This window comes from Psittacula echo, assembly GCF_963264785.1.
Source record: "Psittacula echo genome assembly, chromosome: 3".
NCBI classification, from domain to species: domain Eukaryota; kingdom Metazoa; phylum Chordata; class Aves; order Psittaciformes; family Psittacidae; genus Psittacula; species Psittacula echo.
This window is the reverse complement of record NC_137736.1, coordinates 72,336,267-72,912,982: the sequence shown is the minus strand read 5'-3', so window position 1 is coordinate 72,912,982 and position 576,716 is coordinate 72,336,267. Positions and strand designations below refer to the sequence as shown.

Sequence of the window (576,716 nt, the reverse complement as noted above, 5' to 3'; positions counted from 1 at the left end):
AATTCGTTAATGTGCAGTGCAGGTAGTTGCCCAGAGGTTACCTTTAACCATGAGCTTAAAGGAAAAAGATGGAGTGGGAATGAAGGGGAGAGAAATGCAACACATCTAGAATGTGCAGAGTCAGTTATAAGTACGCCAGGATACAGAGAGCCAAAAAAAGGCCCCGTTAGCTCTGTCTAAAGAAATGAAGGGAAATAAAAAGGGCATTTACAAATACCAGGAGAAAATAGACTTTTAAGAAATCAAAGTGCAAGGGAATTCTGAAATGCAAAATATGAATTTCTACATTGGTTTTGCTTTCACAAAAAAATAGATTTAATGTCTGGACTTAAATGATTTATGATGAGTAGACGGGTATACAAATCTTATGTAATCATTCATTCATTCAAAATAATGAATAATAAGAATAATGAAGAGAAGAACTGTCTCGTTATAGTTATCTGGTCTGACTTCCCATTTAACACAGTTTGTTTACCCTTGTTAGAAGTGGAGCAGATCACTGGCTTGTGGAGCGAGGTGTCAGACTCCTAAATGTCCATTAGTGAACATCTGGAAAAGCCCGAAAAGCCCTTTCCCTTTCCTGGGACCCAGTAGCTGGAAACAGAATAGGGAACGCTTTGTCTACATTTTTCCAAGAAAAACGGTCCAGAGGGTGCTTGCTTTGTGAATCACATTATTTTCTGAAACCAAATCGCTGCTTGCACAACCCCCTTAACTCAGTACTGGTTGGTTCAAGAGCAGGATAGGGTCATCAACCCTAACCATTCTATGATTCTATGATCTTGTCCCAGACCCCTTTCAGGAGCTCTCTGGGACTCTTCCCTGTGCTCAAAGGGAGGATGGCAGGAGCTGGCCCAGAGAATTTCTCCCTTTGCCACACGCTTCTCTAGGAAGTAAACATTTCCCACTCAGGAATCCAGGTAACAGTGAGCATTATTCAGATATTTCTGTACACAGCAATGTACACTGCTGAATGTCGAGTATGTTCAGTTATGGATAGAGAGGCATTTTATTTGACAGGAAATAAGTTTATCAGATACTATCTGGTATTTGATCAGTTAGCTCACATAGCACAGTTGCAGTTGAGGCCTCTTCTTCCAACCCTTCCACAGCAGGTCCCTTTTTAATAAAGAAATTCCCATTTCTTCCCAAAAGACTTTTAGTCTGATCCAATCTTGAGTGGAATATGTTCCTTCAGATCAACACCTAACATGGTGGGAAGGTCAGGTCTGCCTGTCGGAGCGAACATCTGCATGAAATTCACAAATAGCCACTACTTCTTCAGTGGCAGAGGAGTGGCAGATAAAGTCCCACTTGGGCTTCATGCCAGATCCCAGGATTCACTCCATATCCTGCTCAGGTCAGGCAGACCTACCCCAAAGCAAGTACTTGTACTGCAGTGAAGCCAAAATCACATAGTAATTCTGCAAATACCAAGGAAGTGAAAAAGCCAGTATCTCAGGGGAAAAAAAAAACCCTTGTCTAATCCCAAAGAACAACAAATCTCTTTGAGGGCTCCAGTCCTCTGACACCAATCAATACCAGAATGAACACTGATGGTGCATTTTGTTGTGTTCAGCACCCACATTTCCGACTATCTTTCTCCTTGATTTTAGGTGCTTTCACATTAACAGTCTTTACAGAGAATACCACTCTGAAAAGAGGCTCATGCAGATTTATTTCCATAACACAGTGAGGTACAAAGGAGGAACAGTAATTTATTTAACACGAACAGTAATGCCAGTCTGAGGCTTACTTTTGTGAACTGCTTATTGTAGGCAAATGTTAATTAATTGGGTATTTCAAGGGAATACGCAGGCCTCCAGGAAGCCCTCCGATTTGTCTGACACTAGAAGCCAACATTTGTCATCAGCAGCAATCACAAACACAATTTTATAGTGGAGTTTCTTGTGTGTATTAAGTGGATTGTATTTAATTCCCTGATAACATGCAAAATGACATTAGTCACTATCACTAATACAATGAATTAAAAACATGCCATTATAGAGTCAGCCTCCATGAGTATAGACTTTGGCAATAAAGAATAACATGCCAGCCTAAATAAAGGGACACAGACTACTCTGATGGGGAAGAGAGAAGAGTTTTGTCCTCTTTCTTACTGTCCTGCCTCTAGAAGTTCGATCAAAGCAACTGGCATCCCCCAAGAGTTTCTGCTTTTAAAACTTGTCACAAAAGGATGTGTTTAAAAGCAGATTGTGTCTGTGACCTGTCAGACATGTCCCTTCTACCTTCCAAAGCCTGTGCTGATGGCAGATGGTACATGGGAACAAGAGGTTCAATGCGTTGCCTCCCAAACCTACAAAAGCAACCTTCTGTTGGCACTGGCTTGGTATTTAAGATATTGGTTTAGGGAAGGAGTCCGAGAGGCCTTTTTCATGTCTCTCAGTGGTTCAGCTGTGCCAGCAAACCCTTCCTTTTACGTGTGGATGCCTGTGAAGCCATGGCTGTAACCAGTTTCCTCATGTCTTCTCAAAGGTTTGGGGTTTAAGAGTTTCAGGCTCCCTTCTTAAACAGTTCCTGCCTCAGTGTCGTGGTTTAAGCCCAGGCCGTAAATCAGAACCACGCAGTTTCTACTTCCCCCCCCACCTTTCTTCCCTCCACTCCTGGAGGGACGGGGAGGAGAATCAAAAGAATGCAACTCCCATGGGTTGAGATAAGAGCAGTTTAATAACTAAGGTATAACACAAATCACTACTGCTACCACTAATAGTAATAATGATAAAGGAAATAACAAGGAAGAGAATACAACCGCTCACCAACCGGTACCTCACCCCCACCCTGCAGTGATCCAGCCCTTCCGGGCACTCTCAATTCTACCTCCTGGGCATGACGTGCTGTGGTATGGAATACCTCTTTGGCTAGTTTGGGTCAGGTGTCCTGTCTCTGCTTCCTCCCAGCTTCTCCTCCTCCCTGGCAGAGCATGAGACTCACAAAGTCCTTGGTCAGTCTAAACATCGCTGTTATCAGCTCTGTTCCCAGGCCAAAAGTCAAAAACACAGCGCTGCAACAGCTACTAAGAAGAATCAAAAATGACTGCTACTGCTGAACCCAGGACACTCAGTGTCTCCACTAAATTTATCCCTGCCTATGGGAAAATGAGAGACCACTTAAAAAAGATAAACTTCAAAGAAATCAGCATATCCACTACCTGTCTGACTACCAGCAGCACAACAGCCTCCACCTCACAGACGTTTATGAATGTAGACAACTCCCACATTCTTGCCCAGTGCTCATTACCTTCCCGACTCACCAGAACAGCTCAGAAATAATTTAAGGATTCAATAAACTCATTAAGTACTTCCATTTACAATTTAAGATGCTACAATTTGGTCTTGCTGATTTGCATAAATTAAATCTTTCTGACTCATATCATACCTGTTTCTTTCAACCCAGGTGTTTACTTAGGAGATTCACATTACTCTTTAATCGCACATACTCAAATTTTCTTATTTGAGACAGGTTTTTGTTAAAGTATTAAAAATAATTTGAAAGATATGATTAACAGTTTGCCCTTTATCATTAACTGGTCAATCTCTCATTCTTTTCTCTTTCTAAGACATGTTTTTAAAGCAGGAAAAAAAGTCCTTTCATTGCCTTTATTTAAAGCTATTGCTGCTGTTGCACTTGCACTGCTGTGCACCTTTAGTAGCTCTGTGCAAGACACCTTCCATCAAAGATGATCTCTGTTCCAAAAGGCTCAAACCTAAGGGCATATAAAGAAATAAACTGAAGCTTAAATGAGGGAGACAAAAATAGAGTGAACATATAAGGCAATTTGTTTCTCTGTAGCCAAGAGGCTGTTTCTGAGAAGATGTCAGTTCCAAAATATTCTCATATTCAACAAAGTTCTCAAGCATAGAATGTAGCTTAGTGTAAGGTGAGACTTCTATTGAATAAGAATGAACTTGCACTTCTGAGTGTCCTACTTACTGAGTTGAGGTTTGGTACCATTCAGATTGAAGTCAGTAGGAGAACTCAAATGAAGCATGCAAGATACAGAGCCTACAGGACTTCATATGCAGAATTTCTACCTCCTGGGGTTGGAGATTTGAGGTTTTCATCAGAGACAGGTGAACCCCCATTACCTCTAAAATAATGATTAAAAAAATAGACCAAGTAAGCTATAATGATGGATAAAAAAATTTCCTAGAAAAATTGGTATCTATGTTAGCGGGTACATGTCTGCACCAGGCTGACATTGCTCATAACACCTGAAACAAAAAAAATAAGGAACCTAAATGCAATACTTCAAAGATCTTGGGATTTTTAATTTGCTATCAAGATTTGGAAGGCTTGAGTCAAGAAGACAGCTTACCTGTGATGGGCTGTTCAGGAGGATAGAGTGGGCAAAGGCATGACAGATGCACCTTGAAAGACTGAGCCACGTATTGTCGTTCTCCTATCAGGCCTGGGGACAGCCAAGAGGCAACACAGGCCCTCTCCTGTCACATTCTCAGACACATTCCACAGTATAAATGCCCAGAGGTCTATATGACAGAAACCAAAGAATTTTTTCCAGGTAAAGCAGGCTGTATACCACAGGGGCTTTTCCCTTGGCTCCTTCAGCTCTAGGGAAAGAGTATGCCCCAAACCTGCCCTGAGCTGTGAACCGCTTCTTCTTTGTTCTGTACCCTTTGAGGTAGCTCAGGGGTCTACCACATGCCCACACAGCCTTTTCAGCTCCGGGATGAATGAGACTATTTTGTGTTTTCTGAAATCCTGCCCGTGCCCATTCCTCTCCTCTGCACTGCCTACACTGGATCCTTGTGAGACCATGATCCTTCTAGACATGCAGTTCCCAGATATCCCATATATCCCATAAACTGGGCACCTCTGAGGCCTTTCCAGTCATGAGGAGAGGATTATTTCACACAACTTGCAATCTATGCTCTTGTTTAGATATTTGGGTAGGATATTCACCCTTTAGCAGCAGTACATCATCACCTGATATCTAGATTGTTACCTCCAGCAGACCCAAAATCTTTTCCTATGGGATTGTCAATTACCATTACCTGCTCACTTGCGCCTTCACTACTGAAGTCCTGATAATAGGTAATGGATCACTTTGTCTCATTTTAATTTATTTCACCATTCTATTAAAATATAAGCTTGTATAATGTCATACCCTGTGGAGAAGGACTTGGGGGTGTTGGTGGATGAGAAGATGAACATGAGCCAGCTTCAGTGTGCGCTCACAGCCCAGAAAGCCAACCACATCCTGGGCTGCATCAAAAGGAGCATGACCAGCAGGTCGAAGGAGGTGATCCTGCCCCTCTACTCTGCTCTCGTGAGACCTCACTTGGAGTACTGTGTGCAGTTCTGGTGTCCTCAACATAAAAAGGACATGGAACTGTTGGAACAAGTCCAGAGGAGGGCCACGAGGATGATCAGGGGACTGGAGCACCTCCTGTATGAAGAGAGGCTGAGAAAGTTGGGGCTGTTGAGCCTGGAGAAGAGAAGGCTGCGTGGAGACCTCATAGCAGCCTTCCAATATCTGAAGGGGGCCTATAAGGATTCAGGGGAGGGACTCTTCATTAGGGACTGTAGTGACAGGACAAGGGGTGACGGGTTCAAACTTAAACAGGGGAAGTTCAGGTTAGATATAAGGAGGAAATTCTTTACTGTTAGGGTGGTGAGGCACTGGAATGGGTTGCCCAGGGAGGTTGTGAATGCTCCATCCCTGGCAGTGTTCAAGGCCAGGTTGAACAGAGCCTTGGGTGACATGGTTTAGTGTGAGGTGTCCCTGCCCATGGCAGGGGGGTTGGAACTAGATGATCTTAAGGTCCTTTCCAACCCTAACTATTCTATGATTCTATGATTGTATAATATTTGAGGCTTCAAGAAACAACTTCATGTTTTCTTGACTGATCTCTTTCCTTTTTTCTCTGTTCTTCTGATGAATTCAGAGGTATAAATTTGGTCAAATTTGCAAAAAGCCACTCCTGTCATAAATAACAAATGTGGCCCCCATGGAGAAAACAGCAAAAAATGTTTATTATTTACTTTCCAGTTTAAATTTTTTTTCACCTGCCAAAGAAATGGCAAATTAGCGTAAGGGTGGGCTTGCTGTTATAATGGACCCTGAGAGCAAAACCATCTATTGCTACCAGTACTACAGGATGTGCTTTGTCTTCTCTCACAATTTTTCCAGCTGAATTTCACCACTTGCACTCAGGGTGGAACCAAGTTATTAAATGGAGCCTTGCTTACATAAGAAGCACATGGCAGAGCATTTTAGCAGTTTCTGCAAGGATGTTAAAATGAGTGAGTCTCTGTATGAATAAAGCAGTCTGACTGAAGACCAAATACGAAGACAAAGATGAGCTCCTCCTGCATGTGTTGATAATGTGTTTATTTTTTGAAATGGGGGTTACCAGCAGTGTCAGACACACACAAAGACTGAGGGCAGATGAGCTCCAGTGGAAAATATTAGCATAGTTTTATTGAGGTTGGTGTGTTCAATCAAAAATAAAATGAATAAGCAACAGGAATTTGAAGTGTGTCATGAATATATCTTTTGTACTCTCTAGCCCTTAAGCAAATAATGAAAAGTAACTCTGGTTATGAGTCATGATATTTCTTTAACAATGAGAATTTATTCTTGATGCCTGCAATGACATTATTTAGTTAGATACTGTGCAGTCTTTGTCTACCCCTTTTTTGTAATGATAAAGTTATAGAAATGCACCAAAGGGTATTTAAATCCCTTTGAGATCCACCCATAAGCCCACATAAGGTACACTGCATTAGATATTCGAATGAAATGAATTTTCAGGTGCAGTATCTAGTCATCAGTGCAGTGTTGCTTTTTATCCAGATTTTTACTGAGTGAAGCTCAGTAAAGCTGAGTGGCATGCTCTTGGTTACACAATACCTTGGATCCATCGCTCCACTGTTTGTAATGTTTTTCCAGCACCAGCTGCAGTATCATGAAGCTGCTTTAAGGCAGAACCTGGTAACTCCTGGAGGATCTGCACAATATGGCTGAAGAAGGATGAAACAGTAGGACACCTACACCTCTGACCCTTCTCCAACAACCCTTGGCAGATCTGTTAGAGCTGGAATAATGAGGACTCCAAAATGGGTGTTCTTTCATGTGGGAGTAGATAATGGAAGAACAGAAATATGCTTGAAAAGAATATGGAAAACTGGTTGCTGGTAAAGGATGCTTTAATATTTGTAACATCTCCCAGGTTAATCCATGGTGGATGCCTCTTGTATACACTGCCCAGCAGTGGGTAGCAGTCCACATAATTATCACAGACAACTATCCATATCATTCACATGTCTCCCATGTGCCCCCTCAGCCCTTTTGGCTACCCTAACACCTCAGCACAACTCACTTATAGCTGTAATGCCTGCAGTGGTGGTGAAGCCTGGACAGCAGTGGCAGAGGTTTCTGTCTTTTGCCCCATTGGGGTATACCTCAAAACTCTCTAAGATGCAAGACTGCACTTTAGATTAGCTCTAGCATACTGTTTCCCTCCACAGAATAGCCCATGCTCAGCTAGAATAAGATAATAGGATAGGATAGGATAGGATAGGATAGGATAGGATAGGATAGGATAGGATAGGATAGGATAGGATAGGGTAGAAGAGGATAGGAGAGGAGAGGATAGGAGAGGAGAGGATATTTCAGTTGGAAGGGGCCTACAGTGATCATGTAGTCCAACTGCCTGACCTCTTCAGGGCTGACCAAAAGTTGAAGCATGTTTTTAAGGGCAATGTCCAAATGTTTGTTATAGCTATGCCATAACAAACCCAAATCAGCTGTTTGTCCATCCAAGTACCTGTGGGTCCCCCAGTAACAGGGACTTAGGACACTAGGACTTGGTATGACAGCATCTCTATTGAGAGTGAGTTTACATGTCACTGGATCTTTCAGGATCTTATGACGACTTTGCTGCTGCCAAAAGTCACGTATGGCTCCATGTACCCTACTATCCAGTAATCTCCACAGAAATACCCCTGAGTTTACATTTTCCTACAGCTTTACTAATTGTTCTGTGACTGTGAAAGAAAAAAATGTGCACAGTGATGTTATAGGTTATAGCTAGGTTATAGCAGACAAGACCTATAGCCACAAAGGCCTGAAGCTCTTGCACTGCTGTGCAGTAGTTAATGCACAGAAAGTCTTTGTGCGCTCTGCCAGGGCAAGATAAGGTTTCTCTTTTTGGCTTGTAGGTATGGAAGAGTCACCTGTGGGAACGGTGACTGCCTACAAGGCAGGCTGGCCCCAAGCAGAGGTATGCAATTGCTTAAGACAAAAGGGTGCCATGTGTGTAAAAACCAGATAGATCCAGCTGTCTACACAGTATAATAAAACCTGGAAATATAGTGTCCTGGAAAGTCAGTGTCTCCTGCAGCCTCTTGTGAGGAAGCTGGTATGGGAGAAAGATCGCCTTATCCAAACCTTCAGCGTCCATCACTTTCACCCCACCCCTTGCTATTGCCAGGAGTGACCACAGGAAGTCAGGCTGTCTGTTGCAGCTCACCTCATTCCCTCTGTTTTCCAGAAGCAATAAAGTTGCAGACTTATTTTTCAGCCCCCTAATTCAGAGAAAGTAAAATTCACATATTTCTATGTGGCTGAGCAGCTCTGAGCTGACAGTGCTACAGGTTTAGAATCAGTGAGCCACTTGGACCAGGGTGATCTTTCAATACAAAGCACCATGCACATAAATGTATGGTATTTTAAAAATGACTTCTCAATATCTTTTACATCTTCTGCCAGTGCTAGGTCCTTTTATCAACAGGCAGCAAAGTGATTGTGAAAGGCCATACCCACACCTGATTTGAGCCACGTTTATTTCCGCTTTTGTCACACAGAAGAATGTGCTGGCCTATGTCTATTTTGTGATCCACAACTACTCCTGTCAACTGCTCTTATCACTTAACTGTAGTGTAATCAGTTGTCACCTGGTTATGTGTTTATAGCATACACATTACACCATTTTGGAGATAAGAAATGATTATTGACACACAAACCTTCATTAATTCACTGAGAGGAGTAACAATGAATACAACTGTCAAGGTAAAATGACAGAATATATCAACATTAGGGTGATCAAACAGCGCAGGCAAATGCCGTCTATAAACATAAACCTGTTACAACAACAGTACTTTATGACTTTCGGCAGATACAAAGTCATCAATAAGATCCTAAAAGCTCCAGTGACATGTGAACTCACTCTCAATAGATATGTTGTCAGAGCAATTTAATTTGCTTTGTGGTGGTGTCACTCTTTGTTGGAGAAAGACCTTTCTCACCCTCAGAGTTCATTAATGGCAGTGTCAAAACCAGTCTTATTGCCATGACAACAATGAAGAAAGTTGAATGGAGACTACTGGATAGCAGAAAGCAGATACTTCACGTGGATGTACTTGGCAGGCATGTTCATGTCAAGCAAAATGCTGCCATTTCCAAAATGTATTAAGGTTCAAATTAAATGTGCACAAGCAACTTCTGAATCTTCGGAATGTGTCTCTCTGCACACAAATATTTTAACAGACGCTGATTTTTTTTAAATCACATTTGTACCAGAAAATTAGGAAAACTGTTCAATACTATAGTTGTAAAAACTGCTCAATTTCTTCACTTAAAATGAAAACACCTTTTGGACTGTTTTCATTCATCTCATGTTTTCTTTCACAGCAACGATGACCTTGTTTATATCATTGGGTAGTGGTTACAGCTGCTCTTTTACCTTGCAGTTTAGTCACACAATCAACATTTGATAGAGTATTAATGGTAAACACAAATCTGGGTTAGTAATTCTTATGGTCTAATTATTTCTTCTGTGGCAACAAGATTCCCTTCTATCACTTTGCAATTTTCCTCTCTAAAAGACTCATTGACTGAAAAAGTGGATAAGCCCAGATGTTTGGTGTCCCACGCTGGGGGAATGAAAGCCACATAAATAGTGTATTATCCAAATTAGAAATTATCTAATTCCAGCTAACTGCATTTGCCTTTGTCTAAACCATTGATTTTCCCTTATTCTTGTGCTCCCAAGCTCACTTTTCCAGATCATCTGATATTTCATGTATTGCAATCATACTCCCTCTTCTCCTTGTTTCGAAGGCAAATGATCTCAATCTTTTAAAATATGGTTTCTGCTTAATATTTTTACATGTTCCAAATCATTCCTGTCACCCTGAGCTGAAGCTGACATAGATCTATGTTGTACCTGAGAGTATGAGCACTCAGACTTGCACATGGTCTTTCTCACAGAGTCAGCCCCGACCACATAAAAGGCAATGTCTTCTTCTTCAATACCTTTACCACCAACATTGGTTTGTTCTTTGGACTGTGGCTACACACAGCTGTTTACCACCATATCCAAGTCCCTTTACTAACCTAACACAGGCAGAACAGTGTAAGGTTAATGTCCAAATCATGTTTTCCTCTCCAATTAATATTACTTTGCATCTGCTGACACTGAGCTCCACCTGTCATTTTGTTCACTCTTGTTCAGTTCTCCAGAGCTCCAACCAAATTTACTCACTGGTGACAGACTCCAAAAATGTCATTCAAGAGATCAAAACATCAATACTCTGCTCTTACTCTTTTGCTCTGATGGAAATGGATTCCTCTGATTCTTTATTTCCTATTTCTTGGCTTTTGCTCCCAGACAATACATTGCTTTTCTGAACAGAAACAAGTGATGTTTTTACACCTTCGTCTGAGGGAACTTTTCAATCCCTTTTTGAAAATTTAAATACATTATTTTTACTCTTTATTTTACACTGCTTTCCATTTTCACATTTTATTACTGACAGAATCAAAAAAAAATGCTAATAGATTAGTGAGACATAGTTTCCCATTGCAGAAGCTGGTGGATTGCCTTTTTCCCTTAATACCCGCTTTTCAATATCTTTCTCTTAATGATTCTTTTTCTAAAGGTATGAGACATGATTAAAAAACCTGTTATTATAATTTTCAACAGCAGGAGCTTGAGAGTTTTAGGAAACCAGAGGCAATTCCAGGCCATCTTTTGATATCTCACTGAAATATTATTCTGGTGCTCATCTACTGACTGCAAGTTGATTAATCAAATTCCTAAAATATTAAACTGCTATGCAACCCACTTCTGCTAATCTATCATCTACTGGAAACACAGAATTTAGTCCCTCACACAGGTACACAGGTACAGTGTATCTTCAACATAAAATGCAAAATAAGAAGCAAGGAGATAATGAAGGAAAGCATCAGCACTGAAAGCTGGGTCACAAGAAGGCTTCCAGAACCCGAAGGCCAGACTGAGAACTGCAGACACATTCCCATCCATCATCTTCCTCTTCAGGTGTAAATTTTCCACTCCAATTTCATCCCTTTTTGCTTTTCTTTACCAAAGAAAAGGGAAACAAGTGTGTAAGATAAAGCAGCTTGCCTTGTCAGAGATAAACATCCCATTCATCCCATCTTTGCTGTGCACCTTTGCTGTGCAAATGTCCTGTGGCACACATTGGGTCTCAGTCGGTCAGACTGGAGACCCACCAGTGTGCCACAAGCGTCTGAACTTTATTGCTTGTCTTAATGTCTACCACCAGTAGCTCCCCATCCATGCGAGCCCTAAGAGGGACCAGCCACCTCCTGCTGACCTGTTTGTTAAACACCTGCGAGAGACCTGTGGTCCTTGCTGACCACAGCCATTCATCCCCTGCCAATATCCTGCCTTTTAAAGTCAGGAATATGATTTTCACTAAATATTAATTGGACTGCCTAGTCAGGTACTGAAAACACAATAAATTATTCAGTGGGCTCTTCAGCCACATTTACTTACTAAAGAGAGGATGCCAAGTGAACTGCGTGTCAAGAACTGCAGTTCAAATGGCTGAGAAACCAAGAGCTCGCGCAGTGTGTCTGCAGAGCAGAGCAGGTGGGGGACCTGTGGCCAGGGGGTGTTTCTACCTGTTGCACTTGTATGGAATAAAAAATGAAAAGCTGATGCAGAAAAGAATGACAGTAAAAATTCACCTTTTTAGCTTGATGATTCAGCTTGATAATCTTTGCTATAATTAAAGCTACTTTGTTTAGGTTACAGCTGATAAGAAGTAATAAACAACTTGCCTTGTGCTCTGAAATTACCATGCTCAAGTCACAAACCCACTGCATTTCTTAATTCATTGCAGCCAACTATTGTAATCATGCCTTGTTCAGGGAAAAATCTTCTGGCTCTTTGCTTATCTACATACGAACATCTGAGATCCAAAAGAAATGAAAGGAAGTTGTTAGTGAAAGATTTCTTATGAAATATTGTAATAGAAATCTTAACAGCAGTCCCTTGTACAAGGAATGTGCTCCTTACACCAAGCTTTCACCACCAAAATGCCTCACACTCCCATTTTGTTGCCCTGAATGAAAGATCTTATCATGATTTCACTGCTTGATTAAATTTGCACCTGAGTGGATGAAGGCACATCCTGTGGCTCTTGCACTGTCCAATCTCTGTGAGCCTGTAATGGGGAGTGGGCTGCCCTGAGCACGGCAGCATTTGATTTAAATTAGAACAGGTCCAGAAGGCCACAACCAGGTTAGCCCAAGAAGTTAAGAGGTCTCTGTGTAGACGTGCAGGGTCAAAGCTGAGCCATTTTAGCTTGCCATTAGCAAAGGAGCCCTGTGTCTCATGTGCAGGTCTCCCTGCCTGCTGCTTCCATCATGTACACACTTTCCTGTGCCGAAACCACTGGTTAGGCTGGGCTTTATCAGGGGATATCCCCTGAGTGTGGTCCTTCAGACACTTCCCCTCAGCTACAGAACCGTATTGAGGGAGTTTTTGTTCTCTGGAGATGATAACCTCGATTACCCTTTCAACAGATGGAGATGACAAGCACTGGTGCAAGCCCTATGCATATTCACTTCTCCATGCAGCATCTCATTTTGCTCCATGTCCTCTGTTTGTATGTACTAAGACAGGTAGCAAAAGATTAAAGGACAGCAAAAGGCATAAAACGCAATGTATGGATGTGTGAATGGAGAGATTTAAAAGGTTCTGTGAAGTGAAACAGGATCACAAGACACTAAGGGTGTCATTTTGTTCCTGTAGAATCAAAGTTACAATCCAAAATACAGTGACTGAAGTGTCACTTGTTCCAAATCCTCTGTGCATAACAGTAGTTTTGAAGTCCTATCTGCAACGGAGGACGTATACACTCCTGCTTCAGTGAGGCAAACAACTATTAAGCATTTACACCCATCTCAATGAGTTTTACAAATGCAAGTCATCTAGCTTGAGAAATCCTACCAGCTGCCCTCATATTTCAGCGATATTGCAATCATTAGCCCAGACCTACAACTATCTGAGATTATTATTATTAGATCATGGATATGACTCTTTTTTTTCTCCTTAAGTGTGACCCTAATTCTAATGATGGATCACAGATGGGCCTGTGCACTAACCATAGTGTGTGAATGAGAAGGCAGGTCCCCTCCACCTGGACAAGAGCACCGATAGACTCTACTCCTTCTTATGATCTGATCCAGCAAATGCACACAAGCTAGAGATGGTGTCCATGTGTAGGCACCTACATGTGAGCTAAATGTCCACAGGCCATTACATTCAGTCAATATAGTCAGTGGAGCCTGGAGACCTATCAAGATAAGAATATATTGGTGAGATTAGGGTGAGCTGAATAGCTCTCTGGCTTCCCTTGTACTGACTAGGGGCCTGACTGAGTTGTCTAAAGATGGGCATCCAGTGCCATTTAAGGTATCCTGAACAGCCTCTGGAAGGACAAAGATCCTGTGCTGTATCTGCCAGTCCAAATCAGAAATCTCAGATAGCAAAGGGCATCTCAAATGCCTCCAGATGCCTACATGCAGGCAGCTGAATCCAGCTCTAGATCTTGATTGGCTATAAGCAGAAGTTACACTCCTAGTTTACATGTAGACATATATATTGTAGGAAACTATATGGCCAGGTTTAGATCTCTTCCCTAATGAGAAACACCTACTTTTTTATTTTAATAGTGCAGCTCTAATCATATAACATTTTTTTCCTGAAAAATAACCAGCTTCTTCAATAAACATAATGTAGTAGATGTATTTTATTTAGATTTAATGCACATCAGATGGAGATTGTAGGAGTGAATACAGGAATTGTAAGGGCTCTAAAAGGAGACAGAATGGCTATCTTTTGACAGGGTAAATTTGCGTGATTTTTACACTGGTTTTAATTAGATCCTTGTTCCAGAGTTTCTACTAGTTTCTTACAGTGGGCATGAAGGTGTTTTTTTCTCTTACTGATGTATAACTTGACTTCTTAGGGTTTTTTTCCTCCTCCCTTCAAAACAGGAGACATGGTCTAGCTTCAGAAATAGGATGACGGGTAGCATATATTGAAAGTACTGAAAACCTATAGCAAGCTTGTTTATGTGTCTTGATGACCAGCTCAGGCTTGGACAGATCACCAGGAAGGAATTTCCTCCCAAGTCAAAGTGACAGCACCACTGGGGGAGAGGGTCATTTCTTTTCTCTGTAAAACTGCTGTAGCCCAGGCCCCAGCATGTTGTGGACCTTTATTCCTTACAAACCGGCTCCCATTGTGGCAGTCCAAGTCATTGGCTGTAGACCTACATACGAGCTCTAGACCTACATCTTTCCTTGTTCTTTTCTTAGGAAAAGACCTTTCATTGTGACCTTTCACTGTGATCTTTCATTGAATTTCTAGTAGTAGCTTTTGTGCTAAAGGTAAGGTTCATTTTCAATGGGCAAAGGAGATGTTTCATGGCTTGTGCTATCTGCTCTGTGGGGAACAGGGGTTCTGCAGATACTTTTGCATTAAACATCTACCAGATAGGACTTTTGATGTCAAGGCACTGGACTGATGATCAAGGCAGTCGAAGTAGTCTGTGCCTGAGAAGTCCTGCAAAACAGCAAAGTCATAATCCCCCTGTTTGTGAAAGATGAGAATAATAAACATGCACCATGATAAACACAGAGCAGAAATTGCACAGTTAGCTCAGGGCAGATTTTTCCAAAATTGTTTAGTAAAATTCTGTCTAAAATAAATACATGCCTGTAACAAACTTGCTAGGGAGAACAGTCAGAGAATTCTCAGCATTGATTAATTAAAAATAGCTTTGTCTTGGACTATATTTTTGTACTAGAAAGGTGCCATTTGTAGTGTTACATTTATGGTCATTCACGTCACTGGCAAACCGAACTGGTGATCACTGGCTGGCTTCTCATGATCCCTTGCTAGAGTCATGAGGCTATACATCCCATACTCTGCTCACCATGAGGGGTCACCAATATACATGAGTCTAAGATCAGCACGAGACAAATACAAAGCACACTTGCTCACTAGGTGTGGGGTTCACCTCCTTTTGCAGTCATCCAAATGCAGGTGTCTACCCAGTTCTGGGTGCCTGGTCAACAGCTAGACAGCACAGTCACTGGAGAGTGAAGAGAGTTTGGGCTGATGGGTGTGCTTATGTGAGGTGAGCAACTCCCCTGCCTTGATTCACTGTCTTCAACACCTGTGATGGGAGCTCAGTGCAGTTACTCACCTGATGCAGAGACAACTCAGACACAGACCCAGAGGCTGAGCAGATATAACCCATGCCTTCCAGCAGCAGTGGCTGGACTTCATATAGAATCTTTTATGGCACCCCTATATGATACTAGATACCTGCAACAAGGCAGGTGGACAGTGCTACATGTCCATACATTGCACTTTCACACTGTGATTTGTTATATCCTATTGGCCTAGACCCTACCCTAGCTGCCTGTATCGTGTCCGGCTTTTGCCAAACCCATTTTCTTAAAATGCATCATGAACACAACCATTCCCAGCCTGTTCTTTAACTACATGGAGTGTCTCAATGCCCCACCAGCTACAGCGCATAGAAGATATAAAAAGAATAAACAAGGTAGTTAAGAGGTGCTCTGTCCTCCCCGTTTTTCTGGATATCGAGCACCAGGGTATTTTTGTCTTCTTCGTCAGAAAGGATCCATATGGATGCACCAGTTGCTTCAAAAATAATTGTCAGCTTTCACCAGCACTCAGATGGGCCCTATTTCTGGCCCCACTCACGTAGCAAACAAAAGGTGCCATCTAGCGTCTCTCAGCAGCATCCGAAGCCAAAATGAGAAATCAATCAAACTGTGCATTTAATGTCTACTTCCTCATCGTCAGACACAAGTCTGGTCTTCAAAATACACAAACATTTAATTTCAGGGTAGTTTAAGCAAGCTAGGACTTGTATCTTCTCTCTCTCGTTTCTCTGCACTGTCTTCATCCAAGGTCTGAGCTTGAACTTCATTCAAGACAGGGGTGTTCAGGAGTTAGATTCATTGGTTCCTTTGGATTAAACAATTTAAAGTTATTCAAAGAAATAATGATAAATTTTTCAAAAAGTTCGAGCTTGAAATATAGTTTTGCATATTAATGATAAATTTTTGTCCCAAGGACTTAGGCCCATTTAAAGTAGAAAGCAAGTTAGTCGTTTGCTATGCCACAAAGGGAAAAGAGACAGCTTCAAAACTAGTAAAACAGACAGTAGAGGTGGATCTATAAAACGACTTAAAAACCTAAATCCAGCCTAACTGCTTCTGTGGACGCCTTTGACAATAAATCTGAGCCTTGAAAATCCACGCAGCACCTGACTGTACCTTGTAGGCATATTTGCAGTGCTATGTCCACTGACACAAAGTCCAGACCAAGTGGTGTAGAAGTGCTGTGTCCACTCTGCTCAGTCCTCACCCCAAAAAAGCTGACCGGCTATATCCATCCAGTGCCACTCTTGCCTTGAGTCTCATCACAGTGTCAGAGTGATGCCCTTATCATGCTACAAGTAAGTGGTCTGTGCCTGCACTGGTGGAGGTGGAGGATGGTGTCCTCCAGCAGAGGTAGCCAGACCTAGAGTGGGAAGGTCTATACTGTCTTTTGCGTATGAATGGAGGTTGGTCTGAGCCAGCCTTTCTTGGGTCTTGGACTGGTGTCCTGGAGTGAGCTGAGAAGGTGATATTTGAGAGAGTAAAAACTTCTATCTGCATCAACAGGTGTCTGCTATATACACCCATAAAGGACCGATTGGAAGCACTTGAAAGTTTACTCACATATGCGAAATAGACAATACAAAGAAAAACCTGGCAGCTCTTGCCACCTTTGACTCTGGTTCCACAGTAAGGGACTCTTGCACCCTTTTTTTCAGCTAAAACAGTAGAAAATATTTTATCATGTCAGAGAAACTCTTTGAAAGAACAGCCATACATATTACCTGCCCCTAACTTGCAGGTATCTCACTACCTCCTAGCCTGAGATGAGGCTACAGAGCACGGGTATCCCATCTGAATAGCTAGAAACTCATATTCCTTCTCATCCTTGGAGAGCCAAGTAAAAAAACAATTGTAATAAAGAAAATGAAAGAAGCCTGCAACAGATAGATTTCTGCCTTTCCTTCCTGCAGGATTAACTCCGTTATAAAATCTCTATCTGCCCTGTGCTGTTTGTTGCATAGATTGTATTCTTACAGCTAAATAATCAAGGATTATTCTGTGAGAACAAATACCAGAAATCATACTGCATCTTTTTACTTAAGAGAAAATCTAAACTATTGGGTGAGCTTATGTGGTAGTTACAACTCTTTTTCCAGAAGTAAATTATATAGAAAGTATTTTACAAACATTTTTCTCTGCAATTCTTTCCCTTTATTACTGAGTTATCTGTGTTCATAAATAGAAGCTGCTTGTTTTGCATGCTTCGTTCATTCTGCAATGCCACCATCCAGTGTTCATGATGCTTCACTGTCACTGCAATGATTATAAAACCCTAGATATTGAAATGGAACATCATAAAAGGGTAAAAGCTGTTAAAATAAAGCTTTGCAAAATAATGTACTAAGCACATTGAAAGGAGAAGTGAGTTTGCACACCACTGTGAGTCAGATTTACTCGCCTTGTTCACAAGCCGAATGCCATAGCAGCACTCCTGTGTGCTTAAAGTGTTCAGCTACCTTCTTTTGGGAAGCAAAGATCATGCATATGTAAGATTACCAGAAGGGTCTTTCCATATCTTTGAGCCAAGTCCCCTGGAATCAGAAGAGAAAATGCAGCATACCTTCCTAAACTGATCACATTCCTGCTTGGAGCCAGTTAGATTTGCATTTCCCAGGGAAAACTGTCCCTGGCTGGTTAGCAGCTTTCTTCTAATTTCCAGAATAACTGATGTATAGCCAGAATTCATAGGCTTTTATGTCAATATTGTTTGTTAATGTAAATAATTCTTCTTTCCTATGTATTCACAGAGATCAAATACAGAGTCTTAGAATAACAAAGCTAGAAGAAATTCAAGAAGCCATGTAAGCCATTTCCTTAACCCAGTATCATCAGTATACATCTATATCATCCCTGAAAAATACTTGTCTCACCAGCAACTTAAGGCCCTCAGTAATAGTCAGTAAAGCCTGGAATAGGTTGCTTATATATTCTTTTTTTAATGTTTAATTTGCATCTTCCTTTCTTGAAAAAATAGGTCCATTTCTTCCTGGCCCATCCACTACAGATATGGAAACCTGCCTGGAAGACTTCCTTTTACAAGCAGCCTTTAAAGACTATTGGCATGCTTCCCTTTTTTTTTTTTTTTCTTTTTTTTTAATAAATTAAATCATACATAATTGTTTCAATTTTTTCTCCTAAATCACACTTTTGAGACATCTCACCATTCTGGTTTGTTTCCAGCTGGCCCACATTACTGTGAGCTGTGGAGTCCAAGAACAGATGCAGTACTGCAACCAAGACCTTACCATGCTGAGAAGTTTGAAATATTCTATTCCTTTTCATACATGTACTAATATGATGTCTGAGTTTTTGTACATGACTACGTTGGGATCCACTTTAGCTCCCATATAATTTTCTAAGGAGCTGCTATATGGCAATTATTCCCTACCTCATTTTAAGAATTACCACAAATAGAACTGCTTCCTATTTTCCACCTGACTCCTGAGAAAACAAAACATGCATATTTAGACAGCTGCATTATCTGTTTACCTCATATATGTTATTATTTCCTTCAATCTTACTAGAACTCATTTGCCTCTCTATCTGATTTAGTTGATAAAGCTGTAAAGGTATTAAGTTTTTCCAAGTTGTATAAAAATCCATGACCAGGTAGAGGGAAAAGGTGGAAATCAAAGCCTCTGCAGAGGGTCAGGCTACAGTGTGAGCTCACAGGGCATTCATTTTGCCTGGCCTGTCAGCTGGCACCTCTACCTGGGCTAGCTCAGGACTATTGCCTACTTGCCCTACTGCCCACTGCCCTTCAGAATGGGGAACAGGAGGAAGAACCAGCTCCAGTGCAGAGCAGAGCTGGGAAATAATACTTGGTGAGGGGAAATAGCACCTTACAGAGAGAGCAGGGGGGACAAGAGGAAGGACATGCTCACATGATGTGCAAGGCAGATACAGATATGTGAAACAAACCCACAGCACCATGGATTGCCTGTTTCCCAAACTGTTTCTCCAACCACCAGCATGGCAGTTTCTCTCAGGTTTCAGTCATTGGTGAATCTAATAAGCATATCTTATTTCCTCATCCAAGTCATTAGTAAAAGGATGGAGTGAAAACACACCAAGGACTGATCCTGCTAAACCTCTTCAGCACTGTCCCTTCCCTGCTTGCAATGGAACAAAGGTAATACTCTCCAAACACAAATTTTCAAACCAGTTTTGTTCCTATTCTCTCTCAGGTTGTTTAAGCAAACTGAGCAAGCAACACTTTCTCCTTTTCTTCTTTTGAAACAGGAGAGTGGGTCATTCAATACTATCTTGAACACAGGCAACCAGATTTGCACACAGGTGTGCAGAGGTGCCACAGGAATATCACCACTGGCACATGTTACTTCATCACTGCTGGAAATACTTTGCTTGACTGGCTTCAATGTCACATTTTCATCTTCATTGTCTTCCCATATTCTCATCACCCTCATATACAACCTTCAGTCAACTAATCCAGACAGTTTTTGTACACTTCTGTCATTTCCAGCTGATGCATTCACAGCTTATAGGGACCTCTAATACGAATTTCTGTTTTGTAAATGCCCTGTACTCTTCCACTTTATCTTATTTCCCCTGCTCCTTGGAAAGTAATTGGGGAAGTCATATTTAGGAACTCATAAAACTTTGGCTAGTTCTCCTCTATATCCAGAATGCCTTTACATCAACAGCAAATTTTGTTTGTATACTACAGATACTTTAAATGCTGATAAATTTCCTTCCATCTGTTTTGGGTTTTTTCACCCTCTATGTAACTGTTTTGTATCCAATTTTAAAAAATAATTTCATCAGTGTTAAGTAACCACTCTCCGTATTGCATCATGGCTTTTGCTTACTGACCCTGAAGCAGTTGCAACCTTCACATCACGTTTCACATCCTCATCTCACTAGTGTCATGAATTTTTGTTTGTAACATTAATAATTAGTAATAACAGCAACAAAAATGCTACAGTGCTATACAAACTAGTAGTTTGATATTAGAGCCATATCCATGGATCCAGTTGCATAGAAATAATGGGCATCATCAGAACCACACTCACTGTGATTTTGGTTTCTCTTTCTTGGATTAGGATGTCATTTGCATCCTCCTGTCTGTTACCTGCCAGCAACCTCAGCAAATCTCACCCATTAGCAAATCTGGAGCTGAGTCAGCCAATTAGCCCAGGCACCTACACCCATCCTAAATGATTCAATGGAAAAACAAAATACATTTCCTTTAGAAGGGAATGGTTTCTTTTCTTCCATCTGGCCACACTGTATTTGACTGATGTGAAAGCAGAGACAACCCAAGGTTTCTTTCCCAAAATCCAATAGTCGTCTAAGCACCTAGTAAGCCTTATTCCCAAGCAGAATAACTAGACAGTGTCATCTGAAAATGTTTATTTATGTTCTTACCCCATTTATTATTGCGGGATCCACTATTTTCACTTCAATACTGGCCAAAGCTAGAAACAACAGAAATACTATTATTAGAAATATCTCAAAAAATCTAATTTAAGTGTCTCTCAATTAGCATCCAAAATGAACACCTGTAGTTTTTCAGTTTTATTAGTGAGGACCTGAGTAGGACCTAACTGTATTCCCCACCTTAATTTACCTCTGGGAAATTTAGCTTTCTTCAGCAACCTTCATTAAAAGCGAAAAAAAACCAAATTTTGGTTTTTTTCTGAATCCTAGATTCAAATGTTTTACAGAAAATCAAGATTTATCCACCCTACAATCCTTCTGTATTCAAAGCAGGTGATTCTCACGGCCTATGACAGTGATTCTATGTCATCTGCTTTCATATGATTTTTTTCAAGACCTCAGTATCATTTCTGACTGAAATTACTTTAAAAATCTTTCACAATTCATGCCACATGAGGAACTGGCAAAAACAAACCATTTCATTTCATTATCAAGACCTGAAAATGTTGGGTTTTTTTCTTCTAAGAAATGTTGATAGACCTCCCAAGTATCTCCAGTGTATTTGCAGAACATATTTCACACCTGTTTTCCATCATTTAATATTCTTTCTGCTCCACACAACAAAGCACATAGCAGAATTCATTTAATGGACTGACTTCCATGCTGTTTTAAAAACAACAGTTCTTAAAGCAGATGCATGAAACTGGGAAGGACACGGGCTGCTGCTGGTTTCCATTTTAGGATAAATTTTGGCATGTCTTCAACTTGCAGATAAATTCTGGGCCTTTTGTTGAAACAGAAGTTTCAGATTAAAGGAAAATAACATTTGGTTCCTCTTCCCAGGAGTCTAGGAAAAGGTTTGGAGGTTTCCATACCACACACGTACCCCTATGCCCAAAGCCAAGATGTTCTACTACCACAGTGCAGAGCGACAATGGTGTTTGGCAGAGTTCGGATCCAAGATGTAAAGAACAGCTGCAAATGACCTCCCAAGATCCACCAGTAAACCCAATAAAGGCTAATCTTGAATATATAAAATACATTATGGCTCTTAAATATGATAACCCCTGTTACGGCTAGGTCATATATTCCAGCTTAGGAAAAGAAGCAGAGAAAGGGTTTGCCTCCAAAGGTTCCGCTGCATTAAGTGAATTTCTAGAGGATTACTGGTAGCTTCTGAAATCTCACTTTTCTGTAGTGGATTGGCTTTTCTTTTCATCTTACTGATAATTTCACTCAATGCATAAGTGGAGACAGTCCTACTGACACAATATAGCCAATCTTTTGAAGAAAGTTTTTCTGGTTTTCTTTTTTGTCTTGTTTCTTATTTCTCCTTTCTTTAGCTAGTTTGAGGAAATTGGATATTCAGATTCAAAAAATCTTTTTCTCTTGATAAAACAGACTGTAATCCAATATGTGATACCATTATTCACTGCAGACAAGGATGAGGTCAAGAAGAATAAGGAGGAATTCTCTATGGGAAGGGAAGGAATTTTAAGTATCAAATAGCTGACTTTCAACAGTCTAAAAAGCAAGAATATCACTATGCAACTGCATGGTGAGAGGTATTTGTAAACAGAATATAGGGCTTAAATCCCTCCAAAGACTTCTTGAGGAATTACAGAGCTCTCTTCTGTTTACTGAACAGCTTGCCTATTAAAATACTAGAAAGCCAATGCCTTCAAGCCAAAACTTAGATGTTCTCCTCAACTGCACTGACTCCATATCTATCTGCAAACCCAAATGAAGATTTAGAAATTCTTTACATTATCTTTTTTGAGAGCCTATATCTGAATTGAACTTAATCTTCAATACAGTCTGAATAATACAAATAATCATCTGAGAAAATAAAAGATTTTAATTTCAGGAAAGATAAGAATTACTATCCATCCACCTAACAGTATGTTTCTCTCTCACCTCACCAACACTTTAAAGTAAAACTTCAGTGTAACATATAGGAAAAGGAATGGAATATAATCTTAAAAGGTATATTATCCAAGGATGTTGATCATTTGAATAATGTGAATGGTCTATTTGTATACTAGACGAAGTATACATTGGGAGCATAAGCTGAGTAAAATAAATTACAATTAATGCCTGTATATGCTGTGGCAAAATCACTGTGAGCTCTACATCAAAATACCTGGACTCTTGGAAGTGGGATAGGGTAGATCTGGCATTCTTCTGAGTTCAATGAAGAGAAAAATAGAGGCTTTTACTGAATACAATATATCAATCAACAATGTCACTACAGCCATCTTAATTTCATTTAATTTATCCTTGATGTTAGTTTCAATTAATGAGTAGGTGGCTTTTAAATTTCAATGACTGTGCTGCAGAATCCTGGGTACCAAACTAAACTGTAGTGTGTGGGAATTGGTTAAGTTGCACTTTTGATGCTTTAAAAAGATATGAAGAAAGCATAGGCCTCTAAAACACACCAATTTTGCATAGCTTTAGTCACAACCACAAGCTTAGAGCAGTTCTGCCTCACTAGCACTGAATAGTCACACCATTACCAAATGCTTCCCACAAGGGAAGAAAACGAAATCCCATCAATTAAAGGAATCTTTGTATCACTGCAATTATCCCCTATTATGGGTTATACCTATATTATCATCCATGATTTGATTTATGGGAAAAATCATATGTTAATATAAATTGCGTAGATAATTCTGGAAAAGGAGAGAAAATGTTGCAGAGAGAAGGGCTTTTTTAGTAAACTTTGATGAAAACAGATGGCAGGAAGAACGCTAGCATTGGGAGTTAAGTGATTCTTGGTCACCAAAGTAGATGAGCCTTATGCCAGCCAGGATTGCATGCAACTATTCAAGAGTCAGCAGTAGTGAAGGTGTTCAATTAACCCAAAATTGCTGGAAAAGGAACACAGCTGCACATAGCTCTTGAGATGCCTTTTTTTTTAAGAGGGTGAAAGAAGCAGCTAGAGAAGGCTTTTGTAGATTTTATGCTTACCAGACACAGAAAGTGATTCAGAACGCAAAACTATTTGTGTAAAGATAACACATTCCCTAAGAAGGGAAGAGGCAGAAGAGGGTAATGAAGCAGAGATTTCAGGAAGGCAGACTTCAATAAGCACAGAGAATCCACAGGTAAAATCTCACAGGTCTCAATTATAAAGAGAAAAAGGGCTCTTGGAAACCTTGTCAGGGTACAGATTCTAGTTTGCAAGTGACAGTTTTCCCAATGCAGAAGAAGGACTGGAGCTGCAATGGGAAATAAATTTAGTTACCTTATAGAATCATAGAATCATGGAATAGTTAGGGTTGGAAAGGACCTTAAGATCATCTACTTCCAACCCCCTGCCATGGGCAGGGACACCTCACACTAAACCGTGCCACCCAAGGCTCTGTCCAACCTGGCCTTGAACACCGCCAGGGATGGAGCATTCACAGCTTCCTTGGGCAACCCATTATGGTCTTTCCAATGATATCAAATGCAGGAAATAAGCCCACGGCCATAGAAACTAGGTCAGATTGACTGGGGTGTATATAAAATAATAGCATATAAAATTATAGGGAAATTAGTAACACCCAGGGAAAAAAAAAAAAAAAGGAGATGCAAGGAGATGAAGGATTTCAGAGGCAACAAGAAATCAATCTGTGGGGATATCAAGTAGCAAGAAAATGACCAAGGAAAATATCAGTCTGTTGCTGGATTGGAAAGACAATCTATTTGGAGATGACACCAGGAAAGACCAAACGCCTTTCTGTATTTGGCTTCACACAAAAGCAGAAATCAATTAGCTATTGAACCAAAAAGAGTGACAAATCACTGTTTAGAATAAAGAAAAGATAGGCTAGAAAGCATTTAAATGAAAAAAAAAAAAAAAAAAGGTTTTTTTCAAATCAGCCAGGCCTCATGAATACTATCCTAGACTATTATCCTAGTGGATTAAACAAACTGACATTAGCAATCTTTGAGCACACTTGGAGAACAGATGAGTTCCTGTAAAACTTGAAAGGGAGACTGCGGCACTTAGGTTTAAAAGGAGACAAAACCAGTAGTAAATACAGAAAGGCAGCTAGTTGTCTTCAGTTCCTCCAAACCACTGAAACAAACAAATCTTTAAGCATCTATAAAACAAGGAGGTAAATTACAGTCAATGGGGATTTGTCAAGGACAAATATTAATCTAAAATAATTTCCTTCTGTGTGTAGAGGAGAAATAGCAGATGTCATGTAGCTGCACTTGGAAAAGGGAATTCTTATAAGTAAACTACAGATTAAATTATGAGCAAGAGCAAAATTAAGAGAAACTGAATGAAAACCTGTTTCTTCAGAGCTGTCTTAGATATAGCACGATCCCCTACTGGCTGATGGAAACCTGCAAATTTAAAAACAAACAAACAAAGGCAGCAAATAAGTTTTAGGACAGGGTTAGAATTCGAAGTAATTGTCAAACAGAAAAAACTCTTTCTAAAATAGCACGTGATTCAGCAAAGAATAAAAAATTTGTCTTAACTTTTGTACAAAAAAACCTTATCTAGTTACAGGTACACAATTGTGGTTTAGTTTTAAATTTACCGACTAAAATAGGTTTACTTTAAGTTAGAAGTTGTTTGTATGTAACTTTTAAGCAACTCAGAGCAGATCTCTGCCACAAGCAAAGCTGCAGTAAAATCATTTTCTCCATGCAATCATTTCTAGGAAGGGCAACTAAAATAAATAAATAAATAAATAGTGCATGCTTCACTTGCCACTAGGTGGGAGTGGAACATAATCTTCTAGTTAATCTTTATGTAGTATCAATAGAGAAAGTGAAAGACAAAGCCTATTTTCTCAGCTGGTCACTAAAAAGGAATCATAGAGAATTACTTCAGCCATTCATAGGTGTCTATAGCTACAAGCTATGGGAGCCACACCAAATTTTATTGAAGCCTTCCGTAATGTGCTGATAATTCATAAGAAAACACTTTGATTCCTACTCAGAATGCAACTTTTTTCATTTTTCAGTCAACATTAAAATTGGGAGAATTATTTCTTTTTTTGAAACTTATATATCTAGCTGATGTATTTTCAAGGAGATGCCTTGCAAATACATAATATTGCTCAGCCCTATCACCTATTGTTAATGCTTTTTTCCTTAACAATATTGAGAACACTGCATATCTATATAAATATTCTTCAGATACATTTCACAACGATTCTTATACACCTAGAAATCATGCACTTCTTTTTATCACACAAGGCCCACTTGTGTTTTTTCATGACCAGCTTTTTTTTCACTTGGCTTTAAATGCATCTCAATTCTTGCATGAGCCTTGAAAGTCCAGCCCTGCTTTGGGAATAGTTCTCCAGTGGACATCGTCAGTGCTTTCTTTCAAGTTCAGTGGCTGCCAGGCACAACAGGCTTGTGTTTCACTATATGTTAGCCTTTAGAAAGAGTTGAAAATAATACCTAGTGTCACGTATTTGCGGACTCTTTTTGCCATTCTTCAGGGTACAGCCAGCTCTGCCTGGGTCACCTTACCCAGCTAGCTCTCACCATGTACCAAGAGGCTCTGCCAGCGAGGTACACACAGCTTAGCTGAATATTCACCAAGCAGCCATTTCTTGGTGTATACACACAAAGATAGCTGGGGTTTAATGAGTTACCAGGCATCAGTATGCTCCCCCCTCTGATAATGTCCCTAAGGAGCCTTTGCTGGCCCCGCAGCTATCAGGCAGGTGAGGAAGGGTCAACTCTGCTGTTCCCTGCTGCTGACCTACCACATCCTCACTACGGTTTTCCTTTGGGATTACATACTTTTCTACGTAGCTCTTTTTGCCTCCTGAATTGCTCTCCACAGCCCTACTTCCATCTGCAATTTTACGTTCCTTATGTTGCATGATTTTACTCTCAGGTCAGTGCTTTCAGTGGGAGCCTGAGCCAAGGCTACGCAGCCGGGCAGTATCCAAGCCAGGTCCTGGATGGCCAAGTGCCCAGGGAGGGGATTCAGTGCAAGGTAAAACAATGCAGTGGTTACACTGCCTGCCAACTCCAGGAGGTCCTAACATAAATTTAGCCAGGCTGGGACACTAGTGGGTACTTCTGCAGTTAAAAATAGTAGGGATGACGCACACCCTGCTGCGCCTTGGTTCCCTGGCTGCACACCCATGACAGCTGACCTGTGGCAAGGTAATATAAAGCTGCTCTGCCAGCTCCAAGTCAAAAGGGGAGTCTCTTTGTGATACAGAAATTTATTTTTGCTATATGGAAACTTCTCTTTATGGTGAGGAAATTCGTTTGCAACCATTTCCTCAAGTGTTTGCTTCCGTCAGACTGTACTGCTGCACAAAATTTGGTGCCACAGAATTGCCTGCAGCACAAAAAAAAATCAGTTTCTTTGGACCAGGAGTTACTAGCAGGATGCCATTGAAACAGTTTGAACCCTTAAGATGAAGGTTTTATTTACATTAGTAAATTGTTTACGCTGAGTTCAGGATAGAATCTGAAGTGCAGCTGCTGAAATATCTTCTCTGAACTCTGAGGACATCCAGTCGCCTGCATAATATTTTGACGATTAAAAATTTAGGCTGAAAATGAAGCTGATTTCAATGAAATCAGAAGAACTAAAGTCTGAAAGCATGCCTTCAAGTGATACACTGGGTGCACTTGTGAGCTTGTGCCTCAGCAGTCAGTCCAAATGACCTGGGACGCTCTACCTATAGGCACACTGTGTATGGCACCAAGCCACACACGTGACCTGCAGCCCTCCACACCATTTCCCCCCCATGCCCTCAAGTGGTGCAGGATTCCCTAATCTCTTTTCTTTGCCCCTATACCATCCTCTTCCCAAGGAACGATCCAGAATCCCCTCCCCTGCTTTATATTTTAGCCTAATTTCTGTGCTTTCTGCTTGAAGCGGTAAGCTAATGGGAAAAGGGGCACTTCCATAATTAGCCATTTTTAAGGGTGGCAGCAGCCGCTTCTAGGACATCGTGACTTCTGTGCAGTGGAGTTCAAAATTATAATCAGGGTGACTGACAGAGACACAGCGTGCTTGGGGACTGTGGAGGACAGTTAGTAGGACGGAGAATGCAGTGTATGCTGGCACCATCCCAGAGGAAGCTTCTTCACCAAGGATGTGTTTCATTAGGGGATGTAGCATTACAGTGCTACTGCAGACCAGTGTGGAACAGGCATACAGACCTTTATGAAAATAAGGCATTTTTTACCAGATAAGCTTTAAATGCTCATGTAAGTTTACAAAACTTTTATTTTTCCTAGTCCAGGCCTGTTTCCATCCAGTGGAAACAGAGAAACTAATTCTCCCATGACCCATGTTCATACACATTTATCCACACATCAGCCACATGGTCTAACTTGGAAGACAGTCTTGCTTTGAGCACCCTGTTGGACTAGATGGCCTTGAGAGAGCCCTTCCTAGCTGAACTGTGATTCAATATTTCAAACAGAATCACGGAACAGTTGTAGTCTGAAGGCACCTTAAAGATCATCTGGTTTCAACCCCCCTGCCATGGGCAGTGACACCTTCCACTACACAAGGGTGCTCAAAGCCCTGTCCAGCCTGGCCTTGAACACTTCCAGGGATGAGGCAGCCACAGCTTCTCTGAGCAACTTGTTCCAGTGTCTCACTACCCTCAAAGTGAATAATTTCTTCCTAATGTCTAATCTAAATCTACCTTCTGTCAGTTTGAAACCATTCCACTTTGTCCTATCCCTATATGCGCTTGCAAGAAGTATCTTTCCAGATTTCTTGTTAGCCCCTGTACGTGCTGGAAGCTGCTCTAAGGTCAACCCAGAGCCTCTCTTCTTCAGGCTGAACAAGCACAACTCCCTCAGCTAGTCATCATAGCAGAGGTGCTCCAGCCCTCCAATCATCTTCATGGTCCTCCTCCGAACTCACTCAAGCAGGTTCACATCTTTCTTATGTTGGGGACCCCAAAGCTGAAATAGTTAGGAAGCACTCCTATAGCCAACCAGTTTGCTTTCAATATTCATTTTGCATTTACAGTGCCTCCGAATAAATCACAAATACAACACCTGCTTTAGGCATTTCATCAGACCATAGGCTTTGACATCTCAAACCATTCCCCAGCAGTTATCCAGGCTGGGTCTGTCTAATCAGAGCAAAGAGCAGAATCAGGGGCTGTCATCTCTGGCAGGATGATGGCTGCCTCTCATTTGACCTATCTTCTTTTTTTAACAGCTGATAGTAATCCAAACTACATTTCATCTCACAGATACTTACTCTCAGCTGCTTTAAACAAACAGCAGGCAAAGAAGAAAAGAATCTTAACGGACAGCTAAAATACTCTATTTACAAGTATGATTTTTATGCAGTTAGACATCATTCACTTTTAATACTATTTACATTTTTAAACTTTACTCAGTTTGGTTACTAATTCCATTTTTGCACTCAGAGGAAATGCCTCTGGTGATCCAACTGCTCTTAAAGGAAGAAATTCAAAGGATTTTCAGCATCATAGCCCCAGCCAACAAAACACTAATACATATTAGTTTAAAAATTACGGGGTAAGGCATACAGTAATTCTCATGCAGAATAAGCAGATATTCCAATTAAAAGGAATATTGCAAAATATATCCAATAAAACCATCCAAATGACAGGGAAATAGAGCTATGTATTTTATCTGAGATAGTGGCTACTATAGCTAACGTAATAGAATAACTTTTCTCTTGACATTTTGAAATGGCTCTGGAAATAAAAGCTTCAAAGCTGTATTATTTAAAAAGTATTCAGAACAGAGATGCTTCTGGTGACTGGCCACTTTGAGAATTCTGTTAAGGCAGTAAGTAGAGATACAGTACAAGGAGCACTTTAAATTATAGTTTTACCCATGAAATAAATGTACATAAGTACCAAACTTATGTAAGCAAACATGATATAAAACATAAATACATGAACTTTGAGGACACACACCTTTCATTTTTATGTTACAGAAGAGGTTTTAAAACAGAACACAGCAAAATAAAACTTTTCTTCGCATCGGGCAAAACAATGTGAAACTCAGGGGAAACGGTTGATCTGAAAGCCTGTTAGAAGGACTTCCTAATTTCAATATATGTTCATATTACATTTTAAGCACTGTTGAGGATAATTCTTTATATTTAATTTCAGAATGGAAACAAAGTGCAACTAGTTCAGCAACAGGCTGAACCTCTCTGGTCTCCTGGGACGTCAGTGGGACTCCTGCAGGGCTGATGTATGTAAAACATACATAACCTTTCTGTCAGAAATAAATATACATCTGGCCCTATTCATTCTTCTGTGGGATGTGCCTGCAACAGTGTAAATGAAACGGTAAGCACATACTGCCATGAATAAGCCTTACCTGCTGGCAGAGAGCTCTTTATTCTGGTTAGCAGTTGCTGATGCAGAAGCAAATCGGTACCTCATGTGATGTTCTCTTGGTTTCTGCTTCTTTCTCACAGGATTAAAGTAAGCTTTTGGAGATCACAGTGTTCCTTCCACCACTGGAAAGGGTCCTATGATGCCTAAAATCTCAGAAAGCATCTTTTTCCCCTTTTCATGACTTAGATGCCAGAGAGGAAACTATCTTTATGACTCAAAGTCTTTAATTTCATGCAGATATACAGAAAGAGTAAGTAGAGCATTGATACATTCATGATACACTCTCCTCCTCTTGTCCTTTGCCCAGCCATGCAATAGATATCAAATTCATTTGTTTCCATGATGTGCTTCTTCCAGGAAACCTGCTTCACTGGAAAAGAAAGGGAGAGGAGACTTTTGCAAAAGGTCCTTAACATGCAACCACAATTACTGCATCTCAATCCACAGAGAATACAGAAGAGCCTGTTCAGCAGGACATCTTTCTCCCTTTCTAGGAACCTACACCAAAACCTGTTGTCCTGCAGATGGAGTTCTTACCACTTAATGTGGTTATTTCAATAAAGCCAACTTTATCAGACTACTTCTCAAACTGATGTCCAAGCAGGCTTCTCTGCTGCATTTCATACAGAGACAAGCACCAGCAACACTCTGCTCACTTTATGTGAAGTTTACATATTGATTTCTGCAGCACTGCACCCTTCTGTGGGATTTCTGTAATTTCTAGCACAGAGACAAGCATACATGACCTTGGTCAGCCACACCTCCAGCTGCCCACCCAGAGTAAGGACCTTGACAAATCCCCCACACTCAGGGTTTCCCAGTCTACCAACTCTTGAAAGTCACAGCGCTGTTGGTAGTGCCAGCAAGCAGGGAGGAAAGCAGACCTTCTTCTCTCATCTCTACTGGATGTGACAGAGGATCTAGACCCATCCCATGTAAATGGTGTACCTACTCTGGAAATAACCATCATCCTGGGCTTTGTCAACAAAAAGAGGAAGAGAGGCGTTCCCTGGGTTAATCAAAGTGCCGGGTAAAATGAACTGCCCTTGGGTGGCAGCTACTGCTCTTTGAATAAATAAGGACCCTGCAGTAATTAAATACCAAACAGATCCTCATGGGGAGATCTGCCACACAGAAAGTACAGAAGGGATTAACATGGAAAGGAAACAAGAAGGGCACTGCAGCAGTAGGTATGTGAAGGCTCTTGAATGTGTTCAGAGGAAGGTAACAGATTGTGAGAGGGCTGGAAGGAATGTCCTACAAGGAGCAACTAATGACTTTGGGCTTGTTTAGCTTGGACATAAGGAGGCTGAGGGGCAACCTCATTGCTGTCTACAGCTTCCTGAGGAGGGGAAGTGAAGAAGGAGGTACTGATCTCTTCTTCCTGGTACCAAGTGATAGGACGTGTGGGAATGGTTCAAAGCTGCACCAGGAGAGGTTTAGACTGGACATTAGGAAGCATTTCTTTACCAAGAGGTTTGTCAAACATTGAAACAGCCTTCCTAGAGAGACGGCTGATGCTCCAAACCCATCAGAGTTTAAGAATCATTTGGATAAAGCCCTTAAGAACATGCTTTAACTTTTGGTCAGCTCTGAAGTGGTCAGGCAGTTGGACAAGTTGAATAATCACTGCAGGTCCCTTCCAACTGAAATATTCTAGTCTAGTCTATTCCTATTCCTGTTTCTATTTCTATTTTTACCATTACAGCTGCCTGCAGTTGTTTTTATTTTTTCAGATAACATTTTGATAGTTAAGATGACTAATTTTCTTTTTGTAAAGAACTACCAATCTCCAGTTCATTGAAAATACATTTGTGTTAGTGCAACTACATGGGTTGAATGACACTGTTTATTAGACCACTATTTCTTCACTTAATTGTGAAGAAATAAGAAGTGGTAGTCATATTCAAAAGTTTCCTTGCAGCATAAGGAAGCAGCAAGCAATCCACGCAAACTAGTAAAACCATGCCCAATAAACTGATGCTGCCAAACAGAGAGATTTACGTATTACATTTGGCGAATAAAACTGATGCTTCTTTCGGCAAATAAATCAACCATCAGTCAATGCAATACATAAAGTGAATCTGGCAGGGGATATCTGTGCAGAGGAACAATTCTCATCCCAAGAGTTCTGAACACCTGACACACTGTCCATTATCCACTACCATCCTCAAAAGATCCATGCATGTATTTCATGCTGTTTAGTTTATCTCAAAGCAGTACATACACTGGTACTTGCTCAGCACAATTTTCATGTGTGGCATGGATACGTGCACAGATTATAATGTTTTACTGCAAGACTTTCCAGTTGTGCAAAATCATTGTTTGGGGTTCATTCCACAAAAACAAAAACACCAAATAAAAAAAAACCCAATCAACCAACCAACCAAAACAAAAAAAAAAGCCCTTTTCCTGATCTTTGATGTTGAATCTTTCTCTGCTTAGCAGGAAAGTTGTTCCTCCCTACCACGAAGGCCCTCAGGCTGTGCAAGGTACAGCATCCCCCACAGATAACATGATAACACAGACCCTCTGCATGCATAGGCACTTCCAGGATGATGCAGAATTTCTCCGTGTGAGCTCCCAAAGCCTGCTGCCAACCCTGAAGGAGTCCAGTTGCCATCAGACCAGCCATGCACTGCAAAAAAGCAGACAAACTGATGACAATCACAGGCACTTTGACGAAGGTGGTGACATTGCTGGAGGGAAGAGCGAGATGGCTGTACAGACTCTTGAGTGGCTTTGGCATGGAAATAAATCTCACACAGCATAATGTGTCTAGAAGCAGAGATGAACCAAGCCATAGCATGGAAGTTGCTCCTGCTGAGTATGCTGCATGTCCCTAAGGCAACGCTGATGGCCATCAGAGTGTAATCATGTGAATCCAGATGGATGTTGGTCCTACAGGCTGTGCATGTTTCTTAAAATGGGCTAATACTCAAGATGAATCACAGGCAAACATTTTCTCTTAAACTTAAAACATCAAGATGTGTGCTTTTAGGCAAAGCAACCACACCTTGCCTGTTGCGTCTTCAAAGCTATTTGCTGCTATGACAGGAATTAGACTGTGTTTTACCTGGAAATCAAACTATTATCTATCACAAAAAATCTTGCAGTCCTCAATTTAGCATGAAAATATTTTTCTCCCCCCTGGACCCTCACACTTTTCTAGATCTAACCATTTCAAAGTTCTTGAAACACAGACTTCACAAACAGCTGCTTTCATCGGACAACTCACACTGCAGCATGTAAATGACTTCTGAGACATGTGGGAGCACTAATCAGTATAACCAAGACAGAGCTGCTGGCTGCCTGGAAAGCATTACATACTAAATAGGATGCTATTGCATCAGCATGCTGGTTTCTTGCCTAATGATCTAGTTCATGATGTCTCTGCTCATTGAAGGGGGTTGGACCAGAAGACCTTTGAAGGTCAATTCCAACCCAAACTATTATATGATTCTATGATTCTATGATGATTGAGGATAAGCAGAGGTCTACTTGAATTCCTAATCTATTTGGGGGAAAGAATGTTTCTTTCTGGGAAATAACTTCAGGATAACCTCCAGGTGATATATTTTGCAATGATAAGCAAAGAACTCATTATGTTAAAAATTAAGAACAAAAATTGCCATACTTACTCCACCTTAAAATCCTTCTAAACCAGCACCCTCTCTGTAATGGGAAGCAAACCCAGACATTTCATAGGAAATCAAAAGGTTGGAAGGAACTCTCAAACTTCTATTTTTAATGGCTGGAGAAAGGCATCTGCCCTAAGGCCTCCAGTTTAATCTCTCAGATGCTCTGTCATCACCCATTGATAGATATTTCAGATGGCCATGTGGCATATGCCCGATATTAGAGGATGATGTACCCAGCACAAGGAGACATGCTTTACCACATAGGAGCAAAGCATGCAGGGGAGAAGGCAGGAATGAGACCTTCAGACTCACAGGAGGAACCCTAATAGAATTCTAAGTTTTCACCTGGAACCTCTTTCACTGAATTTTCCCAAGGGTACTCATTATTGTTTTTTTCTTCTCAATCTTTCTTGTTATTTTCCAAAGCAGAATTATGTCCTCCCAAGGAAAGCACATTTACTTATTACTATGGCACCAAAGGAGGCCAAATATAGCAAAAGTAATGCAAATGCTTCCCTTTCTGTCCCTTTTTCCAAACAACCTACTTTCCAAGGTACACATGGGTTGCCTAGGAAGACTTCTACAATAATAACACATCCAGGACTTGAAAATTGAACCACAGCAGAAAAAATAGTGACCAAAACATGTCCAGTATCCAAATAACAAGCACAGAAAACACAAAAAACCATCACACATCCATTTGTCCCATAGATTTTTTCTTTATATTGCATTACATGCCTAAGGGGAAAAATCTGGGCAAAGATTTCCTGGTCCAGTGTGTCACTGATTTCCTTTGAGAATATTTAAGAACAACAGAATGTGTCAGTCCCTACATTATTGAAGTATTTGTATCAGCAAGACTTTTTTTAAAAAAAGTAATCTGAGGAAAAAGATAAACAAGAAAAACCCTGCAGGGGATTCTGAGAATTTATGATGTTTCCCTGAAGATAATTTTAACTCCATTTTCCTACATTAATCTTAATGAAAAAACATGTTCATCTTTTTTTTTTTTTTTTCCCCAAACATTTTATTTGACCATTGCCATGGACGGATTTTAGGAACAATAAAAATTAATTATACTTTTATTAACCAAAAGTATCAGAATTTAAATACCCTGTCCCACAAAAATAGCATTAATTAGATAAATGTGATCTTCCCTGAAAGATCTTCATTTACCCATAATGAGATTGTGTCAAAATCAAGCAAATCTTGCTGCTAAGGTTACAGAGGTATGGTGGCTTCTAAACCTTTTGTTTAGATGGCCATTACTGTTTGCCAGTATTTATTACCTGCAATATAGCTTACTTGAAAGAGATAAACCATCCATCAATAGGACATGCCCCTTTGGCAGTTGTTTTATCAACTGTTTCAAGCATCATTCTTTTTCATTAACAGTTTCATCAAGCATTTGTCTGTCTTTCATCTTCTTTTTACAAAAAAATACCTCCATGGCAAAGTACCATTGACACATCACCCTTTGCAATGGATAATAGTGTGCAAATCTTTTATGCTTTGCATTATCCTTTTCTATTTCCCCCCTTGAAAGAAGGCAAGCAAAAGGGAGCATGTTTTACTGAACCATATGAAGAGAAGTCCAACACGTATTTTCAGAAATGCAGCCCTTCAACACATTGGTTAGAAAAACCCAACTGTTGTATTATTTACACTTATTTACATATTATATTAAAATATGTAAATGTTAGAACCATATAACAAGTAAATACTACTAAAAGCATACTCCTGTTGCTGTAGAAACTGAATTTTATTGTTTTCTGCTACACTAGTAAAAAGCAATTGACATACAAACTAACATCTTGGCACCTTGACATTTTAGGCTAATTAAGGTGTAAGGCACAACAAAGAGATACTGGAAAGGCTTTTCTTAAAAAAATACAATTAATAATGTTTTCAGGTAGGACTGGTGGAAATGTTGTTATAACCTATAAAGGACAGAAACAACCATTAGAAGAGAGACGAGCTACCATACATTTCTTCCCAAATAGCACACAGGATCCAACAATATTTGCAAGTTCAAGTTCTGATATTATCTTTTCAGTTTGGCTGAAGTGACAAATATTGTGCCCTATCTTTGGCATAAAAAAGAATCACAGATGCCAAACAAATAAATTCAATGAACACACAAGGAATACAAATACCTGAACTACAGACAGCTCATGTGAGATTTATTTGATGAAAGAGAGGTAGAGAAATGTAATGTTAGGAAGCTAGAAGAGACAAGAACTAAAATCAAGTATTTTCTAGACTTGTAAGATAAGCTTGGTATTCAGGGCAATTAAAACTAAATTAAATCTAAACTAGATTAAACTGAAACTCTTTGGAGCTCAAAATGTCTTGCAGGCTGCTCTCGGTCTCCATCTCTGTTTAAAAAAAATAAATCAAGTTTTCTTTTAATTAAACAAGTTGACCTTCATTCTTCTTTGGGAACAACTTTCAGTTTCTAAGGGATAATGAAAAACAATTGAGTGGAACCAATGCCACTTCATACTCTACATCTAAGAAAGCCTAGGAACCACAGGCAAGAATGGAATTTAATGGCTGGAAGACATTGGAATTATGTGAGATGACACAACCACATATAAATGAAAAGGTAATTAAAGCATGATTAAAACTCAGCTGGTACCTCTTTTTCTACAACCTGTACCAAAATTTTCCATGTTTGTGTCAATCACTTTTATTTTGACTTCATGCAGAACATTTAGGCGTTTCAAAGAATGAGGCTAAATGACAGTATTTTGGCTTGCCCATATTAACAAATTTGTACAAGTTTTAGTTTGAGACAGGCCTGCTTGGAAGGCCTTGAAATTTGTGCTGAGGAATTTTTTAATGCAATTATTTGACATAAGCTGTCTCTGAAAAAGAGCTATTTCAACTTAGCACACTTTTAAAATACTGTTCAACCTCTAAAGTCACAATTCATAGATACTGAATAGAGGCTTTTTATGGCTTTTTCCAGGAAAATTCTCCAAAATGTTGATCAGAGGAAGACTTATATAGGCTGCTGTTGAGCTGGATTTTTATTCTGCAAGAGCACATCTGAGGTGGCTTTGTCCAGGTTAACAGCTGGAACCAATGCATAGTACCTGAAGAGTAGAGAGATAGGTTCAAATACTCACACACTGGAAAGCCAGGCCAGAGGGAAGACCATATCTTTACAACGTTCTATCTTAACCTCATGTAATAGATTTTTCACCTTTTCTTTAATAATAGTTTAAAAAGTATTTAAGTTTACAAAGCTAAGCACTCAGAATTTGTTAAATACTAGCACAAACATTTCTGTGCAAACACATTTCAGAACTTTTATCAACATTACAGCACAGTTACTTACATACGCGACCGCATATGGTCAATAAAGTTCAAGGAAAAACTTCCAAAAATACAGGCAAAGGATTTTTTCCTTTAATTTAGCCCATGTGTAAAGATATGTAATACTTGATATAACTCTCAACAGCATAATTTGTGTTTGTAATATCTATTACGGTAATTGCTCATTAACTCTTCTAGCTTTTCCTTTTAAATGCATCCTCCCAGTCCCCTAATTCTAGGTTAAAGTCTTTCCTGTGATAAGCACATCCAATTTTCATCAAAGGGAATGGAAATACCACATCCACAACTTGTAATCTGCACTGGTGTTTGCTACTTTCCTCTGATCACATGAGGTGATGCTTCCACAGCAATGATCATCACTCCAGGAAGCCATGCTTCTGATAGAGCAACCCAAAAGTACATTGGTGGTCTTGCCACTCTATCCCTTGACCAAATCATAACTAATTTTCTACCTGTCTTGTGTCCATATGTCCTTCCATCTGTTTACCAAAGATTATGACTGACTGAATTTCATGTATCTTTTTCCCCTCATATGGATCATTAAACAGTTTCTCTACAATGAGTCACAATTCCATGGTTTTCTTAATCACTGGTTAATACTGGACCTTTAAAATTTTAAATTGACATTTTCTTTAACTTGAAGATCTGAAGGCATTCTTTCAGAAGTGTGTTGAAACAGCTTAACAGTAGCTGAACTTTCAGAAAGGTGTGCCAAATGCAATATATTATCTGCAAAAAAATAGCAAGTGATTTATGAGACAAACCACAGAATAAATGAAATTAGACATTCAATACATATTTTGGGCACGTTAATCATAGTAATTTGGAAATGCACTGTGTTATAATTATGTGCCTACGGAACATGCTTCCTTCCAGTAGATTTCCTAATTATAAGCCAAATAATATGCCAAACCGATTAACGCTCTGTTTAATGCATAAACAATTGCAAATATGATTCCTGCTGAAAAGTCTGGTTTTCTATCAGTATAGCAAAATGGGTTGAATTTTTACTATTTAGCAACCTCTTTTCTCCCACGCTAGAGAAGCTGGAAGGAGAAATGAAGTTGTGCAACAGTATGGCAAAATCAGTTCGGGGGGAGCAAGAAATACAGCTGAATCTTGAATTCTGGAAAGCTGACCTAGATATAGTAGTAGTGCATTCCCACAGTGGTGTTCATGATTTTACATTACTTCTGAATAACACCTGATGAAATGTCAAACCTGAAGTACAGCTGACAGGAAGGAGGCTGTTAAGTTACCATCTTGATACAGCAGGCAGCTTTCAACTTTTTCAGTAGGAAAAGCAAAATTTTTGGCAGGAGCTCAGCAGGTATTTTACAGTACCTTGCTCATTGCCTCTGAAAAAGAAATATCACTTTATTTTCTTTCTGTGTATTTACGCAGTGCCCTATACAATAAAAAGGATATTAACTGACAAATAGAAACGCATGAAAATTGTTGTGAATCTGCCTATTCTTGCGCAGCCTGGCAAGATGCTTTGAGCACACTCTTGCCAAAGAAATAAATATGTAATCAGACCTGCCAACATTCACTCATTCAAAACTACATTCTTTCATACTGAATTCATTTTAAGGTTGTCAAGTTTTGCCCTCTAGGGATAAAGGACATTTGCTGTGGATATGATGAGACATTGACAAAAATCTCATTGCTACTTATTTCCTAGGAACCCTGAATTTGTGATAGAGGAAATGGTGTTTCATCTAATAACCCACACAATGGTGCTGTACTCGTTTTGTTTTTAAAGCAATGTTCCCTTTCCATGCCAAGAAAAGTGTCATCCATGGACCTGCATCCCAAGCACTAGCAGGTTGTTCAAGCATTTTACTGTAGTCTAGGCTAACACAGGGAGGGTCAGAGGGTTTCTTTACCCTGCTCAAAGCCTTTGTGACAAGGCTGTGTTCAGATCAACTTGTCAGCTGGATGCTTTTGACAAACTGCCCTAATAAAAGCAACAATACCACTGAAGCTATCTATAAATCTTCAATAATAATTGAATTCTATAATATTGAATTCAGTTCTAAGAATGACCAATATTTGTTTGGTTTTCTGGTACAAACTAATCCCCTGTGCCTTTATCTTAATATCTTAGAGAGTCATTACATCTCTCCTTACCATCTTTTGCTGTTATTGACTAAAACTGATTTATATTTTCATAATTTATCCAGTTTTTTCAATACAAACACCATGGGTTTTGGATTCTTCCCAACCTCTGTGCTGTCAATACATCAAATCATGCAGCCCTACAAACATTTGTTTCAAAAGTGTCTCTTCGATTAACAAAATCATATGGTGTTGTCTTGAATTCAAATGATAAATACAAACTTTTGAGATTTGCATGTGCACGTCAATGAAGTTGGGCAGGTTGTAGCACTTGATACCACTCAGGCTGTTCAGTAAATTATCTGCCTTGTCTTATGATACAGCAGGAACAGTCTCACTGTATTATTTTCTATAATCCCTCAAAAACCTTGTCTCTTTCCACTTTACCACTCTTCAGTAAAATGACCAGTAGGAAGAGCCCGTTCAAGTAGTTACTTATCCCTACAGGTTGTCTCAGCCCAGCAGACCTCATTCTGCACTCTTTGGTGGTCTCTGGTAAGGTTAGTATGAACTCTATGAGATATATCTGGTCAGAAACTACTCCCAGATTTATGTTGAAGCTCCTAAAAGTTCTGTTTTCTGGATGGAGAAAAATTCCCTGAGTCTGATGCCCTCTAAGGGATATTTGACTTCCAGCGAGTAAATTTGGCAGGGGGAAGCCTGGGATCCCTCTTCCCAGGTGTACATAATGTTCAAAGCTTCTTCACAAATACAGCAGCTTTTCAAATCTGTAGTGTCTAGGGTCTGCCGTATAACTTGCATAGGAAGCTTAATGGACGGCTGAATGACACCTGTCTTGTCATTAAGGTCATTAGCCATTTGAATGACTACTACTTAACTACTTTTTACCTAAGTGAACTTTTTAATCTGTTTTCACCAAACTCTTTGTATTTGAAGCAGAACAGCATTGATCTGCTGGGTTAACCAGCAGGCTCTTCTCAACCTGCTGAAGATGCTTCCTTCAATGCCTTGGATTCCAGGGTGAAATGTATTCAAATGCACTCCTAGAGCACTATACAACCTGAGTTTAATGACCATTATAAACAGAAGAACGGAAACACACACACATAAAGAGACACTCTTGCTAGGCTTGCTCTAACAAACTGCATCAGGTTGTTAATGCCTTCCCTTTCCAAGGGAGTTCTGACTTTGACTTTCAACACTGGTACTCAAAAGACTATTTGGCAACTGTTTTTTAGGTCTTTGGTGAATTACTGATTCCATTTGCCTATCTGCTTCTCAGAGACAACTAGACAGTTTTTATGTAACAACCCATTCCCCACAATTGCAGATGGAAAAAAAAGCATGGGCAAGAAAACAATCTTCCATATCCGACAGTTTACATTCTCCCTCCAACCCCTACCAGATACTGCATTCTTTAGCTAGTAATCCTACTACAGAGTTATGGTGAAATCGCCATTAAGACAAGTTAAGATGAAAGCAAATACATTTATTTGTTTACACAGGGAAAGCATACAGCAATGTCACTAAAGTTCATACAAACCACAGGTGATAAAAAAGCAGGGAAGTTGTGCTTATTTCAAGATCCCATCCAAAAGGTCCTCCAGAACATGTGACAAGCTGTAAACACCTAACCCACACAGCTGGCATCTGAGGGCATTTCCAGAAGAGCACTTCACATTAGAAAGCACGCTTGCTTTCGTAATTCATCTTCACTTTTGGTCCTTCTGAGCTTTCAGTCAGCTGAAAACCATTCTCTAGCTCTGCCTGCAATTCTTAATTCAGTCAAGAAGACATTTCTAGGGATCTCACACCAGCTCACTGCCTGCTCCCTCCCGCTTCCAGGGCGCTCGCGTCCCCCGGCCACGCCCCAGCTGTAGTGCCAACCCCGACCGCGCCACATTCTGCCCGTCACGGCCTCACAGCCAAACCTCAGACAGCGTCCCGAGTTCGTACACCCCGACGCAGAAAGGCCTCAATCCCTGAGCGGGGGAGGTTCAGAGCCTCTCACCATGCACACTGTGAATCTATTCTGTGTGAGCACAGGGAATGCTAATTAGCTTTTATTTAATCATGTACTTGGAATTTGTGAACATAGCTTACTGCTGACTGCTGTTTGAGAACTGACGTGGCTTTGACCAAATCACACGAGCATGGAAATAGATGTGGGGGTACGTGAGGGGTGTTGGACTCATTGGAAGCAGAGCTCGACATGGACCTATATGAACCTATGCATGTATACATGTATAAAAGGGTTGTATCCCACAACTTTATGCCTTGGACCTGTACATGCACCTGCTACTTGAATGTATCAGTGAAACTCCTCATAACACACATCTTTTCCACAAGTGTTACGAGAAACAAGTCTTATGAGGAACAGCTGAGGGAACTGGGGGATCTTTTGTGCGTAGAAGACTGAGGGAGGACCTTAGTGCTCTCTACAACTACCTGAAAGGAGATTGTAGTGACGTGGGGGTTGGTCTCTTCTCCCAGGTAACAAGTGATGGGACAGGAGGTAATGGCCTCAGGCTGCACCAGGGGAGGTTTAGATTGGATATTGGGAAAAATTTCTTCACAAAGAGGGTGGTCAGGCACTGGAACAGGCTGCCCAGGGCAGTGGTGGAATCACCGTCCCTGGAAGAGTTCAGAAACCATGTAGTTGAGGCCCTCAGTGGCATGGTTTAGTGCTGGACTTGGCAGTCCTGGGTTAACACTTGATCTTAAAGGTCTTTTCCAACCTAGCTGATTCTGTGATTTTATTGTGTGATGTGTGTTGAACAGTTTCTCCCGCGAACCCAAGACCATCCCACACACTGCGGCTCAGCAGCCCGGGGCCGGTCTGGTCACGGCGCCGGGACCCTGCACTTCAGCGAGGAGGAGCGGGAAGGGGGGGGAGGGGGAGGCGGAGCACCAGCTGCGGCGGCGGCAGACGCCTTGCGATCTCCCGCGCTTTCCCTCCCTTCCCTTCTCCTTCCCCCACCGCCCTGCCCCAGCTCGGCGTCCCGGCACAGCCCCTCCTTCCCCACACCGCCCGACCGCGCCGCTGACCAATCCTGCAGCGATTGCCACAACCACCCACCAATGAGAATGCCTTTCACGGCATTTCCCCGCCTCCGTCCCGGAGACGTACCAATGAGACAAGAGGAGACGAACGGCCATTCAGGGACGGTTGTACAGTCGCTTTCCACTCCCACTCTCCCGACCCCGGCCCCAAGTCGCCAGGACGTCACACGGAAGGTCAGCGAATCAGGGGCGAGGCTCCGTGCGCCGCAGCCAATGGGCGGGCTCGCGAGCACGGCCGGCGCAGCCAGCCCCAGGGCGGAGAGCCGGGAGCGGAGCGCGGTGGTGGTTCCGCCCTCTCTCCCTCTCAGTCGGAGGGCGGAGGGGCTGGCGTTCCCCCTCCCCGCCTCCCTGTCCCCGCCCGGCCGGCCTGCCTCTCTGTCTTTTCCTTTCGCAGCAATGGCGGCGGCGGAGCAGGAGCAGTTTTACCTTCTTCTGGGTAACCTGCTCAGCCCAGACAATGCGGTCCGCAAACAGGCTGAGGTAACGGCTCCGCCTCGCGACGGCCCTGGCCGGCAGGCCGGCCTGTCAGACCTCCGGACCTTACCGAAGGGACGGAGGGAGGAAGAAGGTTTACGGACGGAGGGGGGTAGGGAGGCGGCGGGGCCGGCAGAGCCCCACGTGTGAGCAGCGGCACCAGCTGCTGCCGGGGCGGCCCGGGCCTGCCACCGCCCGTCGACGCCGGCTCTCCGGGAAGAAGCTGGGCGATTCTCGTCACCGGGGGTTGTTGCGGTCGTTGTCGAGTGCTCCGGCCGCTGGCGCGCGTGAGGGCCTGAGAGGGTCTCGCTCCCCCTCCTCCGCCGTGTCTGGCACCGCCCGGCCGCCCCGGCCTGCGCTCCTCGCGGTGCAGAGCCCCGGGGGCTGCTTCCAGCGGTTTCCCGTGGCGAGACAGGGCCTAGGCTGGCTCCGTCCTGGCTGGCCGGCGTGACTGAGCGCTGCCCTGGCTCCCCCGGGAAGGGGAGGTCAGACGGGTAGCGGGACCGGTCCGCTCCTCGCTGGGTCGAGAGGGGTGAGGGGGTGTCTGCCGTGGGTGCGGAGGTCAGAGGATCGTGATTGAAGCGCTCGGCCTGGCCCCGGCGAGCGGCTGCACGTGTAGCCTCTTACCGAAGTGGCCCTCACAGAGGGTTTGTGCTACCCCGGGGGCCTGTCGCCGGGTTGGGGCAGGAGCGGGGGCGCAGCCTTTCCCCGGCCCGCCGAGGTTTTCTTCTGTTGCCAGCCAATAGTTTGGTTTTGAACTTACGTGTATTCAAGTGTTTCGTCAGCTAAGAAATATTTCACCAAAAGAAGCGTTTGCAATATACTGAGCTTCTCTGTTATCAGCAAAACTTTTCAGATGTGTTATTTCAGCTGAAATGCTTTGTGATGGCTGAGCCACGTTAATTCTTTCTCTCTGTCATGCTTAAGACTCCATTGTCAAGCCTAGTGGGGAATCTCTCCCATTGAATTAAATACTAGCGTCTAGGTTTAGCATGAATTCCCACTGCATGGCTGCATCGGGTCTTTTATCACTCTCATCACTTCAGCGGTCAGCAGAGTTCAGCACATTGTTTGGCAAAGAATAAAAAGCATTGTTGTTTCTGATGCTGCAGTGAAAAGGTCTAAAATATAATTCGGGAATGAGAAGGAGGGGAGACATACATTTGTAGAAAGCTAGCAAAGTTCAATATTGATTACCACAGATGCTTTCTAGAGAAGCAACAAGAATTATTCCCACATTCCTGAGCATAGAACTGTAACAGAGGCCATTCCCTGGGAGCTGAGTTTCTTTCTCTTCTCAACTGCCTGCATGTAACAGAAGAACATTTCGTGTAACTTTTTGAACTTTATTAAAATCATGACAAAGTAAATTTATTAGCTATGTCAATGTCTGTGAAAGAAATCTGAAACTTAGATTCTTACAGCTGGTCAGAAACCAGCTTGGAACAGAATCTGGAGGTTTTTTATCTTCGTAGCTGCATATGCACTGTGGTCAGTTAAAATAAAAAAGCTTAATTGTCATGATAGATTACCAGACTTTTCAAGTACATTGATTTTGTTTACAAGTACAAGCGAGTAGTGTAACTTTTATTTATTTAGCTACACTGAATCTGGCATTGGTTTTTGCATATTTCCAAGGTGTATTGCAAATCTTTTTATGGTTTAGAACCATTCAGAGTGGAAGGGTGCTCAGGAGGTCTGTAGTGCAATCTCCTACTCAAAGCAGTGTCAGCTATCAGGTCAGACCAGGTCACTTGAGGCTTTGTCCCCCTGGGTCTTGGAAACCTCCAAGAATGGAGGCTGCACAAGCTCTCTGAGCAACTTGCTCCTGCTTGACTGGCTTCTTAGGGCAAAGGGTCTGAAACTCTACCCAATCTGAATCTCCGTTTTTCAGCTTATGCCGGTTGTCTCTCATTCTTCAACTGTGAGGAACAACCTGCTTACTAAAATCATACTGATTTGATCTTAAGCATCTGTATAGTCCATTTGGTTTTTTATAGTGTACTTACTGTTGGAAAGCAATATTGAATACCACAGGGATTCAAATCACTGCAGGTAGATTGAATAGCAGGTTTTAATTTGTGTCTAATGAAAGCCAGTGAGAAAGAGAATTGGATGGACAGGAACTGAGAGAGACAGACTTGGGCTATTTTTAATAGGTCTGGTCATTGAAATTAGGATGAGGGATGTTCTGTTGAACACTAGCCTTGATGGACATATAGAGTCATACCCTGTTTGAGTAGGGATGTAGTGAAAGCTGTAAAAAAAAAAAAAAAAAGGTGGGGAGGAAAGTCCAGTCACCTAAAACCTGCTTTTATTTAAGTATTTATGTATATGGAACTATGTATGTGTTAGCACACTCATAACTTACTCTGACCAGCTTGCTGAAATCTGGTTAATTCATTTTATCTCCCATTAAAAATACTGGAACTTTGTTGACTTTAAAAGCCTGTCTTTCTCTTACCTTCTGATAAAGAGACTTTTGTCTTGGTGTTTTTATGCTCTTTTTTTAATATACATTTCTCAGGTTTAGAAGAGCATGAGTACTAAGAGTAGGTAATAGATATTTGCTTGCATGTATTTTGAAAGTTGGTCATGCTGTGTGAGAAATTTGTACCTCTGGATAAGGTAGCTAGGGAACTAATAGTGAGGTAAAAGAATAGAGTGAAGATGTAGCAGCATCCAGGTACATAGTTAGGGTTGTAGCCAAGAGTGGTAGTAAGGTGGAAGAAGTCAGCAAAGTAGTCCTTCCAGCAGCGCAGGGGAAAGTTTCTGGTCTTGGCCATGTGTTCTTTTTGCCTACCTTGCCCTATTGCTCCTTAACATCTCTGAATCTGGTTTACTGAACTGACAGAATCATGTCAGTGAACAAATGGATAGGTTGCTGCCATTTCTAGTGAGTCTAAACAACTCAAAATAGAATTTCACTATTACCAGAATTGGCATGAGAGAAGCCAGCTTTTACAGTGCTTCGGTTGTCCACAGAATCATAGCTTCAGGTCCATGCTGGGCCTTTAAGGAACCTTCTTGTTTCTGTATATGTCTTTATATCTGTAGATAATAGTACAATATAAATACATACGTTCATGGAAATGGTGAAGGTGAGAAGATTTTCTATTCTGACCCTAAACCTCATTTAATTTTGCATTCTTCGTGAAATTATCAGATTAAATGCAGGGATTCATTGGGGATTCAGAGTCTTGTGGACTGTGAGCATACATTAGTAACTAGAGGGAATATGAAGTAAGAATTGACTCCATGAACAAGGCCTACTAGGAAACGGGGACAGAAGGTGGAGGGAGATGATGTCTAACATTGTGTGATATTGAAAGTAGCAGGTATATTGGCAAGGTGTGTAAATTTGCTAGAATATTGGAAAGAGCTGCTAAAATGGTAAGAATGTGAAGTAGGTAGGCATGGAACTGATTAAATTATAGTAGGCTTGTTCCTTGAGGATGGGGATAGTGAATATTTGGAGGGTGGAGTAATTTATCTTAAAAACTATATTCACAAAAAATAACTCTTTCAGAGTCAATAACTATAGAACTGTTTCTAAATGTTTCAAGTGGTTGCTCTTCAGCTTGTAATTTCCCTGCTGTTACCCACATAGGCTTTGTATATTAGAAACAAGTATTCATAGTTTTAAAATGCTCACATATGCCATGTTTTGGATAGTAAAAGGTATTTTGCTATGTGTTCACTCTAGCTTCTGAATAACAATCTAATTTACAATGCCATAGCAAGTGGCTTTGTAAAGAAGTGTGAAAAAACAGCAGAAGTGTGTAAAAACAGTGTAACTGAACTTCTCATTAAACTTCCCATTAAGAGCATTTCTGTAAGGAGGAGACTAAATAGTTGCTCTGAAATTCAGGCAGGAGTTTAGAAATGTAAAGTTCTTATTCCAGATGTGTAGTTGAGATGTGTGACTGCCACATGACAATGCAAAGGCTGTAAAGGGTTTAAAAAAAGAGTTAAACACTTTTCTTTGGCCTGTACATTTGTCAGTGTTTATTAACCTGTTGGTCATAATTCTGTTTCAGGCTTCCAAAGGTCTTAATGCTTTGATGTGATAGAAGCTATGATGATTTCTCAGGAGGATGTGTGTTCCTCATATGTTGTATTTCAAATTTAAACAGGGGAGATTCAGACTGAATGTAAGGAGGAAATCCTTTATTATGAGAGTGGTGAGACACTGGAACAGGCTTTCCAAGGAAGTTGTGAATGCTCCATCCCTGGCAGTGTTTAAGGCCAGGCTGGACAGGACTTGAGTGACATGGTCTAGTGAGAGGGGTCCCTGCTCACAGCAGGAGGGCTGGAACTAGGTGATCTTAAGATCCTTTCCAACCCAAACCATTCTGTAATTCTGTTTCTTAACTCATCCTGTCAGCGGCCAGTAGTGCATATATAGAGCATTCCAATGTGTCAGGTCTTATTAGGTAACTAAAACTTTACTCATGATTTTCGAACAGGTCAGATAATTTTGTTAGGTTTAACTTTTTTCTATGTTATTTTCTATTAACTGTATGAATACTAAAGTTGTTTTAAAAGGAAAGTCAGTTCATGTTAGTGCTTAACACATGCTTTATAGTAATCGTTTACAATAAGCTGTATCTCTTTTTATGCAGGAGACATATGAGAATATTCCAGGTCAATCTAAGATCACATTTCTCCTGCAAGCAATCAGGAATACTGCTGCTGCTGAGGAGGTATGTTTCAATAATCTTTGAATCTTGCATTTTTTTCAAGAGAATTTGAAAAAGGGGGGCAAGAGATCAGTGCTGGTCATTTTGGGATAAATAAACAAGCTGGGCATTAACTGAGTCTAATTTATGTTTGTAGAGGAACCACTCATCTAGTTTGCATGTCAAGTTTAGTAGCTGAGACTTTTTGATGGAGGATACTTAGTTTCAGGTGTAGCATTTCATAAGTGACTGCTTAGATGCTCATTGTTTTCTGGTTGTGTGTTTCATGGGTTCTTTCCTTAAAATGAATAACTAATATATGACTGTTACTGTGCTGTTCTTTCAAGTTGTAGTTGAGGAATATTTTGCATTTTGGGGTCTTGTGCCTCAGTGTGTTAGGCTTGTATATGATCTGACGCATCTTGTGCTTCTGAAATGAGAACTGGGGGGAAAATAAGGTAGCAGTTGTTTTGCAGATGGCTTTTTTATTTTGTCCTGTTTGGGGAGGATGTGCTCATTAAGTCATCTAGCACTGTTACAGAATGAATGGAGAGCAGTTTAAGCACTATATGCAGTTTTTCTGCGGGCATACGGTAAGTGTACCTTTTAGTTATTCCTTAATTTTGTAAAAGCTAGCATACTTTGCAATCAGTTCACTTGGAAATACGGAGTTGAAGAGCTACTAAACTTTCAAGATATTACAAGCTTGAGTCACTTAAAAATAAAAACATCTGACTTTTTCAAATCTAGAGTTTTACTGGACAACAGAAAGATGTAGCATATAGAATTTATGAACAGTATTCTAAAGAGAATGTAAATGTGCTGTTTCTCTCTGGATAACTATCTCTTCTCTTAGATGGTATTCGATTTAGAGGTAGATGCTCTTTGCTTTTTAGTGCTCGGTAAGTATCAGCTTACTAATACTGATGTTTATCTACCTGCAAAGAAATGTTCTTCTAACGGAATCCTTTAATATTATACTAGCAACTGGTTGCATAAGAGCTATGTAGTTTTCCTTCCTGCCCCTGTGAGGTGTTTCAAACAATAAAAGGGTGTTGAGTAGTTTCTCCTGTATTTAAATTTGCCATAAAAAAGTAAGATCTGCCACTGCCCTTTTTTCATCATAATGTCATACATGATAATCAGATAACTGTGCCCTAGAAGTCATAGCTACATTGCATGTGCGTCTGTTTTGAATACACGTGGTAAGTCTGAGTTGACAACTCATGCTTGTGTAAATAAATATTCGTTCCATGTATTTAGTTATTTTATTCCCATTACATCAGCTAAGGAAATAGCCCAATATACAACTTATTCATAATCTGGCCAATGAGTTGGATTCCAACTTAACTCAAATGCAAAGGAACTTTTCACCTGTAGGAGTTAGTCTTAACCAGACATGAGAGGTTAACATTTGTAGAATAACTTTTCATTTAACTCCACCAGTGGATAAATCAAAGAAGTTTAAATGTTAGCTCATAACTTAAGAAGACACTAGGTGCTGGACTCAAAAAATATCCTGATAAATATCCAAATAAAACCTGCAAGCAACCTCTCTTCCTTGTAAATCCAAATATGTAGTACCTAAATAGAGCCATCTAGTGAAGTCATCGCCATGCTTCAGCTAAGGATTGCATATAAACATGCAGGAAATCATTCTCTGTGTTCAGTATGGTGCTGCTGTCAATAGGTATGGTTGGTGTCGGTATATTTTTTATGTAAATCCAGATGTTGGGATAAGGCTTTGGGCATGTTATGTGGCCTCTGAGCACACTGAATGTGCAGACACCAGTAAACACAGGCTGCTGGAAGAAGCCTTAGAACTTTAAAGATCCCTTGCCCAGGCAATGGGGGAAGCTGGGTTCAGATCCTTCTTCATCCTGAAACCTCTGTATTGCTTTACCCCTCACGAGAAAATCAGGCTGAAGAAAATACTCCATCCTGGGATGTGTTGTAGAGAATACGAGATTCATAGGACTGTTTGGACAGCAGCTGAGGGAATCCTGACTCTGCAACCTAGTAGTTTTGGCATTTAAATGGAGAAACAGGGATTCAGATCCTACTTCCAAGACCCCTTGCATTTGACATTGGGGAAAAAAAAAAATAATATTAAGCTAGATCAGAAATAACTCTTTTAAAACTAACTGTATAACAGGTTTTCTCCTAACCAAATACTTAAAACTGTGGAAATAATCACGTTTTCCCTCTCTTCTCATTTCATATTTTCCTGATAGCAGGGTAACACTTTTCACAGAAGTGGAGGGAAGTGTCTGACTTAGCAGTGAGAACACTTCTGTGCCAGATGATAGGTGATTTGTACACCTCAGGCTGAAGACGGGCTTGAGCCTAGGTTTCCAACTTTCTGAATGTGTAGTCTCACTGTTACGAAGTTAAGATTCTACTTCTTCCTATGCAACTGTGTTTTAAAGGGCTGGGGAGAAAGATGGTACATACAATTTATATTTGCTGATTTTTGTTCTTAGGATGCTTCTCAGGTGTTAGAGGCTGTTCCTTTGCAGTTTTGATTTACCGCCTATATCTTAGAAAGGAACAGAAGTTCTGTATTTTCTCTTGCATGTATTTTCTTCCCAGTTAACTCTAGTTTGGCAGTTTTAAATTGTGTCCTAATTTTCAGTTGGCTAGTTTTGAGCCCTGTGAAATGCAGTAACAAGTGCTGTGTAAAACTGTGTTTCTGCTGTACTCACAGCCCTCTGTGAGGGCTCTAACCTTTCCCTTCCTCCTCTCTGCATTGTCACATGAAGGGATTGCGTTTCTTAGCCTGAAAACTACTGCTGTGGGCAGCTTCCTGTTCAGCATTTGAAGGGGAAGGCAGGCAATGCAGGAAGCCCATGCACTTGTGAGGCACCAAAGCTCTGCCTTTAAGTATGCAGGACCTTAGACGCTGCGTGCTTTGAATTCTGCGTGGGGCTGGATCCCTAAATGAGGTTGTGCAAGTCCATCTTTGGACTGCGTCCTAAATATTGATTGCTTCCATCCACGCATGTTTTCCTCCTTGAGGACCTAAAATAAAATCACTGACTATAGTACATGAGATAGTCTTTTGCTTACAAAGTATGTGGGATTACCTGGCCACTTTGGATGCCAGGGGAGAGCATGATGTCCCAGATTTCCGTTCATAATTCTTACGCTTGCCCTGCAAGTTGGTTGTCTTTTTGTGCCTTGGTTCCATCATCTGTAAAACCCTAGAACATTTTTATAGCACTAAATTCTATTAATAAGAAGCGGTATGTTGAAATTTGAGAATTATGACTACTTCTTATGTTAATAACTTTGACATTCCAAATGTATGTGAGCACCTCAGTAATTTAGAGATGCAGAAGAACCCAGTGGTAGGAGAAAATTCTGCTTTTTTTTTTTATGCTTCATTGGAAGTTCCTCTTTTGGGATGTACACTTTATATTGTTTTGTTCTTATTAAAAGCTATAGCTACTAAGCTACAGAATTTTAAAATGCTTGTTTGGGTACATATCTTGCAATAATTAAATATGAAAGACCCTTTGGTGTGTGTGAAAAATACTTACTTTCTTCCTTGAAGCAGAGTAAACAGCTTCAGAGCTGACATTAATTCAGCCATGTTCATCATAATTAAATTGACAGTGGTTATTTTCATATATAGGTGGATATCTGCTGAGGAAAATATGCCATTTATTATTAGAAGTCAATTGCTTCTTTGTCACTTCTTCAAACATTTAAATTTGCTTTAGGGAATTGGGGAATTCTTTTCTAAGCTAGTAACTATAACCAGGACCTAATTTATGTAATGCTGGTCTTGTGTCTTTCTGTATGCCTTGTTACTTGTGTTTTTACTTTGCAATCAATCTGTGTTTGTCAGTCTTCTAATATTTTTAATTCTTCAGAGGGGGAATTCTTATCTTTGAGACTGTGCACTTTATGAACATAAGCTTTATTCTCTGTCTGGCCACCTATTATTACTTCAGGAAAGGAATAAATGTGAGGTTTTGGTCGTTATCAGATGTTGGAGATTATGCACAGAAACACAATGCGCTGATTAAGGGAAGACACTGTGTTGAAATTTTTGCGTTGTTTAGTCCCAGCAAACTTGCTCTGCAGTCAAGGCTTTTTCCTGTGTAAGCTCACCATACTAACAAGGAGAAATTTAATCTTTCACAATATCGGTGCTTCCAGAGGTGGGAGAAGGAAAGACTCCATTATATTGTGTTGCCATTAAGGTGCCTGGATACATTGTTAGTGGAATTCCTAGAGGCAGTGGAGAAAGAATCTTTCTCCTTCCTAAGTCACATTCCCCATGTGATGACTTGCTGGAGAACTTTGGCTTACAGTGGGAGCTACTGCACAACTGATGACTGTGATCCTCTTCGTTCATCTGTCTTAGATCTACTAATCCTATGTATGTGGTGGCTTTGGTCCACACTGGAGCTGTTAAGAAGATAAGAAATGATCTAGAGTATAGTCCAGTTCTAGTCCTTCCCTTCAGCTAGTATAGAGGTGCTTTATCTTTGCATACACTACTCTTTAGCTGGATAGGAGAGAGCTGGCTAGATTGGACGAAAGCACAGTGAGTCTCAAGACTGTGGAACATAAAAAGGAATGGTATCTTGGGGGATGTTCTAGCAATACTCTATTTTTACGGGGTACATTAGAAGCTGAGACTTAGAGGCAGTTTGTGTTCTCATCTGTAGATTATGCTGTAGCAATATAGTCGAGAGATCTTTGGAAATCAGACTTTGTAAGTTCTGCTGGTCACTGAATACTTTTTAATTCCACAGGCTGTTATAAATGAAACTTTTTTGTTCAAGTACACATTAAATAAGGATATCTTAGGGGAAAAATAAAAGAGTGCATGTTACGTTGGAGGTTTTTTTTTTTTGTGAGGGTTTAACATGTGTAAGGTTTTTTTATATATGTTAAACTTCAGAAGTTTGAGGATGGTTTTTAATTTGTCTTTCTAGAAACACTGATTACTGAACCATCCTATTTATGAAGTTATTCAGTGCTTCATGTGTCTTTGCCTTTACTTCATATGTTGCTCTATTAATTTTACATTACTCAGCCATGCTTTTTGCTTCTGGTTCTTGTGTATTTGTAAATAAATACAGATACGTAAATTAGACTGTTGTAGAGTTGCTTTATGCAAGCAAGAAGCATAGAAGATTGTCATGTGGTATTGAGGTTCCTATGCTTATTGAAGTTTGAATAAAATTGTTTTGTCATAGGTCTGCAAATGGCTGAAAGCTTTGGTTTTGGTTTGTTTTTTCTTTGGGTTTTTTTTTTGGTGTTTTTTTTTTTTTTTTTTGTCAGAGTAAAGTTTTATTTGCAAAAGTCTAACTTAGAGTTTGGTTGAGAAAGTGAAGGAGGGTTTACAGGTTAATTTTCTGACAAGTCCGTCCCATTAAGTCACTTGTTAATCTAGAAAAACCCATCTGGATTATAATTATCTCAGCAGGTCATTTAAAATAGAAAGAAGTCATGCTTCAAACTATCTTTCAATACAGCAGCTAAATCCTTACCTTGCCACAAAATATGTCCAAGGTTCATCTCTAGAAAAAAACTGAATACCTTGGTGGATTTTACGATTATTTCTTTGAAGAGCTGTAATTGTGAGAAACATGATCATGAGGTCATGTTTCTTTACTGGGTTTTTACTTACTGTCATAATTGTCATCTGTTGTTGCTTGAGAGGTACTTCATTCACCAAACAAGTCTACACAGAGAAAAATGGTCATTTGGAAGCATGATGTTGGTCTTCTTTCCTCATAAGATCAGGATTATCATATCAAAACACTTTTAACCTACTTTTCTTATTCAATAGGCTAGACAAATGGCAGCTGTCCTTCTACGTCGTCTTTTGTCTTCTGCCTTTGAAGAAGTTTATCCAGCTCTTTCACCTGATGATCAGACCTCTATCAAAAGTGGATTGCTGTTGATTATTCAGTTGGAAACGCAGTCCAGTATGAGAAAAAAAATCTGTGACATAGTTGCTGAATTGGCCAGGAATTTAATAGGTACTTTATATAAGCTGGTATTGTGGTAAAATGTCTATGTATTGATAGTAGCTGTATTTTTATCTCTTGTTCTCTGGTCTTCTGTAGACATTTGCACATGATGTACTAACTGATTTCATGGTTTAAAATAAAACCTAATACTTGTTCACATTATCCTTGATCAGATAAAAATAAGATTCCTTAACTCTGAGTTTTAAATGGCTTGAGTTCAGGTGAGATTCTATTAAGATTTAGAATCCAATTTTGTTTAAATTCTCATGAATGTCGTGCTGAACATCTGCATCAGTTTCTTTCTTGAGGCCTGTTATGTAACAGTAAATAGAGATCATCATCTGTTCCTGAGTGCCTCTTGATTTAAAATTTACGCTGTGACTTGGGCACGTCTGAAGATCAGGGTTTTGGGTTTTTTTTAATTAACTCCAGTAGTGATGACTGGCTGCCCTACACAGTTGAGATCTAACCACTCTTAAGTTTGCTTATCCTGAAATTTTGTTGTTTCGTCTAGATGAAGATGGCAACAATCAGTGGCCAGAAGTTCTGAAATTCTTATTTGACTCTGTCAGCTCTCAGAATGTGGGTCTGCGTGAGGCTGCTCTACATATTTTCTGGTAAGGCTTCAGACTTTGCTACATCTTTTCAGGTTAGACAAATCATGGCTGTAAAAATGTTAGAAAAACTGCCACAACTGAATTAACAAGCAATCATGTATTTCATTTTTAACAAGCAATCATATATTTTTCATTTATTCTGAGGTATTTTGGTTTACTTAACTCTTAGATGTATAGTTACAATCTGTAGCTTAAACAATGGATAAGCTTAAAATAAGGTTAAAACTGTGAGGTTTTATTTATGTTTTTGTCTTGTCTTATCCTTAGGAATTTTCCCGGGGTTTTTGGGAACCAGCAGCAACACTATTTGGAGGTCATTAAGAGAATGCTGGTTCAGTGTATGCAAGATCAAGAGCATCCATCAGTAAGACCTTTGCTTATTTTCCTACTACATCTTGAGCATAGGAACTTAGTGTAGTAGTCTCAAATATGAAGATTAAACCACAGATTTCAACCAGAGAATGGCATTACCTGACACTGATGTACAGCTGGAGTTTTGATTATGCCTACTGCAAAACAAAAGGGTCAAACCTTTTTATGGTCTTAAAACTTACTGGGTAGCTTCTATTTGCACTGCCTAGGCCCAGATTCTTCCCTAGTAGTTATGCTTTGAGAAACCTAATTACAGTGGGCCAAAGCAGAGCCGGGGGGTTTAGCTAGCAACATTGAGGGGTCAGAAACTACTTGTTAAGCTTTCTTTCTGGCCCTTGTGTTTAACCATATAAACACGTAGTATCTCCACACATAGTGTCCGTACACGGTATGTCTCAAAACTGAATATGCGACAGCTCCTTGAACTGTTTGTGTTTTGCTGTAAGGTTATATTAGCAAGCCTCTTCTGGAAGGCTTCAGATTTCTTGATTTGTGCGAAGAATTGTACTTTGAAAATGTTTCTCTTGTTGTGGAAAATGCTGGCCAAGGATAGGAAACCCTGCTGTGGTATATGGGTTCAGTTTGTTGCTCCCCCATGGATTATTTTTTCTGACCTTTGAAAGTCAACTGAGTAATATTTTCTAAAGTACCACAAGTCATGCCTTGAAAGAAGCATGTTTTGAACACTTAGATCACACTTCTTGAAAAATGGGACTTTGATACTTGCATACACATTTGAAATAGGGAGAGAAGTTGAAAACAATACTTTTTACCACCAAAAAAAAAACCAACAAAACAAAACCAAATGCAAACAAAACTAGGGAATACTTGCCACCTCATAATATGATAAACATTTTTATATCATATAAGACATGCTGAAGATCTTCATTACTGCTTTACCTTAATTTGAAGCAAGATGTAAAATCTGTGTTAAAAACTAATTGCTATTAGGAAAGTGTAAAAGGGAAATGATAATACAAAATGTAGTCACATAATAGGCCTAATATTAGAAGAAAATAAAGGCATGTTTCATTACCAGGTCTTCATGTTTTTTTCTCCAATCCTGTCTTCTAGATCAAGACTCTGTCTGCTAGAGCTGCAGCTGCATTTGTACTAGCTAATGAGCACAATCTTCCCCTGCTTAAACATTTTGCAGACTTGCTACCTGGAATCTTGCAGGTAAGAAACCACACAAATAACACTTAATGTGTTTATTACTGTCTGACTGTATCCAAACAAATTGCTGGTCTGCAAATTTGTGTAGCATATGAATTTTTGTTGAGACCTGGATTAACTCTATCTTAATTAGCCTGGCTTCAGTCCACCAGCAAGATAAAACTGGAAACTGATATGGAATTTCATAAATACAAGCTAGTTTATTGTGGTTTAAGGTACATAGTTTAATGCTGATTAATTTACACAGTGTTACCTAGGTATTTTGAATTAACTAACTCAAAATCTTACTGCTTTTAAATTAACCATGAGACTTCAAGTAATCAGTATTTGGGGAATTCATTGACCCACAATATCCTGTATCTCTTCAGTTTAAGGGACAGTGTAGAATTTTCTGAACAAAGATTGTTAGAGTAAGAACAACAGTCTAGACAAATGATCTTTGTAGTTTGATAAAATAGGAAATGGCAAACAAAATGCCATTTTAAGCTTCATACCATTTCTGAAGCTGGATTAGATCTTTTTTAGGATGAATGAATTTGAGGGAAGTTGGAATTCTAATATAAAATTGTTTACTCTTGAGGGGAAGCTTATTGTAAACCAAAATAGAGGTGGAAATGGTTTGAGGGCCGAATGGCAACAGTTTCACAGTACAGTTCTCTTTGTATATCAAGAAAAAGTCAAAATAACTCAGTACCTGTGATAACAGTGGTAGTGAACTTTTGGCAATTTTAAATTAGGCTAAATTCAAGTTAAAGGCTGACTGCTAGCTACAGTCAGTACAGCAGGTTCCTGTTGACAGTATAAGCTGTAAACCTTCTCTGTGTGTGCTTTGTGGCAAGCTGAAGAAATACTGTGCCAAGTTTGCTGGCTTCTGCAACTGATGGAATTCTGCTTGATCTTAAATGTAAACTGAGGGGAATTTATTAAAATTAGCTGAACTGAAAATGTTCTGTAGTGTGTACAAGAAGTATTTTGATATTGAGGTCACTGGTGGTTAGTCCCTATCTGTGACTTTGGCAATAACAGTTGTATTGTTCAAAAATTGTAGCTGGTTGAGAGGACTTTGGCTACTGAGTGCTGCATGAGTGGGAGTGAAGTAGGGTTTGGGGTGGGCATGCCATTTGTCTTTATGTTTGGCAATTAAATAGTATGCTGTTTTTAGACTTCAGACTGGTAGCCCACTTTGTGTGCTATAAGTTTCAGTGCTACTATTTTAGGCTGTAAAAACACATGCACTTGGCTTGCATTTTCAAGCTTCATTTTGCAAGTACACAGCACAGAACTGTGCTATGAAGTCTGTCTTTTTAAAGCACTTATTGCAAGAAGGACTAGATTTTCTGGCTGTGGTAATGCAAGATTGATTGATATGAAGATCTGAGTTTATAAATAGGAGATGGGATGTGCTAGAATAGTGGTGAGTGACCTTCGGAAACAGTTGGATGCTTTTTTTGTTGCTGTTGAAGTTAATTTTGAAATATGGCATGGTAAAAAAGCTAAAGGTCTGACTTGGCAATTCAGTCCCTTCAGTAAAATATGTAATGGTTATGGTGAAAATTGAACTTTTAGTACTAATACTTGGAACTTTTAGATGCAGGAGATTTACCTTGTAGTGGAGGTAAAAGCAGCTGGACCTTCAGCTTACTTCTGTGGTTGCTGGTGTCTGATACTACAGAAAAGTGCTTCTGCCTTTTAGGGCTCACTGTGCGCTTTGAACTTCTTTCTTCAGAAACCTAGTATTGCTTTAAAAACTGTCAGAGATGAAATGGGTATAAAATACGGAGTTTTAAAGGAACTTCTAGTAAGGATTGCATTATTCTTTTCCGAAATCAAAGGATGAGTGGTAACTATTAGTACAAAACGCTTTAACCAAGATAAATTTATTTTCCCCTCACAGAATGTTTCTGATATTAGAAAATGCTGCTTCTGTGTTGAAAGTGTGGGCTGTTTGAGTGGCATTATCAAAGTGTTGGATCTTAGACTGAAGTATTAAGAAAAACACATAACTCTTCAACAGATGTTTCTACATTAGGAAAATATCAAACACTTAGCTAATGAAAATTTCTTTTAAAACCCCAGAAGTCTGTTTAAAGACTGGTGGGTTTTTTGTTTGTTTGTTTGTTTTTCTTTGGAGTTTTTGGGTTTGTGTGCTACTTCTAGAAGAGTTTTAACACCTTTGAATAACTCTGTGCTGTTTTGGTACTAACGTATCAACCTGATCACTTAAAAGTAAGTTTTAAATTACTTTTCAGAATGTAGCTATGGGTGTAGGAAGGATACTTGCAAAAAGCTTGATTTCTTTTTCCTGTGTCCTGTGAATGAAGCCTGAAAGGTCTGCTTTAATTCGGTGGCTCTCCAGAGTTGTCAGGTGTTTGTAAGCTTAAGCTATTCCAAGCTGCTGTCATGTAACGGGGGGGGGGAGAAATAAGTTACTCATTTTCCTCCTTATGAGCAGTTAGTTTGAAGAGTTTTTCTTAACTTAAAATGGATTTTGAAATTATGCTTGTCAAAGCATAGTATGTGTTTTTGCATGTTGGTGCCTCTGATGTGTGACCATATAATTCTTTGAGTGTCTGTCTACTATATTAGATTTAAACTAATAATGGGCCAAAATTGATGGCGTATAACATTGTGAGCCATAACTTACTGTAGAAAACTTGTCGTTTTCAACCCTGCATATTATCCCTTTGTAGCTGTTAGATTTATGTGTTTTCCGACCCTAGGATCCCACTGAAAAACGTAGAGTCTGAATGAAGGCTTCCAATTAGGTTTTTTTTTATTAGTTCTCAGGTTACAGCTCTAGCTGGGTGCCTCTGCAGAGAGACTCCTACCCCAATTCATGCTTCTCAATTATACATGTGCCACCCATCATCAATCACTTAATTCTTATCAGTGGTCTCTTGATTTCATACTGGTTTTCATTGTTGCTGGGCTGGCCTTCTGTAGTTACTTTACTCTCTTAGAATTGTCTCCTTGTTCCTTATCTTCATTCTGCTCGTATTTGCCAGATTCAGCTAGTTCTTTATTAGCAGCATTAGTTTTATCAAACTCTTGATCAGTTCTTGAAGCCTAACTATTTTAGTTACTAATGCTAAGCTACTAATGCTAAGTGAGACTATATTAATGAATCACATTTAATCAAATTTCTTCTAGAACAGTGGTCCCATTCATAGTGTTATTTGTTTTTATTTAACCTTATCTTCATCTGACCCCTTTATAGGCTGTTAATGATTCCTGCTACCAAAATGACGATTCTGTCCTGAAATCCCTTGTAGAAATTGCAGATTCTGTTCCCAAGTATTTACGACCACAGTTAGAGCCTACATTGCAACTAAGTCTGAAGGTAAAGCTAGTTTGTTCTGGTTTTGTGTTTGAATAAAGCACTCTTTATGGCCCAGAACTTCTGTTGTAACCACTTGCTCTAATCTTCTGGATTGTAGCTGTGTGCAGATGCCAGTCTCAGTAACATGCAGCGTCAGTTGGCACTTGAAGTAATTGTGACCTTGTCAGAAACTGCTGCTGCTATGCTGAGGAGGCATACCAACATCGTTGCACAAGCCAGTAAGTATTTTACTCATTCTCTTTGAAACAATTTGTCTGTCTTTACAGTGCTAAACTGACTTTTGCACTTAGTGGCAAAACCCTGTCTAACTCAGAGTTTGCTGGTGCTGTTAAATTTAGGTGACACCAAACTGAGTTTTCTTATAGAGAAAATCCCTTCTTATTATGACTCTTCATAAATTAATCTGTGCTTATGCAGCCACCAGTAACCCTAACCCTAACAATATGGTAGACTCTTCATTAGGCGTTTCCAAGTAAAACACTACTTTCAAGGGTTTTTTGCTGGCTTTGGAAATTTTTACTGAAGAAGAGATGCATTTAGTTCTCAAGTTCTGTCTAAAGTTTGGTATGTAGGCCAGATACTCTGTGGTGCTGGCAACTGGAGGCTGAAGGAATTCAGCATGCATGTTAAGCCTCAAGTATTGAGTTAAAGCTGTGAATTAAAAATCAGATGCTTATATAAATAGAGGTAGTCTATAATTAGTCTATTTAACATGTGGATTTTAAATTCTTTGGAGAGGCACTTTTTTAATCGTGCATTATTATCTGAAATACTAAAAATATTCTGGACAGCCCCAGCAGCAATGCTGCGCATAGTGATATTTCTCTGCCTTTTAAACCGTTTTTGAGAGTAGATCAGTGCACACTGTAGATCACTGACACGGCACTGTAGCCTGCTTTTTGAAAGGATTATATTCCCTCCTTGTCATGCTTGTATTTGTCTAAATTCTTGCTTGTTTTCTGAAACTTGGGTAAAGACAATAGTTTGGTTTTTTGGTGGTGTTTGTTTTTTTTGTTTTGCTGGTGGTTTTTGTGTTTTGTTGGGGTTTTTTTTGTTTTGTGGGGTTTTTTTTTTGTTTTGTTGGGGGTTTTTTTGTTTTGTTGGGGGTTTTTTTGTTTTGTTGGGGTTGTTTTTTTGTTTTGTTGGGGGTTTTTTTGTTTGTTTTTTCCCTTGTGTGCTGGGGCTGGGGAAAGTTGTATGTATACATGCCATTAAAATAATTGAAAAACTTCTGGAAACTGGAAGTTGAAAACTGGATCTGCTTGGCTTAACCAGAAGTTTTGCTTATTTGTGGAATAGTTTTTTAAAGAACAAATTCTTTTAGAATGTATTTTGAAATTTGAAAATTTTTATAATGCTGTCTTTATACTCTGTCCTGTTGCTTGTTAGGAATGCTGACACTTGACACTTGCTGTCCCCAAATCATTACAAGCTTCTTATCTGATCAAGCAATGTAGTGAAGTACCTCATATCTTTTTAGAATGTATTACTTTTATATTGGGTTGCTAGCTGCTGTTCAGCAATGAAATATTTGCATTAGGATACTGCATTAAGATAAGGTACCATGCAGGAATGAAACGCCTTTGGTTTGAAACCCATTGTAAAATTGTTCTTTAATATTAATGAATCACTAGGTGAAAGACGTATTTTGCAGAGCTAGTAAAGCAGTTACATTCAGTATGATTAAAAGGCAGCAAAAAAACCTGCTTTTGCCTTGGTTTTATGACTTAGTTTAAAATGGTTTCTGTTCTCATTCAACTAAGAAGTTGCTAGATCACTTGATTCTGACAACTAGAATGGGGGCTTAAGCAAAACTGTCATCTTACACTGGTTTTACTGAACATGATGGTGATTTAGAAGTAAGGCTGTATCCTATGTACCAGTTGTCTGCTCAGGAATTCCATGAGTTCAAACTTTGCTCCTTGAGCTCAGTGTTCAATACAGCAGAATGGTTTATTGCTCTTTCCCTAGAAATGAAAGCTGCAGCCTATCTTTGGCTATAGTTTTGCTTGGTCTCCAGAAAATGAACAGTCATGGCATGCTCTGATAAGAAGCAGGCTTAGTCATCCTGAAACTTCTTTGTATGCAGTCTGTATATTGGCAATAATTAGACTTTGAGGGCTTAGTGAGACTTTAATGAAGACCTTTACATTTAAAAAAATTCTTTGTGAAACTGCACTCACAGGCAGCCCCATTCATATTAAACATAAAGAAGAACCAATATGTTCACAGGCTTTTGCAGGTTCTAGATGTAATGGTGGCCAGACAGGTTTGGATGACAGTTTATTCTTGGCCTTGCTTCTTAGTAGCAGTGAACACTGGCAGTTTTTGGAGCCACATAGCATTTGTGGTAGATGATGGTTGACTTCCATATTACAGAGTTGTGACAGTGCATCATTTTAATGTGTGTACTTATGAATGTCTGTGTCTAAAAAGCTTCTGGGCTATACTACTCTCTTTTCTTCTTTTTTTTGAAGGAAATTCTTTTCAGTGACTAGTAAATAAGTAGAATTCTGACATGTGGGCATCATTTTAGAGAGTTAGTGTCCATTAAGTTATGTTGGTACGTATATAAAAACTTTCTGAAGGTTTCTGCATACATGGTATAATCTCTGGCTGAAGACACATAGCCACATCAATTAATCAATCCATAATTTGATCTTTTCTTGATACTTACCCTATGATGCTGTCAGTAAGCAATATTTTCTTCTGTCATCAGAAGTTTATCTGTCCAGATGTATGATGAGGTGAGTTTGCCTAGGATTGTGCCTGTATAGTAAGTTATAGTAGTGTAAGGTTATTAGGAAATTCACCACTTGCAGTGTACCTAATCAGTTGCAGTATATCTCGTCAGCAGCGTGGATTACTGTATGCTTCTTCTAGTTTTTGAGGTAGGTTGCTGTAAAGGACAGTTAACTATGATGCCTGCCTTCAAGGTATGTGGTAGATTGTCCTAAAAAGATTCTTAAACCTCAAGGGTTGAGTATTTGACTGAAAACTTTAGTTTCCAGGGCAAAGTAAAGCTTATTTGCATAAATTATGTTGAATTCAAACAACTGCTCTGAGCAGGTAGTATAATATAAAGAATACTTAAGAGCGCCTTACTTTGCTCTGAAAGTACAAGGTGTATGTACTTTCACCCTTTGAGCTTCTGAAGTGCACCAAGAAGAGGCAGGCTTACAATAGACAAATCACCGCACTTCTTCCTCTAGTGTGAACACTTGAAAGAATAGGTTTTGTTTATTGTATAGTACTTGAATGTTAGGATAAAGATTGTGTAATGGCCTCTTTAAAGACTTATAGTGAGAAGAGCAGACAGAATCTATCCACAGAGGTAGGAGTAGAGAACTGCTGGATTATCATGTGCAAGATACTTTCATGATGCAAACCAAAATTTTACATTGCATTTGCGGAAATCTCAAGTTATAAACCATTAGCTTATTATAAAAGTAAAACTTTATGCTAATTGACCACTGTACATGCAGTTAACAAAATATATTATGTCAGTAAGGGTTGAATATCATTTTTCATGAATGTAGTCGCTTTCATCAGTAGATGTTTGAAGGATGATGTCAGAGTTTCAGGGATAAAAAAAACAAAAGCCAGCTTCAGTGTGCGCTCGCAGCCCAGAAAGCCAACCATATCCTGAGCTGCGTCAAAAGAAGCGTGACCAGGAGGTCGAAGGCGGCGATCCTGCCCCTCGACTCTGCTCTCCTGAGACCTCACTTGGAGTATTGTGTGCAGTTCTGGTGTCCTCAACATAAAAAGGACATGGAACTGTTGCAACAAGTCCAGAGGAGGTCCATGAGGATGATCAGGGGACTGGAGCACCTGCCGTATAAAGATAGGCTGAGAAAGTTGGGGCTGTTCAGCCTGGAGAAGAGAAGGCTGCGTGGAGACCTCATAGCAGCCTTCCAGAATCTGAAAGGGGCCTATAAGGATGCTGGGGATGGACTCTTCATTAGGGGCTGTAGTGACAGGACAAGGGGTAACGGGTTCAAACTTAAAACAGGGGAAGTTTAGATTGGATCTAAGGAAGAAATTCTTTACTGAGAGGGTGGTGAGGCACTGGAATGGGTTGCCCAGGAAAGATGCGAGTGCTCCATCCTTGGCGGTGTTGGAGGCCAGGTTGGATGAGGCCTTGGGTGACATGGTTTAGTGTGAGGTGTCCCTGCCCATGGCAGGGGGGTTGGAGCTAGATGGTCTTAAGGTCCTTTCCAACCCTAACTATTCTGTGATTCTAAAATGAATGAAATATGTCTGAGTTCTTAAAGCATATAATGCTATTTTTAACTCTCTCAAGGAACTTAGACTTTAATAAGTAATTTACGTTTGCAGTGTTTATGATTAAAAAGAAATTTTGCATTGCGCTATGAGTCAGAAATGCACTCAACATTTTTTTTTTCTTGATTTGAATGTTCTGAAAATATTCTTCTGAAAATGTATTGTGAATTAGTGGCTCATGCAGTTTGACAGACTTGACTACCTGCTACTGGAGGAAGAATTCTTTTTCTTCAATTATTTTTTTGAAAGGAGGCAACTTAAAACTTATGCTTGTCATTTGAGAACATATTTGAGATATTTCTCATCTATTTTAGGAAAACAACACTAGCTTAAAATTTTGGTGGTTTTGTTGTCTTGTTTTTTTTTCTCAGTTCCTCAAATGTTAGCAATGATGGTTGACTTGGAAGAAGATGAAGACTGGGCAAATGCAGATGAGCTTGAAGATGATGATTTTGACAGGTAATTATGAAACTAGTTGTTTCGATATTTTATCAAGACTGTGTGCTAAAGGCAAATTTTAAGTGCAAGATGCAAATAACTGCAGTGCATTACTTTCTCATTAACTCAAATAACTTCCAGTTTTGTTCCCTTGGTCATGAGCAGTGTATCTGGCTGTTCTCAGTTTTTAAGTAGGCTATTTAGGTACTGTTCGGCAAGTAAATTCTTTTAGTATTTGTGTATTGCTATAATTTACTTGTACATGTTGCATGTCTTTTGTCTGCAGTTTTGCATTGTTTTAACGTTTCAGACTTGTTTCTTCTGTCATTTATGTTGCTCAGTTCAGAAGTCAGCGCTTCTTAACCCTTTAAATTGAGTCATCACTTTTTAACTGTTTAAACCCTAAAGCTTGCTGGAGCCAAAGCTGAGAGGCATTGACCAGTTTAATCATCTACATCCAATCTCTTCATATTTTTCTGTATCTGTGCCCTTGAAAAGATGATGTTAAAGAGAAAAGCTGCCTACCTTTGAAAGGATATAAGAATGCATAGTGGAATTCCTTGCTGGATTTCATCTAGCTCAAAAATACAATTTTATTGTTATTTTACATACCTTGCTATGGCTAGCAGTAATTTATCTTGCTGTGTCTTAAGCAAGAAAGATCTACTAAAGATCTTCTGATCTTTCTGATTTGCTTATTCCTGCATGCTTTGTAGCTTGCTCCGGATTTTCACTAGAATGGCAGTGAGTTGTCTACAGCATCTTGTTACATCTGCTCTTGACCAAATACAGTTAGAATGAAGTAGAAGCAGAAATATGTATAGAAGATAACTATCTCCAGACTTCTGTAATTCAGGGATATTCATTTACCAGTCTAGGTGCTTTTTTTGCCACATCTGCCAACTCCTTCAAGGCTCAGATGTAATTAGTGTTTTAAAACAATTTGCCACTGAACACATTGAGAAGTGTATGTGTTATTCCTAACACATAGGAAGACTGACAGTAGAAAAGACGTTGATTACCACTGAACCACATAGTGACTTCTACTAGATATCAGGCATATAAAGACACTTAACAAAACCAAAGCATAGGAATTTATGGAAGAACCCACTTAATTTCTACTTGACTTGGAATACTGTTTTTCTGTTCCACTTGATTATGGAATTGAAAGTAAGCTGTTGTTTCTTCCCTTTCTCACCTTTTTAATGGGTTTAGTTTCCTCAACTTTGGAATTTTGCTATACAGGTAGAACTGTCAGACACTGCTGCATTCAGGTTTGTCAGATATTTGAGTCTTTTCACTCAGCTAAATTTCAAGAGGAAATAGAACATTAAAGTTCAAATCCTCATCAAGCCTTTCAGGGTGTGGAGTTTATTCAGACATCCTGCTTTAGGCAGCTTAGTAAGAGCTCTGAATCATCCACTTGAGGCATGCCAATTTGTCTTTGTCAGCAGAGTAACTTAGTGCTTCTAAACACAAGTTAGCTGTCTATGGATTTTTGAGTGACCATTTCTCCCCCCCCCCTTTTTGTTTTGTTTTGTTACAAGTTTCAAGTAGAGTGAGCAAAGATCAGAAAACAAGTTATGCTTGGCAACCTTAGCCTGAAGGAGAAATGTAGCTCCTTTGGACCACAAAGTAATAGGGGAGCTTGAGGCTTAGACACAAAACACTGGACATCAGCTAGTCTCTGATGATGGTGTGTGTGGTGGTAGTTTTTTCTCACTCATGTTGCTTTGTGTTTCCCACTTTTGTGGAAAGTTGTTGGTAAGCTGATGTTCATGCTGACTTCTTTGAGTGCTTGAGTCTTTGTAGCTTCTTAAAAAGACTGGAATTTCTGTTCAGTCCATGAAATGATCATCAGGCTGTAGTCTAGTTAGGGTGTGTTCAAATCTAAGGGGGATGTGAGTCAGCCTACACAAAAGCTGCAGGGAATATTTTAGCATTTCCAGGTTTTTGTTGCTCTGACTTCATAGAGCAGTGAAATTCTAAAGGAGGAAAAGGTTAATCCAGCTTCCTCTTCTCCTGGCAAAAGCCTTGCAAACGTTGCAGGGAGGTATGTGGTCATTTTTCTAAGATAGACTGTCTTTATTTCCTCAAACTGAACGTATGAATTCATGGTGAGGAGGAAGAGCTCAAAGAATATAATTTCACAAAAAAGCTGCTGTTAATTTTAGTGCCATTTACTTTAGCTCCAGTCTAAACCTGGGTATCCCTGCTCTGTTGCCTTCCTTGTGATGTGTCTGTTTATTTGAACATGACTAGTTAGAAGAAAAATTACAATATTGTAATTGTAAAATATCTTTGCACTAGCACTGCTGTTCACAGCTTCTGAGTTTCTAGACTGTTTATAGTTTGTAATGAGAGCTGGGGATTCAAGCATAATAATTTGAAGACCTCTATTTCTGACCCAGCTGGCTGATACATGAAAGAAGAGGGAGAGTCATCCCTTTCTGAACTATTACTCAGCTTTTCCATCAGCATGGGTGTCTAGGATGGACTGTAATATCTGTACCAGTAGTTATCTGTATCCTGGAAACCTTCTTGCTTTTCTGTAGGGAATAATTTTATTGGGTGGAACAAATCACTTTACAAAGATAATGTTGGTTGATTCTCAGTTCCGCAACTGTCTGGGAGTCACAGATTCCTCACCTGGACTGGATGTTTTCTGCCTGAGTCATTGGCAAGAGAATATGCTTCTAGACTACTGATAGTGCAGCTGTGCAAGAAAGGTCTCTTATGTGCCAAAGCTTGAATTCTTCTGGTTCACTTGATTCACAGCAAGTCTGAACTGGTTCATATTCTCATGACAAAAAGCTGATGGCCAGTAATATTGTGTAATTCATTGCAAACTTCGTTTCAGCTTTCTAGGTATGTGTAATTGTTGCAAAATTCAGTCTATGTCTTCAGTGCTAGTAAGGCCTAAGTTTCTTTGGTACTAGACTTAATCAGTAGGCTACAAATAATAGATGTTTCAGTAGAGGGTAAGTAACTGTTTTGTGACTAGTGTGCATGCTTTTAGGTTTGGGTACGCTTTATTTCCTTACGGAGGCTCTAGTGTATTCAGATGGCAGAAGTTTGAAGACTAGAACTGCAGGAGAAGGCAATTCTGTGCCCTGCTGGACTGTTTTATTGTAGTTACCAAACCACTGATGTTTCTGTAACTGATATTTAGCAATGCAGTTGCTGGTGAGAGTGCACTGGACAGGATGGCATGTGGCCTCGGAGGAAAACTTGTTTTACCTATGATTAAAGAACATATTATGCAGATGCTTCAGAATCGTAAGTAGCTGCATTTTCTTTTTTTCACAGTTCTGTCCTTTTCAGAACCTTTGATACCTCTTAGGTCTTCATGTTTAGCTACTCGATGTATCTTTTATACACTTCAGCTTTAAATGCTGTGAACCATTTTTCTCACGAATGTTTACTGAAATAATAATTTAGAACAACTGGGTTTGGATTGAGTAGCCAGATGGTCCAAATATAATTGTATTTTGTTTTGTAGAATCATTAATTTCAAGTCCGGAATGCATGCTAATAGTCATACAATTAGAGTAGCAAGAGTAAGCTTAACTAGGAACATCCAGTGAACTTTAGTGCAGAATAAACTACTTCTTCACTGTACCTTCTCTTAAGATGATATTTTATTTCATCCTCATGAAACAGAAGCTTGACTGTCAGGATTCACATGTTCTGAACTGTTATGTTCTTCATTCCAAGAATTTAATAAATAATCAGGAATGTTGAAATCTTGCATTATTTCAGGAAAGAAATTGTTATATGTGTTTATCACAAAAAAAAAAAAAACCACCAAAAAACAACAACAAAAAACAAAAGAGTAGACAAATAGGACTTGGAGGCAGGAAAAACCTTACATACCTAGGTGGAATGTTAATGTTCTTAAACTGTCTTGGGGAAACGGCTGGAAAAGTTCAGTACTGATCATGTATTTGTTTTAAATACAGATATTTGATTCACTAGGCCTTTTTCCCCTCCTAACCTAAAGAGTAAGACATAGGCTCATGGGCTGCTTTGATATAATAAAAAAAAATAAAAATAAATATATATATATACACACACATATATACACACACATATATATACATACACATATATACACATATATACACATATATATACATATATATACACATATATACACATATATACACATATATATACACATATATATACACATATATATACACATATATATACACATATATATACACATATATATACACATATATATACACATATATATACACATATATATACACATATATATACACATATATATACACATATATACACATATATACACATATATACACATATATACACATATATACACATATATACACATATATACACATATATACACACACATACACACACATACACACACATACACACACATACACACACATACACACACATACACACACATACACACACATACACACACATACACACACATACACACACATACACACACATACACACACATACACACACATACACACACATACACACACATACACACACATACACACACATACACACACATACACACACATACACACACATACACACACATACACACACATACACACACATACACACACATACACACACATACACACACATACACACACATACACACACATACACACACATACACACACATACACACACATACACACACATACACACACATACACACACATACACACACATACACACACATACACACACATACACACACATACACACACATACACACACATACACACACATACACACACATACACACACATACACACACATACACACACATACACACACATACACACACATACACACACATACACACACATACACACACATACACACACATACACACACATACACACACATACACACACATACACACACATACACACACATACACACACATACACACACATACACACACATACACACACATACACACACATACACACACATACACACACATACACACACATACACACACATACACACACATACACACACATACACACACATACACACACATACACACACATACACACACATACACACACATACACACACATACACACACATACACACACATACACACACATACACACACATACACACACATACACACACATACACACACATACACACACATACACACACATACACACACACACACACACACACACACACACACACACACACACACACACACACACACACACACACACATACACACACACACACACACATACACACACACACACACACACACACACACACACACACACATATTATATATATAAATATGTGTGTGTATATATATATATGGGAAGGGGAAAAAGAAATCCTGTCCTGATGCTTCCCTGCTTAGCTTACTTAACATGCTGGTTCCAAGTGTTAGAACTATGGTACATACTTGTACTAGCAGTTAAGAATTCTTTTTTTTCTAGGTCTGGATTTGGCCTGGATTAAATACTCAAATTTTTGTGCATCTCTGGAAGTATGTATGAGGAAAAATGAAAAGTATTTGACAAATCAAGTAGATGCATCAATTTTCCTTCCCACTTCTGTTCTTCATTCTTCTTCCTTCTGTTGCCCCCCAAAAAGGTGGTTTGTCTTTTTAGTTTCCAAAATGAATAACATTTATTTTCATTTTTACTCCTCTGTAGCTGACTGGAAATACAGGCATGCTGGCTTGATGGCTCTCTCAGCCATTGGAGAAGGTTGCCATCAACAGATGGAGGGAATCTTAAATGAGATAGTTAATTTTGTTTTGCTGTTCCTTCAAGATCCTGTGAGTATATGTTTATTAATAATTTCAAAATGTTTTAATTTCTGCTCTCATAACTACTTGTTAACTATTTGAGGGAAATGCTTTTTCAGCATCCAAGAGTAAGATATGCTGCTTGTAATGCTATCGGACAAATGGCAACTGACTTTGCACCTGGTTTTCAAAAGAAATTTCATGAGAAGGTAAGTAGTACGATGCGGGGAGGAAGTAGTAAAAGTATGTCCCCTTCAGAAACTTATTCTCTGAAAATAAACGTTTCCTTTAGGTGATAGCAGCTCTTCTGCAAACCATGGAGGATCAAGGCAACCAGCGTGTTCAAGCCCATGCAGCTGCAGCACTCATAAACTTCACTGAAGATTGTCCTAAGTCACTGCTTATTCCATATTTGGATAATCTCGTGAAGCATCTTCATTCCACTATGGTGATAAAATTACAAGAGGTATAATATACTGAAAAATTGTTTCATGGAGTGTAGGCTTGTCACAGGGAATAAGTATAGCTGAATTAAGACCTCTGAAATAAGCAGATGTTGGACCAACATAGCTGCAGATGTTGGTCTAAACTGACATAATTAGGATGTACAAGAGCAGATTTTTACATTTGGCATGCTTTTAAGTAAAGAATGTGCTGTAGAAATATAACACTTTATTCTTCCTCTTTCCAAGTTGATACAGAAAGGCACTAAGCTAGTTTTGGAGCAAGTTGTGACTTCAATTGCATCAGTTGCAGATACAGCAGAGGAGAAGTTTGTTCCCTACTATGACTTATTTATGCCCTCTCTAAAACACATTGTTGAGAATGCCGTTCAGAAGGAATTAAGACTTTTACGAGGAAAGACTATTGAATGCATCAGCCTAATTGGTCTTGCTGTTGGTAAAGAAAAGGTAAGCTTAGGTCTTATCTGATGGTCTAAATATACTTCAGAATGCCCCTTTTTGCAGAGTTAACATTGAATTAATATATTCACTTGTTACACATACAGCTATGTTGTTGCTGATTTCTATGCTTGTTTTCCTGTTCTCATTTTTTAGGTGACAGTCTTACTGTTTAGATGCACGAATTCTTAATAGAATCCTATGAAAATATTACAGCCTGAGTTAGTCTTTTCACACTGAGCAGTGTTGAAAGCACTCATTTTATTTTTTTTTCTTCATTTGGAGTGGTTTTTTGCCTCAAGAGAAATACTGGATCATTTCATTTGGGCAGAATCAGAATGGCTAGTAAGATGTATGTAGTTTGAAGGAAACTTAGCACAGTTTCTGTGTGCAGATGCCTGAAAAGTTTAAATGTGCTTTTAACAGAACTAGAAGTACTCATTTGTCATGAGGCTTGACGTATTTTGGCAGGTTTGGGGATTTTTTTATTTTTTGGTTACAACGTACTTCTGTAAGCATATTGAGAAACAGCTGTGAAGGACAGGTTAAGTGGTGTTCTGATAGCAAGTTTGCATTATGGTTTACGCACTTTCATCTTACTGAGTGAAGAAAACAAAATAGCATTTCAAAGTAAAATAATTTGAAGTATACAGTACAAAAATGCTAAAATCCCCCCCCCCAAATTACTAGCACTTTCCTTTGACTTAGGACTACCATTAAACTTATCATTCATGCAACTAAATTTTAAACAGATTTTAAGCATAACTACTTTTAATAAATTATTGTTGGAGGATTACTGGGAACATGGGGAGTGAAAAGAAGGTAGGTGTAACATCACCGGGGCATCTGATGTGACCTAAAATGTTACAAGCTCATGAGTAAGTAGCTCATGCTATCAGCTTTTGTCCCAGTTCCGTAAAGGAGTCAAAATAGTAAGAAGGATATCTGGGGAAGTTAGAATTGTTGGAATATTAGTATTTATTTATGTAGTGTTTGATTTAAATACTCCTCTGCTTTCAAGTGTATGAACAGAGATATAGTGAAGCTTAAGACAAGAATGACTTGGTGATGCTTCCAGAAAAAGACCTTGTGTTTTCATATTTTTCTGCATTTCAGTCTTCATTTTTTCTTGGGTGACATGGTTTAGTGGGAGGTGTCCCCGCCCATGGCAGGGGGGTTGGAACTAGATGATGTTAAGGTCCTTTCCAACCCTAACTATTCTATGATTCTATTATTCTGTTTCTAGCTTGAACTTGTGTCTTGGCAGTGTGCTGGACTTAACACCAAACAATTTTAAGTGATCATTGAAGTCTAAAAAGTACTTAAATGTAAAAGTACATTTAAGTATTAAAAGTACCCTCCTAATTTGCTTTTAAAAACATATAATTGCTTCCTGTATCTAGTTTATGCAGGATGCATCAGATGTAATGCAGCTGTTATTGAAGACACAAACAGACTTCAGTGATCTAGAAGATGATGATCCACAGGTATGTTAAAATTACAGTGCATAACTTGTTGGTTAGCATTAAAAATGTTCTTTGTACATGTGATGTTTCTGCCCCCCTTCCCCAATTACACCTTCAGGCTAATTTTTCAGCATGTCTTACATAAATTGGGATTGATTGCCCTAAGATGGCCTTAGACTCTTTCACAGAAATGTGTTTAGGAAATGAGACTTCCAGGATCTGTATTTGCTGAAGAAATTTCAGCATGTGGGTGATCATTCCTTGTCTATTACTAACTATTATTTTATATAATAACTAATATATTACTATATACATATATACATATATACACATTACTATTATATACATAATAACTATTATATTACTAACTATTTTTTTTGGCCATGTATGACCTATTGCTTTGGTGTCACCTCCATATAAATAGTCCAACAAGACTTGTTAGACAGCTGTTCTAATGAGTGGAGTGCTATTTTGACTTGTGCATTTGAAAACAAATACTCCTGAAAGCACAGTGCTGCTCTCTTTTTTGCTCTGTTCGTTATTTTCAGGCGTATGGCTCAGTGGTATCACTTAAATTTAGGGAATGATTCGTTTCAGAAAAAAGTTTACTTTTCAAGACAGTCATGGTTGCATTGCAAGTGCATCTGATACTGTCACATTTTTACATATATAGTGGCTTTGATCTGAGGTACTGTTAATGCATTGTTACGAATACAGACTGGGGACGTGTCTTTTGAAGATGCATTTTTATATGGATAGCACATTGGATGAGTTCTTCTCTTTGAAATAAGTTTTATGCACTGCTGACAAATTCGTTTTAAAAGTCCTATTGTATAATGTTCTTCCTTTATGCATTCCTTTTAAGTAAGTGTGGGACATGAAAATTCTGACTCTTCTCTTCCAGATTTCTTACATGATCTCAGCATGGGCCAGAATGTGTAAAATTCTCGGAAAGGAATTTCAGCAGTACCTTCCTGTTGTCATGGGACCTTTAATGAAGACTGCATCCATTAAACCTGAAGTAGCTCTTTTAGACAGTAGGTTTAAAATGGTGGTTTGCTTGAAAAAAAGTACTGAAATTATTTTGTAGCTCTTACATATTTATTTTTCCCCTTTGTATAACAGCGCAAGATATGGAAAATATGAGTGATGATGATGGTTGGGAATTTGTAAATCTAGGAGATCAGCAAAGTTTTGGAATTAAAACTGCAGGCCTTGAAGAAAAAGCAACTGCTTGCCAGATGCTGGTGAGTAACAGAGTTTTGGTACTGCTGGACAATCAAGTTTGAAGCCAAAATCTGTAAGGAAAAATACTCATTATAGTACCAAATGAAATAGTTCTGTTTTTCTTTGTGTGGTATGTCAAGTAGATTTCGGACAATTCATTGTGTGTGGCTTGCTTGATTAAAAATAGTTCCTTTATTTTGAAACTTCAGTTCTTAAGGTAAACAGATCATTTTCCTTTCGTTAGCAAAACTTTTTAAGAATTTGAGATGTTGAAGAGTAGATCCTTTCAGCGAATACTGATGTTTCTGAATTTGGTTTGAAAAATGCTTGAATGCTCTGAGACTGAGATGAGAACTTATGGTGCTATCAGAGTTTCTTGAAAAACACAGTGGAGGGGATAAATAAATGGATTATTGCATGCTTTTAAAAATAAATTTAAAAAAACTTGTAACAATCTTTCTCACCATTACATGGGTGAGAAAACATCTGTGACAGTATTTTCCCTTAAAGGTGGTGTTTCCATGCTTTGTTTTTCAGGTTTGCTATGCAAAAGAGCTGAAAGAAGGATTCGTGGAGTACACAGAACAAGTTGTAAAGCTGATGGTTCCTTTGTTGAAGTTCTATTTCCATGATGATATCCTATTAACAAATTCTACTGTGAAAACAGAAACTTAGTTTGGAAGAATCAAAAGTCATGCTTATTGTTTTCCTAAACATACTGAAAGTGTTAGTGTTAAAAAATTCTGTGCTTTATAGCAGAAATTGTTTCAGAGAACATTGTTTTACACACTATTTTAGGCAATGTATCCTACTTTTTCCCCTAGTTTCTTTTTAAACAAACATATCTATGATCTTAAAAAAAAAAAGTAGTAGACAGTGATGTTTGTGCCAACAAAGTGAAGGAGAACTTGAATAGCTTTTCTGTCATGGCTTGAAACAGTCTTGAAACAACTTAAAGTTTAATTTTTCTGTGATTTTAGTCTGTATCTAATTAAGAAATCAAATACACTACAATTAAAAATAAGTAGATTTTTAGGTAGAAAACTAATAACTTCATTATGGTGGTGGGTGCTTAAATTCTAAGTGCTTTATGTTGGCCTTGGTTGTTTTATTTCCTTAATAATGAAACGTGTTCGAGTGGCAGCAGCAGAGTCAATGCCCCTGCTTCTTGAATGTGCTAGAGTTCGTGGGCCAGAGTACCTCACACAGATGTGGCACTTCATGTGTGATGCGCTCATCAAAGCCATTGGAACAGAACCAGATTCAGATGTCCTCTCAGAAATAATGCATTCTTTTGCAAAGGTAACTTCTTCCCTACAAATTTAGTGGTGTTACTGTTTGTAGCTTTTTACAGTAAGAAAGCACATGAGTTTGATATTCATTTAAATGGCTGGAAGAATTGCAAAGCTTCCTCTGTGAGTTTTGGCTTGGCTGTAAATATTATAGCTGATTGAAAAACTTAGTTGTACTTTTTTTTAAAGAACCAAAATACCAAAGTATTAACCTAAAATAATGACTGGATTTATTCATTTTTAAACAGAAAGCACTGAAGTTCTGTGCATGGAATGTGCAGTGGTACTATACCTGCCTTGTATAACTTGAGCATTGATTGCAGTGTGAATGTTCTATTAGTATCATTTCTACTAATGATCACTTAAAGCAGAGCATGTATTAATATTGTGTGCTTAGATTTAATTGAAACTGCTCATGTAACTTAAAGCTGAAAAAATGATCCTTTTATTTCACTAGTGTATTGATGTAATGGGAGATGGATGCCTTAACAATGAACACTTTGAAGAACTTGGAGGAATACTGAAAGGAAAACTAGAAGAGCACTTTAAAAACCAAGAATTAAGACAAGGTAAGTTAATACAAATTCCTGTTGACGTGAGTATATGGCTGTTCTTTAAAGCAGAATTCCTAATAATTTCTGAACACAAAAAAAGCTTAGTTCAGATTTCTTTAATTTACATATTTATGTAAGGTAATTGGGCTTTGAAACAGCACAATCCATGAGGTACATTTGTGAGCTCTGGGAAGATGAAGATGACATCATTTGCAGAAATTCTGCAGTTGAATCAAAAGTTGGTGGACAGATTTACTTGAAGACAGTGCTGGTAGCTTCTTATTTCTGTGCATTTTTCTTGTCCTTGTGGACACGGTGGTGTGTATATTTCTGTTTCATGTGCTTTTACATGCATTCCTAAACTGAGCTGTCTCATTATACTTTTTGTTTCTCTGTGAAAGCTCTTTGAAGCTCCTTAAAGACAAAATTCCTGTTACATCTTCAGCTATTGTTTCCTATTTTCTAAATTTGTTGTTCTTTTCTTTTTTTTTTTTTCTTTCACAGGCTTTTTATGTAGAAATGTAATGGTTTAATATTTGTTTTTTTAACTCAGTGAAAAGACAAGATGAAGACTATGATGAACAAGTTGAAGAGTCATTACAAGATGAGGTAAGTTTGTTTGGGGAGCTTTTCAATGTACAGAGCACCAGGATGAAACTACATTACATGGATATGCTATGTTACTCAGTTAAAGCGTAGTGCATCTGCAGAATTATTTTTTTCTGGAAGAATATATGTTACCATATTCCTTCAAAACTTTCAGTAAGAAAAAGGTCACACTACATGAGTGAATTATAGAATACAGAACGTATCCTTGTCTGGTATACTGAAGGAGGAAGTTCAAGATACGGCTCTTAATTTTCTTAATCCTCTCAAACAATTCTTAGATGACTTTAATACAGCACTTTACAGCAGGCTATTTAGTGATTATCTGAAGCCTAGCCCTGCTGACTTCTTTTTTCTTCGTGCCTTATGACCTAGGTGGCTCTTAATCTTGAGCATACCTCTGGCATGTCAGGTTAGGAGCCTGTCTCGAAAAGAGTAGAACTAAAATAGTATCAGAGGAGGACAGCAGGATGAATAGCTGACATAATGTGTTTGCTTATGAGGGAATACCAAAGTGAATGCTTTTCCGCTAAGATGCCAAACTGACTTTTTTAATTTAAAGTTGAGGTGACTGTAGAAGAGATACAATAGTTCTATTAAATCATCATTGGTATGGAAAGAGTAATAAAGAATAAGAAGTCACTGCTGCTTATGACAAGAGATGTAAAGGATGCTCAGTAAATTGAAGAACTGGAACACTTTTTTTTTTTGCCACAGTGCAGGTGTGAAGTTTGTGAAGCTGAATTGTGCAGCTTGTTCGCATGAGTTTAACCTGGATACAGAATCCAGAATCTTTCTTAACAGATCAGGCACCCATATGTAAATACTTTCAGAAATAACAATACAGTTCTTGACCCCATTTTCTTTGGGAACAATAGGCCAGCATTCAAAAGGAGAGAGTTCTGGCACCTACATACTGCTTGGGATCAAAAAAATCACAAAACTCAAGTTCTGAGCCAAGAGCCTTTCCTGTTTTCTGTTTTTTCTTATTTACTTTACTGTTCATTCTTGTAGACAGTGAGTTAAGCAGTTTACCTTTATTTCTTACGTGTCACTGTGTACTGATAATGAGAGAAAATGCTAGCAAGCAGCAGTTTCAGAAAAGCTGAATCCCTATTCTGCACAGAGTTGCAAGGCATTTTAAAAATGCTTTAATTTCTATTTGAGCTTGCTGATTTTTTTATTTTTTTTTTTTTAAGACTGCAAGGAAGACATGTCTGCATTACTCTGTGAAAGTAGGAGTGGGACCAGAATGTCATTTGCCATATAGACCAAATTAACATGTGGCAACGGATATACAACTTAGGTCCCAGAATATGTTTATATAGCCGTTACCTCAAGGCAGCAGAAATATAAGGGAGTACAGAAGTCACAAAAGACATTCAAACAGTAATTTCTGTAAGATATCCAGATACAGCCCCAGCTTAGGCAATAACTAAACTGCTGATGTGATAGAGAGAAGGCATATGCTAAGCTCTCCCCCTGTTATTGGCTGTTAGTAAGCAATACCGGGCCAGGTGGACCTTGCAGTGTGCTGCAGCAGTTTTCTTTTTGAATTTTTGTTCATGTGTATTTTCCAGAGCTACTGCTTGAATTATGCCCTGACAATGCAAGAGTTGGCTGACCAGGAAGGTTTAAATATCCGGTTCTGAGAAGCTGTCTGTTACATGAGAAATACTTACCAGTTTCTCACTAGGGACCAGAAACTAGCTGTATTCTCTTCGCCTGCCTTTTAAAGTATAAACTGATTAGAAGAGCCATACCAAGTACAGCAGAACTTGCTTTAAAACAAAAAGGGTTTTCCGAATGGAAGTGTGTCCAGAGAACAATCCTTGCTTGCAGCTATAATACGAATTGATAGCTGGATCTGAACTAAGGATCTTTACTTCACCAGTTTGATGCAATAATTGAGCAAGGTGAAAAATGAAATAGCAAGAGGAGAGGATTAATATTCTTACGTTTTTGCTACAATCTTCTGTCACAAAAGCAGTTACCTGTTTACTTTTCAATAAAAGCTTGTTGTAGTATCTGTAAGGTACAGAAGAGGAAAAGGACCTTCTGTCTTCTGTGAAGGAAATCTACTGAAGCAGTAAATTTGCACAAGACAGTGTTTATCGTGCTAGAATTTTTCTGTCCCTGAAACAAACCTTCAGGTCCTACACAATAGTGATTGACTTACATTTTTAAGAAGGTAAAAAGTAGGACTCTTGAGAACTACCAGCCAGTCAGACTCATTCTGTGCCCAGTAAGATCATGGAACAGATTTTTCTGGAAGCTCTGTCGCGGCACATGGAAGACAGGGAAGTGATTAGAGACAGCTGATGTGGCTTCACAGAGAGCACATCATGCCCAAACAATCTGGTGATTTCTATGATAGAGTGGCTGCATTGGTGGATTAAGACGGAGCAACTGATGTCATCTGCCTTGACTTCTGTAAAGCCTTTGACATGGTCCCACAGAACATGCTTGTTACTAAATTGGAGAGATAGAGATTTGATGGAAGGCTGTCTGGTGGACAAGGGAGTGACTGGATGGCCATGTCCAAAAAGTTGCATGCAGTAGCTCAATGTCCAAACAGATCAGTAACAAGGGGTGTCCCTCAGGGGTCTCTACTGGCACCAGTACTTTTCAATATCTTTATTAACAACATAGGCAGTGGTATTGAGTACTCCCTCAGCAAGTTTGCAGATGACACCGAGCTGGGTAGTGCAGTTAATGCACCTGAGGGAAAAGATGCCATTCAGAGGGGCCTTGAAAAGCATGAGGAGTGAACCTTGTGAACTTCAGTAAAGCCAAATGCAGAGGCCTGAACCTGGTTCAAGGCAGTCCCCAGTATTAGTACAGACTGGGGAGTGAGTGGATTGAGAGCAGCCCTGTGGAGAAGGATTTGTGGATATTGGTTGATGGAAAAATTACATATAAGCCAGGACTGTGAGCTTGCCACCCAGAAAGCCAACCATGTTCTGGGCTGCATCAAAAGGAGTGTGACCAGCAGGCCGAGGTAGGGGATTCTCTCCCTCTGCCCTGCTCGTGAGACCCCACCTGCAGTGCTGTGTTGAGCTCTGGGGCCCCCAGTGCAAGATGAACATGGACCTGTTGGAAGAGGTCCAGAGAAGGACCACGAAGATGCTCAGAGGGCTGAAGCACCTCTTCTGTGAAGACAGGCTGAGAGGAGTTGGGCTTGTTCAGCCTGGAGAAGAGAAGGCTCCGAGGAGACCTTACAGCAGCCTTCTAGTACTTAAAGGGGAAGACAAGAAATCTGGAGAGGGACTTTTGACAGGGGTATGTAGTGACAGGACAAGAGGGAATGGCTTTAAACTGAAAGAGGGGAGGTTTAAATCAGGTAATAGGAAGAAGCTCTTTACTCTAAAGGTGGTGAGACACTGGCACAGGTTGTCCAGAGAAGTTGTGGCTGCTGTGTCCCTGGCAGTGTTCAAGGCCAGGTTGGATGGGGCTCTGAGCAACCTGGTCTAGTGGAAGATGTCCCTGCCCATGGCAGGGGGGTTGGAACTGGATGATCCTTAAGGTCCCGTCCAGCCCAAACTGTTATATCTTTTTGTGATGAGATCAAGAGTTGAAAAATAGTGGACATTAAAAGACTGAGTTTACAAAACCAAATCATTGAACTTCATTCCATTAGTTTAGACACCTTGGCATTTCATGTGACTTCACTAATTCTAAGATCATTAGTCTTAATGTGAGTTGTATCCTTTTCTTATCAGGATGACAATGACGTTTATGTTTTGACTAAAGTATCGGACATTTTGCACTCAATATTCAGCAGTTATAAGGAGAAGGTACTGCCATGGTTTGAAAGGCTACTTCCACTAATTGTCAACCTAATTGTAAGTACCTGGCTTGCTCTGATGTGTTGATAGGCCTGGAATCTTTAACATACTGGAATCTTAGAGAACTTGATAGATAATTTGTATATTCTATCAGATATTCACCTGGATTTTGTTTTGTTTATGGTATCGCTGCAAGTATCACAGGAGAAAATTGTGTGTTTGTAAGATTAAATTTAATCCAGGAGGATTTTAACAATATTACCAGACCACTGTTACTGTGATTGTTCTGTTGATCTAATTGCTGACTGTACAAAATACCAGTTTTAAGGTGGCTTAAATATTACCTGGTTTTGATGCAGTGTCCACATAGGCCGTGGCCTGACAGGCAGTGGGGGCTGTGCATTTTTGACGATATTGTAGAGCACTGCAGCCCCTCCTCGTTCAAGTACGCTGAATACTTCCTGAGGCCAATGCTCCAGTCAATATGTGACAACAGCCCAGAGGTTAGGCAAGCAGCTGCCTATGGTGTTGGAGTTATGGCACAGTTTGGCGGAGACAGCTATCGTCCTTTTTGCACAGGTATGTACATGCATCGAGCCTTGGGCAACATGGTTTATGGTGAGGCGTCCCTGCCCATGGCAGGGGTTTGGAACTAGATTGTTAACAGTAGCCTAGAATGCTAATAACTAATGTGTCACTCTGCTTTCCCATTATATAAAAAGGAGTCTGATTTTTGTGACTAAGAAATGAAATCAGTATAATACCTATCAGAAACATTTTGCTTTTTCTGAATGTCTTGAGTTTCTTTAAAACTTCATCTGGAATTTAAAGAAGTGGTTGTCTCCTGGCACTCTTCTTGCCAGTCAACAAAGTTCATTTTGTGCACTAACTAGCATCCCTTATAAAAGATTTTCTTATTTTTTTAAAGCAGATATTTAGTCAGCTGTTTCAAATACGTGTTTCACAGGAATCTTAAACAAAAGCTGAATTAAATGATGTAAGAAAATAAGAACCATGCGGTAGGGATTAATGTAAACTGTCACCATGTGGCAATCAAGATAAGGTGTCTTTCAGGAAAAAAAAAAAGAAAAAAGCACGGGGGAAACATTGCAGTGAACCGTTAAGAGCATTAATATTTAAAATTGTCTAGAAAAATACTTTGTTAACTTCTCTGTAAGGTTTTTATGGCTTGTCCTAAAACTAATGGGATAGAGACTGGGGTCAAGACAGTTCTGCTTTTGAAGTTTTGGGGAAGTTTAACATCTCTTCAAGTCTTAATTTTAATTTTTGTTCATTAGACTTCACCTTGGCCCACTTAAACTTTGTAACAACTTTAATCCTTTTCTTTGAATTTGGATAAATAAGCTTTGATTAAACTCAGACGCTCGGCTTCTCCTTTAGTTGATGTTTAGATAAAAAACTTTCTAGTTTACAGCATCCAGCTTATTAGCAGGCACCTCAAAGTGTTTTAAATTCTTATGTATGTACATGAATGAATTTGTGCCTGGACATAGTAGACTTCTGTGATACAAATTTGGCTTTGCAGAAAAGTCCAGCATTGTTACCCTGCATTCAGTACACAAGCTAGCAGGTCTGATGACCAAGTTTTTGCAGTTCTGTAAAGTTTATCAGCCCCATAGAAGTATCCTTGTCTAGCTTAGGGTTAATTCTGTTTTTCCATAGCTGCTAAATTCTTCACAAATCTCATTCCGTGAAGTTAATATAGCAAGTGTCATTGTGTATTTCTTAACTGCAAAGCTGCTACTTACTCATGCAAATAAAGTAGTGTGAAATCTCACTCTCAGTAATTTGAGTTATTTTGAAGTGTGCTTTCTGCGCAATTCCGCAACCTCTTTTCTGTGCTGATACAGAATTTCACAGCTTTAGCATTATATTTTTAGCAGAAGAACGCAAGGACAATTGTTCCTGCATGCATGTAGAGTGCTCTGAAGTCCTCATAGATACGAGTAACTAAAATTGTGACATTAATCTTCACTTAGAATCATAGAATAGTTAGGGTAGGAAAGGACCTTAAGATCATCTAGTTCCAACCCCCCTGCCATGGGCAGGGACACCTCACCCTAAACCATGTCACTCAAGGCTTTGTCCAGCCTGTCCTTGACCACTGCCAGGGATGAAGCATTCACAGCTTCCCTGGGCAACCCATTCCAGTGCCTCACCACCCTAACAGTAAAGAACTTCCTCCTTATATCCAATCTAAACTTCCCCTGTTTAAGTTTTAACCCGTTACCCCTTGTCCTATCACTAAGTATGCCTGTGGTTACCTGCATGACCTAAAAAAATGTAACTGTTATTAACCTAGCAAGGAAGTTTGCATTTTCCCTGATGCTTGATTTTTACATCTAAACCATGCCCAGTGGATTCACCAGATGAGATTTCTCCTATGAGCTTTTCCCAGTGCACCTTTTAATGGTGGGAGTTGTGTATGTGTACATACATATATATTTTTATATATCTAGCACTAGATGTACAGCATGTATACGCTGTAGACATGCGCTACAGTCCAAATTAATGTGAATGTCACTCCGTCAGTGCTTTTGATCATCCTGTGTTTCTAGAGCCTGTTAGATTAAAAAAATAATGCTTCTACCTATGTTTTTACTATAAACTACAATGTCTTTTAGATCAGACTTGCACAGAAAGATTCTTATTTTTTTTCTGAACGTATAAAGCAGATCCAGACTTCTGCAGTAGCTGTTTTCTTATGTTTCCTTGCATAGCTTTAACTATCCATTTTTCATACGATTCTTGAGTAGTGAAGAGCCTAGTAGTGGGACGTTAGGATGACTGTATTTTAGTGCTTTGGCCACAAAAAAAAAAATCCTGGTTTTAATACATGGATGTGGAATTTGGGATGTTTGTAACATAAAACTTGATTGTGCAATAAACTTTATTCTTGTTTTATCTAACAATTAGAGGCGCTTCCATTGCTGGTGAGAGTCATTCAGTCACCAGATGCCAAAACCAAAGAGAATGTCAATGCAACAGAGAACTGCATTTCAGCTGTAGGAAAGATAATGAAGTTCAAGCCTGACTGTGTAAATGTTGAAGAAGTCCTGCCACACTGGTTATCATGGCTTCCTCTTCATGAAGATAAAGAAGAAGCTGTTTATACTTTCAATTATCTGTGTGACTTGATTGAGAGGTAAGGCAAAGTCTTGACATCAATGCAGAAAGTAAGCTTGTTTGCAGATTCTTTCCTTGCATTCATTTTCCAAATCTGAGAAACTGCCAGGTTAATTTGCACATGCTTTAGGGAGGACATTTGGAATGTCAGAACTGACCCTTCCACTGTGGTGTTGCTGGTTTTTTAAAATAGTGTTCTTATCCTAACCAATGCCCGTATGGCTTTATTAAAGCAGCCAAGAATTATTTTTTACGTATGTGATGGAAAAGTTATCAGCTGGGAACTTCTACAGAAAATTCCAGGAAGATTTTTGTTACTCTGTTTACGTATCAACATTACTGAGCAAGCCTTTTTACTTAAGAGCAGCACACATGTCCTTGCAGCCTTCTTTTCATAACCTTTTAAAGTAGATCTGCACCTTTTTGCTTTCCAAAAGCTGTAGTATCAACAAAACAAAATATGAAGTAGAGAAATAATAGAGAAATTCATGGTAAAGTGCTATCTCCCTTAAGTTTTTAATAATAAATTCAGTTATTGCTGAAAACATCTTGTACCACAGCTTGTTCTTTAGATTTGTGCTCACTCCAATAAGTCAATGGAGGAAAAAAAGATAATCTTACAGTGTGGGTACAAGTTGCACTTCATAATTGAGTGGAAGAATGTCAGCTTCTGAAACAGTATGTAGGAGCCGTGCTGTGGCTGACACCATGTTATATCTTAGTAGAAAAATAGAAAAGAAGTAACTTAGATTTCCTATAGTCTTTTCTGCTATGTGAATACCTTGTGTCTCTTGGTGCTTTATTAAGGCAAGGTGGTAGCAGCAACTGAGATCCCTGGGCTGATTATTGTGTAGAGACACCATAATAATACTGACATGTATGCATATACAGATGTATGTAGAAGTTGGGAATTGCAGTACTAGCATGCTTTTGTACCCAGCTCTGTGCACGTGACTCAGCCTTGCAATGTTACTTCCCTGGATCTCTGTCAGTCCTACATTCACAGCTTCTGCATTCCAGCAGTGGTAGGTAGCAGGGCTGGAAGTAGATCATATTCTTCACGCAGATCCTGGTTGCCAGAACTTCTTTACTCCAACACTTGGCTGGGAAGAGAGAGTAGAACTTGCTGTCTGCGAGTGCTGGCAGAGAGCTGCAGTCTCTGGTTCTCCCCATGCCAGTAACACAATCTCATTCCCCTTGCAGCACTGTGAGAGGGAGGAACAAGCCCTCTTAGGCAGAGTATTTTTGTCACGCTGTTTACAGTTCTGCCTGCATGGAACTCATCCATTCTGTACAGTTCAGAACTTTTTCTTGATAAAATGTGGGCCGATTAAAGAGTCAGCTGGTTAAATATTAACCAGAGAAGGAACATTCTGTCAGCAGGCAATGAAGCTGTGTGTACTTACTCAGCTGTGTGAAACTTAAATGTAAATAAGCATCTTTAGAATAAAATATTTCAAAATCACTCCACTAACATGGAAAATGCTTACTTTTTTTTTTTTTAGTTACGTATTAATTTATTTGTATTATGTTTTGATTGTAACAGCAACAACCCAGTTGTCCTCGGTCCCAACAATTCCAACCTTCCCAGAATATTTGGTATAATAGCAGATGGTGAAATTCATGAAGCTATTAAACATGAAGATCCATGTATCAAGCGGTTGGCTAATGTTGTTCGCCAAGTGCAGGTAAGTAAATGCTAGCCTTAGGTATGAAGGGAACATTTGGAATCTGCTTTCACAAGTAACCGAACTGTTAAACAAGTTTTGAGAGCCTTACCTCCTTAAAGAATAGTACTTCAACCAGTGATCTTGAATATCCTTGGACATTCCTTGAACCATTGATGATAAAATTTGGTAGTATTTGCACTTGAATCTCTTTTGATAAACTTCAGAAGCTTATTAATTTAAAAACAAACAAACAAAAAATACATGCAGCTAGATGGTTAACGTACTAGCCAGTATAGGTTGGTTGTGGGGTTGTTTCATAACGTTTTCTGAGCCAGAAATTAAAATTTGGAGAGAAATCTGCATATCTTTGTATCAGTGAACTGTACTGTGGGATTAGAGCCAACATACTTATGGTTTCTGTAAGGGTCCCCAGCACGCTGTGGTGACCTAGTAATACGGTAGAGTCTTGGGATTTTTGCTAGAGAATGAGTGCAAGCCACAAGTAATTTTACTACTGCCCTCTTTAAGCCAGTGCAGATATAGGCAGCTGTTCAAGGTTTTCCTACCTTTGGGGAGCTGCCTCAAGGTTCGCTTCCTTTATGCCGTAACAAGTACTTACAGTGATGGCTGATGGGGATGTCTTAAGTATTTAAGCAGCGCCTCTCTACAGTTTTGTAAGTGATAGGGCTTATAAGGCAGACCTGACCCAGGGCCAGATGTTATCATGTAGATGCACTTGACAGTTTGCAGCACCTAATGATATTAAGTAGTGTGCCTGGTGAGCTGTCCTAGTTACTGCTGAGATAGAGTTATTTTCCTTTCTAGTAGCTGGTACAGTGCTATGTGTTGGATTTAGTGTGAGAAAACCGCAGCACAAACATATAGCTGATAAAAACATGTAGAGGATTTAGAGCAGCAGCAGTTCAGTTGTTGTCCATTCTACCTTACGTGCTTTGGCAAAACTCACGTTCAAGAACTTTAGGAATACTTCATTTTGCAAATGATTCACTTGGATGAGTATATCAGCCTGTGAGATCCATTATGTCTGGTAGAAAATGACCTGTTTAAAACTCTGAAGGTATAAAAAGAATGAAATCAAGCAAAGTTCCAAAGTGAAAGTGGTGTGAGTGGCTGTTCTGGATTCTGGCTAGCAGACATGAATCCGGACTGTTAGTGCTTAGTTTGGATATGGAACTTCTGTATTAGGGTATGCGAATGCATTTGTTTACCTTAAATGCTCAAGGTTAGTTGATTTTTAACAATACAATAGCCCATACATGTAGAGATCAGTTGTGTGTAGCAAAGTCCATTTTTGGCCAGGAATAGTAGGAACATTAATATGGAAATGAGACTTCTGCATTGGTAGAACGATTTACGTTCAGGCTGTGCATCTTAAAGGTGATGGGTTTGGGTTTTTTGTTTTGTTTTGTTTTTTAAATACAATTTTAGCATAGTGTTACCAACCCTTTCTCTCTTCACACATAGTACTTTGACTTGGTAAAGCGCTGTAAACATTTTATACCATGGTAGGAACTTTAAAGGCTGTTAACAGTCGGCCAGTTGTTGCTGCTGCTTCCCAGATTCAAGCAGACTTTTTTCTAATGATCTCAGTAAGCTTTTCCACTGCCAGCAACTAACATGAGCAACATTATGGTTATAGCTGGAATGAAACATAAACTTTTTTCCTTATGCTTAAGTATTCTCAGGCCAGAAATATTTCGGTAGAGTATTAATTTAAATGTGTGTCCGAAATGCTGGAAGAGCACATTTGATTCTGCAATAATCCATTGCACATGGAGAGTCTCAAATGCCTAATGCTGTTTAAAAACGCGGACTCCAACCTGAAGACTTTGTTTCCAAGTTCTTTTGAATTCTGTGAATTCATTTTTATTTGCCTTTTTTTTTTTTTTTTTTTTTTCCTAGAAAGTGTGGGAGAAAGGGCAATTACAGTAGAGCTGAACATAAAATATACCAAATATAAATTAAAGCATTTCTTAATTTCCTTCCAGTATACTGCTATTACAGAAGCTAATCTAAAGACCTACAGCCAGTCACGTGCAATTTTTCTTTTTCCTGTCATCATCCTTCTATAGAAAGCAGGGTGCCAGTTGCTTCCAGCTTCTGTTGATAAGTGAATAAATCCTATTTTCCGGCCTTTTTTAATTTCCAGCATTTTCTGGTACCATTAGAACCAGTCCCGAGCGATGGTGAGTTTAAAAGCTAGCATCTCAGATGAGGGCTGTGGTAACACAGATGAGTTATACTGAGAAGCATCAAAGCGTGGGTTTACACTTACCCAGATAGATGCTACTACACATATTCTATTCTCTCTGGGAAGTAATTTACCATTCCTTTCACGAAAGAGTAATGCCATGTGTGGGCAGTAGCATTTTGCATATACACGTGTAGTGTGTGTAGCTTGTTATGATGGAATTACAGTGTTCCCTTCCTGTGAAATGTGACTGTTGCACCTTTGCCCAAAAGATACTGTTGCATTTAGGCATGGTTCAGTTTTGCCTCCTTGTTGATCTTTAAACTTCAGTGCAAAATGCAGCACATGGTTTAGGTTATGGTTAACTTAAAGAGTGTCAATTGTCATTTGACCCGCTTAGTTATAGGGAGTTCCCAGGAGTTTCAGATTAATTACTCCACTGCTGTTTAACCAGAGCTCACCTCCATTTATAATTTTAGAGCTTCTCTATTTAAGCATGTGTAGGATTGTGTAACTGAAGATTTCAGTCTGTTCTCTTTGGCATTTATATGTATATATTTCAGGAATAAGCCCAGTGAATGCTGAGCTTTGTAAACATGTGAAAGTTTAGTGTGTGCCTTAGAAGTTTGACAGCCTGCTTAAAGACAACTTCTCATTTTGTTTTCCAGACATCTGGACAACTGTGGACAGAATGCATATCACAGCTCAATGCAGATCAACAGGCAGCCATACAGGAGCTACTGAACTCTGCTTGAAGGGCCTTAATTATCATCTGCAAGAAAACTAACTCCAAATAAACGTTTACCCTACTGTTTAGGTTTCTTTTGTTTCTTTTTTGAGTAAAACCAGAACTGTAGTGCGTGTAGGCCATTCTTCTGCAACCTACAGGCAGTGGCAGCAAGAAGCAGCATTATTTCAGAACGGTGTTTAAATCTGTTTCTATCCCACAACACAGAAGACGTTTCCTGTAAACCCTACAATAGCACTGAAGAGTATTTTTCTAACGGTATAAGCCATCCCTATGATGGTGAAAGGGAAACAAGTTGAATTTTCTCATTAGACATAATGAATTAAGAAACAGCTTTAAGACTTCCAGCAGTAGACGTACGTTATAACAGAGAAACATTTCTCTACATCTAGTGTTAATTGTATTAATTGGAGTGTGAGTCTTGGTAGGGTAGAAAATGTCCTTCTGCCCAACAAGTTAGTAGATCAGAAGATGAAAAACTGAAGACAAACATCAAGCATGAAGACCTCATTGATCGGACTTTCAGATCCCCAAAACAACAGTGACTCAATGAGGAAAGCTGTTCAGCTTCCAGCCCTTGAATGTGAAGTCTCTTTGGCATGTCTGACAGTATCTCGTTCACTCCTCAATAAATGACATTGAAACATAAGAAGCTTGTGTAGAAGTTCAGTGATGTGTGGTTCTTTTAGTTTCCTCTTGTGAAAAGATGCAAGTGACAAACTATACAAGTCATGATTTTATATTTGAAACTTTGTATATTATTGCCTATTGCAGATTTTACGCGTTTTTGTTTGTTTCTAACAAAATTTTCACCTAAGTGTGTAGAATGGAAAATTAATGGCATTCCTTTTATGACAGTAAATTTACATATCTTGACTTAAAGATGTTTCTCGTGTTCAGATGCAATTTCACTACCTAAGGTATACATTATAAAATGTAGTGTTGTTCCAGCTGCAAATGTACAACATGATCGGGCAGCCACCGATACTGTTACAGGAGCCTGTGTTTTGTTTAAAACAATCCTGTAGCTGATGGCTTGACCTGAAAGAATCAAAAACCTTTCCAGGTCTTTTTGGTACTGCAAGAGCAATATTTACCAGCTATCAAAGCAGCAAACATAAGTGTGAGAAATCACGTACTCTGTGAAGGTGAGTGAAGTTTCTGAAGTTTCAAACTTGTTACTTTGAGGATGTTAGTTATATGCATTGGGTTTTAAAACCTTCAGTTGTTTACTGCAGTGTTCTTCAATCTCAATAACCTCTTAAAACATGAAAATCCTTTCAAAGAGGGTGTTACGTTTTCCTCCTTTTGAACAAGAAAAGTTAAAACTTTACATGTAACAAATTCCTCTCTTAATAAATTTTGCCTTAGAAAATGTTTCAAAAGCCAAACCCAATAGAGAATGAGGGGTACCAAGACCAGCCCAGCACCATTATATCCAAACGTCTGTGACACAAACTTCCTTAACCATAGGGGTTGATGCTGCAGTTTGTTTAGATGCAGCTGAAGCAGTGTAACAAAATACCCAGTTTCCACTTTGCTAAATATTGTTAATCTTGTATTTGCAGAAATCCAAATTTTCATGTATCTGGAAAATACTCTGTTAAGGGTAAGATACTGGTAATGTGAGTAGAACTAGTAAGTCAAGTCAGTTATCTCAACACTGGTTCCAACTACAAAAATTGCGCTATATATAATATCATCTCTCTTGTTCATGCTGTTTGGGGTTTGGTTTTTTTTTTTAAAGTATTCTTTATTTTAAATTTCCTCTCAGCCTAACCCATGCCAGTTTTTCCCCACAGGTTGCTTTTTGCACTCTTCTCAAAGTTTCAAGCTCAGAATTTTTCTCCTTCTTTGGACTGCCGCTATATGGAGAAAAGAGTAGCACATTTAGCATCAACCTTGGCTCTCTGTAATGCAAGAGAGTAGCATTTGCGTTGCTGTTTTTACAGACCAACTTTAGTCATCTTTATTTCCTTTCAGTTCAAGTAAATGAGAACAACAGACCAGGAGATGGGGTTGCTCTGTGTGCTGGAGGTGGCATGGAGCAACTTTGTGCAGTTGCTTTTACCTTGTTAACAACCATTTTACCAGTGAGTGAGTTGCAGTGCCAGCCTGATAGGTAGGTCTGTTCCAGGGCGTACTTGGAGGTCTCATCTTGCTTGTCCTCATTGAACTTGATCAGGATTAATGTAAAAGCTTCTGTAGCATTTTCTCAACTCCTGCAAGCTTCAGAAACACTACCCTCCCCTTCCGCTTCTTTAAAAGCTCTCTGAATTGATAATCTTTGCTTTTCAGGTTCCTTAGTTGATGGTTGCAGAACAGAATTTTTAAGCAGTCAACCGTTCATGATCTTCAACAGCACTGAAGTACTGTTGCCCAGACAAAGTATAGAACAATAGCTTTATCTGTATCTAAAAAGTCATCCTTAGGAAGGAGCTGAAGGAATCTAACTGTGGTATGGATATGGGAAGGGTCATTATGGCTTTAAACTGACAGGATAGATTTAGATCAGATATTTGGGAAGAAGCTCTTCCCTGTGAGGGTGGTGAGGCACAGGTTGCCCAGAGAAGCTGTGGCTGCCCTATCCCTGGCAGTGTTCAAGGCCAGGCTGGATGGGGCTTTGAGCAACCTGGTCTAGTGGAAGGTGTCCTTCCCATGGGGTTGGAACTGGATGAGTTTTAAGGTCCTTTCCAAACCATTCTGTGATTTTATTTTGACCACTTTTCGTGGATATAGCTCCGACCATGCTTTATCAAAGTGCTCCACCATGGTGTTAGGTAATAGATGTACCTAATCTAGTGTAAAGAGCACCACAAACAATAGGAGTGCTCTGCCTTGGCTGAACAAAGAGGTACCAAATCCACCCAGTCATCCACACGAAAGTGTTTGAGGTTGTAATTTGTAACATGAAACACAACTAGAAAACTCCGCAGTGTTCCAGAATTGCAGTTATATTTGCTTATGTAAGCATGTAGTAGTGACCAGCATTCACAAGCATTGCTTTCCAAAGCAGCTCATCTTCTGATGCTTAAGTGAGTTCCCATCTAGACTCACCTGTTTGTATTACTCTGAAGGTGAAACTACTTGTGTTTTGTTTGCAATTCTAGGTTGTTTGTGAGAGATACTAAAACGTGCAGATAAATGTCTAGTTTCCTTTGCCTGGCTTTGTCTACAAGATCTCCCTGAGAATCTGTGCAAGGAAGTGACTTGTAGACTTCATGGTTTTGACACTGGGTTTATGTAGAGCTGTGGCATTCTGTCATCGCTTTGTCTCTGCAGAGACTTCAAAGTAATGCTGAGTGCAAAGGCTGGTATTCCACAGCACAGAATGGTGGTTGATACGCCAAATGTCTGTGGTTCTCCACACATCTAGAATCTTCAGTCTCATGTGTGGAGTATATGCATGAGAGTAAGATGTGTTGCACAGTTGGGATTTTTGATGAAATAAAGAAGGTGAATTTCCTAATGGCTCTGTATATGCATATATATATGCTGGGCTCCCCTGGGCTCTTGAACTATAGCTTTGGTTTTGCCTTTGTGGTATTCATAGGCATGAACACATACACTGAGGCTTCCAGATACGATGAGGGTGTTATTAAAAAGAATGCCACCCCACATTTTGTTATACTTGTAAGTATTTTAATGTGCATCTTTGGGGAGCAGCCTTGGCCTTTGTTATTTAATCATTCCATCCACTCTTATTCTGCTAACTTTGTCAATTGTACTTACTTGTATGGGGCTTGATAGTCTCTTAAATTCTAAGAAATGCATTTGTTGTCTTCCGGGAAGCTGTAAACAGGATCCAAGTATCTATCTAGTAAAGGTCCTTTGCTTTTTTTGAGTATCACAAAGATGTTTGTATTGCTTCAAGAAAGAGCCTCTCTTGGGATAGCTTAACCTCTGCTGAGACTTCAGAGGTACGGGCTCAATACTTGGATAAAAGTAATACGATTCATCTCACCTGATACTGGGTATCTGTCATGAGCTTTGTACATAAATAATTGTCTGCAGCCCTGTTCGGTGAAGGGAAATGGGTAGTGATACGTTTTGTCATAAGGAAGTGTTTGAGACCAAAGACAACTACTGTGTGAGTTGGTGCTGATAGAAATTGCTGGTATCTCAGATGGTTCTTGGGATGGCGTTTGTTACTGGCATTGCAATGGTTCATTAATAGCCTCAGTTGTTGTTCTGTAATGTAACTACTCATGAACACTTGGGTTTCCTGGTATCTATTCTTTTCCTGCTCCTAGAATAGATCAATGAAAACAAAAATCCATTCTGTAAAAGTAGTCAGTCCTGCTGCTGCCTCATATCAGCTTCCCAGGAGATTTTGCCAGTTCTTGAGGTGTTCCACACTGACAGGTAAATTACTTGTTATTTAACCGCCACCTAGAGGTGTGTTTGCTCCTGTTTCTGGAGGGTGTGAGCTACCTCCATAGATACCTCCTTTAGTCATCAAGTTAGATTTCTGTCTGGGTTATGCTGGGCTCAGGCTAACATACTATTAACATGCTGTTAACAGGTACAATAACAAGTTTGTGCCTCTGTGCCACTGCTGAATTAACTTCCTCTGTCACAAGAGCCTCATTCAGAAGACACTACCCACTACTGTAGCCCTAGAAGCCATTAAGTCTAGGTTTCTTTTAATTCAGGACAAGGCTTCTACAGCATCTTTTCCGAGGCAAGAGGGATGTGAGGACTGGAGACCCGTTCAAGACATGAGAAAGCTGTGTGGTTTGTATCTTTGAATACAAAATGCTAAGCTCAGTAACAGTATGGTTTGTTTTCCAGTAGAAAGCTGGGTTTGTCCCTTGAGTTTTAGAATACTTTTCTGTATCAGAGTATTTGCTTTTCAAAAGCAGTGTCTTGTTCCCTCATAGCCCATGAGGCTCAAATGTTTGGTCTTTATGAGTTCACAGATCTTGCTTGTAGAATTCACTCTGATCTTTCTAATTATCTGGTGGAGAAGAAATCAAATAGCCTCTCAGCTATTCTGAGTCTGTCAAGAAAATCAGCCTGGGAATGGAAGCCTGGGATGATGATCTCTGAGTGCTTTTGCAATGCTGGAGTTGGTTGAAATTCACCTCTCTGGTTCAGAGACAAGGAATGGCCATTTCTGCTCCAAGGAGAATGTTTCTACAATCTCTGTGAGATCCTTTCCTATCATTCTGGTTTGCGCCAGTGATGTGATTTCCCCTGTGTGTTTCCAAGAAGGTAAGGTCGGACCTAGTATGTTCAAGTCACTTCTGATTTTTATGACTTTGCTTTCCCACTCCAGAGGCTGCCCATGACCTCACTTCAGGTGCAGGGAGTTTCTGCAGCTGCTAAACCGTGGCATCTAAATGCCTTTTCAGTTTAATATTGGTACCACGCTTGGTTTAAGAATAACTTGAGCTAATATAACACTAGGTGCACACTAGCATTTGTAGCTGAGTTTCACTTATTTAGCAATGGAGAGTGAAAATGTAACAGTAAGCAGTGAATGCCTTAAGGGGTGTGGGGTTTTTTTTGGAGGATGCGGTGTTGCTGCTTGCAGAGGAGGGCTCAAACCTCTCCTGAGGCACCAGATGGTCGCTGGGTAATGGAATTCTGGAATTTTCTTCCAGAAAAGTGGGAAGCGTGCATGTTCACAGATGTTCTTGGGGTAAATAGGGAAGCATTCCAGAGTTAGGGGTGACCGAATGGAACTGCAAGTTTAACTTCAGCCAGTTTTGCTCATATTACTTGTCCCTCATTTTGCCAAAACCACTGCCATTGCTTGCCACCTTTTGCAGATGGCTGGTGTCCTCTGCAGGTGGGGAAGCAGGGAAGAAGAAAAGAAAGGGGGGTTCTTCAGCTTACTATTTCTGCATTAAATGTGTGACTGGTTTTTTTTTCCTAAGTAGCAACAGTTATCTTTTAAATATATCTTAAGTATGTTTTTTCAGGTACTATGTGCTGGCAACAAAATGTTGTTTAATAACATTTTCTTAATGCTATTAACAAGATAGGATTTGATATAAATGAAATAAAAGGTTTAATATTCAATTTGTATCCTACCTTAAAAACTAATGTTAATCTTCCAACCAAAAAAAGCCTGGAGTGAAAGTCATATTTTTTATGCAGATCACTGAAAAACATGATTGTAACAGGATCTTGAATCAGGGAATTTAACCTTGCCTGAATTACAGTATCACACAGTATCACAGTATGTTAGAGATTGGAAGGGACCTCAAAAGATCATCTAGTCCAATCCCCCTGCCGGAGCAGGAACACCTAGATAAGGTTACATAGGAATGTGTCCAGGCAGGTTTTGAACGTCTCCAGAGAAGGAGACTCCACAACCCCCCTGGGCAGCCTGTTCCAGTGTTCTGTCACCCTCACTGAGAAGAAGTTTCTTCTCAAGTGTAAGTGGAACCTCTTGTGTTCCAGTTTGTACCCATTACCCCTTGTCCTATCATTGTTTGCCACTGAGAAGAGCCTGGCTCCATCCTCATGACACTCCCCCTTTATATATTTATATACACTAATAAGGTCCCCCCGCAGTCTCCTCTTCTCCAAACTATAGAGACCCAGCTCCCTCAGCCTTTCCTCATAAGGGAGATGCCCCACTCCCTTAATCATCTTAGTTGCCCTGCGCTGGACTCTCTCCAGCAGGTCCCTGTCCTTCTTGAACTGAGGGGCTCAGAACTGGACACAATATTCCAGATGCGGTCTCACCAGGGCAGAGTAGAGGGGAAGGAGGACCTCTCTCGACCTACTGACCACCCCCCTTCTAATACACCCCAGGATGCCATTGGCCTTCTTGGCCACAAGGGCACAGTGCTGGCTCATGGTCATCCTGCTGTCCACTAGGACCCCCAGGTCCCTCTCCCCTACACTGCTCTCTAACAGGTCGTTCCCCAACCTATACTGGAACCTGGGGTTGTTCCTGCCCAGATGCAGGACTCTACACTTTCCCTTGTTATATTTCATCAAGTTATTCCCTGCCCAACTCTCCAGCCTGTCCAGGTCTCGCTGGATGGCAGCACAGCCTTCTGGTGTGTCAGCCACTCCTCCCAGCTTAGTGTCATCAGCAAACTTGCTGACAGTACACTCAATTCCCTCATCTAAATCATTGATGAATATATTAAATAATACTGGTCCCAGTACTGACCCTTGAGGCACTCCACTAGATACAGGCCTCCAACTGGACTCCGCCCCATAGACTACAACTCTCTGGCTTGGCTTCTCTCCTTCAGCCAGTTCGCAGTCCACCTCACTACCTGATCATCCAGGCCACACTTCCTCAGTTTAGCTATGAGGATGCTGTGGGAGACTGTGTCAAATGCTTTGCTGAAGTCAAGGTAGACCACATCCACCGCTCTGCCATCATCCATCCACCGCGTTATTTCCTCATAAAAGGCTAGGAGGTTGGTCAAGCATGACTTCCCCTTGGTAAAGCCATGTTGACTGCCCCTCATAACCCTCTTATCCTTGACATGCCTTAAGATGGCATCAAGGATAAGGTGTTCCATCACTTTCCCAGGGATGGAGGTGAGGCTGACCGGTCTATAGTTACCCGGGTCCTCCTTCTTGCCCTTTTTGAAGACTGGAGTGACATTTGCTTTCCTCCAGTCCTCAGGCACCTCTCCCGTTTCCCAAGACTTGGTAAAGATGATGGAGAGTGGTCTAGCAATGACTTCTGCCAGTTCCCTCAGCACCCGCGGGTGCACCCCATCTGGACCCATGGATTTATGGATGTCCAGATTGCTCAACTGGTCCCTAACCCATTCCTCATCGACTAAGGCAAACTGCTCCAGTGACCTGACTTCATCTGAGGTCTCAGTAGTACAGGGCTCTTCAGGACTGCCTCCGGCAGAGTAGACAGAGACAAAGAAGGCGTTCAATAACTCTGCCATCTCTGTGTCCTCTGTCACCAGGGCACCCACCCCGTTCACCAGTGGGCCTACCTTGCCTCTGGTGTTAGTTTTATCAGCCATGTATTTGAAAAAGCTCTTTCTGCTGTCCTTGACCCCTCTCGCCAGATTTAATTCTAAGGAGGCCTTAGCCATCCTAGCTGCCTTCCTACATCCTCTAGCAGCAGCCTTATATTCCTCCCGAGTGGCCAGCCCCTCCTTCCATGACCTATAAACTCTGCTCTTCCACTTGAGCATACCCAGCAGTTCCTTATTCAGCCACACAGGTCTCCTGGCCCTCTTCCTTGACTTCCTACGTGTCGGGATGCTCAGCTCTTGAGCTCAGAATAAGCAATCCTTGAATGCCAACCAACTATCTTGGGCCCCTTTACCTTCAAGCAGCCTTGCCCATGGGATTTCCCCTAGCAATTGCTTGAAAAGGCCAAAGTTTGCCCTGCTGAAGTCCAGGGTTGCAATTCTACTTGCTATTGTACTGGTCCTACCACACAAGGTCCTGAATTCCACCATCTCGTGGTCGCTGCAACCAAGGCAGCCCTCAACCTTTACTGCTTCGACCAGACCCTCCTTGTTAGTGAGGATGAGATCCAGCAGCGCTCCTCTCCTGGTTGGCTGATCCACCATTTGCATGAGGAAGTTATCATCCATACACTGGAGGAACCTCCTGGACTGTGGCTGGGTTGCTGAGTAGTCCTTCCAGCAAACATCAGGGAAGTTAAAATCCCCCACGACGACCACGGCCTGTGACTGTGAGGCCGCTCTCAGCTGCCTGTAGAAGGCCTCGTCAACTTCCTCACCCTGATCTGGTGGCCTGTAACAGACACCCACAACAGTATCGCCCCTGCCAGCCTGCCCCTTAATTCTCACCCATAGACTCTCAACTCGCTCATCCCCTGTCCCTGGACAGAACTCAGTACATTGCAGCTGCTCTCGCACATAAAGAGCAACCCCACCACCCCGCCTGGCTGGCCTGTCTTTCCTGAAAAGGACATAGCCCTCCATGAGTATATTCCAGTCATGCGAGCTGTCCCACCACGTCTCTGTAATTGCCACCAGATCATAATCTCCTGACTTAACACAGGTCTCCAACTCCTCCTGCTTATTTCCCATGCTGCACGCATTGGTGTATAGGCATTTCAAGGAGGGAGCTGAGCTCACCGATTCCACCCTAGGATTATAGGAGACCTCCCAGTCTTCATCAATCCTAGAGTGCTGCCCCACTGGGGCAAGCCCAGTTACAACCCCATCCCCCTTCGAATCTAGTTTAAAGCTCTCCAAATGAGCCCTGCTAATTCATGCCCCAGCATCCTTTTGCCTCTGTGAGTTAAACCTTTCCCACGTGCCATCATCCGGACTGGAGCCTTATAAAACCAGCCGTTATCAAAGAACCCAAAGCCCTGCCTAAAGCACCAGTCTCGTAGCCAATTGTTTACGGACTGAATTTTCCCATTCAGTCCCACATCATCACCGGAAGATGGAAGAAGTGAGGAGAAGATCACTTGAGCCCCAGACTCTTTCACCATCCGCTCCAAGGCCCTGTAGCCTTTCTTCATCCCCCTCAGACTGCTGGAAGCAGCTTCCCCCCCACCTGTCTGGAAGACCAGCAGCGGGTAGTAGTCTGTCGGGTGCACCAGGCTGGGGAGCGCCTTGGTGATATCCCTGATCCGGGCTCCAGGCAGACTACACACTTCCCTATGATGAGGGTCAACTCTGCATATCGAATTGAATATCTTCAATTACTTGAAGTAAAATCGTGCAACACCACCATTTTTAAATATCTGAGAATAAAATGCCAAGAGATATTTTTACTGTAGAGGTTTGTTTTTTTTTTCTGTTTAGGAGTTGGTATTCCTGGAAAAAAATCACAAACCAGCCCTAAAAATTAACCCCCGAATTGCCAGGTTTTGTCTGTAGTGTGAAGATGTGGATGCAGTTCTGTATCACCAGTTCTGTGCTCCAGCTGAAGTTTCTTCCGGCCAGTAGATGGAGACGGTACAATTGAGTGTTAGGCCATACCGTAGTAGTGGGAAAGGTTGCTCCTTTACAGTCTCTTAGCCAGTGTTAAACTGTAACTTCTGTTTACTGGAAGCCTGTGCACAGAGCAGGTAGTTTGTCTCTAGAACTGCCTGCTGCAACCCCAGAGAAGTAAAACAAAGAGGGAGTGTTAAATCAATACAGGCTTAAACAGGTCTTACCCCTATCCCTGTTTCTCCCATCATTGAACAGTGTGAATAATAAATATGCCCCAAAATAAATATCTCGCTGTTGAACGAGACAGCCACAGCAACTGTCTCCTTGCTGCTATGGAGGCAAACTCTGGAACCTGCCACCTCTCCTCGTCCATGGAGTAAGAAGGAAATGAGTTTCATTTGAGTTGCCTGTGAGTCTCTGGGAGCAAAAGAAAAGGAATGACAGTTCCAACGTGTGTATGAGCTCCTGAGGCTCTGCATTAACATCAGAAAGTGAGAATTTCTATCCTTGAAATGAATAAAAGCTTAAGACATTGCTGGAAGTGGCAGAGTGTGATAAGAAAATACATTGTCAGTAGAAAGTTACAAAGGGTTAATTGGGGGGGGGAGGAAGGATATGAAATCTGAGAAGATGGAGTCTTCATTTGCCCTCATTGCTATTAATATCTTGTCACGTAATATATATTACCCTTAGGGAAAAGAAACCAAGCAAACAAAAAAACCCCATAACCCAAACAAACTATATATAAAATGGCCTAGCCCAAGCCTCCATGCTGCTGGGGTTGGACTCTTCTCATCACTCTTGAGCGTAAACCAGAACTCTGAGTAGTTGCACACTGTAACTCCTATTTTCTAAATAAACAATTAACAGCTCCTCACATGAGTGCAGGAGATAATTTTTGTACTGCGTAATTTTTCAGCCACGTTGTCTTTAGTGTTTGGTTTGCCGTAACCCAAGTCCCTTTCAGTGCTATAGAAAACAGGGTCTGGTTTTGGATGCTGTGTTCTGTACGTCTATTTTATTTCTTTGACACAGCTGCTAATGTTTTTTCTTATGAAAACGACAAAGAAAATTCAAACAAATTAACTTCTTGACAACAAAACAATGGGAGTTTGTGTCTAAACTGAGAGACCTGGACACCTAAATTATTTTCTCTTGCCCTTATGCTAAAATACTGTATCTTCGAACGCACAAGCAAGGTTCTATCAAATCATAAAAACCCCTCATAATAAATTTTCCTCAAAATTCTAAATTTCTCTGGTATTGCTCTAGCTATAGTAGAAGAGATTGATTGCTTTGGTTAGAAAAAGGGCAATGCTGAATGACTCTGGGCTGGTCTTCTCTGGAAAAAAATTCCTCTTCCTTCCCAAGGAGGGAGTGGAGCTGCAGGCACTGCAGTTGTCACTGCCAGGGCTTGACCTCACTGCCTTGACCTCAAATGCAGTCCTGATGCAGTACCGGAAAAGAGATGTAGCAGAACTGGAAAGGTGGAGCAAGAGGTCAGAAGTGTAAGAAGTACACAGGACAGCCAGCTGAGATGTAACAAAAGGGGTTAGGGTCCTTCAGGCTGGAAAAAAGTGACAACAGGGTGCCCAGAGAAGCTGTGGCTGCCTCATCCCTGGCAGTGTTCAAGGCCAGGTTGGACGGGGCTTTGAGCAACCTGGTCTAGTGGAAGGTGTCCCTGCCCATGGGGTTGGAACTACATGAGTTTTAAGGTCCCTTCCAACCCAAACCATTCTGTGATTCTATGGCAACTCCAAGGGAAGCAGGAGAGAAACACCTGTGAATGTAGGGGAGTAGGTGAAGAGGGAACAATTCACTGTTTCTTTTAACACAGATCAAATGCTGCCTGAATAAATTATTTGGATATTTAAAAACCACTAAGGAATAATTTTTTCAGATGCTGTGATTGAAGCATAAAATGAATTTCTGATGGAAGCCAAAAACCAAATCAGATGAATTGTTTATAAGGGTAGGTGTATGAATGGTTAATAAGCAAGGTGCTCCTGAGGAAAATACTTGCTCAAGAAGTCCATAAATTGTCAGCTGTCAGAAGCTGGGAGAGTTGGCTAGAGAAAGGATTGCTCTACATTTGTCCCATTTCTTGTACTCCTTCGCTCAGGCTCCCTGACTGTATCTCCTGTCAGACACCCCGTGCTCTGATCAGGCTTCACTTGGCCATTTGTACATGTCCTTCATAACAGCACTCCTCCTTTTCCTCTCCCCAGTTTTGTTCATACAAAGCAGAATCTCTTCACTGTGTATCCATGGGGCTTTATGAGATATAAGTAATTCTTCACCCAGGTTGTACCGGATCCACTAGAACAGGAATCACTTCATATAAAACATATATCTCAGTGCTAACATTCCTGTAGACGCTCGCTCTGGGGCCTGAGAAGGAAAAATATTTCATTATCTTCGGCCTGCTGATTGTTACCTGGATTCTAAAAGACAAAGGAGAAATACACAATCAAATAAAAACGTAATAAAATGCTCTATCATTTCTTTCTCTGCACCATTTTTAAGGAGCTAGTGGATTCTTCATGTATTCAAATGTAGCAAATCTGAAATGCTGAATTTTAGTGAGTTACACAATGGATCAAAGTGCAGTAGAAAGTAACGCCATGCAGTGGGACTCTCTGGCTTTCCCTAGTAGAAGATTAAACTGTTTTAATATTAGGGCAGTTTTATGAGCACTGCAGCTCCTTTGTTACTGATCCACCTCTTTAGGAGAAGAGCTTACAGCAGGAACTAGGGATTAAGAGTTCTTTCCCGGTGCCAGAGGGAGATAGGGCACAGTACAGATGTGCAATGCCAAGTGTTGTCAACAGCTGCAGAGAGACCGTGGAGGGAACAAACTAAACAGGCAGTGGTGAAGCAACTGGCAATATCAAAGAAAAGAATGCATTTCAGATTTAAAAGCATGAGATGATAGGCATCTTTATTATGAAGAGCTGGATAAATTTAGTATAGACTATTATTTAAACTCCTGGTTGCTTTAAGACATTTTCTGGTAACTATTTTGGTTAAGCCTGTCCTATTTCACCAGAGTGACTTCAATCCAGTTATATTTTAAGCTCCTGTTCATTTTGAAACCTAATATTTAAAAAATAAGATGATTTTTCTTTTTCTCTTCTGTTGCAAATAGCAAATGATCACTACAGAAAATGAAGATATTTTTAAAGGAGAAATGTGTCCTAAAGATTACTGATAAACCAAAAACTATTGTTTTCTCTGTTTCATTGTCAGAGCAAATAGTGAATCTCATATTTAAAAATACGTATAAAGTAGGAAGCTGTACAATAAACTGAAAGATTATGGAACACCATAATGCTGAAGGGAATGCAGGCTTGCATGGCATACAGACCAGTAACTGAGGAAACAGAAAAAAATACTAGTGACAACAAACATAAGGGAATTTCCTCTCTTGAGTGAAGTGGGAAAATTATCTAATTGGAAGCAGTGGTAATGAATTATGGATGATTATGCTAGGTGGAAAAAATTAGGCATGGGAAAAACTCTTTGCATTTCCCTGTATCTCAGAAAACGAAGAGACTGTAAGCAAAATCTGTTCCCTGTACATCTTTCAGCATCAGAATGTAGGAGACAGGATAGGACAGTATTCCTCACTTACACTTAAAACCCAAAGCCCAAGTTGCTACAGATACAGAACAGGTTGAATAGGAGCGTTGACAGTGATAGACCACCTAATGTGTTTGCAGGGGAAGAACATGGCCAACAGTTCAGTGTGCCATTGTCAGCAAGTTGGTGGAAGCTGATGAGAGTACGCACTTGATCTACCTGAGCTTTAAAGAGAATGTGCTTTCCTGATTTGAAAGTAGACTATAGCAGAAAGTAGACTGTGATGTTGTAAATTACTTTTCTTATCACCAAATGATGCTTTGTATTTTTTTAGTCTAAATTCTGCTTTTAAGAGCAGTCATTTTGCTTTCATTTTTGGAATTTTGTTTCTGAGGATGACAACCACAGTAGATAAAAGATAAGCAGAGAAATAGATGCTTTTCAAGTCTCTAGTCATCTGATTATTTGATTTTATTAAATGTAAAGTATGCAGATCCTGCTAAGCTTTCTACAGTGAAATATTGTGTCTGTAAATATTTAATAACTTTCACTTTCTGAGTAGAAAGTTTCACAGATGCCTTTTGAAGAAGGAATTTAATTAATGATATTAAACCCAGATAGAAAATAGATGGGCTTGTTTCTTTTCACTGTGCTGTATTCCCATGAGGGAAGCAAATAAATTGCCACTCTTAGAAGACCCAGCTTCTGGTCTGACATTTAGGAAAGGGCTAATTTCAGGGGCTGCATTCTGAAATAGCAAACTCACGTGCTGGATTGATGTTTGCTTTGACAAGTTTTATGGTGGCTCCCTCCAGCCAGATTTAGATGTAGTGAAAATTAGAACAGAAGAGCGTGACAGTGGAGAAGACAGTAATTGAGCCACCTGCTGTACCTGGCCATTATTAAGGCAAAATGTTTATCATCCAGCACGAAGTTAGAAAGGACCCATGGGAGATCTTGCATGTGACAGAGCACTGGATAAGGTTCCTTCACCACCACTTTAAAGTGGGGGTTATCGTAGGATTTATTCAGACACACTGATATGTTCCAGATGCATTCTCGCGCAGGAGGTCACAGTACAAATATTGGCGGGGGGGGGTGTGGTGTGTGTGGAGAAGAAGAGAACAAGAGGGAAGTCATGGAATTTCATGAGAATCCTTAAGACTGATAATGCTAGAAGCCATGTTTAACCATCCATATTCTTCTCGTTTTCATAATTGCAAAGGGACTCTTTTCAGCTGTGTTTACTCATGGTATAAGCTCTAAGGGGCTGCAGAAATGGCATTTTTCTCTGGCTTAAAACCATACGTACTTATATTTGTCCAGGTACTTAAATGATTCTTCTTCATTGCAGCGTTAAATGGTCTTATAATAATTTCATTAATTTAATTCACTGTCCTCCTGGAAAGTATCACCTTTTTTTTCTTAACAAATAAACAGTTTGTTCTGTCCAAAACGACAAAAAACTTAAAAGAGAATGAACTGGGAAAATGCTGGGAGTTCTGCCCTAAATGGTGAGTTTTAAGAGCACATTTCTATTTCAGACAACATATTTGGTCATCTTATAAAAAATAGTATTGAAAGATTAACATGGTTGGTTGGTTGGTTTCTAAAAGCCACATTCAGCAAGGAGATGATGAGCTTTCATTCCTGCCCAACACACTGCATCTTGCATAGCAGGCTTGATGGCACTTGGTGAAGGAGGCAGCTCTTTTTCAGTTATTTTTATTTGTTATTCAACACGTGCAAACCTTTTCATATCTGCAAATATTTTCTCTTTCCATTATCACTTCTCTCTCCTTACCATGACAGAAAAGGTACGTTGTTTCTGGTGGAAATAGTGGCATAAATACATATTTTGTCCACATATTCAGTGTTCTTTTTCTCTTCTATTGGGAAAAAAGGTGAAAATGGATTGTAGGAGAGGAAACTTCAATATAAATAGCAAAAGGATATTTGATTTATTAAAAAAAAAATCCAAACCACAAACCTCTGTATTTTGTCTTGGCTTCTATTTTCTTGAAGGTTCTGATATTTGTAATTTAATAAGTTATTATTTCATAAATAATAATAAAAAAACTGTTAATGTTTTCATTTATATTGCAGTAGTTGGCAATTTTGTCCATTAATGAATCCTTTGGAATTCTCAGTGCCATTTAAAAAATGAGGCATTTATTTCTCCTTGGATTTGCAGGAGAGAAGCAAGCATGAAGCAAGTATAAGCCCATGCAATCTACCTAGTTCTGAGGATTATAAACCGTTCATGAATTTCAAGCGAACTTTTAACTCTAAAGTTTCAGGGAGGATTCACCTATTCACCGCTGCACTGGTGATCATCTTAGCATGAATATGCAGCTAACGTAACAAACGCATTAGTTCTGAAACAGGCAAATCCATTGGGCAATATAAGGCAAATAGGATAGCATGTAACAGACGTGATGTATGGTATTAAGAGGCTAGGGGGAGGAGCTTGTTTCAACAGCTTGATACACAAAGCTCTCTTTATATAAATTCTTAAGGGCTTGGAAAACCTTTTGCATACACCACTAAGAGCTACTCTTTTAATTCATGATATTATACACTTTGAGTGGGCAGTAAACAAAACCTGTTAATTGGCTGACTGTAAGTGCTTAAATGGCTTCTTTACAGTGTTTCTTTCACATGGAAATCCTAAAGTCCAGAATGGAAATTGACTCCTTTGCCAACTGACTAAATATTTATCTGGGGTTTTTATTTTGTGGGATTTTTTTGTTTGTTTGTTTGTTTCCCTCTTTTCTTTCCTCAGAAGTTAAGACATGGTCCACTGCTAGTATTATAGTCACTATGAGATTGGTGAGACACTGGCACAGGTTGCTCAGAGAAGCTGTGGCTGCCTCATCCCTGGCAGTGTTCAAGGCCAGATTGAACAGGGCTTGGAGCAACCTGCTGTAGTGGAAGGTGTCTCTGCCCATGCCAGGGGCGTTGGAACCAGGTGGTATTCAAGGTCTCTTCCAAAATAAACCAGTCTATGATTATGAAAATTATTAATTGCCACAGCTTCTATCCATAGTTTGACATTGCATTCTGATGTGGAAGCAAGAAAAACACATTAGTTCAACGTTAGTAACCTCACCAGAAGAGCTGGTGGTAGGATAATATTAAGAACTGAGGACCGCGATAGTATTTTGGGAAGACATGGGTAAAAATATATTGCAAAAAATAGCCGCTGAAACGGCGAGATGCATGTGTGCTACAAATACTGTAATAAAAATAATAGTGAAATGATCCTGAAAAAAATGTATGGATAGTTCTGTTATGCTCTTGCACTGAAAATAGCAAAACCAGATAAATTAACACAAGGTAACATGAAGACATATGAGAAAGAGCCTAAAATTGACTAATCAAATGCCATAGGTTTCCAAGACTGAGTCCTAAACCACATTTATACAAGAACACACTGATAAATCTATCAGGAAAGTATTTGCTGAAAGGGTCTCTGAAACAAAATTTTAGGCTCCAGGAAAACATCTGTGGAATGTTTTATGAAAAAGAATTACTAGACGAAGGACAGAGCTGAAATATAGAGATTTCGATTAGGGCAGCACCTTAGCTTCTCACTGTAATAAAACACAGAAAAGCATTTGAACTCAACACATATTTTAAAGTAGTTTACAAAAGAGGCATTGATTTTTAAGGCCAGAAGGACCCCTGAAGAACCTAGTCTGACCCTGGTGTAAACCAGACCAAAGAACTTAATCTACATGCTTGGGTTTTGAATCCAGTAATTTAGTTTGACGAACCACGCAGATAGGCAAACAAGTTACCACATGGCAGGTGAAAATGCAGATTTGCAGGTACTCTGCCACAGCTGCCTGCAAGCATGCATACCTTCTAGAACCTCGCAACAAAAATGTCAGTGAAAAAATAACTGCACATCATCCATCCCAGCATATGAGAGTTGCAAAAGTGAAGGCTTTCCAGAGATCCATGTTTGCATTCCATCGTAGCTGTTACTATCTCTTTCCTAACAGGGAAGAAGGCAGAAGGCGCAGCGAGGCAGTCTCTCAAGACAATAGAACCTTTTTAACATATTTGTCTCCTTCCTTTCCTTTCCTTGGGTTATCCCTTATCAGGTCAGGCAGAAATGAATGATCATGCCAGCTTGGTCTTGCTTAATCTGAAATCCAGTTCCAGCTCTTCTCTTCTTTGCCAGTGGACGCAGACAAAGCTTATCTGTTTTCTTTCGGAAACATGAACCAACTAGGACCATTTTTCTCATTTCAATGACTTTTTAAAAACAAATGCTGTTCTCTCAAATTCTTTTGTTCACTTGATGTCCCAACAAATCCCGTATCTCATTCAACGGGGGGGAAATGTAATCCTATGTACTACAGGAACCTAACAGCAGTGATGAGTGCTTTTCTTAGAAATCACATCAGAAGAGTGAGAATTGCCACTATTTGTAATTTACATGAGAGAAATACGTTTTAGAGAAAAATGCTGCTTAAGAATGAAGAGGGCATCAGGGGAAATGGATGGGTGAAAGATAACTTTATGACTAAGTAGATAAACATCAAGAAGAAGTAAAGACGTCTATTTAGATGCCAGTCCTTAGTTGTCCTTGATACCTTCAGAAGATGCAAGAATCAAAGACTTAACTAAACAAACACACACTAGCTTGCCCATGGCTCTTGGAGAAATTACCAACATATCGTCTTTGGTGCTTCAGTAAGCATACCATTCAAGACAGTATTTCACTGTTGCTTTTTGGAGCTCAGTAATAAATGACCAGTAGCTGCAGGGCAACCTGTTACTTCTGTTCTGTACTGAGAAGTGTCTCAAGGTCACTCAGACTTGGAAGGCATTGAAGATGACCTCACTCATCTGATGTAGATTACAACAACTCTTTTGTTACGTGTGAATGAGGCATTAGTGATCCGGAAGCTGACATAAAAAGCACCAGGAAATTCTAAATGCTACAACTGGCCCTTGCAGTGCTGCACTAACCCTAACTGCACCTTAAAGTCAGAGTTAAAGCTGCTGGCAAAATAAGCATTTGGGAAAAGGCAATCTTGTTTATTATGTCAGTGTTATTACCCACAGTTCACGTGATAGGCAGTTGGACTAGGTGGTCATTGTAGGTCCTTTCCAACCGAAATATTCTATTCTATCTTAATTCAACTCTATACTGTCAGAACGAGAACCTAATCTTTCTTCTTGATCTTCTACAGGCAGACCACGTATTTTGTGTGGAAGAAGTCTGAGGAAAAGTAACAATTATTATTATCTTAGCAAGTATTGACAGCTAAAGGCAATTTTCAGCCTTTCAGTCAGTAACGTATGTACTTCAGTTCAGGTTTCAGGGCTGAGCAAAGATAAGTTCTCCTGATCTCACAAGGTTGGTTGGCATATGCGCTGAGGTATTTGTAGTGAGGTGTTTGTGCACAGAGGCACTGCTGTTGACAGCGAAGGAATTTGTCTTTTTGGGACTAAGTGAAGCCAAGGCTTAGATGAAAAAAAAAAGTAGTTATAGCATTCACATATCATTTTCTTTCCTCCAGTGATTAAATACAGAGATGCTAGGTGGGATCCTCAATGGTCCTTAAATGATAGATGCTCAGAAAGGTTATTTTAAATACACGCTTAGTTTGCTGCTCCCTCCTGGGTCACCAAGAGAACCTCAAAGACCTGAGGTGTCTTCTCTGCATCACTCACCTGTGTGTACCACACTATCTTCTTCCTGAAAAAACAATTGGGTAAAAGGCTGGAAAAGGCTCAAAGGAATGCACACCCTAACACTTCAGTTATGCAAATGCTTAGCGTTGTTTTAAGAGCTGCTGTATGCAGACAACTCTGCTAGCTTCCTAGGGATGTGACTGCCTTTATGCTACACCTCCATATCTTCTCTGAGGGGACGTACAGGGTCTCTGGAAAAGGCACACCCCCAGCCCCGGTCTCCTTTCTGCTTACATACTGCAGCGGAGATTGTTTGGAGAGATGGCCCTTGAAGCCCAGATTGCTACTACCTGTTAAATTTTCCAGGTATGTGGTTGTTTAACGAGGAAGAAAATCTAGATTGCTAACTAGTAACCATAAAGTGCACGCACTACCCATACACCTAGTCCTTTGGTTTCTCTGTGCCTCAGGCAAGCACTTTGGGTATGATGAACGTGGAGGAATGGATACCTCTTGGTAAATCAAGCATCGATCTGTTCTCCGTGCAGTCCTGCAGCCTCCTGCTAAAGCAGAGAAGCCGGGCTATTAATGGGTTTGCACAGACTCCTTGAGGCGATGTCCTGGTTCCTCCCGGACGAGCCGCCCAGTTTCTCAGCCTCGCAGCTCTGGCGAGTGAACCAATTCCCTCCCCAAGGGCAGCAGGGGACAAGCTCCCTGCGGGCTGCCGCTCAGGGCACCTGGTCGGATGGCGTCCCCAAACCCACAGAGCGGGACAGCAGGTTACGCGGGAACGGCGGCCCGTGAGGGTGTTGCGGGGGCCGCTGCTTTAACCCTTCCCTGACTGCTACCTGCGTTCCGCTCGCCCCTTCTGGTGCCCGGCAGGGGCAGGAGTAGCAGCGGGGTACCTGGAATCCCCAGCACTGCAGGGCGGTGGTCGCTGCTGCTCCTCCTCCCGACGGGCTGCACCGCCGAGGCGAGTACCCCGCTCCCTCAGCCGCCAGCAACGGCCATGGAGAGCCGCCACCGCCTGTGAACGCTGGAGGGGGCTCTCGGCCGCCTCCTCCCGCCGGCGGCTCCCCCTCCGGGAGGGGGCAGGGTTAGGGGAGGTGCAGCCGCGGCAGCGCGGAGAGCGGTGTCCAGTTCCCGTTCCTCCGGTGTGCCGGCGGCAGCAGGACCCCCAGCTCCGCCGCCGCCTGTCCCCTTCCTACCTTAGCGCCCGGCCCGGTGGGCTCCCCCCGCTGCAAAGCCGGACATGGCGACCCTGCTCCTGCGAGACCCCCGCTGTCCTCCTCCTCCCCCCGCCGCCGCCACCACCACTCCTGCCGCCGCCTTCTCCTCCTCCTGCCCACGGAGCTTTTAATGGCTCGGACCTCCGGCGGCCAAGCGCGACTGTCCCTGCACCAGCCGCAGCGAGGAGAGCCCGCGGGAGCCCGCGCAGCCCCAGCTCCGCGCACGGTAAGGGCGGCACGGCGAACAATGGGGCCGGGCGGGAGCGGCAGCGGGTGGCGCCCGCCGGGCACCGCGGCGTGGGCTGCGGGCAAGCGGCGGGACCCGCCCGCGGGGCGCCGGAGGGCGTGAAGGAGCCGGCGGCCGGCACCACCGCCCCCTCCTCGGGCGGTGACAACAGGCGGACAGCTCAGCCCCGCGTAATCCCATTACCGAGGGTAATCCGCGGGGAGGCTCACAGACCACCTTCCCTCCCTGCTCCCCCCGGGACGGCGAGGGCGGCCACTCAACTCGGTGCCTTTTGTTTCCCCCCGGGCTGGGACCCGGACCCCCGCGGCGGTTGCCTGGCGGCGGGTGGGACGCCCCGGGGCGGGAGCGCTGAGGGGACGCTCGGTGACGGGCGGTGTTGGAGGGAGGGAGGGAGGGACGGGCGGACGTCCCCGCTGTCCCGAGGGAAGGTTTAGCTCAGGCTGGCGGGGAGGTGCCGCTCCGGGGGGCGTGCGAAGGCAGCTCGGCCACACGGCGGCCCCGGGAGGGCGGGACTGCCCGGCCGGGCCCGACCGGCGGCGGTGTGTGTGGGCCCCCCCCCGGGCTCCCTTCACGACGCTGGCGGCTCCCGGTGCTCCCTCAGCCCTCCCGCCCAAGGGTGCGCCGAGGCGCTTGTGGCCTGGTTCCGTCGACGCTTCAGACATCGCCTTGCCCCTGCCCGAGCGGGAAAGTTCGCCGCTTTTGGATATAAGCGGCCTCAAACGGGCATGAACCGCTGGGGAAAGTTTTGAGTAAAGAGAAGTTATTTTCCGAGTGGGAGCTCGTGTGTAGTGGGCCTTATCATTCGTGATTCGTCTGCTTTGCTTAAAGCAGACACAAATTCTGTGCACTTGTGTTATAAAGTTGCCGGTTTTGCTTGATTGCTGGCATGAAGTAAATGAAATGCGTAGTGTATCTTTTTCGGTCACAGCCTTCTTACCAGGGCTTCTTTCAAAGAGATCTGTCCCTAGAGAGCAGAGAGATGATTGCTCTGAAGGAGCAGTGTCACACAGCTGTTTCACTCTGTGTATCTCAAATACTTACGCTCTGTGTATTGCTTCCAATATGTATTTACAGCAGGCAGCTGATGCTGGAATCAAGTCAACGAAAACAAAATTCCTGAGGAGTCAAGAAAAGCCCCAAATGTTCTTGTGAATTAAGATATCCCCTTCCCCTACTTAGGGATGTTTGTGCAAGAAATGCAGTATCTAGCTAATGAGTGGATCTGAGCCCTTCCGAAATGGTCCGACATACCAAGAAAGTACAAAATCCTCTTAGCCATGCCTCACGTGCCGATCTGCTGGGGTCTCAAAACTCTGCGCTGGCTGACATGTCAGGACGAGGATTGGAGCCATGGGTGCTGTGCCTGCCACGTTGCAGCGTGGGGCTTGTAGTTACCCTGACCTGCAGCCGCACTGATAAGCTCTGTGTGCATAAGGAGGGGGCTGTGAATGAAGCCAGGTGGGAGCTTGTCGTCCCCCTTTGCACAGGCCTTCCGTGGTATCAGAAGTGCCTGATGCAAAGCGAAGTGTAACAGCTCTGTGGCTCAAGGATCCTGCTTAATGTTTATGCTTTCTAATTAATTCTCTCAGGTATGGCTTTGCTCTAGGATTGGGTAGAGGCTCTTTTCTTTCCTTTGCAAATAGCAAAGTTGAGAGGTTATGCAGAACACGTTGAATGACAGTGGTTATTTTTGAAATCTCAGATGTTGCTGTATAAGCCCAAACACACTCTAAATGCTTTTATCCTCACAGACTGAAGATGAAAGGTAGCTGTGGAAGGGATCATTGGCAGTAGGGCCAACAGTGAGCATCATGGGAAGGGGTTAGAAGCTGTATTTCTGTGCTTTTTCTTTTTTTTTTTTTTTTGGTAATATCTTGTATATAGCCAATTAAATTGTGTTTTTCTTTTTTTTTTTTTTTTTTTGCTTCTATTTTTGTGAGCAAACCAAACAAGCAGAATGTGTAACACATGGCAACATGGGATGTCAAAATGTCAAAAGTTGGTAAGAGATTGAATGTGTTGTAACAAAGCTTGACTTCTATTTAATGGCTGGACTTCAAATTGGAAATCTTTTATCCTCTCCCATGTTGACACAGTTCATTAGTCATTTTGTGATCAATACTTTAAAGCGTGCTACTTGTAACCAAACTTTCTGAAGGAAAATTGTGGATGATAAATGACCAGAGGGGAAACACCACTGAAATGTGATGGTCTGAAAAATGAAAGAGAAAGACTTGATTTAGGACATATATTTCTGCATTAAAATTCAGATCAAGAATTCTGAATTTAAAGAGCTATTCAGTAAACTTTCCCTGCTGATTTTAGATTAATTTGACTTAGGAAAAAATCCAAACTCCTCCTGAAGAAATACGTATAAGATGAAAATTAGCAGCTCTTTTTAAAAAATAGAAGAATTCTTGACACTGATGAATACGAGGCTGCCAGTGCTGGCAGCTTTTTAGATTATGTATGCTTCCTGATGGAGCTGTGCAAAAGAAATGCTGCTCTGGTTTGAAGTATCTTTGCATTAAGTCTTTAGCTTGTTCTTGGGCAGAGGTTTCTAAATCTAAAGGGACTGACTAGTGCAGTGTCTCATGAAATGTTAGGGCACAAGACTGGGGAAGATGGTCCATGGGACCATATTGTTTTCACAGTGTTTGCAGTGATAAGTTGGCCGGTGGGTAGAGAAATTCCAGGGCTGACAGATCATGAGCCTGTTGCTGGTGGAGCGTGTATGTCCCCTCAGGTTTTGCAAGGTGAAAGGAAGGCTGTGCAAGGAACAATATTGTGTCTTCACTGGTTGATAATGGTTGTCTGGCTCTCTTTTCTGAGACTGGAATTTGAAGTGTGGGTCAGTGCTCTGACCTTGTCTCTGCTTTGCGTGGGGGAATGCAGATTGTGTCTTGCTGACTGGGAACTGGATCCAGAACTTCACTGGAATCGACCTGACCCATCTTTTCAAACTTAGGTTTGTAATTATAAGTATTTTTTGCAGCTGTAGGATTGGGTTGCAAAGCCCGATTATATACATAAATGAGGTTCTAGTGGATGTTTTCTGCAGTTAAACCTCTGTATTATCAATCTTGGTTACGTTCTATGGTAGAATCACTGTGTTTGCATTATATTTTTCATACTGCTGTGATATTAGTGATGGGGACTAAACTTACTGGTTTTGGTTTCTGGTTTGTTTTTGTCTTTTTCCACTATTTTTTCATGGTGCTTGTCTATGCAAATATCCTTATTTTGTACCTTCTTTTTTAGAAAAGCATGATAAAAATGCTGTTTATTGAATTCTGGTCCACCAACTTGTCCTGTTTTTTAGTTTCTTCTTTTAGTAGTTGGCATGTTTATCTTAAAAGAGCCTTTACAGACTTAATTTCCTGACTTTGTAAGGTTGCAGTTTGTGTGTTGTCTGTTTTTCCATATACTTTTCTGACTGGTAGGTGATGAGTAGATGGTGAAGTTTATACTTTACAGATGGCCTGCTGAATTAGTGAGAGTAAAGAGACAACTTGCTTTTCTGGTTGTAAAGGCACAGAAGACTAATCACAGAGGTATAAAAGGTCATGAGGCTCAGTCAGCTTTGAATTTATGCAAAATGTCAGTAAATCTGGCCTGCAGAAATGTGGGCGAATCGGACAATTAGGTCAGTCGTTATCAGATGTGGGCACTGGCTTGTTTGTAATCAATTGCAACATGATGAGATTTTTAGCCTTGTCTGTAATGAAGTTGACTTGATTAAATATTATGAGCAATGAAAATATGATATGCCTTCTGGGGGATTTGAGAAACAGGGTGCGCAGCTACAGTTGTTTGGGTTTTTTTTTTTAGTCTGGAACTATAAATAGGGGAAATGATTTTTAATGTTTGGTTATCAGAAAGGGCTTAAAAAAGAATGGAGCCTCTGTTAGTTGGTGCTCAAACAAAATGAGGTCATGCCGGTGAAGTTCACAGAGGTGCTAAAGTTCTGTTTTCTGTTGATCTTGGAGGGAACTGTGATTTTTGTGATGTGCCCTCAAATGTTACGCAGTTAAGTCTGTACAGTAAAACCTGGTTTTGTGTCGCTGTATAAAATGGAGGAAGGAAGCCATGAAATCTGCATACTGAGGTTTACAGTAGATTTCTGTACAATACACATTTGTTACTAGGCACGAGGAACACCTGGGGGGTTGGGCGGTATTTCAGTGTGAGGCAGGGATGGTGTTTCCAGACTGTGTTTTCTTTCCCAGGTCATAAATTGGGTGTAATGGTAAAGCTCCCTGAAAGGTGGGAGACCATGTCTCTGAGGCGGTGTTCTTGGTTCCCTTCCTGGTGATCCTTCGCCTATGCGGTGCTCTGCTGCTTGCCATTAAAATCAGGTTTTTGGCTACCTTGGCATTGTTACTGGAGGTTACTACTCAAATGAGTAGTAATGCTAATGATGATTTCAATTCCAGTTTCCTTGCAAATATGCTGACCTGGGGGCCAAAGTAATGGTTTGACCTTGCAGGGTGACCGAATTTGCCACAATGAAAGTACTTTAAGAGACTATTACACTCCAATTTAAGGTGTGATTCTACTGACTTGTAAGGTTCTTTAAATTGCTGTTTCAAGCTCTCTCCCTCTTTGGGTATGTTAACACAGAAGAGAAAAGAGTAAGTCTTGGAACCAGAGACCTTCTCCCCCAGCATATAGGTCTCCCCAGGGCATCTATTTCTAGAATACATGAGGTGTGTACAATACACAAAATATTATAGAAATTCTACACCTGCAGATATGTCACATGGAGAGTTTTGTCTGAGGAAAAGCAATGATTTTCTCAACAGAAATACTAGCAGCAAGCCATTCCTGCCTGAAGCAGCTGCTCTTGGGTGAGGGAGTAGGCTTTGGATACATAGAGCAAATAGGAATGCTGCTTCTGGGAGAAGCTGCTCACATACCTGCATTGTCTTGTACAGAACACTGCTAGGGAAGTGCACACATTTTTATAGGCCAAAAGATGACTTACTGGTAACCTGGAAAACCTAGCAGTAATAGGAGAGAGTGGTATTGTTGAGTGCTTCCTTCTCTGGTCTGGGGCTCCTGCTTCTGCTGGCCACCATCAGCCTTTCTATGTCTTTCATTCCTGATTACTGCAGGACCAGTTGTTGATCACTGGTCAGAAATAATACTAATGACTATGTCTCCTTAATGAAGGACCCTTATTTTCAGTCACCTGCGCCACAGGCACAGGTGAAGAAGGCATTTGTCAATTTATTCAAATAGCAAATGTGGCACAAAGGGTCTCGGTGCTCAGTAACCTGTGTACATTTAATTGGCTGTTTCTGCTCTGCATCGTGCATTTTTCGCTGGTTATGCTCTTTCAAATAATATTTTTCAGTGCCTGGATTAAGCAGTTGAGCTGCAGACATCGTGTGTTCATTTCTTCCATCTCTGAGTGTTGTTTTTGGCCATGTCCCAGCCTCCACTGAACAATACCAAAGGTGTTCCGCGGGGACTTTTGCTAGCCCAGCAATGGAGCACTGGCAGGCTGCTCATTAGTCTTTTATGTCTCTCCTTATCAGTTTTACTGTGAAACTCCCTATCGCTTTGGTTGCACATGTTAGAATAATTAGGCTTCTGGTTCAGCAGGCTTGTATGGCATTGATTTTTGGCCTGGAAGTTCAGGGGAGGAGAAGAGTACCATTAAATTATATGAAATAGCAAGTATGTATTTGGTAGCTCCCTTTTTCTGTTGCGGATGTGTTTAAAACAGACTCTTGTGCAAAGAGAGTCAGGAATGCTGAGCAGACTTTTATGCTGCTTATATAGGAGGTGTTTTCCCTTGCATTTGTAAATAAGTGAAAATAAATCTTAAACTTATTTTAAAAGGAAAGGAGGATGTGGTGATATCTATTCAGTTGGAGAAGGGCTTCACATCATTCAGAATCTCTGGGAACACAGCAGGTATCAGACAGACTTGGAGCGTTTCCCTGGCCACCCTGATCTTCCTATGGTTATGAGAAGAGAGAATGGGGTGCCTTTTGGTTTTGAGGATTTTTTTCCTGTTCATCTCTCACTTTTCCAATTATCCTGGAGTTTGCTGCTGCTTGTGGCTTACCATCAAAGTGAAATGAATTTGGTTTGGGTTTATTTTGTTAATTCTCTTCAGTCTTATGATTGCAATAACAGTGATTTCAACTGAGAAGTCTCTGGCCAGCTCTTGCTGTGGTGTGTAATAAGTAGTGTCTTTTTCAGATTAAGGAAAAGTGTGATTTGTTTAGTTTGTCCTGCCTGAGGTTATTTTCTCAAACATCAAGGCTAAAAAGGAAGGCAAAGCTCTTACAGAAGTAAGAATCTGCAGAAGTTGTGTTTTCTCTCAGGAGTTTGCTATTTTCCAGGGAACAGTTAGTATTCAGGCCCCTAACAATATGACAAATAGTAAAGGGAGAATGGAGGGGGATTCAGTTGCTGCACCTTGTAAAGAATTAAGAGTGTATTTATTTAGCAAGTAGTCTTGGTGCATTACAGAAGTTGAACTTGGTGTGAACCTGCAAGATTAGCCTCCTTGGAGGTAGTTTTCCGTCTTTTTAATTGAAGACCTTGGCTCCTGTCTTATCTTTGTGGAAATTCCTCCTGAAAACCTCTGTTTTGCATTGTGTTTGTAAAAGCTGAAACCACTAATGTTTACCTTTAACATACTAAACATTCAATGTTGCCTTTTAAACAGAGGCATCAGTATGTCCATGTAGGAAGATCAACACTATGGTTATGCCATTGTAACCTGTATTGTTCATTAACCATTTTTTACAGCTTAGCTGAATTAACTGGTGTAATGTGGAAAACAAAACTGTTAACCTTTTGGTGCAGAATGCCGTTTTCCCGCCCTTTGTCCTGTGAAATGTTGAGCATTGTTTTCAGTACTCTGGAAAATAAAATACTAGAAACCATGAAAAGAAATACAAAATAAGCAAAAAGGAAAAGATATCTAGAATGTAGTCTAATGGAGTCAATAAATATTGAACCTGAAGCTAGCAGAAAATACCCTGGCAGTGCCTCCATAGCAAATAAATAAATAAATAAAACAAAGACAAAGCAGATGGTGTGATAGTATTGCAGTGAAGAGAAGGGCAAGTGACTCTGCCATTTGAATATAAAAAAGGTTTTAAAAAGGCATTTTAATTAAGTGCTGCTCACAGCTCTGCATTTACTAATAATATCTGAATTTCGAGATAAGTCACAAACAGCACAATTCCAAGAATATAGGATCTGAGGATCCATTTGCCTAAAATCCGTGTGTCGGAAGTGAACCTCTAAGAGAAGAATTTCTACATAGACCTGTAGGAAGGGAGGCTTTGGTGGTAACTTTATGGAGAAGGTTGTTCCTTCATATTATTTACAATTAAGGCTTGAATGGTAATGGTGACTCTTTGTTTCTGACTATTCTCTGCATATACCTCTGTAAACTGTTGAGCAAACAGTGAAACTTAATTAAAACGTAAGTGCTTAATAGAGGAGAGACTCAAATCCCTGCAGCTGTTGCTGGAGGTCATCTGCATTGCCTGTTCAGCTGCCCCATCAGCACATATATTGGCTGGGCAGTCACATAGATGCCGCTTAAAGCAAATGCAGCCTCGTGCCATCTAATTAGCAGTGAATAAATAGGACAGTGTGGAGAGAGGGGTTGGCTGGCAGTACAGGAGGTGTGTGGTAGAGTAGTGAGCTGTGCAGCAGCTGGATTTTCATCATGCAGGGGATGAGGGAAGAGCATCATTTGGGTGAAAACCAATTTTTATTAGCTCTGTTGGTCACCAGACATGAGCATGTTTACATAGTAGCTCTTAGTGGGGAAAAAACAAACCTAGCACTAATGAAGCTTGTCCAGAAAATGTAATCTTTATCAAAAACCTTGGCCACATTGACACCAAGTGCAATTTCGCAGTTAACCTGGAGATGCTTCTTGTAGCCATGAAGTAGCATGCTTTTATCCAGTGAAGTACCAAAGCGATGGTGCAAGAACAGGGTATCTGCATGAAGTATACCTCCAGTTGTCCAGCTTTTCAAGTGCAAATCAAGGCCTAGTTCAGATCCTGAACCAAGAAATGATCAATCAGGCAATGCTTTGAACATGAACATTTCTCCCTTAATTTTGCGTGCAGTGACTGCTGGCTAAGGCACCAGAGAAATGACTGGGACAGTTTCTAGTCGTAATAATGCTTCAGGGATCATTTGACGCAATGGATGAGCAAATGACTCTTGATTGTAGCTGTTTGCTTGAGAAAACCCAACACAGGAGTCATCTCTGTCCTCCTGAATTAAGAGAAATTACATGACAGAGGAGAGCTAGGGACTAAAAGGGCCATGTTACAAGTGCATGACTGAAAAATTTGATCACTGTTGTGATGGAGTAGAGTGTATGTGTTTGTACAATGAGAAGACAGGAGGTCAGAAGCGTTTTCTTTTTCTGGAACTGAAAACAAACCCAACAGTCTTGTATATGCAGGAAAATTCAGACATACATGTGAAAGCATTAAAGCTGAATGCAGTATTCTTCTTAATCAGATATTTGCTAGGGTTACTTTGAGCCCCTTAGATCTGTTGGTAAAATTTCTTTGGGTAGGAGGTAAAACTACTGAATATTTTCTTGAAAGTTCCTTTCCTTAAAAGGGAGAGTAATGTTTGAAAATACGTATTTTATGTTATTATTTAAAATATTTAAAGTGGAGAATAGGTGATGTGATGAGAACAGCTAATACACAAAGAAAGAATAACCTAATTAAAGCTGAAGTAATTGACTGTAGAGATGGTGAGCTGTTTTGAGTATGTACCACAAAAGATGGATGTAGGCAACAGAACTACATTTTCCTTCCTGATGTCATGTAAAGAAAATAGTAGGGAGAGCTAGGTGTGCCCCTTCATCTTTGGATTCTCTGCAACATCAGTGTGATATAAGGATATTTATTGCTGCAAGATTAGAACAAAGCTCATAGAATTTTCATTGTAGTGTAGACATAACTCAATGGAAAAAAATCCTGAAGAAGCATCTATGTTATGCTCTTCTGCCTGCTTTTGTCAAAATAAGATGCCCTCTCCAACCTGGATAAATTTCTTTCACTTAAAAGCACCCCAGGATTGGAACTGAAGCTTGGACGTGTGCTGTGAAAGGAAAATGGTAGCTATGCATCTAATAAATGTCTACCGGAAAATGTGAAATGCTTCTAGAAGTTTTAAAGCCTTGTGTCTGTGACAGTTCTGAGCTAACCCCGAAGCAGAATTCATTTCAGAGAATGGTGATCTGAGAATGGTTCCAGCTTGGCAAAGAAAACTTGGGTTGGAGACATGGAAGAGAAAATTAATCAGAATAATAGGTCTGGCCCTTGCAAGTAGATTGAGCCTAGTGAAACTAATATCTGAAAATTAATTATAAACCCAATCTGACAGTATATAACAGGACCTAAGAAGATGTTTTAAAATCTGCAAGTAATTCCAGGATTTTTCTGCAGAGGAGTTCACAGGAGTGGAATAGAGTATCTGCTTTTGTTTTCCCATAGAATACGTGAATTGCAGTAAGTGACCCCACTTCACTAGTGTGCATATGTTTCCTGTTGCAATCAAGTGACAGTTTGGCTCAACTTGGAGAAGGCTCAAATGCCTAAGAGCTGGAGTATACAGTATCAGCTGGGTAAAAGTTTCCCGGAGTCTTTTGGCAGTATCTGACTTTTGTGAAATAAAATATGCTGCAGCGATTTATAATTTGTATGTGTGTATATTAACCAATGAGTGAATTTATTCAAGGCATTAACTTGCTTGTTTAAGGCAAATCCTGGAATAACCTATTTTTTTTTGTTAGACTTCCAGGCTAAATTTAATTGGAATTTTGTCAGGAGGACAAGCTAGTCTGGTTACTTTTCAAGGAAAGTTTCCTAACTCCTTCTTTGGTATTCCTCCAGTAAGGCCTGATCCTTTTTTATCTACAAAGTTTAAAGCTTGAGTTCTTCCAAATCAATTGGAAGTAACTGCAACTAGATCATCAGCATAGTTTTGTTTAATTTACAGTGTTTATTTAGTGTTCTCCTGTTGAGGAGGTTTACTCAAATTCCTTGTGCTGTGCGGGACTGCAGAGAGGAGTAGCAGTGATATGGGTGCTTGTTTTGAGTACTCTACCTTGTAGTTCTGCGATTGGGAAAGATTTGTAATACCTGGTGCAGTGGCTGGAGCGGTTCCTCTGTCACTGGGAATGGGTGGTTGCAGCGGGGACAGGCTTGTCCCCCAACGATGCTCTTAAAGCATCAAGAGAGAAGAGCTCCACTTTTAAAGTCACACAGCAACATAGGTGAAACTAGTCCTTTGTATGCTAGTACAGTGAATGCAATTGTGTTAAAACCCTGTCCCTGCTAATTTGGAATAGACAAGAATAGCTTTTAGAAGGTCTTGGATCATTGCCTGTTGTTTGTACTTCTTGTCTGTGTGCTGTGTTACAGTGCTCATCTCGGAGGGCTGTGTTGGTGATGCCTTGATGCAATACTACACTGTGCAGAGTTAGAATCCTTAACCCTCAAGTTGGAGAGTGTATGTGCTATGGAACAGCTTCAGACCATTTTCTTCAGGGAATAAGATTTGATGGGGACAATTGAAAAGCAAAAGTCTTGACTTTTGAGCACTTTTTTGAAACCTTTTGGAATGTCATGGGGGATTATCCTTACCTAATGTGCTATTAGTTCATGTTAGAGGGAAGAACAGTAACCCATTTCTTTGTGCCTGTTTCTTTTGTCTACCCTTTATTTCCCCCTTCTTCTTCCTCCTCCTCGAAATCCCCATGTGTGTATATTCTCAGTATTTTAGCAGTATGTACATTCTTTTCTGATTCACTAATAAGGCTGAATTTCTTCAGGGGTGAAAGAAAACCATGACGTAAATGGAGGCTGTGTGATTCTATTTCTGTGCATCATATAGGGGACATAGAAGAGGGGCTTTTTACAAGGGTCCATAGTGATAGGACAAAGGGGAATGGCTTTAAACTGAAGGAGGGGAGATTTAGTTTAGATACTAGGAAGAAATTCTTCATTATGAGGGTGGTGAGGCATTGGCACAGGGTGCCCAGAGAAGCTGTGGCTGCCCCATCCCTGGCAGTGTTCAAGGCCAGGTTGGATGGGGCTTTGAGCAACCTGCTCTAGTGGAAGGTGTCCCTGACCATGGCAGGGGGGTTGGAACTGGATGGGCTCCAAAGTCCCTTCACACCCAAACCATTTTATGATTCTATATGTGCTGCTGTTGGCAGTTCTGGGAGGAACCATTCCTCTTGTCTTAGTTTTATTGACAGTTTGTGAGGAAAAACACAACAATAACTGCTGCTGTTGCAAGGCTGAGATTAGGGAAATGTATTTAATCACTGGAAATTAGTGAATATATGGCTTTTGTTCTTGAAATAAAGGGCAGCGAGTCTGCAATCTGAATTGTTCCTTTAATGAAATTGAGATGTTACTGATGGTACTTTTATCAGGTTTTCAGGTCATAAGGATTATTTGGTGTTCTCCAAACCTGGAAGTATTGATTATTTGTACAATATTTACTTGTTTTTCCTTCTTCAGTTACTGTCTGTGACAGCACTCCATGGTATTTATCTGTGATATTTGTATTTATTCTTTCATTGACAAGATAAATGTGATGGAAGAACACAGTGTTTATGTTTTGTAAAGTTTCAGTACGCTGCTTATAGCCAAAACAATTGGTGATAGAGAGTCCCAGAACTTTTTAGCTCTTCATTTACATCTTCAACAAAAGCGTAAGTATGTACATTTTCAGGAATATTCTTTTCTCATTAGTCTTACAGCTTTCTTAACAGTAAGGAAGGAATGCAGATCTTTGAAGGCTCATCTGCAGGTTTTGATGGCCCAATAAAACTAAAATTTTTTTTGGCATAAAGCCTTTAAATGCTGCAACGAATTTTGTATATGATTGGTATGATTTAGACTGCAAATAGCAAGTCTGGTGTTGGACAGTTATCTTGATGGATTTGTTAGAGGCTTTTATTCCCTTCTCCCCTGTGGCAGAATACAGTCAGCTAAAGATTTCCTTTCAGATCATCACAAGATTCAAATTTATAATGGGTGTTAAATTCTGTCCTTTGTCATGGAAGTTCTACATACACTTTATGTATGTACCATATGATTAAGAAACATTTAAGAACCATGCGCTGATTGTGAGACAGTTACCAGTGATTAACAGAATCTGACTATTCATGCCTCTGATTTATTTAATTAATTCAATAATTTCTCCACTAAGAGAAATTCTTCTTCCCCTCGAATTTACAAGTCAGTATCTTTTTCAGTCAGTTAACAGATCAGGCACCTTGAACAGTTAAACACACATCATTTGCTCTGTAATGGACAGGGCCTTATATTCTGACTGATAATTACCCTTGGTATTACCTACTTCAATTCTTGTTCAGTGATTTGTAAGATGAAGTTTCTGTTGTTTCCATTGCCTGCAGAGCTGTATTTTCAGTGATTGACTGAAGGACAAGTTTTAGGTTAACTACAGGCTTGAGCTAGTGTTTGTAGGAATCTTGGCAATGGTCCTAAATAGTCTTTTCTGTGTCCATAATCTGATTCAAGGGTGCTCCCTATAAGGACTGATGTTTTGTTCAGGCTTCTCTCCGATGTGTTAAATACCACTGCTTCCATTAAAAGAAAAAAATAAATCTACTCTATAGTTCACAGTCTTACTGTTGGAGATTCTTACTGCTGGTAAACTGGCTTGTGTAGAAGTGTTCTAATTCTTCCTAAGTCTTTAAACTTCCCACTCAACTTGCAAGACCACATCCCTTACATGCTCCTACACTTCATTATTCTGCAAACAGCTCATTCTGTTGCTGCTCTGCTGAGGCAGTCTCCTTGGTTCCCTGGGAAGCTTTTATTCTGCTCTAGGTCATCCAGTTCTAGTACAGAGAGTTAAGTTACCAGCCGAACGGAGCTCTTCAGCCGAACTCCCTGTGCAGGGATTTGTCTTCATGGCAGTCAGCTTTCTAGAAAGATCATCTGTAAGCTGGCTGCTGGACCAGTAGGTCAGTCAGAATTTCAGTAATTCTTCTCTAGCAGCTATTTTATATGTTCTGTGAAATGTTTTCAACATTTCAAGAATTTTCAACAATTTCAAGAAATTGTTTTCTGGGAATGTAATTACTCATTATTTTTATGCTGAGCTAAAGCAGTTTGTGACTAATAACCTCAAGGTTCCCTTTTCTTACCATACACTTAGTCATTTTATCTGTGTTAGTAAGGCATTATGACCTATTTTGGTTAGTATGTCTGTTTTTTGAGCTGAACGATGATAGCAGAAGTGTATCATGGAATTTCTTGGGTATGGTAGAGACAGAAAAGGGGAGTGAAGTAACAAAAGTGTTAGTGGAATGTGGATTCTGTTCTGTAAGATGTTAGAAAGATGTTAGGCTATAAAAGCTTTAAAGCATCACCCTTGTTTCTAAAAACTGGCTTTAAAAAGGAGTTCATGTATATACTTCTGATTGTTCTAAGCCCCTTCAAGCAAGTCTGACTTTGCTACAGGAATTCAGTAAGGTGCTGCTATGCCTTACAAGCATTAACAGAGGTTCATTGCTGCCTGGCAGTACCTTGTGCTTGCTGACAGAGACAGCCACTCATTTTCATTATTTTTTAATTAGATTAATACAACTTTGAAGGCTCCTCACTGAATGCATCCATTAGGAGGACTGCCTAAAGGGTATCTTATTCTTGCAGAACATGCAAAAAGTCAGAGCCACTTCGCAAGCTGAGGGTTGTGGTAACATGCTATTTCCCTTAAAGCAACATTGCATTTGGCTGTCCTGCTGGTTTTTCATGCTTATAATTTATTGGGGGAGTGGGGGGAGACTTTAAAAGGAATGAATAAACATACCTGTACTTTTTTCTTCATTATGTTGTCTTCCGTTAATAAAATACCATTTTTTTTACCTTAATGTACAAGGTCCAGCAACTTCATAGGTAGTTGTTGTTTATCCATTTCCCCATCTTAAGCACTTGAGACAGGTGAGAGCTGAGCCATAAGCTTCCCACATTGTACACATGGTTAGTATTCCCTGACTACTAAATAGTCCTGGTAGTTGCAAGAGCTGTACTTTGTTAGGTTTGTGATTGTGTCTGCTTTATTCCCTCACAGAAAAAAAACCTTAATGTTTTTTCTAGCAGTTTTATTTAGACTTGGTGGACAAAGAAGTGTGGTTCACTTGGAGGCTTAACTTTCTGAGGGAGTGGTACAGGAAAAACTGTAGGCTTGGTAAGATGGGGATGAAACCCAGGACCCATCGGAGCAAACCCATGAGATAATATGAATGGTGGAACTGCAGGGTTTGGCCTTGAACCCAGCTGATAAGTGACAGGGAGGAACAGTTTATCCGTGGGATGCTCCTGCTGACCTTGCAGCATGGGCTGAGAGTAGTGTGGTTTTCCCAAGCATGCTGGAGGGGATCTGGGAAAATCTTAATGGGAGAAGGGGCGAATTCGAGCTTGCTGGGTTCCTGCATATAATGTTGCATGTGGCCTTTTCTTTTAATTTTTTACATTTCTCCCCCTGTAGTCCCTTCTGCAAAGGTTAAGTGTGTTGGTAGCTTTTCAGGATTGTGATACAGTTACTGAGCAAAATGAATTCTGTTATCTCTAACAGCAAGTAGAGCTTATCGAAATCATTGCAAGTCTAGGAAATTTATTTATTTTACTGTAGCTAGGACTTAAGGTCCTTTCTGATGTGAACCTTTTCTTCTACTCATGAGTTGCTGTGTGCAGCTGGGCTGCTTGCACACCTTCCAGGCTTATACCTGCCCCTGAAGTGTTACTCTTAGCTGGTCAATTAAAGCTTGTGGTTGGTATCACTCTTAACCTCTTTTTTGTTGCTCTTGTGTAAATACTTGAAAAGTTGATACAGATTGCCTCTGTACAGCGTTTTCTTGACTTCTGTAGGAGCATCACTTTTTTTCAGGCAGAAACATTCCAGGTGGTGTTTCTTGGAGGGCAGGAGGGAGTAAGGGCTTCCATACCTTTCATTAGGTAGATGGGCTCTCTTCCAACACCTGCTTCTTCTGTGCTTGATTCCTGGATAATCATCTCACTGAGAGCATCCTTGTCTGCACAGTGAGCCAGAAAGGTTGGTGTTTACCTATGTGCAATTTCAAATTCAGCTTCTACTGCTATGAAAAGAGAAACTGAGCCATATTTTCACTTTTGTAACCTTACAGAACAACCAAATGTAGAAACATGGAAACCATTAAGATTTCTCTTCAAAGCAAGGGGGAAACATCCCTCTTTCTGGAGCATTCCAAAGTTCTTTTGGACTATTTTTGCATAAATGGATTTGGAATCTCCTGTAACACAAAACCTTTATTTCTGGTCTTACTCTGTGGCTTGATCGAGGCAGAGCTCTGCTTTTGTGGCTGCTGTGCACTTCCTTGGAGCCCCATGAAACCCTGCAGGTTCTGCTGGGGTAGGCTGGAGGTGCCTGTGCCATCCCTGCAGTGGCAGCATGAGTTCTGATAGAACTGAAACAAGAATCCATGAATGTACTGAGAACCTAGAAAAGAAAATTTGGAACTTGTTGGATCTACTTTCTCGAATCGTAATGAGCGGTCAGATCCTGAATGCTGGCAGCAGTCGTGCTAGTATTTCACTAGGATTTCGAGTGAAGTTGTTTCAGTGCTGGAACAACTTGGAAACGTAAGTTTGAAGTCTGTAATGTGAGATGGCTGCAGTGTTTGATAGAGAACTTGTGAAGTAGCAAAGCTGTGGATAATGCGCTGGTTGACACCAGGATGGCTAAAAAATAATGTAAACATCTTGGTTTGCTTTGCTTTCTTTTTTTCTTAATTTCCTGTTTGGAATAAACCTGGCAAATTAAATTTGAACCCTCTGGGAGGGCTTTACCTGTACCTTCTAGTTGCACTTAAACAAAATACTTGGTATCAGTGACTTCTCAAATTAAGTAGGTCAAACAATGTGCCTTTTGTATTGTGATTTACTGTATACAGTCTAAAATATGTAAGGCAACTGAAGAGGAGCTACCCTTTAAATTTTTTAGATCTGTATTTTAGTGTCTTTGCCCTGGATAAAGTTCTTTTTACATTTTTCCAAGTGTAAGTACTTTTCAATTTTGGGGGGAAGCAGAAAAGCTCTTGCATTATGTATTTTCAATTTAGCTACCAGAGGCAGAGAATATTTTCTTTTTGAATAAACTCAGGACTGAGAACTCATCTGGGAGCTCAGAAAGTGGGAAAGCTTTTTCTTGTTCCTTTGTCCTTTTTAATCTGTGAAAAAAATAATCAGATGGGGGAGAAAATTGGGATTATGTGCATTAAAGCTTGAAGCACACAAACAACTCCAGATACCTCACTGAAGGCATCATGCAAATTAGGTATCTCACAGACTTAGTGTTTTTTAGATACTCAATAGAATTTCTTGATATTTCAGTAAATTTGACTTAATGAATGGAGAAATTAATTATGGTCACCAAATCTTAATCTCTCAGTTGTAAAATATATCATTCTATGTCAAATAGCAGTCTTGTTTGTGGTAAAGCTTGTGTGGTTTTTTGTTTGTTTGTTTTTTTTTTCTTACTTTATTATTATTATTATTTTATTTTCTGATGCATTTTTAGGGTTTCTAAGGCATCGTAGTGGTTTGAGTTCCTTCCGAATTCAGTGTATTGAAAGCCATGTTAAAATTGGCATCTCAGTATAAAGAAAGAAATCCACTGCTAATTTCTCAGCCAAAAGGTGTAAAAGTTATAAATGTAAACAAGACTATATAACACTTAGAAAAGTGTGTAAATATTGTGTAACCTGCTGGCTATGGAAAAATGGGTACCAGGGTAAATCAAAGGCTATTTAAATGCATGTGAATCTTGGAGGTGTATCAACTGATAGAAATTAACTTCTAGAGGAAAATAGCAAAAGTAATTTTAATGTAAAGTTTTTGTCTTCACTAGCGTGTTTACTTTCCAGTAATGACCTAAGCCATGTGCTTTATCCTTCTTTCATTTGGACCATAACATTTTCTGATACTTCAAAAAATTGTCTTATGCTGTCTTCCCCCCCCCCCCCCCCCCGACAAGTTTCATGTCCTAGTAGAGCATGCAGAGGAGTCAAAAGGAACACTGCCGATATTCAGACTACAGCATAACTTCATCTGTCTTAAATTGTGTAGGACAGATGCATAGGAAGTTTTATTTTGTTGGTTTGGGTTTTTGATGTGTTTGGTTTTAGGTTGTTTTTTGTTGTGCTTTGCTACAGAAAAATAACCAGTTCTTTCCATGCAAGCCTTGCGATACTACTGCTACTAGTCCTAGTCCGGGAAGTTCAACATCTTGTGAGATGTATGAGCCTACTTGTCTCCTTGCTGTGACAACCTCAGCTTTTGGAGGAAGGGAGCAGACAGTTTATTTCAAAACCTGTTATAGCAAAATGTCATTTACATAAGCAACAGTAGGTCTTCTTGATTCTGAACTCTATTTTCCTTTGCAGAGACTAGAAAAGCTTCTTCTGTGAGTCTGATCAGAGAATGCCTGGAACCTAGAGCTACATTACCCTGTAATATTAGACTTCTTCAGGAAGGCAAGACTGAAAACTCAATCTCAAATAAGCTTAAGGAAATTGAAAGGGGCTATACTTAAACTTTCCTCGTTGGAGTGAGCAGGAGCACAGTCCACTGTTCAGGTTCCATTTTTGTTAGTAGTCCAAGGCTGTTTTGCCTTCAAGTCTTAGTGAAGTTGGAGGATAAAGAAACGCTCTTTGATAATGTGATGGGGTTTTGAAGTGTTTTTTCATGCCCCCTTCTCCCTGCCTTTGCCTAGCAGCTACCCTTGTGTTTATGTCTAAGCCTTAACTTTACATTATTGAGACTTTTTTAGTTTTTGCTTGGATGCTACCTAGATACTACTTGATAACAAAAATTGGCTGCTTTGTGTAAATATGCCTGCTATCCTCTTTTAACATATGAAAACTGAAGTGCTTCCTTGTTCTGCAGCTGGATCTAGAAGGGATAATCATATTGGTAGTATTGGTTCCCAGGATGTTCTTTGATTTGTAGTCTCAGACCCTCCCAAAGACAACTGGAATGACAGTAGCTTTCCATTTGGGTTAAATGAAGGAGCAGTTAAATACCTCTCTGTTTAGGTGAAACAATAGTCTCAGAAAGTGTTTTTTTTCTTAACAGTGGTCTTATGAGATTGAGCACAAAGGCTTGTGCTGAGCAGCTAGAGCACTGCTGGTGGCTGGCTTTGTTGTCTGACTCCTTGACTTTGAATGATTCCTGAGCAACACAAAGATGCATATTAAAAATCGTGTCTTTTAATGACAGTGAATGTTGTATTACTGCTACCAAAAGGTTTTAGCAAATTTCCCTGGAAAACATTCTTTGCTACAGCAGTTGAGCTTGCAAATCAAACCTGAATACAGAAAGGCTGGGTGGTTGCAGAGACACCTTGTAGATAAGCTGTCTGGAGCACCTAGCAGCTTAGAGGAGCAAAGTCTAGAGGCTGTACATGGAAACAGATGGGGCACTGGGTGCAGTACTCCCAAATACCCCCTCCAGGCAGCAGTACATTAATAGCAACATGCCAGGAATGTCTGATAGTGGGCAAAATCAGAACTGTTATGGTGAAGTTTCATGCTGGTGAGGAGGTCTTGCAGAGAGCTGTGAAGCTTGGTGCAGCATTGTTTCCATTCCTTCACAAGGTTTGTTTGAAAAATACCAGGATCATATGCTGCTGAAATTGGAAACATGAAGGGAATTTCAGGGGCTGAAAAAACCCAGGACAGACGAATATATCTTAACGTTAACTTTAAAGGATCCGTAATACAGAGGAAGTGGTTAAGGCTGATTTCTGACTATATGTTTTGTCCAAAAGGGCAAGAATTAGTGCTGAGAGTATAAGATCATGGAGCAAGGTAATACTGACCTCTGCCCTGAGAGGGAAAATCTGGCCTCTTCCTTTTGTAAGGTAGTGCTCAAATATCTTCTATTCGGACTAAACAGCTGATTACACTAACAAAGCCTGGTTTTCCTGAATCTGTTCTACTTGCCATAAAGGTAGGATTCTGGGTGTTTATAGGGAAGTATAGGTCAGGACTTCTAATGGACAATCTCTGTCCAGTTGGACTGGTTGGCTAAAAGTGGCCCCAGAATAATAGATTACCTGCTATTAAATGATCTGGAGTCGTATATTCTGATCTGTATCTAGCATTGGTAAGTTACAGAGTAGTACCAGTAAAACATTCATAGAGACATGCCTCATTTTGTCTATTTGAAAACAGAGTGATGGTGCTTTCATTTAAGAAACTGTCTCAGAATTAGTGGGAGCTCAGAGGCATGTAAAAAGAGTTGAAGTACCAAGAATGAGACTAGAGCTGTAGTCCAAATGCTTCTATGGTTTTGCAGAAGCTGTGGATAAGGCAGAGTGTTGTGAGAACACAGCATCAGAAGAGGCAGGGCAGCAACTATGTTATATTGATGCTCTGGATGGAGTTGCACTTTGGTAAGATAAGTGGTGCTGTTTAGAAATCACAGTGGAGAAGTAGGGGCAAGTCACCGAATCAGTCATCTTAGTGTCAGTATTGAAATTTGTGGGATAATCACTGAGCTGAGACAAGTAAGCTCAAGAACATGATAAAATAAGCACTAACAGACTTGCTGCCATCTGACAAGTGGTGCTAATATCTCAAGGAAGAGTTGACCTCTTCACACAACACCATAAGGCATGTCAGTGACTGAGCTTTGTTGTTGAACAAGCTGCTCAGATGTATTTCATATCATGCTAAGAGTTATTGTTAGTATTATCTTTGGTGCAGGAAGGAAAATGTGAGCAACCTTTCCATTGCAAGCCTATCATAGGAGCCAGTAGGAACCCGTTGCGCTTTTATGTGAAGGTGTGTGTGGTCAGCACTGTGTGGCTGAGAGCCTGGACAGTCGATGAAGGTGATCTCAGCCTCTGTGGCTTTGAGTGATTTGTGCAGAACAGGAAAGCCACCACCCACTGTAGAAGTTATGGAGCAGCTGAAATAGCAGCTGAGTCCAGTACAGTGTTAGAACAAACTGGTTTATTGGTTGGGGTTTGTTTGTGATGTGTATGGGGATTTTTGTGCCCCTGGCAGTGTGGGGAGGTTGGCTTTGCTTTGTTTTTTATGTGGAACTGTGTGTGCCTGCATGCAGAACATGATAGAAAAATTTAAGAGGTGGTGTGTGGAAGCAGAGAGAGAGAGCGTACGAGGCAAGAGAGATCTTGTTGAGCTGGCTGCTATCTGGACAGAGATTTCAAGTTGGAAGTTTCCACATGACTTATTCCTACTTCCCAGGGGAAGGATTTTCTCTGGGTTTCAGCTTTATCAGCTTTCTCCCAACAGAAATAACATACCTAACCTCTAAATATTTTCTAGGTACTTGAGCATAAAAATGGGTGATACTGAGAATTGCAAATTCACTTCGCACTGAAAAGCTCACTTAATTTCTGAAAGGGAACCAAAGTTTGTATGATTCCTTTAAGGCACTTTAAGCATGTTTAACAACAGGTGACAAAAGCAGCAGGTTAGCTAGCTGCTGCACACAAATATGATAGTATTTATAATGTGGTGGTAGGGCTGTGCAAGTGGGCATATCTCTCATATTATGAGTGGCTGCATAAATCCGCTGGTGCCTCATAAATCTCATCAAGAGGTCATTTTCTTGACATCTTCCAGGTTCATAGTTTGCCTGCAGCCATTTTTAGGAGGTTCCTGGGAGGAGAGCTGCGTGAGTGGGCAGGAACATGAAGGCAGAACAAGATTTAGTGCTGTTTGTATGCTTTCCCTTGCTGATCAGAAGCTGAATCCCTGCAGAAGTGGCCTCCTTCTTCCTCCTTCATCTTCCTCATCCCCTTTTGCAACTGCCTTTCAGAAACCGTGCAACTTCTCAAATGACTTTGAAATTCACGAGCACAGCACCGTAATTGAGTTCAGCTACCTAAAGTGGGTGACATAAGCTCTTGTGTAACTCTGCTCTAATGAGGTTTTTAGTACCAGGTCACAAACCAGAAGTAGGTACATCTGATTGTTTAATGCAGGCAAAATTGCAGGCTGGCCACGCCTAATCCAGTCTAGAAACATGCGGCACAGCTGTGTTCTTGTAACAGGAACTTCATTAACCAAGTGCAGCCCTCCAAGAGGAAGCAAATCTTTGTATTGTGGCTTCAGCAAGTACTGCTTATGAATGTTTGCTCACAGCCTTGGGGCAACCCTCAGCGAGAGAGTGGAGGATGTAATGCTTTAGGAGGTGGACATCAAAAGATGGGGCTTCGCAGCACTGCGCATCTTGCTGAATATTCCTGGGCCTGTAACCTGGGATTTAGCCCCAGTTTTTCCACCCAGAGATCTGGTTTAGCCCAGCATCCTGCCTCTAATAATGACCAGTAGTAATGCTTAGGGGGGGAAAAGTTTTAGTAAAGACAGAAATCCCTCAAAGCTTTTGGCAGGCTGCAGTTCAAGGACTTTGAGCAAGAAAGTCGTGTCTGCACCTTTGTTTAACAGTGCTTGCCAGACTTTCTTTTATGAATACATCTAACCATGTGTTAATCTGTTCTAAAGTTTTGCCTTCACAACATCCTGTGACAGTGCGTTCTGCAATTAATTGTAGTATGGAAAAAGTACCTCCTTTTCCTCTTGTTTTCAAACAAGCTGCCTGATAAATTCATTTTATATCACCCAATTTATTTATTCCAAGACATGGTTTCCTATTTACTTTCTCTATACCATTCATGGTTTTATGTTTGTCATCTTCTTTATCTTCCCATCAAACCTAAAAGCACTTGCTTGTTTAGTTCTCCTTCGGTTAAAGCGGCTCCAGACATGCCATTGTTGCTTCCCTCCTTTGAACCTTTCCTTGCTGTATCTGTTTTGTCCTTCCCTGAAACTTGCTCAGAGAGCAGCCCTAGGCTGTACCAAGGATTTCTAGTGGTACAGTGGTATTCCCTGTTGCCTTGCATATCCCTGACCTGCTTATTCCCAACATTCCATTTGTGCTCCCAACTGGCACTGAGCTTTGCCATCTGTGAGTGAGTAGTTCCTCACTTCAGTTAAACTGTGGTGGCTCCAGTGTTTGCATTCACTGTATCGGCTATTATTTTGTGTTGTGTGTGTATAAATACCCGACAAATCTATCTGCAGATCTTCTGATACTGTAATCGCCAACAAAACTTTATCATCTTGCTGCTTACTGCATTTTCTACATAAATATTAAATACGTTGAGTAGCACAAATGCAAAAACAGAGCTGTTGTGAAAACTAGCTTTTTATTCCTGTCCTATTTCTTCCCATCTAACCAGTTGTTAATTCACAGAAGGACCTTCCATCTTATTCCATGACAGTTCAATTTCTTTAAAAGCTTGTGGTGAGAGACATTGTCAAAGGTTTGTTAAAGATCCAAGCACACACAGTATATCGTACATATTGCAGTTATCCATGTATGTCATGGAAAGTTTGCTGTAAAAGAAGCCATGCCATGATGACACTCCTATTTCATGCTTATCTGCATGTCTGCTGATGTGTTCTTACACTTGCTATCAATATTCTCAGTGTAGGGGGGAGCCTATAGCTACAAGCCTGTAGTTCCCTAGAGCCCTTTTATTGAAATTGGCAGCACATCCTCAGCTTTTTATATCTCATTTGTTGTTTGTCTTAGGGAGAAGCTAGACAGCATGGTTAGTAGTTCTGTGGTTGTATGTTGTAGTGCCTTTAAGGTTCCTGGGTCAATAGCATCTAATTCTGGTAGCCTGCTGTTGGTCCTAAAGTCTGATCTGATGATGCTGTGTTTCTGACAGCCGTCTTGCTCCTGTACACCCCTTGTATTTTCCTGAGTTTCAGGAGAGTGGTGGCCAGTTTGTCTCCATTATCCCTCTGCCCTGCTGAGTAGGAGAGCAGACCTTCCTTCTCCCATGTTGCTGTCCTGAGTGTTTCCTATATGTGAAACAGGAGCTAGAAAGAAGCAGGCTGCTGGAAGGCAGGAATATGCGGCCATGGGGAGCACCTATTTCTGGGTTAGTTCTAGTTTATGTAAGCTTAAGCAGGTCTAGAATCCATGCACTAATTGTGTGTGTGTATATATATATAAAAATATATAAAAAATTACTTCTATTGCATTAATTATTTGCATGGAAAATGTAGTTGGATGTAATTGTTTCCAGTTCTTATCACTCAGAACAAATCTCAATTTCAATTAAAATAAACTTTCACAGATGATCTTTTTTTTTTTTTTTTTTTGGATTATATTCATAACAAGATTGTAATGCAACTCTTAAAATGTGTAATGCATTAATAGAATTTAGGATCAGAATGAAGGGGAATATGTTTATTGTTCAGGAGAGTTAATGTGCATTTTGATTTTGAAGTGGTTCAGAATTCACTGTTTCATATTCTTTCCTGCTGTTGATCTTCAATATTTGTAACAAAAATCCTCAGTTGTCTTCAAGTTCTGGTTTTGATATGGGTCAGGCTTATGTTCCCGTGTCTCTAATGACTTTCTGGCTGTTTGCCTGGTTTTTACTCCCTGGAAAGAAAGATGCAGTTCATTGTTCTGGTCTCAGAATACCTGAGGTGAGACTGCAGTGCTGTTTTCTTCCTTTTTTTTCTTTCCCTTCTATCTTTATGTGGCTATTTTTCATTCTGCTTCGGCTTGCATGTTCAGTTTTGTGTGTGTGTTTTGAGCCCGTCCGACAGTTTTCCTAAACTGCTTTTTGCTCTGGCTGTGCCAGATCCTCGCTTGTGTGTGTGACGTTTGTGCAACCATTTTTATCTAGTTTCTGCCTTTTTCAATGGCTTCTGAATCAACTTCCCTCCCTTGAATCAATTTGAGGTAATGTGGCATGGTGTTGCTTAGCAATGCCGGGAAGCTGATACTGCCTGGGTGATGTGTGAGCTGTAGCTGTGCTGAGCAAAAGAGACTACCTGTCTTCTGTGGTCCGTGCAGAGAAGAAAACATGCCTTTTTCTAATGTTTTCAGCATTCTCACCTTCGCATTTGGTGTTTTTTTCCTTCAATGTTGCTGAGTAACAGTTTTACAGACTCACAGATGTTCCTCTGTCCCCTTCTTCCTGATGCATGGAAGTGTAAAAAACTTTATAGCCTGTAGAATCAAAATATAATTGGGATGCCAATCTCTAAAGAGCTGGGTATCTAATTAACTGTCTTGAGATAGGTATGTTTTCTGTCTTCCTCCCCCACATAGCAAGCAAAGCTGTTGTGAAGGCAAAGCTGAGCTTTGTAGGATGTTCCAGTCTTCCAAAGCAGCGTATACGTGCAGACAATCTACTGCGCATGGCAGAGGATTAAAAACCAGGATGAATTTGATGCCTCCAAGCATGTAAGGATATAGAATGAGTTATTTCAGCAGTAGATGTAGAGGTGTTAATGTAAGTTACTAGCTCTGAAATATTTCTTAAAAATTGTTGATGCTTACATTGAAACCTCTAAATTTTTAGCTGTGGATAGACTTTAGTCTTACTTTAAATGCAAAAGAGCTGAAGTATTTTTTTCCCCTCAGTTTCTTTTGTTGTTCCTCCCCAAGTCAAGGGATTGTACATAAAAATAAATAAACAGAAAAATCTGGTTTTCTTCTCTCCCTTACCTTCTTTTTAATAAGAAGTATTAGAAAAACTTAGGTGAATCAAATATCTTTGAGCTACAGTTTTACCAGGTGGTTGCTGTCATTCTTCACGCACTATCAAATAGCGTGGGATAACCCCATATTTAAGCCATAGGATAGGATAAATGTGAAGGAGGTATTTTCCCCTTTTAAAGCAATCGAAATACAAACCCAATTTTTTACCTACAGTCTTGGGAAGGAGTTGTGGACCCTGACATATTTTCTTTCTTTGATGGTAATTAAATGAGTGTAGCTGTATAGCATGTATAAAAACTTAATCAGACATTTATGGTTTTGTTTCTTTCATGCAATAATGTTTGTGCTTCAGTAAGCGCAAGCCCACTATTCTTTTTCAGAAACTCTCCCTCAGTGTGAGAAGGCTCTCAGACTCCTTGCAAACTTTGTGTACACTTGGCCAAAGCAATTGGGTAAGTGATCCTGGCTTTCAGGTGCCTGGTACCTGTTCCTTCGAGCCTGGATCCCAGGGTCAGCCTGCTTAGAGAGCAACCTGTCAAACAGCTCTGCTGACAAGGAGAAAAGGAGGCCCAGATTGAGCAATGAATCTGGGCACTGGGAGTGCAACTGTTGATGTCAAAATACACCCAGAAGCTGATGGTGGTTGAGGGAAAGATGCAGTCTGGAGGCTGATCCCACTTCAGTGTTGTTTATTATCAGGGGCTAATAATTCATTTGTAAGGGTGCCGACAAGAAAGCTGGAGAGGGATTGTTTCTACAAGAGCAAGTACTGATAGGACAAGGGGGAATGACTTTAATCTGAGAGGGGGTAAATTTAGAAATTGATATTAGGAAGAATTTCTTTACTGTGAGAGTGGTGAGGCACTGGCACAGGTTGCTCAGAGAAGTTGCTGCTGCCCCATCCCTGGCAGTGTTCAAGGCCAGGTTGGATGGCGCTTTGAGCAACCTGGTCTGGTGGAAGGTATCCCTGCCCATGGCAGGGGAGTTGGAACTGGATGATCCTTAAGGTCCCTTCCCACCCAAACCATTCTGTGATTGTATGATTAGGGCTGTAAATGGTTTCTTACTAGGTATGAGATTGTTGAATGGTTGATCTCTAATCAGCTGCTTCTGCCTCTCTCAACCAGTAGTTTTCATAACTGACATGAATTTCCAGTAGCCTGCTAGTTGATTCGTTTCTGGTTTAGACCATTTAATCCACAGTATGCACTCATTTATCCTTGTCTATAAGGAAACAAAACATCGAGCTGGTGAGGGGATTTATAGCAGGCTCATTGCCATGGTTTCAGACAGCCTTACGTAGCCTAAAAATAGATACAGGAAAGAATATTCTTTTCCCTTCTCTCCCTCCCCCAGCTCTCTAACTAATTGGAATTTTTTTTTTCTGTTTGTATGTTTTTGCATGGATTTACTGACTGACAGGTCAAGCAAATTTATTTGATGTTTTGTTTGAAAGAAGAAAGTTCATTGTAGTATCTAATACGTTGGGGAGTGACTTCCCTGCTTGTGTGTCAATGCTATTACCTCCTGCTCCTGTCTCTTCAACTTAAGTAGTGCTGTTCTGCTACTTAGCGTATTACAAACTGGTGCAATAGTCCAAGCTGGGAACATCCTGGGGATGCCTTGGTAAATAAAAACCTTGACAGTGTCTTGTGCTTGGCAGTGGGAATGTATAGAGTATGTGATGATGTGCCTTTAGCAGCCTGTGCTGCTGCCTGAGCAGGCTTGTCTTCCTGAGTTAGACTGGCTGCTTTACTGTGTGTCCTGCAACCCCACAACTAGGATGTTGCAAACAGGATAAGGATTGTGGTTGTAACTAGCAGGACAAGTTTTAAACTACTGCATTGTGTACAACAGCACCTGGGATGCAGCAGCAAGGAGCTAATGAAGGCCACGGATGACCACTACTTCCTCTTCTCAGTATCCTCACTGAGACAGCATGGCAGCTTACACACACAGCCTTGGCTGGCTGGCTTGAAGCTTGCTATGGCATGGCTTCGCAACCTGTCATTTGCGGTGTTGTTTGTCTGTGTATGTCAGAAAAATGGAGGTGGAACGCTGCTTGGCAGTTAACACAGTCTCTTCTCATATGTACCTGCTAAACTATGTTTAGCTTTGGGTTGGGTAGTTGAATTTCCCCCCCTCCTTGCCTTCCACAGAGGTGTTGACTGTTTCTGTTAGCAGGAGTTCCGGATGCTTTTAGATCTCTCTCCCCAGACAGGAAGGGCATGGATTGGAATCACACCAATGCCTTGGATTTCCTGCATTGCTTCCTGTTGAATGGGCCAAAAACTAAAAAAAGGGGAGATACTGTGTTACTGGGCCTGTATTCAGTGTGCAACTCCTGAGGCTTGCCCTGTGCCTATTTATGTTGTAAAGCAAGTAAATAGCCTGACAGTTGACTCAACAGGTATGTTTTAGTGACAGGTTCTGGAGCAAAGGGCTAAAGGTTCTGGGTTAAATTGGAAAGGAGGGAAAATCCGTGTGGTCTGCTACCAGATTGTATGGCAAACAAGGTCTGTTTTTCATGACCAAGGCTCTGAGTGCCCCAGAGAAGCTGCGGTAAGGTTCTTGATTTGTATGTACTGCTTCTGGGACCCTGCCTTTTCTTTCTTCCTGCTTGCTGCTTTTGTGGTCAGGGTGCCCTAATCTTGCTCTGTGGGGAGTAAATGGAGAAGGGTTGATGTGATGTCATGGTGCAGATATGTTTGTGAATGGCTGCAGAGTATTGCTATTTCCTTCACTTTTTTCGGCTTGTTTACTGGTTGTAAATACTTTCTAATTTTCCCATATTTCTGCACTGATCAGCATTATGGCTTCTTTTCCTGTACACCATGTGGATAAAATTTGTTTATTTAGGAAGAAGATGGTATAGGATGGGTAGGTAGGACTGTGGGTAGGACAACTTAAGGGAGGACTGCTATTCAGGAGAGATTAAACCTTATCCAGGAGTGTGTGTATATGTAGGGGTAGAAGGGTCAGATAAAGTTGAATTTTTGATGTTTTGCTATGAAGTCTTTTCTGTTGCTTGTGTGCTGCATTGCATTCAGTTGCTGCAACATGTGCCTACGCTTTCTTCTGTGTGTGTGATACTCTGCAGTATTTATATGCCTGATTTTGAGCAGGAACAAAGCATGCGTCAAGTACAAGTGAGGGAAACATGCTTTCTCAGTCTTCCACAAAAGCTGGGACCTACTATGGCCTCTTCATCCGCCCGTATAGGGCAGAGTATTTGGGCCAGGGGCATGGGTGGGTTTAGCTGGCTGTTTTCTTGTGGTTTGGAAGAACCATTCTGTTCCTCTTGGAGCAGAGGTGAGTTTGCCATCCTTTTCAAAGACACATGCTGGGATTTCCACAAAATACAGGGCTTCCTGGCTATAAGGGGTAGCAATGCAGTGTTTTCACAGTTAGTGATTTTTTTTCAATTTCCCAATCCAAATGGAAGCTGAAGGAGTTCCTAGGGGCCCCAAGGGATGAGAGAATGACTGCCATCTGTGTACTCCCTCAGGAGAAGCACAGTCTGCTTCATGCAGGCCAGCCCAGACCACAGAGCCTGGCCATGCTAGTGACCCTATGATGATATAGTCCTGTCTGATGCTGGAGGGGTTCAGTATTTTTCTTTTCATTTATTTCTTTCCATACCTGAAAAATGTTTCCTGAAGTGGACTTTCCTTCTGATGTAATGATTTAAACCCCTAGAAATATTCCATGCATTAATTTACATAATATTATGCAGGTTGATTTTTACATCAATGCACAGTAGTTGACAATCTCTTTCCCCTCTCATCTATTCAATGCTTGTGTTTCAAAATGCTGTCATTTTGCATCCATTTTTATTCTCTCCAGCCCTTCCAGCCACTTCCTTGCTCTGTGCACCAGTGTGATCCACATGGGAATGCTCTTGAAATACATGCAGAACTTTGAATGAGTGCTCACCTCCTCCATAAGAAGATGCAGAGACAGGTGTATATGTGTGTATCTGGGGGTGGCAGATGGATAGAAGCAAAGATAGGGGTTTGCGTATATGGAAGAGCTCTTGGGTTCTTCTGTGCATCTAGAGGAGCAGAGAAATTGGGGATGAGGTGAAAGCAATGCCAAAAACATCAAATGATATGCCGTTTGTTTTGTCTGGATAATGAGGTGTTATTTGAAGACAGATGCTTCACTTGCAGACCTTGTAGGAATTGAAGTATTCATATTCAGGAGTTACGAAAATTAAGGATGCTATTTTCTGGACTCTCGAGGTAGTGCCGGTCATGTTATTTGCTTTCTTTAAAGTTCACTGAAGAAGTCAATGCATGTTAATTCTTGAAATATCATTATAGATTAGATGCTATTTAAAGAACATGATCAATGTCACAAAGCAGACAGTCCATAGTGAAAAGGTTTAATTCTTCCTCTTTGTGACTTATGACACAATCCTTAATTAGTTGCATTTTTTCTGTCTCTCAATCTCCATCTTGTTTGTTTGGTATGACAACTCTTCTACAGCAACACACTGTTGTGCATTATACGGTCTGTGAGAAAGGTGTCATTCCTTGCCTTTTGCAGATATTGAAATAGGAGTGTGGCTGAAGAGAGCTGATGGTTTCCTGCTCCTAAGGAACTGCATTCAGTTCTTGACGGAGTTCCCTTCATTGTTAGGAAGTGACTTAAACACCCAGAAAATGGTTAAACTCTTGATAATCTTGAGATCCATGAGCTAATGTTCAGAAAGCCTCATGCTCCTGGATGCAGCCTGTAGTAAAAGGATCTGTAATCATGTGTAAGGAAAGCTGCGGGATGTGAAATACTCAAAGAACAATTTAGCCCTAGGAGTCTCATTCTGGGAATACAGAATCAGTGGGTTTGCTTTGGGCTTCAGTCGGTATGACCTAGATCAATAAAGGTATTTAGACTCCAAATTCCTGGTGGAGTCAGTATCTGTGTGTCTTGATGACCTGGGTTTTCTGTCTGTAATTCCCCATATAGGAAGTCAGTGTAATGTGATGCCTCCTCCTCTCACAAGGGTATCGTGAAGTTGGAGTAAGCACTTTTTAAGAGAATGTATCAGCCTGCTATACAGAAAGATGGTTGTTAATTGTGTCGTAACAACAGAGTACAAGTAGTTAATAAGTCTTAAGGATAGAACAGGGTGGAAAAAATAAATCCTGAGTGCCTTCCCTGAAACTGGCTCTGCTCCCCTGAACAGTGAGAGACAAGAGTGGTCTTTGGCAGGGCCGAGGAGGGAAATCAGTGAAGGTAATGATGTGCAAGAACAGGAAAGGGTAACTTGTGGTTTGATGGCATGCTTAAACAGAAACAATTTCTGATTCTTATCTCTTCCTATAAGGCATGCAATTTTCCCTTTTATTTAAAGAAAAAATGAGAATCCATTCTCTTTGATAATGAAAACTGCCAAAGCCATTGTGAAGTTTACATCCTTTGCTGGAGAGTTCTGTTACTGGGGTGAGATGTGAATGGCAGCAAACCATTGTGCTCCTCTGTGTGGTTGTCCATGGTGAGAGAGGGGGAAGCCTCTGAGTTGGTGCATACAGGTGGGACACAACTGTTGTCCTCAGGTCCTACCACTGGAAAAAAGTGGACTTAGTCCTTTGTGAGAGACAGCTTCTTTTTTCTGTCTCATTTGTCTTGCCCTTCCTGACAATCGTTCTGCACTCTTTGAGGCCTGTCTCCAGTTCTTGGCTTCGTATTCTCTTATTTTTCACTTGCAGTTTCTTCTCCCTTCCAGACTCCTTGTCAGAGACCAGATCCCTTGCCTGTCCCGGCCCCCCATTATCATCCTTGTCCAGTTTCTCTCTTGCATGCAGTTGTCTTTTGTCTTTTCCTGCCTTGTTTTGTGTACTGCCTCAGGATCCCTGGCTTGCTTTCCTGCCCATTTCACTCTCTTCCTCTCCTGTTTTGGGCCCTTGTTCCAATCTGCTCCTTTGCCTCCCTTGGGTCTGGCTCTCATCCCTGCTGTGCTCCAGATGCACGCCTTCCACTTCCTTGCTGCCCTGCCATGCCAGCACAGGAAAGATGGGCGCTCTCCTCTCCAGGGCCTGGAACCGCTCCAGTTTGAGCAGCCATGGAAATGAAAGGCATCTTGGGCTCCTCTGTTCCCAGGCTGGCCTGTGTTTCCCCACTCTGTGGGGAGATGTTGGGTTGCCATTGGGAAAACGTGCAATGTTCGAGCATGTCCAGCAAGGAAAAACTCCTGGGTAATACTAGTTATTTACTCTTCAGAGGTCATTGCCTGCCATGGGTATGCTGTGTACTACTACTGCATGTGGGTATATAAGCTGCTTTCTGTATTCAGCATGTTTTAAAGATACTTGAGACTCACGAGCCAAGAAAGGAATATGAGGAGTATAGGATGTTCTCCAAGGGAAGGAAGAGCAATCCAATACCCAGTCTCCCTTTTTGCCTGGTACAGCAGTGCGCTGTGCTGTGCTTCCTTACTGGGAGACTTGTATTTAATGAAAGGACTCTTCAAAACCTTTCAGTGATCGCTTTGAATGATTTGAAATGTATTATTTACTGTCTCCCTCTTTCTGCTTGATTTTTTACTGGCAACTTCTATGTCTTGATAACTTAATTTTACAAAAGTAACTGAGTCTTGAGCCTCTCCATCTGCTCGGATTGTAAAGGCTGTTTTGAGTGTTACTTCTGATGATATTTTGAGGAGGTCAGTGCAGACCAGTTAGCCAGTTTGGCAGTATTTCTGCTTTCTCTCCTTGCAACCACTGCAAGGAAGAGAACAGAGCAAGAGAACTGATGTTTTCCACTGTTTCCTTTAATAGTAAAAAGTACGGATTCCACAGATAATGCTTTTTCACATTTCTAAGCAGGTGAGTAATTAGTTTTGAAATGTAACAGAAGCTGCAGGGATGTAATCTGCACTGAAACAGGTTTGTTGATAAAGGGACAATGGGGTGGTTAAGCAGGCAAGCCCTTCTCTAGGTTCAGCTTCTAAAGCCTGCACTACTACTGCTATGCTTTGGAGTAACTTATGCCAGTTTTCATTGTGAAATAAGTTACAGTGCGAAAAGCAGCTTATTTTGCAGGTACAACAGCAGCTAGTAGAGCTTTTTGGTCTGAATCTCTCTCTTTCATAAACCGAGCCCAGTCGGTCTTCATGCAGCATATATAATACTTGTATTTAGGCAGAGATAAAGTGAGGACTTACTTGTGGCAGCAGTATATTTGTATCTCTGCCTCACAGTATCTCTGATAGCTGTTCACAGAATAAAGGCAGTGTTATCAATTATCTAAAGACAGAAAAGTACTGTATCTTGGAAAATCAGGAGAGCTGTTGTCAGACAAACAGGGGCAGACAGTGTTTAGCCCGTGCTATTCATCACAGGTAGGCTTTCTCAATGGATCTTTTAAAGGCTCAAGTATTCGCACCAAGAGAAATAAAATAGAAACCTGAGCAAATTTGGAAGTTTTGCTATAATTTTTAAATATTTTTTTTAAGGAATGTCGTGGTTTAAGCCCAGCTGTCACGCAGCCCGCTCCCTCACTCCCCCCCTTCCTTCTCCCCCACTCCCGGAGGGACGGGGAGGAGAATTGAAAGAATGTAACTCCCATGGGTTGAGATAAGAACAGGCCAGTAACTAAGGTATAACACAAACCACTGCTGCTACCACCAATAATAATAATGATAAGGGAAATAACAAGGGAAGAGAATACAACTGCTCACCACCCGCCTACTGATACCCAGCCCGACCCGAGCAGTGATCTAGCTCTTCCGAGAAACTGCCTCCAGTTCTACATCCTGAGCATGACGTGCTGTGGTATGGAATACCTCTTTGGCTAGTTTGAGTCAGGTGCCCTGTCTCTGCTTCCTCCCAGCTTCCCCTCCCCTCTGACAGAGCATGAGACTCAGAAAGTCTTTGGTCAGAGTAAACATTACTGAGCAGCAACTAAAAACATCGGTGTTATCAGCGCTGTTTGCAGGCTGAAAGTCAAAACCACAGCACTGCACCAGCTACTAAGAAGGAGAAAAATGACTGCTACTGCTGAACCCAGGACAAGGTAGAATAAAGATATTATTTTAAAACACTATAGGATACTTGGATACTACACAGTCACGCCTCGTGACCTATTGTAATAGTCCACCAGAATGCAAATTATAGAATGGTTTGGGCTGGAAGGAACCTTAAAGATCATCCAGTTCCAACCCCCTTGCCACGGGCAGGGACACCTTCCTCTAGACCAGGTTGCTCAAAGCTCCCTCCAACTTGGCCTTGAACACTGCCAGGGATGGGGCAGCCACAGGTTCTCTGGGCAACCTGTGCCGGTGTCTCACCACCCTCACAGTAAAGAATCTCTTCCTACCATCTAATCTAAATCTACCCTCTCCGTTTAAAGCCATTACCCGTGTCCTATCCCTGTTGCCTTTGTAGGGCTGCAAGTACCCATTGCTAAGTCACGTTGAGCTTCTCAGCAACCAACACCCCCAAGTCCTTCTCCGCAGGGCTGCTCTAGATCTCTTCTTCGCTCAACCTGTAGCTGTGCCTGGAATTGCCCTGACCCAGTTGTAGGACCTTGCACTTGGCCTTGTTGACCTTCATGAGGTTGGCATTGGTCTACGTCTCCCAAACGTATCAAGGTCCCTCTGGATAGCATCCCTTCCCTCCAGCCTGTCAACTGTGTCACAGCCTGGTGGTGTTAGCAAACTTGCTGAGGGTGCATCCAATCCCACTGTCCATGTCACCAGCAAAGATGTTGAATGGTGAATCTATTAAATTGTTTTCTCAGCAGCAGTACATGAAGCATTTTTATTTTTTTCTTGATGGTGTGAGCATTTTTGACTGGGAGCTGTGTCATTACCCAGTGTGGTATTTCCTTGGTCAAGCATAATAAAGGCTTCTGTTGAAAGACTGAATTAAAAAAATAATAATATTGTACATTCAGTTATACCAAGCAGTTTTACAAACTTAGAAAGAAATTGTGGTTTTGGGGGAGAACAGATGCTTAAATATTTAAAGCCTGCAGGATGTTTTTCTGGTTTTATAGTAGATTGTATACTGAGCATACAACTGTGACCATAAATATGTTTTTCCTGGTGGAAGACCTATGTAATAATTTTGTGGCAGTCCGATCACAAGCTTTGGCCAAAAGGAAACTAGTCAAGGCCATTATGGCTTCACTTTAACATGTTTGGGTAGGCATCTTCCCTGGCTGCGTAATGCTGGACACATGTTGTCATTGTCCTCTGTGGTTTCAAGCCACTGGCCACCCCTTCTGTGTAGTGCAGCGCGGGTGGTGGCAACCTCACCAGTTTCTGTTCCGTACTTGTGCAACATATTGTAACGCAGTAATCATAACTGATCTCTCTCAAAAGACAGAATGGGGTCTTGGCATGCTGACTGCTGCATTTTGGCCTTCTGCTATGGGTCTGCATGCTCAAGGGAGAGGAGAAGGCCTCTCCTCCAAAAGGCCACTGATCACCTCAATTAGGCTCTGGTGCTTGAAAGCTCTCATGAGGAGCCAGCTTGCATTTAGGCAGTGGGAATACCTCTCCTATATACTCATACGTGGTTCAGAGAAATAGTGTTTCCTCTGAGCTGTTTTATTTTTCAGAAGCAGGACTGTATCAGATTTTCCCCTAACTGCTGAACAGTAGTATTAATGTAATGTGTTATTTATTCTTTTGACATGTTTTTATTTCATGGAAAATGTCTGTGCTATGCTTGAGGCTCGGGTATGAGTTGCTGGATCCCATTCAGAATTCTGTTAAATCTGGAAGTAAATCAGATTACTTTCTTCTACTATAAGCACATTCCGCTTGGCTTTCACATGAGGTGTTGTGTGGGTGAATGAGCCCAGAGCACTCCAGCTGATGCAACAGCTTTATTTATGCAGAGGGATGGCATGAAAGGGTTTTGGAAAGTGCTTTTAATGGCTTCAGGATTGTACTTCGGTGATGTGTACTGCTATTGAACCACTAAACCGCTTTAAGTTCTTACCCACTTGCTTGTGTTTTCCAATGACAAACTGGGCTCAAGGGATGACCTGTTTGATCAAGAAACTGTGCTGGCTGGAAATGCAAGAGAGAGGTTTTCCTAAACTCTCCCTATATGTTCCTAGTATTTGCTGTGTGGCAGTAAAGCTTCCACTGTCTTGCTGTCCATAATATGAAATAGCTTTTTGCCCCATTGGGCTATGTTTTTATATCTCAACTTTGAACTGCTTTAGGTCTTTGTAAAATTGTAACATGTACTTTGTCACTTCTACAACACATTATATCATCAGTAAAGGGACTGGTGACTCAGTAGAGGAAGCTGGGTGACTTCGTGTATTTCGTGCACTGACTATTGATTTATTTTTCCCTGTGGAATTTTTTTCTTTTAAATGCAATTTTTTCACTTGTGCAACCATGTTGAGTTTTACTTTTTCATAGGTCTTAGTGACAGAATTGGCAAAACCAGGTTATGCAAAATGGAAGGAGTGGCAATGAAATTGAATATAAGTATATGATACTAGTAGCTTACAAATTCTTCCTAAGCATCATTTCTTACGCAGGCGGTTTGACAACAGGTTGATAAACATCTTGGCAGGTTGTGAGTTTCACAGAAAAGAAGAAATATCTTCCTTCTGCCCCAAGGTAAAGCAGAAATTTTGTCGAAAAGATGTGGTCTGTTCAGTTGTGAAAGTGGCAGGAAAGTATTTTCAAATTAAAACAGTGTTAAACTTCATGTGCAAGTGAGTTGTAAACAAATACAACAGTAGTTAAATGGTGATACAATAAATGCAAATCAACTGGGCAATATTTAATTCAACTTTTAAGTGTCTAATAACAAAGCGTTTGTGTAGAAATATCTCCCTCTGGACTATTAAGGGATTCATGGCTCCAGGAGCTCCCTATTTTGCTCAGACTGCAAGGGGGTCTGAAGGGAAAACACAGTTCTTAGGGGAGAGTCACTAATGGGGTAATTGGAACTAATCGTCCCTTTGGCTTAGCAGATGAGACACTAATTTTCCTTCCAGGAATAGCCAGAATTACCTGTTTGTACAGTGCCTTCAAGTTGGCTGACTTAAAACTTGAAGAAGAAACTTTAAAATTGGCTGTGTTGGTTTGAAGAGCGTATTAGCATTTCTGATTCAAGTAATTGATCATGGTACAAGGGTACAAGTGAAGACAAGTCCCTAGAGACTGGGAAATGGTCACAACCACTGCCAAGAGTAACTTGTATGAAGAGGTTTCCGAGGGATTCCTTTGAGAGGGTGAGCACACGAAGGCTTCATATAACTTACATATGTGTGATGGCTTGGTTTGCTTGTGTAAGATGCAGGGAAGAAAAAGAAATGTTCCTTACCTGTAGTAAGTTTCTAATGCAAGGTTGTCCATAAAACATAGCACACAGTGAATGAATATATTTACTGTCTTGTTTAATACCACTGACAGTCATCAAAAATAATTTTAATTTTGTGGGTTAAAAAAATATTTTTAGATTGGTTTGATTCACAGAACAATCTATACTTACACTTAAAGGATGAGGATTTTCACAGAGGCAATTGCAAAAGCATACAAAAATCCATTACTGCACTTGCTGATAGATCTACTGACAGGTATGTGTTTGAGGAACAAAGGTAGCATACATCAGATTTGTGTGGGATGGGACTGCTCTTTGCTGACATCTGGCAGAGGACTTGGAATCTGGGACAGCTGCTAGTGCCACAGAATTGCAGGCAGCTTGAGGACCTGAATGCAATGAAGATAAATGAGCTCCAGTTGATAGTGAATGGCCCTAAAGGTAGAAGCAGTAATGAATGCAGGCCCTCTGAATGCTGTACTGATAGGCTTGCAAGAGGTTTTTTTGGTCTGTACATACATAAATGTTCATTATCCTGGATTTCAAGCTATATTATCAGCATGCTGAATAGTTTGAGTTTCTAAAGCTTTGTGTTACTTATTGCCTGGGTCCCTAAATTTTACGTTGGTTTCATGTTCTAGCTGTTTTGGTGTTAACACCTCTGAGTACTTAGTCTGTCCATCTGTATGACCATAGCGGGTTAAAGGGTAAGACTGTGTGATTTAGGTATTTTCAGAGTCTGAACAAGATGGGCAATTTCTGGGCTATCTTTATTTTCATGAGAGAATGATGAATTATCCACATCCATATATGGATGCCTTCATTGAGGGCGTTTCTTATTGCTGCAAATTTTAGGAAGTCTGCAAAATTCTAAGGTATTCGGTTCTGAGACTTGCAATAGGTAGTCAGCCATGGTGGTTTTTTGGGAAGGCAGGTTTAAAGAGGTTAATTTTTGTGTCTTTAGAGGCAGGAAAAATAAGTGTGTGTTTAGAAATTAAGCCCAGTTAAGGAGCACCCCCTTCATCCTGTTCTGCACTGACTGTACAGGGGACCAGACATAAACCACTAATGCTGATCTTCTTGACCATACCTCACCTAGACCCTCCCTAATTTTGACTTCATGAAGCAGCCATCATTTATAATGGCAATTTATTTTTTTTTTATTTTTTTTTTTTTTTAATTCCAGAAGACTGCCCAATGGTACAGAAGAATTGGCTTTTTATAATGCTTCCTTCTCTATGTGAGCAGAAAGGGCAGACAGGAGTCTGAACTCAAATCCATCAACCACCTTCAGCTGCAACGTGTCCATTAGAGGCTGAGCAACCAAGCTTAGTCTGCTGGGTGCAAGCAGAGAGGCAGACACCCAGCACCTGTGTCTGTACTACTGCCCTTCAAGCTTGAGCTGTTTTTCTGTTGAGAGCTTTTGGTGTCAAATTTCTTTGCTTCACAAAAATGCTGGTCCATTAGCCTAATGAAAAACTTCTGGGTTTATGTCTGATTTCTAATGTATTATTTTCTTTGTAAGGACCTTTGGGTAACGTCAAGGGTGTATGAGGTTCTGTGTGGAGTAATGTGAAGCACAGAATCATGGAATGGTTTGGGTTGAAAGGGACCTTAAAGATCATCTAGTTCCAAACTCCCTGCATAAACTTTGTGTTAGTGAGGCAGCTGTTTGTGGGTTTTGGTAGTTCCTTAAGAAAATCAGACTTTTAAAAGAAGATTTTCTGAGAAATCTTTAATATTCTCCCATGAGAAACTGCCAAAGACTCACCAGATAGTAGTTGACTTGAAAGTTTTCACTGCACTTGCTTTGTACACCTCTGCCATGGACTTGTGGAAATTAACTGGGATAATTCTTCACAAAGGACAAAAGCCTGAACTGTATTGGTGCTTGATCTGTTCCCCATCATTCCAGACTGAATTTAGTTTCAGTCTGAAATTCCTGTTCCTCTTGCCTTCTGCATGTGACCTGTGCACATTACCCTGACTTGCTTATAACTTAATTACTGTCATTCCTAAAACTAACTCTAGTTTGTCAAGTAGTATGTTTTCCTGCAAAACTGAAAGTGCTTAGAATTGAAGATGAGTACTTGACAGGAGTGTTAGCTACAGTATTCACTATAGTCCTCTCCACAGCTGAGGCTCCAAAAGTTTTACAAGAAGCTGAGAGTTAAAAGCATGTGCAAAAAGTTTGTCTGGATTGCCCTTCTTTCTCCTTGCTGCTTCATGTTCATTATCCTTTGGAATATCTGGACTGAATTTGTTCCTTTGTAGGCCTTTGGTGCCTTCCTAGATCTTAATGCTCGTTTTTAAGATATTGAGTCAGTTTGAAGCATCTCATCTGGTGTTACATTAGTTACTTTGTAATCTCTTTCAAATGTTTCATTCCATATGATCTGGGACGCCGTGGACCAGCAACTGAGAGGCCCTGACTGCAGCTTCAGCTCTTTAGCTGGTCCGCTCAGTGACTTTACAGGCCAGTCACATCATCCCACTGTGCCTCAGGCTTCCCCACCTTTGAAAGGCGTATAGTGAACAGTGTGCTGCCTTCTGTTTCATGCTGTGAAAACGTGTTTAAGCAAAGCAAAAGAAGTGGAAAAACCCTAAATACCTGGTACTGTTCTTCCCTTATAGCAGGAGTCTCTAGAAACCTCTTGCATCAAATGTCCAGACCTGATGGCCTGATCTAGGAGAGCAGAGCAGTTAACGAATCAGATTAGTATCTATTCCAACATGAGCTCTGCTCACATTTCTAACAGTGGATTATTGCTTCTCTTTTCCTCAGTATTTTGTAATTTTTGTAACCCCTTTTTCACATTCCCCCCTTCCCTCCCAAAGTGCTGTTTATACTCCTAGTTCACTTTACACTAAGTCAGTTTGTTTTCTTCATCCTGCCAGAGAAAAATACATGTAAATTTTAATTGGCCTGAACCTTTCCAATACCATAAAATATGCTTGTTTTGAACATGGAAGGCTAAAACAGCTTTATGCTGAACTACATCATTGCCTTTATCCAGCTATTGCATAAGTATCTATGGAACTTAAAATTTTCATCTAAGCATTTAGTATCTCAGTAAAAGGATTGTTAACATGTAATTAGGACAAGAACAGGTTTACTAATCTAACTAATGGCAGCTGTAGAGTTGTGTGCCAGTTAGGTGAGATAGCTTGAGCCAATCTAATGATCTGCCAGCAGCTGGCTGTGCTGAGCTCACCCTGGCCTTGGGTTTGCCAGCCAGCTGAGGCCAATCTAATTTGCTTATCCAGCAAAGAACAAAACACTGAACCATTTTCTTTTGGGTTAGAGCAGTGCATTGAAGGAGGCTGAGTGTCAATGCACAGCGTCAATGCACAGCATCAGGCAGGACTGCATGGGTGGGAGCTCGGAAGGAGCAGAAAGTGCCAAGGCTCCACTGGCAGCTCTGCTGTCACAGGTAACTTCTCCTCTCACACAGGTCAGAATGCAGGTTAGCTCTCTGCAGATGGTGTCTCTGCATCTTTGCAGATGCTACAGCACTACTGAGAAGGGCATTGACACCCTGCAAATCTGCAGCGGAAATGATAGATGTGGTCTTGGCCTGCATTTTACCAGCTGTCAAAAAAAGCAGGCAGAAACTCATAATTTTCAGTGTTCAGATGAGTCCTTTTTATTTGCTGCTGCTCTCATTGTTCCTGTACAGGTTGTCTACTTTCATTTATGTTTTGCTTAGGGCTGCATGTGTTGGAGTCTGGTGGCCACTGCTGTTTCTTCTTTGTTAATAAGAGAGTAGATTTAAATTAGATATTATGAAGAAGCTCTTCATTATGAGGGTGGTGAGGCACTGGCACAGGTTGCCCAGAGAAGCTGTGTCTGCCCCATCCCTGGCAGTGTTCAAGGCCAGGTTGGACGGGGCCTGGAGCAACCTGGTCTAGTGGAAGGTGTCCCTGCCCATGGCAGGGGAGTTGGAACTGGATGGCTTTAGGTACTTTGCAACCGAAACCATTCTGTGATTTTATGATAATACCCTCCTCAATTAATCAACTTTGTCTTTCTACTAGAGGCTCTTTAAAATTCTCCATCCTTTTCCAAACTTGATCCTTCTCCTCATGTGACAGATGTTACGTATCCTCATCCCCCCAGGTTTGCTCAATATTTGCTTAGTACTCTTAATACTCATTCTGTGACCTGAGTTCACTGTTTTCTAGATTCAAAGTGATTTGGAGAAAGGTATGCAGCTTGACTGATGCCCTGCATTATTTTAGAGGGGGCAATTGTAATAGTTTTTAAGGCCTCATATAAAGGCATAATAAAGCTTTTGTCCTGCTGTTATGACAGCACCACAGTGAGACTAGTGTCATACAGAAAAAAACCCCAAATAATGTCCAGTGCAGCATGCTGATGTTTATACATACAGATTATAAAAGGAAAAGTCTGCTTTTAATTTTCTAAGTAGCAAATGCATGTGATGAGGGAGGCCAGTACTTCTCAGATCTTTGCTTCTAAATGGAAGCATGCGTGTGTTCAATATATATAATTACAAGAGTTTCAATATTACTAACTGTTAATAAAAAACCTCTCAGCTGTATATATGGAGTGGTTTGGCCTGTACCTTTCCTCCATGATGTTTTTTGCTCCTAAATTTGTGTCTTTTTGCCTTGTTTCACTAAGTTTATAGGCCTGTCCAAATGTGTGTGTGGGCCACTACATCATCCAGTCAGAAGAACGTTTATAGAAAGGTTCAAGCTCTGTAATACTTCCTTGTGTTATTATTTAATGGTATCCTTGAACTGATTGGATTGATTCCTATGTTTAGGATTTAATGGAAAGAGCAGATCCTCTTCATCTGCTTTAAATGTCTGTACCTAGCCAAAATCTGCTGTAGTAACATAGGAATTGTACAGTTCCTTTCTGCTGTGCTGATGCTGTCTGTGGGATGTGGTGACTTCAGAAGAGCTCTTGAAACAGTTTTGGAGTTAACAAGAATATTGACCAGTATCTTTGTGTGTAATGGCACTTCCAGACTGGGTGCATGTGTTACCTTTTTAGATGTTCCTGTGTACTTCACATGCAGGAAAATCGGATTTATTTGTAAACAGGCCTGGAGTCTTGTCATATAGAGCTTGGTGTCTTCTTCTGGAGTTTCTAGCTCCAGCTGTAGCTTTCTTGTTGGCACTTACTGTACCTGTTGAGCTGATACGTAGAAGTATGTGATCCCTAATTTTTCATTCGCTTCCTTCTCAGCTAACACTTCTTTTAGTCAAAGTGCTGTTGTAAATTTTTTTATTCCAAGCTTCTTGATATGTAAAAAATCTGTGGGAACATGTTAGTCAGGACATGGAAGAATGATGTGTACTAAACGGTATATCCTGCTGAAGACAGGACTGTTTTTATTCTGTCCTTGAGGAGGGGACTGGTGTCTTATCACCTGGCACTGTTCTTTATAGTATACTGCAGAACTGGTGATGGATTCACTAATATGTAGGCTACCTTGTGCTTCCTTTTTTTCCCATAGGTTTCTCAATAGTTGTAACCTCAGAGTTAAGGCCAGTCAGTGATTGGCAGTACTCTTTCTTGTGCCTCTGTTCACCTGGAAGGTTAAATTTCCATTCTTTCTGTATGCTGCATGTTTGTTTTCATTTTTTTAATGGTCATTGATCAGCATATAGAAGTCATGCAGAATGAAAATGCAATTACCAAGAAAGATAAATAGACGGTAGCAATGGGTTTCATTAGAAACCCAGCCAGAGTATCAAAAGGCAGGGGTATGAAGGGAAATAAAATTCTGGTATGATGTGTAATGTTTGACAAGTAAAACTAATAGTTCTTGAATTAAAAAAGAAGGTTCAAACTTGTGCCAGTTAATGAAAAATCACACTGAACCACCATTGTAGCGCTGCTCCTGTTTTAGGGTAGAATTTAGTAGAAATGTCCTGTATAATGTGGTACAAAAGTTGCATGGGAACAAAATTAGTGTGCTGGTTTCTGAAGTTGCTTTCCATGGATATGAAGCAGAGACTCGCATTCAGAGAGCTGGTGGAGGTGTAGCCTTCCTTAGCACAGCGAGGAAGGTGTGTTCCTTGGTGTTATCCTCCCACTTACATGGCTCTGTGGGAAATAGGATTTCCCGTGCCTTTCCCAATCTGTATTACTGCTCTGGCTAATTTTCCCAGTAGGACATCCTCACAGTCCTTGGTCTGTCAGTGGGATCAAGCTGGGCTCTGGGTTCTAGAGTAACACTGGTCCCCAGAATACACAAAATATTTGCGCCATGTTATTGGGGTCATCTTGTATTCCTTTTGCTTTCATGCATTGCAGACCCTTAGGCAAGGTGGCAGCTGCAAAGGGCTGGAGAAGGCTGGGAGGACTAATGGAAAAAATGCTGATCATAGCCAGGAGTGAATGATGGCCAGCAAGCGATGAGTTGTGCCAACTGCTTTTCTCTCCTTCCTCATTCATAAATACATAACAATTAGCATAATTCATTGAAACCTAGGTTCTGTTATGCTCTGTTTCCAGTGAGGTCTTGTTTCCTTTTCCAAGAGAAAAGGAGCATTTTCCCATGTTGCGGTACTATACCCAGTCTGTCAGCCTTACCACCAGCAAGTGATGAGCTTGTGTGTTTTATTTTTTTCTTAAGTACAGAGCCTGCTTGGTTTTCTTGCCTTCATATGAGACATTGAAAAGAATAAAATCACAATGGTTATTACTTCATTTAATGGTCATATGGTTTATTAGCTGTAAGTATATATGCCATAATGCTTATGCGCAAAGCCTCTTATTTATATGGTCTTCTTTGCCCTTACTCTTTTATCAGATATAAGAAACGTGTTTCTCTAAACATGGGTGAAACAGAGCAGAGGCCAACAGCAGGATCCCGGTTAGGAGCTCAGGAAAATGCTGGGATCAGTACCTTGGAGCATGGACAGAAACCACCTATGACACCTCCAGGAAAACTCGTCTCTATCAAAATTCAGATGCTGGATGACACACAAGAAACTTTTGACATTCCGGTAAGGATGTGGAGGTTGGGGTGGCTAAAGATTATTCAGGCGTTTCTAAAAGCACATGTTTTCAAACCAGTTCACGTCTTATTTCAACTGCAATCCCTTGGCTGTTGAATTCATGTTGTGGAGAAAATGGCTGTTATATCAGCGTTAAATTGATGATGGTGCAATAGGATAACATTAAAGAGTGAACTGTAAATTGCAGTTATTTATTCTGTTTGTTTGAACAGCTTCAGAAGAGGTGCAGTTTCTTGGTGTTTTGTTTTAATTCCAGTATTACATCAGTGGATTCCTCTGCTTTCTGACCAGTTGATGTATTTCCTGAATGCTGTTTGCTCTTGATCCAGTAAACCACAGATCTGTACAGAATTTTTTCTTTTCCTGTGGCAAGTCGTTAGGCCAGTAACTTGATATCAAACTTGAAACTTCACTAATTTGTGTCACTCTCACAGGTACCAAGTGCTCTCACACACATTGAGTGCCAGCGAAGAATCAAAGCAATCTCATCTAAAGTTTTTCTATACCACTCTGAATTTAATTTAGGTTTGTACTTGCCAAGGAAACAGAGTTACTACTGCTTTTGTGCGTGTGATCAAAATCATAGAATCATAGAAACGTTAGGGTTGGAAAGGACCTTAAGATCATCTAGTTCCAACCCCACTGCTATGGGCAGGGACACCTCAGTTTAGGTTAATTTTCATACAAAGACCGATTCTGTTTTACGCTATCTGGCTGTTAGTAACCACTGATGATTTTAACATGCCATGCTTAAGTAATTAACATGTAAGGTTGCTGAACATTGCTGCTGTTATGAAAATGTACTGGAATGTGTATTTTTCAAAGTCCTCAGGGTTCAGGGAATAGGAAACTGGAAACCTGAGTTCAAATTTCATCCTTTGTAACTTGAATTTTAGGTAGCTATGGTAACTCCCATGCCTTCTTTGAGTAAGTTTTCCCTTCTGTGAAATGGAGGGCTACCAGTGAGGTACATCGATCTTACACATATAGTGATCTTATGTCATCACTGGTCATCACTGGAAATGTTATTCCTATATTAGAGATGAAAGAATTCTGATTAGGAAAATCCTCATTTAAAAAAAGAAAACAAATTTACCTATTTATAAGGTTTTGTTTGTCTGTTTTGTCTATGTACATGCACATACTTTTTGGACTGCTCTCTGCTGCTGTTTGTGACACAATTACAGTTGTGTGTTCCATCTCAGATTTTGTTGTAATAGAAAGTTCTCTGGACAGGCAGGTATGTGTGCACTGAACTGTCATCAAGTTAAATGCTAATGTATGTAGCAACTTATTATGCTTTTATGCCCTTCAGAATATCAAATATCCATAGCAAACAGACTAAAATTAGCAGTCTTTAGGTAATCATCTCTGCTCAAAAGTGTAGTTCTAGTTGAAATTATCAAATGCTAATGAAAGTTGTGCTGCTTATCTTATATGGTACAAATATCCTTATTATCCCAGATACAAGCTTTTTTCCTCTGCACAGCTGCTACTTCACCGTACTTTGGAAATGACATACAATTTATAAGAGTTAATAATTCTATTTAACAAACACTTAGTAGGAACCACTTTGAGATCAGGTGCCTATCATTAAATTGTTTAGAAGCAAGCATAAGTAATGTGCGGAAGCAGTGCATCTGTATAACTACAGCTTTGCATCTGGGAGTTTGAGAAAACAGTATTATTTTGCTCTTTGGTGTTAGAAGAGATCAACATTACTTTTTTGTTTTCCAACTTCAGGAACACCTGGAAGACTTGGGTTTAAATAACTCTCTCTTCACATCACTGAGATATGATTATTTTCTGAGGCTTTTATTTCATAACTACCTCTATTCAAGGAAGACCTAGTTGGTTTAAAAGTCAGAAGTTGTGGTGAAACTTGCAGGATGCTTAGATTATAAATCTCTTAGTGTAGCTTCCTAAAACCTTTTGTCTTTAAGGTGTGCATATTCAAATGGAGCAATACACATAATTCTCAGTCTGCTCTAAAAGGTTGTTTGGTTGTTTTTTTTTTATAGTCCCATCTCACAAAACTGAAAAACTTTTAATACATCAAAATTGAGATGTTTATTCATGTTGGAAAACTCATGTTCCCATATGTAAGCTTGCTCGTTTTAGCCAGATGAATGCAATATACACAGAAAAAGAAAATGACACCATTTCAACAAAATATTTTGGGAGCAGCATGTGTGGCTGTGGGCAGAGGATGTTAAACATACATGCCTAAGCACATCTGTGAGCTTGCTTCCCTGGGGAGAGTTAAAGGCTTTTTGTGCGATTGAAGGTCTAAACTACTCTTTTCAAGACTTGAGGTGCCATGGTTATGAAAACAGCCTCCCAAATAGAAGTATAAACTGATAGAAGTATAAACTGAGATAGAAGTAGATAGAAGTATAAACTGAGCAGGGTTTGTGTTTCCTAGAGTTACAGGAATTTTACTGGATGATCTTTTCTCCGTTAGCAAATGGGCCAAACTTTGAGTGGTTTTATTGCTGTTTGTATGGTGTCTTATAGGACAGTGTGAAGTTTAAGTTATGCCAGTTTATAATTTGTTCATGAAGTCTGAGAATAGATAAAAACAGATAGAGGTATGACTTCTTCCTGAGTATGGGGGAAGCAGTGAAGGAGTTGGGACTGACCATCTGTCTAGTCCTCCTTCCTTGGTACTCCTACAATTTCTTCTGTTACAGGTTGACCAGCATCTGGGTCTCCCTTAGTTAAAACTGGGTTAAGATCTTATCTATGTGGTGTTTTTTTAGGTTTGTTCTGTTTTGTTTTGTGAGGGTTGTGGTTTTGATTGTGGGGGATGTGTGTTAGGTTTTTTGTTTCTTGGGTTTTGTGTGTTGGGTTTTGCTTTTTTCCTTTTTTTTCCTCTTCCATCATATGCAGATGAATAGTTTTTATTAGAGCAAAATCCTCTGGATTTCTGTGTCTGGTCTGTATATAACAAAACAGGAGAAAAACATGACCTACTTTTGCTCCCTCCCGCCTCCCCAGTGCTGCTGCTCTTTGGGCTGTTTAAAAGTGAAGTAGCTCTGGTGTCATTTGTCCTTCAAAAGGAAAATTGATTTCTATTTGTGTTAGTGTTTTGATGCTATATAATTGCACAGTGTTTGGCTCATTGTATTACCTTCTCATAAGCCTAAAGAGAAGAAGATCCACATGGCTTCATGTGGGCCTGTAGATGGTATTTTTTTTGCCAGGAAAGGAATCCATAAAGTGTATGGAGAGAGTTTGTATAGGAGACTTGAAAAACGGGAAACACAATGCAGGCCTATTCATCAACTTTTGCAAATGCAGTATTGTAAAAGGAAGGGTACATATGCAAAATCTTACATGCTGCTTGCTGTTAACAAACAATGTTTCATTGTGGAATTTCCAAACATTCCTATATTCCAAAAAGCCAGTGAAAGCTTGAATAGATGATCCTAGGTCTTTTACACATGTCCAGTTTGCTGGTTGCATGATTCTTTTCAAGCAAATACAGACGCCTGGGGAGGTGGGGGGAAGGTAGGTACTGCTGCTTGCAAAAAAAAAGATTGTATTACTTTCAGTTGGCATTTCCTGCCTTTAACATAAAAGGAAAGTTAATAAAATTCATCAAATATCTTTTTGAGCACATTTTTGTCTATTCTGCTATGAGGAGATAGATTGTGAAAAATATGCTTCCCCCTTTTAAGTTATTCAACTTTTTATGACTGTACCTTTAGTTTGAGTCTTCTTGTGAGCTCTCAGACAAGAGCTGGCTTCAGCTGCAGTTGTAGGTGATTAGTGCCTGAAAATAAGGCCATGAGTTGGAGGTTCATGATCATTCAACACTTGCGGTCATTGGTGATGCATTAGCTTTGTGGAGGCGTTGCGTGCAAGTGTGGAAGAGATTTTTGTCTCTTGCTTTTTTGTTTCTAATTTCCAGTTTGGCTGTATTTACTGAAAAATTAGTTAGATATGCTGACTGAAGACTGCAGACGTCCAAAATACAGCAGTCTGTTTTAGCTGGTGTTTGGCTGAGTTATGACTATGCCCTAGAATGAGCAAATACAGTCCATTCTGGTAGGTAGGAAGGCACCAGCTTTAGCTAAAATGATTAATGTGAAGGAGAAAGAACATTCTTTTTTTTTTTTTTTCACCCTTGTACTCATAATGATAATCATATAGATAGATCTTGGGTATTTTGAAAGGTTGACACCTCTACTGTAAGACTTGCAAAACCCAACATGGCCAAATAGAAGTTGTGTACTATACAAGAGAGGGTGGAGATGTACAGTTCTGCTTGATTTTGCTCTGGCTTTATTTCTGCCTGTGTTTCTGTGGATCAATTCCATATAATCATAGTAAAACTTAGGGATTTTCTTATGTTTGTTCTAGTACAGTCTCCTCTGTAGATTCAAGCTATAGTTTAAGTGAAAAACAGCTTTTAAGAAACAGTAAAAATAACCGATGGTTGCATGTACTGCAGATCATTCTGGGAAAGAAAACCGTTTAATGTTTAGTGATTAGGCCATTTATGTTATATTTACTTTTATAGTTATTTCAGTGCTAGAAATAATCTGCTTTGAAACTTCTAAGCAGAAAGATTCAGTGTTGTTTCTTTCTAGGTAATGCTGAAGACGTGACTGATTCTCATGTTAGACTGCTGTAGAATGATTTGGTGACTCAGACCAGGTTTAATCCTGACTGACATGTTGCTTGTCACTGATCATATTCTACTCTTTGGTGTATGACACTGATGTGACTGGAATGATACTGCTGATACTAAATAGAAAGTCAGAGTTGTTTCTTTCTCTTTAGCTTCAAAGGTGAGATCAAAGTAAATCACGGGAGGTAAGGATTCTTCTTCTAGTTAGCATCTGGTCTTTTTAATTAAAACCAAACCGAAGTCCTCTTTATTGTGTCTGTAAGAAAATAGTTGCTTCCTTTTTGTGGCAGTCTTCTGGAAAGACCAAAACTTGCCTGTCGGATTACTCAAGTTCATTAAACATCTGTTTTGTGTCTTATGTCAACTTTCTTTCCTTCTGAATGTGTTCAAGCTTTGTGAAATATGCAGGGTTGGAAAATGTCACCCACTTTGAGGGATTAACACCAGGTTTCTTAAGCAACAGGAGTCTCCTAATAGAAAGCAGGGTGAGGGTATAATCCTTAGTAAACATCAGTTGTAAACATTTCATTTCAATTTGCTTTTCTCTCAGAAGAGAAAGGCTTCCTTCTCTTTAGGTTATCTGAGAAAAAAGACCAAATGGTCTTGGTCTACAGCATTTTATCTTCCACGGGATTTCAGGTGTAGTACTTTGGCAGTGAATTTCCATGCCTTAAACCCCAGATTTTCGGAGAGTACTTCATAATCCTGATGGGGCGCAGTTCCTCAAGGCTAACATTCTGGATGGGTTTTTTTGTTTGGCTGGTTTTGTTTGTGTGTGCAGCCATATAATGATGACTCATACTCTCTTTGTGGGGAAGATGCCTTCTATTAAGTGTACTCCCCACCGACTTTAGGCCGTTGTAAGAGTGCCAGGAAAAGTTTAATATTAAGAAGTTTTGATACTTAATGAAAAAGATCACACGTGCTTTGTTATAAATTTGCACAAGCATTGTGTTACTCTGTTAAATTTGACATTTCAGCCAAGGTTTTATAAATGTTTAAATTATTTTCTGTAACATTTATGGGTTACGGTAATTGCTTTGTCCTAGGTATTTACCCTTCTCCTCAATATGCAATTATAACCAGTGAATAAAACAATTTTATAAGAGCATTAGACAGGCAATGCAGAAGCATGAAACAGGGGTTTATGCCTTCTTAGCCAGCTTCAACTTCAATATGAATTGCATTTTTTTCCAGCTTAGGAAGTGAACAGGAGGTCAAATGTCTGTTATTCATCAGTTTGAGACTTTCTTTTCTTCTTGTGCTTGAAATTATTTGGCTGTCACTGTCAGACTATTTCCAATGAATATCAGGCATTTAAATATTCATTATTGTCACAGCAACCCTGCTAGATCTCCTGAAATTACAAGAAGAAAAGCGTTTTTTTACCCTGTAATTCTGAAACACATCAGTTGCATTTTTCTCAGCAGAAGATTACTTGTAGATAGCCAGTAAACTGTGATTTCTGTTGACAAATGATTAGAATGTCCTTGTTGAAAGACAGGGAATTTTAGTGACTTGTGTTAATAATCTATGTGCTTTTCAAAATGGGGGAGAGAATAATCCGCAAGCAAACTTCTGTAACCTGAGGCAGCAGACTGCTTGAGCTGCTGATTTCTTTGTTACAATATTCTGCAGGCTGAACAGAATAAGTGGGGAATATAATTTTAAGCGCCAACAGATCCAGCCCATTTTCAGACTGGATTGATGTATTTGGAAGTAACTGGGAAATGGGTGTAATTTCTTTGAATGAATTAGCCTAACTTGTAATCAGGGAAGGCTTCTCAAAAAATGCCTTTTCACCTCTCATGGTTCAGCTGACTCACCAAGTCATGCACCAGTGGGTAAGCTGGTACAAAGCAGAGGATAGAGCTGGGGCAGGGAAGAGCAGCCATAGATGAAGAGGCACTGTGTGAGTGTTTCTGAGCACTGGTGCCCTAGCTGAAGGGGTCAGTGAAAGCATGCTGTTAATTCTAACCATGTCTGTGTTTTTAAGTTGGCTTGCACAGTACTACTGAGGCTGGATTGATGCTCTGGGGGGGGAGCATGGGATCCATCCCCAGCCATGGAGTGTTCCTCTTGGCCACCCTGTTTGGAGATAGCAGTTGCCCATGGAACGGTGGGAGGTGTTTGCCATCTCTCCTCTTCAAAGTGTACATGTATGGGTGAGTGGGTAGCTAGTGGCAGAAGTGGAGGCTGATTCTGCTAGGACTGCATTTCCTGTTTCAGGGTCAATGGGAGGGATGTTCTGCCTCTGGTCAGAGGAAGGAGGGGAGCTGGACTGTCTGCTGTGTGCTTCTTTCCTTTGTCCTGAGACTGGGGTTCATCCCTTCTGGCTTTACAGATTTTAAAACTTGATGTCAAAGCCTCAGATAATCACTCTTTCCTTCACAGTTAGGGTGAAAACATGGTGCCTTCAACAGGCTGTTTGTCATGCCTGTCTCAAACACGTATTTTAGGATGAGATTAATTGCTCTCTGGAGTTGCTTGTATATTCCTCTAAAGGGAGTGTAGGGCAATTGCTTAGACTTCATTTATCATCCAGGCACCTAACTTGTTCCACAGAAATTCCGTTGTTTCCTCTTAGTTTCTAACCATGCCAAAGTGATACATGAGTCTTCCCTGCACTCCGTAGTTGGCTGGCAGTGCTGTCTAGCTTAGATGTGCTGGGCTGAGTGAATTATACCTGCTGTAGTGCTGCTTTTCTCTGTCCAAGTTGTATCAGAGAAGTTGCAGAATAAAGCGTGCTGTGGAGTATGTTGATGCTGTGCTGCAGTGGTGCACATGCATGCCGTGATTTACTTAAGCCCATTCTTTGTCAGCACAGGGTGGTCAAGCTTAAGTTACTTTCCTTAAGGTCTGCATGAAAACAAGTTGTCTTTGCTTCTGGCCATATGCTCTGGAGAGATGTAAAAAAAGAGCAGGATAAGCTTCTTGGAGAAAATAGCTGCCTTCTTCTTTCTCATGAATTGCTTATGTGTTGTCCATAGCTAAAGAAACACGGCATAAGTGTTATACTTTGCCAAGAGCACAATCTCAATGTAAGACTTCAGGCCTTTAGAAGGCTAGGCAAACAACGGAAAACGAGCTTGTATGTAAAGCACTACTGCTATGTGACTATGTCACACAGTGTGATGAATGGCCATTCAGAGCACTGTGAATTTCAGGAACATAAATTGCAAGTAAAAGCATATCTCTCTGTAATTTGTTCTCTCCCCTGTTGGAAAAATGAAAGAACCTTTATTGAGCAATCCCCTTGCAGTTGCTTTCCTCCATTATTTTGAACAGAATGGAAAGCTATCTGTGTAAAGGAAGACTTAAGCACTACAGGATAAAAGGATAGTAAAATGTTATAAATTGTCCATTTATTTCTCTTTCAGTTCATTCTGAGTTGAATATGGTCATGTATTAACGTTTTCTGCCTGGTGATAACACAACCTGTTGAAATGCTTCTCTCCAGGTTAATTTGCCTATTACCGATTCCTTTCTCTGCATCCAACCTTGCTTTGACTTTTGGCTTGGGATGTTTGTCATTCTGTGTTTGTCAGAGGTCATGTTAGCAGTGGTTCAGACTTGGATAAAGCTGATGTGGAAATATACAGCCACAGAGGTGGGAGAGAGAAATGTTAGGAACACCTCCAACCCTTAAAATGTTTGCGAATATGACTTTAGATTGATTCATATTTTAGCACTTCCATGTTTTTTCTTGTTGTTACCTCTCGTTCCTTTCTTGCTTGACACTAGAACATGCCACCTTATATTCCTTATCCTCCTTGTCCTCTGTGCCTGTCCTTTGAAACTCCTGATTCAATTCCTCAGTATTCTCCAAACAAACAGTAGCACTGCAGGAGTTCTGGGTGTATCTCCTTAAGCCTTCAACCAGCTTCATTCTGATGATGATCGCCTTCTTCAGGTCTTTGTATTAAAACTTCCACTCTATGGGGAAAAAACACTCATCACCATTAAAGGCTGCATCTGCACTGCGGAACTAGAGACACTTTCTGCAGTGGCATAGTGGAATCCGCATCCATACCCAAACTTTTGCAAGTGGGATGATCTATCCAAATTTTACCAAAGATAATTTGTGGTTTTGAAGTGAAATTTGACCAGCTTAAAATAAACTAAAAAACCAACAACTAGGGTAAAGTGATTAAAGCAGTATGTCCTTGTCTAATCTTGGTACTAAAGGGGCTCCACCAGTTCCCAAGTTTAAAAGCCTTCAGAATGACTTAGGAGTAGGCTGCTTTCCTGTAATCTTGTGTTTACTGCTCTGACGAGGTGCCTAGACAAGGCTGTGATTAAAATCCGCACACACAATTAAAGGTTGCCTTTTGTATGCCAATGCATAAATTATATAAAATGCATGGCTGAAAACATCTCTCAAAGCCATTGTACATATTTGACTACCACTGGTGTGTTAAAATCATTCTTGGATAAATATGTCAATTCTTGAATAAAAGGTGATACATGAGGCATACATCAAGCACCAGATAATGCAGTGAATACAAACAGCAACAACAGAAGGAGATTACAGTGTCTCCTTTTCTTATCCCCATCCCCAAAAAAGAGTCTGTGAGTGATAGAAATTGCACAAACATAACGCTGCCACATAATAGCAAACAGTGAGTTATGACTCTTTGCCAATTTGCTTTCTGATGTCCTGTTTGCAGATGCAAATATTCATGCATCTCACAGCAGCAGTGAGTTCTTCTCCTCATTTCTTTCTTTGTTACCTTCTCACCTGGTTTTCTGATTGAACCTGGAGTCCTTTCTTCTTTTTTCTTTCTTCAGTTTGCCTTGCTATTATAATTCTGGTCCTGTTCTCATGACATAATGTCTTAATAAGTTTCTTGCTGAATTTATTTGTAATAATCTCCATTTAGTAGATAGTGGACAGTATTTCTGTGTAGATGTTGCTTATTATTCAGAGGCTAGTTCTTCATGCATGAAGGGGGACATTTTTTGCTCCTAATTCACAGTTCATTGCTTCATTACCTGGTGCAGATGCTCAATTTTATTCTCTTATGCCATCTCACCCCCATCTAACTTCTCAGTTTTGAACTTTCTTGGAAAACATCTGTCTTTGTATTCTCTGTATGGACAAGATGTATAGCTCTTCATAATACTTCGTTACAGAGCTCTCTTTCTGGTCTTTTACAAGGAGCACATTTGATCAGGGCAGTTGATACTGGATCTAGAGTGACTGTAATTTAGGGGAACACTTTCCCATTCTGAGCAGTGTGCCCTTGTGGCACAGAACGCCAGCTGTGTCCTGGACTGCATCAAAAGGAGCGTGACCAGCAGGTTGAGAGAGGTGATTCTGCCCCTCTGCTGTGCTCTCATGCGACTCCACCTGCAGGGCTGCGTTCAGCCCTGGGGCCCCCAAAATGCAAGAGGGAAATGGACCTCTTGGAGTGAGTCCAAGTTGAGTTGGAGTGAGTCCAGAGGAGGGCCACAAAGATGCTCAGAGGGCTGGAGCACCTCTGCTATGGAGACAGGCTGAGAGAGTTGAGCTGGAGAAGGCTCTGGGGAGACCTTATAACAACCTTTCAGTAATTAAAGGGGGCTACAAAAGACCGGGAGAGGACTTTTGAGAGGGGCATGTGGTGGCAGGACAAGGGGTAATGGCTTTAAACTGTCAGAGAGGAGATTTAGGTTTAGAGATTAGGAAAAAAATCTGTACTTTGAGGGTAGTGAGGCACTGGCACAGGTTGCCCAGAGAAGCTGTGGCTGCTCCATCTCTGGCGGTGTTCAAGACCAGGATGGATGGGGCTTCAAGCCACCTGGTCTAGCGGAAGGTGTCCCTGCTCATGGCAGGGGGGTTGGAACCAGATGGTCTTTTAAGATCCCTTCCAACCCAAACAATTCTATGATTCTGCAATAAGCCAGATCCTCAACTACTGTGCATTGTCTTACGTTGACTGGAGTTACTGGAAATAAACTGGGTTACATTATGCAGTGATGGGGATCCAGAGGTCTCCTCTGAGAGCGCTACTTATTGAAATTAATTTCGGATACCACAGTTTTGGTGAACAGAATTCAAATAAAAGGGATTTTTCAGAATTAATGAAGTTAATACATGTAAACTGATGTGAAAGAGAATACTTTGCCAAACCTTACATAAAAAGTTGCATTACAGGAATTATAAAAGGACTGTATCAAGTAGTTTCTGGTGTTGGATTCACACGCATTTATGCTGTAACCATAAATAAATGTGGCTTGATATTTTATACTGTTAAATATTCCAGAGTTCAGAAATCCCTTTGCACTTAGGGTCAAGCACTAGCAACTGGCAAAAGAAAACACTTTTCTCAGAAGCACTTGAACTGAAAGGGATCTCTGGAGGTAGTTTGGACCAACTCTTCTCTCAAGGTAAGGTCAGCAGTGACCAGATTGCTCAAAGTTCGTAAGAAACAGTAACTGTAATATTTCAGGGCTGCTATGTTTTAACATCTTTGTTCTTCTAGAGCTTTATTTGAAGTTCAAAGTTACCAGTTGAAAATCTGTCACATTTAATCCTGCAACTGGCAACTCTAAGGTAGAAAGCTTTATGTTTCTGTGTGGCAAATGGGCATTTGCAGCCATATCTGTGGGTTTATAAAAGAAACAAGGCAGTAGTAATTTTATAAATGAGACACATGTCATGAGCTTGTTTATATTCTAGAGAACATCAAACCCTTCAGATTTTCTTCTTTAATTTTTTTACTTCATGTCAAAGTCTAACTTTGGGTCTGTCTGCTTTGAAAAGCTGTGGAAGATTCTAAAAATAAGATTCAAGCAGAAAGCAGATGCTTCAAATGGGTGATGGTGTCACAACATGTTCAGCTCCATGACTTTGGCAATCTCAGAAAAAGCAAGGTAGAAATACAAAGCTGTAGGAGAGCAGGCTTTGGGAACAGGGGAGATTTTCTTAACTGCAGCTGCCCGAACAGACACACCACCACCTCCCATCCCCTTGAAAACCTTTTGGATTCACACCAGCTGTGGAAGAGCCAAGTTTTCAGATTTTTTTTCTGTGAAGTCAAACTGGATTACTGTTGTAGAGAAGCAGAATTAGGAGCAGATAATCTTTGTTTCACTATCATAAGCTGAGTCTGGCCCTTGCCATTTCTTCTTGTATCTATTCCATGGGAAAAGTAACTTTGAACAGATATATGCCTTTCAGAGGAAAGGTCACATCTCTGCAGAGCATTTCAGATCTATAATGCTTACATTTCATTACAGGGATCACATACACACAGCTTAACCAGGTGAAGTGAAAAAAGGTTACTGAGGAAATGGTTCAGCATTTTCTTGAGCTGAAGGAACAAATTGTTGAGGGGTCAGTTAACACTGTTTTTGCTAGTTGCACTGAAATGACTGATTTCCCATATAGGTATAGCTGTGAAGTAAATTGGGTGTATGTATTTTGGATTTGGTGAGGTGCTTTTCCTCTTTGAGCTGCTTCTATTTAGGGTGCTGTGGGGGAAGAAAAAGCCACCAGAACTCAAGTCCTCAGCCTCTTTGGTAATATTTTACTGAGAGTTAAACTGAAAGTTAATTCCTTCAGCACTCTCAGAATTAATTCACTAGCCATTGCCTGGGAAATAATTACTTGAAAATGGAACTTGGTCACCTGACAGTAAAATATCATGAAAGGATTAAATAACTAAAATAATGAACACAAACTAATAGTTCTGAATCAGTTGATAGCTTAGGTGTTAACGTTTGATTTTTTTGTATTTCAGATTAGCATGATGTTTTAACAGGTAATGCTCATTTAACAGGAGATACTGGCTAATCTGATTGTGAATTACAATTATTCCTGAAGATAACGAACTTGTCTTCCTCCCCTGCAGACATCTTAGCACACCTTGTAGGTAATTCATTTGTCCTTCTTAGAGATCGGATTCTCACACTGATATTTCCCAGCTGAAGATGTGTTACAAGTTACTGCTGTTTTCATCTGGGCGCATGTGAAGGCCCTGTAAGGCTGTCTTGTGTTGGTGCAAATTCCTTTGGAAAGGTCATTCATATAGAAGGCAATGCAGTCAATGGACTTGTAGAAATGGTCCACAGATTCCTAGGTGCTTGTTGCCATGGGATGAAAGCCTCTGCACTACGACATGAAGTGCTTGGGTATGTATATATAGCCCTGTTATCTCAGCATATAAGCTATTTTTTCCTGTTCTTCATCTGTCACAATTGTACACAGTATTCTGGCCCGGAAGAGCACTGTAGCAACAAGTGGAGCCCTCTCTGTAAAGGGGAATGCTTTTGCCTTTGCTTTCAGGCTTTAGTCCAGGAGCAGGTTTCTTTTGCATTCCTTTACTGGTAGCTAAGAGGACCAGAGAGTGAGCTGCAGCACTAGGTCCATGATTTTCCACAATCCTTAGCTGTTAGCTGGGTTTCTGGCTGTGATTTAGGCTGTTCCAAGGAGATCTTTCTGAGGTAATTCTAGCTTTGAGTGATGACTTGTCCTGACCGTCAAATCAGTACATGTGTTTCTAATCGTTGGGGTTGGAGTTGCTCCCTCATCCTTTTTTAGTTGTAACTCTAAGGATAGTCCTGGGGTACAGCTGAAGATGTGGCAACTCTCCTAGCATACCAGATAGTAAGCTTGTTAGCTTCATTTTCTTCCTGTGTTGTTTCTGCATACCCTTACCCTGTCTGAAAAAATCATTTCATGGGAACATAAATGCCTTACTGAGTAAGACTAGCAGTCCTTCTGGCTTAACATTTTTTCTCCCACCCTGGCACATGAGCTTGCTCCTCTGTCTTTCTCTTGTTATTCCCTGGCATCCAAAGTCCTTTTCAAGCCTCCTACCTCCACAGTCTTCTATGGCAGAAAGTTCAAGGAGTTTGCTGCTGCTTATGTGAAGAAGCTCCTTCGTTTACTTTCTCTAAGATAATGTTTGAGGTACATCAACTGTTTCCCTAATCTCTGCTTTGTAAGATTTGAGCTATTCTGTTTAAACCACATCACAAAAATGGGCCAGTTATTATTATTGGGTGTAATAATAACGATTGGGTGTAATAATAATGATTTGGTGTAATAATAAAGTGAAAAATAATCTCTTTAGTTATTGACTGACTAGTAGGGTGGTGGGTGAAGAAGATGGGTCTGTTTAGGGGAGGGCAAATCTACTTTGGTGACAGATGAAATGCAGGCAAGAGAGTGATGGGAAAAGGACAGAACAGGTAGGAAAAGGGACATCTAAAGCTGCAAATGCAAGAAAGCTCATTAAGAGAACAGGGAAAGAATTGTTTCTGTAATTTTACTGAATTAATTTTTTTCCCCCTTGGCTGTACTTGCAGTGCTGGTGGTCTGGTGCATTCATGTTTTAAACATCACAGCATGACATAGCCACATAAAGGAAGAGTACTGGAAACTAGCAGTGACTGCACAGTGCAGTCAGTGTTGGAATTGGAAGCAGAATCTCTCACTCACTCCTCTGTTTAATTGCCTCCAATCAGATGTTTACACATAGCAGAGAGCTAATGATGTGGCTCTTAAAAATTACTGCAAATTGCAATTCTGTTACATTAATATGATTAATTTGAACTAAAACCCATAGCTAAGATACTGCTAAGGCACAGTGGTGTGTACAGATGTAAAGTTGTATGTGCAGCCAACTGCCTGTTCTTTTCTCTCCGTGTTCTGTAATGGCAGAAAGGGGCTAATCTGTTAATTTATTATATTCAGTATCAATGTAGATGTCAGGAGAATGGTATTTTAAATAATATATTGAAGCAAATTACAATGGCCTAAAATATATTGGAGTGAAGAAAATACCTTCAATAAAAATACCTAAATTACCAAATCAGTACAGGCCATTGCAGTTATCCCAAAACAATGGGTGCTTGACTATTGAAATGAAACCTAAGTGGTAGCCTAAGAGGGTGCAAATCAGTTTATGCCAGTTCCATGCTTTTAAACATTGCAAGTGGCAGCAGTTTAAAAAGCAAGCCAAGCTTCTGAAAATGCAAGTGATAAAAGTATTACTCAGGGTTGGTTTGATTTTTTGAACCTTCTTGTCTGAGAGGCAGTTCAACATCTTGAGTTCTTGGAATGTAGAAAGATTGGAGGATTTCAATGCCCTCCAGGAACTAACTGCCTGCCCTAGCTGCTTGAAGTTCATCAACTTGGCTTCACATCTGCACATTCATTGCCTCTCTCTGCTGCCCCATCTTCACACCACAACAGGAGCACTGTGGCTCTCCTGACCCCTTTTGTGCGTTCCAGAACTCAGCTTCTCATTTCCTGGGCTCCTGCTCCTATTGCAGCCTTTTGCAAGCTGCCCAGGGAAGAGCTGCCATAGGATGCCGAGTATTGGTTGCTCTGGGATCGCTGACCTTTGAGAAGGAGAAGGGTGTAGTATGTCGCTTGTAGTACTGTCTTCTCCAGAAGGGCAGGGGAGTGAGGCAGGAGCAATTGGGCAAAGTTTTCCAGCATTTGGCTGAAAGGACCAACAAGGTAATTCCTAATTGCCAGCAAGGTAGGCCTCCTGCTCCTGTGGCAAGAGAAGTTCCCGTCCTGACTGCGTTTTGTAATCCATGGAGAAAGTAAGGTAAGAATTGGCAAAACTAGTCCTACTATTCTGTGCTTTCATTTTCAGTTTTTCAGTGATGCAGTGTTTGAGATGGAGACATTGAAAGGGAATGTTAATGTTTAAAACAAAATTGGAAGTGTTTGATTTTCTTGCATTTTTTTTAAGAGAGTGGAAACGGTTTCATCCTTGGTACAAGAAAGCTTTTATTGACCCAAGCTTGAGCTAAATATGATGAGAAGTCAATAAAACTTGTAAGTAGCTTGAAGGTTTTTCAAGCTTGCATGAACTTTGGTTGGTGAGCTTTTGTCCTGGAGAGAAAATGTGTAGCTTGAAGGTTGAGATGAATCAGGTGACTTCTTGATTGTCCAAAGAATGAAGGCTGTGTTTGCACCCTCATTCCTGTTCCTTTGCATATGGTTCTTTCATCCATTCAGTCTCTGCTAGTCAGGGAGAAGGGCTGTTTGAAGAAGGAAATATAGAGGACTCTGTCTCTCATCCAGCAACAGCTGAATACTTTATGGAAGTATATTAAGTCCTTGACAGGAGAAGGTAGCCAGCTGGCTGCTGCAGCAGGATGTTCATGTTCTCCCTCACAACTGAGAAGGAGGAGTTGGCAGGGCGCCTGCTGAGCTAGCTGGGGAAGAGGGAAGGCACAGACTCTTGCAGTATTTTAACTAGGTGGGCCGTTAACCAAAAAAATGAGGCAGAGAGCATGCATTTCGAGTCTGCCCAGGCCACCAACTGGAAAGTGGTGAAGGGCTGACTTTAATATAAGTAATTACCATCACAGAGCCTCCACAGTTTGAGGTAGGTTAAGAATCTGCTTACTTAAAGGTTGCAAACAGGTAAAGTAACTACACCAGTATTTGTCCTGCTTGGAACAGCAAGCAGAGACTCACTGATTAAAATAGTGATGTGGCAGTTCTACAGAATCTGGAGTCTGGAGATTGGCTGTCCTTTCTTGTCCTAATGAGTACAGTTCAAGTCAAGATGTCATTGTGGGTTACCAAGAAAGATAGTTGAAAAGAAAGGAATTCATGTTATAATTGGCAAGTTGAGAAAAGAGAGAGCACTAGAACAGGGCTCACCATTTCATTATGCCAAGTTTTGAAACAACTTGAGATACTATCCAGTTGATCATCTATTTCCGAAAAGCAAGAAGGTGAAAACAGCCTTAAGCCACAACCAATTAGCACAGAAATAGATACATATTTGGGGGGTGGATGACTAAATGTGCTGAGGTGCAAGTATGTGAAACAAACCAAGCCTCGGGTCATTAATTTACAGGCTCTTCTTCCCTACCTGCTTCCTTGTGTGAACTGTCCCAATCAACCGTGTGTGGCTGCTCCATTGACAGCTTTTTCACAACTACTGGAGGTAAAGATTATAGTAGCAATAGGTGCAGAGACCTGTATGGATTTTTGATGATGGAGTTTTGTGTACTCACAAGGTATTTGAAACAAACATGTCACAGAGGTCCAACCATTGCAAATACACATTCAGGTAGCGTAGGTCTTTGAGTACATAGTCATACTAAGTCTCCATGTCCAAGACCCAGGTGATGCATTTATGAAGATGACTAAATATTCATGTCATCTGGTCTGACCTTTCAGAAGGCAGGAAGTATTGCTCTGAATTGCCTTCCCCTAATTTTGTTTTGATTTACCTCTTGGGCAGAGTTGGGAAAAAAACTTAAATGCTGGTATCAGTTTACTGTCCCCTCCCAAACTGGCAAAATTAAAGTAAGCTCTGATACTTTTGTGGAAATTCACAGTAAATCAAATGTGTTAAAAAAACAAACAAACTTTTGACTGCTAATGAAGGAAGTGGTGATGGCTCTGGTTTAAGATTACAGGTTGTTAACAACAGGTGCTGGTTTTAGCACTTAGTCACTGTTTGTCCAATTCACAAGATTGAAGATTATCTGGCATCATTTGATGCAAATAACCAAGCTGCCTCAAAAATAGCAGAACCATACAGAGTTTTTCCTTAACTTCCATTAGCAGTAATCACAGTCACGCTGGAATTAATTAAAAGTATGGGAATACTTTGTGTCTAATGTAGATGTAACTACTAATTGAGATGTTGAGAGTAACTTTGACTCTTTGTCAAGCATACTGTGTAGTCTTTGCTTGCAGATTTGTTTTGCAGCTTGCAGACATGCTCCAGCTACTATTAGAGCTCCATGGGCAAAGGTTGAGAGGACGGTTGGGAATTTATTGTGCTTTTTCAGTTGTTCAGAGAAGAGGGAATGAATACAGCTCAGGTTTCTCTTAGCAAGTTGAAGGAATTTCAGCCCTTGTTTTTAGACTCACAAGTGCTTGAGGCTTCAAAGCTGTGTATGTGTGAAAGAGAGAAGAGGGAAGCAGGAATACGTAACAGTGCTAATCTTATGTTAACATAAATGTAAGGGTTGAAACCCCAGCTGTCAGAAAACATCTGCAGTAGCAGGGGGGATATTCAAAACACAAGGATTCAGTGCTCTCAGAAACAGGTAATGCATCATAAAAGTCCCCGGTTCAGTAGGATATTGATTGAATATTCAACTTTGTAAAAATCTAATTTAAAAAGCTATTTTTGGTTTTACTTCAAGAAAACCAGTACATATTTGGTTACAAAATTTGATCAGTGATTTTGTTACTGAGAAATCTGTGTGTAATATACTGTAAGGGGAGCATTTTAAAGAATTAGTCATACTTTGAAGAACTGGATATAAGGAGAGAGGATAATAAAAAAAAACCCCACAAACCTCTAGTTTTATTTGGAGGAAAATGGGAATCTTTAGTTGCTTGTTGGTACTTTTGGTCCAAGCACTGAGAGCACTTAAATGTCTCTCTCCTGTTTTTGACTGTGTGTTGTTAGACTTCTAATGTCTCCAGCTGAAAAAGAAAATTAAGCTGGAATCCCGGTTCCGTCTCTTTTGTGCAGTGGCTCTTTCTCACAACAGGGCAGCTACTTGAAGCAGAGCAGGAATGTTGCCAGTTTATCTCAGCCTCTAGCTACCCACATGGGAAAAGTTCAAGAGCAGAGAGAAAAATCCTGGCCTTAGTCTGTTTTGTTCATTTCTGCATAGGAGTGAAGGAACACTCAAACCTGAAGAAGCATTCATCACTGGGTACAGGAGCTAAAAGTGTTCCTTATTTTTGAGAGGGTGGTGGCTCTGCTGTAGACTTCTGCAACACATGTAGCTCTGTGGGTTGCATTTCTAGAGTGGAGTTAATAGGCAAAATAAAACTGAAGATTATTAAAATGTCTAATTTCTCTCATACAGTTAGGTAATCTGGTTTGGATTGGAAGGGACCTTATAGATCATTCAGTTTCAGCCCCCTGCCACAGGCAGGGACACCTTCCACTAGACCAGGTTGCTCAAAGCCACGTTCAACCTGGCCTTGAACACTGCCAGGGAAGGGGCATCCACAGCTTCCCTGGGCAACCTGTGCCAGTGCCTCACCACCCTTGTAGTGAAACCTTTGACACATGAGCCAGTGGACTGGATGCCATGCACATGTTTTGAAACAAAACAGAACTATAGGCTTACGTGTCTTAAAGGTGTCTTTTGTTTTTTACTTTTGAGCGGTGGTTTTGTTACAAGACTTGATGTTAGTCATTGGAGAAATTAATGTTAGGTTTTGCATTTGTAAACCGCTTGGAAGGAAGGTTGATGATTCAACTAGCACAGCTTTCAGTGTTCCTGCTATTACAAATGAAAAGTTTTACAAAATGTATTCTAACATAAACGGGTTAGCATTGGAAATTATTTGATTTTTTTAGTTAATAATACATATCATACAACACCTGGAATATACTAACTTGTGGTGTTAGACACAGTGGCTACAGTCAGGTATAGGTTTGTAACCGGTGCAGAGGAGAGATAATTGCTCTATTTCTCCTTCCATTCATCCTTTGCAAAAGAACAGAGATTAAGGGATATGATTTGAGGGGTGACACAAGCCTTTCGCACAACAGCTATGGAAGAAGAAAGTGATTTCTCAGAACTGAGTGCAGTAATCATAAAATGACCATTTTCTCTAATATGAGACATTACAGATACTTAGGCACAGTTCTTTTTCAAAGATTAAGGATTTACATTCATTTCTAACAGTTAAGGCTATCTAATGTAATCCTGTGGGATGAGGCTTCATAAGCTGCAAAACCATCTAATAAATAGATATTTAGGCTTTGTTGTGACTTTGTTCCCGAGAGTCATACTAAGCTTGGGTTTATCTCATGTGCCATTTATTTGGGAAGCTTTTATTCAATAAACTGTCTCTGATTAATCATAACATTTAATCAGATCCACTCTGTTTAATGTGCCTTTTTGTTCTCTCTTCTTTTCTTTTTTCCCCAGACAGCAAGAACATAGTGCTATATAGGGATTTAAGTGCCCCTTCATTGCAGAAATTCTCTTCTAAGACTCCAGAGTAGCTCAGGCCCAAGAGTTCTGTTGCAAACTCTCTGAATAACTGTTTTAGTAAATGCTGGGATACTAACTTCATTGATTATTTTTGTCACATTAACCTTGAACTACTAAAGCAGGCAATAGTTGCTATTCTGAATGCAAGCAGAACTGTAGCTGGCATCAGCAGCTATTGTGCGATTTTGCATTCTCTGTCTATAGTCACATTCTTCTGTTTCACTTTGGTGCCTGCTGTCTTTTACAGACCTAAATTCTTGAATGGCAGGTGCACTGTGACAGTCAAAAATATGCATGCACAAACTCATGAAATGGAGATCATACTTAAGTGCCTTATAAGGGAAAGGTACCCAAACTGCAGAGCCAAGGCAAATTATCTGTATAACTTGATACTATAAGCAGCTGTTGTCAGCTTCTGTCAGAGAAGTTATTCAAAGTGTTTAGAAAGCATCCTGTATCCCTCTACCTGAATAATTTACTACTGAAAGTATTAAAAAATTTCAAATGTAATTCTTCTGAGGTATCTGTAGAACATGGTAATGTAAAATTGGACTGCTTCTGTCGTTTTCAAAAGTGCCCCAAAGTATTTATGTTCTGAGCACTGCGATATACTTTTTCTTTATATTAAAGGGACAGACAAGTGTTTTCCTTATAGTTTATTCACTGTCCATTTTTTTCAGCTGCACAAAAATCTGAATCTTCTGATTCTGCTATCTGGAAATACCTTGCTGATAAATCTCCATACGAGTCAAAGTTTATTTCATTTCTAAGTGAGAGCCATGAATGGGAATCTTTAGCTTTATCCTTCTTGTTCCAGTGAGTGCCAAACCATTGGTTTCCCACCACAGTTCTGGTTTTTGTTTATCCATCAGTTACAATTTCATGAATTCTCACTGCTGGCAGTAACACACATGTTTTCATTTACTGCATTATGGGTATTCTCCAGACAACCAGTCTGTTGAAAAGAAATTAATCCCAGCAGTGAACTAAGATACTGTATTCTCAGCAGTTCACGAATTCATGTTTTTACATTGAGGCTATTTATATCTGGATTGAATTAATTTGAATATGTAACCAGGTGGTTGTGGTTACATCTTTTATTATCCACTGGATGTGAAAAGCCAGCAGAATGCAACTGCAGGATGGGAAAACTCACTAAATGCAGTTGGGAAATACAGCATTGTATGGTTGAAAACTCCAGCTTGAATTTCTCTCATTTCTGTCCACGATTTCAGGCATGACCAGGATGAAGGAATACAGTTATACAATATATGTAACGAATGTATCGAAATGTAACGAAAGTATCTTAAAGCATACTATACACAATTTTTAGATCTGACTTATTTTAAAAATTCACTGAAGATGAAAATCTAGTAACTTGTTGCTCTTTTATCCTGTGGATCCCATTTCACCAACAATAAGAAGTCGCAAAATATCCAGACAGCATCTGAGGCAACCTCTTTTGAAGGAGAGTGGAGACTTTATAGATAACTTGCAAAGGCTGTTACTAAGCTGCAAATTCATACTTAGCAGGGTTGTGCTTTTTATGTGTGTCTTCTGCAATGAATATTCAAAATTCTTGGCTCAAGGAAGAAATGGGCTTAGTCCTGAGCTGCATTTTACATGGAACAAAGAAAGTAAAAAGCTTTAAGTTTGCTTCTGTTGGATATTAAGCACTTTACCCAATCTATCTTCTTCAAACTGGGTTGCTCCTTATAAGAGGAAGCTTACTTAATTACAGACAGAAGCTGCATTTTATCTCCTCTGTTGCACTAAGATTGAAAGTTAAAGAGAAGTGTAAATTTTTTATCTCAAGCTTTGATTTGTGTCTGTGCAGTTTGAGAAAATTTCATAGCAATAACTGGAGAAAGTGACAAGCTTGGAAGATTGTAAAGGCAACTAAAACTCTGCTGGCAAATTCTTCAGGATTATATTAAGCCTCAGTTAGGCATGCCGCCATGATGCTAGTCTTAGCTGTAATACTTAAGTCATTCTTGTAACTAAACAGCAACTACATGGACTGGGTAGTTGTGACTCACAAAATCTCTGCCTCTCTCTGTTACAAGTACCTGTTGAGAGGCTGCTTTTGGTAGGATATGGGTGATATGCTTCCGAACACTGAGCAGTTTCTGATTTTTGGACAAGATGGGATTTAGGATGATAGTGACAGCAGGCTCTTCCCCCCCCCCCCCCCCCCCCAAGGGGTTGCATTGAAACTAGGCTTGCTTCCCTCTTGAAGACTTGTACTGGGAATTCACTGGTTAGGATGCATTATTTTTAGTACCAGTCTCTAAACAAACCCTGCCTTTTTCAAGATGACAGCATGCCTGGAAATCAAAAGTTTCTGAAGTGTTAGTAAATAACTGCATAGTTTGTTTGCAAAGAAATATGCAGGCAGTGAATTTGAATACGTGCAGATAGTTCAGCATTTTTAGTAGTAAGAGGGTGCATGGCTAGAGGATTAGAAAATATCTGTTGTAGAGAGTGTTCTGTTGATTTCTTCTTTGCTATATTGATTTTACAAATTCTTTTTATCTAGTGACTAATATATGTACAAGGAATATTGTTGTAATCCCTTGTGTCTGAGGGGCAGCATTTCTGTTGAAGTGTGTTTTCCAGATCAGTCTCAATCAGAATATTCTCTTCTATCCTGAGTCAATATACAACAAAGAGGAAAACTCATGTAGTTTTATTCTCTTAAGTGGTAAGGAGAAAGGAAACTATATATTTGTTTTGATATGGAAACACCAGGATGACTTTTTTCCTGCAATGTGTGTACAAGATACATGTTGATAAATGGTACAAATGATTTTGAGAATACCCATCAGACTTTCTGTAATCTCATGGAAAACGTCTGACATATATTTGATTTATACAACATTGTAGTGTGCTCTGGTTTTCCTTCTGCGAATTGCTGTATTTGAATGCAATCAGTATTTTTGTTACTCATTCACCTACTGCTGTGCCTTTCTTTCTTGAATTAAATAATTTCCACAGGAGTGATTTCGTAATGGTGGTGACGCTTTCTTACGCCACAGCATATAAACAGAGAAAGTACGTTAGAAAAAACTTCTATTAAGAATAACAGTTATTTCTGTAGTGAATATGTCTATATTGTAGCAGTGGAGAGAAATACATATGTCAGAGAAATAATTTGGTTAGAGGTTTGATCTGTTTGTGCTTCTGGGAGCAGCCAAACCCCAGTGATGATTCTCAGTTGTACTGATTTTGGGCCTCTCTGCATTTTCTCTCCATGAAGGACAGTACCCTGCCCTGCCTTAGACTTAGTGCCCTGCCTGAGACTTAGTCCCCTCCTTTGGTGGAGAGCGCGGGTGCAGAAGTTAGCTGCCAGGATATGGCCATTTCTTCTATGGAAGGTGTGGAATTAAGAGGCAAAATCCTTGGCTGGCATCCCTCAGGGCTCCTGATGGCTTACTATGGGTGTAGTGCAGCTACTGCTGACACCAGCCTTGAAAACTGTGTGATGCAAAAGAGCATAGAGGATTTGTTCTTTGTATTTCCCTGGCATTGTCTCATGTACAAGGAGGGCCATAATCAAGAGAGCTTGATTAGTTAGAGTACGTGTAATAAAACCAGAGCGGAGGCTGCTGTAGGGCAGAAGGGATGGAGAAAGCTCATTCGGGGATGGAAATGGGGCTTTATCAGCATGTTGTCTGTCCACAAGCTTCAGTCCCATTCCCCAGGAGATCAGAAGTATTGAATGGCAAATGTGACCCTGGCATGCCCTGCTCATTCAGTGGGATGCTTACAAGTAAGGAGCTCCTTACTTTGTCTCTACTCCTTCCTTCCCTCTGTCCCTTGCACAGCTGCAGCATCACTCCTGGCTAAAAGTTGAACAGCAAGTTCTGTAAAGTTAGACACTGCCTTAAGTGGTCCTGTAGCCATCTTCTTTTTCTGGTGTCACATTTAGTAAAGTGACTTCTTGGAGAGTATGCAGAGTTTAAATGAATATGTTCTCTGTAATTCCTGAGGTTCTTTTTGATTCTTCTGGTCTCTGCAGAAATGCCACTGGGCTCTTATCTTCCCTTTTTATGCATGAGAGAGTATATGCAGGGCATACTAAACCAATGTCTGAAAATGGAGTACAATATAAAACATGCACAGAGCAGAATTACGTTACTTAGAGCAGTCAGTTTTGGTTTTCTTCCAACTTAACAAAATACATGATGGGTTTGGGACACGGGAAGGCTTCCACAGTAGACTTCAAATATAGATACAATTCTGTAAGTGTAAGAAGTAATACAGATATTTTCTAATAGATATCTGTGAAATCAGTATTTATGAATGCTTCTGTATTCTTACAGTCTTCTAGCTAATCCATATACTTTGGGAAGGGAAAACAGACCGGGAAAAAATAAGTGCTCCTGAAACTGAGGAATGACCCTAGGCAGCTCCCTATAAAAGACATCAATTGTTTGCACACCAATTAAAGGCTAAATGGCCTACTTCTTATTAGCTAAGTCTAATTTTGTTTCTAATCAGGAAGCTAAATATCAAGGCGGAAAGGGCTTTTCTGATCTTTTTTTGGTGACTATTATGTGAACGTTTCAGTGCAGTGCACCTGTCTAGGAAACAACACGTGAGTGGAGCAGTTCTGAATCCTTGCATTGTTGTTGGAGTTGTTCTTTTTTACTCCAACCACTGTGATTTAGAAAAGCTTCTAACTGATGAAAAATGTTTAACAGATGTACTGAGTATAAAAGCATTCAACACAGCAATAAAAAAGCTCTGCTTTTTCTAGTACACCACCATGTTGTGTTTCTTTTCCAAGCTAAAATTTCACCCTACTAATGCTATCAGCAATGTCACTTTTTTTCTTCCAAATCAATGAAAACAAGCATCCTTTTAAGAAGAAAAATCAATTTAGCCTATTAATTAGATGAACTTACTATGGTGCCCAAAGGCCAGAATATCACTTTGTATGAGATTTGCTTTAAAAATGCAATCTGAATTGGAGATCTCACAGCTTGTCATCAGAAAGGGCTCTTAATACTTTAAAATACAAAGTAATCTTTATGCTATGTGGTACAAACCAATAAGAATATTCTAATTAGATATTTTTGGTTGTATTTGTTTTGGTTTTCTTTCTGCCACATTAGATACAGGAACTTGTCAGCCAATATAGCCAGTGCCTAGGCAAAATAGCTTCTTAGCCTTCAGCAAAAGAGATTATAAAATTTAGATTGCCAACTAGTAAAAAAAAAAAAAAAAAAAAGGAAAGCAAAATGAAAAAAGTTATTAAAGGAAAGTTATTGCGTTCGACACTGTTCCACATGACATCCTTATGTCTAAATTGGAGAGACATCAAGCTGATAGATGGACCACACGGTGGATAAAGAACTGGCTGGATGGCCGCATGCAAAGTTATGATCAATGGCTCAGTGTCTGGCTGGAGACCAGTAACGAGTGGTGTCCCTCAGGGATCGGTGCTGCGACCGGTCTTGTTCAACATCTTTGTCGGTGACATGGACAGTGGGATTGAGTGCGCCCTCAGCAAGTTTGCCGATGACACCAAGCTGTGTGGTTCGGTTGATACGCCGGAGGGAAGGGATGCCATCCAGAGGGACCTTGACACGCTTGTGAGGTGGGCTGATGCCAACCTTATGAAGTATAACCATGACAAGTGCAAGGTCCTACACCTGAGTTGGAGCAATCCCAGGCACAGCTACAGGTTGGGCAGAGAAGAGATTCAGAGCAGCCCTGCAGAGAAGGACTTGGGGGTGTTGGTCGATGAGAAACTTAACATGAGCTGGCTTCAGTGTGAGCTCGCAGCCCAAAAAACCAACCGTATCCTGGGCTGCATCAAAAGGAGTGTGACCAGCAGGTCGAAGGAGGTGATCCTGCCCCTCTACTCTGCTCTCATGAGACCTCACTTGGAGTATTGTGTGCAGTTCTGGTGTCCTCAACATAAAAAGGACATGGAACTGTTGGAACAAGTCCAGAGGAGGGCCACGAGGATGATCAGGGGACTGGAGCACCTCCCATATGAAGAGAGGCTGAGAAAGTTGGGGCTGTTCAGCCTGGAGAAGAGAAGGCTGCATGGAGACCTCATAGCAGCCTTCCAGTATCTGAAGGGGGCCTACAAGGATGCTGGGGATGGACTCTTCATTAGGGACTGTAGTGACAGGACAAGGGGTAATGGGTTCAAACTGAAACAGGGGAAGTTTAGATTGGATCTAAGGAAGAAATTCTTTACTGAGAGGGTGGTGAGGCACTGGCATGGGTTGCCCAGGGAAGTTGTGAATGCTCCATCGGTGGTGGTGTTCAAGGCCAGGTTGGACAGAGCCTTGAGTGGCATGGTTTAGTGTGAGGTGTCCCTGCCCATGGCAGGGGGGTTGGAACACGACGATCTTAAGGTCCTTTCCAACCCTAACTATTCTGTGATTCTATGGAAGTGGGTATGTTTTAACTGAGACTGTATGCTTCTCTACCATACTGTCTCTGAAAGCTGCGTGGAGAGAGTGATACTTCTTAGTGAAAATCTGCTTTACCAGTATGTCTTCTTGGTGAAAGAAGTGAAAAGTATTTCAGTGAATGTTCAGAGTGATTTGTCTTCTGAACCCAGTAGTTGGTTCGGGTAGTGTTATTAGAATGGCTGTCAGGAGTAGCAACAATAAGTTCATCTCAGATCAGAGCTCTCTACAGAAAATCACAGCTAATACTCAGTATCTTGTAGTCAGTGGAGCAGAAGGAATTCAATTACTATTCAGAAGGACAATGTAAAGGCTTGCGTGTCCCTGGTTTCACCATGGGCAGAACTGAAAGCTAACGTGGTTCTTGTACAGAGGCTTGCCAACCTTTCAGCAAGCCGTCTGTGCTAAACACCATACTGGTAATGGCAGCAACTCAATAGCACATTGGATTCCTCATTTGCTGAGCCTGCCAACTAAATGCTTTAGGAAGGGAAACTTTAACATATTCAGCCCCAAGTAAACTGCAACTGCAAGCATACAGTCCCTGCTTTTTGTGTGTTCTTGTAACTGCTCACCAACAAGCAGCTTCTAAAAGCTTTTATAAGAACTGAACTATTCTAACCTAAGCCATGCAATGGGCTTTGCAAAGTAGAAGGGTCCTATTCAACCAACAAAAAAACAAACCAAGAAAGTTCCAACAAGGAACCTACTTACTGATTAAAATGTGCCATCAGTCAAGCCGCCTTACTTCTGATTTCGGTATGAATTTTAGGCCATGTTTAGGACTTCCAACACTAACTGTTAACTTAGAATAATAATGAGCATTCAAGCTTAGTTTTTGTTCATGAGATTTGTATGATTAAAGTAATAAACTCCTACTGTGGACACGTCAGCAGTATAGTCTGTCATTACTTTCCCTTGTCATACTGCACGAGGGATTTAGTTCCTTCTCTGTCTGTATTGTACAGTGTATTTTTCCAGAGGTTCACCTGGATTTCACTGCTCAACATAAGAAATAGAAAACCTTGAGAACTATTTATCTGTTAATTGCGTGTTAACCACATGAGGACCTTCGCTCTAAGGAAATGCATATGAGTATCACTTAAGCAAAGATCGTGTTCTGTAGCTGATCTTGGGCAGGCAGATGCCAGTGGGATTCTGCATAGCTGCTCATGGAGCAGCTTGTGGTATTGGGACTGAATAGTCGTTAAAACCATTCAGATATTAAAATCACATGTAGGAGGAAACAGAAAGGGAAAATGGAAACCACAGTAATTAAAAAAAATGCAGAGTTTGTTGTTGCTTCTTCAAGTTACAAGTTTAAAAAAAGGTGGTGGGGGGGGCATTTTCAGAAATATTCTCAGATTTGCCAAACCCAAAAGTTCAAACATCCACTTGGAAAGACCCAAGGATCCTGTTTGTATTATGTTCATAAAAATGTATCTTCTTCGAGCATTTGAACTTTCTCTGACTTCCCTGGCAAGGCATGTGTGACAGTTACGAATTGAAAAACATGCAGCACATAGACAATATTCATATGAAGATTCTCCACCTGTCTCAAGTGCCTTCCCCATCTTGTCAAGGGTCCCAGAAGTGACGACATCTTTCTGCCTCTGCCTGTGAAAGGAGTTGTTTTTGGGCTGACTCTTTTCCTCCCACATGGTAGATAAGAAGTAGTTCAGGTTACTGCTACAGAGTTCAGAATTGTGTCTACTTTGGAAGTGGTTGGCATGGGAAAGCTACCCTGATTACATGGCAAGTCTTTACACTGGTACCTTTTAGGCAAGTAGATCACAATCCTATTGCATTCTGGTTTTGTTGTTTTTTCTTCACTCTCTTGCTGGGTGATGTAGACCAAAGAAAATCATAGAATCACAGAATGGTGTGGGTTGGAAGGTACCTTAAAAATCATCCAGTTCCAACTGCCTGCCATGGGCAGGGACACCTTCCACTAGACCAGGTTGCTCAAAGCCCCGTCCAGCCTGGCCTTGAACACTGCCAGGGATGGGGCAGCCACAGCTTCTCTGGGCAACCTGTGCCAGTGCCTCACCACTCTCAAAGAGTGTCTTCAAAGAGTGATGATCTATGGAGGCAGAAATGAGAAGTTTGTTCCACCTATTATTAAGTTTCATATATTTTACAGCATTTGAAACACCACCACCAAAAAAAACCCCACATCCCCCAAATCAAATTAAGTAGCAGAGAGAATGGAATCTGCAGTTCTTTATTCCTTCTGCCAGAGTAGACTTTGCCTTAAACAGTCACTGGGTAATGTCCTAACTCTGAATAGATATTTCAGAAAATTCAGTTGCATAGTATGAAGCAAACGTTGTGGTTTTAGTGTCTTTGAATTAGTGTGACCCTTGCTTGGTTTCCCACACACTAGGATTGACCATTCTTGTGCTTGGAGGAGGACATCCTGGTTGCTTTTTTAGGGAAACAATCCATCCCAATACACAGGAAATCAAGCAAAGGTGGCAGGAAGCCTGCATGGATGAACAAGGAGCTCCTGACAAAACTCAGACGTGAAGAAGAAAGCACGGAAAAGTTGGAAGCAGGGACAGATGCAGCAGACCCAGGAGAAATATAGATACATGGTCCAAGTATGCAGGTATGGGGTTAAAGACAAAGCCCACTTGAAACTGAATCTGTCAGGGTACATGAAGGGCAACCAGAAGTGATTCTTCAGGTTTATCATCAATGAAAGGAAGACTAGGAAAAATACGGGGCTGCTGCTGGATGGAAATTGAGAGTTGATTGCAATAACGTGGCAAAGGCTGAACTACTCAGTGACTTCTTTGCTTCCATTTTCAGTGGTGTAAGACTTGCCTTTGGGAAGTCCATGAGGCTCCTAAGACTAATGAAAAATCCTGGGGCAAGGAAGATTGTTGTTGGACAAGAATCAAGTTAGAGAACATTTAACAAGCTGGACACACACAAGTATGTGGAACCTGATGAGATGCATGCATGAGCGTTGAGGGAACTGGCCAGTATCTCTGCAAGCCTACTCTTGAAAGGTTGTGGTGATCAGGGGAGGTTCCTAGGGACTGGAAAAAAGCAAATGTCTCTGCTATCTTTGAGATGGTTAAGAAGGAAGATCTGGGGTGTTACAGGCTGATCACCTTCACCTTGATCCCTGGGAAGATGATAGAGCAAATAATTCCAGAAACCATTCTCAACAGGGCAGGAAGGTGATTCAGAGTAGTCAGCGTGGATTTATAAAGGAGAAATTAAGCTTTACCAACCTGATAGGACATGGGGTAATGGGTTCAAACTTAAACAGGGAAAGTTTAGGTTAGATGTAAGGAAGAAGTTCTTTACTGTGAGGGTGGTGAGGCACTGGAATGGGTTGCCCAAGGAAGTTGTGAATGCTCCATCCCTGGCAGTGTTCTAGGCCAGGTTGGATGGAGTCTTGGTTGACACAGTTTAGGGTGAGGTGTCCCTGCCCATGGCAGGGGGGTTGGAACTAGGTGATCTTAAGGTCCTTTCCAACCCTAACTCTTCTATGATAGCCTTCTGCAGTGAGATGACTGACAAGTTGGATGAGGGGGAAGTGGTGGATTTTTCATACTGCCTCCCATAATGTTCTCATAGACACTGGTGAAGTGTGAATTAGGTAGGTAGATGGTAGTATGGACTCCAAGGACTAAAAGCTGTTTGAACTGCTGGTGCTCAAAAGTGCTCAAAGATCAGCAGCACAAAGGTCAGCTAGAGGCAAATCAGTTTTTGACACTGAAACCAGTACTGTTGAACATCACTTTTAATGACCTAGATAATGGGGTATGATATGCCCTTAACATGCATTAATCAGATATAATGGGGTATGACATGCCCTTAACAGATCTGCAGCTGATTCAAAATTGGACGTGGTATTTAATACACCAGTTGCTTTTGCTGCCATTTAGGTGGACTTTGACAGGCTAAGAAGTGGGCCAATGGGAACCTCATGGAGTTCATCAAAGGCAGAGTCCTGCCCCTGCGAGGAATAACCCTGCACACCAGTGCAAACTGGGCATAGACAAACTGGAAGGCAGTTTTGCAGAAGGGGCCCTGGAGGTCCTGGTGAACAACAGGTTGAGCGTAAGTCAGTGATGCATCACTGTGACAGAGAGAAAGCTGTTTCCCTGTGAAGGTGGTCAAACGGTAGAACAGGTCACCCAGACAGGCTGTGGTATCTCCATTTTTGGAGGAGATATTCAAAGCTTTAATTGAACAGGGCCCTAAGGAACCCGACCCATCTTTGAAATTGGATCTAACTTTGAAGTTGGCCTCGCTTTGATGGGGTGGGAAGACGGCTGAACCAGATGATCTTCAGAGCTTCCATCCAACCTAAGTTATTTTGTAGTTCTCTGATTGTAGCACAGATTTTATAAACACCACTCCTTTTCCCCCAAAAAGCCCCAGGGGAAAATACAGGCAATGGTCTTTCATGTTTGTTTGCTGCAACGCAAACTAAATCAAAACACATGTTTCTGTGGCTTATAGTTCAATAAAGATTTTCCCATGTGTTGAATGTATTTAGATTAAGAATATACAGTTTACTCCAGTGTCATCTTCAATGCTATGCAGTTTCTTTGCTGCTTTCTATTGTTTAAGCTGTGCCAAATAATGTTCCAAGTCACTCTTTTCCTTTCTCGTGGACAATGCATTTTTCTCTTTTCCCCTGTGAATTGTTAAAACTCTTTCGAAGAATTCACTATGATTCTCCAGGACACAATCACTTGAGTTATTACTGCGGTTCCTTTTCAGCAGGTACAAAGGCACTACAGTGCTTCCTTTGCTGAAGATGCTGCAAACCAAACTCTCCCCAATTTTCATTGTGACTTAACTTTAATGGGGGAGCATAGCAGAATTACAAAACTTCTTCTTCACCACTTTTTTTTCCCTTCCTCAGCACGGTTGGGTTGCTCCTGCTTTGAACATCTAACCTGTGAAAAGTAGTTCTAGATAATAAGTTGCATTCAGTTTACTTGAATCTGAAAAAGATGAGAAGAGGCATATTTATTCTCAAAGGAGCCTAATTTAATATGAAATAGAATTCTTCTCAGTCCCTCATAATAATATTATTCTCTGAATCCATGAAGTCTTTGACAGTAATATTAGATTTTTGCTTGTGTGCAGTTCTCACTCTCGGTTATTTAGCTGTTTGATTAGATGGGAAGTTTTGCAAAGAAAAATTTTGAAAACACTGCATTTATTGAGTCACAAGCATGAGATGTTTTTTTTTAATCTAGAACACCCCAGGTCTGACCCACTTCTAGCCAGTCCAGATCAGGATACCTACTGATACTTCGGATTTGTGTTGGTCTGTCTGAGGACCAGCTGTAAATGACTAGGATAGAAAGAAGTATTTGAACTCCTAATTTTCTACTCATCTTGGTACAAAGTTAGGACTGTTAGTGTTTCATCAGACTTAGCCCAATATGCTTATTATTTTGTTTTGATAGGAAATAGTATCAGAATTCATGAGATGCCTGGAGGAGGGGATTGTAAGGAGTTTGCATAGGCTTGCTCTATTTTATTCTTGAGACAGGAGGAGGAAAGAAAGTTTTGGCATGTGGATTCTACGGAAATTATCCTAGTAGGGGAGATGAAATTAGTGTGCTTGGGAAGCAGTAGGTACTAATGGTGCCATGAGAAGTCTCCACAAAGAAACATCAGTTTGCATAAGATCTGTTTGGTATTCCCCACGCTAAGAATCTCAAGGGTTATCTGGAGTCATCCACTGTCAATAAGAAATCGAAGACCCGTGCTGGGTAAATATTAACTCGCAGATTATCTTTGCCTGTGAAATGTTTTGTTTTAATATAAATTCAGCTTCATGCATAACTCTGAAGGCTCTCCGCCAAAATTTGTTATTTTTGAAGGTCTTAGGTTCTAGCATTTTGGACTGAAGGAAATTTTAAAACCGATTGGAAATCTAGGAATCCAGTGATAAAACCCAAGAAAGCACCCACTTTTGTTTAAAGGGAATTGAAGTCTGGATGTTTTCTGTACCCACTCCAACAAGCTAATGAGCAGGAAAAGTGCTAAACACCTCTGCTCAGTCGTGTCATATAAATGTACATTCATCTGCACTGATGTCACCCTAGTCTGTAACCTATTCTGCTTGTGGACTTGTAAGTCAGTTAACGCTTTTCTGTTGCTATATGTAATTACAGTTTTAATTTTGACCCTTTGAGACAACATTTCTTTTAAGATAATATTTAAGAGCCAACACATTTTAACATTCCAGTTGGTATTTATGTTAATTTGAGTTCGATTTGTTCACTGAGTTTTTGAGATCAGCTATTTTTAGCCTGGTTTCCTGAGGAACTGAAGTTTATAGGATGGCTGTATCTATCCATCTGTCTTCCACTGAGCTTTTCGAAGCCAATAATCAACTATCCCAATTTGGTGGAGTGTGGCCTAAATGCTGTTAAGCTTTGGTAAGTTTTATTAATAGCTTTGGTTTAGTAGAGGAGACACACACAAATGGCTACCCCACCTAAGGGAAAAGGTGTAAGATATGTACAGCATTTGTGCCGGGTGTGGTTTGATAGAAAACCAGTTTAGCCACAACTCAAGTGGTGCTTCTTACTCATGGGGTAGTGAGAGAATGTGAGTGAGAGCTGAGGTTGCTGTGGCTGGGTGGGGAAGTGAGTATTTAGTCTGTGGATTATCACAGTTGGGAGGATGCGTGGAGATTACAGACAAGGACCCTGTGTTCTTGCAGTGAGGAGAATATGTGAGTATGTAGCAAGACGTCTGTAGGGCATCAGTTTTATTGCTCTGAAAACTGCTTTCCTTCAACAAGGGAGGTTATTGTATGGACACTATTCGTATTCCTGGAAGCCTGTAAAAACATATAGCTTGTTCTTCGTGTTGGGAGAGGGTTCTTGGACACAGCACACAGGCTTTTATATGGAGAATTTGCACCTACTAAACAAATGATCTCAAAGTCCTTCAGACACAAGTTGGGCTTTGTTTCTCCCTAGTTCCTATATAAATGAAGTTAGGATTTATTTCTTTTGGGAAAACTGGGAACAAGGGAAGAAATGAGACTCAGAATTTTGGTTATGAATGATAATGTGATTGTGGAAACGAGCTCTGAGCTGAGCTCTTGAAGTTAGCTCTCAAGGACACCATGCCTAGTCGTGGTGATTCTAAAAAAGTTTCCTAGCAAAAGCTGTGCCAATAGAGTTTACTGCCAGAAGACAGTTCTCTGGTTTCAGTGACTGAACTTAAAGTATTTATGCACTAAAATAAAGCAGAGATTTTAATTTTTCAGAAGGAGTTCACCTTCTTTTCCTTGGTATTTAAACAATTCTTGATAAGCTCAGCATGTAAAGAATCAATAGCTGTGATACTTGTTAAAGAAGAACACGGAAAAGCAAATTAAGTTCCACATGCTGCTATGGAGAGAGGATTAGGACTAAGAATCATCACATGGCCTCTGCAGTTGTGCTTGTGGTGAAATACGGGACGTGAATTTTGTTGAAATGCCTGTCAGCTGTGATACTGTGTTTCATAAGCTGCGTTATCAGAAAAATCTGTTCAGCTTTAAATCTCCAGAAGATGTTCTTGGGCTTTTCACTGCCTTCTAGTTAGATGAATACCTGTAAACAAAAAGTGCGACACAGGACTAGAATGTTACACTGCATTTTCCTGTCTCCTTCTCCTGTATTAAGCATGTATGCATTTATCTGTCTAATTACATATAAGCTCTTAGAGAAGCTTCCATAATAGGTAGACACTCTGTGTTTCAAACTGGTTTGGTAAATTTTGGATTACTTTGCATAAATCATTTTAATAGGAACAAGAAACATAGATGTCGAACTAGAAAGCAAAACAAAAATTGGTTTCAGTTTCTCCTCTTTAAAGCTGATTACCTCTTCAATTTTCAGAAGCCAAATGAAAACCCTGCTTAAAAGCCTTAAGTCGGCTTGTATATCCATTCAGCTCTAAGAAGGGCTAGATAATTTCTAACAGAAACTTAGAGATCACACAGTAGTCAGCTGGAATGCAGAAAATGGGGTCATGTTTTTTGACCTAGAGTTGATTCTGCATTTCCTGGTTGTAGCACTGATATACATTAATAAAATCCAATGCATCTATAGTTTCAAGCATTCAGAGTTTTTATAGTTCTTTTATTTTACTGCTGATTTCTACAGTCATATTTGGGGTATTTATCCTAATTGACCTTTATGTGTACCTTATGTACAAACACAGATTCATAAAATATTAACAAAACAGTCTGCTTTACAGATGTGTCTACAGTAAAGATCTGTCATTTGTGAGCTTGTATTACGGAAAAGCTTGTCATTTTTTGTAGTGACAGTATATTAGGAGCTATGGGTTTGATGTGCCAGTTCTTAGAGTCCCTTATTTATTCTGTTGTGCCAGCAAAGCTGTTTTGACAGAGAGATCAGGGTTTAATCCAGCCCAATAATAATGCCCCTTCTCTCCTTTTCTCTTTCTTTCTCCTTCTCTTTCAGCTGTTGTTTTAACTGAATCAGTTCCCTGGATTGCTTTGCCAGCCAGAGAATTTCTGTCATCTTTGTAAAGTCGGTGAGGCTAATCTGCAACGTTGAAACTTCAGGATTAGTGAGAAGTGGGCTCCAGGAGCCTGGGAGGTATAGGTTTGGCTGTTTGTCCTCTAAGTGCTAAGAGTTTGTTCTGCCATTGCGTAGGCTGACTTGTTGAGTGAACTATTTATTGCTGGAATATAGTTCTGCTTGGAAGATCTCTCCTCCTGATTTCCTTGTTGTTTTCTGCAGGAGAACATGTAACTGGCCTTCTGCTGGGCCTGGAGGTTGTTACTGACCTGCCTGGGAGAGCAGCAACAGCAGAAAGGAGAGAGGTGCAGGGTTAAGCTAGCACAGCTTTGGGAGGCAACTGCCTAACCTGGAAGTGTCTGGCTGTTTTTCCGGGGGAAGGGAGGCACAGGTGCTTGAAGTTCAGAATGGGGTTATGCATGGGCTGTTACAGGGTCAGGCTGCTGTTGTGGTGCTGTGTTTTGGTTAAAGCAGCACTTCTGCATCCATGTGCTGTGGTTTCCCTTTCTGCTCTAGTCAGTAGGCTGGCAGGACCCAGCGGGATAAAGGACAAGTGGCTGACTGGTGAGGGAAGGGGCTGAGATCCTCATTGCCTGTGTGGACGAAGAGCTCAGCTGTGGAATAGAGTGTAAGGAGAAGAGCAGGAAATGTTTATTAGTAGATTTCATACTGCTTTTGTTCCCTCTGTCTTAAAAATACAGTATGCTGTGCTTTCAGTCCTGTCCTGTTCGTGGCTTTAAGTTCAGAGAAACCCATGAAACTTGTTCCTGACAGTTACTGTCTGGTACAGCCACACTGCAAGTCTTGACAGTACTGAATGTAGCAGAAGGAATGAGGACACCAGGCAGGAAAGGAGGATTACCATGGAGAAATGGGAAAGCAGGGGAAGATCAGACAAAGTGTTAAATCAGAATGTCCCATGTGAAAACTGTTGGCTAGTGCACACCTATGTCAGATGTACTTCTGCTCCACAAAAATGGCTTTTCCAATATAGTTGATAGCTTAACCTGAAGAGGTGAGGCTGGGCTTTTTGCTTTTGCCTTGTGCCACTTTCAAAACACTGTCCTTACCAATGGGTCTTTAAAAAATTCCATACTGTATTAATAACAGAAATTCTCCTACCATTCACTTGTGAAAGCTCAGTTAACTAAAACTTATATTTAAGTGCCTATTTGCGAGTTCATTGATCAAATTACCAACTTTATTTCTTAAAGGAAATTGAATACGCTGAGTATTTCCTGGGCTGCTTGATTACATGTAGAACTTACAAAAGCATTTTTCACATTTTTGTCAGATAAGTAGTATTGCAAGAGGATAAGTAATGGTTATGTGCATATATATTGGCAGTTCTGTATAATAACAGTTGTGTGTACTGACTCGCAGGTGCATGGGCAGAAAACGTTATCTAAAGGCATGCTGAGAACCAGGTGCTAAGTGTGTACTGACAGTAGCAGTGCATTTGCCACAAAGTTAGATGTCATGTCAGTAATGTATATAGGCTGTACACATTAATGCTTAACACAAAAATGAGCAGAAAGAAGGATGACAAGTGTGGAAGTTTAATGGTCTGAGCTTGACACTTCCTCTAATTAAGTGTCTAAGCATACCGTCATTACATTGCTTCGCAAAGGAGCCTTGTGTATTTTCAGTATTTGATATGCATCGAATCCATTGCACTGAAATTCTGTTGATGCATTTGCCTAGGCTGTAATTTGGTCCAGAATTCCCATTTGAAGGCCACAGCTACTCTCAAAGCTGAAAAAATAAGTATCATCTAGAAGTGAATTGCATTTCTTTAACAAATACATCTCATATATTGTATACCTTTGCATTTCTTTCATACTGGTTTCTGCTGCTCTGAGGTTGGAGAGGTAGTTAGCAGAGTAGTGCAATATAAATAGGAAATTTGGAAGCTATCAATAGCCATTACTTACATTTAATGTGGTTATTCAAATCTTTACCCTCCTTTCTAGGCTTTAAAAAATCCTTTAGTCAATCAAAAGCTCAACTGACAAATTTGATGGTATTTTTTCCATTACAATACTTGCTGCTACAGGAAGATACAGAATAAAGTATCTCTGCTTATTTTTTAAGAGCTAGGTAATTTTTTTATCATATCTAGCTATGTTTGATAAGGTAATTGTAATAAAAATCAAAATTTAGTCAAAATGAACCAAGGCATAAAGTAGTTGTATTAAGGAGGCTGAGAAGAAATCTGTGCGATCTCTTGGATCCCAAGCTCAGTTGATCATAACTACCTGGGAGGTGACTAAAGACTTTGCTATCCTCTGCCAGGTCACATCAGAGGCAGGGCATTGTAATAGATTGACTGTTGATAGGATTTGCCGTAGTGGATCATGCTTTCAACTGTGTGCTGTTCTCTTCTAGCCTATTAGAAGCAGGCAGACAGGACACCAAGGGTATATTGAAATGTAGGTTAGCTTATATATAGTGCAATAGTTAAGAATAGCCTCTATTTCAGGAGAAGCCCAGTCCAAAAGTGTAATTTTTATTGTTATCTGCAACAAGGATCTGTTTGGGTCAGAATTTGCATCAGGATGTTTCAGAAGTATTTTCCAAGTATTTCTGAAAATTAAGAACAGAATCAGCATAAAGGTTGAATAGATACATTTTAAGTGTTTGAAGCTTATTCTTTTGCATTGGAAAATAGATGAGGTACATGGAAGAGAGAAAATAATAGCACATTGTATTGCTTTCTGGAAAAAAAAAACCTCAACCAAAACCCACCCTTGCTGTTCCTTAGTTCTTCCTCCTGGAGAGAATATAAATTGCTGATTAGAGCTTTAGAAACTGATTCAGTGCATTCAGAGTTTTTCAAACTATTTTTGGAGTTGCTTTCAAAAAAATCCAGGACCTGGCATGTTCATAGAGTTTAGAGATGATAGACTGTTTCTTTCAACTACCTTACACTGCTCAGCTTCATCTAGTTCAGTATTTCAAAGAATATCACCATGGCAAAGCAAGCTGGAGTTGGCAGAGCAATAGCAGAGCAGTTCGATCTGGTAATGATTTTTATCCATGCTGCCCATGTTGTCACAGCTTTAGGGGCAGAGTTTCCTGGGATGATTATAATTAGTTCTTTACCAGTGACAACTCTTCTATACAGACTGCTTCTCTGTTTTCTGTCCATGCATGCAGGAGCAGCACCACTGTGTGCTGGGTGCAGTTTTCCTGTATGTTATAATTCTTCTGCCTTCTGATAGGTGTTCACTGACCAAATTCAGATGTGCTTTTCAAAATGGTAATCCAGAGCAATTTAATGGTGATCCAGATGTGTTCTGACTTTTGAGGCTCATAGCAAGAACCTAAGCTGAAGACACAGGAGCAAATGACCACCAGTAGAAATGGACATGCCTTGTCAGCTCTAGCATTGGAAACCAGCTGTTTCATCCTGGTGTCATCAGGCCACTGACATCTGGAAGGACTGCTGAGATACAGGGCTTGGTCCCGCTCTCTAGGTGAGGCATTCTAACCCCGCAGCTGAATTGGAAGATAACTTCTGGCTGAAAACAACCCAAGTGATGACAGTGACAAAGAAAAGGCTTTTCTGAAAACTCACTTGAACACCCAACATGTTTAGAGAACTTACGACAATATGTTCTGTGTGCTAGATAAGAAAGAGTGATCTGAGAGGCCAAAGCACATGTGATCTGCTTATAGGAGCACCACAGTTGTTGCAGGATCTAACAAGATAATTAGATAATAGGCTTCCAGCAGCTGCTTTTGTTATACCTAGTCACAAAAAGAGGGAGAGGTAGCCTATAGCATATCAGGAAGTGATATAGAAATAAACAGAATATAGAGATAAAATCAAAAGGCATAGGTTATCATGGAAAGGAAGGAATTACATACAGCAACCTTAAATGCTTTGGTTACTCAGCATTATATTCTTGTTTGCATGTGATTTTACCAGAGGACAGGGTGACAAAACTGAGCAAAGTGCTCTTATTCAGGGGATGTTTAAAAGCCAGATTTCCAAAGACATTACAGCTCATTCCTGATAAGGGAAAAGGCATCTCTTGCCCTAAATGATTGTGTTAATATGAAAGGTTTTTTGTTTTTGTTTTTGTTTTTTTTTTAGTACCAAATGCTAGCAGTATAGAGGAGAAGGACTAAGTTATCAGTGACTCCTTTCTGCATCTGCTGCCTTTGTCTGTATATGTGCTTCCTTTCTGCTTCTGCTGCCTTGTCTTACAGAGCATTTAATTTTCAGACATTAGACAAAAACCAAAATACAATAAAGAGGTTCTGTTACCTCTTTACCATCCTTTTTTCCCTCAGTCTTTCTTGCAGGCTGTCTTTAGTCTCATTCTCAGTTTTGCTTATTCCTATCCATTTATTAGCTTTTCTTCCATTCCATTCAAAACTCATATGCATAATGCAGTATCTCTGCAGGGCCCTTATTCTGTCTATATTTAAATCTCTCTTGACTCAGTTCACTGAAAGCCAGTTTTCACATGATTTATATATTGCAAATTTGTTCCATTTCCCTTAAGTTCTTTATACTTCTTTGTGTAGCTGTAGGTTTTGATATACGCTAAGGCAGTAGGTCCCGTCTTGAAAAGCTGGAAAGACCTTCGCATTTGTTGTTAGCCTACATAAACTGACAGCTGAATACTGAAGCACCACTGAGGCAAATGGGAGCACAACTGAGTTGTTTCCCACTGAAAAAGAAAGAATGGCAATGATGCTCCAAGGCAAAGCTGTTTGTGTTATCATGATAATTTTTCTAGCAAGTAGGGTTGGTTGAATAGATTTACCAGCTGTAGACACAGTAAATGAGGCACAGATCATGCCCACTAGATTGGATGGTTTCAGGGAGGAGGGTGAAATCTGCAGTGACAGTTCTGCTTGTATTAGAACAAGGCTCTGGTCTGTAGAAGTGAAGGTGTCTGCTTGTGGTTCCTGCCCTGTGGTAAATGTGTAGAAACGTGGGAAAATTGCAGTTGTCACAATATATGACTCTGCACGTGCATTTGCCTTCAGATAACTGGAAAACAAAACCCTCAAAACTTACCTGCCTTTTTTCATAGAAATAATTTGTTATTTGAGTTGACTGGTGTCACCAGGCATGTCACAGAGCAAAGGATGCTCTGTCCCTACCATCTCTTGAGAGCTTCCTTTTCAGATCCAGTGTGGTATTTTGAAGTTTATGTCTCTCTTAGCTCCTGCCTCATGCCTACCAGCTCCCTACAGCTGCTGTCAGTCTGACATTTTTGTCTTTTGAGCAAGTTGCTTTGTTGATGGGCCAAGTCTTGTCCAGCTTGACCATACAACCCCAGGAAATCATCATCCACATCTATTTGCCCTATAAGCATTCACACTGCTCTGCTGGGCTGAGCACGGGGCAACTTTCATCTTTTGTAGTCCCTCTTTAAAAATGCTAATTCAGACTAGTCTGGCACTGCTCACCTGTATTGTACTGCTCAGATCATAGCTCTTGATTATTTATATTCACTTAATGGCTGCCTTCATGAGCTTTGGCTTTGTGTCTGTGCTTGAGGATTCCTCTGGGAGTTCTGCTCAGTGCAAGTAAGATACACTGCACCCTTTATAAGCAGCCTCTCTTCTTGTCTGCACATTGTGTGTTATAGCTCCTCAGGGATGCAACTGCAGTAGGGAAGTATTTCAGCAGTGATTTACAGTGTCTTGATGTTATGTATAGATCACTTAATTGCATTTGAATGCCTGATGTTCACAGGTGTAAGAGACGTTTCTCTTCTGCAAAACCACCAGTCAAAAAGAATTATTTTCAAATTAGAGCCCCAATTAGATTTTTTAAAACCTATGTTGGAGCAGACTCGCTGTTGGCTAAGTATTGTTTGCTTCCAGTGTTACTGCACATACTGAAGCCTTTCTCAAGAACTGGATGAAAAGATGATACTTTGTTCTGAAGTTGGATCACTTGGAGAAACATTTTCCGCATGAAATGAAGAATTGTTCTGCATCAACAAGGGAAACGAATTAAGAGGGGATTTTTTTTTTCAGTCTCTCGTAATCCATTACACAAGAAAAGGAGCATTTATTTCATCCAAAAGTATAAGATCTAGTCAGTAGATTATGTGACTTTTGTTGTTGTTTATCCAAAAAATGACTTGAGGGGGAAAATGTGATAGTGAATGCCTGTTAGTGAGATCCTTTTCTCTTGGAGAGCTGAGCCAGAGTCTAAAGTAAAAATGGCATTTTCTTGTACTTATGAATTTGTTTTTTCCAATGGTTAGTAACAAAAAATGTCTTTTTAAAAGCATGAAAGAATTTTTAACTTGCACAGCAGGTTGTAGTAGGCAGGAATACGACTTCTGGTTTGAGTGTGGTGGTGTGTTTAAAAAAAGCATACCTCAAAACTGAAGAATTGTTTTCTCTCAAGCACAATAACATTAAATTTGCTAGGAGTACGGACACAAAATCTCACAAGCCTGGCTGAAGCAAAAACTGGCATTGGCCTTGGTGTAGAGATAGAACAGTGTTTATAGAGTGTTCCAGGCAGGGTTAATTCCCACTTAGTCAGAAGCAAACTTAAGGTTTGGTGGGGGAGAGAGAGATTGGAAGGAGACAGGTATATAAATGATTGCCTCCTGATCTGGAATTTCTGCTTGGTTCATGACCAGCTGGAGGAGTGGACATCTTGAGGCAGGACAGTGGTTGTTAGATTTTCTCGTCATTAACATTCAGGAAAGTTTGTCCTTCGACCTGCTGTTAACTGAGGAAAGATGTTGAACAGTTAAAAACTAGGCTGTCCATGGATATGTTCTGTTTATGCAGCAAACCGCATCTTTTAAATGCATTAACTTAGATTAGTCATGAAAATTTGCTACCTTTGTCAGGAAGGAGGCGTATTTCATCTACAGTGTTTCCTTACATATGCAAGACCTGTTTTACTATATATTTAAATAATTATGTAGTATAGTATTCATATCACAGACTTTCTTAAATGCTGGTGCTGTGCTGCATGTGCTAACACGTGTCTGTAAATGTGGCCCTGTTCGTAGCTCCATAAAATCATAGAATCATAGAAGGGTTGCATTGGAAGGGACCTCAAGGTCATCTATTTCCAACTCTCTGCCATGGGCAGGGACGCCTTCCACTAGTGCGGGTTGCAAAGGCCTCTGGTGTTAGAGACAGGCCTTGCTGGATTTGGGCCAGGGAACAGGTTGTTCTGAAATAAATACTTTAGTAACTAAAGTAAATAAAGTAAATAAAGACTTTAATTTTAAAAATCAACCCGTTTTCTTTGGGTGCAAATCGGAGAAATATCAGGCTTGGTTTGCTGTGGCTACGGGGGCCGCTCTGTCCTGCCCTTGTGAGCCCAGGTGGCATCCCAAGCCTTGCCCGTGTTCCGGGTGCTGGGAAGCATATATTGTAGCTCTTCTCTCCCCACCTGAGCCATGCCCCTGCAGCCTCACCATCTCGTAGACCTGGCTGTCCCTGCAGGTCAGGGGTGCTTGCTTTCTGCCTGCGTGCCAGGACCCTGAGGGCATTGCCAGGCCTGGCTGTCCTTGCCTATGGCCCAGGACACCATGTCAGTTCCTCTGCCATGCCACGGGGAGCTACCACTTCTCCTGGTGTCCCAACCCACAGCCAGGCAGTGCTGCTCTTTGACATCGTGAAACCATGAGTTGTCTTCAAACCAGACTGCTGTTCTTTTGCAGAGCAAGAAGGATTTCATGAGCAAGATGCAGTGCAAAGCCTAGGGGTACACCTTGCTCTTATGCATGGGAAAAAGAGCAAAGGCAGGCCTGTCCACAGCTTGAAGGGGGACAGCGGACAGCGGAGCTGGCTGCGCCTTTGGTGTGCCCTCTGCAGCCTCACCACTGACTTCTTCTAGGCATTTCTCACTGCTACATCTCTCAAGTGCTGATGAAGGAGCTGTTACCATTTTCTTTCTTTAATGCACGGTGGGAGCAGGAGGGATTGAGGTTGTTTTCTGCTGCCAGACAGTGCTTTCAGTGCCAGGAGCCCCACTCCAGCTCTGTTCAATTACTCTGAGTCAGTGTCTGACTTTCTCCCGAGCCATTTCTGTCTAATCCTCCCCCCTAACCTTCAGGAAAAAGCTGTCTTTCTCCTCCACTGCTCACCTCCCCCTCATGCTTTAAATGAAAACTCATTCACTGGCTTTCAGTCCCTAGCAGAACAAAGAGAACTTTAAGAGACTTAATTACTGAAGATGTGCTGCAGTAAATACAGAGATTATTGATAGCAGATTTAAACCTGAGTAAAATACTTGCATTTCCTGTGTGGAAAAACTAAGGCTTTGTGGATCTCAGATAAAACTAATCGAAAGAAATCAGTGACTTCTATGAGCATTACTGTCTGCTGCTAATCAGAGCTGTTACTTCGGAAAAAACACTGATTGTGCTCATTAAATGAGTTACTTCCTACATGGTAAAACACTCGTGTATCTTCAATAAACTACTTATTCTTACCCCTTTTTTCTATCTTTTCTATTGCCAAAACTTCACGAATTCTGTATAACAATAAATTATGTGTAATGTGCTATGATATTGTATATTTAAATATTTTGGTGTGACATAACCCAAACAAGTAATGAACAAGAGATGTGATGAGTGTACACCTCATTGCGAATCTTTCTGTCTTCCTTGTTGTTCAGTCTATGGGAATAGGAATAATGACCATTTTGGCCACAAATAATGCACTTATCGGTTAAATTGCCATGAGACGACCCCCTCTATATAGCTGTCTGCCTTTTGCCTCCCTGCAGGGCATAATGCATGCATAAGATCCCTGCATAAGGAACACACACTTTGCTGTGCGTGAGATTTATGTAGTAAATTTTACTTGTGCCTGGAAGCCCTCTGTTACTAATGATTATAACTGTTAGGGTGTGTGAGCCATAGCTGCCATTCCCACAGACAGCAGTCCCTCACCCCCATCTTCACATCCTCTCGGTAGCAGTATCCCTTTAGCAGCTCAGATTCCCAGATTTCTTCAGCTCATCCTGTTCTTTCCATCACATCTTTGCTTCTCGCTCCTGTCAGGGTGATCCTAGCTCTGCCTGTCCACTGCCCACTGCTGGCTCTTGGCATAGAAATGGGTGGTATAATGCAGTTTGTCAGTACTGCTTTGCAAACCATATTTGAAATGGTTTTCTCTGGTGTATTTTCTATTGCCCCCATTGCCCAGCTATCAGTGCGTGGGATAAGCAGCAATTCTTTTTCAGGTTTTCCTTGAGGAGTCGTAAGTTTTTTTGCCAGTTGTTTTCAGGCCGGGTTAGATATTACCTGCTTTTAAAATGGAATTTCCAGTGTTCTTCCTTCAAAGGCAAACTCACCAAAATAAAGTTGTTTAAGCTTTTGTTTTTATCCTGAAACAGTAGGCCTTGTGTATTACAGCATACCTTGGGTACTCCAGTGGATGGGTGTGTGTCAAGTTAGGCTGACAAAGTGTCAGGGAAGATATGTGCTATTCAAAAATGTAAGTGAGACAAGTACCAGAAGAACAGTTTTCTGGGCCTACAGGAAAAGTCATGAATAGTGATACAGAAAAAGACAATTGTAGAAGTGATTAGCAGATTAGATATGCAGAAAGTGCTAACCAGCTTCCCTGTCCTTCAGGTTTCTAATTGAGTAGAAAAATGAGTAGTACTTTGAAAATCAGAGAGATAGTGGATGGCATCCTCACTGATGGTCATTTACTTGTTGGAATAAAAGCTTGCAGGTAATTCAAGCTTTCAGTCACCAAGTATTTCAAGGCCATACTTGGTGATTGAATATCAGAGGACGTCAACAACCTGTGTTCCATGAGCACAGTTAAATTCAGAAGTATTCAGTATTTCTTTTTCTCCTGAACATTTGCTGCACGTTTGGAGTGCAAATCCAGCCTCTTGAGAATGAGCCAACCTTGTCCAGCCTCCACTTCTCCTGGACCTTTGTCTCCTGGGCCCTGTAGTGGATGTCCGTGTAGGCAGTGTGTCTTTGCAGTGGGACACCGTGTCCTTTGGTGAAGCATATTGCCAGACCTGAGAGGTAATTTTAGCTCAAACAATGGCCTCTTATGTTGCCAATCTGATAACAGCCATCCTGGTTTACGGAGATGGCTATCTATTTTCTGCTTTGTGCACTGTCAGTCTTTTTCACGTTAAAAATCATACACTATTGATATAAAGAAACAAAGTGGTAAAAATAAGTTTCATTCTTGCTGAGAACTTGTCGACTTGTGTTACCAAATGTCATATGTTTTTCCTGCCTGCAGTCAGTTTTTGCTCCATGAACTTGCGGGGGAAGCGCCGTGTAGCATCTTGTGGAGAGGAAGCTGCTCGCTTGCTGCCCTGACCTCGGAGAGTCTCCTGTCAGTCCGTCCTCAGCCCGCTTCCTATGTTTTCCCACTGCAGAGCCTTTCCTCTGGGGACCGATCACATTGGGCTGATGCAGCTTCTGCCTCAGGATGCACACAGGCTGCTCAGTTTCTGTGCAACCCAGGAGGTTTTTAGCTGTTAGCTGTTTGCTGTTTGCTGAGCAGTATCAGCGTAGCAGCTTCTCCCCTTTGATGTGGAGAGCTAAGGATGAGTTCCCAACCACAGAGATGCAGCCTCTGGTGGTCTTGCCACCCACTTCTAGCTGAGTGTTTGGCATTATGACAAGCTGCTGAGAGTACACTGGCCATCCTTTGCACATCAGCTCCAGCTCAGTGTGGAGAAACACTGGTAGCACAGGGCAAGGACCATAATCCAGAGAGATACCTATGCTGTCAGGGGACCCTGAGTGTCTCAGCCAAGGTCTTAGGCTGCAGTCTTAACAAACTCAACTTCTCTTAATCCTGCAGCCAATGCTACTGTATCTATAAAACATCCCATTGCCTATTCATGAGAATAGAAGCCTCCAAAATCCTACTTGTACAATTAAAATCACTCCAGCCCAGTAGCATGCAGCTACTCACTCCTGCCCCCACCCCCCCAATACTCTCAGGTGTAGCCAGAGATTGGTTTTGCTTGTGCTGCAGAATCAGCTGGTCAGCAGGAGCTGTCTCATGCTTTTGCACCATTGTGTAGTAATTAAAGGCTAATCTTACAGCTGCCTTAAATGGCAAAATGGAAGCTAACTCTGTTGTCTTCAGATTTTTTAATTTAATTAAATAGATTGCAGGGCAGCATGCCTTTAAAATCCCGTATTCGAATATGTTCTTTGCTGTTTGACTGCTTAATAGGCATCCTGTAGTCTTACTACATGTTGATGCACTGGCAGCTTTAGAGTTGTATATGGTCTATGAGAATATTTTGCCAGTGTGAAGCAATGGCATCTGTGTTATGTGTCTGGTAATTTGGAGTCTCAAATTGTGTCCCTGTCAGTTAGAGCACAACATCGCTTCACAACCTCAAGGAAGAGGAAATTAAATCTGAAAGTCTTTACATTTCAGATATTAAAAGATGGTAAAGGTCTATCGTGAATTGCCTCGGGGGGGAAAGAAAGGCATCCAGTCCTTTTTTTCATGTAACTGAGCATAATTACTTAGAAATCTGAACCCTTTCCTTGTTGGACAAAGACTGCAGGATCAAGCTTTACTGTCCCTCATTGAAAGTCTGCCGCAGTATCAAGGTGCGATGTGATGAAATCAAGACAAAGAGCAGCTCACACTGCCTTTCTCTTCCTTTTTTGGGGGGAGATTCCGTGTTACTCAAGCAGCATTTGATGTTTGGTGCAGTCTGTTCCTCACCCCTCCATGCAGAGAATAAATTGTCACAGATTTCTCAGCCTTCTGAACCTGATTGATCTCATAACAGTGTGTGGTTTTTCATTATTGTCTTCAGTACTCTTAAGAAGGTCTGTAGGAGAGGTGGATTTACTGTAATGGCGGCTAAGTAGTTTAACCTAATCCTGAATAAACAAACAGATGCCCTCACCAAGGACCTGGCATCTGGGGCTGTCAACATTTATTACTGCAAGGCTCAGAAGAGATAAAATTATCATTAGCCTTCACAGAAAGACCACAGATACGTTTTGAAAGGAATATACTTAGAACTGCAATCTAGTCTTCCAGAGACACTAGTTTGAATATTTAGATGCCTGTATTAGTAATGACACAAACAAAATGCTGCTTTCTTCACTTGATTTCTGCTTCAGAGTTTGCATTTTACATGTCTGTGGTTCTTCCCTGCAAGGCAAGGCTGAAATAGGTGTGTGTTTACACTTGTACATATGCACATTTACAGTTGCATGTCTGTGCGTCCTGCTATGAGTTTATACTCAGAGTTTTCTCTATGGCTTCTACTGGTCTCTTCTAAAACCACCTCTGTTAAATGAAATGTCATTTAGTAATTAACTGAGGTTCGGTAGGGAGCAGCCATATGGCAGTGTGCTGCTGTTGATAAGCCAACTGGGGTGCAGTGCCCATGCACTGTCAGGTCCAGGGGACTGTGTTGGGCATCTTTATTACATATGCCAGTGTAAAATAACAGGGTCTAGGATTACTTAAGCTTTTAGGTCATCAGTTTTAAACCTGTATCCATCAAAAGCCCTAAATCCACAACTGCGTGCTTTTTTTAATGCAATAAGGTGGTGAGTTTGCTTCCCCTGTGACCATCATTCTTGTCAGTAGTTTAAATAGAGAACTTCAAGCCCAGATTTCATCCCGAAGAAAGGTATTTAACAAACTTTGCATATTTTGAAGTGAACTTGTAATAAAAATAATAGGTTTAAAATTCACTTAAGGATTTCTCAGAGGGGGACCAGCCCCCAGTGATACTTGAATTGCAGTGGGTGGACTAATATTCCATATAAGCCTGGGGTTAAGAGTCATACTGCAGTTCCTGTGAGACACAGTGCTTTCTGAAGAGTTGTCTTTTCCTCCAACCCATATGATGTTTCTCTTTTAGTAAATCCAGTACTTTCGGGACTCTTCCAGGAAGGCGTGTGCAGAAGGATTGTTGACTGCTACTGCTTGCACCATGCACAGTGTGTGTTTTGCATATGAAAGGCAAATACTTGGTGGAACTTTATGCCATCCCAAGGTCTCATTTCCTATTCATAGAAGTCCTTCCCTAAAAAAGGCATATGTGTGTATATATATATATACACACATACACACATCTCAAAGCATTTCTGTCTTCTTGAAAGGTTGGAGAGTCATGTGTGATGTACTCAAGCTGTGACTTAGAGTGAAGTTTCCCAATAATGTATTAAGCTGAATGGGTTTTGGGAGGGTTGAGTTATGCACAAGAGGTGAAGGTGACTTTCTGGTCATGCTTGTCATGAACAACGATGCCTGACAGACTGGAGGGTATTTTTATTAAAAATGATTCACCAAGATCTCAGGTATTAGGGCTTGGGGTTTGTTTTGAGAGAGAGCAGGAATCTGAGTACTGAAACTCAAAAATGTCTCACTGCATCAGTAGAGTTTGGGTTTTGATTGCCTATTAAATTGAAATTAGAATTTGTTTCTGAAGTACTTCTTTCAAAGAATGTCCATCGAACACAGATTTTGAATTGAGCAGATCAGAACAGTTTGGATAAAACATTTGGAAACTGTGAAATTTCCTCTCAGCATCTTCTGAGAGCTCTCCAGTCTGCATTGCTTGTGTTTTCTTGTTGCTCATGCTTGGCAGTACCTTATGCCAGGGGTAGTTGAATTAAAGTCAATAGGCTATATTATGTCCCAAGGACTTGACCCGCAGTAATTGTGGTATGTTGCTGAGCAACCTCACAGGACTCCCAAGAAATGAACTGTGCACAGGGAGCCAGCATTTACTCCTCTTTTTTTTCAGGGTTTTTAGTAATTTGTTGCCAGTAAACTGCTTCTACTTAGTTTTCTTCCAGTTCTTGCTTGGTTCTAAACTGTAGCTGTCCTTCAGCTATGTGTTCTAGGAGAAGCAAATGGGGGCTTGTGCCCTGGTCCTCACATACTTGTGGTCCAGCAAGGAGCAGAAAGGGGCTACTTACGGCTCTTGTTCAGAAGCCCACCATACCAAAATCAGTCTTCATAGAATCATAGAATGATTTGGGTTGGAAGGGACCTTAAAGGTCATCTAGTTCCAATACCTCTGTCATGGGCAGGGATACCTTCCACTAGACCAGTTCTTTATAGACCTTCTGATCATACGATAACTTTAAAATATGGCTTTAACCTCCTAAGGTTTCAGAAAATAAATTAGTCTTGAAAGGATTGAGTTGTTCATTGGTTGAAGAAGACAAATCACAGTCCAGGTCAACATTTTGATAAAAACCAGCCTTTTTTTTGCTTTCGTTTTTTTTTACTGCATGTCTACCAAGGCAAGCAACATTTTAGTTTTTGTTTCAGTGAGTTATTTGCATGAAATTCATATTCTGTGATTCTTTGTGTCCTGAGCTGAAAAGAGTCAGCTCTTCCAAGGCCAGATTTACTGCTGAGCTTTGTGTGGGAAATAATGATTTTCAGAATAAAGTGACTTTTATTTCAGATCAGTGTGTCTGCAGGGAGAGTGGAGCCATTCCAATGCAGTTTATTTTTCAATACCTTTTCCCATTAACTTTTCCATATAAAAAGGACATCCATTCTAGCATTCTTCAGGAGCTGTGCCACTAACGTTTGAACTGGACACTCGTCAGGAGAACAGTTTATTGAGCAAACCAGCACCACCATTACACATAGAGTTATGGTATGTTATGGCACGGAGTTACAGGCTTTTGTCCGCAGCTACAAATCAGCGTTATAAGTAGCTTACAGGAAAATCTTCATTTTGTGCAAAAAGAAAGCAAAGATTTTTTTAGGCTTTCTTCTTGGACTAAATTGCTAGAAAGAAAAATAGTTTGGCAATGGGGCCTTAAACATTTAAAAATACTATTCCAGCAAACCCATGATACCTGCTGGTAATATACAGGAGGAGAACCAAACCTCTGTAATATTGATGTCATGGAACTGTTAGAACAAGTCCAGAGGAGGTCCACGAGGATGATCAGGGGACTGGAGCACCTCCCGTATGAAGACAGGCTGAGAAAGTTGGGGCTGTTCAGCCTGGAGAAGAGAAGGCTGCGTGGAGACCTCATAGCAGCCTTCCAGTATCTGAAGGGGGCCTGCAAGGATTCAGGGGAGGGACTATTCATCAGGGACTGTAGTGACAGGACAAGGGGTAATGGGTTAAAACTTAAACAGGGGAAGTTTAGATTGGATATAAGGAAGAAATTCTTTACTGAGAGGGTGGTGAGGCACTGGCATGGGTTGCCCAGGGAGGTTGTGAATGCTCCATCCCTGGTGGTGTTCAAGGTCAGGTTGGATGGGGCCTTGGGTGACATGGCTTAGTGTGGGGTGTCCCTGCCCATGGCAGGGGGGTTGGAACTGGATGATCTCAAGGTCCTTTCCAACCCTAACTATTCTATGATTCTATGATTCTATGTCCTTACTTTTTATGTTAATTATATCTTTTAGAACCTTAAGTAGTGACTTCTGTGAAGCTGCATTTTCATTCCATTAATGCACAGAATTTCAAGTCTCTTGTCTCTGTGTAAGATGCATAAACTTGCAAAAGGTTTGTAGTTTGTAAGAGTAAGTTTCTAAAATAGCTGCTTTGACAGGTATGAAATTTGCACCTGCAAGAGGTGAACTCTCTCCTTTGATGTCTTCCCCATGAGAAACACAACCATTAAACTGCTCCAGACGAGACTAGTACTGTTGGGGGCTACAACATGCAAAAGCACACTTTCTGTGGGTATTAGTTAAATCTTCTGCTGGGAAGGTGCAGAAGCAATCTCAGGAAGAGCCCACGGAAAAGGTTTGAAATGTATAAACAGGAGTTCAGGGGGAGTTTGTTTCGTGATGCTAGAGTTACATAAGGAAATTATTGCTTAGTCCACTGGCTTTTTCTTTACAAAACACTTTCGTATTTCCTGACTTTTATAAAGGGGAAGCTGATAGACAACAGAATGAAATGAAATGAGGGAAAAGATAGAAAAGGGCATTTTAGGCCCTGACGTCAGCAAATTCATCTCCTTGACAGGGTGAAGGCAAGGACTGCAAAAGCACAGATAGTAGAAACGACCTGTAATTAGCCAGCTCCATTGAGGAAGGACTTGGGGTTTCTGTCTCTGCACAAGTTGCAGGTAGTTGAGCATGTGGTAGCTGTTGTTCACTGCTGTGCTCTTCCACTGAAGAAGCTCTGTGTTTTCAGTACTTACGAACGATATACCATTGTGATCCTGTTGCAGCTGGCTGTTAATCATTATGGGCTTTTATCAGGTTTGGGTTTGGAAATCTGTAAATCATCAAACTGGTTTTATATTTAGCTTTGTCTACTGGTTGGTCAGTCATCCCTATTGTTGCACAGAAAGTGCAGAGTAGTTGGCCCACTGCTTCGCAGGAATCTGCTATCTCATTCCATGGGTGTTTGCTATATGGTGTGTAAGCAGGGATGTTGGTAAATGTCTTTTTAAATGGGTGCAGTGTGAAACAATATGTGTACCTGTGTAGTGGGAGGAGGGAAAGCAATGACAGCTCATTTCTCAACTTGAGAATCTGTTTACATACACTTCAGACAAAAATTTGGGGAAAACCCCTTGCTTTCAGGCTTCCTGCAGGCTTTTTACTGCTGTGTTGCTTCTGTGCTGAGTTACCCTTACCACCACTGCAGTCTGTAGAAAACCAAAAGCCAACGTGACATGATGCAAGACTGTGGTTGCTAGTCAGATGAGAAGGAGCTGCATCCATCATGACACCTTATGTGCTCCATGGATCCGTCACCAGGAAAATGCCAGGCAGGTCTTGTAAGGTTGTATTACATCTGTATTTAGCATTAGAGAAATACCATTGTAATGTTGTGGCTGGTTTTGGTGCAGAACATTGAAGAAGATAGATGGTTAGTTGCAAGAGCGAATAAAGGGAAGAGATAAAAAAAAGCTCACTCTGGAAAACAGGAGGTCATTGATGTGATGTTTGGGTTGTGGTGATAGAGGAAACAACACAGGGTGAAGCATTATACTGCGGTGAAGGAGAGAAAGTGCTGGGATGCAGCTGAAGGACAAGCAGCAGGTGAGCGTATCCTAAGTGTTGCACAAGGATTACTTAACAGCAAAATCAGAGGTACTGATGATTTGAGACACCTGTAGAAAGAAGCTGGAATTGGATGTCATTCCAGCCATCCATCACAATTTTTCTTAAACTTGTTGGAAACCTGTTCCCATCACTCTGAAATGAACCAGACTTTTTCCAAGTAGTGTCAGTTTATCAGAAGTTCACAATTACATCCATAAATTCTCTTCCATCTTTGCTTGGCAGAACTCCTCTGGGTTGTCTGGCTTCTGCAAGCTTAAAATAATTAATTGGTTTCTTGCTTCCAAGACTTCAGTTAAGCTGAGATGCACTGATTTTTAAACCACAAGATGCTGAAGTGTGAATCCATCTGCTCACCATGCAGAGGAGAAATAAAGGAAAGTACTAAGGTAAAAGCTTGGCAGCTGAAGAATATGGGCAGCTGAAACCTCTCTGGTGGTATTTCTTCTCATGTCCATTCTTCCATATATGTAGGTCCTTTCTAATTCCATGTATGTTGTTGTTCCACTTTCCCTTTTTTGTCAAACTTTGAACATCTCAGAGAAGATAAACTGGAGGGGCAAAATGAGGCAAAATCCGTCACTTTAAAAAGAAACAAAAAAATCAGAATGCTGTCAAAGTAGCTGAGTTTACACAGTTTGCAGAATGATGTGAATTATTGTTGGCCATACTGGCTGGAAGCGGATGGTGATTGTCCTTCTGAAATCTGCTTTTGGCTGTTGGTTTTGGAGACCTTTCTTGGTGGACATGTTTTTTTCTTTGTCGGAAGATGATTTGGTAAACTGCTGTGTCCTACTCACAGTACAGTGTGCATGTCAGCGTACTGTCAAATCGCACCTTACTATGGACTTTTTGGTATCATATAGGCCCATGCAGCTTGTTAACAAATAAAAAAATTGCATAAAATAGTAAGGTCACTTAAATCTGAGGGTGAGGGGAAGCATATGTTTTGGTGCAGCCATTCCAAATTTCTTTCTGCTTCAGGTGCCTGACACTAAATTGCTGACATATTTCTGTTTTGTTTAACTTCCTCTCCATTGCCAGGGGAGGTAGGAAGGAGGTTGTATTTTACTGGTGCCTCCCCTGTGACTTTGCCACAGAAGCATTTTATGTATTGTACGTATTTTTATTCCACTGTCTGAGATGTAAATGTGTTAGCCTGTCTGTGCAAAGGTCCAGGTTAAAAACATCTCTGAAGCAGAATGGGATGCCTCTGCTCTGGTGCACTGTTTTTAAAGCTGTGATCAAGTGGGATTTCAAGGACATGTTCACCTTCATCGTTCTTAAACCTCTCCAACTCTGGAGAAGCTAAGTGTAGAGGAAAACTTTAAAAAAAATAAGAGATATCTCTCTACCTTATACTGCTTTTTCTTGGTGGCCTTTATTAATCTGGCAACATTTAGGAATTCTGCTTTTTGGACTCATTACTCATAACTAATGTGTTTTAAACTCAGGCCAATCTTAATGCAAGCTAATCTTCCACATATAGGTGAATCCTTTCCTTAAATTTCTAAACTTCATGAAATCCAGCTATAAATGACACGATATGTTCCAGTACTTATATATTACTAAAGAGGGAAATAAATATGGTAATTTAGTTACCTCTGTAGTAAGTTGGTCAATGGTGTGACTTTTAAAGAATGAACAAAATGCAGCCAACTTAATCCATTGCATCCTGTTATTGCAGTAATAATCTTGAATAGCAGTTGTGGTTTCTCTCTCATTACATACAGAAAACAAATAGAAGTTCTTTTTTCATTTCCTATCACTAGATTTTGCAGTAAGATAGCATATATCTTACTAATGGAGGAAGGAGCAGAAAGACAGGTTTTAATTAAAACTCTTGATACACAAGGAAAACTTAAACTGCTAATAGTTTAGTTTAGTGTGTGGCTCACCTAGGAATGCTCTGATAGACGTGGTTCACTGGAAGAAAACTCTGGTGGAAGTTAGATACCATGGTATAAACTGTGTCCAGTGTAATCACAGAATGGTTATTGTTGGAAAGGACCTTAAGATCATCTAGTTCAGCCCCCCTTCCCATGGGCAGAGACACCGTCCAGTAGACCAGGTTGCTCAAAGGCCCATCCGGCCTAGCCTTGAGCACTGCCAGGGATGGAGCATTTACTGCTTCTCTGGGCAGCCTGGTCCAGTGCCTCACCACTCTCACAGTAAAGAACTTCTACCTTAATCAACATTGATGAGTCTTTATGTGCCGGTATAACTGGATGTGAGATGAAAAATATTATTTGCGTGCGTAGTGTACCTAGAGACTGAGGAGAAGCAACCTTGTAGTCAGCTTTTCATGTACTGGAAAACTGCAACTGTACAACCACTGAAAGGACTTATTCAACCAGCTGTAGAAGTGAACTAAGCCAGCAGGATGTGCCTTCCAGGACAATTTGTGTTTCAGCCTGTTCAAACTTGTAGAGATGATTTGAAATTCCGGCTGTAAGCCCCGAAAATTTAGCAAAGATCCAACCTTTCTGGCCAGTAAAACCTTTTCACCTTGACCACAATATCTGAAAAATTGACTTTCCTACTTGTCCCCTTTTCTACTTTCAGTAAAAACAGACAAACTGAAGTCCAAGAGAGGGAGGTGCATGAGTGACTCTGTAGACACCACTAGGTCATTGTAGAAACCAGGCTTTTGATTTGGAAGATAGTCAGGTGTTTACAAGTTTGGGCAAGAGTAAAGTCCTGTCAATTAGGAAGAGAATGAACTTTTAAATTAATAATGGGCTGTAATGAGTATACACCAAAGTGTAAGATGTAACCATAATTTTGTAATTATTGTTTGCTGATGTAAAAAGTAGTAAAAGGATAAGAACGTGTGGTGTTTCAAACTGTACAGTTTTATCCCGGAATTCCCACTTTATCTATTATACATTTTAGAAGCACTGCCTGTACTTACGAACTTGCATATTAAGCCCTCTGACCTCCGTGCTACAGATTAGCCACCGATTGAAATACTGGGAAAACACAAGAGGCAAAAGAAAATAGAAGAATCTGCTGTTTTCAGTTTCCACTGTGTGAGTTCTGGTGCATGTAGGATGTAGGATGTCTGTCATTGTTTAATACTTTTTGTGTTACTGTAAGAATAGTCATCTTGATATGAATAAGAGCATGTCTGTGCTGCATCTGACAGCATAGTGTAGCCTAGTTAGATGTGAAAATAGCAATAGCACTATGACTGTGGCAGCGGGGAATTCTGTGAAAAAGGATTTCTCCTCCTCAGTAGAGAACATCAGCCCACACCTCTGCGTTCCCAGTGGTACATCTCTTCTGGTAGCATAGTTAGCTGGGGTATCACGTAGGTGTCACATAGACATATCTTTATCTTGAATTTGCAATGACTAAAGTCACTGTCTCCCCATCATACAGGAAAATATGCAGGCAATTAACTCCAGTGGTAAGTTGGTGGTTCACTGCTACAGGGTCCTTAACCCTGACAGTCAGTGTAGCTCCTACCTATTCACATAATAAGCTGCATTAACTTCTTTTATATTTCATGTGAACAGGCTGCTGTTAGTCTCAAATGCTATGTGTAGCACTGGCAGTTCAGACTGAGAAGCTTTTTGTTCTTCTGTTAATGACTAATTTTTTTATTAATGAATTCAGATGTGGTGACTAGTCTCCACAAGGATTTTGGCTACATCAACTACTCATCTTGGGAATATGTTTCCTCAGAAAGATAGCTTTCTGTGCAGTCCTCCTGTATGTGTCTGGACCCTTCCTGTATGCCACTTTGCTCCTGCTAGGCTGTGGAAGGGAAACAGCACCTTGCACATGTAGTATGTTGGGGCAGATGGTACTAAGAAAATTAAGCTAGTTTGTTTTTCTAAAGATGGGTGCCTGGATTTATGGACCTAAACAGTAAAATTAATACAATGGCATGTCCTGGGTGTTCCTTCCTTAACCTGGTTAAGTATCTGTAGCTCACATTGCCTTCACTGACAATTGATTCTGATACTGCTTCAATTTTATGTGAATTTTGAATTCCAAGCCAAGACACCTGAAATTTTGTCTCAGTTGCTCTGATTTTACTGCATTCTCCTTGCTTCCCTTGCACCTTCTTTACAGGAGATATTTCTGCAAAACAGATGAGCTTTATATGCTGAAAATTGAGATTCCCCCCCCCCCCACCCCCCACCCCACACTCCCCAGTTCACTGTTGAAATTTCCTTTTGCTCCCTGTTTTTCTGTCCCTGCAACAACTGCAATGGAAGATAGAGGCACTGTACTTCCAATTCCTACAAGCTCGCAGTAATGCCATTGCTTAGAGGCATGTTGTGAACAGCTTAGCACATCCTTGTTCAGTGCTTGGAATTCTGCATTCCTACAGCAGAGAGACTTTCACTCCAAGTGTAAGCTTTGGTCTGGAGTTTAAATATAGCACAAATATTCAGAAGGATTTTTTCCTTCTCATGCCCTCCTACCCTCTAGCAAATCTCTTGTATGGTGCTGCTTTCCAGATGTTCTTGTGAGAAGCAGAGGGGAATCAATGAAGTTTGCATGATGGGAAATAAATTGCGGGTTTTTTTTCCATTAGCTTTGCCAGGCAACCTGACGTGTGAGATCCCAAGTTAGATTGGCTTCACCAAGATAGACTGGCTTCAAAAATGGGATAAAAAAGAGTGGACAAATATCCAATCAATAACAGAAATTCTTGATGTCACTAGCTTGTTCTGTAAGGTTTTTTCATTATTGCTGGTCTCCATGAAAACAATAACCCAGTGTAAAGGTGAAGACTGTAAGGAAAGAGAGGTCTGTAGACTCTGCATAGGTCATTACATATTCCATGTTTGCAACTGAATTTCAACGTACCACTAAATATAAATGTGAAGCTGCAGTTATGCCAGTCCTGATCCTCTAAGGCATGAATCCAGACCTAGCAGTTCAGTGGCAGGCTGTGAGTGTCACAAGTTGTTCTGCCATCCCTGAGGTCTTTGAAGGAAGGGGTGGAATGCTAATGATGGAAACGGGACAAATCCTTTCAGAGTTGAAGTGTTGTTGGGTTGTCTTTCTGGCGATTTCACTCTTTGCAAAGCTGGACCCTTTCCTTTTGGAATACATGATGTACCCTAATTGTCAGAAAAAGTCTTCTAAAATAAAACTTCTGTCGTCTGGTTTGTTCCTCCCTGTAGTTTGGAAAGGTGTAATGGAGAACCTGCTGACCTGCACCATCCTGGCTCCTTCTTTTGCTGTCTCATGAGCTGGTACAGAGACTGAATTGTTGCTTCGCTATTCTTCAGGTTTTTTTCTGACTGTATCTACTTGCATCTTACTTCTACATTGAAGAAATATTCCTGGTGGTATTCCACAACATTAGGATCATTAGGATCATTCCACAACATTAGGATCAGAGTTAATATACAAGACATTCATACATTTTTTGTTGCCTGTTATAGTGCAGAAGGTGTGCCAAGCTTCTCCCAAAACAGGTAAGGCCATGTAAGACTTTGCAGTCTGATTTTAACCATAGTTAAAATAGGTCAGATATAAAATATGTATTCCAAACAGAGAGAAGGGGCCCTGACTTGCTGGTGTGATTTTTTTAGCTTATTAAGAAATTAAAAATATATGCCTTTGACTCACTTTTTGCATGGATACTATGATAAAAATGGTTCATTCTGGAAACTTGGGAAAGGTGGGCACTGTCTGCATGAATTAAAGTGGAAAGGGTAGAGCAGAAGTTGAGAGAAATCAGCAAATGGGATGTTGCAGACGGAATTAATAATGGACCCGTATCAGTAATAAGGTATGTAATTTATTCTTGAACTGTAGGAGCTCAGCAGACAATCTTCATAGCTCTTCAGAACTTTCAAGATTTCCCTTTCATTCCACAAGAATTTGCAGTTTACAGCAGCATGCTGGAAATACAGGGGAGGTTTTTTGTGGCACTTCCCTTTATGTTCCCAGAACACCTTTCCTGAAAATGAGGAGTTCTGCAATGAATTCAGTATTGGTTTTCCGTCTGTCATTTCTGAGGTTTAAGTGTTACTCCAAGTAAAGTCCTAATGTAAGTAAGATGAATGCTGCTTCCTTTGGATCTGACCCTGAAAGGTGCAATGCACTGTTCATTTTCACTGCCTCCAAATGGGAGCAGAGAGTCCACAGGATCTTGCCAATTCTGGCCTTTAAATTGCAAATGAATGTAGTGCTTTTGATGTTGAACACTCAGGGATACCCTTCTTTTTATTGAGTTGCTAATTACTTGGTTCATTAAAAGTAGTACTCTATTGCTGTGAATGTAAGTCTTCCTTAGAAACATATTTCTGAACTTCCCAAAAATATCTGATGTCAAACACCTGCTTATTTTATACCCAGCTCATGTATTGGAACTTAATAATCTGATGGATTCAAAAAGGCTCCCCACCCTTCTTTATACTCTATTTGGCAATACAACTCTAATGCCACAGTAGACATACATAAGATACTGCAAACCAGCAGTTCAGACTGATGAACTTTCATGGAATGAAATTGTTAGATACTGATAGATTTGGAAGATGATGGTGAAATGGCATCTTCCTTCCCTTCTGGTAGGCTTTGATAAATTTGAAGCTCTACTTCCCTCTAGCTGCTGTCTCTGTTTCCTTATTGTTGAAGGGGACAGCAGGACTTCTGGTTTTCTTCTAGCTTGCATGCCAGCTTCTTCCCCCTGTAGCAGTGTCTTGCCACTTACTGTGGCTGCTCGTATTTCCATCACACAGCTATCAGCGTTAGGTGGACGTAACTCTCAACTGGTTAGGTTTTGACCAAGTTGTTGGCACAGTAGCAGCTGTGATACTTGGTGTTTGGGTAATTCCATCCTGTAGCTCCTTAACAAAATGTAACTAAGCCTCAAAGCATTCAATTTACCTCAGACTCTGGAACATGGCATTGCATTGGTATATGCTTGATTGACTATCTGTGAAGGTATTTTTGCAGCTATGAGAAGCCAAGAGAAATCCTAGGGTCCGTAGAAATGAGTGCACTAGGTCCACACACACAGCATGCAGAGCCTCTCAAATGTTCCTGGTGAGTTGAATTCCCTTGTACATTGAGTAGTTTTTGTCAGAGCAATGCCAGCGTGATCTGCAACAGTAAAAACTGATCATGCAAACACTGTTCAGCAAAAAATAACTGTGGTAGTACAGGTAATCTCACATAGTTGGCGTTTAGATCATTTCTGCTCTGCTGCACATTTACAAGTGATTTTTATCATCTCTTAAATAATTCTAAGTGGAAGGCAGGACTTTGAGCTCAGCCACTGGATCAGTTATAGAGTTGGTGTGATATATCTTCTGCTAGCTTAGGTGCTTACTTTCGTTTTAGTCTCAAATAAAATGTGCTTAGAATAAGTCTAAAGTCAGAGAGTGATATGCGGCCTTACAACAGTGAAGTAGGCTATGCCTTAACAATACTATGGAAGTTGCAGAGCAGTAAGCAAGCACACCAGAGTGGATCAGAATTTATCAGGTACATTTAGGTTGTTTTAATATCAGATTACTCTGCTGCTGAAAATTGTCTGAAGAACTAATGAAGGCTCCACAGATTAATGATAACATGTGAGTCTGTTACAAGGTCGTTAGGTGGAATATGATTCCTATTGCCAGCATCCCCCAATGCAGTAGTTACCTGTAAGTTTAAGAACATATTTAACAAATTACTTTTTGGATTTGCACTCTTGGTGGAAGATTCAAGACATGATATGGAAGTATATGTATTGTAAGCAGGACTCTGCCTGGGGGAGGAGGTGAAGGGATCCAAGTGCTTTGTTCAGCTGCAGGCCATGTAGGGATTCGCAGGAGCAGGTGAAAATACCTGGTGTTCTAGGCACTGGAAAAGCAGGCCCCGGGTACTGTATGGTTTGAGGTGTGCACCTTGGTTTGGCATGCCAGCTCTGACCTTGGGAGCAGAAACATTGCTGGGATATGCCAGGAACCTGCTCCCCAGGAGAGTGGGAACACAAATGAGTCCAGCTCCTTGCATGGCTGGTGGGTGAGTCATGCTGTAGAAGAGCTGGCATTTTTAAGACCATTGCAGCCCTGAGTTTCTACAAGCCAATGGGCATATTGTCCAGGCACAGTTTTGCTTGGCTTTGGTGCCTCTTAACAGTGTGTAACCCTGAGACCCCATCCTTAGTACTGCGTCCAGCTCTAGAGTCCTCAGTACAGGAAAGATATGGACCTATTGGAGAGGGTCCAGAGAAAGGCCACAAAGACAATCGGAAGGATGGAGCATCTATCCTATGAGGAGCAGCTGGGAGGATTGGGGTTGTTCAGCCTGGAGAAGAGAAGACTCTGGGGAGTCCTTGTTGTGGCCTTTCAGTTCTTAAAAGGGGCCTATAAGAAAGATGAGGAGAGACTCTTTAGCAGGGCTTCTGCTAGCTTAGCTGCGTGCTGTATGAATTCAAGCAACTGATGATTGCTTGCAACTGATGCAGTGTTTAGTGCTGCAGCCTGTTTGAGCTATTCTTGTTCCCTTCTGGGTATTTTTTTCCTTCTCTCCCCTTCATTTACATGGGCCAGTTACCGGTGTGCGCATTCTGTAAATTGGTTGCTGTTCCTATCGATCAGAGAATTGGTCAGGCTAAAAACTAATTCCTCCCCACTTTTTCTGCGCTTGAGGTCCCTTTCAGTTAGGCTGGTGCCAGCTGGGATGAGCCTGCTCCTTTCCAAGGGAGGTTGGGGTGCGCTTTAGTCTGTTTTCATTATGAGACTCAGTCTGGGGGGTATGGTGACAGGCCATGCATGTGAGGGGAGAGATTGATTTTTGTGACCAGTGAAGGCATATAGATAACTACATCCAGAGTGGGTCAGACCACATGACTTTATATCCTTAATGAGAGATTTTTTGTGTTGACCTCTACTGCTAATTAACATGGAAAAGTAAACAGCAGTGGCCCAACTATTCTTGTACTTCACTACTAATTGATGCTGCTGGTCAGAGCAAAAAAGCAAACAAACCCTTTATCAGTTTTATTTTATATTTACCTGGAGTGGGTAAGTGTTTGCTGAACTGCCCAGAGCTTGTGCGAACAGGAATGGGATGCGGAAAACATTCCCCTCATAGCATGACTGCTTCAAATGGTTGTGGTGGAAGAAGAGAGCTGCACTGCCCTTTGCAAAGGGCCTGGCTTTAATCAGCAGGGGTTTTTCACCTTTTCCCAGCACTGTGTACCTTGTTTTAATATTCCCCATCTCCCACCCGTTCACTCCAGTGGCTTTTGTTTCTTTTGGAAGGAAGTGAAGAATATTGCCACCTCTTCCACTTCTGTACTGAAGTTGTTCCCTCTCCCCCCATTCAGCTTCCAGCTCGTGGTTTGTAAAGGAATTTGTGTATGTAGTTACTATGGAACACTCTTCTGAGGAGAGGTTCTTGTTCTCTGTATTCAAAATGTGCAGAAGAAGTCATTACTTAAAAACACCCTGGTGACATGGTCTGCAGATCATGTTTTACATTGAGAGATCTCCTTTTGATCTCTCAGATACCCCATCTCTTGGATAAGAACCAATTTTCTGTATTGGGGGGGATGTTTTACTTCGTCCTTTGTAGACTCCACGTTAGGAAAGAAAGTTGTAGAGTTGAGATACGATGCTGTTTGATACCTGGAGTTTTGACTTCCTTTGGAATTATGTAGCTTTGAATATTTAAAGCCCAATTACAGTGCTGGACAGGCTGTCCTATGGCAGCTTCAGCGAGCATTACTAAAACTTGCAAGCTGACATTCTCTTAAGCTGCTTCTTATTTTCCTTAGTATGGCTTGGTGAGTGAACTTTGCTCTTCAAAGAGCTAAGCGCTTTGCAAAGTCTAGGTAAAACCCAAGGTTTTTAAAAAATATTGTTATTACTGGCTGTGCTGGGCAGGGGAAAAAGGAGCCCTAATGTAAAGACTGTATGGTTTTCTCCAGATGAGCAGCCAAAATACCTTTGTATGTACACAGGGTAGATTGGGTGTAAAAGATGCCAAGGAAGTGATGTGTATGGCTTTCCCATACCACCACCTCTCCCAGGAATGCTTTTTGGGTATTACTGAGTTGTAAGCAAACAGTCATTTCAGATGAGATGGTGATGAGAATGCCACCCGTTTACAATCATTGCTTCATCTGCCCCTGAGATTTTCTTTTCCTTCTGCCTCCATTTCTGCCAGTACCTCTGACCTTTCTCTCGTAATGACTCCTTCACATTCTCTGCTAGAAAAGTTCTGATTTGGGTGAAAATAGAAATCACAAGCTCTTGGCTGATAGCGTAAGGGGAAATTTAATTGATGCACATACTCCTTCACCCTTGATGCTAGGGAAGTTTCCGTGTGGTGAATGGTTAAAATAATCTGCTCTGCTTTTACAGTTTGTTTGCATTTGTTGTCACTATTGGACAACAGAACCTTCTATTTTGTTAATAGCTTTTATTAGATTTTATGCTCAGTTTGAATTGCTTCTTCAATTCAAGATAAAGGTGTTTTCACTTTCCTGGTTCAGCTTTTCCCTTCTTTTTGTCAAAATCTGCAGGGGATCAATCAATGTACTTGAATTTCAGGTTTTGTGCAGATCATCCTCAAACAGACACTTACTTTTCCAGCCTGGAGAAGTCTGGGTGACTCAGTGTTTGCTTGATGGGCCACATATTTTTTTTTTTACCAAGCTGAGAGAATAGATTTTTAGAAATATGACGATTTTATTATCTGTTGATATATCTAGAATAATTACAGAATAGTTAGGGTTGGAAAGGACCTTCAGGTCATCATGTTCCAACCTCCCTGCCAAGGGCTGGGACACCACACACTAAACCATGTCACCCAAGACTCCTTTCAACCTGGCCTTGAACTGCCAGGGATGGAGCACTTACTGCTTTTTTGGGCAACCTGTTAAATAACAGTTTGCAGTATTACCTTTATCACCTTCAAATTATTAAAACTTGGCCAACTTCTGTCTCACATTTTTCATGGCACTTCTGTTGTAAACTATTCTTCTTTATTTTAATTTCTTTCACTTCAGCCTTACAGCCTTTATTTTGCAGCTTTTGCTGTAACAATGGACTGCAGGTGATGTAAATGTCTGGGAAATCACTTCCTCTGGAAATCTTCTCTGGATCGTGGCCTTTGGATTTTTTCGACACTGATAAGCTAATCACTCCTTGTGGTTTGCTTACAGGCTTCTGGGCTGGCTAAATGGGAGATACCAGCCTTCAGCAGGGCTGCTGTTTGCCAGTGGTATGGTTCTCTAAAATCCAAAGGAAGAGGGAAATCTTGCTTCCTAAACTGCTGGTGTTTTCAGGTAACTGATTTTCCATTGAAGGAGTGAGGTAGTAGTCCCTGTGATAAACATCTCTCTGATGTTTATCCAGTAGCTAATCCTGCCTGGGTGAACAGACCAAAAAATGGAACTCACTCCAGACCACACCACTTGAGATGCCTCTTGTGGTGTGAGCACTGACATGAAGGTCATCTTGATCTAGTAATTCCCTGTTACTGTTTAAAGCCGTGGTGTACCGTGCACATGTATATGTATGATCCAGATACATACTGGAAGAAATGACAGCCAGAAGTTTTCAATGGCTCTTGTATTCTGGTTTCTGGATTCCTAGAAAATCCCCAATTCTCTCCTTAATGCCTGAGAAATAAGGACACGTCCCTTTTTTTCCTTCAACCCCCAGCATTTATGGATGGATGATTGTAATTACACATTGACTTACTGATAGCAAAATTTGCCTCAGATGAGCACAGTTGAAGGGAAATCGCTCAGCTTTTCTGTCTGAGGAGATGTAAGCAGCGCTTTGAAGTTGGAGTTTGGAATGGAAGTTGGTATTTATTAACAGGAGTGCAGCTTCTTCTCCCTGTGGAAGTGCTCTCCACCCCATAAAGCCCTAGGCAGGATGAGGGCTGTAAGATGCCAGATCAGCTGTGACAGAGCAGTGCTAATCACACACAGCCCCGGGTAAACGCGTACAGATTGCCATTGTAAATTGCTCTCAGAAATCTTTGTAACTGGATGATGGGCCTTAATTTTGTTTTATGACATTTGTTCTGGCAGGTCAGTAACTGTTTATGGATTTGACAACATTTCTGCTGCTGCAGGTGTCCTAACAGAAACAAGGCTGTTTGCTTAGTTGTCCTGAGAAGGCACGAGCATTTGGCAGGCAGCCCAACCTGTTGGGTTTTTTTTGTTCTTTCCATTAGAGTTTTAGCTGAATTGCTTCCCCTTCTGCCAGTTGCTGTTCCTGAGATATGGAGGCAAGGAGCATCCCAATGGAGAGTAGCCAGCATGAGTGTAATTCAAGAGCAAATGTTTTAAATTTAGTGACAAATTCAGTGGATTTCATTGCTTTCACACTAAAAGAAGATGTCAAGATTTTGAAGAAGAGGTAATTTTAGAATATTTCTGGTGAACCATTATTATTTCTGTTGGTGTTTTTTGGTTGGTTGGTTGGATTTTTTTGTTGGTTTGGGGGTTTTTTTGCGTTTTGGGTTTTTTCCCCTTTTTTTTGTATCATTTACACTTTCTGTAAATGGTAGTCAAAACTTACATCCCTTAAGGAGCACTTACCATAGACAGTATCACACTGTAACAGTTAGTGTCACACTGTAATTCTCCACTTACATTGCAGCATGTCGAATTATGTGTCTAGAATCATTTACTTGACATAGATCTTCTGTTCCCCTGAGGGTCTGAGATTAGGGAAGAAGGATTTTGATGATGTTTTTGTCTCTTCAGCAAGTTTTTCCATTTCAACATGGAAGTCACGGACCCTCGTGTATTAAGTGTTACAGTTCTTTTACTTGTACAGTAGTGCAAAACTTGTATCAAAATATTCTGAATGTACGTTTCTCTCACCAGTTCTCTTTACACTGTGGTACAGGAATAGTCCTGGAAGACTTTTATATCTGTGGGACTATGGACTCCTGCAGTCTTTTCCCTGTGCTTTTTCCACCAGAAGTCCTGGGATGGGAATGTACCTGCCAAGGTGCACAGAGGGATGCTTGCATGAGGATGTGTGATAGTGTTGGCCACATGCAAGTCAGGTAGCAAGCACCTCTCCAGTCATGCCATAAAACCAGGCGGAAGTCACAGCAGCTCACCTGGTTCATAGCAAGAAATGCCTTCAGCTCTTTGCCATAGCTGTTGTCCCTGCTCTCTTTATTTTCCTGGTTGAAACAGACTGGTTTGCACAGAAGCACATCTGATATTTTTGACTTCTGTTGCTGAGATGAGCCCAGAGCTCGAGTGATGTTTAAAGTCCTGAATGGATCAATGCTGATCTTGGGGCATCTCATAAGTTCTCATTTAGGTCAGTCCTCCTTGGGGCAGCCTGTGGTGAGTAGTGTGTTAAATCCTGTGCCAGCTGCCTGAATGGAATAAGCCAACCCCCTGTAACTGGCCTACTTCAAGATTTTTTTTCATAGACCTGACAGCAGACAGCTGATTATAACAGGTAGGCAGTTCTCATGCCAGGTGCCATCCTCTTAGCAAGACAAAGGAGTACCTGTTGCACACAGTTACCCTTTTGCTCACTTGGAGGCATAGTAAGGACATTGGAGGAGCAGGGGGTGGTTTGAAATGCAGCCTTATCTCTAAATGTGGTTCTGCCTCTTTCCCAGCCTGAGTACTGCAGAAACTGAGCAGGACTGGGGTAGGCAAACGTTGCTAAAAGTATCTTAACTGCACTGTCACTGGAGGTACATCTCCTTGCTGCCCATTGTCTTGTTTTGGAGACTATGAATTTGCAAGAGCTTGAGCCCAGTTTCATTGACCCAAGCATCAGACAGAATTACATTTGTTGTAAAAGGCGAGGGCACCCTCTTCCTGCCTAGAACAGCTTGAGCTGGTTATGAGCACAGAGCTGCTATTGTTCTGCACTGGGAGATTGTGCGAAAAGCTTTGAAGCAGCGTTTGCATGTAGGTGTCAGTTTTCTAAGCAGGGCTTTTTTTCTTTCCTTGTTAATAGAAAAAAGACAAGGAAAGAAAGAATCCTGCCACCCTCCCTCCCAGCCTTTTCTTGGCAGTGGCTGTTTCACTTGGTAATTATTGATTTTAAGATGTATTGTTTAGGCTTCCCAGTTTTTCTTTGGCCCAGCTATTTAACTTCTTTTCCTTGTTGGATCAAAATCAGCATATATGCAGCGAGTTAATGCAGGAACTTTGCCATTACAGATAATGCAGATTCATAGTGTTATATTATGCAATATATTTCATGGGGTATAATAGGTGATCTGTGATAAACTGCTGTGTATGTCCAGTACTTAGATTTTGAAATGCCTTTATGAAATCAAAAGATTAATCAAATGGCTGCAGTATAAAATGTGGACAGGAGCTTAAGAGCTGTAATACACAGTGCTGCTATTGTGTCTCAGCACAGCTCCTGTGCTGCTTGAGCCTAGCTCATGTGAACAGGGTTCACCAGAGTTTGAACCTAGTAAGTTCTCATTCCGAAAGGTGCCATCCCGCTCTGCCTCTGCATAAATCTTGGTCAGGTGCTAGAGGGCACAATGAAACTATTTTTAATCTTGAGGCTTAATTCAGATTGAATTGCATTGGAAAGTTTAAGGGCTGGTGCAGTTAAGGTAGATAACCAATGACTTTTCCCAGTCTGCTGGCCTGCACCTGATGTGTCTGTGGGGAAGAGCAATCAGGGAACATTCTAAAACATTTTTGTTCAACCAGTGTTTGAGGAGGGCTAGGGAAGAAAATTCTGTTCTGTTTCACCACGTGAAAGCTTTCTTTTTGCTCTTACCAAGATGTAAGATCCTACCCAAAGTGGAAGAGAGGCATCCGTTTATGGATGAAGAACATGAAAGTCAGGGTGGGAGGGGGATAGTGTAGGAAAGAGCCTGGTATGTCATGATTTATTACTCTTATCATTTTCAGAAGGCAAATCTAGAGTGGGTTACAGCAAATGTGAAAAGAGTGACCTTTCTTTCTTCAGAGAGCTTGTAGGGAACATGGAGTGATTGAGCACTGGTGGAAAGAAACTTCTGAGCAGGTACGTGCATGTTATAGGCCATGCAAGACAGGGTTCCCATGGTCTGTTCAAGGACATGATACTGCCATATTCAAACATTAGAAAATAAGCTTTAAAAACTTAAAAAGTTGGAAAAAGTAATTTCCCTTTTATCTGTTTTTTGGAGATCTTTGGATTGTGTGTGGATTAGTCTTTTAGTCTTTCACATGAAACTGTGAAAGTTAGACTCTGTTCTATTTCTGAATGAAGTATCAATGCGTTAGATACATGATTCCAGATTCTGTAGTTTTACGAAAATCACCAGGACATGTGTTTAAAAGGGTAAGAGTTGGCAGAGCTCACCAGAGGGGACCCCTATAGTGATTCCTTTAAGTGAGGAGGACAGACATGGCTGCTTTCTTCTTCTACTCTCTTGGATGGTGGATAAATATGAATTTACACCCCTTCTTCTGTAGATGTCCTGGTATTTTTCGGTGGTTTTGAAGGGCAGATACTGTGTGAGGAAGACTGTATGTGTTACCACTTGCCTGGGTGTGAATCTATTGGGAGAAGCAAGGAGGAGAAAAGCGGAGATCACTGCCAGGAACAGTGTGGTGTCTTTGCAGAGGTTACACTGGCTTTCTGTAGAGCCCTCCTGACCTAGATTTCCATTAGGCCCTTGATTTTAGCACTCCCTCAGACAGCTGGAGAAGGCATCTGTGGGGCTGGGGTGATGCTGGATGAGTTGGTGGGTTCAGCTGTTGTGAACATGGAAGGGTTCACATGGAAAGGTCCATGAGGGCCACCACAGGTCTCAAGTGGTCCAGGATTTGTGTGATCTTATGGCTTGCCTTTCCTGCATCTTTCTGTTGCCATTTGATGTCCTTGCTGCGGTCCATTGGTTGGCCTAGTGCTGCCTCCTGCTTTGGTCCAGGATTTTCCAAAAGCTTCAGCCCATGGTTGTCAGCGCTGCACTCTGCTACCTTACCCTTCCTCATCCAGACATCCATGCTGTCTGGGAATGTGCACAGAGCTGCTTTGAAGAGAGGTAAACATCCTGCCTGGGAGCTGCCTGCTTTGTGGAATAGCCACTAGGTTGCCTGCAGTATCTGCTTCTTAGAAAGTGCAAAAGGATCAGGATTGTGCCTGCTGAGATGTGGGGAAGAGAGGAGAAGTGGGGGAGAGTCACCTGGTGGATCTGCAGAGGGAACACACAGAAAGGGGCAGAAACCATGGTATAGATAGAATGCACAAGCTGTGGAAAAGATGCGGCAGTAGAGGAGGACAGGGGTAATGCAAAATACAAAGCCATTCAGAAAAATATGGTACAGTAGCTGGAAAGAAGGTGCAGTAAAACCAGGAAGGAAAAAAGATGGAACAAAATTAAGAGGTACTATTATGTTTTCAAATTAAGTTATAAGGAGTTTAATGAATTGCAAGAGCTTTTGGGGTGGGAAAAGAAAGGGTAATAGTGCTTTAATTCCCCCATAGTGGGAATAATAGTCAGCTGAGAAAGAAAATCTGTGAAACCTCATTTTAATAAATGGGTAATAAATTTCTCTGAGATGCTGATTAGGGTGTTGAATTAACAGCATTGGAAATGAGGCCATTTGCCACCTTCAAATGTAAAGGGTATTTTTTGTTCTCAAATAAATAATTCAGTAACTTCTTATGAGCTTCAGTGAGCAAGCACAAGTGTGGCAAAGTTAAGCTCTTTATCATCTTTTGATCTCTGCTAACTTGCTGTTGTGAGAAGTGTGACTTGTCCTTGAGTTGGAGCTGCTGCCACTGGTCACAGCAAGTACAGGGTGTTGATTTAACTGTGGCTGTGGGGCCTTTGCTCCAGCCAGCTGAGGGGAAAGGGAAAAGCACAGAATCGTTAGGGATGGAAGGGACCTCTTGAGATCGTCCAGTCCAACCCCCCTGCCAAGGCAAGGCCACCTAGAGTGGGTCACACAGGAACACATCCAGGTGGGTTTTTAATGTCTCCAGAGAGGGAGACTCCACAACCCTCCTGGGCAGCCTGCTCAGTGCTCTGCCACCCTCATAGTAAAGAAGTTCTTCCTCATGTTGAGGTGAAACTTCAAGTGTTTTAGTTTATGGCCACTGCGCCTTGTCCTGCTGCTGGGCACCACTGAAAAGTCTGGCACCAGCCTTTGAGATACTGATACGCATTAATGAGATCCCCTCTCAGTTTTCTTAAGTCTAAACAGCCCCAGCTCCTGCAATCTCTCCTAAGAGAGATGCTCCAAACCCCTGATCACCTTTGTGGCTCTCTGCTCAGCTTCTCCAATACCTCCTTGTTTTTCTTGTACTCAGGAGCCCAGAACTGGATGCAGTACTTCAGATGTGGCCTTGGTATCCTTTACCAAAGGCGGATGCAAAGCTTTCAGCTGGGGTGGAAGACTGTGTGCTTTGTCTCGGCTGTTTCAGAAGAGCTGAAGGTGTTGAGGAGCAGTGGAAAATGCTGATTTACCACTTCAGACAGAATAGTGCAGAACCCAGCAGAAAAAACAAGTGGGTGCAAAGCTGGTGTGTGTGTATGTCGTTTTGTCCCTTCAGAGAGCAAATGTGCCCAAAGAAATGTCCCCTGGAGAATGGCACTGCCTGCCCTTGACTGAGGAAGGGAACGGGCTTGGCAGCTGTCCCCTGATGGCTTGATAAAGGAGAAAAAGTGGTAGTTGCTGGGCAGCAAGGGAGGCTGGCAGACTGATCAAAGCACACAGAAGGAAAGTATTTGCCACAGGTGCATGGCATTCACTTTCCTTTTTATCTCTGGAGCTTACCTGAGAAAGCCTTGTCTGCTTTAATTGTGAAAAGTATGCATCTACATTTTCCAAAAATTCTCTCTTTAAATTAGCCCTTCACTCTTACTTTAGTCTGATTTCTATTGTGTCAGTTTCAAAACAACCTCTCAAACAATCTTAAGCGTATTTAAGCCATAATGAAGGAGAATTTCCTTGTGTTTTTGTCTCTCTTCCCAGCCTCCACCAGGGAACCTGGAGGAAGGTTCTCTAATGAGCTGTACTGAGATCAGGTGGTGAGATAGAAAGGGGAGAACCAGGGTTCTGGCAGCAGGCATGTTTGCCAATGTTTTACAATCCTAAAATGAATAGTGCGTTTTGCTGTGGTTTTTTTTCAAACAGCATGGAGAAAGAAATGGTTAAACTGGGTATGTCTGAACTCTGAATTTTGTATTTGATGTAGCAGAATTCTCTTTATATTAAAGGCATAGATTACAAGGAAATTAACTCAGGTGACCTTCTGGAACATGTTACTTCTTTCCTTTTTTTCAGAGGAAAAAGGAAGGTGAGATTTCAGTGCTCCTGATGTGCTGTTCACAAAATTTATGTTAAATATTTATGCATCTTTGCCATACAGAGTACTGAGTACTTTTATGAGGAGGAAAAGTCTAGCATAATCCAGGCTCACAAGTGTTCCCAATCAATCTTCTTCATTTCTGCTTGTATAACGTCGCATATTAGCTTCTTTGCACCCTACCTGAGTGACCTTCATACATCTTAGTGAGGTATTTGACAGTAACCATCATTTTTTTTCTCTTGACAGCCAAGTGAGGAATCAGAAGTAAATCTCATTCATTATGTTAAATTTATCATTAGAAAGATTCATGGGAGATTGATACAGATGAATATGAGATGTTTCTTCTTGTGCCTGATTCTGTTCTTGGCATGGTGGGACGGACCCTGTGATTGCCTGAAAGGGAAAGAAAAATAAACCTGTAAGTGCTTCCTTGGTGGCAGTTCTGAATACCGCAAAGCTTGCTAGTGAACACTTAAGGGCTCAGTGCCCAAAGAATCATAAATGTGGCTCTTTGCCAGTTTCCTTCCTGTAACTGTAGAATATGGATGACCAAGCTGTTCAACATGGGAAATTTGTTTCTCGAGTGTGGTAGCTTTCTTGATGAATTAATAGAAGTGCAAGCAGATACTATGCTGTGTGTGGTTGCCATACAATAGGGAAAGAAGATGCAGTCCTCAGACTATGTAGCAATTTACAGTCCCTATCAGCAGAATTTGTGTTGATGAAGGTTTTGCAGATTTTATTTTATTTTATTTTATTTTATTTAACAGTAGGGAAAGGAGGTAAAATGTCTTGTGAATCCATTATGAGTACGGTCTTTATAGCAAAATATTTATGCACTTTTGTGAAGTGGCGTGTAATGCTGCAGAAATGTTACACATTTTCGTGGCTGAATATGCAGTTGGTTTTGTGTGGTAAACATCATGATGCTGTACTTTGGAAGCAGTGCTTCAAACACAGCTGAAGTATAAGTGAATGCTTGTAATTATTTTTCTGGACTCCACTGGAGTGTCCCTTCAGACTGATGAACTTGCCTAAAATGCAGTTTGAGAGAAACCAGGTTAGAGAGTCATACAGTAAGGCAGGGGAGGGCATTGGACACATTGAGATTGCAGAAGAAAAGCTCCACATGGCAACACAGAGTATGCTGTTTGGAAAGCATCTCTTCCAGTGAAGGAGCCACAGCCCAAACTACAGCCATGCAGAACGGAAGGGAAACCATGGTTTTGCTCATGTGTAAAAAGCATGGCTTGGGGAGCTGCAGGAGGCCAACTGCAGCTTTTGTGCTATGAGTGTGAGACTGAACAGGCCTGTACCTTGCTTATTCTCAGAAGTTTTGATGCAAGAGAAATATGGATCTGTGTTTCCAGCAAATACAAGATGCTGCAGGTTTCTGGAGATTGTTCTTTGCTCCAAAACAGGGGGAGTTTAATACATAAACCAGTCTTATATCTCTGCATGTTTCCACTTCATGTCTTTAACTCCAAGTACTAGCCTAAGAAAGAAATGAACAAATCTCATCCTGTCTTCAGGTGAGAGTGACCAGGTTGGGGTTTACCTACCAGATGGTGTCACCTCACCACAAGGCAGCAAGGTTCTTTCACCAGAAAGAAATCAGTATAACATGTTTAAAAGGTCAACTCATTTCAAGAAAGCTTGCTTGTTGCATCCAGCAAACTCAGTTGGGTGCACCATGGATGGGCACTGTGCATGGAGGCAGTCTGGAGCAGAAGCTGGGGTGATAGTGGCCACAAATCCAGATGTTCCTCAGAGATGCTGCCGCCAGCACGGCTGTAAGAACAGAGCAAACCTTGAGGCCCATTTCAGAACCTCTACCTGTTTTGCTTTGCTTTGCTTCTGCCAAGTAGTGTGTGCCATGTTTTTTCCCCACAGGCCACTGCTGAGGATCATGTTTTCTGAGTCTACAAAGTTATAGAATCATAGAATAGTTAGGGTTGGAAAGGACCTTAAGATCATCAACTTCCACCCCCCTGCCATGGGCAGGAACACCCCACACTAAACCATGCCACCCAAGGCCTCATCCAACCTGGCCTTGAACACCACCAAGGATGGAGCATTCACAGCTTCGCTGGGCAACCCATTCCAGTGCCTCACCACCCTTACAGTAAAGAACTTCCTCCTTATATCTAATCTAAACTCCCCTGTTTAAGTTTTAACCCATTACCCCTTGTCCTGTCACTACAGTCCCTGATGAAGAGTCCCTCCCCAGCATCCTTACAGGCCCCCTTCAGATACTGGAAGGCTGCTATGAGGTCTCCACGCAGCCTTCTCTTCTCCAGGCTGAACAGCCCCAACTTTCTCAGCCTGTCTCCATACGGGAGGTGCTCCAATCCCCTGATCATCCTCGTGGCCCTCTTCTGGACTTGTTCCAACAGTTCCATGTCCTTTCTATGTTGAGGACACCAGAACTGCACACAATACTCCAAGTGAGGTCTCACGAGAGCAGAGTAGAGGGGCAGGATCACCTCCTTCGACCTGCTGGTCACATTCCTTTTGATGCAGCCCAGGATGTGGTTGGCTTTCTGGGCTGTGAGTGCACATGGAAGCCAGCTCATGTTCATTTTCTCATCGACCAACACCCCCAAGTCCTTCTCTGCAGGGCTGCTCTGAATCTCTTCTCTGCCCAACCTGTAGCTGTGCCTGGGATTGCTCCAACTCAGGTGTAGGACCTTGCACTTGGCATGGTTAAACTTCATAAGGTTGGCATCAGCCCACCTCACAAGTGTGTCAAGGTCCCTCTGGATGGCATCCCTTCCCTCCAGCGTATCAACCGAACCACACAGCTTGGTGTCATCGGGAAACTTGCTGAGGGCGCACTCAATCCCACTGTCCATGTCACCGACAAAGATGTTGAACAAGACTGGTCCCAACACCGATCCCTGAGGGACACCACTCGTTACTGGTCTCCAGCCGGACATTGAGCCATTGACCACAACTGTTTGCGTGCGGCCATCCAGCCAGTTCTTTATCCACCGAGTGGTCCACCCATCAAATTGATGTCTCTCCAATTTAGAGACAAGGATGTCGTGTGGGACAGTGTCGAATGCTTTGCACAAGCCCAGGTAGATGACGTCAACTGCTCTGCCCCTGGTCCATCAGTTTCGTAGCCCCATCATAGAAGGCCACCAAATTGGTCAGGCAGGATTTCCCCTTAGTGAAGCCATGCTGGCTGTCACCAAGCACCTCCTTGTTTTTCATGTGCCTTAGCATGCCTTCCAGGAGAATCTGCTCCAAGATTTTGCCAGGCACAGAGGTGAGACTGACTGGTCTGTAATTCCCCGGGTCATCCATTTTCCCCATCTTGAAAATCAGGGTTATATTTCCCTTCTTCCAGTTGTCGGAACTTCACCTGACTGCCATGATTTTTCAAATATGATGGCCAGTGGCTCAGCAACTTCATTTACCAGCTCCTTTCAGGACCTGTGGATGGATTTCGTCAGGTCCCATGGACTTGTGTACGTTCAGGTTCTTAAGATGGTCTCAAACCAGATCCTCTCCTACAGTGGGCCTAGGGTCTTCATTCTCACAGTCCCTGAGTCCACCTTCCAAGACTTGGGTGGTGCAGTCAGAGCCTTTGCCAGTGAAGACTGAGGCAAAGAAGTCATTAAGAACCTCAGCCTTCTCCAAATCCCGGGTAGCCAGTTCCCCTGATAGCTTCCGGAGGGGGCCTACGTTGTCTCTAGTTTGTCTTTTATTCGCTATGTACCTATAGAATCCCTTCCTGTTATCCTTAACATCCCTAGCCAAGTTTAATTCTAACTGGGCCTTAGCTTTCCTAACCTGGTCCCTTCCCGGACAGCATCCCTGTGTTCTTCCCAGGCCACCTGTCCTTGCTTCCACCTTTATGATCATTGCTTGCTCTCAGAGAAGTACTAGCAATGAACTGCATGCAGTCAGTAATGCTCTTTGTTTCCTCTGATGGAGTACACTTGTCAAGTGTCAATGCTTGAGATCGATTTCAGCACAGGAAGAGGTTTCTCCTTCAGATTTGAATGCCATCTTGCCAATGGGAGAGGAGCATTTTCCTCCTGACAGATTGTTTCATCTTAGTTAAACAGCAGGCAGACACTACCTTGATCAGTTTACTCTGAAGAAACGACCAGATGATTTAATCCTATCTGAAGAGCATTAACATTTCTACAAGTTGAGGACAGGATGTAATCTGTCAGGAAAAGAACATTTTAATTAATATTCTTGCTGTCCAGAAGAGCAGAAGATTTGAATGAAGATGAACCGAGGAAGGCATTTTTCATAAAATGTGTTGTCCCCAGGGCCAGCAAACCTCAGGACTTCAGACTAGCCTAAGAGCTGGCAGGGCTCGGGGAATACAGAGGGAAAACCTCCCGGTCTGATCTGCAGTACAGCTAAGGTTAATTTTGGTCTTCTTTCCTCATACTGCTAAAGAAATAATGGTCACTACACTGTCTGTGTTCAGATTGTGTAAGGAAGTTTTCTACTCTTGTCTTTTTCTGGTTTTAGGAGCAATTTCAGGGTGACTGTCTACCACAAAGATCTTCAGTTGTCATAAGTGTGGAGCTATTCAGATGTTGGGCATCCTGGTACAGTTCTCCTGGGCATTCAAGAGACGATACACTAACAGACTGCAGTCCCTGTTGGGAATCACTAATGCAAGCTTCTCTGTGATTGAGATAACTTTTCATGGGACATAGCAGTGTTGATGCAGGGAAGGAGGAAGCTTGAAATGTGGGGATTTTCTGAGGGACTTTGAACAATATCTCAGTTTGATTTTGCATGCTTGTCTGGGTATATGCAAATGACAACTTCAGGATAATTTCAGTGCATGCTCCTTTCTACTGCCAAAACATCTGATGCTGCAGTAGTTTCCATGGCCATAAGCCTAAATCCTCCATTAGTTTCAGACTATAAGAAGCTAAAATCATTAAGTCCTTCCGGAAGACAATGTTGGATTCAAAGGGAAAATGATCATATGATAATAATTTTCACTCTGTTCACTATCTTTTGGATGTTTTTCTGGTGGGAGGAATCTTCCTGCTGCTGGCCTTTTCCAGTTGATTTTTCCAGTTCTGATGGTTCAACAACAAATGCTACAATGTTGATATCTCTTCTGTTGGAATACAGTGCTTTCCTTTTATGTGTCTTACCTCACTGCAGAAGCTGTATTTTACTGAGATTTGAGTATTCCTCGCCACAGCAGAACTCATGTGTCCCTGTCCATAGCAGAGTTGAAATGTCTGCCTTCCCTTAACTGATGGCAAGAGAGATTTGTGTTCAGTGATAGGATATTCTTGTAAGAACTTTTGAGTCCTGCAAGCGTGAATCCTGCAAGTAAATCTGAGTGCCTTCATTAGAAGCAGACAGATTCAGATAGGGACAGAAAGATATTTTATTGAAGAACTTTGAGTTGCAGACATTTTACATATACAACATAATTCTGAGCAGAGATCAGGAGAAAGTTGATGAGATGGAGAAAAAGTGATGGTTTCATAACCAAAGCAACATTTTTGTGAGCTATAGGTTCTACTTGCCATTACTTGAAAGAGTGGCCAGTGGTGAGTTGAATATTTATTGAAATGCACTAAACTGATTGCTTTTTAAATGTGACTGCATCCTTTTAAAGCGAGTGGGCATGACTCAGAAAGTCATAGCATGCATTTAAAATTCATGGTGCATCAATGTGTTACTGGATATTAGGTTTGATGGAGAAAGATTAATTCACAGCATCATCCAGTGCCTGTGGTGGGATGAGGAACACTAGCAGGCAAACTATTACAATCATAGATTAGTGGAGAAGTAAAACTCAAAGGTTAGATACTGTAACTTTAGCAAGCAGTGTTTAAGAATTTTTTTCTTGATTTTGGAGAAAAAATGAGTTCCTAGCTTACGAAAAACAATGCTATTTATTTTGCTATCTGTTAAATATAATGCTGTTTCATGAATTTTTAAACTGTCTCCATACCCAGCATCTCAGAACTACTGTACCTTTAAAATATGAATGTGAAATGCAAGAATTACAGACTTTAACGGTTGTTGACATTAATTATAAATCAAGGACTTCTTGAAGATGTTAGCAGATGTGTCTTCTGCTAGCTGTATTGTAGTTTGCTGTTTGGATCAGAAGAAGGACAGACAGGGTTCTGCTTGTGTAAAGTTCTTCCAACTGTGCATTCAGAAACAATGTTTAAAAAAATACAGAAAGCAATTTGAAAATTCTCATCTTCTGGATTGCAGGCACAAGAGGCTAATGCAGCTGGAGAGATGTGCTCAAGTAAGAGAGTTTATGTTATGAAAAAGTTGTTTCTGAGTAATTATAAACAAAATCATGGCCCTTGGGATAATAGAAAACAATTACTCATAGAACATTGTTGTGTTACCACTAAAATATTTAACCTTTTCATGCAAATTCAAGGTCAGAAACTGCTTCCAAGGTCCAAATCAGCAATTCTGCTACAGCAGTCACAGTGCTTGAGGGAAACAGATGGCTCAGATTGTTCCTAATGGCCACCTTTTGCTAATGCACAAGCAGTGAGCAGCGAACACCAACTAACAAGAATTTGAAAAATAGTCTTGTTTTCTGTTTTTATAATGATCTAAAATACAGAGGGGAGCTGAAAGGTGAACATAAAATGTGTAAATCTTTCTGTTCACGGACGTGACACTGTTCATTACTGGTTCTCTAGGTAATAACTTTGCATTACAGATTCATTGAGAAGCTTTGGGTTTGCCCTGCTGGGGATTAGACACCTGGAGAGGGATAAATATTCAGGAGTTAGCCATGTGAAATGCTGACCAGCAAGAGCAGACTGCTTTAGTGAAGTGTCACTTCTTGTGCTGAGTGGGGATGCTGAAACCAGCCAGCAGAACGAGCCAACAGATTTTTAGATGCTCATCTGTGGTTTTGTGGCCTCCAGGAGAGCAAGGTTAGGGGGCTTGCCTCTGGGCCTTGCCGATGAAAATGCTTCAGTTGCAGTCATGAGCTCACCTCCCTGCTCCAGAGGTCATGGATGTATTTTCTCACTAAACTTGAATTTCATATAAAGTGTACTTAGCGTTGGTATGAAGAAGACCAAAGCCCAGGCTTGTGCCTGAGTGGAATGTATTTGTGAAGGGGTTTAGAGATTGATATTCATTACCTACTTACACATATTGCCTATTAACATAAGATAGGGAAAAGGTGGAAGAGTTTAGGTATGATTTGGCAGCTTTAAAAAAGAGGCGTAGAACAAGAGCTGCTTATTTCACTATGGACACATTGAAGTGTTATCTTGTATGTAGCCCATTTCTTAAAGGTATTTTCTAATTCCCTGTTTATCAAAGCTGCCTGAAATATCTTACCTGAATTTTCTTTTTGGAGTACATAAGAATGTGTTCCTATGCTTGCTGTCAGTACCTGACCTGCTTTTCTTATTTAGACAGACATTCTCTTTGGGCAGTAATGAGATGCTTGCTTATGCAGTTATGCACGTATGAGTCCAAAGTGCCTCCAACTCACCAAATATGAGTTGACTGCAAACCCTACAGTGTGGCACCTGTATTGCATGAAATTCAACCCATAATTTCATTGTGTGTCACAAGAGAGAGAGGTTTGGAGGTTTGATCTTCCCATCAGGAATCTTATCAGCTGTTAAAGCACTTAGGATCAGTAGATAATGCAGGGCTTGCTGCTGCTAGTGTAGTAGAGTGCCCTTTGTTCAGGCTGTCAAGGTGGTGGCAAGGTCTTACTGTGTCCTGATGTTGTACCCTAGAAAGAGATCCCTGCTTCTTTGATGTGTCATGTCAAAGGCAGCAGATGATGTAAAGTGTCAGAGCAGTTAAAGCTGGAAAAATATCAGGAAAATGTGAAGGGATGAGACCAGAGAGCCACAGCAGCTGTGGAAGTACTGCAGGCAAAGCAGCATATGGGGGAAAGGAGTTCTTCAGTGACCCACCATCTGTGCTTGAGACTCTTGAAAAACAAATGAGGACTCTCAGTCATCCTCACTACCTCTACCAAATACCTGTGTTTGATCCTGCCGTGAAGGCTGAACCAGTTGCTTTCAGGAGCCTGCTGGCGATAATAGAAATTAATTTTATAATTGCAACAAGTAAATATTTTTACTATTACTGCGGTACGTTGGTATCATTTGAGTGCAGATATGCAGAAACAATGTGAGTAAACATTTGAGAGGTAAGTTGTCTTTTAAAAACCGAGATGAAGAAGCAGTCCTATACCTGAGAAGTGCTGGAGCTTTTAAAATGAGCTGGAGTTTTACAAGTCTATTAGTAACAGGATCGAGTCCATGGTTTGCCTCATATATCAGTATCATTTTTAAAGGATTTTCTTAATAGGTCCATTGACTTTTGCTTAGAAATGACCAGAGGAGGAGGAACTGCAGCTGGCAATGAATCAGGACAAAACCAAGGGAGAAGATTTCAAACCAGCTGAAAAACAAAAAACATTGTGGCCAGGGCAACAGGCTGCAAGAGTGCTCTTGAGCAACCAGAGAGGGCTGTGGTCAAAGCTCAGAGCAGCTTCCTGCTCAAAGGCAGCAGCAGGCAGCAATGGAGTTCAAGAAGTCTCATTTGGAAGTTGAATGTTTAAATTAGGCATCTAGACTCTTCCATTTTTAGACATCTTAGTGCTTTTGTGTGCTAAGTTTTGGACTCCTTCACACTTCACTGCTTTGAATTGTCAACCTAAGCATTCAGAAATCATGAATCAGCCTCCCCCTGCCCCCAGTGGCTTAGAAACCATAAGATTTTAAGAAGGAACAGATGTTTTGTTCTTTTTATTTGCCTTCTGTTTTTTGAGCTTGCAGAGATCATATTTTAAAAGTGTTTTTCCTTGAACCCCAGGCTAACACTTTATTTATTCACTCTTCAAATTTAAAACAGATTTTCCCACCAGCCTCAGTAATGGGGGCTTAAAGAAGAAAAATTCCATGCTCATGGCAAAATCATGAGTTGGCATTGCTTGGTTCCTTGAGGTCATCTTTGGGAGTATAGGATGGGACTTGATTTTCTGGGTTACTGAGCACGGTCCTCTCTTACTGCAACAGCTGTATCATAGAATCCCATCTAAAATTTATTTTGACTCCATCTTAAATGTATTTACATTTACTGCCCTATATATTTCCTATGGAAAACTCTTCCAGAACCTCATTAATCAACTGGTTATAAAATTTCTTCTAATTTCTAGTCTAAACTTTTTCATAGCCAGGCTAATACCCGTGTGTTCTTGTATGAACATCATGCATCCCCTGATGTGAGTGTATAATGTTCCTTGAGTATTATTTCTGTATTTGCTCTCTTTCCCAACAGCCAGCTTTTGTTCAGGTGTGGTCAACATCATCTTCATCATTGCAAACTGAGAGAAATTGCACTAAATCAGTATAGCCTCCAACTATCTTAGGCTTGTAAACCATCCCCAATACACAGTGGCCTGTCTCTCACATCTCAGATGTGAGCAGATTGTAGGGATTTTGTGTATTTATATGTAATGCTTAGATGTTGACCCGGTTACAGTAAAAGTAGCATAGTTTTTAGAATGAGATAAGATTACACTGCAGTGTAATCATAAGTATGCATATGCTTTTGATTAACAGCTCATCCTAAAGACTAAGTAGAAGTGAATGTGCAAAGTGATTTAATGGTAGTACGAGAATAAAGTGGGGAAAGTATGCTGCTTACCTCCTAGTTGGTATAGTCTAACCTAGCATGTAACTAGTTTAACTGGTGATGTATGGAAAGTTATAGTGGAAATGATGTAAACATTCAGGCAGAATAGGCATTTTCTGGAGATTGTCTCAGCTAATCACTGCAGATTATATTGCCTCACATTTCAGGCTTACTTTGAGAACACACTTGTCAAACTTGAATACTAAGAATAAGAAAATTCTGCTGACATTTTTGGGTGTTCAGTGGTGATTTGAATGCTGAAAACCTGCACCTCAACTGCCTAAAAGATTTCCTTCAGAATTTGTCAGTGTCCTGTGCTTGTTTGATGCACTTAAAGCAATGTCAGATTCTTTGCAGTTAGGTTTCTGATAGATTAGCTCGATGGAAACTTTTACCTCCATCTCAGACTTTCACCTCGATGGCTCAAATTCAGTTTTGGTTCAGGAAGGTGAAAAGTGAGATGCCTCACTGTGAGATACCTTTTCCATGGCTATTTGTTCTCTGTTAATAAACAACCTTTTGATAAAGTCTGGTTCCTAAAGGATTATGGTTGCTAGCGGCTGGCAGATAAAATGCCCACAGTGAAAGACTTTCAAGGCACAAGTTTAAAATGACAAAATGAAGAAAGCTAATAGAATATAATCATAGAATCATTCAGGTTGGAAAAGACCCTTAAGATCATCAAGTACAGATGACCTGTTGCTGCTTGTGTTACTGCTTTCCTAAATGATAACTGCAAGGTCTTAGAGAGTCATCTCTTACACAGATAATTCATCATTTCAATACATAAATGAATGTTTTTCCATGCTCATCAGTCTGGTGTAGTTTGACTCTACCTAGGTTAATTGCATGACAGTTCACAGTACCAGGTTTTCTGGAATTGATTTGCTGAGTTTTTACAAAAACCCTATAACAGTAGTGGGGAGGTGTGTTGGTGTGTTTCTCTGGACGATTATCACTCTATGTAATAACAGTAGTACATGATCCACATGCTGGATTTCATCTGTGTTTCTGGACGAGTCCTGCTGTTTCTGTCAGAAATATGTTAATTTGGGCTATCTTGGTCTCACTGGCTACCGTATTTTGAATTATTTCTCTAAGAATTTGTTTTACTTTTGGGGGAGTTACTTCCATTTTGAATTGCCCATAGAGGATGGAAATAGCAGTCCATTTGAAATTTTGTTCAAAAAGGTGTGAGGGTTTTTTGAACTTATTTTGGGGCATAAATCTCCTTGAAATACTCACTACTTTGAAGATAGAGTGGCAAACTAAGGAATATTCAAATATACTGTGCATGTTTGTTTTTATTTTGTTCTTTTTGTCTCCCACCAAATACAGTTTGTTTGGTGTTCAGCTCCCTGCTCTTGTTCAGCACGGGTCTTCTCTGAAATGCACTTATGCTTCCTTCTCTCCCCATCACTTTCAGTGAAGGGATATCATTACTTTCATGAAGCTGTGGTACATAGGAATCACTAGACCCTGTAGGGAAAGGAGTTTGAGGTGCTTCTGCTGTTGAGGTTTGCCAGCCCAAGTGGGAAAGGATGGCAAGGTGACATCCACTTACAACCCAGCAGCACTTCAAATAATTTATCACCTACATAAGTCTGAGCACCAGGGATTAGTTAGAAAGCTTACTGCCATTCCTGTGGTGAGCTCTGCTTTTAGGCTTCACCTTCTTGTGAGACAAAAAAAAGTGAAGGTAGCTCAGAAACTGACCAGTGTAAATTAGCTCGCATTCCTCATCAGAGCTCCTGCTTGGACTTCTGTTCACCTCTTGGGGAATCTACAGTAAGTTGCTTTATTTTTGTTGTTGCAGGCATTCAGATTTTTGAGAGGAAAACACATTAGGCAAACTCTGATTCAACTCAGAGCAGCTGTTGCTTTAGCTGTCCTCTCTCTTTGTTATGGTACTTGGCTAAAAGGTTAGGGGGGGGTTATCGTTTGTTTTAACCATATAAACAGAGGTCAAGAAAGCAATAAGGTAGGCTTCTGAGGCTGAGGAAATGTAATATGTATTGTTTCAGTTCTGACATAGAGGTTAATTTTTATTCTACTGGACATGAACTTTTAACTGCAAATAAAGGGTTATGGAGTGGGAGGAGCTGCCTCTTCTATGTCTCTATGATTCTGAAATGTGCTTGTCTGTGATAGTATGTGCCTTTATATAATGACATTCATTGAGTACAGGTAAAACATACACACATCAGAAGTGAAGTGCAACACCCATTTCCAAATATGTTTTTGGCCCTTTCTCTGGCCTTGTGAGATCATAGGGGGCATTTCCAAGGAGAGGGCTGCCATCAAGTCCCGGTGGATCTTAGGAACCTTGCCCTCTTGCCTTCCCTGTGCTTGTTCTTGGTTTAAGGACACAAACCAGCTTTGCAGGAGCAGGAAGAAACTTCTGGGCAGAGTTTTGATGTGAAGGCTGGTGCTCCTTACCTATTGATGCCACAGGCACAGGCTTTCCCCAGCCTAACTAGTGAGCACGTGGCATGTGGTACCTCATGGGCATCTGTGTGTTGGAAGAGCCGTAGCTGGGGTTGCAACAGCCACCTTAGGTTAGCCTTCCAGATATGGACAAAGTGACCTCTCACCTATGTGGCCAGAGACCACATGTTTAAAAACCAGCTGTGTACTGACCAGGGCAATTATTACAAAAAAGGAAAGCAAGAGAGAAGAGCATGTTGCTGAGTGTGAGCAACCCACTGTTTGCTGAAAACTACTCACAAAGTGATTCCGACTTAGTCGTCCTCTTGCATCACTAAGGAGAAATTGTGAAGACATGAAGAGTTTCTGGTTCAAGGTGCATGATTGTAAGGGACCAGTGTCTGTAGTTCTGGGCTATTTTTTAATAGAAGTGGAACTCTTCAGAAAAGTAAAGCAGAATGGTTAAGTACTGGAGGTGAGTTGGAGCACAATATTTTGGTTGAAATTTTCCATCACTCTTTGTATAGAGGATTGACAATTTGAAAATGTAATACTTAGTGTTGTAGCAGTGGTTTGTGATTCTATATGAATAGTGCCTATTGTTTCCATGTGAAAGCCATCAGAAATAGTAATATATGATCTATGCAGAGTATCACACTGATTGGTATAACTGCAGGATCAAGTCTGTATTTTATGACACCTGTTGAAAACTTCAGTGAGTGATATTTTTCTTTCTAAAGCATTGTTGTTGGTATCATAACATGCAACTGTGTTATGTTATTAGAGTGTTATTTCTGTTAATACGTAAGAGTTTAGAGGTGCAGTTTTATTAAAGACATACTGCTGTAGGAATCTGACTATGTAGGTTATTTCTGTTGTCAACTTTGGCCACCTTCAGACATTCTTAACAAAGAAAGCAAAGCCTTGGTTTTGCTTGATTTTCCTCATTTATCTGCTTATGCTCTATGGACTTCTGTGATGCTTGGAACCGTGATTTACAGTGTAGCATTTCAAGTGTATTATGAATACTTTAGAGGTGCCTCCTGCCCCTCTGGTAGGATACTTGGCTAATAGTGACTGCACAAAACATCTTGAATGTAATCACAAAACCAGATTTCACAAACCACTTAGCAGCAGCATAAAAGGTTAGTGTATGTTTTATGCTGGGATTTTTTTTCTTACACAAGACTGGCTGTTTAGTAAAGTATACTATTGCTAGAAATAACAGTAAGCAGATCTTTGCCTTTGGCAAATTCAGTCATTAAAAAAGGGCTATAAATTGCTCCTTGTATAACTGCATGTGTTGTATGTGTGGTATTTTTCAATCTGTTACTCAAAGTGGTGAAGGAAAAAAAACATGCATACATGTATTTTCAATATAACTATATAAATATATAGCTATCTAGGGTTTTAGAAGTTGTGTTATTCCAAATCACCTATTGATCTGTCAGTGTGGAGATACTGGAATCAGAGACTGAGTATATCAGTTGCTTAACTGTTTCTTTTAATTGATAATGCCAGCTCTTCATATCTAGAAAAGTATGGCTGGTAGACAGGCATGTTGTTCCATTCTTTGGCATCTATTTTAAGACCTTAAGCAGCAGCCTACACATAAAGCACTTTATTTACATTTTTCCTAAATGAGTTTCTTCATTGCTCTTGAAGACCATTGCTGAGCAGTATTCTACTAGCAAAATTTTGCCTGTAGGGCCACATGTGCTCTGGGAAATACCGTGAACCATTCCAACCAGCTGGCCTTGCAAGATGCTCAGTTCCTGAAGAGCATCACCACATATATACAGGGCCTCAGCACAGGAACTCAGCACCTAATGGGATGGGTCTGCTACATCAACATTCAATCCTTATTCAGTAGGCTACTGTTGGACTCTGAATCTCCTTAAAACCATCACTTGAAGAATGAAAGGAGACAGAATTCCTTCTTTTTGATCAAGATAGTGCTATTGAATATTGCGTTGTTGAGTCTTGAGTTTCATCAGTGCTCTAGATGTAGAAAACTGCTCAGTGTTTGTGTTTAGGTAACTAATATACAGGCGTTCCTTTTCAGTATAGGTCTCAACATGATACTGAATGGAAGTAGTTATTTTTACTGTGAGAAAACAACGTGACTTACATTTTGTTTCCACTTCTGGGTTGTAAGTATTGGGCAACAGATTTAGAAAATGGAGGATTTTGTTGTTACTTGTAGCCTTTGTGGTAGGTCAGCTTTGGGGACCTGTCCTTTTCGTTATACATTCTCAATGCTACTATCTTTATTTCTGCTTTGTCTGCTGTTGTCTTCTTAGCCCTTTTGAGACTGTTATCCTGCTTAAAACAAATACACAGCTTTATGAGAATTTATCTTTCTTCTGTTCGCCCTTCGTCCCACAGAGGAAAATGCCATATGTATTGTATCTCAGGCTTATGGGAAATTTGCAAGGAAAAAGTGTACCAGGCAGTACCATCTTACCTGTGCTGAAGTTTCAGAGTAAGATTGATCTCCCTTGATTTTAGTTGTTTGAACACTGGATTCACAGGGAGTAGGAAAGGCTCCCGCCGTTGGAATGAGAGGTGCCCCAGTAGTCAATTCACCCTGGATGTGTGACACCTCTGTCTCCAGATGGGATTAATTTTCTCTCACAATACTTCTCTCTTCTCTGACTGCATGGACTTCTCTCTTGTCTGGACAATGAGCTTAGACTAAACACATGATTTCTAGACAGCTGAAGTTGGGTGAGTTCCACAGTGGCCACCGGTGCAGCTGTGGGATCGCTCTGCATGAGCCCACAGCCTAGCCCTGACAGAAGTCTGCTGCTTTTAATGCATTCATTGCCTTAGTTAAAAGCATATTTTTAGGAAAATTTGGGGACACTATCGCCAGCAGTTATGAGGAGTTTAATGAATTTTAATAGTGCCCTCTCATGATCACAATTATGGGGAGTGGAAGAGATTTGATCTTGCTTTTGTCAAAGTGCAGTTGACGGGGCAAGTTCACGTCTCTCCTGCTTTCAGGATTAATAGCTTTTTGCACATCAGCAAACATGTGGTCTGTGGAAATTTTATGTTCATTATTGGATCCACATGTGATGTCAGAAAAGTGACCTCAACAGATCTTGTGATTTCTCAAGCTTTTAAAATTACCCAGTTTAATGCTAACCTTAATTATAAATCTCCAGCAAGGGAATGTATCCAGATATATTCAGCATTGCTCAGAAAGAAATGTAAACCCTTCCTTAAATATTTCACTGAAAGTCAGGATATCCTGAAATAGCTGGTTGGTGCTTAATGGGTATGAATTACATCTTTTATTGGGAAATGTTTGGCTGCAGTAGTTTGGTCTTCTGAATTCAGTTTGGGAAGACTGTTTAAAATATGCTGATGATGTCAGCTAATATGCGTAATACCTTTTGTGTAAGCACTTATCTGTTTCCTAACAGCACAGTAGAAAAAATACCTCATGAATGTTAATGATAACGAGGAGTAAGCATACCACCATGTTAAAGATTGCTTAATCCAGAGGGAGAAGCAGAGTAGCAGTGAGATGAAGGCTAAGTTCATCCATGTTTCTTTGGAAGTAAGTCCAGGGCAACTGGATGTGTAATGGCAGTTAAAAAGGAATGAAGATCAACCTAAGGAAGGCTCTGAGGGTCATGAGACCCCAAGACCTTGTTTGATGTTTGAGGGTAGATGGGATGTCTCAAGCTGTTTGGTATCAACAATTTAAGAAATATTTACCGTGTAAAAAAAGCAAGAGCTGATAATATTGGCTCCTTAATGCCAAATTAGGGCTATGGCTCTCCCTGTTTTAATCACAGGGTGTTCTTTGTCAAGCATTAGGAGACATTGTGCTTAAAAATGAGTAAAGGGTCAGTACAAGAAGTGTGCAAGCAGTAATACTGGTTCAATGCCATTGTGGTCTTCTGCATGCTGAAGTTCTTTCCCTATGGAAATATATTCTGAACCTGGCAGGGTTGCCTGACTTCTCTAAGTAAATTATGATGGAGAAAGGTAATTTCTGAAGCTGGTAGCAAGTCAGTTTTGATGGAGATGACTGAAGTATGTGTATATGCTAGCCCAGAACTTCACTTGAGGGCTGGTGAGAACATGAATAACCTAAACATGTTCTAAATAGGCAAAGATGAAGGATATTTATTAAGTCTCATATTAGGTACAAAAAAAGTCTTATAATTTGGAAAAAAATATTTGGAGCAACATTCCAATGAGTTATTAATATAATAGATGATCAGTAGTAAATTCTAAGCAACTTTCTGCTGGCTTTTGTCTCCAGATATTTGTGGTCTTTTAAACAACTGACACTTAACAGGAGTAGCTGTTCATACCTGAAGGTTTATCATAAGATTTCTATCTCTTGTTAAAACTGCTTCTAGAAAAAAAAAAATGATGACGTCCTTTTCAGTGCTTTGGTAAATGTGATCTCACCAGTGCAGTGCTGGGCAGGTAAAGCCTTGATGTTTTGTAGGAGCCCACTGCCCATTCTGCTTATGTGCCTGGACAGGAAAAGATAGCTGCTCTCAGGTAACCAACAGCTGATGGCACTGAATTCTGGCTGTTCAGAGTGCAGCCATCCTTCCACTTGCTCGGTCTCCATCTGGAGGCACCTTCAGCAAATGGTGCGCTCTCTTTGCATGTGGATTTGCGTAGTTGTTTCTCCCATTGCTTTCTGTTTGGGAGTTTTGAAGCCCATCTGAGAAAGGAGTGATAACAATCTGCTTCTATTTTGGTCATTTTCTGAAATGGCTTCTTGTAGGAGCCACAACTCTGTTCTAAATAAGCATGAACATCTTTTATTTTCTAAAAGTTTTTTTCTTTTTTTTTAAACTTCAATATTGTAAAGAATATATAACCATGAAAAACTGTCTTTCAGCAAGACATTTATGCCAGCTGTAGTTACTCTAGTTTATAAAAAAGTGGAGGAAGAGGGGCTACCTCCTAGCTGATTCAGATTTTAGGTTGACTGACAGGTAGTCTTGAAAATGCTTATTCCTCCTCTGCTGATCAGGCAGGAATCTGGGAAAATTACCCTTCTGTCTTAGGCATGTCAGTTAAATGCTTAGGGTTAGGTGGGATTAATTTAGATTTCTGTGTGCACATCAGAAGGTGGAGAAGTTTGTTCCTGACAAGCTGCTAAAACCCTGACAGATAGTAACTCCGTGGCAATCTTTATTGATATACTGAAATGGCATCTTGGTAATAATCACTTGTAGCATCCAATTATGTTGTTATGTTGTAAATAAAAGTATTGCTCTTGCATAGCTCAGGAATCTGGAAATTACCTGAATATTAACATGAAATAGAACATATTTGTAAATGTAAATTTAAAATGAGATGCATGCCATCTCTTAAGCACATAAGGACTTGGTTTTCAGCACAAAGAGAAAAAACTCCTACCAATTAGGTGAAATCAAATCCTTTTCCGTTACGCACGTTATTCTTAAGGTTAAATGAATTAAATTTTTTATTTTGTGAAGGAGTTCAACCTAAGACTGAAAATGCGGTCAAAAAAGTCACATTGTGTCAGCCTGATGTTTGACTTTTGATAGTACAACCCCAAAGACTTCTCTTTGACATATCCTGAACAGAGAAGGCTTGTTTCCCACGAAGCCTGCTGTTGCTGATAAAGCTCGTTTGTATCAAAGTGGTATCTATTACAGTACTGCTGTATTCTGACCTTCAGAAAAAACAGTTAAGTGGCTCACTTGCCTTTGTAAATCTGCTGTGCCTAAAGATTTGTTTCAACAATTCTGTCCAAAGCCCAGGTCACAATAACTAAGTCTGTCCAACACATGTTTTTAAACAGAGTATAAAAGAAAACAGTATTGCACATTAAAACAAAATAGAAGCCATAAAAGTTGTATTTCAGAGACTGTGTTAATGTACTTGTGATGATAACATGATGATGCTTTTCCTTTGATATTTGAGGCCTCTCTCTCAGTGACAGAAAGCAGATCTCTTAGGAATCTCCTTAGTTTGAACATTTTGTATGGTTAAATGAGCAATGAAGCAGAAGCTGTTTTCCTCTGAAGTATTGCGCACTAACTGCAGGTACAGGCAATTCTGTAAGGTACACACTGGCAGCACACACATGCAGAAGAAGGGATGGGAAATAGGTAAAAGTTGAACGTCCCCGGTTCAATACGGGAAAGAGTAAAACCTTGCTTGTAATCAGGAGGAAGCACTCTGAAGACTGATGAGAGGCTTTTATTCCAGCTCACAATCATCATGTGCACCTTAGAAGGTGCTGGCCTTTCTTCCTCCCCACCTCACCCTGCCCCACAGATACAAGCACAAATCCCTACTTTTCCTGGTTTGCCACAAATGTGTAGGCAGATCTCTGATCTGTCTGCACTGCTTTTATGTTTAATGCTAGATTTAATATATGGGTCAGTCCCAGCAGCTTTGGATTTTGAAGTGACTGGAGGCCAAGTCACTGTTTCTCCCAGCATACACCCGCACCACTCCTCTGTTTGTGTTCCCCAATGATTGCTACAGTTATGTGTTGTTTGCTAACATAACCATTCATCAGACTTGTACAATTCAGAGGCAGTCTCATCTTTGACCTAGTATGACTCATGAGTGGATTGTTCAAAGCGTCTGCAGCTTTAGGAGACACTGCAAGTGGCAGACAGACTGCAAGGAACGAGCAGAAAAGCTCCTGAGGATCTTTCTGGAAAACTGCAGCTCTATTAAAAGGGGAGGTGGTTATTTTTTATCTTTCCTTGAAAATGTGACTTGACCACATCATTATGAGGTGCCTCTGAAATCTGTTGGTAGAAGCATCCATTATTTTAACACCCACTACACCAGTTCCCCTTAACTCTTCTTTCAACTTTGGTTTGAGTCCCACCAAAGGAAGCACTTTACAGTGATGCACAAAACAGAGAGCTTGTGCCTTCCCTTGCAAAACCCGTAAGTGTATAGATGGTTCTCACTTTTTCTCCTGCATCTTTCTTTGCATGTCTAAAAGACAGTTCAGGCTCCCTGTGTATTCAGTCTTAAGGTCCTTTAAGGCTGCTTAGGGAAATGTTGAATACGTTCTCTATATATCCATGGTACAAAGGTTACCAAGGTGTTTTCAGTCTGTCAGGTTGGTGACAGATCTTGCATGACCAGACAAGAAGCTTATGAGTATTGGGAACTTGACTGGTAAAAAACAACCCAAAAGTTCTGCCTTTTGGATATGTAAAAGAAGAGATAGCCTTTGAGACTTACGGTTTGCACTTGAAGGTTTCTTTTCTATGGAGACATTTTGTGGGTATGATTTTTATTCACTGAGACATGAACTCAGGACCATCTCTGTTTCAATTTCACACATAAAATACAGGGTTACACCCACTCTGGAGTAATTGTAGGATGCTGTAGCTGAGCTTTTCCTTATCTGGTCCACATCAGTTTTGCAAGACAGGCTGGTACCAAGCAGATCCTAAAGAAATTCTAAGTTTCATTCAAGGTTGCCTTCCTTACCCTGCCTCACATCGTGGCTATAGGAGCACTAGATCTAGCTGGAGCGGTAGCCTGGCTGAAGACAAGGGTGTAACCTGAGTACATTATAGGTTAGCAGTGGCCACAGCCTAAAGACTTCATCTAAGGATGTCCTTTCAAATTAGCAGTCTGGTCATAAAAAGTTCTGTATCCTATTGTTAAAACGTGCTTTCCTTCTAGTAGAGTGAAAGGTAAAATACATACAGTCCTGGGTGGTACCAGCTCGTGTTCGGCTAAATAGTCATATTGTGACTGATGCAGGGCAAAACAGGGATTATCAGAAGCTTTTTCCTGTTACATTTGATTTTGCTTTAGGTTTAGGCTTTAATATTTTGCCTGAACATCTCTCTTTTTTTCATTTGGTTGGTTGATTTTTGTGTGTTTGTTTTTTTTTGTTTGGGGTTTGTTGGTTGGTTTGGGGTTTTTTTCAGGTCTCAGAGTTTGTACATTTAAATGATTTTTTTCAAGGTTTTTACTAGAATAATGTGTAAGCTAAAATATATCTAAATAAAACCAGTAAATAAACACTTTGCAGCTCTATCTGGTTTTGTAGTTAATAACTCCTGTATACTCATAACACTCCATATTCTAATGTTTCCAGTCGCATATAAGGGTTCTGTTTTCACATCTGATTACTTCAGAATTGCCTACTGCTTCATTCTGGTAGTATTTGCTTATGGCTAAAGAAAATGACAAAAAATGAGCAGGCAAAGAAAACAGGAGAAGAAAGCGTTCAGAATAATAGAATGATTTTATTTTCTTCTCAAGCACTACTTAATGTTAAAAAAAAAAAGAACTTGAAAAGGTGGTTAGACAATTTTTGCCTTGGAACAGAGAGGAGTGGTGAAGCGGGATGCAAGGGGTGGGGGGTGTCACAGAGATTGGGGTTTCCATCCCCAATTATGCGCTGGCTGCTGCGCTGCTGCATTACACTGAAAGCACTGAATGGTGCCATTATATTCCTTTTCAAAAGTTGTGGGCTATGAAATTCAATCTGAGGTATTTTTAATGAGTGTTTTGAGCCTCAGTTGCAGCTCTTCCCAAGAAACAAGGAGCACAGTGTGCTGCTAAATAGTGCCTAGGCTGAGGGTTAAACTCATTCAGTTTTTTGTTCACAGGGAGGTGAAGTAGTATCAACATTTATTTGACAGATATAAACTTGCTTCCAGAGTTAAGCTTCAGTAAAACAGCTTTCCATAAAGAAAACGTCCTGAAAAATGAGGTTCTATCAGCTCTGAATCAAACTCCTAGTTTCTGAAAATGAGCCTTGTGATGTGTTTTCCAAAGCCATTGCCCACAGTGCACAGGCTGGACTTGTGCTATAAGCACCCCTGCGCTGCAGGACGCTGTGCCTGTGCCTATCAGGCATATCTCTGTGGGCAGAGGCTGCTGGTGGATGTGCAGCTGATGCCAGATGGGGACATCTGCCCAATTCCCCCCCGGCTGTCAATTAAACATAGATAATTCAGAGGTAATCTTTGTCAGAGAGGTGCCTGCTGGCATCTCTGGGTCTCCACCAAGGGGTTTGGTGTCATAGTTGTGATGGCTTTGGGGTGACTCCTTCCCTTCTTGCACCTCTCAGCAAGACATAGCTTTTCCGGGAAGGTTTTTTAGCATGCACCTGGTTTTAGCACAAAGTAGCACAAAAGTGTTGCCTTCTTATTTTTCTTACGTGCTGATTTGCAAAGTAGTGTGTTTCAGGTCATGAGGAAAGCACTGTTTAATGCATCTGCTCTGCAACTTACTCCAAGATCTGAAATTCACGGTGGGCTGGCGCTGGTTCTTGCAAGTCATCGCTGTTCAGCCTCAAGGCCCTGAAGCTGCAATACATTGTGCCAGTGATACTCTTCAGAAAGGGAAAATAGTCTCTTCCAGCAGTGGATATTCACCCTGCTAATGGATTAAAGAACAGCCACAAACCACTTTTTAGTTTTACTAATAAAATTAGGTAGAGATGACTCAGCATTTGCAGAGATAATTTAGGGAGTAAGATGACATATTATTAGTAAATTTTCTCGTTGTTCTCTTAACGCTTCATTTTTCTTGTCCACACTGTGCATTTGAAACAATGTTCAAGGAAAGTAGTTTTGGTCTAGTAACAGTGGCTCTGGCAGAGCTTCCAGATGGAAGTGTCCAAGAACTGAATGGCTGGTGTGTGAAATTCTGCGGCCTTGAACAGTTACTTAAAAGACTTGCTCTGCCAATACTGGTTTCCCACAAGTATTTTACATGTATCTGAAGAAAGTTAGCAGTAATGGCTGTGCTACAAGAAACGAGGTTTGGGGTTGTTTGGATATTTTTTCAGGAAGATTGATTAGCTTGTGCAGTGACCTGTTGTTGCAGTTCGAGGCTTTTTGGGAGTTACCGAGATCAGCATTCGCATTTCATGTGAAGGCATGAATGACCTCATCAGGACAATTTCTTAGAGGAGTGTTAGGCAGATAACAGTGAAGTTTTCTAGCTGAATTAATTAGCAGATGGGATCAGAGCATCCCTTTTTAAGTTGATAAAGTGTTTTTTAAGTGCATATGTGTCAAACTTTTTTTTTTTTTTTTAATCAGTACGGAGAAGTTAAGGCTGTTAAAGGTCAGCTGAACTTTATAACTGAGGGTTAGATGTCACCTAGTTAAAATGCTGTAAATACAGCTAAAGGAACCAGTGAACTGGGAAACTAATCATGAAGTGTTTTGTTAATGCTTTTCACCATGAATAACATTTTGTAATAAACAGATGGGTACTTAGACTACCAGGGACCAAAGGCTGAATGTTTTCTGGTCTATAGGGTTTGTGGTGTTTAGCTGCTGAGAAGTTCCAGATTTCCTTTGGCATTGATGACAGTGGGATGGATGTGCAAAATAAATTCCCCTGTAGGATTTTGTCGCTACAGCTACCCGAGGAGGAAGTTCTCTGGGCTACAAGAATCTGCCTTTCTTCCCCTTTCTTCTTCTTCTTTACAAAGGGCTCTGCTAGTCTTGTGGTGGTTGCTGCTGGCCTTGCAGCAGCAAATTCCTTATCAACTAGAAATTAGAGTAATTTAAAGGTGGGAAATAAAATCAGTATTAATTTCAGTTTGCATTTGTAAGAACTGCAAAGAAATTAAATGATTGGATCTTTACACATGAAGATGACAGGTTGGTCTGTGGAATGAAAGGCCCACATCTGTGGGTGCCCATGCCATCTCTTCTTTTGTATTCCCTCACTTTCACACTGAAATGGCATATATAATACAGTGTAGGTGGTATTTGCCCATTATGTTATAAAGCTATGATTTTATTAGCCAAGTGAAGAGACCAAGCAGACCCTCTAATTCCAGTAGCTTTGCTGAACTTGTAATTATGGAGGTGTACACCTACCTGAGGATTTGTTGCAGCTGAAATTTGTATTAGTGTGACTCTGCTGTAAGAAGTTTTAACTAAGAACTACTGAAAATAGCCTTGTCATAAAACTTTACATTAGCTTTCCTAGATAATTTTAATTTTTTAACTTCCACACTGTTTAACTATTAAAGAAGATTGTTTAGTTACTACTTTTCCTGATAAATATTTAATTTCCACCTGGATTTTACTGCTGGTTATTTCCACTAAAGTTGATTTGAGGCACTGGAAGAGAGTTTAAAGTCTAGTCGGAGCAATCCTGCTGCTTTTGCCTATTTTAGAAAATATTTTGACATAAGCAAGATTTTGTCATGCTCGGAAATCCAAATCCATGGTTACAATAACAAATCTGTGTATCTTCAAGTGTAGAAAATGGCAAGTTTCTTTTGGAGACCATACTAGAAATGCCAAGGAATGAGATTGTTATTAAAATCTTTCTCTGTGTATTTTCACTTCGTTAATTACAGCGTTGATTTTTGGTTAGTAATCGTGTACCTAAAATAGTAATTTCTGAAGCTGTCTGGTTTGTCATAGCTGAAAAGTGGGGGCAAAAAGTGTAACTTCGCTGCCGTGTTTTATTTTAAGGGCAGGTATTTGGAGTAAAACACACCTAGAGTAAATCCCACTGTTTAAAAAAAAGACACCACCATCAAAATCGACTGAGGGGTAAAACTGTACATCAAAGATAATGGAAGGCAAGCGCCTGCATTAAAGGGAATTCAGCTTATGTGGTGAGCGTAAAGTGGGAAAGCAGTCCACTAAAATCTTGAAAGAAAGGAGCACTAAATAGTCTTATTGTACACACACAGCAGATGATCAATCGCCTGTTTTTAAGGCAGTATAAGAGACTTATTCTGTTACTGCATTTGGCCTCTATCCTGCCTTTGATGGTATGTGCTTAGTCTGTGCAAAAGCATGTGGGATATGTGCCAGGAGTGGAGCTTTCAACTACATTCAAATGGAAAATATCTTCAAAGGAATGAGGTGCCATTAGGTTATCATGAAAATTTGCCTCTTCTACACCCTCCCTGCAAATGGGGTGCATACCTGGTGGCTGGAGGCACAAAGTGGATATCTGGAAACTTAAAAGCAGTGTGGGAGTGTGTGGCTGCTCAGTTTAAACGTGTCACTTCTCCTCTTTGCTTTGCCCTAGTATGTAGGGGTGATGAATCACACTTCTTCCAACACTTCCTAACTACGCAGTCTAAGCTGAACAGCAAAGTAAAAACTAGTAAGCTCAGGTGCGAGAGCTATCTTTATGGTCTAAAGCTATTTTTATGGTCATCTAATCCTTCCTATAGGATTAACGCCTACACTTTGAAAGGGAGGAGAGGAGGAAAAGGGTAGAGGAACTCCAAGTGTCTTGGCAATGTTAGGTCCAGAACAACAACACTTGGACTACTGCCTCTTTCTTTTAATCCCACCCTTCAAGCAATAGACTTTTCCTAAATATGAATTATGCATTTCATTTTACGCCAGAAAGGAGAACTGTTTGAAATAGAAATTTGTCTTTGGATGCTGACAGCGTTGTTCTCCTCTGAGGAGTTTTCAAGCCTCTGTTGAAGTATAAATTTCTGGCAGGGTTATTTGTTTAAGAACCCTGTTGCTCAATATCATCTTTAAGGTTATTTTCATACAAGGTGCCTATCATGAACACTTGTTGGTTGGTTTTCTTCCCTTTCAGAGCTGTAGATACATATATAATTTTTAGCAGCTATAATTTACTGAGAAAATTTATGCTGTTCAGAATTTGGAATGGTTATTTTTAGTATTGGTTACGACTGTATCTGACTTCATAAATAGTAATGAAAACACTGGATGAAGTTTTCGCTGTCATTTCAGTGCAGTTGTTAAACTGGAGTATAAAAATAATTTGGGAATCAGACTGAGCTGAAGTACAAGAGGCTTTCTGGATGATTACCCACGAAAGAACAAACAAAATCTTAAACTTTGTGTTTAAACATTTCACAATATAATACATAAGTATTTGTAAAATATTTAGCATTACCAAATTGCGACATCTCATTATTGAGCACCCAGAATGTGATGGGAACACAGGGCGTTAGTGGAAGAAATGGCTGTCTTTACATTGTGGCAGGTGTGAATGATGAATGTACCTTCTTCTTTTAGATGAACATAAAGGAACTCTGTCCTTATCAGCTGTTGCTAATGCACAAGCAAGTGTAATAAAATAAACAAACATTACAAAAACCTTTCAATCAAAAGCTGAAATCTCACTCTGGGATTGATGGAAATGGTAATATCACTATTTGATCCTAAACAGGTGGTACTTCTTTTTTTTTTTTTTTCCCCTGGTAAATGGTTAGTGAAATAACTGCTAAATGAACTGGGAGGTGGGGGAATGCGTCCTGGATATCTTTCAGATATTGCTGTGCACTTTCTCCTTTTAAAGAATTCTGCATTGCAGTTTGTGCCAAAGAATGGCCTAAGCAAGTAAGTAGAGGGAGATTTTTTTTAATCTAATTTTTTTTTTAATTTAAATGATTATTGATAGCTAGAACATGAAAGAATTGGTGAACCTATTAAAATATTTAGTATTGGAATATCATAAGCAGTGTACTATTTTGGATTTTGGTGAAAGTAGAGGGAGGATGAATTGAGTAGGACTGAAATAATGAGCAGACAGCAAATGTTGAATGCATAATGCGTAAAGCAGGCTTCTTTGACCGGGTACCTTCATAGCTTGCAGCTAAACACGGTGATGTGCATTATTCATAATTTACAACTTAGTGGCCTGATGTTGCCTGAAAATGTAAAGTGACTTTTAAAATGTGATTTCACAGAGCTAAATGAAAGGCCAGTTCAAAATGTATTAAGCGGTAAGGATGTGTAGCTGGAAATCAATGAGCTTCCTTTCACTGCAATAAATTTATAATGTTTTTTTCTTGTGTAACTAAGTACCACCTTGAGAGAATAATAGTAATTTCCTGCTGTCATTATGGCTGGGATACACCTGACCTAAAAGGAACCCTGTAACACAGGTGCCTGGGCTCCTTGTCATCGACACTAAGAAAGTACAACTGTACTGCTAAGGACAAGTTCATTTCCAATGTGCTCAGGTGGGTTTTTTGGGGTAGGAAGAATTGCTCTCTGGAGCTGCAGTATTTCCTCATCCATATACAAAGAACCTGATTGTCAAGAGCAGCAGGAACAGGGGACCGCCACCCACTACAGCTGCTTCCCAGCTCCCAGGTGTTGCTACAAGTTGTATTCCACCAGTACACCATACCCTCCCATTTCCTTTCCCTCACTACCTTACAGTGTGGCATCTATGGTAGCAAATGGTCTGGAGGTACAGTCTTGCCATCAACCTTCATTGTGGCAGCTTCCATCTCAATGTCCCACTTGTGTGCCTCATCCTCTTCGTTTGATCTTCACCCTGGGATCACTTCTTTCCTTCCCTGGTGTGAGTTCTCATTCCATGATGCTCAGGAGAGTAGAGATAGGTCTTCTGGCTCTCCTTTCTAATGTCCTTCATGTTTGGCCATGTTGACGACCTTTTTCAGTCCAGTGTATGAGGCTTTTGTTATGGTCATGTAATGCACAGCTATTTTGGGGGACTCATGGAGCCCCCATGGATCAGAACAGTGCTAGTGTGAAAGCAGGGAAAGCAGCCAAGCTCCTGGGAGACGGATGCAGCTGCAGGGCTGTGGGGCACGAGCTGACGAATCTTGCCTGGTACTTGTCTGAGGCATGGCAGCAGGGCTATGCTTGATGGCTGAAAAATGCCTTCCAAGTTCTGTAGAAAATTTGTGTGGCCTCATAGGCCTTGTAACCACACTCAAGTCAGACATGACTGCTGGCTACAGATGATGTCATCTGTGTGGTGCACTCATTCCTGAATGCTTCCTCTGTCAGCTCCTATTTGCTGTGCCCTGAATGACTGCTGGTTTGCTTCCATACCCAGCAGACTGAGATTTTAATTTATTGTGTTTAAATTTTTTAGTAGGGATGTCATGGAACTGCACTGAATCAACATCTCTGTGAGACCCGAGAGTTCCTGCTTTTGTGGATGTTGTACTTCTCCTTCTGGTCCTGCAAGACTCAAGTGTCATCAGGCTCTAAATCTCAGCAGATTTCATATGCACAGTGTTTCACTTGAATAAACTGTCAGATTTTATTTTGAGGTAGACTGATCAAAGCTAAGATGAGTTTGGAATAATGATCTTATTTACAAATACTTGAGTAAGAAGCATTTCATGTTACTGAGGCACACTCCAGAGAAAATGCTGAGTGACATAAATGCTACAAGACTGCTGTTCCATTGTCTAAATGCCTGTAAGAAAAAAACTCCATGAAAACACTTAGCAGGTTTTAATCAGATACGTTTACTCGTGGGCTGATAGCAGACAGGTTTGCTTTCCTCAGCTAACCTTGGGCAGTGTAGTAACACAGGTGGGCTCTCTGCCTTTTCTCCTATTGGTCAAAAATCTCCCTACTCCAAGGTACGCCCTTTTTTCCTGGGAGGATTGATGAAGTTTGGTCTTTATCAGGTAGAATCCATCAGTTACTTTAGTAAGACACATACATAAGCATAGGCACGTTTCCATTTTTCTGTTTGTGCATGAGGATGAAAGCAAGTATCTTGCTGCAAGGGTGGCTGATAAACATATCCTTCCACAGCCACAGCCAAACTGTGGAGGCCTGAGACTAGTCTGGGAGCAGGAGCATTTGTCTGAAGTTTCTAAATCCTTTATAGGTGTATTTTTGGAGCACTAAACTAGTATCATTATTACATTCCATCTAATGTCTTTTTAATGTTACTCTGTTACCTCCAATGAAATGCACTTACCAGGAATCTCTTTCATTGAAAGATGATGTATGTTTGGATGTGCCTATGTACAGAGACAGATGAAGTGGAAAATATGGGAGGTTTTCTGCTAGAACTGACACACAGGGTGTGATGGCTGGCATGGGCTTGGGTGGTGGTCATTGGGGATGCTTTTGGTTTAATGAAGCTGGAGAACGTGAAGTGAGTGTGTTCAAATATATTTGCACTTGGGATTTACTGTAGATAGCATTGTGGCAGATCAAAAATGTTCAGTACAGAAAAATACATGCCTTTTTTTTTCCCTTATCTTCTCTGTACCTCTTATTTAGCATTTTGTTAATGAATTGTCTTAGTTACTGCAAGGTTGGTTATGACAAATGCTAAAAAAAAAAAATTAAAAAAGTTAGTCTGCCATTGTTCTTTACGTGTTTTCTGACAATATTATAGAATTGTAGGATCATAGAATAGTTTGGGTTGAAAGAGACCTTCAAAGGTCATCTAGTCCAGCCCCTCTGCAACGAGCAGGGACATCTTCAATGAGATCAGGTTGCCCAGAACCACATCCAGCCTGGCCTTGAATGCCTCCAGGGTTGGTACATCCACCACCTCTTTGGGAAACCTGTGCCAGTGTTTTACCTCTCTCATTGTAAAATATTTCTTCCTCACTTCCAGCCTGAATCTCCCCTCAAACAGTTAATAAAATAGATAAATCTAAGTGAGCATTGCTTCCTGGTGGCATAGGTGTGTTAGAGGCAATGAGAGTATGTTGGGCAAAAACCTGCTCAGCAAGTTCTGGGGCAGGTGAACTTGGCCTTTCCCTTCTGACTTTCAAAACCAGTCAGTGTTGAAGGATTCAGTCATTGTGTCCTCCATCACCTGAGTGACAGCACTGCTGTGGTGGCACATATATCCTGTGCTTTCCCCAGGAAAACATCATCCATTTAATATCTCTGGTGTAAGCCTCACTACTGGGTAGTTACTTTTCACAAATCATATTAGAAAATGATAGATAAATTGCTTTTGTAAAGATGCTTTGTGCTTTGAGTTGTGGCTGAAAACCAGGTATTACCCTATGGAAAAAAAATGGGAAGTTATTTTTTAGTATCCCAGTGAAACAGAGACCAAACTGAGCAGTGACACATCTGGGAGGAGGTGGGATTGAGCAGCTGCTGACTCACAAGTAGCCTGTTCGTACAAAGCACTGCCTGGAGGTACCGGGACCTGGGCTCAGGCTCAGGTTTGAGCCAGGCTGGCTGAACTGCCCACCCGTAATGGTTTTCTGTTCTACACTCAGTTACTGCTGTTTTATTTTGCTCTAGTAATTATTTACTGGGCACAAAGAGAAAGGGCCAGTCTGTAGGTTGAGTACAAGGTCATTTGTCTGGGATATGGTGTGTTTCTTGTAACAGTGGAGTTTGTGCAGTTTAATGGGTTATTATTTGTTCTGAAGTGAGTGGAGATCTGTGTTTCAGGGCCTCTTGAGTTAAAATAGGTGCATTTGTCCAAGGAACAAAAATATTTGATTTCAGTGATTGGCCTTTTTATACAGAAACACTGTTTTTTTGCTGAAGACTTGCTGGTGAGCTGTAATTTACAGTATTTGCTGCAGGTGTGGATTTAATTGACGTGCTGATGAGACGAATCCTTACGATCAGCAAAGCAGCAGCTCTGGGAGCTAATAATTGAACAAGAACATCTGTTTTTTATAGAGGGAAGACTTTCAGTCTGGAAGTCAGTGTGGAAGGAAATGCTTGCTCTTGACTCCTCCAAATTACCCAACAACTCTGTTAGGGTAGCACAGATGGGCTTTGACCAGCCTCAGTGCCTCACAGCAGGAGGCTAGGGATAAGCCCATATGAAGTCAGAACCCAAGACTTAAGCCTGTATCATGCAGTGTCCAGCAAACCCTCAGTACCTTGTGTTTTGTATGATAGGTCTGTTAATTAACATTTTGGTTTCAGTATGTTGTAAGCAAATGTACATAGCACCACCTCACATGGCTTGAAAGGCCATGGGATGAAATAGCTACCTTGCAAAATTCACATTAGAAATTATCCTTGGCAGAGATAAGAAAACTATATCCCAAGTTCCCCTCTTCTACCTCTTCTATTTTGTGGTATTTTTCCCTCAAATGTAAAAATGCTCTAAAGATGGATTCTCAGCTGCCATCCAGAGAGATGGATGAACGTTTTCTGTAGCTTTAAAACTAATGTAATTATTGTCAGCTGCCCTGTGGGTATGGCTGGAATATCCACTGATTTTACAAACTGTTTTGACAGTGTTGTTTGCTGGACAATTTCTTAGCATAATAATTTTTCTGCTGCTAATGGAAAACATCTTTGTAACTGTAGTCTTTGTTTTCTTCTTCCAGCAAAGAGCTCCAGGGAAAGTTTTGCATGATGCTGTTTGCAACCACCTGAACCTTGTTGAAGGCGACTATTTTGGCCTTGAATTTCCAGATCATAAAAAGATGATGGTATGTAAAATGATTAATTTTTCAGCTGGTTTCCATCTACATACACACTGTATTATTCTCTCATTCTGCTCCTTACTTACAAGGTATGTTTAATCCTCAATCTCCAAATGAAAGAAGGACTTTAAAAAAAAAAATATTCTTGCCTGCTAATGTTGAAGAAGTGTTTTGAAACCTGATTACTCCTGTCAGATTTCATTTGTGTTGAAAGTAACAGCCAATTCAGACACAAGTTGGAAAAGCATTTTATTGTAATCAGTTGCTGTAGAGAAGCCAAAGGCTAGACTGTTGCAGCATCTCAACTCTGATTTTACAGTCCCGCTTAATTTAGAGTGCGGAAATAATCTTTTCCACAGACAGAGAAGTTGCCATGATTGTGACACAGTTGCATGAAAACCATTGTGGGGCAAGGAAATGGATAGATAAAATATAATAAGGTTAAATAAAGGATGGCAAAATCAAAAAACACAAATAAACTGATGAAAGACCTGTTTGGAGAACTGAGAGGTGTTCTGGTCCTGACACAACTCTGAGAAGAGCTGCCAGAAACATTCAGGTATTACACTAATACGTCTAGGGTGGAAAGGGTATCAGGTAGCAGAGAAAGCCAAAGGCTAATGACTTCTCAGCCTCTAATGACTTTTTTTCCTGAAGTTTATTTTACTTTAGACTTCCTGTGTGGCCCAGAGGCATGTGTGCTAGTCATCTGGATTGCTAGACCAGTACCTTCGGGTGTGTACCGAATTTCTTGCCTGTTAGTGAATTCTGCATCAGTAGCCTGGCTGACATAAAAGAGATTACTTTGGGTAATTAAAAAAATTTAAAGAATCTATTTTCTGTCCATGTACATAAATTTCTGCAAGAAGCAGTATTTCTTAACAAAAGGAAGAAAAGAGAATTTATCTGCTGCCACAGTAATCAGTTGCCATGCCTTAGTACAGGCTTACATAGACACTAAAACTGAAAACTCATGGTCAGAATGTTTTAGGCTAACTATAATTAAAGAAGACATTGTAAAAACATGGGCATAGATCTTTAGAAGTGATCTGCTTCACAGTTTGCTCCTGGATTTACATGAAACACATTTTACTAGAAAGTTTCATATTCTGCCAGATATCCTTGGCTAATGCTTTAGGTAACTTGAGAGCTTAACGTAATTCTTCAAACAGTGCAACTGTACAGTACTGTTGCAACAGAGGGCCCATGTAGCCATGTTAATAATGACATCCTGACATTCCTGATGGATGAATGAATGTAAAGCCAAAACAAATCCTCATGTCTTTTGTATATACAGTTCCTTTTTAGTTTTCTAGAAAACAGAGAAGGTCATTCGATCAACCTTCTGTACTTCACAGGTCATTAAGTTTCAAGTAGATGACCCTCTATGTTTTGCTCAGAAACCTGAAGTAAACTAAGAATTTTCAGTCTTGCGAAAACAAAATGATTTATTTGCTTCAGGCAGAACACAGGAGAGATTGAGGTGCTGCCAGTGCCTGAGGCCCTCCCAGTGTCCAAAACTGACTGGCTAGAAATATGTCCAGACAATCACAGTGGGTTAGCCATGGCTCTGATGAAGGGGGAAGCCTTCAGACTATTGCCAGTTTGACCTGAAGGAAAATGCCTCCACGCATAGACCTCTGGCCCCTACTGTTGCAAAGGGAAATACAGCCAAGTATGAGAGAGTGACAGTCTGTTTTCCTGCTGGAGGTTCCAATCTTTGCTTCTGAAGAAAGGGGAGATCCCCAAATCTTGCCCTCATCTAGTCAGCTGTGCCTCAGGACTGGTGAGATTCAGTGGAAGTAGTGCTGTTGACCACCTAAAAGCAACTCACAGAAATTCCGAAGCAGATCTGATTATGAATTATTTGCTGAGGTATCTCCGGAGAGGGGCCTCCAACCCCGGAGCGAGGGGAAACCCCTCGTGCAGGAGCCTCAGTTCCGAGCGGCGACAGCACCCGAGGGAGCCCCGAGCCCTCTCCAGGCCTTGCCCAGGAGCCGCAGCTCCGCTGAGGGGCGCAGGGACTCACAGGGGGCGGTGCCAGGAGGGACGGCCCCGCCCTTAGCGGGGAAAACCCGCCCCGGGGAGCGCGGGAACAGCGCGTGGCGCGGCAGTCAGGGCGTGGCGCGGCGGTTGGCGCCGGCAGCGCGAGCGAGCAGTGGGCGGGAAGGGGCGCGCTCGCCTCAGGCCCAGGGCCCGGTCTGGGAGCTCTGCTCTGGCTGCCCCGGAGGTGGCAGCGTCGGCACCAGACAGAGGCGATGAGAGGGGAGGCTGCAGCGCGGAGCTCGGGGTGTAGCGAGTGCCTGCACCGGTCTCGTGAGGCGAGGGTGCACAATGGGCAGGGCTGCGCTCGGTGCGCCCTGGTGGAGGCCCTCCTGCAGCAGGGGCTGAGCTGCGGGTCAGTAGCTGAAAGATGTCAGGGGAGCTGAGAGGGAGCTGGACGGCTTACCCCAGGCCCAGACTGTGCAGGGGATACAAGCGTCCACCATAGCGCATATAGAAAAGGAGGAGGGCATTAATCCAGGAAGCTGGGAGCTAGTAACAAAAGTAACCAACACAAAAAAGGAGGAAGAGGTGATGGTCCTGCTGTAATCAGTGCTTGGTGCAGGCTCACCTTGAGTACTGGGTGCAGTTGTAGACCACACCATTGGACAAGAACATGAAGGTCCTTGAATGCATCCAGAGAAAGGCAGCAAATTTGTTGGCAGGGCTGGAAGGCATGTCCTGTGAGGAGCGGCTGAGGGGGCTGGGTTTGTCTAGTTCAGAGAAAAGGAGGCTGAGAGGAGACCTCATTGCTCTCTACAGCTCTTCCCGAGAAGAGGAAATGGAGAGGGGGGTGCTGATCTCTTCTTGCTGGGATCCACTGATATGATGTGTGGGGATGGTTCAGAGCTGTGTCTGGGGCATTTTAGACTAGATATTAGGAAGCATTTCTTTACCTAGAGGGTGGCAAAAAACTGGAGCAGGCTTCCTAGAGAGGTTACCAATGCCCTATGCCCATCAGTGTTTCAGAGGCATTTGGACAACACCCTTAATAACATGCTTTAACTTTTGGCCAGCCCTGAAGTGGTCAAGCAGTTGGACTCGATCATTGTAGGTCTCTTCCAACTTCCATTTTTTTTCTCCCTACTTCCTTCCATAACAGTACATGCTGAGGAAATACTGGATGACATTTCTTCCCACTAGCAGAATGGACTGAATGGTTATCATGTCCCATCACAGGCATTGGCTCTGTCACTCTGTGGGAAGGAGGCCTGTGCCTTCTGATGGGGGTGAGAGATGTCGATTGTCTCTGGATCATTTGAGCATGTGAACAGATTTGCAAAAAGCACATGTGAACTGGTTTGTGAAACTCTTCTGTGTTCATCCAGTTTATTTGGGTTTCCACGGGATAGCAAAGGACCACATCTCTGACATCAGTGAGGCTCAAAGGATCAAGCCCTCAGCCTGAAGCAGAACATGCTCCTGAACTGAGTGGTTGCAAATCTTGTTTCTGTGGGCAGTACCTGCTCATTTCCTTGTGATTTCCACCCACTCCCAACCCCACCCCTCCCCCAGATACTGGTTTGTGACAATGCCCGAGTTGTTTCTTGTGGAGAAACAGAACAAAACACAAGAGCCTGAGAACAACAACGCTCCATCAGGAGTCCATCTGGCCCAGTATTCTCTCTCCTGTGGCACCCCATACATGTCTAAAGGAGAGCAGATGAGGAGTCCAGGTGAGAAAAGCACTATAAAGAAACTCAATATATTGTCAATATAACTATTAAGTAGGTATTTGTTTATTCGGTGCTGGGCGCATGGAGAATCACTCCTCCTAACACACGCACTCACTGTCTAGCTTGTTACAAATTTATGTTCATAAGATTTCTTGAGAACAGGAGGGTTTCTCTTTGGAACTCTGCCATTCCTCCTTGAGCATGTGTACTGTCCTCTGGTGGTGGTTGACAGTGGTCGTGAGGATGAAGGCTCAAAATCTTCCTCTAGGTTGAACATTTTACCTTTTTTCTTGGAGTATGCACAGTACTTCATGGTAGTTTCCCAAACCACTGAAGCAGTCCTAACTGGGATACATCTTTATCTTTAGCACACAAGCAGTCCCTATTGGCTTAGGCCTAGACAAGCAGTAACCGTGTTGCTTAATAAATTAGCTGACCTTACAATTTTATGCTTTTTCTTAAAGCTTGTTTGTCTTAGTATATAGCTTCTTTGTCTTAGTGAATTTCTGCTATCACAAGTCTACTTCTGTCAGGGTCCAGGAGGTTTACATAGGCCTCAATGCCTGGGACTGGCCTCCCTTGGGACCTACGCTGCAGATAGCCGCTCAGACCTAAGTCAGGGCTTGTCATGCAGAACTATATGCGTAACGTAGCATAGCTATTCTGAGCTATGCTGTTCTATTCAATTCCTTTCCATTCCATTCCATTCCATTCCCTGCGCTCACAATGAGTTGTATAATGATGAGACTGTTATTTACCTGAAATGGCAAGGGGTTTTCGGCACCAAAAACACTTTCAAAGACACAAATCAGAAAGGTTACAGGTGGAAAGAGTATTTTATTTATTCATAAGTAAAGTTAGGTTGGGTTACGTTAGTTTAGGTTAGTTTTAGTTTACTGAATTTTAGCCTAGTTTAGTTTAGATTATCTTTTCCTAAATCTTTCAGAGCGATGCTGTGGTGGTTCGAGAGCAGTGCAAGAACCCAGCCAGAATGGGCTGGGGAAGACCTGACAAGGGGTGGTGCTCAATGCTACAGAGGACAGGCAACAATCCCGGGGCCACGCTGGGGCCACCCTGGGAGTCCAGAACTCTGCCTCCCCCCGGATGCGGGGCACGAGGGCCAGCTGCGTGGAGCACGAGCCACTGCCTTTGGGCCACAATATCTCGAAGGAGCCCCATGAAGGGGCTGTGCTCGGCTGCAAGGGAAGGCAAAAAACCCCAGGGACACTTGCTAGTCCACCTGGGGGAAAAAAGCTCTTCCCCCCCTAGCTGCAGGACACGAGGGCCACCTTCGTGGAGCATGAGCACCGGGCAATAACCAAGCCAGAATGGACCGAGGAGCCCCGACAAGTGGTCACACTCAGCACTCAGAGGAAGGCAAAAAACCCCTGGGGACCAGTGCCAATCTGCCCCAGGGGAAAATTCCTTCCTGACCCCATTGCTGGCGATCGGCTACTCCCTGAGCATGTGAGCAAGACCTGCTCCAGGTCCACGGGCCGGTTATGGCTCTTGGGGCACACTGGCACTGCCTTTTCTGCCTCCACCTGGAGCCATCTCAGGGGCTTCCAAGAACAGCAAAATGACCCTGGCCTGATCAACCCTGGGGGTAGGAATCCTTCCTGTGCCTGGCAGTGGGAGCTATAAAGCACTGGGGGAGGGCACTGGGCCATCTGTGGGCCCTATTTGTTATGGCTACTGCCACTATCTCCCCAGAAGGTGAGGACGGCGATCTCTTCGCAGACTAAGCAGGGTTTCCATCCATCTGATGAGCTGCGAGTGTGGCCCCTCCAGGAGCTGGAATTGCAGCAGAGAACCCCCCACAGCTTCGGGCAGTCTTCTTGCCTCTGCCCCTCCAAGTAATTCCATGGGTGCCTCAAGGAATTCCTCTCGGGTGCCTTCAGGCTGCCAGCTGTGTTTTGGTGGCAGCGCTGGGCACTCTGGCAGTGGGACATGGGAGGACGCTGCCTTACACTGCCCCAGAGCATTGTGATGCTGCGTTACCGGGTGGTGGCACTAGGACATGGGGGTGACGGGGCCTCCACAGCCCTGCCCAGTGCAGCCCTGCTGCTGCTGCCCCTTTGCCCAGCACCCCTTGCAGAAAGGCCTTTGGGGTGCTGGCCCTGAGGCAGTGCCTGTGCCCAGGAGGCCCCAGGGATGTCCCTGCCTATGGGCACCACTGCTGGGTGTCCCTGTAGATTAATCTGTGTGTTCAGACTGCATCAATAAAGCGTTTATACCACATACAGTCATTTGGCTGTGGCGATCCCAGAGGTGAAAGAAAGGGGTTTTGGTTCCCTCTGCATGAGCTTTGCAGAAACAGAGGGAGCATTACAGGATTTCGTCACCATTCCTTATCAATACACCAAGTGGCATTTTCTCCTACGCTGTTTATGGTGAGGTTTTCTTCTTGGAAAAACAAAGTCTTTTTCTTGGAAAGAAGAATAATTTAAGAAATTTCTTCTGCTTTTGTTACACGGAGTGTTTAGATACTTGCTTGTGTTTATTAACATTCATGTGTCTAGTTTGGGGGTTTACCCCACACAGGGGCTGTGAGAGTGAAGGCCTTAGGCCCACTGTAGGAGAGGATCACGTTTGAGATCATCTTAAGAACCTGAATGTGCACAAGTCCATGGGACCTGATGAAATTCGTCCATGGGTCCTGAAGGAGCTGGCAGATGAAGTGGCCAAGCCACTGTCCATCATATTTGAAAAATCATGGCAGTCAGCTGAAGTTCCCAATGACTGGAAAAAGGGAAATATAATCCCTGTTTTCAAGAAGGGGAATATGGAAGAGCCAGGGAACTACAGACCAGTCAGTCTCACCTCTGTGCCTGGCAAAATCTTGGGGCAGATTCTCCTGGAAAGCTTGCTAAGGCACATGAAAAACAACAAGGTGGATGGTCATCCAGTATCTGAAGGGGGCCTACAAGGGTGCTGGAGAGGGACTCTTCATTAGGGACTGTAGTGATAGGACAAGGGCTAACGGGTTCAAACTTAAACAGGGGAAGTTTAGATTGGATATAAGGAAGAAATTCTTTACGGTGAGGGTGGTGAGGCACTGGAATGGGTTGCCCAAGGAAGTTGTGAATGCTCCATCCCTGGCACTGTTCAAGGCCAAGTTGGATGGGGTCTTGGGTGACATGGTTTAGTGTGAGGTGTCCCTGCCCATTGCAGGGGGTTTGGGACTAGATGATCTTAAGGTCCTTTACAACACGAACTATTCTATGATTCTGTGAATCGTTGTTTCTATGCAAAGCAGCACTGAGAGTAATATTTACACTTATAGTAACAAGTTTATATGATGCAGTTGAGGTGAATGTGCCTGTGGGATTTAAAACTTTCTGAGCTTCATAATGGCCATAATGTAGAACTCAAGCATTGTGCAAATTAAAAAAAAATTGCAGTTAATGGTGTGTTTGAGAAATAAACCAGGCATGTATCTTTTACATTTATATCATCTGAAGAGAATGAGTTGCTTTTCCAATGCAGAGTGCAATGTAAAAGAAAAAATAAATATTTAGAGCATATTTGTTTGGATGTAATCGTATGTACCTGAAGTCATATATTTACAGTTCAGCTGTGTTTGTTTCAACGTGCAAGGCTCCAGAGCTCATATCTGACGTATTGATGTCAGTTGTATGTCAAAATGCTTGGCAGCTGTATGCATTCAAGCGTGCTGTGTTTGTAGGAGAGAAGATCTGCATGGGGGATGAACGTGGAGGGTCTGAGGGCTGTGCTTCCTGTTGGGACAAGGAGAAATGAGGCATTGTGGCCAAGCCTGGGGTTTCATGGAGTTTCATCACATTTGATGTTTGCTCAGTTCTCCAGCTGCTGACATCCAGTCACTATGAGGGCATGCCAGACTTCGTTTAAAAAATAATCTAGCCTTTGTAGTTCTGCAGAAAATGGAAAACATGAATCTTAATTGAATCCTCACATTATTTTTAATTTCCAGTTTATAAATTGGTCTCAGATTGGCTATGTTTAGATACAGTGTGGGAGTTACACGTATAAGTTTTGATTGCTCAGGTTTGGTGATAGTGATAAGGTCTTTGTTTTGCCCTGCGTCTCTCCCTCCACACATGGCCAGCAAGTCGAGGGAGGTTATTCTGCCCCTCTCCTCTGCTCTTCTGAGACACCATCTGGAGTACGGTGTCCAACTCTGGAGTCAGTAGGGGAAAGTACTGGTCCAGAGGAGGCCCACAAAAATGATCAGAGGCTTGGAGCACCTCTCCTATGAGGGAAGGCTGAGAGAGTTGGAGTTGTTCAGCCTGGAGAAGACAAGACTTTTGCAATAGAATGAGGGCTAATGGTTTTAAACTAGCAGAGGAGAGATTCAGGAGGGATGTGAGGAAGAAATGTTTTACAATGGGGGTAGTAAAACACTCATAGGTTGGCCAGAGAGGTGGTAGATGAACCATCCCTGGAGACATTGAAGGCCAGGCTGTATGTGGTTCTAGGCAGCCTGATCCCATTGAAGGTGTTTGCATTGAAGGTGCTCATTGGAGGGGGGTTGGACTAGAAGACCTTTGAAGGTTCCTTCCAACCCAAACTATCCTATGATTCTGTGATCCTGTTTCTAGTATCCAGCAGTCTGGTCAAAGATGTTGTTACTTGCTTGTAGGATGATTGAGAAAGTGGAAGGAATGACTTGTGTCACTTGTGTGCTCGTGCTGTAACATAAACTCCCTTTGGAGAGAGAGATTTTTTTTTTTTGTGGTGTCAGGTAAAATACATTATTCCCATATTCTTGTAAACTGGTTGTTTCATATTCAAGATTAATTTTTTTTATCTCACTAAACTTGGCAAAGTCCCTGACCATCGTTGCAGATTAGGTACATGTCAACCTCCAGAACTTTCAGTTTTAAATTACTGATACGGCAGAAAGCGTCAGAACCAGTTTGATGTGTAATAAGCACAGTGTTCTCATTCTTGGATAGCTAAGTTTCTTTAACCCTTCAGAAGGAAAAAAAAAATACCTGCAGAGGCTGAGAAACATAAAAAGAATTCCATTGAGAAACATGGGTGTCAAAGGGCAATAATGTGAGTTCTTTGCTAATTGGAAGCACTTACATTAGTAATGATGAAAATAGCAAACATTGGAACAGTGATAACAGCAATACAGGCCTGTTCCTGCCTGGTTTTGCAGGTGATTTTCTATAATGAATATTTTGAGTGTGTTTCAGTCTCTGCATAATATAAAGTTACTAAAGATCAAAGACGTATTCATTTCCATACATATTCTTTTTCTAGAGGAAGACTTGGTTAATTCGGTTTTTAATGACTTTAACCTTTGTGGCAATGATCGGATGCTCCTCCACAAACTCCAGATGTCTCCAAAGGAGGCTCTGTGCAATTTAGTGAGATAACGAAATATAAAGCTTGAGCAACAGGTAGTTACCAGCTGAGGATTCTGAACTGTCATACTTCTCCAGGTTCTACAAATCTAGCTTTTACCTTCTGCACAATTGTCCCTTGGCTTTCCATAACATTTTCCTCAGGTCCTTCAGAACAGGGGTTTAAGCTCTGAAAACTGTATTTCTACCCACAGCTGCTCTTTTGAAAGCTGAAGAAGAAACCCACACGCCATCCTGAAAAATGGGTTGTTAAGAAATTGATGAAAGTAAACTATGTGCAGAAGTTACACTGTCCCCCAGTAGAAAACCTAGGCCTGAGCTTCCTGGGTTTATAGAAAAGAGAAAGTGTTTCACAGGCCAAAAGTGAGCTTCTTCCCACCCACACTTCACACTGTTGTGAGCCTCACACCCTGGACCTGGGAGGACACTCCTCCCCCAGGTGATGATGGTAAGACTCCTTTATCAAGCCAAGCAAAGGAGCTCCAGCTTTATGCTTAAGCCTCGCAGTGGGATTCCTCTTGGCCACCCAAAACCAGGAGGTTGCCACCTTCTTGTTTATCAATTTGTCCAGTGTTCCTAGCTCAAAAGCAAGCACCAGCCCCTTTCACTTGCCTTTCTCAAGATTAATTAAGGTGAAGACCACAATAACATTATAGGACTGTCTTAACTCTAAACTCCTTGTTTCAGTTGTTCTTTCCACAAAATTAGTTTGGTTCCTGGTGTCCGAGATGAGTGAGGGAGAGATTTCCTCACTGTTTCTCAGCTTTCTGAATCTGTGCTGCTTCAAAAGTTGTGCCACAGTGAGAGCTCCTTAACAGTGCTGTTTCCTGAGTGTCTTCCACAGTTCTGGGGAGAATACCCACTACGTATAATTAGGGAGGTTGTCATAATAATGATGACTGCACTGGAAAAAAAAAATAAGTAATTAGTAATCTAAGTAGTGCAATTAAAAATGTTCCTCTGTGAGTGGTAGTTTGTTCAGAGATGATAACGCCACCTTCTTTTGTTTTCAGGTGTGGCTTGATCTTTTGAAGCCTGTTACGAAACAGATTAGAAGTAAGTATTTCCTTGCTGTCATTTCCTTTTGTCATTCTGTGAGTACTTGAATAAATTAGGACTCTGTCAATTGGAATCTTCTCAACTTTCTTCACTAAATGTATTTATTTATTTTTTATTTCTGGTCTGTCCTTAAAATATGTACTGTATGTACTGTATGTGCTGTGAAATAGTGCCACGTGAACATATGAAGGGGCTGACCCAGTAGGAGGCTGAGGTTTAGCCAGTCAATTTAAGAGGTAGTGGTGGCAATGGAGGAAACTTTTGTAGAAAAAAAAGAGTGCAATAAAAGGAGTATTTGAGGAAGCATACACTGTCAACAGCTAGCAGTAATAAGGATAAAAGAAAAGGAACAGGAAGACATTATTTTACTGGGAAGGAGCTAGCAAATGTGCAACAACTGTGTGGGACATTGCTGCTGAACTTGGAACTAGTTTCATCTATTGAGCCTTGCCATTGAGATTAAGGTTTCATAGGTGGCTCTCTGGTCATAATTGTCTGAGTGTGTCATCCGGAGCCTCTCCTTTTCACAAAAGAGAGATTTACTGTTTTTTCTCTCTGTGATCGTAAGAGTCGTACTTGTAAGAACAAATGTGCTGCTGTTAAAACAGGAACTGTAATTTGCTAGTGGACTTGAAAAATAGATTGTATTTTAGCTCCCTCCTGTTCTGAAGTAAGGGGGATAGACTCATGTATTTTATTGGATCAACTGATGTAATTACTAAAACCGGAGTTCATTTTGGCAGAGTATCCCACAACCGAGGTACTCTTTTATGTGTGTAAATTTTATTATGCAGTCTCTAAATAACCTGAATAAGAAAGAAAGGAGTTAGCATGTATGTATGCACTGCAGGTTCTGAGAATCATCCTTTGTACATCGTTCTGCGTAATAAAATTTGGTCAGCACGTTACTGATGTTTGCTAACTTCCTTTGACATTTCCCATAGGACCGAAGCATGTTGTTGTAAAATTTGTGGTAAAATTCTTCCCACCTGACCATGCTCAGCTGCAGGAGGAACTGACAAGGTTAGTAGCTACATGCCTGTTTTTTCTTACTAAATCTCTAGTGGGCACAGGGGAGAACATGGAATTTGAAATGACGGGGTGAGGATCAATGGCTGCCTTTTAGTATTAGCTTCAAGTTCAGACCTTGAGGTCCCTTCCAACCTGATATTATATGTATATGAAGGATCTATTAAGGTTCTTCCATGTGAATAGGTCCTTCCTTTATGGTGAGAAACATTGTTCTGATGCAGTATTTCTTCACTGCAACTTTTCAACTCCTTTTCTGATCTGCAGTATTATTAGTTTTAATTACAATTTTCCATTCTGATTCAGTATTTTCACTATTAGTTTTTGGTTTCAGTCTTCCAACACAAGGAAGTGCTGTTTTACAAAGAACTCTGGTTTCCATATGACTTGCTCTATAAGGAACAAGTCCACCTTTGTGATGTTCTGTGTTTGTCTCTGTCTTGCTTTGTTTTGGTAATAAAGCAATGGAATGGAAAAAAAATAAATGATTGATATCTCTTGCTGGCCTGGACAGAGAAAAGTAGAAGAGTGGGGTAAGAACAGGGAATATTTACTTGAAAGACTGAGTAAAAACAATAAAATGGAGGAATAAAAACTCACAATGTGATTGATGTTGGTAATGAAACATTTCTGTTTCCAAATAGATAATCTGCATAACAGTTGCTTAGTATCTGAACTGTAAATTGATTTTTGTTGATCTCTTTCTGCACCTGGAGATGTGTCTCTGAATCCTAATGACTTTTTTGGTTAGATTTTAAATGTGCATGGTAGGGAACTTGAATATATGTACACAGCAGTGTGTAGGATGTGAAAGCATATCCACAGGGAACAGCTTTATCACTTGAAGAAGCAGAGAATACAACACTTTTGTGCTGTATTCTTCCACTAGTATGCTGAGTGGAATTAAGCAATTTAAATTCCTGTTGAAGCTTAAAGAAATTTAAATGTTGAAATAATGTCACAGACCTGTGTTGTCCCTGCACTTAAACTGTTAATGTAGAATTGTCCTACGTGGCTGAAATGGTTTGGAGGCAGTGTTAAAAATGGCTGATGCACAGGTAGCTCAAGTAATGGGACCACAGAAGGACCAGAGCTAGCTAGAGTTGTTTAATCAAGATCTTGCTCCTTGTTTCCAGGTGAGTGCAAAGGTACAAGAACTAACTGATAACTATATATCACTGGTTTATCTGGCATTTCTTCGTAGTTACAAGCAGCTCCATTATCTAGTGCTACTTGCTGTGCAGTTGCTGAGCACTTAATAGCTGTCACATTTGCTTCCACTCATATCTCATTGGTGTGGTTCCAAGGGAGGGAAGGAGAGAGAAAAAGAGAGGTATCTTGGTTCTGCAAAGCAGCCACCATGTAAGACTGTAATGGCTGTAGTACAGTATCTGTTATGCTTTACTTAGCTTCTAAACTTAGGAAATGCAGATCACTTCTGTAGATTCCAAGAACTGAAAGGAACATGGAGTCAAAAAAGGAGCTGGGATTGAAATACTTTCCCCTCTTTCCCTTATGCTTTGTGTAACCCTTTGTTCCCTTTGGTTTCGCAGGTACCTATTTGCATTGCAAGTGAAGCAGGACCTGGCACAGGGAAGGCTAACGTGTAATGATACCAGCACTGCCCTCTTAATCTCACACATAGTACAGTGTAAGTTCCCTTTTCTTTCCAGGAGGATAAACAGGACAATTGGTTGGATGTCCTCTAGGGACAGGTTTAAGCCATATGGACAATTAATTGTGCTTCTGTATGATGGCATTCAAATACAGACAATTTACTCTTTCAAATAAAGAAGAGCTCCTGGACACATGACTTGCATTTTTAAGGCACTGCACTTGGTAGTCTGCCTAGGGTCATTTAAAAAGCAAACTTTGCAGGCAGTGGCAGACAGCCTGAATTCTTCTAAATTCCTGTTTAATTAGACTTTGTATCATGTCAGCAGAGCAGTCAAATTCCTGGAAATCTGTATACTGTCTAGAGAATGTAGTAAACAAACATGCTTAGAATGCCAGACTGAATCACAGTCCTAAGAGGAAACTGATAGGGAAGCAAAAACCAACAGATTTTAAGCTTTTTTTTTTCTATAATTGTGAAGTATGCACAATGACACTGTTCAGTGGAATTGTACATTAACTTTATTAATCAAATCAAAACTTGTTTTAGCTTTCAAATCACTTGAAAGGCAATGTATGTTTTTCATTTCAAGATTTTATGGATACTCATCTTGATTATAATGTTAGTAAAAAACGCTTAATAGCTTGCATAATGGTCATAATAGACTGTTGTTTTGAATGGTCATTGTGCAATTCAGTATTGCATATTTCCATTGAAATTCTGTTGTGTGGAAATTACAGTCGACAGAGATGTTTGTCATACTCTGAGTGTTACGGCAGTTTCTCATCAATTGCTGTTGGAAAGGCAGGTATTGCATAGTTTTCTATTTGCCATGGTCATCATTGCCCAGTGTGACTGAGTAACAATAAGGTGTGCAGCAGCCTCTCTGAAATTCTGTATTTCTCATACCATTTTAAAACTGAGACTCTTGGCTAGTGAGCTTTTCGTGTCTTTCATTTTATCCCGTTACAGTGTCCAGCACGCCAACGGTGGTTCTTTCCTTGGTTAAGCTAGTTCTTTCATCTCAGGAAAAAAAGTCTTGATCATTTGGGGAGAATTGAGTATCGTTTGTTACATTGCATTCTAGGAGGGTGAGTTTTCCTACTAAATGCCTGTGCACCAAAGACAGGTGCTGGGGAGAAGACACCCTAATGCTTGTGTCTCTCTTCATTTGAGGTATTGCTCCATGATCATCCTCTCTTGAGCTCTTATAGTTTATATGCGTGATTCCTACTTAGATCCTTTTTCATGTCTGTCTTATCTTTTATTGTTTACTCAAGTTCTTCACTGAACCACCTACACCTCTGGTGTCTGAACTGCTCAGAGAGCAGCTGTTAGCTTGTTTTGCTAAAGCAGCAGCTTAAGAGAGTAGAATACAGGATGTCCTTTCACGTTTACAAGCTGCCCTTTTCCCTCCTCTGTGCAGTTAAACTCAAATATATCTGAGTGTTTTTTCAATTCCTCCATTGTACTCCTCGCCATTCCCCTAGACACATCTATGCAGGCTGGCAAGAAGCTTTCTTTTGAAAGTGTGCAAAAATGGCAAATCCCCACCATTGCTTTTATGCTGCTGAGATGCATTATACTGTTGGACTAAATAATTCTCTTCAGTTGCTGACATGATGCATTTGAAATATTTCTAGGTTTTTGTCCCTTTCCCCTGCGAGCTGGAGATGCGGGGTGATTCTGAACTGGGATTTTAGTAATAAAGTAGTACTTTTAGTAATCAAGTAGTACTTTCATTATAGGGTGAGTAAGGTAAGAGACTTCTGTACTGAAAAATGAGATTTTTCCCTGTGTCAGAAGGAGAGAGGTGAGAGATTCGTCACGCAAAAGTGAGAGAGTATTCACAGAACCTGAACTGCCATTTTGGGCAGAGGGATGTTGTGCCTCATGGTGCATCTACCATCTCCTGACTGCAAGATGGACCTTTTGTTTGCTGTTTATGATTTTTCCCTTCTCGCTTTTTTTGTGTAACATTGTTTGCTAGAAACCTCTGCTAGAAGTTTGCAGCTATCTCATTCATTTATGTATCTTCTTGTCTCATTAATGTTTGTCTGTGAAAGTTTTCTCTGGTCTGAGTTATCTATAGATGTACCTCACCCCCATGGCTGTCTTTTGTATTTGTTTTCTCTCTAGATTATTATTCAGTAGCAAAAAAAGACGTATTATGTGTTTGTCTGCAACAAAAATAAAACTAGGCAGCTGATAAGAGTAATGATACCAAAGTGGAGAGATTGAGAATGCAGATTAGGGATTGTATGTCTTATCAGTGCTGCGCCTACCAGCTTTTTCCATGGGGGATATCTGATTCCAGGAGACCTTTATATTATGTATACAAGCTTATGTCAATGCTAGAGACTGTTATTTATATGAAAACATAATATGACAGCAAATAGGTTTCTGTTAAATTAGCATTTATATTACAGAATAAAATTTATATTTGGAACATGCTATTTAAAAATATCTTAAGCATTGTAGAAAGTATTAAAAGTGCGAGGAGACTTTGATACTGGAAATGATGCAGTAACGTGAATGTGAAGTAAGATGTACTGATTAAAGGAAAAGAGCTGAAATACAAAGCATTAGACGTATCACAAGTGCTGATGCAGGCAGAATGCAGCATGGTATAATGCACATGTAAGATAAGAGAAAAGAAAGCATCAACGAAAATCAGTCTTTGGTTAAAACACATGAGAAGATTTTAAAGAAGAGTTGTAAGTGATGCTGACAATGTTCAAAATACAACTCCCTCTCGTTTTAGAGGGAGTGCTAGTAGAAAGGCACTTAATAGGGAAAAGGAGGGCTAAGGAGACAAGTAAAAGCAATTGAGTGTGAAGTCAGAGAGAACAAATTCAGAAGTAACTTGAAAGCCAGGAGGACAATTTGGATAATGGATTTGCAGCTGACAAACGCAGAGAGCATTATAGAAACCATGTAGAAGTGAAGTAAGAGGCTTCTGTACGCTTGGCTCTGAAGAAAGCCTTACAGAAGGTGGCTTAAATCCATCCATGTACAAGGACGTATAGGGTATGAACCGCATTTTAAAGAATCAGGGCTCATGTTATTTGAGGTGTTGCAAACCTAGACAGGCTTACAGCTTCATTAAAGAAGAGAAATTTGCATTTTATTTGAATTAGGGTTAAAAGCAGATCCTAAAGATTTGTGGTACTTGCTCTGTCATTCATAGATGCATTGGTCCTCATCTTCCCTGCTTACACAAGGCTATTACCCCCTCGTCCACATTTGCAGATAAACATCATCTGAAACTTTTATTTTTTCTAAATAAACTTATTTTGGACAGAACTGGATTAAGGGTTCATTTACACGAGCAGAACTGAGGTGAATATCTGAGCTTGGGTCCATGATACTCTAGGTCAACTGCACAATGTGTGTGACTGCAACCTGGATTTAATTTGAGGGCACTGCATTTTAATTTCACTGGCATTATTAATGTGGCAGCCTTTGTTGTAGCGATATTGGTGCTACTGCAGCAGGTTTGCTGGCAGACGCTGCTACTCTGGCTGCTCAGTGAAAAAGCCAATGGCAAGATTTTCAGAGGCATTCCAAGAATAGCAGGCAACAAGATAGTAATCTGGCACCCACACATAAACTGCCTCCTTCCCGTTCCCCAAACCCCTAAAAAGAGGAAATCTCACTCAATGGGCTGCAAAATGGAAGGTGGGTGTGACATACTGTTGCACACACGGTACTGAATAACTGCAGCAGATGGGAGCAACTTTGAGGAGGAGGGAGACAGAATGTGTCTCAAACTGCTGCAAAATTAGAGGAAGACAAATGTTTCATAACCCCATGAGGTGGGATACATGCCTGCGTTCAAACAAGCAAACAAACCCCATCTTTCAGATTTCCCTCCAAGATTACAGCATGGCGCATGGGCCTGAGGAGTAAGCTTGTGCTTGGCTGCTCCATGGAACGGCACCTGAGCACCATGATGTGCGTGACAGAGACAGATGAGTTCTGCTGAATTAGTGCTGTCCTCCCTGTCACCCCCACACTTACCCCGCACACAAGTCAGGGTGGCACTGTGATGTCTTCAGTTGTTCAGTTGACATCCAACAGCTGATTAGATGGGAGGAGACCTTGGGCTTCTTTTGCATATCACATGCTAACAGGAGAAGAGAGGAATGTCTAGAAGATAACTCAGTGGGAATCTGAATTGTAAAACCATGACACAGCTTGCAAGAAACTGATTCTTTGTCCTCTTCCCAGCTCTCTGCACCTTTTGAATTGCATAGATATTTCAGATTTAATGCAGTGTTTTAATAGACTTTTCTTAAAATTCTCCATAGCTGAGATTGGGGATTTTGATGAAACCATAGATCGTGAACACTTGGCGAAGAACAAGTATATACCTCAGCAAGAAGCACTAGAAGACAAAATCATGGAATTTCACCGTGGCCACACGTAAGACTTTTTTGTTCTTGTTAATGGTCATCTTTTCCTTTAGAGTAGTTCTAACTGTAAATACGTGCTACATCATAAGCGCAAAAGAGATTTGGACCTCTGAGTTTCTCAGAGGTTGCTTCTTAAAAAATGTTCAAGCCTATGAGTTTCCTGAAGGTTACTCCTGCCTTTTTCTCGTCATCATAACAAGATGTTTAAAGAGCAATTGATTTTAATATTCATTCAAGCATGCGATGATTTTACAGTCTATTTCATACAAAATGCTTCAGTGCTGATTTTCTGCATGCAGGTATGACTGCAAATGATGACTGATCAGTCGGGCACTTCTGACAACAGTCTTTTTCATTTCAAGGACATCGAATGTTGCCTTTTCAACTTTCCATCCTTTTCACCACCCATCTAGAGATGGGTGAAGGAGTTTAGCAATAGTTCCAGGAAAAGCGCATACTGCTTGCAGAATTAGGGATTTGGGGGAATACAATTCAAGATGATGATGCACATTGGTATCCTAAGGCCTGGAGAAAAGACTAGTGGTAAGAAGATGGTTAAAAGAATTACAAATACAGCATACAATAGTTGGAGTTTTTATGCTGTTGAGAACACTTTCAAGACCTGAATAGTCTCATTTTGAGCTAGATTGAATTAGATACGAGTGGTAAGGAGTTCTATAGCAGTAATAATCAGAACTTCTGCATAATTCTGTCATGATTAATTTAGTGCTCATGGGTCCCCAACATTTATGTTAAGGTTTTAATGTCTTCTGTGTCACTTAATTTTGGTGTTGCATTTACTTTTACAATGAGCAATGTCCATACACATTTCTGGTTTTTTGTTTTGTTTTGATTTTTTTTTTAATTATTATTTTTTAGGAATACAGCATGTTTTTCTAATGGGAAATAGAAAGACAGGTAGTGAATTCTGTTAAAGTTAATGGTTCAAAATCTGGCTGTATCGCTTGTTTCAGAATTGGAGCAATCAAAATTTCTCATAGACTGTAAAATCTGTGGATTCTTTAATACTGATTTAGACTAAGATAAAGCTGTTGTTCTACCTGATATAAATCTGGGAACATAATAAAACCATACAGATCATGCACCTCTGACAGGTTTCAGTCTTTCTGATGAAATGTCTCTTTGTTCTCTGAAGGACCTGTTAATCTCTATTAAAATGTGTGATGGATTTTTGTGTCTTCTCTGTTTTGTTTCTCAAGGGGACAGACACCAGCAGAGTCAGACTTCCAGCTTTTAGAGATTGCCCGCCGGCTAGAGATGTATGGAATACGCTTGCATCCAGCCAAGGACAGGGAAGGGACAAAAATCAACCTGGCTGTTGCCAACACAGGCATTCTGGTGTTTCAGGTTAGAGCTGCTCAGGACATGACTTTGTACTTTATAAAGCACAGAGATTTACAGTAATGAGAATTTAGGACCTGAGCCATGTCTGAAAGAATTTGGTTGGGAAAATTCAGGAACTTCCACATTTTTTCTAACAATGACCTTAAACCTTTTATAGCTGCATTAGGTCCTTCACTTCCAGGGACTCTTACCTGATTTGCTTGCACAGGGTAAAACTCCATTTACGGCTACAATGTGCTGTTCAAGATGCAAACTGATCCATAGCTTACAATTTGCAAGCTACTCATGCTGATACCTCCTACATATACCAGAAGGTAGGTATTGCAGGTGTGGTGCATACTAAATGGATGTGAAGCAGGGACAAATTAAACAGCAGACAACAGGAATACATGGAGAAGGATGTAATCTCTGCAGCATTACTTTGTCAGAGTTTTGCAATTTTCTTGACCAGCCTTGGCCATTCTACTTTTGCTGAATCCATGAATCTTACTTCTTTCCCTGAAAGATCCAAAGTATTTTCCTTAGATTTCTTTCCTCTTCTCTCCTACCTCAGTCAGCCTAGCAAATGTTCATGAAGCATAATTAGTAGATTTATCAAATTCTTGTTCTGCAGCACCCTTTAGGTAAGTAACAAATTGGGCTTTTACAGTTGTGAAGGTACAGGTAGTCAGCTGATATAAGCTGCTTTCACCTCGGATGGAATTGTGTCTGCTAGCATCCAAAATCGTATTTACCTCACTCTGTGTTAAAAACAGAAAGTTAACTGTTCTTTAAAATACACAATTTTACACTTGTAATTGATTATTCATTTTAATTGTTTGACTATAGTTAAAATACTAACGTTTCCAACTTACAAAGTACTTTCAGTCCTTTTATGAAGAAAAACAAACAGCAACAAACCCGGAATACTCTGACCCAAATGCTCTGAAATAGACATTAAAAAAACCCCCAAACCAACAACAAAACCAAATATATATATATATAAACTCCAAACAACTTAATGTGTGGCTAGTAAAACCCCAAAACTGAAGCATAGGTTGAAGCATCAGAACACCACAATGATGTTAGAAATGCACATAACTAATTGTATGTTCAGGCCCATCTGCTGCTCCCCCACAGTATTTTCATCAGCTGAATTACTGAATTGCAAAGCCTTGTAAATTAAGACTGTCTTTTACCTGAAAGTACATGTTCACTGACCTCACTGGCCTGATTTATAAAGCTCTAAAATTCAGTCATCTCTCCTTGTCCTAATGTGTTTGGGACTTGCAGAACACATCTTTTATGAACTTTCAGAAATGCTTGGAGATTTTGTTGGGTCAAGCTCCAAGACTGAATGATGAAGTCAGGCTCTAATGTGCTGGAGTCTGTCCAGCAATTGGTATCTGGCAGTAAGCTTAAGGCTTCCTTTAAGCACTTCACAGGGCAAGAGCCTTAAGTTCATCTCTTTAGTTTGGATATAACTGATAAATATTGAACTATGAAAACCTCATTAGGAGAAAAATAAAGGTTCACTCCCAAATGATACAAGCACAAATGACATATTTTAAAGCCTGTCATTTATTTAGAATTCAGTGTCAGTGCTGCTGAATATTCTAAGGGAGATTAATTATGGGATTCTTAGACAGCAGGTTGACTTAGCAGAGATCTTCACACTGTCATTACTCCTACGGCGTCTGGTGATGGCACCCAAATCAGCATGGGTTTCTGCTTTTAGCAATTCTATAGGAGCTCTCAGAATTTTGCACTGTAAGCATGTTTGTACTAAAGTCTTTACTGAACAAACTGCTGTAATGAGTATTTTAAAGTAATACAGCAAATACTTTTAAACATGGGTAAGATCGAGACTTCTGGGGGGTAGGGGCTAATGATGCAGTGTCTGAGAATTGTACTATTCTGAAGATAATTTCTTTCAGGCTTGCTGTTTGCTTCAGGATTTTGATTGCTTTTTTGGGAAAAGCATTTTATGACTCTTTACAGACTATTTATTTATTCAAGTTTCATTTACTTCCATTGCTCCCTATGATAAAAGGTCAGAATACTTCCAGTTCAGTTGCTGTTTTTCCCTCAGTTAAGTAGTATTTGAAGGGATGTTTATTTTGCCCTGTAGACAGACTAAGAGGGAGGAAATCTACCCCACCAAAGTGGGGTGACACATTATGTGTTTGGATTCCCTGCATTCTCTGTAGCTGGTAAAAAGAGAAGGAGGCACCTCTGGGAGGTGACTTGGTCCAGTGAAGATTGGAGTCGGCATAGTGAAACGAGATAACATCATCTGGGCAAAAACTGGACCACTCTGTTTTGTGCAGTTGGTGTTGAGTCAACTCAATATACCTAGTCCTAGGTGCAAGAATTTAATTATAAGTATCTGCTTCTAGTCACAGTACCAGTTGCCTTATGGTTTGCGTTATCAGAGAATGAATGATAAGAAAAACCATAATTTCAAGTGAAGTGAATAGATGATTTATTTATGACAAGCTTACTCTAGTGGTTTAGGTTTCTCCAGATCTGGAATACTTAAACTCTGCTGTCTTTTTAATCTGTAGGGTCACACCAAGATCAATGCCTTCAACTGGGCTAAGGTTCGAAAGCTGAGCTTCAAAAGGAAACGTTTTCTTATCAAACTACGGCCTGATGTGAATGTAAGTTCTTGTCAAGAATTGATGAAGTTCACAAAAGGTTATTTGGTAACTTTCTACTCACAGATCAGACATATGTTTTTATCACCTCAAGAAGATTTCTTTATTTAAATTAATTTCTCATGTTCACTGTTGGTACTGTATGCATCAACCTAGCATCTCAGGTGAGAGTCCTAGCAAAGGAAATGTTAACTGAATGTCACAGATTTGTCTTCTGGCTGTGAGTCTGGTACTATATCATCAATTCTTAAGTTGTAGCATGTAAACCACCTCTTCTCATTAATTTTATCTCTGTCATATTTGTCAGTGAAAGGCAGTTAGAGCAATAGCTCTGATGCTGTCAGTCAAATTGTTGTCTCAAAGTGGGAAGGGTGGGACCTGTTAAGCCTAAAAGGCAGTGAGGAAAGCTTTTTGTTTGTTTTTTTTTTTTTGTAGCATAGCATGTCTTTGTCAATGTAGATCTCTGTAATTCATGTTGCTTGCTTCTTTACATTGCAAATGCTATCTCTGTTTGCAGAGTTCATTCCAGGACACCCTGGAATTCCTTATGGCCAGTCGAGATTTTTGCAAGTCTTTCTGGAAGATCTGTGTGGAGCATCATGCCTTTTTCAGGCTTTTTGAGGAACCTAAACCAAAGCCTAAACCTGTTCTTTTTTCTAGAGGTTCATCATTTAGGTTCAGGTAAGACCTGCATTCTTCTTCCATCTTTGTTGCCTCCCCATTTCAAAATCACATCCATAATGATCTAAAATTAAACCTATTATTTTCACTTTCCTTTATTTATATTGTAGTTTGCTCCTTTATATTTTCCATTGCATCTTCTCAGCCAGAACAGGGCAAAGAACACTAGGGAAAAAGCCTGCATTAATTTTGTATTAGGTGTTGCAAACGTAGCTTTCTGGAGGTATGATATAAAGTGTATAGATTCCAGCTGTTTTCACATAAGAAAATCCACATGTGTCCTAAGCAACACTAGCTGGCAACTTTTTGGCACTCTGAGATCCTCTGCTTCTAGCATGGTATCTTTCCTGTGTAACAGAGTAGAGATTTTTATTTCCATTTTAATTTCCATTGCATGTTGCTGTGGTAAACCCATTTCTGTGCAGTTAAAAGCAATGGCTTTTCTTCATGCTGAGACCTTTATGCTTGCAAAGGATTCATGTGAGATGACCACCTATGCTGAGACCAAATCCACTTGCAATGTTGTTAAAGCTGTAGAAAAGTTTTTAACAGTTGGGTTAATGTGTTTTTTTCCTTACACTGACAGGAGACTCATTGTAGATACTGTATTGCATTGCATATGCTGGGGGGCGGAAATCCTTTCATTTATAAAGTTTATTTTGTTTGCAAAGCTGATATAAGCTGAACAACTAGAAACCCTCTTTGCTGAGATAAGCTGTACACTCCAATTGTCTTGCACAAGAACGCAGCAGATATGCCCATTCAGTCTCTCTTTCCACTTTGTTTCTTGCCTGCAAAGTAAATTAATCAAGATGGAAGGACCTGTGTTAGAGTAAACAAGCTATAACTTGTCAAATTTCTGCCTGAGTAAATAGAAGACTGTAGGTCCATTCAACTTACCTTCTGCTTTAGAGAGCAGGTTTTGGCTATGTCTTCCAGTCAGTGTGGTCTGTGCTAAATAAATTCAGTAACTTTTTCCAGGCCTTGTGGTAATTCAGTTGGTTGAAAGCTTCACATGAACAGGAGGAATTTGGTTCTCTTTTGAGCATTCTTGAGGTGTGGGTTTCCTTTATTGTTCCCAGTTACCTTTGGAATTTATAACTTTGCACAATAAGAAATGCTGGGCTTTCTCACTACTTTTTCGCAGCCTGTAGCAAAAAGGGTGAAAGGGATTTCCAGCCTACATTTCTGCAGGAAATATATATAAGCTTAGTTGACATTTTTCATAGTAGTAACTGAGTCATGAAGTGCATTTCTGCTCTTTTTATCTTGGTTTCGTGGTTTACTCATGCTAGGGAAGGCTGGTATTTGACTCAAAATGATTCAAGAATATTTTCTGTTCCATGAGAGGAAAGCTTAAACCCTGCTTTGCTTTTTATTGTGGTGACTTCCCAGTAATGTAGTACCCCATAAAGGGCACACAACAGAATTTAAGCAGCTCTGAAATAGCATCCAAAAGTAGCTCTGTAGGGGAAAAAAAAAAAAAAAAGAGGCAAGTAATGTGCAAGTTGATAAAAATATGTGTCTATTTCTGTGTTTTTCTTCCAGTGGTCGGACTCAGAAGCAAGTTCTTGACTATGTTAAAGAAGGAGGGCACAAAAAAGTGCAGTTTGAAAGGTGAGAGGAAATAAGTAACCTGTTCAAATTTTTTTTAATCAAAGAAAAGTAACAATTTCCAGGTAGTTATATTCTAAGATCTTGGCACCAGTCCAAGTTAAAAAAAAAAAATAAAAAATCCTTCTTTGCTGGTTTGACAGTTTATCACTTGTATAATTCCGCTTTGGTCCTGCATATTTTGGTGGAAGTTGGTATAACCCATGGTTTCCTTAAAGTCAGCATTTTTCAATCTGTTTTTCAGCAGTGAATGTCTTACCATCACAGGTAACTTCTTCCCATATTGATTTGCACTCTCTTTGGTGGGTTGTCATTAATGTATAGGAACAGGGATATTCAGCTCGTAATAATACTCAAAGTAACAGAAGTAGGCATAGCCAACCTCAAGTGGATTTCCCCTCCAGGGAAATCTTCCAACCTGAGAGAGCCGGTTCTGTCTGAGCTCATCTTGTTTGTGATGAACTGAAAGTAACGGCCAAGATGCCACAAAGGCCATGACAACAGTTCCTTGCTTTTGAGTCATGTTCATGTGATAGACCGTTTTTGCTTCAGTGCCTCTCCCTTTTCTTACAGTGATGTGTTTGCAGCACATAGTGCATTGAAATTTTACAGAAAGGAGGAATGTTAATGTGGTTGGGAGCAAACTTTTATGAAAGCTGCTATTGAGAGGTTTAATTTTAGAAGGCATTTCTCTTGATTCCTATTTGTAGGAAAATAAAAGGCAATGGAATGGCTTCTTACTGTGATTTTCCTTTTATCTCCAGGAAACACAGCAAGATTCAGTCCATCAGGAGTCTGACTGCACAGCCTTCAGAACAGCATACAGAGGTGCCAAAACAAGTCAGTGATGTTGATGAAACCCTGGCTTATGCCTTTTAGACATTTCCTGTTAGATTACCCTGATTACTGTTTTTAAAACTCCAGGAGCATAGATTTCTGCTCACTTACCATTTAACTGGGAGCTGAGGAGACCTGGGTGTCATAAGTTTTAGGTTCTTCAAGTAGGACAGGTTCATTTTAACTGTGGAATAGTGTTACTACCAGACAACCAGACAAATATAAATACAGAGCTTATCTGAAAAAGCTGCAGTCTGCAGTGTTATTGCTAGGGTCCTGGGTTCTATTTGGTTATTGCATCTGGGAAAAGTTTAATTCTTTTCCTTAACTGGGGAGTCTTAGTTGTCCGTGACAAGGTGTTTTGTTGTATTAGCCAGGGAGAAGAAGAATTATTTCCTTAGAAAAATTACAGCTCTGAGCATTATAGTCATTATCTATGGTAGATACCTAAAGTATTTGTCTTACATTATTAGCTGCTATGCATTAGGAGTTTGCAAATCCAATAGGAGCGAGGTTGCACCAGCTGCATTTTCCTAGGTGCAGCTAGTAGTAAGGCTGCAAATGTATTCGCTATAGACATCCACATAAATGCAAATATACAATGTGTATACACAATCCAGCCACATAGGTAAAAGCAAACAGAAAACAGCACTCCCACAAGCACAGTGCCGGTGGCCTCACCCTGTTACATTCTTTGGCTGATCAGGATGCAAGTTCATTAGTGAAGAATATACATACGTATATACAATATGGATCCTTCCCACAACTGGTCTTAGACACTCAGTCTAGCCAGTAGTGGGCTCCTGGATCCCTAGATCTCCCAGTGGCTGGACATACAATCCTACAAGGCTCACATTCCCACTCCAGTTACTGGTGCTCAGATATAGAGACACACACATGTGTGGGTTTCTCCAGTAATTCATCTTAGACAGTCTGTCCAGTAACTGACACTTGGATCCTTGGGTTCCTGGTTGCCTCAGCCACAAAGACAAACACATGAAAGATACCTCTCTGATAGCTGGTACAGACTTAAGAAATTGCTAGTAATTGACTCCCAGGCCCAATGGTCTTTCCAGCATCTGGCTGGCCTGACTTACGGCTGCTTCAGTATGTGGCTTCCAACTCTTATGCTACTTATCAACTACTCCAGTTGAATGCTCGCTAGCAATTACACATTGACCTACCTAACCAGCCAGGTCTGTTGCTTTGGTCTCTTCAGTTGCTGCTATCCCAGACATACCCAGACCATGGATGGGGTGATGGCTCTCTTGGGACAGCATCCAGAGGAGCCAGGTCAGGGAGCTCCATTTTCCTGACTAGGATATTGGGGTTCCTCCAACTGCCAGTGTTTTTCTGTGCTCATCTGTGTTTGTTGAGGCAAACCTTTAATCACATAACTTTATGTTAGATAAAACTTAAATGACGGGATCAAGCTACTAGGTTAGTGTATTTAAGAATGCTACCTGAACCTTCACCTTCATTGCATTGCTTCCTTTTGATATTCACAGTCTCTCTCATTTCTGCAAATCTAAGAGCTTCAGAGAATTCTATTACAAATGCAGCCCATTTGAACTATCTTTTAGCATTTTAAAATAACAAAGACAAGCTCAGGTAGGTAGACCATAGCTACAGGGCCAGATGCGACATATTTATATATGCAGAAAAGTCAGCCCATGAACTAGTGGCAGGTGTGCTCCAGGGATTGAATGTGGGGTGCTCAAAAGCCCACACATGGCTTTTTTAGTGTATATAAGTGGGCTGTGCAGAATTTGTCTCATGTGTTTATCTTTTCCTCCACCTTCTCAGAGTAGTGTGGACAGGTTGATGCTCTGGAGTGTTGATGGCTGCCTTAGGGCATGGAAAGACCTCAAATACCACCACATTGTCTGCCTTCTCTTCCTTTGCTTAGCTTATATATTTTTCTGTTATTTAAGATCAGAGACCTCTTTTTTTTAATTGTATTTGTTTTGAAGCTTGGGTTACCTCTTCTGCTTTTAAGAGATTCCTATGTTGTACTGTGAAAAATTCTGGTGCATAATTACACGTACCCCTTTCACTCCGGCTCCCTTCCCTCCCACACCTCTCCCTACCCCCTTTCCCTCCCCCTTTGTCTCCCCCTTGCCTTCCCTTTTTTATCTTTCCAGAGCTCTAGCTTTGCCTATGGAGACGACAATGATACTGCAGCAGTGCAGAGCTGCCGGCAAGGAAAGGAATTGAAAGCATCACCAAAAGACACTGGACAGCACAAGAGCCATTCCTTAAAGAAGAGCCCAAAGGAAGGCAAAAAGGTGGATGGAGCAGTGGTGTCAGCAGTGGAGGAAGAAGAAGAGGCTACTAAGGACAGGATGCAGCAGAACAGACCTCAATCACAGCAACCAAGCACAGGTCCAGCTTCCAGGGCTGCTCATGGCAGCAGCACCTCCATTCCTTTCATTGACTGCAGTGATGTAGATAGCGAGTATGATCTGCTCAGAGGACAAATAACCCGGTCATATTCCCAAACAAATGACAATTATGAGGGTGATTTGACCAGTGGTGCCTATATTCACTACAGAGATGAAAATTGCAATAGAACTAGATACAGGGATTCCTCAGCTTCTCTAAAGTCTTCCCAGTATCTCTCTGAAGAGTACCTTGATGATGATAACCCAGCTAATATCTCTTTCTACACTGGAGGAAGCCCCAGGATGCCAAGGCACAGCTCACTGGTTGATGAAATGTTTAGAGGGCCAGGGAGCCGTAGTCCACTGGCCACTCCATTGCCTCCCAGCAGCAAAGGGTCAAGCCCTAACATGAGCCTGAGTAGAACTGGCTCTCAGGGTTATGTCTCAGAAAATGGGCATGACTGCAGGGTGAGGACTGGGGAGGAGGATAGCCATGACGGCCGTGGCCGTGGGTATTGCAGATATTCTCCAGGTTCTCAACAGTCTCGTGCACAGAAAAAAGCAGATCTCTGCAATAAATCAGTTACAGATCCATTTATCCTAAGTCAGATATCCTCAACCTCTGGACAAGAGTATAGATCAGAGAGGTATTATAAAGGAGGCGGCGTGGCTAAGGTGTCTTCTCCAGAAGGCAAAATGATGGCCAACGGTATGCCAGCTGGGGCACAATCAAAGCATAGCCCAGTGATACAGTCACTGCATGCCAGTGGCGTGGTGGATCACATGGCTGCAGTCCAGATGATGGAGGGCTCCACCAGCAGTGGGACAGAATCTAGCGATTCTGATTCAGAAATCATTAACCCCTTCACTCACCCCCTGGTGTTTGGAAATCCCATTGTACTGAGTTCCTCTCCCATGCCTAGAAATAAGTACTCATTTGGAAGCCTTCAGCTTGAGGAGGAGGTAGAGGAAGATGTGTCTGTTCGTCTCAGTGATGAAGATGGTGTGCAGGTGTTCAGCTGCTAGGGACCAGGGAGTTTAAGACCAGTAGATACTGTGATTGCTCAGAGTGGTTGCATCTTCTGTGGCTCATGAAGAGTGGCTGGTAATAATTTCAGTGTGTGGGCTGTTTCAAAGACTATCATTGTACTGACCAGCCAGAGGGAAGGGATGCTGGAAATACAATAGTAAGTCTCAATGAAGCTTAACAGAAGCACACCTCCTCTGAAAGGCAGGAGGATTGGAAAATTATTACTGATTGAGGTACCTTTGTAAGACTTTATACACTCACCAGTTCTTTGTATGAAGTCATATTTTAGGTATATATTGTAGCTACTTTGACATTTGACTAGTTATTTTGACAAAACAAACAAAAATTAAATTAAGTAGGTACATTGTGCTCTTTTGTATTTCTATTACTTTTTTTTTTTTCCTCTCCTGTATAAGGAGAACAACTAATGAGTGCCTCAACAGAGTTAGAGTTAAAAACTTGCAGCCAAATACAGGCAGCTTGGTATTCAGGACCAAGTCTTGTTGAAATCCTGAAATACACTGGAAAATCTTTTCATAACAAGAATGTGTTTGGTCTACTCATCTTCATAACTCATTTTATAATCTTAACTGATGAACTGAGGGTACAAATCAGGCATGTATACAGCAACAATGACAGAACAATGACAAGCTTTTTCTTCAGTGGGTTCAACAGGCTGATTTGGTGATGGAGATTTTGAAACTCCAAACTCTTCCTTGGGCAAGAAAGAGAACAAGATGAAAAAGATAATTCAAGTGAACAAAACACTTAGATTGAAATAGCTCTAACAAAGAGTGGTATTACTTGCAAGGCAATCCTTTATATCCTTTATCAGTGTGGTATAAAGATTAATTGCAAGGGATTTTTTCCCCCTCCTTTATTCTTTCAGTGAAATTATTATGGAGACATCAAAGTTTTGTGGTGAGTGATTTTTGGTGGGGGTTTTGAAATGGTGGCTGTTTAATTTTATTTTTTCTTTGATCATGAAAAGTCTTTCTCTGTACAGGATCCAATTAGTCTGTCGTAGGCAATTTTTTTTTTTACAGTGCCACCTCATAAATTTTTCATCCCCTGGCACAGAAAGATGGCACTAACTGTGGTCCAGGCTTTACTGTACATAGTGTAGTGAGATTTTGGCCCATGTGCAGAAAGACAGAGTGAATAATTCTTTGTAAACTTCAAATTCACGTGCTCAAAGTATTGAGAATTAAAGCTGTATCCTAATAAAATCTGATTATAGTTTCTTGAGTTAATTAAGGAAATCCAGATAAAAGGTGTCCTGTATAGAAAGTGTCCTGCAGTTATTAGAGCTGGGAGACAAGATGTGCTCTGTAACACTGGCCTTAATTTCAACTTTCATATATTTTTCTTGTGGGGGAGTGGAACTGAATCTGTGAATTGTAAGTGATGAACAGCAGCACTGACTGAAATGCAAGTTGCTTGCAGTGATCTGCATCATGCAGTGCATGCGTGCAGCAATAATAGTCTTCCCACATAAGTACTGATGAGTAAGTTACAGGAATTCGTAAATCTAGGCCATATAAAATTTTGAAGATTGTTTTTACAAAAATAATAAAATAAGAATTCTTTTTAATTTTTCTACTGCCTTGGTCTATGCACACTTGAAGAGTTTAATCTGAGTGAAGGATATTTAAAAAGATACCTACGGTAGTTAAGCATGTCTTGTTATATACCTTAGTTTTTTGCAGTAAAATATATCTTTGTGTAAATATAAGATCTAACCTGCTCATCTCCTTTAGTGTGTTAGCTTTTTTAAAGATTAGATACCTCATTTTTGAACTGGAAGATGTAAAGCCTCTCTTTAGGCAGTGATATGCTCTCGTGAGAGGGAATGCTCTCGTTTGTTCCTGTAGTTTAAAGCATGAATCAAGAAACAGCGAGATTGATAATTAGGGGTAAGCTTACTTGTATATTATTCTAAAAGAAGATGGTTTGTGTTTTGGATTTAGTATAGCTGTAAAATAATTGCCTTGAGCTTCTCAATATTTAAGATGAAATATAAGTAGTTGAAGCCTGCATTGACAGATAGCATGAGGTTGAGGAGTGGGTGCATTAGTCTTCTTTTGATTTGTTTGGGAGTTTTTTTTGCTGCCTGTGTAGCAAAAGTATCAGTAGTTATATAGTAAGGTACTAACAGTCTGGACAGATGGCTTAATTGCTTTGTTAGCCAGTAAAATTACAGTTCAGATAATGGATTTTCAGCAAAAAGGATTTGCAGTCATTTCTTCTACTTAGGAAAAGTGAATAGGTTTCATATTGTTTGGATTTAAGTGAATATGAAAGTGTTGTTTATTATTTTGCATCCTTTCAGATACTGTTTTCAGGCCTGATTTTTTGTTTCATATGCCTACAAGAATAATGGATTTATAATTTTATGAGAACAGACTTGCTGGTAGCTGGAGTTAGCCTAGTGTCTAATGAAGTACCTCAACAGCTTTTATTATTTTCCCATTTGAATACTATCCTCAAAAATGAAATATGAGGATTTTTCTCTGGCTGTTTCCTGTCATCTGGCATTTTTTCAACTTTAACTGTTTAAGTAGTTGTTGTTTCAACACATATGAAATTCTTCCAGTTTGAAGAAATGAAGTTTGTAAATTACATAGGAAATAATTTCATTGAGGATGAATCATTTCTGCAGCATTCTTATGCCACTGAAGTTCCGTTTAATATCAGTTGACAAGCATTTAATTAAAAACAATCTGTGGGCCAAATTCCTCCACCAGACATGTGGTTCATATCTGAGCGCTTGCCAAGAATTGTGAGAGAGCAGTTTTAAACTGATGTTTTCACATAGGATCAGGTCCCTTAGAACCCATCTGGTAGTTTGTTTCTGTGGGACAAATATAGAAGGACCTTGCAGGAAAGAACAGAAACCTTTGGGGGAGGACTACAGATGAGATGGTTCACAATGGACTACGGGTGAGATGGGAAGAGGAGCCAGTCATTTCAACTTAGTCATTGCAAGCATTGATTAATCTACATACACGGGTCAACAGCAGTGGTCTAAGCATACCTGTGTCTCAAGTGTAACAGAGATAGTTATACACTAAGTAAAAGATTTGATTCTTACACCAATTCCAGTAGATTTTGGAGTGTGGCTGATAGTACTTCTGATTCACTGTTCTAAATCTTTTATTCTCAATAATTAACTTTTAAATCCCATACTCATCAATGCCCAGATATCCTTAGGCAGTTGCTACAAATGAGGGAGCTGAATACCAGCAAGATCAAGCAGCTACATCTGCTGTGGATGAGTAGTCCTAAGCTGCCCATCTCCTGTCTTTACAGAGAATGTGGAGGAAGACTGTTGCTGGACTGCCCAGATGGCTTATCATTATACTGAACCAGCTCTATCCGTGTAGTTGAATGAATGTGGAAACTAGTTGCAAAAACACTTTATGAGTTTGTCCCAAGATAATGTGTAGGTGTAGTTAGTCTATAAATAAAAGGCACTCTGATTCTTTCTTTGCTCTTCCAACCACCTGATGACGTTCAGTCATACTCTGCAATGACAGTAGAAAAGTTGTGTCAGACAATTCTAAGTTTCTTCCAATGCAGCAGCTGGAACTTGCTATGTCCTGTTGGGATCTTCTCATGGAGGGGTTTTGTTTTTCAAATCAGCCTTTCCTAGAATCTAGTTTTCCTCAGTGACCTGAGATGTAAAATTTGGGAATAAATTTGGCTAGATGAAGGAAATGTGGATAGTGGCAAGTTTATGTAAGGGCTAGGAAGTACATAGGATATTGCAGGTATGGAGATTTAAGTAATTGATATCTGAATGGCCTAGACTACATTGTTTTCAATTTAAGACCATGTCCTCTAGCAAGCATAATCCTTGTGCATGGTGGAGAGGGGTGTTCTCTCAAGATGATCCCATTAACCATTGCACTGCACACTATATACAAATTATATTGAAGAAAAACGGGAAGAGACATTTCTGTAGCTGAAAAATGTAAACATGTAACTGAAGGTTTTTAGGTTTGCTGTATTTGAGTGTACATTATGTGAGCTAGAGGGAGCTGAGATCAGTTCTAGAGTAGATAGATGAGCACAGAATCATAGGATGGTTGGAAAGGACCTTAAGATCATCTAATTCTAACCCCAGTGCCATGGGCAGGGACACCTCACACTAGACCATGTTGCCCAAGCATAATCAAAGAGTTGCATGATAATAATTTGAAAAATTAAATCAATCTACCAGTTTGCTTCAAGATTAAAGGTCATGCAAAATCAGACAGAATTTTCTTGACAGGAGCATTAGTGATGCTGAACCTAATCATTAGAACTTAGAAAACAGTGAAAAAACAGTGGTTTGCAAATTTGTTCAGGTAGGGGGCAGAGTATTATTAGACCAGGGTGATTTAGGACCTCTATTTTTTCCCTTGAATATTTGTAGGGCTGGTTTCTGTTTGCACAGATGTTTTTGGAGCAGCTTTTATTAGTTGAAGCAGCTGTGTTCATTCTGAAGCAGTAACATTCACACCAGAAGTTCCTATCTGGCCTCTTATGCAAGTACAGATTGCATGTACAGATGTACATGCAATTATTTGGTGGTGACCAGAGAAAGTCAAATGGAAAATGGGTTAGACAGAGCTAAGACCTGTTTATAGCTTCTCCTTTTCTTCACTAAAGAAGCAGAAATGTTTTAAATTCTGTTGTCTTCTGTCCCACAATAAACGCACACGTATTATCTCCATAATTGAAGTTTCTTCTGGAGGGCTTCAGGGTTGGGAAGACAAAGGAAAAGAGAACAGGAAATGCCTTAAGCACACTGAAAATGTCTAGCCTTATTTATTTACAGTTCCCTTTGGCATAGGTTGCTTTTCACCCTTTTCCTGAGAGTTTAAAGCCCCAGTAGTTCCTTAGGGTACTCGGAGAGCAAAAATTGTGTTGGTCAGTTGAGCTCTGGTAGTAGACCTGATTTTGAATATTGATAACAGTGATTCCGATCTCATCAGTATGATTTATGTGCAATTAGCATGAATTGTGGCTATTTCTGGAACAGTTGTTCAGCAGAAGAAAGGATGTCTGATCTATAAATTCTGTCAAATACCATGTTTGTTTAAAGAGACTTATTTGTCATAATGAGGCATTAGGCTGCTGTCAGAGGTGACTTTAGAATGAAATTTTAATTGCTGCAATTTAACTTCTAATGATGAAAAACGAATTAATAGTCCAACTTTTTTTCCTGACCTCCACATGTGTGAGAAGGAGTTGGCTATCACTTACTTTTGTGGACACGGATGTGGACCACTGGAGATCCACTTCATTCATCAGTGAGGTTTGTATTGGCTGGAAGGGCTGTGAGTGTGAAGGGGCAAGGTTCTCTGTTCAGGCATGTATAAAGTGAAGGAAGCTGAAGTCTATTTTAGTCTTCCAGTAATGCTTCTCTCTCTGAACGGTGTAGTTTCTTAAGGCATTTTCTGTACATTTTAGCGTGCCTCTTTCCTCTTCAATTAGGGGATCAATCCTCTTCTCCATACCAAATAAGAGAGACCCTAAATATAGGAAGGAAAGCAAATCTTCTGGAACAGTTTCTTATATGTACACCTTTCTTCTGTTACCTGCTGTGAGACACAAATGGTAGGACAACAGTCCTTTTGTCAGAAACCCAGTTGTTTGTTGGTGTCTCCTACTTGATGATGAAGGTTTTGGGGTTTTGTGTCTGATGCACAGTGTTAACATCAGGAGGCACCAAAGATTAGAGTGATATGTGACCTTTCTCAAATGTGGGTAGCAGCAGACTCTGGTTTCAGTCAAGCTGCTTTAGGTGAAAATTTTGGCCATGCTGTCAGTTTCTAGAAAGGAAGGAAGTTTAAATCTTGGGAAATCAGAATTTACAAAATCTTTCCACCTCTATTTCAGTAACTTCTTTGGTTGCTGAAATAAGCCTAGACAAGGGCACGTATCTTATTTACTTATAAGGAAAATAATTCTTGTGCAACGTGTGGATCCTGAGCAAAGGCATCTTCTGCATTCCTCCGTGTGGTAGGCTGTGTGGTGTCATTGACATTTTAAAATGCAGAATTTCTACTTAAAACTCAAAGGCTTTATATGAATAAGAAGCCTAGTTTGAGTGACATGTAGCAGTTCTTTATAGAGTATTTTGTCTTCTGTTCTAATTCTGTGATCTATAAAGAGCGTGTAGAATAAGCTTGTTTTATCTTGTTTGTCATTAAAAGCAGTGAGCACTTAGTTTTAAATGTTAAGAGATCTGGAAAGCCTGTGTGCCTGGCTGAGCTGTGTATTCATAGGCATGTTTTTCACAATAAGAGATGGTGTTATTACAGTAAGGGGGTAAAGACCTTAGAATCATGAATCTACATGACATGATGGTAAATACTTAGTTTGCTCTAGAATCATTAGAGTTTTAGGGTATAATTTTAATTGATGGGGTTTTGGTAAAGTTTTGGCTCCTGAGAGCCATAAAATCCCAGAGTTCCTACTGATAAAAATAAACTGTAAAGACAGTAATGATACATCTGTCATGGACTGAGTATGGAAGGTTGAAAGAAAATGAATGCTTTCTTATTCAAGAGCTTTCAGGCTTGTAAAATTAGATTAGATGCTTGCTTTAAAATGCTGCAAATCCTGTTCTGAGAAGAAAACAGGTTTTTTCCTTTGACGGTTTACAGCAAGATCAGAGGTAGGTCTTTCTGTTCAGTTCAGTGAATGTTAGAGCTCATGACTGTTGCTTTTCCATAAAGCACTTAAAAATCTTTGATTAGCTGAATCAATATTTTTCCCTTTTCCTGCTAAGAAACTCACCTGGGCCCACTAACAAAGTTCATAAGCTTGGCAGTGTTTCACTTATCCAGCCCTTTCCTGATTTCTGTGTGTGCACATGCATAGATTTTTTTAAATAAATCTCAGTAGTTAAAATTAATTTTTAAAATTGAAAATGCTGGGGACTTCATTCTCATTTTTGTCATTTGTTTAATACCTTTTAAAGAGAAACATTTTTTGTTTCATTGTATGCACTGTTTTGTCAGCATGTACCTCTCTGGGAGAAAAAGCCTTTTCAATGTTCTGTCTATCCTCAAAGCATGGTGTATCTTCCGTTTCTTGCATTGTTTGGAGCACTGTCTCAATGTCCTTTTACTGCAGAAATACCTGTTTGTATCAGGAGTACCTAATTCCTCTTATTACAGTAATCCTGTCTTATAGAGCACTCCTCACCTCAGAACTGGAGAAAACCCCCACCAGGTTGTGAGTCTCAAATTCAGAAACAACACATTGTTTAGGAGCAGAAGAGTGGAGGGAGCGGGGAGAAGGTCTGTTTTCCTGGGCATTTGAGCTCCATTGAGCACAGCCAGATTGCGCTTCATTTCCTAATGAAGTCTGCACCCAGTGATGATGGAGTCTGTCTGCCATAGCTCATGTAAGCAGGATCACTGCAGTCTTGGGGAGATGTCTTGATGAAATGGACAGTATCTGTGGCATAAGCTTACATGGGGGCTGAACATTTTCAGTTCTTTTGTAGCACTATTTCAAGTTGGTTTAAAGACAAACAAACAAAAGCAAACCAGCCCTAACTCTGGGTGCATCAGGGAATCCTTCTATAGGTTGTTCTATTTCTGTCTGGAAGGATCAAGGCTAGACAAAGAACTGATGCCCAGTGACCTTGTATTCTTCCCAGGCTGTATGGTTCAGTCTTTGTTCTTAAGATGCAAGTATACCCTGATGTAGGCTGACAGCAGTTACTGTCTGATTTCACACTCACCACTGTCTAAAACTGCAGTATACCAATAAAGCATGGACCTTTACCAACTGGAGAGGTTGCTGGCTACTAAACCAACACCAAGCTTGATGAGACTATAAGCATGTCAAGCCATTTAACTGTGTATGCATGGAATTAATTTTTTTAATTATCATTTTTAGTTTTACCTGTACTGAAGGCTTTTACTCATTCTAACCGGTATTTTGCTGTAAAACTGTCACTGGTTTAATTGTTCTGTCCATTTGCTGGCTGATGCTTTGTCCTAAATATGAGGGAATTGGTTCGTTGAGAGGGTGCACCATTCTCCCAAATTACTGCCACTCCTGGCATAGGCATGCATTTTGAAGCTGTGAAGTCAAATACAAACCTTTCTCCCTGTCATGTGCCTCTTCAAGCCAGGCAGAGTTACTGGTTATGTGTGACATGAAACTCTCTTCCCGACTTGTTTTGAATTCTGTCCTTCCTCAGATTCTTTGGTACTGCGTACAGGGGTATTTGTACGTAAATTTATGGCTGATGTATAATTACTTTTCAAGATCTTTAATTTTAACAATCTGTATCCAGCACTCCAGCTTGTTCTGTATAATGGGGAAGTGTGCAGCTTGATGAAATAGTCCCCCTCAATTTTTCATGGCAGTCAGTGGATTTTGTTCTTGTATTGTGGGAGAGCAATGCAGAATCTTCATCCAATAACTCTGTTAGGTCAGCAGCACAGCTGTGCCTGGTTCACAGCTGGGGAGAGAAGGGATAGACACTCTTCTCCAATCTAAGGTACTTCAGTCACTGGTGAAGTGCATATGAAAATTCCTGCCACTTCATCTGGTGCTATCTGTCCCCCATGTCTTTTTGTACTATACATCTTTCTCTGACCAAAACTTTTTAGCTAAAAATTAGAGCCATGCGACCGCTGTGACTATGGAAAATTAAGCTAGACCTGTGTGGTCACAGCAGCGGCAGCTCTGTCACATACTTTCCTATTAAAGATCCGTCATAAGTGGTATGCTCAGTAATGCAAGACAAAGGGGCAACAACTTGGGTTTCGTCTTTCAGACTGGAGTTTAGAAAACACTGATCTGCCATTAAAACAGAGTAACAGGAATCTGGATGTCACAAGCTTCCCCTGACTGCAAAGCAGGCTGTGGAGCAGGCTTAAGAGAGAACAAGCCCTGCAGCATTCCAGGTATTAAGAAGGGTGCTTTTCTGGCTCTTAACACATTTAAATTTCTAATAATAAACCTATAAACCTTAAGAGCAACATAAACCTGAACAGTTGAGTTAGTGAGCACTGTAGCTGTACATGGAGTTTTCCAGCAGAATCTCAGTCACCTTCAGCAATGGTTGATGCTTCCTCTCAGTTCCCATAATTGAGTCATTTTTACTTCTTGGGACTCTAGAGGAGGCACATACTCAGGAGCATCTTAACACTGCTGTACACTTCCTCACTGTTAAAACAGTGTGTAGGGAATAGGAACTTTTGAAGCAGATGCAGAACACTAAGTGTCTGTAGTTTGTTATTCAGCAGTTTCAGGAGAAAAGGCATAGAGGAGGAGTATCTTCAAGATACAGAGTCCCATTTGTCTTTGTGACAAAGAGGGGAGTCCACCCATGTTAAGTCAAAGTCTTCAGCCAGGGATTTCAGATCGTCTTATGCTGTCAATGTAATCAGCAAAGCAGCAGGCAGTTCAGCTCACCTATGATTTGAATTGACTTTCTTCATCAACTGAAAAATATTGATTTGAACTCTTTTTTTCCTGGTACTACCTGTGTTTTAAAGCAGTATAGCTCAGGCAGCCCAAGGCTCCATAGGCACCAACCTCAGCACGGGTTCCTATGGGTTAGCATCTGTGCATGGTGCAAGCCTAGAGTAAAGCACATAGTGCTAGTGGGATGGATCATGGTTGGCCAGCCAGGCACAGAGCTTAGCCTGTCCCTTCTCTGGCTGGGCACCCCACTCCAGCACTCCACCAAATTGAAGCAAGTAATTGGGATGTTGTGTTTTGACAGAGGCGTAGCTATTACGTGTTTGATTTTAGCCACTGGCTTCATTTTACTTAGCACATGGAACACGTATGTTGATGGAGAGGGATGAGGCACGTGTAAAGTTAGGACAATAACCCATAGTTTCATGGCCGTGTAAAATTCTATTGTTGTTCTCTTTTTCTTTTTTTTTTTTTTTTCAAGTTAGCTTTCAGTCAAGGTTTACTTTTTCTGTCACCTTCCCTACTGCAGCACCTTTCGCAGTGCCTGGAGGGTAAACTAGCTCAGTGGAACTAAGGACTGCTCCAGGTACTTTGGCATTGATGGGCTAATCTGCCATACCATGGTAAAGTGTATTCTCATTATTTGCCAGTCATCAGCCACTGTTTGTTTCTCTTCCTAATCCCAAGCTCAGATAAGAATTAAAGCATGTGCTTAGTTCCTACCCACTCCAACAAGGATGTAATTTTAGCATGTCCTTAAGCAATCCTTTGGTAAACATCCTTTTGTACTTGTCTCTTGGTTTGTGTGTATATAGCTGACTCCATTATATTTGAAAGATGGCCCAAGTCTGAAACTAAATAAGTTGCTTGTAATTGTACAAGCAATGACAATTCAATGTTACTAGGTGCAAACCTTTTAGGCCTCCAATGTCTTGTGCAGTACGACTTGAATCTGGCAACTGACATTGCTAATAATTACCTGTCAGTCAATGAACGCTTTAGGGTAAAATGCGAGACATTTCAGTACCTTTTAAATAAGATTGGTCTTCTCCCTTCTGCTTCTGCTTATATTCTGCAGTATGCAGTTGATGAGTAGAGCATATATGGCATGGCAGGAGGTCAGATGAAACCCTGAGAGAAGACCATTTGGTTAATGCACATTATTTGTTCCTCAACTCCATAAAAAGAGAATGTCACTTTGCAGCATTGCTATGACCTATCTATCAGCATGACACTTGTCCTGACTGATTTGTGATGGGGGAGAGAAGACCTTCCATTTTCATTTCTGCCTGACTTACTTTCTCACAGCAGAACAAAGTTTTTTCCCCAAGTTTACCAGAACAACATCCAATGTGTTAATCTTTTTGGATGTGTTGGTTGTAATTCAGCCCTAGAATGTACTAATGTAACAGCATTTTGAGGCCTCTTTGTTATACCTAGCTTTAATTTTCACTTGTTCAGCATATCGGCAGGTGGGGTATAACTGAAGCTCTTGCTTGCAGGTGGTGGTGATTGGCTTTGGTCACTGCTCATGTTCATATTGATACCAGAAAGGAGGATGTAGCATTTCAACTTGCTGCAAAATAACTTTGAGAATGTCAATGATGTATTGATGTGCAAGTCTTTAATCAGCAGAGTGTATATTCAATGCTGTGAGCCACCAGGCACACTTTTTGTGATACTTTCCGTAATACTTTTCCGAAGTCATGTCTTCCAAGAGTAGGTTAGGAAATCTTTTTAATCCATTATCCATTTGATATTTTGTAGTTTGAAATACTTGAGTTGTACTGATAAAAATTCCAGTACATTAGAAGTTAGATCTAGGATTATAAATAGGTAGATAGATATGTCAATATATCTATCTACCACAGATAGGTGCTACTTAACTTCTAGACTATAATGCCTGTGAACTTCTCACAGAGGTGCAAATCATTTATTCACTGTCGTATGACAGACATAGTGCCAGAATTTCTTTGTTTCCACGTTTGAGGTGATACCACTTTTCTTATGTCTTTTGTAATGTAGTTAAGTACTTTAAACTTTACAACCTTGCTATTAATCTGTTTCACTATTTCTCAATGATGAATTCCATTTCTTTTGAAAACACTGTATACAGTTGTGTGCTAGTGTCAATAAAATTGACATTTGTGTAACAAGCTGTGGCATTTTCTCAAATTTCACTGAACATTGATTTAGTGTGAAACTGTTGGGAAATCCTTTCTTGCTAGCTGTAATAATACAGACATTTATTTCAGACAAGTACTGCTTTGACTTTGATTTATAATAGGCTACATAACTGTCATGATTACATAAACTGATAACTGTATTGTTTTTTTCCTTCTCTTTCTCAAAGGAATGATATATAAACATGAACTGGTTTGGAATTTAAAAGCATTCATGTTCTAGGAATAAATATTGAGTTCTTCCATAAAATAAATAGGTTTTACTACTGGCCTAATTACATTTATTGGTGCCTGTGTATACTAGAGTACCTCAGCTGTGTTGTAGCAGCAGGAGCACTCACTTATCATAATCTAGGGAGGGCGTAAACACATGATAGTAAAATGTGTGTGACTGTAATTATATATGGCAATGTATGTGGTTTACATTTAATCCTAGACAGCCTATTAGCTGAGGTAATCAGGAACCTGTCACATTCTTTGGGTTGTATTTTGATGTATGATGCCAAAATGCTACAGACTGTAAATGTTCTTCCACATAACAGATCCATCTTCTAAAACAGGCTTAGATTTTCAGAGGTTTGGAGGAGGGGATAACTGGGAAAGCATTGGGCATTTTTGGCAAACTCTTTCCTTTGTGCAGTCAGTAGCCTGGCTGCCTCCCAGAAGACAAAATGCTAATTTCAGTTATATTTTATGTAGTGTATATGAATCCATGGAAGTGTAATTAATTGTCTGATTCTTTAATATTTTTAATCCAAAATTAAATGGGACTTTATATCTGTGATAATCTAAAGATGTCATTCTTTGTGCATTAAAAGTATTGCTTTTCTTATGTAAATGTAATGCTAGCATTTCCATCCCAAACAATCAGAGGAGCATGGAAAGACCTACAAGGTATAATATACATACTTGTGTTGTGTGTAGAAATTGGGGAACTAGTAGTTTTCTTCTTTCATGTTAGATCAGACTGGTTTTAGCAGCAACACTGCTGTAGAAAGTCATAGATTCTTTTTCTCTAGACTTCCATTAGATAATTTTGTTCTAACTTGTGTCCTATAGCTCCATATGAAATAATGATTTGAGTCTTTGCAGTTCTACTTTGTTAGAAAGAATGGCACTCCTAGAGTGACTCCCTTATTGTTGTATTTATTCTGTTTCATAGAGTGGATTACAGTAGTGAAAAATTTGGTACTAATTTGATGTTTAGCAGTAAATATCGCAGCCAGTCATGTATGCCTTGATCCCTTCCCTACAGAGACTAATTTCAGCCAGTTTTATCAGCTAAAAAAATGCTCCAGTCCCTTGGTTAATACAAGTGGATGCACATCCTCTGGCTTCAAGTCCATTTGAACTAGTTTGAGGACCCTGATGGCTGTGTCTTATCGTGAAATTTCACATACTGCAACTTAAGGTTGTAATTCCTTTTGGTACTTTCTAGAGAAAACTTGTCCTAACTGATTTCTCTTTTACCCTTTTTTTAGCAGGTTCTCTGACTGGCAGCCCTCACCTTTCAGAGCTCTCCATCAATTCCCAAGGAGGCCCATCGGTAGCAAATATGTCTTTATCTCCAAACTTGAGCCCTGATGCCAAGCAGCCATCTCCCTTGATCAGCCCTTTGCTGAATGACCCATCATGCATCAGGACTGATGATGAGGAAGAGGTCAAGAGAAAGGTAAGGCAGAGCCTTGGGTTTCTTCTCCATGTTGTGTTGTGGCTACTGCTGTTGGTCGAAGTGACTAATATCTAGACCCCTGCAGCTATAGGATTCACACAGATAAATCAAATTGTGTCACTTGGTATCTGCTGTCCTTAGCCACGGTGTGTCCAAGAGCATCCCTGTGCTCCTGAGACCAAATTCACAGTTTGGAGTAGGTCAGGCCAGAACCACAGCACTCCTTTAGCTGAGGGCTCAGTGCCCTGGATTCATTCTTCTGAGCAGATATGAAGTAATTAGGGCCCCAGCTCCTTTTTAAGCAGGAGAGAGAAGATAGGTAGCTCTGTGTCCCTAAGTTTAGTGTGAGATAAATCTGGGCCAGTCCTTGGAACTTTAAAAGCATATTTTGACAGGGTCTGCTATAAATCCAGCTTGTTTTTAAGGAGTGGAGTTTGGTAGTTTGTTGTAACAAAACAGTGTGTTATTGGAGAGAAAATATCCAGGTGACAGAGGGAAATGACGCGGCGTTGAGCCTGAGTGTCCAACCCAGGCTTTACAGTCTGTCTCTAGTGGGACCACCACTGAAAGCATTTGATTGTAGGAGTTGAAAACACTCTCTTTGAGCCACAGCCTGAAGCGTTCAGCAGGAAGAGTTTGGCTCCGCCCCATCATTGCAGCAAAGCCATCCAACACTGCTTTTAGAAGACAGAAGTGATTCTGTTTGTGCCAGGTTATTCTGGATGCCTGCTGGCTTCTCCCTGCTGTACTGCCAGGCAAGGGGGTTGATCTTGTTCTTCTGTTGCCTGAGCATCTCAAGAGGAAGAGGGTAGGAACTCAGATGGTTTTGTTGGAAAATGGGAGCATGTGTAAGGAAGATCTTTTTCCCACTGTGCAGAGTTAGCAAGTGAGAGAAATTTGAGAAGAAAAATAAACAAGAATCAGTTAACGGCCTCATGATTCTTTGTGTCAGTCAAAGTTACAACAGCCAATGACAGCTGTGTACACCAGCTGATGTTGGTTCCTATGGGGTTATATACTGGCTAGGAAATACCCACAATCTACTTTGCATCCCTTTCTAGTGCATCCTCTGCATCATTGATCTTAAGGGTGGAAATGCAGAAGCAAAAGATCAATGGGTGTTTTACTCTTCCTCTTTGCTTCCTGAGCAACAAAGAGCAGATCAGTTGGGGTCCTTTGACCTTTCAGAATTAAGAGATCAAAGCCACTTGGACACAAGGACAATTTTTCACTATGACAACAATCAGCCATTGGAATAATCTCCTCAGGGAAGTGGTGGATTCCCAAACACTTGCCACTTGCAAGATCCAGCTGGACAGGGTCATCCAGTCTAGGTCATGCTTTGCCTAGAAAGGTTGGACAAGATGATTCTTGAAGTACCTTCCAACCTGGTATTCTGCGAATCTATAACTTTTGCCTCTTGAGTAACGCAAGATTTTGTTTGATATGTTGTTTTAGTTTTGTTTTTTTCCTGAAGTTTGAAATCTGTAATTTACCCTAAGACCCTAACCCTTTCCCACTATTGTCAAGCCACAATGGGAAAAGCTTACAGATTTTACTTTTTTAAGAGTATTTTTACTGTGGATTCTTATCCAGAATAATGAATGATGATGAAATTTATAATAATCAGACAGTGGTTATTGTCATTTTGTCAAATTTGATTCAAATGGTTATTTAACCTGCAAAGGATTTCTTAAGAATACATCCTGCTCTGGATGTGTGGAATAATCTAAAAGGAATGTCAGCATCCCAGAGCTGAAGAAGTCACCTTGGCAGAAAAAAAGTCTTTCAAGAACCCGTAGAAAGTGCTTGTTCTCTTGTGTTTGCAAGGAAGGATTGTTTTCAGGGCTTAGGAACATTCAAGCATGAGTCACAGTAACCACAAGCAAGGGTCGCTAGTTTGTAACTCTCTTGGCAATTGTTGTCTGCAGTTTTTTTCCTACAGAAAGCAGCTCCATAAAAGCAGATGAGAACCTAATGTGTTTGCAATTTGCAGAGATTCCCAACTGAGAAAGCTTACTTCATTGCTAAAGAAGTGGCGACCACAGAACGAACATACCTGAAGGACCTTGAAGTCATCACATCGGTATGTTTACTTGAGCATTACTCATGAAACATGTGAATCTCTAGTCAGCAGTAGTATTTCATCTGCTCCATTTAACATTTTAGCTGTTCCATGCTACTTTTATATTCTGCATTGTAGGTGCTCACTGCAGCGCACAGGAGTACAGCTCTCAGGAGGAAATAACACAAAAAGCAGAGGGTAGAGATTTGCAATGTGGTTAGTAACATGCACTACAAAACTATATTAGGTTGAGGAACTTGAGACACAGCTGAGGTTTTTTTTTCTTGCTCTCATACTTTGTGGTCGTAATTACTAAAAATGCCTGTGGGTTTTCAATGACTTCTCTTAAAACTGAAGTAGCTCTCTAGGGTGACGTGTAAATGTTTTCTGCTGGATTAAATGCTCTCCATTTAATGTGAAATATCATGGAGTACCTATTTGAATGATTCTGACTTTTCAGTAAGTGAAGCTGTCTGTTAAATGAGTCACTAATCCATAGCATCTGATCAGGGTGTGATTGTTAAAATCACCAAGGCAAATATGTGTCTTCTTTGCACACACACCAACAGTCTTGTTTAACTTCCAAGTGTAATGTGTGCAAGATTTGGCCTCAAATAATAATTGTCTGTAAAAGGTCACTGGATCCAAAACCCCTCATGGTATTTCAGCAGGGCTGCCAGCTCCAAATCAACTAGCTCTTTAATAATCCAGTGTGTGAAACTGTGAGGTGCATGGCCATGTCCTGCATTGAGTGTTGTGGTAAAGAGGACATGCTGCAGAGAAGTCTCCATTGGTACGAGCTGGGAAACAGGGAGAGACACCTTCTTCCCAACTTCTCATCTGTTTCTGGAGCCCACATGGCAGATGCAGTTGCTCTGATGCCAGCTTAGACATAGCCAGTGTGGGCTGGAGCAACATGATTGTTACAGGCAGCTGTGGTCCCACTGCCTATTTACCTTGGCTTTCTGTGAAGCTGGGGTAGCAAGGGAAAAGGCCAGGTTCTGTGGGACGGTGGTCATTGCTGCAGTCTCAACAGTAGATATACTTTTTTCATCTTCTATTCCCTTCAGTGGCTGCAGAAACAAAGTTTTAGCTCTTCAGAACTAAACCTCATTTCCCACCCTGGTCTTTATTCTTGTGGTAGGCAAATTTGTATTTGCTCTGCCACCAAGAGGCATACAAGTGGCTCTTAGCTAATCACCAGGCCCATCAGCTGTGCTCCACAGATGACTGGCCCAGGAGGCCACTGAGAGCAGCCAATGTCATTAGGAAAGGTAGAAGGAACAAATGTCATGCACGATTTGGTAAGCATGCAGTTCTTCAACCTCAGCTCTGCTCAGTGTAGAGACAAAGCAAGGGAGAGGGAGGCTTGGGAGGGATCTCTCTTTATCTCTGGATCAGCTCCAGCTGAGTCAGTGGCAATCAAGACTGCTGTAACAGCCTTCTGTGGTCCCAGCAGCCTTCTAGGCACTGCTGCAAGTCAACCATAGATAGCTAGAATTCCCTCAGGGCAACCAGGAGGTAGTAGTGTTTTCATGTTGAAGATTAGAGACTGTGCCACCTTGGCAAGACATCTAGTCCTATGACTTTACATCCCCCATAGGTCTCTTAGGGTGAAATAAAGAGAATATGGAGCAAAACTGAGCAGGAACCTGTTTCAGTCTTAACAGTATTAGGGACTGACCCTCCTATTTTCTGCTCCTACTGTCTTGTTTTGCAAGAGCAAAGTACCATCCTTCTACTTGTTCACTTTGCAAAGTTCATGATGTTCTCTAGCTGCACACAGCAGCAGGGGCTTGAGTGTTTACTGTACCAACTCCTGTGAAAGGCGTTTCAGACAGAACTTAGCAAAAAGCAGAGCATATTTTTGTGTTTTATTGGAACTTTTGCAAGCGTTGCAATACACTTTCTCTTGCACCTACAGCATTTGCAACTTCAGTTTGTATTGACCAGCCAGTTTGGGCATGAAAAGAATTTTCACAATTTGATGAGGGATGGCAAAGGGGAAGGGAATTTCTTTTATAACTAAGCACAGATAAGAGTACCAGTTCAGCATGCAGGAGTGCCAGGGGTAGCCTGGGTTGTATTCCTAGCACCAGCTAAATGAGGTCCTTACTGGGTTAGGTGTATAAAGACAGCAAATTATCATACCTGCTGCATTTCACCCCCTGATAATTTTGCTTCTTTTTTGTTTGTAGTGGTTTCAGAGTGCAGTGAGTCAAGAGGATTGCATGCCCGAAACACTGAAAAATCTCATTTTCTCCAACTTTGAACCTTTGCACAAATTTCACGCTGGTTTTCTCAAGGAAATTGAGCAGAGACTTGCTCTGTGGTAAGACTGTTGTTTGTTGTTTAGCTGTGTTATTTCATGCAGTTGAGCGTTTTTGCATTCCCTTTTGGCTAACTTGTGCTCTACTGTAGTGGCAGGTTTGTGAAAGTTACAGCTGTTGGTTATTAACAGAGTGGGTATATTGAATCATGCTTGGTTCGTGTTTGCTCGACAAACTGTTGTTTGGATATCTTGGGTACAGACATATGCAAATGAGATAATAATTCTGGATGAAGCTTTCTTTTGCCAAATCTCAGTGTTTCTATATGTCAGATCTTATGAAAAACATGTTGCAAGCAGGCTTACCAGTGATAAAGAGGGATTCTGTCAAGCAGGTATAGGTTTTCAGAGACCATTCTGCAGGCACCACATTTTTGACACTCTCACAGTCTGCAGTGCACTCTACCAATTGACAGAATGTTGGAAGAGGGCTCTGGACTTTAAAATTATCTACCCTTAGCATACTAGTGACAGTAAAACATGGCATTTTTGTGAAATAGCTATGAAGTGAGTAATTCTTTTCTGGAAGGACCCTTAGTTCATTTGACCACTGATATCTGAGCAGAGGCAGCCCACAGAAGCCCGTTTCTTACTCCAATTAGACCTGTCTGGCCTAGATTGTCTGACTGTGTGTAGACGGTTTTTTTGGTAGTTTATCTTTGGTGCTGGAAGCCCAACTTTTGCTTTGTTGTTAGAAAAGTGACAATGGAAAACCACGTGAAAGCAGAGCAGGCAGACCTGATGAGTGCTAATCAGTTTAATGCCTCTTTAATTAATCAAAACAAAAGCAAAACACAGTCTTAGAGTGTGTGAGTTCAGCTCTTGTGCTGTGAAGAGCATGGTCATTGAATGAGAGCACAACACATTGCAGACTAGCGCTATCCAAACCCACCCTTGCATAGTTCCAAAATTAGCGGGTATTTTCTGGCATCAGGAGAATGTGATACTGCCTCTTAGAGCTGACATCCTCCCCCAGGGCTCCATGGTTGATGCTCGACATAAGCTCACTCTTAAGGCAGAGTGCTGCGCAGCAACTCTGCCAGTATTCCCCTTTTTTCACTGAGCTGCTACTAGTGTAATCCAGTCAGGATTTTTACTGGTGTTAATTGCTTTCCAGTAAGGACATTTATTGCAGGTACTCCAATAAGGCACTATCAAATGTTGTAAAATAGTGGTTGTTTCTCCAACCATGGTGTAGGATTAACAACTGGTTGGGGATAATCCCCAACTAGTTGGGGTTCAGGGTTTGTCGTAAGAAAACAAATAATTATGCAGTTAGTAAAGAGCCAAGTTCTGCTGTCTATCAGAGCAGTCTAATCTGTTGAGTTTTCTGGGTGCTAATTGCTTGGTCAAATATTGAAACAGAGATTCCCCCTATATCCTTGTGGTTGCTGGTAGCACTACAGGTGGGTGACAACCTCCTGTTCAGGTGTGACATTTTTCAAAAATTGGAAGATGCTGCAATAACAGACTGCTGTGGAAAGGTGGCATTGTAGGAAGCGTGGGAAGCTGCGTTAAAAGAAAGAAAGAATATTCAGGCTTTTAGACTTCCCATGGGTTTATTTTGTTTCTCCTGTTCAGTTAGCTTCTTTTAGAGCTGAGTAAGCCTTTTGTTTTCCAGCTTTTCCTTGTGTCCTAAGGCTATGGTTTCACGGAGTGGTAAACCTCAGTTTAAGGCTCCTCATTATTTAAACTGCAGTTACCCTGTGATACAAAGTGCTGATCTGCAATGAAGTGACTTTGCAATACAAATTTGTTCGAAATTATTCTGCTGAGGTAACTTTGTCCCAGCTGGGCACCTCATTCTGACTTTGTCAGCTCAGCTATTACATGTCCTTCCACAGCTAATGTAAAGCCACTGGGAATTCTCTGATGGCTGCTCTCATTCACTTGACAGTAAAGTAATCACATTCCTCCCCCTGGTCTGCATCCAGTTTGCAACCAACAGCATGAGTTTACCTAGCATAATACCACTATTGAAGATGGTGTTTGTTTTGTAAAGTTCTGGAAGATTTGAATACATGCCTTAGGAAGAGAGGTGGATTTGCTGGCTGGTGTTACTTTGGAGATGGTGCTTTTACATAATGCCACAGATGCCAAGATAAGCTGCAAGCAATAAGATCTATCCTGTAGAGATTACTGTTTAATTAAGTGGTGAGTGACTAAAAATGAACAGCCCCTCAGCATGTAGAAGAAGCAAGTAGTGGTAGTGTGGAAGGGAATGTGTTCAGCGGTGTGGTCAAGGTCACTTAGCTCCATGTCCATGTTGCCATGATTGTGCGTTTGCCTTTGGCCTTGAATGATTTTAAGCCAGCAGGCTTTGGCTGTGTTCATCACTGCTGTGCAGAGCACTGCCCAGACTCTATGTCAGCTGCATAGCACCTCACTGGTCTGGCTGAGCCAGCAGCACTGATGCAGGCAGGGGTGGGCAGGATTCAAATGGTCTTGTTTAAATCTGACCCTTCTATGTCAGCTCATCTAAATTTCCAGGCAAGTGGAGCAGAAAGAAGGTGGGATGCATGTGTTGAGATGGCAGCATGCTCTGCATTCATCAGAGGGGGGTGGCATGTCCTACAGAAACCTTTTAGCAGCCTTCCAGTGCCTAAAATGGGCCCACAATAAAGCTGGTGAGAGACTTTTCATAAGAGCAAGTAGGGATAGGGCAAGGGGGAATGGATTTAAATTGAAAGGGAGGAGATTTAGATTAGATATAAGGAAGAAATTCTTCATTCTTTGGGTGGTGAAGCACTGGCACAGGTTGCCCCGAGAAGCTGTGGCTGCCCCATCCCTAGCAGTGTTCAAGATCAGGTTGGACAGGGCTTTGAGCAACCTGGTCTAGTGGAAGGTGTCCCTGCCTGCATCAGGGAGGTTGGAACTGGATCATCTTGATGATCCCTTCCCACCCAAACCATTCTACGAGTCTGTGAAAAAAGTGCCTTTCAATGAAAGGAGTGTGGACTTCATCAAGCTACTGAAAAGCCCCTAACTACCCAGGTGTGCTGTGGCACCTTGTCTCAGAGGAAGAGCCTCCTACAACTGGTCATCTGTCTTACCCTAGCAAGTAGGATGCTGGGTTTTATCAACTTCAAGCGCAGTTCAACCTGCTTGCTTCAGTGTGTTTGTCTAAGGTTTGTTTCAAACCTTCATGTGTTGGACGCTTGTACAGGACTTGGATCACATTGAAGCTGTGATCCAAGCAGCTAAAAGAGCTGTGAAGAGAGCAAGGCCAGGGGAGGATTGCATATTACAATTGTTAGGTGGCTCTGTGCTTTGAATTTGTTAAAACATCTGTAGACTCAGTCAAAGAAGCTCAGGTTGTATGCATTATTAAAAGCATTTCTGGCTTGCTCAAGGGCCTCTGAACTGTTTGAATCTGCTGTTAGAGGCAGGCTGTTTGCTACTGAACATCTTAAGGGCTGGTATCCTTTTGACCCAGTTATAGATTCTGGCAGGTCTGATTTGTTTCTTTACACAACTCACTCATTTTTCTCTTTAGTACTGCATTTCCTAAGAGGATCACATCTTGGTTTAGTTCGTAGTGATAAAGTTTTTAACAAGATGTGAATTGATGCTGACACCAGTAGCCAACTGCAGAATATAGAAAGTTGCTGCTTTTTTCACAGCTAGAGTTTCTTTCTGTCCATGAAACTGAGCAGATTCCTGGTGGGCTTATTACACAGCATCCTAAGATCAGTCATACCTTGCTCTGGGCAATGTTTTCTACCCAGCCTGTGCTGTTGCAGGGCCAGTGAAGCAGCCCATGGATCCTCCCAGTTACCCCAACTGTGCTGAACCGTCTCTACACAAGACTGTCCATGTTCCAGGGACCAAGTGAAAATATCCCACTAGAGGCCCTCAGGTTTGAGGAGAGGAAGGACAGACTTTAGGGGATGCAGGCATGCATGGGGCTCTGCCCTCTTGAACAGCAAGAAAGGAGGAGGGAAAAGAGCAGGAAGCTGCCTGATGTGGAACAGGGAACAGTGCACATCAGGCTGTTCTGTTAGCAAGTGTCAGGAGAGCTGTGTCCAGCACACAGGCGTCCAGGTCTCAGTCCTGGACTCATCCAGGTTGCTCCTCAGCAAGGCTTTGGGTGGAGGGTTTGGAGTTCCCAACCCTTTCTGCTGGGAGGAAATATGGACGGTGTATCTCAGCTCCTGTTTCCCATAGAGTCGTAGAATCATAGAATAGTTAGGGTTGGAAAGGACCTTAAGATCATCTAGTTCCAACTCCCTTGCCATGGGCAGGGACACCTCACACTAAACCATGCCACCCAAGGCTCTGTCCAACCTGGCCTTGAACAACACCAGGGATGGAGCATTCACAGCTTCCTTGGGCAACCCATTCCAGTGCCTCACCACCCTCACAGTAAAGAATTTCTTCCTTATATCTAACCTAAACTTCCCCTGTTTAAGTTTTAACCCATTACCCCTTGTCCTATCACTACAGTCCCTCATGAAGAGTCCCTCCCCAGCATCCTTGTAGGCCCCCTTCAGATACTGGAAGGCTGCTATGAGGTCTCCACGCAGCCTTCTCTTCTCCAGACTGAACAGCCCCAACTTTCACAGCTTGTCTTCATACGGGAGGTGCTCCAGCCCCCTGATCATCCTCGTGGCCCTCCTCTGGACTTGTTCCAACAGTTCCATGTCCTTTTAATGTTGAGGACACCATATCCTGAGAGATGTTATGGCAAGGATGTTATGCACTGTGGGCAGTGCAGGCAAAGTGTGACGTGCTCTATTAGCATCTGGCGGGTTGAATCTGAGAAGTTAGTTAGGTTTTACTTCTTTATTTATCTAAGCTGTTTAATAGGCTATTCGTTTGGGCCCCAGACACCATTTTCCAGCCAAAAATATTGAGCTAATCTTCCCACACCCCTTTAAGTGTTTGTATTACAAATTTCCATACTGGTTTCTGTAAATTCTGACAGAAGATGCAAATGGAGAATCGTAAGTTTACCTCCTTGGTTGACCACTAAACATTGCAGAGAGCAATGCTGGGGCAAGACAGAATAGCCATTTTTGCCTTAAGAAGCAGTATCAGTTAGTACAAATCTGCATTTTGAGCCTTATACATGGGCTTGGAAGAAAAAACACTATGTGTGTTGCAGAAATGCAGGCAGACTCATCTCCTCCCAGGAAAGCCAGTAGTTTGACTCCCAGTTCACAGACACTTCTGAGGCAAGCTGTTACTCAGTATGACCAGATGTGGCTGAGAAATGTGTGGCTGGTGATTCGCAAGAAAAAAGCTCTTAGATCTTAGCATATGAAAGGAGAAGCCTTCCTCAGGATTCATGGAAGCCAGTTTGAAAACCTTTAATAAAAAGCACTCAGAGAGGTGTAGGAAGATGAGCTAAAATGTTGATTTATTAACCATTTCTTGTTTGCGAAGTAGTACTTGTAGTCCTGAAGAATCTTCCAATAAACAGTTTATATAAACAAGGCAGCAGCCCTTGTCTTTGGCTTCGCAAATGCATGAGCACGGACTGCTCAGCTGGTTCTGCATGTCTGGTGAAGAGGGATGAAGGGGACAGTTTGGGCAGTGTTTGTCCTATGTACAGAAATGAGGTATGTATTGTAGTACAAACCTTGGAGTTAATGCAGTGTGGATTCCTAAGACAAAGATATTAAGAGGGGCTTGGTGGCAGAGCATTGGGCTCACTTTTGAGAGGACAGTTTCTTTACTGAAGTCACTTCTGGGCACTTCTGGGGATTAGAGCCTGCTACACCCAAACAAATTTGAAATCATGGGAGAGAAATAGCTTGTCCAGGTTCCATTAGTCATACCAGCACCATGTTACGTTTGTCTCTGTGGCTCTCTTGGCAGGATGTGCCCAGGATCACTGTTGAGGACATTCCAAGGCAAGGCATGAAGTGTTGTGAAGTATCCTGTAAAGTATACTGAAGTGTATTTCCATGTGATGGTGTTATTTGCCCTAATCTCTTACCATTTAAAAGTATTAGTGACACATGCTTGCTGTACATTAGGTTTCCTCCCACAACAGGGATAGCCAGCCCAAAGTCTTTCAAACGTGTGAACGCTCCTTGAAGGCTTGGTGGGAATCTGAGGAGTTCTGGTGACTTCAGCAGTACATTTCTTAGGCTTTGAGCAGCATTTCATGCACCACTTACTGCTGACAGGACAGCTGCATCAGCGGCTGGAATGGGCAGGACAGTTAAGAGGCACTGTGTAATAGCAGGGTGGGTGCAAGGGAGAGGATGTTTTACTTGTATCAACTCTTCTTTTCCAGTTATAAAATGTTCCTCTTATTTAAAAGGTAGTTGTAATGAGGAATGTTTAAGGTATTTCTTAATGTCAGAACTTTAGTTAATAATAATCCTAAAAATTCAAAAGTGTCTAAGTACTCAAAGACAGCCTATAGTCTCCAGGAGGGAGATGCTGTTCCTGAACATCTAACAAAGGTTACACACTGTAAATATAATTTGCTGCATTTTTTATTATTGTTATTATTTTTTCTTTATAATTGAAGGGCTAAAGTAAAGGGATTTTTTATGTTCACCTGAGGAGAAAATCTCTGTTGAGGTATCTTTCTCTCCTTCTTTGCCCTCCCACCATCCCCATTAATTTCTGTTCTTTCTACTACCAGTCGTGGATGATGGAGGGTAGTATGGGCTGACTTGAGCTTTCTTTTCATTAATTTTTCAATGATGTACACTGAGAAGTTCATGTAATTAAAAAATCCAACATAGCTGCTTGTGTAGTCTCCGTAAGTCAAGCTGGTGGCCATTTTTACTAATATATAAGGTAGTGTCTGAGTCTCTTATCAGATAACAGTTGGTGTCCTCCGCTTGCAATCTTACACTTGCATTACTCTAAAAAAGAAGGAACTATTTGGAGAAAAATGGGAAATTAGCTTATTATAGAATAATATCTCCTGATATTATTATATTTTCTGATATTAAATCATGCTGAATAGTTATTCAGAGGCATTAGACCACAATGTCAGTGGAATGAAGGCACATTATGTGTGGGGAAGGCGGCTCCTACGTCCTGTCTGCAGAGTCAGGTCATAATCAGCTCCTGATAAAAATCTGTAAGAACCTAGTCCCTGAGCTCTGTCCGTTGTCGCTGGCAGGTTGATGTCATGCCCAAACAGTGACCCGTGAAAACAAGGAGTAAGAACAATTTAGCCATCGATGCACAACAAATGAGCAGCTTCTTCCCCCTCCAGTGCAATGAGTGTTGTTATTCCAAATATACACACAGGAAGAGCTCTCTTCTCCACTTCTGTGCTTCTGGCTGTTGCAGCAGTAAGACACCATCTGATGGGTTGGGTGTTTGCATTTTCTTTTAATATTCTGTATGTTTGGATGCTCTTTTCTTGGGGTTTCTTTTCTTCTTGTTTACCTGGGATTTGCACCATTGAGTAGCTGGGGAAGAGGGTGGTGTAGTGTAGAAATTGCTGTGGAGTCCCGGCAGAGTGCTGGGGCGGAGTGGAGGATGGGATTTAGGAGGCAGATGTGAAGTTGTCATGTTCCCCCATGCCTGTCCTCAGCTTTCCCTGCCCCTCTGCTCCACATCACAGCCCACATGCGTATGCACCATCCCCAGTGGGAAAATCATCTCTGTTGCAACAGACAGTGTTTGCATGGAAATAAATAACCAAAGCAAGGAGAATGGCTGGAGCAAAGAGGAATACTCAGCCATCACATTTCTGGGTTTTCCCAGGGTTTTATTTGTTCCAGTGGTATGCATCTGCCTGCAGCACAGGTCATCTCTGCTGGCCTGGGCTGAGGGCTGTGGTACAGTTCAGCAGTTCACTGTTCAGCCAGCAGCTGGAGAGAGGCTCTTGCTTTTGAGGAACCCCCTTCTTTCCCTCTTTGTCACTCTGCCAAGATGCAGAGGAAGATTTGAAAGCCCTCAGACTGTTTAAAAAACACCCCTACAACCAGTCTGTGTCCTAAGCCAATGAAGGGGAATGTCTCTGATGCTTTTCGTATGACAGATGTGATGAGATGCTATGCAAGAAGCCAGCGCCGGCTGTGCTGAAGAGGGGGTCAGCTTTTAGGAAATAAGGACCTGACTGTTCAGTGAACAACTGCACTGAGTACTAGCTGAAGTTCATGAGGTCAATGGAAGCACGCACTAGGACTTCAGTAAGGCACGGGGCCACCCTTCAAGTAGCCAGCTAGTAGGAAAGAAATTTGCAACAAGTATTCGAGCCAACCTGTATTGTGGCCTTGAGATCAGAATAGCAATTTCTGTTTAGAAGTATCAGTCTGTAGTGACGTATTTAATATTTATCTTGGCAGTAAATCAGAAAGGTACCAAACTGAAGTCCATTAGATTAAATTAAAAGTAGAGACATGAAAAAGGATCCAGGTAGTGCCAGAGCGTTAGAGAATAACACATAAAGCAAGAATTCTTCTAGAGATAATTATGAAATATCACACTGTTACTGACAGCAGCACAAGTTAATCTGGCTTTGACATTTCTGGGATTGTGTGCAGTGGCACAGTGTGAACCGTTTGGGATGGGATGGATGCTGCATGCTTGCTGTATGGGTGGAGGGTGACTTCCCCTTGCTCCCTGCCTGTGCAGTGCTATTGCCTTGGACCTCAAATGGTTGCGATTTTCAGTTGGGGGCACTTTGATACACACCACTTTGAGCGAAGCTTTCAGGGCTGGGAAGTTTTATTTACAGCCTCTCAGAGGAAATCTCAGTGGGGAGAGCTGCTGAATGGATAGGACATGGGGGGAAGGGAAAGGCAGAGAGCAGTATAGAGGGGAGATTATTTGACAGGCAGAGGCTTCCTAGAGAGAGAAATTGGACTTTTATCCTTAGGTTGTGTGGAGACTGTAGTTTTGCAATGTCCGTACATACCGCTGCTGTTCCTTGCAATATAGAATATTTCTTGGGGCACACTTTAGCTATGGCAGTGTTTATATAATGTAGTGCTTTTGCAAAGCTGGTGATGCTAATTAAAATTACCATTGACACAAAACGACTTCTCACCCCAGTGTAACCTTCAGATTCCTTAAAAAAGAAAACACATAAACAATCTTGAGAACTGTATTTTTCTTGTTTAAATAGGCATGTGAATGCCTGGGAGACTTAACCCAATAGGAAATAATTAAAGACAGCCTATGAAACTGGATATTGTTCAAATGAACATGGAGCAAGCCCTGTTTATCAACCGAGTCTCTTTGTTGAAGGATAAAATAGGAGATGTTACTCTGTGGTCTTTGTAAGTTGTGCCCTCCACACTTCCCAGTTAGAAAAGCATGCAGAGAGATTGTCCAGCATGGGCATAACCATGTTTAACTCTACAAAAGAAAATATATTTCTGAATATGCATCTATTAATATAATTAATATGGATTTAAATGATACGGATTCAAAGAAGAAATAAATTCTATGTGTCTTACCAGTGAAAGTGTATTCCTAACAATAGCTGCATCCTCTGTGATCTGGTGAGTGTGGGACCTCTTTGACTAAATTGCAGAGATTTACCACCTGGTTGTCCACTTACCCCTTCATTACCCATAGAATTTTCTTTAAAGTGTGAACTACTGCAAGTAGGTGAAACCCAAAACAAAGGTCCTGTTAACCTTGGGTTCATTTACAGCTCTATTCTATTTCTACCCACTACCAGAGTAGTGCATTTCTTTGGCTGAATTGCAGTTGCTCATACCAGGACTGGATCTGTATCCCAATGCTCAGATGTGGGAGCTGAAGGGCAGCATGTAAAAAGCCACACTGCAGGAAACTTGGATGCAGTATTAGAAGCTGGAAGGAGGAGCAGGACAGTGCTTCTCCCCACACCCCTCTAGTGAATTTGCTTTGAAAACCTGACTTGGTTGGAACAGATCTTTAATGGGTTCTTACATTCATGATTTTCACTCCTGTTTTCTAGGATATATGTTTGGATTCAGTCAGTGTGTGGTATCCCTGCCTGTCTCGCACATGGGTTTAGAAGCAGGAATATCTTTTTCATCAGGAGCTGGGTTTCACCAGAATGGAGCACTCACCCAAGTGCAGCTGGCTGGATGGGAGGGAGCAGTTTGCATTTTTAATACCAGAAGTGACACACTGAAAGAAAATTCCTGCCAGTATGCAACATTTATGAGTCAATCCCAGATGCTGGATGGATTTGGGGTTTTTTGTCCCACCCTCCCTTGTACAAGCAGAAAGCTTTTCAGAGGAGGAGCACCTGTGGGTCCTGTTCTGGGGCGCAGTCCTCATGTCTAAACAAAATTACCTTTCTGTTCTAGGCCTACATATTGTCATGGGATTTTGCTGTCTTCCTTTCTTTCCAGCCATTTCCAGCCTTCTCTGGTGTGTTTAAAAACGCTAGCAACTGTCTTTAAAAGTCTAATTCTTCTGATAAATGCCTGCCGTCTCTGTTGCCAGGAGTGCAAGCCGGGCTGGGTGAAAGGTGTCCTGTACCTGGGAATTACATGTTCATCAGGAAGATTCCTCACACGCTCCTCAGCAAAGGAGCATGGGGGTCAGGATTTTAAAAGAAATGAGTTATTGAGTCCCTTTCTGTGCTTATAAGTGATTAGGCAGGTTTATTGCATGACTAAATGTTATACTTCTGTTGCTGACAGGGAAGGCCGCTCTAATGCTCACATTAAAGGAGATTACCAAAGAATTGGAGATGTTATGCTAAAGAACATTCAGAGTATGAAGGTAGGAATGATCCTATAACTATTAAGCTTTGACACGGATTAACATTAGCGTGCTTTTCATTTTCATATGATGTTGGCTCTTTTGCTGGTCTTCGACAACTGTAATCAAGGCTTATGCAGTAGAAGTTCCTTTGATGAAGTAGCAAGCATTTGGTGAGCCCTGAGATTTCAGAATTGCAAGCTGATTTTAAATTGTCCAGCCTCTTTCCTCATTCTATTCTCCAAATACAGGAACAACGAACACACAAGTGCAGGAACGTTTCATTTCCAGTTCTTTTTTCTTTAAAATAAGAAGGCAAAAGAGAGTAATTTGTATGGCTGAAGAGACTGTTCAAATGCAAAGTGTGCCTACTTATTCATGCAAATATAAGTGTTAAGATACTGCAGGGTTAGTGACTGTAATCTGGATATTGTTTTGATTTGGGAAATTTGTGCATTATTGTGCCAAGGTAGATGAAAAGTATTTGAATAAATGTGAATAATTGCCTTTGATCCCTTTAAAGCTGAAAGCAAAGAAAGATATATGAACTGTAAATCATAGAATCATGGAATCATGGAATAGTTAGGGTTGGAAAGGACCTTAAGATCATCTTAATTCCAACATTCTGCAGACTTCGCATCCGTTTCTTAGTCTGGCTGGAGTAGTAGTTTTGATGCTCTGTGTTACTGAGCACACAGCATGGAAGGCAGGCACAGGAACCTGTGAAAACTCTACGGACTTCTACAACACAGATGGGTAACAGCTTTCCTTATTGTAATGTAGCTTATGCGTCCAGGTCAGAGTGTGGTAAAACATGGTACTGCACCTTGGGCATGTGCATCTCAAAGCACGTTCGAAACTATCTGGTAAATCTTTCCTTGGTGATTGCCACTTTAGCATTAACTGGAGCGGCCTTGAATCCTTGGCTGGAGGAAAAGGCAGTTTAATCTCTACAGCTCTCCTGAGGTGTTCATTAGTGCTAGGCTTATCTTTCAGGAGGATAGAGAGACGCAGAGAAGTTAAATGCCATGCAGGTAATTATGCAACAAATCAGAAAAAGGGAACATGGAAATCTGAACTTACAGTCCTCAGCATAGGCAGCTTTCTCAGCAATAAGGCAGTCTTACCCTTTCTGCAGTATACTTAGCAGGAACTGCCTTTTCCCCTCAAGACAGTTCAGTTGCATCGGAAGAGACACAGAGGGAACTTTTCTACCTCCATCCCTGCTCTCAACAAGTATCCACTTTTCACAAACAGTTTTGGGAATCCAAGAGCGCTTCTGACAGACTCTGTTTCTGCTTTTGGTACCTTACAACATTAAATTGTCTATCCTTCACTGTCTGCAGGACCTTCTGTGGCACTATTCTAAAGTTAGTGTACAGTCCTCGCCGTAACTCAGGCCTGTCAGTGTGCTTTCACCTTTGCTGTTCTCCCTTTCCTGTTAGAGGATTTTCTGCATTTGCTTTGAGATCCACCACCACTTACAAGCACAGATAATGTAGAGAAAAGATGCAAAACCCAGCTTGACCTAAAGAACTGCACAGGAAACAATGAAGTTAGTTAAAACTCTACATATTTATCTTGAGACCTGTTAAAAGGTCTGAAAACTGGCACTCCTCATTTAATTAATATAGGAAAGAAGTTAAGAGCAAGTAATTAACGGGCAGCCTCTGTAGCAGTCCAGAGGGTCTTCTGTGTCTTTTCCTGAGATACAAGCTCATAAAATGAATACGCAGTTTATGGAGGAAGCGGTTTGGCTGTAGGGAAGGTGTGTTTCTGGTAAAGGAGTCACAAATCACAGAAGAGAGGGAGTTGATTGGAAATGTGTCAAAAAGCACAAGCATTACATTAAGCTAAACTCTCTTCTCAAGTCCTTTCAACATACACATTCAGTTTCTTTTTGTTGCTCATTAATATTTCACCTGGTACCAGGAGACTTTATTTGGCTGCTCAGAGAAGCTCTGTGCATCTTGAAGAACCAGTTTACCTTTTGCAAAATACAAATGAAGACCCCATGATAATTATTAGAACACTGCTGAAACACTGCTGAATTATTTTAAATAGGACTCGTGAATGTCTGTGACACTGAGGCCTAAATGAAGTTATGTTATTTCATGCAAAGCTCATTCACTTGCTCATGCTTAACTCCCCTCCTGCCAGTGGGATCATCTTAGAAAGTATACTAAGCAGGAGAGGATGTAATTCAAGGACAAAGAACTATCTGACATTTCTGTCAGACAGTGCCTCCTCCATTTTTGTGTTTGTTCAGATTCCCAAGAGATGCAACTTCTCATTAATAACAGGGGAGCAGAGCTAGAAGTCCATTTGCCTGCATCTCAGTTCCCCAAAAACACCTAAATGAACTGGGGCACCTGAATCCCTTCATCCTCCTAGAAAATCCCATTTTGTTTCTTAGCTCTGTATTCACATTGTCTGGCTCCCTCCCTGTTGCACCTACTTGCATGAGCTATATTCATGTCATCATCTTGCCTTTAGATTTCTTACTGATGTGAGACTGAGTTTGGTTTGCTCACGTACTTTTGTTTTACAGGGAATGCAGAGAACGGGGGGTACACTTAAATGAGTGTCATTTCTGCTTTTGAAGTGAATATCAGAGCCATTGTGTTGTACAGTGATTTGGTTTGCAAAATCCCAAATGCTGTGCTAGTTGGATTTTTATTGGAATGGGTTTGAGCTGAGTCATGCCTCACAGTAATTGCTAAGAGCTCTACCACATGTTCTTTTCTTTGTTCATGTAAGCAACTGACAATTCACTTGTGGAAGCACAATGAGATTTTAATGGAGTTGGAGAATGGGATCAAGAACTCTCGCAAGCTGGAGACCTTTTGCAGAGATTTTGAGCTACAGAAAGTCTGCTACTTGCCTCTCAACACCTTCCTTCTCAGGCCTTTACACAGGCTAATGCACTACAAGCAGATAATGGAGAGGCTTTGCAAACACTACCCACCAAGCCACATAGACTTCAGGGATTCAAGAGGTAAGTAAGAGAAAAGATTCCAATTCCTGGAGCTGGGGAATGGCATCCAAATCCATTAAAGGTGCCTGGTGGGATGAAATAATACTTTTTTAAGCCTACATTGAAAGAGGATTGAGTTTCAAAATCCAGCACTCAGAAGATCAGAAGCAATAGGATTAAGATTGCTCTCGTATACACATTATGTCACAGTCTGGACAAGTACTTGGAAGAGAAATCTGCTGGGGGTTATTAAACACAGAAATGACATGCAGTTCAGGAAGTTACTTGAACTGAAAACAGTTGAGAGGTTGGGAGAGAGCGCAGGGAACATGCCATATGTGCTTGTCTTGTTTCTGGATTTCCCTACAGATCCACTGGGAACACAGAATATTGGCCCAGGTGAACCATTGGTCTGACTCAGTATGGCTGCTATTATTTCTTTAAGTGTTGTCATTTTTCTTTCCAGACATACAGTTTGCTCTGTTCCCATTCCCATGATATGTTTCAGGAACTCAAAGCTGCCAACTTGGTTTTTCTCTAAATGTGAAGAAATTTTCCTCCCATAGCCTGAACTCGCTGCCTGCTGTTTCTTTCTGATGATTTGTTTTCCTCTTTTCTCACCCCCGTCCCCCACTCCCATTGCAAGCTATCTACTGTAGTACTACTAGATATAGTCCTATTGCTATTTAAAGATAACTGTATGTTGCCTATGCAGCTAGCACTGAGTGCACATCCATGGAAGGACTTGGGCGGGGAGCAGTGCTCAGTATGACTGCTCCCAGCTGTAAGGAGTTAGCTGCCTAAGTTCCCTTAGATGCTATATGATGAGACCCACAGCAGACAATGCACAAAGTGCAGAAGTAACTCGACCTGTAGCAATAGGAAGTGCCACAGAGGTCTGTGGCACTGAAGTGCTGCGTGACACAGATATTTGCCTGGGATGTAGCTACAGCCTGAATGATCTCAAGGAATGCAGCAAGTAGTGCCTGCATTTCTTTTAGCCAAGACTAGGTAATGAAGATGATGTGTCTGATCCCACCTCCCCACAGAGTGCAGTGCCTATCCAGGTTTATTTCCAGCTCCACTTTTGAAATGGATGGTGAAAATAAGAGAGCATGAGAAGGGCAGAGTGACTCAAAGACACCATTGCTCTGGGATCAGTCTCTTACCAAGGTGTTTGCAGATTTTTGTTAAAGGGAAATGTGGGTCTGAATCCCACCAGAGAGCACAGCTCTCCCACTAACAGATGGATGAACCGTGCACTGAGCAATGATGTAAGAGGGCAGAAAAAAGCACTGTTACTGTTCCCTTGACTGTATTTTTTAACTGACTCCAACTTCTCTTCCTAGTGCCAAAATCAGTCATTAAAGTGTGTTTAGCCCATTCAGAGACTGCCCTTCCATCCTGGTGTATCAAGATTGGTGCTCACATCACATGATGGCACAGGGAGTCAGTCCCTGAGCTGGGTGCCCACAGAAGATCAAATGGTGAAGTGATTTTCAGCTTAGTTCTCTGAGCTGACTCACTGCATTGTTGACACAGCAAAAAGACAAGACACAGGAAGCAGATCGGCAGCAGCCTGCACCTGATTTGGCTTCTGCCATTTCTGGTCTTCTGAGTGCTGGATTTGGCTTCTGCTGCCACAGTGGGACTTCACAGTGCCTGCTTCCTCCTGTATCCCACCCAATCCTTCTTCACACAGCAAAAATCCCCTTCAACATTGGAGATTTTCTTTAGGAAGATCACTCCCAAATGTTAGGTCATTTGCTGTTTGCAGTGTCTTTGGAGAGAATGAAGTAGAATGTGATGCAAGTCAGCAGCATGCAGTTCTTTTAGTTGTTCTCATTGCTGGGACTGAGGACAAACCCCAGAATTACTGTTTACTATCTGAAATAATACAATAAATGACACTGCCATTTTCTGGAGTTTTCAGATATGGACCTGGCCCAGTGTGCTGCAAGCAGAGGGAAAATGAGTATTTTTTCAAGCATAGAGAAGATCCCTAAATTCATTGGAGATGCCCTTTAGGAAAACCTATTCGTTGGTGCACTGAATTGACTGGAGTATTCCTAACAAAGTTCCTGTGACTAAAAAAGAGAAGATTTTTGGTTGAGGAAATAGACTGTCTTTACATTTTGTCTCATTACAACACTCCACCCTCTCCCCTCCACTCCATAAGATGACGTCCAGAGTTTGTGTGGGTTTTAGTCTGCCTGAGTAGGTTTACACTGTGAAGGAGAAGGGCAGCACAAGAAGGGTGAGGTTCATGAGCTGGACGCTGCAGACAGAAACCATCTTTGGTTTTGAATGTTCTTGTAAATTTTTAATAAGCGTTTTATGGTTTTGTCCATCTAATCTAGCTGCTTTGGCTGAGGTTTCTGAAATGGTGGCTCAGCTCCACGGCAATATGATAAAGATGGAGAACTTCCAGAAGCTGCATGAACTCAAGAAAGATTTGATAGGCATAGACAATCTGGTGATCCCAGGAAGGGTAAGTAGCAGAGTTATGGTCAAGGTCTGATAAAATTTCAAAGCATTAGGTATATATTAGAAACCTATTTCTTAGGAGTAGCTGTGAAACTGCCTTTCCTCATACGAACCTTTTTTCCCTCATCGGTAACTATCAAATGTAAACATCATAATACCATAGAAAACAGCAGCCTTTAAAGGGGGAAGAAGCAATCATCTATATTACCTGTTTACTGATTTTATTAGGTTTATCTCATGTGTAGATTTGGGTGGTTTAGGCAATTCCAAACACCTATTACATCAGAGGTGGTAAAAAAGTACTATTTATCACAGTGTTCAAAGCTTGAGCAGTTGCACCTTTCCTGATTTCTTTCTGCCCTTAATTTTTGGTTTTTCCAACCCTCAGTGCTAGAGCATGGCAGAAAAGTTAAGGCATTATATGTATGTGTGTATATATATATATATATATATATGTTATATATATATATAACAGAAAAGTTAAGGCATTGGTTCTGGAGGACATTCAGCCCTTTTATGATACCTAGCTTTGAAACTTAGGGCCCTGGGGAGCAAGCAGTCTCTTTAATCTACCTGTAACATTAAGCAGTACTTTTTGAGACAGTGTTGCCTTAAGTAAATACTTTTAATTATGTTATAAAAATACCAACATCTTCTTCTTACTTGTCAAGGCTTTTTTAAAAAACAGAGGCTTATTTCAGAATAAACAAGCCTCAGTGTAATATTTTAGCCTTTTTTACTGTTCTAGGTGCATGTATCTGTACATGCAAACCTGAGAGTTGTCTGTTGTTGAAGTAATGTCCCCCTACTCCCTGACTTTTGTGTGTAATAAACAAAAACAGTACTTGCAGCAACTGAAATGGTGGATAAAATGCATTGTTAGACTGTTCTCACCCCTTACGTATTTCTGGGAAACAACTTGGGAAAAAGATGAGTTTTGCATTGAACTGCAAATACAGGAGCCCTTGAACTTGCCCTGTAGCATGTCCATCTGGCCCTGGTAGATCCCACAGGATAGCTGCTCTGCTTGCTGTGCTGTGTCCATGTCTAGTGCCACAGCAGGGTTGTGGCAGGGAGGCAGCTTGCTGAGCTCTCTAGGGTCCAGCTCATTTCAGGATTCAAACATGTAAAAAAGGGGTTTGAAGTTGATGTGCCATTGTGAAGGCAGTGCCAGGCACAGGCATTTCTAGATTTGTGGTTGTTCCCCACTCCCTCGCTTTGTCTCTTCCCTGTCTCCCAAGAATCTGCCTTAGCTCATGACTCTTTCCAGTGATCCACAGACACTTCCTTGGCAAGCCCCTCACAGCCTGTGCATCTCTTTATCACATGAAATTAAATGGCTGTCATCGGGTGTTTCTGCTACCCTATTCTATTTAAAGACCAAGCAGCCTTCTTGTCATAGGAAGTTCAAGAAGAAGGCAGACGGGGTGCGGAAGTTGTTTGCCTGCCAAGGCAGAAAGCATTGGCCACTATACTCTGGCACATGCCCAAGATGTTGCTGCTTCCAGCCTTTTGGCAGCTTATCTGGCTCCAAGTGAAGTCCCTGCCCCAGTGCAGGCCGGACTGGCAGGCAAATGCCACTATCGCCCACAGCTGTGTTTACTCTAAAGTGGCTGAATTTCACATCTCAGAGGAGAAGTCTCACCTTAGGCTGGTGATTCTGCTGTCCTAAAGGAGGCTGTAGGTAACCATCCTTTTCCAGTTGTCCCAGAGTGGGGTCTCCACTGCCACTGAGCTGGTTCCTCTCTTGAATGTTAAAACATCCCATGGTCAATTGTGCTTGCAGATTGTGATGACCTGCAGCTCTTGATTCACTTCTTTGCACAGCACTTGCCGTGGTGGTGCAAAGCCTGCAAGTGGCTATTAGGTGGTACCATATACATTTTAATCAAGATAATATTCTTTGGTGGCCAGCAACGGCTACCAATGGCTGCTCTGGTAACATGAGCCTACTGTGAGATAGGGATAACCACCTCTAGCCACTTCTTCCACTCCTTAGCCCTTACACAGTGCAGGTAGAGGAACTGGACACATCACAGCAACCCTAAGGCGACCAGAGTGTCTCTCTGAACTGATTAATCTTAGAGTTTATGTCTAAGCTGCAGGTGATTCTGATGCTTTATATGACTTTTACATTCACAGTTACAAGTAGAATGACCTTAGAAAGACTGTAATAAATAAATATAAACCTATTGGCAGAAGCTGGAGGGAGTGACTGGAAAATGGTATTTTGATGGGTTTCAGGTAAGTGGAAGGGAGAGTTGCAGTCTAGTTTACAGTAATCCCAGGAAATTCAGCATTTTGAAAGTTTCAAATGTGCTACTTTTCCTATAATTCCATCCCCAAACATTCTTTAGCAGTTTGATCTGAGTTAATGTACTGTATGATATGACATGGATAGTACCCACATAACTCACACTGCCAGACAAATTTCCTTCATTCCTGATGGCGACGTTGATTTGCGTAGCTGATTTTTACATCTCAGTGAAGAGCTATGTGTGCCATACACACAGCAGAAGCTTACCAGTGACTAAGCAATAACATACAGGCCAACTTATAGTTAGTTTTTACATCATTTGTACCATGAAAAATGCTTAAAACAGAAAGAAGGAGCTGTCTGAAGGAACCAATGTTAGGTAAAGAAAATTTTGCTCAGCTGAATTTTCTTAAAGTGAATGAAAGACTATGGAGGAGTTCATCCTAAAGACAGTTACGAATGGAAAGAAATTGTCCTATAAATAAGATTTTTAACACATATAATAAAGAAAAGAAAATGTCTTGGTGACTGATAGTCAAGTCAGTCCCGTGACCAAGTAGTCATATTTTTGTTTGCATAGTACTAATGGTAATCTTTATTTCTGAAGATACATATTTGTTTTGTATTTGTTTCCCACAGGAGTTCATTCGACTGGGCAGCCTAAGTAAGTTGTCTGGAAAAGGTTTACAGCAACGGATGTTCTTTCTGGTAAGCAAGAGGACAGTTTTTCTTTATATAATTAAATGTAACTACAGGCAACTATTAGACATACTGGTAGACTTGAATTGTGAATTGCAGCAAGTATTTTTAAACAGCCTTATTTAAGTTAACATAAATTTATATATTAATTTAGAACAACCTTTGTAGCTGTTTGTTAAGAACTTGCATTTCTGTCCAAACCCGATATTCTCTGTGTAACTGCTTCTTAAAAAAGATAAAGCAATTTTTATATGACACTGTGACTATAATAATAAAATTATGCCTCCTAGCACATCATCTTAAATAAAAGCAGAGTCATTATAAAATGAGAAGTGGCACCAGGGTTAGTGATCATATCCAGAAAGGAAGATAAAGAGTAACTCCTGGTGGTATGAACGATAATTCACGTTCTCAGGGCATATTACAGAACCAACTTTATCCAGGGTTCAGCCCACAAACTCTCCCAGTGTGTTGTTGGACCTGCCTTTACCTGGAGATAGGTTTTGTGGCTCTCACATGAGGAAAGGTGATCTCCTCCCACCATCACTTGCACCATTTTCAGGTTATGTGGATCAGTCTCTGATCCACAAGAACTGTAAAGGTGATTCCTCCTTCTTCCCAGCCAGCTGGCTTGCTCCCAAGCTCCGCATCCTGCTGCTGCTGCTGAGCCCTTGGTGCCAGGGCACCAGGGGGATGCCCAGCTGAGTGCATAGATTTTTTTAGTCCAGTGTGACAGTTCTAGTCCAGGAAAATACTTCCTTGGCTTCTCTTGTGCAGAAGGTGAAGACTGTGGGTGTGTAGAAGCAGCTTGCGAGTGTGCTAGGCTTTACAGGATGTTTGACATTTAATCTTTCAAATGAGCCAAAGATAGAACAGCTAAATCTACCTGGGTAGGATCATCTTCTGCTTTTAAAGGCCCCAAAGAAGAAGCCTAGTGCATATGGTGCACGTTTTCTTGCATACCACAATTCTTGTTTCCAGATGATGGCTCTATATTATACCTGTATAAAATATTTAAAGTCAGTTTCTTGTGCTGTCAAAAAAGTCTTTGGTCTGTCTCAAGCACCAGAATCTTTTTGGAGGCAAAATCCCGGGTCAGTATTCTGGGACTCTGAATGCACGTGTAATCATTAGCAAAATTAAATCCCCCTCTAGTGGCTGATCCACACAGCTTAAGAGTTACTGCTATTGGGTTGTAGATGTCTGTGGTGAGAGCTCAGCTTTACACCACAGAGTGTGATTTTCTTGCTGCACCTGTGTGGTTTGAGACAGAAGTCCTTTGACCCAGGTGGCACAATGAAAATATGCTATTCATTTTATAGCAACAAAAAAAAAATCACTTGATGTGTTTTTGACAACTGCTGTTAACATGCAGGAAGCTCTACAAATTGAGATACTCAGTCTCTTCACCTTGGTATTTCTAACCTAAAGCCGTCTGTACCTCTCCTTCTGAATATGAGGAGTAACAGCCACTTACTTCAAAATCACGTTGGACACACCTCTCGGTCGTGCTTACTTATCTTTCCACACAAATCAGAAGAAAACATTGGTGAAACACCCTTGTCTTCCATAGCTTCAAAGTGTGGGAGAGTGCAAAACGCATTACTTGGTTTCACTGCTGTTGTGGCTTGTTAGTTCTGACCCAGAGATATGAAGTTAGCATTAGAAGGCAACATAAGATATCCAGTGGAAAACTGTGGGAACGTGTCTGAGACCAGCTGGGAAGGAAGGCAGGGAAATTACTGGTGCTAATCCTAAGTACTGAAATATTGTGGAAGCCAATATTTTGGATTCAAGCATTAGGACTGCCATACAAATAGCCAGTACTGAGAAGCTTTCCCATATTTACCATTCATTTACCATGTTTTTTTTTCTACATACATACATGCCAACATCATCCTGATAATGCTTGTTCTTGCTTTTTAGTTTAATGATATCTTGTTGTACACAAGTAGAGGCCTGACAGCATCAAATCAGTTTAAAGTCCATGGGCATCTCCCACTGTATGGCATGACAGTAAGTATCATGAGAACTGAACTTAAGGGATATGTGCGTAAGTGGCCATTTGTCATCCCATCTGCATTGCTTGATGAATTCCTGCTGGACTGAAAGCAGCAGCCAAGGGCTGTTCTCTGATTCAGAGGAGTTGTGGCTACATTTTCCAGAGCCTGATGGGGCTGTGTTGGGTTTGGTGTGTGTTCATGCAGCATTCTACACAAAGGTGATTATATAGCAGAAGTGGAGAAAAAAAGGCATTTGTGGGGGCAGCTTCCTCGTAATGCAAATTTCTTGTGAGATGGGTTCTTTTTAAACCGTAAATTTATCTGTGATTCTTACAAGTATTTCATCAACAATTGCTTATGGACACCCTGTGCTGTGCAAGTAAATAGGAGCGACAATCTAACTTCCATTAAAAAACATTTCCTAATGTTTTCAGCTCCGTATCTTAAAGCCGAAGTGGTGAGAAGCTGGCAGCAATGTGTTGGAGCTCTTGTTACAGTTCTTGTGGGAAGCAGTGAATTGAAGCCGATAGCACCTTGTTACCTCCTCCTCTTACACAAGTTCAAAAATATTTTTGCTAGTTTCAAAACACTTGCATCACCCCCCATGATTTTCACTGGAACTTCTCATGGGTTTCTAGCTACTCAGTACTGTATTCCTGAGAACTGAGTTAGGTAATCACTACTGCTGTAACTGAATTACTCTGAACACCTGCAAGGCTTCAAGTTTTATCTAGGGTTTCTAGAAATCCACTGTATTGGTAGTCCACTTGGCATGTACTTGTTCACAACAGAACTGTGTTATGCTGCAGCATCCAGCATTTAACATATCCTTTTGCATGATTAATCACTCTTCTGATAAAAACGTCACTATTTTCCTTCTGGTTTTGGACACTAAGCAGAAAAGCCGTGCTTTTGGTGTAAGAGGTTATTGCAGAACTTACTTTTTTTCCAACTTCAAGCCACCGTTTTTTTCACTATTGCGAACTATTGTTTGTGAACATTTCTCTTAGTTTTCCCCAATGGGAAAGGCTTGTTCAGTTCACTGTTTCACCTTAAGAAATATGTACTTCTGCAATCTGACTGCATTTGGGCTTTTATATCTCAGATAGAAGAAAGTGAAGAGGAATGGGGGGTTCCTCATTGTCTAACACTGCGAGGTCAACACCAGTCCATCGTTGTTGCTGCAAGGTAATTCAGTGAGGAAAACATACATGTATAAACCGTATATCTCTGCAGCTTTCACAGTGGGACAGGCAAAAAAGCAGAGGCAGCATTTTGTTTGGATTTTCTCTTAAAACAGTTTCAAAAGCGTATTGTTTTGTGAAAGCCACCTGTTAAAAAACAAAAAAATGTGAATGGGCAGAATAGAGTGGTAACTTGGGCAAGGAGGAACCAAACCTAAGTTATTAGGAAAAAAAGCCTAGCATTTTGTGTCTGAATTCTTCCCTGTGAGGGTGGTGAGGCGCTGGCACAGGTTGCCCAGAGAAGTTGTGGCTGCCCCATCCCTGGCAGTGTTCAAGGTCAGGTTGGATGAGCAACCTGGTCCAGTGGAACGTGTCTCTGCCCATGGCAGGGGGGTTGGAACTGGATGATCTTTAAGGTTCCTTCCAACCCAAACCATTCCCCATGATTCTGTAATTCATTTATTTGAAATAAAAGTAAGCTCAGATTGTGACTGGTTTTTAGCGTTTGCTTCCAGCTTGTATGAAATTGAATAAAACCTGAATTTTCATTGTTAGTACCCGCTCTGAAATGGACAAGTGGACCGAGGACATTCAGATGGCGATAGACCTGGCAGAGAAAAGCAGTGGTCCTGCCCCAGAGTTACTGGCTAGCAGCCCACCTGACAACAGTAAGTAAATGCTGGAGAGGAGGTTTTATTCATTTTTGTCAAGTATGATTGGTAATTGCTTCTAAGTAAAATGGTGAAAAATGCTGGCCACAGGTCAAACTGATAGATTTGAAGCTGATTTATATATATGTATATATTTATGTATATGCCATTTTAACGTTCTTGTTGATGTTAGCAGAAAGTTTCACTGAATAGAGAAATGACTTAAGCATAAAGATTCCAGGAACTATTTAACAAGATCTGGGCAGTGCCTGTCCTTGGAAGGTATTAAAAGCAGCAACAAAGCATGGTAGTTAGTCTTTGATTCTAACACATAAACCAGAAACACGTAAAAAGATATAATCTATTTAACATCTGCACAAAATTACTTTTAAAAGTGTGTTTTAGTTCACAATATTGTGGACAGAATTGATTTGTTTATTTTTTCCAATTATATATGTTGTTGCATAGAGGAAGAAAGATGCTTTTTCCCTGCATTTCATAGAGTCTCCTGATGAAACTACTGTAGACCAGGAATCTGAGGACGACCTCAGTGCATCCCGCACCTCACTCGAACGTCAGTCACCACACCGTGGCAACACTACGGTGCACGTCTGCTGGCACAGAAATACCAGTGTTTCAATGATCGACTTTAGTATTGCTGTGGAGGTATCTACCTCAGAACGATCTGAACTGCAGCTCCAGATTTGCTCTTGAATGACAATTTCCTTTTTGCTCCTCCTTAATAAGTGCACTATTCCGTTGTCTCCTCCCTGTTCCGTTGTCTCCTCCTGGGGAAGTTTCAGGCACACCTATTTAATTATCTGTAAAAGATGGCATAAACCATCAGTCAAGAAACACGTATCCACTCCTTAGTGCATCTTCATAATTTCAGTTAGAGCAGTAATTTTCATAGAAGTAACTGTCAAAAAAAATGCTGATGCCCTTTAAAATTTAAAGCAGGTTGAACTGCTTAATGCTCTGTTACAGAGGCATTAAGTCATTGCTTGAGCTGAAAGGATATTGTCTTTAGCTGCTGCAGCCAGTTTTACTTACATGTATTACTAACAAACATACTTTCTTTACCTAGCCATCTTTTCTGGAACCTTGTCTCATTGCTCAGTCTCATCTGCTTTTTCTTTATTTGCGTTTTCCACCTCAAAATGAAAATCCTTTTTTCCCTTCCCAGTCACAGCTAAGCCAATTTGATATGCATTCCTTAATTCTGTACTGCACAGACGAGATGCAGGCATTGACTTTTCAAAGATTAAAATGAAAGACTCCCCGTTCAGCATAGGTTATAGGATGAGGTGGTAAGCCGGCTTAGGTGTTCTTCTTTCACTCAAGGGAGTCTCCAGGGAGCTCTGAGTACTTTATCGCAGTTCTCAACAAATGGAAATGTATGCTCAATGGAAACGGTAAAAGGAATCTTAAAACTGAGAGTGGACTTGCACTCACTGGGCTGCCCTCAGACATCAGGCTACCATTGGAATAGAGAAGACATATTACTGATGCAGAATGTAGAGACGCAAGGACAGACATATTTATAGTTTGTGTGACTGTCTCGGTTTCTAAACAGAAGGCGAGTTTGTTGCTGAAATATGACAGAGAAAATTATTCTCTACTAGAAAACGCTGACTGTAGAGTCTCATGTCAATCCCGTGCAGGTGGACTTTCTGCTCTGTGTACCCTTGTGTCCTGCAAGGGAGGAATAGTTCAGCATGGACCAAGGTCTCATATTTTTCCCTAAAGCAGAGGGCTTATTATAAATAGATGTGAAACTGAAACCAGTGACCAATTCTAACAGTTAAACTGGTCTGAGATCAGTGCTCATTGTTCCTTATTTTTATTCCTCAAATGAATGCAAACAAAGCAGCGAAGACCAAACGCACCCCGGAGACATACATTGTTCTGTGAAAACATCCTCAGCTCCACTGCTGTTCCATGCGTGGCAGGTTACACTCATGCTCACGTCATTCTGTTGGTGGCTCTCACTTCAGCATTATCGTTTATTTTCTTTGTGTCTCTCCCTCCTTTCTGTCTCTCTCATGGTAGAAGATCCTCTCTCTGTCAGTGACTGTACTTCCCTACCTGCTGGACTGATCAGTGATCAGCGGCCTGTTCCCATTTCATATGTCTGCTGGTACCGAATGCAAAGCGTGTCCTTTTATGATATCCTCCAGAGTAATGAGGTAACAGAAAATTAAGGAGTACGCCTGTAACTTTGGGCAAGGAGGCACCAGTCCAGGTATCAGAGAAGGGGATGATTTTAAAGCAAAGGCTTTATTGTATGTCCAAGACTGGTGAAAACAGAACATTTTCAAGAATATTTCATTTGAAGTAGATATATCAGGACCACCAGACTTTGACTGTTAAGCTTTACAAATGAAGTTGTTAGCTTCTGCATTATATAAAGAGAATGGTATAAACAGCTATTTTGATCCACGTGAGAGCCCTTACAGTCAGCAAGGAATTGGAAGGAATTAATTCACTGAGAACTCCCCTTGATTTGCAAGGCACAATGACACTGGACTTCTCATTGTCACAATGTGGAGAGAGTTGAGTGAGCCAGCGGTTAAATACTTGTACTTGGTTACGGCTTCCTCCTCCTTTTTCTTAAAACATCCAGAATTCAGCTAAGTCTAAGGTTAACAATCCTTGCTTTTGAAATCTTTGAAAAGTTACCATGTGAACTCACTGGGTACTGAGAGCTCAATCTCTATCTGTGATTCTAAAGTACGTCATAATTTTCCTTTACATCACAAATTCATGTCAGACTTTCTGTTTCCATTCTAAGTATCATTTTAAAAAGAGCAAAGACAGACTAGAATAACAAGACTGATGTTTAGTAATGTAATACTGAAAAGCCAGCTCAATTAAAAATAATGAGTATAGTAGCTTGAATTTTTTGGAAGTACCCAGCTACAAACAATATATATTAGATAATATACAACTCAGAAGTAGAACAATACAGAAGAAATATATATCCATTCAACCAAGACATTTTCACGTACAGCAAGGTCACATGCAACCAGATAAAGGCAGATATTTTTTCTTACAATGACTAAACTGCAGGTACCCTTCACTGTTTTATTTGGCTTCTTCTCATCTGTTTCAGAACCAGCTGTCTGGAAATCTCCTCAGAAAATTCAAGAACAGCAACGGGTGGCAGAAGCTTTGGGTGGTGTTCACGAACTTCTGTATGTTCTTCTATAAATCGCACCAGGTAACAGACTGCACAACTGTGTGGGGGGGGCTGGAAAAGACCTTTTGTTTTTTCAAAAAGGAGGGAGAGAAAAGCATCCATCAGTCAGGGGTGCTGTAGGCGAGAGAAGCAGGTGCACTGGTCATGGCTGAGTAGTGGGTGGATCATGGAGCAGAGCCTTTTCTCTATCTGCTCGCTTGACAGTTGAAGAACACATACTTCTTCCCTGCAACTTTCATCAGTTACAGTCTGTCATCCCTAAAAGCACAGCAGGTACCACTGCTGCTCAGAAACTGTGGTGTGGGTTTTAACAAGAGTTTGCTTGCATAGAAATTCTGAGATATTACAACTAAAGACCTGATAGTGACTTACCAATTTAGTTTACCATTGTGGACGCTTAAGTCAAACAAGAGAGAACAGTGGCCAATGAATAATCATGTTAGCAAACATTCCACTGGAAAAGTCTACAATCTGTTGGACATTTGAAGCTCCGTATTCAAGGTGGACACAAACACAAAATAATTCAAGTTGCTACATCAATACTTTCATTGCTATAGAAATCCTTAATGATAGTTTCTGCACTAAAAAAAAAAAATACCTGTAGAATATTGATTCTCCCCCTCTGCTCCGCTCTCGTGAGACCCCACCTGCAATTCTGTGGGCAGTTCCAGGGCCCCCAGCACAAGACAGACGTGGACCTGTTGGAGCAAGTCCAGAGAAAGCTCACAAAGGTGCTCAGAGATCTGGAGCGCCTCTCATATAGAGACAGGCTGAGAGAGCTAGGCTTGTTCAGCCTGGAGAAAGCCCTGGGAAGACCTTCTAGCAGCCTTCCAGTACCTAAAGGGGGCCTAAAAGAAAGCTGTAGAGGGATTTTTTTATAAGGGCATGTAGGGATAGGACAAGGGGAAATTATTTTAAACTGAAAGAGGGAAGATTTAGATTAGACATTAGGAAGAAATTTTTCACTTCCCAGTTCCAGTGAGCATGTGTGCTGTGCCTGCTGATGCCAGATGATGAGGCTTTATGTTTGTCAGCTTGAAAGTAGTGAATGGTCGAGATTTCAGACAACTTTCTCGTGAGGAAACAGTGATGGGATCAGCCTGCAGCAGATCCTTGTGAGAAGGGTCTATAAAGATAGGCAAGGTGAAACTACAAGACAATTAAGCTCAGTGTGATTGTATAAAATTGGTACTTTTTCATGCATGTGAGAAAACATGATGATGAACTTCAAAATGAGTATGTGTCTTCCATTTTATGTGCTCTCTTTACTTAAGAGCATTTGACCATAGAGCATTTTTTATTATTTCTTTTCAGGACAATCATCCTTTAGCCAGCCTTCCTTTATTGGGATATTCACTTACCATCCCTTCTGAATCTGAAAACATTCACAAAGATTATGTGTTCAAGCTACATTTCAAGTCCCACGTGTACTACTTCAGGGCTGAAAGTGAATACACATTTGAAAGGTAAGTCAGTCTTCTGTGAGAGGGAAGTTGGTAGAATTCGAGTAGGTTAGTAGATGGGTAGTAGATTCCAAAGAAGGTTAGTAGAATGGAAGTAAATTGATTCAGTAATACAGGCACATAGTTCAGCACAATGAGAGAAAGAACCCTTTAAAATTCAGAAGACGTTTTCAATCTGATAACTTTAGAACCAAGTGGTTGGGTTTGATGATGTGATGGCTGTGACTGATTAGTGTCACACTAATCAGTCTACTACACTACTGATTAGTGTAGTCATCACTACAAAACAGGAATTATCCAGTCAAAATTGATCAGGTTGGCTCTGTGTCTCACACTTCAGCAAGCATGTAAACAGATCACAGGACTCTTCAGAATGACTTCACTCCCTCTGGCGCAACTGAATGGAAAATCAACACCTGAAATAAAACTCTTACTATGTGTTTATGCCACTTCAGCATGGAATTTTTATACCTCCTACTGAATTTCAGATGCATGGAAAGCCAGGAACCAGATTCTGCTCCTCCTAAATGGCAGTTTGAGGTTGTTCGTACTGAGAACTAATGTAACTCTTTTATGTGACACATTTAACATCAAAAATCTTAATGTCATCTCTTACTGAAGAAAGGTATTTTGAAGCTTTAGCCATATCAGTCTAAAAGTATAAATTAGGCAAATTGTGAGAAAGAGATAATGAGTAGAACAGGGAAAAGCACAAAAGCCCCTTCTCAGTTCTAGGAAAAAGAAGTAGGAACTGCTGCTAAATTACATTTTTTAACTCTAGAATTAAGAGTGTTTGGTCGTGACCGGTCATCACTTGGCCCATCCAGAAAAAAAGTAAAGGAGACTGGGTGTCTGCAGAATGAGTAAAACCCTAAGTTCATGAATTTGGGGGTTTTTAAACTTCCTTTTGTATATGCATTTGTCAGTCACTTGGATCTAGATCCTCTTGCCTTTGGCTAGACTTAAGAGTGAATTACAGAGATGCTTCTGTAGGCACTGGAAATAAAACTCTCTACAACTGGTAGTGCAGACTGTATCTTTCAAGAAAGCTATCCTTAGGAATTGACCATTCTTTTGCTTGTGTCTCCTCGTGCCTCCTCCCAGATGGATGGAAGTGATCCGAAGTGCCACCAGCTCCGCCTCTCGCACCCGAGCTCTGAGTCACAAAGAGCCTCACGCCTATTGATGGCTAAACAAGCCACCGTGTTGATTGTCCAGCAGCTGCTGATTTTCTAGAGGACATTTGAAACTCTTGTCTCCTTCCAAGTTTAGGAAAACTTACAATTTGGTAAAAGCAAAGAAACAAAAATCAGTGTGGTTTTGCAGAAACCGTTGCAATTCCTCAGCAAAACTGTTTAAGTACGCAAGTTCTCCGTACGTTCAGACTAGCGTACCACCACCCCAGTGGCTGCGGCTCGTTCCATGTCTTGTATTTTGTCATTCTGTGCTGTTTTTAGCTTGTGCCAGTATTAAAATATTGTCCTTATTAGAGTGCCAAATGCCAAAAGACATTTTGTTGCCTCAAAGATTGCACCTAAAACAAAAAGAAAAGATGACTTCACAATCTGAACACTTTCTCCTCTGAGGCAAACACTATTTCTTCTCTTTTCATAAAAATATATTATTTTTTTTTACCATGTTAATCTGTAGACTGCTGGATTTTTAAATGTAGATGGACTTTCACAGTATAGAATATTAATTATATATACAGCAAGCAGTCTAACAGGAATGAGATAACTTTCAGATTTCATCTTTTTCCCCAGTCTTTCTACATTTAATCAGCAAGGAATTACTAATTTTCTATCTTTAACAAGGAAACAGTTTACAGCTCATTCTCATCTCCCTTTGGGGTTACAAATCCGTGTGGTATCAATAAAGTATAGGATTCTTATCTAACCCTTTTCTTGGTGCAAGTTGACCAAACTGTTCATCTGTTGGCTTTGAAAAGTGAATACTACTTGCAAGATGAAAACTTTTTAAAATAATCCAGTGCAATATTATTTGGGCTGATCATGTACTGTGAATGGTATGTACAAGAAGAAATTAAAGGCTGTGGTGACATTCTGCTGTTTTGTGTGAAAGAAAACCCATATGCTGTGAGAACTGCAGCTATTTGTGATTGATTTGGAGAGTGTTTTGGTAATGCAGTTGCTGTAAGCTGGGGGTACCCCTGAAGCCCCAGGTTTTTATCCTGCCTGCTATACCTCTTGGCATGACTTTAAATTTCTGGTTGGAGTTTCAGTCTCTCCCTCTCTTCTCACATGCTCAGTATGCAGAGAGAGCAGCAATTCCACCCATTCCACATACCCAGCTTTACCATTGGCTGACACCCTAGTTTGGATAAGCTGTTGCCCCTCTCAGAAGATTGGCAGCACTAAGTCTGCTATGCTTAGATGCTTTGCCTTACATTTAAAGAAACACTTTGTCACAAGGGTGATTTAAAACTCCCATGAACGCAAGTTCAGCATGCTGGAAATACACCTATCCCCGTTAGCAACCTCTGAGGAGACAGAGCTAGGCAGAGCGGCCTGAATATGAGAAAAAAAGCTGGGACTATTCTACCCCTACTTTCTCTTCATCTAGCTCTTCACTTTGTTAATGGCTTAGCTATGATGTGCAATGTATAAAATGGCTGACAGCTTTGTTTGCAACAAAAGGGAATAAAATACCTCACAATATGATCATAATCTTCCTGTTTTGAGACAGCAAAGCCTTCTTTGTGTCCCTCACATCCCCCAAACAAAGGTACATGCAGACTCCCATCCAAGGAGAGGGAGGGCTCCTAACCCCTTATGACAAGCCACAGTCCCCATGGCCAATTTCCCCGACCCAGAGAAACAAGGATTTCTGCATACTTCCTTTGGCTGTGTGGAAACCTTCCCACTCCTGGAGAGGTAACTTTTTCCAGTTGCTCTTCTCCTTCGCTGTTTCCCCTGATCAGTACTGATATAATGATCACATCTACCCTCTGGCATCACCTCTGCCTGTTTATGGCATGAAGGACAAACTTAGCAAGTAGGTAGAAAAAGATCTGAAGACTTTTTGTGCCAGTGTCAGGTCCCAGTAGCTTGTCCATTCCCAGGCTGCAACCTTGTTCTGTAGGGCCAAAGCAAGTGAATTCAACAGCCTCAGCGTATCAACAACATCCAGGAACGAGCACTTCGGCACTGACTGGGAAGGTGAAGAAGACACTGTATAGTGATGAGACAGGGACAGCTCACAGCAGAGATAGATTAACAACTTGACAGTATTGCGCAGGCAGAGAGCAGAGGCAGTCTGTGGCTGCAGTTTCATAGGACGCACCTGATTCAGGAGTTTCACCTTTTTGTATTAATTTTTTTCCTATAGAAAATAAGAAGTTTTAAATAAGATAGATTATCTTCTTCTTCCTTCTGTACCAGAGTAATTCCTTTTTTTTCTTCTTTAATGGAACCAGTTGAACTTCCCTAATTTGTCAGCATTTCCTAGTTCTTTATTCCTAAGGTTAACCCCAAGCTGAAAGTGAACAGTAAGAGAATAAAGGTGACTGCCTTGATGATAGCCATATCTTACAATCAGTTGAAGTCTATATGTATGGATAAAACTTGCAGTTTACTAGAAAGCTGTGAGGCTTAAGCAGTTGCTTCTAACCCCAACTCACAGCATGCTGCTGGTCATCCCATCCACTGGGGCACAAAGAAGGGCAGGTCACAGCAAGTCCCTGGGGAACAGCCAAGACTAAATACAGTATTCCTGTTGCAGCAGTGGAAAAACCTCAGACCGGTCACTAAGAGATTTACTCTTGGTGCTGTTATTACTCACCATGAATAACCAGTTTCCTCTTCAAATAACAAACAAAAGCAAAACAGGAGCCTTATTACCTTAGGAAGTTGCAGTGCATACAGTGGGCTCAGCAAAGCCTGGACTCCTGGGGATTTTCTTCCACAAAACTAAACAGCTCCATCATTGCTTTCCAACTTAACCTCCATTAAGACACGACTGTTTATCACTGTACCTCAGGCCTACCTATTGTCACAAAATTTTAACTAAATGCTGTTGAGATGCCAGTGCCTTTGTAAATTCAGCTAAAGCCTGCTGAAAAAGACAGACTGAAAGGAAGGGAGCAAGCAAAGGAAAAGCTGCTGCGATTGCAGAAATCTGGATGAAGGTCTGACTAGAGAGAAAAAGGCTTGCAAGGGAAGATGCAAAACCAGGTACACTATCCTACTATTCCATCAGCCAAGAGCAAAACAGAGAAACAAGCACAACCTGAAAAAAACCCATTTTGAGCATTTTTTCCTTTTTATAGAGGACCAATTATGTGGTTTTCTCCCACAAACCATAGGGATGGCCATACTGGGACTCAGCAGTTGCTAGAGCACAGATATCCCCCTCCCCACAAGGGACACAGGAAAGTTGGTGGAGTTAAAAAAAACCCACAGCACACATTGTTTTTAATAGCAGAAGATGTTAATGAAATGTAATTACAGGAGTGCAGCTGTCACAAGGTTTGTCACAGTTTACATGAGCACTTATGGATGCAATATTTGGGGTTCCATTAATGCAACTTGACACAAGCTCATCAGTGTCACTGAGCTGGCAGGATGGGGAATACAAAGCAGGTTTTAAATCATTGCCCTCTGTAAAGGCACACTGTCTTGCTATAGGACAAACCGTAATACAGAGCTGCACATATTTAACCCAGACAGTACACTAGCAATCACTCATGTGGAGATAAAAAATCCACCTTAATCAAGAAAAGAACTAAACTTCCCACATGGTTAGACCATCTGTCAGAAATAAGCTTATTAAATATCCCAACGGCAAAAAACATTCTCAGTGTTCAGAAAGTGTTTGAGTTTATGCAAGAGTTTTGTCTTGTACAAATTCTAAGATTATTACAACTAAAACCTGATCACCAATTTATAACCCTTCTGCTTACCAGTACCAACACAGGGACAATAGCTGAGGTAGAACCCTGCAGGAGCATCGCCGCCTGGGAGGAGAGCCCCAAATCTCATCTTAGTGACCACTCAGATGGCAAAATTTCATTAAACTTTTCCTTCTTTATTTCTAGGTCACGTAGTTTACAAGTTTTATGATGTTGGTGCAGAATGACAAAAGTAAAACTTAAATACACAGTTATAAACAGACAGCAATATTACAGAAAACCACATACACACTGGAATCGTCCTCTGTAATCATGCTTTCCAAGAAGGCAGGAAACCATTGCAGACACTTTGTCCACTGCAGATACTCGCACATCTGCAAACTACAGTTAAAAAGAGCAAGCTTGCAGGTTTGTGCTATACTTCAAGCTCCTCCCCAGCAACTTAGAAAAATAATTTGCGATTGTACCGATCCTTGCATTATCCCCATGCTTCTTAGCAATTCTGGTAATGTTCCTGCAGTGACATAGTTGAAGGCAAAATACGCTTCCTTAAAAGTAAGGCTAATGTAAACTGTTACAAATGGGTATCATGTTGTTTAAAAAAGAAACCACAGAATGCCACATGAAGTAGTAAGAGCTAAACATTTCACAAGCACACTAAAAGCGGAGGCAGATGAAGGAGTTCCAGTGGACAGAGAAGGAACAGAAGTCACAGTAGTAACTGCTTTGCAGGTAAGTGCCAATGCACATGCTCTTACCTTCCTCCTGTACCACGAGGGTGCAACATCACAGGTAAATCATTCCGTAGCAATTGGTTCATCTGTCCATACTGATGTGGATGTACACAAAATGTTTTGAGCTGCAAAGGAACCGCAGCTCTTCAGAGGAGGAGCTGCTCTGTTAGCACATCAAAAGCATTCAGAATGACAGCAGTCGTGCCGTCATCCTTTAGTAAACTGGTGATCAACAAAGTGCAACTGCACGGAAAATTAAGTTAAAAAAATAGATTACACATCTGATACTTACAAAAAGCAAGCCTTCAGTTCAAATGACTGATTTTGTTTTCTTTAAACAGTGAGTTTATTTAATGCCTAATCTTGAAATCCCTGACAAATATGCAGTTCCACTAACTTAAATGTTTGCATAAATAGGGCTAGCTTGTCGCTTAATATATTCAAGACTTAAGTGAAGTACTGCCTGCACAGAAAAATCATCAGTGCAACATTATAACACAGACATGATTTTAGCATAAAATAACCTCTTAAAATATCAACACGCTTCTTTTTCTCCCAGAAACTGAGGACAGACTTCTTTCAAACAAAGCTCCCCTTCCGTTACCAGTATAGATCCGGTTCTTAAAGCATCCATACTTTCTAAAGCAAATGATTGTAATTTTACAGTCAAGATAAAGCACACTTTTTTTGCAGTGAATAGCTGCAAAGATAAGATAGCCTATATTTAAATAACCTATATATCACATATAAAAATACACATCTCTACCATAAATGAGGTCTTGTCTTTTCCTAAACGTCCCAGCCTTTTGGCCAATTGCCCTTGCTGTAGCTCTTACGCATCTTAAGCTCCCAAACCAAAGGACACATTCACTACACAAATTCTGCCACAAGCTACTCTGAGAAGTATTTCCTCAACTTACAGTCCTGGAACACAACTGAAATGCAACTCAAAAAATAAATGTGTGTATAACTTTTTAAATGATTGTTCAAAAAGAGCATACCTTGAAATTTCATTCAATTTTCTGATTGAAAAATTCTTGAGGTTTCAGTCAGCACTGTAAATTTAACTTCCCCACTAAATCTCTGAGCTCTGTGCATCCCCAAGTGCACTCACTTTAATTTAAAATCCTTACGTGAACAGATGACTGGAGAAAAGCTTCTGTTACTCTACCTGTATTTCAAATGCAAACACATCAATTTGTTTCTGTATGCTGTAACAGCACATATTTACTGAAGGGCTGAATGTTCTGTTACTGAGGTGTCACAGGTAAGTTTCCCACGGCACTGTATTCAGGGGCGTGTTTTGCAATAGCAGAGCTAGATTTGCTTCCTCAAGGGTAAGCCTAGCCTTAATGTTTAAGAGCACACAAGCCAACGTATTTAAAGATATTAATAAAAGAGGAATTATAAACCATTGCTCAGACTTAGGCATTGTTCATTTTACCTTAAATCCATGTAGCCATAAAGGAAAACCACTACCTCCTTATGCTGGCAACCATCTTGTGTCTAAGAACACTGGTTAGAGAACAAGCGCGTGTCCACTCATTTCTTCAAACTTGTTTCAACCAGGTCAGAAGTTCATAGCTCCAGTGTCCTCGTAGTGTTAAATTATTACATTAATAATTAAGGCAATTTATATGCATAGAATGAGGGTGATATGAAGTTCTGCAAGGACACCTCACCAGCTTCCAGACTGATTAGATAACCTGGGGCTTTTCGTACCAAGGCAGGTAGATATACCTGTACTTCGAAAAAGTTTTAATCCTTTCTGCTCCAAAATTCATTTTTTTTTAAATTAAACAGGTAAATTACCTCACTGTCATGCAAAACATAAAATCATCAATTTCCTCATTAAAACAAGGCAAAAGAGCTTTCCTAGCTACAAGAATAAGCAGCACCTGAATATAGCCTTGGTGAAAAAAAACAAGATGAACCTAGAGTAATAGTGTGAAAAACCAAAATGCTGCCCAATCATTGGTGCATGTCACTAATGTTACTGCTTCCAGTCACTATAAAATGTTAAGTCTGCTACTAGGAGCACTCAGAACAGTGGAAATCTCAAAATTTGGACTTTTTTTCTGGGGAGACAAGTAATAGGACATGGTATACACTACTCAGGCTCAACTCTGCAGCCTTTCTGTCCAGTAGCCATCACTTTCAGTAAAGAGACACACAGATTTAGGCAGCAAGACCGAATATTGAGTCTGTGGATAATTTTTCTTTTACACTGCAAGACATTCATTTTAATGATAAAAATAGGCATGAGGATGAAATTCATGCCACTGTCTCAGAGCTCAGAGCCAACACCTCATGGAAATATTTCAGAAGAAATGAAGGTAATAATTTATTTGCGTGAGCACTGAAACATGGTCAGGTGAAAAAAAGATTGTATCTGAATTTCACTACAAGCTTCACAAACACCTATTACTAAAATTGAACAATACACAGTGTTCAGAATTTGCATTGGCACAATTTGAAACTGAAAAACTAAAAGCTTATTCTTTAGGAAAAACAATAATTTAAAGTTTTGAGAGACAAGGTGAATTAAAACAACCAGAAATAGTACCATAATTAGAAAGTCACGCTCAGAATATAGATTAAGAAGGAAGAAATACTGGAGAAATAAAGTTGTGTCTTTGCTGAGGTACTAGTAGAAGGTTCCATGGTACAGGATTAACTCTTTCAATGGCAAATCCTTCACATATGAAAATCAAACCAAGAGTCACTTATCACAGAGTTCAAAATTTACATGTAATAAAGGCAAGGCAATACTCAGTTACGGCCTGTCAAATATTTACCCCACTAACATTATCTACAAAAGCACTTTACCATTTTGTACACAGTGATTCCTTATCCACGTTGAAAGGCTTTCAGTTAAAAAAGACATTATATACATATCTGTACACAATTCCAACATACGCCATCTCCCAGTGGAATTCTTAAAGCAAGATACCTGAGGTTTCTCAATATCTTCAATTTCTCTATCACAAACCTAAATATACATTTCAGATTTTACAAAAAGTCACCTCCCTGGAATATGTGCATTATCATTTTTTAAAAAATTATAGCTTTAAGTTGCTGAAAAGGACTGCCTCCATCCAAGAGACTCCCTTTTCACTCTTCTATGTTTAGGAATGTCCTTCCACCAAAGGACATTCCAATGACAGAGGAGCGGAACAACATTAGGGTGTACGCCTTCACTGCAGATACTGTGGGATTTCATTGTCTTAGAAAAATCAGGAACAGGAGGTCAGTAGGATGAAGTACTTCCTCCAGCTAGTGAGTATCTGAAGGAGAAAAGAAAAGTTATTGATGCGATTTTCAAAAAGGAGTTCTGCAACAAACCGCAACTAAAAGTTACTCCATTTTATGCGCTGAAGTTCCAGCCTTTTTCATAGAATCACAGAATGGTTTGGGTGGGAAGGGACCTTGAAGACCACCTGGTGCCAATCCCCCTGCCACGGGCAGGGACACCTCCCACTAGACCAGGTTGCTCAAAGCCCTGTCCAGCCTGGCCTTGAACACTGGTGGGGATGGGGCAGCCACAGCTTCTCTCAGCAAACTGTTCAGTGTCTCGCCACTGTCATAGTAGAAGCAAGCACTTCACTTTCTTTGAATAGAAATTAATTATTTCAATTTAACACTAGCCAAATATTTGCATAATCAAATCTGCAGTTTTCTGTAACCTTTAGAGAAATAATTTCATTACCTCTGAAGCCTCTGCACAAGGTGCGACACCAAATTATCTGCAATGCCTGGACAAGCCTCTTCAGCTAAATAAATAGCCTTTCTCAGTTCTTCTATGGAATCTGTGTTACCACCACACACTTCACTCTTCTCTTTCAACTGAAAGAAAACCAGGAAGAGATACATTAGTAAGAGATTCATAAATATTTCTATAAACAATATAAAGCAAAACCTCGTAAGGAAGTGACCAACAGTGTTCACAATGCCAGGATTTGACTTTCATTATACACCATCACATCCTGAAGACCTTTTTCATCCTGAAGTTAGTCTTTGCAGTAGTTATCAGGATGTCATTCATCTTCACAAGTATTCCATCATTCACATATCCTTTTCAACTGAGAAATTACAAAGTATTCCAAGAAAGATGCACTATTTACATGCGCTATTTACCTGTAGCTGTGTAATTTCAAGATGTGGTGCTTATACATACTCACTATAGTATACATACTTTTACACCTGTATGTATACACTGCAGGTGCACTTGTGCAAGCACTGATGGAAAATGTTTTCACCCTATCACCTCTATTAACAGAGTACCCTGAGTACTCTCTCATTTTCTCCTCAGCCCCCAAAACAAAGGATCCCACAATCAGCCAGGAACTGAAGGCTGAGAGGGAAGGTCTCAGTGCCTCACTAAGATTACTTAGGGACAGTAGTTGGTTTTCTGTGCCAAAAGCTTTGACACCTCCATGATGACAAAAAGCTCGAATGGGCAGCTTTGTTCTTTCTGGAGGAGATCCATAGAGCAACTCACTAACTTAACTTGCAATAATTCCTGATGGTGCAGATACCTGTGGTTTGAATGCTAAATAAATGGAACACTGAAAATGTAACATAAGGCTTCCCCCAGAGCAGAGACAGTGATCATGCCCATAAGAAAAAGGAAACCCTGAAACAAGATTCTGGAACAGTCTGGGAAAGTTGTGGCTATCCTCCAGAAGTTGCATGGAAGAGGAGTCTAAACTAAACAGCAGATACCAGACCAAGAGTCTTCTCATACAGCATGAAAAGATACAAGTGTGTGAGGAAAAAACCTTCTGTAGCCTCTACATGTTATAGAGATGAAAGTAAATGGCAATTTGAATAAGGACTGTAGTGAAAAATACTTGTGTTGCTACAGCAGTGCTGGGGGAATCATATACTCACAGGGATCAGCAAATGGCAATTAAAAGAATGACACTGAAAATGAAGATAGGAAGGCAAAAAAAGTAAAGAATGACAGCAACTAGTTAGCAGTATCATGGGAAGGAGGAACTTGGAGCAGAGATTTCTAGAAATCATGCAATAAACGGCATGGTGATGAGAAAATGAAAAATAAAGAATGAAAATTGAAGATGGAGTGCAGATGACACTGGGTGCAGGACCTGTATCATGCTTGGTATTGGAAAAGGAGAAGGAAGACCTAAAAGAGACCCATAGCAACCAGAAAAATGTGTGGAAGATGGAAGGGTAGAGAACTGAAAGAAAATTTGCAGAGGCATGCAAGTGGATAATACTTGAGGAACTGCAATGGGGAATGCCAGAAAAAAAAAAATAAATCCTAGAGTGTTTCTCCACTCTACGCAGGAGAATGTCAGGCTGACTTAACACTGGAATCTGACTAACCAGTACAGAGGACACCCCGTTTAAATAATTCTAATTGCTTTATTGCACTATTTCTCATGTTCATTGCTTCAAGCTACCATGCACATGAAGTACTATTAGAAGCAGAACAAAGATCTTAATAGCAGGCATACATGAAAGCAAAGGGTACAGCTAAAGCTGTAACACATTATGTTCCAAAAGGGTTGTTGAAACCTCAGGCGTCATTCATCATATTTTTCTATTTTTCAGAAACATAAATCCTGGACCTATTAAGTTTTAAAGCAATAACTTACCTCTGCAAATAAAGGGGATATAACTGTGGACAGACATTGAGACAGAGGCCTCTTTGGGATATCCTTTTCCTTTAAAGAAAACAAAATTGTGATCAATTTTATTTCTAGAGAAAAGCATCCTCATTATATTCTGTTACTAATTAAATCAAAACAGTAGTTCCAACATGCTACAGTTATCTGAGGCTACAGCACCTCAAACACATGTAAGCTCAAAACTGAAAAGACAAAACCTAACACCCATACACCCAATCCTACTGAGCAGGTACTAAATCACAGACTTGCTGATATTTACTAGGCTCCTCCCATATCATACAATATTTTCCTTGTACTTCTCCAGTTCTTATAAGAGCACACACACAGAATTTTCACAGCTGCGGTAGCAACCACCTGCCCTAGTTATACAGGCTGCAGAAAATATGATGGAGCAGCTCCTAAACATCCCTTAGTCTGGCCTGGGGTCTATTCTGGGGGTTTTTTTGTGGAGCCTGTTGTTGGTGGGTTTTGTTGGGGGTTTTTATGGTTGGTTTAGGTTTGGTTATTTTGGTTTTGGATACATGCACATCCTATTTTTGCTACAGCACAGTCTTTTTTCCTAAGAGACCAGGCAGCCTCCCCCAAACCCCTATCTTTGTACTGCACTGGTTTAAGTTTACTTTACAAAAGGAAGACTTTTAAAACAAAGCATTGCCTGCTCTTCCTCCAGTGCTAATATTTCACAAGCTACAGAAAAAGGACACATTTACAGAACACCCAAACATCAGGACTTAACAAAACGTTTTGTGAAAGGCAACTGCAGAATAAACACACATTTTTAGCGAAAGTTCTGAAAGTTTTACAATTTAAATGCTTTTCAAGGTGTAAAATAAAAATCACTCCCCTAAATTATTAAAGCAAGAATTATCTCCTGGTATAATGTAGTCAGTATTTTGAGCACCTTATTTCTTTGCAACTCCAGAGGCTGGGCTGCTCCATTCTCTAGATTCTTGGGGTCCTTTTCTCTTATTGTAAAGATCCACTCTCCTGCATCACTCCCACCTGAAGCCTGGCCATCCTGTTCACTTCAAGGGAGGGAAAACAAATACAAAAAGTTTTATTACCTACACCTTACTGTCCATTTTCATTCAATATACACGCTAAACATACACTACAGTCAAGACCAAAGTCAGGATTCAACTGCACGGGCCAATAAGTATAAAGACAAGTATGAAAAGTAATTGGTGTTTTGGGGAAACAAAATAAAACAAAACAGAAAAACAACAGAAAAACCAAAGATACTTCACTAGAAGTGAAATTAACTTCAAAGAGAAAAAGGGGCATTACAGATTTAAAGCATTTTCCCAAGTTACATAAACCAACTAACATGAAGTGTTCTATTGCTATCTGAAAACTGGCTTTAGCGAGTATCTCAAATCATTAGGGAAGGGGATTAAAATTAGAAGATTTAATTCCCTTTTTTGCCTAAAAAAACCTAGTGTAGGCTCTAGCTCAGAATACCTTTGAGGAAGAGAGTTCATGCCCATTAACAGGGTAAATTTCCCACTTCAAAAAACCAAAAATGCCCAAATAAGTACAGGTATGTCATGGCTTTAAACTAGATCACCATAAAAAAAAATAATCTTTTGCCTCATTTTTGGGGCTAACATAGCAGGTTTTTTCTGTAACTTGTGCTAAGTTAAAAGAACAAAAACATTTATGCTGACACTAATCAATCACTGCATTACATTTCTCCTCTCATTAACATAAATACCCTTCTCTAAGTTCACTGCTGTCTGAACTGTGAATTAAAAATTATCTGCAAGAAAACTGCCAATTAAAAGGGTTGTACAAAAAGTATTTGGAGCAGCCTACCAAGTCAAAAAGCATGTACTCAGTGTAAGAAAACTCCCCAAGATTCCTGCTAGAAGTCACATATAACTTCTGGCTGTTACTGAAAGAGGCAGTTCTACCTTTCTTGTATACATTAGCTCTAATAACTTGATCCAACAGAAAAATATTTACCAATTTGGAAAGTTAGCATTCCAGCATGCCAAATCAAATCACTCTTTTGTAACACCTAATACAACAGCTGTTGTGGAAACAGAGGAGGGGAAAGCAGGCTTAGGCATAACATTTAATTGCCTCATAAGCACTTAGTAACCATTCTAGTTCTACTACTTTCCTATGACAAGCTATAAAAGCTGATATCCCACAGAACATGAACTGTAACCTCAAAGTTCAGTTAGTAACTGATCTGAAATCAGTTTTAGGACTAGTAATTTACGTTTCAACTCAGACATGGTTTGGGGCTGAAACTGTGATCACTGGAAGGCATGAAGCCATTATTAACATAGGACAAATACATAGCTGCAAAAGCAGCCAAGAAATCATAACCAGGCTGATTCCAGCGCACAGGCTGGAATTGCAGAGAATAGTTGCGTTTTCTTTATTGTGAGAAATTTAACCCATTTGTGAGTAAATTGTGGCAGTCCCTTCACTTGATTTTCAGAAGTATGTAATCTGATGATACCCACTATTTTAAAAATTACTCTTAGACCCACAAAGTTAAAAGTTAACCGAGTCGTAATTATTTGTAACTTGGTTTCCTAAGGAAACACATGAATCTATTGAACATGTCCATCAAAATTTGATGGAGAGAAGGAAAAATTGTAAAGGAAAGAAATCTGGAAATATTCACATTTCTCCTTTTTCAATAAATAATTTGACATTTCATGACTATGCGCTGCAACTGCCCAACCTTCCTAGAAGGTTAGTAAAAACCTCTCATTGAAAAACCTAGGTAACATGGTTTGTACCCCAAAACCCCATTATCAGGGAAGCACTGTCCACTAATTCCCTCTTATATGCAAGGATACACTTCTGCCTCTTTACTGAGATAGCCAAACTGAGGGACAACCTGCCACCACAGAGACAACTCCCTTCCTTAGGTGATCATGGGCACACACAGCACAGTACACATGCACACTGCTGCTGGGCCATGCAGGGCAAGGCCCACCTTCTGCACAACAGGAGTTAACAGTTGGCCTTATGTCTAGGAAGCACCCTAGACCCTAAATAAAAGAGAAGGTATTACAGAATATGGGACAGAATTGCTCTCAGTGACTGTGACTTGCATGAAATCCCTTGCAATACCAAAATCAAGATTTCATTAGTTCACCAAGGATGATAACAGAAGACAGAAATGTGCTAGAAATAACTACTTGGCTCCTATATTTACTAAGGGTATTTTAAAAACTCAAACTTACGTATCCGAGTCATCAGAACTGGAGTCGTCGTGACTTTGTTCAGCTTTCCACCTCTTGTGCCTATCAATAAGGTCCGTCAGATAGGAAGTTTTCTTTGAGTTTCGTAAAATAAATTTATGTTTTAAGAGCTCTTTTGCAGTGGGTCTCTTAGAAAGAAAAAAACAAAATAATATTGCTTTACTGCATTTGAGAGTGCCAAGTGACTCCCTACAAAAAGATTAAGAAATCCAAGTTTCAGTCGTGATAGAAATGAGATTTTAAATAAGGTATCAAAAACAAAAAGAAAAAAAACAAACCACAATGCTGCTGATACGTTGCCTTATTTTAAAAAACTGAACTGCACTTTTTCCTGTAATTCATGAAACCAGTCAAGTTCTCTACTATACACTGACAAACAGATGAAACTCACAAAGCTTGGGTCCTTGTTTAAGCAGGCCTCAACAAATTCCTTGAGGGATTTACTGAAGTTCCCTTCCAGCGTTGGGGGATTGTTCTTAGGAATGAGGAACAAAACCTTCATTGGATGCAATTCTGAATGAGGTGGCTCTCCTTTTGCAAGTTCTATGGCTGTTATGCCTAATGACCAGATATCTGCCTGTAAGAAAAAAAGGCTTTTAAGAATAGCTTGGAGAATCGCTTGCTCTCCCCTCAGTGGGATGGGGGGGGGGAAAGAGAATTGGAAAGGTAAAAGTGAGGAAACTCATGGGTTAAGAACAGTTTAATAAACAATAATTGTAGTAATAATAATATAATGTGTAACAAAAAGGAAAACAACAAAGAGAGAGAAGTAAGACCCAAGACAAGTGATGCAAACGAAAACAATTGCTCATCACCAACTGCCCACTGCCCAGCCATTCTCTGAGCAGTAACTGCCCAGCCCACTTCCCCCCGTTTTATTGCTGAGCACAAAGCCATAAGGTTCAGAATATCCCTTTTGTCAGTTAGGGCCAGTGGTCCTGGCTGTGGCTCCTCCCAACCTTTTGTGCACCCCCAGCCTGCTCACTGGTGGGGTGGGGTAAGGAGAAAAAAGGGCTTTGACACTGTGCATGCACTGCTGAGCAACAGCTAAAACATCCCTGTGCTATCAACACCATTTCCAGCATGAATCCAAAACATAGCCCCCCCCACTAGCTACTGTGAAGAAAATTAACTCTATCTCAGCTAAAACCAGCACACTTGCAAAGGCAGATTTTAAACCATTACTGTAAATAATTTTGCATCTAAATTATTCTTATTATCATGGTCTGATTTATGTGATTAACCAGTACAGAGTCCCTTAGTTGTTTTTACTGTACAGCTGTCGTGGTTTAAGCCCAGGCCGTAAATCAGAACCACGAAGTCCACTTCCCCCCCCACCTTTCTTCCCTCCGCTCCTGGAGGGATGGGGAGGAGAATCAAAAGAATGCAGCTCCCACGGGTTGAGATAAGAACAGTTTAATAACTAAGGTATAACACAAATCACCACTGCTACCACTAATAGTAATAATGATAAAGGAAATAACAAGGAAGAGAATACAACCGCTCACCAACCGGTACCTCGCCCCCACCCTGCCATGATCCAGCCCTTCCGGGGACTCTCAGTTCTACCTCCTGGGCATGACGTGCTGTGGTATGGAATACCTCTTTCGCTAGTTTGGGTCAGGTGTCCTGTCCCTGCTTCCTCCCGGCTTCTCCTCCTCCCTGGCAGAGCATGAGACTCACAAAGTCCTTGGTCAGTCTAAACATCGCTCTTATCAGCTCCATTCCCAAGCCGAAAGTCAAAAACACAGTGCTGCAAAAGCTACTAAGAAGGAGAACTGACTACTGCTACTGAACCCAGGACAGTATCCACCCCGTATTCCATACCATTCACGTCATGCTCAGATCCCACATTTTCAATATACCATCACTTTCATCTCAGTGCACTGTTATCTTAGTGCACGGACCAATCCCTATAAAGCTGCTGAGTCCATTCAGTCCATGATGGTGGGCTCCATCTCTTGTAACAGTCTTTCAGAGCAGGAGAGGCCCATTGCAAAGTCCACCCCTCGATCATGAGTCCATCTCTATGTTGCATCTCTGCCCTGATGGCCTGAAGTGTCATGGGCCCATCAGGCTCAAAATAATTCACCCTCCCCTGCAGCAGTCTCTGCAACTTGTCATCGGGGACTCCATACAGCTGCCTTCCATCTCCGACGCTTCCAAAGCATTGGAGGGACCCAGTGGATTAGATACTCACCCATACTGTCCCACACACCGTGTCACTCATGACTGTCCAGCCCTGGGGAAAACCTCTCGGTCCCCTTGTATTGTCTAAACCCAGACAAGACCCAAACCTGACTCTGCTTAACTCTCGGGATCAGACAAAATGGTCGTGGGTAGAACACACTCTGTGTGTGTGCCAACATGGTGATCCCCATCACAATCAGCAGGCAGGTCCCAAGGGTACCCAAAGGCCATCCAAAACCTTCAGAACTCTCAAATGCTGGTGCTGTACTTGTCACTGGGGCTGGTGTAGCTGCTGTGCTTGCAGGCTCTCTCACCACCAGCTTCTGTTTTTCTGAGTCCGGATCTTCCTCCTCTGCCTTGCTGGAAAGTGCTGCGGGGTCTCCTGCATCCTCCTGCGGCTCAGGCTCACGGGGCTCGGCAGACGGCTGCTGGGGAATGCTCTCGGCCGCCGCGGGGCTGGGCTCGGCTGTGGGGCTCGGCTCCTCCACCGCCTCCTCCTGCTGCTCGGCAGCCGCCTCCTTCCCGGCCTCCGGCCCCGCTCCCGCCGCCGCTTGGTCCCCGGGGCCCCTCTCCCGGGCCGCTTCGGCCGCCGCCGGCTCCCGGGGCCGCTTCCCCTCGGCTCCCCGCAGCCTCACAAAGACGGCCGCGAGGACGAGGGCCAGGACAGGGAAGAGCAGCGGGACGGCCAGGTACAAGTCCACGGCCACGTCCATCCCGCCCTGCTGCCGGAGCCCCCCCGTATCGCAAGCCATTACCATAAAGTACAATGAAACAAGAACCTTAGCCCAAGGCCCACACTTGATAAACACTAACACAGCAAATACTGGCTCCAAGCAAGCTACGACATACAGAAACTGTGACATCAAAAAGAACAACTTTGAGAGCCCATAAATCAGCATTGTGCCTCAGTCAGATCTGTTGTTATCTCAACCCTTCGTGCCCCACGTTGGGCGCCAAAAGGAACTGTCGTGGTTTAAGCCCAGGCCGTAAATCAGAACCATGAAGTCCACTTCCCCCCCCCACCTTTCTTCCCTCCGCTCCTGGAGGGATGGGGAGGAGAATCAAAAGAATGCAGCTCCCACGGGTTGAGATAAGAGCAGTTTAATAACTAAGGTATAAAACAAATCACCACTGCTACCACTAATAGTAATAATGATAAAGGAAATAACAAGCAAGAGAATACAACCGCTCACCAACCGGTACCTCGCCCCCACCCTGCCATGATCCAGCCCTTCCGGGGACTCTCAGTTCTACCTCCTGGGCATGATGTGCTGTGGTATGGAATACCTCTTTGGCTAGTTTGGGTCAGGTGTCCTGTCCCTGCTTCCTCCCGGCTTCTCCTCCTCCCTGGCAGAGCATGAGACTCACAAAGTCCTTGGTCAGTCTAAACATCGCTCTTATCAGCTCCATTCCCAAGCCGAAAGTCAAAAACACAGTGCTGCAAAAGCTACTAAGAAGGAGAAAAACTGACTACTGCTACTGAACCCAGGACAACAGCATAAAGCAGTTCTTTCATTCTTACTAAACTTGTAAAACTTTTTGAAATCAATACTATTGCACCAGCAGTTATAACTGATTTCAAAACACAAATTTCTTAAAAAGTAATGGTAGTTATTATACATAGCATTTTATCCACCTCATTCAAGTACACTATGTAAATATGGGCAAGGCTCAAATATTGGCATAAAGGGAAATGTTATAACATGCACAAGATTTTCCTCAATAAGCATCAGCTAGTACAACTATCAGAAAATAATACATTAGAAAATAATTCTTCTGGGGTTTAACACTGTCTTATACATCATTCTTATCCACCGACTAGAGAAATACAGTCTAGAACAGTGTTATCCACCATTTTCAACCCAAGATTTCAACCAGTTAAGTATCTGGTACACTTAGCTTCTGAAATATTGACAGCACTATTGCACCTGATATGCTTTGTAGACCTTCTCCTGTAAGTCACGTCCTGTAGGCCAAGAAGGCCTGATCTAAATCAAAATACTCCAAGTCATGCACATATGAATGCAGATCTAATGGCTCACTGCCAAGTTAGAGGGATAAATCAAGCCATGCAGCAAAACCAGTGCCACCATTTAATTTCACTGAGGAGTTGGATTCACACTGATATTGATGCCACAATATGCGTATTGGTTTCTTTTAGGGAAGATAATATTTAAACATACTTGTTTCACAGGTTGTAATCATCAAAATGTGTTACTCTTTTTAAGGAACACTGTCTCCCTAGATCCATGTCATACTGCCAAATCTGCCTGAAGTAATGTGAGGTAATGCATCAAAATTCTCTGTGCTCTGCTGACATAACAGATCGAAAGGTCAAAAGAATGGATAAATAAACCCTTCAGAAAGATGAAAATAAAATAAAATCATCACAGAAATGTCTGTTCCAAAGGACAAGACATTAATTAAAAATATTTATGCTTTGGGTTTTTCTGTTTCTTTCGAAGTCAAGGCAGAACCAAGACTTACTCTCAAGAAAACAGGAAAGATCTGAAGTGAGGTATCTGATTTTACTCCCAAACTGAGCATTTGGAACTTCGTTATGCTGTAAACAGATCTATTTCCAGGTACTGGACAGAGGTGAGTCTTTGTTTATCACTGATGTCCTTACTAAGTGTCCCCCTAATCTATCTGTGTCTGCTTAGTTCATATGCTAGGGTATCTTTGCCTAACTCATACAAGACTACAGGCTGCATCCATTCCAGTATCATAGCTACATTGCCCGACTAAAAGCCAGCTCCTCCTTCCTTGTTGAGACAGTATTCTATTGCTAAGAGCTTAGTTGCTTAATTTTGTAAGAAAGTATGGGGGGAAAAAAAATCTGAGTCAATTAACATACCATCCAATTTATGAAATGACATTTTGTTAACCCATATTACAGAACTGCCACCCCACACTGAGCACAGAGGATTACATACGTATATGAGCTCTAAGCTTCATTTATCTTAATAACAGCATTATCAGCTAAGGTTTCCTGATGTCCGAGAATAATTGTGAGTTACTTCCCTCTAGAAGGAAAGGTTTTCTTGGTTATGAAAGAACAATGTCACCTGTGAAGATGAGTCTTTGTGTTAACAACTGAGCATAAGTATTTCCAATTTATTCTGAATTCCAGTTTCTCAAGAGGAACGTGTTAAAAAAACAAACGGATAGATTTTTCTTCTGTCAGACTTTCAGCCACAGATGGAGCATGTGTATATGTAAATATAAAAATCAAATTTATACGTGTCCATGTGCAGAGATATCCACATGCACAAACAGATATATATACATACTTCATTTTTCCCCCTCTCACATATTTGTAGCTTTCTACTGCTAGTGACCTTCCTCAACAAAAATTGAACTAAAAAGTCCAACACACCCCAGCTGCACACTGAATATGAAGTCCAAGATGGGGTTTGGAAACCCATTCCTGTTGGAAGCATCAAAAATAACTGCCATCCCCAACCCCCCAATTCCTCTAGAACTGTAACCTCTCCTTTCAGAGATAAAGTATCTCAAACAGGGATATAAGTACCAACTGCATGCGTATCCAACTAGGCATTTCTAGAATGCACTTGTCTGTGACAATGGAACTCCAGAACAAGTGCAAGTTAGTCCTTCAAATAGGGAGAAGCATGAGCTTAAGAAGTGATGACACTGTACAATCATTAAGTTTTACCACATGTTGTGACTTCTACAGTTTCAAATCTTGAGCAAAAATTATTCATCCATGTTCACAGGAGAGTCAGCAAGTGATTCGTAGCTACTATTTTTTGCAGTACTGCCATTCTAATGAGTAAAATTTAGACTGACTTTGAATCTCACTCTTCCACATATAACCAGTAGAGCAACATCTTGCTGAGTCAGACCAGTGTGAGGGAAAGTGAAGGGAGGGGAGGGACAGCAAGGAGGGGTTTATGCAGCTCAGCGTAACAGAGGTATAAAACCCAAGTAAGCAAAAAACCAGCTTTGACAGAACAATAGGCTTGAGCTGTCTTCAGTGTATCTACTCCTTCCTGACAATTGGGAACACCCAAGTGCCATGCTGGTAAGCACATGGAGATCCATGATGGGAATCACATTCCTATTGTGATTGAACTGTAAATTACAATATATATCATGTTTGTCTTGTGATTTCAGTATGCTGCTGTACCACTCTGCTAAATCAAAATCCTGTGTAATGTAAATATCTACAAATAAGTAAATTTGATATCAAACATTAAACCCTTCCTGTATGGCATATCTAAGAGAACATGGCCATAGAGCAACACAGACCTAAGCAGTACGTTCTTCCACAGATGAATAACAACGCTTTCAAACAACCCTTTCACACTCCCAAATCCATATTCACCAATGTTGCTATTTTTTTCTAAAAGCAAGTGGAAACATATGAACATTTTGTATATATGTGCTCTCTTCTACTTTTAAACAACCACCAAAAATACTCATCAGTAGGGTGGGATAAAAGGTGATGGGATGTACTTGTCAACATTGTAACATTTCTTGCCATCTGGATAGGCTTAATACACTAGGAAACTTAACGTTTGGATACAAATTAGGAAAGCTTCTTCCCTCACCAACAGCTTTTAGCTGCTAGGTATCATCTAAACATATATCTGTCTGGACACAGCTAAACTCATTAGCTACATTCTGAAGACCAACCCATGTAATTCCAGTTAAAAAAGGAAGGGACTTGGGCCATGCCTTGAAATACCTTACCTTTGAATCATATGCTGATTGCTTTATTACTTCAGGTGCCATCCAAAATGGTGTTCCCACAAAGGTATTCCTCTTTATCTGTGTATCTGTTAGCTGTCCAGCTACTCCAAAATCTGCTAGCTTTACTTCCCCTTGTTCAGACAGCAGTACATTAGCAGCTGGAATAAAGAAGGGCAAACAGGAAATTAAGACATTTGACACTGTAAGGGTGTTCATTTATATTGCATAAGCTCTTCTAATATTCTTACAATACAAACGAAAAACTATTTACCTTTAATATCTCTGTGGATTTTCTTTTCTGAATGCAAGTAATCAAGTCCTTTGAGTATTTCCCTCAATATTGTAGCAATCTGTGTTTCATCAAGCGAGCCAGGTTCTAACTGGGAGATACAAGAGATATTTGATACACATATATATGTATGTGTACATATATATAAAAAAGGAGAAAGAACAGAAATAACACTATGACTATAAAAACAAATTACTCCTTCTGTCATACCTCAAAACTTCCAATTTGCTAACTTTGTAATATGAGATACAACCCAGAACGTTCTTTTTAAAAAGACATAGTTCTAAACTAAGTGGTCTTATGAACAATTGGAAAATAAATACTTTATTTATCTAAAACATTTTTCAAAGTTTGCTAAAAGCTCCATAAAGACACAGTTTCAAGTTATTGCTTTGTGATCACATCACAGATATGCACACTGCCTTTGAAAAGCATCTATACTGTAATCTAATTATTAACATTACACTGAACTTTGATGTGCAACTCTACAGGCCCTGTACAGACCCAAATCTCAAAGTCTGTTCAAGAAACTAAGGCATATATAGTACCATATCAGTCATGTCCTATTACTATGTACTGCATGAGATTTTGTGAAACCTTCTTAAACCACAATGCAAACTGCTAGGCTGATAGAGCAGTGGGGTTTGCTTAGGGTTTCTTAGTAGCTAAAGTGAATGGACAGCACCCAATCACAGAAAACACAACCTGCACTGAGCTTTTAGAATTATGATTCGAAACTGGGAACCCCATCTCAGGTGCAGAATACGGCATGTGCTCTTGCTGAACTTCATATAGCTGGTGATCATCCAGGTCTCTGGTCTATCCAGGTCCCTCTGTGAGGCCTGTTTACCCTGAGGGAGTCCACGGCTCCACCTATTTCTTAGAAATACATTTTTTTAATACCAGACTAAATTGTGTTTCTGTCTATTTAGTCCAATGAGACTTCAAACAGGGAAACTCTGAGGATGGGGTGCGGGGAAAATGCATTAAAATGCATACTAGGAGGAGCTGTGGTGGCAGAATTAAGAGACAGAAAAAAAACCAAAACTATTTTCAGCCACTAGTGCTCTCTGATTGACTGAAGATTAGATGTTTATATCCTGCTTTCAATATTATGTTGCTTAGTTCCCTTCCATCTATACAAATAATCACTCTTGTCTCATGGAAATAACATTTTTCTGGCATTGACAAATACTTTTTCTCCTTTACTGGAAGCAAGCATTGTCATAATCAAATGATGTATTACAGTTTCCAGAATTAAAAGACAGGAAAATAATTAAGTGAGGTAAAATAACAAAACCCACACATAATTTACTTACTAGATCAAGGGCAGAGCCTCCACCTAGATATTCCATTATTATCCATAATTTTGTATCCTGAAAAACAAAAAACAGCAACAAAAAAGTAGTAAGTTCTTTTAAAAAATATGCTATTAAGTTAATACGACTTGTTCAGTACTTTTTACTGAAGAAAGAATCTACAGTTTTGAAACAGCACTAATGTTTCGCTATTCCTCAAAGAATAATCCAAAGACATTTTGAAGAGACATTTTTTTAGTCCCATCTGATCAGGAATTAATTTAGGCTGTCACAAGCTATTTACACCAGTGTGTGTGTGTGTGTGTGTGTGTGTGTGTGTGTGTGTGTGTGTGTTCAAGAAAGTTTAATTCTGTTCCTCTATATTAATATATTAACAACAGCAAAACTACTTCACGTTTACCAATGGGTAAAAGCACAGAAGTTCATTACTTCCAAATAATTGACGCATACTCTTTTAACGTCGCACTCCAGCTCATTTCATGGTACCTCTTCTTTGTACCAATACTATTAATGTAAGAATACAGGCAGTATCCAGGGAAAAAAGAAAAAAAAAAAAAAATCTCTTTAATCCCTACCAAAGAGTCAAGCAGCAGAAAGAAACCTCTTGCCTTTATACCAACTAAACTGGACAAGCATTCTGAGCCTGAGTTCACCAGCACATTAACTCCCCAAAGCCATCCCCCTATGTGTTCTTATCATACTCCTTAGTGCAGTTTGCAAAAGTGTCTTCTGAGACAAGAGACTAACAGGGACCACTCAATGAAAATGGAGGAGAATACACTTACATTTAAAAACCTCTTGATTATAGACACTCAAAATACCAAGTAATAATTACATTACATAAAACGTCATTTCCTTAGAAAAAAATGTCTTAGTTTCGTCAGTTATCTCTATTTACACAGATGCTTTAAAATATATTTTTTAATAAGCCTGACTCCCACGTAGGTTGAATTTTATATTTATTCTTGGCACCTCTGTGTTGTTTTATTTTCTTGAACAGCCAATTGTCTCTGACCTAAGGAAGAATACCAGTATGTTTCTTCACTAATGCTTATCCATCTGATATATGGTACAGAATTTTAGACAACTGTGTTCAGGAAAGATGAAACAAACTAACAATAAATATTATTTAAAGTGACTAGCTATTTGCTAACTTTAGCTAGTAAAATAAAAGCTAACAGCAACAAAAACCAAGCTACTATATTCTCAAGGAATGATATGTTAAACATTCCTATAATACAGAAGATATGCAATATAAGATATACAAAGAGCAGACCTCAATCCTTTCTTTCTGCTATTTGCAGCATATTATTCCTAAATACCTTACAAGTAGCAGTTAGTCCACCTTTCCTTGCAGTTCCAGCCTTGAAACATGTTTTAATGCAAGGCCATAAATATACCAGTTACATATTCATATAAGACTGCTGCATAGAACATATGGTGTGTTTTGGTTTAGTTTTTATGATTATCAAGTTTTATTATGGTTTGTTATTTTTAACTCTATGTACTAAAGATGCACAAGACTTCTAGCATAAAAATATGGGGGTTTCTCAGAGCAAGGAGCACAAACAGCAACAATATTCATTAGCCTGCAAAATAAAACTTAATGTAAAAATAACAGTTCACAGCAAGGGCATGTAAGACCTGAATACCTATCTAGGAAGATGGATTAAAGCTTTTAGAAAAGCAATACATGTACTGCAGGACATAACTTTCTCTAACTGGCCTCAGAATGCACCTTCTGTAGGTAAATACACACAGCCATAGTGTCCTGGGTTCAGCAGTAGCAGTCAGTTTTTCTCCTTCTTAGTAGCTGTTGCAGCACTGTGTTTTTGACTTTCAGCCTCGGAACAAAGCTGATAACACTGATGTTTAGACTGACCAAGGACTTTGTGAGTCTCATGCTCTGCCAGGGAGGAGGAGAAGCCAGGAGGAAGTAGGGACAGGACACCTGACCCAAACTAGCCAAAGAGGTATTCCATACCACAGCACGTCATGCCCAGGAGGTAGAATGGAGAGTTCCCGGAAGGGCTGGATCATGGCAGGGTGGGGGTGAGGTACCGGCTGGTGAGCGGTTGTATTCTCTTGCTTGTTATTTCCTTTATCATTATTACTATTAGTGGTAGCAGTAGTGATTTGTGTTATACCTTAGTTATTAAACTGCTCTTATCTCAACCCGTGGGAGCTGCATTCTTTTGATTCTCCTCCCTGTCCCTCCAGGAGCGGAGGGAAGAAAGGTGGGGGGGGGAAGTGGACTGCGTGGTTCTGATTTACGGCCTGGGCTTAAACCACGACAGTTCTTTTTGGCGCCCAACGTGGGGCAGGAAGGGTTGAGATAACAACAGATCTGACCAAGGCACAATGCTGATTTATGGGCTCTCAAAGTTGTTCTTTTTGATGTCACAGTTTCTGTATGTTGTAGCTTGCTTGGAGCCAGTATTTGCTGTGTTAGTGTTTATCAAGTGTGGGACTTGGGCTAAGGTTCTTGTTTCACTGTACTTTATGGTAATGGCTTGTAATGCGGGCGGGCTCCGGCAGCAGGGCGGGATGGACGTGGCTGTGGACTTGTACCTGGCCGTCCCGCTGCTCTTCACCGTCCTGGCCCTCGTCCTCGCCTCCGTCTTCGTGAGGCTGCGGGGAGCCGAGGGGGAGCGGCCCCGGGAGCCGGCGGCGGCCGAAGCGGCCCGGGAGAGGGGCCCCGGGGACCAAGCGGCGGCGGGAGCGGGGCCAGAGGCCGGGAAGGAGGCGGCTGCCGAGCAGCAGGAGGAGGCGGTGGAGGAGCCGAGCCCCACAGCCGAGCCCAGCCCCGCGGCGGCCGAGAGCATTCCCCAGCAGCCGTCCGCCGAGCCCCGTGAGCCTGAGCCCCAGGAGGATGCAGGAGACCCCGCAGCACTTTCCAGCAAGGCAGAGGAGGAAGATCCGGACTCAGAAAAAGAGAAGCTGGTGGTGAGAGAGCCTTCAAGCACAGCAGCTACAGCCCCAGTGACAAGTACAGTAGCATCATTTGAGAGTTCTGAAGGTTTTGAATGGCCTTTGGGTACCCTTGGAACCTGCCTGCTGATTGTGATGGGGATCACCATGTTGGCACACACACAGAGTGTGTTTTACCCACAGCCATTTTGTCTGATCCCGAGAGTTAAGCAGAGTCAGGTTTGGGTCTTGTCTGGGTTTAGACAATACAGGGGGACTGAGAGGTTTTCCCCAAGGCTGGACAGTCATGAGTGGCACGGTGTGTGGGACAGTATGGGCGAGTATCTAATCCACTGGGCCCCTACAGTGCTTTGGAAGCATCGGAGATGGAAGGCAGCTGTGTGGAGTCCCCGATGACAAGTTGCAGAGACTGCTGCAGGGGAGGGTGAATTATTTTGAGCCTGATGGGCCCATGACACTTCAGGCCATCAGGGCAGAGATGCAACATACAGATGGGCCCGTGATCGAGGGGTGGACTTAACAATGGACACTATTGCCCAGGTTATTCATGAGTGTGAAACATGTGCTGCAATTAAACAAGCCAAACGGTTAAAGCCTCTTTGGTATGGAGGACGATGGCTGAAGTACAAATATGGGGAGGCCTGGCAGATTGATTATATCACACTCCCACCAACCCGCCAAGGCAAGCGCCATGTGCTTACCATGGTGGAAGCAACCACCGGATGGCTGGAAACATACGCTGTGCCCCATGCCACTGCCCGGAACACTATCCTGGGCCTTGAGAACCAGATTTTGTGGCGACATGGCACCCCAGAAAGAATTGAATCAGACAATGGGACTCATTTCCGGAATAACCTTATAGACACTTGGGCCAAAGAGCATGGCATTGAGTGGGTATATCACATCCCCTACCATGCACCAGCCTCTGGGAAAATCGAACGGTATAATGGGCTGTTAAAAACTACACTGAGAGCAATGGGTGGGGGAACTTTCAAGCATTGGGATACACACTTACCAAAGGCCACCTGGTTGGTCAACACCAGAGGATCTGCCAACAGGGCTGGCCCAGCCCAGTCAGAACTTTTACATATTGTAGAGGGGGACAAAGTTCCTGTGGTGCACATGAAGAATTTGCTGGGGAAGACAGTCTGGGTTATTCCTGCTTCAGGTAAAGGCAAACCCACTCGTGGGATTGCTTTTGCTCAGGGACCTGGATATACTTGGTGGGTAATGCAGGAAGATGGGGAAGTCCGATGCGTACCTCAAGGGGATTTGATTTTAGGGGAAAACAGACAATGAACTCAATTGTACGCTGTTGCCTGCTATAGCCATCAACTAGAAGTCTGCAGGGCACCAGCGACTGGCCCTGACTTCCCTCCGACCATCATCCCAACAGAGAATGAACTTTGATAGAACCGGATGAGTTCTACAGTAAAGGAATGATCAGCATCAGCAGACAACGATCCAACACTGCACACAGCCTCTCCTGCTCTGAGAGACTGTTACAAGAGATGGAGCCCAACATCATGAACCGAACGGACTCAGTAGCTTTATAGGAATTGGTCCGTGCACTAAGATAACAATGCACTGAAATGAGAGTGAGGGTATATGGAAAATGTGGGATCTGAGCATGACGTGAATGGTATGGAATAAGGGGTGGATACTGTCCTGGGTTCAGCAGTAGCAGTCAGTTTTTCTCCTTCTTAGTAGCTGTTGCAGCACTGTGTTTTTGACTTTCAGCCTCGGAACAAAGCTGATAACACTGATGTTTAGACTGACCAAGGACTTTGTGAGTCTCATGCTCTGCCAGGGAGGAGGAGAAGCCAGGAGGAAGCAGGGACAGGACACCTGACCCAAACTAGCCAAAGAGGTATTCCATACCATAGCACGTCATGCCCAGGATGTAGAATGGAGAGTTCCCGGAAGGGCTGGATCATGGCAGGGTGGGGGTGAGGTACTGGCTGGTGAGCGGTTGTATTCTCTTGCTTGTTATTTCCTTTATCATTATTACTATTAGTGGTAGCAGTAGTGATTTGTGTTATACCTTAGTTATTAAACTGTTCTTATCTCAACCCGTGGGAGCTGCATTCTTTTGATTCTCCTCCCCGTCCCTCCAGAAGCGGAGGGAAGAAAGGTGGGGGGGGAAGTGGACTGCGTGGTTCTGATTTACGGCCTGGGCTTAAACCACGACACCTCCCCACCTACCTTCAGTTACACAAATTGCTATTTTTAGGTAAGACCCTGGATTAGAGTTCCTTCATCACCCACTATTTTTAGCACACAGATATATCTAAATTTAGATACCTTTCTTCAGGAATAAACTAATAATATTTGACAAACACAGTCTTGTTAAAAATATTTTAAAAGAGCCGGAACACATTTTTAGGGAGAAAAAGTAATTTAAAAATACAATCTTAGTGTCTACATACAGCATTTTGACAAAGCTTACTTTCTGCAGATACCACAGATATTCCAAGAATTACAGCCCATCTTGAGAGAAGCCCTTAAAGTACTGAAATACTTGTTTTGTTGCTGAATTTCTCAAATTTTGCCTGTCTCTTCAAGGATCCAGGTCCTAATGTTCCAGAATAAGTACACTTCTGAGAAGTGTCTTATAGCAAAAGTCTTGTCATCTTCAGAAGTCTTCCTAAACTTGATCAAAATTTCACATGCGTACTTAGCTTCAGCCTGATAATGTCTGTCAAAGTTGCATGAAATCCCGCTAATATTCAAATTCTATGTGCCTGCAATATTTACATTTAATTTTAATAGTAATTTAAACACAAACATGTCAAATGTATCACTACTTTTTATTTCAATTAAATGCCTGGGTGGGAAAGAATACGGTAGGATAAATAAAACCCTTGATCCTTTCAAAAACAGAAAAAAAAACCCTTGACAAGAAGTCCATAAGAGATGCATCTTCCCTTTTATATCATCTTGACTACCTCATGAATTTAAAGAGCTAACAATTTCAAGATACAATGTCCAAAAAGAGAAATTCTCCATAAAACCAGCTACTAAATTCTCCAGCTGAAAATTAGACATTAGAGGTAGCAGAAAATATCTAAAGAGAAATATTTAAGAATATAATTTTAATCATGTAGCTATACAATCATGCCACACAATTACGCAGGTACAAATCATACAAATTCATCGTCTTTTAAAATCATCAATAATCCTTTTTAATTCTTTTCTTGGTCTGCTTAGTCTTTGCTCCTGAGACTTTCATCAGTAACTGCTTGGGGCCACATGTCTGAACTTACAATATAAAAGCCAATGACCTGTTTTAAAACATAGGATTGCTGGGTTTACAAGTATGGAAATGCAGTTAAGGACTGTATCCCAGTACAAAGCTAAGTAATAGCAATCTATTATAATTATGGCATCTTTATATCTGTAGCCCTAGATTCAAAGTGATTTTTAATTCCCTGCGGTTCCTCTTCCCCTTTGCCAGAGAAATATTACTCACATCATTCATATGAAGTATCTCGACAGATGTAATTGCTACTGTAATGAAACTTACTATCACCATTAACTAATTCTTGCTGGAACTTTTTTTTTCTTAGCTTTCTTCATTTAAAATCTGCATACATTGCTTAGCAAGAAAACACAAAGAAATGCTTTTGGACAGTTTTAATTATTTGCTTAATACATATTCTACCTTATGCCTATGGTGGGTTGACCCTGGCTGAATGCCAGGTGCTCACTACAGCTACTCCATCACTCCCTGTCCTCAACTGGACCGAGGAGAGAAAATATAACGAAAGACTCATGGGTCAAGATAAGGACAAGGAGAGATCACCCACCAATTACTGTCAGGGGCAAAAGAGACTTGGGGAAATCAGTTTATTACCTAATCAAGTACTCTAATCAAATTAGAGTAGGGTAATGAGAAGTCAATTCTCCATTAACTTCTCCAATATGAGTCCTTCCCACAAGCTACAGTTCTCTAGTAACTGCTTCAGTGTGGGAGCAGGGACCTCTCTAGTGTGGGTCCCCATGGGGTCACACGTCCTGCCAGCACCTGCTCCAGCAAGGGCTCCTCTCTCCATGGGCACAGGTCCTGCCAGAGGCTTGCTCCAGCACAGTCTTCCCATGGGTCACAGCCTCCTTTGGGCATCCCCCTGCTCCAGAGTGGGGTCCTACCCAGTCTGCAGGTGGAGGCTTCACCGTGGTCCTCCATAGGCTGCAGGGGCACAGCCTGCCCCACTAAGGGCTTGTCCTGGGTTCAGCAGTAGCAGTCAGTTTTCCTCCTTCTTAGTAGCTTTTGCAGCACTGTGTTTTTGACTTTCGGCCTGGGAACGGAGCTGATAACACCGATGTTTAGACTGATCAAGGACTTTGTGAGTCTCATGCTCTGCCAGGGAGGACGAGAAGCTGGGAGGAAGCAGGGACAGGACACCTGACCCAAACTAGCCAAAGAGGTATTCCATACCACAGCACATCATGCCCAGGAGGTAGAACTGAGAGTTCCCGGAAGGGCTGGATCATGGCAGGGTGGGGGTGAGGTACCGGTTGGTGAGCAGTTGTATTCTCTTCCTTGTTATTTCCTTTATCATTATTACTATTAGTGGTAGCAGTAGTGATTTGTGTTATACCTTAGTTATTAAACTGTTCTTATCTCAACTCGTGGGAGTTGCATTCTTTCGATTCTCCTCCCCATCCCTCCAGGAGCGGAGGGAAGAAAGGTGGGGGGGGGGAAGTGGACTTCGTGGTTCTGATTTACGGCCTGGGCTTAAACCACGACAGGGCTGCACCACAGGCTGCAGGGGAATCTCTGCTCTGGAGCACCTCCTTCCTCTTTTTGCACTGAACCTTGGTGGCTGCAAAGCTGCTGCTCTCACATGTTCTCACTCCTCTCTCCAGCTGCAGCTGCTGTTGTGCAGTAGTTTCCCACCCTTCTTAAATACATTATCCCAGAGGCACTACCACTGTCACTGATGGCTCAGTCTTGACTAGCGGCAGGTCCATCTTGGAGCCGGATGGCACCGGCTCTGTCATACACACAGGAAGCTTCTAGAAGCTTCTCTCAGAAGCTGGCCCTTGTAGCCCTTCTGCTACCAAAACCTTGCCATACAAGCACAATATAGTGCCTTGCAACAACAGCCCTATGCAAGTAGAACACTACTATCAATTGATTTTGGCATCACCAGAGAGAGATGCCTCCTTCTGTCCTTCCTTTCCAAGTATCTCTGGCATGTTTCACATTCCCTAACACCTACTGTCACTTTCCTTTTTAAAGCTGCACAAATTCTTTTTTTTTTTTCTTGTACTTCTCCCATTCTTTATATATTCCCCACTTTCCCTCTCAAGCAGAACACTGAATGCACTAAATTTTGTTCCACGGCCTAGATTAGTAATTACATATTACATATAATCACTTATATTTTCAAGAAGATACTACACTTATATACTGAGACTCTCAACATTCAGTGCTCCACTTTAAGATGTGAAATAAGACCAGTTTCTTCTTTTAAGCATCAGCCACAACACAGCACTGATTTTTCTTCCAAATACAGTGAAGCCATGGTGAGTCATCAATCTAAATTTAGGATTATTATTTCTTCATAAACATAGATGAGCACATTAATGAGGGCACAGGGAACATTTCCTTTTTCACAGTAGGAACAAGAGATTTTCCTCTCATGCCATAAAACTGAGGAAAGGAGCAACTTTGGAAACCAGAAGAAGCTCCTGTTACAGACAGGAGGAGTTTCCATAAACCCTTTCTAAACCAGTTTGTTCTTCTTGAGATCTGACTTCTGGTTTTAACTCTGAAACCACACAAAAGCCTTACAATACGAGCTTTACCTCTAATGAAGTATTCTACATTAGTGTCAGTGTGATACCACAAAAGTATTTGTAAATAAGTGCAGTTACAGCAAGTAAAGAACTTTCCCTAACATGTATAAATGAAGGACTATACACTGAACAAAAAAGGTCACCCACCAAAACATTCCCCTAGAGTCTCAGAAGTACATTGTAACTGAAATTGGAGTAGTATAGAAGACACATACATAAATAAGTAATCAAGATTAAAATATTTGTTTATAAGTCCTTACAAAGTTATACATCTAAACTATGGACAGACCTATATGTAGATATAATTTGTATTTTTATTTACTTATTTTTTAACATGACAAACATACGCATTTCTTAGCCCTGTGATATTATACAGAAAAGATTGACCTAAAGCAGTCAATCCACTGTACATATGGATTAAAATGTTTTTAAATCACCTTTCTTGACTGAAGGAGAGGTAGCAGGAGAAAACATAACACATAGCCACAAAAGAGACAGACTAGAAAGGCTTAGAAGTAAAGCACCAAGTGACCTGTACGGTAATTTAGAATTTAACTAAGTCTGAAATCAAGGAAGTGAACAAATGCAGTTTGAAAATAGTTGTACAACAGTGAGCACATGTTTGTTTCTAAGTGAAATAAAATCCCCCCATCTTATTGTGAGAAAGAGAATTCCCCACCTTAAATTTATTGTGAGAAAAGGTTATATCCCACCTTAAACTTACGGTTCACAATTAGCAGCAGAATAGAGGGGTTTTATAAATAAATATAAAAGGCTTTCTGTAAATAAGTCATCCTCAAATTCTGCTTAGAACTTATATTTACAAACACTTCGTCAACATTCACAAGCTAGAAATTACATACCTGATTGAAATAAAACAAAAGAACTAGCCTTAAGTTGATCGATATATTAAACATTTCGCCACCACCAGACTAGTAGAAAAACCTACAGTACTGAAACAGAACACTTTGGACAGAACCTCGACTAATCTGAAAAGAACATACTAATTCCAAAATTGATATGCATTGCACAAAGTGATGTGATATTTTGTTTAATAAAAATTTCAGTTTAATTGGTGTATATATATGCCAAACCAATATAGGCCAGAAAAAGGACTTGTATGTCAATATTGGTATAATTTTAGTATTAATAATCATACTGATACTTCAGAATAAGAAACCATACTAAAAGAAGGTTGAAATAGACAATGTGTGCAACAGGGTAACCTCTCCAAGTTACTGCTACAGTAGTTTCTGCTACAGGTCATTACCACTCATCATGGGATCTGTTTTTTTGTTAACTTCATCCATAAAAACACCCAGGCAAGTGTCGACACTGTAGCAACCAGAAGCAAACACTTGCACAATGATATTTAGATGACCGACTTTAAAAACATGATGAGAGATCACAGAACTTGTCTTCCATAGCTACTTTAAGCACCCTTGCCCACCGGTTCCCTTTCGTGGAAGGATTTTTCTTTCTCTCTAGGATTTCCTCACATTTGTGCGTTTAACTATGCATCTGAAACTCATGCTGCTCGCCGAAGCCACCAGGTGGCAGAATCACATAATACCAAAGATGTCTCTCACCAAGTCCCCAACAAAGAAGGGCCTCAAAAGTAGCAATGCAACCCACCGAACACAGAACAAAACCACCCGTTCAAAATTAATCTGAAAACGTTTATCACTCTGACACTCTTCATAAAAAGAGGAAGAAATTATTAACCAAAGAGAAATGCACCTTTAAGAATATGATCACTCGTATACCAATTCTTCAAAATGCTTTCCTTTCCTCACAACCCTCAAGTTCAGCTTCAGGAACCATTTTTATTCATCCATTATCTTTCAACACCAGGTCACAACAGTTAGAACTGTCTTCTTATACCGAATGAAGAATAGGCACGCCATGGCATTTGAGTTCTCATTATTTATTAACTCACAGGGACATCTGTGAGCTTATATGCAGAGATAAGGTACAGATTGATCAGAAGAGATTGTTTTGTACAATGTCATAAATGATGCATTGAGGCAGTTGCAGGAAATGGCATTTATGTATTTGTGGTTCCTGCTTCTCTTAGACAAGCTCAAACCTTTCCACAACACCACTAAATGCTGCCAAGTCTGAAAACATGTATTAAGACCTCCAAACTATTCTAAATGCCCTTTCCCTGGAGCTTATCCTTTTGTAAAAAATGAGTATGTATACAAGAAAATTACTTCAGGCTTTAAAGAGATGGCACCTGTGAGTTGATGTATTGCCGTTAGATCCTTGAAATGCATCAGGAGCTGCAAACTTTCCAGTTGCTAGCTGACTGTTAAATTTTTAGACACATAGATCAGTATTAGAACAGATACCATTTGCCAAAAGTCATATCAATAGTACAAGGTGGCTACTACCATTATTCAGCAAATGCATGGATTTGGCAAGGAATCACAGCTCTACCTCATGCCATCAGTTCTTGTCATTTCTTGACTAGTCATAAATATTGCCTATTGGCATTATTGCTTCTATTTCAATCTAATCAGAACTAGATCCAGTGCTGCCATATATTAACAATGCAGAATGACAAGCATACCGCTATCTGCTTCCACTCCATTCTTTACAGTACACAATCTCTGGACAGGGAAGGTAAGCAATGCACCCAAAACTTCAAACAGACTATCCAGATGCCAGCTGGATTGCTCAATGTCCTATAACAACATTTGAAAGACAGAAAGGATGTGACAAGGGATAGAATTACTAATCCCAGAAGAAAGTTATTTACACTGCAGAACACCATGGGTACCCAATTCTGTCAGTGTAGGTAGTAAATAACCAAGCTCTTTCCATTGAAATGACAAACTGATTTTACCACTCTATATTCAGGGTCCTATGACTGTTTAACAGCTATCAAAAAAGTCTATGTTTTTACAAGCTTTTGGAACTGTCTTCACAGAAGACAGGAAATATATATCTTTTAGTGCCAATTCACACCACCTTTCTAAGAGAGTATAGTTTGTTCTAAAAGACAATCTCAGTAAGTACTACTACTGCTATCCTTCCATATCCGATGAAAAAAAAATTCTCCAGCCTCATTACAGAGAATAAAGTATGCCACCATCATTCCAACAGTTCCTAGGAAGCATTTTGAGTTCCATCACACAGTTAATCCTTGATGAATAGATTGTCAAAGAAAAGTTCACATCTACTAATGTTCTTGCATTTATTTCCACCTACTACTACAACATAAGCTTATGCAGATCAGTGTAGTGTTTTTTAAAGGGGGAAGCTGTTTGTTTATGTCATTACAGATTTCATTAAATAAAAACAAACTAGTATTTCCTAAAGGCACTTGTTACAGAACACCTGAAAATCAGATGGTGCAGAGGAACAACTGTTAGCTTTGAAGAACAAGAGAAACTCTTTCCTGACACAAGACTAAAGACATCGAGGTTGCCTCAGCCACCGAAGATATCCGCTGGATAAACGGCCCTCTCCCTCCCCCATCTATAATAACAACAGTCCATGTTTTAGAACAAAGTCTTGAAGTACTGTCCAGTGGTCTTAGAAAGGTGAAAAATAACTGAATTAATATCCTCTTTTGGGGCTTTGAAGTGTAAGAAGAACAAAAGCAGATGCTATGAAATACAGATAAAGTTAATGTAGTCATCAAGGAAGTGCAAACAAAAATCTAGCCATGCTGAAGTAGATCACCCAGTATACTACTGAAGAAAACAGCTAAAATTTATTTTTCTTCTTAAATGAATGACTGAATTTCACTATCAATATGAAAAGCTCCAAAGAGAAAGAATATTGCTTTGAATAATTGGTTCTCTCGAGGAAAAATGGATGAATCAATAACTACATTTACTTTTGAAAGGATTTCTTTAAGTATTTGATGAGTTTCAGAGCCTCCAAATAACATTACACTTCCCACCTACTGCTAGGTCTCTCATTTTATCAGAATTTATGTCCACCAACAGATATTTTATTTTAGACTAGAAAGCATTCTAGCAATTTCCAGCCCTGTTTCTACTCTTCCTTGCTGAATTCCTAGAGAAGCAGACATAAGACCAAATGAACAAAACCACCTGCACTTTCACCGACACTAAAAGGCCACTCAAATGAAGGAGATAAAAGGTGTCTTTGTTTCTTTCTCATCTTGTCACAGGGGATGGCAACCCACTAATAAAAATAAACTCAATTTGTGATTCAGTTTGTCTTACAGGAACAGAATGAACCTGGCAAGATTTACACAAACTGGAGTGTGCTACTACTCATTTTAGCCCATTCTTTTTTTAATCTCTACGAGGTACTACTGATGCGTTAGAATGATTCCAAGAAAAATATTTGTGGCTTTCTAAAAGTTTCCTGCTTTGAATTTGTATATTTATTTTGTCTCTAAACACCAGAAGAAGGGCTATAGAAACAACACATTGTGGAAAGTCAATATAGAAGGAAAAAAAATCCCAAATTCCTACAGTTGAACAACACTACATAGAAGACTGCAAAAGAAAATTTTCCAATAGAACTAAGGAAACTGACTACTGTAAAAGCAGCATTTGAAGGAGGGAGAGGGAAAGAGGGAAGGGAACCAAAACCAAACACAGAAATGAACAAAAAACCCCAAACCCATAGAAACCAGCAACAGCCACTAAGCATTACAACACACCAAGCAAACCCAAGCCAGGACCTGAAATATTTTAGGTCTGGGGGATCTGCAAGCTGTTCATAGTATACATAGGTAAATCTCTTCCAAAGCTGTGTAAGTGTATAATTAGGTAGGGTATTATTTTACAGGGCAATCTACTTCTTTACTACCTTAACATATTTAAGTTACAATCTACAGAACCTTAGTATTTATATAGTAGAGCCCAAGAAAAAGGCTAGCCAGATAGCAATTATTAAAAGTACTCTACATAATCAGAAAGCTCTTACTTGGGTTTAAGTAAGCCTAACAGCTAAATAATATACCCTCAACATAAACGGAAAAAACAAAGCAAAACTTTATAGGACTTAATAACAGATACAGCTTAAGTGATCTGAGTGCCAGCTATGCTCTCCAAATCCACACCATTAGAAAGAAAAAAAAAAATAATAATAACTGTAGTTTCTCGCTACTCGTGTGGTAAGGGATGGAAGCACTAGTTCCCTCCGAACCAGGGTCAAGACATAGAGCATTCACAGAATGCGGGTCAACAACAATTTATTGCGCAGTTACAATTCCTTATATCTGTTGCCTAAGCACCTCCCCAGAGTCAGCTGGTTCCTGTCCCTCCTGGCAACTTCCCATCACATCACGTGATCTTCCGTGCGCCAATCCCTACATATAACCACACAAAACCCTAAAAACAACCAACGGAACACCCCTCCCCCCCAAAAAAAAAAGCCCACAAAAAAAGCTACCAAAAAAAAAAAAATCCAAAAAACAAAAACCAAACATTCAGCAAACATAATTCATATTTATTAATGGTCAACTACATACCCAAATATTCCCATTAAAAAGAAACAACAACAAAACCCAAGAAAGTTCTGCCTTATGATTTCAATCATATTCTTATTTTGTCTCATATAATGCTTATTGCAGTAAGAAAAAAAAAACAAACCAAAACACCAACATCTATAGCTGAGTATTTATACAACTGATCTGATGGTAGATGGGTTAAAGGGGTGGAAATCACCCCAAAAAGTTTGATTTTATTAAAAAAAAAAAAATAAAATAAAAAAGCTAACCAGGGATTTTTGTGTTTATCCTTCTGATGTCAAGGTAAACTTCCATTGATTTTAAATTGCCCTTTCTACTAAATATTTATTCCATAGGCATCTAGAAGTCATGAGCACCTGTGTGCCATCCTAAGGATTTATTTCTCTCCAAAAGAACGAAATGCAATAATTTGTTTCTACATTAACTTTCCTGGGATAATGCTCACTAGAAGTTTAAACACACAAAGAATTAGGTGGAAATCATCTGGACATTAAGGAATCAGAGATGGTTTGTTGTTTTCTGTTTGTTTGTTTTTTGTGGGGGTGGGGGTCTTTTTAATCCTTTTAAAACTGCGTGGAGCAAAGCAGGTTTTGTATTTTGGGGAATGAGGTTGGTTGATTGGTTCGTTGTTTTTTCCCCACCTTTAACCTTAAAGATCATGACTTGAGAAAAGCTCTTCTGAACCTCATTCAAAACATGAAGATCCAAATAGGGGAAGGACAGGAGAATACGTCTGTGTACAAACCCAGGAAGTATAAAATGTCTTTTTCCCTTACAGTGGGGGTGCATTCTTATTAAAATGAATAAGGACGACTGACAGCAGCAGACAAGTCCATGAATCTTAAGGGATCATCATCAAGCAGCTGATGAGGCCTCACAGAGTTGTTAAAATATTTCCATGAAGAAGTCATGAACAGAAGCCTGTAGGAGCTGGTAATACTGTACTAAAGAATTTGACCACACTGGGGTGCTGGACTGATGAGAAGTTTTTTGTCTGGGGAGCATTTCTGAGGTGCTTACCTCCTTTGAAGTCTCTTGGCGTCAGGATGAATGCTAGCTGTCCTCGGGCTGCCATCCCTTTGAGGGGAGGGAGATACAGATGAGCCCAAAGGTTCTCTTCTAAACACAAGTCCTTACTGCAAGCTGGCCAAAAGGTCCCTGCAATCAAAGAAATCATTGTGGTTTTGCATGTGGCGCATTTATGTCCTTTAATCAAGGTTTGTCAGCCATCTAACATGTTCAACCACGAAGGAAAAAATAAATGCATCTGCTGGGTAGCCAATGCAGAACAGAGCCTAAGGAAAGAGAAGAACTGTTCATTCCAGTTTGGATACTATCAAGTCCATGGAAAACACTGACAGCGTGATTTTTCAGACTAAGTAGAACCACCTCAGTATACAGTATTTTATGCATGTATATATGTATAAAAAAAAGCTATCTGCCTTTGGAATCATTTTGAAACACTCAAACTCCTGCCTTCTTCAGATCTCAAGAAAAAATAATCACATTTTCATTTCTAAGTATACATACTAGTCAATGTATTCTAGAGTCTAATGCAGCAGTCATTCTTCAACAATTACCTCTTGCAGTATACAATCAATCCTCAAATGCATTCTTTTTGCCATAAGCTAGCTATAACAGAGCTTGCAGAGCCATTTGCTAGGAAAAAAAGCAAACAAACAAGCAAACAATGAAAGTTCTGTCACACTACTGATAAAAGATTCCTTCTGCAAAACACTTAGCGGACTTCTGTGTTTGCATGCCAACATGCTAGAGCCACGAGCTCCATGTTTTCCTTAGCGTGAGTCATCTCTAACAGTGTCCATATTCACAGCCTCTCTGGCACATTTCCTGGACACATGCCATTCAACCACAGAAATGAATCTTTATAGCCCAGCTGTCACAAGCCTAGGCATGTCATATTAAGCACATGATTTCCAAAAGTTTCAAACTAATAGGCAGTCTTGGTTTTTAACTCTCCTACCGAAGTATATTACAGTAGAAGTGAATAGACACCTATCTCTTGTATTGGCTGCAAAACAAGTTTCCAGCTAGGAAACACAAGAAACTTATATAACTGAAGAACTATACACATTTCACATGCTAAAGGAGTGGGTAACCGCTTCTTAGGAACACCAAGTGGAGTCCATACCCTTTTCCCCCTACCTAAAGCCATTTTCCCCTTTCTCACTGCAACAAACAAGCAGAGCAAGAGGAAAAAAAAAACAAAAAAACAACAAAACAAAACCCAACCAAACAAAAAACCCCAAAAAAACCCTAAAAACACAAAAACAAAAATCCAACCTGTCCCTTACAACCATTATCCTTTTAACTATCCTTTTAATTGTATTTTTTTAATACCTGGTGGGGCTGATAATAGTCATTCTCCCCAACTTCCCTGTCCACCTGGCAAATAATTACTTCATAATTGCCTACTGAGTCATTACCTTGTGGGGGGTGGGGGAGGGAAAAGACACACCAGGCAGTCCATTTAAAGCAGCACACAAAGATTAATGTGCAATTTACACAGTTCTACGACAATCTCATTATTTTGTCTATTCACCTCTTACAGAGAGTCACTAAGAAGGCCAGAAACACAAAAATGTAACCCATAAGCAAAGATCCACATGGAACTGAATTTTCCTGAGATACATCAAATTGTTATTAATGTACAAAGTCCCAAAATGGGAAACTTGAAGCAAAAATAAATCAGCATTAGTTTACAGTCCAGGTAAATTGCATTTAGTGCACTAGCTCTGCACAAAAGCAAAGCTAATAGATGAACCTTGCATTCAATGAACACTGAGATTAGTAATCTTCTAACTAACTTTTTTTCAACAAAACGCCACCCTACTTCCACCTACATATCTTAAGCCTATTTCACTGGAGTAGTTCATGTCAATAACACTCAGGAGTTTTATTATTTACACTCCCCTCTCTACACCAGAAACAAAATTCCAACAGAAAATAAGAAGCACAGGAACCCCCTCACCTCCACTGTCCAAAACACAAATTGCTCTGATGTTTATATCTGTTCCTGTTTACCCATTACATGAAATTAAACTGAAAAGGAAAAACAGAACTCAAATTTACTTCTTCACATAAATATGAATCCACTCATCGGTTTCATCCTTTTTCACCACTTGTGTATACAATTTCCAAGATCTTCTGCATTCCTGTTCTGCAGCCTATAAATCTTTACTCCCTTTCCCTTCATCTTTTGCATTGACATTGCTATTAAATTCCACTGCTTCCTTTACAAGATATTCACAAGCCAATCCTAAAAAATTTTTACTACTACTGAAGTTGTACATATCAGCCCAAAAATTACCCAGGATCTTCCACTCAGACTTCTGCCAAGCTCATTGCTTCAATCCTTGCAAAACACATAATTTTTCTGCAAACCCCTTATTATTTTCCACTTTTTCTCTTTACAACTGTTCTCTAACCTCTAATTACTGCTAAAACCACCTTCTATTCACATCCATCATTCCCATTCTGTCTTCCTCCCCTATACTTTTGTTTCCTTCTTACAAATTGCTGTTTCAAGGAACTGTTAAAGAAAACAGAGAAGAAGAAAGCCTCAGTATCTCCAAATGATTATTTTTATCCCAACTATCATGCAACAGCTAACAAATTAGGTAGTATAATGAAAAAATTAGATGGAAAGAACCTTAAGAATTCAGTTGAAATAACTGGTCACTGAATAAGGAACTGCAATATTTTAGAACTAAATACAGTCCATAAACCTATCCACCATGGAACTTTCCATTTGAAGGTCAGTATTTTTGAGTTTCCAAATAAGTTTCTGAGAGTTCAACTTTCAACCATTTTTATATGTTTATTAACATGCTCTGTAACATGCCATAATATTCCCTTATTTTTGTAAAGGATGTGACTTTTCTGCTTTTGTACAGCTATCTCCATACAGACCATGTGAAGACCTGTAAGAATTCACTTGACCCAAAGACCCATGGCCGAACTATACTGAAGCAAAAGCAAGCCAACTGAGCAATACAAACTACCTGATGTTCACATTAAAGATATCACACAAACATTGTAACTATGTAAGAGAAAAAGGTTATGACAGAGGTATGTAAAGAGAGGCGTTTTCAACTGAAACAGCAAAAGTTTGAGATGTTCATGAGAACATCAGATCAATAGACTGGCAGCCACCTGACAATGTCATTGATCACATTGTAGCTGAAAAGCCTTGTTTCACGAAGCCTATTTGGGCGACAAGATGGGGAACCTGCCCAAGAACTACTTCAGCTAAACCTGGGCACAAAGACATATACACACATGCGCTATTTTCAGCAGGACTGTTAGCTGATTAAGTTTCACAAAAATAATTTGGCAGTGTGGTCCCATAAAGCTTTAGACCAGTCTAAGCCATCAGTGTACAATTCCCCCCATCCTTAACTGAGAGTCTAAATAGCCCCTCCGGTAAGGATGAGGAAGAGGGTTTGTGGCAAGGCAGCAGCAGAAAAAATCCTTGCACCTAGATGTCACAGCAGTACTCCCTTTTCAGGCCCACAGCACCAAGTGTACCAGTTAACACACAAGATACAGAAGGACATTTGACACAAACAGTACTATGCACTGTCAGAAAGCAAAGCTATGTCATCCTGATCTGAATGGCCAAACTAAATACAAGGCTTCATGTTACAGCTAACCTAGAAGCAAGCTCTTATCAAAACCCATGGTATTTGTCTCTTCCTAATCTCCCAATTCCACCATTTTTTTCTGTTTTTCTTTTTTTGCACCAGACCTAGCAATTCAGAAGCCACAGGTCTGAGCTGGCTAATTAGTAAGGGTTTGGGGTTTGTTCTTTCCAAGAATCAGGTTATTTTTGGGAAGGGGCAGGAGAAAGTATTGGGGAAAACTTGTTTCCCAGGTAAGCTAAGTCATCCTGCAGTCAACAGACCAAATGCAAGTAAAATGGCAGGAACATGAAAGCAGGATGGGGAACAAGATTCCGTTGTTGCCTATTTCAGCAGCAGCTACCTGACAGATCTGCCTAAAGGCAAGTATCAAGATGTGAAATTATACACAGAGGATTTCATACCATACCAAAGTCAGCAACCAGAGTAGCACAGCGGCAGCTTTTAAGGCTGTCACAAGCACAACACAGACGTGTTATTTTCAAGAAATTATATTTTTATTATTATTTTTTCAAGAAATTATATTTTTCATTGAGCTTTCTCAATTTTGACTTAAAGCAAGATCAGGGTAACATGACACACTTAAGTAATACTGGGTAATACAAAATACAGTTATTACAAACTCTCTTTTCTTTGAGATATACTAGTGATGCTTCCCAACCTTGATACACTTGTACAGTAAAATTATTTAGCCATAAAAGACTAACAATGCAGAACTGATTACACTGACGAACAGAAAAAAATCTTGAAATCACCACTGCTTTTTCCACTGATTTTTCCACAGATTTAGAAAAACAGGACTGTATGATACAGTTTCCAGAAAGTAGTAATAATCCCTTGGACTGCTAAAGGTAAGCAGTGAAATAAAAAGGTTCTAAAAATTACAATTCAGTACAATATCTTTGAATAGACACTGCAAACAAAAGACTATCCTCATTAACAGCACCACAAACTACCTTGGGCAAATGACCTGATTTCAGCTGGGATAGAGTTAATTTTCTTCCTAGTAGCTGGTGCACTGCTGTGTTCCGGATTTAGTCTGAGAATAGTGCTGGTAACACACTGATGCTTTAGTTGTTGCTAAGTAGCACTTACCCTAATCAAGGACTTTTTCAGCCTCATGCTCTGTCAGTGAGGAGGAGCACAAGAAGCCAGGAGGGAGCACAGGCAGGACACCTGACCCAAAGTAGCCAAAGGGGTATTCCATACCACAGCACATGATACCCAGCATATAAACTGAGGGGAGCTGGCCAGGAAGCATCAATTACTGCTCAGGTCAGGCTGGGTATCAGTCAGCGGGTGGTGAGAAGTGGTACTGTATATCACTGTTGTTTGTTAGGTTTGGGGTTGGCTTTTTTGTATCTCTCTCCTTGTTATTTCCCTTTTCATTATTATTAGTAGTATTTTGTATGTTATTCTAATTATTAAACTAGTCTTATCTCAACCCATGGGTTTTACTTTTTCTCCAAATCTCCTCCCCATCCCCCTTGGGGAGCGGGGGAGGAGTGAGCAAATAGCTGTATGGTACTTAGTTGCCAGCTGGTGTTAAACCATGATAGAAAGGTCAAAAGTAGTAAAAACTACGGGCAACAAGGGTTCAGAGTTGCAAAGTAGCCATTTCTGAAGTATGAAGGGACCAAACTATTTTAAATATGAAATCAGGGCCTCACAGCAAAACCACCTGGGCTACAGACAGACAGAGTTCATGGGGTCCTTCACACCCTTCTGCCTTCATCTTATTCATGGTCTTTAGTGCCTGTATCAGTGGAAGCTTCCAACTTGTTCTTTAAATCAGTAGACCAACTATACCTTAAAGCCTACCAGAACCATTACAGAAACTCTCTTGGTATCTCCTTCTGGACTGTCCAGCCAGAAGTCAGTTTCACATTGACTATGGACAAATGAAGTTCAACTCTTCTGGGGGATATAGTCCTGGCCTGATGAGAACAGAGAAGGTTACCAGGGGCTTCAGAAGAAAAGCAAGCAGACCCAAACAGAGACTGCTTCGCAGGAAGCTGTGCCCCATTTTGTTCCCAATACCATCACAGTAAGAGAGAATTTGCAGTCCAAGTCCCCCTCTTGATTCAGATGCAGGACGTCCTACAGGGTAAGACAATTCCATCCGGCTTTGAGGTCAAGAGAACAGAGAAGGCGCTCCATCATCTCAACCCCTTACAAAATGCAATCATGACAACAACTGTAGTAGGCAAAATGAGAGATAGTTACAGTTATTTTTCAGTTAAGTGTACCCAATCCCCATTCAAAATTCAGTGACTGTGGTTTGTGAAAATCAAGTCTGAAAGTGCACTAGGTACAGCTATGGGGCTGGGCACACAACACGAATGATCTGACATCAAGAAACTGCTGACACATTTCACTTCTCCCTGTGCTGAGAATCCATGCTGTTGCAGTTAATGTTAAGCAGGAAAATCTCCACTCTGCTCTCCCACCCTGACAAGCATGATGTAACCTGCCACAGGCTGCCTATATCAAATGACGACAGAATGCACCAAGTCCATTAACTTCTGGCTGACCCACAGCATATATTTGCGGTCACACCAGTTCAGAGATGCTCATAAATGTTAAAGAAAACCAGTTAAACCTGTACAGCAAAAGAACATAAAACTTATTGAAGTCACATATAAACACCCACATTCAAAGTTATATCACCTAGATTGCTGTGGCGAGAACATTCAACATATCCACGTTGAAGCCCTTGAGTCCTAAAGCACACAAACTTAGGCTTCTTTAGATTCAGCAAGTACTGATTTTAAGAAAAGTAACTGCAAGTGACATAAAATACACCTCATATAAACTTTACCAATATTTAAGCTATTTTCCCTTTAAAAAAAGTGTATGAAATTCGCTTAGCTTGACCACTCAGCAATTTACGTCTTGCGCTTTCTAATCTGTTAGGCCAAAATAGGACTAAACTATCAGCACTTAAACATGGGAAAGCTTTCATAGATACACAAAGTCACTTCCACATCTTCTCTTAGATAAACAAAATCAAGCCCAAACTTCAGCATTTCTCTGGACTACAGGCTTTCCAAACCTCAAACTGTTTCTGAAGCTCTTTACTAAATACCTTAAAGTTTTTCAGTCACACTGTGAACTGGCTGTATTATTCCAAGAATAGTCTCACTGATGCCATGTACACCGAAGTCTCATTACCCAAAATAAACTACAGATTACTTCTAGAATCACTGCTTTTCAAAAACAGATCTTTACTTCTAGACTTCATTTGCCTGAACTCTTTGTTCTACAGGCTCAGTTAATTAAGCTTCATAGAAGTGACATGGTTTTTTTCATTAGCATATGTTGTGTCATTCGTAAAATGTAACCAGAAGCTCTTTTCTGCGGGGTCTGCAGTCTATATGCCAGCTTGTCTTACAGCAGTATGTATGTTATATCCAAGACATTAAATAAAACCCCATACAGGTGTAAAGACTAAAATGAAAATTACAGCAACTATTCTTTACAAACTGACTGCCATCAGTACTTCTTAAGTTTGTTTGGGTTGGTTTTTTTGTTGGTTTTCTTTTTGTTGTTTGGGATTTGTTTTAGGGGGAGGGGGGATGGGTTTGCTTTGTTTCTATTGTGGCTTTTTGTTTGCTTGTTTGTTTTTTGTTTAAGAACTCTTAAAATACTTTTATAGAATGAGAAGTTGTCAGGGTAAAAACTGGGAAAAATAAACCAGATGTCTGATTCTCACTGGGTCAAGAAGTTTAAACAGTTCAAAACAGGGTACCTCAAAAGCTACAAAGTGTGCTAGAAAAATACACCTGAAGGATGAAGAAACATGTTCTTAGTAATATTTTTTACAACACATACGACAAGACTAGCTCAATACCAGTTCAATGCAATATCACTTGTACCTACTTATATTGGATGTTGAAACTACTTAGTGATCATTTGCTCTACCATTATATTCATATGTATAGAAGTCTAAGGGAATTTTAAGACTTTAATGTATGCATACGTTAAAAAAACACATTAATCTCACCTTCTGTCCATATACCTCAGCTTTGAGTGACATACATGTACGTATATGCAAAAAAGCCAAGATCCTTTATTCTTCATACGTATGTCATGACATACATATACATAAAAAAAGCCAAGAAATTTATTCTTCAACCACTGAAAGACAAATTAATTTCCTCATCTATTTCTAAATAGTAATAAAAGATCAAAGAAATGAAAATGTTATGAAGTTATAACAGTAATTAAACTTATTAACAAAACTGGAAAAAAAAAAAAGTTATCAGAGAGGCACCTGAATCTTGAAACCAAAACAGATTCCAAACAGCTTGACCTAAAAAGGACAAGAGCAACAACTTGAGAAACAAATCTAACGAAGCTCTTGAAAAACTGGTAAACCAGAAAAAAAATGCAAAAAGAAGAGCTGAGAGGCTCCTAGACAGAAAAACGGTTGGAATAGGTAGCATAGCAATATTTTTAAAGAGTTACAGTACGGCAAAACTCAGAAGAGACAGAAAAATACTTCAGACAATTTTATAATTTAAAAAAAAGAAAAGAAATCTAAGAAGAATCCCTATTCTACTATAAAAGAGGCAGTGGATGCTGTTACCTAAAAACTTAAAGCAGTAAACAGACCCAGAGAAGTTTCATTAATGAATTTTGTAAGGATCTGAAAAGAGTTCTAATCCGTCTATCCATGAAGCATTTTATCAGATCATAGATGGAACAGATAAACCTTTCAGTTGGAAGACAGTACGGACAAGATGATTCCCAGAGCACAGAGATAACAGAGTCATTACCTATTTTGTTAAGCTTATTTCATTAAGGAACACTGATACAGGTTTTTAACACACCATCACAGATAGGGAAGAGCAATTCCTCTACATATGTACTCATATAAACCACGTTACTGCAATATGCTTTAAGAGCAATATTCTGGCTACTTACTATCTCCTACAGTATACAAAAGTCCTTTGGCCCAATAGAATGGGAACATGAGAATGTCATGTTTAAAAATGTGGCTTTAGAAAGGAGAATTTGCATTTCTGTCTCATACAGGTATTTGGGTTTCTGACAAAAACATGTTCTGCAAATTGATTTATATTCAGGATGACAACCTCAACTTCCTAAACTGGTACCCACTCCACTACTGCTTATTACTTTATTTGTATTAGCTCCGACCACAGCAATTGCCCACACATCTCCAACAAAAGTTGCAAAGAACAAAGTCCAAAGCGAATGGAAGGCTTGATTTATGTGAGCAATAACCGTTTTTTTATTAAAGACACACTGTGTTAAAGCAGTAATAGATACGGCTTAGTCTCTGGAAATCTAAAAAAAAAAAAAAAATTCTGAAGTAATTGAGTCAGGATATACACAAAATTTTAGCGTAAAAAAATTTACAAGGCTTTTGGGTATAGCACCCTAATTTTTAGCTACTTTTGAAAGTATTTCTTTTTTAAATGTAAATTTCTAGGATAAAATAACTGCATTAACCCATTAAATTATATTGCTCATTTCAAGTTGCACTTCCATGAGTGTCATGCATTAGACACCAACAGCTTGACAAGCTATTCTCATGAACATCACCTGAAGACAGTGAGAGGCCTCAGGCAAGTACAGCAGTATTATATAAGCATTCTAACATTTCCAGCAACATGTCCCTTAACACACTGAAATGTATAATCACATAGCTTAATTGAACCAGGTATGAAATAATAGAGAATGAAGAACAATACAAGGATTTATCAGAGACAGGTGATTCAGGTGTTTAAAAGAAAAAAAAAAAAAAAAAAGGAAAAAAAATAATCACTCACAAAACATTCTGGCTACCTAAAAGATCTTTAAAGATACAAACGTCTTCTTGGCAATACCTATAAACCGCCTTTGATGAAAATATAGAATGCCTCTTAAAACCTGACAATTATTTTAAAGGATATCAGAGCAAGTATTCAGCAATTACACGAAACTTGTTCTCAAAAGGGACATGAAGTATTAATCATCAGGTCTGCAGCATCCCAAATGAGATATTTTTCTTTTCCAGCACCTTGAAACTTCTTATAACAAAATAAATACCAGAAAGTTCTCATAAAAGATACTCCTACTTCACAACTGACATGGGAATACGTAGAAAAAAGTTATTACATAGTAAAAGACACCTCTTCAGCTCACAAAAGGATATGCAGTAAACCTAGGGAAATAAAGACTGATCTAGAGCCAGAAAGAAAAAAAAATTAGAGCAATTGAAATTGTTATTGGAATTGCTATTTGTCTGCCAAAAATAATGTAAAGAAAATCAAAATAAGAGTTCTTTATAGAAAGAAACGTTTTTCTATCTAAGATCCATCAGACACATGGACAGCACACATCACACTGCACAGGCTTTAGAGAGAATAACCATCACTGTAGTGGCTGGGAATATAACCTAAGATCCTACCATTTTCCCCCTTGCTTACTTCAAAGAAGTTCATTCTGTGAGGAAATATGAATATCATTCTTGTAATTAGTGCTAAGCTGTCCAATTATGGAAGAAATAATGTCTCCTAATCTCTCAGGATGCGGAAAATTAATGTGTTGAACATTCTTGGTGATGGATTATCACACTGTCAGAAAGAGTTAAAAGACAGTCAGGTCCTTAGAAGCCCTCAGGCCCTTATGTCAGTCATGGCTTGCAAATACAACAAAGATCTGCAGCAAATAAACCTAGATTCCTAGCCAAGAATATTAACCAATTAAACATTAATATTGCCCTTTTTAAGTGTGAGTATGTGTATGTGTGTATATATATATATATAATGACACATTATTACTATCCAATAACAAGATCTAACTCTTTAGAAAGCTAAGAGACTTGCAAAATGTTTCCTTTGCAAAGATTCTGTCACTTCAGCATGACTTAATAACCAGCACATACTAATTTTTAACAGCATAAAGAAATGAGCTTTTTGTTTTGAAGAGCTAAAGTTCTGTAGGACAAAGTGTCTTGCAAAACAACATACATCCACAAAGAAGTGAGGCAATAAGTAAACATGAGTAGCTGTACATTCTATTAGCTATAAAAACAGCTGTACTTTTCTCGAGAAGTATGAGAGTCCTACACAGCCACTGTTAGGGCAGCATCTCAGAAAACTGACACAGGTTGGAAAATTCACAGGCACTTGACTGAAGGGATGCGAAAGGTACAAATATTGGTAGAGGGTCCTCCTCACAACAGTAATCACAAATATCACTATCACTTCCATCCAGCCAAACCCATTCAGGCTACCAAGTCCTACAGTCACCACTCTCCTTCAATTAGGAAAAGCAACAGTCACCATACTACCTTCACAACTTGTTCACACTCAGTTCAAATTTGGACACTGGATTCTCTTTTTCAATGATATTATACTAGAATCATAGCATGGTTCTGGAAAGGACCTTAAGATCATCTAGTTCCAACTCCCCTGCCACGGGCCGGATGCCCCACACTAGATCATGTTGCCCAAGGCTCTGTTCAGCCCAGCCTTGAACACCGACAGGGCTGGAGCATTTACCACTTTTTTATGCAACGTGTTGCAGTGCCTCACCACCCTCACAATAAAGAACTTCTTCCTTATATCTAACCTGAACTTGCCCTGTTTAAGTGTAAACCCTATTCTATGATTCTAAGATTATATTGCTATTATACATTTTAAAAACAAGCGGCCTTACCGTTAAACTTCTAACTATTTTTCTTGTATTCTACTCCACTTATCCTACAAGTTCTTACTGTTTCCCCTCTAAAAGGAACAGATTTGAAGCAGAGACACAGTCCAGGAAAGAAATATCACTTTTGCTTTTTCTCCATATTTAACTACCAACCTAGACTGAGAAATTTCAAAGGTAGTAATAAAAGCCATGATGAAAAATTTATCCAATTTACTGTGCTCAATTATGTGTCTCCTGATGTTTCTGAGACCTAGGCTATAAACTTCTAAGTCCAGTACTGATAACAGTTGTCAGGTCTGAAACCATTCACAAAGCCTTCAGAGACAAAATGGTTCAGAACACAACAAAGAAAGAAAACAACTATACATCCCTTCACCAATACATCTGGATTCAGAAAAAAGAGTCCTTTTTTAACTTGGAAACTAACTGGCAATCTCAGAAATCCAGAGATAAAATAGGGACCCTTTCAAAACCTTCATGGATTTGCTGATGAACAGAATGCTTCTGCAAAAGCAGACTGAAAGTTAAAATATTTTCAGCCTCCTTGTAACTTCAAACCCTATCATGAGAACAATCTCTTATCTAGATTGCCATCTCACTGTCATAGCAGAAAGAGCTATCCAGATGGCGACAGCCTGACCAAAGAAATAAAGTAGTACCAAAAGCTTCCAGATATTTTCAATACCATCCAGATGTAATAAATCACTATATCCATCCAATTCAAAACAAACAAAAAAACCACAATACACTTCTATCTAGCACACTTAAAACTGAGCCCTGAAATTAAATAATATGGCAGGGGAAGGGAAACAGATTCAGAAGGCAGTTAATGGAAACTCCTTCTATTAGCTTCACTTACAGCTAATGTGCTGTTTGCAAATGTGCAAATAAATTAACTTTTAGATTTTAATTTTTACATAACTCAGATCAAGGCTCAGTTAATTCTCCTTTGAAAAGCAACCTAAGCTTTGCTACAGATCAAGCCTTGATGAAAAACTTCAAGATTCACAAAACAACTGATACTACATTGTTTTCCAATGGTTTTGACAGTTCAAATGCAGACTTAGGTTATATTTTCTGAATTTAAACAATAGTTAGAGTAACATTCTCCTAATATTAAGAGAATCTAAACATATTACTCTAGAGCTTAACAAACTGATGTTATTTAATTTCTTTTTGTACAGAAACAGCAAAGGACACATGCCTTTTTTTTGTTTGTTTCTATTAAGTTCTGTCACATACTTCACAAAATACAGTAACTCATTCTTTCTGTAAAATTCAAAGGACAAAAATACACTTTTCTTCAACTGAGGTCTGACTGAAAGCTTGCCAATGAAAACAGGCATGACTAGATAACTTGGGAAAGAATTACTTATAAAATCAAACCACTATCATCTGTAGGCATCTTACCTTTAAATAGGATCCATAATATTTAGTTACATATGGACTGTCACACTGACTCAGCACTGTGATTTCTTGTTGGATGTCTTCTATTTCATCTTCTGCCTCTTCCAGGTCAATAATTTTTATAGCAACCACTTTCTGAGTCCGATTGTCAATTCCTTTAAAAACTTCACCAAAAGAACCCTTACCAATTTTCTCCAGTTTTGTAAACAATTCTTCTGGATCTGCCTTCAGAGTCTATTAAAAGCAAAAGAAAAGTTACTCAGTATTTGTAACATTAAAACAAAATGTGATATTTTTAAAGGCAACAAATACTTCAAATTCTACATATTCCTAATTATTCACCTATTCTTTTTCTATCTCCACAATTGTCTTTTTCCTACATCCCTTATATCCACCCTTATAGTTCTGTATATATAGTACAAGTGTAACACCACCCCCCGACAAGGTTTTATCTGGCATCAGAAAGTGCTGTTACCTCATTTTTTTTTTCTTTGCCAATAAACCATGCCCAGGCATGAAGAATGAAAGATCCTTAACAAAGATCTGGTTTCTATTAAAGCCAAAATATATCAAATACCATTACCAAAAAAGTAAACTTTTTGTCTACCCTCTTCTCTTGAAATTAGCTCTTCCTCAGAACCCACTGGTCCTACTCTCTTGAGTTTTTCACATCTCAGCCTCTTTGTTCCCACTCATCAGTGTGCAGACTACCCTTTCCTTTTGATAGATGTGGCAAGCTAACCTCTTCAATTTTCTCCTACTAAGAAACTACACGCATGAACTGCCATGCTTCTTCCTTATTCCTGACCCCAAGGTTTTCTCAAGCAGGATTTCTTTTTTTATTCTTCTCTCAGTTGGGTAAACTCGTTCACTCCTAAAACATCCAGTTTCCAGCTGTCTTATCACTGGATTTGAAGAGTCACTGAAAACTGTGAGTGCTCACCTAAGCATGCGACTAAGACCTAGATGGATCACTTTGCCATATTTGTTTATTCTTCACTGTCAAGATCTCAGTTAGATATTGCTGCTCTTAGACTTGTCACTTTCAGAGCATGTAAGGTAAGCTCCGCTGTGTACCTTCTTAATCTAACAGCAAGGAGCCATTATAGCTAACAAAAATATAAATAAATCAGAATTAAACTGGAAGAGTCATAGGTACAGGGAATAGGCATGAAATAAAGAAAAATAGGAAAGATTACTTCAAATCTTTCCTTTAAGAAATAAAACAAACCCTTCAAAAGACTTGTCATTGTTCTTAAAAGGATAAGGTTCAGGCTAAGTGAAAATACATTGTTGATACAGAAAAAGGCTCATGCAATGCTCATTCCTAAATAAGCATAAAACCACACAGTTTATATTTAGCCAAACCTTGCAGAAGCATAAAGAAAGGGAATTAAAATTTCTAAGTTACCAATGGCAAGCACTGAGCCAACATTTTCTCTTTAACAATTCAATTTAGCTTATACAGCATCTCCCACCTATACTTCTAATTCTGCTCTCACATCTCAAAGGCTACATAATTAACCCATGCTGCCCCTAGAGGAAGATAGTCTAAAAGATATTTTAGTTTGTCTGGTGGCATTTGAATTTCACAGCTGAATTAAGAGTTTTGAGAGAAACCTACTCAATTCTCTGGGCAGTGCGTTTGTGGAGCAGTTTGGATTCTACCACCATATGGGGCAAATTTTGAGTACACTACTGTTTCTAATACTTTCAAGAAAGCTATGAGTCATACAGTTTTCAGATCATCCCAGGAACTGATCACTGGCACGATCAGTCCAAAGAAAAAATACTCTTCCAAGTATAAATGCAAGACTTCACCAGTCCCAAGAAGTTCCCTAATTTACATTCATTTATCTATCCAAAGTCAGTTTCAGGAAACAAACAGAGGGACATGGCATTTCATCACTCTTTCACCATTAAAACGAACACAGCAAGAGATCCAAGCTCTTTTCCACCAAAAAAAGCTTTTAATTTCAATGTAATGAGAATTACATACTATTACACACTATTAAATATTACATACATAATATGCCAATATATCCCCCAACTTGGAATCAGACCAGGGCACTTCATGTTTTCCAGCAAGTGTAGTTACCCTTTAAGCCATAGAGTAGCCCTTACCAATGCTTTTAAGGACAATATTTATAAGAGATAACAAAACCAGGAACCAAATCATGCTGTAGTGATTCTCCTCATGCCCCACAGAATGCTCTTTGGCCAATATTTAAAAACAGTCTTCTCTGAGAATTCTTCATGAATAAAAATACCTTTAACACTTGCATTAGGTATTTTTCCTTGTGGAAGACAATTATCAGTCTATGTTTTCATACCTACTGTGTTAACAGTTTGAGATAACATGCTGTAGAGCTATGCATGTCTAATCCATCCACACAAGCCTTTTAGTTCCATTCACTAGCCACAGGAATCTAAGCATTACATCATTACAAAAGCATTTGAGTAAATCACAAACCAATCCCAGTCTTAGCGGCCTAAGAGAATTCTGTGTTTCACCTCCAAAGACATAGTCACAGTGTACTTTAGTTGTTCACATGGAGAAAAACACAGCTGCTATTTGCCAGCAGCTCTTTGAGATCTGTTGGCTGTATGTATTCACCCCCTATTGTTCCTTTTCCCCACAAACTTCTATTACAATTGTATATTAAAGTCAATAACATCATGGCACCACAGTTTTCGCAGACTTTCAGAACTCTCACAGCTTCATTTTTACAGTGTCGGGCTCTTGGGATTCTGGTATTAGGCTTTTGCAGTTCTACAAAACAACACAAAAGAACACTGTACCAGTCATTTCCTGCTAATAATTCCAGAAAAGCAGGAAGAGAATGGTTCCTAGAAGTCCTGAGAAGCAGGGGAGAATTGCTGCTCTTTGATTTTTTTTTACAATCAAAATTTTGAAGCCATTTTGAAATGTTAATTGTTCAATAATAGCTGGAATTAATATAATTAAAATTATTACCAATTGTTCCTACTCCAAGTTCCTTGTGAAATCACTTTCTCATATAAAAAAAACACCACCACCCCTTTTCCTTCACAAATCAGAACTTCTGTAAAGTATTTTCTAAATTTTTAAAACTTAAAAGCTGACATTCCTGAATTTTGTTCCTAGCAACAGGAGGCAGTAGTTGTTTAACAAAAAAAAGCTCTCTTGCTGTGTAAGAAGGTCTGAATTTTCTTCTCAGGAGACCATGTGTTTGAAGTGAGAACCTTAAACTACTGGCAACCTTTGTTTAATGACAACTGCCAGTTGGTCTCTTTTTAATAACCTGCTCTATTTCAAAAATAGAGAGATTAGGCCTCCAGATACATAATGAACTGCTTGAATTTGAATATACACAAGTGGCCAATTCCCATTCATTTTTCCAAGATCACATCTGGAAAGGATTCTTTCCAAATTTATTTTTGTTTCTTTTTGTAAATACTTCCAACAGAGCCAAAATAAACAAACAGCTTTATAAATATCCTCTCTATATGACTGAATAGATAAAATGTCTTCCAGAGATTGTGTTACTACAGTTTTTCTGGCTCTACTCTTCACAAGCTTTTACACTTAGCCTACAGGTTTTTTCTACTAATATTAAAATAAAGGGAACCAATAAAAGAGCCTTCATGTAACTGGGCACACCAAACACTGCTAGAAACCACAGAACAGAACAGCAGTATCTGCTGAAAAAGGATAAAGCTAATCACCTGGTTTGATAGGGAGCTAGATCTCTACCATTCAAACATATCCTTCAAATGTGTCACAGAACACATTGTGGCAAATCAAAAACAAATTCTGGAACACTTAGATGTAATGATTACAGAACTTTCCGCTTCCATAACCACTTGAATTAGCTTGGGTTTTGTTTTGAATAGTTTTCCACATTTCCGAACACCAATCACAACCATCCTGTCTCAGTCTCCAGATTGTCTAGCCATGCAGACCAAAGTCTTGTCTTTTCACCGTAAGCTGGAGCTTGGATAATTTCTCTGTACTTGTTCCACATTGGATTCATTACTTTTGACCTTAATCAGCCAGAAAAAAACATACTGCACTTAAAATCATCTCTTCTCAGTATCTAACATCACTGTCACCCATGTCTAAGAATAAAGATAGTCCAATATATTCTCAGATTCTATTTATTCAATTTAGCCTCATGGCTCAAACTCAGCTGTGACCAACTAAACCCACTCACCTCTTCCTAAGTCTCTGCATTTCTAACTAATGAAAGGAGCTAGGAGCTCCCAGCCTCCTGCAAATGTTCTTTGAAATAATTCATACTTACGACACCTTGCACTTCATGCTATTTTGTTGAGTAATTCAAATCCTCAAGGTTGTGTAGTTCTTCACTAACAGCCTCTAAAGCACAACAGATGCCTTTAAATTTTGTACCATCAGCACATTTTATCAGCATGCATTGCCCTTTTTTATGCTAAGGTCACTTCTCAGTCGCCAACTGTCAAGAGCAATCCTAGAGAAACCAGCAGTATCATCCACTCTGGTATCACCTCTCTAGTACTCTCCTCATAGCAAGGGCTATACAGGTCTTACAATGTATTTATTTTTATGAATCTCTAATTCTCGTCTAACTGTAGATGAGAATACTAGTCATCTCATCTATGCTATCTGCTTGTATAGCTCAACAGAAAGTGTTATTGACATTCAAACTAGTTAGATTAAACTTTATCTATAACCATTCTGAACTAAGAAACAGCTTTAACTGAGTCTTTCTGCATCTCATTCCAGTTCTTATTTCTAACCTCTTTTTATGAAGGGTTATTCATCCAGATATTGTAGGAAAGGGTTAAATCCCTATTTTTCTCTTTAACTTACAAGAATTACAAGTCGTATCCATATTCAAGTTCTCAAGTTTATTTGGGCAACTGATTTTACTTGCTCTTTTTTCTCTATGCCTGCTCTTTTGAAGCAGATCATCCAAAGCCTATTCACCTCACCACAGACCAGTATAAAGCAGCTTTTATTTTCACTTTTCCCCCCACAGAGCTAGTTGCACAAGAAGCAGCAAAGGAGAGAAAGCATAAATTTGTACTGGGGGAAAAAAAAAAAAAAAAAAAAATCACAATAAAAAAGCCCATCTCCACAAAACACCCATATAAGATGGTTTCACATCAGGAAAATCTTCTGTGACCAAGAAGCTTTAGATTTTGCTACCCAGGATCTCGCCTTTCTGAAAACTGTAAACTGTACAAGGTTTTGCTTTCAGCAACACATATACACCATATCTGAATAACTGATACAATACACAAGATCATTTCCTGCAATTGAGAGGAAACTAAAATAAAATGGATGCAGTAAGCAGAAAATAAATCGCTCAACTTTATTGCACTGTATCAAGCCCTATTTGTATTTTCAAAGAGCAGCTAAATATTAGAAGTATTTTAATTTATAGTCTTGGACTTATCTAAACAAAAATAAAACGACAAAAGAAAATTTTAAGAAGCCTTAAAATTTGAAACAAAGGGAGCTATCTATTAATTTTATCTATTGATAATAAAGTAAAATCAGCTGAACTAGGATAGACACCTATAATTATCATGAATAGCACCAACTGATTTTTTTTTTTTTTAGAAGACTAGTCAGCAAAACATATAATGAAAGGTACAAGAGCTAGAATGAAAGTGTTTATCTGCATTAACTAGGTCTAAAACTAAGATCTAGATGTTTCACTGAGAATTACATGAGAAAAAAACCCACAAAATTGTTTTTTATTATTCAAATATACACATTCCATATTTCTCATTTTCCATCTCCAGTAATGAGACACACTACCATAAGGAAATTATAGAATCATAGAATGGTTAGGGTTGGAAAGGACCTTAAGATCACCTAGTTCCAGTCTCCTGCCATGGGCAGGGACACCTCATACTAGACTGTGTTGCCCAAGGCTCTGTCCAGCCTGGCCTTGAACACTGCCAGGGATGGAGCATTCACAGTTTCCTTAGGCAACCTGTTCCAGTGCCTCATCACCCTCACAGTACAGAGCCTCTTATTTATATCTACCCTGAACTTCCCCTGTGTTAGAAAGAATAAATTCCAATTAAATATGCTGAATTTCTGAAGTTTCTCAAGCTCAAAAAGGTGACAATAATTATTTCTAACCAGTATCAGTGTGCATTATGCCACAGAAGCATATTTGAAACCCTTATTCACCTGAAATTACTTTTGCTGTGGAAGCACCTAGAATTACAACTAGAAGTCAAACTTAGATCCATTTTAAACTGTAGCATTTACTGTATCACCTGAACACAGCGAACTCCAAAAGGTAAACCACCTGTGGGGTTTTCTCATTTCTCTAGGATCTGAAGCTGATAGAGCCATTTATCATTCCTCAATAGCAGTTTAAAGTATTCTTATTGTTTACCATTATGTCTTACCATAATACAGGGTTCATTTTAAAGTAGGTTAATAAAAACTGTTCCATACAGTTATTTCACACAATTAGAAGTACATAGAAAAACTAAGGTAAAAGAAAAAAAAAACCAACAAACAAAACAAACAAACCAACAAAAAAATCCAAACCAACCAACCAAACAAAAAAAAGACAAAACCAAAAAAACCCAACAAACAAAAAAAGAAAATGACACAAAACCAAAACAAACAAAAAAAAAACCCACAAAAAAACACACCCACAACCTAACTGGTTTTCTGGTTCTCCAACTTCAGAAACAAAGAAAAATACAAGCAAACCAGATGCAGCTTAACTCCAAAACTTTTTAAGTGGGGAAAGAGAGAAGAAAGACATTTAATCACTCTTTATTTTAGTATTTTATTGTTAAAAATTACCTTCAAATTGGCTACTGCCACATATCCAACAGCTTGATGTACTGCAGCACTGTGTTCTGCAACTTCATCCACTAAGATTTTCTCTGCCAGCCTACGTTTCCCGAGTATTTTGGTCCAACATACTCCGAAATATGTTATGGTTCACCAAGCACACTTACTATAAATGTATAAACACAGTACTTTATTATTTAAAGTATAGATTCCATAAACAAGCTATAGAAGCTTATCACAGCCTTGGAATGCAGGCCAGTCTGGAAATCAAGGTCATACACACTTATTCCAAGCCAGCCTTACAGAAATCTCAGGCATTACAAACAAGGATTTTCCCCAGGCAACTTCTGTAAAGCACAAATAAGGAAGACAACATGATCTCAGTTGAGTAATGATGCACCTTCACGGCACACACTCAAATGCGTACCTACACAAAGCCCTTAAAACCAAGGGCAGCATAATCTTTGGGTCCAAACTTATCTGCACGTATAGAAATCTAGGTCAAAACCCAGCTCAGTTTTATTCAGGTTACAACATGGCCACTTTGCAGCAGACAGCAAATCTCAGGTTTTGACAACTTGCCAGCACCATCCTACATTTCCTCCACAGTTTTTCATTCCTTTGGCTCACTTTCTACCCACTCACTTTTTATGCATCACTCTTCAAACATTGATCAGAGATGTTGCTCAGAGAGAAATACATTAATCCTTCGTTCCTCTGCTCTATTTACACAGTACTTGGCTTACACCAAACAGCATTAATAAAGCTTTGTCCCTGCATGTGATTTTTGGGGGTCAAGAAGTTACTCTTGTTCACAGCTAGGATACTGACTGCTCTCTTGTGTAAGCACAGCAAAGAAAGCAAAAAAAAAGCTGCATAACTTGTCAGTGACACTGCTTATACCGTTTGTTGCAGAAGCTGGTAGATGGGGAGGAGAGATCACACCACAGAAAAAAAAAAAATAGTCCCGTGATTTAGGCAATTTAATTATAACCCTAAGAATTAAGCTCTAGTCCTCTCTCTTCTACATTGTAAGTCCCAAACCATAACTTTTATCTTATATAAGTAGATGTCACACATTGCATGTACCTTCCTCTTTGAACATTATCTGCAAGTACAAGCACATAGAATCATGTACTGAAAACAAACCATCAAAAGACTGCTATATCCATTTTCATTCTGTCAGAGTATATAGACATCTTGAACTGGGTGCAGAAAATTAGCAAGTATTATTTACATTGATGACAGACTTCATGCCTCTACCTATCAGCAAGTCTTTACTTTGGAGTTTGTTTGGATTTGTTTGTTTTTACACTGGTAAAGTTCACACTTCAGAAACTCTCATAAAATACCATAAAAGTTCGTAAGAAAAATAATACTGTCCTGAATAAAAAGAGATTAGAAGTAAACTTCAAAATTATATGATCTAACAAAAAACCTGAATATCTACCCATTTAGTACACCTAACAGTATCACAAACTAAATAACAAATCAAGTCAATAAAAACCATATGTCCTCAGAGAGATCATGCAATGACACACATAAGCAGTACACACATATTGCTGGAATGGTCTTTATCCTCTCACTTCTGAGCAGCTACAAATCTGACTTCTTAATTCTAAAACATTACAGGTTCTGTTTTAAAGTAAATAGGTCATTATCTTGGTTCTAACATGCTTCAAAAGGATAAAAAAAATGCAACATTAACCTAGACCTAGCCAAAGCAAGAAATCCTTTGTCTCTGGCAATCGGCAAACTGCTCACATTTGGAAGGTGAACTTGAGCACTCAACAGCAGTACCTGCAGAGCAATAAATTAATCAGTTCAGAGTGAGGGCCTGAGTAATCTATTTGGCATCCAGTACTATGCCTGAGCATAGAATTCATGCTATGCCTAAGCACGTAACATTTTAAATTCAAATCCTCAGGTTATGTAAAGAAAACAGATTCGTGACTTTGAATCTTGACTCGTGGAAAAACAAACCAGAATAAATCAATACTTAAATCAAATTAAGCACGAAAACTTTCAATCCAGGAGATAAATTCAGAAAAACTTAACTTGCTGTTCATAAGTTTTCCTTTTGGAGGTGGGGACAGGGAAGTTTCTAATAAGATGTTGGAAACACTAGAATAACACCACACACATACCAATGACCTTAATGTTTTTCTGGCAGTAGGTTGCATCTGAACTAAGAAAAACAGGCAGATGAAAGGCGTCTCAGTTACTAGAAAGCCACACCACTTGTTTCAAAAGATAATTATAACACAGAACCAGCAAATTCCATCGTATAACAACAGCAACTAACCTACTCCCAGTGCCTGAGACAAGAGCCAAACACAATCCCTGGACGCCCACCTCAAGACAGCACTCCCACTAGCCAGCACCACAGAGATGGGCACTGCAGCATGCGCTGAAGGTCAACGTTTTCAGGCCCCGTTTTTATGTATGTTTCCCCTTAATCACGTCAAAATAACGGGACTGAGAGTCGCCCATCAAGGCACGCTTTGCTTCATGAATTAAAACACTGAGAATTACTGGACGGGAGGAGGGGAAGACAAACCACGCTCCGCTCCGCAGCCGCGCAGCAAAACAGAGGATACTGAGGAAGGAGAGAGGAAGGGAAAGATTCACCAGGCGGAGGGACTTCGTTAGGCATTACGCGAAGTGCGGACAGCACGGGTCGTTTCCACTGGTTACAAGGGGATCCCGCTCATGTCCCCAGCCCAGACCCCGGGGCCGGGTCCCCCTCGCCTTGTCCCCCCTCCAAACCAGAGAACCCCGGTACCGGCTCGCTCAGCGCCCCATCACACCGTTCCCCCCATCCCCAGTCGCGGGGGGAGGCGGCGAAGGTCCTGCCCTTGGGGCTCGCCGCTCCCTTCGCCCGGCAGATGATCCTCACCTGCATCCCCGGCAGACCCGCCTGCACGGGGGAGTGAGCCATGGCGGCGGCGTCGGCAGAGACGGGGCACAAGGAGGGAAGGAGAAAGGGAGCCGGGTCTGCTCAGGCCGTTCCCGGGGACAGGGCTTAGCTCATGTCCACGTTCACACACAGCCCTTCGCCCCGAGCGAACGGCGCCAGTGGTGGGAAAGGGGCGGTCCCAAGCACGGAGCTACTCAAGCCCCCGTCACGGATGCAAACGCCGGCGGCCTCATCCCTCCTCTCTCTCCCTCCCTCCCCTTCCTCTTCCTCCTCCGGCCGGCGACACGATGACAAACCTGAGGGGGGGGCAACGGCAGCATGCGCGCGCGCCCGCCCCGCCCCTGCCAACCGGGTACCTGCCCGCGCGGCCCCGCCCGTTGCCCGCCTCGTCGTCCCCCCTCCCGCCGCCATCGCCTAACGGTGAAGGGGAGCGGGAGGACGAAGGGGTTCGAGCGCCCCCCGACCGTACGTACCACGGTGTACGGAGACCCGGCCTGAGCGGCTCTGGCGGTGCCTGTCCCCGAGCGCCGGGCTTGCATCGTCCCCAGGGCCGCAGGCACCAGGACAGCGGCCTTGTGGGATTTGCTGTGTCTCGTCCTTCGCGGTTTCGGTGGAGCCAGCCCGCAGCTGAAGAGCCGCTTGTTCTCTCCCGCCGCCCCGGCGAAGGGCGGCCTGCCGGCTGCCGGTGAGGCAGCACAGGTGAAGCAGGCGAGCATCAGGCTCGGAGGCTGCTCGCTTAAAATAAGACAGCCGGGGTGAGGCGGTAGATCGAGACGGCAGAAACGCTAAACATTTTGTGGTATGTCCTTTTCCTGCCTCCCTTTCGCTTGGACGCTCCAAGAAAGGTCAGGGTAACGCTATTGCTGTGCTGAGGTATATGGTTTCAGGAAGCACTTGACTTCCTGTCTGAAGTTGCAAAAGCAGCAAACCAAATGACAGTTGTGCTTCCACAGCACCTCCTCAATGGAAGAAGAGTGGGTCACCAGGCAGGTCTCCTACACACAAGAGAAACCCTGAGCCCAAGCACAACCCTCCAGAACCTGACGATGATGCATTCCCTTTACTTGGCTTATTTAAGATGAGAGTAAAGAGTTCCATCACACAATTTCCAGTGCACTATGGAGTGCCAAAGATTCTCTCCTTTTTTTACCTCCCAAAAAGCTGCATGATCTCATGAGTATTAAAATTATTGAAATCTGTCAGCCAGTGGGTCTGGGACCCACAGGACAACAGTTCACCATCTTTTTAACTGCATTAAAGAGAGGGCTGAGCATCCACCACAGCATAAATTGCTTTTTGGTAGGTAATTCACTAGAAAGTTTGTACAAATATCTTACCTGCAGGAAACATAGCAGCCTTCCAGAATCTGAGGAGAGCCTACAAGGATGCCAGAGAGGGACTCTTCATCAGGGACTGTTGTGATAGAACAAGTAGTAATGCGTTTAAGCTTACATAGGGGAAGTTTAGGTTAGATATCAGGAAGAAATTGTTCACTATGATGGTGGTGAGGCACTGGCACAGGTTGCCCAGAGAAGCTGTGGCTGCCCCATCCCTGACAGTGTTCAAGGCCAGGCTGGATGGGGCTTTGAGCAACCTGGTCTAGTGGATGGTGTCCCTGCCCATGGCAGGGGGATGGAGCTGGATGATGTTAAGGTCCTTTCCAACCCAGACCATTCTGTCATTCTATGAAATGTAAAATAGTCTTATTGATATCCAGTTAGAATTCCCACTGAAGTTTTTCCTATAGTTACGGTATTCTTACCTAATATGGTCTGAGCTAATGCTACACAGTCTTGTTTTCCTGAAACCTGTAGAAACATAAATGTCTCTAGATTTCTACCCCTCAGTCAAACTCAAAATTAGCAAACAGCCTTATTTGTCTACGTACACACACACTGATTGTTTCCCCAAGAAATTACACTAAATATACCAGCTCTTGAGTACAGTGAAACACAGAAAGGATCATGGATAAAAATTGTGTAGAAAATCAAACCATTGGAGTTCCTCGAGAAGTTGTTCATGAAGGAGTTGCTAGTTGCCTTAATGCTGGAATGGAATTTAAATTATGGGTGGTTTAACTTCAGGAAATATGAAAATGTTTCTACTGTTCATTGATACGTAATTTTCTCAGAAATGTTGAAGCTTTCAATTGAGTTTTACCTTAGTCAAAAGACAAATAACAGTCACAACAACCCATATCAAACTTTCTATTTGTTTTCTAAAGCATTTTTACAGTCATCTTTTTCTAAAAGAGGTAGAGCTTTAGTATCTCAGTGGCTGCTCCACTGTTCATAGTAGCTTTTTTTTCACTTGCTAGAGAGAAATTCAACCTTTTCCTTTGTCCCATGAGCACTACTGAGCTTTCCCTACCTTACATAATATTAAAAATCCTCCTTGAGAAAATGTCAGGCTTACCTTTGCCTGTGCAGTTTTATTTTGCTCTTTTCTATATAGTCATTATGATACCATCTTTATCAGTTTCTTTACTTTTTTTCCGCAGTTATACACCCAGGTGCAGAGTGAAAATAAAAAAGGTATCATAGAATAGTTAGGGTTGGAAAGGACCTTAAGATCATCATGTTCCAACCCTCCTGCCGTGGGCAGGGACACCTCACACTAAACCATGTCACCTAAGGCTTTGTCCAACCTGGCCTTGAACACTGCCAAGGATGGAGCATTCACAGCTTCCTTGGGCAACCCATTCCAGTGCCTCAGCACCTTCACAGTAACGAACTTCTTCCTTATATCCAATCTAAACTTCCCTTGTTTAAGTTTCAACCCGTTACCCCTTGTCTTGTCACTACAGTCCCTGATGAAGAGTCCATCCCCAGCATCCTTGTAGGCCCCCTTCAGATACTGGAAGGCTGCTATGAGGTCTCCACGCAGCCTTCTCTTCTCCAGGCTGAACAGCCCCAACTTTCTCAGCATGTCTTCATATGGGAGGTGCTCCAGTCCTCTGATCATCCTCGTGGCCCTCCTCTGGACTTGTTCCAACAGTTCCATTCCTTTTTATGTTGAGGACACCAGAACTGCACACAATACTCCAAGTGAGATCTCACGAGAGCAGAGTAGAGGGGCAGGATCACCTCCTTCAACCTGCTGGTCACGGTCCTCTTGATGCAGCCCAGGATACGGTTGGCTTTCTGGGCTGAGAGCGCACACTGAAGCCGGCTCATGTTCATTTTCTCTTTGACCAACACCCCCAAGTCCTTCTCTGCAGGGCTGCTCTGAATCTCTTCTCTGCCCAACCTGTAGCTGTGCCTGGAATTGCTCTGACTCAGGTGTAGGACCTTGCACTTGGCATGGTTAAACTTCATAAGGTTGGCATCAGCCCACCTCACAAGCGTGTCCAGGTCCCTCTGGATGGCATTCCTTCCCTCCAGCGTATCAACCGAACCACACAGCTTGGTGTCATCGGCAAACTTGCTGAGGGTGCACTCAATCCCACCGTCCACGTCATCAACAAAGATGTTGAACAAGATAAAACTTAAGTTTTATCTTTTGCATTATAAAAGGTATAAAGCTATAATTTTCTGTCTATGAGTATATTCTTTGGGACTTAAATAATTTCCACAAGAAACATATACTTGATCTGCTAGAGTTCTTTATGTTCTATCTTGCAAATTCCCTTTCTACATTTAGTTTGATAGATGGGGAGGAGGAATCACACCACAGAAAAAGATAGTCCCGTGATTTAGGCAATTTAATTATAACCCTGAGAACTAAGCTCTCTTCCTCTGTCTTCTACATAATAAGTCCCAAACCATAACCTTTGTCTTATTTAAGTAGATGTCACACAATTTATGTGTGCACAGCATAAAAAAAATCTTCTCGTGTTCTAGCTGGTCTGAAGTAATTTTCCCCATGTAAGCTCCTAGCCCTGAGCCACTGTGAGCCCTTTCTCTCACTCATATGCCACTACTGATGGCATAAATATCATGGATTTATTTCATCTCATGGTTTCAAAGTTCTGCATTACATGTTCAACAACAGACTACCTAAAAATGGTCGTTTGAGCCAGTGGAATAAGCTTTATGAGCAGACTTACTTGTTAAATATGGGAAAACAAAGGAGCAGATTCAAAACTGTGTCATATACCATACACCAGGCCAAGTTAAGTTTTCATAAAGTCAGAACAATGTCTTAGAATGTCAAATTTCTGTCAGCTTCAGTATTTTATACTGTATCTATGTTCTGATACCCTTTCAGTTTCTCCCCTGGACCTGAAGAAATTTTTACCAAAATGGTTTTGAATGTAATCTTAAAATAATGGATGTGTTTGTTTGCTATTAATTTTGTAAATGCTAATCTTTCAGTGTAATTTTCATCTCTGCCCTCACAGACAAAACAGCAGAAGCCTTGCAAATTTTCCTCTCATTTTCTGAACATTTTCTGAGAAAAAAGGATTTTGTGTATTATACTCCAAAAAATGCTGGTTTTAATCTCTCAGGCTACTCTTGCAGAAATCGTTATTAAAAATAGAATGATTACATGTTATGCTAACCTACCATCCCAGTAAAATGACAAAGACTTCAAAAATAAACAGTTCTTATCATTAAGACAGTTCTCTGTTGTATCTTTTTGAAGCCAGATGTTTCCAGCATGCAAAGGTTCCATTTATTTTATGCGTAGACTTTTCAATGCCTGGTTTGCTTCAATTTAAAGTGATACTTTGAACATGCAGAGATTTATAGTTATATAAGAAAAAAGTTACAAAAGGAAAATATAATTGCATAACTGAAATGGCAGCGACTGTAAACTTCTGTTTATAAACTACCCCTGAAGAAAAAACCATGTTCCTTACTAAGACTGAAACTTCTCAAATAAGCTCTTTCAGAATTTGTAATATGCCATAAGTAAGTAAATAATCCTACACTAACATAAACACACTGCAGAAAAAGCACTGTGGATTGTAACTAATGGGGCATTTATCCACAAAATATAGCATGTGAGAAATGTAATAGTGAATAAGTAGCAGGCACCAAATTTACCTGTGGAAGAGAGAAGAATGAGAGGGCTGAACACGTGACAATATTGCTTGCAGTAAGGTGGCAATGGAATTATGGAGACTCCCCGCAGATAGGGTTGAGTTTGTCCATCCTGCATGGCAGCAGGGGTATCCTGCCATCCATGGCCTGATGGCTGTAGAATTAACTGAATCATCGCAGTGCCATACTGTTCGATGCTCAGCTTGTGACTGGATTCTTTTCTAGCTTCCTTATCATCTTTATCCAGCATTATCTCTTGTCTTTCCTGTTTCCTTTTTCTATGCTTTCTTGACTTATCAGTTTCATAGTACACTCTTTTTAACAACCTGTGTGAAAATGTGTCATTTCTTCTCTTAGCTGTATATATTAGGCTCCTAGTTTTATCCTTTTTTAAACTGCCCTGTTCATAGCCTGATGTGTGATGTACTCAGAAATAAACTCTCAATAGTTTGTTGTAAGGCTCCATTTTGAATACCAACATGTGAAATGTATGATACTTGCCTGTATTATGTAATGCAAAGTAGCTTTAACAAGGATTTTCAGAAACAGACCTTAAAGAATTTAAGTGCTCCTGAGGTAAAAAGAGAGGTCCTCATATCCGTCTGTAAGTGATGATAGAGAAGAAAGAAAAAAAACAAAATCATTTCATAGGAGAGGCTGTTACCAGTAGACTGTCACAGGAATCCATCTGGGACTGATCTTGCTTAACATATCCATGAATGACCTAGAAAAGCAACTAAAGAGAAATGATAAAATAGTCTCATGTTGCCAAGTATCACAAGGTAAAAACTAAACTGAAGCACAAGGAGTTGCAGAAGAATCTCAGAATGAGTGACTGCTGAGTGACATACCAGCAGATGAGAGTTCAGTATTGATAACTGTACAGGAGGAAAGCATATGGGAAAAGAATTCAGCTTTACACACCAGAGTTCCTAACGAGCCAAGAAGGAAATCTTGGCTGTCACTGAGTTTGAAACAGTCAAAAGATAAATTGGGAGTTATTAGGAAAAGAATAAAGAATAAGTGAGGCAACACTGTTACTTTCAAAGATTTGGCAAAAATTCTCTAGGTGGAGAAATTATACACATTGTGACCCCTCAGCTTAGGAAAGAGACTTGTAATGAACTTGTAGTAGAGTTCTGTAAGCTCATGGATGGCCTGAAGATGGTGACAAGGGAGTCATCGTGCACTTTTTCTCATAACAAGAGCTATCGGACAGAAACTTTAAAATACAGAAAGGCAGGTAACAACACAAATAGAGGTCACTGCCGTGAGATGTAGTAGGGGGCAAAAAATAATATTTTTAAATTTAAAAAATTGACCAATTCATGGAAGAATTGTTTACACAACAGCAGCACGTTAGAAACAGCTCATTCCTCGCTTCCCAATGTCACTTTATAGTCTTTACTAGGACAAATTAAAAAGAGTATTAAGTTTTGATAAATTAGAGTACTAGAAGAGAAAAAAAATGACACAACTCTGGAGAGTAGGAGTAATGAAAATCAGAGAGGGAAAGTCAGGCTTTAAGCTTCATGTACAGTACATGAACATTGAAACAATCAAATAGCTTACCCATATAGCCAGCTGAGTCTCATCCCTTTTCATGTGGTTTTATATTGACATCAGGAACAGAATGAATGAGAAGAAATAAGCTATCAGAATCCATTCTTTTGACTTATGTGAGGAAAGGATTAAACTGAACTATCATGGCTGAACTGGCATATTACCATTTAGAAACTTTTTTTAAAAGCTTAAATAATATATATTTGCATGCTAAAGGTTTAGCTACCTACAGTCCAGAAAAAAACTGTTCAGCCATTTCTGAATTGGATAATGGGTAGAAATGCTGCATGTCTGGCAGTGAAGATTTTTATTTGGGTTCTAATTTCTTCTTGGTTAAACAGGACATGGCTGAAGGGATTTCATCCAGTGATGGAGAGTTGGTAGGGAACAGTGCAGTAGAACTTGTATGCTGCAAGGCTGGGTATATAAGCTGCAAGAGAGCTATCCAAAAGAGGTAACAGAGCCCTGACGTCAGGCTTCTCCTCACCCCTCCCCTACACCCTGGCTCATCTGTGGAAGAATAATCCCATTTGAGCAAACCTCTCACAAAGAAAAGCAGAAAGGGCTGGGCATTGGTCTGAAATGAGAACCCATAGTCAGGATGACTCAGGGTGCAGAAATGAACTATAATTATATCTGTGGGTTTTCATTCACTGATTTAGCTACTTCATGTTCATAAAGTTTGTCCAGAAAGCTTCTTTTCTTGTAGGGCCTCACTAAGGATATTTGCAATACCCACATTCTGACATTCTTCTACTGTGCTGAAGGAGAAATGCGTATTTCCCTGTTAATAACAAAAAAATTATTGTGTTGTTGAGGACTAATGTTTTTCTTATCTTTATCTGTGTATTCTCTACAAGATTAGTTCCTAGTGAGCTTTCAAACTATGTGGGGATCTTACCCCTAAAAAACATTGGGTGTTTCTATGTTTCCACCAAAATTTGAAAATTTTGGGTTTCAATTGTTTTGTGGAAAGGGATTCCCCCTACAAAGTTCGTGATGGAGCTGTTCTTCCTCTGAACAGGCCATGGGTAACCCTGTGGCAATGTATTTATGCCAGCAGAGGAAGCTTACATAGCTTCTAAAGCACAGATTGCTTTCTGTAGCTGGATTTGGCTGTACATTTAAGTTGTGGTTCAAGAAGTCATCTCATCAGAAAATGATTTTGTCTGTTACAGAAGCAGAGTTTGAAGTTCAAACAATGACGTTCTGCTTTAAGTTTCATGGATGCTGAAGGGAAAACTGTTAAATTATGCTCCTCAAAGAAACATGCTATGTTTGTATAAAACATGCTATTCTCTATTTATTTCACTTTCTGCAGTGATGTACTTCATAGCATTCATAAAAAATTGCAGGGTTTTGAGATTCTTGTTAGGGGAGAAAGTTCACTTTCTTGCAATCATAATGCATAAGCCGGGATGAGGCAGGAAATGGAAGAAATGTCTCAAGTTTGTATGCCGTTTATTAATAATGAGCAGAATGTAAGTGCCTGAAAGTATTCTAGTATTCCAGGCAGACAATTAAAATTAGATGGGGACCTAGAGCTCAGTGAGAAACATGAGATTGATTATACTGCACTGTGTCTCTGCCCCCAAAGAGCATCATTTCACTAAATCCTGCTTTTTATAAACCTTTCTCTTAGCACCTTGTCACACCAAGCAAACATATGCAAACAGAAGAAAACATACCTTCTCTATCTTTTTCTCACATGTCACATTTTATAATAGAGACATCAGTTCTTATCTCAGACTAATGTCTATGTAAACAGCAGACTAGCAAAACCTCCAGACTAAATGGATCCATTAAGGGCGACCCTGTAATCGTGATGATATGCTCTAACCTATAACTGTGTCCCTAGACAGTGCATGTCATCACAGATCCAAGATGTTTGCTTGCAGGCTGCAGTTGTCCCTGCAGAAGAAGTTGCACTATATCTAGCTGATAGCTGATAAGTAGTGGTCTTACAATCAATTGCACTATTCACTATTTTAATTCAAGAGTTATCTCATTTTATCCTTCATTAATCTTGTGATGTGGCAGAAGCTACATGAAAATTCTTGTGTTGGTAAAAGCGTATTGCATTAGTTGAACACAAAAGTATGTGGATTCCTACAAGTTTCAGCTGTCAGTCTAGGGTTTTGGTAGCAAATGAAAATCATTATGATGTGATAGGTTTTTTAGGGTACAGCTTCATGTTGCGCTTAATCCCATTTAACTGTGGTCTGCTGCCAAAGTACTGATCCTGCTCTTCCTTTTTCCCACCCCTGGTTCCTGTCCTTGCATTAGTAATCACATGCCCACATGGTGGCTTGAATCAGTTCATCGATCCCACAGGAAATGCATTCACATCCTGCTGGTTTATCCTCCTGTGGCAGCAGTCTCTAGGCGTCATGCAACAGGGAAAACGAGTGAGGTAGGGAGGGAGTCCAGCACATCTCATCCACTGGCAGCTTGCAGTTAGCTCAGATGAAGTAGAAGGTGAAACTCCATCCAGAATGTCCTGTATGGAGTAGGATGGTGGCTCCAGGTCTTTCATACCACAAAATCCACCTTCTCAGCTTGCAGCAATAAATGCTCCCGCCCATGTTTTAAGCCCAGAGCTGTGCATGGTCAGACCCTAAGTACTCAGGAACATTATCCTACAACCTTCTAAGCCCCAAAACGTAACACTCAAGACTGAAAAGCCTGAACTCACAAATAGCCCCAAGACTGTGAGTTTGTGATTTTGTGAGGGTTTCTATTAAGAAAATAAATTACAGGCTGTAAGCTGTTTTCTAACATTTGAACCTACCATCATCCCCACTAAGAATGTGTGTGGGACAGTTACAGCCTGTAATAACTGCCACCACAAAAATGCAGGTCCTGCGCATGTGCCTTCCCACACTCCCCATCGTTCCCATCCCACAGCCTTCTAAAAGTAGTTACCCAGTAAGTTCCTCCAGTGCCCACGGTGCTCTGACACACTCCAGCCATCTTCCACCTCCTCCTGCAGACCTTCTTTCATTCACAAAAATCTGCCACAACTTCCCACTTGCACCAGACCCTTGGCAAGATCCCAAAGCCTTGTGCTCCTTCGGCATTTACAGTTGCCAGCTCAGTTTTCCTTCTATCTTCTTTATGACAGCAGACTTCCTGGGGATTTTGGACTGATCATATCTCTTCTTCCAACTGAGATAGTGCATACCTGATGCTTTACTTGCAAGGAAGGGCAGGTTTTACTGCTCCACATCAGCACTGGTATTCTTTCCTGCTCATAAGTAAATTTACAGGGGGAGTTATGGGCTGTAGGCTCATATTAACACTGCGGTGGAGTGACAGAGCTGCACAGACTTCCCATCCCAATGTCTCCTGTTAGCAGAGGGATTTGCCTGTGCTGTGGCTGATGGTAGAACGAATCTGAGGGAACTACAGGAGGCCACAAACCTGCATTTATTTTCTGATGAGGCGTAAGTGAGAAATACACAGGTATTGGTACCAAGAATTGTCTGTACTGAATCTGTATCTTCTGCGTACAGCACAAAATACAGAGACAAGCCCACTAGACACTTTGTGTGCAGACTTACTTGGGCTAAATGCAAATTTCTACTACACAGAGTGTGCAGAACTCACCTGGACAGTCTGTTCTTCCTGGATCTGGTTGTAGTTTCTTAAGTACAGCCACTGTCTAACACATCTACTCTCAGCTCTGCTCATTCTGTTTCTTTCATCTAGAATATATCCTGCCCCCAACTGCACCTTCCTCACAGACTCCCTTAGTGCAAATCATGACCTTCCCCACGCTTCTCCTGAAAAGCTCACCAGTGCCAACACACCACCCACCTGGATCAGATATGGAAAGGTGCTGTAGTTATGTGTACTGAGGGGCTCAGCATATCGCTATCGGTGAAAAGATTCTCATCAACTTCACTGGACTTTGGATTTCTGCTGTTTGCAGGTAGTACAGAGGCTCCTCAGCCTATGGCATATCTGCCTTCCACACTTGTATAGAGGCTGACACTATAGCCATTCACTTATTTCTGTGAGCAGTTTTCTCAAAGAATGTGATGCAGTTCTGTGTTTGCTTTTATGAAAGAATATTAAAGTTTCTAACCTCATAGCAGCCTTCCAGTATCTGAAAATGGAAAAATTTTATCTGTTTGTCAATGTAGCCCCAAGTCAATTTTGCTGTATTCTCCAACTATTCAGATACAAGAAATGTACTCATTTGAGTAAATCCCAAAAGATAAGCAGGTGAAGAAACCTACTGTCTATACAGATGAGTTTGCAAGTTCACTGAACCTGTAACATAAATGATGGTTTCCATTTTGTGGAAAACACATATTCTTTTGGAAATTAATGTGGTAGAAAATTCTCAAATATTCCAACAGAGAAAGATGAAATTTTGGTTTTAGAGAGAGAAAACAAACAGAATCTTAATGTGAATTAGAGAAATTCTGAAAAGCATCAACATGACTGTTGTCAAGACTAATAGCTATGAAGAGAACAACCATTATAACTGTCAACATCATAAGCTTCTAGCCCAAAGGTATTTTTTTACAAGACAGCGGCTGCCTAGCAATGAATCATGTTACCCAAAGACTTTCAAAGGACAGTGAAATACATGAAGGTAGAAATAAACTATCACTACTATTGAATATAACTTTTTAAAATGTTGCAAGATCTACTGACTACTTGTATTTCATGATATTTCAGTCTTTGCACAATGATACAGGTTAAAAAAGTAGTGTTAGCATCACTTCTCAAATAAGATGAAGGCAAGCAAATCCTTTGGTAACCATTTGAACAGATCAAATGTGAATTAAATTAGTGAATTAAGTAAATTAGTGAATTAAATTAGATAAAATGTGAATTAAAAAAAGTAAATAAAAAGGATGCTGGGGATGCACTATTCATCAGGGACTGTAGTGACAGGACAAGGGGTAACGGGTTAAAACTTAAACAGGGGAAGTTTAGATTGGATCTAAGGAAGAAATTCTTTACTGAGAGGGTGGTGAGGCACTGGAATGGGTTGCCCAGGGAGGTTGTGAGTGCTCCATCCTTGGTGGTGTTCAAGGCCAGGTTGGATGAGGCCTTGGGTGGCATGGTTTAGTGTGAGGTGTCCCTGCCCATGGCAGGGGGGTTGGAACTAGATGATCTTAAGGTCGTTTCCAACCCTAACTATTCTATGATTCTATGATTCTAACCCATTGTTATTACAGCTCAAGATTTTACCATGTGTTTTTATGCCATTCTTCCAGCAGAAACCCAAGACCATGTAGTTATGTTCTGTCTGTTAAAGAAAGAAGCACTTTTAAAATACGTGTATCTGTGATTTTTACACACAGAAAGCGTTTGTATTTAATGATTCAGGTGTTTAACCAACTTCTGTAGAGATTATTTTTAAAGCATTTCAGTTGACCTTCAAAATGAAGTTCCAGGCTTCCAAGCAGCTCATGTGAGGATGAGGGTACAGTGTCATTAGGGGTTTTAACTGCCTAAGGACTGCCCCTCTCAGCAACCACCTACTCCTTCAGCACTGGCACCATTTCATGCTAACTTAATCTGAGCTGGAAACCACACTTCACTACAGCCATCCTGAGGTGAAGTTTCCTCTGCTTTCCATAGGTCAGACACAGTAGAAGACAGAGCAAGGAGAAGCAGCTCCGGGGAGAGGGATCAGGATGCAGCAGTCCTTGCACACAGGTCCTTGGCCCCGACCTGAAGATTGAGTTAGACGTGCCTGGGGAGTTGCCATCCAGTGACATTCCTAACTCCTTCCATCCCAAAGCTTTGGCACCTGGCATCTCAAACTCTCCCATGTCAGCCCGTCCCAAACTACTTCAGCAGTCCTGCCTCCCAAAGTTCTCCCATCCACGTCACAACTCACTGCAAATCCCTTCTGCTTTGAAGACCTCCTCAAGAGCAGTTGCCTGAGGGGCCATACTGACCCTGCTCACAATCCTCTCAGCCCTTGCAACAGCAGCAGCCGCTGCCCTACATGCAAAGCTCTCTCCTAAACATTTCCGAGTTTCACTCTAAAGTTTGTGGGATAGCTCAAACACCTGTTCAGTATATGCTTGAGAAGATGTCAGTGTGGAAAAATAGCAGTGTTTAGGAGAGATGTCAAACAACGTCACTCAGGAATGAGATCCTCTTCCAGCAAACTCCCTTCAGAATCGTAGAATCATGGAGTAACAGAACAGTTTGGGTTGAAAGGGACCTTAAAGATCATCCAGTTCCAACCCTCTGCCATGGCCAGGGACACCTTCCACTAGACCAGGTTCTCAAAGCCCCATCCAACCTGGCCTTGAACACTGCCAGGGATGGGGCAGCCACAGCTTCTCTGGGCAACCTGTGCCAGTGCCTCACGCCCCTCATAGGGAAGAATTTCTCCATAATGTCTAATTTAAATCTCCCCTCTTTCAGTTTAAAGACATTCTCCTTTGCCCTATCACTACATGCCCTCTTAAAAAGTCCCTGTATATGGACTGTATCTAGCTGATATGGCCGCAAAAAACACCATTTCAGAAACCTGGTGCTCCTACCAAGTGTGGTGATTGTGGCTTTCTTTTTAAAGACAGAGGCTGGACTGAGCAGTGGTACAACAGATTAACAGCTTGAGAAGTCAACCATGAGGCAGGAATCTGAAATCAGTGCATGCTTAGTCTGTCAGGACTGTGTGTAGATTCAGCCCAAAGTCTGCATCCACTTAAAAATAATCTTTTGCTGCAGTATCCATACATCCATCCCTGCATCTAACATGGTGCTGTTTTCTCTGGGGATGTGTCTGCTGTGCCCACAGGAGCCAATTTTGCTTTCTCTGACTGACATTTTGCTCAGTTACAAAAACTGTTTGTGGCTTTGCTCCTTAGGGCAGGGTTTCATGCCTGGGGTTTAAGTCCTGCAGTTAAATTGGATTTTATCATCTTTTAGAGGAAAAGCATTGGGTGCACACAGTTGGGTTTATTCATGTTCTTTGCTATTCTTCAATACCAGAGCCTTTTCTTATAATACCACGTAGGATTTTGGCAGTTTGAACAAGTTTTTGGAAGTTTTTTAGCAGAGATGACTTCCACCAGCCAGGGACCATCTCTCTCTTAAATCCATTCAGACATTTTCATTTTCCTGAACACACAGCAGCCCTGCGGTCTCCAAAAGCCACGCCGATCTATGCACGATATATTTTCATAGGATAACTTGAAGCTTGTGATAACTGCGAGTGAAAAATCATTAAGGCGAAGATGCATGAGGGTGTTCTGGGAGCATCCCCCACTTCTTTTCCTGGGTCCGTGATGTGTTTTTCCGCCACCTCGTGGTAGGAAATGACCCTCGGGACGAACCTTAACGAAGCTTTGCCTGATCAAGGAGCATGGAGTTGGGGAAAAAAGGGGTTAAATAAGCACAGGAGAGGGTGCTATATTTTATCCCTAGACTCTGTAGCCACAGACTGGTGCTTCGTTGCAAAAAGCTCTATCTGGGCAAAGCAAATAAATCCCTCCTGTTCTGCAAGCTGCCTCAAGGCAGGTTGGAGGTGGCTCAGGGCTTCTCTTATTCCTCCTGGTTCTGCCAGGCTCCCTGAGCTGGAAATATGTGGCACAAAGCAGCCCCTTGGGGCTGCCTCCCACAGCCAGAGTAGCAGTAAGGTAGGGGAGGGAGCAAGTTCATCAGCTGTATGCACCATGCGTAGAGTCACTGGGCGCTGGGGCAGCTGTCTGCTCTGAAGATGATGCAGCGGAGAAGTGATGAGTCACACTTGCAATGAGTGCATGAAATAAAGAGCCAAAACCAGAAAACCAACCCCAAACCCCAGAGTTTCCATAGCCAACCAGGAATGCGATGGTGAATGACCACAGCCTGATCCCGAACAGTGGGAAGTGACGGTCTGTGACAGTAAAATCTTGCCCTGCTGCAACAGAGAATAGCATGACCATTACTCTCATATTCTGCTCCCTGCAGAGCAGCAGAAATCCAGGGTGCCGACATAGAGGGCCTTGCGGTACTCTCCTCCACCCTCACTTCCACACTCAGTTTCTCAAGTGCAGTTCCTGCCTCCCCATAGTTCATGAACCATAGGTTCAGCACTCAGCCAGGCCCTGCCAGCATGGGACATACACAGCGCTAACTTTAGCAAAGTCACGCAGCAGTGTTGCTCTCCTGCGCTCACACATTTGGGATCAGATTTCAGTAAAAATGCATTCAATAGCATGAATTCAGTTAGGTGGTTATAGAATTGATATCAGGCACTCTGCTAAGTGCCAGCCTGAAGGAGATGCACCAATTGAATTGACTTTTACTTGAAACATTTTCTGTAAGATAAAACCTTTAGAAAATAAGCCTCCCATCTAACCAGAAGACATTTCCAATATTTACTACCACGGAAGCATGGGATGGCTTCAGGAGCATCAATCTTTTTATTATTATTTTTCATTTATTTTTAAGTTTATCAGATTTGAATAAAGTATTTTCCTGAGCTGTAAGGACTGTGTGTTCACCTGGGAGTAAAAAAGCCCTATATGGGCTCTGATGGAAAGACAGGGACATACGCTGCAGTCAGCTGAATATCACAAGGAGATGCCAAACACAATTTCACATAAACAGACATCTTAATTTCATGAAGGCTTCATTTGTCACCAACACAGAAGGGGTCAAGCAAGTCGCTGCAGCAACTTGGGAGCAAGTGCTGTGAAAGTGCCTCGCTCTATTTCATGCCTAGCTATTGCATCATTTTGATTCATTTTTTATCTAAATATGCAGCTTCCACAGCTTCAATTTTTATTTCCCCATCACCACTGAAATACAACAATGGCATTACAGAGGCAGCCACATTCACCACAGATAGTCTCTTTATGAGTGTTTGAGAATGCCTTACAGCCATTTTGGTGCTCCAGAGAATGCCAGCTTTTTCTTTCCAGTACATCTGCTGGCAAAGGTAAACTTATCTAATTAGCATCTGCAGTAAATTCAATTCCTTTAGGATGTGGTCAGTGACAATTGTGACACTGGTTAGGATCACCAAATCAGTGTTTGTTATGTCAGTACAAAGGAAATGATAACGTAGTTTCTCCAAGGCATCCCGTTGCCAAAGGCTTTGGGCTCAGCAGCTCATTAAAGAAGACCCTTTACAAAAGCACGAGTGGCTTTGCTATGTCCAGCCCAGTTGCTATCCAAGAAGTCAGTCCTGGAGGCTGCACAAGGGAGAACTATGCCTTTCAAGTGGTGGGGTCAGTGCCAACAGTAGGTGGCCACTGTTCTTCACATAAACCTCTTAAAATGTATTTGTGATTCAAACCAACTCAGGTAAGCACATAGCTACTGTCTGAAAAACACAGGTTCTCTTTTGCTCATTTTCTTCTCCTCTGTCTCCCCTGTGTGTGGTCAGATCAGCTCCCTGTGCCACAGAATGGTTATCCACCAAGCTAGTTTGTACAGTGTTTTGACTCAGAGATTAGGAATGAGCATGGGAAAGTGCAGGCTCTCACATTACCTTTGTTCCGTGCTAAACACCACAAAATCGTGTCCTGCAATGGTGTCTGTAGGAGGAACAGCAATGACTGAATCAGGCTGGGTCATCATTGATTGTCCTGAACCACCTCCTAGTGGAGTAGGATGGTTTCAGTTGTTACTTCCCCTTGGATAATTTGTCTCTTTCACTCTTTAAGGCACAATCCAGTTATTTTATCATCAACACTCTAACCAAGTCCAAGGTATGAATGAAAAATGTAAAAGTAAGCTGTAGGGTATCAGTACACATAGGTGGCTTCCAATTGCTCCAGGAATTTAAAAAACCAAATTTGTATAGACATTTGCCTAAAACTATAGAAAGTCTTTGAAAGGATGGTGCTGTTTGTAGGCCCATTTTCAAGAAGAGCAAATGGCAGAAACTGGATTGATGTAGTTCAGAGAATCTGACTATGAACAGTTTTAAGTCAAGTGTCATTAGGTTGAGCTAACCAACAGTAGGAAAAACATGGAAGCTGAACAGTATATTTGTAATATTAGTAAGCATATGTACACCTTTCTGTATCTACACAGCCAGACATGAGCGCAGATTTAAGTGCTAGAACAGGCTGTCATAATTCACCACTATTGCCTTCTTTTTTCTTTTTAATAAGTTTTTATTTTAAACAAGTACTGAGGTTAGAACGATCAGCTGTTAGTTTGAATTATATCAGGGTACCTTCTCTGTAACAGAAAAAGATACGCAACAGACCCTCTCAGCAGGCTGGTAGTCTAGACAGCAACATCTAAAACTCAGTAGTCAAATTTAAGAGTTAAATTTCAATTATCTCTTTATTCCTTAAAACTATGGGACTGAAAACACTTTATTGCAGCCTAAAGACCAATTCCCTCCACATAGCTTCTAGACAGAATCAAAACAATGTTGACAAGAGCTGCCCAAGGTGTCTAAACAAGGTTCCCTGATTTTTTTCACATCAAAATTTGGAGGAGAAGGCACCTGAATATTTTAACTTTAGTTACTCCAATCCCTGTTGAAAATGAGATAAAAATCTTGTCTCACATATGACTGTCCCCGTATTACCTTGCAGGGTTGAAAAGATGGGGGAGTTTGTTTTCTCCTTGACAGAAAGCTTTCCCATCTAATTTTCAGCATTAGTGGTTTTCTACCCATGAAACACACTCATCCTAGTGGTAGACAAGTCAGTGGGTTTGCTAAAGTGCTAACTTCCAAGAGCTTATGACAGGAAAATAGACACGACCTGCATTCCAAAGGAAAAAAAAAAAAAAAGTTAAAATGCTAAATAAACATTTCACCTTGTATGAGGCAAAATAGTAGACAGAAGATACTATCCTGTAGGGATACAGTTAAGACACTGTTTATTTTGTACAGCAAGGGAAAGGCTGTCTAAGTCTACCACAAATAAAGCTGGTGCAAAACCCCCTTAGCTCCTCAGAGGATGACAGGTACACAGCTCCTGCTGAAGCAGTTGGCTGTCCCAGGGCACCCTCAGCCCCATGGGCTGGGGGGACACCCAGCATCTTGAAGGCATGGGAAAGGCTCTACCTGGGTGACTTTAGAGACCAGAAGTGGTTACTGCCTATAGGGTACAGGACTAACTGGGATGCAGGTGAAGAGCACCTTGGATTTGCCTTACTAAACTTCATTTCAAACCGTTTTCATGGATGAGTGACTCTATTCACTGTATGCATGGAGGTTTAAGTGCCAGCAACCAGAACACAACCCAAACACAGCTCCCAAAAGACTACTGGCACTCCCTAACATGGTCCACAGGGCTACAGAACCCTGTTAAGCAGAAAAATTTAGTCTTCCCTGTTATAAATTTGATATGTGTTACAGGCATATTAAGATAGAGAAGACTGACAATGGTCTATTAGCTTCAAGTGATGGAGCACAGCTGAGAGGTGATATCAAGTTCTGTTAGCATGCAATTTTAAGGCATACTCACACATCATTTCCATTGTTGTTACAAGTTTTATTGCTGTTGCTTATTCCTAACATCATTTGCCCTTGTCTGTTTACCTGAGTAGACACCTTATTAATATTATTTAAAATGGGTAGTTAACAGGCACATAAACCCTTATATTACAGTGCACATCCAAGTTTCTGCCATGTGGAGCAGACAGACAGCATTTTAATCTGAGCAATGCCAGAGCTTTGCTCCCATTACCATAGAGAAATATAAAAGAATTTAAGGCACATGTAACCTGCTGCTTTCAAGTAACAGTGAGGCTAGAGGAATCACAACAACAGCTTAGCTTCAATTACTATTTCTTGTTAATACTTGTTTCGTTTGTGATATAAAATTGAAATGCAGTATAAAAATACATCTTTTCACAGGGTCCAATAGTGCCAAGTGCAATTTCAATATTTTAGTGCTGTGATATTTAAGTTTGAGGTACATTAAGAGCGCAAATTCTGCTTGAGTTTCTTCAGGATACTGTATTCAGTAGAAGAGAGACTAATCTTTTTCTCTTGCTTCCTAAGGCAGGCTGCATCTTCAGTTAAAACAGTTTTTCTTAACCTCTCCCATGAGACACATTATCCAGAGGTGTTACTGATACCCTGATTCCCCTGACTTCAGCAGTTGTTAAGGGGACACCATAATTGAAAAACACTCCTTCAGTACAGTTTTTACATCCGAGACACAGTTTCAGCTTGCTTTTCATAGATATCTTGTTCCTTTTTGACTTGTTCCTTTTCTTCCTCATCGAGTTGGGCTTCAACCTTGTTTGGATCGGTATAGGTATAAAAATAAGCCATGACAGCAAAAATGATGCAAACTGCCAACAACAGGGCAGCAAACAGCACATACTCTGCCCACTGCAAAAATAAAACCAACACAAAACATGTAATTTATTCAATGTTAGTTCCTCAAAAGAATTGCACCATTTTACGGTCTGCTAGAAATGAAGTTAATTCAGTGTGAAACTGAACATACATAACAAGTATCATATGACTTGAAGTGCTGAGTATTAACCATGGCAGGGGGGTTGGAACTAGATGATCTCAAGGTCCTTTCCAACCCTAACTATTCTATGATTCTATATAATACATACTAAAGCAACTCAGAATTGAAGCCTTTTCAGCAGTTCTGTCTTCATTGAAGAGGCAGAAGTTCTGTGAATGCTGAGAAATTCTACAATATTCTCTTCTTGGAGGGGGTATTCATGGGCATGGACCAAGAGATTGAAAACTCAACCCCTCCTTTTAGTTGAGTAATCTCATTTTAAAGCAGGCTGGCAGTGATCCTGCTTCCACTTAGGTCAGCAGTAAAAACTTGCACCTGACCACAAATCTGAGTGGAGATGAAGACCAGGAACTCTGGTTTCAAAGTGCTACCTCCACCTGAAAAGCCTCAACAGCTGTTTCATGTTCTTCCTGGTTTTCAGCTGACAGACCCATTTACTTCAACAACAGGTTCTTCCCTCTTTCAGATATCCCTTTTGGTTTGCTAGGGAGTGACACTGGCAGTCTGAGAAAGTCTTGTCTAAGTGCTCTTCCTTTGGTAAGCCCCAGTTTTCAAACCCCAAACAGGTTTGAAACCAATGGAGCCAGAAGATGGGCTGTGGCAAGACTGAGGTATGCAGGTGAAGGTTCATTAATTATGAACAGAGTTTTGGGAGGTTTTAATCTCATTAGTCTAGAATTTTAGCCCAGAAGTTCACAGCCTTTCCCCACCATGAGAAACAATTTATTGTAGAGATACTAGAAACTGCTACTTGCAAGCAAAGGTGCCTGACAGAGCAAGAGTTAAGAGTAGCAAGCAGCAAACAGAGGTAGAAACCTTTGCTGAAGTATTTGTTAGAGTTTTTCAGAGTTTTGTGTATGTGTACACATTTGGCGGAAGTGCTGGGGAAAAAATCCAACAGAAACTTCAGAAGAGGCTATAGGAGACAAGGTACCACTGTTGTTGCAGTCTTCTACATTGGTTTTAAGCAAAGTTAAAGGTTTATAACTCTGTTACTTATACACTCTAATGAGACTATTCAGTCAAGCACTCATTCTACAACTGACTGTTACAGTCTTGTAGCTAACACTAACCTCCTGTATTCCAATTATAAATGCAAATCCACCATAATTCTCATATTCAAAAGTTGTGGTTGAAGATTACCAGCCATAACTCTCACCTGGACTAAACCTTTCTCATAATGTAATATAATAGTGAGCCAATTGCTTGTGTGCTTACCTGCTCACTGAGTTTGGATGCTCCAGCCACAATAAGGACAATTATGTTACCAACAGCCACTGTCAGCAGCCATCCTGCCTGCAGCACTGCCTTCATGTTAGATGGGGCCTATAGAAGCAAGACCTGAGGTTTCAGTTACATGTTGTTATCATGTACTTTCTAATGTTTACTGCATTCTTCGCATTACAGTAGACACTGGTTCTCTGGGGGAGGAGAACTTCTTGGGATTTTTTGTTTGGTTGGCTTGGGGTTTTGTGGGAGTTTTTATTTTTTGTTTTATTTTTTATTAGAAGTTGCTAGAGAACTAAAACACACCTCGAGAAGGGTTTGAGGAGCCAGAGATTATTGGTACTAGCTATAAGCACTTTTTACTTTGTACACGCTGAGTAACTAACAGGCACATTTTACATCTCAAACACAAGGTACACGTGACTGCCTAGCAAGCCACATCTTACAGTGTTCCCATCACTTCAGTTTAAAGACTCAGAATTAAGGGAAGAAATACACACAGCTAAAACTGGTGCTGGAAGACAAGGAATTAAGAGTGTATAATTCAACTGCTGGTAAAGACTGTGGACAAAACTGGTATGGAGATAATGTGTCAGTACTCATTCAAGTACTCTCCAGTTTGGTTTTACAGCAACAGTTCAGTTCCAGTTCTTTTCAATGGAGAGTCAACATGTGAGAAGAATATTTGAGGACTGATAGTCAAGTCTTCAAATGACATAATTCAGTGTATCTTTATGGAAAACACTGAACGCTAGTGGAAGAAGGTCAACTTGCACCAGCCCATAGTCCTGCTAAAAGCTCTAAAGGACATAACCGTTCAAACAAAGCAGCAATACAGAACTACCACCCAAAACCAACATTGCATAGATGATCTTTGTTTGTACTGATTCTTAGGAAAATAAGAGTTCCAAAGAGCAAAACCTACCTGTGAGTATGAAAACTCCAGCCCAGTGACAGAGAATAATACTTCGGCACATGTAAGAATAAAATACTGAGGGATCTGCCAAGCCATATGGACTGTATTGGGTGCTATATCTTCAGAATACAATATGCCAAGGTTATCATCAGTGCACTGGAAATCAAAATAGCGCATTACAAACAGTGAAAGTCTGTATACTAAAGGCACTCTAGGCAGTTCTATATCAACTAGTTCTAGATCATCTAGCAATTCTGTATCAACTCACGTTCTAGTGGAAGGTGTCCTTGCCTGTGGCAAGGGGGTTGGGACTAGATGATCTTTAACGTCTGTTCCAACCCCTACCATTCTACAATTCTACAATCTCTAGAAACATAAATACACAAAGTTCTAGGTAATAAATACTGTATACAAATTACTGCATACCTGGTTATAAAGTAGTAGCTATTTTGCAGAAGACTTCATGCAAAACCTTAGTGTCTAAAGATTTCACGTTAGTAACCAGCAACATGAATTCTTGCACTATATCATTATCGTACCCATAATTATAGTTAACAATGATTTTGTGTTCTGTTTAATATAGCAGAATTCTATCATATGTACAGTTAAGGGCAATAAGGATAATTCTACATGTGGGTTTTTAGGGGTTTTTTTAATAAGGAAATATTGACACAAAATGTAATTTTGTATTGTACATCCAACAGCACTGGCAGCTCACCTCATTAATTATAATAGTATAGGCACTGCCAAATCCAAATACCTCTGAAGTAACTGAACAAGTGGTTGAATTTCTAGTAGCTTGAATTTTATCCTTTCTGAAAAAGAAAAAACGCATTTCAGACCACAGGTATATACAATTGTGTGTACTATTAAAATGAAAATAGTTTTATGTCCTTTTCCTAAGCACAAGTGGTTAGACTACTGTAAAGGAAAATGCTTACCTTCCTCCTGAAAAGGAGGCATAATTACTGGCAGAAAGAGACATCACTGTTCCGAAAGAAGTGTCTTCCATAGTGATGTTGATATCATCAGGCAAATTGTTTATGAATCTTTAAAATGCAAGAGTGATGAAATACTAAACAAAATATGCACAAGTCAAAGAACACAGGGTTTACTCTTAATTATATAGTGGCAGCACAACAAGCATCAAGTTTTCCCCTTTCATTTTTCTCAGAGTTCTTTCAAAAGCATTAAAGTGTGGCTAGTGTGGCTAATGCAAAAAGCAAGCTAGACCCACATCAGCCCACTACTTGCTTAGGAGAACATCAAAAGAAAGCCTCTATTACAATCAGTAATAAACATATCTGGAAATGGAAGATGTAGAAAAAAAGCAGAGAAATAGTAGGATATTTCTTACCCAAGAATAAAAAGGAGGTGCTTCTTGTCTACAAAAAGATGTCTAGACAATGACGCAAAATATACAATTTAAAGTTTAGATAAATTATACCCAAAGTAGATGTGCAAGATAGCTTTGGTGAATTGTGCCCCAGAAGTTCCTATACCCCCTACACATTGAGCAAAGTGTTCAGCAAGTGGAGAGTTCCTACAGTACAGAAAATTATGTTGAGCAAGAAGAGTCCACCCAAGAGGCTGATTGAAGAGACAGTCACACTATTGCCAAAACTTAAGAGCAAAACAAACTCTACCTGATGAGATTATTTCCTTCTTCTGGTTTTGATGTGACATTGTCAAACAGCTGATGGAAGAGACCATTATCAAGACGCTTTGTTGGCATCAGTGAATGGCTTAAATATGCACTATTACATAGCAGTGAGAATTAACAGAGGCTTCAGAGCAAGACTCCAGACCTCTTTTAGGATCCTACTAGGATACATATCTACTAGAAAACACGATATGACTACACATTTAAGTCTCAGTGAAGGAAGGGTAATCATCAAGGTAAACATTAAGTTGGTAATTTCTAAACTTTTTTTTTTTTTTTTTTAATATAAAAACATCTTGCCTTTCTTTCTACAGCTCACCAGTCTCACTGGTACAGCAGAGAAAAGACAAAGGCAAAAGCTACCCAGAGCTTATCTTTTCAGCTTCACACATTTCACACAGAAAGCTGTTAAGGCATTAATGTGTATCTTCAGAATTAAGCAGACTTACCCATTTAGCAATAATTTCTGTCGCAGTAGTTTTAATTCCAAGCGTGTGACGATTTTGCCCTGGAAACTCGATCATTTCATATTTAGTTTTGTTTCCAGAAGTTATGTTTACTGATTGCAACTGAGAAGTCTCAAATGTCATGTAGCCAGTCTACAAAAACAAATGAATTGCGGTGAATTTCCATACAACTGCATATTTGTCTACACTTTTGAGGGAGAGTTACAGACTTCAGGGCATCAGAAGTTTACACGTGTGTTACTTCTGAAGCACCAGAGACTGCGAGCATCTCTTAACTTTCATTTTAGTTAGGTTTTCTGCATCAAGCACTAATTTCATTTGATCATTATTTTCTTTTATTGATTTCTTTCATTACACAAGCTTCAAAGTAATATGAGCTTCCCACAAGCATTATGGAATAGCTGTTAGATTTTCCTCTCTAATTTTTGCTCTAGATAAATCAGGTTTACCACGAAGTAAAATTCTGTTTAGCTACAGAGGCAGCAATAGTGTTAAGTTATGATGCAGCATTTTCCAAATAGCAACACCTCCTAAGAGATGCAAATGCAGGCTGTATCTTTATGGTTTTGAACATAATAGGAATGACTGTTACCAAGACATGTTTTAAATATTTGAAATACATTTCATCAGCATAAAATACTTCAAACAGTCAGCAGGTGGTGAGCGATGGTATTATACATCACTTCTTCTTGGGTTCTATTGATATCTTTGTCATCTTCCATTTCAATTATTATTATAATATTTTATTTCAATTATTAAATTGTTGTTCTCTCAATCCACAGGTTTTACCTTTTTCCCAATTCACCTCCTCATCGTATAGTGGGAGGAGAGGCAGTGAGCGAGCATCTGCACGGTACTTAGTTGCTAGCTGGGGTTAAACCAGTGATATCTATAGTAGGGAGTGGAGCATTTTACACCCTTCCTTTTCAGAGATGCACCATAGATATATCGATTCCACATCAGTATACAATTTGGATGTCTTTATCTTCTTCACAGCTCAATTTCTATGTGATGAAAATTTGAAGGGGGATGTAATAGGAAGGGTATTCTTTGATAGCCTGTTTTCATATAAGAAGAGAAAACCTAACATCCATTGTTAATAATGTCCATCAGCTCCATCACATTTTGTTGACAATAGGATTATGAAGGTTTTGCTGTAGTAGAACCTAGAAAGGTTCTTTGACAGCAAAATTGAAGCTTATATATCTAATGTAGCCACACAAAGTCTCCCTGTTCAAGTAAGTGGTCACTCACAGTAGGAGCAGTGACTTACTAGAGCTGAATGGACTTTAATTGAAGAAAGGGGTGTTCTTGCTCTTAAGAAGTGGCACCTTTATAGCAAGGGTGAAATTTTCAGTTATTTCAAAATCACTAGTAAGTTTCTTGGGAAAAATCTCTTGCCAAGTACTACTTAGAATAATGATATAGTTACAATTTCTTCTTTACAATCTTTACAATGAATAGATAAAACCCCCCCTAGAAAATAATCAATTTTGAACCATTAGTTAGTTAAGAACCACTTTGACTTGCTGCATTAGTTCTTTTTTTTTTTTTAAACTTGCTATTCCCCATCTCCCCTTACTTACTGACTCCATAGACGCTACAGTCACATTCTGAAGTTGAGGTTCGAACTGAACTATTACATTATCTGTACCTAGGTTTATTACTTTGATTTGGGATTGCCCAGCTGCAGGGAAAACTGGAAGAGTTTTCTGTAGGACAGAAAAAAAAAAAAGAAAAATCAGTGCCCTATCCAAAGTCACATAGAAAAAAGTAATGACTATGATCTTAATTATCTCATGATGAAGATAAGCATTTGCCTGATGATCTGTGATTGTCAGAAGCATGCAACTTGAATAATGGGATTTGTAACTGGTCTCAAGCTGCCTTATGGCTGCTTCAGGAAAAAACTCTCTCATCCACAATAATGTCCTCATGGCCAGATGTGGTTCCTATTATGTCCTGCAGCCTGCTGCCACTACCAGGCCATGCTGCTGTTCAAGGAGTAGGCTTCTCCCACAACCTATACTGCCTGGGTTCCTGAATTTCTTTGTATCGTGTTCCAACGCATTTTCCCCTAGCTCTCATGCTGCTGACCTGGACATAAGCATGTACGGGCACTGCCTGACACGATAGCCCAGAGAAACTGGACTTTTGGAGGTTCCACTTCCCACCAGATCTAAAAGTAAACAGTTTCTGATCATGCAGAGCATCAAGAGCTGCAAAAGCTATGTCTCAACTTTTCCTCCCTTCCCACACTCTTATTTGCTCCAGTCTCTTTAGGTACATCACACAACAGTAACAGGTCCATCTTTACCTTTCTGCAGGAGATTCTTGTGCATCAGTAGGGAGTTAACAGCTTTGATGAAGCTTCTGGTCAACACAGTACATGCGTGTGCACAGCTCTGGCCTTCTGAACGGGGTGGTAAGGAAGACAGCCTGTATGTGTCTACACCAGCTGAAGGCCAGACCCTTTACTTCCAACTTCAAGGGGAAGAGTTGAATATAAAGCTTGTTTTGCTGCTGTACCCAGGCATTATGGAGAAAATTCCTCATTCTAACTTATTTAAGAGTTGAGCATCTAGCCTTGAAAATGCATGAGGACAGGCAGGTACTTCTAGCTAGCCATCTGGATCTTGAAATGCAATGGATTACCTCCCAGAGGTGCCCCAGCTACAGCGGAAACCTTCATCTGATTCAGCCATGACAGCTCTCTTTGCAGCAAGGAAAGTTAGGTGTGATGAATCCTGCCTTCAGCAGGTATCATCTTTGCCTGTGCTATGCTGATACTTTCCAGACTATCACACTTCATCACCAGTCTAAATATGAGAAGAATCAGATATACAAAGCAGCCCCCTGGTAGGGGGGTTTTCATCTGGTTTTCAGATTTTAGTGTCAGTTTATAGACCTGAGGTTGCCTTTAATGCATGATTTATGTTAATGACAGATGATGGATTGTGTTCATAGCTAGTTAGTTTTATTATGCTAGTCACATATTGCAATATACTTTAATATTTCCCCTTCCTCTACTTCTGTGCTCGTATGCTTGGTTCTGAATTATGGAGTCTTGGCTCATTTTCATTTAAACACACTTCTTTACGTATTAAGTAAATATTAGTAGCAAATACTTGCATATGGCTGAACTTACATCTATTTGCACTTGCACAAGGGCAGCAGCAACAAAAGCCAAAGATGCAAGGAACATACCAACAGTGATCTTCCTCAGGGGCCTAGTATAACAAAACACATACATGAGTTAAGACATTAACTCAATGCTTCAGCAGTTGTCTTTTTTCCACAGAGGGGAAACTCAAATGGCCACAATTAGCATGGTATCACCATTTGAAGGGCTGATGTTGTTACAGAAAGTGTTCTACTAAGCTAGGTACCTCTGAATTCATAGTTACACTATCAGGAAATACATCTTTCTAGCAGCATCTTAACCTGTTACTCTGCATCTACTGGGCTCAAACATTGACTGAACATAATTGTTAGGTTTCTGGAAAAGTCTGAACTGCAGGAAGAGAAAACCCAAACCAATCCATTTGTTAGCTTTAAAACAATGAGAAAGGCAAGAAGTTATGTCTTTTTAAAAAAAGGATAGCAACTTGTGTCTACATTAATATGCTTAAAATATTGAACAAAAGAAGTCAGGGAAATTTAATGTTTAATTAGGTAAATTCTACTCACATTCAGGTAAGCTGTAAGGTAAGTTCAAGGTAGATTTATGGCATCATTTGTCAGACGTAGAGTGTCCACGAATGAATGACAGCATTCCCAGCACAACACCCCTCCTCCCCCCAAATTTTTCATAATTAGATGAAAAGACAGCATTACATCTTAGCCCTATAAAAACTGGTTTAAGAACTGTGTTCTCCTCTGCCTCCCTAACTTGCACATGCTAGTAACTTCATGACCAACATTAGACATAATGTGCCACGCGCTTGAAGTTGCACCTGAAAGTATCCAGTGAGCCAGACTCCTCACTGGGGCTGAAGATGAAATGTCTTCTTTTGGACTTTAGTTTTAAGTCTAAAAAAACATGACACATGCTAAGGACGTGTGTTGCATTCCTGCTTCTTGTACTTTGGCAGACAGAAGGGGTAGGCATGGGGGAAGTGGGAAACTAAACAGTGTCTCTCTTGCAATCGAAACATTCTGCCCTTAACTGGAAATCCCTTAACTGCAAGATATTGTTACTTTACTATTAGATTCTCTCCCTCTAGTCTCCAGTGCCTGTATGCACAACTTCTATATCTTTCAGTTTTCATTTCTTCAAAATATTAACACCACTTTATATGCACCTTAGCTGAATACTTGCTCTTGTTACATTATGGCTGGAAGAGCAGTTTTAAAGAAACCACTAAGATGAACCCCTGTTGAAGTCGGGTAAGTATATCAACTTACGTAAAATTGATCTTGCATTTCTTGATTAAAGGATAAATCACAGCATCTACAATTGGGACCATTATTACAATCAGTATTGGATTCACAGTCTGTTGAAGATAAACATGAGAAGGGAAAAAAATTAAGTACTTTTCAAAGTTCCTTTTAAATTTAGGGCAATTAAAAATATATATCTTTGTGAAGTACTTAGAATTGGCAGGCAGAAGATTACTGTACCTGCATTTGGTCTGGCTGAATCTGAATGGATCCCTGATGAAAGAAAAAAAAAAAAAAAGGTTTTTAATATTATGACAAAAATTAAAACTGAAATGAAAAGTAAACATTAATTAAGGAAAAAAAGTAATAAAAGTAACCTACAAAATTCCCATCCATTGTTGTGGCTTGCAGTGTCCATCTTGACCCCTTAGCAAAAGAAGAGAACGTTAAATGCCACAGGTATATCAACCTTGAAAAGTTCCTCTTGAATTATTTCATTATTAAAGTGTTGGGGAAGACATGCAATACAACAAAGAAATAAAGCTAGCTTGCTACAGCAGTATTCTTATTCTGCAGTGTAAACATTTGCATAAAGTGATCCTTGGGGCCTATTTCACTTCAGTTCCTGGTTTCATGAAACGGAGTTATTAGCTGGAAAGACTGTAGGGACATCCCGCACCAAGCCCTGCAGTGCGCTGTGCACAGAGATCATCCGACTGCGTTTGTGCCAACTGCCCGAGAACCCCATGCTACTGACATGTCCATCCTTCCCTTACACAGCCCAGCAGCAAGCGGTCAAGCCAGGGCTGGACCTGCGCTGAGCCTTCTGCCCAGAAAACCTGCCTGTAGCCAGGTCAAGCAGGGCTGACTTTCAGCTTGAGCCCAGGGGAAGACAGAACATCCATCACTGCATCTGTGGCAAGAGCATTTAACCACCCACAATGTAGCACTGAGAGATACAGGTCATTACTCATGTAATCAGTATTTATCTCTGAATTTCATAGCAGGGTTGCCTTTTTGTAATAGGTCACATGAGTAGTTACACCTCACTGGTACTAGACTAAAGCAGCATAATCTAGGCTGTCTGGACCAAACTTCCTTACAGCCTGCCTTGGATAAAGCTCTCAGCCCCTCATTCTCTCAGAGAACACCTTCCTAAATCCATAGTTCAAAACTTAAATATGAAAGCATGCTTTGATGAGTTTTAAGCATTCAGTCCACCAAGTGAATGGGAATTATAGGCTTGTACTTCTGCTTGAAGGTGGAAGGTATTTATAACAAATTTGAGTGTTTCTAAGCAAACTGGCATCCAAGTCATTTCAGCCCTGAATCTCCAGAGCATTTACACTAGGACCGTACATTTCACCTCACAGCTGATAGTGGAAGGAACATTAGAACTAAGAAAGCTTTAAACTACTGTTTCATCTTCTGAACCCTGGCTGACAGAAGATTTGGAGAAGCCTCAGTCACTGCATCAGTCCTGGGCATATCCAGATAAACTGAGTTTCTTCTCCTGGCTGCAGAACATTCTGTACTAACATGATTCAACAACTACCCCTTCATATTAGAACCAGGTTAAAGAATTTGCTAATAATTATTTTCCACCCTCCCATAGATATCTTTTATGCCTGGTGACCTCAGAGTACACAGAATGACATGGTACAGCTCTAATTGCCAAGCCAAACAATTTCTCCTTTACCTGCTGGTCAAAAAGTGCCCAGAACATGGGAAGAGGGATGTAAAGGAAAAGCACCTTCAGCACCATCTTAGTCTGAACAATCAGCCGTTTCTGCAGCAAATGAGAATTACACAAGAGGAAATGGTCAAGAAAAAATAAGAGACAACAGCTGCAAACTGCTATTAGCAGCACAGCAACAGGTAAAGAGGTAAATACACATCATGTTATGTTTATCCATGTTCTAAACTTTGTATGTTTGTGGTTACTTCTGCTTTCTTGTAAAAAACACAAGGTCTGCAGTGGATGTGGGAAGGGCTGCTGGTTAAAGGTGACATGGATGTCAGAGGCCCGTGCCTCTTGGCATGTGCACTGATGGCAGCATGAGATTAAGCAGTTGCTGCTGTGTTATTTTATTTAGGCAACAGGTGTCTGAGGAACACATTTCACACATGGAAAACGTATATTGGCAAAAAGAAAAGAAAGGGACAAGCCCAGGTTTGTACCGCTACTGGCAACAGGACAGGGTAGATAGGAGGCAAGTGATGTGGTTGGAGACCATGGGACACAAGACTGAGAGTCATGGTAAGGAGCTTATACTGAGGCCAGGGGGATGCAGTGTTTATCCACTTATTCCGAAATTCATAAGCATACTCCCACAGTTTGATCCCAAGTGTTATGGCCCTGCACATTAACCGTGATAATCAACACCATGCCCATTTTTCCCTTCTGCAGTCATTAAACCAGCATATTTTCACCTGAAGCCAGTTTACTGAGAGAAACAAAGCTGACAAGGATAATCCTTGCTATTTTACCAAGTCAGAAATTAATTTGTGCTTGTATTTGTTCAACAAAGGAAACAGTCTCTTCCTCATGTCCCTTGGATTTCCCTGAGCAGCCAGCCATCACAGGGATAATCAACTCACACAGCTCTTTCTTCCACAAGAGCAGGGGCCATCACCTACAATCCCAGGGGAGCACCAAGGTTTGGCCAGACTATTAGCTTATAAATGATCGAGCAGCTCAAAGCTATTTGCAATGGATCAGAGCAGACAGAAGAGAAGCTGAGGGTCAGAGGATGTCACAGCACATGAGTGCTCATGTAATACTTACATCATATTTCTCACTCGCCCAGTCTAGCCAGTGCTCTCTCTTGGGGAACTCCTTGCTGCGATGCCGGAACCTGTTTTTGATTGCAAACTGCAGAGACAGAGTTTTGTTTAATGGTGTTACAAGTATTTATAAGGTGTTTTGTCATTAAAGGTGACACTCCTGCTTCCAGGGTTTACAGGGTGCTAAAGGTGACTTAGTTCTGCTAATTGCTCTAAGCATCGAAGGGAATATTGCATTTAAGGCCTCGCACAGCATCTCCAGTGGAGTGTGCAGCTGGGATTACGTGAACCAAGCAGCTCAGTAATATCTGTCAACTTAGCTGTTGTTAGGAACTTGAAGACCTGCCTACTTCAGACTTACTTACATAGAACAATAAGTAGAAGGTCATATGCACATGCTTTCAGAGCTGAATGGCTTTGAGAGTACATTTCACTATGAGAAACTGCATCTTTTAGATACAGACTCCTCATACCTTTACATTGGATATACACAAATATAGTCCTGAAGAACTCCTAAGACTTTCTGCATGGAATAACATGAGAGGCTGAGCAGGGCCTCAGGGTTAGGACTCTAAGCAGTGGCCAAAGTCACCTATAGAGATTTAGATATGACAGTGCTTTCAAGACAAGCTAAATAACAAACTGGCAGATTTGCACAGAGAATGAAGAAGCCCGTGAGAAATGTTGAGGCACTGCAAAACTTGGGACGTGCATATTTAGCTCCCTTCCTTGTAGGCTTGCACTGACACATAACCCTGCCACATCCTCCCTAATATAATGGGGATCAATATACCTCCACCTTGTAAACAGCATTCTTCTCATAAGCAATACATTTTTGCTGATAAGATAAACTTTGTAGCTCTGCTGTTGACTCAGGTCAAGGCATGTTTATCTCTTACTACAGGGCTGTATAAAGGTGCACAAATGAGGAAGCAATGATTCCCAGAAGTTGGGATAAGCTTTTACATATCACTGGCATCTTACTTTGTTTCCTTTGTGTTTAAATTAACATATAAATCGAGATACAGATAAATAAAAGGGCAGTCTAAATCAGTTAATAAAAAGCCTTCTGCAAGATTAAAAACCAAAAACAAGTAAAAAAAAAAAAAAAAATAAAATCTTTCTCCCTAGTATGACAGATTCCTGCTGTGGGCAAGTTTACTGAACAGTTCTAAAAACTGCTGCCAAGACTTTGGGTAATTTTAAATTAAGTAAAAGTAATACTTACTGCAACGCATTTGAAAACTTCAATCATTACATTTCCTTGAGGCTGAACTTTCTTGTACATTCCACTTCCAATTACAAACACAGCTACAATACACAAACCAAAACCAACTCAGGATTAATTGGAAATAGTGTCAAATAATTTGGTATGGAAACCATAACAGTCAAGAGGTTTAAGGCTTATTCCCACCCTGATTTAAGAGCAATGAAATTGCCTAATGGCATGTTATCATGCAGTAAAACAAATCAAATTAACACCAGCAGATTGCTTCTATTTAAAGACAAATGTGTACATCTGGAAACTCTTAGGGTAAGTCCTCAGTGAGACATTAGTTTACTTGATGTGTTGTCAAAACAAGGACCACTTAGGATCTTGGCTCTGGCCTTGCTGTACCAGATTAGGACAGCTTTATGGGCTCCCTTTCGGTAGTCCAGGATGCCGCAGCTCGTGTCACGCAGGGACACGTGAGGCTCTCCCTGATCTGCAGGACTCATCAAGGTGTCCTCAGCTCCCACACCCAGCACATTCCCCAGCCTCACCCTCCCATGTGTAGGGCAGGACACAGTCCAACCCCCACAGCCACCATCAGCCGTGTGTTGGGCAAGATGGGGTCATCAAGAGCTGGAGGCCCACCCTATGTGGGCACCTGCTCAGGACCATGAAGGACCATTATTCCAAGATCATATCTATAACTGAAGGACCAAGATGGAAACAGTTCCACTTACCCAAGGAGATAGCCATGAGGGCAGCAGGAACTCCAAAAGCTAGTGGGTAACACTGCTGTTTGCTATGAATTCCACAACTTTGAGCTGAAGTGCAAAGTAACATTAAATAACAATCCCAGTCAGCACTGCTAGTATTTTACAGAGGGTTTCTGTTCTTTGCATTTCTGGTTAACTCAGAAGTAGGAGGAGAGGAGTTTCTACTGACAATATTGACAGAGTGGATGATCAGTATCCAATTTATCTTTCATTACAGAAAAGGGAAATTTTGTATCACAAGAAAAATAATCACAGACTGCCTGAGGTTGGAAGGGACCTCTGGAGGTCAACTGATTTAAACTCCCTGCTCAAGCAGGGCCACCTGGAACTGGTTGCCCATGACCATGTCCAGGCTGGTTTTGAGTATCACCAAGGATGGAAGCTCCACAACCTCTCTGGGCAGCCTGTGCCAGTGCTTTGTCACCCTCACAGTGAAAAAGTGTTTCCTGATATTCAGAGGGAACCTCCTGTGTTTCAGGTTGTGCCCATTGCCTCTGGTCCTGCCACTGGGCAACTCTGAGCAGAACCTGGCTGTGCCCTCTTTGTACCCTCCCTTCCATTATTTGTATACATTGTGAAATCCCCCCAAGCATCCTCTTCTCTAGGCTGAACAATCCCAGCTCTCTCAGCCTGTCCTCATAGGAAATTTACGTTTAGTTTTACACTGAGAAGTGAAGAATCCTACCGGAATGGTCAAGCGCATGCTCTTTGTGAGAAAGCTACTCTATTACAAAAATTTTGGGACAAGTTCATAAATAAATATGCAACTCTCATAATAAATGTAGCTTGTTGAGAAGATTCTCAAACACCACCCTCCACCCCACCTCAGCAGTAGTCAGTGATTTGACTTTATAAACTTCATGCATACATCCTGAAATGATGCCAAGAGTGTGGCTATAGCTACTAACATGGAAAAGTAAAAGACCAAACAAAATTATCATCTTTTCCCCCATACTGCTTCTAACAGGGAAATTAGAGTTTGATTTTGGGGGGGGGGGAATTTAAAAAATTAGCTTACAGCTAATTAGTGTCTTGATTTAGTTGCATTGACCTTTCTGTTAAACCTTTACATGGCATAATGGTATCATGTTCCTCAGCTGCATTTGTTCATTTTTCCAAGGTAGTTTGCCCACTATATTAGCATGGAAGTAAAATGCATGTTGTGCCATATGCATATCTCCTTTCATTTTTCGGAAAGAATAGAATTTGCATTAAGCAAGCATCTAAAATGCTTCTATGCAGTCTGCTCCAGTGAAGAAATCCAAAGGCCAGAATTTCAGCCCAGTGCTTTAGGGTTATTCCAGAACCCACATGAGATTCTTTCTTTTGAGAAAAACAGCCTTCCTCAAACTCCTGCCAAGCACATCCACCCAGCACCATCTGTGCCAGCTTGCCACAAAAACCCATATGCATATGGAGAAGTGAATTGTTTGCTTTGTATTTAGGATCATGATATTCATTATAAGCAGAAGAGAAAATAACTTTCTCCTTTAATGATATGAAAAATTATATATCTTGCCACATGAGTAAGTGTGTTCCCACGCATGTAGATGCTTCAGTACTTTGCATGGGTGCACTTCAGAATAACCTCTACTTCCAGAGTAGAGGGTTCTCTTCCTTCTTCTCTTCCAAGCAAACAGTACAACTCTTTCTGTGATGGTTTTAAAGGCATTGGAAGAAGAGGTGCCACATTTGTACCTCCATGGAATTAAAATATGCATTAGGCATACAATTTGATGACTTCAGCATGCCTCTTCAGATCTAGTACTTCCAATCTTAAAGGCAATTCAGATCTCAGACTGGCTTGGTTTTGACAGTACCTCACCTGTGAGAAGCTGGATGACATACATGTAAGCTTGAAGACTATTTGCCAGATAACTCCTCAAAGAGCCAGAGAACAGACTGTTCATTTAAACTTAAGTAGACTGCAACCCAACATTCATCCTTTACTGACACTTAACTACTTCATAAACAAATGTATGGCCTTACCTCTGAGAACTGGGGTGACTATAGTAGATATGAGACTTCCAGCATTAATGGATAAATAAAAGATAGAGAAGAATCTGGATCTTTGTTTTTCCTACAGTAAAAACAGAGATGTTTAGAAAGTCTGAGCCAGAACCACACTGATCAGCCTAGACTGAACTACCGGCAGCTGTGTTTGCATACTCCAAGATGAATACCTATCTAGCTCCTTCAGCTACTCAGGAAACACTACAGTAATGCACATCTCTAAATATGTGTATTATTAGAATATTGCAATAGTCAAACATCAGCATTTATATGACTGAAAATCTGAAAGACATTGTTACCTGATCATCTTCAAACTGATCTCCACCAAACGCTGACACACAAGGCTTGATCCCACCAGTACCAAGTGCAATGAGGATCAAGCCAATCATGGACAGAGCACTGAGACAACGAATTAAAGAGTAAAAGACATGTCATTTTGCTTTCTTATTTAAAATGCACATAAGAGACTGAATTCAAAACAGTTGAAATTCAATTACATTAAATTTAAGGCATGTTACACCACCCTTCATCAACCTGGGGAAAAAAACCCAACAACTCAACACGTACAAGATGACTCACATGTGCACTGATACATTATCAGGAGAGCCATCCCGGTTGTGGTCTGTCAGGTCACTTATGGAGCTCACAGATATGACTGCTTGCCCAATTGTATAGACAATGGACAGGGAGACTATGGTCCTGTTATACAGAGAGAAGATACATTTTTAGATATGTTAATACAATTACACACACAAATAATACAGACTTCTGCTCATTGCAAAGATGCTTAGTAAAGAAGCATAAGTAACAGGTAAGTCAACTTACAGACTCAACTTATCACAAGTTACTCTATAAATCTGGCCACATACCTCACAAGAATTCTTTTCTATTTTTTCTTATTAATACTTTAGCTAGCTTTGTTTAATTAAGCAAGGCAAGCTGATTCTTTAGATATCACCAGGTCACAGTAGATATTTAAGTATCTTCATTGTTTGCCTTTGAATAACAAACTTGAGAATGCCATTATCATATTTCATATATGGTGAACTATTCTTTGACACTGGATTATGATTTGCAATGATTTTAGGACTGTATAAACATTATTTTAATATATTTTAGCTGCAAGGAATGAAAAAAAAAGTTAAAATCTACTTTAAACATGAAAACTCCCCCAAAATACTGCTGTGAAAAACAACTCTATTACCCCATTATCTCAGTTGTAAGTGTACCAACATCTTGAAACTCAGATCAGAGAGCAGCGCTGAAGCATACAGGATGCAGGGTTTCAGCCTGATTTTCCTCTGCTAGGAGGAGCCTAGGAAAATATTACAGAACCACCAGCCCCCATGCCTTTAAGGGTCTATTCCTCTTTCTTGTATGTAAGAACATGTTCAGTTTTAACTTTGTTGGAGCTTAAGTACATGACTATAGTTCAATCCATGTTCATCCACTTCCTTGGTTGGGGCTCTGCTTGATAGCCACAGATCCAGGTCCCCAGTTTGGAGGAAAAACCAGATAAAAAGGATGCAGTGATATGAAATTATTTAAAACTCTAGTTTGCCATCCCAAACACAGTGCAGCCCATGACAATGAAGGGCAAGCCTCAAGAACCAAGAACAATCCAAATCTATTGGACACTTAATTGATCCTCACAGCAAGCTTGGAGCACCCTGATACCAGAGGGACAGAGGAAACATCACCCACACCCTGAGTATCACACACAGATAAGATGACAAAATTCTTCTCATTTTAGAACAAGGTTTCTCTGACTTCAAATGCTCTTCCTTTTGCAGAGATTTTTAACTTGCTAAAGTGGAGCAACAGTGAATCTGCTATTTATTGGAATTTAGTAGACAAATTTGAAGGTTTGTTTGGTTTGTTTTTAATAGTACTTCCATATAATTAATTGCTTAACAAGCTGGGGGAAAGTTTCCAATTGAAGTTAAATCTGAGCTGACCAGGAGAGAAAATTGAGTTATTTGCAAGGCTCATGGCCATGCTGTGAAGACAACATTTACATAATTGGCACTGCATAGATGGTAGCCAAGTAAAATAATTGTGATTTCTGCACCATTTTCCCCAAGAACTTCACATTTAACAATATGTTATCAGGTCCCAGCATGCTCCTTGGCAGACATTGCATAAAGTACATGGACTGTGGAAGGTTTGAGACTCTCCTATAAGAGTGTTTAAGGGTGCTTTGGTAGCCTCTCCTTTCCCTTGTCATTATAGACTTTTTTTTTTTTTTGAACAAATTATCACTTAAGCCTTCCTCATGGCACCTTTCTGTACTTTAGGGTATTTATACATTAAAGCCATGTTTTTCCAAAAGCATGGTTTCTTTCTTATCAAGCTTAGAGTTCTGGTTTTAAGTCCTGAGCCATCCTACCGACCTCCTGTTAAGGGTCTGGTTGTGAAGGGCTTGCAGCTGTAGCACCAGTATACATAAGTACTGGAGGAGAAGGGATGCAAGGTCTGCAAAGCTTCATCTTGCTAAAACAGGTAAAAGCCAAAATAGATTAAAGAAATAAATCGCACCATCTCAAGTACTGAGCACACAATATATTCAGTCTGCAATCTGCAAGATACTCAGCTACTTGCGATGAGTTCATCCTGATCAGACCAGCTCCAGAAAGCATCCCTTGACAGTGGTTGCAGCCCTGGGCTGTGGCTGGGACTGGACAGCTGTGGCTGTCAACACAGGCGAAGATGGTGCAGCCTTCAGCAAACTGACACAGCCAGCTTCATCTCTAGCCTCTGGGAGACCTTTGACAACTCAGCCAACATGCTTGACTCATATTCCTCCATAAAATCTTAATGGAGCCTTTTTTAGCAAAGTAAACACTATTAGAATCATGACATAGGTAAAGGAGAGCAAGATCAGGCTGTTGGAAATAATCTGTATAAGTTTCAAAGCACTTCATTCAGAAGTGCTTTCCTGAGCAAATAGCACACATAAAACCCCAGAATTCATCATTTAAAGAAGGAATTGCAACTCAGCAAAGCCTCCCACTGAGCTGCCAAGTTAATACTGAAATAAAAGAGTATTTTAGAATATATTCGAAGTCCCATTTAGTACCAGATAACACAGTATTTCACTACTTCATTGGCCACCTGAAACAGGTAAAGAGGCAGTCCAATGGAATTATAATCACCAGTATCTATTTTCACAGCTTAGTGAACACTTTCCTTAATTTAGCTTTAATTTGGTCCAGATGAGAGGAAAAACATGCAGCATGCTCAGAGAGCAAGCTACTGCCCTTACGTGATTAGCAGAACTGTAACAGTTGTTAACCCATAGAACAGTTTCAGGTCTGACCTGAATCAATTAAAACCTTAAGCTCTGAAGAAAAAAAAGAAAACCCGGAAACAATCCTGGAGTAGCCAACACCAGTTCTGAAGCTGTTCTGAGCTGCTGCTTTAGATTATTTAAGTGCTTAAGTAACACTGATCTCAGGTATGTTTTCACGATTTTTAGTCATTTTCTGAGGAAGCACTCACTTAAACTTTCCCAGCCAAGAATCTGCAATGAGTGCTCCAAGGATCGGCGTCAAGTAGCACAGAGCAACGAACGTGTGGTAGATGGCTGTAGACAAGTTGTCATACCAATGCAGGAAATATTTGAAATACAGAACAAGCACCGCTGCAGGAAGAACACCAAAACAACAGGTTACAAACCAAAGCTGTCAAACAGGTTACAAAACCAAAGGGCTAGGTAAGTAATGGTCAGCAGATATAGGACATGGGACATACCTCGCATGCCATAGTAGGAGAACCGCTCGCAGAACTCATTGACAACAATGAAGAAGATGCTCAAGGGGTAGCCAAAGCAGACTGGCTGGAGGCAAGAGAGAGAGTGTAAACTCAGAGCTGTACAACACAGGCTAACCTCTCTCACTGCAACTCACAGCTCAACACAGACTCAGTGGGAGTGGGTAGGTACTCAGGGGTTAGGAGGGTGCATGGACTTCTGTGGAATGACACTCACTTACATGAGCCAAGAGCCAATTATTGCTTTCCCCTCATGGCCCCCAAACCTCTATAGATATCTCGTCTGCCTATTGCAAGAGATCTTTAGTAATGTCATATTTGCTCTTCAAGCATTGCATTGTGCACATTTGCAGTCTTCAGCATCTAACCCTTAGAACAATCTTCATTGGTACCTAAAAATATCCAAACTCCTATGGTTTTAGAAATTAAAACCCCAAACCCAATAAAAACAACCTCCACCATGTAAACCCCCATAGCACACCACATTTAGAAGCCTGGGACAATTATTAAATCCCTCCAGTTGAGATAAATAAGCATTTAAACATTTTACCCAACAGTTTTCTCTGGAAAGGTCCCTATCCTTACAAATACTGTGCTTGATGAAGAATCCTGCATTTCTTCAGACTTGCTGATAGAACTCACTTTACTGCTAATCCAAAATGGCATGGTAGTAACTGCTGTATTTACTGAGTCTCCAGCTGCTGCAATAGGCATCTCCATGGTCACCACCATGCAGCTTGTGACATGGCTTTTGCCATTGAGACAAAGGGAAAAAAGCATACGTCAAGTACAGATCTGGAAATCTAATTTTAAATTTTGACTTCTGATTGTCTACTTTTCTTAGCGGATGTACACATCATATCATTTCTATTAAAATTACTAGGAATGCAAATTGAACATAATCCTCTCTTTTTACCTTTTTTATGGGTTTAATTCTGAAAGTTACAGAAATTGTATTTTTAACAAGCCTCAGAACATGCCAGAAGTAAAACAGTTATGAAACTTAGGAACAGAAAAGAAAAAAAAAGCCATTGTTTGTCTTCATGTTGTGAGGGTTAAGGAATTAAACCGATTTGCATTCCATGTGAACCTGCCTTCAGCTGAGATGAGTGCCAGCTGGGAATCATTTAGTTTTAAAGCAACCAAAATTAAAGGATTAAATAGAAACTTGTCACTCCAGATTTATTACATCCTCTGAGCAGAAAGAGGTGTCTCTTTAGAGAGACTATCCACATATATCCCAAAATTAGATAAAATTCACTAGAAGGTGCTTACTTCCCTCAGTAGGCAGGAAGATAGCAGGAGCTGTAGGTGACTACCCCCAACTTGGACACAGATTTTGTTGGACAGAGATGGTACAGGAGACTGTTACCCAGCCCTGTCTGCGCACCATCCCCCAAGCCATGCAAACGTTCAGGCTCCCAAGGAGATGGATGGAGAACCACACTATGAAAGTTGGGCTCAGCACGCACTGGAAAACCTTTTGGGTGTATGATTTCACCTGTTGTCAGGTTAGGCCCTAGAACAGTAACCTAAACTGCACAACTTGTTTCTGCCAGTGTCAAAGCGTGTAACTCAACTAGGGAAGAGAGAATGTCCTCATCTGAAGCAGAACAAAGCTTCTCTCATGTCTGGGCTGCCTAGAGAGACAAAGTGACAGGGTAGACCTGGCCCACAGGTTGGTGGTACCCATCTGCACCGGAAGTTCACAAAACCTAACTAAACTCTTTCCGACCTTGGGGTTCTCCCAAACCTCCCCAGTGTTACCTCATTTTCATAAATGATTTTTTAAGTGGGTGTTACAGCTGATCTGGGAGGTAACAAGCTTCCACCAAGGCTGGATTTATGTTTTTAAGCTACTAGAACTTATGTGCCTGGTGGAGACTGCTTGCATTCACGTGCCAGCAGCCACTGGTGGGTTTTTCCTGGCTGCCCCTGAATCAGTGAACATCTCCAAGTCACAACTGGGGCTGAGCATGAACAGGGGGACATGCAGGAGGAAGCTACAGGACTTCCCTCAAGGTAACAGACCACTTTCTGCTTTGCCAAGGTGCTACAAGCAACAAGAGAACATGCAGTTATGCCTTGATACTCTATGACCTACACTGTTCCTGTTCTGCACTATATACTGTCCTCTTAAACCTCTATTGCATTATACGTATGCACGTACACAATTTTATCAAAACATTTTCTGTTGAGATCCTCATTGGCCAGGAAGCACTGGATGCGCCACTGAAGAGGTAACCTGAAGATCACGTTTTATAATGCTCTCTAACCTTCCCTGGTCCTGGGGATGCCACCACCCTGCTGCACAGCTTTGACTGTGGCCGCTGAGGAAGCTACTAAGCTGTGGGGAAAGTCTGCAGAATAAAACCTTGGGAGATAAGAAAAGCAAAAACAGAGATAGGGCTCCTGAGGCAGGTGTCATTAACAGTACAAAGATTCAAGAGGAAGAGCTAAGACTGCAATCTAAGTGTCCTTAGGGAGAGTCAGTGGATGATGATAACTCAGCCACACAAAGGATGGGCTCCAGGGCCCCTTCTCCTCACAGCCAATCAGCTCAGTTAGCAAAGGCTCTTCAGACATTTTATCAGGGTGGTGAGCACACTAATGCTTAGCTAGGATTTAATAAACTACCAGGCTGCTTTGTGCACATTGGCCGATAATTCATTATTATTTTAATGTTTATAAGTGGTTACGTGTTTATGGTGGGTGTATCTTTAATGTTTATAGGATGAAATTTTGTGCTCTGCTGAAGTTGCCCAAACAATATAGCAACTTTTAATAAGAGGAAATACTTACCAACTTGCCCTTGCTCTTAGCAGCTGTGGAAGGAAAAAAAAAAAATCAAACACAAGTTAATGGAAAATACTAAGTAACATTCTTTTTAAACTACTGGAAGACATGGGAAAAGTTCAGATCAAAACAAATCATAAAACAAACTCAGTATTGCTCAGGATGAGCACATTTTTAGTTTGTTAAAGGGGACTTTTCACTGTACAAGAAGATTATTAAGAAAAACTTCACTTGATAGCCTTCTGGTTCTTAGGGCTTGTGCAGATACACATACACTCAAACAGGACTGACAAGACAAAGCTCACCACACATCATTCCAGGTGGTGGTAGACTACCCTACCATGCACAGAAGATGAATCCTATTTCAATTTACACTCAGGGATGTTACCTTGAAGGCAAGTCAGGAGTACAGAAGACACAAGATGCCCTGCCAGGGGTGGATGTCAAGTCCTCAAAAAGGGGCAAACTTCCCATAGCTCAGACTTAAGCAGGGTTGAATACATGACCCAACAGAGTAATCCATGTTAGCAGGCATTCCCATAATCTGGAGATTAACCTAGGAAGCCCTGGAAGCATAGAGGGGTCCCACTGAGATCCTGACGTCACTTCCAGCTGCTCATGGCAGGTTTGCTACCCCAGCAGCCCTCCAAGCAGTGTCCTGCAGAGCTCACTCAGGAGACAGGCTCAAAGGCTGAGCTTGTATCATTTCATATAAACGCCATGTGCCCACATTGTAGGTGTCAGCATTTCCTATAAAGCCACATGAGTGAGGTCATTATCATTAAGATAAGACCAAGTACAAGACGTGAACTTTGAAATCCCTCTTTGCGGGTGAAATGTGCCCGTAATAGATTTCCACGAAAAATATGTTTCCCAAGATCACTATTTAGTCCATAGTTCACAACTGATGAAAACAGCTGACAGCAGCACCATAGTGTTTGACAAAACACAAAATAAAGTCACTTTCAATTACTACTACAGTAAATTAATCTGATTCTTTCCTTCACAGTCATGGCCAACCACCTTTAAAACAGGGACAGTAGTATTATGCAGATCATTCAAGAAGATATTTTCCTAGAAAACAAGTAACATCCAGAAAGTGATGTGCATGTGACTGCACGGGACATGTAGATGTTCAGGGCACATGCAGATATCCAAGTCATTAAAGTTACTGGTCATGATCCTTACATAATCATAGAATCACAGAATAGTTAGGGTTGGAAAGGACCTTAAGATCATCTAGTTCCAACCCCCCTGCCATGGGCAGGGACACCCCACACTAAACCGTGCCACCCAAGGCCTCATCCAGCCTGGCCTTGAACACCGCCAAGGATGGAGCATTCACAACCTCCCTGGGCAACCCATTCCAGTGCCTCACCACCCTCTCAGTAAAGAATTTCTTCCTTAGATCCAATCTAAACTTCCCCTGTTTAAGTTTGAACCCGTTACCCCTTGTCCTGTCACTACAGTCCCTGATGAATAGTCATAAATACATATATGAATAATTCATATGAGCAGGTATTCTGAAAGATATCAAAGCATTAACAGACTACTTTTACATTATTTCCACTTGGTGGCCTTCCCCAGCATATATACATCTTACTGCCAGTTTTCCATAACGTGTGCAGGGAACATCAGTTTGAGTAGCTCAGTCCTGTCTGTTAGCTAAGCCTTAAGAAAAAGACATCAAGGAATTTGTATTTGGTTGGATTTTTCCTTTCCAGAGAGGAAACGTATCACCTCTGCAATAAACCCTATCAAAAGAGGCACTATTTTTTTCAGACAGCATTGACTGACTTCAGAGACAGACACACTTATTTCTCAACCATTTTGACTTTACCCCTTTATTCTCCTCTTACAGCAAAGAAACTCCTAATGACATTAAAGCCAACATTTCAACATAGGCACCAGAACTGACTGAGGAATTCCACTGTCAGGCAGCTTTCAAGGTTAGAAGCATAATGATCAGCAGAAATGTTAAATTATTCCACAAAATAGCCAAGAGCTTTACATTTTTCAAAACAAAGCTCTAAACACACACTTTGTAGTCCCCTTAAGATGTTACATATTTTTTAAGCAATATAAAGACAGAAGCCACTCAATTCTTGGCTTGAGCACTGAATCTCAGTAGTTATTTATCAGTGGGTCACTCTCTCCTAACCACACTTGCAGGCAACATGGAGGAAGGCTTATGGCTCTGAGCCCTTCCCCAGCAGCTCCTAGGACCTTGGTTCCCTGCAGTCACAGAGACACTGGGGGATGATGCTGCAGCTCCTGAAACTCATGGTCCACATCACAAGACAGCCATATGGAGCAAGGCAATGCACTCCCATAATAGCAAATTGATGGCTGGCATACTTCATGTCTATGGCCAGGCTATATCTGTATACAACCATACTGTCATCTGGGATGCTCCTGGCTCCAGAGCAAGCCTGCTCTCCTGCTACCTGATGCATGGCACAGCCAAGCCCATTTCCTCCGCTCCTTGGAGCAGCCTTACAGCACCTATACAGGAATGCTGCTCCCATCAGAACAAGTGACTCCAAGATTCTCTGCTTCACACCTTGATCTTCCAGAAGGACACTGACACGAAGTCCATCAAAGCAAACCTACGACACAGCAAACCTGATATTACATGACACAGGTTTCTCCCTTTTCCCAGAGCCACCACCATTTTCCCAGCTTCAGCAAGACCCCAGAGTCCCTCCTGGCAGAGGCACTGCTGAGCTCTGCCTGCTCGTCACTCCAGCTGCCTATCCCCAGAGCACAGATTTGTTTGCTGAAGGTAAAATGCTCATGTTTGGAGCATCTCAGGTTCCTCCCCTAAACAAGAGGAGGCTTCCCAAGCTGAGGAACTGCTTGCTACGAGAGGTACACCAACACACTCAGGCACTGCAGGACCAAGGGTCTGGTGAAGGGTAATGCAGAACTACAACACAGAAAAGCATCATTTTTGCCTTTACTGCTCTATGTCCTGGTTTAGACAGCAAAAAGCGTTCAGGATTAAGTAGCTAAATGGGCCCTGCCCTTGTCTGAATCTTCCAGTTGTGTTTCAAAACCACTGGTTTACCAACCCTAGGTAACTGAACTTGTGAGAAAGCAGTTATTTAACAGCTGTGAGACACAGCACATTTAACTTGAGCTAGGATTTTTAAACTCCACATGCCTTAGAAGTTGAAGACAAAGCTTATCAGCTAAGCATTCAGCTCGAAGAGCTTGCAGAGGCTAAGGCAGCATTACTTGGCTTTCACTATGGTTTCAAGGCAGGTTTATACCAGCTTGGCTGCAGCCTTGCCAGAGGAAGAGAGCAGACACGTTTTAGTGTGAGGCATCCCTGCCCATAGCAGGGGGTTTGGAACTTCATGATCTTAAGGTCCTTTCCAACCCTAACTGTTCGATGATTCTATGAAGAAGCAATAGATGGGGACGACCCAGAGAGGCACAAAGCACCTGAAGATTCCCTCAGACATTACCCTATGATACAGATGCAGCCCTGGGCCATGCTACAAGCTCCTCATGGGCTGCCCATAGCCACCGGGGTCAAAGAAGGCAGCTTAAGGAACCGCCGGTGCCCAGCGCAGAGGCGACATCCCCATGTCCCCCCCCCCCCCCCCCCCACGGCTGCCCCATCCCGCCCCGCAGCCCCTACCCATGTCACCAGCACGGTCCCAGTGGCACAGCCGGAGAAGAAAGGAAGGAGAGGAGGAGGACACCCCGAACGGCCGGGCTTTAAGGGCGGCCCGGCGGCCCCGCCCGTCCCCGCTGCTCCGGGGCGGTGCCGGGCAGGCAGCGCAGGTGGCTGGAGGCGGCAGTGGGGGAGTTTTATCTCCTGGGGAGCTGCTCGGGGCTCACCCGCCCTTGACCCGCCGGGTTCGAGCCGTGCTGCACCGGGGGGGAGGTTTGTGTGTGTGACAGCCCGTCCTAGCCCTGCCGCCGCCCTCTCCCCCTCCGGCTTGTACACAGGGGAGTGAACTTTCTGACCGGAGCTTTGTTTCTGCGGCTGTGAGAAAGCACTGGGGCGATGCTGTCGGCAGCGCTAACGCCACGCGTCATCCTCTGGATGTCAACAGCATGATGGAAAACTTACTGAGTAAGCTGGCTACATAGTATAGAGAGCGGCTTTCTGCCTCGTTTTCTCCTTTTGTGCCAGGAGGGAGAGCTTTCCCTGACTGTTGCTGCCAAACAGAAGCGAAAGCACGGATGAAATAAACGGATGAGAAGTTTAGCATGAGAAGGGCCAGAGTACAAGGCCAGCAAGAAAAGCAGATTCAGGAAGCTACACAATAGCAAGACTTGAATGTACTCAGGTAATGGAAACAGCAAAATATTAGTAGGTATTGCCAGGAAAAAGAATAATAAAATCATTTTTCAAGGCTTCCTGGTGTCGTGTTACTCTGACCTATGTTTTGTGCAATCAATCCAATGGCATCTCCCACAGCGTTGTGCTTCACAATTACCTAGCTGTCAAACAGGTTGATTTCTTCGGAGGTACGAATCAAACAGACATTGCAATATATTGCAATGTGGAATATCTGCTGTCAGCACTTCAGGTGCTAAAGAAGGCTGCTCTGACCTGAGATGAGCCTGGATTTCTTAAACTGTGTCTATATGGGAGAAATGTGCTCGAAGGACCTCTTAAGTAGCTACCCATACTCTTGACTGTTAAAATTTATGAATAAATTCTTAAGGTGAAGAACAAGTTGGTGCTCATAGCTGTATTTATAGCACATACTCCTGTAAGAAACACAAATCTTGCTGTACAAGCTGCACTGCCACAGCTGATGCCAGTCATATATCACTGCTCTGTGAGATATATGGCCACACCGTGCAGGCAGTGTTGTGTTTCTCTATTATGGTTACTCCAGCAAAACAAAGAGTCTGTAATGCAGCAAAGAATCCTGAAATCACCGACAGCTCATTCATGTGCAGAAATAATTAAGATACTACTACTATTTTTGAGCTGTTAAAATAGGAAAAGAAAGGTGACATTTCTTCCCTGAACATTTGGTCTCTTCCTCTTGCACAAACAACAGTGTTGAATGGGAATTCCAAGTTGTTCCCAAGCACATCTTCTGTGCTTTATTTCCCCATGCATTTGGTGGAAATAAAGAGTAGGCCTCTGATGTTTTTTCCTATAGATGTACAATGGGAAGCAGAAATTAAGATAAAACTCACTTGGTTTCTCAGCAACTTGAGATAAATGGGCTAGTTGGGTCATCCTGGCTTTCACTCATGTTATCTTTCAATATTCAAGATCTATCTTAAACCACAAATGAAAAAACCCCAAGCCCAGAAATCTCCTAGCAATACGAGTAAGGAATTTGCCCTACTGAGTACCAATGTTTTAATTAGCCCCGCAGAGAGAGATAGAAGTCCACACCATTGCTTCACAGCTACTTCTGCAATGGATTGGAATCTGCTTTCATTCAGTAAGTCCATGCCATGAGGCTGACCTCTGCGGAGCTATTTTGTGGCTGTAGTCATTGGAGGGACAGAATTTGTCCTCAAGGGACTTGAGTTTCCTAGAGAGGCTCGGTTTCTAGGACAGCTCAGAGCACAGCAGGGCTGTCAAATACTCAGTGAGTGAAGACGAAGCTGTAATTCTGCTTTCTTTTAAAAGCTCTGAACTCACCGGACTGCATTTTCAAGGTACAATTGAAAACTTGGGCAACATAACTTCAAATACTTAAGTATAAACCACAGCTGGTGGTTAGAAAGTACATTAGTATGTGATTTCTGTAAACTGTGCAGGTTAAACTGTCACATTATTCCAAGTGTCCTGGGTTCAGCAGTAGCAGTCATTTTTCTCCTTCTTAGTAGCTGGTGCAGTGCTGTGGTTTTGACTTTCAGCCTGGGAACAGCACTGATAACACCGATGTTTTTAGTTGCTGCTCAGTAATGTTTACTCTGACCAAAGACTTTGTGAGTCTCATGCTCTGCCAGGGAGGAGGGGAAGCCGGGAGGAAGCAGAGACAGGACACCTGACCCAAACCAGCCAAAGAGGTATTCCATACCGGTATATAAACTGGGGGCAGTTACCCGGAAGGCTAGATCACTGCTCGGTCGGGCTGGGTATCAGTAGGCGGGTGGTGAGCAGTTGTATTCTCTTCCCTTGTTATTTCCCTTATCATTATTATTATTGGTGGCAGCAGTAGTGATTTGTGTTATACCTTAGTTACTGGACTGTTCTTATCTCAACCCGTGGGAGTTACATTCTTTCAATTCTCCTCCCCATCCCTCCAGGAGAGGGGGGAGTAAAGGGGAGAAGTGAGCGAGTGGCTGTGTGATTCTGGGTTGCCAGCTGGGCTTAAACCACGACACCAAGACCATATCCTAGCACCAACTGTTAGGCTGTATAGGTGGAAAATTTAATTGCTGGATACCTTGCTCTGTTATTAGTTAAATGCCACAAAACATCGCTCAGTTAAAATAGGGAAGTCAGTAGGATTGTTTCTTTGTCTTTTGTAGGTAGGGAAAACACGATCATTTCAGGGACACTGGTGACATCAATCCATAATATAGGATAGCTGATAACAAGTATTTGTTATTTATGGATAGTAGCCTGAATTAAGATGGAAGTATCTTTAGGAAAGTGTAGACAAATTACTATTTGTTTAGAATATGTGTATTTTATAAATCTTAATTAAAGTTTTTGACTCAGTATTTTAGATTGGAAAAATTATTAGAAGCATAGAAGCTGCAATAGTGTGCAGTTTGTTGCAGAATAGCCCGTATTGAGTGGGATGCTGAAAACTGATTTATGTAGTGCATTAATTCCATTAAGAATAAAGATTAATGCATTTTTCTCTACAACTACAACTTCTTTGGCTTTCATGATGGTAGAAGCTGAACACTAATACTAGTGATTTCCAGTAACTACCTCTTCCAAGACAACACATCCTTCCAAGAAAAGTTTATGCCCACGGTCCAGATAGGGAGTCTGAGGAAAAAGGTGATTAGTGAATTGACTGGTGTATACAAAAGGCTTCCAGAGAGGAATTGCACTTTCTGATGGAACTGAAACATCCCACTAAATCCGTGAACATTCAAATAACAAATAAAACAGGATTTGTTTGCTGCTTCTCATTGCAATGTGTCTTCTGTTTCTTGAAGACATGGTTTGCCAGTGGAGCAAATAGCTGGTGGGATGGTCTGGAAGAGATTGGCACCACAGGGAAGGAAGATACCAGGGGTCTCTGAGAAGGAGTCTGCAGCAGTTCAACTGCGTTCAGACACCAATAATGCAGCTACCAGGTACTGTGTATTTCCATAGTGACACCAGGTTCAGTATCTGAGATGCTCAATTTTCATGCAAAGATCAACTTTGGCCCCAAAACGTATAGACTTGCTACTTCAGAAGTTTGCTAAACCAGACTGAGGATGTACAGGGAAAGGGGAGTTTCCTACCAACCCAGCCTGCCAGCCCAGCTCTGCAGCATCTGGCAGGTATTCCTCCCCAGAAAAAGGGAAAGAGTTCAGGCTCTGTGGCCCAGGAGGGACTTGAATTCTCTGGCAGGTCTGTCTGTACACACACTGAAGGTGTGGGTGGAGGGGGAAGCAGGAGCTAGAACGGAGACTTGCACGTAAACAAAGTAATTACATGAACTGTATTTACCTGGAGCTGCCCCAGACTGATGCCAAAAACCTTTGGCTCCTTTAGCGGAGCCTGCAGCAACATGCAAAGATAACATAGCAGAGGTAGACCTAATGAGTTAATGGTACATGATATATTGTGAAGTCACTTCTGCCAAAAAAGTGGGCTTGGATTTTTTATTTTGGTTGAAAACATAACTTGAGGTCAATAATTCAGAGTGTTTTATTTCCTCTGATAACATTGTATTCTCTGTAGAGCCAGCTACATTCACTTGTATTTTTATTGATAAAGAGAGCACAGGATGAATTGCCAGCAAGGGAAAGAAGCCTCACACAGACATCTGTAGATGCAATCCACCAGGAGAAGCAAGGAATGTCCCCATTGAGCTGGGATTGTCCACTTCCTCTTTGTATCCATCTCCATCATGGCAACACCTTTGCTGCTCTTTTCCTCCACAGTTTCTCCCTTGGGGAATCTGAAGGGATGGTGTTCGGAGCAAAGCCTGGATTTAACAGAAAACTTTAGTTCTGAAAGTGCGGGTCTGTACAGAAACCAGCGTTAGCTGACAGGTTCAAGGAGGTGTTAGAAATCTGATTTTGGACTTAGAGGTCAGACTTTCCCTTCCAGCCTTGAAGTGCCTCGGTGGGCCCAGCCTTCAGCCTTAACCTTTCTACTATGCGTCACAGTCAAATACGGAGTGCACACATTGTGTTGTACCTGTGCAATGCATCAGGCCATGAGACTAGGGGAACAGAAACACACATAGGAATCCTAGTTTTGGTGATGGGTTACTGTCAGACCTTGTGCAATCCATCTCTGAGGCTGGGAGATTCTTGCCCGCCAAGGAAGGGCACTCCCAGCAGGTATGTGGGGTAGACAAACAGAAGAGTTAGTGTAAGTATTAAGGGCAGCTGCTAGGGAAAGTAGGGCAGAATTCAAAGCCTTTATGTATTCGTTTCTACTGCAGAGAAATACGCACCTTTGAAGCATGTGCTCATGGCAGGGGGGTTGGAACTAGATGACCTTAAGGTCCTTTCCAACCCTAACTATTCTATGATTCTATGTAACCATATTAAAGAGGAAAAGATAACAAAAAGGTATAAATAAGAATTCAGGCCTTTCACTGGGTGGTGAAAGTTTTATTTTGAATTACATATCTCTGCCTTTCTTCATATTACATTTGAATTTACCTGACACACAACATCACCCTCTCTCTCCTAAGGCAATGCAGCAAGTTTACTGGATGTTGTTCAAAGCATATTGAAACCACTTAACCATTCCTTCAATAGTTTGTTTTCTTTTTACCTCCACGTTGATATTCCCATTCAGAAACTTCAGGTTCCTGTTGTGAGACCTGACATTTGCAGTGAATCTTTAAGCTTTTTGTTGCATTGTGTGCCCTGCCCATGGCAGGGGGGTTGGAACTAAACGATCTTAAGGTTCTTTCTAACCCTAACTGTTCTATGATTCTATGATTCTGTGTTTCCAGACAAACTGTACTTAGCTTTATATTTAACTATACTCATTTTTCTCCTAAGGACAGCACCTCAGAGTGTCAGCAGCACAGCAGCTGCTAGGGCTGGCTGGATTATCTTGTCAGTTTATGCAACCAACCCTACAAAATGAATCACGTTGTTGACTGGACAACGCATGTTCAAGTGTCATCTCTTGACCAATCTCTGTTTTGACTCAAGCACATGTTTAAAGACTGGAGTTAAACTGACCCAGTGTGTAGGAACTGAAGTGTGATATTTTCACCATAGGTTACAAAGCTTCCTTCTTTCTATTACCTATAGTTCTACTGTATCTCATTCAGATTAAATGAAAACTTTAGCAGCATTATCTGACAGAATTTAATATGTAAATAAATTTCAATAGATTAATTTATTTCACTGCTCTCTTGTGAAGTCACTAGAAAGTCAATTTTCATATTTAATCTTAGAAATCTCGGTCAGTTTTGTGGCTATGGAAAGATGCAAGCATCCAGGGCTCAACTGGATTATGGCAGCATACTGTGTTTAGAGGAGTCAGTGGGGGGGAAGTTTGGGTGGAAGGGACAGTGTAGTGGAAGAAAAGGCTAGAAGAGGTGGTGGGGATCCCATACTGAAGGGGAGCGGGGCCTGAAGAGAGGAGCAGGATCATCTCTAGCTTGCTGATCTGGGTAAGTGGTGCTTAAAAAGAGAACCTCTTGTTGCTACAGCCTCAATGAAATTCATTTGAGACCTGCCAGGTCCTTCATCATCTGTGAACACCCACCCCAAACCCTCCCCATCATCTTCCGTTGTGAAGCATCCCCAGCCTACAAATCCCTTTCACCCTTCCTGCTCGGCCATTTGCACTTTCAGACCTTCACTTGGACCCCAGCTCCTGAAAAATGGAGTTTGGTCTATGGCAGCAAGAAATACCGAGATGGCACTGGACAATACAGATTCACCCGTGAAGCAACAGAAGCATCACGTGAACACTGCAGCATTCCTAAGGGCTTACCAGCTCTCTACTTCTCTTTGGCCTTTTCCAGTAGCACCTCTACCCTTCTCTATCCGGCCTCCTGATTTTTTTAATACTCGTCCAAATTAAAAAAGAAAAAAGATGTTATTACTGGCCTGTGCAGTTCTGTTCCCATTTTCTTGTTCTTGGCACTCTCTTGGGTGTTCGATTCCCAGTAAGTAGCACAAGAAGACTCAATCACTTTGTTCTTCCAGCTTTTAAAACAGGGGGGGCCCCCTTCCCTTCTTATGCTCGGAAAGCTCAGTATTTGCTATTACTTGGATCCGCTTACACTTCCTGCTAATAGCTCAACCCATTTTCCCCTTAAGGGAGGGGGAGATTTTGAAAAGAAAGAAAAAAAAAAACCCACTAAACCTCACCAAAACCAACATCAGAAACAAACCAGCAACAGCTTTTTGCTCCTTGCAAAGACATCCAAGTAAAATGCATTCAATACAAAGGTAAGGTTGCAATGCCATGTACATAAACCACCTGAAATTACATAATATGTTTCATAAACTGAAACTACAGCACATAAATAACCTGGTCCTGCATGTCAGGTGGCCTTGCTGGGTTACTTGCTGCTTCCCGCAGCATAATGAGTTTTCCAGGAAACAGGAGACAGCCTTCGAGAGGAACCAGAATTACACGGAGCCTACCTAATGACAAGAAAATAGTTTTGTAGAAAATCAGTAAGAATTTTACTAGAAAGATTCATACTCCTGAAGATGAAGTGAATTGCGATCATTTTAGGTATTTTAACAATAGTTTTCATGGGGACACAGTCTTCAGGGCCCAGAAAGTACCAACAGACTCTGCAACCTCTACCTACAAATAACTTTATGACTATAGTCAGATTAATTAATTTCTGAACACAAGGTTGTGGGGAAACCTTGGAGTGTGAATTGGGAGGAAAAGCACAGACTCTCAAATGCACCCTGTAGGAACATAGGGCATCTAGAATAATTTCAGGTCAGACCAAAAACAAAGCCTGGGAGCTTAACAGGTGCCCGCTCCAAATGGCAGGACTTTTTCCTGCTCTGGATACACTCCTTGTTGGAATACACCCAGCTGTTTCTTTAAGTACACATTACTCTTACGTGTTGAAACATATTTAATTTGTCAGAAGCAACAATCTCTGTCCTGGAGATCTCAACAACTGAATGAAAGACAGTTGAAAAGACATAAAGAAAGACAAAAAAGATTGCCAATGGCCTTCTAGCACTGTCCTCATCAGAGAAGTAGCATCAGAATGCAGAGACTTTAATTCTGTAATTAAATTGCGTGCAATTTCAGTACTGAAAGCTATTCTGCAAACAGTGAATGAAAAGGTTCACTTTCTAGCAGCTCTAGACAGAAAATATCTTTGATAGCTGCGTCTGAACTATATTGTTCTAAAGAACAGTAAATGCTAGGAGATGGGTCCTTTTCCATCAGTGGGACTTTTAGTCTTCTTTACTCCCTCCTTTCAAGAGAGAATGCCTCCAATGCCTGACCACCCTTTTGATGAAGAAATTTTCCCTAATATCTGGTCTAAACCTCCCCTGGTGCAGCTTGAGGCCTTTACCTCTGGTCCTAATGCTTGTTACCTGGGAGAAGAGACAAGCCACTTCCACTTTCCATCCTTCTTTCAGGTATTTGTAGAGGGTGATAAGATTCCCCCTGAGCCTCCTTTTCTCCAGCCTAAAAACCCCCAGTTCCTTCAGCTGTTCCTCATGAAGCTTGTGCTCCAGACCCTTCACCAGCTTTGTTGCCTTTTTCTGGACCCACTCCAGCAACTCGGTATCTCTTGTAGTGCGGGGTCTATTTGCCCACTGAACCTTCAGTGAATAACCTTTTTTTTTCTGTTCATAAAAACATAAGTTATAAACTTTTGCAGATATTGATCAGATTTTCACACAGATAATTTCCTACTTCTTTGCCCTAAAAATGCTGTATAATATGATGATACCTTGCACACAGAATTGTCTAAGTCTTCTTGTAATGAGATCATGGAGTCAGCACATTGTAAGTCCTGTGATCCCACAGGCACGCGACAGGAAAATCTTCCCTTGAAACAATTTCAAATTGCTCAACCCGTACGACGGATACACTATCTACACAAAAAACGTTCTCTATAATGGAAACAGGCCCTCATGATGCAAAACCAATGCAGAGCAGCCATCTATGCTGAAAAGAAAGAAAAAAAAAACAAACCTAAAAGGGAATGGGCATGCAAGCAGAATGAATTGCTGTATTTTTTTTGTTTGTTTGGAAACTGATGCAGAAGAGATTAGCCTGCAATATACTGCTTTCTTACATAACCGAGCAATTTTGTCTGGTTGAGAGCAAAGCTCTTTTAAACACTCCTAGTTATAGATAAAAGCTATATAAGGAAATAGCCTAAAATGGAAGGGTTCATTGTTATGGAAAGTCCATAAGACATTTGAGCATTTTAGTATCAGGCTATAAAATCATCTTCCAGAGAACAAATGCAGCATAAGCTACACAAATCACTTGAACTGGAGTGGCTGAGAATCAGTCTGTGCGTCAGAAGTTAACCCGGGCTTATCCCTCTAGAATTGCAGATGCTTCAGATGAAGGAAGTACTAGAACAGAGCCCACATTTATCTGTTCAAGACTGGAGTTAAACTTATATATGTAACTTAAAAGCATATAAGTTAAGCTTGTATACTGTTATTAGAAAGCAGTTCTTTATTAACACCAATTTTTACTCACTATTAACCCTCCTTTTTATGAAGGTAATTTTGATCAGAAATACTTTCTTTACCAAGTATTACTACTGCTGCAGTAATACCTGTCTTTTGTTCATAGTGAAAAATCAGGTCTGTCCAAGCAGAAAAGACTTATCTGCATCCTCTCTTTAAGAAACAGGGATACCTGTTTCATTACGGTGTATGTATGGGGTAGCTTTGTACTTTGTGACCTCCTTTCTCATAAAATCAAGTTGCTTATTTGTTGCCACCTTGTTGATACTTACTGGTGTGTCCCAATAAGAGGTATCCACAAATATATTCATCCTCATCTTGAAAAAGATTATTTTTATTATCTTTTTGAGAACATGTTCTAAAAGGAAACATGGTCAAAGAACAAAGTACCATCGTCTCGCTCCCACATTCTTTCACTTACAGTTCTGGAGACAACAAGCAGTTCCTTGTTTTGTGTCCCATTAGAACAACTTCCTTTTCTTTCCGTTATCAGATAACATGGACTCCCAAGGAGGCCTCTCTGCTATAGCTGGTTTCATTAATATTCACACTGAATTTTCCTTTATGGTTAACTTGAGAACAGCTGGTGGTGGGTACCTGCCCAAGACTTGAAAGGTTACTCCAACCAGTAACCCTTGCTGAGCTTCTCTGGAGCCCTGCAAAACCTTCCAGAAAAGGTGTTTCATTGCACTCAGCTGAGACCACAGATGTTTCACAGGGCAATCGTGGCCTACTAAAGAAACATCCAGTATCTTCTAAAAGCACCCGTCACAGCAGCAAGTGAACGCTGCTGCCATGTGCAATGTTCAGGCTCAGAAAACAAACAAAAGAGGAGCTGAACACAGTGAAGGGCTTTGGCTAAATAGCTTATTTTCAGGGAAGTCAACTATTATTTTTTTGGCCAGAACAAGGCCACTGGACCTGAAGAGAAAGGAGGACGGCCAAAGAAGAGTGTTCAGAGACTGGGGCTTGCAGAAGGACTGATGAGGACAAAAACTAGTGAGCAGAATCCCTAAAGGGAGACCTTATCTAGGGTACACTATTGTACAGACAGAACCAAGCACCAGCAGTATCTCAGCAGTCCAACAGCTGAAATTAACTGGCACAAAAGTCAGGTTGAAAGGTCAGTCCAGGCAGAAGGGATATACTGCATTTGGCTTATCTTTTCCATTCTCAAGATCAAACATGTATTTTTCACTCTGGCTGTTATGCAATACAGTTGTACATTATGAAACCATTGCCACATCCTCCTAACAGGTGTTGCTGCATTTTGTATCAGGGTGAAGTTGGAATCATATGAATTGAGAGACACTATTTAACCTGCTATTTAACTTCCATTGTTGTAACTATTTTTTTATTTTTTTTACAGCCATCTGACATATTTTGTAATCAGGACATACAGAGGGAATAAAAATGATAAAATACAATCATTTTTTAATTTAGTGGCTCAGTTCCCCCAGTGAAGATGCTCTCAAGAATCAAGATTACAGTAAGGGAGGAGCTAGGCCTGAAGGAAGGTCACAAACCTGGATGACACTGTAACTTAACTCAAGATTTTCCTTTCTTGTATCATACAATCACAGAATGGTTTAGGTTGGAAGGGACCTTAAAGCTCATCCAGTTCCAACCCCCTGCCATGGTCAGGGACACCTTCCACTAGACCAGGTTGCTCCAAGCCCCATCCAACCTGGCCTTGAACACTGCCAGGGATGGGGCAGCCACAGCTCCTCTGGGCAACCTGTGCCAGTGCCTCACCACCCTCATAGGGAAGAACTTCTTCCTAATATCTAATCTAAATCTCTCCTCTTTCAGTTTAAAGTCATTTCCTTTTGTCCTTGTCCCTTGTAAAAAGTCCCTCTCCAGGTTTCTTGTGATTTCCTACTCTTTTTCAAATCCTGGCTACAGCATTCAGACCTAAGAAGGACCATTTGCTCTGAACTAATGCACAGAGCGTGGGCTTTGTACCACAGGTTACCTATACCTGAAAAAAGTAATTAAATAAGTAACATCCCCTTACTGTGAAGAATATCAGACAGAAGGCACCCAGACCTTTGGAATTCAGCACTATTGGTAGTGTTCAATGTAGTGGTTAATAGGGATTAACAGCCTGATTTGAATCGAGAGCCTGATTAATGAATTTGTCTGGCTTCAGCATTCAATCTCTGTTGTATCATCCTTAGCCACATTAAAAAAGCCTTGCAGCATCCAGGATACTTTTGTATTGTACACCCTTCCCAATTTTCTCCTTGGTAAGTTGAAACGCTCTCCCTCAGATCTCCTACCATATAAGAATTTCCTCTGTTCCTCAAACCTAGGTTTTTCTGAATCTTGTATAAATTCTTCAGGTCAACATTTTAAAACCTCAGCCCCAGTATCTACCCAATAGCAGAGTAGTTTCATAGTGGTTTCACTGTAAGGTAGGTGGTACAACCACCATTTCTTGTTCCTAGAAGTATGACTTCGTAGGTGATAACACTAGCATACTATGTTTAAAAGTCCTAGTTTGGAGCAAACCAAATCAGAGATCGACCTTTGTTTTCACGCAATTTAAATTGGCAGTTTGTTTAGAACATTTGTTTCTGGAATACCAGTGAAAATGTTGAATAGTACCACTGTGACACCAATACTTTTGCAAAGTCTTCTAGAAAGCAACTCCATTTGTTTTTCCATGAACTGTCTCTCATAGCATTTGCCAGGCTGCATTTGAGCATCTAGCCACACTCTCATTTATAATGGCTGACTCATCTTGAACTATCCTGTGGTGCTGAAGGGCACTGAAACAGAAAGATTAAGAATGACTTGAATGAAATACGAGTGAGAATAATTTATATAGAATCATGAGAAGAAGCAAGGATTGAAGGAACAGCATGAATTGATAACCAAGGATGTGATTAGCAGCAGTTAAATTGGTGAATACTGAAGGACATGGTGTTTACGTCAAGACCAGGAGGCCTAAGCTCGATAACGCCACAGCAGGATGAGTTGTCAGCAGAAGACCCTAGATCCAACAACAGGAGGATGGCAGCAGGGTTGCAGCACACATTATATGCCAGTCCACTGCTTGTTATCCCAGCAGGAATAGCTGGCTGTAGCCATGAAGACACAGCCCGATAAGGAAACACAAACAACAGGTAGCAACCTTCCCCACAGCTTGGGGGGGGGTGGGGGGGTGGGGTGCGGGGTAAACAAGATTATGATGGAAAATCGGATTGTAATAGCTGAAGGATATAAATACCGGGATGACTGTTATGGTTTAACCCTGGCCAGTAGCTCAGCCCCACGCAGCTGCTTGCTCATCCCCCACCCAGTATGGTCGGTGAGAGAAGCAGAAGGGTAAAAGTGTGGTAACTCATGGGTTGAGGTAACGATAGTTTATTAATTAAAACAGAAACCAAGCCAAAATAATCCATCTCCCCACCCCAAAAAAAGTAAACAACAAAAAACCCAAACCCAAAAACCCCACTGCTGCCAAAAGCCTAATTGCTCACCACCACCTGACTGATGCTCAGCCAGTCCCTGAGTAACTGCTGCCCCGGCCAACCACTCTCACCCCAGCTGTATATGCTGACCATGACACCATATGGTATGGAATATCCCTTTGGTCAACTGGTGTCAGCTGTCCTGGCTGTGTCCCCTCCCAACCTCTTGTGCACCCCCAGCCTGCTCACTGGTGGGGTGGGGTGAGAGGCAGAAAAGGCCTTGACTCTGTGCAGGCACTGCTCAGCAACAGCTAAAACATCCCTGTGTTAGCAACACCATTTCCAGCACGAATCCAAAACACAGCCCCATACCAGCTACTGCGAAGAAAATCAACTCTACACAAGCCAAAACCAGCACACTGAAGAAGTTTTTGACTGCAAAGGAAGACCCACCATGACACGGTGTTTAGTCAGAAGCCACCATTTCTTGTCTTTCATGGGGATCTCAGCCTGCCTGGCCTGGCTGCTTGGGCATGGGCTTCTTGGTGCTCGTGAGCATATGGGTGTGAGAATAGGACTGGGTGAAATCTATGAGTCAATGTGAGTGACTGAGGTTTTGTTTAAAATAAATACTGCCTTCCCTTTCCTTCTGGTCTCGAGTTGAACTTTGTCACATTAATTTCCTACTGCACACAGTCAATGAGCTACAAAATAGTCTCTAAATTTATAGTCTGCAAAGGAGTATAGCTGTTTGACCAGACCTCTTTTCTGTGTAAGCCTATTCTAGTTCTGTTAATAGAGCTCCCAGTGAGGTGTTTCACACCAGCACCATGGCAACCAGCAGATCACCATCCCACATGCTTTCTCTGAACAATGGGACAATGTGAACATTATTCCCAAATTCCTGTGCTCAGACATTTCTTTTGAAGGAATATTAGCAGGCCAGCACCTTTTGGTCAACTCTTACTTACTGCCATGGGCAGGGACACCACACACTAGGTTTTGGTTACTGTTTCTAACAATAGAACATAACCACTCTGAACATACCCACACTTCACAATTTAACCTTTGACCACCTGCTAGTAATGAGGCTATATTGCAGCTAGCAAGTATTTTGGCAAAATGCCTTAACATCTTCATCTGCCTGAGGTAATTTTTTCCAATCAACATCTTAAATTCCTTAGCAATTGTCTGTACTTTGATTTCCGTTTCCTCTTTTTAACACTTAAATATTCGATTTATAAGTGTATTTCATTACTATCCTCAGCTTGTCATAAAGCAGAAGCATTTCCTCTCTTGCTGTCATAGCTTTGCATCATCCAGTCAACTTTTTCTTTTAAGCTCCTAGTTGCCACCCATTTATTTAATTACCAAGCTAAACAGATTCACTTCTTTTGGAATAAAATGTAAAATTAATTGTAGGGTTACCTCTGCCAATTGGTAACAAGTGTTTTCAAGTTTTGATCACTGGCTCCTAGACAAGCACCAAAATCCAGCGTGGCAATTATTTAATTAGAATAACCTATAATCCAAGCTGGCTGTGTATTGTTAACTACAGTGGTTTTCTACAAGCTTATTGTAATAAGCGTATTTTACTACTGGCTGTGAGTCATCTTCCCCTGCAGATGTGCACAGCAAGTTAATCATCCAGTCCCAAGCTTTAACAGCACAGCTCTCAGCCAACATGTTGCTGCCTCAGGCTTTATCAGAAGGTGCATTCCTTCATTTCCACTTCTGTTTCTGTGGTTTGGAGTTATCAGTGCCTCCAAAACAGGTAACAGTTCTAGTGTAGGATGTCACCTCTCCTATATTTAAATAAATTGTTTCGAGGCTTTGTTATGCATTTATATGCACTGTGCTGAGAAAATATTCTGCTGTTTCAAATTATGGGTGCAGAACTAGGATCCATCACCAGTGATGATGAGAAAATTGTTTCAAGCAATCTGAAAAAAACTCAAAACCCTCAGCAGGCTGCTGATGGAGGAACAGAGATGTTCTTTCTTGTCATAGGCCTTTTAAAAGTCTGAATAGTGATGTTGATAATTCTTTCATTTCATTAGACGTATTATAAAAGGTGTTTGTCACCCTTACATGCCTTGTTATTAATTCCTATGGTTAAGGTGGCTGCTATAGCTTTATTAAATGAAATGTAACTGTGGACTTGTCTCTCCCGAAGCAACGTTCACAGAGTTTTCAGCTACAGAACGAGTGATGAATTGGACAGTTCTGCTCAACTAAGGGCCTTTTCCTACAGTTATCTGTATGTCCCTGGGAACTTCTCATCTCTTCCATTTACAGATCATGCCACTGAAAAAAATCACATTACTCAACAGATCAATCAGAAGTTTCAGGTCTTCTGCTAGCTGTGCTGACAGCATTGACTACAGCAAAATCTGTTCAGATTCCTTCCAGGCTTCAGATCCCATTTTTCAAACACTAAAAGCCACCTCAAATGTACTTATTCAGTGGTTACCAGCATTTTTTTGTATATGGTCTTGTAACTGTTCTAGAGTGGGAGACATCTGTTTTTCCTCATATATTTAGAATCATAGAATCATAGAATAGTTAGGGTTGGAAAGGACCTTAAGATCATCTAGTTCCAATCCCTCTGCCATGGGCAGGGACACCTCACACTAAACCATGCCACCCAAGGCCTTTATCCAACCTGGCCTTGAACACCGCCAAGGATGGAGCATTCACAACTTCCTTGGGAAACCCATTCCAGTGCCTCACCACCCTCTCAGTAAAGAATTTCTTCCTTATATCCAATCTAAACTTCCCCTGTTTAAGTTTGAACCCATTACCCCTTGTCTTGTCACTACAGTCCCTGATGAAGAGTCCATCCCCAGCATCCTTGTAGGCCCCCTTCAGATACTGGAAGGCTGCTATGAGGTCTCCACGCAGCCTTCTCTTCTCCAGGCTGAACAGCCCCAACTTTCTCAGCATGTCTTCATACGGGAGGTGCTCCAGTCCCCTGATCATCCTCGTGGCCCTCCTCTGGACTTGTTCCAACAGTTCCATGTCCTTTTTATGTTGAGGACACCAGAACTGCACACAATACTCCAAGTGAGGTCTCACGAGAGCAGAGTAGAGGGGCAGGATCACCTCCTTTGACCTGCTGGTCCCGCTCCTTTTGATGCAGCCCAGGATACGGTTGGCTTTCTGGGCTGAGAGCGCACACTGAAGCCGGCTCATGTTCAGTTTCTCTTTGACCAACACCCCCAAGTCCTCCTCTGCAGGGCTGCTCTGAATCTCTTCTCTGCCCAACCTGTGGCTGTGCCTGGGATTGCTCTGACCCAGGTGTAGGACCTTGCACTTGGCATGGTTAAACTTCATCAGGTTGGCATCAGCCCACCTCACAAGCGTGTCGAGGTCCCTCTGGATGGCATCCCTTCCCTCCAGCGTATCAACTGAACCACACAGCTTGGTGTCATCGGCAAACTTGCTGAGGGCGCACTCAATCCCACTGTCCATGTCACCGACAAAGATGTTGAACAAGACCGGTCCCAACACCGATCCCTGAGGGACACCACTCATTACCGGTCTCCAGCTGAACATGGAGCCATTGACCACAACTCTTTGTGTGCAGCCATCCAGCCAGTTCTTTATCCACCGAGTGGTCCACCCATTTGAAAAAAACCTGATGTCTCACTTCATTAATTTGAAAATTATGTCTGTGTAAAGCTGGTTGAATGTTATGCCAATTCTTCAAACACGAAATGGAAACCTAACTAATTTAAAAGAATATTTATTCTGGGGCATGGGCCTGTATTAAAGATCTCAGTTGCAATTCTGTCAGTTTTGTTCGCTATTTTCATGTCCCTCATCTTAATTGCTCAAGCCAAATGTTCACATTTTTGGGAGTCTGATATCACAGTGACAAACATAAAAAGATTATAGAGCACTAGATACAAAATCCACCATCCCAAGAAGCTACATGTGCTTCCAGTATCCAGTATCAGTGACTCTTATGTGACAGAGAAAGACAAAGTTCAAAAACAACCAAGAAAGCACTGCAAGTTTTGCATCGAGAGCAGAAATTACAGAAGTCCTCCTCAAACAGAAAATGCTATAAAAAAAATCCCCTAATATCTACTACAATTGGTTTGAAAGGGAAATACTACCTAATCTCTCTATATAAATTAATTGTGTCAAGACCAAAAGATATTTAGAGTCCAAACGGCTTTTAAATAACTTATTATACATTCAATATAATACTTCAGAGAAAGGAAAAAGCCACTATCAAAATATTTTAAGGGTGCTAAAATGGTCACTTCTATGAGTGTGAGAGAGAGAACTGAAATCAGTCTTTATCTGCCCAATGTTTCCATTTTTTCTCCTTAAGCCCAAGAAGCACCAGGATGCCTCGTCTGAGCAGTTCACAAAAAGACATAGCACACCAGTCTTGCGAAACTTCAACAGATAGTCTTCTGAGAGACAGTGACTTACACGTCTTCTGTTCACTGAAGTCTTCCCACAAAGAAAACAAAAAGATGAAAGTGGGTATTAGAAAACAGACTTACTTGACTTACTAGACTAGATATTTTCATTGACAGCCAGGCTCATTTAAATATAGCTTTATTTGAAATCCTTCCACTTAATATTACTTTAAAAATATTTATAACATCATTGTTAGGTTTGTTATGCACCCATATTCTCCCACGTGCCTTGCTTCCCATAACCATACTGCTGCTGTGGGACATATCCTGTGTGATGTTCCTGAACAGTCGGTTAACCTTAGGAAAAGCTGGAAACATTCTTGCCATGAAAGTATTCTGGTTGCCCGAGATGTTCAAGATACTGAAGAGTTATTGTAAAATGGGAGAAAACATCTACCCCACAGGAAAAGAAGGGGATGGTGCCATTCTCTGTTTCATCCACCAATTGGTTCTTGGTGAAGAAAAGGGAAAAAGTGTAATTGTTAACCGTCTTCATGAGATAAATCCTTAAGTACAGTGACAGCAACTGTGCAGGGCCCAAATACCAGATTAGGCTCAAGGCCAGTGCTTTTATCATAGTTCTTCCAGGCAAAACACAAGTGCTACATTGCACAGCAAGTCAAAAAGGACTGTTGTGGTTTAACTCCTTGTGCGTGTTGTCCCTGCCCGCCCCAGCCTGCTTGCTGGTGGGGTGGTGTGAGAAACAGAAGAGGCCTTGATGCTGTGCAAGCACTGCTCAGCAACAGCCAAAACATGCCCGGGTTATCAACACTTTCCAGCACGAATCCAAAACATAGCCCCATGCCACCTACTGCGAAGAAAAAGATCTTTATTCCAGCAAAAACCACTACAAAGCCCAAGTCTTTGTAAATAAAATAACCCATATTAGATCCTTAATTTACATGTTGCAGAAGTAACGGCAGAAAAGGGAGGCTGGTAGAGAACGAACTATTCAGAGGTAAACCCAAACAATTATAATCTTAGCATATGTAAAATCAAAACAGTACGCTAGAGGGTGTGTGTTCTCACATAAATGCATCATCTCGGATTATAAACAAAATGTAGGCTTAAACACATGATAATCATTAACTGTCAACTACATTTCACTATTTTTCATAGGCCAACTTTTAGTTAGAAAACAGTTACACTTCTTTAGGTGTATATAAACATACATAGATAACATACTGAATTACAAATACACACTACATTTATAGGTTGGTGAGCACATTTCGTCAAATTGAGGTCTCTGTGGAAAAGGTGGTGTACAACTGCAGGAAACTGACAGTTCTGCTCCCAGGGCAAGGGGCAAGTTAGAAAAAATGGGTTGATTGCAAGAAGTCACCAAGATGGCTGCAATTTCTTTTAATATATTTATACTGACCTCTTTCTATATCGCAAAACAACTTTAGAGGACATCTTCTCCTAATAACGAAATACCTTGAGACTGACTACATTGGTAGGTAACAAAGTATTCTTACACCCGTTTCCAAAAATGAACAAAAAAGTAAAAGGATATAGAGTAGAGGGGAGAAAAGGGACTTCTTTTAACACAGCATTGTGGGTTCAGTCCTTGGGAGCGTTTATCTGTTTGGTTTTTGGTTGGGTTTTTTTGTTGTTGTTGTGTTGTTGGTTTTGCGGGGTTTTTTTTGTTGTGGTTGTTTTTGGTTTTTTTCCCTTTAAGGAAAAGGATTTTACACAAACAGGATTTTTTTTCCTAGAAACATAATTGGAAAAAGCGGAGTTATCCAGCCTTCCACCGCCAGGACGAGCTGTTCTGGAAAACCTTCTATGAGTAATGGCAACAGGTGAGTTTCATGCTACCCACAGAAAATGACAGTAAATTGTATCACAGATTCACAGAATGGTTGAGGTTGGAAGAGATCACCAGAGCTCACCAAGTCCAACCTTCCTGCTCAGGCAGAGTTATCTAGAGCCCATTCCTCAGGATTGTGTCCAGATGGCTCTTGGAAGAAGACTCCACAACCTCTCTGGGCACCTATTTCAATGCTAGGTCACCCTTACAGTAAAGAAGTTCCTCACATTCACTGTTCCAGACAGAGGGGGATGGCCTGAGACAGCCCCTGCCCTGTAGCTGTCGCGCAGAGGTAAGGGACCAAAAAGATGATGAGGGCTGGAAGCGAGTTCCAGTTTGGAGTCGTGGGCAACCTTCCTCCCTTCCTGCCCTGCTTCCCCAGGTGTCCCTCCGTAATAGGTTTGAGGCCCTGGATCCTGATGGAGAGGTAAGTGAGGATGTGGTGCAAGGCCAGACTACAAGGTCACATAGGAAAAGGCGGTCGACTTTGCACCTCAAGACTGCCTCTGATAAGAAAGTAAGAAAGGTCATTGTCGTAGGGGATTCCCTTCTGAGAGGAACAGAGGGCCCGATATGCAGAGTTGACCCTCATCATAGGGAAGTGTGCAGTCTGCCTGGAGCCCGGATCAGGGATATCACCAAGGCGCTCCCCAGCCTGGTGCACCCGACAGACTACTACCCGCTGCTGGTCTTCCAGACAGGTGGGGGGGAAGCTGCTTCCCGCAGTCTGAGGGGGATGAAGAAAGACTACAGGGCCTTGGGGCGGATGGTGAAAGAGTCTGGGGCTCAAGTGATCTTCTCCTCAGTTCTTCCATCTTCCGGTGATGATGTGGGACTGTATGGGAAAATTCAGTCCATAAACAATTGGCTACGAGACTGGTGCTGCAGGCAGGGCTTTGGGTTCTTTGATAACGGCTGGTTTTATAAGGCTCCAGTCCGGATGATGGCACGTGGGAAAGGTTTAACTCACAGAGGCAAAAGGATGCTGGGGCATGAATTAGCAGGGCTCATTTGGAGAGCTTTAAACTAGATTCGAAGGGGGATGGGGTTGTAACTGGGCTTGCCCCAGTGGGGCAGCACTCTAGGATTGATGAAGACTGGGAGGTCTCCTATAATCCTAGGGTGGAATCGGTGAGCTCAGCTCCCTCCTTGAAATGCCTGTACACCAATGCGTGCAGCATGGGAAATAAGCAGGAGGAGTTGGAGACCTGTGTTAAGTCAGGAGATTATGATCTGGTGGCAATTACAGAGACGTGGTGGGACAGCTCACATGACTGGAATATACTCATGGAGGGCTATGTCCTTTTCAGGAAAGACAGGCCAGCCAGGCGGGGTGGTGGGGTTGCTCTTTATGTGCGAGAGCAGCTGCAATGTACTGAGTTCTGTCCAGGGACAGGGGACGAGCGAGTTGAGAGTCTATGGGTGAGAATTAAGGGGCAGGCTGGCAGGGGCGATACTGTTGTGGGTGTCTGTTACAGGCCACCGGATCAGGGTGAGGAAGTTGACGAGGCCTTCTACAGGCAGCTGAGAGCGGCCTCACAGTCACAGGCCGTGGTTGTCGTGGGGGATTTTAACTTCCCTGATGTTTGCTGGAAGGACTACTCAGCAACCCAGCCACAGTCCAGGAGGTTCCTCCAGTGTATGGATGATAACTTCCTCATGCAAATGGTGGATCAGCCAACCAGGAGAGGAGCGCTGCTGGATCTCATCCTCACTAACAAGGAGGGTCTGGTCGAAGCAGTAAAGGTTGAGGGCTGCCTTGGTTGCAGCGACCACGAGATGGTGGAATTCAGGACCTTGTGTGGTAGGACCAGTACAATAGCAAGTAGAATTGCAACCCTGGACTTTAGCAGGGCAAACTTTGGCCTTTTCAAGCAATTGCTAGGGGAAATCCCATGGGCAAGGCTGCTTGAAGGTAAAGGGGCCCAAGATAGTTGGTTGGCATTCAAGAACTGCTTATTCCGAGCTCAAGAGCAGAGCATCCCGACACGTAGGAAGTCAAGAAAAAGGGCCAGGAGACCTGCGTGGCTAAATAAGGAACTGCTGGGTATGCTCAAGTGGAAGAGGAGAGTTTACAGGTCGTGGAAGGAGGGGCTGGCCACTCGGGAGGAATATAAGGCTGCTGCTAGAGGATGTAGGAAGGCAGCTAGGATGGCTAAGGCCTCCTTAGAATTAAATCTGGCGAGAGTGGTCAAGGACAGCAGAAAGAGCTTTTTCAAATACATAGCTGATAAAACTAACACCAGAGGCAAGGCTGGCCCACTGGTGAACGGGGTGGGTGCCCTGGTGACAGAGGACACAGAGATGGCAGAGTTATTGAACGCCTTCTTTGTCTCAGTCTACTCTGCCGGAGGCAGTCCTGAAGAGCCCTGTACTCCTGAGACCTCAGATGAAGTCAGGTCACTGGAGCAGTTTGCCTTAGTCGATGAGGAATGGGTTAGAGACCAGCTGAGCAATCTGGACATCCATAAATCCATGAGTCTAGATGGGATGCACCCGCGGGTGCTGAGGGAACTGGCAGAAGTCATTGCTAGACCACTCTCCATCATCTTTACCAAGTCTTGGGAAACGTGAGAGGTGCCTGAGGACTGGAGGAAAGCAAATGTCACTCCAGGCTTCAAAAAGGGCAAGAAGGAGGACCCGGGTAACTATAGACCGGTCAGCCTCACCTCCATCCCTGGGAAAGTGATGGAACACCTTATCCTTGATGCCATCTTAAGGCATGTCAAGGATAAGAGGGTTATGAGGGGCAGTCAACATGGCTTTACCAAGGGGAAGTCATGCTTGACCAACCTCCTAGCCTTTTATGAGGAAATAACGCGGTGGATGGATGATGGCAGAGCGGTGGATGTGGTCTACCTTGACTTCAGCAAAGCATTTGACACAGTCTCCCACAGCATCCTCATAGCTAAACTGAGGAAGTGTGGCCTGGATGATCAGGTAGTGAGGTGGACTGCGAACTGGCTGAAGGACAGAAGCCAGAGAGTTGTAGTCTATGGGGCGGAGTCCAGTTGGAGGCCTGTATCTAGTGGAGTGCCTCAAGGGTCAGTACTGGGACCAGTATTATTTAATATATTCATCAACGATTTAGATGAGGGAATTGAGTGTACTGTCAGCAAGTTTGCTGATGACACTAAGCTGGGAGGAGTGGCTGACACACCAGAAGGCTGTGCTGCCATCCAGCGGGACCTGGACAGGCTGGAGAGTTGGGCAGGGAGAAACTTGATGAAATATAACAAGGGAAAGTGTAGAGTCCTGCATCTGGGCAGGAACAACCCCAGGTTCCAGTATAGGTTGGGGAACGACCTGTTAGAGAGCAGTGTAGGGGAGAGGGACCTGGGGGTCCTAGTGGACGGCAGGATGACCATAAGCCAGCACTGTGCCCTTGTGGCCAAGAAGGCCAATGGCATCCTGGGGTGTATTAGAAGGGGGGTGGTCAGTAGGTCGAGAGAGGTCCTCCTTCCCCTCTACTCTGCCCTGGTGAGACCGCATCTGGAATATTGTGTCCAGTTCTGGGCCCCTCAGTTCAAGAAGGACAGGGACCTGCTGGAGAGAGTCCAGCGCAGGGCAACTAAGATGATTAAGGGAGTGGAGCATCTCCCTTATGAGGAAAGGCTGAGGGAGCTGGGTCTCTATAGTTTGGAGAAGAGGAGACTGAGGGGTGACCTTATTAGTGTATATAAATATATAAAGGGGGAGTGTCATGAGGATGGAGCCAGGCTCTTCTCAGTGGCAAACAATGATAGGACAAGGGGTAATGGGTACAAACTGGAACACAAGAGGTTCCACTTACACTTGAGAAGAAACTTCTTCTCAGTGAGGGTGACGGAACACTGGAACAGGCTGCCCAGGGGAGTTGTGGAGTCTCCTTCTCTGGAGACGTTCAAAACCCGCCTGGACACATTCCTATGTAACCTTATCTAGGTGTTCCTGCTCCGGCAGGGGGATTGGACTAGATGATCTTTTGAGGTCCCTTCCAATCTCTAACATACTGTGATACTGTGATACTTCCTGTGTTCTAGTTTATGCTCATTGCCTCTAGTTCTATTGCCTGGCCCCACCGAGAAGAGTCTGGTCCCATCCTCTTGACACCCTCCCTTCGGGTACTTAATACATATTGATCAGATCCCCCTGAGCCTTTTCTTCTGCAGACTGAACAGGCCCAGCTCAGCCTTTCCTCGTGTAAGAGATGATCCAGACCCTTAATCATTCTAGTAGCCTTTGCTGGACTTGCTACTGGACCTCCATTTCTCTGTTGTACTGGGGAGCCCAGAACTGGACACAGTACTCCAGGCATGGCCTCACAGAGGCTGAGTGGAGAGGGAGAATCACCTCCTTGGACCTGCTGGCCCAGGATGCCATTGGCTTTCTCGGTCACAAGGGCACAGGGACAGCCCAGGTCTCTCTCCACAGAGCTACTTTCCAGGAGATCATAAGGAAAAGATGATTTCTACTGTCATGTGATAAAAGTTTCAAAGACTTCCAAATATTAGCTGTACTGGTTAGTAACAATTTTTAGCTATTGTAACATGTAATTTGAGTCAAATGTGATGGATCCAAAACCAATGTCTTAACTAATAACCTAAATTCCCTTCATTGACAAGGAATATGAAATAAACCCTAGAAGTGTCTGCATCTCATCTCATACTTAAGCTGCAAAAAGCCAGTTTGGTTTTTTTTCTGATCAAGGTTCCAGGGACACATCTAAAATAAAAACCAGAGCACACAGTGAGAAAAGTAACTACCTTTTTCCTTTTAATATAGATGTAGTACGGAATGTTTAATTACAGCAGAACAGTGCTTCCAGTTAAATAAAATTAAAAACCTTTATTTCCCCCAAATATAAAATTACTAAATTAATGTCTTAAAAGAATAAGAACATGGAAAAAGCTTTAAATTATACCACCATTTACCACAGTAGCCATGATCACCAATTACATACTCCATTGCTTTGGCAAAAAAAGTTTTCTTCTTTTAATAACTGCATATAAACCTAACATAGCAAAGACTGTATACATCTTTATATTGCACTTATTTATATACAGGAATAAATGAACTGTGAAGTCTGCATATACTTGCAATGAGCGGATTTTCACAATAAACTGAAAGCAGAAGGATAACAGCTGGTATGAATATTAAAAAATGCTTAGAAATGTAATACATTTATGTACAGACTGTGCGGACTGTATTAACAAACAATATGTACATAACAATTTACTACTATTGATATTTTAGTATAACTCAGTGTTCATTAATACAGACCTTTGGTTGTATTTAGTTGTTTAATAAGATCTAAGCTCACATACCTCCAAAATGCAACAAGGTATAAAATAAAGCACAACAATTTGCCAAATGGTACAAAACCTACTATTGTCAGTTCCATTAAACTCAAAAAACTAGTGTCTCTGTCTAGCCTCAAAATAGTTCTTGTACTTGGAATCAATCTCTATGTGCCATACACAAAAAGAACACCTGAACGGTACGTCTGCAAAATTACATCCCACAACACTTTTTTGTAATGTGCAATTCATCTTGATAATACTTTCTAATGCAAAAGAGAAATTAACTTCAACTTTATCCAACACACACTTCTGCAATGACATTGTGAATACTTTTAAATGTTACCAGCAAGATTTAAAAATATATATGTGTGCCTCCATTACTCTAAAAGATTATTACCAGTAACTGCTATTTGCTAAGTGTGCTCAGACATTCGTATGGATTATGCAGCTTGCACGTGCCGAACATTTAGCTTCAAAATCATCCTGAGTTCGCACACCAATGAAGCAAATCCACATACTTTAAAAAAGAAACAAACAGACTTTCCTTTACAAAACAATCATGCAACTGAAGAAGAACTGGGCATCCCATGAACTGTTGTGCTTGTTGGAGTTCCACTTATGGCGTTGAAAATGTGTAGCGAATTCGGCATAACACTGGCCTTCTCTTCAACAGGAGTAATCTTAAAATGGAAAACATGTATTTACCAAAATATTACAAAATGACACATGCATTTATAAAACAGCTAGCCAATTTTGTAACTTGCTTCTCACCCACTCAACTTTCCAGTATGTTCTCAAGAGCAGGGGACGTCTTTCTGAGGATAGTTGCTCTTTTCAGCCATCCTCTACACATTTAGGAGGCCATTAGTTATTTCTCCAATATCAGTTCTAATTTAGGTATTATACTGTCCTCTGCAGAGGAAGCTTGGATAGCTTCTCTCATTTCTTGTGTTAACTTTCAAGAGTTTCTACAATGACAACAGGCTTGGTTTTTGCTCCTCCTTTTTTTTTTAACTTAGAGGTATGATTTCAGCATTTCTTATGAAAACCTACCAGAGCACCAAAAAAGACTTAATTCTTAACAGCTATAAATTTACTGAGGCTAAGATTGGAAATTCTGGGGAAAAAGGGATGTTACAAAGCTCAGACGAACTAAAAGTAGAAATAAACAAAACTAATTACCATCCCATCTGATCATATTGGCAAGCAGCAGAGGAGAAAAAAAAAAGAAAAAAACTATTAAGGTTCTTTTCTATATTTTCCATAACAAAAATTTTGCAGTTGTTTACAACCCATGCTCTTATAAGACAGCTAATAGTTTCTTCAATGACATTAGAACAAGCATTGTGAGAAGCTATTTTTCCAAATACAGCAACAGGCAAGCGCATAAAGGTAACATTTTAAAAGACTTCAGTGAATAGCCTCATGATTCTGAGCCATGAGGAGAGTGATCAATCTAATTTGGAAAAAAAATATACCCCAATAACACCACACGATATTTCTTGTAGGCAAGAAATACAAGTTTTGAGAGTTAAGAACCATGAGCCGCTCTACAGCTCTGGGAATTATACAAATAAGAGTGGAGGAAAGAAAAGGAATCCGAAGTGATTAATACGAGATAAATAAAAACATCAAGAAGGCAGGGATCAACCATGAATCTTCAGCTCTTCCTGTCCTCCTGGAAATAATTTCTTTGCCTTTGAAGTCAGGAAACATTTCTACCATAGATCCCAGATGCAAGGTCCTACATCTCACTCCATAAGAGTTCTGGTTTCCCTTCTCCTATATGTCCAGCTTGCCTATAGTGAAACATGTTGGAATACCTCCTGAAAGATAGTTAACTCTCTGTTGCAGAAGTAAATGCTCATACCTCCAAAATATAAAGAAAAAGGGCTCTTTGCAGATTAAATCCCCCTTAGTTACCAGGAAGTATAGACTAAGGTCTTTGGGTCACTCAGTAGAGACCCCTGTAACTACACATATGAAATACAGATGACACATATATTCATGTCATTAAATGTTTTGTCCTTACTGTAGTCTTCCTCTCCTACAAAGAAAAAGGCTGGTGCCAAACAGAATTACTTGCTTAATGAAGCATCTGCAGAAAATTCACCAACAGAAAAAAAAATTATGTTCCACAATTCCATGATATGCTTATACTCCACTAGAGAAAAATACAAAAAAACCTGAAACGACCCTTTTGCATAAAGCATTATATACACTTTTACCAGTGGGTTCACATTACAGCTACATTTTAAATGCTCGTATGTAAAATTAATTTCAGCACATACTTGTTCATGCATTATTTCAGAAAGCTCTTTCGCCATCTCTCTGTAGTTGGCCTTCATTTCTTCTTGATATTCCAATTGATCTTCCTTTATAAGTCGTTCATTTACACCCAGAGCATGCCCACAAGCTTCAACAAATTGCCTGGTTTAGATAATAAAAGAAGATCTCAATCAGGAATATAAAATCCAAAAGGTTAATTCAAAATACCAGCTTACAGCATGTTTTTAAGGCAGTCAGAACACTGAAGTGTTAAAAAGAATTCTTTAAGTCTTGATAAAGTCATTCCCCCCCCAAAAAAAAACATACCTAAAAACTTCCTTTAGTAGCTTTACTTTATTGTCTGGATATCTTTTGGTGTTTGTATCATCTAAGAAAGCTCTTGCATATGCTAATGGACCAGCATTAACCTAAAAAGAACAAGAATTACAAAATAAAGTCAGTTCTCTGACATTTTGTCTTAGCAATAAAACCTACTACAGGTGTCTGTCTGATTTGTTTGTCTTAGGAGAACATCTGGATTTCAAAAAAGCTAGACTTATTTCAGAAGATAACTGCTGGAGTTGGAGCGTTAAGAGCATTAAACCATGCACTGAGGGCTTCATCTGCATGGTTTTTGAACACTTCCAGGGACAGTGATTCCACCACTGCTGCAGGCAGTCTGTTCCAATGCCTGATCACCTTTTCAGTGAATAAATTTTTTCTAATATCCAGTCTAAACTGCCCCTGGCACAGCTTGGGGCCATTACCTCTTGTCCTATCACTTGTTAATTAAGACTCATACTGATTTGTATATGCTACAATTGCTTCATATACTTTATTTTGCTGAATCTTCATGATTTTTGATTGATTTTTTTTTTTTTTAACACATTCAGTTCTTGTTAGCCTTAGGCAAAACAAAAATGCTTGACAGTGAGATTTTCTGCTAATACCCCACTCTGATATCTTGTCACTTCTTCTTCACCTCCATAGGGATCTTACCAAAATACAAAAGAAGTAATGATCATGTTGAACCTACTGTGAAAGACCCAGGCAAAATATGCTCATTCATTCTCATATGGGAAGTCATCACTTCATGGTAGTTCCAACTATAAACCAAAACCTGGTGTGACTCAGACCACCATAAATTCCAGGGATGAATCTTAATCCTTTCATGTAGTTGTCCATGATCAATATTTACCTGAAACACTTTTGTTGCTTTTTCTATTCTGAAAATAGCTGCAAACAGTGATGATGTTTCTAATCTAGGACATTCTTAAATATACAGAATAGAAACAAATGATAAAACGCTACTTATACACTTGTTCAAGGACAGAAGCAAATGAAATTTCAAGCTGGATGGCGAAGCATATGGTCTTACCTGAACACTGACACTTCCTTGTAGCTTCAACTGCAATTTGATCATATCTACTTCAGCTGAAGAGCAAAGCTGCCTCAGTTCTGCAACTTTTTTACTCATTTCATCAATGGCTACTTCAATTGGGTTTAAATCAGTGTGGTGCTGGTACATTACTGGAATGCGCTTCTTCACATATGGGAAACAATGTATAGCTATGGATGGAAAAAAGTTTCATATAGTTAAAGTATTGAGGGCCTTGAGAACCAGATTTTGTGGCGACATGGCACCCCAGAAAGAATTGAATCAGACAATGGGACTCATTTCCGGAATAACCTTATAGACACTTGGGCCAAAGAGCATGGCATTGAGTGGGTACATCACATCCCCTACCATGCACCAGCCTCTGGGAAAATCGAACGGTACAATGGGCTGTTAAAAACTACACTGAGAGCAATGGGTGGGGGAACTTTCAAGCATTGGGATACACACTTACCAAAGGCCACCTGGTTGGTCAACACCAGAGGATCTGCCAACAGGGCTGGCCCAGCCCAGTCAGAACTTTTACATATTGTAGAGGGGGACAAAGTTCCCAATACTAAAAGCCCATCGGTACCCTTTTGGGTCTTTGAAGTACCCTCTCCTGAGGTAATCTATGCCGAGGATGCATGGAGCCTCTGGACCAGTCACAATGGGGTGCTTTTGCCATTTCCTTCCAGTCAGGCTGATCTCAGCCTCTAGTACAGTCAACTCTTGGGATCCTCCTGTCACTCCAGAGATATAGATGGGTTCCACCCCTTGACAGCTTGACGGCATCAGGGTACACTGTGCACCGGTATCTACGAGAGCTTTATACTTCTGTGGGACTGATGTGCCAGGCCATCTGACCCACACAGCCAGTAAATCCGATTGTCCCCTACCTCCACCATGTTCAAAGGCAGGGTCTCCTCTACACATCATGCAACCGATGCGACATGGAGTAAATGGGCTGCACTAATTATGCAACGAGCTCGTAAGGTGTGTTTTGATAGAATTTTATGCTAAATTCTCATTTTGAAGTAATCAGTTGCCCAATTTAGTAACATATTATATAACAGAAATACTACCAAATGTACAGGGAAAAAATATTGAAAATGTAAATATGCATAGCTTTGCATGGATTACAGCAAAAGAGATCACCGACATTACTGCTACTAATTGTAGTTTCTCGCTACTCGTGTGGTGAGGGATGGAAGCACTAGTTCCCTCCGAACTAGGGCTGAGACATAGAGCATTCATGGAATGCGGGTCAACAACGATTTATTGCGCAGTTAGAATTCCTTATATTTGCCGCCCAAGCACCTCCCCAGAGTCAGCTGGTTCCTGTCCCTCCTAGCAGCTTCCCGTCCATGCACCAATCCCTACACTAATAACCACTGATTTTAAAAGGTTGTTTTGTCTAACAGTATTTTAGTATACTTTGCAACTGTCACCTGCAACAGTTGTGTGAAATCTACTAAAGGATTTTTTCTGACAAAATACACAACATATAGGAAAAATTAGTATCAAGAATAAAGTATAACCCTCTCCCCCAATAAGTTTTCTTTTAAAGGAAATTTGCATTCAATCAGTACCTGTTAAAATAGTCCGTCTTTTACACTGTTCTTCTACCCCTCCTTGTCTTTTACCAGCTTGAGTGAAAGGCATCTCAAACATAAAGCGACGAATGTTATGAGTCCTTTCAAAATCTGTTTTTCTTTCTTGCAGCTCTTTTTCTTCGAAGTATGGAATTACATGTGTAACTTGAATATATGCATATTTTGAATCTAAATCCTTAGGATTTACCTTTAAAAATGGTAATAAAAAATAATCAAACAGCTGAAATTGTGAATAAAGTGGATTTAATTGAAGTTACACAATTTTTGGAAATTTAATTTGGTCTCTTAACCCTTACATTATTGAAAACACACGAAACATTAATGCTCTCACAGGGCTTATCTGCTCTCTGTTTCTAACTATTCAGAAGGAAGGAACATAAAATTACGCTTTACAACATACTGTGGGGTTTTTTTAGTTATTTTATTTAAATACTCATTGATAACTGCTGTATGCAGAACCGCAAACAAAAACATATTACCAAGTTATACCCATGATTAATACTGGAAGGCACAGGTAGAGAAAACTCAGAAACAAATATCTGTCTTCCATGAAGCTGATACAATAGTAGACTGGAGATGTAAAATTGCTAGTGATAAAAAACCATTAATAATTAAAAATAAAACCCTACATTGTATATAGTTCAGATATCACCTCCAGAAGGCACTCCTCCCAACCTGCCTGTCTCAATTCTGACACCCTATGAAGGTCCCAAAGAATACAGTCATGGGAGCAAAGCAAACTGAAGGCTTCACTATTCAGTTCATTTTGCTTCTAGGACTGGATGGGTGAGGGCCTCATGGACTGGCAGATCTTTAATTTGGTAAAAGGAGCAACTGTCTCCAGTACCAACAGACAAGGCCTTCTAAGTCTTCACCAAACAGGTCCCTAAATGGACCAAGGATTTTTTTTTTTTTTTTTTTTATTTTGTGAATTCCCCCAACCACGGGATAAAGAAGGCACCCTAAACCTGTGCATCTTTCTGAAAGTTGTTGCCTACCATTTTAGTCCCATGTCAAACATTCACGTTACCTCTGTCTGTCTCTGAGCCATTTCACTTGTATAAACTAAGTGGAAAAAACAACACAAATAGACTGACGGAATGGTTTGGGCTGGAAGTGACCATGAGGATCATCTAGTTCCAACGCCCCTGCCATGGGCAGGGACACCATCCACTAGACCAGGATGCTCAAAGCCCCATCCAGCCTGGCCTTGAACGCTGCCAGGGATGGGGCAGCCACAACTTCTCTGGGCAACCTGTTCCAGTGCCTCACCACCCTCATAGTGAAGAATAATACACACATGAAGTCACCAGGTAAGCCCTGGAGTAAAGTAGGAACACAGCTAAGGTCTCCCTGCTGTTATCCTTTTTATATGGGAACATGCTGCTTAATTATTTTTTTAATAATTTTTTTTTTTTAAGTTGATTAGACTGGAACTTAAGTGGTGATTTTGACAGATGCATTATAATTAACTGTAAAAAATTCAGTAAACTGTGAAAAGGAAGAGCTGTGAAAAACTGAGATTACAATATAAATCCCTTGCCATCCACAGCATGAAATCTAGCCCTTGCCTGCATCCTCCTCTTCTTTTAAAGTTCCAGTATTGAAAAGCCCACCATTGCTGCACTTTCAGGTCAAGAAGCTCAGAACTTTGTTATCTTACTGGTGGAATCGAGGAACAGAAGACAGGAAATTATAAGAAAAGATCATCAAAGTCTCAAGCCAACTAAAAGATAAAAACTGTCTGGGGAAGGGAACAAAAGGAATACATGAAGGCATCTTGTGCAGTATTTGCTCTTCTCAGCATACAGGACACTGTAACCCTCTTCAGTTCACCAGTTTTGCAGTCTTCAATTACAAAGGAAAGCATTTCCTATGACAAATTTAGATTTAACCAGATGACTCTGTGTGAACATATTTTTTCTACAGCTTAAGCATTCATAAAATTGAACAGGCTCACAGACATAGGCAAAGGATAAGAAGAACAACTGATACAGAATTAAAATGTTATTTACTTTTGCTACTTTCCTCAGAAAAGGTGCCTGTTTCTTACTTCAGAAGAAAGTCTGGACACTGCTATTGAGGGGCAGAAAAGGGAAAAAACTTCCAAAGAATGACTGTGCATGAACTGGCAAGAAATATAGTTAAAGGTAACACAGAATATGGTCATAATCCAAATTTGTTCTAAGATGCGATTATTATTTTGAGAGGTAACACTATGGTAATTAAGCTTTTTGGTTGTTCTTAAAGGTAAATTTATTATGAGATAATAGTTCTCTAGTGTCCTTCAACCAGTAACGTTTTTTTTGTTATTTGTGTGTCAATAACAGACAGTGAACCCACAGTATTTCAAGTGGATTAGTGAAGTAATATATTAGAATTTTTTAGAGTGAATAAAGATCATACTTTGCCAGAATCCTGAATCATTTTGACATTTTCAGTTCCAAATTTATCAGAGTAGAGTTTTTGAAGTCTTTGGGAAATTTCTGAAAGAGGCGTGAGTTTGGGCTCTTTGTAGATATATTCCTTTCCATCTTCATCCTCAAAGAATCCCTGTAAAATACAAAGTAATCAAAATCTTGGGAAAAAAACACATAGCACAATGATTAAGATGAACATAATGTGTGTGGTTCAAAGCAAATATAAACATTTAACATCAGAATTCAAGCAAACATAAATAAAGAGAAATTAAAATCTAAGTAAAAACGGTTTCCTAAGAGGATAAAACCCCAAGCAAAACAACAAACAAACAGAAAAATGTACTTATCTACTACAGAATGAGTGAGAGATAATGGAAACACAGTTAAAATTTTGAAGTTTTGTTTGTAATTTTATGGTGTGCCAAGCCTTTGAGATAACTTTTCTTCACTTTTATTCAAAAGTGAATTTTCAGCACTGTTTCACTTGCCAAACAGAAATCTTGTTGCCTAACAGGACTATCTGATTCACAAGTGAGTATTTTGGCAATAGCTAACATAAAAATACTCTGAAAATTTTCTTTATGTAGTAACTAAAAATTATATAAAATGAAATTTAATTGTAATGATTTTAATTTTATGTTGTACTAAATTAGCATATACTTCTTTATTTTTATTACATAAAGCATTTGTTTTAAAACTGTAACTAAAAGCAAGATAGAGTACATGGGAAGTGAAACAGGTCATTGGTTTAAAACAACAAGCCATGTCAGAGTTCATGTTTGAAACCAGAAAACAAATATTTTTGTCATAAACGGAACAGACAAAATAGAAAAGCACAACATATCATGTATAAACACAGGCTAGATTGACAAAAATACCCACATCAAACTAAAGTGAAATGCAGTAGTTTTTACTGCATTGCTTGCTTTGTAAGCAGTTACTGTAATTACCTCAACATCTGTTTCACTGTCTGTAAACTGGTATTGCTATAAAGTTATAAAAAACAACAGAATACATGTAAAGTTATACTCCTTAGAGCATTTTACAATTCTCCATGCTCAGCTGAACAATAAGCAACTGGGCTATGCATGTAGAAAGTGTAATACTTGATACTGAGTGGTACCATACATATGCATTCTAGACACATATTAGAGGATGTGAAGCTGTCCAATACAGAGCCAGAACTTTTGTTTGAAGCATGCAATATTGATGCATAGAAAAAGAGTGATTTGTTCTCTAATGGAACTTAATGTTGTTTTTTGAATCGCAATGGCCATTAATGCATACCAATCTAAGAAGCAGCCTTGCAAACCACACTGTAGCACTACAGACATTAAGTCAATACATTGCTAAGAACTGACATTCTAAAAAACTTACCGCTGCCTTAAGGTAGTAAATCAAAGAAAAAAAAGGAAAAAAAGGCAAAAATTTACTGAGAAAAATAAGAAAGAAACTGTATTGGTATTGATGCATGTTTTAAAATTAATTAGATGGTGTTTAATTATTTCTTACAGAACACATTTCTTGTTATGTCATGGTGTCAATACAGATGATGAAATAGTAAACACTGTCTGCTCTGCGCAGTAAGAACCACCTGAATTTATTTTACAAATGAAACTTAAACAAAACTCACCTGTCCAAAGAATGCTACCCTGAAATAAGTTCCCAGCAGTCTCCTGCCTGTATGCATAACTTCTGTTACTTTACTGTATGCTCGATGAAGAGTGTCATATAAATGAGCAAGCCTCTAAAAATAAGAAACAGTCATGGGGTAAAGGAATAAACTAGAACTTTCCTGTCTTAAAACAACAATAACTTATGTCCTCGTAGTTAATAATAACTAAAAACATTATTTCATTGAACAGTAGTAATAAGTTTTGCACACAAACCTATTGCATAGGATAATATAAATTACTATACAGTATATATACATTAACATAAAACTTTTGTGGAATAATACACTATTAATTTTTAATTATTTAAGGAAAAAAATTAATTATTTAAAATTAAAACAAAAAATTCAACACGTTCATATTTCATTTACAATTTAAATATTCTTGAACTGTGATGTCCAATGTGTCACGCAGGTAAGACCAGAAAAATCAGGACTTTTTTTTTCCTCACTTGAATTTACTTATGATGAATTTCCTTAAGATGAATTTACTTATGATGAATTTCCTTAAGATGAATTTACTTATGATGAATTTACTACCTCAAAATCTCTCCGTTTTTCATAAATAGGAATTATAAGTTTATATATGTCGGCAATGAGTTCATAGCGTTCTGCCTTCCAGAGTCCATCAGCACACTGTTCCAACAATTCCATCAGCACATCCTAGATTTGGATACACATTTGAAAAAGGAGAAGTATTGAGTACTCATGAAAAGCACAATAAATAATTATACCAAAGTTCTTTCCAATGAAAAGGGAGCTCTTGCCTCAAAACAAAACAGAATGGTCCAAGTCTGCACTCATATTCTTTGTATTTACCACAAACAGCATTTTTCATCTAGATACTTCTGACCTCTTAGGTCTACAAATGACACCTGTGTGAGGACCCTGGGTCTTAACTTGAGACCCTTGTCTTACCTTGTAACAGGTTGGTTGTTTTTTTGCTTTGTTTTGTTTTGTTTGTTTGGGCTTTTTGTTTTGGGTTGTTTTTTGTTTGGTTTGGTTTTTTTGTGTGTTTTGGTTTGGTTTTTTTTCCCAAAGTTTGTTTCCTTGGGTTGTTTGTTTTTTCATTGGGTTTTTTTTTTTTTTTTTGGCTTTGCACAAAGAACATTATTTTAAAAGACAGCTATACAAACACTTGACTAACAGTTCTGAAGGAAACTATCAAATGACATTAACAATAAAACAAAAGGATACAATACCAAAATCTGTACTCAGAGTAGCTATTAAGATATAACTGTGGAATCTGGAATACTTGGTCCAGAATTAAACTATAAAGTGAGAGAAGCTGAGAAGTCCTGAAGGGTCAAAACAGAGTCACAAGCAAGAAACCACCTTGGATTTGTCAGGTTTGAGTCTAATATCCTTGTTGCAAAAAAATAGTTATTTAAGGTTAAATAAGAACTATGCTTTTCGGTATGTTAGAATGGAAGCATGAATTCTGCATTAGAGCAGTTACATCATAACTATAAAGTCCCTTCAGTTTGTCATAATTCTTTATTTTCCATGCATTTGATTTCTTCTGCTTCAGTCAGCACAACAAAACTAAGATAACAATAGTTTGCTCTGGTTTTCATAAATTTGAAATTACTTGGCTAAGTCCATTAACTCATTTACAACAAACAATTTTACAGATACCATGGAAAGCTTATAGCTCCTGTGAGAAAGCTGTCACATACTTGGTCATGGTTTTGAGTACAAAAGAATTTCTGTGAAGAAGCTCATTTGCTTCCACAAACCCTATCATAAATCTGTCCTCTTCAAACATGTCTGGAGCTCCAAGAACCTCCAAGAGAATCCAAGTCTGAGACTGAGGAGTGTCATAAGACATGACATTTCTAGTCCTTGAGACCTTCTTGCATTGTAGTGGTGAAGCCAGAAGCTGGAAACAACATTTTATCCTTAGAAGGGATTCAGTGCTATTCTACTGCCCTCCTCCCTTTGGTAGGGGACTAAGATAGCATGAAGAGATCACTAAGAAAAGCCTACTTCAATACTGATTGCAAAAAGAGACTGAAAAATGCTACCCTCATCCATGTGCTGCAATGGTCCCCAAAACATCTCTTCCTTTCCCCCAGTCATTATGGGGCTGTATAGACTCCCCAGTATCGCCACCCTCAACGACTAGGTGGTGATAACAGAAAGACCAGTGTCACTGCTGGCCCTCAAGACTATCCACAAACACTGTTTTGTCAAGAGTCTTAACTCAGACACCAGAGAGAATCCAAATATAGCAAAGCAGCAGAATTCTGATTGCATACAGGAAAAATACATAAAAAGCAAAAGATGTGTGGAGAGATGATAGGAGGGAGGAAAATGACACAACATTTCTGGGCCACCTGTCTCAGTATTTATCCTTCCTCATGGGAAAAGGCTTTTTTTCCATATACCCACTCAGAGTTTCAATTTGTAACCTGTTAATGGCCTCTTACTCTCCTATGGCACACCTCTTAGAAAAGTTCTGATTCTTCCACTAGCCACCTTAGGAGCTGGACTTTTTCCAGTTTCTTGATATCTCTCTTGATTTGGATGGGCAGCACTGGGCACAAGATTACAGATGGGGCACCACAAAGGCCAAGTGGAAGTGGGAAATCCCACTTTTCTCCTTTTCTTGACTTCATGCTCTTCCTAATGTAACCCATCGTGCAACTGGCCTCTGATGCCACAAGGTTACACTGACGATTCCCATTCAAACTCTTGTGCACCAGAACTCCCAGGTCTTTCTGCAGAGCTGCTGCCCAGCCAGTCCATCCCCAGCCTGCGCTGATACACTGGGTGATTTTTTAACAGATACAAGGATTTGCACTTGTCTTTGTAGAACTTTGAGAAGCTTTGTGTTGCTTCAGTTTGAGGTTGCTCTAAACAGCAGTCCTGCCCCCCAGCATATCATTTAGTTGCACCCACAAACTTGATGATACACCATATCCCATGACCTACTTTGCTAATGAAGATGTCAAACAAAATCACCCTGAGTATCCCTGAAGAATGCCAGCCTTCACCACCATACTTCAGGCATCTTATGTGTTTGGGTAAGTACCTATTTCTGCTTTTCATAAAATGCTTTGATATATTGAATTACACTGGATGTTGATCACTTATAATATGACGTGACCTTTGAAGCGCTTTCATTTACCAATCTGTAAGTTAGAAAAAATCCTCCCATGGAAAGTCATAGCTAAATAAGAGACAAAAAAAAAAAAACAACCCCAAACAGGGAGGTAGAGATTGACTCAGTATCTGTGGTGTAGCTGTATTCTGGCAAAATTTATTTGGGGAAAAACCTGAAAATTAAATATCTGAATTAAAAACTGAAAATTAAAAATCTGAATTAAATTGTTTCCAACCTTCATCTGTATGGAAACTGGCACCTGCCACAGCCTGTTAGCCATAGCTCAGATCTCTCACAGATGGACTGCTTACAGCAAAGTCTAGCATGGAAAGGATACCAGATTCCAGCCTTTTACATTCCTATTTCTGACTCTCAGAAGTTTGGGGTTTTTTTTTAGTATTGCAAGAAGAATTTGACTTGTGCTGCTCAAAAGGCTGTCTGGGTAAACAACTGTTTAACTGAAATGCACACAGTAACTTTGTTAAAAAAACCCAACCCCTGAACCAAATCAAACCAAAATTTTCTTTTTATTTTTTTTTTCCCCCAACTGTCTAGTTTAGGAGATAAGTCAGGGTAACCCTGGCCTGAAATAAAATTCTTTTATTATTAGAATTGAGAACTTTTAAAATTTCATTTTTAAAAATGAGAAACTACATAAGGGCTTAAGACAAATTTCACTTAATGCGGAAGACTTTATATCATCTGGAGAATATAAAAGATATTTTGCCCCTTTTAGGAGATGCCCCCTCATCACCCCTACTTGTAATTAGTCTGCTAGAGACTTCACTTTAACGTAACAAGCATCCAGGGAAATCTGAAGTTTTAAGAAATTCTACATGACTCTTGTTACCACATATAGGAAGAATTCCCATTAGAGCAGCATTTTGCTCAGTAGTAAAGTAGTAGTAAAGTACAGCTTGAAAGATATGTTTCTGCTTTGATTTCTGTACCCAATATGATTTTCTTTTTTTAGACTAATAGTTTTGCTCACATAAGAACACACTGAGTAAACAGTCCACATATGAATATGTTTCTATTCATGAAGCAACTAGACTACCTGCTCTGAAGTACTTTTGTAAAATACTAGTCACCCAAAATTATCCATGATTTTTAGTCTACTAAAAACCACACAGTTCCTCCCTATTATTACTCTTCTTGGGACAAACTGTAAGAAGTTATCTGAGAAGTAGTAACTTTTTTCAATACTCAGTGAGTCAGAGTACTACATAGTTAAGTTTAAAAAGGGTTGCATGCAGAGAAAAATTAAATTTGGCAAGGTTTGATGCTTTTGCAAGTTCCACAGACTTATAATTTCACTCTTGGCTTACTTCCATTCCATGGAAATACTGCGAGATGGAAATAAATTCGTGTAGGGTTCAATGTGCCAGAAAAAGCAGTATATTCTTTTTGAAGGGACTGACTAATGAGAAAAAGAATAAATTTTTAAATTTTTCAACTTAAAAAATAAAAAGAATTTATGTCTGTCAAATGGTTTGTCAGGTAGATACTGACAAGAATTTCTAACAAAAGTTTCCATTAGCGGTAGTCACTAGTTACTAAACTCTTGGCACACTTACAGCAGCTTACATTTTGTTTTGAGTAACATGGTAAATTCCATGCTGGATCAGGAAAATCAGTGGTTTAAAGACTATAGCACATAAATTAAAACAAACAAACAAACAAAGCAATCTGGTATTGGGTGTCCTTGGAAAGAAAAAACACTGTATTTCACCATTTCAAGTTAATTCCAATTCCTGCCTTTCCAGAAAAAGGCAAGTCAACAAATTTTGTCTTAAAACTACAGAGCAAAGCACAACCAGAACTTAGGAGTAAAACACAGGTACCCTAGGCCTAAACCCAGGCTTAAACCCCTAAGTCTTTCATCTGTTCCTCCTAAATCTGTTAGCATAGCCACAATTTGCAAAGTCATATAATTGTCATACACCTTTGCCATATACAAACTAAACCAATATATATATATATACACATAAAAACAGGCAGTCTGTCCCTTCCTCCACCACCTATACTGACTAATACATAGTGCAGATGTAGTTCGTCAGGAAAAAGATTATTCATTTTCTTTTTACATAGGTTTCTTAAAAATAAAATTTACTGTAGAGCACAGATGGCTCAGTGAAGACGCAAGGAGTGAAACTTAAGCCAGAAAAAAATCAACACTGATGTAAGTCTGGTGTCAGTTAAACTATTTCCATTGCTATGGCGAATTTGCTTAGGGAAACCGTAAACCAGCAACAAACCACTAAACACATTTTCATGATTGCTGGTGTAGTAACATTGTAAATCAAAGCCAGTTAGGGGAAAAAAAAAACCAACCCAAAACCAACCAACCAACCAACCAACCAAAAAAACCCAACCAACCCAAACAACAAAAAAAACCATCTTGCTAACTCTAATAAGCCACATTAGCGTCCATCCTGTCAACTAGCTTAAAAACTTATTTTTGAAATTACAGAATCACAAATGGTTTGGGTTGGAAAGGACCTTACAGATCATTTAGTTCCAATCCCCCTGCCATGGGCAGGGACACTTCACACTAGAAAAGGTTGCTCAAGGCCTGGAACACTGCCAGGGATGGGGTAGCCACAACTTCCTTGGGCAACCTGTTCCAGTACCTCACCACTGTCACAGTAAAGAATTTCTTCCTTATATCTAGCCTAAATCTCCCCTGTTTAAGTTTGAAAATTTTGCTTACTTTTACTCTAGTAGTGGTGTTGATGCACTAGTGCTTTATTTAATATAAATATATATAGTAAATTCTCTAAAGCCAAGACAGCTCACAGAAGTATTTTATTTCAGTTTTAGGATTAGAAGCGCAGCTAAGAAAATAATTGTAATATCCATCACATTAGCCAGCCTCCAGATTGAAACACAAAACTTGGAAAACCAGACAGCACTTCAATGCGCATCCCTTCTAACACTCTTACATTTACTTACTTCATTGAAGTGAACATCTTGCATTCCAACATCCTCCATCATTGAAGCCTCTTCATCAATATTAGGTGTGATTACTCTGAAAGCAGTACAACCTTGCCTAAACATCCCTGTCATTGAAAAAGCAAAATAGACAAGTTATTTTTTCTCCACCAGGATAATGTTAGGACATTTTGTGATGCTGGATAAGGCAGAAGACATATTTAAAAATACTTAACATTACACATATTAATTAAAGCCTCAAGAGCAACCAGTAAATATGACAAAAGCACGTATTTATTTCACACTTATTTTCACTATTTCTGTAGCACTTAAATACTATAGAAGTACACGTTTGTTTTCCAGCTCATTCCTAAAGAAATTCATCCTGCTCAGATGGGAGTCTGACTGCCAAAGGTTTTATTGAATGATTACCTCAAATGCATTTTTCTTTCTGCTGGAAATACCACAGGTAGAAGTTTGACTCTCTATATTACTGAGAGGAAGTAACTTTTATATGACACTATTATCTCCGACTCAGCATTTAAAAATTTCTATGTATTTACTTTGACTTCTCTGGCAATGACAGATTTTCCTAAATGCAGTGAGAGAGTACTTGTGGAACAAGAATATTTACTGGTGAGTTTGCTTTGGCAAGGGTCTGACTTCAGCTATTCACAGCTCTGGTGTAAAATTAGAAGGTTTTTTTTCTTTCCTAAAAATTTTACTTCCCCTTTATCTGAAATGCTGCCTCTTAGATATGCAAGTATACTCTTAAATACATGAGTATACTATCTGGTTAGGTCAGAATTTTTTCCTTCATAACAATGAAATGCCTACAACTTCCTGAGGGAAACTATTGCTTATCCTAAACTATATTGGAAAAAAATATAAACATTATAGTAAGATTTCAAAATCATACCTTTTCGTGTGAGATATTCTGCAACCAGTGCTGCTACGTGGACATAGCACATTGCTGCCTAAAACAGAAATATGTAACAATCTTGTAAATTACAATTATAATGGAAGTACTAAACCCAAGGTATGTAAGAGCCACAGGCTAAGATAATTTCTTTGGTTTTCCTTTTTGCTGCTTTGCAGGAGATGTCCTATGACTGGTTTAAGAATTCTCCACCTCATTGATGCAAAACAGTACCTGTGCGAGAGCACTCACTCTTTACCAGAGCATTGTGTAGCATGGACGGCACTACACAACCTGGGTGACCGTGGACCATGAATTACAAGGTAGGAACACCAAACTAAAAACCAGGCAAATCAGGAGAATTTTTTGGGGGTGTAGTTTAAGTGTTATGTGAAACAAAAGATCTATTAATTATTCTACTCAGCCTTTCATGGTTCTTCTGCTAATCTGTTCTGTCTTTCTTTGGCTCCAGACCAAGAATAATGGAATAAAATCTGGTGACAAACCACTTGAAAGCAGCAAAACAAAAAGAGAAGAAGTCTCACCAATGAATGGAATGTGAAGGAATTTGGTTGCTGTAGTCCAGAAAACAGAAGAAAGAGAAGAGGGACAGCGTAGTCTTCAAGTATTTGAGATGCTTTATGAAATTGACATTGATCATTTTTCTCCACAGAAAAGACAAAAAATAAAGATTCAAGATTCTTCCTTTACTAAAAACGTTTAGGCTTACAGCAAAGTGTTAATTCTAACTGTAATTCTCAGTTGAACAGTTTACATATGGAGGTTGCAGAATTTCAGAAAATGGAGGTGAAGGAAAAAAGTAAGCGTATGTTATAAATTCTCTCTAATTCATACTTTCTATGGGGTTGGGCTTGGTGATTTCCAGAGGTTCTCATCTAGTTGCAGTCAGAGAGTCAAATTTAAAAAATACCAACAAACACCAAAAGCAAACAAACAACAAACTAGACCTGAAAAGGAAAAGGAATACAAGAGCTTGTCTTCTGAAAGAGTGGAAGTTGCTTCCTTCAAAATACAAGCTAGTAACAGAGTATTTTGCATATGTCTTCTGTGTTGCTACCATATATTAGAAAAGAATTCTAGTACTAAGACATGAGTAAGATAGCAGCTACTATTTCTTGAAGATATTTACGCATTTACATGATTCTAAGTTTAACAGACATGTTTATGAAATTCAGTGATGTCGTGTAACATGATTTACTTTCAGATGGAGCAAACTTTCAGAAAGAGACAAAATGCATTCTGTATGCTGACAAAACACTTACATCAAGACATAAAAATTCCCACTCTCAACTCTCATTTTTGCTAGAAAGAAATATTTCAACAGCACAGTGAAATCAGATAGCTTTTTTCCAAACAAAAAAAATTGTGATTTCTCAATTTTAAGAACACAAGGAGCTTTTTAATAAGCAGTCTGGAACAGAATCAAGCTAATTCTGTAAAGGCAACTGGAGAGAAATTCAAGGAGTGGCTTTAAGTATTTCAGGAACTGATAACAGAGATATTTCTAAGCAGAAGGTCTGTGTCTTCCATGGTTTGCATTGGGCATTCCTGGTTTAGCACCGCGTCAGCTACAGTTGTTAAACATATATTTCATATTAGTAAACAGAGTGAGACATAAACTTATCAGTCATTCAAACTAATCTACTAACAATTAAAAATTTATTAAAAGTGCTTATTATATTACACACTAAGAACTACATATAGTACATTCAGTTTCAAGAAAGATAGGCTGAAGCTTTTACAACGCTAAAACTAGTGTGATTTTTTTTCTCTTACCTCTGACAGATCTCCATTTTTAACATGGATCCTTGCCATGCTGTCTAACCACGTCTTCCTTAGTTCAGGCGTACTAGCATAAGACTTTGCCAAACTGTACTGGAGGTCTACAAGCATTTCTGGATCATTCTCATGTTCCTTCATCTGAGCTGTAGCCATCAGTACAGTACGAATACGTTTTGTTAAATCCTTAACATCAGAGGGGAATGTAGTGTGCTAAACCACAGAGAAGTCAGGTTAATTACTATCTTTTTTTATTATTTGCATAATAAAAAGTTGAAACATAATTGCAAAAGATGCTACAATAGAGTTTTCAAGCATCCTTTTATAGTATGGAAAGAAGAATAAAACCAGACCTTTATAATTCTGTCATTATTGGCACAATTGTTGATGATGGAAAGGGACTGCTGAAATCTAGTTCCTCCAATTCCAACAACATCCGCAATCAACTGGCTTACTGAAATAATAACCTTGACATAAACAAGTATCTTGTTAGTGCATTTTTAATGAAATACCCTTGTGATGCACCTATGAAGTAATTGCAAAGGAATTGAAATTTTAATTGAAAGATGACTCTCCTCAGTTCAATTATATTTGTTTTTTTTTTTTTTCCCCCAAAGTTACTTGTACAATAACATAGGCAAGAAAAAACAGGCTTGTGTAAATTTAATGCACGTACATTCTCTGCTCTAAAGACTGACTGCCAAGTGAACTAGCCAGAGGTCATAAAACTAGTAAACTATTGTTCCCAGCTTTGACAGAACACACAATTTTCTACGTATTTGTTTTATTTTAGCCTTTAACTTGATTGTGACTGCATTCTTTTCCTTTTTCAGATGCAACAGGGTATGCCAGTTAACAATTAAAAACAAAACAAAACATCTGCTACGGACAAATAAAAATTATTTCCTGTGAAACACAGGGCCATGAAACTGTTTATAAGTATTTCCTTGTACTGAACATGCTTTTATTGCCATCTTCTTACTCTTAGAATAGTACCAGTCTTGCTTGAATGCAAAATCATATCTTTTATGTCTTTATCGGACAGGGCTTCTCATCTGCACATCCACAAACACAATATTTAAAACCAAAAGAGAAAAATAAAGGAAGTATACTAACTTGCAGATGTGTCCTAACAAAAGATTTCTTCCCTGTGTAATCAAAATTATTTCTCATTAAGAAGTACAGTAGCTGTGATGCTTCAGTACGAATCGAACTCAGTTTGGAATTACAGTATTTCAGAATTTCATAGCACAGTGCAGAACACATATCAGCTCTACCTTCATAAAATGTAGAAGGAAACTGAGGAAAAAGTAGAAAAGAAAGAAATTATTCATTAAAACTAGCTTCAGTTCTTCATAAGGATATCAAGAAAAAATACAAATATATTAATATTCCCAAACTGTGGAAAAATAGACATAGTAGTTCACAAGACAATACGGTTTTCATAGCAATTCAAAGGACACTGCTGGGATCAGATCAGTCCTCAATAACCAATATTAATTTAGTATTTTAGTTCTTTATTTTTTGCATAATGTATTGTCGACTAAAGCCATTGATAAATACTTGAAGATTAACTATTTTTAAACTTCTTACCTTAAAAATAAGTGCTCTTAAAGCAATGAAGACATTTTTCAGCGCTGTTTCAGACTGATTCTTTTGAAGGAAGCAGAGGTATACATCAAATACTTTCTTCATCAGTGGATTATGCCCATGATCAGTCAGTAGCTGGTTCTTTAAATTGAAAGAGAGAATGTAGAGTTTTGCACAGTGATACATTTATACTATTCTAAGAACATACAGATCATCCAAAAGAAGGAAGTGTTTAATAAAAACGATAACAACAATAAACAATCTGCACAGTATGACCAAGATGATTAATACCATACCTTAATTTTAATTATACATTTCTAACATTTCACTAATATTGCTTATAAATAAAGTCTTAGCTTCTAAATAGGCTAATAGACACAACTGTTTGAAACAGCTGTTAATTAAATCAATTACGATTAACAGTTCTTTGAGAGGCACTCTCAAAGTACTAACACACTTTGGTTACACTGGATTTAGCAGCTCAGACAGGGGAATTTTCTCTAGCAGTGGAATTTTCTGATAGCAATGCTCTCAAACTCCCCCAAAACCACTCACCATCTTTCAATACTGTAATAGAATTGAAACTGAAAGGCCTCTTAAGAACAAATATATTAGTTACTTTTCAGAGTTTTACCTGCATCAATATTCCAGAGCTCATTCTGAGGCACACAATACACAGGGTTACTCCTGATTTCTGTACCGTCAACTGCCTTCCATCCAAGCTTTCTTTTAAATCTGGTTTCCTCCAATTTCTCCAGCACAGGTACTGGCTGTGCATCTACTTTTAACAATTCATATTACTTCTGTTTTGCTCCGAGGACCTGTTTCCTCCCTTTGTCCACTGAATACATGCATTATGTTCCTATGTGACTAGAGGATGAAACAAGGTCTCTCCTCTTACAAAACATCAAAATAGGTTACTCAATCCAGGGACGGCTCAATCCAGTCAAGGGAGTCCAGAACTGAGAGGATCATGTTAACTATCGCTCCCTCTTGACTCCACTGGCCCTCCAACATGGTTCTACTAGGTCCTGCACCTTCTGCAACTCCCCTCTGCACACTCCACTCTTCCATGTCATTGCTATATACAAGCATCCAAATGGTATGCTGCAAGGCAGCTCCATTACTGTGTCAAGTAAGTTTTAAGGTAATATTAACTCAAACAACCTAGTTTAACAGATTTTTAAATAAGATTCTTGAGGCCCACTACAGATCTGGACTCTTGTAGCTTGTCTTAAGCTCTCTCAAACATGGAAGAGATGTGTAACTGCAGATGTCCCCTTTTCTATTCAGGATGATGCAAAACATTCTCCATGCTAAAGAACTTCCAGGTAGTCATAGTCATTTTGGGTATTCCTCAATATTAAAAAAATTGAAAGAGGCAGTCCTCCTTTAAAAAACATTCTGATAATGTTGACTTGCAGATCGGAACTCAGTACAGTTTCAAGCTCTGTGTATGAAGATACAAATGCATGCAGGAGGCCAAAGATCTAGACAGATTACTGCAGATCAATAAGAAGCCTGTGTGCAATGAGTAACTGAAACCAAAACATTTTGCTGCAAGAGGTTAACAGCTTTTACATGACACAATAATGAAGCACAATGCTAGAAGTGCTAAAAATACAATGCTATATTACTAGACTATAAAATACAATTTTAAAAATTTTTGAGTTTTTTCCTAAAAGATCATTATGGGAGATATTAACAGTAAGAGAAGAACAAACCTTAAAAGCCATTGTGAATAATGATAGAGTATCCAGAATTGTAAGGCAAACTTCAGTGGCAATATTTGCTTCAAGTAAAGACTGGTGAAGAACATCTGCATCTGAATGGCCATAGCCTACAGAAATCCCAAATGAAGTGTAAGTGCTGGATATACTCATTTAGATGTTTCTTATTTCCAAAAGACTTGCCAAACTAGGGAAAGATTAAGAAGTAAAAAGCCTGACAGAAGTTAGTATTCAATATAGAAAAAGAATTCATAAGTGCATATAATTATTCTAACATAATTTGCACAAGATCATAAAATAATTATTAAGTACTAATTTCAACAACAGAAGCATTAAATAGTAATTTAAACAATAAATGTCTAATGTTCATATATATGTGTATATAAATATAAATGTACAGGTTATACACACACATAATCTTAAAATAAGAATTGCAGTAGAATGGAGTTACAGCTAAAAATGTGTGTTGGCAATTTAGCAATGTTATAAGAATCTCAAAGTCAGTTATAAGTCCACCATTGTAAAAATACAAAACACTAAGAATTGAAGGAATATAATTGTGTACGTATATGCAACTGAAGACCCAAATAATTATTTGTGCTCTGTAGCAATACCATGCAATGCCTCCATATTTAGTAAAAACATTGTATTGCTTCTAGCTCCATACTGTATTTAAATAATTTTAAAAACATATTATAAGCTGTACTGAAGCAGGATATGTCATTTATATTCCCTAACATTAATCTTTAAGAACCAGACTGACAAACGTGCCCTAGCTGCTTCATAAAAATTTGGTCTGGATCATGTATGTATTTTAGTTCTACAGTCAACCTGGCATTACTAAATCAATGACAAGCATGACAAACTTGTACAGACCAAGAAAAGAACAGAAGAAATTATATATCTTTCATAACAACACCTGGCCACTTCCTTCTGCACCTCCTTGCTTCCCTGGCTGAACTATCACGCATACCCATAACTACCAGTTTCTTTGGATTTATACATTCTTCCTGTATACTTATCATTCCTTTTTTTTTTTTTTTTTGGGGGGGGTGTTCTCTCTGTGTCCACCTCTTCCTGCTCCCATTTACTTTGTTTGTGGTTTCAATCCAACTACATCTTCACCTCTCTAACAACAGAGAGGAGCAACTGCCATTTGAAAGCAAACAACAGCTGTTTGCCAAATATTCTCTTTTACCCAAAGTGTTCTTTTTCCTTAAAGAAATTAAAAGAAAAATCCTTCTTCATAAAAATCACCTTTGAGTAGCCTGAAATCCTTAAGTTAGCCTGTGGTTTCAGTAACATTGAAGATACCAAAAGATGACAACTATTTTGAGAAATGCGTTGAGGACAGAGGACATGTTCTTTAAAGAAATAGTTTCTTCTTCCAGTTCAGGAAGTGTGAAGTTTACTATAAATACCAAGTAAAAACTGTAGTCAATGGACAGAATTCCACAGAGTTCAATTTTTATTTCTTCACACAGATAATTTAGAACAAAGAAAGAGGTAATATGGATTACTCTGCATTATTACTAGATCTAGAAGTTTTGTGCAGGATGTAAGCGTAAAGGAACACTCATTTCCATTGAGTTAAAAGACTGATTTAGGAGTGCTTTTCCCAAGCACATAATAAAAAACTATTCTTGTTCAATTCACTACTACTCTAGAGAAAATGATTTTGTATTCTTCATGTATAACTAACATATTGGAATCGATTTTTCACATGTAACTTAAAAAGAAGCTATGGAACTAAAATTACCCCATATAATATGGACATCTGCCTGGACACACACGATTGTGCACCCACACATTCACACTATTGCAGAGTAACTGAATTAAGAACTATTTAAGAACACTAAAAATGAGATAATCTCTAATGACTAAAGCTTGACAATGATCATATACAGGTACTGCAGATCAGGGTATATCTCCTGTATTTTACTACATTTGCATGTCACTATTCAACTGAGCATCCTCCTCTCCTCCCACCCAAGCAATACACATAAATCTACATTCTTGTAGTTTGTATTGAGACGCTTTAGAAATTGAACAAAGGGCCTATTCTTTTCATACTTAAGCACAAAAAATTCCTCAGACATGAAGTATCACTTACACTATGACTTCAATTCTATTCCTTGTTCAAATGTTTAGAAAGGGAGAAATTTTAAGTTTACATTATTACAAAGAATCATGATTTCAGAAGTAACTAAAGTAACTATTTCCACCAGTTACATCCTTCCTGTATGTATCCCACTGATGATGCCTACAAGTTTTATTCAAGCTCTGAAAACAACTCTCGATCCAAGATACAGGCAGACTGACAACTAAACAAAACTAGAAGCTAGACAACAACAAGATCAAAGATATAAAATTCAATTTCACATTTGACATGGTTTTTACAGAAACATAATTTCACTTTGTAAAACCTTGGTCCAACATTTAAAAAAATCCCACCCTATTATCACTTTATGCAAAGTTATCTGAATGAGACACCTTCCTTTATTCATTTCCTTCAGGTGGGAAAGAATAGAGAGTTTATTTTTACAGAAGCATGCATTTATTAAAATCTTTCAGCTCACTGTTTCTAGAAGTCAGTAAACTTTGTCAAGTTCTGAAAGTACGAAATCTCTTTGCAGAGGGCCTAGGAACACCAGTGTTATTTATTTCCCAGAGATTTCTTTTTTACAATGTCTTCATCTAACAAAGTATTTTACCTTACTGAATATGTTGTCATATAGTGTAAAAGCTCTCTTGTTTGCTATCAAAAAACGTCTAGAAATTATCATGATGCCACAGTAGCAGACTGATTACAAGGAAAAAAGTAATTTGCACAGTTATATAGTTTTCTGACATTTTTGAATTCAAAGAATTGCATTTCTTCTATTTAACAGCATGAGAATGCACTTATAAACAAAGAGGTTTTGTGGGATTTTTTTTTTTTTTTTTTTCCAGTTTTTCACTAGACTATTTGGTGAGTCTGGTGCCATTAGGCTAATAGTTGTTTTTTTATTACAGATAATGAGCTAAAAGATTTTAATGGATAGTTAGATACGCTTTGGGAAATAAAAGGATGGACACAGTGAACATACAGTTAAATAATGGCTTTACTGCACATAATTCTTTTCTGTATCAGTGTTGTGTTTTACTGGATTAGTCAACCAGTTTCATTGGGTTTTGAAGCTGAAAATTGAAAAATGGTGCTTCAGAATAATTGGCATACAGTATATTTTGCAATTTAAGAGCAGCATGTTTAAAAAGATAGGCCAGAAGCAGATTTAGTTTTCAATACAGCAGTCTTATACAAGCTGACTTCAACCTGATTAAATCTTACCATTGTCTACAGAAATCCCAAGAATACTTGATATTTTTCTCACACTGAAAACAGAAAAATCACTTCATTATTGGACGCTTTTTCACTTCCAGACAAACCAAATCATGGGCTTCACAATCTCTGCAGGAATTCTAAAAAACTTATTTCTCCTTAGAGGATGTCAAAACATGGAGATACGGTCAGAGTGCATATGATTTTAGACCAATAATTTTTAAGACCAAATGGGAGGTAAAATTAAAGCTTACTAAAGCAAATAAAAAAAGATAAGTAAATTTTCTAAGTATGTGCAGCACAAAGTTGACGTGCATCTAATTAAAAAAAGAAAAACCAAAACAAAAAACAAAACAAACAAAACCCAAAAAACCAAACAACAAAAAAACCCAATACAATTTTAAAATACACTTTCGTTAACCATGCTCCATGTTATGGCATCAGTCAGCACTGACTGTTCTATCATGCGGCAAGGAACAGACCATCCAGTTATTCCTCTGACCTAGAACAATAAAAGTCATTGAAGTGCACTGGTGTCGCTCTGGGACCTGTCTCTGGTGTTGTGGTACTGGTTAAGGATGATGAATGTTATCATGTCATGAGACTTACTGTGGTTAAAAGTGAGAGAGTTATCCAGGCTGCTCAGCTGCTGTAATCTGGCATGCATCATCCCTGTTCTGTTACGGGAAACAGGCAATGTCTGAGATTTTCGATCATGAACTATGGATCCCAACCCCTCCTGGTTCCTGCAAGATGGGTGAAATGGGATAGAAGCAAAAGTTAGACATGTCAAACTGCAGCAAGACAGGAAGTGTTAGTTAAGCGTAAGCAATTTTAGAGAAAACTATAATGCAACCTATTTAGTGTTTTATTTATAAAACAAAAATAGGTAGCTTAAAAAAGCATCACAGCAAACTTTCTGAAAACTTCAAAGCATGAAAGCAAAAGCACACAAGCAGTTGCTCTTTAAATGCTAAATTTACTTCAGAGCTTTTGAAAACATAAGTATTTGAGGACATAAATATTCTGAAAATATTCAGAACTCAGAACCAAATCCTCTATTTTGATTGTAAAAGTTTGAGAAAAAAGTTAGGACACACAGTGGTAAAATTAGAAAGCAGACATGCAACAGGAGTGAAGGAATTAACTGTATTATGTATTATAGTATTATGTACATCTTACCCAAGCAGGAAGGGAGAAGAGCCATATACTTTGTTAAACTTGCAGCAACCAAGTGAAGAAAACAGAAAAGTGATCTGTGTTAGCAATCAGTACAGGCTAACTTCCTATTGAGTACCACCACCAGAGCTGATGAAAAACGAAAACCAGTGCTTGAATTACAGAATTCCCTGTTGCCTTTCATTCTCTGTCATTTGTGTATTTTAAAAATACATGCATTGATTGTGATACACTTCGCTGTAATGACAATGTGAAAGACCAGAAAGCTACATTTATCAGGAAAATGCAATTTCTCTGCAGAACACCAGATGATTTCTATAGCTTTTTTTATCCAGTGTAACATGAAGCACACAGACTAGGTGATCAGTAACTAAACAAGAAATTGTTGTATTCTGCTCTACAAACTAGTTTGAGGAATTTTTACAAAAAGTCTGAAAATTATAGACTCCTGTAAGTCCAGAGTTTGAAGTACATTTAAACACAAAGGCTACAATCAAAACCTTAGGAAAGTCAGATTTATTTTGGCCTTTAAATTTTCCTTTGGGGTACATGAACAGAGAAGAAATTTTTTTCCTGAAAAATCTCGAAGGAGATAGTCAAGTCTGTTGTTTGTACAAGAGCTATTAATTATTACATTACTTTATTATATTAATATATATTGATACATATATATTATTTAATGCTATTAAATTTAAATTACTAACAAAACAGTGAGCATTTTAGTTAGAATGCTTTACTACCTGAAGTCAGCAACAACTTTCTCACTGAGTTCAAGAGGGCCAGTATTTCAACCTCACAAGTTTAAATATAACAGTAGTATTATATCAGTCACAGTGTAAGGCGTACACAAGTTAAGTTAAGTACACATATCTTACTCTTTTAAAAAACTACTTTGCATTAAAACCAACATTAAAGCAAAGATACTCAAATTATTTAGTGCATGTTTCTGACTCCCATAGATTTTCTCCTAAACAGCCTTGGGAACATACACTTATCTAATTGTACTTTGAACTGCAAAATGAAAACCAGCAGCATTGGAATGTTCATCAGTCACCTTTCAGTAAAACACTATATATGAAGTTTCTAAAACATTTCAACGGACATGATTTTATGGCCAAGTGAATAAACAAAACAAATAATAAAATTTCTTCCTATTGCAAGGAAAAAAGTGCTGCAAAAGATAGCATTTAAGGGGTGGATTTTCAAGTAATTGATAATATACACAACACACATCATTCTTAAACATATACCAGCCTTTCAGACAGGATACAGATTTGTTATATAGTAACCGGTTACTTACTTCAAACTGTTAGGTATCATTTCACAGTAACTCTTCTACTCATGCAGTGTATTTGTAATAACAGATTCAAGGCATACTGTACACGCTTTTATTCTTAGTGAACAAGACAGTGAAATTTAAATTCCACACAGTACCTGGCTATGTATCGTTTTCCCATGTACTGGAACTGGTGTAGGCATACTCTGCAGAGAACACAAAAGTCAGAGAAGCATTTCTTTAACATTAATGCATATTGGAATTATTCAACTATTATTTAACTTTAAACTCTTACATCATAAAACTTCTTTATTTCTACCACCTTCAAAATTCCCTTCCAGTCCCCAAGCCAAGAAAAACTAAATATAGCTCTTCTGAAATCAGTCAGGTTATTTGAATTGACAAAATACCTCTAGAATTGGAAGAGGTAGGCTTTTATGAATGCTGTTCCTGCTCTTGTTTAAGGAAATGTGAGATCATTCACTGCACTAACAAGATGGAAATCTTATTTTTTATTCCATATATTGCTTTTGTGATGTAAATCTTCTTCAATAATTAGTAATTTGAGATTACTGATTTGATCACAAACCAATCTTATCTGGCCCTTAAGTATCTAATGGCAAAATACTGTTCCTCACTGATGCTGCACACTTTACAGCTCAGGCTTTAGAGAGTGTACTATGTAGGCTCATTTACTTCTTCAGTTTTGTCTCTGGTACAATCAACATCATGCCGGATGTACTCAAAGGATGAGTTAAAATACTATCTACAATATATTCCTAAAAGAATAAAAGAGGTCTTCCTAAAAGACCTTGAGTAGAACATTCCATAACACAATTAACAACTGATATCACATTGATTGAGCTTCTACTATGGAAACAAAGGAAACCACTGAAACCAGAGAGACCCTGACACGCTTGTGAGGTGGCCCAATGCTAACCTAATAAAGTTTAACCATGACAAGTGCAAGGTCCTACACCTGAGTTGGAGCAATTCCAGGCACAGCTACAGATTGGGCAGAGAAGAGGGTGTTGGTTGATGAGAAACTGAATGTGAGCTGGCAGCGTGTGCTTGCAGCCCAGAAAGCCAATCGTATCCTGGGCTGCATCAAAAGGAGTGTGCCTCTCTGCTCTGCTCTCGTGAGACCTCACTTGGAGTACTGTGTACAGTTCTGGTGTCCTCAACATAAAAAGAACATGGGACTGTTGGAACAAGTCCAGAGGAGGGCCACAAGGATGATCACGGGGCTGAAGCACCTCCTGTATGAAGACAAGCTGAGAAAGTTGGGGCTGTTCAGCCTGGAGAAGAGAAGGCTGCGTGAAGACCTCATAGCAGCCTTCCAGTATCTGAAGGGGGCCTATAAGGATGCTGGGAAAGGACGCTTCTTTAGGGACTGTAGTGGCAGGACAAGTGGTAGAGGGTTCAAACTTAAACAGAGAAAGTTTAGATTAAACATAAGGAAGAAGTGCTTTACTGTGATGAGGGTGGTGAGGCACTGGAATAGGATGCCCAGGGAAGTTGTGAATGCTCCATCCCTGGTGGTGTTTGAGGCTGCGCTGGACAGAGCCTTGGATGACACAGTTTAGTGTGTGGTGTCCCCGCCCATGGCAGGTGGATTGGAACTTGATGATCTTAAGGTCCTTTCCAACCCTAACTATTCTATGATTCTATAAACAAGCAAGGTAAGCGTTAAGGGCTTCTGTAGTGCACAACTTTAAGCAAACAGTGCCTTTTTCACTTTTTGCTTATATATCAGTCGATTTCCATGAAGAAACAAGTATGCACAGGGATGGAGCGCTGCCATTGATAACAAATACTGGACTCATCCTGTATCTTTTCCTTTACAGAATGGCAGAGGACACAAGGCAAATGCTAGAAGGACGGTCCATATCCCTTTGGTTCTGAAGTTATGCAATTCAACCAATTTTGATATGCAACCATATCATTTCATCCAGTTCATGTTACCAGATGCTTTTTAATGCAGACAGGGAACAAGACAGTTGGTTCCTTTTCTATTCTATGAGCATAGCAATATTCTGAGCACTACTCACTTTTCAGAAACTTCCCAAGATCACTTCTGTTTAGCCTAATTCCAGAAACTATCATGCAATCAGACAGACATGCAATTGTGCACCTCAAGTTGAGGACTGCTAAACAGACCAAGATGGCATGATTTTTTCAAACAAATAAATAAAAATGTATATAATACACATTTATATCCCGACTCATATTTTTAACAACATAATGAAATGTGTGATTTTATCACAAGCTCAATAAAACTCTTACTCTGTAATCGTGAAAAAGTCCATCAGTTCAGATTTTGTAGCCTTGTTCCAATATGCAAACAATGCATCTAGGAAAATGAAAAATATTAAAAACAAGACAAAGGCAGCAAGCACACAAAAATCTTAAGTTCCTAGTTTTCAGATAATGAGGATTCAGATAATCTAAAATTGGCTTGTGGGGTACAGGTAATTATTACAATTTAAAATTTTTCTTGAAGCTGATTATACAAATGCACGTATCAATTCTCCAAATGAGTTTCTACAAAAAGCTTTTAATTAATCCATAATATTCCCATACAATTTCATATTTCAATTAGTAACAATTGTGTAGTCAGTAGAGACTCCAATGTTCTAAACCTGTAAAACTACAGAATACTGTGTTAGTCCTATAACTTGCTTTATAGATAGGTCTTCAGTATCTTTTAAAATTAGAATTCATTATTTTTTCTTTTTCATTTACAATGTTTTACTACGGATGCATTTTCAGTGCAGGTTTCAGATTTTCTTTACTTGCACAGATTTCAAGAGCAACTATTTCTTACAAAGCTTGTAGTTACACAGCCAAAACCTAGCCTCTGTCACCAAAAATGTTCAAAATTAGCTAACAAATTCAAAATTATTACAAAGGTGTGTGGCAAAGTTGATATGACACTTGCTCTTTTCCAGGAGTATTGAGGCCAAAAAACCTCCACTGTGCTTATGTAAATTTTAACTTGGATTTCCTAGAAATTCTTACTGATTTTTATATATTCCAAAGTATAAAATAGTGAAAATTATATTTTTTAGTTTTATTATTCTTTGCAATTAAAATACATAAAGTAATATTGATGTAATTACATGAAAATGTAATGGTGTGACTGGATATTACATGAACCTTTCAATTCTCATTCTTGATAAAGTGTGGTAATAAATTAAAGTACTACATAAACGTGATATTTAGAAATTACTATCAAAATAGGCACAGAAACAAATTAACTAATTCTGATATGTTTAGCACAAACTGAAAAATTCAATGGTTTCACCAAAAGAGATTTACCCTCTTTTTTAAATATTGATCATGGATAGGGACGATTGAGTTCTATGATCATAGTAAACCTTCTCCAGGATAGTATGGATCATCTCACAAACATCCCAGGACAATGAAGAAGCATCAATATCCCCATTCCAGAAATGGAAATACACACAGTGATCAAATAATTTGGTTCCCTGTCATACAGGGAAGGGAAGGAATGGACTAGCCCAAGACTCTTCTACTGACCAATGAACTATTCTTCACATCCATTTTCAAGACCGGACTGTACAGTCAAACACAAACAGTCGATTTCTTAACAAGTCCTTTAGTTAGCCTCACACTTTGAAGAAATAATAAGTTTTTAATGCTTACAAGGTTTCATTCAAGTTTAATTTGATCAATCACACATATTTGTAAAATGCAGAACAACATGGCACCTCAACCCAAAAAATTCTGCTGATTTTGAAAAAGTATTAAAATCACATGCATAAATCCAACACGATTTCAAAATTATGAAAAAAATAGGTGGAATTACATACCTTCTGACATACTTCTTAAAATATGAAGGAAACACATAAGCAGACTTTTGATCTCTGCTTGGTCAAGTTTGTCGTATCGAACTACAGAACTTCCTAAAGTGCTGCTCTGATGATTCTGACAAGAAAAGAGATATATTTTGGTTGAAGAGTTCTTAAACTCATAAGAAACTACAACATTTTAAATTGCTTTATTAATTCCTGCAACAGAAAAAGGATCTCAGAATGGAGACAAAAATGTTTCATGTAGAGACAGGTCACTAAAACACACATTACACACATGAAGTATACCAAAATAGGCCTCTTTTACCTTTGTTTGTTTTTATTTCCTTCTTTGTATGATTCTTTTGACACCCCCCCACCCCCCACCCCCTGGGAGGAGTAAGAGGAAAAGTCACCTAATGATGATTAATAATCAAGTTAATTATACATAGATACCCACATTGTAGAGATCAGGCATGCCCCTTCTGCTTAGATGAAATACTTTACAAATAAATGCTACTTTTAGATGATACACATATGCTCTTTGGCTTTTGAAGAGACTTTATGCTGAACTGGAGACAGACTGCCTCTATGAAATTCTTTCCATCTAAAGATGTAAGAACCTAAAGGAAAATATACTTGAATAGTAAGAATCTGCATTTTGGAAGATTAACTATGAATAAGTAACTTGCCCTTGCCTCAAAATAACTAATAACTAAATTAAGTTGTTGTTTTGTTGTTTGTTTTTTTTTTTTTAAATCCTTCTCCCTGATTCGTTTATACAGTTCCTATGCGTGTGGGAATTTAATCAGCAATGCTCAATACTGAAGTCTGCCCAAAAAGAAAAAAAACAACTCATAACTGATCCTTCAAAAATGTGTGCCACAAAAAAAAAAAAAAACCCAACAAAACAAACACACAAAAACCCAAAATCTTGAACTTTAGGCATAGATTTAACTTTATCTGCAAACGAGTAATTTCCACACAGGTGTTACAAAATCCTCAGTCTGAGGCTTTCACAGATATACTATATAAATGTTTGCTTAAAGCATAAATTATGCCCTTTTTAGTGCCTGATTCTCACTTCCAATATGAGGCCACTTAAGGAAATGGAAAATGAACCAGACATTTTTTGCAAGTCTTCTGCTAAGTCAATGCAACTCTGGTTTCTGCAAGAATGCTGGATCATATTGTCTCCATGACCATTTTAAGGACCCATAAAAGTTCTAGAAGAAATCCTTCATATCAGAATTAAAAAGTAGTCTTCAGGGAAAAAAAGTACTTGGTTTCACAAACAAAATGAGAAGTGCCAATACCTCAAGAACCTAGCAAGAATTTACTGTAATTTGGGAGACAACGGACATCTATATAAGCCTGATCACTGCAGATTCTAATGACCTCGCAAACTGTTATCTTTGACGTATCTCTGGTGAACAAGGAGGTGCTACTATATAGCTTTATGGATACTGACATAGAGCAGGCAATTAACAGGTAGCAGAGTAGAAACAGAATTTGTGTTTCCTAGACTTTCAGATACTGTCCAGGGTGCTAGATAATATTCCCTCTAATATAGTTGAGCATATATATGGATAAAACTAGGACTACAGCTACCGCCAAGTTTAGTTTAAAATTATGTCAAAAACCTATAAAGTATGCACATATTAAAACAGAAACTGATATACTTCCAGCCAATTTTGATTCCACAAGTATAGTTTACAGGTTATTCTGAAAGAAAATTGGAACAAAAACATGGCTCTTCAGTATGATATCAAGCAATGAGAAAAAACTCAAAGATAACGTGCACTCAACAACTGATCTACCAGAAAGAAAGTTTGAGAAGCAACAAATAAGAAGCCAGGATTAAGTATTATTCAGGGAAAATATTAACAGCATGCAAAACATAAATCCTGTACTGCCAAAATCGGCAGACCAGAGCAGAATTTTCAAAGGATGATGACGCCTTTGAAAACCCTTTTACTTGGTAAAAACACTACACATTAGTAATTAACAACATGACAACTAAGTAATAGATGACAGCATTGCCATTTAGCAACAGTGTATGTACAAAATATTGCTTTATTTATTCTGTCAATGTCAAAGAAGATTTTCTAGTTCTATTTATATTAAAGACCCTAAGACTCAAATTCTGCTGCTACTTAAGCTGATTGAATTTTTATGCTGAAATTAAATCACGTAAAGGAACCATTCCAGGTTTGTCATTTAAAGGTATTTGACATGGTTACATTGTACATATTTGGCTTGAGATTCAACTGTTGCAAAGAAGTGGCAAAACTACTGATCACACACTTCACTCAGAAGCTTAACTATGCCAAGCACAAAAACCAAATACTTCTTGTAATTGAAGAGAGAAAGCAGCATGCAAAATGTTCTCTGGCAAAGCTGGAATTGTCAGAAGTGAAAAATCCATAGTAACACGGTTTTTCTTTGCAGGGTGAGAATTTTCTTCTTCTTCTCCATTAGGGCGCATAGCATGAGCAGAGTGCCTTCTGAGAAGCTTCTCTCTCTGCCACACGAAGGCATGTCAGAGTCAAGGGGAAAAAGTTAACATGTTGTGACTTGCACAACAAGATCTAAGAAAATTAAATGTGATCAGTATCAACACAAGCTCTAGAAAGACATGACTGAATACCTCACAGCTACTGCAGCCAGAGCTCCTAATTTGTTACAGCTTTGAGATGAAATGATTTAGAAAAGTTAAACTAACACAAAATAAATTACCCAGAGAAAGCACAGCAACCCTTCTTTCAATATCTTAAAAAAGCTACACATAGCGTGTGTAGAACAGGATGGAGTGAAGGTCTCCATGAAACCAAAACAGCTATCCTAACTGGAATTCAATTCTCCCCAGTGCAACTCAATACACTTAATTTAGTGCCTTTCTCTGACAAAACCCCCAACTGCTCAGTATGTCTCTACATTGAAAATCCTGTATTTTCCGCAAAACAGCTTAAATGCAATGCAAAAAGAGTTCATACTATAATAATTTTGCAAAAGAACAACTTACGTAAAATACTGCTCTACAGTTACTCTAGAAAGCTCATTCCCAATGGAGATTAGTGAAATTAACTCCTATGAGAATTATGATAAAGCTTTGGGTTTTTTGTTTTGTTTTGGGGTTTTTTTTACCTTGTCAAGAGAATTGCTCTTGTCGCTTTGTCTGTCTGGGAGACTGTTTCCTGAGTCTGTACTTATAAGAGAGCCTCTTGAGTCAGCACTTCTCACACTATTAACATTTGGCGTTGATGCAGTGTATGGGGAAGCTACAACAAAAATGCCAAACAATATAAAAATCTGAAACAATACGAGGTCCCTTCCAATCTCTAACATACTGTGATACTGTGATATACTGAAAAAAGTAACACCATTGTTTAGTTGGACTTCTAAAGCCACCATATATGTATATATATTTTTAAGAAAGCAAACAATTAATTTCATTTACTTTTAAGGAAGACAAACTTATTCTACAGTTTCAGCAAAGTATGTATGCATACACTTAATCCACTTAATCTAGTGCCTATCTCTGACAAAAAACCCAACTGCATATATACACACAGACTTCTGTACAAATACATACACACAGATGTAAAAGCCAGATGTAGCAATACACACTTACATGACAAAGCATGTATATTTAAAAAAAAATCTCCTTCCCCATTTTTAATATTTTTTTTTTCTGACTAGTAAGTGATACAAGTAATCACAGCAAACAGCAGAAATAGTAAAACACACTAAAACAAGAGACAGGAGGATGCCCACACATGTGCAGCAGCAGCACTCCACTTAGAGGTGTTCTCTAACATCAAGTATAAAATTGTGGATTATGACACTTCTCCCATAAATTCCTTAAGGCTAGTTTTGTCTCCCATTTCTCTGCAGCAAGACAGGAAATACCACCTTTGAAAGGGGAAAAAGCAGCATTTTCCAGGAAATAGCTTTAGTTTCAAATACAAAAGCAAAACCAAAAAATTCTCAAATGAAAGATTTCATGTGCAGACCATCAATTCTGACCCACACTGAACAGTTGATTGCATGAGGGTCTGTTAATGAAAGCATCAGTAATATTCAAGTATATATGTGAAAGCAATAAAAATTGGATACAGAACGATTATTTCTGGTAACAAATGAAAGAGGAAACTAGTTCCTTTTTAAAATTATTTTAAAGTGCTTACCAATGCCAGAGATAACACCAAATAGATCCTTAGGAAGATTGTTATCCAATGTGTTCCCTGATTTTTGCGGTGTTACTAGCTGACTTGCAGTTGGCAAATTAAGGGCTTCGTCCTTTGCACTCTGTTTGGAAAAGGGAAGAAAATGTGATTACTGTTTTCCAACATTATGGACTTAGTGACTATGACATGCTTAATTTTCTAGAGCAGTATTTGTTACATATGTCTTTCTTAAATTTGGATTTCTATTAAATACGCCAGGATCTACAAGAATAGAGGTAACCGTTGACACAAACTGGAAGGCAGACTCAACGGATGCGTAATTTTTGAGTAAAAACCAGACAATCTAATGAAAACTCCTCTCACAGAAACTGTATCAAAAATGGGTAATGGATACAGATGGAAGGCCGTTAAATTGCAGAAACAACTGATATTTTTTATTTTAAATACACTGTTTCTTCAGCTTTTTTGTCTGCTCTTCTTAGCACTCAAAAAGATGCAGCAGGTCCCGTCCTGTGTGGTCTACGGTTTGTACTGAAATAGAGGCACATGCACCAGAGATGCCAAAAAAGCACGATGTTACATAGCAGTATAACCATGTGGCATTAGAATGATGCTGTGGCAATCTGTGTGCCATAGCACTCTCCAGAAATCTTCAGAGGTTTAAGCAGAGATCAATAAGGACACTGGAGCCTGTATGTAGGACCAAACTAGCTGATTATCATGTTAGGCATAACTTAGCTGGACAAGAGAAACTGCAGCCGAAACCATAAAGGTTAATTAAGCTTTTAAGCTCAGAAAAAGCAGAAAGAAAAAACTCAACAGAATTCTGAAGCTTATGAAACTCTCTGTTTGACAAAAGTATGCAGTGCTTCATACATGCATTGCCCATCAGTTACAACGAAAATAATTCAAGCTATCAAACAGAAATGGTCACTCACATTGCTGGAAGGGTTAACAGGAAATGGACACACATCTTTAACATTGATCCGCTGAACATTTTCTATGAGGAGTCCAAAGAGCGGCAAATACATAGTGGCTATTCTTGCTTGGTGGCTCTAAATAGAGTTTAACAGTTCATTAACAATTACAGATTTATTTTTTACTAATGATTTTTTTAAAGCTATTCAATCCTAAATTACAAAAAAAAAAAGATAGCATTTAATAAATATTCGCCAAACCAGACCCCACATTCAATATGTTCACAAATAGCAAAAGCAGTGATCACCACTGTATTTCATTATAATATACAAAAGGTCAGTAAATTAACAGTTTCAACATAATGCAGAAAAAAACCCTCTAAGTTAATGTGATTTTAGTTAAAAAATAATGTGATTTTAGCTAAAAATTAACACGATTTTAGTTAAGGCTAGCCAAGTAAATTAATATTACGTTAGCTTGATAAATTAATGATATCTTCCACTGAAATTTTATGGCTTCTCCACAGCACAATTCATGTTAAGAAAGGCCAAGAAAATAAAAAAAAATAAAAATAAAAATAAAAAAATTACTCAACATTTACTACCATGACTTGTAGCTTTTTGTAGCTTTCTTATACTCATTTTATGAATAAGAGATGATGAAAGGACAGCTGCCAAATATTAAGACCTAGTGCTTAATGAAAATAAAAGATCTAAAAAAATTTGTAAAACTGATCATTTTAAGAACAGCAGTTAGATTACATTGTGCTAAAATGTAATAAACACATGTAATTATGTTCACAGGTACTTTGTGCTTTCTTTTGGCAAAAATATGTGATTTGCAAATTGATTTTGATACAACTTTCATATTTATTTTCATCACAGTCTGCACAGAAATAGCACAGCAATCCACTTACCCTGGAGGCATATCTATCATCAAAAGAATGTTTTATCATCAAATTCTTGAGCACACTAATAGCAATCTGCCGCACGTCTCTGAACTCTTGCAATGCATTGCCCACCTCCCTTAGAAGCAGTCCCACTAAGAAGTGATTTTTACAGAACTCATCAGTTAATGAATAGTCCAGGTGAAGGTCTGGAAGTAAAGTACAAGTTCAATGTAAGGAATGATATTATTTAAATCAATTTATCAGTTAACTTAAGGCTGAAGTAAAATGTTTCCAACATTACTGACAATAATATGTAATCACAGTTATTCCTATATCCCTAGCCCAATTCACTGTAATGATGCATTTATTAAACAGACAATGATGATGTAGTGACAGGACAAGGGGTAATGGGTTAAAACTTGAACAGGGGAAGTTTAGATTGGATATAAGGAAGAAGTTCTTTACTGTTAGGGTGGTGAGGCACTGGAATGGGTTGCCCAGGGAAGTTGTGAATGCTCCATCCCTGGTGGTGTTCAAGACCAGGTTGAACAGAGCCTTGGGTGGCACGGTTTAGTGTGAGGTGTCCCTGCCCATGGCAGGGGGTTTGGAAGTAGATGATCTTAAGGTCCTTTCCAACCCTAACTATTCTATGATTCTCTGATGTATGTATATTCAATCAAAAGACGCTGGAGAAAATTGTAAGTATTAAAAAAAATATTTTAAACACTGCCCAATACTGAAGTGTTCCTTTTAAATTTACCTGGACCAGCATCTTCATAGCTCCAAATTCAAATTTTATATCTATATTCAGGCACTGAAAACACACTCAGTGAATAAAGGTTTTGCACTGCCCATCTTTCAGGAATTTAGTTGTATGATGGAAATAAAATTTAAATTTCAGTCTGTGGTTCAGTCCCAGGTTAGTAAATTTGAAGGACTGCAAGTGAAACATGGATTAAGAAGTTTTAGATTCTGTACTGCAGTTTTAGGTTCCTTCTTGGTTATCTTACACATGTATCTGTTGTGAACATAGACTATAAAGCTGTGATCTTTGTTAATTGATATTCTCTAAGAAAACTGCCCCCAAAAACTTGCAGTGTATAGAACTGTAACGAAGCAACGGCATTTGCAACACAGGTGTCCAAATTAAGCCATTTCTTCTCAATACATCAGAACACGGAAGTACACATTAATATTTAAACAAGATAACTTATATGAATCTATGCAAATTTGACCTGCTTTATAATATAGTTGGCAACTTTGCTACAATTAAACATAACTGTACTTTGCAGAAATATTTATATATTCAGATTTAATTGCAATAGAATTGTAATTAAAGAATATTTTAACATTTGTGTTTAAACCACTGCAATATAATTTTATTTTATAAAGTATTTCTAACTGTAATTAACTGTAAATCTTTACTAAGTCCCATACAGTATTTAGGTATTACATAAACACACACAAAACCCCAGCACATTTGATACAACAAAGTCAAACTGCTCCCCTTTAGAAGTCTTTTTTTTGTGTAATAACATAATACAGCTCATTTACATACTGGATATATGACAGCTTAAGAGCAACTTCATCTTGAAGGCTTTATTTATTAGAATGCATAAGTGTTTAAAATTTCAGCTGAGGAGGTATTCAAGAGTTTCTCATTCACTGTCATTGTCTAATACAGTAATCAAAAAACAGATGCTAACCTCAAAGCACTTTCATTTTTCAAAGAACTCTTGCAGCAAAGGAATCCATTGAGTCAGAAAGAAAGAAAAATAAATAAAACAGCACAGACATTCTACAGGCTGCACTTAAGAGCCAACCACTTCATCCAAGATCTCTTCTGCCTGAGACAGCAAAACAGAGCCAGAAACACTCCTGATAAAGGTTTCCTTTTCTGGCTGAACTCCTAGTTCACCAGGGAGCAGCATTTTAAACTGTTCTTTATTGTGTAATCAGAAACACTGTTTTCTCTAGTTTTGCTCTTTTCAACTCATAGTTCCTTTTCTACAGAAATATTCATGCAGTGAATCAAAGACTCTTAATCCACAATTATTAAAGATACTCCTAAAGGCTGAAAAAGACAGAGAGAAACAAGTTCTATGCAGCTGTTCAGCTCTTAGTCCCAAATCTTGTTCTACCACCATGATGAAAGCATTAATTAATTAATTATACTCAACTTCACTAAGCCAGCAGTCTAGTGAATAAATATTTCAGAAAAAAATAACATAATCTACAATACTATAAATGTTAGGTACATTTACTTGCACCTCTAAAAGCACCTTCCTCATCTCTGTTCACTGATGTCTGCTATAGTTCAATGCCTGGAAGAAATTCAGGTCTTCACAGCCACAAATGCAATAGTTAATATACTATTTGTTTTGACACAAAGCTAGAGGTACCAGGAGCCCAGCTGGGCTAAAGAGGGCATTCCTGACTGAGCTCCAGTGGGGAAAAAAAGAATAAAATTAAAAAAATCACATGAGGTGGAAGCAAGAACAAGCAACAGGAGGAACATACAAGCATTGACCAAGTATAGAAGTGTTGTCCTATGCAGGGATAGTGTTAGAAAAGCCAAAGCTCAGCTATAGATGAAACTTACAATGGACATCAAAGGAAACAAGAACAGCTTCTACCATTACTTTAGCATTAAAAGCCTGAATAAGAAAAACATGGGATATTTACTGAATGGGGACTGTGGTTAAGACAGTGGACTTGAATAAGGCTGAAGTGCTGCATACCTTCATTACCTTATCCTTCACTGATACGGTACACAGGCCTTAAGAGTCTAGTGACCAGCTTCAAGAAACAGAATCATCCACAGTGGATGAGGATCAGGTCAGGGATCTCTTGCAAGACCTCCAGTCATGCAAATCCACAGAGTCAGATGACACACTGAAAGTGCTATCTGATAACATTGGAAGACCACTCACTTTCACCTTTGTTAGGCCATACCGATTAGGGGTATCCCATAATTGGGACCCTGTGATTGACTGAAGGTAGACATTGCACATATCTTCAGAAAAGGGCAAGAAGAATTCAGGGAACTACAGGCTTCACTTTGGTCCTTGAAGCAAGTCCTCTTGGAAGCCATTTTTCAGCCAGTAAAGAGGAAGAGTGTGACCAGGAACAGCCAGGATAGATGTGCCCAGGGTAGACCATGCTTGACTAACCTGTATTGAAGGAGCTCAGCAAAGGACCACCAAGGTAGTTACAGGGTTGGAGCACATTTCCTATCAGGAAAAACTGAGGGAAATGAGCTTGTTCCAGCTGGAGAAGGGAGGCCTGATATGACCTGAGCAGGAGGTTGCACTACAGACCTCCTGAAGTCCCTTTTCATTTGAATAGGTATATGAAAGAAGAAGTAAAAACTACACCAAACCTCACACTGCACACCTATGGGAGTGTTGCTGGCTTCTGCAGCTAGTGAACTGAAAGCTAACTCATGAAAAAAGGCAAACAATCATAGGAGAAAAGGGAGGTGGAGTCAAGGATGTAGTTCAACATATCTTTCAATGACTAGATTCTTTGGCTAGATTACTCTGCTATCTAAACTATTCCTTTAAGTTTAAATGAAATGATTACAACTTTGGGTTTCAATTTAACAATTTCAAGATTTCCAGCATCCCACAGACTTGAAGTTACACTATCTACAAGTATAATAAAAAGGTGACAATTAAGAAATGTACCATATACTACTATAGAAGAATTTACCTTGGTATCTCTGAACTCTGCCTTTTCCAAATGGCATTGGTAGATTCAAAGGTATATAGTGCTCATGATTACAGACTACACGGAGAAATTCAAATTTGAATTCGAAAAGAGTCTGCAAAAAGAATTTAAGGTATAAATTAAATATCTTATGCAGTGATTGGAATAACACATTAAAACCAGCTTCTCAACACAAAAGGGTGATTTCCCTCAGCCTTGCAGTATGAGAGATATAGAACTCTCAAAGTTTGACATGTCAGTATAAAATAATTCCAGCACTGTTCATACTTGACAACTCAATATAGTTCTATTTACTATTCCCATTGTCTGAAGTTATTCAAGTTTACTAGGATGTTATGTATTGATGAAAGAAAAGTTTGAACCCACAGAAGAAAGTCTTTGAATACCTGGTACATGCTTTTACCACTACAGTAAACATACAGAAACTTAGCAGATATCAACTTTTCCAACTTCAGCCTTTCTCACATTCATGTTTAAAATTTCTGCTTAGTGTTGCACACCCTCCCCCCCTTCACAGTACACACAGTCTAGGGTGGTAAAGCTGCACCGGAAGATGTAAACTCAAAATATGAAAAGTGATTTGATGGAAAAACCCCACACTCTAGGCACAGTACAGGGATTTTTAATGTAACTGGGAAGAAGTCTGAAGACTTAATGCAGTACTCTATCCACATGCATCAAGAGGCAACTCCTAAAAATAGTTTGTTTAAAAACACTACGTACCTTTGGATCTCCTGGGGCAAAGCAGCTGATGTAGTTATTGATCTGCTTGAAAACAAAGCCTCTATCCATAAAAGTAAAACACCTCTGAGAAAACCAAGCAAAACCAAGATAAAATCGATTTAGTACTGTTGCAGTGTAATTATATTTTTGTATTCAATAAGTTTATCTTCTAAACACATTATTGGTATTTCAGTTTGAATATAAAAAACAATAAAACAAGGAAGCTAAATAAATTTATACCTATACGAATACAAAATTTTCCCTTAAGACTGCAGAATGTAAACAAATTGCAAATGAAAAGCATTTTCATGAAAATGCCTCTATCTTGACAGAAACAAAAATGATATACCACTAGCAGCTTCTTAAAAGAAAATATTTCCCATCCTTTTTTCTCCCTACTGGATCTTACTGTCTTAAAAAGGAAAGACACTGTAAGTCTGTCTATATAAAATACATGCAAATAAAACGCTACTTGAGAAGATAACCTAGATGATAATTCTAAAGAAAAATACCCCAAAATACACTTTTTAATAAAATATAAGTTCATTTTTAAAACTATCAAACTTCTGAACAATGGTATTCTTGATTACAGAAGATGCAAATTATAATTCAGTGCATTTTAACTTGGACATAGAATTATATTTAGAAAGAATTATGTGTATTCAGTTTTATACGAGTTGGGTTTAAGATTCTTTAAAATCCATGAAGAAGCAGTATTATTGAAAAAAGTAACCAGAGAGCCTAAGTCGCTTGTGTACCTACTTTTATAAAGGTAGCAAGGCTATGGTTTGCATTCTTTGAAGCCTCCGGATTATCTCTGTACTTCTGAGTGATGTGTGGCATCAGCATATTAACAACTGTTTCAACTGCATGGTGAAAGGAAGCTGAAAATCTCTGGTTTCGCAACAGCTAGAAACAAATCCAGATACAATATTTAATATGGTTTATAACACTAAAATAGATCAGAAATTTCATTTAGGTTAGGCACAGATACCCTGACAGGAAGAGGGGAGACAAAGAAAGCTTTAAGTTTTTCCCATCTGTCATTTAAAGTAACATTTCCTTTAAATACAAGATTTTCCTAAACTTTTTAGACTGAAGGGGGAAAAAGAGCATTGGGTTAAAAGACATTATTACTACATGCACTGACATCTGTAACTAAAATTCAACCAAAGCAGCCTTTGAATACTATACAAAACCACATGTATAAAAGCTAAGTGTAATGCATTAATATTTTTCTAGACTGCAGTAAACTTGATGACAGAAGCTATGAATAAAACGGAATCCTTCCATATTACCTATTTTTCTTTCCAAAGCAGGTACCATCTAGTTCACATATAGTAACTGCATTATCAGACTCTATATTCTATCTTAAAAAAAACCAATCAAAAAACAAAACCCCAAGGTTTTGCTGTTCTGAAACTATCTTTTTAGTAACTCCTTTGCCTTTTGCTATTGTGGACATTCTCATCCATGCATATTTCTTTCTCTTGCTCCTCAGTGACTTAAAATCTCAGTTTTTCCAGGCTTCAGAATCTTACTTTCTATGGTTTTAATTTTCCACAATTAGAACTGTTTTCCCTTGCTTTTTGGCAGTTTGCCAACTGGCTTAGACGATTCACAATTTCTTCCTTTCCACTCACCATCTACATTACCTTCAGCTTTTTGGCACTGCAGAGCCTCTTACATTTATCTATATCTTACAATCTTTAATAAAGATTCTGTTTTTGTCTGAAGGGACTTAATGACAGGTGATGTGAAGCTCAAGAACCTGATACTGACAAGAACTGTTTCAACTGTACAGTCACTATGTCTTTTCTTTCCGAAAACTGAAAATCAAAACATCCAAGTTCCCTGAATGCTTTGTTACTTAATTATTTTTTGAACTATATTGAATGCAATATTCCTAGGCAGAATTTGTCAAGACCTTGCATAAATCTATGATTACATCATTTGCTCTCTGTGTTTGAACTGTGCTCCAAAATCTCTAGTTCTATTTTTCAAAAAATAGATATTAAGACTGAAAAAGATCCCTGTATAAATATCAACATGTCATTAGTATGTCATTAATGACATAACAATTAAAAATTAAAAATTTTGTTGGTGGGTATGCCAGCCAGTGTCCTGTCATAATCTTGTAACTTCAGTCTTGGTTGGACAGTAATTAAATACTTTTTAAAATACTACAAAATTCTTGCTATAGAAATAATTCTGCTGCACTCAGAAAATCATCTTTTAATCACATATCCTAAGTAGGAAATGTTTGAATGCATGTTCCTTTTACTACTTCACCCAGTAAGACAGAAAAAAGCTACCAAAACACTTTATTTGATACTAAAAGGGCTTGTAAACCAAGAAGTGATGCTCAGGAACAAGGATACATGCAAACAAGAGGTAAGCCCTGCTCATATTTCTTTCATGTCACAGGTAAGATGACAATGAGGTTAGCTCTAAAACTGGAGATGTCTTTTTTAACATGAAATGTGGAGGCAACAACAAAAATCACTCCAGTAGTTTGTAAGCTATGATCCTTACTTCATGTTATTGCAGGGAAGAATGACAAAACCCAGCAATTAAAGGTGATATGCAGCAAAGTACTAGAATCTAAAGGTGCCTGTTAAAAGAACTTCTCGTATTTGGGAAATGCCTTTGAAGATACTGTTAAAAAACTAAAAAAATATTAACCTGAAACTCCCAATTGGTACTTTCTATTAAATGTGTGTTTACAATTATGCTATTAAAATGAAATTATATAAATTTTTAACCTACCTAAAAAATTTTGTATGGCTGAAAGACTACTTAAAATGACCAAAGTTTTCAAAATTTATATGATCATGAAATCCCAAATAATAGACAAAATTTGATGCAACAAGTGGATGCACAATGCCACTTAAATACAGTCATAATTCCTAGACCACTCTTCAGAAATACAAACATACACTGATTTGTCTCCTGCCTACATTTTTGGGTGTACTTTAATGAAAAACCCAGGCATACTTATAACAACGCTTAGGAATCTATCTCAAAAGACCACAAATGACCATAGCATGTAATTTATAGCATACAGTAAATCACAAAATGAACTGCTTAGTCTTTCAAGTACAGCAAACCTGAGGCCATTGGAATTCAGCTACTGGTTCTTACTACTGAAAAAAGAAAATAATCAGTGCCTTCCCTTATAGTTACTTAGGTCACCTAGACATAAAGAGACGGAGCTCTTCCTGAATAATAATCATGGTTATGCCTACCCCAATTCACACCATAATTCTGTAACATCAGGCAATAAAATCAGTTTCAGGCACCTGTAACTGACACATTATTCGCTTACCAACTTCCTTTTCCCTAAAATGAAAGTCTTGCTCCTTGTATGTATGTGCTGGGGCTTTCCAAATATTAATTTATTATTAGAATTACATGGGTCAGTAAAGACACACTAGCTCTGAGCAAATGAGTCAGCAGAGCACTTGTAGAGGAAAGAAATAACTATAAAAAATGGAAAAAAATATATATATTAAGAGCTAGTAATAATGTCAATGCTCCCCAATGGTAGTATGTCATACTAAACAAGAGATGTAGATTACATTGGCAAGGATACTGAAAACATGAACACTAGTGGAGTTATTTGGAAAAGTAAACTGCATTTGTTTTTTGTTTGCTTACAGATTCATGCTTTAAAAATATTATATTCTACTGTACTTTTTTTAATCCACCTTCTGATCTCAATTTAAAAATACAATTCCTATTGCAAGGAAGTAATAATTAAATTAAGGAAATGGGTTTGCATGACAGCAAGTTCGTGGTTTCTTTGAAGTTTTTTTTTAAACCAATACACTGTTTCCTAACTTGTGAGGACTTCTGTAAGTTTGTTAAAATCAAAAAATTATATAAACTTTGTTTAGCCAAGCAAAACCAGTATGTTGTTGTTTTTCAGAGCGTCACCTACCAAAGCCAACAGAAACGTTCCTCAAGCTATAAAAGTTTCACATACACAATGTTTTGAAAACCTTGCCCAGAAGCACCACATTCTGTAATTAGAAAAACTGTATCCTTCTCACGGAACTGAATACTGTAAAACAAAAAGTACTGCCAGAAATGGCAGGTAAGTACTAGAACCAACAAAAATTCTCTCAGTGGTTTTCAATAATAATTTAACTGATTATAAGAAGATCAGAATAGTGGTGTGAAATAAGAAATACTCTGTTCACAGAGTGACCAGAAGTGCAAAGTCTTTGCTCAAGGAACATCAAATCAATAACAGAAATTTAAGTTTACAAATTCTGAATTATTCGAACAGATGGTATGAACTGCTTTAGACTGAAAGATGGTAGATTTAGATTAGATACTAGGTAGAAATTCTTTACTGTGAGGGTGGTGAGGCACTGGCACAGGTTGCCCAGAGAAGCTGTGGCTGCCCCATCCCTGGCAGTGTTCAAGGCCAGGCTGGACAGGGCTTTGAGCAACCTGCTCTAGTGGAAGGTGTCCCTGCCCATGGCAGGGGGGTTGGAACTATATGATCTTTAAGATCCATCCCCACCCAGACCATTCTGTGACTCTGTATTTAAATGGAGACAAATCCTTTTCCTTATATGAAACGTCAACACAGCAGCTAGCATCTCATGATGCTACAAGAAAAAGTCTGAATCACAGAATCAGAACCATTGAATTAACTAGGTTGGAAAAGACCTCTAAGATCACTGAGTCCAACCATTACCCCAGGACTGCCAAGTCCACCACTAAACCATATCGCTAAGGGCAAACTGATCTCCTCTCATGGCTGCTCCTCATGTCCTCCACTCAGAGTCACTCATCATCACACCTCATCTCCTCTCAACATCTCCCCATCATCATCTCCACTCACAGCCATCCCTCACCTACCTCCCATAGTGGCCTACTCTGTATAGCTGCTTCCTCTACCCCTCACAGCCACACCCTCATCTTCCCTTAAGATCTCCCCTCATGGCCACCCTCACGGCCCATGGCCGCCCTGCTCTCCTTTCATGATCCCCTCCCCTCACAAATGCCCTCATGAGCTCCCCTCACGCCTGCCCCACACAAGCTCTCCTCACACCTGCCCCTCACACCTGCCCCACATGAGCTCCCCTCATGCCTGCCCCACACGAGCTCCCCTCATACCTGCCCCTCTCGAGCTCCCTTCACACCAGCTCCTCACGAAATCCCCTCACGCCTGCCCCACATGAGCTCCCTTCACGCCAGCCCCTCACAAGCTCCCATCATGAGCACCCCTCACAGCTCCCCTCTTCAAATGCAAAATAACAGGGTGGAGTCAGACATTCTTTGCTTATTTTAGCTACCCACAGAAAACAAAGTCAGAATAGAACACAGCTGGGCAGACTGAGGTGGGGGAGGTTTAGCTTAAAATACACAACTGATTTTGGCACTAAATGAGGAGCCTGACAAACTAACTGAGCTTCTCCTGCATTCCAGAGGAACCCGAAAAATAGTTGTGCGTGTAACAGATTTTTTCCTTATTCAATTCTGATTGCTTAAAATTAATCAATTAGAATTCCTCCCATTTCTACAAAGCGTGCAATTCACTGTTCTCAGAGTCATTTTATATCACAGCTATTGTGCTGCTCAGGAAAAAGCCCATATATTTCTGGGTAATGCTTACATCAAAGTCCACAGTGTTATCTATTGCTTCCAGCCTCACTGCACCATAACTATTAAGAGATCTGACTAGAATCTGCAGATTTACACAGACAGCTCTGCTGCATGGATTTTAAGGGGTTTCTAACCTTTTACAGTAACGTCGAATCTAGCCCTCTAGTTTTCCTATCTACTATTTTAATCAATTTCTCCTGCTTTGCTCTTTCCTCCCCTTTCTTACAAATCAAGTTATTACATATAAATCATAACCATGTGTATAAAGAACTTTTTCTTCTAACATGCAATAAAAATATGCGATTAGAGAAAGAAGAGACTACTCAAATTTTGTTTAGAATAACATTCTTTTGCAAAAGTTGACATACCTTCACTTTAGAGTTTTCTATCAAATGCTGAGCCATTGATTTTATCAGAACTTCAAAGAAAAACCATGAATACTGCAGAGAAAAGAAAACATTCTGTAAAGTTGCCACATGCATTCAGCTACTATTTCAATGCAGTTATTCTTCAGTTATGACCAGGTAAGAACATAAAGTAAAAAGTATGGTTCAATATATACCTTAAGTAGCTTGTTGCTTGTAAGAAAGTCAGCAGATGGCTTTAAAATTGTTGTCATGGACTTTGTCAGTTCTTCATGTACTGTCTTATATTCAGAAGCAACATAGGGTTCAGCTTTATAACCATACTTAGGGAGGAAAACCAGAATTGAAATTAAACAGATGCAACTAAATTTACTCTTTTTAGAGAAATAGGAAAAGGAAACATTTAAATTACTTTTACCTACCTTGACATAAGATCTCAAGTAGCTATCCAAGCCTTCTTCATGGCACTGAGCAACAATATGGATAATGACCCTAAACAGAAGTCAGAAACCAAATAAGCCTACAAAAAAGCTATGATAGCAATAGCAAAAATGCTACTCAGTTATAGATTTATGTGATAAACTCTACAAAGCGCTTAAAATTCTTTACCTTGTCACATTGACTGCAACTTCCTCTTGAGTTGCTCTAGTGAGAACTCGAAACAACTGGTTTAGAACAGTTGGCAGGAAAGCTATCATCACATGGCCTTCCATAGCATGAAGGCTCTAAAAGAAAGCAGTAATACTGTTACTCCCTTAAAACAATGGCATTTAAATCACAAGTCCTGCAACGATAAAATTTAGGGCACGTCTTTTTCCAAAAAGACTTATACGCTGCTCGCGCTGCTACCCAAAGAAATACTGCACAGGAAGCAACTGACAATAGTTTCCAACATAAATATTTGGTAAATATTTTCTACATTCAGGTAAATTAGGGATAAAAATGAAGTTTTATTCAAAGCATTTTAGAAGTAGTTATTTGTACTTTTCTGTTGAAATGCATTCTAGGTAATGTGTACACAACAGCAACCAGACACTGACACTCTGGTATAGTTTGCTATTTTCTCCACCAATGCAGACATCTAGCAAACAGAAGTTCCACAAAAACATATAGGTTGATTACATTTGATAAGTGCAATACTAGTTAGAGTAGTTACTGCAAACCAACAAACTAATATGTTAAAAACCAGAATGAACTAAAATCCCTAACTACCCAATGATGGAAACTGGAGACAGAGTATTGCTAACCACTCAGCTTCTTCATGAAATGCCTTTGCATTCCAACACATGCAAAAGATTCTACAGACATAACCACCTTGACATAAAAGGCAGTGTATGGCATCTCATCCTACATTCTTTTTATGCCATAAAATCCCCTGCAGCTAGAGTAAGTTGGACAAAAAAAAGTGTCTATTTGCTGAACATGCATATAGACAACAAATTTCAAACATTTCTATTTAGTGTTAGGTAGCTGTCTTGTTGCTTAAATGTTTGCCTGTATGCACATTCACACTATTCAGAACTCTAAATACTCTTCCTTCCTACATGATCTGTGATTCTTCCTGGAAACGTCAGTCATAAGCTACAGCATCTTTGCTATAAGCCTTGAATATCAGAGCATTGGGTAAACATGCAAGTGGAACTTCAGCTCACACTTCCTTCCAGGATGCAAACATTTTTTGGTAAAGGTGCTGTTTGAAGTAGGACTCTGAAGTGGACTTGTGACAACTTCTGATGCCTTTGAGTATTCAATTACACTCAGACTGCCAGAAGTAGCTGTGCCCTTTGATCTCTCAGGCAGCAATGGAAGTAACTACAAGCAGATTCCTCAACTTATGAGATGCTAAGTGATGTTTGGACTCATGAAACATGAAGGAGAGCATAATCAAGTGAGTCTCAGAAAACCTTTAATTAGAAGTGTCAGATGGTGCTTTCACAAAATCCTGTTAGGGAGAGCAAGAGCAGAAAGAAGAGAGAATGAAGGAACACTTGTCAGGTTCAGCAACCCAAGTTACTCTGCCAGTAGCACACTGACTTTGTGAAGATACTTAAATCCTAAGTATTTAAATGTGTTATTGTACCATAAATATTACCTGCAGCAAACTGTCATCAGTGAACTAAAACAACTGATCTTTAAGGAGCATTTAGCACTCAGGCTGCCAAATCTGGTGCAGGTAGGTACAAGCCAACACACAAAAGGCAACCTCTCAATACAGAAGTAAAAAGTATTTGCGCCCCTGTGAGATCAAGCTAGACAGGAATTCGGCCAAATGCAACTGAAAATAGCCATAAGTTGTAGTTGACACAGAAGAAAGCATTTGTTTTCTGTTACCATGAAGCAAAGCAATATGATGTGTTAATCTAGTACGAACAGTAGGAAGCAGCAAGTAAAGAGTTTCTCACATATACACAGTTAGAAAGACTATTTTGAAAAGTGTAATGATAACAGGATTTGCAAGTGTGGTATCACGGAGGGATTCTGCACATAAGCTGTTTCTAGCTTCAGCAGGACCTCAGTATTGCAGAGTGCTGACTTCTAAAGCCAAACACTACCAGGCTTAGCGCTACCGTCATCTAAGTGGTGACTGCCTGGTACAATTACTGCAGCAGAAAGCAGAGGAAATCAGGATGGCTCCAGATCTAAAAAAAAATCATTGAGGAACTTGGAACAGATAGCTCAAGTGAGAAAAGCAGAGAAATGACATCTCAAAACAAGAATGTCAGTAGCAGAAACCCAAGTGAGAGGCATCTCTAATGACACATTCTAAGTAACCATGGGGGATGATGAAGTTTACCTACAAAATTATTTGTTATTTGTTTTACCCTTTGATGTGAGGCTACAATAGCCAGAATCCCTTCTAATGGGGTGCATGATTGTCATATGCTTTGCCAGCATGTTTTAGGATTGCAAAGTTTCAGAATGATAAGGCCAAATAGAAAATGGAGAAACAGGTCTGTTAGTAAAAAATGGTAATAAAAAAAAAAAAACAACCCACCCTATTTCCAAATAGACTTATTCGTTATTCTGCTGCTAATGTAATGTGTCCTGCTTTGGACCAAAGTTGATCACAGAAATCTTGAGGCAAGGAAGAAGACTCAGAGGCATGGTTCTGACATAACCTGGGTCCCAAAGCAAGTCCAGTTTAGAAGTGTGCCACATTTAATAGTCAAGTTCTTACTTGAATGTCCTGAGTAGACAGTCCAGTTTTATTAACTGATGGTATTCAATTACAACTATAAATTCTGTTGTGCCCAAGAAAAGTAGTTACTTGTGATACCTTACATAGATTTTAAGGTGCCTGAATTTTGGGCTTCACATTAAAAATATAGCCTACTTGGCTAAGACAAAATTGCTGTGGAAACCATGCACTCTATTGATCTAATCCTGAAAGAAAACTGTAGACATGACAATTATGACCTCTTAAGAAACATTTTAGAAAATCAGGAGTTATCATTCCTTGCTATTCCCCCGTGCAGTTCAATTTGATTATTTTGACAAACTAAGCCATCAGTGTTTCAAAATTATCACTCCTAAGGCTGACCAATGCTGTCTCATTATTTCCTCATGGTTTCCTCTTACACTGCAATTGGAAATTTATCTAAGGTAGGAAGTATCTTTTTGTTCGTTCTTATGCTGATTATTCCATTAATGAGATCAAGAAAATGTCTGAAGCTCTAAGGCTTTGCAAAAGTATAAATAAATAAATTATCTGTTATTCATTGCCATTTTATACCTTAAGATATTTTACAAGATCGGTTCCTAGTGCATGAGCTCCAGACTCAGTTTTCTGACAGTACTGAAAAAAATTATGCAAGTGCTGGTCCTGTCAAAGACAAAAAGAACAACAAATTAAACAATATCCAACATTGCTATCCATAACACAAAGCAGAACACATTAAAAATACTTATATGTAGAAATCCATACAGGTGTCCACAGATTCAATTTTCAAAACTAACTGAAGTTCACTATTCCAAAGACTAAGTTAGTCTACATGTAATGTTTATTTTTTTAATGCATGTAAGAAATTTCCAGTGATTTCTGAATTCAAACACCACCTATATTTGTTTCAAACCAACTGACATGCAGAAAATAGCATACTTAATGTTCATTATCCCAACCAATTATAATATATATTTTATAAGTAGCTATAACAGGACTCATTGCTTTGTAGACATGCCAGCAGATAGCTTTCAGACAACTATGACCTCTCATCTAACAGCGAAATTCAGATTGGAATGGATGACAATGTTAGACAACATTTTTAATAGCTTCCATGTAAGATCTGTTGCTTTTCACAGCTGATGTAAGAGATACCATGCAGAGTATCCAAGAGACAAAGAAGTAAGAGATCAACATACTGACTTTAAGAAACTTCCCAAATATTCTACATACATATAACAAACATACATTATTCCGAAAACCTTCTCCAATTTAATTTGTTTCATAACTCACCTGTGTATATACAGTTGACACCAGATGAGTGGATATTTTCAACAGTTGTTTGCCTCCATCTACCCATTTAATTTCAGGACCAGAATGCTGCATGCACATATGCAGAGGAAAAGTAAAATATTGTAGCAGTATACTGGAGTAAAACAATTTATTTATAGCACCACAAACAACAATTTTTATGTTTTTCTTAAACAGGTTGAAGAAATGTGTGCAATGAATAAAGTCATAAAAAAGGAAAATTATGCAGGCAATATTATCAAAAGCACTTATGAAGCTTAAAATGTTTTTTTGTAAGTACCACAGAGGTTTTCTTACTGGCTAATAAAATTGCTTTTCTATAAGTCATGGATTTCATGTTTCACCTACAACTGCAAAGAAACTTCTGACTAGAGAGAAGTATCTACTAGTTTTCTGAGAAAAAAAATAAGAATTTCCACAGATATTGACAGAGTTTAAACCTTAACAGAGGTTACCAACAGATAGCAGCCAGTGCTTCCTTCCTATCCCATATCCAAAGAACTAAGAATGGCAACACTCAACTGTCAATCCTGACCAGTTAGGGAGATTTTACTGCTAGATCTACAACTAGTCATATTGGTCCTAACCTTCTACCCGTGGGCATGAGCAGAGACAAACAGCAGAGGCATAAAGAATACACCTACAATGTGAAAAGATGAGATGTGAAGGATACGATGGTTGGAAAGCTTACAGCAGAGTTTAAAAAAGAAATGGTGGTAGAACAGGAGGAGAGCAGCACCTCTTGGTGCTGATTTTAGGCCTCTTCCTCCAAAATGAGTCAATTTCATCTCTGCATTTCATTCTCTTAGTCAAATTGCCTATCACATTTTACATTTTGTATTCTCCTTGGTACCATTTTTATTACTACAACTTTGCAAGCTTTCTGCTTTGAAAAGTACAACCATAAATTTCACTCGTGAAATATAAAGATCACAAAAATCAAGATGTGAGAATAAGACTTTTTCAGGAATAAAGGACTTACTGAAAGGAGACAGCATGAAATGCTAAAAAAAATTTAGTACAGGACTTCAGATTATTTGCAAATCTTCATAAACTGAAAAATACTTTAACATATTCTAAAATTACTGTAACTTCTAGTTAATTATTACTAGAAAAAATTAAACATTTCCCAAGCACATCAGTTAAATAATAACAGAAGTAAGTACTTAAAAAATTTAAATGAAAAACTACATTCAGATAGGCTGATTCAAATTCTTGTAAAAGTCAGAATTTAATCATAAGTTTTGTCTCCCATTTCTGCTTGTGTTTGCTTGTTTCCTTTAAATCGGATGTCAGTTTTGCAAAGAACTCCATTTCAACTATAGAAGAAAAAAAATTCTACTGGAAAATTACTTAAATCTTATCAGACTGGGGAATTACATTCAAACCTTCTCTCCACATCTTTTTTTTTTTTAATATTAATTTTATATAACATACCTTTCCAACTCCCACTTCTTGATAACTAAGATAGCCTGATGGAAGATTTGCCGACACTGGGATGTTTTGCTCATTCGTCACCACTCTTCCATCCTTTATTAGAGGGAGCCAAGAATACCCGACTACAGAACACGAAAGGCAAGCAGTTTTAAGTGTGTTATGAATCTGGACATAAACCCTTACAAAAGTCTTACTTCTGATATGTAATTCATAAGCCAGAAAACATTACTGTAAAGGTCAAATGATTTGAGCTCAAACAATTAGAAATCATTACAAAGGCAAATAAATTGTCACCAAGCTTAAAAACCCCCATATATTTGATAAATGTTCTAAAACAACATTTGAAACATTTGAATTAAAAGAAATAATTAATGAAATCAGTCAGTATAATGTAATTAGAAAGCATTATTTGGATCACAAAAATCACGAGTTACTGTATAAGCACACCTCAAAATCTCCCCAGTAATTACTGAAAGTAAATCATTAGTATACAAACCTTGTGTTTCAACAATATCTTTCTTCTTTGTACTCCCTTTGCTTGAATTATCACAGCTGACATGGTAAAATGTGAACAACAAATGGTGCTTTTCATGTAACTGAGTGGGCAATTCTATTTTAATCTGAAAGGCAAAGAATCACAACCTTTGTAGAAATCTTCAGCTAGAGCAGTGACATGCTTTACGGATTTCACACTTAAAAAGCAATTCCAGAGTATGTGTTATTTGAAGCAAGATCAAGAATTATACACACAAAACTTACAAATGTACTTCAGTGAAAAGGGAAGCTGTTTTAACTGAAATCATGATCAAGAACTTCTCAACCTTCAAATTTTTTATTGTATTTTTCCTAAATCAGTAAACGTTACCTTAGAAAGGTAGCTTACCTCATCATAAAACTCTGGATTTTGATGGTGATGCAGAACAGCAGCAAATGCACTTCTAGCAAATACTGGTCCACCTGGCCTACCATAGATACACTAATAATCAAAAAAAAAGAAAGAAAGAACAAGAAAAACCTCTGTGAGCCCTTTCCACTCTCAGCTTAGAATCTACTTCACCTAGAATTTGAAATATTTTAACCTTCTGTTTATAGAATCATAGAATAGTTCGGGTTGGAAAGGACCTTAAGATCATCTACTTCCAAACCCCCTGCCATGGGCAGGGACACCTCACACTAAACCATGCCACCCAAGGCTTCGTCCAACCTGGTCTTGAACACCGTCAGGGATGGAGCATTCACAACTTCCCTGGGCAACCCATTCCAGTGCCTCACCACCCTCACAGTAAAGAACTTCTTCCTTATATCCAACCTGAATTCCCCTGTTTAAGTTTGAACCCTTTACCCCTTGTCCTGTCACTACAGTCCCTGATGAAGAGTCCCTCTCCTGCATCCTTTTAGGCCCCCTTCAGATATTGGAAAAATAGTTAACTTGGCTCCGTTGCACAGACAGGGGGCTTACATGATCTGTGGACAGCCTGCTGTGCAGTAATGCTGACACTGTGATTTCACCTCAGATTTCCTATATATTTTTCTATTTCTCTTCTTTCAGGCACCTCTTCTACACTGTGGTACCTCATAAACAAACACAGAGCTTGACTCTGCAGTTGATCTGAAGCTTTAAAATAGTAATTTTAAAGAATTCCTCCTGTGGAGTAGGCATAAGCCACTCCTGTTTGCAACAAGTTTATTTCTGGAATTTTCGTTTATATAAGGAAATCAAATGCTCTGAGGGTTCTTTGGAAATCTATCATATCAAAACTAACCAAGTTATCTAGAAGTTGCTCTTATGCCAAATGCAAAAGGAGGACAGAAAGCCGCCATCTCAAACTAGATAAATTAATCCAATACTACTGTGTTACTTAGCTAACTGTTCACTATTGTATCAGTCACAAAAACCAAAAGACTGACCTTTAAAGGCAAAGAATCCTCTTCATCAGAGTCCTTGAACTCAATGCATATTGCAATATTTCTAGCCTAAAGCAGTATTAAAAAACAAAACCCCAAACAGTTAATTGTATGGATCACCACAGAAATATAAACAATCTTAACTAAGCCTGAGAAACAAGAACATACAGTTTTCCTCTACTCACCTTTGCAAAGGATTTTTGACTGTCATATTTCAAATACTTTGGATAAACATAAAGATGATTGTTGTAGATGGTGAAAGGCTGAGTATGTTTAGGTATACAGGGAACAAATTCCTCTATTTCAAAAGTTATTAGTGTCTTGGTACAGCTTTCAAACTGTTTCATGGGAATGTATGATGAGTTAACATAATCTGAAAATACATAAAAACCCAATGAAAAAGTGAAGAGAAAAAGCTTGAATGTCTTATTTACCAGTGTTTATTAATACTCACTTGGAAAATCTGGTGACACATTATCAATTGTAACATCCAGATTTCCTAAAATAACAGGAAGTTTGGCCATCTTTTCAGGTCTATAGGAAGGAAAAAAAAAAATCTCACAGTCAGGCCAAATGCAAAACTATCAGATGCCAGAGAAAAGAGAAATAGGAAACAGAAGCAAAAGTAATATCCTGAAATAGGAATATGAGAGGAAAGGTAGTTTGGGAGTGGATGACTGATCTGCTCTGGCTTTTTGCCTAGATTCACAGCTTTTCTTCTTTAAATTATGAGGGAAAAAAAAAAATGGGTAAGGCTTTGTTAACAAGTGTGGAAAAGGTTAAGACAAAGCATCATGTTTTTCTTTAAATCAAAATGGAAAACTTTGTTAAAGATAAGTATGTTAGCAGGTAATAACTCACTATAATTTGTAGCAAAGAGGGGACCCATAAGTAAAGCTTTTTAAAATCTCAATGGCCAGTGACAAGCTTGTATGGTAATGGGGTAAAATTAGGAGACGAGCAGAAGGGGAGAGAACGCAGAAAGTCAACAAAATGTATCTTCTACTCAGTAATTTTTTTTTCCTACCTCATCCTTTTCCTAAAGTAATAACTCACCCTGAAAAACATTTACTATTAACTACCCTTCAGTGACATTTCTTAGATGTTATCATGAAGCTAATTCAGAAGTATAATTTGAAGTAGAAGTATTTTCCGTATTAAAAAACACATGCAGAACCTTTTATTAGTAATGATAGTCAGGAGCATAATTTTTTAAAATTATTACAGAGGAAGCAAATGCAGTATTTTCCCAAAATGTAATCTCATGCTGTGAAGCAAACAGCTTTTTTCTGGTTGGAGTTCAGATTCTAATTTCAATAGCTAAGCCTTAGACATTACAATCTATTAATAAAATTCCTGTGACATACTCTACATGATTGCACAAGCAGGATGCTGAAATAACCAAAAGCATTTCCTTAATTCACAAAGTAAAGTGATGTTGCAAGCTAATTTACTAGACTAGTTTCAGTAATACTGTTTATGGCAAGGAGTATCAATACACAGCAATTTCAATGCTATGTAAACTCCAATGAAACTTTAACCAGCTTGCTAAAATGGAATTAAAATGCCTGCTACAAACCTCATCTCCTCATCAGATTTGGTAAGCATGAATAAAATAAACTATAGCCCAGGCTTTTTGCGATTAGCAATTATTCATATTAATAAAACTCCAGCTAACTGTACCATAACAGAATCATAGAATAGTTAGGGGTGGAAAGGACCTTAAGATCATCTAGTTCCAACCCCCCTGCCATGGGCAGGGACACCCCACACTAAACCATGCCACCCAAGGCTTCGTCCAACCTGGCCTTGAACACCACCAAGGATGGAGCATTCACAACTTCCCTGGGCAACCCATTCCAGTGCCTCACCACCCTTACAGTAAAGAACTTCTTCCTTATATCCAACCTGAACTTCCCCTGTTTAAGCTTTAACCCGTTACCCTTTGTCCTGTCACTACAGTCCCTGATGAAGAGCCCATCCCCAGCATCCTTGTAGGCCCCCTTCAGATACTGGAAGGCTGCTATGAGGTCTCCACGCAGCCTTCTCTTCTCCAGGCTGAACAGCCCCAACTTTCTCAGCCTATCTTCATACGGGAGGTGCTCCAGTCCCCTGAGCACCCTCGTGGCCCTCCTCTGGACTTGTTCCAACAGTTCCATGTCCTTTTTATGTTGAGGACACCAGAACTGCACACAATACTCCAAGTGAGGTCTCACGAGAGCAGAGTAGAGGGGCAGGATCACCTCCTTTGAGGACCACCTGCTGGTCCCGCTCCTTTTGATGCAGCTCAGGATACGGTTGGCTTTCTGGGCTGCGAGCGCACACTGAAGCCGGCTCATGTTCATTTTCTCATCAACCAACACCCCCAAGTCCTTCTCTGCAGGGCTGCTCTGAATCTCTTCTCTGCCCAACCTGTAGCTGTGCCTGGGATTGCTCCAACCCAGGTGTAGGACCTTGCACTTGTCATGGTTAAACTTCATAAGGCTGGCATCAGCCCACCTCACAAGCGTGTCAAGGTCCCTCTGGATGGCATCCCTTCCCTCCGGCGTATCAACCGAACCACACAGCTTGGTGTCATTGGCAAACTTGCTGAGGGCACACTCAATGCCACTGTCCATGTCACCGACAAAGATGTTGAACAAGACTGGTCTCTCAACACCGATCCCTGAGGGACACCATTCATTACTGGTCTCCAGCTGGACATCGAGCCATTGACCACAACTGTTTGCGTGCGGCCATCCAGCCAGTTCTTTATCCACCGAGTGGTCCACCCATCAAATTGATGTCTCTCCAATTTAGAGACAAGGATGTCATGTGGGACAGTGTCGAATGCTTTGCACAAGTCCAGGTAGATGACGTCAACTGCTCTGCCCCTGTCCATCAGTTCCGTAGCCCCATCATAGAAGGCCACCAAATTGGTCAGGCAGGATTTCCCCTTAGTGAAGCCATGCTGGCTGTCACCAACCACTTCCTTGTTTTTCATGTGCCTTAGCATGCCTTCCAGGAGAGTCTGCTCCAAGATTTTGCCAGGCACGGAGGTGAGACTGACTGGTCTGTAATTCCCCGGGTCATCCATTTTCCCCTTCTTGAAAATGAGGGTTATATTTCCCTTCTTCCAGTTGTCGGGAACTTCACCCGACTGCCATGATTTTTCAAATAGGATGGCCAGTGGCTCAGCAACTTCATTCACCAGCTCCTTCAGGACCCAGAGATGGATTTCGTCAGGTCCCATGGACTTGTGTACGTTCAGGTTTTTAAGATGGTCTCGAACCAGATCCTCTCCTACAGCAGGCCCAAGGTCTTCCTTCTTACAGTCCCTGCATCCCCCTTCCAAGACTTGGGTGGTGCAGTCAGAGCCTTTGCCAATGAAGACCAAGGCAAAGATGTCATTAAGAACCTCAGCCTTCTCCAAATCCCGGGTAGCCAGTTCTCCTGATAGCTTCCAGAGGGGGCCTATGTTGTCCCTAGTCTGTCTTTTATTTGCTATGTACCTACAGAATCCCTTCCTGTTATCCTTAACATCCCTAGCCAAGTTTAATTCTAGCTAGGCCTTAACTTTCCTAACCTGGTACCTAGCTTCCTGGGCAACATCCCTGTATTCTTCCCAGGCTGCCTGTGCTTGCTTCCACCTTTTATAAGCCTCTTTTTTTTTTTCCTTCGAATTTTCCTCAACAGCTCCTTATCCATCCAGATAGAATTAGAAATATCTTTGCAAAGCAGCAAAGACTGCTCTATAATTTCATATCCTATTTAATATGAAAGGGTACTAAAACTATTTGTTAACAGGATCATCTGTCGTAGGAGATTCCTAAGCCTTGCACACAAACTGGTGCAGTCTTTAGGAATACTTTGTAAGGAAGAATGACCAATGTTCTTTAAGCATCCTGAGCCACATGCACTCCCAAGAAAGGTGGACTGGATACTAGCTTGAATCCCTTTCCCTGAGAGCTAGCGTTTTCTGTCCAAGGTCAGTGAACATACGATGTTCGCACTTGTTTTCCTTTGAGAACCAGAAGAGTGTATTGTGCAAGCATAACTCCTAACATAGAGCTACTTCAGGATATGATGCTTATTACATGTTAGACACGGCATAATACTTCAGTCCTGCCCCCAAACACTGCAAAGAAAAGATTTGGAACTTGCATGGAGGTCTTGGTAATATTTATACAACTTCTATATTTGAAGTGAAAAACATACAAATACATCCATCAAAACACCAGATGCTCCAGTTCGAGACCATAATAGAAAAGGTGAGTTGTTAGGGTTCTGGTTTTTAAAGTGGGGAAATTACACTTACTTCCTGAAATCTGCTAACAATTTCAGCATGTCTTCATTTGAAAGTTTATTACTGTCTTGTCTGAAGAGAGGAGAAAACCTTGCATTTTTGTCCAGGGTTCCTGAGGCATCTTTAAACAGTGTCCTGAAAGTCAAAATCTTGCTTTCAGCTGAGTTTATGGAAGTGTTGAAATTAACTTCAGAAGATTTCTTTACTACAAATTAGAGCATACCGCATCATCCTTCATATTAGGCATTTAGTACTCTTGTCATTGTAAGGTGAGTTTTAACATATAAATAGCTTGGTATAACAAATCAAGTGTGAACCATTTCATTCATAGTAAAATAAAAAATACTGACAATAGAAAACAGTTGTCAATATTCAATTGTTTGAATAAGAATATAATGAATGTTTATAACTTTTTTCCCCTACTACTGAGCTGAAGTATAAATTTGATTGTCAGAAATCTCTGGTTAACTGAAAGTAAAACAAGAAATAATTTAAACAGCACATGAAGTTTTACAAGAAGTTAGATGCAGAAAATAATGTTAAAGGAAAGTCAGGAAAAAATACAGCTTGGCAAGATCTGTCCCTACCTAGCTGCCCAGGCAAAAGGCATCCTATATTGACCTAATCTCTGGCATGCCTGCTTAGCGTTCTTCAAAACCTTCTGCGCAACCTGCAAGGAACATAAGAAATAGCCACATTTTAAAAGCTACCTTTTTTGTACCATTAGCACACAAGAAAAACCCCACATGATATGAATTAGAAAAATCTTCTTTAGAAGATTAAACCTAAGTATGTGAGCTAAAGAAACGAAAATACCTCTTAACAATTCATGTCAGGTTAAGCAGGACATGCCAATTTCACAGCATTTCATGGCTGAAAACACAAACCCATCTAACACTCCTGATGATACATATTTAATTAAGCAAGAAAAAGATATTATATACAAATCCCATACAAAAGGGAGAGCAAAATTCAAAGACAAAATTGTGACTCCAGATAAAAATGTCCCCTTCCCCCTCGCTTCCCTATTCACCACCCACTCTATGTACCAGTACACATTCCTGCAGAGTAAATAGTAAAATACTTTGCAATACTTGTATTACACATACACACAGATGAGTTGTATGAATATCACAGGGACAATTCCACGTATGGGCACTGCAACATTGTTTTCATTAAAACTTTACTTTTTTGTTTTGTTAACTTCCAAGCGAACAAACAATTCCATTACACAGAACCAACATGTGTAACAGAGCCAGAAACCCACTAGTGTGAGATGTTCAACACAAGAGCTGAACTACTTGATCTAAAGCAGAACCTCCTGATAGAGCAATGGCTCTCTTTTTTCCAGAAATCAGCTTTTCTTATATGCCTACACAGAGCAAAATTATTTGCCAGAGGCAAAAAAGCCCCACAGGGTAAACCTGCCTGAATATTATCCCTGATCTATACTGTTGACATTATGAAGAGCTGTGTTTATTAGTGTGTTGTTTGAGCCAACTCTCCATTATCCTTTCCTGTAAAAAGCGGGAAATGTCTCTCAGAAGCATAGAACCTTGGCAAGTAATCATCACTAATTCACCATAATCAACGTTTAAGGGAGAACAAATGATTTTGTGGCTATAGAATTTGCTGCTTCCATGTCTTTTTTATTGTTCATAGTTGTAATTCTCTAGGGAACTGGAACTTGCTCATTGTACTGACACACATGGAGGCCTGAAGAGCTGCCACGGTGTTGTTTCAATTTAATACATTGTAATCCCCAAGAACAAGGGGGGGGGGGGGGGGGGGAAGAAATCAAACCAAGCGTTCAACTGCATAAAATTATAAGCAAATGAATATCAGAAATGCATAGCGTAAGTTAATATAGCCATGGATGTTCCTGTTGGCTACTCCTGTAGTGTAGAGTGACACAAGTCTAACACTCGGCGTCAAATTTGGCAATACTTGGGCTTACTTAACCTTCCCATGTAGCTCAGACCTAAGACCACCAAAATCAGTTAGTCAGTTCAGGATTGTTTTAACTGAGTAACAGTCAGCATATACTTCAAAACCAGACTCCTAAAACACAAAGCTGCTGTTTTCCAACGATAATTGAAAAAAACCCTCAAGTATTCCTGGAAAAGCAAATCAGTAGTCTGATCTATATTAAGACCAAGAGAAAAATACAGTTCATTTATTGTGTATCTTAGCCAGCATTAAATCAGTAGGAAAGAACACTGCTCCTCTGCAGAGACTCAAAGTTAACCATTCCTTCTCCCCTTTCAGTAGCTGAAAACAGGAAGAATGTTAACAGTAGCTGACACTGCTTACAAAAATCTTTTCTCCTGCTATCCTGGTCAAACTATTTAAGCACAACTGTAAATCAACAAAACTAAAACTATTTCTACAGCTACAAACAAGAAGCAGCAAGTGACACAGGTTTTTCTAGGCATGTTTCAGAAAACATTCAAATGTTATGTCATCCTGGACTCCTGCAAACTTTGGATGCTTCAGTGGCTTATTTCCAAAAGTGATCTGGAGTTACATCAAATCTGCAAGCATTTTAAACATAAAAATAGAGGCTTAACGATCTCAATGGTTCTGAAGGAAAAAAAGCCCACAAGAGTGCAGATAACACCACAGTAAACTGTGGTCACCAAAAAGTGAGACAAAGGGAGTCAGCAACAATGATACAGTAAATAAGACAAATTAACTAAGACACATACAGTTAATTTCTAAGCTATATTGAATATTTCATTGTTCAACAATTTTGAACTCAACTTTCACATTATCGTCCAATACTTTGAATTCCAATCCTCTTTTGTCAAATCAGTTTGTTTAAGCCCATTACAAGAATTGTAATTGCATCACAATTATAAAAAGCTAGATAAATATTTCCCAATAATATGTTAGACTTTATCTATAATGTTTCAATTGATAAGTTACTAGTAATAATACAACTTACTGAGTCAAATCATCCAGTTATCTGAATTTCCTAAAAAAGAACTAAGCTTTTGGTTGATATTTACTGATGTGAAATCAACCTGTCCCACCTCAGCACTTTTTACACACCACAGAAGAAGGTAACGTACCTTTGAAGAATCTGAACTTTTCATATATGGTTCAGCACAATGTGTAATACTTCCTTGTAATACTTTTTCTATTCTAGCCACAAGGAAAATGTCAGTATGAGGACATGTGACTGAGAATATTCCCTAGAAATAAGAGAGAAAAATAAAAGGAAAACGCACACACATTTTACATCACATAACAGAAAGCCATCCAAAGTACGTACGAAAACTCTCTACTTGGATCCAAAATCCTGCTAATTTTTTAGGTTACTCGTTCTTACCTGCTTTGGATATTGTAATACAGTTTCATGGATGTCTTGAATTCTGTGTATGCTGTCACCACTGCCATTCATCATCTGTTGAGATGCATTGGGTATCATGTGCCTTACTGAGGCGTGGTTCAAATCGACATGGAAATCTGCTGAAATCTTCCGATTGTTTTTAATATCAAATAATGATAATGTGACAAAGAAAGGTTCTACCTACACATTAAAAAGAAGAATCAAGTGTCATTGCTGGCATCTGATACTACTGTAAAAAGTGTATGAAGGCAAGATGAGTAACAGTCGTATGAGTAACAATTCCATGAAAGGAAGATAAGTACACATGTCCATCACTCTACTGTCAGCATGTAAAAAGATAGTAAAAGAAAAATTCCACTTTCTACAACACAACATTAAAGATTAGTAGCTAAGTTACTTCTCATTGGATTTAGGTTCTTATTATAAAGGAGTAGAAAAAAGCCCACAATGTAAGTTTCTCAATCACAGCAAGGAATTCCTGCCATTAAGAACAGTGCCAACACAATATTAAGACATTTATTATCATAGTAAAAAAAATAATTAGGTGAATTATTTACATTTGTTGTTGGTCCTTCTTCATTTTCTGCAACACAGCTTTGCAAATTAAAAGATAAGTCATTACACTTCACAAGAATTTTTTTTCCAAATTTTTCTTCAAATGGCTTCACTTCTGGTTCAATACCAGAAAAATCAAGCTTCTTTAAAAAGAGAAAAGGAAAATTTCGGTCAGGGTTTTTTATCTCAAAAGGATCAACATAAAATAAAATAACATGCTTCTTTGTAAAAAATCTAACCTGTGCATCTGGATCCAAGGCAAAAAGTTTAACTCTGCTTTCACTTTTCAACTTGATTTCTGCTTCTCTGGTACTCTGCTCAAAATTAGAAAAAAAACTCCAAACCTTAGTATCACACTATTTTAAAGCAACTTGCAATTTCATTCCTTTTTCTGTGATGTTCAAAGCTTTACATGTTTCTGATTCATGCACTCTTCTCTCCCTAACTCAGCTCCTTAATTTAAATTACTCTATCTGGTCCAAGTAAAATGTGAAAGAAGACTCCTCTCCTCTAAAAGCTTTTCCAGGCCTAGAAACACAAAAACTTACACCAGCAGCATGTAACCTTCCAAGCTTATGGGAAGTATACTCCAGTGTAGCTGATACAGCACTTTGCCTCCTTAAATAGTAACTTTCATAATACTACTTTAAAAGAAGTATGAATGTAGGTTGATGCTCAGAGCTATCCTGAGACCATGAGATTGCTCAGGAAACAACAGGTCACCTAAATTAAGGAACACCATCATAGCTCTTTTTGTTTTTTCTTTTTCCTTTTTCTTTTCTTGAACTCTACTGCCAAAGAAGCATTTTTCTGTGAGCAGATGGAAACCCCTGAAACTTCCAAAAGATGAACCCCTCACACCTAAAAGTTACTTAGCAGAGCAGAATATACACTGATCCTGCCTGTGATCTGTGTATACCTACCTATTAATAGTACACCAAAAGTAAAATGGAACAAAATAGAATGTGAAAACTGATGTTATACATACATTACTTTTGTAAAAAAAAAAAAAAAAAAAAAAAAAAAAAAGGTATGATTTAAACAGTATTCTATGATTTTTAAAGTCACAGGACATGACAAATAGACATAATGCATGCACCAAAATTACCCAGGTAGGAGAGTTGCCATTCCCAAAGTAGTAGCTGGCTAAACAGGGATACAAAGTATTACATTACAGACAGCTATCTATTTTTGGATCAGCCTGTATGCATTAAAAGAAGTTACCAACCCAAAATTCTCAACATTGACCATCAGCTGGTAGTGATCTACTGTCTACATCTGGAGGCTAAAGAAGTTCCCACTATGTCTCAAGAAAAAAAGAAAAAAAACCAAACCAAACCAAAATCAACTCTAAGAGCGCAAATATTCTATTTTAGGTTGATAATATTATTAAAGGAAAAAAAATGTATTTTATTTGACTTAAAGGATGTATTATAGAAGAGAAACTTCGGAGGTGTGATTTTGAGTATAGATGCCTTAATGGATTTCATTTACTTTACTTTGTTATCTTTAACACAGACAGGAGAAAAGACAATGAGTTGTTGTGAAAGACACAACTCAGATACTCGATACCAGCAAAGTATTGACGAACTTTGCTTGTTCAACAGCCAGTATGATTGAGAAATACAAGATTAAATTGTGAAGAAGTTTAAAGATGGCAAGAAGGTTGCATGGATGTTTTAGAAAGGGAATAGTCATTGGCAAGAACTGAAGAGGAAGATCATGTTGTCATAGGAACAATATAGAAACTGTTTCAGCTAAAGCATCTTGAATAGTTTTAGATGGTAGTTTATGAGATAAAGAGACAACAAGAATATGCAGGGGCAGTCGGTCAGAAGTCAAGAACTTCAAATGTATGTAGTCATCAACCCTGTCTATAGCACAGCAGTGACTCTCTAATTCCATTTCCTCATCTGAAAAACAGGCATGTTTTCCTACCTCAAGGAATACTTGGACTCAATGGTTAAGAAGGTACATGAGCACACTGATCATGACAGTCACATATTTATTTAAGATAGAGGTCTAGTTTGTTTTTCTCTGAAGATTAAAAAAATACCCAAACACAAACAACAAACCAACAAAACTGTATTCATTCTTGGTATTTAAGTTACAGGTAAGTTACAGATATAAGAAACATGAAGCAGGTAGGACAGACAGATAGATATATATGTGTGCACACCTGTGCACTGAAGCGCACAATACCATCTTATTTAGTTTATGTTATAAACTAACAGTGGTTGATAGAAAAATGAAGGCCTGGAGATGTACTCACAAGGGTTAAACCTTTCCTAGGAAGACTGTTTTTTCCCCTATTGTCAGGTGCTCTACAATCACCCCTGAAGGAATTTCTCTCTCCTCATACGGATATGAGGTCAGCTATTGTGAAAATCTCCTTCTAGAACCAAGAAAAATAATAGAGCAGCTATAAACTCTTCTAAAAGAAGGCTCAATGACTTGCAAGCCTTCCACTGGGGAAAAAGGAACCAAACCCAAACCACAGCTGAAAAGACAGTGCAAGAAACAACAGAGGACGAAAAAATCCTCAAAAACCCCAGCATTTATATAAAGTAAACAAGTGAAGGCACAGTGTACTAATGTAAATGGGCAGATTTTTCCCCTGTACTTCGCAAGGAAAAAAGGCTAGAAAAACACATTAAATTATTTTGAAAGGAAGTATTTAGTAAAGATGAAATAGAATGGGAAAACAAAAAAAAGTTATTTTGAAGGAAACAGAAATTTAAATGGGTTCTAACCATGGAATTAAAAATGCCAGTGCTTAAAGAGCTGAGAAAAATAACATGCTAGAAAAATACCTAGCTTGAAGAGCTGACCCACAACCTCTTGACCAGAAGGTTACGGAAACAGGAAGCAGCAGTTGCAGTACTAAAACTATATGCAGGTGCTGCAGCCCTACATAAAAGTCCCCTCTGGAAGTCATGTGGAACCTAAGCATTGCAAAACTGGCTACAAAGAAAGAAAAATATTCCGTACAATAAGAGCATCCAATTTTATATTTGTTTCTGAAATAAATTTTCATAGCCTCATGGAAGAGCTTTAAGCATCAAACAGCATACTTATAAGGAAAACTTGATTGCATGCACCACAATCCCAATTAATTTCCAAATACTGGAAGTTAGATTATCACATAATAGCTTTTTGTGTACATGTGCTAAATTGATTACAAAGCAGTCACAGAAAGAATTAAGTCACCCAACCAATTTGGGTACTAAAAGTCTGACAATCTATTCTGACTGGATCTTTTGATATGTCAACTATTGTAATAGATAGAATCATCTCTATTAAGATGCTATTAAACTCTGATGGACTTTAACTATGACAATAAAACCTGACTTTAGTACTAACTACATTTCTATAGAAATACTTTAGCACTTACCTGCATGCAATAAAACAATATAAAAGATGCAAAATACAAAAAACTAATAAAATATAAACCATGCTGCTTTTAAACACCATGTCAAGATTTATATAAGCAATTTTAAGATAGAAGCTAGTTTGCCTCAAAAAGCAGAAAATGAAGGAGCTCAATAACCACATCTATACACAAAAGAGCTTCTAAGCTTTCAAAGCACCACGAACTGACTGGTAGCTAGAAGCCAATACCTTACCTTTATTGAAAGTTCATGTCTCTTAACTTATGTTTAGTACTTTATATCCTGAGTTGGTATTTACAATATATATTACCTTGGCAATTTCAGGATAGTAGTTATCAAAACTACTTGATGAGCTTTCCAGCTTGCTTTGTTCATCATCTGAAATAAAAACACATTAAAAAAAATAACCCCCCCAAACTACTCACAAGACTCTGCAGCAAAAAGTATTTATCTTTTTTTTTTTTTTTTAACCCCTACCCCCTCAAAAATGACAATGCTTAACATAAACGGGTTGTAGGCAACTCCATCATTTAATTCTGATGCAGTGACTTCTTGGAGGATGTAACCAGTTACATAAATTGGTAAAGTAGCAACTATTTTGAAACTTACCTAAGAAACAGCTTTAATATTGATATCTGTCTGGGGAAAGGGGATACTCAATGCACAAATTTACATTACTTTTTCCACTATGCATTGTAACGTGATTTCAAAACAAGTTCCCTCTGTTCCTTAGGTCCCCAGCTCTACCCTCCTGGATTTACTGGACTTACAAAGCAACTATTCAGGTAGCTTTAAGCATCTTATGGTTCTAAGGTCAGATGGGGACCGCTGACTAAAATGTCTTTCACAGAGCTACAGGCTTCTCTTTTTCCAATCTGCTTTTGTTTCAAACATCTTGTTGAATTCCAGCAATCTTAACCTAAGACAGTGATATCTCATTTTAAACTCTAATGATCCCTTTTGGTATACTGTGCTATTTATAAGCAGAACAGCCTTCTATAACACCTTTCAGGTTCTTCTGGATACACTTGGTTTCATACCAGTTGCCCTCCTCCATCCACTGTCAAGAGGAAAAATGTACAAGAGGAACACTGGACTACCTACCCTTTTGCCACCAAACTATACCAACATCACATTCCTTACATATAGCTGCTATACCCATTCTCAAAGGGCTCCAACAGAAAAGACTCAACACTCAAACAATCTATTTCAGTACTTTGGGGAAAAATTTGTGGTCAAGGGACTTACATCTAAGTTTAAAGCCCCTTATTGCAACCACAATTTCTTATTCTTCTACCTACAGTGACCACATAACAGATTATTCCATTTTGAGCAGCATGTTACATGTTTCAAAGCAAGTGCCTTGTAAGTTTTCTCTTTTCCTTAAACTGTCTCAGTCCTGATTTTTCATTGTGAGTCCTATTTTTCTAGACTTCTGCTCAGTCTCGTTCTCTGCTGGACTTAATTCATTGGGAATCAATATAAAACAGCGCTATTTTAATGCCAAAAGGTCAAAACTCTAATTAGTTCAAACAGACAGTGAAAAGGCCCGTAATTTTTATGACCAAAGAAAGCAAAAAAATTTAGCTGCAATGAAGCCTTTCTTTTCAAATGCATGCACATAAATGTTGTCACATAACTATTAGCACTGCCAGAAACTCTGCTTACCTTCATGAGACTCTCCATTTCTTTTTTCTTGCATTGCAGCCTCAAAGTTAAGCTGGAGGATTTTGTTCAGAGTGTTTATCCATTCTTCCATTTCAAGTTCACTATCTGCAGCTAAAAGGTAACTACTCTTGTCTTGCATCTTGAGCTCAAATGCGAAACGTCTGACTTTATTGTTCTGTAGGAAAATAAAATATCTTTATAGTATCTTTATATACTGCCTACTCACAAAGAAAGCTATATGTACTGCAGATCTTTTAAAAAAATATACAGTTTAATATTTTGAACAAGTGTATTATAATTACACTTTTTTCTCTCTGACATTTCACTTTTTGAAGTTATTTGTACCTCTGCAACAAGTGGAAGTACGAAAGGTAACAGCACATTTTTCAGTTTCCCATCTTAATTCTGCTTGTAATCATTTTTAAAAACAAAAATATCTGATTTCCAAATATCAAATCTTCATGTATTCATAGAGAAATGAAGCTAAAATCTACTGATTAAAAAAAAAGCATCAAACTATTAACATTTGAGTGAAAATCATTTGCATGTTGGGATTTCTACCAAAGGTTAATTGTAACCAGCTTCAACCCTGAATGCTCTGATACTATTGGTCTTTAAAATATGCATGAAGTTGTGAGTAAGTCCTCCTTTGTTCCTCAACCATTACTGTCATCCTTTTTGCACAATTTAAATCAAGGCTTTAAATGCTACATAGCTTGACTCAAGTGTCTGGGAATGAATTCACAAACCTTAAATGAAAATTCTATATTATCATAATTTTAATTCTTAAAAATGGTAATTCATTAAATAAACATTAAAATAAACAACAAGACAGACTTGATGGTTGGGGGATTTTTTGTTTGTTGTAAGTTAAATGCCAAATTATATCTTAGTTTCACTATAGCTCAAATTTTTCAATTAACAAACTACTGTTGGCAAAATAGTCAGCTTTCTACCAAAGATGAGTTTCTGTAAGAAGGATACAAACAAATGTATAGACTCCAGATATAAGGCAGTCTTTCCAATTAAAATCAGTACTGAAGTAAACGAAAACTCTCAAGAACAGTAACCTTTAGCTTTCAATATAAAACTTTGACACAAGTGGTAGATATCACATTTGTCAGTTTTTACAAACCACTGAATTACAGCAATTATGCCTCTACGTATGATTCTGTGTGATACAGAGACTGCATATTATTATGTGACTGCATTTCTCTGTGATGCAGAAAAGTCTCAATATGCTCCAGTATTAAAACAAAACAACCCAAAAAAGCCAAACCGGCCTCTCTTCATAGGAATGATGCTCCATCCTCCATCATCCTCATAGCCCTTTGCTGGACTCTCCCCAGTATGTCCATGTCTCTCTCTTACTGAGGTGCCCAGAACCGGCCACAGGACTCCAGTGTGGCCTCAACCAGTGCTGTTCAGCTGTTCAGAGAGGAAGGATCCCCTCCCTCAACCTGCTGACACCACCCTCTTATGGAGCCTGGGACATCATTAGCCTTCTTTACAGCAAGCACATCACTGGCTCATGGTCAACTTGGTGTCCACCAGGATTTGCAGATCTTTTTCTGCCAACTGCTTTCCACTTGGTGGCTTGCCCTGTGTATGCTGGTGTCTGGGCTTGTTCTCTTCCAGTTCTCTTGCAGTGCCTCGCTTTCATTTGTAACTTCTGAAAATCTCAAGTGTTTTCTGATGATGCAAACTAATGTTGTAGTGTCTGCTCACAATGGTCTGTAACAGAGCCACAGGCTGAGAACCAAAAAAAAGCCACTGCCTAAGTGGGAAACAAAAGGGGCCAGAAGATGGACAGTACATATTACCAGAGAGAGGGACACCAAAGCAGAGGAAGCTGAGGAACAAAAGGAAAGATACATCTTAAGTGCAAGACAAAGTCTACAACACTTTTTGCTGGTTTGTTCTAAAAAGACAAATCAAAGTTGGCTAGAATTGTGTACCTAAGGCAAAACGATCTGTGTAAATCTGCATGTAGAACTTGCAATATGACTAAATCTATTACAGTTAAAGACCTTCCATGCAAAGTATCTATTAAATGTGTATCCAAAAACATTATTGCCGTATTTGGAAAAAAATAATCCCCTGTAACGCTCTTGTATCTCTCTGCATAAATCTGCAAACAACTTAATGCTAAAAAAAACCCCACTATTGCACAAGAAATACATTTTCATTACAGTACTCACGTTAACAAACCCCTACAGCCCGGGAGTTTTTTCCAGGTATACTATGCCTAACAGAAGAGCTACATGCTGTACTGTAAATACATAACAGAATCACGAGGAAAGAAAAATAATCTTTTCTTTGGCACTTGCTAACGACCAACATTTCACCAAAGCCCTCAACTTTTTAAAATAAAGCAAAGCACATAAAAGCAGCGTTATTAAGGTCAAATGAAAGCATCTGGAAGGGTGACTGAATTTAATACAATTCCCACAACAAAAATCCCACACAAGAAGCTATGCAAAACATTTTACAGCTCATGTAAACACAAAATGTAACAGAAACAAACCTTAATTTTATGCTGTCGTTAACTGTCCTGATTTAAGACTGAGGATTTGTGTGTGTTCGCCTTAATACTTCGTTTGATATTTTTGATAAATACTTGAAATCAATCAGTAATTTCTCTCCTTTTCAGAAAGATTTTTAAAACTCAGCCTCCTGCCCTTTAAAGACTCATTCACTGTTTCTGCAAGATGCAGTGTCTAATTGTTCCTCTGCAGAGTAGATACTTATCTACGTCTGACACAAGTTACCTGTATTTTTAGAAAAATCCTTTTCTATCAAAACCAGAACTAACCAGAGAACAGGCAGAAAAATTGTAATTACCTGAACCACCCCCATGCAAGAGTCCAGAAATATTGATCCTTTAGGTTCTTTTGATATTTTTTCATCTTTGTAGAAATTGAGGTTATAGGATCCATCACCAAGTTGGATTAAGTGGAAAAATCTTCTTTTAAATGACTTGTGAAAAGAAAGGAGGAAAGAAAAACAACTGCAACACCGGTTTTAATCAGCTTCATATTACAAAACCCTGAAGTGCTATTTACACAATAGGTTTTAGAAAAAAGCTTTTATTTACACAGTCTATTCAGTATCCTCAGAAAATAAACCAGAAATCATTAATTATAACAAATTAAAAAACTAAATTAAAAACCTGCAGCAAGATTGTGCTGAACAAATTTTTGACCCACTGAAAACTGACTCTACAATATTAGATATTTGTTGAGATAACCATAAAAATAACTTGTTTCTAAGTAAAGAAGCAATACAAATAAAACCTCATATTACATAGTCCCTTTTCATAGAATCATAAAATAGGGTTGGAAAGGACCTTAAGATCATCTAGTTCCAACCTCCCTGCCATGGGCAGGGACACCTCACACTAAACCATGCCACTCAAGGCTCTGTCCAACCTGGCCTTGAACACCTCCGGGGATGGAGCATTCACAACCTCCCTGGGCAAGTTATTTCAACTAATAACAAAACAGGGTCCAGGATAAAAAAATTCTTTAAAACACTGGACTTCTCTCACCAGATGCATTTTCTTTTTTTTGATTTAAGGAGAATAAAAGAAAACAAAGATCTCACAAATATAAATTACATACAAGCTTCCCTCTCTCATCCCACACTATTATTTTTCATGGAAGTAATCCACATACAAATTCGCTTCTCAAAGGCACAGTGGCATGGTAAATATTAACATTCAGTTTTTATCACACATAAGACATGCTTAAACTTACTCTCATTGTCACACTGATTGCACTATTCATGTTGCCTTTGTACAGCCATCCTTGTTTTGTTATTCCACCCTTCTGAGACCCAAGAGACGCTGCATCCTGCAGATTTAAAAAAGGGAGATGGGGGGAAGGGAGAAGAGTAGTTTTGCATCACAGTGTGAAACTGCTGTATTTATCAAAAAATTCAGAAGTCATTTTCAAAAGACGGAATAGCTATGCCCATAATGTAGTGACAATAATGTACTATTATCACTGCTGAAATTCTATAGCTTTGTAATACTAATTATTATATTTTAAAACCAGGGATGAGACTGACTTCATCTAACCTTTAACAGGTAACCCAGGCACTTAGATAGGCTTTCTCTATGGCTAGCAGAATGATCCACTTTCTAGACAGCTGAATACTAGTCAAGATAAATCCCACTGAAACAGTGGAAAGTGGGAAAACTCAAAACATTTATTACATTTACTTTTTAAGTTTTTCACATATTCTAATCTTCCAGCACAAGACTTTTTACCAATTTCTATTACCAAAAAGAACAACGTAAACTCATGCTTATCCAAAACTTCAATCGAGATTTCTCAAACCATTTTGCTTTATATGTATTATTTCAATAACATTACTTAGGAAGTTACAGAGAACTACGTCTTGAATTCTTCAACTGGAGCGGCCATTTTATAGATCAGAATCAAAGCTTTCTAAAGAGAGCAAGATCAAACTTGGCAGTAATGGCAAGTTCACAAACAGCAGATCCAATGCATGCATCACGCATCACACCCACTGGCACTGTCGGCATACCACTTTCCATATGCCAGCTGGTGGAGCCTGTATCAATACCCATAAGATGTTAACAGCTACCAAAAAGCAGTACACTACTATCAAAACCAATCAAAATGTCAGACTTGTAAGTGCCACAGAGTAAGTATTAAGGCCTCAGTTCAAGTAATCTTTTAGAATAGTACCAAACTGTCTTTACCATTGTTTTCAGTTGATGTAACCCATTTTGACACAAAAAACACCCTTAAACATGTGAGAAGATTTTCAACCATCTAGAGCAGAAATATTCCTGATGAATTATTATCCAAACATTCAAAATTAGCCGAGTATCCAGTCGAAGACAAAACCAAAAAACTTCCTCAAGTGCCTCAACTACTTTTTATAACTCCTTTTCTCAGCTATTAAGAGAACATACAACAAAAAATGATTACATGGAGGGGACAGAGTCATTAGTTCAACAACGGAACATTAAAACCAAATTTTGCAATAATATGAATTAGATTCTGGAACTAATTCAAGGAACATTCTGTAAAAAGTTAGTAGTTAGTTTATTTACAACCTATTTAGTCTGTCTAGCTTGCATATTCATATGCACATGTGAACTTCCAAAAACTGCAAACAGAAGGCCAAAGCTGCAACAATCTGTTCCCTACAAATTTCTAGTCAGCTTGATACTGTGGAAGTGAGGTCCAGTAAGGATGACATGGTCACCAGCTATCAGAGAATCTGACATAATGCCCCAGAAGCACAAGAGCAGAAATCCTAAATTTTCACATGCCCCAGTGAGTCTCACTGCCCAAACAATACAGTCTACTTGCTTCACATTTTCAAGTCATTAGCCCCCACTCCTGCTCTATTAACTAGACAACATTTTTCCTTATACAGTATACATAGACAACAACTTAACACACTGGATTTCCAACTATGATTCTCCAACTCTGCTGGTGGGAGTTATCCCCAAGGAATGGATGGCTTAAAACCACCTTTATGAGTGGAAGATGATGAGTAGATATGATGAGTTATCATCAAAACTTGGCACGAAACAACCAATGCTTTTCTGTAGTTTCACAAACCATACATAGGATCACCTGACAAGAATTCCTTCGTTACCTGTGTTAACAAAAATTAAGATTTAGCTCTATTAAGGCTCTTTTTCCCAATCCCACATCTTGGAGGTACTCTGTTTCCCAACTATGTTGAGCTGCCTGCTGTTTTCTAACAATAAACCTGATTGCCATTTGAGTGTCTCTAGTTACACCGTTTCTTTCTCTCAGGCAGAATTCCTGCCTACAGAGCCAAAAAACTACTGAACATTTCCAGCTGACCATCTGTTAATACAAAGGAACCCAGAACCCAGTTGTTAACACACAAATTTTACATTGAAAACATATTTCCTGTTTCCAACTGCTAAGTTAATTTCCTCACTTTTATTTTTACTGCTGCACACTGTGCTTCACTTTTTTTAATGATCTTTCCCACAAACTCAGCTCCAAAATTTACTTCAACAGTGACTATTTCAACAAAAACAATTCCATATCTTGATCCCATACCCCAGGCTGGGTTAAAAATTCCATTTACAAACATCAACTTGATGGCCTGATAGCCTCAATTAGGTTTGGAAAGGTAATTCTCTCCTTTTTAACAATGCAAGATTAAACTAATCTTTATCTGGTTTCCCTTCAGTTTTTAATCACTTGCAGCTTTTTGTTTTCTATCATTCTCTTAACAAACCAGCTTTCTTACAAAAAAAAAAAAAAAAAAAAAAAACAACAAAAAAAAACCAAACCAACAAAACAACCACCAAAGAAACAAAAAAACCCACCACAAACAAAAGCTAAACAAAATGAAGACCAAACAACTTCTAGTGTAAGATTTGCATGTATGCTTTTTGGCATACAAAAATGTTGATGTTTGAAAGAAAGATCTCTTGCACTAATCCTTCCCTTGAGGAAAGGATTTATGTGGTATGTATGTTCCCTATTCCCAATAAGCTCCCTTTTTTTCCTAACACGCTTTTCTCTTGTATTTATATTTTAAGTTCCTCAAAGAGCAGCAGACCTCTTTTCCAGTGACTGTACCTCTGAAAGATATCACAGTTCTGCTTGCTCTAACATGAAACTGGGTAGAAGGAAACAGGAAGTCCTCTCCACTTATACTTCCTAGTAAAACACACAGCACCTGGTAACAGGCAAGCTACAGTTTTTCAGTGTTTAACTAACTCTACCCATAAGTCTTTTTCCTAGACCAATCCTAGTCTATCATATCACCTTCTTTTCTGATGTTTAACTGTTTTCTAAAACATTGTTGTCACACTAAGTAAGGACAAGTCTTCTTAACTTCAGCATAATAGAAATCATAATTATTCCCATCTTACAAATAGGAAGATTTGGATACAGATGCATGAAATTATTTGTCCAAATATCACACTGCAGTTTAATAAGAGTGCTGAAGAAACAGCATCCTAAGAGTATCTGTTCAGGAATCCACCTACTCAGATGCACTCCCTAAACTACTTTTTCACATTTAATCCAGGAAAACTTGTAACAAACTTCTATTGCATATGCAGCAGCGCTTCAGAAGCAAAGTAACTGTCAAAAGGTGAACACCACAAAAAAATAACAATTTTATTTTTGTTTTAATTCTTCTCTGTGATGCAAGAGTTCAAGTACTTGTAAGAAAAGACAACACCGGCATTCAAACACTCTGTTTTGAAACAGGGTGTGGTAAAAATTAATTAAATCACAAAAATAACATAAGCAGTTACTGCAAAAGGTCTTTGACACTGGAAACATATTTGAAAATTGCTTGAAGCTATGATTTCTGGTTTCCCTAAGCCAATGTCAAGAAAGAAAATACCTTAGAGTTTTATTCAATTATTTTACCTTTTTTTTCCATGATGGATCTCTTATCGTATACTCAAATTTGTGACAAGCTAATTTGTGACTGTATCCTATTGTCACATATGCTTAAGTGTGTGTACTGTCATGCTGGAACAGACTGACCTATGATTTTACTCATCTTCGTGATTAAACTGCATGAAACATCTCTATCTATATGCCCATCTACACAGAAGCAATGTAAAACATGACAGATTTTATGAAAGCTATTTTTTATCAAGTACTAAAACTTCAATTTCACCATCTGCCAAAACTTGTTCTACTCACATGACAGATCTCAAGAATACAAGGAGAAAAGAGAGAAGTAAATTAACAGTATTCACTGTTCAAGCTAATCTCAGTTTTCACTTACTGATATCAAAACTTAACCCAATTTGTAACCTCTCTTTACTCAACGTTCTTTACTGAAAGCAAGAGAAAGTAAGGAATTACTGTTATCTCACCTCATCTTTATCTGCTTCTTCATCCACTTCATATAAATGAACTGGAAGCTTCTCCGATTTTGTCCCTTTACTAGGAAAGAAAAAGCTTCTAAAATACTAGAAATTTTGTGATGTTAAATACCTTACAGCTATAAAAAAAAAAGAACTTATTGTCTTAATTGAAGGGGAAAAAGCACACAAATAACTGAGTAAAAGCATGTATTTTTCATGTAATGTGTTTCTTTGCCAGCAATTTTCCTAATTTGCACATTTGCCCAGAGTCTTTCTTTTGTTCTGCTTGTCACTGTCCTCCTGAGTATCTGAAGAGAACCCATTACCTTCTCATTTACTGCACTCCTAGTGTCTTAGGAGCAACAATTCATACCTGGAATCACTGGCTCTTTTTAGGACAACGTGTTTACTTAAATTTCTACTGACTATCGTGGTTTCTGTTCTGGTAATAAAAACCATGGACTGACTTTTACAAAACCTGTGAGTATATCAGTACTTTTCATGGGGAAAGAAAGCTATTTCTTAACTGACAGATGCAGGAGAATAGGTAGGGAAGACACAGATATTCCAGAGTTGTGGGATTCAGAGTATTCATCTACTCTCAGATATTTCAAGTTAAGGGTCCAATCTCTATAATCTCACTATGAAATTTTTAAAATGTTGGAAAAGATTTCTCTAGCAGATGGCTTAGAAAGCCTGTAAAAGATGTAGATTAGGCTTTTGCTTTGAATCATCCTGTGAAAATCTGCACTAGTTCATACACTTGCTCTAACCATCTCAGTTAGGTTCTATTCCCTAACCTCCAGAAAGAGTTCCAAAAGCTGCCTTTGAAGCTACAAAAACAGGATATCACCATTTTAGTTTCATCTAAACAATAGCCTGTTTTAGTTTTCATGTTTACATTTCACATTGTTGGCCATACAATTTCTTGGTTTAATCTGGCTATTAATAAGGCAGTATCTTTCCAGAAACTGGTTTAACAAGATTTTACACTCTAAAGTTCATTAATATTAATTCCATCCAAAAAATCTTTACCATCTCTACAGACTACTGAACACCAATATAACATACTTTAAGTTACATATTACAGGTATTAATATATTTCTGTTATAAATACATTTATATTAAACACAGTTAAAGTTCCTTCACAAATTCAGAATCTTTATTATACCACTAAATAACATACTTACTTTGGAAGCTGTCGAAACTCTCCTGAGTAATCTTCATATCTATAGTTAACAACATGCCAGTCCGAATTGTAGGTTTTAATGCACTGTTTTAATGAAAACCAAATATAATATTAATTGGAAGAGAACTAACAGCATTCCCTAAACACACACACACACACACACACACAAACCTCATGAGATATGGCTGTTTATGAGCTACAATGGTTAAATGTCAATCTCTGAAAATACTGTATACTTCCCTTCTTTTGCAATAGTCTAGTGCAATACCGCTTTTTGCGACAAGTGTTATATTTCAGTAGGATGTTAACATCTGCTAGATGTGTATATTATAAAACTAGAAAATAGTGAACACACTCATCATCTGCATTAACCATCTTCAGTTGTCTGAAAAGTTGAAGTAGCATTTTGCTGCAGCTGAAAACATGACTGAGCCTTTAGAAAGTCAGCAATGACATACAGATACCTTATCAAAATAAAATACTTCATTTCATGTGTATTGGTACACAGAAACTAAAAAGATCTTTTCCTTATATTGATACCTCTAGTGCAATTAAATTAATATTCAAATTCAAACTGCATGGTTGCAGCCACTGAAAAGCAATTATGTCATTACACTCTGGTCCAGATCACAGGAAATACCATTTTACTCCACCCGTATTGCTACAACATAAAAGTACTTATTTATCTTGGCTTTGACTGAAGTAAGATAAAACTGACAACGTCTGTTGCCAGAAACCATATAGTACAAAATTTTATATGTTACATGAATAGGCTTACTCGTACACAAACGTAATATCTACTAAATCAAAATATTTTCTTTATATTTCAAAATACAAAAATCAGTATTTCCCAAGCTATTGTTTCTACAGAAACTCATTAAACTGTATGAATTACCAACAACAGTCCTCCCTCCTTGTTTACCTTCTTCATATTTATTTTAGAATTGTTTAGGTCAGGTATTAAGGATATGTATCATTGTGGATAAATCACTCTGAAGTTTGAGGTATATTCAGCTATTTGAAGCTCCTTCAGTCTTCTTGGAATTACAAGACATTTACTTGTTTTAGATCTTAAGACATCAGCTTAAAGTACGTCAGTAGAAAACCAGCAGATAATATAAAAAAGACAAAAATTTTAAACACATCACAGTCACAACCAAGAGAATGCCAACATAAGCAAATAGTTGTGAGAAATTTCAGGTTTGAAGATGTTTCTTCTACATATATCATACAGATTGAGCAGTCAAAATGAATTTTGGCCTCCACAAGTGTTACAGTTAAGAATACCTCTGTTCCAGCAAACCGTGCAAGATTATTACTAACAAACTAAGAACTGGGGTGAAACACTTTATCAGGAAAAACCAGTCACAATGATTCATTCCAGATTCACTATTGCTCCCAATATTATGTATGGAAATCACACATGTTCATCTGGAAAAGCCAAAAGCATAAAGAAGGTAGGGGAGAAGAATCTGCAAAGGCCAATTACACAAAATTCTTCAAAGCTATCCTGTAATACTTCTTTTCCAGCCACCAACAGAAAAAACACTAGGTTTTCCTGGAAATTTTCCCTTTAAGTCACTGACAAGTAAATAGCAATAAATATTTAATATTTTTTCAGGGTTTTTTTCCCTGTGTCTTAAATGTGAAGTAGAAGAAAAACAATTCAGGTATAATATTGTTATTACACAGAGCCAAGTGCAATTCCAGTATTACCTCAGTTACAAATAAGCTTTGAGCTTCCTTCTCTGCGTTTTCAGGAACTGTTGAACGAACGTATCGACTCTGCCGCTTCAATAACGCTGTCTGAAAAACAACAAAAACAATTAATAAAACTTGCAATTAAAGGAAATATGACACATTATAACATCAGTTATATCACTATAACTGAGACAGTGATAGTGAGCTCAGCAGAAAACATCCTGTGAATACGCTGTTTCAGAACTAATGAGGATTTGCTTTCATTTAAAGGCCAGCAACATGTTCTTTCACAACAAGGGCAAGATTGGAATCAGTAAGAAAGAGATGCCATAGAAAAGTGTTTTCCTCTATTTTATTAACATGGGCAAGAAAATACAGGTAAAATAATTCCACACTGACAACATAACTCAAATATTTTGAAGACAGGCATTAAGGTAGTGTTATTACTACATATAAAAGCTATTACTCAAGAAAAGTAACAAACCCACACCATAATAAGAAGAGTAGTTCAACTGCAGATCTCAGCCAGCAAGAAAAACACAGGACTTGCACTATTAAACTGATGATTTAGGAAGAAGGCCTAGACCACCGAAGTATACACTTCAGCCCATCAAGTCAGAACTTACTCCTGTCTCATGCCAGAGTTCAGAGAAGTGTCAAAAGGCTACCACAGAGCAGGAAATCTCTTTGTGACCATGAAATTCTGCTTCTCAGACCAGTGCTGAAGTAAGCCTTGGGCTCCTTTAAATTTGTACATCATATTCCAAGAGAAAAATCAGGAAGGATTGTCTTCTCTACAAACTTTCTTCACAACTACACTGGTTGAACTGTTTCAACTCTCTGGGTTTGAGCTACCATGTGATTTATGGAAGCATCAGGAACTACAAACTGTCTCATGCTCTCAAAGATTAAATACAACCCCCCCACAGGCTTTAAATTAGCGTGCTGTCAACCTATGAAAGACTGCTTTAAACACTAGCCAGGATTCACATGCACTACTAAGGCACACAATTTACAGGCTCTTTTATTTATACTACTTCCTGAGCAAATACCAGGGATTTAGGATTGTAGCTCTAAGTGCTGAAATTTCAAAGAAGGTCACAGCAGAAAGGACATTTCACCAAGTCTCACAGCCAAGGAGTACTTGCTAATCAAAACCTGATGGAATAGGGAAGCGAATCTGTCTACAACCAGCGCAGATTGTAATGGATACAGTTTAAGATTTCCAGTCTTTCTGTCACAAGGCTGTGTTTGCTAGCGAGACCTAGCATTACTCAGGATATGGGTATGCGTAACTTGTTTTAAATTAGATTTCCCATTTTACTTATCTCAGGTTAGAAGGTGTTTTCATATTCTTGATAGTTTTAGCAAATGGCTCTGTTTCTGAGGTTAAAAAATAATGTATTTCACCAATGTTAAAATCTGGCATGCAATTTTCTGAGTCATGTTACTCCCCCTCTCCCATGCTTTAGGACAAAGCAATAGCAAGATGGCCAGGGTTCTTGTTAAGGCAAACATGCTTGTAGGTGACACTGAAGAACTGCCTAGAAACAGCCACTTATTTTGTAGTGGGATGCCTTAGCACAATGTGTACTTAAGCATTTAAAATACATGTATACATGTATGGCTATTGTGGGCCTTTTCCAGGTCACAGTTTATACAGAAGTCAATGCTGCAAAGTATGAATCAACAAAATCAACCTTTAGTTCTATCAAGATTGTACTAGGTTTACATGGCAAGTTTTGGTAGGGAAGGGACTTAAAGGGATGGCTTCTGAGAGGAGCTGCTAGAAGCTTCCCCTGTGTCCAGTAGAGTCAATGCCAGCTGGCTCCAAGATAGACCTACTGCTAGTCAAGGCCGAGACCATCAGTGACGGTGGTAGCACCTCTGGGATAATGTATTTAAGTGGGGGAAAACGACACGCTTCTTTTGATGCAGCCCAGGATACGGTTGGCTTTCTGGGCTGTGAGCGCACACTGAAGCCAGCTCATGTTCATTTTCTCATCGACCAACACCCCCAAGTCTTTCTCTGCAGGGCTGCTCTGGATCTCTTCTCTGCCCAACCTGTAGCTGTGCCTGGGATTGCCTCGAACCAGGTGCAGGACCCTGCACTTGGCTTGGTTTAACTTCATGAGGTTAGCATTGGCCCACCTCTCAAGCGTGTCAAGGTCCCTCTGGATGGCATCCCTTCCCTCCAGTACATCAACCGGACCGCATAAGTTCGGGTCAGGCAAAATTGCTCAATCCCACTGTCCATGTCACCAACAAAGATGTTGAATAAGATTGGCCCCAACACTGATCGCTGAGGGACACCACTCGTTACTGGTCTCCAATTGGATATTGAGCCATTGACCACAACTCTCTGCATGCAGCCATCCAGCCAATTTGTTATCCACTGAGTGGCCCATCTATCAAATTCATGTCTCTCCAATTTAGAGACAAGGATGTCATGTGGGGCAGTGTCGAATGCTTTGCACAAATCCTAGTAGATGATGTCAACTGCTCTACCCCTGTCCATCAGTTTCGTAGCCCCATCATAGAAGGCCACCAAATTGGTCAGGCAGGATTTCCCCTTAGTGAAGCCATGCTGGCTGTCACCAAGCACCTTGTTGTTTCTCATGTGCCTTAGCATGCCTTCCAGGAGAGTCTGCTCCAAGATTTTCCCAGGCACGGAGGTGAGACTGACTGGTCTGTAATTCCCCGGGTCATCCATTTTCCCCTTCTTGAACATGAGGGTTATATTACCCTTTTTCCAGTCTCGGGAGCTTCATCTGACTGCCATGACTTTTTAAATACGATGGATGGTTGCTTAGCAACTTCATAGCCTTACTCTTAATGTCTTCATAGAATCAACTAGGTTGGAAAAGACCTTTAAGATCATCAAGTACTATTACCCCAGGACTACCGAGACCATAAATTAACAAGGCTTGGCTTCCTTTTTTAGGCAAGGGTTTTTGAGATAGTAACCAATTTAACCTAAGCACAAGGAAAGACATTGTGAAAATAAAAACTGAATACTCTAAGAGGAAATGGCTTGAACAGGTGTTTACACAATGGTAGGAGTTTCCACCTATAGTCTGTTCAAAGTGCGTATACAGGTAGTTGTAAATGCTCTAGCTCCCTATATAGGAGAAAACCAGAAAGTGTGTTCAGGTCTTCCAGTGATAAGGGATAAAGAAACAGGAAATCTAACTATTCCAAAATTATGGCTACCTGAAGGAAATCCTCTGATGTAATACACACTTTAATGACAGCCACGATGTAAATCTGACCATGGAATCCAAACAAAGGATGACAAAAGGCATTACAGTTTATAAACATAATTCAGTCATTCCCTTTAAAGGAGCAGACTCATAACTATGGACTAGCTTCATTCATATAGGCATGAGCTTAAGAGTTGCAGAAGAGGCATCCCCCAGACTGCTCAAGCAAAATGCCTGAGGATATTCTTGATAGGTTTACTTCTTCTCCATTGTTTCTTCCCCATTGATAACTCAGAGTTATTCACCAAACCGACCCCCAGTAAGTGAACTAGTCAATTAGGTGAGAAGTATACTTGGCAGAAGTATCCTTGATACCTCTTGATCTGTGATACTGAAGAGCAGACACTGTAGAAGGGAATCTGGGAGGGATAGCTCTTCAGTCCCAAGCCAACATCTGGTGTAGGATATCATTGTGAGTGATCTAGTATTTGAACACTAATATAATTACATAATGTTCATAGGCAGTACAACTTCCTTTCATAAGAAGTCTTACTTGCAATCCCTTCAAGCTTTCACATGTGGCTGAGCACACATGAAGCCCAAACTACTCTCTAAATACCAGCTTGCCAAAACCAAAAATTCTAGCTCAGAGTGGGAAGGCTACTAGTAGTTACTCCTGTAAGAATGAGAGAAAATGAAGTACACAGTCTATATTAAAAACAGAGTCCAGGTGCACTCAGGTAAATACTTTAATAGAACAAACAGAATTAATGAAAAACTCAACACATGCCTTTTATGAGTCTTTATATGTCCTTCTGTAGAAATACACCAACTCATCACCAACTTTTCCCATTATAAATATAAACTTAGCTTCAACTATTTGGCTAAATAATCAGTTTTCAGGTAGGTTTCTAAAGAATAATTCTAAGGTATTCAACTATGATACAGTATTCAGAAGTAGTTAACTTGTAGGCTGTTCAGATATCTGCATACTTTTCAAATATAGATAGATACTTTGACTGCAGGTATGGGCATGTGTACGAGAGACTTTCCTCACTATTTAGAGCAACTCCAGTCTGTAAGATGTTTGGTTGTTATTCTAACTGGATCTATAACAAGATTCAAAAACACCTGTACTTAAATAAACTATTTATTTAGATAAACACGTATATTTTACAGAAATACATCAAGATGATAACAAATCTTGCTTAAGTCTGGCTTAATCAAGTCAAAGCCCTGTTACGCAATGGGTGTTTTGCCAAAACCCAATTTAGGCTGATGACATGCAGCTGAGAGTAACAGCTTTGATTTGAAAAGGTTCATGCCCTTCACTGTAAATAATGGGGAGAAAATCAATTTAAGAATTAATGCATGACAAAAAGCAGATGCTTTTTTTTTTTTGAGGAAACATAACACTATTTCCTAGGTCAGGAAGAGGCGGGAATATCTAAAAATGACCGATCACCTATTTCCAAATGCAGTAAGATTGCTGAGTTGCAGAGACAGACCTCATAATCTGGACAGATGAAGAAATTGTGCTATTTCTTTTAATGTAACCCAACAGAATAAACTAAGCAGTGTAAAGCGACTCATGGCAAAGAGCAGGGGGATGGAGGTTTGTAGTTAAAGACAGTTAAGAAACAAAGAAATGGGAATTTATCATCTCATGATTACTACTGCTAAAAATCTTTGACAACAACAACAAAAAAAAAAAAGGTGGGGGGGTTAGGGGGAAAGGGGGGGGGATTAAATTACCTGAAAGTCATCATAAGGGAACAGTAGCATCTCACGTAAAGCATCATTCAAAATCTGTGTTTTCCTCTGCACGATGACATTTTCATAGTCTATTGGTTCTATGAGCTTTGGTTTTGCCTAGGGGAAAAATAAAAAAATCAGGTATATTGAGGAAAAGTTCCAATTTTTGACTCATTTTCAGAAATTACTCTAAAAAGTTGGCAGAATACAGTACTCAAAATACAGGCTTTATGTCACACTATGGCATATGGATAAGTGCAACTGATAATTACAGAGACAAGCATGCTAGCTGATTCAGAAGGAAGAGACAGAATTATTTTACAAAACACACTAAGTCAGAGCTTTTCAGAATAATCACATACGTATTCTCACTGCAAAAAAAAAAAAAAAAAAAAATTGAAAGAAACGACTAGTCTCTCACACTGGTGGCTACTTTTGCTTTATACTGCCCGGAAAGCTCTGATCTGGAATTAAAGCAGTGATTAAAACTATCTTAGCTCAAAGTTAAGACTGAGCTTTGTTTTAATTCAGTAGTAACCTGCAATAGGGGTAGGCTAATTGACATTCCTCCTCTGTATTTGATAAAAATTCCCACAGGCCATCTGCTTCCTCTTAATTGTTCAAGTAGCTTTCTTCAGTTATTATGCACTGATTCAACATTAAAGCCTATACTACTGTCAAGGCATTACAGCTGGCTGTATACAATCAGGCAGAGAAAAACCTTCACCCTGCCAAGCATTCTGTTAAGTGGTCAGCTGGCAAAGCACATCTACAAAGAGCTCTCAATCAGGCAGCACTGCCTCGAGAGTGCAAACTAATGCAGAACTGAAGTTACGATCTAGCTTGCACTTCCTGCAGCTAAAATTGAGCATCACAGAATCAGACATGAAATTACCTTTTCCTGTTTTCACACGTGGCAATTACAAGAGACTTTCCAATTGATATTTTCTTAAGATCAATGATACTGATTTCCAAGAAAGATATATTAAACATAATAGCAGCACCAAGGCCAAATTATGCCATCATTACAGGTAATCAGAGAATATCTGATTTATATGTATCTTTGCACAACTTACGTTAATAACCTTTCATGTTCCAGCTGTACTACACAGAAGAAATATCTTTATATCTAGCAGTAACTGCTATCAATCATCAGTATATTAATAGTATTAATGAGAAACATTACAGGAAACATTTTCTTAATCCAAAAGTCAATCAAACATACCTGTTTTTTCAAGGAATTAGAAAGCTTTAGTTAGAGAAAATTACCAAAGTTCTCAAGCTTAGTTCACAGGCTATTCAAAAGTTACTTGAGATTCCTTCATATCTATTACACACCAGCTTTAGTGTTAAGAAAGATGCAAGAACATAACAGAGCATAACAGCTGAAAAGGCCAAAAGAGCAAAATCTGGAAAACAAATCTACCAAAAAACGATGAATGAAATGTAGCTTTGTCAACAAAAATGCCTACTATTTACAATCACACTGGACATGCTCAGCACAGACCAATACAGCTAGGAGCCACACTGAAAAATGCTTATGCTGAGCTTGCCATCTCTCTCCTCAGAGGAGATGGAGAACGGCTCTTCAGGTCGCTGTATATTGTACACCAGCACATTTTGAGAGCTTAGCACCTGAACCACAGCTGCTGCTACATCTTCTCCTCTTGTTCATGAACATGCCTTATCACAAAGCCAAAAACTTAGGCCTTTTCTGATGGACATTGGTGTAAGTTTACTTTATGCACCCATCTGTAGCTGAAGTGGGTGAACCATTTAACTCACTCTATCCTACAGTCACAAAATTGTAACTCTATCCTAAAGTCACAAACATAAACTTGGTAAAACAGAATCTTAACAGAAATGTGCTTTGCTTATATGTTGCTTACACACTGTAAACACAGATTAAAACAGAATCCTCCTTTGTTTGAAGCTTTTAAAGAATCAAAACCTCTCTGGGGCTGAAGTCCTTTATATACACCTCTCCTCTAGGTCAACAGAACACAGAGGTAGCTAGTGGTACCAGAAAACAACACCATCTTCCTATTTAATCAGTAAAGTACCTGATTTGCAGAAATACCATTTCAGTAAAAATTCATGATGGATTTGCCTCCTCAGGTTTCTCCAAAGCATTAGTCATTTCTTTCTTAAGTCACATGTCAGATTCAAAAGGAACAGGATGTTTTATCAGTTTGAATCAGATATGAAGAAAGAAAACAATAAACAGCACACTGATACTGGCAGTTGGCCAAACCCACAACAGCACAAGGAAGCAGATTTCTCTCAAGCTCTTCTTCAGAAAAAAAAAAGATTTTTCCGGTCTATTATTTAATGTAATATAAAAGAGAAGGCGCTGGGTAGGCACGGTGTTATTGAATATGATTTATGGACCAGCTGATACAGATAAAACTCAGCCCAGTCAAAACTGTAAGATCAAGTGTAGAGGCACTAAAAGTCCATCTTTAAAACAAGGCTCAAGTTTTCCTATTAATGTGCAAACAACAACATTTTTATTTCCATAATCTAAGAAAATGCTAAGAGCATAGGGCTTCATGGGGTCCAGCACTCGAGCTGGCCAATGCCATATTTATAGGAAGATAAAACATTAAAGTAGCTGCTGCATCACTTTGGGTTTTGCCGGTGTGTTACAGGTATGGAAACTTGCGGAAATAAGAAGCATTTCAAAACAGCAATCATGAGACTCACAATCAACCATTTTAATCTGCCGGAACATAGTTTATATATTTGGAAAAGCAGTGTCAAAAACCATCAGATAAAAGGAATTTTCAGTCAGGAGTTTAATGACTGTCTACATTATATATTACAGAAAAAGATAATACAGTCCATTTTTTCTTGTATGTTTAAATTAAGATAAATGTTATCTTCCTACTGCCTACTCACAAAACAGAGGACAGTCAGGTTAAGCACACTGGGTATTGTTAGCCTTGTGTTACAGAACATCATTTACCTCATGAAAAGGTACATGCACCTGCAAATTAACAAGTGCCCATAAAAAGAATGGAGCTTCAAGCACTAGCAGGCAAGACAGCATATAAATTGAGATGGTATTATGTATTTCTCAACATTGGCATGAGGCAACCCACTTTAGACAAATAATATGACTATTTAATCTAAACATGGGTAACAACTCCTCGTATCTTATTATTCGACAATCACAATAAACTTAAAATAAACTGCCCAGGTTGGGTTATTTTTTTAATCAACTTAAAAATCCATTCAAAATATTATATCTACCCTAGGGCTTGTTCTTAAATATTACAATACTCATTATTCCCTTTCTTAGGTATGGTTAATGCATACATTTAGCAACAATATGCTTTCACTGACAACCTCAAAACTTTTAAGTCACTAGGATGTGAAAGAATGAAATGCATTAAGTCACCTGTTCTCATGCTTACAGAAATCGACCAGAAGCGCTTGCTGGGGCTACAGACACAGAGCAAACCGTACCAGGAGCAGACAGTTACACAGGCTTTTTTGCACACTGTTTCATTGGTTTTTTTCAGAAAACAGTAATTAACTTTTTTTTCCCCTTCCAGTTTAACCCGAAAGCCTGAAAACCGTTGTTCTATTGTTCACCTAAGCCTTCAGGGGCTGTGACAGAAGATAATGGAGGTTTCCAAAACTCAGTGAACGTAGTCTAAATTACAAAGCATTGTGCTTTTATTTATAAGAAGTATTTTGTTGATGGTGAAGGTCCATTTCAACACAAGAACACTGTTCAGAGCTTAAACATTTTGATAAGACCTTCTGTACTACTAGTATAAAAAAGGTAAACCTCAGGTTGTTAATATGGATACAGTTGCCCTTGTTTAATTTCAAGCCTCCTCTGTGATTTGTTTTACCAAAGTAGCATGCTGTGTCCTATAAAGTCCTCTTATCAGCACAGAAGCTTCTAACGCTAGAATCAGACTTGAGCAACAGAAGAGCAGCTCAGCTGTCTTACATTTTACACTGCCAGTGTGTGTCCAAGCAGAAAGTTGGCCTCCAGAAGTTCCAGCCTCCCAGAAACAACTGATTTGCTAAGGAGGTACTACTTCTGACCATCAAAATGCAACTAGACAGCATGCGTACTGATTTGGTAACTTCTACAACAGCTAGCACAACAGTATTTTATCCCAAGTAAGGTTTTGAGGCATCATGTGGAAAATCCAAATGCTTCTTCCATGGGCTCTCCTTTCTTGTTAACCTCAAAAGCAAAGTTATGACACATCTAATTCAAATCGCAGGAAAACAAGAGAGCACACGTAATACACACTGGCACTGAAAACAGCAGATGACTCCTCTTGTGAACCTACCCACCTCTCCAGGAAAAGTTAACTCGGGCACATTGCTCCATCAAATGACGCTGTTCTAGTATCACATGGGGTGCTTACAGTTACAAATACTCAGTTCCCTCAACACTCTAAGCAGACTGTGAACTACATTTAAAAGAATTAAATTAATATCACAAAACCCTGTTGCTTCCTTCAAGTCCTCACAGCTGATTCTTTCTCAACTCCATAAAGAAAACTCAAAAGACTTGAGTGCTAGGTAAATCACACCCTTACGAAAGGGATACATCCACACCCAAAAGAATGTTTTAGGCAATACCTGATGAAAAGTGTTACTAGAGTAAGCAAGAAGCCTCCTGTTACAATTGCTTTTGAGGATTCCTATCTAATGCAATTATAAGGTTTCAAGAATTTCTGCTGTTTGCATTTGTTACACCAACTAGCAACGCTATCAGTCTTACTTATCACCTCACTGCACCCTATACCAATGAGAAAATATCTATTTTCACTGTGGCAGTAGAAATCTACCACAACATCACCACCAAATGAAATCCAAATGGACCCAAATGTCAGTGTTAAATGGAACATAGCACCCTACTTTTTCCTTTGTGCCTAGCAGTACACTTGATGGAAAGTGTCCTTCATCTATTTTTCCTCAATAAACCAGACAAAAGCAGAAGCAATAAGGGATATTATACAGTCTATAATTATATGCCATATATATGCTTATCTATATATGTAACAGATTAAGACCAAAATAGCAACTGAAATGACAATGAAGACATTTTTTTTAATGTGACCTACGTACAACCTATATGTTCTTCCCTTCAAATATTGACCTTTTAACACACCCTCTTCATCTGAAAATGAAAAAAAGGGAGGGCAAATACTGGGAGTATATTAATCTGTGAACATAAAATGGAGTAGCACCTGGAAAATTATAAGGATGTACTTTATAAATGGTTATAGTTAAACATAGTAATGTTTTACAGCTGGGTTTGTTCTTATTTAAGTACATTGCTTGCTGATCAACCACAGTACTCTAAGTATCTGCAGAAACACTAATATCCTCTCCGAGTATTCATGGGGGAATAAAAACAGTTCTAAATAAAGTTAAACATTCCAAAGGCAGGAAAGCACACATAAGATTAGCTCATATTGTACTGATGAAAATCTGGACCAGAAATCAGAACACACCCATACAAAAAAAAAACAAAACACATTTTACTAACAACTGCTCTGAATAGAACAGAACTAAAGAAAACAGTGTAAAGGAAAAGAAAATCTGTTTTACTAACACAAATGTAAACTTTCAGTTATAATCAGTAACAATTCCCATAAAGTTACAGATGTGTATTACTCAATATAGACAGAACGGTTTGATTCTTAAATGCATAACATGAAGCTGTAATAAAGGGGGGGAAGCATAATTTGAGGATCCCAGCTCCCACTAACTTCAACCACAGCCAGAGGAATAAAGAGGAGACAGTCATCCTTTAATGAAGCAATTCAATATGAGATATTACTAAGTAAAACTGGAGTTCTAGTAAGAACTATCAAAGTACGTCCTTCTACTGATATAAAAGTTATTAGTTTAACAATCCTCCTCTGTTATTTGAAAAGAGTTTATTGTCCTAGCCTGAGAGAGTTGGTGGATTCATTACAGCTTGCTTATTATGTTCTCTCGCTGTACTATTAAAATTCCAACAGAACTAAGTGTGTAGCAATAACAAAAACAAACCCAAAAAAGTTCTTATTTGATTACTTCCCCCACATACAGAAATATTCCCTTTTCCCTCACTGGAAGCTACTTTAAATACCTAAATAATGTGCATTGAAGGCATTGAAAAATAGATCCTTTAACAGAAGTACACTTGAATTATTTAGACAGTTCTTAGAACATTAAAGTAAAATTTAACTGTTACACACACAGTCTTTAGCGAGTTCAAATATATTTTAATTGAGAGATATGCTGGCAATTTAAAAAATAGAGGTGCTAGAATGTATTTTACAGCACAAATAGTTTTCATGCTAGCTTCAACAAGCAGTACAACTATGCTAGATAGAACAGACACTAAAAAGCAGCTCTTACGAAAACCAAATTCCAAAGTCACTCCCAGAGAGAACCAAGGATTTGGTAAAACAGAACAGCAAAACTTAATTTAAAAGGCAGACAACACACAAAGAATCAAACCTAAATCTCAATCACACACCACCTTCACAAGTGCTGAAACTTCTCACTAGTGCCAGATAAAGCAGTTTTCCACTGGGAGACAGAACTGGAATTACCAAAGAGAAGAGATACCTTGTTTAAACAATTCTTACCAGCACTACCACCGGACTCTCCGCTTCCACTTCAGAAGGACCTGCATCTTTGCACTGCAGAGAATCTACAACACGCTCTTTCTTAGGATTTCTGTTTGTTCTTGCCTGCATTCTTTGACTGAAAATACAAGCAGCAGCAAACCCGTATGCTTTTTGGAATCAAAGTAATGAACATCCCAGTGCTCCAGTGAAAACAATAGCCTTTTCCCTGGCACAAGCAGCAGAAAGTACAAACTAGTCTAACTTCTCAGCTGCAGTTTGCTAAATCAGTCATGGTTGGGAATGCATGACAGACAAAGGCCAGCCCCTAAGCATGTTGTACTCCTCTGGAAAAAAAAAAAAGGTGGATCCATTTTAATGCCTTAAGGTTATGAGTCAAATGCAAATGAGAAGATGCATTTTAAAATGACCATATAAAATAGTCAATAGTCTTGCACAGCATTTAGAAAATCAAGGCTTCCATATTTTGAAACATTTTTATTGTAAAAAATAGCCACTTATTGACATGTGGCCTCTTTAGCAGTATAAAGACCTAAGCATTACTTTTTTTAACATTAATATCACTTATTCAGGTACTATCAACAATCAGCCACTAACCAAGTACATTCGCAAGGATCAATGCACCAAACACGTATATTGCTCTTTTATGGGGTAGGGTAGGGACACTCTTTTTAATCTTAGTGCTAAATTCATAGTAAAAGTTTACTTTAACAAAAAATTATCTTCATAGTAAAATTCTTATACACTCTACAAACGTACTAATTCAAAAATAACCCCCCCCCAACTCTTTATACCTTCAACTTCTAAGCACTTAACTCTCAAGTAAACTACCAGTCTCCCTCAGCCTTTTTCCTTGCTAGAGCCAGTTAGTTCACTCCTGCCTTGCACATTATTAATGCTGACTATTATCAGCTCACTCCTCCCTCCTCAGAACCCTATAGCATTGTAATTGTCCATCACTAATCACCCTCTTAAAAAGCCAAAAAACAAACCCTGAGAAGACAATGCAACAAAATCTTCACACATTTTGATTCAAAACTACACAGTGCTTGGTGGTTAAGATCTTCCACTCCTGTCTTTATAAACTCAAGTCATGCTTCAAGTTTGCTTCCACAATCCAATCTACTCTCGCACTATAGCATTACTTACAGACGCTGTTCAGCATGCGCACACTGCAAAATAAGAGGCAGCAATTTTTTATAGAATCATGGAATGGTTTGGGTTGGAAGTGACGTCAAAGATTATCCAGTTTCAAACCCCCTGCAACTAGGGGGGACATCTTCCCCTAGACCAGGTTGCCCTGAGCCCCATGGCAGCTACAACTTCTCTGGACAGCCTGTGCCAGTGTCCCAACACCCTTAGAGTGAAGAATGTTTTCCTAATGTCTCATCAAAATCTCTGCTCTTTGAGCTTAAAGCCATTCTCCCTTGTCCTGTCACTACATGCCCTTGTAAAAGGTTCCTTTCCAGATCTCCTGTAGGGCCCCTTAAGGTATTGAAAGGCTGCCCTGAGGTCTCCCTTGATCCTTCTCTTCTCTAGGCTGAACAGGCCCAACTCTCTCAGCCTGTCTTCATAGGAGAGGTGCTCCAGCCCTCTGAGCACCTTTGTGAACCCCTCTGGACTCATTCCAACAGGCCCATGTCTGTCTTGCGTTGGGATCCCAGAGCTGAATGCAGTACTGCAGGTGGGGTCTCATGAGAACAGGATCATTTCTGTACAATTCTTCAGTGTTGCACAAAGCAATTTTGCATGCAATCTAGCTGACATTTTGACAATTTTGAAGGTTTGACTAACCTAGCTCCCCCATGCAGTAGTTTTAACATCTGGCTGTATGCTAAATTCCTCCTAAAAAAGTGAACTATGATAAGCAGTTTCTTCCAGGCTTTGAGAGGGGTATTTTGGTTTTCTTTGTTTCTTTTTTACACTGATGAGTTGCAACCTCAAAGCGTACAAACCTCAGTGGCTGTATTTACCAAGTAAAAATACATCTGACAGAAAATTCAGCTCCCCAAAGAAGCACATCCCTATTTTAGGCTCCCTGTCCACTACAGCAAGCAGACAGCTGCAAAAACTAAGCCACCACCTTCGTTCAATTCTCCACTCTGCTCCATTTCTTTGGACAGTTAATTATCTCACTTCAATATATATGACATCCTAAATTTAACTTGACATGAATTTTTATCTATTCTATAATAGAACAGAAAGTCACCTTAATCTGCAGAAAGCAGATCAAGTTGTGGAGAAGCACAAATACCCTTCTTTGGTTGCTAGTATTTTTAAAAAGGGATAACTTCAGGCACAGGTTTATTACCTTTCAGACCTAACATAAGATGTTAATATCCCTTTCTCTCCCCCTTCTCTCTGCTCTCATGCCTGCATAAGACAGTTATTTCAACTTACTGCAATCGTGACATTGAATCTGATCAAGAGTTTGCCTACCCCATCCACAATGCAAGCGTACGCCTTACAAGTGGACTGAAAGAAATAACAAAATTAACTATCAGAGAAGAAAATAATGATTTACTAAGTTTCAGTCTTTTTCTCTAGGAAAATAAGTTCAGTGCATTTACTTTTTAAGCAGTCTTTTTAATATATAGACAATATAGATAACCATACTCTATAAAGTTTTATGAAGAGTTAACAAGGAAACTAGGAGTATAGTCAAATTTACAAAACCAGATCTTCCTGTGTAAATCAAGGTAGACAATAGTTCAAGAACATTTAGTTACACTTTACTTTTATTTTGCACCAGCCCCCTTTGTTTGCAGAAAAAGGAAGTTCAGAATAGTTTAGACTAAATTGTATCATTACTTGAGGATGCAGCTGCCAAACAGGAATTTCTTTCATTGAGATGGGCTGCAATTATACTAAACTGCAGCCAGAAAAGCACAACCTTATTAGGCACTTACAAACACTCACACTAATAAAGACTTTAAATAGTATTTCTCTGGTTAATTTAACAAAGAATTCGACTTTTCAAGCTGCAACATTGTTTTATCCTGGTCAGGTACTTCTCTTGAATGCATCTGGATTACTTTAATTCAGTAGAAATGTGATTTTCTTTCTCCATCATTCTCCCTATTCTTCGCAAAACATGATGAGAAACAAAAAGAAAGCCAACGTTTTTATAACATCAGTTTAAAGACACAGAAGTTATTTCTTCCTACTGAATGGTTAATGTAATTTGTGGCTTGCATTTCATTAACACACATACACCTTTAGAGCAGGTGCTTTTATTTAACAGCAGCAAAAGTGTGAAGCTGTACTTCTGGAGCTACATCCTGCGTGAAATAGACCTGAATTGCTAAATCGATTTGCATTTCCAACACTTATTTTCTGCTGAGAACTTAGTGATTATCTCAATAATTTAATTCACAAAACAATACTTTTTTTATTTGTGAATTGAAACCAACAAAGAAACATGCGATACTGCTTACCCAGGCATCACACAAAAGAGGTAAGTTACTTTAACAAAGAGGTATATTTAAAGTTTTTGCCAATAATGCATTGTGATTCAAAAAGTAAAAGAAGAAAAAACACAGCCTTAACACAGGCTGAAAATTCACCATCTTGTTACATGACCTGGAGTTTTAAACCATTTAACTTTAATTAAAGAAAAAAAAAAAAAAGATACAATTTGCTGTATCAAATCAGGCAGTTACCTGAATAAAGATCAACAGGATAACAATGCACATACAAAACGAAGGCCCCTGTACAAAAGTTATTTGACTGCATTTCCAACATGGATCCCAAAATTGCAGGAAATTACTAGCTAAATAGGGACCTGTCTGCAAAATAACTTGTGTCACTATGGAAACAATGCATTTCATCTTTTTACAGTGGCTTGAAGGACTGCCCATGGTACTTTTAACAGCAGTACTTTTCATATTACTTTCAATAGCCAAATAGTTGTCTCTCTCCTTGCACTATGTACCCTTAAGAAATTAACCTTTGTAATTACAAAATTACATAGGTAGAAAAGGTCTCAGTATTCCCAGCATGCCTCAGTGATTCATTTAGCAAATTTGCTGCCCAAAAGACAAGTGCCCAACATACACTCTCTTATCCTTCAAATCACTTTTCACTCCAAAAGCTTGCTTCAAATAGACAATACTACATAATGAAGAGTAAGCGATAGCAAAGGAACAGGCAGCATATGAGAATTTCCTCTGAACTCTGATGGAAAAAAGGATAAGTAACCAGCTCCGCCATACAAACAAGCAAAAAACTGAGCAGTTTGGTTTAATGGCACTTCTTTTGCTCCAAGTCCCACTTACAATCTGCACCAATATCACTAAACCCCATTGAATGGCCGATATAAGCATTCACTAAATCTACCAGCTGCAATTACAGCCATCAAATTTGTCTCTCTTAGCTGTTCTAGCAAAAGAACTGTTGCTTAACCTGTAGCAAATGGGGGTAGGAAGGGAGGAAGGAATAATCTTGCTGTAGGTTCGCAATTCCTGTATATATGAAAACAGAAGGATTTGACATCATAATTTACTAAAACTCTACACCTGTACTCCTTTGTGGCTCTTTAAATTCCCTGGCAACTCACTGCATTTAACAAACAACTTTCAAAAATTAGAAGGATGGATGACTGGAGGGGTTTTGATGCTTTCTTTTGTTTGGGGTTTGTGGAGTGGGGTTTTTGGTTGGTTTTTGGTTTGGGCTGGGGTTTTAAGGCAATACTTCATATGAAAATTCAGGCCCACTTTAGTAGACTGACAAGCACCATTAAAAACCAATATGTCTTGCTCTCTTCTGTATTAGTAAAAGATACTCTGGCGCCAGCACTGCCTTCCTACACTTGGCAGCCTGCCTTGCAGCTGTGTTAAAGGCATAAAACATTTCACATGTCAATGGAAGATCCAGCATTGCAGGTATATATCCTAATACTGCGGAGTTTCCTAAGTGACCAACAGATATGTGCTTACCCTGAAAGAACATATTCACAAGTTCAAGAGAAAGGCTCAGCCAGCTGGTAGCTCCCATTTCCATGGCAGCACTGACTTTCCATGGTAAAGCAAGAATTAAGCATGCTTTGGAATAGCTAGGACATTGCTATCTGTCAGATAAGATGCAGTACCTTAGTTTGGACACTCTTGGTCTTGACAAATACAAGCTAAAATAAGTTTTAAATCACAGCAGAGCTAAGCAAAATACAGATTAACTTAAGTCTTGTCCATGTCATACTTTTGTATACTGTTATTTATGAAGTATTAACTTAAGCTGCACTTGCTTGACTAGCTGGTGACTGATTAATTTCATACCATCTTAGCAGACATCTTTCTGTTATCAGAGAAAACCTGACTTCCTTATGGTCCCAGGGGAAAGACAGAAAAAGAAGAAAAAAAACCCCACCAAATCAGTGTAATTTAGTCAGGATTAAAGACTTCAAGATTAAACCCATGCTTTTGCTCAAGGATTTAATTATTGTTCTGACATATCTCCGTATAGAAAAGACACATACAAGCAAACTGACAGACTGTGAGAACAGTACTAGAGTAAAGATGGCTTTTTTCCTACCTGGACAATACCTCACAATTATCAGAAGCTAACAGGAGAGTGCAAGCATCAACCGAAATACAAAAAAACAAGTCGAAACCCCAAATCTGAAGATATCTCAAACTGAAGCAGTTCTGCACCAAGCAAGCCTGAGGCAGGAGTCTTCCCACTGAGTAACATCAATCTTAGAAGACTTTTTCTGGGAGAAATTTGTTCCTTGAGAAGACTGTTAATTCACCTCTGTCCTTAAACTGAAGTAAAAGCACATCTTAGTTTGCCTCTAAACTAGAACAGAAACCTGTCTTGAACTTCACAATATAGAGTTCTAAGAAACAAGAACATTCCAAGAGTTATAAGCTGGGTCCCAGCTTTACTTTAACTGCATTTCATTTCATGACAGAATAGAATACCTGAACCTGTAGATGATTCAGATGAGTATTTCGGGCTGTTCCTAAAGCAGGTGGAAGTAAGTGTTAATCAGGAAGAGAAGTTAACCCCCTTTCTGTGTGTTCAGTCTTGAAAGCACCACCCATGCAGCTTCTCCACCACAGATGTCTTCTTCTCATTCCTCAAGATCACGTGAGGTTTTCCAGTTTTTTGGGGAGGGGGTTGTTTGGTTGTTGGAGGGGGTTTTTTGGTTATTTGAGGTTGTGCTGTTTGCTTTCAAAGCTGGGTATCTAAGCTTCCCCAAGATTTCCTGCTACATTCAAAGGGAACATGTTTTCTATCTGCATGCAACCTAACGCCATACTTTAGGGGTTATATATCTTTCTGTGCTGATCCAACCTATATTGTCAAGGATGAGCAATGTCTTATGCCTGTTGATTTGACCAACTACCCCCAGATTTTATCCTCAGTCTTAAATATATTTTCCCCTGAAGATACGGTGGTTTATCTCACCATTTGCATGCCAGTGCAATGAGCGTCTGCCAACCTATGTCTAATATTCCTCTCCCATGAATCTTTCCAAGAAGTACATTTGCTAAAGGAAATACACATTTGGTCAATTTCTGCTGCCTTTTCCCCTGCTGAGAAGGCAGAGGGAAACCAGAGATGGGACATTTGAGCATTCTTCCCAAAGGAGTCTAATGAAAGGTCAAAAAAAAAAAAAAAGTCTATAAGAAACCATCAGGAGATTTAGCCAAAACTACAAGCCAGCACGTAGGACACCAAGTTTTCATTCAACCAAAGCAGTAAGATGAAAGGAGATAAAAGAATTGCTCTCATTCCATTGACCCATGAAAAACTATGCAACAGTTAGATGCTGTTCTCATACATGTCTCTTTCTTCTTTATTAAGAGGCTTAATGAGGCCTAATGATCCAGTTGCTGATGAATAAAAGCCACTTGCAATACAGTTACAAGTTGAAGCAAGTTATGAGTGAAATAACAGACTAAGCCATACAAATTATCTGCACCCCATGAGAGAATTGCTGCATAAGCTGTTTAAGCCCGTTAAAAAAAAAGCCAAAATAACTTCCACTTACTCAGCAGAATTACTTCCTTAGAAGTCTCTCTTTTATATATTCGTACTTTATTTAAAGTAGAAAAGTTTAGTAGACAAACAAGTTGATATTAATTTGTTAATTCAGACAGCAAGAACAGGCCTTAATAAAAGGGCTTTAAATAAATGAATGTTTAAAGGTTTATTTTCAACACATCATATCAAAAAGAAGCATTTTTTTAATCATACTCATAAAATTTATTATTCTAAAATCAAAATATTTGGAACTTGAGTATCTCCTGTGAAGTTATTTCCAGACTGACATAGCTCACTGCTGTCATTAGTCAATTTTCCTGCATGCACCGTCTTAAAGATGTCACAGTTTCACAGTTTATTAATAAACCAAATGACTCATGAGCAGCACAGAGCAGTCACACAACACCTCAGTAACACCTAATGATGACATTGCTGTCAAGTCGACAGGTGACATGGAGTAAGCAACTGCAGTTACTAAAATGTAAAGTTAGTGATTCTTCTTCCAGCAAATACATAAATCTATCCCATTAAAAGCTGGACATCCACTATTTCAAAATGCCCTGCATATCTTCTCAGAAGTTGCGTAAGCACAAATTAAGTAACAGTTACTCAAATTAAGACTATTTTTCCCATCAGGCAGTAAATCAAATGGCTACTTAAAATTATTAGGCCACATCTTGCACACACGACAGCTGCAAAACTACCTTAACTAGGTTTACCAAACTATAAGGTTCTGAAGTTCAGCGACAGAAATGGCACTGTTGAATAGGCCATTACAAGCAAACTGAGCAGAAAACATTGCAAGCAGGGAAAAAAGCAAGTTGTTTTCAATTTTCAGACAAATATAACAAAAACAACAACAAAGTCAGTGTCCTTTAGTCCAGCTTGTCTCACTTGACAATTTTCTAGCTCCTCCACTGGCATTGCTAGCACTCACCTAGCGTTTTCCTTCAAATACTTCAAGGGGCTTATTATCAAGAGCTTTAAAAATGTTGTTTTATATCCACCACATCATTCCACCCTGCTCATTTTCCACCCTTGTCTACCATCTGAAATAGCTGTTTTAGGCTCGAAACCATACAGTAACATTTCGCTGTTGATAGCCATTGGTTATACAACAATTACAAAAAAAAAAAAATAGAATTTTAATGTGAAAGTAAAGGCCACAAGAAAAACCCCTCCTAACCTAAGATGCTACAACACAGCAGAAATAACATATAATATCCCTCTGAGAATTTAATAAGAAAGGAAAATCAAAACAAACCAAGTACTGTTGATTAAGTATACAAGCTAGTATTTTGAAACTGTATTCTTGAATTTACTACAAAATTAAACAGAATGTTTTGTCGTATTTGCAGAGAATAAATATGCCCCAGTGGACATTTAGGGAAAACATATTTTCATTAATATTGAAGAAACATGTAATACTGCTCAAACTAAATTCATAATATTTTACAAGAACATTTATCTGTGTGGACCTAAAGACCCTAGAAGATCCTGTGTTCTAGCAAGATAAAGTGTATATGACAGGCTAGAAACATTCCCAAAGATAAGATATAGCATCTCCATTGCATGTTTGAATGACATCAGATGGATAGAAATAAACTGCTTTATTCCAAAGACATTCTCACCCAGGCTTCATTTTATCTTTCCTTCAAGCAATCAAAAGAGCAGGCCTGCTTAATATAAATCTTTAATTACATTTAATTAGACTTTAGCTATAACCTCCTGACCTCTGGATTACAGCGTTAAATAAGAAAACTGTATGCTAAATCAACTACTTCTCTCTCTTTATTTCTCCACAGCAGACTTTTCCTTCCATGAGAGTTACTTCCCAACAGCTTTCTGATCACAGGAAATTTTCACAGGTTTTCAAAATCGGTTTTGCAAGAGAAATGTACTCTCTGCATTAAAGGACTCCCTGAAATTCAGTGGTGTTCTGACAACAGTTCTGTATCAGGAGGCACTTGATTCAAAATAGCCAAAAAGACCCCATAGCAGGTACAGCCAAAAGGCAGAGGTAAGAAGTTGCAACTTGAATACGTGTTTCAGAGAGGACAAATAGGTGAAAAAGAAAACACAGGGAAGTGACACACTGCCACTCCTTTTTGGTCTTGACCATACAGTTTCTCTTCAGAGGATTCCTGTAAGTCTTCACCTCCCTGCATGGCTTCTCAGTGAGAAGCAAGGTAATTTCTCCTCCTGAAAGCCACCCCTTCAGAGGAGAAAGAGCTGGCCAAATTGGCTTTTATAGCAAAGAATACAAAATTATGTAATTTAATAGTTCTGTGTATACAGAGTTTCACAAAATCACTTGCCACTGTTGCCAGGACTGCAGTATCTTTCCCACTCTTCCCACTTTTCAGAGAATCCTGCTTGCCACTCTTCAGGGTAAGTGAGTCAGTAGCAACTGCTCCCCCAACCTCAGACAGCAACAGCCAGTGCCAGCTCTGCTTATCAAGAGTATGACCTTTTAATGAAGTCCCACTTACCTGTAAAATTCTGATTCTACACTAGACCAATACAACGAGCAGGAGTCATTCTGACCCCTCAATTCCATGCACTCTCCCACACTAACCTTAAGGTATTTACCCCAGGAAGAAACTTACCTTGATCCACTACTTCCAGTTAAACCAAGCTGACAAAGCCAGACAGGAAATAAATAAAAAAACCCCAGTATCATTCTTTAAAAGCATCTAGAAATTTTGGAGCTGGGAAAAAAAAAAAAGTCCTAAGTGACAGATGTGGAACTTCAGTTGTAAAGTGCTTACTAAGCATGCTTTGTGCTTAATCTTGCCAGTTTGCAAGCCAGTTCTGTACGGCTAAATTACAAAGGAATTATTGCTGGAACAATACCACATGAAACAAAGGAGAAAAAAAATCCCATTATATTTAAAAAAAGTATTTCTTCATTCACTCATCTAACTAAATGTAGAATTTCAGGCCAGTAAAGGTGTTAGATCTTAAATCCAATGGAGTACAGAAGTTACTGAAAGTATTCATTATCCAGAGTTTGACCAATGTCTAATAACCATCTGTATGAGGCTAACTTAAAAATGGCTAACAGTGTAAAAAGGCTTCTAATACCTAGAGGAAGCCATTTTATTTTTAATCTCAAACCATACTAAGAAAAAGCAATACTTCATGATGGGTAATATACATACTCCAAGTTATTTTAAGCATCTGAAGACAGTTCAGATTATTCTCGATTTTTTCCTGGAAGCTTATGTATGTGTATCCATGTACATAAATATACATATGTGCGTGTGCACATATATATATACACATACAGGTACATCCATACACGCACCTTTTTTTCTTGTATTTGAGTTCAGCTAGAAAGGACCTGACCATCATAAAGACAGGAAAGCTTAGTGAAATTGTTAAAGGCTTTCCCTAACTGCAGTTGCACAGCGTGGGTACGCCAGCAGGCACTACAGGCTTGTCAAAAGCTGTCCAGCTATTTCCGTGTACCACACCCCTCTTATTCCAACTAGCTAGCTAGTGACAAAGCAATTAACAAGTAACCCCAAATGATTTTAAATAAGTATTTAAATCCTTAGCTAGCCCAATTCTAAGGCAAGCAGTGCACGTTAGGTATTGCAATTCCACCCCCTCAAGCCTAAATGCAATACATTTGACGCACAAATGCGTCATTAACCTGGGGGGTACAAAGATGTCACTCTCACTTTAAAGCCTGTTTTCTTTGCATCAGGCAACACCTAAAAAAGCCTTCAACAGCAAAGCAGATTCAGAAAATAGTTATTACTCCTTTTAACCATTTTTTTTTCTAGAATGCTCCTGCATCCCTTTCAGCAAGTTAAACAGAAATAGAACAGTTTCAGAGAAAAAAGGGGGAAAAAATATAATCAAATCTATCTGAAAAAAATAAACCTTAAATCCTGTGTTACTGTTTTACCAACAATGCATTCCTCAGTTTTTCCAAATAACGGAATCATCTGTTGTTCTTCAACTCAAGTGCCAAATACATTCCAAAAGCATGTTTAGAAAGATCTAACAGCAGGCTATCTTCTGTAACAATCCTGTTCATGGAGCACAAATTCTTCAGAGCTGTCAGCACAAATCTGAATGGTATCATAAGTATGAATCTTCAGTTTTAACATTACAGCTGCATGCACACGTGTATTACATGTCACATACATGCACTAACATCCTACAAAACCAGGGCAAAGCATAATCATGGCTGTACATAGATGCTAAATAAACACACCATCCTGGTTTTAGTTCAACTTTCAATTAGCAGACAAAATTGTTAATGAAACAAGTTTGTATTTACCAGGGATGAATGAATCAATATTCCTGAATCTTCATTTGGCAAGCTGAACGCTGTGTATTCAAGGGCATTGTTTTCCCCTTGCTGTTTGCAAATATAACCACAGTTTCTCTCAAAAACTGTACGAATGCCTTTAAACAGAACCACACTTGTAGTGCAACCCATTCCAAATCTGTTGAATTTTGCATTTCTAGCAGCCCTGATTGCATTTGTAGAATGTCTTCTTCCTTTGCTCGACTCGGATAATTTTCCCGGGCTTCACAGAAATATTTCTTTGTAGAATCTTCATTACGTCCGACATTTAGTGTGATCGTTGACTAGAAACCATCAGCTACTGAAATGTAATCCTATTTGCTTAAGCCAAACACTGCCAAAAATCCAGCCGCAGATGATGAAAAGCAAAAGATACCTCAGCTGTAGAGGATAGGAGGTGTTCAGCATGTGCTATGCTCAGCAACAGAGATGAAAAGATATTCCAGGGGGTCAGGGAAAGAGCTCCTATATTTCAGAGATCCTCAGAACATAATGAAAGATGAAAGGAAACTGCAAAGATACTGCTGCAGTTTCTGCTGCCAGCCACAAAGAATCCTCATCTGCTGCAAGAAAAGCACTCTCCCAGAATGCTTAGCACGGAGTTCGTACTGGCAAACATTTCTTTGCTTGACCTATATGTGCTTTTTAGTGTTTAAAACAAAAAGCTCAATATATGAGGAGAAAATTCTTAACTCACTGCAGCTACAGAAAAAAGTCAGCATGTTGTATAAACCCACTTCAATCAGATCTGTGTGTTACCAGCATGCTATTATCAGTTCAGGCAAACCACAAGGGAGCTTAAGGCTGTCTTTACTTTTTCCTTTCTTCGTCGCATGCAAAGTGATCAGTCAATTCCCATGTGCCAGAAACCAACTTTATCTTGTCCTTGACTGCAAATAATCAATAGTCATTTAAAAATGGGGAAAAAAGAACACAACTGACTATCTACCTCAGATCAACATCCACATATAGAACAAAAATACAGACTGAAGTTTATAATACATGAATTTCTTGGGTTTACAGTGAATCACACCTGTACTGACTGAAGTTATTACTACAGGATTCTTCTCCACATAACATACTGGTATCTGTTGTACATGTTTGTAAATACCTTTAACTGACCCTGAGAAGCAGCATTAAGTTTCTTAAACTACTTTTAAAGACGAAGAATTTGCAAAAAACAGCTGTCCTGATCCACACCATAACAGTATCATTCACTTTGTCAGAGATTGTTGGTTAGTTTTATATTTCTGCTAAACTGAAAGCACTGAGATGTATTTACTTATTTACTTACTAAATTGTAAAACTGGATGAAAGAGTGAACTTGCAAACTCAAGATTGTCACAGTGGAGTTTAAACAAGCTACATTAAAAGGACTTAAATGGAGCATGAAGGGAGGGAATAAACAGATTAATGTCAGATACACATTTGCCTCCATGCAAATTAACTACCTCAAGAAAATACTTGCATGTTACAATTCAGCAGAAATATTTAAGATTTATTTGTATGTTTCCCTAACATCTGGCTAGTTAATACATCTCAGTATGCTTCTCATTGTTTCTACCCTAAATACATCATAACAACATGCACTCACATTGATTTGAAAACTAAAATAAAAAAATCAATATTTGACAGTGATCCAAGTAGTTCCTGCCAGTCCCATATTCTCAAAGGCAGCAGTTAGCACATTCCACATATTGTAAGAAATAGAATTGTGTTAAGGCAGTTCTCTTCATAAGAAATAGCTTTTTTTTGGGGGGGGGGGAGGGTTAGGGGCAGAATAAAGAAGGTAATGGTGAAGAATGTGGCATAAATCCTACTCTGAAGGGCAAAGATACTTCATACATCACCATGAACATTGAAGAGCAATGTCTTTCTACCTTCTTCTATCTCTCTACCTCCCCTACCCTATTTGAAAACAAGAAGCAGGTCAGTGAAGGAAATGCTCTGCTCAATTCACTAATGTTGGATAGAGACATCCTTGCAAACACGTGAGGGAAAACAGTCATGGGAGTTACCATGGAAGGCACCTCCCAAAGATACATTCAAATCAACTGTTTCTAGTGCAGAAGCCCACTTCATTCCCATATGGAATGTAGAATTACAGAGACTTGCCCAACTTCAGGTTTCGAACAAAGTATCAAAAGATCACTAAAAGAAAGCACTGTTTAGGTGGCTTTCCATGCAATTTCAGCAACTTCATAATAGGAAATGTTTCTACGAGAAGGGGAAAAAGAAAGCAGCTTATGTCTTAGGAGAGTATGAGTAAAAAGGTAGTTAACAACAAATTATCATGCACTAGGCAGTTCTTTCAAATGCCTAGAAAATGACCTCACTTTTAAAGCACTAGGTAGGATGTTGAGGAACAGGTAGACAAAAAGATCTCATTTGGAAAGACAAACATTTTGACAGAATTGTAGCCTAAGCCAGGTTGGAAGTGACCATGGGAGGCGTTTAATTCAAACCCAATTAAGAGCAAATTTAATTCCAACTATATCTTGAATCAATTTAGTCTCACATTTTTGTACTATTTTAGAAAAGGCAACTGAAACTCACTTGGATCAACACAATGGTAACAACAATAACATAAAAAGCATTCCAAATAGAGCTTGGGAAATAAATATGGGGACATGAAGGGTGGGAAGAATCCACAGGGAGGAGGAACTTGATCAGATGCTTATATTAATATTATGAGAAAGTACAAAGTAAACACACGTGCTTGAAATCAGACAGTTCAAACGCAGGTTTACAAGTTTCTGTTTGACACTCTTTAACATTTCTGAAGGTAGAAGTCTTTAGGGAATCATTACTTGGATTGATATAAAATCTTCAGGGGACGCTACAGAATTCTTATTAACAAAATGAGAACTTAGATAAACCTAGGCAGAAACTGAACAGTTGAGAGAATACAGATCAAACTAGGGAGGGCCTGCAATCAAATGTGTTATCATGAAACACCAGCATTCTCTCTTCAGACGTGCCCTCACTAAAGCAAAATATTTCATAAAACACAGGCCCATATCTGCAAGAGAGCATACTTCAGGGAGGATTCAAGCATCTAGGTCCTAGCATAAGAGCCACAAAAATACCCTTTATCTCTTAAAACATTTAAAGTAGGTACTTACATTTTTATGTACAAAGTTGTCTTTGATATTTAACATGCCCGAACTGCTGCCATCTTGACAGGAGCGAACAGCTGGATCCTCACAGATCTTAACACATCCTGACTGAATTCAGCTTTTCACAAAAACATGACAGTATTTGTAGGTGGAGCACTACCTTCCATTTGGCAGCTGCCTGTATACTGGCACAGAAAGCTAGAGATGCAAGCCTAAACCCTCCTCAGCTCAAAGGATTAAAACCAACATTGCTTAGTACTCTTTGGAGTGCTGTAACAACATGACGATAACGTATCAAAGCCAAGGTACTCACTTCTGCCTGATAAAGCTATTCTGCAGCAAAGAACTGAAGATCCAATAGCCCTGCAAGAGGGAAAAGAAGTGTATATACAACACTTAGTACTTCCTAGAGAAGAGGACGAAGAAAATGCTGGCTCCTATTGCAATGACTGTTTCTGCAATGATTGCTTCATGCAAACTTCATAGAAGAGCTTTGTCAGGTAATTCTCCTCAAGAACCCACTTTTCTTCAGAAAGAAGGAACTGGACTAGAAGCTGCTTTGTGGCCACAACAGTGACTTTTACTCTGTCTTAAAACCTTTAAGCACCTGATTTGTTGAAACTAGTGCAGTGGCTGGATATGGCTTATTCTGAGTTACCCTCATATCCACTTTCCAGAATGGCAAGAAGGAGGATATACGGAACTACAGGCTTATCAGATTCACTCCAATCTCCATGTAGATCATGACGCAAACCCTCCTGGAAGCCATTTCCCAATATATAAAGAATAAGAGCCTAGTTCCAAGTAGACATCAAGGACAAATTATGCCTGACCAACCTGTTTGCCTTCTGCGATGAGATCCTTGGTTCTGTGTGCAAGGAGATAGCAATAGACATTGAATAATGTTAATAAAACAAGCTTCTGACAGTCTTCCTTGGCATTTTTGTAGTCAAATTAGACAGATGTGGTCTAAATGAGTGGATAAGGATGACATCCTGTTGGACAGCAAGTTGAACATGCTGAGTAGGCTTTTCAGTACAAAAAAGATATTGACATATTGCACTGCGTCTAATGGAGAGCCATCATGATGGTTTAGAAGCAGCAGCATATGATATGAGAAAAGTCTAAGAGACCTTGGATATTCAGCCTTAAGGGAAAGCTAAAGGAGATCTTATTGCTATTTGCAACCACCTCATGGGAAACAGGATAGAGCCAGACTCTTCTTGGAGTCATAGGAAAAGAGGCAACAGACACAGAATATTCCATTTGCATAAAAAGATTTTTTTTTCCTAACCACAAAGGTTGTCAGCTACTGGGGTTAAATTGTTTCCCATCTCTGTGGATATTAAAACCAGACTGGCATAGTCTCCGAGCAACCTGCTCTAACCAGATCTATTTTGAGCAGGGGATGGCTGTAGGTGACTTCCAGAGATTCTCCTTTCAACCTGTATGTTTTCATGATTCTGTGGCATTACACAGGGTAGCCACACACTAATCACAGAGACAGAGAAAAAGAAAAGCTCCAAGAAAATTCTGTTCTTCAGGAGAAAGCTGGTATGATTTACTCCAGGAGGTTGTCTTGAAAACAGCATGCTCAGATTCCTATGTAATTTTGACTGAGCTGCACTCTCAGCAATGCCCTAAGAAAAGATCTGCATCTGACAAAACCAAAAATATCACCAAAAATGTGACATTAGAAATACTAAGTCAGAAATACCACCAGGCTGAAAACTACAGGTGGTTGATCATTTGTAAGATTCCCCTAATATCGGAGGCCATATCAAAAGCAAAAAAAAAAACCCCACTAATTGGAGCAAGACTTATAACTGACAAACAAGGGAATGTTTGTGTCTGTTATGCTGTCATACATTTAGAGAAGTCAGGAGGAAGTGTAAATGATGCAACTCAAGACGTGCTATTCCACATCTTGCATACAAGGTACTATGCATGTGCTGATGGAGAGACGTCCATTAATTTAAAACCCTGCTAGTTATAAAATGCTAAATATCTCAGCTAATAGTTTTAGATTGCATACTTGATAGCTGCAGAAAGGTCAGTCTTCTCAAGTCCATTCTTACATGAGTCACAATACATTTTCAACCATAGGTGGGCACTGGGTGCTGCCAGTAAAGCATGTGTCTTAAGTTCAACTTAAGTACAACTTGAGCACCAAGAATAACTCTAAGAACTTTAGGAAGTTGTTCAGTTTAGATTGACTTGGACAAATAAACATTTATTGTTAAGCATGAAACACAAAACAGCTAGCCCTTTTAAATGTTTTACATTTCAAGCCCTAACATTGATTTATAGTATTGAAATATGCTCACTGAACTCCATCTAGTGGTCACATAACTTTCAGCTTTTTGAAGTTGAAGTGATTATTCTGGGCTTTTAAGTAGCTGATAAGATAATAATAATAAATTTCTGTGGTGGTTAAGAGAGCTACAGAAGAAGTCACAAATTATAGAATATTAATTTCAGAAACCTGATGAAACCATGCCAGAATAAATAATGCTCAACAGTACAGTAGACTAAAAAAAAAAAAAAATACATATATTAAACCCAGGTTTTGAGCAACCTATGCTCAGGGAAAACCAGCAGAAACTTCAGGGCTCATACATACTTTTAATACCTCTGCAGAGGTTATTCTGATTCAGGTCCTTCTCCTTTCCTTTGTTTCTATTTCAGTCAGGAACAAGTTCCAACTTCTCCTCCAGCAGACCATTAGCTGCCAAAATACTATGCTGCAAGTACTGTCCCTGAACTTTACCAGCAAGACTCTAAACAGCAGGGTTCTTCTAGTTTTGTTCTGGGTTTTCCCTGTCAGAAACCTCATATTTCATGCGAGGAAATACTTACTGGATCATGATGTATGCATTGGCTGGGAAGAAATTAATATGCAACACTACTGAGCCATCTAAGGCCATAGAAAATACCAGGCAAATAACTCCAAGGTGATAACAAGCCTGGCAAGCAAGAATCCCAGGACAATTTCTAAAGGAAACTAGAATAGCATCCTTCAAATAACTATGATGTGTGTCATCTCTTCATTAACCTGAATGCTCTTTTTAAACTCCCTGACGTTTGAGGTCCAACACGAATTTAAAATCCCTCTTGGACTAGCAAATAGTAAGAGTGAAGCCTCCTTGAACATTCCTTAAAGGCAAACATACTAATATGATTTTCAGCTAAACCACCTACTAAATCAGATGACTTACATTGCACAACTGTTAGTGCCAGTACAAGTGGGTGCAAATATGCCTGGCAGAAAAAGGTCTGAAATACCACTTATCACTGTACCAGGACAAGAGAGGAATGGGCTAGATGAGGTGACTTTCAATCTTATTTTCACGAAGCTTCAGTCCTGTATTATTCTGTTGCCTGGCTGTAGTCATTTATAACCATGCCTACAAACAAGCCTGAAGAGAAGTGCAAGCAGATTCTCCATCAGTACCAGCACCTGTGGGAAGAACAGTACTTCTGAAACCAAAGGATATAAAGACCATTATACAACATAAAAAAGCAAAGAGCATAAAATAGCATTGGAGGTGCAATCAAAATGGAGAACAGGTTACTACCTTTCCATCACCTTAAAACCACGTTAATATACACAGCGCTAACTAGCGTCTCCTTTTGACTTTGATTTCTTCACAAACCTCTTAAAATAAGACCAACAGCTATCTTACCAACCTTTGCCTCTCCCACTGAAAACAACCAGCTGTTTCTGTGGAACTCCTATTTTTCCTATTCATGTATGTTTCAGTACTCCTTTCAGCATATGACCAGCACTGTGCATTGGGTAACCACTAAGGTAGCAAGATCATATATCTTAATGTCAAAGCATCTAAAGGCAGTGGAGGCTCTGGACTTGTAAGCTGAAACCAAATTAAATGGCTACAAACTCAGGTACATTGAATTACAGGCTCCTGAAATCAACTGTATTTCACTTATGGTAACACAAAAATTGCAGTGTATTACATCTTGCACTGATGTCACCAGAATACTTTCCCTACTTAAAATTATGCAATCATTATCCATTCTGAGTATAATGTACAGTCACTCTTTGTTGGGGAATTAGTTTTATAGTAGTAAAAATATAAATACATCTTATCTCTGAATTCACCAAACTCCTTCCCACCCAGAGAGTACCTGAAAGTACAAAAGCAGTTTAGCCCATGCTTCAAATTTCCAAACCTAGATCAGTGTCTGCCAAGATGCCACCTCTTTCTAAGTCAATAGTTAAACCCGAGTATCAAAAAGCTCCCAGAAGTACACAATGCAGCAGCTAAGGATTATTTATTTACACTGACGGATCTACATTACAGGCTTCCCTGTATTCTAGCATCTCTGGATCAGTATTACTCCTTTTGAACTTTGTTGTGACTAAATTTAAGTCTTTTTTTTTTTTCTTTGTCTCTTTTAATCATTGGGGGAACTTTGTTTTTCTTGTTTCGTTTGGGTTTGCGGAAGAGTTGTGTTTTAAAGCATATTTTGATTGCTTAGTTAATTTTACCTTAGGTCACTTGATATTCCCACTTCATGAAAAACTATGTTTCTTAGTAGAAGAAACTTCAAAACGGACTACTTGGTTTCAACTTGTAGGGACCGAAACATTGTTTATGCACAAACTCATTCATCCCTGAGAATTTCAAACAAGTTTAGAAGAGCAAGGTATCATTTTGAAAAGTGAATGGTTTTGTTGCTTTAGATTTCTTTCCTAGTGTCATCCCTAAAAGAAACTTTTCAAAAGTACTACAGAAGTAGTTAGGAGAAAGACAAAGACATCCTAAACCATGTTTCCTTGATTTGCTCAGAATTATAAAGTTGACATTTCTTCCAGTACTAACAGCATTGACAAATAAAACAAGGTCTGCTTTACAGTCAACCTTGCCTGAAAAATCTGAATCACAGATTCTTTGGAATTGTTCAGCCTCAGCTGACTTATTTCTTCCTCCTCATTGTCTCAAGATAGAAAAATGATCCAGAACTTTCATGTTCTTTTTTGGCACAACAATTCCAGGGGCTGCATTTCCTTCTTATGCTACCTGACATCCTTTCCTTCAGCTGGTGAGCAGAAAGAAATTCTAGCTGGTCTTTTAATAGGAATAGCCCGTCTTATTCAGATGGCCCCAAACCAAAGCCTGGTCTGAGCCCAGAGGCTTTAAACTAGAATTACAGATAAGGCCTTGATTTACACTGACACCAGCAAGTACTCTAGTCTGAATCAGACTGTGACCTGCTTGCTTCCGCAGCACACAGAGCTAAAATTACTTTGCTCTTATAAAGCAAACTAACATCTCACAGAACAAGTACACAGAAGACACTGATTTTAGGCTCCCCAGCACAAGAGAGCCATGGATGTACTGGAGAGGATCCAGCAATAGGCCACAAAGTTGAAGGGACTGGAGCATCCCTCCTATGAGAAAAGGCTGAGAGAGCTGGGACTGTTCAACCTGGAGAAGACTCAGGGAGCTCTCGTCAATGTTTACTTGAAGGAAGGGTGCAGAGAGGACACAGCCAGGCTCTGCTCGCTGGTGCTCAGTGACAGGTCAAGAGGCAATGGGCACAATCTGAAACACAGGAGGTTCCCTCTGAACATCAGGAGACACTTTTTCATTGTGGGCATGACTGAGCACTGGCACAGGTTACCCAAGGAGACTGTGGAGTCTCCATCCTTGGTGATAGTCAAAACCAGCCTGGACATGATCCGAGGCAACCAGTTACAAGTAGCCCTGCTTGACAGAAAGGTTGGACCAGATGACCTCCAGAAGTCCCTTCCAACCTCAGCCAGCCTGTGACTGTGTAAAAGAACCATGGCACCCCTTTGCACCACTTCCCTTGGAGAGATCTCTCCTGCTGGTTTTTGTTTGTTTGTTTGTTTAAAATCATCATCATTACGGGTATTTACCAGCAGCCCCAAGGCAACACCACTACCTTAAATAAAGCACTACTCAGAACAGAGTGGTTTCACCAGTCTGAGGTGCCAGATCCGAACAGAAGTTTTAACCAAGCCTTTTGATTTCTTCTCATTTTTCCCCTCACTTGAACGGCCGGAGTCTTCAAACCAGGCAGCAATCTCTGGACACAGCAGGAGAACGCAGAAGACAATATATGGATTCCCTGTTCCTCCCCTTGTATCTGATTCATTGGGCACAGATGAGAAGATGACAAACTGTTCTAAGAGACACAGTACTCCATCCTTATGCCAACAAAGAATCACATCTCCCACCCCTGCAGATCAACACATCACAACGGGATTGTAGCAAAAGACAACCTCAGCTACGGATGCCGTATTTCTTTGACCAAACATTTGTGCTCCAGAACAGGTTTCTCTATAAAACCCCCTTCAGAGCTTCTGCTCAACTTTCTGAGCACCTTTAGAGGTCTTAGTAAACTGTTTTCCAAAGCAGAGTCCATCGTACCAATTAAAATCTGGCTCTTGCCTGGTTAAAGAAATCTTGTCCATAACATTAACCAGGTAGGTTTTTTACCTGCCACTATTTCATAAATTATTATATTTAAGATACTCCAGTACCTGAGTGCCTCTGGACTAAGACAGAATGTAAGCCTGCCTGCACAAACCTATCTGTCCATTAAATGAAGGCCTAAGTTATATGGTCATAAACTATTAGAGTATCTTCTCATTTTTAGATACAATTTATTTCAAAAATATTTCCATGAGAGACGCATCGTGTAACACACGGCCTACTTGTGCAACTTTATGCCTTTTCTGGTTTGCATAATTAATGATTTTCATTGACATAGACAATCAAAGATGTGGGGGGGAGAATGAATTTGTCTTTTCCCTCTTCCAAATGAAGTTTTGCCTTCAGTATCTAAGTTAAGTACTTGAGATCACTCAAAAATCAAAACCAGCCACTAGCTAAGGAAGCAAGTTTTATGTACATTTTTAATAGATAGTATGTTTTAAGATCACTGCACTAGTTAGGTCTTCAAACACAATCAGAAATTTCAGGTCTAAATAAGAGCTTCCTGGACAACAGCACTGAAGATGTTACACCTTTTCTTTATATCCATAAAGGACCGCTGGCACCAAATCACCTCTAACAGTTACAGAAATTCTTAACTAAAAGCAATATAGGCAATACATTTCTCAGGAGGAAACAATCAAGTTTGTTGCTATCTGGAAAACTGAACTCCCCTTATTTGCTTCAATGATTTGTCAGTAATTTTTCATCACTCTTTTTAAAGGAAACACACATAAATTTGGCAGAATCTTAAAGCTACCTCAAAATACAAATCTCTGGTTAAACTGCCAAATTCACAAATTGTTGAGCTTGCATATACATGCATATATCTAACTGTTATCTTAGTCACACACGACTCACAAGTGACGACTCAGTCCAATAACCATATATGCTTAAAAGTAACTTTAACATCTATACCTATGCAACAGGAAAACGAGTTGGCATTAGAGGTCTGGTTTTCAAAATAAGTAATTGCAGACCCTTTGGAAGCATTTTCATTAGAAGCACAATGCAGCATGGCCAAATGACTTGAAGTGCGATATACGGTTTTAAGTTTATTGCCCAAGATCTTCAATATGGGAAAAAAACAATGGTGGAGTTGTGAAATTCTCAGGTTTAAATTCATGTGTAAGGAGTTCTACTTCCATTGAGATACAAATATGTCAACCTGATTGAGTATTAAAGGGCATGATCAGGGGAAGAGAGGAAAGAGAAGGTATACTGTAGTATTATTCCATGCTGCATGAGAGCTACTGCCACCATACACTGAAAAATCAATCCAGCTTCACCCTATACCTGACATTTGCTGTATTAGAAACAACTATTTTTAAAGTACTGACTCCTCTATTTTAAACGTAATTATCATTATCTAGCAGGACAGAAAAAGTTCCAGAGAATAATAAATAAAGTACCACTAACAAAAATGATCTAATGCTGTTTTATGGTTAAATGTACTTTCGCTCACACAGAAATTCAGCTATTCCGCATTTTTCCCCTCAAATTCCCTTTCTGAACCAGAAGCTTATGGACTTTTAAAATTCAAATAAGTTTAACAGTATTTATTAAAAGAAACTGTAGTACTATAGTCCAGCCTCCAAATCTTCACAACCACAGAAATGTCTATCATACCCAGTAAGCCTTCGTAGCAGTATCAGACTTGCCAGAAATAACAGCTAGTTTTCTTAGTAGTATCTTGTATCCAATCAAAAAGGGTTTGATATGTACTTTGCTAAAATAAAACTAGCACCTTTATCAACAAGATCTTATTCTCTGCCAATTTTTATTTCCTTTAGGAAAGGTAAGTAGCACACACCATAAGCTAAGTAACTTCTTCAGGGTTGAGCATCAGGATTTTAGTTCCCCAAGTAAAGTTCAACAGTTCAGGGAGTGAGTAAGCATTACTGTTCACATCGAGTTCCTCCAAGGTGAGATGTGTTAGGATGACATTCATTGTCAGCAACAATTTTTCCTTTCAAATCTTGAGTGCCAGTTCTCATATCCCTGTTTTCACACATCCATCCATCACAATTTGCTTCTTCCAAATTCCTTATGCATACAATTTCACATTCCATTTACAGAAAATTCAACTTCATACATGTTTCCAGTTTTTCTGTACCCATTAGCTATAAAAGATCCCAGCCCCCCTCATCCTTTCAGCAGTACATACCACTTTTGAATTCCTAAATTTCCTAAAGCAAGCCATCAACTATCTCTTTCTACACAAACACTGCAACAGAAATCTCATAGTTAATGAGGTTCCAAATACTCCATTCATTGTATACAGAGAAGCCACTTTGCAGAAAAGCACAGAAGCCCTCTGTGCACAGGGCACATGAAAGGATACACAAATCAGAAAGGAAAATACCAGCCCAAAATGAATACTACATGATCCTTCCAGGAGCTGTATTCTTGGAAAAACTACGCTAAAACATTGTAAAAACATATCACAGACTGCACCTGTTGATCTTTTTTCATGGAGCTGAGATTCACAGAAAGCAGAGATCAGGACTGGAAAGACAAAGGTGACACCATGTTAAAAATCAAGAATAAGTCTTTAAACAACCAAAAAAAAAACCCAAACAAAAAAAAAAAAAAAAAAAAAAAAAAAAAAAACCAAACCAAAAAGAAAAAAGATCAGTGAGTTTGAGATCAAAGACTGATTAGGAGATCCAAGCACTGTCTTTATGATGTACTGATTTTCCTCCACATCTGAAAAACTGAATTTCTGCAACTTTTTGAAGCCAAGAGCTCTATCAGGTACTTTCGGTTAACACACAAAACACAAGATACGATATGCATTAAGATATGATGATTTCAGGCTTTAAATATTTGAACCTATTTTATACATCAAATCAAGAAGGAGAACTGCACAGAACAATCTAGAAATCGCTCAGATTTCATCCTGTTTCCCCGTACCTCAAGTTTCTTCTGTACAGTGTTAATTTCAACATAGGGGAAACAACTTTTACTGCATTATTTGGTACATATAAACATTTTCATTAACTGCATATTTAATAAGGGTGTTTTGTTGACAGCTAGGCAGAAGCAAACCAAATCTGGCATGCCAAACATTCTCTTAACTGCTTATTATCTTTAAGTGTCAGCTTAATTTAATATAGGAAAGAACGTATTGATTTGTCACTGAGATAACTTATTAACACACCAAGACAACACATACTCTTCCTGAAGTCCTACTGATCTGTATGCAACATGCATTGAGTAACTTACCACCACTTAAAGGGACCACTTCCAATTATGTGTAATACTAAAGTTGCACTGAAAACTGCTCTGGGCAAGATTGCTGGTTTAAGAAACAGGCTTGTCATCCCCATAGCCTTCCTCCCCTGACATAAATGTATTTGGGTGGTCAAAGGCATCACTTTAAGTCACGTGGCTGGCCTGAAGTCAAAACAACATCAACAATGCAGAAGACTATATATCCAGCAAGGATGCTACTTTCGAGCAGAAGATGGCAAAACCTGAACCCAAATAATCAAGGTAATGTGCCTTAACGCAGTCGAAAGCTGATTGCCAAATAAGAAGCTTCAAGTTCAGCCAACCAAACTGTACGTGTTGGTTCAGCAAACTAAATCTAACAGAAAGAACAAATGAGATGTCAAATGCTGACAAGATAGCTTGCTTGATTCTGTAATGAAAACTAGCCTGACTAACCACATCTGCTTAATGTTTTTTTGCTACTCAGCCAAACTATTTAGCCTGTCAGTTGGCTGAAAACCCCTAACCTTCAGATCCAATACAGAGCAATCCAAAAATGTAAGATATACCATGCCATCCTACTGGCATGCTGCTTTCAGTCCTCTTTCATACGATCCTAAGAACACTTATAAAGCAGAAAAGACAAGCTCATTTAAAGATGGGAAATGACTTTTGGTGGTGGTGGTGTTTTTTTTAAAGTATAGCAATACACTGTTGATGGTAAAAAATAAATGGCGCTGTTAAACAGTAGCCACAAATACAAGTTAGAGAATCTGTACCACCTCACAGGTACTAGCAGTTCACTTCTATCTGTTACTGCAAGTAATGACTGAATGATCTGCATCACTAGCCAGTACATTGTGCTGCAGAGATGTACAGTCAGAAGCGATATTTGGTTGTACATAGCTGGACTGATCACCCACCAAGAACTGCTAGTTTGAGTTCATTTTTTCCTACCCCAAAATTCTACACCTCAAGCCCAGCCAATGGAAAACAGCTTCAGTATTTTTTCAGTATTGGAAAACTTCAGCATCTGCTCATGAGCAAGTAGTGACAGACAGATCCCATTAGCTACCAGTGCTGAACAATGTTTTAAGCAAGACAGTTTGTTGATGACCCAGTTAAAAACATCCTGGGGAGATGCTCTATCAGAGCTTTGAGAGGCAGCTCAGGAAAGAAACTGGGTCTTCTTTTCTTTAAAGCCGTACATATGGTTGGAGTATTCCACAACTATTACAATGGTAAGAATCCTATGTTCACTAGCTCAGCCTGAGAGCTTTTCAGATAATACAGCCCAGACACTCCAACAGGTAAGAAACAGGTCAAGCTTATAGAAGTAAATATGTTTTTAAAAGTCTTTTACAGCAAAGTACTATCCCACCTAAACTCTTCCTTTAAAAAGATAATTTCATTCCAAACATCACAATGCTCAAAAAAAGACTGACAATACATTCAAAGGTGGAAGAAATGGTAAGAAGGTAAAGGTAAACCTGTGATCACTTGCCTCTGCATTCATGACAAACAGCATGTGAGCAGGAACATGGGAGTTCAGTGATAAAATGAACAGCATTTATGACAGTAGGAAAGACGTAACAGCAGGAGCAAAATGTGGCTGAAACAGGAAGGTGAACTTCAGCACAAGTCTGTACGGAAGACAGATGAGGATTTTACTCCATGCGTCAAGCTAACAGAGAAGGATCACAACCCTGACATGAACCTGAAGTCGCTATGAATGGTAAGTCACTATTTTTGCTTTCTAAAATAGTGATGGAAGACCTTATCCAGAACCAAACTCAGCCAGTACACTACTTCACACCACCACTTTTTTCACCTCCCTTAAATTCTGCAAAAATACCTGGATTTTTTTAGTGAATACCATCCTATCATGTCTCTGGTCAACCTGCATGAATTAAAGAATCAGATGTGTTCCAACTTATCTCAATGACATCAGTCATAAGTGAACTAAGAAGAAAAACTTCTAAAGGGTGGGAGGGGGGAGGTCAGAATTGCTAATTACCGCAAAAGAAACACTTCTTTGTGTCATGAAAATACATAAATCCCTTAATGCTCCCCCAATATGAAAAATACATGTATATTCCTAGGAAACACTTGATCCCTGGAATACTGCTAACATATATTTGATGTTCGTTACATGTATATGTACTAGTGTCTTGTGGAAAACTGTCAGTATTCAGGTGGACCGTGAACTATGAGTATTAAGTCTTCTATTGTATATTCCATTCCCCACAGTTAAATAAAGACTAATTTAACTTTAGAGCCACTGTTTCATTAAAGAACTGTGGGACACAGAATGTATATAACAGAAGAATAAATACACATAGAAATGCCCCTGAATTACAGCTGCAGAATTTGTTACTCTCACACACATCGCTATCACAAGACAGTCTTCTGACAAGCAGTTTAAAAAAGTTAGAGAAGCCTACACTTAGCATCAGCAAGAGTGAAAAACAAATGACAGATCAGCTTCCAGCATCAGGAACCCCAGCACCAGAAAGTCTTTACTTACACAGGGTTAAGCGCTTACTAAAACGTTCCCCTTGGAGATAACAAAACCACATGGAATACAATCGCATACCATGAATTAGAGCCCCAAGAGAGAAGTTCTGAAGAATCTTGCTGAGGCTGTTCAAGATGTCGTCACCTGGGCACAGCCAGGCCAAAACTCATACCTCTGTCTCAGTTGCCTCAGTTCACTGTCTAACACCTTCAGACAAATGTACTCTCAGCAGTCTCAATTAAATTAATAAGCCTGATTGTGAACTGGCAAGATCAGCTGCCATGTGCTAGCACAGTGACAAACAGCATTCAAACATCCCTATTACACTTGCCAGCACTCATCTTTCATACTGTAGGACGCAGCAAAAAAACCCCGTGGTTTAGCTGTAAAGCGTGGGGACAGTAGTAAGATGAAACATCACTTCTGCACCGCCGTTTTCACACGCACAGAAGCGCTTCAGTTGCATAGGGCGAGAGCTGCACCCGCTCTACAGGTGGAGGAGCCGATAGGCACGCAGGCCCCTCGCCTGACCGAAGGACGAGAGGAGGGGGCCGGGTGCTTCCCGGTGAGATCCGCTTGCCTCTCCGCCCCGCACCTCCTCCCGCCCGACACAAGTTTGCAGCGGGAGGACGGGAGCGCCCGACCGTGCCCGCAGGGCGCCGCGTTCCATGGCGCCCTCCGCGTCGCTGCCGCTGGGCGCGTCCCAACCCCGCCTGCGGCTGCCCCGGCACCGCACCTCACCCGGCCCGCAGCCGCCGCCGAGATCCCCCTTCCCAACCCGGGCGAGATCAAAGTGCCCGTCTCCCTCTCCAGAACCAGCCCTCCTCAAGAGGCCGCAGAGGCGGCCGGAGCCTCGCCCGGGCCGCTCACGGTCCGCCGCAGCACTCACCAGCAGGACGGAGCCGCGCACCACCTCGGAGACGCTCTGCCGCAGCTCGGCCGCCGTGCCGGGCTTGCTCAGCGCCCGCGTGAACTTCCGAGTCTCCGGTGCCACCAGGGCCATGGCCGCCCGCTGCCCTCACGGCACGGCCGGCCCCTCACGCGGCGGCGGGAGGCGGGAAGGGCGCGAGCCCCGCCGGCGGGCGCCGCAGCCGGTGCCGCTCCCGCCGGGCAGCCCCTCCCCCGGAGGAGCCGGCGCGCACCGCCCCCCTCCTCCCTCACACCGCAGCCGCCGCCGCCGCGGAGGGCGATTGGCGCGGCAGCGCGAGGGCCGAAAGGGGCGGAGGGCGGCCGCTAGCGCGGCACCCCGACGCCCCGCCCCCACCTGTTCCCGGGGCGCCTTATCTGATTGGGCGCCTGGTTACCTGCCCGGCTGCGGCTCCCCTCCCTCATTGGCTTAGCGCGGACTCGCAGGCCAAGGTGAGGGGCGGGGCCGGCTGGAGCCGGAAGTTGCCGCCTTTGCCGGGCAGGCCCCGCCCTCGCCGGGCGGGTTGCGGTGAGAGGTGGTGGTTGTGGCTGCTGTAGGGGTTGGGTGTTGGTGATGGGCTTCGTAGTGAGAGATTCTGCTCCCTCCGCGGACCCCAGCGTGTGGCGGTGAGCGCGGCTCTGAGCAACGGAGTCGGTGGCAAAGGGCGGCCGGAGTGGCCGCTGTTGCCTTTGAGGGCCGGGAATACGCCGCTGCTAGCGGCAGTGGCCGTGCCTTCTGCCCGGGCTCTGTGCTGGCGGCTTCTGCTCCTGTTTGTACCTGCACCTGTACGTACACACTCGTACATGCGTCTGTGTGTCCCGTGGTGTAGTAGGAAAGTTAAAAAGGTGGGAAGTTTGTTGTGTTCGGTGTCCATAGTGTTGCTCGTACATCCTAATGAGGCTTCAGTTTGGAGGGTTTCGCCTTGTGCGGTTTTTTTGTCACAAACGGCTTCTGGATTTAGGTAAAGTTGCATCAAAGTGGGCCTGGCTGTAGCTTTTTTAATTGCTGTGAAACCCCTCTGAGAGACTGGTTAGTTGTAGTGCTCGTCTCCGAAGGTGCGGAGGCATTAGTCACTTCACAACTACGTTGGGGAGCCTTTTCTCTCCCTACAAATACCTGAAAGGAGGATTGACCAAGGAAGTGGCTGGACTCTTCTCTCAAATAACAAGTGACAGGACAAGAGGTGACAGCCTCAAGCTGTGCCAGGGGAGGTTTAGACTGGATATTAGGAAAAAAATCTTCACAGAGGGGGTGGTCAGGCATTGGAAGAGGCTGCCCAGGGAAGTGGTGGAATCACCATCCCTGGAAGCGTTCAAAACCGTGTAGATGAGGCCCTCAGTGACATGGTTTAGTGCGGGTCTTGGCAGTGCTGGGGGAACAACTGAACTTGATGATTTAAAGGTCTTTTCCAACCCAGGTGATTCTGTGATTAAATTTTTTAAATGCTTGAGAGCATTTGAGAGCTTTAGGGCTTGCATGCCTTTACCTTCTTAGGCATCTCTTCGTGTAAACCAAAACCACTTTCCTACACTGAATGTAGTTTACCACTGGTGGAGGGAGCAACTGAGTGCTGCGGCCAAGGTGGGGGTGGCTTTCAGGTGGAAAAAGAAGGCCACAAAGTGATTGTATCTGAGGTGGTGTACTCAAAAAACGCCCGCCAGAGAAAAGGCCTGCTTTTTTGGATGCATCACAGATAAATGTGTAACTAATAAGATTTGAAATAATTAAGGCAATTCCTATAGAATGACAGGGAATTGATAAAAAGTCCAAATACACAAATGTGTTGATTATGGGGAGGGAGGTTTTTTTAATGAAGGATCTTTCAACGGGTACTTTGCAGACCTGTATCAAAGCCTCATTTATTTAAATGTTGAACTATGGCTCTTTTAGTAAGACATCTGTCACAATTTGAGTGTTCCTATTAGTTTATACCTTTCTTTGCGAAAGAATGTGCAGGGACAGAGGCTGGTCAGGCTCATTAAAGTAGGTAGAGTTCCTGATTTCACAAATCCAAGACCTGGTGTGTTTATGAATCAATGTTTAGGCTAATAAGTCAGAAAATTAGATACTGGTGAGACAGATTGTCTGAACACAGAGCTGGATGAGCAGCAATGTAAATATGTAGCTGGAGTAAGTAGAATGAGGTATCTTAGGGTCACGTTTTACTTTTTTCTCTCAATCTGTAGGATATGTCAGATGTCAAACCTCCGCAAGTAAACATGTCCTACATTTTATATAAATAATAGATTAGCATTTTCTAAAATAAAATCACATGTTGTTTTTGGAGCATCCAGGTGCTTTGAGTGCTGACAATTCTGGCAAAAAAACAATAATGTCTACTGATTTTATGGTTGCTTGAATGCAAAATGGGACAATTTAACTGTATTTACTATGTATAAATATTTCCCATATATATTATGCAGCTTTGCTGGAAAAGGGACAGTTTTCCAAGCCTGAGGAAAACTCTGGATGATACCTGTATGGATAGAGATATGTAAGAAAAATACACCAAATAGGTACATGGTAGTTTATTTAGGAAGACTGTATGGGATGCCCATAAGATGATATTACCACAATCATAGAATCATAGAATAGTTAGGGTTGGAAAGGACCTTAAGATCATCAAAGCTTCTCTTCAGCTGAACACATTCAGTTAAAGAAAGAATATGAAAGCAACAATTAATATTGTGTAAAATGAAAGGAAAACACAGAAGCAGATAAGCAGAAATGGTAAGCTAGCAGTAGCCAAACAATGAGAATGAATAATAATAGCTAAATATATGAATAAAAAGTCTTGGCTCATTGCCTAAAGGACAAGGGCAATACACTTAAATGTCAGGATCAAGAGAGAAAGCAATTTGACAGTGGCATGGTTTCCCATATATATTTTTCAGTAACAATGATGATGTACAAAGCATTTATTTAATAGAAACCTGCATAATGCAGTAATGCTGCATGGGTATAATTACAAATGTTTTATTCAATCATTACTTAGTAAGGATGCTAGATACCAGCAGGTAAAGGTAAAAGACATTTAAACCTTCAGGACCAACTAAGTAATGTCCTGGAATTTTATGCAATTCTGAGTCACTGATGGTAATAATCAATCTGTGTATGTTTGCTCCAGAAATGAAAGCAAGAAACTGATTTGGTGCCATGAGAAATGAAAACCAAAAGGTTATTCAAGCTAAAATAACATGACAAGAACATTTGGAAAAATCATGACAGTAAACAAAAATCACATACAGGAATTAAATAATTACTGAATTTCTAGTATCAGCAGGTTTTCCTGGAATTGTTGGAATTTTATGTTGTTTAATGGGATTAGCATTTCACCTGGCAAAGGTAAATGTATAATATTGAGCTGCTATTAAGACATTGTGCCATATTCTGTTTAGTGCAAATATTCGCTTTAAAAGTATTTTTATACAAAACTTACAACATACATTTATCTGAACAAAAAAAAAAAAAAATACCCAGCAGATCTGAAAAGTAATTCTATCTTGAAAATCACCATTGAATAGAGATCTGTTTAGCAAAATAAAATCAAATCCTCGTTGTATTCCCAACCTATTCATAATCTTTATTAACTTATGTAAAGAAAACATAAAATTATATATTCATAGAATGGTTTGGGTTGGAAGGGACCTTAAACATCATCTAGCCCCAAACCCTTGCCATGGGCAGGGACACCTTCCACTATGCCAGGTTGCTCCAAGCCCTGTCCAACCTGGCCTTGAACACTTCCAGGAATGGGGCAGCCACAACTTCTCTGGGCAGCCTGTTCCAGTGCCTCACCACCCTCACAGTAAAATAAACATTAATACCATAGATACATCTGTAAATATTGGTAGGGAGATGTTACTACTGAAGCAGAGCCTGCTTTTTTTTGCAGGGCAGGTAGAATGGATCTTACTGGATTGTTTATTTGTATACAGATTAGTAAAAAGGCATCTAAGTACAAATATTTTTAAGTCAAATTACAGAGGCATTATAGTGTGGTTCTGAACAACTCAAAGATTCATGCTTATGGTATAAATCTTGGATGTGGAAGCAAAGGAATATTAAGAAGTAGTAATAAAGTTATATATAGCTTTTATCAACCTACCACAAAAATAGTGGTATTGTATTTTAACACAAATAATAAACCAGAAAAGCCAAGAAAATCTGCCTTGCTATGATACTAAAAAAAAAAACCTGTTTAGCTCATACAAAAGCTTGATCATAAAGTACTAGGATTTGCAAGAGAAGAAAATTTCAAATATTAAGTCTTTTTAATCATAGAATCACAGAATAGTTAGGGTTGGAAAGGACCTTAAGATCACCTAGTTCCAACCCCTCTGCCATGGGCAGGAACACCCCACACTAAGCCATGTCACCCAAGGCCTCATCCAGCCTGGCCTTGAACACCGCCAAGGATGGAGCATTCACAACCTCCCTGGGCAACCCATTCCAGTGCCTCACCACCCTCATCACAGTAAAGCACTTCTTCCTTATATCCAAACTTCCCCTGTTTAAGTTTGAACCCATTACCCCTTGTCCTGTCACTACAGTCCCTGATGAAGAGTACCTACCCTGCATCCCTATAGCCCCCTTCAGATACTGGAAGGCTGCTATGAGGTCTCCACGCAGCCTCCTCTTCTCCAGGCTGAACAGCCCCAACTTTCTCAGCCTGTCTCCATACGGGAGGTGCTCCAGTCCCCTGATCATCCTCGTGGGCCTCCTCTGGACTTGTTCCAACAGTTCCATGTCCTTTTTACGTTGAGGACACCAGAACTGCACACAATACTCCAAGTGAGGTCTCACGAGAGCAGAGTAGAGGGGCAGGATCACCTCCTTTGACCTGCTGGTCACGCTTCTTTTGATGCAGCCCAGGATACGGTTGGCTTTCTGGGCTGCGAGCGCACACTGAAGCCGGCTCATGTTCATTTTCTCTTTGACCAACACCCCCAAGTCCTTCTCTGCAGGGCTGCTCTGAATCTCTTCTCTGCCCAACCTGTAGCTGTGCCTGGGATTGCTCCAACCCAGGTGTAGGACCTTGCACTTGTCATGGTTAAACTTCATCAGGTTGGCATCAGCCCACCTCACAAGCGTGTCAAGGTCCCTCTGGATGGCATCCCTTCCCTCCAGCGTATCAACCGAACCACACAGCTTGGTGTCATCGGCAAACTTGCTGAGGGTGCACTCAATCCCCTTGTCCATGTCACCGACAAAGATGTTGAAC

The 576,716-nt window shown here is 40.1% G+C and overlaps 5 protein-coding genes across 17 annotated transcripts; 2 read left to right on the top strand and 3 right to left on the bottom strand.

Moving 5' to 3' along the window:
• Nucleotides 1-42,773: 42,773 nt before the first annotated feature.
• IPO5 (importin 5) lies at nucleotides 42,774-87,764 on the top strand. Of its 2 annotated transcripts, XM_080613874.1 has the most exons (26): nucleotides 42,774-42,875; nucleotides 47,495-47,575; nucleotides 53,364-53,556; nucleotides 54,062-54,164; nucleotides 54,432-54,528; nucleotides 55,611-55,715; nucleotides 58,930-59,052; nucleotides 59,150-59,270; nucleotides 63,708-63,795; nucleotides 66,947-67,053; nucleotides 69,489-69,613; nucleotides 69,703-69,792; nucleotides 69,876-70,049; nucleotides 70,276-70,494; nucleotides 71,889-71,972; nucleotides 72,856-72,988; nucleotides 73,077-73,198; nucleotides 73,716-73,812; nucleotides 74,308-74,480; nucleotides 74,928-75,039; nucleotides 75,578-75,633; nucleotides 79,353-79,475; nucleotides 79,778-79,997; nucleotides 82,356-82,584; nucleotides 84,112-84,253; nucleotides 87,116-87,764. In XM_080613874.1, the coding sequence occupies exons 1-26, from the start codon at nucleotides 42,792-42,794 to the stop codon at nucleotides 87,200-87,202; spliced, it is 3,288 nt and encodes a 1,095-aa protein (XP_080470000.1). In that variant the 5' UTR covers nucleotides 42,774-42,791; the 3' UTR covers nucleotides 87,203-87,764. The 2 variants fall into 2 exon arrangements, 1 of the variants encoding a protein (XP_080470000.1); XR_013956467.1 differs by lacking the exon at nucleotides 87,116-87,764 and having other exon boundaries at nucleotides 42,792-42,875; nucleotides 82,358-82,584; nucleotides 84,112-84,211.
• Nucleotides 87,765-150,498: 62,734 nt separating this feature from the next.
• Nucleotides 150,499-324,862, top strand: FARP1 (FERM, ARH/RhoGEF and pleckstrin domain protein 1; the record flags this gene model as incomplete). Of its 5 annotated transcripts, none has more annotated exons than XM_080613338.1 (26): nucleotides 150,499-150,669; nucleotides 250,584-250,688; nucleotides 260,772-260,814; nucleotides 261,762-261,840; nucleotides 263,400-263,497; nucleotides 267,775-267,889; nucleotides 269,100-269,247; nucleotides 271,791-271,886; nucleotides 272,401-272,564; nucleotides 274,113-274,181; nucleotides 274,943-275,006; nucleotides 277,160-277,400; nucleotides 291,541-291,728; nucleotides 293,725-293,814; nucleotides 295,992-296,125; nucleotides 306,694-306,775; nucleotides 309,515-309,752; nucleotides 312,092-312,222; nucleotides 315,115-315,183; nucleotides 317,101-317,190; nucleotides 318,283-318,365; nucleotides 318,917-319,029; nucleotides 319,514-319,677; nucleotides 322,127-322,234; nucleotides 323,528-323,679; nucleotides 324,781-324,862. In XM_080613338.1, the coding sequence occupies 26 exons, from the start codon at nucleotides 150,499-150,501 to the stop codon at nucleotides 324,860-324,862; spliced, it is 3,117 nt and encodes a 1,038-aa protein (XP_080469464.1). The 5 variants fall into 5 exon arrangements, with proteins under 5 accessions (XP_080469464.1, XP_080469463.1, XP_080469462.1 ...); XM_080613337.1 differs by having other exon boundaries at nucleotides 291,538-291,728; XM_080613336.1 differs by having other exon boundaries at nucleotides 274,943-275,018.
• A 7,668-nt stretch (nucleotides 324,863-332,530) lies between these two features.
• On the bottom strand, nucleotides 332,531-390,012 carry STK24 (serine/threonine kinase 24; the record flags this gene model as incomplete). The annotated part of the gene is given in 14 exon segments (XM_080612940.1): nucleotides 332,531-332,567; nucleotides 332,990-333,126; nucleotides 334,905-334,973; nucleotides 335,839-335,962; nucleotides 338,147-338,292; nucleotides 338,556-338,741; nucleotides 345,074-345,231; nucleotides 345,345-345,453; nucleotides 346,682-346,738; nucleotides 374,624-374,854; nucleotides 384,810-384,992; nucleotides 384,995-385,047; nucleotides 385,050-385,071; nucleotides 389,989-390,012. Coding segments are annotated over 14 exon segments (1,536 nt in total).
• Nucleotides 390,013-402,978: 12,966 nt separating this feature from the next.
• Nucleotides 402,979-423,248, bottom strand: SLC15A1 (solute carrier family 15 member 1; the record flags this gene model as incomplete). The annotated part of the gene is made up of 22 exons (XM_080613540.1): nucleotides 402,979-403,167; nucleotides 404,534-404,641; nucleotides 405,468-405,614; nucleotides 406,177-406,273; nucleotides 406,400-406,507; nucleotides 407,105-407,215; nucleotides 407,545-407,720; nucleotides 409,175-409,300; nucleotides 410,737-410,818; nucleotides 411,996-412,084; nucleotides 412,212-412,244; nucleotides 412,353-412,397; nucleotides 413,671-413,760; nucleotides 414,760-414,846; nucleotides 415,987-416,069; nucleotides 416,709-416,792; nucleotides 418,734-418,824; nucleotides 419,057-419,156; nucleotides 419,337-419,456; nucleotides 422,259-422,400; nucleotides 422,511-422,595; nucleotides 423,114-423,248. The coding sequence occupies 22 exons, from the start codon at nucleotides 423,246-423,248 to the stop codon at nucleotides 402,979-402,981; spliced, it is 2,328 nt and encodes a 775-aa protein (XP_080469666.1).
• A 29,850-nt stretch (nucleotides 423,249-453,098) lies between these two features.
• On the bottom strand, nucleotides 453,099-571,588 carry DOCK9 (dedicator of cytokinesis 9; the record flags this gene model as incomplete). Of its 8 annotated transcripts, XM_080613969.1 has the most annotated exons (55): nucleotides 453,099-453,746; nucleotides 455,358-455,496; nucleotides 455,662-455,762; nucleotides 456,713-456,903; nucleotides 458,302-458,512; nucleotides 460,732-460,878; nucleotides 461,696-461,731; nucleotides 462,379-462,492; nucleotides 462,958-463,080; nucleotides 468,482-468,588; nucleotides 469,380-469,437; nucleotides 471,177-471,392; nucleotides 471,533-471,646; nucleotides 472,296-472,478; nucleotides 472,773-472,910; nucleotides 474,494-474,609; nucleotides 478,431-478,567; nucleotides 479,004-479,041; nucleotides 480,428-480,482; nucleotides 482,563-482,629; nucleotides 484,113-484,227; nucleotides 487,239-487,372; nucleotides 488,282-488,402; nucleotides 489,220-489,336; nucleotides 490,116-490,294; nucleotides 493,803-493,914; nucleotides 494,544-494,627; nucleotides 495,306-495,452; nucleotides 500,534-500,605; nucleotides 500,728-500,853; nucleotides 500,953-501,022; nucleotides 501,140-501,255; nucleotides 504,264-504,353; nucleotides 504,984-505,070; nucleotides 506,439-506,560; nucleotides 506,935-507,058; nucleotides 507,322-507,414; nucleotides 508,347-508,412; nucleotides 508,529-508,716; nucleotides 508,798-508,877; nucleotides 512,641-512,763; nucleotides 513,216-513,298; nucleotides 515,703-515,825; nucleotides 515,963-516,163; nucleotides 516,541-516,681; nucleotides 516,778-516,852; nucleotides 520,241-520,308; nucleotides 521,599-521,773; nucleotides 524,443-524,577; nucleotides 525,357-525,452; nucleotides 529,472-529,541; nucleotides 530,653-530,735; nucleotides 532,368-532,457; nucleotides 537,311-537,427; nucleotides 555,215-555,376. In XM_080613969.1, 55 exons carry the CDS (start codon nucleotides 555,374-555,376, stop codon nucleotides 453,624-453,626), a joined length of 6,399 nt encoding a protein of 2,132 aa, XP_080470095.1. In that variant the 3' UTR covers nucleotides 453,099-453,623. The 8 variants fall into 8 exon arrangements, with proteins under 8 accessions (XP_080470095.1, XP_080470094.1, XP_080470093.1 ...); XM_080613968.1 differs by lacking the exons at nucleotides 461,696-461,731; nucleotides 479,004-479,041; nucleotides 555,215-555,376 and adding exons at nucleotides 486,442-486,615; nucleotides 571,475-571,588 and having other exon boundaries at nucleotides 480,435-480,482; XM_080613967.1 differs by lacking the exons at nucleotides 461,696-461,731; nucleotides 479,004-479,041 and adding an exon at nucleotides 486,442-486,615 and having other exon boundaries at nucleotides 480,435-480,482.
• Between the last annotated feature and the right edge of the window lie 5,128 nt (nucleotides 571,589-576,716).

Bases quoted from the DNA above. Each gene is read 5' to 3' on its own strand.
- IPO5 (XM_080613874.1), top strand. From the start codon at position 42,792: ATGGCGGCGGCGGAGCAGGAGCAGTTTTACCTTCTTCTGGGTAACCTG. The intron at 42,876-47,494 runs GTAACGGCTCCG...CTTTTTATGCAG, and splicing joins CGGTCCGCAAACAGGCTGAG to GAGACATATGAGAATATTCC. The intron at 59,271-63,707 runs GTAAGTATTTTA...TTTTTTTCTCAG, and splicing joins CAACATCGTTGCACAAGCCA to TTCCTCAAATGTTAGCAATG.